The 507,130-nt window shown below is 37.7% G+C and overlaps 1 protein-coding gene across 17 annotated transcripts; it reads right to left on the bottom strand.

Moving 5' to 3' along the window:
* Nucleotides 1-88,270: 88,270 nt before the first annotated feature.
* On the bottom strand, nt 88,271-444,784 carry TCF4 (transcription factor 4). 17 transcript variants are annotated; one of them, XR_015798233.1, is made up of 21 exons: nt 442,818-443,069; nt 441,791-441,882; nt 440,078-440,150; nt 337,003-337,064; nt 332,716-332,812; nt 271,305-271,369; nt 234,187-234,316; nt 233,981-234,030; nt 140,815-140,920; nt 135,213-135,346; nt 133,916-134,048; nt 131,079-131,146; nt 129,061-129,139; nt 126,714-126,790; nt 124,000-124,203; nt 102,634-102,769; nt 100,096-100,258; nt 97,121-97,350; nt 96,063-96,212; nt 94,149-94,497; nt 88,271-89,451 (listed from the first exon to the last, which is right to left on the bottom strand). XR_015798233.1 is itself a non-coding variant. In XM_088152601.1 (20 exons), the coding sequence occupies exons 2-19, from the start codon at nt 441,860-441,862 to the stop codon at nt 96,076-96,078; spliced, it is 2,016 nt and encodes a 671-aa protein (XP_088008727.1). In that variant the 5' UTR covers nt 441,863-441,882; nt 444,168-444,784; the 3' UTR covers nt 93,726-94,497; nt 96,063-96,075. The 17 variants fall into 17 exon arrangements, 16 of the variants coding, with proteins under 16 accessions (XP_088008727.1, XP_088008726.1, XP_088008723.1 ...); XM_088152601.1 differs by lacking the exons at nt 88,271-89,451; nt 442,818-443,069 and adding an exon at nt 444,168-444,784 and having other exon boundaries at nt 93,726-94,497; XM_088152600.1 differs by lacking the exons at nt 88,271-89,451; nt 442,818-443,069 and adding an exon at nt 443,357-443,490 and having other exon boundaries at nt 93,726-94,497.
* Nucleotides 444,785-507,130: the final 62,346 nt, after the last annotated feature.

Below are 507,130 nucleotides of genomic sequence, written 5' to 3'. Positions count from 1 at the left end.
TATCTGATTTGATTGACTCATATTTCTTCCTGTACTTATACATCCCCATGGCAGCTTCCATGTCTATTTGGATCAGATAATTATATCTGAGATGCATGCTGGTAAGATATTGGAGGTGGGAGCAGGTAGATTGGTTCCAAGAGACTCTCCACTTCCTTGATTTTGTGCTTGGTCAAATTCAGAACTCCTTCGAAATATGTCCAAATCAGAGATGTAAAAAAAAAACCCAAAACCTGCTATGGATATCAGAGGGAATGAAATGGTATCATTTGCCGAAAGAAATGCTGTCAAAGCATGGTTTGGCAGCAATGGATGGAATCTATGAGGGTCATCATTTACCGCGCAACAGCTGATACAGAAAAAGCACATTGGAGCAAAAATATGACCAGCAAAAATGTATATGTGTAGGAAAATTATATCTTTTAGAAAGGTTTTTTTTTTTTTTTTAAATAAGGCATCTTAGGAAAGCTGAGCACAAATGACAAATAATTGTGAGTAACAACTAATGTAGATTCTTAGAATAGAAATCTCTCTAAAAATCTGAGAGGCAGAAAAAGATTTAGACTGATTAGTAGATCCCTGGAATAAAGTATTCTCAGCATGATTACTGATCAGCTGACGCATCCTAATTTGCCAGCCTTGATGTTTTCCTCATGATAAGCGTGTCCAATGGTGAGCAACATATGACTCTCCATATGTTGCTGAGTTAGATCTCAGTATTCTTCTCCATTCATGTGCTGCCTGGGGTTGTGCAGAATTAAAGTTCTGTGATGTCATGAGTGCCAGGGGTTTAGACTACCCTGGCACTTACTACTAGTTAAATACACATGCTGATTTGCCAGCTCCCAAACCATCATGGAACTAATCTATCATCCTGTTGTTTTAGCATTCCTCTGGTAAGTCCCACAGATGATTTCTGACATCTGGCAACACACATAAACTGCAAACTAGAGGTAATTACTCATCCTTGAGAGGTTAAGACAATAATTTTGAAAGATACTCAGCATTAAGTGACTTGTTCGGGGAAAGAAAACACTGAGGAACAGATCTCTTTCTCTCTCTCATCTATCTTTTACCAATATAGGAGATTCAATCTAGAGCAGGCTTCTCCAACCTGATCATTTTTCTGAATTCTCATTCAGAATTATGGAATTTGTGGTCCACACACCTGGGAGTCACCCCATTGAGGAAAGCTACGTTATGCCATTGTACCATCTCCATAAGGCCCTCCAGAACTGGTTGTCAGTAGCAATTATATCTGAACGCCATTTGCATGAAAAAAAAAAGTTTCCCCCTCCCTAATTATAATAGTCTGCTTGAATATGATTATTTGAATTAATTCTTGTTTGGATATACCTATATGTACAACATAATAAATATGAAATAAATAAAACTATGATAAATATATATAAATAAATTTTAATAATTTTAATTAAATTTAAATAAATTCAATAAATAAATAAAATTAAATACAAAATATAAATAAATACAAAATAAATAAAATAATAAAACATAAACCAAGATCCAGTTTGGAGCAGTGGTTAAAGCATCAGGCTACAAAGCAGGAGACTGTGAGTTCTAGTCCCTCCTAGGCACAAAGCCAGCTGGATGACCTTGGGCCAGTCCCTCTCTCTCAGCCCTAGGAAGGAGGCAATGGCAAACCACTTCTGAAAAACCTTGCCAAGAAAACTGCAGGGACTTGTCCAGCCAGTCTCTGAGGATTGGACACAACTGAACAGATTAAAAAAAAAAAACATAATCAGTTGTAATTTAATTTGAATGCACTGATAGTAGAAAGGACAAACAAAACTTCCATTTCTCAGAAGGAAGATTTGCAAAGAGGAAATCTTCCCTTGCTTTCCTTGAGAAGGCAGCAGTAAAAGGGGACCCTCATCCATTGTATTGGCATCATCAGCTTTGTGCTCGTATTATCTTGCATGGATATCTTTCTGTGGCAACTCTGAAAGTTCATTGTCTTCCATTGGTTTCAATGGAAAGAAGGATGGAAAAATAAAAACTGGTCTAAGATCTGTGGAGAAATGAAGAAAAGGAATGTAGATCCTTCTCTGGGACTCTACTGTGTTTTTTGGTTGCACTGGTGTTTTTCAATAAGAGCCTCCTTTTTCTTCACCGCTGTACTCCTTGTTCAAGCTCCCAGAAATGAAATACAGCTTTAAATGAACTTCAGAGCGAGACAAGAACATAGTTACTTCTCACTGTACTTATTCAGCCCTGAGCTTATGGTGTTTCTTTGATAGCCATTAATTATTCATATTACATTCACATGATAAGAAGGAATACTCTATGACAAGCTTTGTACCTAAACAAGTTATCAAATGGAAATTAGTCAAATGAATCAGACCTCTATTGAGTAAAAAAAAAAAACCAGCCTGAGAAAATGATGGTAATTTGTCCAAGAAGGTCCCCAGTCATGTACAGTAATAAAATGTTTGCAGCGTGAGACAGGTGACTGATTCCTAAGTTCTGGATCACCTCAACAGGAAGGATGTCTCAAGTTGGCTTTGTGCAAGTCATTGTCTCTCAAAAGTATTTCCCCTTTTCTTATTGGAAGCAGACATGAGAGATAGAACACCTTGACCTGGTGTCAAGAGATTAAGATTAAGATTAAGAGATTGACCTGGTATTAAGAGATTAGATTGGCCCTGACCCTACTGGCCTTCTATAAGGTTCTGAAGACGTGGCTTTGCCACGGGCGTGGGGATCCGCCTGTGTAGCAGAGCCTGTTCAATGGCTATATTGAATGTTGCTGAATGTTTTATAACTCGGCTGCTGATTATGTTTTATGGTTTTTAAGATGGTTTTAAGATGATCTTACAGGTTTTTTATGTGTTTTCATATTGTACTTTGTTTACTCTTTTGGTTGTGTTTCAACCGCTGTGAGCCACCCAGAGTCGTATATTTGAGATGGGCCGCTATACAAATTGAAGTAATCAATAAATAAATAATAAACAAGAGAAGATCCTGACCAGGGAACTTTTTTCCTGTAGCTATTGTTTAACCCTTGCAGGTGACTGCAGTCCTAGGTCCAAGTGATATAATCTAGAAAAAATGGCTTATTCTTATGAATGCTGGGATTTCTGTTCGTCCAAGCTCCAAACTTCTTGCTTCCTACTATAGGGAGGGTAGTCCTAGCACGTCATTCAAAACTCAAGAAGGTTCCTCAGCCCAGAAAACATTGAACACCCCTGATTTAAGGGCTAAAGGCCGCCAGGTGACGAAGAATGTCCTCCGAGTTTGGATGGAGATGTAAAAGCTGTCAAAATGGGAGGATGAAAACACTTATTTTATATTTCCCCAGAGGATAAGAGCAGAACCAAAGGGTTAAAACTATAAGGAAAGAGTTTCAGGCTAGATGTCAGGAGGAACCTCCTAACTGTACAAGCCAGTAGAACAGGCTGCCAAATGATGTGATAAGTTGTCCTTCCCTGAAGATCTTCAGATAGAGGCTGGAGACTCACCTATCACAGATGCTTTACTACAATGAGCACTGGGGGTTGGACTAATAACTTCTAAGGTCTTTTCCATTTTCATATTTTTATGATTCCATGATCTGATTATTAAAGATGATATTTGCCAAACAAAGATCTCTCCAGTGGGGTTTTCTTGTTTTTCTACCATTAATTCTACTTTTAAACTGATTTTCAAAAATGCATTGCTCTTCATCCACCTCTGATGTATTAATTACTTGCTTTGATTATATTAGTTAATTGTTAAATTATTTTAACCTGTTTTGTCTTTTTTGGAAACTGCAAAGAGTGCTATATTGCAGAAAGGAGCCATATAATAATTAATGATGATAATGCTTTTGGATAAAGCCTGAATTGATCTTAAGCCACAAGGTTTTGGTGAGCATTTTTCAGAAGAAAATACATAATAACAACAAATAGTATTTCTGCATAAACTTGCATTAATTCTAAATCTATAAATTGTAGCCTCTTGAGTCACCAATCACTCTATTTTGTCTTATGAGTTAGTAAAGAAAGACAAGTATCTTTTTTTTTTTTATGTCCACAGGAGAGTAGCACGACACAAATTGGCTTTAAATTGTGTATATTTTATTGCCTTAGATCGGGGGTCTTCAATTCAGTTTGTTACAAAAGGTCCATGAGGACTATTAACCCACAGGCTGCAACTCTGAAGCCTTTTTATAGATTTATACAAAAGACTTTAGTGAGTCAAAAATGAAGAAAATTAAGAGTATTACAACATGCCATTAAACATAAATTTATTACATTTTTTAAAGTTACTGCAAAATGGAGCCATTTCAGTTTTGGGTACATGTACCTGGCAGTATTTTCATTATCCACAGCACCAATATTTGGTCTTATTATTGTGCTGATATGTTTTCAAGATCAGCACCCACAAAATATTGGCTACAGGGTATAGAAAATGACTTGGTGAGCCACACGTGGCCCACGACCAGCCACCCTGAGATCCTGGTTGACTGCTTCAAAGGCTCAATGAACAGATCATAAAATAGCTGAGCTGTTAAATATAGAATATTAATTTCATCTGCTGGCATTGTATCCCAAACTAGAAAAATCATTCAATTTTCAACTATTAAAATTAAACAAAAGCAGAGTCTATTGGAGAAAAGGCCACTCTCCAAAGCTTGGAAGTCAATTTTTATAATTAGCTGATGACATATCATGATGAATAAAAAAACACAGGGATAGTAAATAGCAGCACTCAGACACTTGGATGACACCTGTTCTTCCTCAGATGAGGATAATTCCATCTGTTCTGTAGATCTGCCTTGTTTTAGGAAGCCATAGCCTTGTAAACAGCTTGTCAGAGGCTGTGTGGGAACATGACAAGGGCATGTGATTGATGAACGTATCATTGACTAGTTCAGCTTACCATTGCTGTGATAAGGACATCCCTCTGGGTTTGATTTGACAGAACTGGAGACGTACGTAGGAATCGTGGAACGACAAGTGAGATGCTGAAGATGGGGAAGCAACTGATAGAATGTGTCTGCTCATATGGACTTACAGTAGTTTAGGCCAGATTTCTCCAACTTCCCTGCTGTGAAAAAAGATACTACATGGGGCTGCCCTTGAAGACCACCCAGAAGCTTCATCTGGTCTCGAATTGTGGCGGCATGCTGGCAGTGATGGACATGCCCTTGTATGCCCATGTAACACCTCTGCTTCGTGAGCGGCACTGGTTGCCAGTTTGCTTCTGGGTGCAATTCAAAGTGCTGGTGGTTACTTATAAAGCCCTAAATGGCATAGAGCCTGGTTACTTGAATAACTGCCCATCTCCCATAGTATCTACCTGAGCAGTTCGATCCGGCAGGGTTGGCATGCTCTTGCTTCCTTTGATTAAACAATGCCATCTATTGGGACCTTGCAAGTGTGCCTTCTCTGTAGCAGTGCCTGCCCTCTGGAATGAGGTTCCCCTTGAAACCTGAACGGCTCCCACCATGCTGGTGTTTTGAGGGTCCTGAAGACCTGGCTCTTTGTTCAGGCCGTTGGCCAGTGTGATTGAAGCTCCCTTTTCTTCTTTTTCTTTGTTCCCATCTGGGTTTGTTATCTCTGCCATCTTTTTGCTTGTTTTTTTGTTTGATGTTGTTTTTTTGTTTTAAGTTTTTAACCATTTGTAAACCATCCAGAGTGGTGGCTATAAAATTATTATGGTTGGTCGCACAGTCGGCCAGTTGTTTAGACTAGATCTGGCATTTTTATCCACCTATCGAGTCCTCCCCAAGGACCTGGGATAGGCAAATGTTGTTTGATGGTGTTAAAGATATTGTCGCAGAATATAAGCTGTTCCAAGTAAAGCTGCCTTTTGCAATTGTCTGATGGTGATTTTGTCAATGCCGATGGCCTTCAAGTGGTGCTCCAGATGTTTTGGGATTGCACACAAGGCACCTATTACTATTGGTACTATCTTTGCTGCTGCTGCTGCTGCTGCTGCTGCTATTATTATTATTATTATTGGAAACCTTCATTTAATAGCTACTTTAGATTTTTCCTAGTATTACAGATCTATCTTAAACAAATAAGTTAGGGTTTATTGTAATACCAGTGTATTGTAATGACAGTATATACAGTATAATGCACTGGTTCCAGCTCATTGGAAATAGGCAATTAAAATTTTTAAACATAATTTTTATATATTTATTAATGAAATACTGTATAACAGTACAAGAGGATAAACCCATATCCAAAGCTATCTCCTATATTCTGTTGTAGTTCTTCAAAACGAGTCTCTTCTTTTTTGAGCTTTCCTCAAAATAAGATCCTTCCTCTTCTCCGTTTTGGACAAATGATGATTACCATCTAAAACCTCAGTGGCAGCAATACACGTGCTTGCCTCGACTGGGTGCATGCTAGCCTCGCACTGAGTTTTGGCTCACATTAAACATGACCCGGGATCAATTTATAAATTGCACTAAATTGAATTTTGCACTATTTGAACTCTGACTAATTGCAACCTCCCTGTAGTGATTATGTTGTTAATGCTGTGTGACCTTAAACTATAGATTTGGGGGAAGGCATGAGTGGAGATGTATGCATGGATTTCATAAGCTGTCCAGAGTCCACCAGTAGGTGGCTAGTCCTCTACTCTAGTCCACCAGTAGGTGGCTAGAACAAAGTTAAACAAACAGACAAGCGAACAAACAATAGTATATCTGAGACCCACACAAACCAGGCCATAGAGACAGAAGGTGTGTTCTGGAAGATTTCAGCCTATGCGACATGTGGAGAATGAAGGTTTCAGAGAAGACCAAGCAAGTTTCAATTTTTACAACAAAAGTCGGTTCTAAGGGATAGTTTTCATGCGAATGAGGTAGTGGGACCATGGTGGAAAAACACTGGGGTGTGAAAAAAGGGCCAAGGTGAGACTAGACAAGCCTTTTGGAAGTTATAGTAGTATATGGGAACTGTAGTCCTTTGTCACCATCATATAGGATGAGCTGCTATGCATAGTGGATATCCTGCCTTGATTCTTCTGAAACTGGGGAGCCTCTGTTGTGATGATGATGATGATGATGATGATGATGATGATGTGCTTTTTAGTCCAGGCTGTTATGTTTTGTTGTTATGTTTTTAACTCTTTTAATTGTATATTCTGATGTTGCAAGCTGCCCAGAGTCTTTTGGCGTGGACAGCCACAATAAATTTAATAAATAATAACTCAAACTTAGCCTGGCTAGCTAGACTTCGATTTGGGTGGTATGCATAGCTGTGTGAATATGTGTGATAGTGAAGTTATTCATTCAGAAAATGATTAATAGAAGCTGTAAACATGCAATTGTTTTTATTTGCCCTAAGTCTCTGGATCAGTAGGGATAACACGTAGCACTGGATGTATCATGAAGTCCGTATTCACGATGCTCTGTGTGATAGAGTCTGTTGAACATCTCCAGTCCAAGGCTCAACCTTCTCTGCTTATGGTACTCCTTCCAAGTTTGTATTTGCTATATGGCCTATATTTAAGTGGACTGTAGACATGATAAACCCAGTTATTTGTGGGTGTGTGGAAAAGTCCCCATTGCTTTCACACTTCATCCTAAGTTATAATGTGGCTTGTTTGGTTGGGGCTTAACATAATATGTGAACCCAGCCATTGTGGCTTATAAAATGTGATACATTGTTTAGCATAATGTGTGAAGGCAAATGCTTGTAACTTATTTAACCACCCATGGCTATAAGCAAGCCATGGGTTAGCATTATATATGTGCCAGATCCAAGTGTGTGAAACATCTGTTATAACACCATCATCATGGAGACCTGGTAAGTATTAACTTTCATCATCAGCCTTCATCAAGTCCTGTAAAGGTTGTACAATTCTTGCAATCGCTTCCCATCCAATTATTTCAATGAGGTTTCTATTGATTCCATTTACTGAAGCAGTATTATACAGTACTAGTTTTCTTCGATGGATGAACTCAAATTGAATGTGAATTACTTCCTTCTAGATTTCTGGCAGGCAAACTGCCAGAATCTCACATATTTGCTCTAGCATGGAGAAATACCAGTGTCATTCACCTGCTTGCGTATTGCCACGATCTCATTACGAAATGGCCTTCAACCTTTGAACTGGACAGCATCTCTGAGGAAGAAGGTTGCATCTAGTTTTCTCAGAGGGATCAAAATTAGAGAGTGGCTGTATCACTCAGAGCCAATACTAAGAAAAAAAATTCCTTTTGCTAACTGGGATTTCTGGAATTTGTATTCCCAATGCTTCTGGAGGCAACTAATTGGGGCAAGTGTCTAAGGAGAACAGACCTGTCTTTGGCAAGAAAAGGGAAAAATGGTCAACATAGAAGGGATTAAGCACTTTTACTCTTGCTTCTGTTTCCTCACTATATAGGTAGTCCTCAGGTTACAATGGCAATTGTGCCTGGGAACTCCATCCCTAAGCTACACAGTCGTAAAGCATTATGTCATGTGACCACATTGCTTAGCAATGGCAATCCTGGAAGTCCTGGTTGCCATTGTTCAATAAGGACCACACAGGTTGTTAAGTGAGGACCTCAGGTGACTGTGACTTCTGACTTCCTGCCGGCTTCCCCATTGATTTTGCTTGTGGGAAGCTGGCAGGGAATGTCAGAAATTGCAATCACGTGACAGCGTGGATGCTGCAGTGGCCGGAACTCTGAGGACTCATTGAAAGTCCCCCTTGTTTAGTGCTGTTGTAACTTTGAGCAGTCACTGAATGAATGGTTGTAACCCAGAGTGCATTCTGGAAATTGTGCTTCTTTAAAACACATGACTTTTAGAACACATATTTTAGTTCTGAGCACCAGATATTGAAGATTGGCTTTTGGAAATGTCCTGGAAAAGGCTTTTTTTTTTTTTACTATCAAAGGATAAAGCAATATGTTCTTTTTTGGCATAGAGTTTATAATATTTTACAGCAATATTTTGTATCTGATTATAGTATAATATTATATGGTGTTTTTTTGTAAACCAGTGACTATAAGTTTAATATATAAAGTAGATTGTTTTCTCTTTATTTTCTCTTCTTTTTCTTCTCATTTCTTATTTTTATGGATTGTTTAGTTTCACTTCCTTTTTGTTGTGTATCTTGCTATTTTGTTTATATTTTGTTCTCTTAAAATAAAGGTTTGAGAAGAAAAAGATGAGAGGAAACACCACCGTATCCAACAGTGCAACTGATGAATAGTGCTTTAAAATTACAGTACAAGGCTTTTTAAAAAAGCTTTTAAATTTGACTAGGTCTGCTTTGCCTGAATTGGAGATGTGCAACTTTATTTATTTATTTATCAATCAAATTTATATAGCCGCCCATCTCACAAGAAGTGACTGTGGGCAGCGTACAACAATAAAATAAATCAACACATATATAAAAAATAATCATTATAAAAATATAATCACTATTAAAAATTAAAATTATTATGAAAAGTTAGAATATACAAACCACAAAGCATGGAGAGAGTAAATATACCAACCACCATAGGGGAGCCATCTTAGAATGTCACCAGTTCCCTGGGACCCCCAGGCCTGGTGACATAACCAGGTCTTGAGGGACTTCCAAAACATAAACAGGGATGGAGCTAACCTAACTTTGGGGGTGGGGGGTGGAGAATGTTCCATAGGGCGGGCACCATGGCAGAGAAGGCCCACCTCCTGGGACCCACCAAATGTAAGTCCCTCACAGATGGTACCCGCAGCATGCCTTCTCTGCCAGATCTAATGGGAGAGGCTGATGTAACTGGGGAGAGGCAGTCCCTCAGAAAATCCGGTCCCATGCCAGGAACGCCTTTAACTTTCTTCAGACCAAGCAATACTCTTGGCATTCGGGTAGATCTCGGGCACAGAAATCTGTACAGCCTCTAGAGTTTTGCAACCCCAAGCTGGTAACCCACTTTGGAAAAATATACTAGGAGCAGAGTTCAGAACCCACAACAACAACAGAGTTGGGGCAGGGAAAAATCTTCCTAAATTGGATTTGATTTAAAATAAATACAAGAAATATAATTAATTTTCACAAACTTAATATTTTCCCTTTCTTTATATTAAGAATAACAATTCAGTTGCAACTTTGCAGGAGATTGGAACTGAACTATATTTCTAGCCAGTCAACATCTTCTGGCTTATATGGGTTAACTTCCATTGTTTTAAGCTCAAATTTAAAAGGGCAAGGATGCAATTCTAATTAATATGTTCAAAGAAGAGCACTCCTTTGATCTTAATAAAGTTTAATTCTCATTCAACATGTTTATGCCTGGAATGTAAAACTAAGGTAATAGTAGTACCATGTACACATTTCATTTTCTCTTTCTTTCTTTCTTTCTTTCTTTCTTTCTTTCTTTCTTTCTTTCTTTCTTTCTTTCTTTCTTTCTTTCTTTCTCGTTGAAATAGGAAGAAAGTAAACTTTGATATTATACAGACAGCATCAGTGGATTAAGTCTCTATCTTCTGTCTGTTTCTAACAAGAGTTCATAAAAGTGAGCATGAATTTTGGAAAGTTGCATCTAAAAATATCTGTAGTTTTAGGAAACTTGTATGCAAAATCCCCATAACTGTCATAGGCTTAGTTGTCATTAAACAAAATGTATATTAGGGACATTTGTGGAGAAAACAAACTCTACAGGAGATAAAATGGCTTAGGGAAAAAAGAGGATATCTTACAGGAAATTACATCCAAAGAACCCCTGTGTATGAGTTTAGTAATGCGAATTGCTTAAAAATCCATTAAAGAGAGAGAGAGATTTAAAGATTTTATGACAATCACTGCAAATATTGGGAGGGGGAGAGAACTGTTTTAAATTATCTGCTTCAAAATTTGATAGAAAGGAATATATGAGTGTGTTGATGCTTAGACTGAGGTTAGAGTGTTCAGATTATTCTTGTAACCAGCCCTGAATGAATGTTGTACAAAGGTGGGGGAAGGCAAGCAATTTTCCCGCTTGCTCCACAGACTTCTGTATATGGGAAGAATGGCAGCTTGGCACAATCAGGAAGCAGCTGTCATTGACACAGATGTCTTTCCATGGCAGATATGATGGCAACAACAATTCAGTGCCAAAACAGTAGAATGACACACCTTTTAGTTTCCGTGCCCTAGCACGGATTGCTTAAAGGAAGGGGAGCAAATGGATGTTTACCCCATGAGATTCTATTTACCTACACATCCCTAGCCAGCCAATCAGGGGCTCTGCAGGGTGTGGTCAGAAAAGTTAAGAAGGTGGCAAAGCTCCACCCATATTTTTTGTGCCTATGTATTTTTATGCATGTATGTGTATTTTATCTCAGCGTCTCAGGGATCCTACAGTGGGTGTTGATAGGACCTTCCACACTAGCTTGCCCTCCAGTTCACGCGTGGTGTTCCTGGTTTCTGACTATTGGTGCTCACCGTGAAAGCACTTTTCACTTTTCAACTTTCACGATGAAAGCAACTATCCATCAAATGTTGCCTATGTCTCACTGGATGGACTGCTTAAAGCCAGGCTTCCCACCACGTCATCCTGAGACTATCAACAGCAAAGATTGATTTGAACCATGTTTTGAACGCCAGGGCTCAGCCGGGCATATGTGGAAGAATAATATAATAACAGTGTTTCTCGAACATGTGCAGCAGCTTCTTCCTTTCATGACTGCTGTTCGCTCCTAAGATCCCAACAAGAAAGGTTTCTTGCAGATATGTGCCCAATTGGCGGCCCTGATGAAGAATCTGGTCCTCTGCACAGAGCAAGTTGGATGAGAAAAATATTGCTACTGGTGCAGCACTATGCCCTTGTAATTTTTTTTTTCCTTTCATTTAGGAGAAATTCAAAATAAGACAGATCTTGAGTCCAATCAGGAGGAGGAGGAGGCCAATTGAGAAACAGATAGAATGACAGCTTATGAAGACTCTTCCCATCATTTATCTCTCATTGTTTGCCCTAGTAGTCAAATTGCTGATAGGTGCAAAGAGATGCTGCCATCTCCAACATGGTATATTGGTGAGCACGTATGAAAGAGAAGAGAGGAAGGAATCTTTTAAGTCTGTCTCTCTTCTTAATCATTTGGAGGAAACAGAGCTGTATGGATACACAGGTCAGAAACAGATTAAATCAGAGCATTGCATTCTGGAAATTAAATGCTTGTGGGGCACTGGTTGGAACATTGGATTTCTGCAATGCTCAGGAGACCCTTTCATGTCCAGCATCGCAATAAGGATTAGAGTTCATAAAACCTCCTCCCCTTTTTCTTAAAGGCCCTGCTGCTGAAACTCTTCTGGCTGAGCCAATAATGTGACCGTGCGCTGCCACCTAATGCTGATTTCCTTAAAATACAGGAAGATCTCAACTAATCAGGGAAGTAAAACCACTGTTGTTAGCGACAGAAATTATTATTCATGCAATCTTTTATTAGGGAAAAGCCCTGTCTCCCAGTATCCTGGCCCGTACACTGGGTTTCTTAAGTGTTCAAAGGTTAGCTGAAAGAGAAGGGGCAACTCTTAAGAATAATCCAGATCAGCTGATTGTCTAAGTGAAGAGCTACCTGTTTAGCAATCTTAGGTATTGTATTTTAATAATACAATCAATACAATACAATATGCAAGCTGCACTGGGTCCCAGTCGGCTTCTGAATCCAGTTCAAGTGCTGGTTACCACCATAAAGTCCTACATGGCACAGGACCCAGCTATATGTGGGACCACCTGTTTCCCATTGTTTCTGCCTACCCCACCAGGTCTAGCAGGGAGGGCATGCTCCAGGTCCCCTTCATAAAATAAAGTCATCTTGTTGAACCCCAGAGTCATGCATTCTCTGTGGTTGTGCCTGCTCTACACATCCCCTCACAGATCCAGATGACCCAGATCCAGTTAGCCTTCCTGCCTTCTTTCCCTCCCTCCCTCCCTCCCTCCCTCCCTCCCTCCCTCCCTCCCTCCTTTCTTTCTTTCTTTCTTTCTTTCTTTCTTTCTTTCTTTCTTTCTTTCTTTCTTTCTTTCTTTCCTTCCTTCCTTCCTTCCTTCCTTCCTTCCTTCCTCTTTCTTTCTTTCTTTCTTTCTTTCTTTCTTTCTTTCTTTCTTTCTTTCTCTCTCTCTCTCTCTCTCTCCCCCGCCCTCCCTCCCTCCTTCCTTCCTTCCTTCCTTCCTTCCTTCCTTCCTTCCTTCCTTCCTTCCTTCCTTCCTTCCTTCCTTCCTTCCTTCCTTCCTTCCTTCTATCATCTATCTCTCCCTTCCTCCCTCTCTCTCTCCTCTATCTATATCTATCGATATCTCCCCACTTCTATCTCTACCTCTACCTATCTATCTCTATCTATCCCTTCTCTCTTTCTTTCTTTCCACTTCATTTGCAGCCCCCTCTAAGTGTCAAACCCTCCATAACAAAACAATATTTAAAAATAACATTAACAAACAACATCCTGATGTGCTATGAAAATATTATTTAAGTGACTTTGAGGAAATAACAATCAGTAGCTTGGTAGTAGACTAATGGCACCTCTGTACACAGTTTTATGTTGTTCTTGAATTAGCATCACAACTGTGCAACCCATAACATTACCTCTGCTTGTTAGCTGAGCTGATTCATTTCTAGCTCAGCTGTGATACTTCCCAAATCTCACTTAACAAAGTATTTCTCTTGAGATACTGAAATTCTTGACAGCAAGTGAGTGAACCAGCTTCCCACCTCCAAGCTCCTAGACTCAGTCTACTCTCTGCTTCTCCAAATAGGATCTTGTCAAGAGTCTATTATTTCGTAGGAGTTTAACATTCAGCAGGACAGTGGCTTTGCAGGCTCTATCCGTACCAACCACTTGGATTTGAGATAAAATGTATAGAAAATGAAATTAACAATATGGACCAAAGCAGGGCTTTGACTGAATGCCAACATTTTGCTCTCTCCATGACATCTCAAGGTTGACCCAATGTTTTCTCAAAGCTTTAAAATTGGCACTAATGAAGTTGATCACCTGACCCTTTAACAGAGACTAAAGTTTCCATAAGGAAAGCATACAGTGTAGTCTTTCCCAATGTAGACACCTTCTGGATGTATTTCAACTGGCTGGGGTGGGCTAGGAAAGCTGATATAAGACATTTCTCCCCTTGTGCTCCCCCACATTTTCAGAACTTGAAAGTGAGCATAGCAACTGGACTGTAGGCTTTACCTCTAGAAAATGTCTCTAGGCAAAGCAGTCTCAAACATTTCCATTTAAATGGCCAAGCAGAAAGGTAAATATTTTTGCCTGATACCCTGGAAAATCACTTCCAGATACATTCAGATCTAGTTTGTATTATTTCTCAGGTACATCTGTGTCATGACATTGCATCCACTTCTTCAGCAAATTGTTATTTTTAAGTCCAAACATTAGAAATTTTGGAGGTACATTTTCATGTGCAAAAATTGTACAAAGTTTGCACATCACTAGTAATTTTATTTGCAGCTACCTCTAACATATGATTTTTCCTACCTAAATTTCCCCAATGTAAGTTTTATTTAAGCTAGAACTTGCCCTAACCTATTTCTAAAACAACTTTCCCAACACGTTCACAAATTGATTGACTTTTTTTTTCTTGTTTCACTCAAGTGTTAATGCTTTAATTGATGAAATTATATTTAGATCATGAAGCTGAAAGCCATCACATTTAGTCTGGCCGGGGAATTCTTGGAGCTGAAGTCCACACATCTTGAAGTTATCAAAGTTGAGAAACGCTGGTCTAAAGGCTCACATCTACAATAGCTTTGCTCCACCTTACAATGGAAGCAGTGATTAATTGCATTAAAGGAATGAATAGGTCTTAATTAATTAGTGGCTGGGTCTTGCTCTTTCTTGGAAAAAAGTATGCCAGCCTTTTTTCTTCTTTTCAAATCAGCAAGTTTCATGCACTCGTCTCCCATTCCTAAGAAGCTGGTGAACCAAGGAAAATAGATGCAATTGTCCTCTGCCCCCATAAAGCACCCAAACTAAAATGGGGGACAGGGGGCAGCACTGAGCACACAAAACGAAGATGAGACAAAATGTCAATGCTTGGGGAGAGGGGTTTTTGTTTTTGTTACAGCCAAAGGATTATTAACAGCAGTATCTCTCTCTCTCTCTCTCTCTCTCTCTCTCTCTCTCTCTCTCTCTCTCACACACACACACACACACACACACATCATCTATCTATCTGTCTATTATCTATCTGTCTATTATCTATCTATCTATCTATCTATCTATCTATCTATCTATCTATCTATCTATCTATCTATCTGGTAATTAGTAAGATCATTTGGACAGATAATCTTTGTGTTGTAAACTAACACAGTAAAACTCTCTTTTGAAGGTACCTGCCAAGTTTCAGGGGCTTCAGAAAGAGAAACGAATTGCACAAAGACATTCTTTGCACGGTCCTGTCCCTTGCAGTCCACACCCGATGCACACCATCCGTCTAGCACTTACCAATATGTTAAGTTAAGACAACTTTGCTGTCGTAGTTCACAAATGGGAACGGTTGCCTCAGCAGGAGCCAATGAGTTTTTCTGCAGGCTTAGTGTTTCCCTGATCCAGACCGGGGTGCTTAAGCAGTTCAGATAATGAAATGAAACGAATTTCAAGTTGCAGTAGAAATGCTGTTTAATGGACCCAAACATACGTAGTTGGTACTTTTGCACTGGAGTGCTTTTGTCTCATCCAGTTCACATGGGAACTGTTTTGCATATCCTTTGAAATTGTTGTTCTCCACATGTTACATAAGCTGAAATCTTCACGGGCAAACCATTCTGCCCCGGTCCTGCTTTGAGTGGGTCTCACACACGCCATCCTTCATACATGTCCATTCACACAACCACATTATCACTATACCATTACGTTATGTAATAATTAGTATTAGAGTTGGGTGGCATATACATTTACTGACTAATCATAATGATTTTATTTATTTATTTATTTATTTATTTATTTATTTATTTAATCAGTTTAGAGGCCACCCAACTCCTAACAACTCTGGGCCACTTACCATTTAAAAAGTAAGAACACAATAAAAGACACAAAGCATACAACCAGAGACCCAACCATTAATCTGCCCCGATTTCTCGGAAAATAGCCAGGTCTTCAATAGCTTATGCATTAGTGACACTTTATTATCATAGTGATACACGGCTCATTTATTAATGTTATTCATGATTATTTATGGGTTGTGTAGTCTAATAAGTGCAATGTACTTGTTAGAATTATATATTTTGTGAATAAATAATGACCTGTTGTAAGATAGCAAATAGATGTTGTAAGCCATGGTTGATTGGTTGTTTATAGGTTTCAAGTACAGGCTAGAGTCGTTTACAGATGTGGACAACTGGTATGATTTTGGCTCCCATCCTGTTCTTGTTGATCGCTGAAAATGCAAATGACCTGCACGTTCTAGTAATGCAAGTGAAGGAGCACAGTGAAAAAAATGAGACTAAGAAGACTCAGCTATACAACAGGTACAGCAACCAGCCTTAGAACTGACAGTGAAGGTATTAAACTGGTTCTGTTTCTAAAAGCTTCTGCCTTTTATGATCACCTGTCAAGAAATATGCTACAAATTAGCACTTGGCAGAGTAGCTATGATGCTAGGATGTGTCTATACAGTGGTACCTCGGTTCACGAACTTAATTCGTTCCACGATTCTGGTCACGAACCGAATTGGTCGCCAACTGAATCAAATTTCCCCATAAGGTTCAATGTAAATAAGGTTAATCTGTTCTGAATCATATGTATTTTTTTTTTAACTACAAAAATATGAAACAAAGTACAGTACAGTATGAAGAGAGAGAACACTAACCTTGCTTGAGGCGACACCAAAAAGCTTCACAGCAAGTGTCTGTCTGCAACCATGATCTCACCTAGAGGAAGCCACGACCACGTGTCAGAGCAGGGAAGATGGCCACGGTCGTGTTCATCACCCGATGCGGAGTTCGTGAACGGAAGCAAAATTTTGCGAACGGTGCTGTTCGCGAACCGAGGTATTACTGTACTTACAAAGAGCAGAACTATGTGGTCAGTGGTTTTCTCTGTGACACTCTGAAGGGCCTTAAGCAAATTAAAGTGGGAAATAAATATATTTAACCCATTTTGTGATCAGAATGATTAGGTTGTTATTCTTTTTGGCACTGTTCCTGCATAGTTCTAGAGTCAAGTTGTTTTAGCACTCTGTCCACGTAAGGAAGCTATCAATCCTGGACACAATTACGTGTTGTTGGTGTCGTTGTTCTGCGTGTGATTGAACAGCCAGCTTATTACAGACCCTGATGCTTGATTGGGAGTGTCTGGCCCAAGCTTCTGCAATTGGCTTCTGTCCTTAAGAGAGAAATAGAACCTGGTTCCAGCACCTTAACCGCTCCTGTGCTCCAGACTGGCTATCCTGAATAAACATAAAATAAATTATTTTTCTAAAATGAAGATTTATGATAGTCTGAACCGGTTTGATTCCAATACAAAGTTGGATGTGAATGATAGCTCCTCTTTTTCTTTCCCAAAACGATTAAACTCATATGCACAAAGTTTCTCTATCATATTATGAGATAATTATTGTAATTAGCGCCTTAATTTGAATCTAGAAGCCATTTTCTTTTCTTCTTTCCCCCCCCCCTCTCTTTCCCTCTCTCTCCCTCCCTCCCTCACTTCCTTCCTTCCTTCCTTTCTTTCTCTCTCTCTTTTTGAAATTTAAATTAATTCCCTCGGAAACTGATGAGAATTTTTCAAACTAGAAATAAATGTCAGTAATAAATCAAGAGATAAGGGAATGGGAGAGATTATTCTGCAATTAAAGTTTACAAATTAATTCCATTTCAAATCCTTGGAGCTTAATGCCAAAAAAATTACAAAACACAAAATAGGTTTATAAAAGCCAGTAGCTAAATCTGCACAGGAAGTCTGTTTGGATGAAAACAAATTCAACAGGAAGGGTTCTGGAAACGTGCAGGCAGTAATCAATATTGATCTGCATATTAACAATCAAAGAGATTTCAGTGCTACTTTTTTCAATTTGACATTTATATTAAACAAAAGCATAAAAACTACAACAATGGCAGACTGAATTGGAATCTGGACAGGTGACTGGAAAGCAGATGAGCGTGTTTCAGTTTTACCCTGATGAATATAACTTTCATTAGCTGATAATTAAAAGGAAATTATACAGACATTACACTTACCGCCAATAGCATAAGTGATGAAGCTATATGGTGCCACAATTTCAGTTCCCTCATTGCTGTTCTCCCTCGCTATTTTTTTTTTTTTGTCATTTTGGTTACCAAAGCAACCAAATATAAATAATGAACTTCGTCGCTCTAAAAATGAAGCATTGATGTGTTGCTAGGTTGTTAAGGCTTAGTGCTACTGCATAAAACAATAATGTTAAACATTATTAGTTTTTTAATTATGCCAGTTAATTAGAATTGCTCCTGTTAATTGCGTGTGATTCATCTCTGATTTTTTTTTTTAAAGGTGGAAGAACTTTTGGGGTGTGCCCCCTCCTAATCCCTAACATTCTGTATTTTACATACACGCATACATACATACATATCCTTTCTTTCTCTCTCTCTCTCTCTCTCATACACACACATATACATTGTCTGTCATATGCAAGCATGCATACATATGGTCCCTCAGATACAAGCACACCTACTTGTGTGTGAGAGACTATGTGTAGGGTTTGGCAAAGCGAATCGAGGCAAATGAAGTCATGCTTCTTGCCTCCCAAATACACTTAAAAGACTGAAGCTTGGCTGTGAATCCCACAGTGTCCACACAGGGGTGTCAAAATCTGCAAGACCATCAGTGTGGCTTTGCAAGCAAAGGCCTACCCTTTCTGTATGCAGCACGCACGAAAAGGCCAGGATTTGGTCTTGCAGATGTTGGTACCCTCTCTCGTGCAGATGCAACACCCATGTTGCTACAGGCACATTCTCTTGGTGGCAATGCCTTTTAAAAGTTGTTTTTCTTTTAAGCTAGTCCAATATGTACCATGGTTAGGATCAACTCTTTAGCCTGTGCAAAAAACACAGAATCCATTTAAGATGTGAATTCTTGAGGGGTGGGTTCATGAGTCTTTGATTTTGACAATGTAACTTAACAATTAAATAGATTATCTGTTGGGCAGCTATATATTACATTTTTTATTTTTGTTTATGGTTTTCACTGCATTTTTTTAAAAAATTGTGCTTTGTGTGTGTGTGTATATATATATATATATACACACACACATACATACACACAGACACATACACATAGAGAGACATACACTATCATCTATCAATCTATCTAATTTCAAATCACTGATTGAAGCTGGTCTGCTAAATGTATGCATATATACATCTATGTATATATCTATATATGGATGTTTGTGTGTGTGTGTGTGTGTGGCTTCTGTTCCAAGACATGCCCAAAGCAAAATTGTGTGGCTGCTATGATCGATAAATAAAGCTGCAGCCCCGCTTCATTTAGCAGGTCAGTTTCAAACGAGGATTTGATTGACTCACCATCCAATCAGGATTTGGATTAGTAGAGATGTCATGCAGTCCTGGCAAAGAAAGAAATTTTGCAGGAGTGGAGATGGGGATCAGTGTAGCCTGACAAAGGACAGGTGATGATGTCTCTCCAGAAGTTGCTGAACTACAGTTCCCAGCATCCCTCACTGTGGGCCAAGCTGGCTGAGGTCTGATCTTGATCTCTGTACCCCAAGGAAAAGATTATTAGCTCCATTTGCACCTGGACAGCGAATGAATCCCATTGCTTCATCAATCATAAAACAGCGATTAGTATGCAATGATCCGTCAATAATGAAATAGCTGCAGTAATTAGTACTAATATACCACACACTTATATTGATTGAAATGCATGTGTGTAGCTGAACACTAATGAATTTAGAAATACGCTCAGATATTGACAAACCACCCACTGCTTTGGGGCAAAGGCAGTTATATTAGCACAGCGTTGCAACCCTCAGCATTATGTTGATATTTCCAGAGCATGGCTAGGAATATTGTGTTGCTACTAGTTTGGATTTATAGAGCTGCAGGAAGCATTCGAAAGAGGAACTTGCAGAAATGTTGGGATGACAACTCCCTGCATTTCCAGGACAATACATTGGGGAAATTTGGACTGTAGCTCTTTAACACCTGCTCTTCAAAGAAACACCAAAGTCTTTGAGTTTCTTTTGAAATCTTCTAATTAAAATGGATCAATAAACATCTGGAGCAATTCAGTGCCCGAAAATTTTTCTGGGTAGCTTTTTTGTTTTCGGGTTTTAATTAATTCTCAGTAGTTCAGTAAGAACAGAGGAAGCTGCATGATCTGCCCACCCACCCACTATTGTCTGCTCTGACCACCAATGTCTCTGCAAGTTCTCCATCAGAAATTCTTTCCCATCACCTACTTCATGCTCCTTTTAATGAAGATGCTGGGGAGTGTACCCCAAAAATGCAGAGCAGTTGTTTTGCTGCTGATGTATAACCTTTCCCAATTGTTCTGATATCAGAGTACCAGCAGCAAATAAACAAGGAAAAAGTCCCCAAATATCCATAGATATGTAGAAGAGGGAATTGGGGCTGGTTACATTCACTGCTTTGATTCTTCTCCCCCTGCACTCTGGCTCAGAGCACTTTTATTCCCCAGTCTGTCAAACACAGCTTGAAGCTACTCTGTTATCCACTTTACAATCCATGTTCTTCAGATTAGGCATATCAGATCTGGCCTGTAAAAAATCTGGAGGATCACTTAAGGGCAGCAAAGGTGAGGCATTTCTATAAGCCATCCAGGTGTCACCTGGATTCTTTTCAGCTGCAGTGCAGCAAGCAAGAATACTAACTTTGCTGGGATTTCACATTTGCATTCACCTACTCAACCACAGCAAAACACTGGCATCATGATACCAGCTCCAGAACCTGATTTTGAATCCGTATAAATGGATTGTGCAGAAGTGCCTGGAGTTCAGGTTGTTTCAGCTTCAGAACTCTGTGTCCTATTCCTGCAGCATCCTTGACCAAGTAGAAGGCTTGCATGTTGCCGGAACTTGTGGCCAGTGGACTCGTTTGCCTACTTAATCCTCCAAGAAAAAGAGCTGGAGAAACAGAGTGGCTGAAAAAATGAGCTTCCTGTTACAAAGCTCACTGCCAAGGGTGGCAACATCAGGACAGGTGCCCAAGCACTGATTGATTGCAGGGGCAAAACCATGCAACTGCTGTTGTCTGACCAGTGGGAAGAGTCGAATGATGTAAGGTCGTCTTACCAGGACTTTCTTGGTGCAAGGCTACATGAGATATCAGGGACTTTTCTGGAGGAAGGGAGTAGGGGCTCTCTTTCCCAAAATATGATTTTTGAATCAGGGAATCTCCTTGTGTGATGCCAGAACCACTATTTGGGTGGGTTATAGTGGCTGACTGGGTTAAACATGTGGTGGGAACAGGGGCTACCTGTTATTCCATAACAATCTCTAAATCCAACTCGACTGGGTCTTTCCTTATCTTCTCAACATTGCAGCTTGCCCTTCTGGGTATCAGCGAACACTTGCCCCTTTCCAATAATCAGTCTCCCTCTTAGAAGGGACAACAGAAAGGAGCCACAGACTTTACCTAATTTTGAAAACTGGGCTCAATGTGCTTTACAAGCTGCCAATCCCGTGCTGGCCTGACTGGATTTCTTTTCTCCTCCTCAGAATTGTCCTATACTCTCGATGTGTTCACACATCATTATAATGCAACTGAATCTGAGGAAAATGTCTGGGTATTGTGCCATCCTGAGAATATCTGCCTGTTCCCATATTCTCCAGTCTATTAATTAATTCCTCAATTCCACTGTCATGATACCACTCCTCTGCTAAGCACCTGTGCAAAGAATAGACCCTACCGTAGCACCAAATAAAATGCAAACAGACATTGTTTATAACACATAATCTTTGGATACAGCTTGACACGACTTAGGTGACAAATGTTTGGTTCAACTAGATGTGTCAGAAATAACTGTGTATTAGCAGGTTGATTAACCAGCTATTTCAAGGCTAAATTTAACATCTATTGTTGCTAACAGAAAATTCTTGATGGCGATGAAAGATGATTTAGCTTTGATAGAAGCTTTGTGGTTTAGTTGCTTTAAGATTTATCCCCCACCCCCACCCCGGGCTACATATTTCTTTTCAAACAGCAAATGAGAGGATTGTAAAGGAGATTTAAGATGCAAGAGTTACTATTAGCTCCTGATTTGCTTTGGAAATTTCAAGTCAGTCCAAGAATAACACACAGAGATAAAAGAATTCCTTTGCCTGTATTTTGTGCTGAAATCCCCCTTCAATTTCTAAACTTTTTATTCCCCTGCAAAACAAGCTCCTGCGTTAGCTTATGCCCAGCATGGTTGGGAGCCCCCTCGTCCTTTATTGTATGTGTGTTTGTGGGCGTTGTTGTTGTTGTGAAGTGACCGAGAATGCCAGTACATGTACCCCCTTCCTCCTGGCTTCAAGGCAGTTTGTCCTCTACCCATTCCAGCTTCAGGGCTCTCCTGCTGCAGGTGCTTTTAGGGGTTTTTAGTCCCCCTGCCCTTCCTCTGGGCAGCGGACAGTCAGACCGCTGTAGAGGAAAAAAACAGTGACCTTGACAGTTACAAAGCAGTTCATCCTCCCACACCCAGACCATGGGGTGAATTCATTGTCCAGTGTGTCATGCAAACCAGACAATCGGCTCACTGGAGTTAATCGTGGCTAAGTTAATCATGGCTAATCCTGTCACACAAATATAGCTGTGGACTCAGGTAAACCGGTACGTAGAATAGTTCTTAAAAAGACTCGTGTTTTGTTCTGCTGAGTACAGAACATCTAGAACTGTTGAAAAGGCTGTTCTCCATTTCGTTGCAGAGACCAATTTCAAAGTGAAACAAGCCTCAGGATTATTTTTGAAGAAAATACTGCTGTGCTTCTGGCTTCTGTTACAAGTTGAGCAATCAGTTTTCTTTCATCGTGTAACACTGAAAAGTAAATTTTTAGAACCACCGATTGAGGAGGGTAGAGATACATACATTTTTGAATGTACCATCTCCACTCATTTAAATGTACTCTTCATCCAATCCTGGGGATTATTTGCAAGCAATTGCCAGATTTGTATTCTGATCTTTCCTTCCACCCCCCACAAACAAGAAGATGGTTTTCAGCCTCTTTTTTATAATCTGGTTGATTGGCAAATTTGACTGAGAGGAAGCATAATCATGGCTGATTTTGCTTGTTGCTGACTCAAAAGATGCATCAAGGAGTACAAGTAATCCATTTATGCCCATTCTTGAAATATTTTTTAAATAAAAATATCCTTAGCTTTTCTTTTATTGTGCATTAGTATTTACATTACAAAGGTCCTGCTTTTCTCTACATTTGGAGTTATAGGCAGAACATCACTTGTTTGTTCATAGTCTGTACAAGCGGACTGAAAAGTTTCCTATACACTATAAGCAATTATTTTCAGGACACTAAAAAAGATCTAAGAAATTGCGACTTTGGTGCTGCATCCCAAGGAGGCTTTGGACTTTGGTTTCAGTAACAGCATCCAACCTCATCTTGCAGATATATAAAAAGGCATTTAAAAGATATTTGCGATACAGCCCTGGGGATTCAAAGGAGAGAGTATTACATCCCACTGAAAAACTCTAAAAATGTTGAGCATCTCTAAAGTAGTTTCTTGGATCCTGGATATCAGGCTAGCTTGCTTATTTCATTCATTCTGATACAATAGCCCTTATTGTTTGATGTAACTGAATTGTTGCTATCCTATGGTTCCAATTTTAGGGTTTTTAATTTTTTTAATATTAGGTAATTTGTTAGAATCCCATCACCACTGAACAGCAGCTAAGGATGGCCTGGTCATGTTCATGCAATATACCAAGCTTGCTTACTAAATTAATCCCTTTGGGGGTTCTCACATTACACTGATATCTATAAAACCCTTTGGTTAAATGGACTGCTTTTCTGGCTGCATCACAAAAAAAGTTAACACAGGTTAAGGCTAACCAAGTTTAAGATACCATGCATGGGTATCCTCCCTTATGAATCCTACCTGTGGTAGAAGGGCTAGGAGTAGCTCCAGTGGAAGTGAAGGGGTGGAGCTTTAAATTGGCATTCAGAAGCCCCACTCCACTATAAAACCAAAAATGGAGCTTGTTAGTTGACACTCAAAGGCTCACTCCTAGGATATTGGAAGGACAAGGCCTACAAAATGATGTCATAGATCACAGTTCAGCCCAGGCTAATTTATCTCCATGTCTTTTCTGTTGTTTTCTGCTATTTCAAGAAACAATAATTGCTTTTTGATTTAACTTGAGTCTACTGCTTGAAATAGCATTATTCAAAAACTCAAGGTGTGTCAAATATCACAAATACCCGTAGGGCAGACAGCCTTGATTTTATACAAATATATCTGCTGGACCTTCACTCAACTTAATTAAGTATGTTGTGTGAACATAGCTTCTGTGTCCCTCTATCTACATGCAGCCAAATTTCAGTGATGAACCTCCTTGGATTTCTCCAACAGCTGAGAGGAAGAGTAGCAACTAGAGAGAGAATCTTTTCAACATCCTAGTTGAAGCTGGGATAACATCCTAGTTGAAGCTGGGTTCAGAATCAAAAAACAAACTTAAGCAATGTGATGGTGCTATGTCAAAGCGGTTCAAGAAGCAGGGAAAATGGTAAAAAAGGTGAAGCTTTCCTTGCATGGCAATCAAGTGAGGACTAAAGGATCAGTTGTTAAATTCCTGTAAGCTTTTTTGCTTTGAAAGACACAGGAGCAGAGCCAATTCTTGTAATTTTTTTTTTTTTTTTTTTGTGAAGAGCAACAGCAGCTGAATCAGGATAAAGAAATTGATGAGACTCATCCAGAGAAGCTAGAGCTTAGTACTAAAGTCTTGGCAGAATTGCCACTTCTCCAACCTTAGATTTAGACTATGAAGAAAGGACACAGGTACCAAGTCTGCAAAAGAGCTTCTGCCTCTGGGTTGAGAGAAGTGACAGAAACTTAGGAAGGGTATCTTGGGAACTGTGGCTTATTCAGTAGTAATCCATTTCTTTTAACCAACATCCATGACTCAGTCTAAGCAATGCCATTTCAGTCTGGAGATGATCAGGATCTTCTGAGATAAAACCCTCTGTGCTAATTTAAATGCTGGAACAGCATCAATATTAGCCTGATCTGCATCACTCTGTGCCATGAACCCAATCCTTGCTGTGACCTTCAGAATAACCTGCTTTCTGATTGAACTTTGATAGCCCTTGGTGCCCAGCTCACTAAACTTTGCTATAGATATTGTCACATTTGTTTTGAATCTGGAGCCATGTTTTGATCATACTCTTGTCAAGTGATTTAGCATTTAGTTCTTGTTTTTGTTTTGTTTTTCTGACTGTGTTTCTGATATTGCTGCTTGAGACCGAAGATAGGACAGTCCATCAACAGACTGTCAGTGGCTAAAATGTCTGAGTAGGAACTTTCTAGTTTCCTGTCAAGTTTGCTATTTTGCTCTACAATTTAAGATTCTGTCATGTTAATATGCTGCCCCTCTTCTGACAGCACCTTCTTCCACACATTGTATCTGCAATTTCTGTCTCTTTTTCTGTCAGTCTTTATACCTTTTTGTCTAAAAACAAAGAGAAACAAAGATCCTAATTATACCCACAATGATTATTCTCTGAAGAAGTCCCCAGTAATTAAATTTTAAAGAAAGAAATTATTTAATGAGCTTTTTTTTTTTTTGCAGTTACAGCCAAGCAATTCATATTCATGCAGATAGTGATTAAGATGAAATGGTTCTAATTTGTATGACTTGATAAAAGCCCTTACTTTACAACTGTATTTTTTTAATAATTGTGTAATTACACGGAGAAGGATCCCTGTAAATATCACTTGTTTCTGAGGAGAATGGAGGACAGAGATGTGTTTCTTCTCAAGACGTCTCCAATGCTTCTTATATCAGTTAAAAAGCCAATACTTATCTCTGAATGTCACAAAAATATGCACACTGGGTTCAAAAATCCAGGTGCCTGGTTGTTACTAGCATTTGACAATTTTTATACTTGATAGCTGGCTTTTTGAAGGAAACGGCCACCTGCTCATACTATTTTTTTCCAGTCCAAGATTCCCCAACCTGATGCCCTCCAGATGTATTAAGACTGCAACTCCCAGAATTCCAAGCTGGCTTTCATCTGGAATTCTGGGCACTGTAGTTCCAACATTCTGGAGAATAACAGATTGGGGAAGGTATTTTATTCTTAATCCCAGCTAAGGGTTCATTCTTCTTCCTTGCTGCCTTTTTAAATCCATAGTTTTATTGAGTCCTGTTAATCCCTTCCTCTTAGATTATAAATGTGATGACTTTCCAAAATATATGCATGCTATGTGCTTCAGCTTTCCATTATTTGGGTTTATTTTTATCTTCTCTATATCCTTTAATTTGCTGCCCTTTGGATCTGTGATATCTGTGCCAAAAGTGCCAGCTTATCCTATCTAATGATAGGGTTGGTTCTGGATGGGGAAGGCTAGAGTGATAAAGTTGGGAAGGAGCCATTATTAAGCCTAATAGCCCAGTCTGACCATCTGTTCTGCGTGACAAAATATACAATCGTAGGAATTATGGGATCTCCCAGTGCAGTAAAAACAGCAAGTTCGTACCACTGAGAGCAATGCTACCACATTGGTCCAACTGTCCAAGGAGGATAACCTTACAAGTAAGTTGTCAAAAGTTAAACATATGTCCTTTTTTCTCCTAAGTCACTTCCCCAAAGATATTTATGTTGAGCTAAACAACAGCAAAAACCCAGTTTTTGTTAAGGTACCTTGTCTAGTTGCCTAGATGTGATTTTTATCCCTTGAAAGTACGGAGGCCAAAAGCTATTTACTGGACTTGAATAGTAGAAAATGAAAGGTGAGTAGAAAGAGCAGGAAGAGAAGCTGAGTTAGTCTGAGTAGCTGAAGATAAATATAACAGATGGGCTGATGGGCATGTCTTTTTCATAGTATCAGGAAAAAAGCCCTAAAACCAGTATACAACCTTTTGGGGTTGATGATCACTTTTTAAATGCTGAGGTCATATCACAGATGCCTTGACAAGGGAGCCAAGTTTTGCAAGTTCTCCTGGTGTGAGTGGCCAATCCTAAAACATTCTTTTAACATATGGCTAATCTGTGAAAATGCTCCTTGCTTTAGCCTTCCCACGATGTTCTTAATCACTGCAGCTTCCCAGTTTCCTTTGGGGGGGGGGCAGATGACAAGACTTCCAAAGTACTAAGCTGCAGCGAATCACAGTCTGGCCTTGAGTAGAAGTTGACACTGTTTTGCAGTATGCAAGCGTCAAAATTCATTTTTGAAATATAATTTAAAAGAACTAACACAAATTAAACTCAGATGATGGAAAGTGTATGACAGACTGCAAGGGGAATATTCAAAGAACACCATATTGCTATTTGTGACCTAGGTTTTAGCAAAGCCTGTTTCTTCTTGAATAAATAATCTCTCAAGCATCTTTAAAAGCATTTATTCTGCCCCAATAAATGGGCATTATTTCAACTTATCCTTTGATGTTAGTAACTTACTCCCTGAGTTTTGGTCTGTTAGGAAGTTTATCTGTCTTGATCCTGTTTCTGCAAGTTCTTGGGAATGTGAGGACTGAATCTCTGGAACTAGCTATAAGTGTCTTCTGCTATTCCTAATTATACTTCTTTCAGTCTTGAGGATATAGGATCAAAGTCACAATGTTGTAGATAGCATCTAGGTTCAAATAAATGGAGGAGCAAATAAAAACAAGACTGTGGTCTGTTATTACTCATCCAAGCAAAGATGAGATATGGATGATGCATTCTAAATTATAGATCTTTGAAAGAGGCATGAAGCAGTAATGAGGGGGAATTGATTTACCTCAACATCTGGAGAAACAAACTCTACTTGCCAAGCATGCTGTGTCCAGGAAATTCCTAACTTGTCTTGTTAAGAATGGAAGAAGGCACAAGGGGATCAGCTATGCTTGACTTGATACTAACTAAGAAGACTTATTCAAGGAAGTGGAAATAACAGGAACACTAGGCAAAATTGACCATGTAATGCTGGAGTTCTTGATTTTGGAGAAAACTAAAGATTATTATAATCAAGTGTGCGTGTGTGTATTTGTATATGTATATTTGACCAAAAAAAAAAAAAAACAGTTAAGACAGAAAATTCAGAATAATGTTGCTAGGTGAGAAAAATGGGCTAAAATAAGAGCTTTTTGATTTAGGAAATAGAAATAAGATGTGCAGGTATAGAATTGGAATACCTATTTTGGTAATAATAGTATAAAAATATTTGAAGTGTATTTGATTGCAAATTAGGACAGCAGTGTGATGTGGCTGCAAAAAGGGAGGGAGGGGAAGGGGAAGGGGGAAAGGAAAGAAATGTAATCTAAAACTTCTTCAACAGAATTATAGATAAACCTTGATTCTAACCAAATAAGAATACTTATTCAAGGAAATGGAAATAACAGAAACACTGGGCAAAAGTGATTATGTAATGCTAGAGTTACTGGTTTTAAAGGAAACTAAAGATGATTATAGTCAAATGTGAGTGGGTATGTTTGTGTGTATCTTTGACCAAAGCAAGGAACTTCAATAAAGACAAAATATTCAGAACAATCTTGCTTCTAAATACTAAACTTAAATTAAATACTTCTGTACTTTCAGATAAGAGAAGTAATGGTTCCATTTCATTTTGCATTGGTCAGATCCTGACATTGATAATTGTGTCCAGTTCTGAATATCACAGTTTAAGAAAGATTCAGAGAAGGTAGAGCTGCTGCAGAGTAGATGATCAAAGACAAATCCAAGAAAAGAGATTGAAGGAAATGAATTTGTTTATCCTTGGAAACAGAAGATGAAGGAAGGTTATAGATCACTCTTCTAATACTTGAAATATTACCACATAGAAGAAATAAAAGATCCGTTTTGTATATCATCTCAAAGAATAATGGATTTATTTATTTATTTATTTATTTATTTATTTATTATTAAATTTGTATGCTGCCCATCTCCCCCCAATGGGTGACTTAAGCTTTAGGAAGTTGGCTTAATCCATCAAAGATCCTTTTATGGGAGAACAAAAGAGAAGTAGATATGTCCATTTCCTGTTTATGCAAATTACATTTTGTGCATTAAGATAGGAGTCCTTTCTCCATTGATCTGTCAATTAAAAAAAAATCTGCACAACATTTTGATACGTAAATTTTCTCCAACAATTCACATTTAAAATATATTTTTAAATATGTTTCATTCAACAATTCACACCTTTTGCTGGTATATAAAAGTCTGAAAATGGTAAGGAAGCTGATTTGGTCTTTACAAATGTTGAATTTTTCAGGTATCTCTGTGCAGATGATAGTCACAGGGAACACTGATTTGCAAGCATTTAAACTTTCTTCCCATGAAGAAGAGTTAAGAAGGAAAGTTCTTTCTGGCATGTACACTTCTAACTTCCTCCATGTTTTTGAACAGATCTACAGACAAACTTCAGCTAATTGTACAGCCGAACTGATAATAGAAACTACCAATAGACTATTACAGAAACAGAATAGTATGTTGGTAGTCAACCACATGGCATCTCTGTAGCACACAAACCAACTAAAGTCCTCTCAAACATCTTAAGCAAACCAAAAGACCCAATAGCCCAAGAAGAAAAAAAACAGGAGTCATCTACAACATACAGTGTAAGGACTGTAACAACCACTATGTAGGACAGACAGGCAGAAGGCTAGCAGAACGCATCTGTGAACACCAACTAGCAGTCAGAAGACACAATGAAAACTCCTTAATCTCACAACACATGGACAGACTTAACCATAGTTTCAGCTGGGAAACTGTCAGCATCTTAGACCAACCTAAATCCAAAAATGCGAGGGAATTCCTGGAAGCTTGGTATTCAGACAAGACAGCCATCAACAGGCGCATAGAGATAAATAACATCTACACACTATTCAAAAGAGACAAAAGAAAGGAAAACAAAAGACCAGAACATCTTTCCACCAGCAATCATCACCCAGATAAGCAGAGATTAACACCAAGATTACCACCAGATATACAAGCAGTAGACAATACCCTAATCAAGGAGCTACCAGAGGGAAAAATAAAACAAAACCCACACCCCCACCAACACTGGCAGGGCATGTCACTGTATATAAACAGAGAGCAAACCCCATTCCATTCTAGCACTGAAGAGGTTACCTAGCTGGGTAATGAAACTTTGCAAGAAAACAGCCAAGCTCAGAGAACCCCAAGGAATCCACAGTTCAACCCTGAGCTACACATATTTGCTTCTATTGAACTGATAATAGTGTTCTTCCATTAGGAACTGGAAGGACTCACCCTTGGAAGGAATTGCATAGGATTCACCCTTGTGTAAATCAACAAATGTTTGACTACCAGAAAGCCATCAGGAGAATCCTACACAAAGGTTCTTCTTACTAGCACTTGCACCACATTGCTATTGAAAAACCAAGAGCTCAAAGACCCAAGGTCAAAAGAAAGAGGAGGTCAGCTTTGAGTTAAAGACCATCTACCTGAAAGCAGATGCTATTCTAATGATTGGTATTTCCTTGGAGAAACCCACAAGATCATGTTTTGAGACATATTAAAACCCAAACCAAATGGGCATTCTTACTGTTTTGATAAGAACATCCGCCCCAAATTTTGGATTCACACCACACATTAGATTTCCCCAAAGCAAGTGAAATTATTTGCTCTTGGCTCATAACTCTGGGATTTATCTGTTAGTTTAATAGGGCTTTACAAACTTGTGCTTCTCAAATGCAATTTGAGAAATAGAACGTTGAATTGCATGTTTTCTGTGGATTCTTGCAATCCATTTATATCATATTTGGGAAGGGAGGTGTTTCTCTTGACACACGTTCTCCCAATTATATATGCCCATATGTATTCAGTGTTAAAAGAGGTAGTTTTCTCTGATTGAGATTCCTAAGTAGGCTTTAATAATAATGCTGCTACTAATCTGCAGAGAGGAGACAAAATTTAAGTGATGTTACAGAAGGGATAATTAAATAGGGGAAAAATATAATGTTAGTGCTGATTTTTCAAGCAAGGTTGCAGGTGATTCTCTGAATATCTATTTTGCCTTCTGCACCATGATTGCATTTGGTAAATCCCTAGGTATGTTTTCAAAACATATTGTTCTCTTTTATTATAGAGAGAGAGATATGAGGATAATCAAGTTGTGTAGCAACTTGCATTCATTTTGCCTGTAATACATTTAACATTTCTATAGAATTGCATTTAATTCTACTTGAAATTGACCAGCGAAGGTGTTTGCACACACATAACCCCCCCCTCCCATTTTTTTTTCCCTTGCTGACGCTCTCTTGCAACTTTTCTGTCCCAGGGTGCAGAAAGGGTGTTGAAGATAATCTCACAGAAGTAGGCACATAGTTCTTTTGAAAACTGTATATGCAGGGAGCATCATGTGCACGTTTCAAATTGGCTGATTTCCCATACAGGAGTGAACGATACATTGTGATATTGTAGAGAGCATCTTTATCTTGACTCCCTCAATAACAGAACAGGTATTTTTCTTGCAGAAAGTCCCAGGTTCAATCCTCTCATTGAAAGGGTTAGGAACAGGTGAGCTGGAAGAATATTAGGACAGCTTATAGTCCTAATATCCATGGAAGGCAAGAAGGCTGGAGTATATAACTCCCCATATGAACCCCTAAAGATAAAAAGTAAAATCTTTCAGTTGATTTTGGCTACTCTTGATGCTTCAGAAAAGCCTTCCCTGATCAAGACACCTACTAGATGTGCGAATCTCAACTTTCAAAATCCTCAGCAATGGTCCGGAAAAGCCCACATATCTGGAGAGTGCTGTGGTTGGGGAAGACTGACTTGCAAACTACATTCTTACACACTAGTTTCTCAGCTGAGGTTTTATTTGTAGAATGAGGTTGGTTTAATTGTTTACTGGTTCATTATTTTCCATTGCTTTATTTAATGAATATTTTCCTTTTTTATTGCATTTATTGACACATGCTATTAATACAAATATGTAATACCAATCACTGTGTTCAGCAAATTTGTCAAATAGACTGACATGATTTCTCTGCAGGGGTACTTCAGATCAATGCTATGACATGCCTTCCTAGATCTCCCCCGCCTCCTTTTACAAATTTCAGGAATTTTAGATAGATAAACAAATTCTACAGTGCCATAATTCTATTTGAACAATTTCAGCTTGCAGACTTTTCCAAAAAGAGGGCAGTATTATTTAACCAATCAACTATAATCGATAACGTAGGTGACTCTCTGCAATGGTTTTCAACAGTATCTATATTTTCTTACAATCTACTAATCATTTCATCATCTTATCTCTGTAACAGGTGACAGGATCTTCATTTACATCCCCAGTATATCTGTAGGTTAAATGCCTTCAGAATGGACTTGCTGTAAACATAAACTTATTTTAGACTATAAGAAAATAGCATGGATGGATGTGAGTTAATACTGTCTGAATATTGAGATACCAGATTTCAGATCTACATTCTCATGGGCCATAATAGCTACTTTGGAGATGCTCCATGAGATTTGAAGAAATTCCTCTATAAATCCAATGTCAGAAACAATAAAAATTGCTTCTTGGCTCACACATAACTAATATTCCCATTAGCACTTTTCTTTCAATACAATCATGTGTAATTATTTCATCTGTTCATGCTCTGCACGAGTTGCACATTCAGTTCTGTTACAGCTTCAAATGATAACAATGATGGAGTCATAAACTCCCTTTTTAAATTCTAAATCCTGATTTATTTATCTGTTCCTGAAGGAGTTGTTCCAGGTGCACAAAGATGCACAGATTTCAGGCAATGGCACATATTTGTATCACTTAAAAGTGACTCAGCCACTGCTGTGTTCACGTGACTGGAGATTGTCCATGTAATCAAAGTAATCCATTAATGAATCTCAACTAAGTCACATTGCAGCAGGTTAAATTGTATGTCATAATCAAAAGGAAACCAATTAATAAAGAAAAAAAATATTCGAAAATAATAGGGCTCATAGCAATTTTACAAGTTCAGACTCCAGACTTTACAGGGCTTTTCCTGTGATCTGAGAAATAGTTCTGGAGTTGGGCATCACCAAATGCAGATTAATTAATGAAATGAGAAATAAATCTGCAAGGATTTGTTGTTGTTCAGTCGTTAAGTCGTGTCCGACTCTTCGTGACCCCATGAACCATATTGCGCCAGGCCTTCCTGTCCTTCACTGCCTCCCTGAGTTTGCTCAGTTTGCTCAGTTTCATGCTCATGAATATAAATTGCAATATATCTTGTACATGGAAAGCAATGCTTTGGATTACTATATGTGGAATGACTCTCATATAGTAAGAACTGTGCATATTCATGCAACCAAATAATTGAATGGTACTCTGGGGCTTATTGAGATGAGGGTGGCCAGCTCTGTAATTTGGGAAATCAGGAGTGATCAGCTTTATAATGAACCTGATGCCTTTTAAGCCAAACACAGTAACAGAATATATTTGTTGAAGCATAACTTTACATACAGATTGACTCACACTCTACATAAGCCCAGAGAGAGTACAAACACTAATGCTCAGAGTCATGTTTCTTGCAATTGGGTAAATGTTTATGTTTTGTATTTCATGTTCTATTGAATATTAGTTACCCTGATTGCTCCAACTAAGCAAAAAGAAGATAACACAAATAATTATAAAGAAATAGAGTCAAAGGGCAGAATATAAATCAAATAAGTTGAGTAGGAAGCCAGAATGCAATCAAATCAAATCAATAAATCAACTCCTCTTTGTGGTCATGTTCCAGCAGGTCATATTTCTTCATGTAGGTGTGAACAGGGGCAATGTTGGGCGTTATTGCACATCTTTTTCAGATTATAGCAACTATTTTGAGAAAGGAGGGTTAAACAAAGATTTTTTAAGAGAGGCAAAGCAGATTTCCAAGAGCCAAACTCAACTCTTGGAACTATGGTGACACACTGATACCATTTTTTTGGCATTGTTACCAAAATGGTTTGCCATTGCCTTCTTCCCAACTGCTGTGTAAGGCATGGCATAGAAGTCTATGCCAATGGCACCAAGCTGGCACTATTTGAAAATCTTTGAAAAACCCATGATAGTTGTAACAGGCAACAGTGTTCAATGTCGGCTCATACATTTTCCCAATTCATTTGATTGTACAAGGCTACCAAGCCAATGCCAAACAAGATTACGGGGTCTAAAAATCTATAAATGATTGTTATGAAAAGAAAACCAGTCCCCATATTATAGTGGCTTATTCTTTCATTAGATCACAACAGAATATCTTTGACCAAATATTCCCCTTGAGACTGCTTTTGATGATTTATGGATACATTTCTCCCCTTGCCTAGCAGCTGGGAAAGCAAACATTTTCTGTCTGAAAGATAGGAATACGTGACATTCACCCCAACCCCACAGAATAAAGAACAAATCAGCAAACATTTGTACTGAACCCAGAAAATTATGCTTGCATTTTTGATTTATTAAGTCATTCTCCCTTCTACAACAAGCTACAATTTCAACATGAATGAAATTGGTCAAGTGTGGAGAGGTATCGGAATGGATTTTGTACCATGCGCATTCAGTAAATCCTTATAAGCTTATCCTTTGTTAGGTCTTGGTAATATAGTAAACAGAGAGCAGTAAACCTTTCAGAATCAGGTTAGCAGTTCGAGTAAAACAGAATTGGCAAAGGGTAAATTGGAATTTATTGATGACAAAAATAAAAGACTTCTACTCTCGCTTTCAAAATTCAGTTCCTGGAATCTCTAGACTGTAGTAACTCACGTGTTACAGCTTCTAAACTCATGTAATCCTCCCCTCAGCTCATGAGCCGATATGATAGACTGCCCTGAATCCAGAACCATCCAAGAAGGTGGATTGTGTGAGGTTTGAGACAATAAAAAAGGACATACTTCATCACACAAAGTACCTCTGAACTAAAGAATTGTGTTCACTGATTCAAAGACCTGCTCAATTAAAAGATGGCTTTATTTGATTTGGGTTTTGTGTGTGTGTGTGTGTGTGTGTGTGTGTGTGTGTGTATCTGCCTTCAAGTCATTCTTGACTCTTTGCAACTGCCTGGACAAAGCTCTGGAGATGATTTGCTCTGAGAGGGTGTGACTGACCCAAGGACACCCATCTGGTTTTGTGCCTAAGACAGGACTAGAACTCATAGTCCCCTGGTTCTAGCCCAGTGCCTTTAACCACTACACTGATTCGGGAATAATGATGTGCAAACCATATGATATGCATCCCTACTCTGGTTTATTATTTAACCATGGTTAAAAAGATTAAAACTGCAAGCCTGCTCACACATATATGTACAAGCCACTGAATGAAGATCATCTAAGTTTGGAGAAGGTATGTGTTAAACCACATTGTTGAGCTGGAATAAATATATATAGTACACATTAGAAGCAGCCTAAATTTGACATGCCAATAATGATCTCATTACTCATATAAGTTGTCTTGTCTCACTATTACCCTCACTAAAAAAGGTTTGAATATTTTGGTAATTTCAAAAAACTTCAAAGCCTGTTTAATTATGGCAACAGAAAGTCACAATCTGGCATTTAATACATCATCTCCAAATATTACAAAATATTCTGCAACCTCCAGTTAAGAGTAAGAAGATCTATTGCTTGTTTTAAACCAAGTGATAATAGCTTAACTCCTGTTTGATTTCTGGAGAAGACTCTCTAATTTTACCACTTTACTGCTCATAAAAAGTAATTATAAATTATTTAATTAAAATCTCTGACTCAGCAGTGGTCTAGTTACTTAAAGAGTTAAGTCTCACATGCCACAAAGATTTTACTCTTTATTCTATCTGCTCCCATTTAGTCATTCTGCATCAACTCTATCCTGCTTGTTTATCACTCCTTGCCCTGGGTATCTATACTCTTTAAAGTATCATGAATAGAAAATCCAAAATATTCTTTTTTTCCCCCTAGACTTCCATCTGCTCAGTAAAAGGGTACATGAAATTCCTACACTGACTTGACTTGCTAGAGGACATAAACAATGCATCCTATTTCTGTTTCTTACAGTGGCATCACTTAATGGTGGTCAAGCAACTTACAGAGATGTAATTGAAAACGGGGTGGAGACAATCCAGCCACTTTTAAACTTTTCCATTCCAGCCATTAAATAGACTTGTGTTTTGAGATTTTCTTGTGTGCATTTTGGTGAATGGTTGTTAGCCACCCAGGGTTACATATTTAAGATAGGAAGTCATATAAATGTTCTAAATAAATAGAAAATTCATACATACATAAATAAAATCTTCTCAGTTAGCTCTTACCTGCATGGTTTTGTTAGTGTATTCAAGGTGATTTACTGGAGAATGCATATTAGGGATCTTTGCCAAAGGAGACAGCTATAACTATACTACTGAGATCTATTAAATGAAGGTGCAACCATCTTAATAGCATGAACGTTTTCTACTATGGCTTAGCTTGATTGTCTATACATCTTGAGTTCTTTTTTTTCTGGTTATTGTTCATCCTATATATATAGTAAACCTGGGATGGGGCTTAGCCAGTGGTCATCATTTCATCCAAAATAATAATAATATGAATCCTCTTATTGATAGTGCTTAAATGCAGATGATATATCATGCGGTTATAATGTGGAAAGCTATCCAGATTCACCTCGTACAGATAAATGGAGTCTTATGAACATCCTGGGAGAAGTGGGGGATCAGCAATTAGGGATTAGTTGTCCAAATTTTGCAGTTTGCTAACAATTTAAATTATTCAGGGCAATCTGTAGAAAAAGTGCATGTGGTCATGAACACAATGAATCAAAATACTTTTTAAGTGTGATTGTGTGTATTTATTCTTGGAGAAATTGTACAAAAATGGATAATTTTAAGTGCAGATATAACCTCAAGTTTAATAAATGGAGTATTTTCACCAACGTGAGAAACTGAAATTGATAGATTCAGCCATCTAGATTTCCCTGATAGCCATACTCTAATTATTTTTGTGTTTTAATGTATGCTGCCAATAGAAGAGAATATATATAGCTCAGGGTTGTGGAGTCCTTGGGGTTCCCTCAGCTTGGTTGTTCTTGCAGATGTTTTGTTACCCATCTAGGTAACATCTTCAGTGCTGGAGATATTACCTAGATGGATAATGAAACATTTGCAAGGAAACAACCAAGCTCAGAGAACCCCAAGGACTCCATGATGTATGTTACTTTAGTCTTGGGCTATAAAAATACATTTGTATGAAATAAATTAGTATGTGAAGCTGAGGTAGTAATGACATCTTGGTTTTCCATATCAAAAACAAATGGAGACCTGTTATCTAAGTTTCTAAGTTTGGCTGAATTCAGCTTGATATATCAGGAATGAAGACAATTAAAGCAGGGTGGCTAAAGATGAAAGGGTAAATAAGTATTGGATGCAGACGTACCATCCACATGCAGACATACTTTCTAAAATTATGAGTGACAGAGGAAATGGCACAAAGACAAGATAATGCTGCAGCTATTGTTGCAAGCGCTAATAATAACTAGCATTTGGATATGCAGAATATCACAACAAAATGTGCTTTTTTTGGTGTATGGGTGGCACTGGAATGAAAATAAATCTCACAGGAATTAATTGTTAGAGAAAAATTGGACATGGACAAACATCTCCTTGTTGTGGGGGGTGGGGAGAAGAAAGCAAAAAGGAGTTGAGGTGAGGTGAGAGACAGAAAGCTCACCCACTGTAGAGGGCCTAGGGAATGGCCTGGAAGGACAGGAGGAAGACACACTACCAAAGCGGTGGTCAGATAAGAGAGTCTTGAGCCCGGGCCAAGAAAATAACTTAAGAAAACATGTCAGACAACCCTTCCCTAGTTCACATAAAGAGAAATCGAGGGAGGAGAAAGCACATTCAAACTTGCAAGATTCTCTTACTATAGCTGTTATAATCAAAGTAGTCCTGATCTATAAGGCATTGGTTTCTTAGTCAGGTCTACCTTGGGCTGACACCCACCTTCCTGATTCTGGAAAATTGAGGGAATAGATGAAAGACAGAACAGAAAACCCAGCTGATAGGCTTCACAATGTGAAGCAAACAGAAGGCCGGGGTGCTTTAGGTAAACCTTTCTGAAATACCACTTTTCTCTGTGTCAGAACCAACCCCAGTCCTTCCCACCCATCACAAGCCTGTTAAGAAAAATGTCAATTAACATCAACTATGCTAAGAATATTACATTGCATATTTAATGATTGATTAGTATACCAAACAGTATACCAAACTGTTAAAAATGGATAATGTAAAACATAACCATTATAAAGTAATAAAACCAGAAGCCACATAAAAATAAAAATACAACAGATGACATGATAATAAAACCAAGAGCAAAACTAGTTTAAAAAATTCTAACATTGTTTCCTAAAGGTTATAACATAGAGCTGGTGAACTTGGCTCAGGAAGGGACATTGAAAAAGCTCTTCTGGTTGGGTTGACCTGCCTTGCCTCATTGAACAGAAACACTTGGGTAAGAATCTCAGGTGAGAATCGTAGTGTCCAGGTATTGGGTAGCAGATAGCTTTATTCAGTGGAGGGAGAAATACTAAAGTTAGGAAGTATTCTTGAGGATTGTGCTTGCATGAAAGAAAAATAAAGATAGGCTTGTTTTAGAAAATAACTTGATGATAGAAAATTTGAGCTACTGAAGTCTAGTGACAACTAAGAATGTGCTCTTCTCCATTATGGAGCAAGAATGAACCAGGTAAGTACCTGAACAGCACAGGTCTGTCAGAAGACAAAAGAAGACTGAACATAACGGGGAAGAAGTTAAAAACTCCGGACCTATCCATCGAACCCAGTATTTCTCAAACTTGGCAATTTTAAGATGTATGGACTTCAACTCCCAGAATTCCCCAGCCTTTGGTCTAACCCAAAGGAGGACTGTCCTAGAGAGATGTGCAAAGTAACTCTTTTAGGCAAGCAAAGAAGATGATAGGGCAGAGTCTCCCTGCTAACTATCTCTACACCAGTTGCTCCCAGTGATCAATAGTTTTCCAGGTGCAGAAAACTGGTGTGTGCAAAGTTGAACTTCCACACTAGGTAGACAAGGAAGGTCTATCACTTCTTCAGACAACCTTGACCCAAGCCATTTAGCGCTTTGATGATTGAAACTAATGGTAAGTTAAATCAGAAGCCTCATGTTCACAGGTTTTACTGCTTTCAAATGAAGTAAGTTTTCTTCCTTGCACTTGGAAGGAGTAAAAGAATTCCAGGTAGAATTTAGGAGGGGCAATTGTTTAATCTCATCTCCCCTTACTGCCTTCTGTCTCCTTTTCTTGACAACTCTCCACTGGCCATGCAAATGTTGTCTGAGCCCCTGGCAATTTCATGGTCAAGGGATCCCTGTAGTTCTTATGGCACCAGCATATGGCTGTTGACATGTAGTCCTGGGGTTATCACAGCAATTGGGACCAAGATTTCAGTTGCTAAGCGATGCAGTCCTAAAGCATGATGTCATGTGACTGCATCACTTAGCAATGGAAATCCCAGCAGTTCTTGTTGCTGTCATTATGTGAGGACCTCATGTGACTGCAGCGTGGAAAGAGGCAAGAATCCACCCATTTGGTTTGTGGGAGACTGGCGGGGAAGGTTGTAAATGGTGATCATGTGACCATGGGATAATTGTGAGCTGGTTGCCAAGCACCCAGATTGCGATCACATGTCTGCAGGGATGCTGCAGTAGCCGCAACTTCAAGGGGCAGTTGTAAGTCCCCCTTGTTCAGCACCATTGTGACTTTGAATGGTCACTGAATGAGTGGTCACTAAGCAAGGACTACCTGTACAAAAAAGTAGGGAGATGTCCCTTCTTCTCCTCCTGAGTTCTGAAGGGAATGTGAATAATATCTACCTTCTGTTCCCTGTACCTTGATTTCAGATCTCCTTTTGAAGTTGCATGAACTCTAAAGGCAAGGAACATCCTGTGTAGGTTTTATTTTTGCCACCTCTTTGAAGTAAGCATGGAAATGGCTCTACAGTTGATACAGATTGTGTAATATAGCATTGCCATGAGATAATAGTATCCTCAGCCTTGGTGCCTTGCTGAGGAGGACTGCAGCTTCCTGAGTGTTCCCAATATTATTCATTAAGACTTACAGTCGAGGTGGCACCCATTTTTGCAGACTTGAGTCCACTTCATTAGAAGCAGGAAGTGTTATAACATAGTAGTTTTATGTTCAAACATGAATGCAGGTAAGAGACCAGGTGGAATTTGCAATGTTTGGTAATGTACTTGAGTGGTTCAGGTTAGGATATAGAACCATTTCTCTCACTACAACTGAAAAGGGTAATGGAGAAATGTTGAATATTAGGGGTTTGGTTTGAAAGAAGAAATACATTCAGTTCAGACAAAGAAAAAGCAATAGACTTTTTCTCAACTTCCCAAAGCTATAATATGCATTCTTTTTTAGCCAAACACTACTTACAGCTAAAGTCCATTCTTACATACCAACAGAAAGTTTTACTGCACATTATGGTGAATATGAACACCATTTTCATAATACCTTCTGTCCTTTCTAAACCCTTTTATTAATCTTTTTGTTCCCACTTTCCACAAATACCTATTTGAATTGGGTTCATCGGTCAAGGCTAATGAAGCCAATTACTGAGGGATTTTTACTTCTGAGGGAAAGTAAATTCAGCCAGATAATACTGTTATTGATCTATTTTTAATCTCTTTTCACCAGTTCTCAATTTTTTTTAAAAAAAGAATAACCCTTGGTTTCAGAAGTAGAGTTCACAGGATTCAAGCACAGCAAAAATAAACAGGCCAGAAATATGGAAACTAATTCATTTTAATCCAAGGGAAGGATGATAATCCAATTTATTGGACTTTGAATTGTGTCAGCTAAATTAACTTTATTAGGTGCTTAGGAGTACGGCCTATCAGCTGAAAGATGAGTTAGAAGTACCAGTCAAAAAATACCAAGCAGCTAATCATCTAATACTTTAATACTTAGCAGCTTTCCTCCCACATTTATTTTTGCATTTTGGGCATTAAAATAGAAATAGGATTGGATTCTAACAAGTGGTGCAAAATTGTCAATATGTAGTCTGTGATGATGACTAGTGGATTTTTCAAAGTCAGCCATGGCGGTTTGCTCAATATATTTGAATAGCTACAAAATGTTTCCACAGATGACTTTGTGGCTGCTTGCTAAACTCACTCCCCATGCTTGGCATGGAGGGGGCTGAAGGAAGCAATGGAGAAATATAATGCATATAAACTCCGAATAACGCATGACTCCTTGTCCATTCTGTATAATGCAAGGCTACCCTTCCCAAACCTATATCTTACAGATCTGTTGTATTTTTTATTTCCTAGCCCACATGAAGTAGAACCAGAAAGCTATACTGAGTAATTAATGCAATTTATGTTCAAGATTGCTGGAATACCAGGTTGGGGAAGAAAATGGTAGACTGTGATCTAACAGTACAACTAAAGCGTATCTGTGAATCTTGCTCTGTATCTGAAGTGCTTGGTACTTAATTTTTTTTATTATTCTACGGTCCAGGTAGAGTCTTTTTGCAGTGTCACCCTATTTGTCTTCCTGATTTGGTTTTTCAGTGATGTGGTGGGCCCTGTGATCTCCTCCAGCCACATTTCTGTAATGATACCACTCAAGATGTTACAGTAGCTTTTCTAACATCACAACCAGTTCGTTAAGACAGCCAGTTTGGTGTAGCAGTTAAGGCACTGGACTAGGAACCAGGAAATTATGAATCCTAGACTTCCCTTAGGCAAGTCTGAATGTGCTTCCCTTTACCTTCATGTTGTGAAGAGATGTTTTCTCAAGTTATTTTCCTAGTCCAGGCTCAAGCCGCAGTTATCTGACTGTTGCCTTGGTAGTGGCTCTTCCTCCTGTCCTTCAAGGCCATCCTCTAGGCCCTCTACAAGCCCAACTCTAGTAGGGCCCATGGTGGCCCCATGGATGCCTTAATTTTCATCATGTGATTAGAATTGTGGAAGGTACGATGGGGCAAGCTTACACCCCAAGCTCCATATCATCACTACATTACTGGCTTTCAAATCTTGTAAGGCCTTTGGAAGTCTGATGCATGCACGTCCATCTATAGTGCTGTTTGATCATGATTTGGGTCACCCATCTATTCTTGCTGCATTTTCCTTTACTGTCACACTACTGTGACTGGAGTAGTATGAGATTTGTGTCAAGCCAGTTGATACAAAACATAACACCTGCATCAGTCAAAGGAAGTCATTCTTAGAGGAAGCAGTGGGATCAGAGGGAGAGATTGGAGAAGCCAAATTGCCACCGTTGGTAACATGGAAGGTAAGCAGTATCTGTACATTAAAATAGAAGCACTTCTAGCTAGCGGAGAAACGGCAGGCACTGAGCACAGCAGGATATCCCTCCAGGTACTTTATAGCCCTACTGTTTTTATTATCTAGTATCAGTAAGGAAATCAATGCTTGACTACATTTATGGGGCCATTTAGAACTTCAAAGCAGGCACTTCTGCCTTAGAAGAGGCGATTAAAAGGCTCACCCACCAATGTCTTTCTGTGGATTAGCATACCACTGATTTGGCAATGGCATGCCTTTTCCCAGCGATGTTCCCTGATGGTGCTTTGTAGGCAAAGGGTAAGTATTCAGAGTAGCATTCAGTGCCCTTTGGGGTGTGATCGGTGGCGCTAAAGCAAAAACAAACCTTCTGAGGAAGCTCCAAATCGAAAAGCAAACTAGAAGACAAGCCTGACAAAAGTTTTCACGCTTCAGAGTTTTTCTAGGTCTGCGTGGGGAAAAATGCTCTTCATCTATACCTTTTCAAATAGGAATGGATTTTGTTTCAGATTTATCACATCTCTCTGATGCAAGAATAGATGGGTGACCCAAATCATGATTTGGCAGAGTTCAAACAGCACTATAGATGGGCGTGCATGCATCAGGCTTCCAAAGGCCTTACAAGACTAGGGTGAATTTACAGTGCCAATTCACAGGACTGTTAAAAAAGATGCAGGCATCATTCAAGTTCAGCTCAAATCCTACCAACCTTATCGACATATCCATATAGTTTGCAGAAGTGATTGATCGTAGCTCTCTTCTGGATATTCTTTTTTCAACTTTGTAGTCTACCCTACAGTTCCAGGACAACCTGGTGGTCTCCCATCTAAAAACTAACCAGGTACAGTCCTGTTTAGCTTTTCAACTTTAGCAAAAGTCCAGTTATGCTATTTTTATGGTTCCTCTTTGCTCTGCAGGTTCACTATATCTGGGCTTATACATTGCCCTACCCTTATCATTTAACTGTGGTTTATTGAATAAACCACATTTTTAAATAAACCATAGCACATAGTGCACCAAAGTGACATCACAGTGGATGCTTCCACTACCAAGGCATTGTTTTAGCTCTTTCATTTCTATCAGTTTGACAGTTTGAGCAACAAAATCAGACTCCATCAGATCAAGAGAAATCCAGTTATATTCTGCTTTGGAGGATCTGGTCCATAATAAACACAATAACTTATACAAAATTAAAATTTATGGCACATTCAACATAAAATAAGGCACACAAATCAAATCAAATCAAATCTTTATTACAGCCTTTGGTCCAGAAAGCACAACAATAAAATACATAGACCTGTACTTATTAATAAAACTTTTTAAAAATGCAATAAAATTACGTCAAATACATTATTACAGTAACTGTAGTACTGTCAGGCCTAGCCCAAGGAACTCCAAGAGACAATGCCAATTCAGTCCAGCTATGTTTATTAGCTACAACCTCTAGCAAGAATCTTCCCAGACTAAAACCCCAGTTCCCAAAGTCCTCCAGCCACAACAGTGTGAATTCCTCAGGGAGGTGCCAGTCTCATCTTCTTGTTCCTCCCACGCGGTTCTGGCGAGCTAAGGATATGTTTGTCTCCCTGAGCTCGGCCTTCATAATTCCATTCCATCACAAGTACAAATAGCAATGGCAATCACCAAAATTTGTGCTAAACCTCAACTGTAGGTAGGAGGGATACAACAAATAATAGCACAAAATCGGGCAACCTGGAAAGATACGTCAGGATCCTGGTCAGATAAAAATAGCGACAGACAGATACTGTCCTCTCTACCAGGGTAGTTCTTTAAAATGGGATAAATATATATCTTCCTTGATTCCCTGTAGAGAGCTACACAGAGCTGTCTCCATGTGGACAGAGGCACTGCTGAAAAGGGATGTTTTTATACCACCCCCACAGAACGGCAGAAGATAGAGCATCCAACCTGGCCAAGGTGAAAGCCCAACAAAATTTCAGAATTAGAGTTGAAGAGAGAGAAGGTGATGCCACGTGCCCATTGGAGAAGAACCCATAAACTGCAGGGTTGGATACTAGGCTTAAACTGGTTTGAAAACCAATATCCCAGATAGGTTGTTCAAGGTGACTCCTGGCATTTCCAAGCCCTGATGGACAGAGGCTTTCCAAAGGAAGTCCTAAGGACCGGAGTTTGCTGTAGGCTTTTGTTAGCCAGGTTGATTTAAAACAGTCTCTGAGAACCAGGGGAGCCAGACCCACAGGAGAAGAAATCAATTTCAACCAGAAATTGAGGAGATAGAACTGGGTTCTGGCACTGAAAGAAACCAAACTTGCCTCTAATCGTAAAGCAGCATTCTTGATACATCTTGGAACTGCAAGCAGTGCTCTTATAAATTTGGACTGGATGGCTTCCAGGTTATTAAACTTTGCAAAAATGCAAATTGGAACACCATAAAGAAGCTGAGAGATGACCTTAGCAAGAAAAACCTTGCAAGCTGCAGGAATAAAATGTGCCCCCTTTGAATAGAAGAACCTTAAGACAGCTGTGGAGCTACGGTGGGCCACACTTGCCCAATAAGAGACATGTGGGCTCCAAGATAAGGAAGCCTGGAACTGTACCCCAAGATATTTATAAGTACATACCTGCTCTATTGGGGTCCCATTAATTTGCCATTTATGTAACCTACTGTTGTGTCATGCAAACACTAGCACTTTAGTTTTTTGATAATTTACTAGTTCTTTTACGAAAAAGGAAGCCGATGCCCTCAATGCCCTTCTCATTCCCACCTGGGAGATAGACAAAATTACGGTGTCTGCACATAGCAAGGGTGGAATTGTACAATCTGCTAACATTGGAGAGTGATGATCAGAAGATGAGAGAGCATGAATTACTGAATTGAAATACAAATTAAAAAGTAAGGGGGCTAGAACACACCCTCGCCTTATCCCTCTTGTGGTGTAAACAGCTTCAGAAAGGTGTCCCCAAGGGGAACACCTCACTCTCAGTGAGGTGTTAGAATAAAGAGTCTGGATAAGAAGGAGCAATCTTTTATCCCTTGAGGATTCCTGAAGTTTTTGTCATAGCTTCTCCCTTGGAATCAGGTCAAAAGCTGATCTGAAATCCACAAAGGCTGCAAAAAGGGTGCCTTTGGGTGGCGAAGTGTATTTTTCTACTAAATGGTGCAAGACCAGACAGTAGTTTAGGGTTGAACGGTCCCCTCTAAATCCTGCCTGTTCCTCAACAAGAATATTTTCACTTTGGACCCAGTCCAATAGTTTTAAATAAAGATACTTTGCATATAGTTTGCTTATGGTATTAAGCAAGCTAATTGATCTATCATTGGCAGGGTTAAGTCTATTTCCGATATCCTTATAGAGAGGAATCACGATGGCCTCATTCCACTCAGATGGAAAACATGCTGTGCTATTAATATGAGTAAAAAGAGCAGCCAGCACCAGGGCCCATCAGTCTTTATTTTCTTTTAGCAACTTTGGAGGGATGAAATCACCTCCAGGAGCTTTCCCAGATTTCAATTGTACAATGAGATCCTTAGGCTAGAGGAGGCACAGGAGGCCATTCAGGAGAAGTCACCATTGGGTGGGGAAACACCACTGGATTATTGAATAGTTCTGGATTAAAAATGTTCTGAAAGTAACTCTCCCAAAAATCTGCAGGTATTTGGCAGATGGAAGTACCTGTAGGAGAGCAGTTAACTAGGCCCCAGAACCAAGCAGGGTTCTTAGGCTTAGCTGCTGCAATTAATCTCCCCCAATCCTCTCTCAGCACTTGTTCCTTCTTAGATTTTATAAGGGCTTTATAAAACTTCTTATGCTCTCCGAGTGACTGAAAGGAACCTAATGAGTTGTCAGATCAAAAAGTATAGACTGCAGTAAGAAGGCCCTTTTTTGCTTTAAAACAATCTGTGTCAAACCAAGGTTTGGATCTCACATGAAGGGGGCCAGGATTAATTGAGGAAACTCTAGATAGTGTGGCCTGGAGAGTGTGGATAATAGACTGTCTATAGGATAATATCTGTTCAGAAGAGTCCACTAAACAAATCTGGGAGCGAGTTGAATTTAACAGAGACAATGAGTTTTTTCCCACTCTGGAAGACCATTTATTTCAAATGTGTCTTTTGGTTGTGGCCTGGCACACACCAAAATAAGACATTTGCTTAATATTTTTGATTAGCAGAAAAAGGAAATACTAAAATCTAAGGCAGTGTTTCTCAAACTTGACGACTTTAAGATGTGTGGACTTCAACTCCCAGAATTCCCCAGCCAGCCATGAAGTCCACATATCTTAAAGTCGCCAAGTTTGAGAAACACTGATCTAAAGCCTCCTTAAGATTGCAGCCTGGGCCAAATGGCCTCTCAGTCCCCTCCTTGGATCCTGGATGAGATGCAAGGAGGATAAAGGTCCCTACAGCTCAAGGACCATAGCCAACTTAGTGGCCTCCAGGGCCCCCAAAGGAGGCAGGACTAAAATGGGGCTCCTTTTTCATGTTTGGGGGTTGGAGATTTTAAAGGAATATTTAATTAATATAACCTTTGGAATATTCTCCTCCCAGAGGTGCGGCAGGCCTCTACCCTCCTGGCTTTCTGAAAAGGTTTAAAGACCTGGCTCTGCCAGTGTGCACGGGGCGATATGGGCTCTAACTGTCCTGGGGGGTGGTTCGTGCGCTGACGATGCTCCCTTGAATTATCCGCCAACTTTCCATCTTGCTTGGAAGCTATTTATTATTCAGTCTGTTTTATATTGTATTATCTTTGCTGTAAATTGCCCAGAGTCATTTCAGCAAGATGGGCAGTGACAAATTTGGTTGGTTGGTTGGTTGGTTGGTTGGTTGGTTGGTTGGTTGGTTGGTTGGTTGGTAGGTAGGTAGGTAGGTAGGTAGATAAATGAATGAATGAATGAATGAATGAATGAATGAATGAATGAATGAATGAATGGCAAATGGAAGCCTTAAGAGTTGTAGGTGCTTTAAAAATCTGTTTCCCTCTGTAAAATTCCTGAAGCCTCATCTTAAAATGTGTGTTGGCCTTGCCTACATTTGGTATGTCCATCAAGAGGCAATACGAAGTCCAACCCAGCCCTTTAACTGACATAATGGATGAATCAGTCTTCCCCTACTGGATGTTTTAGATTTCACTATCCAGAATTCCCAGGCAGCATAATTTAATGTGTACTTTTCACATATGTGTGTGCACACACACACCGCACGCACACAATACTCATTCATTTCATTAAGCCATTTTTAGCTTTCAGATATAAATAGCACAACACTAAACAGTTGCTTACCCTGGCTTTCACCAACCTTGATGAATTGAGACAATAACTCCAAGAATTCAACATGCTGCTTTCACTAATATCTTTCAAATATGGATCAAGGCCTAAGCTTATAGACTGTGAAAGGATTGGTATATATACATACTGTATATTGAAGAAGGGAGATACAAGAGAATGTGCAACCTATCAGATCATTACACTTGTTGTTCACAAAAGCAACTTTGTGCTTAAAATCCTACTGAGAAGAATAGAGCTGTACATGGGGAGATAAATGCACCGTAGTGGCCACCATCTTGACTTTTTTGATCACATCCCATGGACATCCCTGAATGTGCATGTATTCCTAATATATCTGCATCCCTCCCCCCCTGCCCCGGCCCAATCCCTAAGTCCAAATTCTACTTTTCTTTAGTACTCTAGGTCTAAAGGAAGAGCTTACTTAATTGACTGGCACTGTACCATCCACGCTCAAGACAAAGAAACGATAGCTGACTAGCTGATTAATTCTCTGGCAGGCAAGTCTTTGATCTTGTTTCTTCTTATCTTCAATCATGTTCAACCCTATCTGAAACTCAGAATCAACTGGATGCCTGTTTTCACGATGCTTTTCCCCTTCAGCACACCTCTTCCCTATTTTGCTCAGTCTTCTCCCAATCTCACCCGGCATCCATTAAATTCGCTGCTCAGTCCATTTTAGGTTTACCAGTCTACCTTTCTTTGAATAGAAACTAACAGAATATAGCCCACCTTCTACATCTACTGGAGCTGTCTAGTCCTTTGTAGTCACTGTAGGACCTCTAGTTGCCAACCAACTCTTCCAATGCTCAGCTGTTTCTCTCCAGAACTGTCTGTAACCTAAATGTATCTTCCTGGAAGTTTTAAAACTTTCTCTCTTGATGCCAGCTCTATCTCTGCTCCTCCTTCTCCTATAAAGACTATGCCTTATGAGAAAACACATGCACGTGCGCACACACACACTTCTTTATTCCCAGCTCATCATCCAGAAAGCAAAGCACAGCATTAGAAAAGAGCATTTTGTTTGGACTACTTTTCTCCTCCCAACGCCCACTCCAGAGTTCACACAGATGCAAGGACACGTGTGACTAGACAGTGCCAAAGCATAGCTGACTCCTGGCTTGTCAGAGTGATGCTTACTAGCAGAAGAAGAAATCTCTTCCTTGGAGAGCATTGTTCATTTTGCTGATGGATTCAAAACAGAGCTATTCATAAAAATAAAAGAATTCAAGCTAGTCCAAAAGATGCTTAGAGAAAGATTTCAGTATGATCTAAAATAGTTAACTATGTAACATATATGCAGCAGTGCTATGTCAGGATGTTGTTTAAATGGTATTTGAACTGAAGCTTAGATTTCATTTTTTTAATGTGAACCTTAATTGATTGATGGATTGACTGATTACGTGCTGTCAAGTTGGTGTTGACTCCTGGCGTCCACATAGATAGATTTTCTCCATGCATGATGATCTGTCCCTAACCTGGTCTTTCAGGTCTTCCAACAGTATACCCATCACCATTGTAACTGTAATGTATCCATTAACCTAAATACATGAACCAAATATACAATACACAAACCAAAAGCCAGTTACCCTTTGAAACTCACACTTCTCTGAATTTTGCAGCACCACACCAATAAAAACAACATATAATAGGGAAACATCTGCCCAAATAAATGCATATTTTGATGAGAATAATATATAATATCATAGGTAAATTGTCTGAAAATTCCCTCCCCTACACACACACACCTTTTATAAGGCCAAATTGCAAACAAAAACGTGTGTGTTTGGAGACAAAATGAAAATTGAATACTCTCTTCATTTTACTTCTCTTATCTCTGACTAGTACAGATTTAGGACAAACTGATGAATAGAAGACAAGAGAAGTCAGATTTGCCCATCTCTTATCTGTGATCAAAAATCCACTCAAATAACAAGAATGCTCTGAAAGTCTTTAATTCACCAGTATGTAGATAAGATGTGACATTATTTTCTAGCATTGCTATATTCTCCTTTTGACTGCTAAAAGGCACCAAATCTGATATTCATCTACCAAACCCCACAATATAACTCATCAGCATCAGGAGAACGAAACAAAATAAGTGGGATACATCCTTGAGACCCAAAAGACAGATGTACAAATTTCAGGGGGGGGGGGGAATCCAACAGTATTTGCTAGAAAAGGCTGATCATTATGAGATTTGCAGCAGGTAAGGTAAGGTAAGTTTAAGTCCAAGCTTCACAGCTACAGTCCTGAAAAACCTCTTTTTAAAGATGATACTGGCTTTGAAAATGGGAATTCTTATGATGCCAAAAGGCCCAGGTTATTTAAAACCATAGCTTTTTGTCCGCACTAGATGGCACTGTGGTATACAATCAGAATAGTTCGAATCTATCTTTCAGTACCACAACAATATAAAAGATGCAGGAGGAAGTTTGCTTCTTAACATACATCTGTTATTGTCTACTTCCATATTTCTCTTCAAGAATGTTTACGACTGAGATACCAACTAGCTCAACATTTCTTGGGCCATAACTATGGGTGGTGCAGATCTGACCAGGAAATTTAATTCTTTAGACATTAGTAATATTTCCCAAAGTGAGTCCACAGAAGTAGTATGACAGAGAATCAGAGCTTTGTCTAAGTGAAAAAACTGTAGAGGTTGACTTGAACTGTTAATTAATTAATTTATTTAAATGCGTAGATTTAATAAGTCAGAATAATAAATCTCCTTTCTGATATGATTTCCAGGGTGAGAGATGTCAAATCTTAAAAATGCAACTGAGATACCATGATATGTATGCTTCTGAATCAAAGAACAGTACAAATATTTGCAATAAATAGATGACGTGGAATCACTGTGTGATTCCCTGGAAGGTGTATGTCAATCAAAAGATAAGATTTGATTTGGGAATAGTTGAAAAACACATGAATTGCAGTTGTATTATTTATAAGCAAAGTTGGAGTTATAAACTCACGGTGGAGAATTTTAATTCTTAAGGCAATACATAAAATATAATTAATTTTTTTTTTAAAAAAATCACATGCACACACAGAATGTGTGTTTCACAGAGATCTGAAATGAAAATTTTGGAAAATCTCAAAATCACAGAAGAGCCCATTTTGCAATCAGGAAAAGCAGCTACTCAGATTTAGCTGTTAGTATGAAAGATGTTTGCAGGCATCATCTATGTTTGAACTGGAAGGCCCAGTCAGCTTTTCCATGAAACAGTGCTAACGTGTGAAAAAACAGGGGTGTCATCTTATTGCTGGCCTTGTCCTAACTCTGTTAGGAGCCCTTGAATCTGGAAAAGGTCTGAAGGCCCAGCCACCTCTGCTCAAGTCGGTTCCTATATGTCGCCAGGAGACATGGAGGTGACAGGCGCAGAGCGGTAGCAGGTATAGATAAGGTACTCATTTCCCCCTCCATGCATGTTTGTTGCAACCCAAGGCATGACTCAGCTTTTGACTAGCATGGCCAAAATTTGCTCCACAAAAATTAGGCAGGAGTATGACAAACAATTATGTTGGATTTACTGTAATTTTAAATTAGTTTATTAAATTAACTAAATAGAGTTTACATGACGTCTCCCCATGTACATCTTCTGCCTGCTGAAAAATTACAGCCAAGGCAAACTTTTGGAGGGTCTCTGGAGACTGTGCTAAAGGCTCGCAACCAATTTCCATTGCTGTTTCCCAATTAATCAAGTGGCTACAAAAGTTAGTTTCTGTACACAGTTTGTTCCTGATGTTTTTGCTAGAAGATGTGATCAGGTTTGCTATAAGACTTAGCAGGGATGTCTATTTTTCGGTTCTTAAAGGACGTCACAGTCTTTAACTTGGATCTTGAGTTCTGCAGCATTCAATGAACATATGTAGCTTCAGTTTTAAAAATGAATTTTTATGCTGGTCTTTGACCATACTAAAGATTTGATTTCATCTGATAAAAATGAACTTTCTCAGAGTTTTAATCCTTATGCAATCCTCTAGATCTGAACATCCATTATTAGGGTTCTGGGCCCCCTTGTACCATAGTAGCATATGGAGAATAGCAATAGGATGGGTGAATTACCAAAAATTAGGGATTCCTTTGCATGAGTAGAAGTAGCTTTTGCCTTAGTAACTGAACTCAGCAGTGTTGGCAATCAAGTTGCAGGTTTGGCAATGGGGTTATCCACCTATGTAGAGGTTTTTCTAAAACTTCCTGGTAAATTCTTGGCAGGAAGATAGATTGAAAAAGGGATGAATCTCAAAGTCCTTGACATCCCCTAAAAAAGCCTAAATAGTTTTGTTTTGTTTTTGCTTTTTCTCTGCTCTTCTCTGACATTTATATGGCCTTACAGTATTGTATATTTAGTTTATAATGCTACATTGATTCTTCCTTTTATTGTGGGTTTGATTACTTTGTCACCTTGGCCTTTCTTTAAACATGAAGACTGGCTGTAAACTAGCAAATAAATAGGAAAGAATATCTGGAGAACTGTCACCCCACAAATCTGCCAATTGATTGAATGTATCTTCAGAAACCCTGGCTTGAACACAGGACAAAAATCTTCCATGTTTCTTATCTGTTCTTATCCTTTAGGTAAATAAGCTTATTATCATGATTTTTTGTAATCTCACAAGGCCTTTGATTTGAACTGATGTTTTTGGCCCAGTAGTATGATCCAACCTGGCTCAAACTGAATACAACCCCCCAACTCTTTGGCTATCCCCCAAGAATTTGGAGCTAGCTATAAGACTGATATGAGTTCAGTCCATAGCAAGTTAAAAACCCCTCTGGAAGATCAAGGACATTACTTGTACACCATTAGCTCATGTTGTTCTAGCCATAGGTTGCTGGTGTTCAAGAAGTTGTTGAAGAACTCCCAGCATACTGGGCAGCATGACCAGTGGGCGAGGGAAGCTGGCAATTATAGTTCAATAGCCTCTGGAGTACTGTAGGTGGCCCACCTACCCCAAAATTCAAATAAGAATCCTTCCGTAGTCCAGCCAGATCTTCACGTTATGGCTGTAGCACAAACATGAATGGTAAATTACAGATTCCTATTTAAGACTCTCCAGCCTTACCTTCTGCTTTCCACTGAACTCTTTTGATCCCATCTTTAGATTATCATTGGTCACAGATCATAAATCAGGACAATGGTCACTCCAGTAATTATAGTTATAATTATAATCTGTTATCTAAAGCAAAAGTCACCATCATTTTATGACCTGGAAGCAAAAGATCAGTCTCTTCTCTGATGTTTCAACGGACAACATCAGTGAACAAAATGACAAAAGACTAGAGTCTTCTGAAATAGGCTCCTTCAGAGATGCCTTTCTCTACTGAAAGGAAAAGCTGAATTATGATTCTGTACTTGTTCTAAAAATTTGGGGCTATTTGGATAATAGAGCAATCTCTGTGGGACATTGCCCAGATTGGCCGAATTCATCTCTCTTGGAAAATAATGGGGGTTTATTATTGATCATATCAATGGGAGAGGGGTTTGGGTACTTTAGAACTGAATGCAGAGCAAATCCAGTATCTGTTTAGGTTTTGTTTGTTTTTCAAAGCAGTGTTACTGATGCACCAACTGTTCTTTCCCTATAGGGAGTTTGACTTTAAATGTAGGGATGGACCTTGCCCAGGGGACAGAGTCACAACTCAGTTTGGGGCAATTTATATAATTTCTGGGTTTTAAGAGACAATTCTTACTGTCCAAATGTACTGTAGGTACTTTGTTACCCAATTTCAGTGTGCAATTCTGGGTCCTAGTTTCTGGGAAGTTAGGGGATTGGGTCATGAAAACCTTTCATTTTCCAGCTTCTATTCCCAATACCTCAGTTATTTGTAGGTATTATAGTAAAAAATCCCATGGAGACCACAAATGGGTCGTTGAGGATCCCATGGCACCTGTGCATTAAGGGTTAAGCAAAACTATTTGTCATCATTTCCCACAAGTTTCTCTTTATCCCTATTATTAACTGAACCTGAAACTTTTAAAATATTATTCCCAATTATGTGTTTGCCATCTATATTCTAACCCAGGAATGCAAGTCTCGGATGCATACAACAATGGGAGTGGGAGGATTCAAAACGTTTGGCCAGACATAACCTGATATTTGTGTTTTGTTTTAAATTGCTTGTTTGTACAGAATTTTTACTGATAACAAATGCTTCACAATGCAGTGACACCTGTGGGGTTAGGTTTGGGGTGTGCCACACTCCACGATAACTCATCACACTAACTAAACTATGATTGGAATGTAAATCAGTATTCTACATCCAATAACATAAATGATAACTCTACCTACAATCACCAGAAAATGATGTTTTAAAAGTGCCTACTCTCCTTATATACATTTTCCAGTCTGTTCTATCTGCCTTTCTGAGACTTACAAAAATATAGATCATAGGGAAAATAAAATAAAACAAAGGCTACAGTCTGCCAGGATGCTTCCTCTACAGAATACAGTCAATTGAAAAAAGGAAGAAAGAAAAGAAAACAGAGACCAAAATAGATTTTGCAAATTACCAGCCCAAGTCTAGCTAAGATCAAAACATCTGCAGGAATACGTCTGCCTTCCTTGCTCCCGCGCCCGTCTTTTTTGGCAAGTAAGCTTCTCCTGTCATTTCAGTGCTAGAGTATCGAAAGGTGCTAGGTGTGATTCTCTGATATTCTAGTCCATTATGTATCTATTATTTGCAGCAGGAATGAAGGAAATATAAATGGATAGACATTTGTATGATGGGGAAAATGCAGAATATAGGGAAGGGGATGGGTGGGTTGGAAACAAATCCAATCATCCTTTCTGCTTTATGAAGCATTTTCTTTAAATATAAGGCCTAGAAACTCAGGTTTTAGGTTCTCCCGTTTTATCTTCGTAATTTCATCTAGCATTGCTGTCGTAAATGCGTTTCAACAAAGAATTGTATGTGTTTGTTTTCTCTAACACCTGCTCCATTCAAGGAACGTAACATTTTAATGTTGATCGGGATAATAACTGAAGGAAGAAGGGGAATGGAAAGGAAGCAGCAGATATAATAACATTATCCTCTCCATGCATTAGTAGGGATACCAGATCCAGGCTGCAAAAATTTTGATGACCATCTGATGGGAACCAAAAGTTAGACTCTTCTGTACCGCCATGCTGCTATCTTGGGATCCAGTGGATGTGGAAGCTCTAGATTTACAGCAGCCTGCTGACTAGACAATTGGGGCAAGGGAAGATTACAGTCCTAGCCCATCCGTAAGGGGTTTGGTTGTGCAAGGATGAAACTGGAACAAAGCTAACTTTAACACCTGGAACCTGGGGGCAACTGCTAAGGCTGTCAGCCCTTGGGAAGTGGGGGGGGGGGGAAGCAAATGGTTTAAGACTGATGCCAGGCTCCTGGCATCTTTCTAAAACCAAAATTTTTTCCAAGAACAGTTGCTTTAGTAAGATGACTGAGAAGAAAGGGATGTGGTTACAAGAATTCCAGCAACTGAACTACCTCCCATCTATAAGCCATATATCCTGAAGTACATTAGGGCAGATATTTATTTTCTTCTGTATTTTCTTTCTGTGAACTGGTGAAATGGCAGATAAAGAAGGTACTTGCAGCTTGTAGCTTATACAACCATCCCCTGAAATTTTATTAGCCTGGGAATTGTTCATCATCTGATTTCTTCCGCACCTTTCTTACCTCTCTGAGCACCTTAATCACTACACCACACTGGATCTCATGACATGCGATGTCATCATTCCTTCTATTGGATACCTATGCCAGCAGATACATTGCATCCTATAGGGCAGTGTTTCTCCACCTCAGCAACTTTAAGATGTGTGGACTTCAACTCCCAGAATTCCCCAGCTAGCTATGCTGGCTGGGGAATTCTGGGAGTTGAAGTCCACACATCTTAAAGTTGCTGAGGTTGAGAAACACTGCTATGGAGAGTAAGAAGATGACTTTGAGGGAAATATCCAAGATCTGTCACCAGGGCAAGGCGGGGGGGGCATTGAAATATATTTTAAGTCCACAACAGATGGATAATATTTGTAAGTGACTGAGGCAGACACCTGCCTAATTCACAGGACTATAAGAAGGAGGAGGAGATACAGCACAATCAGACTCACAAGATTCTATTATTATAGCCAATCTCAATAAAAGTAGTTTCAGCCTTCTTGTGGAGTTGATTTCTTGGACTGGTCTACCTGCTGGTAGTGAATGATTATGTGGGGTGTTGGGAAGAGATGTGGGATTAGCATCTAGCTAAATCAAGTAGGGAGAAGGGGAATCCACATGAACACAAATGCTACTTGCTTGGGGTAGAAGAAGGGAAACTGGTATTGTACTACATACCATCCCAATGTTAGCTTGCCTACTCACTCATATTCAGTAATATACTTATGCTACTGCACTTAAGTCGGTTACTAAACGGACCCATTTGGGAGTTTTGCACAATACTTTGCACCATAAACTCAACAAACAGCCTGGGTTTTTGTCTGTTTCAACCTAACTTAGGTTAACACTAGCCAGGCTTAACATGTGCAAAAGGAGCCACTAGGTTTGTAACTGTTCCGTTGGTTGTGTGAACATGGCCAAAGTGTCGATATGCAAAAAAAAACCCACTCCCAAAACACTTTCCTCCTTTTTTCTTCCAAACGGGGGGAGAGACAGCAACCCTCAGAATCAACCCTGAATCTTCTCAGAGCTTGGGGGCTGGTAGGGAGATTGTATAACAGTATGAATCAGTTTTGGAAAGCACTGGATAATGACAAACAGCTTCTTTTTCTTCTCTTTTCAACTCTAGCATTGTGCCTTTCCATTAGCTCTTTGACCAGTATTGATATCATCCCTACTGAGAGACAGCGGCAGAATGCACCAGCCTGGGTTAGCTCTTCAGATCAAGATAAATTCTGCCTCTGTCTCCTTTCTGGTTATAATGACATCAGCATGTATTAGGCACTGGTGCCTGGTTGCCCCCAACCATGGTTGCCTCGGTTTTCCTTTGCAAGAGTTATCAGGGCTATTTCTCTTGTAAACACCCCACATTCCAGGGAATAGCCACACACACTGATTGCCTTGCTATCAGTTCAGAATCTTCAAAGGGTTGCGACAACCGTTAAGCCTCTTTCAGCTGTTTGCTACCCAGGCTTTTTTGGAATTGTTACCATGGAGACATGGCACAGGTACCACTTTTGCTTGCTGGCACACGTTAGTAAAAGTGTGCCCAAATTGCTCCGCCTGCCAGCTAGCCAGCCAGGATGGAGATGCAAAAGCCACAACAAAGCCAACAACTGAGAACGGAATTCTTCCGATGGATTTGCTTGGGCGTGTTGCAAAAGAAGAGAACAAAAGAACCAAATAACACTACAAATATAATCAAGCTCTCTGCGCTGTTGATGAAATCCATGAAATGGGGAAGGTGAAAGGAGCAGGCCAAGATTTGCCAAAGAGGGGGAGGGAAAGCCATATGATTCATCAGTGCCTGCTGCGCCCTGGGATTCCCACGCACATAAGTCTTTCCACTTTCAGTGCCTCTGTGCATGCAAAGAGAAGAATGTATAGGGAGGGCCTCTTGCATATAGAAAGATGAATCCATGGAGAGGCCCTTGCAGATCATAAAAAAGAGGAACAATATCAATAAAGAAGAAGAAGAAAAACCTCAACCAGGTTGGAATATCATCGGCCTCTGCTAATGCATAGTCCTACTTCACCAACAATCGGGTGCTAACCTACAGATTCACCATAAGGTCTATGCTAAAAAGTGTGTCTTTTTTGAAATGGTTCTTCATGAGATCACAAATGCATGTTAGTATCTTGTAGAAGTTGGAGGCCTGGGGGGTAACTCTTTTCTCTGACCAAAGACTGCCTTTTTTCTACTCAACAAAGCAGTTTTAGCAAAATGTCTGGAGAATTCAGCAGAATCTAGTAAGTTAACATTATGGCAAGGTTTCTTTAGTTCAGAAGTCAGAGCAGTGTTTCTCAACCTCAGCAACTTTAAGATGCGTGGACTTCAACTCCCAGAATTCCCCAGCCAGCCATGCTGGCTGCGGAATTCTGGGAGTTGAACTCCACGCATCTTAAAGTTGCTGAGGTTGAGAAACACTGAGTCAGAGGATGAAAAGGTTCAAAGGAAAAGAATCAGTGTGTGTTGACATATTGAATCAGAAACTAACCAGTCCATCACATTTGAGTATCCTGTGTAGACCCAGTGGGTCTGATTAAGTGATGACTGTTGCATTTATAGTCCACCTCTCTGTGTGGACCTCAAGGCACCATATATGTAGTGTCTCTCCTAATAAATCTGCAAGTTGGGCTGCATGCAACGTGAATTCTGAAGGGGGGGGGGAAGAATTTTGGGTCAGACTGCAATTTCCTCTGTCTGGTATCCTGTTTCTCACCTGCTAGCTTTCAGTCACTGTTTACACAAGGCCCAGGGCTGAGAACCTTGACTTAAGGGTATGTTGGGTTGATTTCTGACTAGCAACGGTAGGAGATCTTTTGAAGAGTAAATTCCTTCTTGGTACCTTCAAAATGTACTGGTCTAATTAGCTGGTCTAAATAGCTGTTCTGATTAGGTCTAACAAACAGGTGGAAGTCTGTTCTGGGTATCTTACCAATAGAAGCTCTGTTTTACACAGTATATGTATATATTTTGTACTGTTCACGAACTTATTCTAGCTTGTTCTGTTCACGAACTTATTCTAGCTTGTTGCTGGGCAGTGTTTAAAGACTGGCTAGATTTGCCAGATGTGCTAAGGCACTGGTGATTTAACCATTGCTGCTCAATTAACCAATGTTTCTAGTAACTGGGGATGATCTAGTAAGTATAAATACAAGAGTATACTTTATTAGTTATGGTTTTGGACCTGGATCAGTCCAGGGTTTAATTCCTCACTTATTCACAGAAGTCACTAGAGAATTTTGAGCTAGTTCCTCTCTAGCCCACCTTAGTCTGGAGAACTTGCTGATCTGTAGAACACAGATTTGATCTCTGTGAAGGATAGCAGCCCAGAGACCTGCAGGATAATGCAGATATTTAAGCCCTAGAGAAATAATTTTATCCAGGATTCTGGAAATTATACAGAACCATTTTTTAAAAAAATAAATGATTGTTGGTGTTTCCACAAGAAACCCAGTTTTCCTTCTCCAGCAGAGTTTATCTTACCTTCTGGGAAAGCTCAGATTCATAAAGTCTTGATGAATTATTCTAAATACATCCCAGTCAATGCTATGGAATACTGGATTATTTTACATGATCTTTGCACTTCTCAGTCTCTAGATTTGCTGAAGACAGACCACCTGAGACCCTGTTAATATCGCTTCATACAAAGCGATATTACTTCATACTTCAAACTCCCTTTTTCAGCAGCCCCAAGATTTCAAGTGACACTAGTGACACTGATCAATAGGTGTCATCAGATCCCACAGGTTCAATGTTCTTTAAAATTCTTTTGCTAAATCTGTAAGGTTTCAGCAGAAGACTACACCCATCCTCCAATCTGTGCTTTGAAAACCACAGCTGAAGGCATATATATTATTTTAAAACGTCTTGATTACTCATTTTCTCCACCATGCCATCATAAAGAAGAAAAATGTCCTATAAGCAGCTCGTACTTAGGAGCCTGGTATAATAATAATTAATAACAGCAACAAAAATAATAAAGCAGAGAGACCTGGGCCAAATCAAGATCAGATTTCAGAAACTCAGAATAAATTCATTTTCTTTCTTGGAAAATGTTTGCATAGGAACCTCTTTCTGGTCTTTTTCCAGCTGTGTGTTTCTTAGCATACCTGTATCATATCAGATGACAAGATGAAAACTGGGAACACCCAATTTTGAAATCATGCAAACTGGTTAAGAAAAAATAAACTCAGTCACATGAATCTGGCAATGATCAATTTATAATTTTTGTTCCCAATGATTCTTCTAAAAGAAATGTGGATGGAAAAATTTAATTACAGTAATTATAGCAAGCCCGGATTAGCACTGGAGTGATTTATGGTGTGTTTCAAACAAGCATGCAAGATCAAAGACAGAAGAGCATGTTAGTTACCAATAAAACTAAAGACTTGGCACTAATGCATCTCAATTGCTTTATAACATTTTGATTTAACACTACCTTGGCAAAGCATCCACTGGGTTGGGTGAGGGGAAACATGGTATTTCTGATTGCTTAAACTTGATGACAATCATTATTAAGAAATTATGGATTAAGAAAACTAAACTGAAATCATGTTATATATTGTGATGTTCTAAATATAACTATATCAATCTGGGATAGTGTAATTTACTTTATTTACTTCATTTGTATGCTACCCAATCCCAAAGGCTCTAGGCGGTTAACAAAGTCAACATAAACTAAAAACATCAAAAAGAATATATACATATATACACATAAACACACACACACACACACAGGCACACCCCACTGGCTCATCAAGGAGGAGCTGTGAGTCTCAGAGGATCCCCAGCTTGCAAACCATCTCTGAATAAGGAAGCACCACTCTGTTTAGAATTATCAATTGTATTTACCAGAAATCATTAGGCCCACAAACCCAAAGTCCATCTTGGATTGAATGTGAGTCTGCTCCTCTCCATCTAGACCCTCATAGCCTCCAGGCCAGCACTTCTGCCTCATCACCTGTTTGACCCAGGGCTGAGATGTATACCTGGGTATCATCATTGTACTGATGATATTGGACTCCATGCCCCAGTGGTTTCTTTTTCCTCCAGGAAGTGGGGAGAGGAGAAAAATCTAGCTAGAATAAAGTTCTCTGGGTGGAACTCTCCACAGAGTAGAAGTCTTTTGGTGGAACACTTTTCCCTGCCTCACTGAATGGAATCACCCCTTCAACAAGGAGAACCACTGCAAAATAGTGGCCCCACTCCAATCCTTCAGAGATGGTCCAGAAGGATATCACAGTTGATCATATGAAAAGCCACTGAGAGATTGAGAACCAGGGGTTGCACACTCCTGATCTCTTCATAGGTCATCCACAAGTACAACCAGTTGCAAGCTGTACCCTGGCCTGGAACCTGACTGTCAAGAATCCAAATAATCTTCTTCCTCCATGGCTCTTTGAAGTTCCAAGGTCACCACTCTTTCTACAATCTTTCCAAGAAAGGGATGTTTAGACACAAATCTAAAATTACTCCAAACAGTTGGAATGAATGAATGCTTCTTTCAGAGATGACAGGAACAGCTCATTCAAAACAATGTTGATTACTGCCTGAATCCAACCTCCTGTCACCTCATGGGAGGCCTTAACTACCCACGAAGGGCAGAAATCCAAATGGGAAGTAGCTCTCACTAAGAGAACTCTACCTGCTTCTTAGGAAGCAGTCCTAATCCCAGATTATTTTATAATGTGAAACCCCTGTTATCTTCACTGGCACTACCCAACTGAAGTCCAACTCCTCTTGAATCTTTTGCTGGCCAGGTATTGCTAGAATTCTTCAGAGTAGGTTTTGTCCAGATGCTCATATTTCCCCAAAGGGAGCATGACAGGAGGGCTGCTGAGCAGCATGTGCCAAATGAACTCAGGACAAGAAAATACCTCCTATTTGCCACTTGGATCACCATTGTGTAGGATGGATTGTGAGCTCTTCCTGGTCTCCAGTCAGACTCAAGACAGGTCTTTCACCAATGGTGCTCTAGGTGTCTCCTGTTTCTTCATCTCCATGAACTCCTCACTAAACCCAAGAGCAGCAGCAGATCTATGAGAAGGAAGGGGACATTCTGGTGCAATCTGAGCAAGTGCCCCAGCCACCTAGTTATTCCAGGAGGCAACTAGATTCTTGACTGAACTGCCCACCACTGGTGGAAACAACAGAAAACAACCTAGGCTAAAAGGAGGCTTCAATCATCCTCAGCAAAGGCCTGGGTGAAGAGCCAGATCTTCAGACTCTTTCAAAACACCAGCAGGGTAGGGGCCATTCAGATCACAGGGGGAACCTCATTCTTCTGTGACAGAGAAGGCACACTTCCAGGGTCCTGATAGATGGCATTGTTTAACTGAAGGAACACAGAGTGTGCCAACCCTGTCAGATTGGATTGGCCAGGCAGACACTATGGGAGATAGGCAGTCCCTCAAGTAACCAGGCCTTATCCCATGGACAGCTTTATAGGTAACAACCAGCACCCTGAATCGCACGCAGAAGTAAACTGGCAACCAGTGCAGCTTGCATATTAGACACCTGGATCAGAACGATCTAAGATGTCCTTCCCATTTGCAAAATGGGGTTGAACTGCAAAATTGCAGTGATCAGAGAGTGATGGGTCCACAACAAGGGTGAACCTCAGTCCCTCCACTTTCAGTTCATGTCATGTCTGCCCCAAGAAAAGAAACAGATCTAGCGTGTGACCTTTCTTGACCTTTCTTGTGACCTTAAAGTGGCTTAGGTTCTCACGGGCACTATAATTGTCTCCTGGGATACTGCTAAAATAGAATTTAATATACTGCATCAGAATGAATCTTCTCACAGAGAAGTTTCCTTGTTTTGTCGTCTTCATTATTATTCTAATCTCTATAGGAGTAAGTGAACTCACAGTCATTTAAGGCCTGTCAAACTGACAGGAGTATAGGAATACAGTAGATCTACTTCTGTGAAAGTGAACTAAAAGTAAACTAAAAGAAAAAAAAAACTGTTCATTTTTCTTCTCTTCTGCCTGGAGGTGGAAATACATCTTGAACTTGCAAGTATAGCTTGGCTGCAGCTTAAGAGGTATTCCATGACGTAGTTTTGGAGACCATTTCAGAACAAATAACTTTTGGGCTGAATTCTATCCCCTGTGTTCACTACAAGAACCTCTTCACTAGAGGAAAAAGTGGAGAGTTTGGTTTGGTTTGGATTTTAGCTTGGAACAAAGGCAGGTAACATAAGTTAAGCAAGAAGTACGTAAAACCAAGCATGGTGTGGAAAATACGGATAGAGAGAGGTTTTTCTCCCATCTTTTAATTTTAGAACTTTGGGTTGTCTATTAAACTAACTGCAGAAATGGTCAGGACCAATAAAACTATGGTTTGTTTTGGTTTGTATTGTTTTGTTTTGGTGTGTTGACTCCTGGCGTCTGCCTAGATAAGTCCCTGCAGTTTGCTTGGCAAGATTTCAGAAGTGGTTTGCCCTTGCCTCCTTCCTGGGGCTGAGAGGGAGTGTCTGGCCCAAGGTCACCCAGCTGGTTTTGTGCCTAAGGTGGACTGGAACTCACAGTCTCCAGGTTTCTAGCCTGATGCTTTAACCACTACACCAAACTGGCTCTCAAATATTTTTTACGTATGTGGAATCCTTCACTCTGCCTGTTCTTCAAAGTCAGGAAAAATATTATTGTTTCTGGGTTGTTGTTTTCCTGTCTTGGTTTTCATATCCTGAATTGTACTGCATATGTTATATTAGAGATGGTCCTCAGAAGATATTGGGTACATTCTGAGAACTATTCTCAGTCAAATTGTTTTAAAGCAGTTTATTCACCACCAACTTAACCTTTGATTCTTAGGTTTGCAGTTTTAGTGATTCTTCCTTGTATGATGCTCTGCTACTGCTTTTTCTCTCTACCACTCCACTGATAATAAGACAGGCCTTATTACTGAAGCTTGGGTGACCATCCAGATAGTATTTCTCAACCTTGGCAGTTTTCTGATATATGGACTTCAACTCCCAGAATTCTCAGCAATGGCCATGCTGGCTGGGGAATTTTGGGTTCTGAAAGCCACACATCAGGATGTTGTCAAGTAGAGAGGGGAAAGGGTGCTGGGGTTCAGTTTGCACACACAAAAAACAAAGATTATCCTCCAGTAAGGATATGGTCTATGTTTGATCAAATGGAATTTAAAAAAAACCCAGTTTTGTACCAGGAAGAACAACAATTGAGAACAACAATTGAGAAATGATAAATTTAAGGGGGAAGAAAAGCCACCTTTAGCCTTTATGCACCTTCAGGAGCAGCCATGACAAAGAATAACCAATATTTTTGTTGTTGGGTTCTTTTCTAGAATCAGATGAAGAACATTTTGAACCAGTAGGTTTTTTAAGACGCGCCAATAACTCTTTTCTCAGCTCTTCTTCATTTAAAAATGGTTACTGGGACTCAGCCTGAATAGGAGATCATTGTGTGGGTCTGTTGAGGGGGTTGGTAAGCTCCCCACCCCCAAACTCATCCCATGGCTCTGAACAAAGTAAGTAAGCAATACACTGGCAGGGGCCACTTTTGAGGTTGTAGGGTCAAAAAGGTCAAGATGGTGGCCATGGTCATGCAATTGAAGCCTCATCATTTTTTATGAGCATTGCAGGCATGACACGCATAAAAAAGAACATGGATTTGATCTTGTGGGTACGGGCACCATCTTTTTTGACACACAGACACACCCTGCTTTAAGCAATGGGGAGAAAGCCCATTGCTGTCAAAATTTTGGACTGGGACAGTAGCAAAATATTAAAATGTCTCTCCTGCCCCCTTACCTTGCTCCTAGCTTGATCCAGTTAGTTAATCAGTTGGTATAGATGTCTTCTCCAGAATCTGGGAGTCTTCACCCCCAACTGGATGAAACCTGAAGGCAGGGCAAAATAATTAAGTTAATATTTGCCTTTTACAGTAGATCCAAGGATGAGCTTTTAAATAAATAGGAGGTGCTCAAAATCCTGAATCTGAAATAGACTAGGTGGGTTCATATGAAGCCTTTAGCTGGATGAATATTACATGCCTGACTTGTGGACTTTAAAGAATAAATCAATTAAAAAAAAGCAGGACCGGCATGAATGGTGGTGGTCAAAAGGTGACATCTGGAAAGCCTAATAATCCTCCAGGTGTTTTAGTCACACTTCATTAGTTCCTAGACTGGTGAGAACTGCCACATGTGGGGACCTAACCAGGGAGGGTCATTTGCAAATTCCATTTGCAGCCCAGACCCTTTTGCACTGACTCCTCCTTCCTCATCTTGGGCTTGCGGGGAGGGGAGTGCAAAGACCAGGACAGGCAAATGAGGAAGTAGCAAAGAGAGGGACAGGCGGGGGCAAGAGCTTAAGAAAAATGCCTTATGGCTTTTATTGTCCCTATCCGTCCCCAACAATCCTGCTGGCTGGGGGTGATGACAGTTAAATATATGTTCCAAAATGAGAGTGGATGATGCAGAAAAAAGGATTTGTTTCAGAGGAACTGTTACCTGGAGAAACAAGTACCAAGATGGTGAGGAGTCTGGAATGGATAAAGGATGGGTATGTTTAGCCTCTGGAAGAGACAAATGAGGGGAGATGTTCTATTTATATCTATATCTATATCATCTATCTATCTATCTATCTATCTGTCTGTCTGTCTGTCTGTCTATCTATCATCTCTTATATTTATTATATTATTTATATTTATGGTTAAAGGAGGGTATATTTGGCCTGTGGAAGAAACAGATCAGAGGATTATATTGTATTTTATCTACATCTATATTTGTATCTACAGTACTGTGCAAAAGTTTTAGGCAGGTGTGAAAAAATGTTGTAAGAATGCTTTCAAAAACATATATTGTAATTGTTTATGTTTATCAGTTTACAAAATATGAAGTGAGAGAACAGAAGAAAAGTCTAAATCAAATCAATATTTGGTGTGACCACCTTTTGGCTTCAAACCAGCATCAATTCTGACACTTGCTCACTTTGTACACTTGCACAAAGTCAGGGATCTTGTAGGATTAGAATCAGGTGTATGATTAACCAATTATACCAAGCAGGTGCTAATGATCATCAATTTCATATGTAGGTTGAAACACAGTCATTAACTGAAACAGAAACAGCTGTGTAGGAGGCTTAAAACTGGGTGAGGAACAGCCAAACTCTGCTACTAAGGTGAGGTTGTGGAAGACAGTTTCATGTCACAGGTCATACACCATGGCAAGACTGAGCACAGCAACAAGACACAAGGGAGTTCTACTGCATCAGCAAGGTCTCTTCCAGGCAAAAATTTCAAAGCAGACTGGGGTTTCAAGATGTGCTGTTCAAGCTCTTTTGAAGGAGCACAAAGAAACGGCAATGCTGAAGACCGTAGGTGCAGTGGTCAGCCAAGGACACTTAATGCAGCATATGAAAGACACATCATGCTTACTTCCCTTCAACATCGGAAGATGTCCAGCAGTGCTATCAGCACAGAACTGGCGGAAACCAGTGGGACCCAGGTATACCCATCTACTGTCCAGAGAAGTCTGGCCAGAAGTGGTCTTCATGGAAGAATTGCAGCCAAAAAGCCATACCTCCGACGTGGAAACAAGGCTAAGCGACTCAACTATGGATAAAAACATAGGAACTGGGGTGCTGAAAAATGGCAGCAGGTGCTCTGGACTGATGGGTCAAAATTTGAAATATTTGGCTGCAGCACAAGGCAGTTTGTTTGCCAAAGGGCTGGAGAGCGGTACAATAATGAGTGTCTACAGGCAACAGTGAAGCATGGTGGAGGTTCCTTGCAAGTTTGGGGCTGCATTTCTGCAAATGGAGTTGGAGATTTGGTCAGGATCAATGGTGTCCTCAATGCTGAGAAATACAGGCAAATACTCATCCATCATGCCATACCACCAGGGAGGCGTGCGATTGGCCCCAAATTTATTCTGCAGCAGGACAACAACCCCAAACATACAGCCAATGTCATTCAGAACTCTTTTCAGTGTAAAGAAGAACAAGGAGTCCTGGAAGTGATGGTTTGGCCCCCACAGCACCCTGATCTCAACATCATATCAATATCAATACCAATACTTTAATGGCCAAGTATAAAACATACACAAGGAATTTATCTTCAGTGATAACAGCAAAATCAACGGTGTGTTTGGATAAGAACAAAAAAAAAAAAAAAACAGTGCTCCTGAAACCCAGATGGAAAGGAAAAGACCATCCCTTCTGTGGGATAGGAATTCTGAAGTATGGGAGCAGCAATCAAAAGTGTTCACTTCTGAAGTCCCATCAGATGGAATTCTCATGTAAGTGGGACCTAAAGGGAATGGATCCTATCTGACCTGCTCAGGCAGGCAGATGAATACAAGGGAAGATGGTCCTTTAGACCACCTAGTCTGAAGCCGTGTAGGGCCTTAAAGATGACAACCGGCACCTTGAATTGCACCCAGAAGCCAACTGACCACCAGTGCTGCTCCTGAAACAATAGGAGTTGCCTGATTATATTGGGGTACACTCATCATTGCCCAGGCCTCTGCATTTTGTACCAGCTGAAGCTTCCAAATGCTTCCCAAGCCCTCCCCCCCATGTAGATATAATAGCAGTCTTTAAATATCTGAAGAGCTGTCATACAGAAGAGTATGCCTCAGAAGGCAAGACGAGAATCAGTGGGTTAAAACTAGACCGAAGTAGGTTCAGGCTACATGTAAGGAGGAAATTCCCATCTGTACAGTCAGCCGGTGAAAGAAGCTGCCATATGAAGTGGTGAGTTCTCCACTGGAGATCTTCAAACAGAGACTGGATGGTGTCTATCATACATGATCTAGTGGATTCTGCACTGAGTACAACATTGAACTAGATGACCTTTAAGATTCCTTACAACTCTATGATTTTAAATAAAAATCTCTCTGTGTGTTTGAGATCCTGATCAAATGCCATTTACATCATGTCAAATTGCCAGGAATAACAGCAGCATGCGACATCTTCTGGCCATAATCTTTGGTAGAACCAAGGAATGTCTTAAAGACATCTAATACAATTGGCTGTGACATTTTGTCCCATCAAGTAAACAAAACTGTAGTTAATGTACACATTGTTCACCCTGCAATTTCTCAATTCATCCTGTAGCCAGGAGTGGTTGGGAAGGAATCCAGAAAGACAGTGGTGACCTCCATTCATACCTTCATGACCCAGGGTTGTCCTAATCTTCAGTCACATTGAGAAAAAGGACCAGGTTGGTCTGAATGATATCTGACCAGGCTCTAGCAAATGGCCAGGACTATGGGTGAACGATACCTCAGAGGCTTGCAGGAGGCTATCTGGTGACGTGAAAATATCAACCAAAGAGGTGAGGCCAACATTTTCAGCCCATTTGTTTACAAATGGTGGGTGTGTGAACAGGAGGCTTCTGGGGACAAACTACTCTTATTCCAACCCTTGTCACCTCAATTCCCCCCAAATGGGCTCAAAGTTTGCATTACAAAATGAATCCAGGACAAATGCTAAACTGGACAGGATGCTGGGACGATAGGCATAAACCAGGAGTGCCACGAAAGCTGCAGATGGGAAGAGATCATGAGATCATGAAATGTAGCACCCCTTGACCACCTCTTCGCTATATAAGTGCCTGAACACCACAATATCTCATGGGAATTTCAGTGCCATTCCCTTCCCTTTGAGTGAAATGTTGGAAGCAAATGCTTTGTCATCAGACTGAATGAGAACTGGAAAGGAAAAAATGCAGATTCCACCCCCCCCCCCAGCATTAATTTACACCCATATTCCAGTTTCCTGGCTAATCATGGCTAATTCTGGCTAATTGTCTCCCTCTGCTATGAGCCCTCTCTCCCTTTATACTGCAGACCCACAGTAAAAGCAGGTGGAGGGGGAATAAAACCTTTGATATGGAGCTTCTAGTAATGGCTGAGGATTGGATGAGGGGTATATTCTCAGTGGGGACTGCAGGGAGGTGATTCATAAAAGGCAAGGTAGCAGAAGCCATATTACAATGCAAGCCCCGCCCCTTCTGTATGAATGTATAAAAGGGGTGGGGCTTGCATCATGATGCTGCTCCCCTGCCATCTTGCCTTTTTTGACCCCTCCTCCCACACATGCCACTGTATATCCTTGCATTAAAAACCAGATCCACCATGCTTTGTCTTGGAAGAGACCTGGCGTTTATTGGAACCAACATCCCAGCCTCCAGTCCATCTTCGGGACCTCCGTTATCAAATGAAATCCAAAAATAAGGCTAGGCCCTGAACATTTCTTCAAAGGGAGAGACGGCATAAAAGAGGTATTTCAAAGTGATTTCTCCATCTACTGGAATTTGTGGTTTTTGAGCAGAAGGATGTTTTTGAAAAAAAGACAGATCTTTTCCACCAATGGTTACACTGGACAACCACATCTGTGAGGGAGAATATTACTCATATTTGTGCTTTTAATTAAGTGGTAGAGACCATGTCAACCCATTAAAAACACTCGTCTGTCCTGGGATAGTTGCTACATCCAGCAAATTTATTCAAAATGTACTTAATCATTCTAATTCTTTTCCTCACAGGAAATTCAACGTCACAGCTTTAGGGTATAAAGGTAACTTAAGGATATCCTTCATTTAATATGGCTGGGAATTGTAGAAAGGGTGATCCCAACCATGGTGAGAAAAGAACAAAATATTTGAGGTGACAAACTGCCCCCCCTCCCCGGTGCTTACACCATGAAATGTCATGATGTCACAATGCATATTTGGATAAAACTTTGCCTTGCTGAGGATGCCCCAGGTCTCAACATATCTAGGGGACAGGAAATTGAGGATCACAATATGTCCAGTGAAAATGTGACTTTTCCAATGGAAAGTCTTTCGACAATTATAGGGAGGTTTTAGGATTTCTCAGGAAAAAGATAATGTGGTCTAAGAGCCATTAACTTGCTGGGGTTATAAATGTTGCTGCTCATTTGGTAGCTGAGAGGAAGCTCTCTTCATATGCTAAGTTCTTCCACTAGAATAAATGAAAACGGTCTTGTTTTCACAAAAAAACCTCGATCCCCATTTCCATCCACATCTCCAAAGAGCTGACATCATCCCCAGTCCCAAAGAAAGAGCCTTTTGTGTGAACCAAGCAGATAAAAAAGGTTGATGTGATGTTGAACTTAGGAATCTCATCAGTGATGTTATGAGGACTCTGGAGAGCCTTTGTCCGCTTTTCATGTAGCCAATGGAAGAGTGAAATTGCGAGACAACTATCTTTAATAAAGTTAAAAAACGGAGATGCTGGTGGTACCCACAAGCAGCATGTAAGGGCCTTGTAAAGATTATAGGAAAAGAAAAAACACATGAAAAATGCTGATCCAACATTTCTTTCTAAGGTTGTTAAAAAAAAAGAAGAAGAAGTATTTAGCATGGTACCATCGAGATGCTTGGTATTAAGTCCATGCAATCTTTTCTCCTAGGCCATGCTGTTTGTGTAGGATGGGATCTGAAATCCTAAACATCTAGAGGGCACCAGGGTGCCTGCCTCTAATTTAAAAGAAATCCACACTTGGACTGATTGTGATTATAACTGATTTTTTTTTTTTTTGGAAGAAACATTGTTTGCTGTTAATCCACCTGCAGTCTGAAGCAGTAAATTCCAGTTTACCACACAATGAGCTATTTGTCTAGACCAGTTTTAACCCCAGAATTTGAAACCTGGAAATACTCTGCTGTTGGTTTGGACAATTTTATTTCCATTGTTTCATCCATTAGAAGAGATATTCTTAAACTTTTGCATTTTGAAAAACCTACCCAGCCCAACAACTCAGTAACTCCAGGCTGCTGCTGAAACCCACAGAAGGAAGGCTTATGACACACGTGGGAAGCCATGTTGCAATGACAGATGGAGAGGTAAAAGAATTCGGGAAGTTTGGTTTTCTTAACTGTTGACTAGAAAGCCCCCTTTAGGACCTGGGAGCGGTGAAATAACATGGAATAGTGATGAGTGCACCCTGCACCCTCGCTTAGTTAAAGGAAACCCATCTGCTTTCCATCTTCAGTATCATCCACTTATTTCTCCATTTGTCTTCCTGAAACTAGTTTCTCCATTCTGCTGTTCTTCATTGGTGAATTCATTGCAGTTTTCTACATCTGTATATAATGCTGAACAACCTGGAACAAGTTAATGCCTAAAGGAGGAGAAGGAGAAGGAGAAGGAGAAGGAGAAGGAAGAGAAATTTTAAAAATGGTTTAATTGATTATAATCCATTCTGAGCTCGAGGTGATGTGGTAAATAATTTTCTAAATATTAATGATGAAGTTTTATCTCTAGTAAAGTCCTCAGATGTTCTTCGAATGAGTTATGCATGAGGAAATCCATAGGTTTTATTTGCAAAGTTGGTTTTGGTGGATCAAGTACTGAACTGTATCTTTGATTGCCACCCAGTGGCATCTGCAGGGTGGGGGAGCAAGAGGGTCTGAAATGCAAAAGCTACCTTGCAACATCATGATGCAAGACCTGCCTCTTTTGTAAGTGTGTTGTGCCATTGCACACACACACACACACACACACATACACACACACAAATAAGGGGAGGAGCCTGCAGTGCAACACGGTAAAGCTGGTTTCATCCTTTTGATGAAAGCCACAAGGTCCCGTTGATGCCTGCGCTCTGCCTTTATTAAAAAGAGAATAGCAGTTTCTTCTGGCACAAGGAGAAATGTTCAGCCTGTCCGGACGTATGTTTTCATCCCTGTAGGGAAGAGTGCAAACATGCAACCAGTTCCTTCTCCCTGCGGCATAATCCCCTCATAGAAGATTAAGATTTGACAAGCGAACAGGCTGGCCGTTTGGAAACCCTGAAACCCAGAATGGCATCCCTTCCACTTCTCTTCTAGGTCAGAGATGATAAGAAAGCAACACTTTCTCCTGACTGTCAATATGTAAGGGAGGGAGTCAAAAAAGTCAAGATGGTGGCCACATTCAAGGGACTGAAGCTCTGACCATTTTGTGCACTAAAAAAGGGGCTTTGATCACATGGTTGTAGTCACCATCTTGAATTTTTTGACCACCCCTCCATGGACATTCCTGCAGCTATGGCTCCTAGCTGAATTCTGAGGTAAGTTTGTCCAACTTCTTTGGGGGGCAAGCTCACCTCAGGAGTTAGAGAAGATGTTAGAGCCTTTAGGCAGAAAGTAAAGAGGTGAACATGGGCAAAAGCGGTGTTTCCAGAATCAAAAGTGGTCATAAACAACCCCCCAAGCCCTCCCAAAGTTTTGACATTTCACTTTTTCTTTTCCAAAAGTCAATTTTTCTTCTCCTTCCCCTTTCACTTTTTAATAAAATTGACTCACTTTCTTCATATTTATTTATATTTGTGCTTATTCAATAGCTGATTATTTATTATTTTTTCACTCATGAATTAATTTGCCTCCATTGCAACTCTTTAATTTTACCGTTAAATACTTAAAGTTCTTTTTACTTAAGGCAAAAACTGTGTGCAAAAAAAAAGAAAGAAAGAAAAAGAAATAACAATAAAAGTGACTGAAGTAATAAAATTAGATTTAACACAGTTTCATTGCAGCACTACCATTATTAAGTTATTAATAATTGAAAAAAAATACTAAAGGCCTGCAAGAACACAAATTTCTTTGCCTGATACTGGAAAGAGAAGAAAAGAGGCACCTGGCAAGCCTCGCTGAGTCAGGATGGCAAGATGGTGGTCGCCCCTGTGCGATTGAAGCCCTGCGATACACATAAAAAGAGGTGGGGTTTCAATGGCTGCCATTTTGACTTTACTGACTGTCCTGCAGACATCTCTGGGGCATTCCAAGGCAGACTATGGGTATGCAGGGTAAACCTGCTTGGAAATGCGGCACTAGCAGCACTAACTTCTGCTACATGATTTGATCATCAACCATGATTTGGTTGGCTGGCTGATCTCAGAGTGCATATGTAACCTGGTTACTGAATAAACTCATTTTCTGAGTTTGTGCAATATCTTGAACTATGAGCTAACCCAATGTGTTGAACTGGCCCAAGGCAGAAGAAAAACAAGGCTGGCCTTAACCAAGCTTAGCAGGTTCATGAATGCTGCTGCTCCATCTTCCTTCAACCTGGCTAAGCAAAATGTATGAACACAGCCTGTCTGTGTGTGTGTGTGTGTGTGTGTGTCTGTGTGTGCTGGTGGACACTCCAGTATCCACACTTGAAGGGCTGGAAGAAGGAGGATGCGCTGACGTGCCAGAGGAGCAGCGCCACTGTGGTTTCTTTGATGTTCTTTGGTATAGAAGAACATGCAACTTGATGAGCGTGCAGAGGAGCGCAGAGGCAAATACAAACCGAAGACTTAGTTTGGTGCAGTGGTGAAGATGCTGGCCTAGAAGCCAGGAGACTGTGAATTCTAGGCCTCCCTTAGGCATGAAAGGGTGACTTTGGGCCAGTCCCTCTCTCTCAACCCAGCCCACTTCACAGGGGGGTGTTGTGGAGAAAAATAGGAGTATTAGGTATGTTTGCCGCCTTTAGATAGATAGATAGATAGATAGATAGATAGATAGATAGATAGATAGATAGATAGATAGATAGATAGATAGATGAGAGATATAGATAGATAGATAGATGAGAGATATAGATAGATGAGAGAGAGAGAGAGAGAGAGGGTGGGATAAAAATCTAATAATAATGGGACAACAGAGAACAGAGGAATAAAATGAAGAGAGAAATGGGAGAAGAGTGGTAAGAAGAGGCCCTGGAATAGTGATGGGTGGAACTGGAGTCAACATATGTAGGAAAGAAGCCAGGGAAGAGGCTGTGAGGCCCCAGTGAAGACTATGCCTATAGGGTACCCAGGTGGTCTCCCATCCACTCACTAACCAGATCTAGACTGGCTTAGTTTTCACAAGGTTTCTGCAGCACGTGCTTTCAGCATCTCTACATGGCATTCTTCGGGTGGAATGGCACTGGGATAAGCATTTTGATATCTGCCTGCACATCTTTACAAGCTGTACCTGGGGTTGCCCCTCCTGTGCTGGACCGAGGCAAGGGTCTTTCCTTCTAGCACCAAGATCAAGACCCGGAGCAGCGGAAACCCTCCTGGATGTTATTCTGACATAACTGATGGATCCAGTTTGAGAGACAGTATAAAAACTTGAATTTAACATGAGGACCGATTACATTCAGAAACACTTAACATAATTTGGTAATTAAGTTTGTGAGTGCTGGTGTGTGGAGGAGGGGGTTGCGAATTGCACATCCGCCAACCTTAGAGGGCTGACACATCACATCCAATTAGAAACAAATCTCATTTGGAATAGCAGAGCTGAACTTGTTGGGAAATGCTGTCTGGGCTCCAGCCTTTGCAGCTTGGGGCATCTCTGTTTTCAGTCAAACTGCAGAATGGCTGCCAAAGTCATTCAGTGTTATTTCCCACCGGCTTTAAGGAAATTTACATTTGTGGATGGGAGGAAGAGAATAAAAATCTGCTCAGGGTTCAGATGTAATTTGGGGAGTGGATTCCACTTGGGCTGACATGGGTGAAGGAATGAAAGCAGTGTTTCTCAAACTTGGCAACTCGTGGACTTCAATTCCCAGAATTCCCCAGCCAGCAGGCTGGTTGGGGAATTCTGGGAGTTGAAGTCCATGTGTTTTAGAGTTGCCAGGTTTGAGAAACACTGAATTAGGGGAAACAGTGTTCTCTTGGTTGTTGTGAATTGCAAACGGTGGTGATGCACGTGTACGTGTGTGAGAGAGAGAGACAAATTTTTCCACGGCCCATTCTTCCAGCTTCCTACTCAAAGAATCATTAGCATGATAATTTGTGGCCTGCAAGGCATTTAGAAAGTGATAGACTGTATTCACGCCAGAAGGAAAATACCTGCATCCCTTTCTTTTTAATTTTTTTTTTTAAATGCCATTTTCTTTCTGCAAAGTCAGTGTCAGCCTTCCCCTCCCCAATCTATCTGTGGTGTATTTACACTTGAAACTTTTCTAGAGGAAATCGTTTCATAAGAAGAGTTGGGCTCCTGGGCTTTTAATAACTGTGCAGTGTTGCCATTTTTATGTATTAACGATGACAATCAATATTTCATTTATTTATTTATTTACATTTCAAATTTGTCACCACCCATCTCACTGCAGACTGACTCTGGGCAGTTTACAGTAAAAACAGAATTAACATGAACGAAAATAGATATTAATTAATTAATTAATTAAAATATGCTAAAAAACAAACTTCCTATATGATACTTCCAAGAGGCTGATGTTAATTAGGTGTTAATAAACTCAGGGAGCATAGTCAACATCCCCATAAAGCCTCTTTGGTACACAATTATTAAAGGCAACTCACCCACTCTTGTGTCCTCCTATTGTACACCCCCCCCCCCTTCTAACTTATGTTGGATTTTCTGATGAAAGTATTTTAGGCTTGTTTCAAGTTGCTTTTTTTTCTTTTTAATATCCAAAGAAAATTCTTTAAGATCCAAAGAAAATAAGGATGCCCCTTTTAGTAGCCTGATAGTCTGAGCTTGCTGATGCTCAAAAACACACCCTGAGAACTGCAGCTGTTCAATACATCTGAAGATTAAGCCATCTGGAATTTCCTTCCCCCCCCCCCCCCCCCCGGTAAGATTCCTTATCAGATCCACAGAGTGCTTTCTGTTGTCATGTCCATATGGATCCTGTTGCATCTGTGCCTGCTCCGTCCTGCAAATTTCCTGCGGAATGGAAATGGTCAGCCATCAACCAACAACTCACTGTTGCTGCAACTTTCTATTCCTTTCCTGGAATTGCATTAAGAATTTGCACCTGTGCAATTTCCAAATGTTAGGTGGAAATCAACACCAGATCCCCCCACCCCCCCCCCCCCACGCATGCATGGGGTTCACTGAACTGTTCATATTTAATGGCAATCTTTGGGTGGCTGGATTTCAAGGCTTAACACATTTCTTGCTTAAAACATATGCTGTTTCTTCCAGCCTGTCCACAGATGCCAAAAGAGGGGAAAAAATGTAACTCACTCCTTTTTCTAATTTCCTTGGAAGACTGTTTTCTAGGGATCATGACATCTCTTCCACATCTGTTTCGCTGGGATGTTTTTTAAAAAGAAACATCGCTAGATATTTCCCAGCTCATCACAAACTAATCTTCCTTTACCCGGGTACCAGAAGACAGTGTCTATAGTCTGCGTACCTGAGGATGGACCTCCAACAGCTGCCTGGCCTGATGAGAAGGCAACAGGACTGGGGTGGCAAGGCTGGGATTCCTTCAGTGGTATCTTCCCCTTTTCTTCACTCTTGTCCTCAGAGGAAAGCACAGAAGTAGACTGGGATCAACCGAAGGACCAGTGGCCAATATCAAAGTGGTGGCCATTTCTTTAAAAAGGGCATTTGTTGGCCATTTCCTGATTTGGACGCACTTCTGCACACATGTGTTATCTTCTGAATGTATAAGATGATACACTTACTTGTGTGGATTTGATGGCAACTGTTGACATATAGAAGACACACTTTTTAAAGGGACACTAAAATTAGTAATTATCTCAAAGTGTCTGCAAGTATGGAAAAAAAGTCAACAGGGGTCCACAGTGGTGCAATCAAAGTTCTGCCTGGTTTTTTTTGGTCTGTTGTGTATGTGATGCCCATAAAAAAATAGATACAGCAATCACACCATCATGCCTGTCTTTTGACCATACCTGGTAGACGCCCCCCCCCCCGCTCCCAAATTATTTTAAAACAATTAACTCATTGCTGGTCATGCCAGTCACAGAGTACATTTTCACAGCTAAAGAGAAATTGGCAGTGCTATTTGTTTATGGTGTGGAATGGATGGTTGCTTAATGGTGGTTCACACAAAGTGCAGAACCATAAACCAAACCAGCATTGTAGATCTCTAGGTCTATATTATACTCCCCTTCCTTCAAGAGGTTCTGGGTGGATCATTCAAAGTTCTATGCATTCTAAAGAGTTTAGTTTTCCCTGTATTTTGCTTGGGTAGCGTTCTCTTCCCCTCATTCTTCAGTCCATCAGTCTGGATACCGCAATCTGGCCATTCCAAGAACAGAAAACCATGCAAGGAGCACAGCAAAAGATGTGCGTGACCACCACATGACCATAAATGAGAAGTGTCTGACACCTTAAGAGGGGACTTGGAAGAAGCCCAAAGTTTCTTAAAACCATCCTTCTAAGGATGCATCTCCATCCGTGCAAGTTACAGTTTTTGTACATCTGAGAAATTCTGTCCTTAACAGAAGTGAGAAAGTCCTTTGCAGATAAATTACTGAAGTCTTACAAATACTTTAAAATATTGCTTTAAAGATTTAAGAGTTAGCTCATTTATCTGTATCATCATCATTATTATGCTGCAAATCTGTCTTATTTTGCTACTAAAGTAAGTTGAATTGACAGCAGATAACATGCCTCAGCCATCTTGCGTTTGGGTGCTTGTTAATCTCTGATTATCATTAATGATCTTTGGGTCCCTTTTATTCCACATTATTCAGGAATTTCACATAATCTTTCCATTTAAGTGTGGCTAGAGAAACTTTAATCCACCCGGGTATATTTATCCTCCTCAGGATTTCATCCATATTTCATTGAAGGATTTTCCTCTCTGAATTTCCTCTCCTCTATATCCCCCATCCCTCGACACATGCTCATACACACATGCAGACATAATGAATTAATTCTAAGAGTTTGGCTTGCTACTTTTTTGATTTTTTACATCATTAAATCTGAGTGGTGATTTTAGTATCTTTCCTTCCAAGCAAATATGCTTTAGAAGCTGCTTACAAAAGGCAGATAAAATGTGAAGTCATCTTTCACAAGATGGTGTATTGTAGATATCTTCATCCTTGCACTTACTAAACATGGAGTCCTTGGTGCTCTCTGAGCTTGGTGGTTTGCTTGCAGACATTTCATTACCCAACTGGGTAACATCATCAGTGCAAGTGAGGGTGGGGTTTGCTGCCTGTTTATATATAGTAGCTTACCCTGCCAATTTTGGCATAAGTCTGAATTCTTCCTTGGTAGTTCCTTGCTTCAGATATTCAGATCAAATCACATCTTTATTACAGTCATAGACCACCATAAGGAGGGTCATAGACTCAGATAAGCAGGGATCAATACCAGACAAACAATCAGGCAGGAAACAGTGCTGTAATCAAGGAGCCACCAAGGAGGAAACCCCACAAGAAAGGCCAAGGCAAGTTACAACATATAAACAGGCAGGAAACGTCACCGACACTCACACTGATGGTGTTACCCAGTTGGGCAGTGGAACATCTGCTAGCAAACAACCAGGTTCAGAGAGTACCAAGTACTCCACAGTTCAGCCCTAATTCACATATATCTCCCCCTCTAAATGTATTAGGACTGTAATAGTTGTATTGGCTAGGAATTCTGGGAGCACCAGGTTGGGGAAAGCAGATTTACCTTGACAGGCATTAGCTGTCCAGATTCTCAGGCAGAGGAATTTCTCTTTACCTGACTCTTTAACCAGAAGTGCCAGGGATCAAATGGGATTTTCTACAGACAAGATGAAGGGTTTGGAAAGTGCAAGAGCAGCTGTGTTTCACTGTGAGAAACTAGACATTTTCTGCCATGCTTCAAAGACAGACTTCATCCATGCCCTGAAAAGCCTTCAAAACTGCTGGATGTCTGCTGGAAACAAATTGGACCAGAACTACATATGCTGAGCAATACGTGCTGAATAATCATTGTGCTCCACTCCTCGTTGCCCTCTGAAGTTTCCCTCTGTCATTATCTAAATACTGAAAAATCATATCATAAAGTAGCCCTTGATTGAACTTGACTCTTAATGGCAACAAGTCCATGTGGTTTTCTTGGCAACATCATGGAAGTGGTTTGCCATTGTTTTATTTCAGGATGTTTGTGGGTGTTTTTTAACTTCCTAGTCAAAAATCCCTATAGCCCTGGGATTTTCAGATGGTCTTCTATCCATGTACTCTCCATGTCTGCTCATGCATACCTTCTTCAAGATCAGACAAGATCAGATCCATGTTGCCATCTGCTATATATGAGTCTTTCAGTCTGAATTGTGATCGTTTCAATTAATGATTGCCAAAAAATAGAATAATAATTAGGAGTCAGTGGCACGCTTGGCACCTAGTAAATGTTTATGGTTGGCCCTCCTGGGAAGAAGCTCTGGACAATGGGGAACTTTGCTTCTTACATTTTGAGAAATACGAAACAGGTGCAGTGATGGCAGCCTTCAAAAGCACTTTTTGGGTCTAGGTGCTAAGAAGAAAAAATAATAATCTGAAAAGTGGAGCAACCAAAACTCACCTTGTTAAAGTAGATGTGGGCAACTTAGCAACTCCCTTGAGTAGTCCATAATGCTGGGAAAAGTGGAAGGATGAAGAAGCAGGTGACCAGCAGCAAGGTGAATGGACTTACTGTAACAATGAATTCACCATTGAGAAACCTAAAAGATTGGTTGAGGCATGAGCACTGGGGTCGCTAAGAGTTGTCATTGACTTGATGGTGCCTCCCCAATCAATCAATCTATCAGTCAATCAGTCAATCAATTAATCAGATAGCTTAGCAAGTATGAGTGTGTGTGTGTGTGTGTGTGTGTGTGTGTGTGTGAGATTATGTTACTGGACAGGAGATTCTTTTGTTACCTTCTCATGCATGTTTGAATTGCATTCTATGGACTTATCAAAAAGATGCTTATTTTGTACACTTCTTCCCATCTGCCATCAAGACAACTCATCCTTTTCTTTACTGTGACATGCAAATAAGGAGGAATAACTTTTCAAAGGAGACAAATGTAAGGCACAAGTATAGGATGGGAAAGGCCTGGTTTGTGGATAATACATGTGGAAGGGATCCAGGTATCCTTGTTGACCACAAATTAAACACGAGCCAGCAATATCATTTAGCTGCTAAAAAGGCAAATGCTATCTTGGGGTACATTAACAGGACCATACAGTCTGGATTACAGGAATTAAGTGTCAGACCCTATTTGGAAAGTAGCGTCTAGTTCTGATCACTGCAGTTCAAAACAGACAACAACAAATTGTAGCAAATTCAGAGGAGGGCTACTAAGATAGTGAAAGATTTGTAAATCAAACTCTAGGAGGAATGGTTAAAGGATCTGGGTGTGTTTAGCCTACAGAAAAGACACTTAAGAGAGATATGATAGTAGTGTTAAAATATCTGAAGGATCATCACACAGAAGAGGGAATGGATTTATTTTCTATTTCCCGAAAGGGCAGGTTAAAACTACAAGGAAGACTACAATCTTCAAACTGGACATCAGGAATAATTTCCTGAATGCATGAGCTATCAGGTGGTGGAACACGCTGCCACTTGAAGTGGTAAGTTCTATATCAAATAGAAGCTAGATGGTCATCTGTCCAAAACAATCTAGTGGATCAGTTGGAGCAGATGAGGTCTGTGCAACTCTATGTTTCTATGTTTCCAACTCTATGTTTTTATGATTTGATTACTGAGCTACTCAAGTAGCCACATCAGGCTGGAATCAGCCCAATCAGAGCACAACTGATTTGTAATCTGCTTCAGATGAGCATCCATCTGGGATGATGAACTGGGCAGTAGTGGATGAGATGATGAGGAGGTGGGCAGGTCTTGTCACGCACATGCCCGGCACAGAATTTTCAAGGATTTTTTGCAAGGAGTGGATGGTCTATCTGGTTGTGCTTCCACTTGCCCATCAATCCATCCATCCATCCATCCATCCATCCATCCATCCATCCATCCATCCATCCATCCATCCATCCATCCATCCATCCAGGAGTTACTCCATGGTTTGTACAGTTCCTTCCTTAAAACGATGACAAGTGATTATAACTGGTGTTTGAGGTTGATTACAGCATCTGACACAATCTTCGAGTGCTGAAATTGATTCCTATGTATTTTATAAAACAGCTCATTAACAACCACACAAGACCCTGTTTCCTTCCCTCCCCACCTGTTTAAACCCCATCTCTTCAATGGTGGTTTTGGCAGCATTCAGCAACACTAATTGGTCTGAAAAATAGCAGTAGCAATCACAGTTCTGGGGCTACAGAGTATCAGCTCACTTTTGTGCCTTGTCCCCATTGGCCTGGCAAGAAGTGGTAGGCGTGGTTTGGTCACTGCAGCCAATCAGGGGTTGGAAGATCTGTTCTGTGCTGCCAGACCTAGATAGGTTAGCAACGAGAGACTTCCTTTTTCCAGCCATTCTTTTCTTTTCTTGGAGGACTAGTTAGGAAGGATGGATAGATGAACTGACTGGGTTTTGATGTTCCTATGACATGACAGACTGTTAGACATGGGTGGCTAATTTTACTCTCACAGTGACCCTGTAAAGGCCACCTACTAACAAACTTAGTCCTATGTTTTATTTTCCAGACACAGACTGTCTGTTCCTTTGGGTCTGTCCAACTATGAATGTTTTGGCATGCTATGTTATTCCGAGCTTCAATCTATGAATCAAATGCTTGCTAGCTGAAATGTTAGAGGGGGAAGGAAGATGCAGAAGGAGCAAAACAAATACATCCAATGGATTAGGCAATCTGCTAAGCTTTTCTCTCTGGCCAGCGTGCCCTACTTGGTGTGTGCTCATGCTTGTTCACTAGCATTTCCTTTGGTTCAATATAGAATTAGAAAGTCATTCCCCCCCTCCCTTCCTCCTCCTCCTCCTCCTCCTCCTCCTCCTCCTCCGTCATTAACAGTATCTCATTTACACAGAACAGACAGTTTTCATCAGGCAGCCTCTAACACACTTTTGGTATTAATGAAGTTAAAACCATAGCAACAAAAGAGTTCTGGCCTATTTCGGATTATTTAATCCTCTTTATCTTGTCTTTGAATCTTGGGCTTACAAGTTATTTAGCACATTTCAGTAAGTATCAGCACACTCAGAAAAACATCTGCACTAAAAGTTGGCTTCATGACCAGCCTTCCCCAACCTGGTGCCTTCCAGATATATGGGGACTCCTGGAATCTCCAGCCAGCGTGGCCATCACCCTTGCTGTCTTCTGGAATCACAACATACCACTAGATTGGGGAAGGCTTGGTGACAGGAGGATTTGAGAACTAAGGGTCTGTTGTGTTCAGATCATACTGAATTTCTAATGTCTGAATTTAGTCTGCTGCTTAAGTTGGGTCAAAGCAACGTGGCACTTTGCACATTGTAGAAGCTGTGATTGGGTGCATTGTAGTCTGGGGTGTCCATGGGGGATAGGGTCAAAAACACCAAGATGGTAGCTGCAGAGGTGCAATTAAAGCCCCACCCCTTTTTATTTTTATTATTTATTTATTTATTTATTTGACTTGTCCCCGCCCATCTCCCCACAACGGGGGACTCTGGGCGGCTTACAACAAACTAAAATCAGAAATACAATTAAAAGTTAACAGGCATCTCATATGTGACGTGGATGGGGTTCGATATCATGGCCATGGCCATTATCCTGATTTTTTTACCCTGCCCCCTAAGGATGCAGTGGTTTTATTTAGTGATTTTTAGGCATTTATTAGTTGTAAATGAAATGTATTCTGAACTCGTATCATGGTCCAGCCTATATTTCATCATCTTCTCTACTAGGATCTTATGGGAGACCTTGTCAAATGCTTTGCTGAAGTTAAGGTTTTTTATGTCTACCATACGCCCATGGTCAACTAAACTGGTCACCGTAGGATCGGGTTTATTTGGCATACCTCATTCTTAATATTCCCACATTGGCTCCTTTCAAGCAATGCATTCTTTTCTAAATGCTCACAAGTTGACTGCTTACTAAACTGTTCTGGATTTCTTTCCAGGACTGACAGCAAATTGACTGATCTGCAGACACACTGCTCCTTTTTTCCTTTTTTTGGAATAAAGAAACAACATTTGGTACTCCTCCATTCTCTGACACTCTGCCCATCCTCTTTGATTTCTCAAAGATCATGAAAAAGTCTCCAAGGTGACATCTACAAGCTCTACAATATTTACAGGTAAGTAAAGATTCTCAGACGTAATGGTTCAGTCCTGGAGACTTAATTTCATTCATGGTACCAGATCTTTACTTACCTTGGGTGGCCACTCCTCCATTGAGTCAGTTTTTCTGCTCAGGTCCATTTTAGCACGGCTTCCCTGTGGGGAAACAACCAAAGGAAAATAGGAGTTGAGGAGTCTGGTACTGTCCTACCATCTTCTCCAACCAAAAGGCTTTCCCTTCCTCTTTCTTCCTTTTACTATTGATATGACATTATTTCATGCATCTTTTAGGAAGGAATACAACAGTGGTTAAAAAGTGCCTCCCCATCTCCCAGTGTTACTGCTTTTTGAAAAGCTGGCACTCATGAAGTAAGGGTGTGTGTGTGTGTGTGTGTGTATTTACGTCAATGTGTGGTCTGTGTGTGTTCCAATTCCTTCCATCCACTTTCTAGAATAGCAGAGAAATGTGTACATTTTATTTTAAACTACCCCATTCTATTGTGCAAGCAACTTGATCCAGATCATGCCACTGTGCATGGAAAGTAAAATTTGAAAGGGCTTCTTCCTTATATTCACTTTACGTATTGGATACTTAGCACTGACTTGGTGTTTTAACATCTTCCTGAGATGGCTTTACAGCCAAGGGTCTGATGCTCAGCACACACCAGTGTTTTCCCCCTATAGCTTGTGCATTTGACTACAGAGCTAGGAACTACTGATGCTGCAATTCTATAGGCACTGACCTCAGAGGAAACCCCTGACTTAGATATGTATTATGATTGTCCTTTTCGAGGACTTTCAGATGGGAGGAAATACGCTGAATGTTAAGAAAAACTTCCTAACAGTAGAAATAGTTCTAAAATGGAACTAACAGCAAAGGAACTTGTTGGTTCCCTTTCACAGAAGTTAGGTGGCTGTTTCTAAAGGGTACTGATTCTGGCAAGGAGAGGAGTTGAACTCAAGGCTCTAAAGAGCCCCTTCCAATGTTATGATTCCATGAAGTCTAAGTTGAACCCCCGCTCCCACCCCCATGAAGTTATGCTCCTTCCTTTTCCTTGTTTGGCAAGATCTAAAAAGAACTGGCACACCCTCACCCCTTTCTGACCTTACAAAACCCCCAGGCTATGTTATTTCAGTTCTTAGTGTAAATTTGTATTGCAGGTCAGTCTTACTGCAAATGCTGTTGAGATTTTGCATTAAGCTTTGTAGTCAACACACAAGGAGCCACCCAAGAAGAGGTGAAGAATGTTGGCGGTTTTACTGTTTTATCTATGATGTGATAATACCAAAGTTGAAAAAGTAGGGGACCAGCTTTAATAAAATCCATAAACCTTTTGCTGGACTTCCATATAGTTCAAGGACTAAGATGGAGTTGGGGTGTGCAGAGCTACACTGTATCTCACAGGATTGACAGGTTGCCATTCTCAGCCTAGTGCATAGCCATAAAAAGACGTAGGGGAGCCCTTAACTGTACTTGAGCAGAGGGGGAGGCAATCATGTCTTATTTTCTAGGAGGGTCTACCCTAAATGTTTGAAGACCAGAAACTTGTGTTTACTTACAGCATGCACCATATAAGCAGCTGTGAGCAGGACTTGTGTACAACCAGTTCTCAGGACTGTCTGCAGGAGATGATAAAAAAGAGAGTGCCCGCAACAGTGCAATCAAAGCTCTGCTCGTTTCAATTGCACCACCTTGACCGCCATCTTGACTTTTTGTCCACACCTTGTGGACCCCCGTGCCAGTTTTCTTTTGGATACATTTCTTTGGTATTATTCCTTCTTGTACAAGGTGAATGGAAGACTTGGGATGGAGTGAATTTATTTTACAGATGGGCAACAGAGAATCTGACTGGAGTAGCACCAGCTGAATTAACAACAACAACAACAGAGAGCATTGTTCTCTTGCCCACAAATTTTGCAAATCTAGGAGAAAAATGGCCTGATTCAGCGGGTGCTGCTGAGGTGGGGGACCCGGGGGGGGGGGGGGGGAAGCAGGTCGAATTCAGCCTAGAATAATGGAGATTTTCTAGAAAATGGCAATATTTCTTGGTTTGACCGACTAGAACTGATCAATCATTTCCCTCTAATGGTTCAGAAAAAGCACTTAGCATTTCTGCTGCAGTAGCAGCTCTCGCTGATTAACAAAGCAAAGCACAAAAGCAAACTCTCAGCAGAAAGTCCCTCTAATGAACCTTACACACACACACATGCATGCACGCATGCACACACACACGCACACACACTGATATTGCCAGCTTATGTGTAGAATGTTGCCATACTGCTAAAGGGTTTAAGAACCAAGCTTGTTTTGTGTGAAATAGATTTCAGCATCTACCAAGAAAGCAAAGTCCGTGTTTTCCATGGCCAATTTCTCCACTGTGTCACTTCCATTACAGAAATGTTACAGAGATTTGGGGCGGTGCGGGGAGAAGAGAGAAAATCTTCCTATTTTGCATAAGATTTTTTTAGCTTTACATGATTTTTGTGAGGGACACCAGAGTACAATCTGATTAACATCAGATTACAGTATAGTGCTTTTTAAAGTGCTTTTGTTAAGGGGGGGTGGGGAAGAAACAGAATTAGGTTTCTTCCAAATAAATCGCTGCTCGTGGTGTTCATCAAGAATGTGAACTAATTTGACAACTGTCCTTGCTCTCAGCCATCTGCATCTGAAATGTCTCTTTCGCAGCAACGCATCATCGGGCAAAAGTATTGAAGATAGATAGAGAGAGAGAGAGAGAGAGAGAGAGAGAGAGAGAGAGAGAGAGAGAGAGAGAGAGAGAGAATATACTGTATATACGTGTGTGTATGTATATATCTATATCTATATCTATCTATATCTGCAATATCTGTATCTATATCACATATATATATACAAAATTTTCAGTTACTGCTATTATACTTCATCCAACCCCAAAGGAGGTACACCATTAGTACAATGATGCCTTGGTGATTTTGGCCTTGAGAGTTTAAAAAGATACTAACTGGTTTGATTGTTCCCCATTTAAAATGTGATTGTCAAGCCAACGTGGGGATGAATTAAAATATATTTTGGGTTGACTATTGGCTTCCTACTGCTTGGGTTACCAGTCAGAAGAAAGAATTAAAGAGTTTGGGGACATCTTAAGCCAGAAGTCCCCAAACTCTTCAGCATATTGACCCTTTCATGAAGTTTCAGTTTGTTTGTTGAGCCCCCCAAAAAACATTTATTATATGAAAATAATTTAATAAATACTACTTTAACTAATACAGGTAGTCCTCATTTAGCAACCACAATTGGGACTGGCAACTTGGTTGTTAAGCAAAGTGGACACTAAGTGAAACCACGACTGTGCTAATGATCCTCAGCTTTCCTTTGCTTTACAGACCTGTGAAGGTCATAAATGCAAGGATTGGTCACAAAGTTACTTTTTCATCACTGTTGTAACTGTGAACAGTCGCTAAATGAGGCAGTCGCTAAACAAAGACTACCTGTAGTATTACAAATAATAATAATGGATTAATCTTAAACACTAATATACACATACCATTTAATATGCTATAGGTAGACTGTTCACATTTGTGTTCTCCTTTTTGCAAAAGACCTACATGATCATCTCTGTGAAAATATCCTTTGGATCCAGGAAGTCAGGTGACTCCAAGGATCAGTCAGAAAATATAAAGATGGTTACCCTTAGCTTGATTTCCACAACATGCTAGACTGGGATAAATGGGGGATAATATGGGTGTTGCATTGATCAAGTCCATTGATGCTAATTGTAGTGACACGATTCATTTGTTTGACTATAGTATGTTATGTGAATATAGTGATTACATTTCATTAACTTGAGTTTAGAATTTTGTGTGGATCCACAAAATTAGTACACTAAAGAGGTAAACTACAGCCACAACTTTAATACTTTACACTTGGAGAGGGCTGCTTTTAATGAAGTTCCTGGGGTGATTTTTTAACATTTCTCTCTCCTTTCCTTTATGGCTTCCATCCTGATCAGGGATTACATTGATAATCTCTCTTTCCACTGTATAGCTACAACAGGATAATAGGGCTATTTTTCTAAGCCCTAAAGGTGAAACAGGTTGGTAGAATAGCTGAGGTGGGGGGAATCAAATATGGCAGGTTGTACTCTGAAAGGGGTTTGGGCACCCCTTATGAAAAAAGTAAGGAAGAGAGATTGTGAATTTACATGGGGTGCTTTCCCCCAATCTGAGCACCATTTCCTTTATGCTTCCATGTTATTAGCCATACTGTATCTAGACTGTGGAATGCCACTACAATCACTAGAGAGCACCAGAGATACCAAAAACATGCACTCTTTGCTGCCATCTAGTGATGAACTGAACTTTTGACCCTCAGACATGGTCAAAATATGCCTACTTTACCAACTAATCATACGCAGAACACTTGCCAGACAATATGAGTCTGGCTGGTAGACTGGGTGGATTTCTGTCACTAATCTTTGAGTTCTTTGTAGTACAGTAAAATTATAAAATTAATCCAAGGAGATTTTGGTAGCCCTACAAGGAAATTAGATAGTACGCTGTGTCTTTTCTTTGAATGTAGACGAAGGATTTGGTGTAGGGCATCACCACCTATTTATTTAATTTCTAGCCCATCCCCACCAGACAATGTTGTCTGAGCATGTTATCTCCTGTATTGTTTCTGGAAAAAATGAAAAGAAAGGAAGGAAGGGAGGGAGGGAGGGGCGGAGGGAGGGAGGAACAGTAGAGCTTCATTCATCTATAGCATCGGAATTTATAAAATCCATTATTCCAGTGTTGAACAGATGCAATTGAATGCACAACTATAGCTAAGTCTTGGAGAAGAGCAATCTCTTACCAAATGAAGGGAAGGAAAGCGGATAACTTCATTTTGAGGAAGAAAAAAACAACCACCCAGACTTCATGGAAACTTGAAGTTGGAGGGGGCTGTTGAGTTCAACTTCCTCTCCATGCATGTCATGCCTTAATGCTAAAAGACATCAGTGCGGTGGGTTGGATGGATCACTCTGGGGAAGGCATTCCATAACCAGAATCCCATAACTGAGAAAGCTTTGTCTGTTGTAGCCACTTTCTTTGCTTTACTCAACAGATCTCCAAAGATGACAAAAAGGTCCTGAAAGGTTAATAAGGGAGGAGCTACATCTTGATTTCTATAATAACGCCTAGTTCAGTTGTTCTATAATAAAGACATAACAAATAGTCTGAAAGGCTTTATAACTCCTCATTCATATTCCTCCCAATTCTTTTGGGTCTTGGAGCTAGCAACCTTCTCTTTCTTATTTTCCTGCATTTCCTTCTGATTGTGGAGCTGGCAAAATAATGCAGATTGGTATGTTAATTGGTGATTATAGAGCGGGAAAAGGCAATCGTAGATTCCTATGCTGTGGGCGTGCAATCATAACATGTGAATGAAGACCACTGAGGGTCATTTTAAAGAACCACATATTGTATAATACGTTCATGAAATTTGTGGCTTGTTAATCGTTAGTGAGCACTGGAGATAAAGTATGTTTTTATTTCATTTTATTTATAGAAAATCATATCCAAAGCAATGGTTTATAAAAGGAGTCATTATATGTAGAACAGGGTTGAGAACCAGTGGCTGCCTACATTGCTACACCACAGCTTGGCAAGCATGAAGGGCTACTGTCCCAACTCGGCAGTAGGACAGGATGATTTTAAAAATGAAAGAAATTATATGTGTTCCTCTCATTCTTATTTTCTTTCCCCCTTGGGTTTGTTATTTTGATTTCACTTCCATTTCCTCCCTCTCCACTTCCACTTTTGGCCTTGTTTTCTTCTGATATGCCCCCTTCTATCCCTCATTTGGCATTGCTGCCTACTCTGGCCCAAAATTAGATTAGAGCCATGTATCCCAACCATAGCAATTTCTAGGTACGTGGACTTCAAAGCCGACAATTCCACAGCCAGTATGGCCATGGATGAGAATTCTGGATGTTGAAGTCTATAGAGCTGGAAGTTACCAAGGTTGGAAAACACTAGATCAATTCAGTCAAACCTGAGATCATTTCTGCTACCTAGATTTAAAAGAGAGGGAGAGATTGATCTGCTACCTATCCCTTTATAGTGCACATATTCTGAGATGCAAAAGGACTGCAGCTTTTTGTCTTTCACATGCAAATCTTGTACTCTGTTGGCGCTATGCTAATCTCTGCTCAGCTTGCCAAGTCTAAGAGTAGGAAATCTTACTGGGTTTGGGCACAGGACACTATAAATACCAGAAGTCTGATAGCATCTTTACAATATTCAGAAGTTGGCATTAAAAAGTATATTTGTAACATTTATGTAGGATCAGAATTCACTGCCCAATAATAAGTGGTATCCACTTAACAATCACACCTCAAATATGGCCCCTTGAATTTGGTTTAACTGTTCCCTAAAGGGGGGAAAAAATAGTTCAACTAACAAGTGAGAAAATGTTCTGGACTGGTAAGATGAACAGGGCCAACCAAAATTTATTACTTCTTTTTCCTTTAACAAGGTGTAAATACAAACAGCATTTATAATTTACAATTTCAACAAATATCTCATGGGGGAGAAATCAAGATGATCATTTCTCTTGGATCTTTAGTACAGCTCAACCTGCAATAATGTAGTAAGACAGCCATAGTTCTGCCTCAAGATATGAAAATAATCTCAACTGGTACACAAAAGTATTAAAGATGGTGATCAACAGCAGTATTATGTGTAACGTTATACTGGTTCCAATCTTTGAATTTAATAGATTAATCCTTACGTTTCTAATAGTTCAGTTTATTTTTGCATACACGTTAGCACCTTCTTGATGTTTTGCCCATTGTCCACAGGTGCAGTCAATTGTCTCATACGTACATAACAGTTTTCAATTAAAATACAGGTGCTGTATTTACAGAAATGGATGGTCATGAATGCAATTTTACATGTATGTAGCACCTTTCATTCAGAAAAAAAAAAAAAAAAGATATGAAAGAACTTTACAGAGGAGTTACAAACAATTTTCTCCACCACTTGAAATTCAAGCCAAAGGTGGGCCATTTTTTTTAAACAACTATATTACAATGCATAGCCATATTACACAACTGTTTAGGCCGAGAAGGACATGTGCTTTTACAGTTATGTCCAGAAAGTAGATTTTAATGAACTACCCAATGCAGAATGTGAAGAGGCCTCTAGAAGAACTCTTATGTTCTGAGAGGAACTCAGGTGATCACAACTTCAGTTTTACACATCATCTGGAATGTAGCACTTCCGAGAACACCAATGGCACTTTTAAACCCATTGCTTTTGAAGTTGGGAGTGTGATGACAACGCCACCTATTAGGTCATTCCTATGAAGTACTTCTTGTGATACCTACAGAAATGGACAATGCAAAATGAAATGAAACAAAAGTGTCAGAAACAGTTTATAAAAATGGCACATTTATTGCTACAGAACAGTCATGTACATGACGGCATCAAATAACTACAAATGGGAAACATAATGGTCTACAGCAAGCTGTGTGTTTCGCCTTCAGAGATCTCCAGCGCACAACCTGTTTAGACACTTCTACAAATCAGAAATACACCAAAAACATGGGAAAAAAAAATATTGAGGCACTCAGCCACACGTTGAAAACAAAGTGTAACTGTTGTTATCCTTTTTTTTATTTTTGTCCCTTTTATAATTTTTCCCTTTTTTCTTTTTTTTCTTTTTAAATGTTGCAGCTATGGGTACAGTCACAAAAAAAGTTCCCCACTGCGACCTCCAACTTAAAAAATAAAATAAAATAAAGAAATAAGGAAAAAAACAAAGAAGAAAAAGAAGCTATCATACAATTTCATCTTGGTAACACATGGTAAAATAACATCTTTTAAATAGTAAAATAAAGTAACAAACTTTTACTTAGAATGATTCCAAAAATCTACAAAGAAGAAATATTCAGAATCTGAGAACCCCCTCCCCCCCCCCCCCCGAATATTCATGGTATAAAAGGATTGCTCCTGTGAAAAATAAGCCAAATATATTTTTTTAAATTTTTTTTTAAATTTAGGCTTTTCTTTTATCCTACTCGGGTGTACTACAGTCTATTTTATAGCAAAAAGGTCACTAGACAAACAAAGCTTTGTAACAAAAAGGCAGGCACTGATACATGGTAAATCTCTGCTTTTTTCCGTATCTTCACTTAGTTGCATCACAAGTAACAAGAATGAAAAAGGCCACAGTTCATATATTTTCACCATTACGTAAGTCTATAATACTTGAAATGAGTATGGTCAAACCAGCACTGCACAAAGGTGAATCAACTTCAAGTCCCATGAGAAGATGTTATTCAAAAAGAAAAGAAAGAAAGAAAGAAAGAAAGAAAGAAAGAAAGAAAGAAAGAAAGAAAGAAAGAAAGAAAGAAAGAAAGAAGGAAAAGCCAAAAAGGTCTTGGTGCCCCACTGTGTTGGAATTCATTGTATTCCACCTTTAGAAAATCATTTTTTTTCCCCTTCTTGTATCAGTCAGTGGATTAAGCTTTATTTGTGCTTTTTCTCCCCTGATAAATTCTCTTCATTTGTGGCAATGTACTATATTGTTCATTGTCTGGCACAGGTTGCACTGTGCCTATTGAATAGAAAGATGAAAATTGCAATTCCACCCTCCTTCTCCCGCCCTATCCCCACCCGTCCCCACCCTTCCAATGAAATCAACAAATAAAACAAATCGGAAGACTGCATCAATACAAGTTGCATCACTGGTTGAACTGACAGTTGTATAAACATTAGTGTTCTTTGCAGCTACACATAAGACAAATGTTAAAAAAAAAAAAAAATCTAGACGAACAGATTTCCCTAATCTGCGTATTCATAAATTACTTGAATGTGGAGGTGGATCATTCACTAAACGTTTTATAGATTTCTACAACGTAGTGTCCAAGTACTGTTTATTACTGTACAACATGTGGTTTCTCCTTCGTACGAATCTGCACAAGGATTTTCTGACAATTGCGGAAGCATCTCAAGGTCACACGGTGCCCTGCTTCAAGCTCAAAGGACTTGCAGAATATATGGAACATTTCAAATTCGAAACAACTGGCACACCTCTACCTCTTGGTCATTCAACTCAAGTCACCCCCAGATCTTTTAACAAGTGACAACTCCCACGGTGGACGTATGTATAGAAATGGCAGCAGTAGTGAAAGCTAAGCGATTCTTGATGTCTTATTTCTTAGGATCACACACTGAATTAAAGCAAGCATGGGGGAGGGGGAACAACACAAAACAGCATGACTGGTTAATTTTCAAGTTTAAATTCCATTATGGAACAGGAAACCATATCTAAAACCACAGAGATTAGATTACTGTTTTATAAACAACTAAGCCTCTATTGGTTCTATATACATCACCATTTTCATTCCTGTTTAGAATCATGTCTGCTGTAAGAATGTACTGAATGGTTGGTAATAAAAACCATCCTTTTATCAATGTTCTGCGACTGTGAATGTTTAAAGATTCATATAATGTCATCAATCTGGGCAATTATTAAAAAGATATTTTGATTTGCGCCGATAGCTTTCTTTTTCTTATCCAGATTAGTTTTATATACAGAGGAGACTATTCTGAAATTTTTGTATTGTTAACATAAACAAACAGAAATGCTCACGCTGATGACATCAAGATGTAAGTTAATGACCCTTTGATTTATCCAGGTTTTTAGCATAAAGTTATCTTCTGAAATAACAACTTCCCATTAAAAGTATTAGAATTGGTTTTTTTTTTATAAAAAAACATTAATCCTAAACTATATTAATATACTTGTCAATTAAAAGAGAATCTTCCAAACTGTTTAGAATACCAGTACTAAAAGAATTAGGTTTAAGACAAACATTTTCATCTAAACATATTCTATTAGAAGTATGGCATTTGCAATGAAATACTCATTTGTTGTTCTGATTTCAACTTACATAGACTCTGCTCTATTATGAGCTTAATCCACCTCCACATTTGAGAAACTTATTAACAAATAATAGTATTTTTAAAAGTTTTACTGCTACTGAACATATTTACAATTTTCAACACACACTGGTAATCAAAATGTTTATGGATATGGAGAGGGTGGTTCACATGGTAAACTACCATATTTGTTCTTTATGTTTTTCAGTAACATAAAATTAAGATTCTTATTTCTCACTATTTCATTTAAATGAGATTTTGTTTCAACCACACAGTTAAAAAAAAAAACAAAAGTTTGATACAATGTATTAAAACACATAATAACAAGAGTCTACATGTAAAAATATAACTTTTACATACACAATTTCAAAATAATGATACGTTTGCCATTTTGTTGCATAAAATTTACAAATGTATTTTTTTTTTCATTACTATGTAACTGGCAAAACAGGAGAACAGATGGAACGTCTAGACCATTTTCAATGGGTATATGGCATTTACTCAGTGCTGATAGGTGGAAAATCTACTCAAACAGGGAGATTCCATTTAAAAATAACATGCCAAGTTTGCGTGGCTATTTTTTAAAAAATCAGAAGCTGGAACTGGAGACAAAAGGATGCTGACAAAGACTGAATTGGGAGCAATGTCAGTTAATTGTTCTGTCTACCAATGTAAATCTTTAGAAGATTCACAATGGTTGCTTGTTTAGATGCCCTGAAATCCAATTACTGGATGAGTTGCTGTGTCGTAAGCTTGATCTATACTTACTATAATATATATCCGTTAAGTAAAAACTTGATTCGTACTGGCCAGAGAAATACTGTTCTACTCCCTCCTCCTCAAGAAAGTGCAACTTAATGCTTTAGAACGGGTAAGGCTTGTTCTAATGCTGTGTGACGGTTGGATATTAGCATTTTTTTTTAAAATGAATGGAGGAGGCAGTATATGGTCTATCTTTCAGTAATACCCTTTAAAATGTTCTTTTCTTAAATCAAACTCTCATACAACTAGCAACTTTTTCACTTGAAACTGCCCCCCCACCCCACCTTTGACCATGTATTCTGAAACGCCTGAATGCATATTGTATTTAAGCTACACACATTAATTTAACATTTCTACTGGTTTGTTAAATCACAGCCACCTTTGATTATGTTACATTTTCGATGATATAAACATTGGAAGGCACAGTGGTAACATTGTAGCATTCTAACCTTGTACCTCTGAAAATCTTAGAAATAGGGTCTAATGAGAGCAATATTTATGATTTAGACTTCTCCACCCTCCACCCCAAAATATATTGTGTGGGCCATCTTTCTCCAAACTCGTGCTGACTGCATGGTAGGGACTACAGCCCCCAGAATTCCCAACCCGCATCCCAGCATGCTCAAGGGCTGAGAATTCTGGGAACAATAGTTCCAATCTGTTGGGGGAGCATCAGGTTGGAGAAGACTCCCTTGATCTCAGCAATGCTGCTTACGCTTATCGACATGAGACATCCCTCATCTAGTCCTGTATTCTCCCCAAAGGACTCAAGAAACAACTCTCTACTTTTGCATGATAAGCAACATCAGGGTCAGTGTTTCATCCTGAACTGCCCCTCCAGCAACAGAGTTGGCACTACAGGTTACAATAAAGAACTGAAGGGGCCATGGGAAAGAGAAAGAAGACGTAAAGGAAAAGAAAACTTATTTACAGTAAATATTTTTCTTAAAAAAAGTTAATCAGTACTTTTTTTTTTTTTTACAGGAGCAAAAAGTCTGAAACAAATGAACAAAAGCTTACCATATTCACTAATTTTAATATATATATATATATTTATATATATATTTATATATATTTATATATGTGTGTTTGTGTCGGTGTGTTTGTCTGTATTTGTCATAGGTCTATAAGATCCATCTGTTCCTCCTACCCTAAGGAATGGCTAATGTCATTACTTCAGTTTTCATCAGGACATTTGCTGGTTTTGTAAATATTGGGGTAGCGGTGCTTCCCTTTTTAATATCCAGTAAGTATAAACACTAGCTGACTAGTACACCAATGAAAACGTTCATTTTTTTTTCTTCAGAAGTACACTTTTCATTATTGCAAGTTTACAATTTTTAAATTAAATATTTTTTTTTTCAGACTTACAAATTAATTATATTTTTTTTTTCCAAAAGAAGTTTAGGCACAAATGCATTGTCCCACAGTGTGGAGAAGATTGCCATTCAGTCTCCTGGCTGTGCATTTACAGCTGTTAACATACTGCTGGAAACATTCCGAATGATATGTTGAAAAGAGATGTCCCTCAAGTTGCACTTTTTCTTTATTTCAAAATCAGGAATGCTGAAATCTCTTGCGTCTGTGATTCGTAACTACTCAGACTTGTCTTATTATATTACAAAAAGGGGGAGGGTTAAGTGTTTATATGTTTTTAAGATAATACAGCTGTTTAGGAAGTGGTCTCTGGTTTACATGAAGAAAATGTGGCAACTTGGACCTGCAAAAGAAGTGGAAAATTTTAGATCAGCCAAAATGCAACCATTTTTATTATTCTTAATTTTTCATAACAATATATTTGCCCTAAAAAGGTTTCAGAAGCTGTTTCTCAACAATCCTTACTGTATCACCCAGATGACTTCTTCCCTGGTCAACCAAGCTAACCATACTTCAGGTTCAAACTACAGATGTGATGCAGAATGAGCTGACTCAATGTATGTTGAATCCTTACAAAATGGTTGGGAGATTTAAAGTACAACAGAGGGAGAGGGATACATTTCTAAAGCGGCTAATTTCCCAATGGGATCAACTCCTGTTTGTGGAAGAAACACAGGTAAATATGATGGCTTAGCTACCTTCTTCCCCATCTATTAAACCAGTGTTGTCCAAACTTGGCCACTTTAAGATGAGTGGACTTCAACTCCCAGAATTCCCCAGCCAGCATGGCTGGCTGGGGAATTCTGGGAGTTGAAGTCCACTCATCTTAAAGTGGCTAAGTTTGGACAACACTGTATTAAACCCTCTGAATTTCCCATAACTCATTTGTTAGTTATCTGGCAGTGACTCAGTCCTGCCATACAAATCTACTCCCATTATGTCATATAAATAGGTCATTTTTATAAAGCATTTTGGGAAACATGGAATAAATTCAGATTCAAGCTGGCAGTTATTTATCACTGTGTATCAGAATATACATAGGATCCAATGTGTGTGGCCACCCCCAATACTTTTTCCATGTTCCCAAGTATTTTGCTGCTACGCAACTAGAAAAACAAACATGTCCACTTAGTTTGCGATCTCTGATCTGGTCTAGATTCTTCCAGTCATTATCTACACTTCAACCCATTTGAGAAAATTGAGCTAAAAAGCAATAAATAAAGGAATATAAGACATGACTCGGGGGGGGGGGGGTTGGTTGTTCGTTTAATTAAAAAAAGAGAGAGAAGCTAAAACAAAATGTAGCAAAAGCAATTAAAATGAGGTATTAAACTAAGATGAATAAAGTAAAACTTTTCTCCCTTAAATCCATTAAAAGCAAGATGAAATGAAAATATTTTTGCTACCTTATGTTTTTTCTTGGGGAATTCCAGTACTGGTGTGTTATCACAAAAAAGCATCTAGTCCATATTCTTACCATGTTCTGAGGTAAGGAGACATACAGTATTGACTCAATTTTTTTTTTGTTATCTATGGAATTAGTTAATATGGGAAGATTTTGGTTTTTGGGTGCCTTTGAGTCAGTCTTGACTTCGGGTGGTTGCCTAGACTATTTCCTGCAGTTTTCTTGGCAAGACCTTTGGAAGTGGTTTTCCCTTGCCTTCGTCTTCCTAGGGCTGAGAGAGAGAGACCAGCCCAAGGTCACGCAGCTGGCTTTGTGCCTAAGACAGGACTAGAACTCCTGGTCTCCTGGGTTCTAGCCTGGCGCCTTAACCACTGCACCAAACTGGTTCTCATGGAAAGAAAAACAATCTTTAGATATTAATTCCCCAAACTATATTTGTTCTAAAGATACTAACAGCTGTTGTATTATTATTATTATAAGGAAACTGGTCAAGATGAACGTACCTTGTTCCTTTTTTTACATCTGCCCCATATGATTAGATGTGTCTCCCATCCCAGGGTGGGGTCCTGCCAAAGAAAGTGGAGGAGGGTCCGAAGATACTTTCTCTTCTTCCCTTCTTTTCAAACATGCTGCTTTAGGATTCAGATTCCTTTCTGTGAGATCAAAATTTAAGATAATTTTAAACAATTTTCAAAGCCCATTGGCCTACTTACTTCATACACTCAAGTATAACATCTTGCTCATCCTCCTCTCATTTTCTTCAATTTGCCAGGAATCTCCATTATAATAAGAACGTGCTTCAGTTTTCTGAATCTTGTGTCCCTGGCTATTTCACACTTAAAAACTGTCTTTATTTCATCTTTAGGCCTTGTTCATCTCAATTTGTGAACGTTCAAGACAGAGATTCACCTCCATTTCAGAACAATTGTTATTTCAATCTTTAGGGGATACAACCCAGTTGTTAACCAGTAAAGAAATGAAATATTTTTAAGTTATTTTAATTGAACTACTCCCAAGTAGCACTGGGACCCCACTTGCTTGATGTACAACATAATTTATCTACTAAACAAACTAGCCACCTTAGGGTTTTGGGTAATAATAATCACTGAATCCATAAGCATAAATAAACCTGACAATGAATTTTGTGATACTGACTTATAATCAGGGATGTGCTTCTTGGGATCCATGCATTCCAGGCAAGACCAGCTCATCTCGTGCAGACTAAATTTCAAGGTGAGCCATTTCAATTATACCACTTTGCTGCATGAGGATGACATTTTCATAGCAGTTTTCATAGCACAGTGGTGCCTTGGACTGGTTTGAGTTCAAACCTATGCTTTAACAAAGCATTCTTATGACCTGGAGGCATCAAATCCAACGTTGCATCATTAACAAAGCACACTAATCCCATACTACATTCCTAAGATCTAAGGCTTCCACAACAAGACATAATCTCATGCATTTACCTCAAAGAAATGTCCAGAACATTCAGTCTTTCTCCAAAACATCTGAATGAATTAGAGATTTCCAGAATGATTGGATAAAATTAGTCTTAACTCACCTCTGACTTGCTGCTCTAAACTGAGGATAACTGCTACAGCTTGATGTAAGATCAAAAGTTTGGTCTGGGGCTTGTCACTCTTTAGATGGAGCTGCACCATCCGGCCGAGCTCCTTGAAAGCCTCGTTGATGTCACGGACACGCAGGCGCTCACGGGCATTGTTGGCCATTCTTCTTTCTTTCTCGCGCTCTGCTTTTTGCTCCGGTGTAAGATCTTCGTCATCATTATTGCTGAGAGAAAAACAGAACACAGGATTTTCTAATGGGGTTGAAACTTCAGGTGTTCTAACAACATTTTACTCTATTTGAAAGAACGAGCTTTACTGAAAAGGACACAGAAGTGTTGAACTTCAGTTGTATTGTATGGTATTGTAGAAGGCCAAATAGAACTAAATCAACAAAATATGTCACTTTTTAAAAAAGCTATACATGCCAATACATGGTTTCACTGACATCTGTTATATTGAATGTGATCAAGAGTATGTATGCATTCACTGTGGGAACACATACATCAATGAAAGAACTAGAACTGTAGCATGACTTTTGATATATTCAAGAAATTGATCCACAGTAATTCTGGATCAATTCAGATTTGATTCCAAAAAGGTGCTTTGGAATGCATGGGAGCACAAGAGTACCACTTCTTTGCAACACTTTAAATCAGCAACATCTTATTCCAGGATATTGAGAAAGATGCATCTGCTTAAAAGGGTGCAGTCAGGTGCTGTGAGTGTGCTTTTATGCACTCTGAAGCATCTTTCTGGAATTGAATCCAAGGCACTGCAGAGCCCTAATAGGCAAAATATGTTACGTTAAAACCAGAATGAAAACTGCTGTTGTAATATATGCATATGTTTGTACTTACATATATTTCTACAGGGATCTTAGTCATTGAGTTATTAACCTTAGCGATTATCCTATTTTTTTCCCTTCTGTTTTTATATTATGCTGAAAAAAGTTAATTTAGCCTGCAGCTAACCCTGGTATCAGTCTTGGCACCCCTCAAATATGTCTGAATGATGTAAAACTTTGTACAGAGCCATTGTTCCTGCTAAAATCCAAAGCAAAGGTGCAAAGTTGGAAATAATAACTCTTGCTAACCTGCTGCTCTTTCTCTTTGCTTTGGATATTCTAGTGACAATCAGAGATGGAAATTCTGTAATAAGGAAGTCTGCGCTGTGTTGCACAGAGATGAGCACTGAACTCAAACAGATTCAGATCTACACTCAGCCATATACAGTAGTTCCCTGAAAGACACTGAAAATCAGTAACTACCTTTCAGGCACAGCCACCTCAAGGAGGTACTGTGGGGAAAAAGTGCGGACTGGGAAGGAGACATGATGCCCCGAGCTCTAAGGCAAATTGCAAATGACATAACTGTAATAGTTTCTTTCTGCGGTGAATTTTATGTTCCTATAAATGCCACAAATTTATGCTGTTTATTAAGGAACAAAGCGTATAGTGAATTTTGAGAGTTAGAAGGATAATAAGCAATATCAGAAAACAAATGGGCCTTTTTCCATGTTGTGTTTCCCTTCCCTTGGAAAACTGGATCGCAGAACATCTCTAAATGAACTACAGTCCACATAGAGCTAGTTGAGCGAGGAGCCAACATAGACCAAAGACCCTATATGATCTAGCTAGATGAGGATGATAATATTGATGGGTCTCCCCCCCAAACTGTATTTTTGCTTCATGCCCAAAGGGCACTTGAAAGGATTAGCAGCAATAAACAAATAAACAAACAAACAATAAACAAACATACAATAAATACCAGCAGTGAATATCTGACAACAGCAGTAACCAATTTGAATTATAAAGGTCTGGCTATATTAAGTCCAATATGTATTTCTTTCATTGCACAGTTATGAGTCAGTCTGAAGTTCCTTGCAGATACTTCTCGCAGCTCTACCTGTAAATCAACTCCTTTGACATTAGGCCCGCTGCCTTGTGGGGATTTGTATCATGTAACATCTTACGCGCTTAGAAATCAGAAAACAATTTTTATGCACACAGGCAACAGGGCATCTTTCAAGGCTGTTTCATATTTCTCGCCTGCATTACTGATTCCTTCAGCCACTGAATGCAAGAGACTGAAACAATTGTATGTCGAAGAAGCAAAATGTTATCCTAAGTGCAAAGTGATTTCTATTAAATTAAGTTTTTAAAATTATATTTATTTCTGAGACTTCTCCATATGCCACTCGGTTTTTAAAACCAATGCACAAGGAGAGCTTAATTTATTTAATATTCAACAACCATTCCGTTGTTCAGACAAAATCTGAATGTAATATAAGGTAGTTCAGAAACATTCTTGCTGATGAAATCCAATATATTTTATGAAGAACATAAGGAACAGACTGAGGGTCAGTGGTAATGGAAGTAAAATCATGCATACTGTGGTCATCGATGCCTGTAAGCAAGAAACAATGGTCTACATAAGGTTCCAAGTCATTTTTGGGAACAAGAGATGATGAAATTATTCAGTTTCTTTCCAAACCTTGGCAATGGGCCTCAGATCATATTAACAATTACTTCTGCTTAAATTGGACAAGCTACCCTGATTTATCCATTTAGAGTTATGTACTTAAAAAAAAAAAGGAAACAAAACAGGAAGGAACATGTGTATTCCATTCGGGTAAAAACTATTATAAAAATGGCATCTGTTTAAAACTTTTTTGTCTATGTGTGTGTAGCTTTCATATATACATCAGACCACTGAATATGACTCCAACTCTTAAGTCTATATAGCTCTATCTATACAGTTCTGCCTAAAAGTTTGTCCTTTTGCCAAATTCAGCCCTCCCAGAGTACACGCATCCAAACAGATACTCTTAGTACTTCCAGAAAGGGCTATGAGTTTTCTGTCTGATTTTGACCGGCAGGAAAAAAACTCCAGAGTTTCTTCCTGTTCTGTTCACTTCATCAAAATCCAATAAAGGAATTAAATGAAGCGACACTATTATATACGGTTACCTAGATCTTGACCTAGTAATTGATTTGATATCCTTCTTGTCATCGTCCAACTTCTTGTCCTCAGAAGGTTTTGTGTCCTGGAGGTTTTCATCTCCTTCGTCATCAGATTTTATTTCAGAACTCCCTGAAGATATGCTTTGCCCTTGAAGTCCAGTTGGGATGCCTAGGGAGAAACGAACAAAATTATATGTCTGTGTATGCGTCTCTAAGTTTCGATAGACATATGTGAACATGCATATCTACACCAACACACAAATAGCAAAAATGCTTATGAATTTTGTGTGTGTTACATTAATAGCCTACTTATTTTGCAGAAGGAAGGAAGGAAGGAAGGAAGGAAGGAAGGAAGGAAGGAAGGAAGGAAGGAAGGAAGGAAGGAAGGAAGGAAGGAAGGAAGGAAGGAAGGAAGGAAGGAGAGGAGGAGGATAGGGGTAGGGAAGGAGAAGGAGAAGGGTAGGGGTGGGGAAGGGGAAGGGGAAGGGGGAGAAAAAAGAAAAGAAAAAAGAAGAGAAGAGAAGAGAAGAGAAGAGAAGAGAAGAGAAGAGAAGAAGAGACATTTAATGAAAACAGTGGTTAAAAACAATTTTCCAGCTGTCTCTGCTTTAGAGTTTGTGGTAGGAATAATACTTGGGCTAGAAATATGGTTATTTCTCCAGCTCTTTTATAAAGGCGAAAAGAACAGAGGGCATCCCTCCAAGAAAAAGCAGCCATGGGTATTCCCCTCTCACATGCTCACGCATGAAAGTTCCAGAGCTAGAGTCAGAGAGGAACAGCCACTTCCCATTCCACTACTGTTGCTTTCTTTCTTTAACATTGAAAGTGGGTTCCATGCAGTCATACTCAGCACACGTGGTTGTTGGGTTTTTTTTTTTTTTTTGTGCTCCTTAATCCTCTGATCATTTGATAATCCCCAGAAGAACAAGAAGAATTTGCTGCAAGCGAGAATATTTCCCCTAACATTTAAAAATAAAGTAAGGTAACTCCACCACCACTGCTGTCCTCAACTACCTGGAGAACCACTGTTCTATAGCATTTTCCTTGGACAAAATAGTTAGTTCTCTTTTTGTAAACAATGTCTCTCAAACTCCATCAGGACTTCCATTAGTGCCTGCTCGGCTGGGACAATCCCAACACTTTATCTGTGGGGTGGGGTGGGTTGGCCTGGCTGACGGGGGGCTGCAAAAAGGCCAGGGAGAACTGGAGATTAGGTAGTTCCTATCTGTTCTTCTAGAGTGAGTATGGGAGAGCTATGGGTCCACAGACTTCTCACCTATGGCCACTAACTGCCAAAATTCAGCAACACTGTTTTCCACCGTTTTGACTCAGGATGTAAAAGAGACATCCCTAAGTTAATGTAATACAAAACCAAAATCTTCAAAAGAGAATGTCCACCTCATTTTGCACCATCCACTTTTCCTTCCCCCAAATTATTAAATGTACTCTCTGGCATTCAAAAGGTTGCCACCCCTGTTCTACAGGAAAACAGAACTCTGGTCAGTGACAAGAACCTGAGTACAAATCAATAGTCCCATTTCAAGCATATCTGCTAAAAACGTATCTAGATTTGGGTACTTCCACAACACCACTCTTCTTCTCCTATCCTCTGTAAGCAGTTAGCCTTCATTTCTGCTGAATCAGAAATGCTTAAAACAAGAAATAAAAATCACTATCTGCCACAGGTCCTGGAGCAACAAAAATCCTCTCACCCCAACTCTTCACCAAGTGGAAAGAAATAAGGAGGAAATCCAAAGGGATTTTGCAAACTATACAACCCCTGCCAAAGAGAATGGGAAAAACCCCACCCCCACCACAAATTTCAATCCCGATGGTCTGCTTCCGCTGTGGCGCAGGAGTTGCAAAGTCACAAGCCATCACTCCCTTTGAAAGACCTACTAGGATAGCTTTATCTCAGGAAGTGGGATGAAGGATGACCTAAGCATTCCCCTTCAGTAGGCAAAGGGATTCCCCAAATGTTCCACACAATCTCAGTGTTTTGTCACTGTCATCAAAGAGAGATTTCAGAACAAGATCAACAGACCGTGGGCTTGGCCCTCTTCATGTGAAAGTGCTCTTACCTAAGTTGCATCACATTAACACCAACTGATTCTGGTGTTTTGACGATGGCACAATGATTACATTTTAACTGATCAATCATTCACTCAATCAAACAATCAATATTCTGTTTTGCTTTGATCCCAATTTCAATATTAGGCAAATTTTTGAAGGTTTTTGTGGTGTTTCAGAAAGACGTTTTAAAAAGTGCAGAGCTAAATAAATATGATTGTGTATATTGGGAAGTTAGGCTTTAATGTACCACCTTTGAGAATTTATATTAACAAGCTAGTCTGACAACGCGTCATCTATTTACCTCACCATCTATGTGGATAGCGCTTCAGTAGGAACGTGGGTCGAAATAAGAACAAGTCCACGCCTTCTCCTACATGGCCACCCTCCTGATATTTGAGACTGCTTTCACAGATTTCGTAGCACAGATTCTACAGATTAAGGCGTGGGGCCAAGCACTGCTGCTATACGCACCTCTGTATGGATCCTGAGGCTGGCTTAAGTCAGGAGATGTGGCAGACTGCACGGGCAGCTGCGGAACAGGAACTTGGTTTGGCACAAGCGAATGGCTGCCACGGAGGCCGACTGCATCTTCACGATGAGCCCCCACCTGCAAGAGGAGAAGGAAGGAAAGATGTAAACAGGATCGTTTTAAGCGAAACCAGCCAAGACGCTACTGGGTCTTCTATCAATAGCTCGGGGAGATGCTGGAAATAAACACAGGCATTTAAACATAATGGCAAGGCTTCCTTGTGGCTTTTCACTAGAGGGCGCCGAGGCACTGTCATAGGTATATATTATATGTATATACAAAAACACTTAACAGTCGGTAAGGCGCTGTGCAGCACATTTAGTGACAAACACAGCAAAGGAGCTCAGGCAGGTAAAACATCAAATTGTCTCTCCCAGGGTGCTGCAGGAGAGAGGCTGATTCGTACCCATCTGTCTTCTATCATGTCCGCCAACAGATCTGACAATTATCTTAATGCCCATATGCTTAATTGTGGGCTTCTCAATTCCCTTACTGCTATCAGAAATCCTGCAGGAATTTCAATTTGGCATCCAACTTCCCTTTTAGGGGATAAGATTCTTGGGCACACCACCTCCCCCTCCCTGTTCCTCTCTACTTTTGTAATGCCAGCTAAGCTTCTGACAAGGCAGCTAGTGAAGCATCAGAAATCCCCCTACTACCCGATTTGTAGTAGTAGTGGCAGTAGCAGTAATAATAGTATCATCATTGCCATCTCATCCCCTGGCTTTCCAAAAACCAGAAGCCCAGACCCAGCGTAAATTAATCTTCTCTATTCTATCATCAGCCATAGATTCCAGCTCCAAGGGGGAGATGTTCTTGCCAATACCATGACTTCAGATAATATATCAATCAAAATTTTATTAACCACACCAGTAAGGCCATCATTGTAGGCATGAAGGTGTCGGTGTAATGGTGCTGTTGGCATAATTGATGGAACTAGCTTAATGGAAACACTTTTTTTTTTTTTTTTGGTATGGTACACTGTTCAATATGTCTGTAAATTAAACCAGTTACAGAATTAAGAAAAAAGATCGGTAAGGGCGCTCCACTATTTTGTACACAATGCAAGCCCTATTCACAAGAATTATAAGATGACCTACGAAAGGTTTAGCTATTCAGAACACTGACTCAATAGAAGCGCTATTTATGTACTGCTGCCACTATTACGGCTGTTGCTACTACAGCTATCACCAGTGTGCCTACAATGATTAGGTGTTGTACAAACATTAAATAACAAGAAAAAGCTTTGCTTGCAAGCCCTCAATAAGTAGACAGATACAGGAGGAAAGGGGGAAAAAGCAACCAGGAAAACAAAGCCAATCTGGTGAAGTTAGGATGGTCAGATGTATTATGGTATGACCTGCTGTTGAGGAAAATCAGTGGTACAGAAAACTGCACAGAAAGGAAAGAAAATTAGGGTGGAAAGAAGCATGATAATCCTTAATTTATCTAACAGATTGGTTTCAAGAATAGGAAAGGCCCAAAAGGGTCATATAGAGGTAGAAGATAAAAGAGTTGTTTGACCAGCCATCTTGCATGTTTAATGAATATGCAGTCATCTAAGCATATGGCTGCCATGGGCAGAGCAACCAGAGATAACTAGGTGGGAAGAAAGACTTTGACTAGCACCCCAATGAAGACCACAGAGACTTTCTGAAAGGTTGATCTCATCCTCTTCAACAATCAGAAAACTCACGGCGGTAACGGTGTGCAGAATTCTGCTATGATAAAACTAAACAAGGGAATGCTCTTAAAATCATGATGTTTTCTCTCAAACCAGTCCTCTCCAACACTGAGTTCCTTGGATGTGTTTTCTTTATTTATTTACGCTCATTTTTATGCTGCCTATTTTCATGACTTTAGGAGACTGTGTTGGGCCACAGTCCCATCGTCCCAGCCGTTGGTCACACTGATGGGAACTGCAGACATCAAGTTTTGGGAGATGCTTTGAAGTCCAAGCATGCCTTTCATCTCAAAATGCTATTATTATTTTCAACACTTTCCTTTTGTACATGTAGACTTTTATTTGCATTCATGTTTAGTCAGGCAAGTCCTAATCCTACTACAGTTGGTTCCATTATAGACTATTATTAGTTATATAGCACTGTGGGTCCAACTCCAAAAAGGTGTTCTGGGGTGCAAATGTAGCACCAACCATATCTTTTCCTGGACAGGAAGCTGCCCTCTGCAGCTGTCACATGCTTACAGGAAGAGAAGTGGTTTCTTGCTTGATTGCTACAGTCAAGGCAACTCTAGTGGCATACCAAATCCACTGCAATAAAAGCAAAACACAATATACAATAAAAGAAATAGAATGTATAATAATTACAGTTTAAAAAATTAATATAACATTCTTGGCGCTGATAGCTCTACAGCAAGTTCCAAAGGATGGGAAACTCACAGAGAATGCCCACTTTTGGTCTTCCTCCTATCACGCTTACAACAGACATTCTCTGTATCCTCAGTTTACGTGGGTCTTGAAGATACCAACAGCCTGAGCCATATAGGGCTTAAACCAGCCCTTGAATCGGTTTAAACAGTTTCAGAGAGATACTGCATTTGCCTCCTAAATGCTGCAGTTTGAAGCACCTTTTGGGGGATCAAATCCAAAGTACTGAACACTCTTATAATAATTCTTCATAATATTCCTAATTCACAAACTCAGAAACAAGTATAAGTTTACATACACACACATACAATGAACAAAATTAAAAACAAGGATAGATGATAATGATGAATGATGATGAATGATAGTTTATTTCAAGGTAATCTCCTGTTAAATTTAACAGGTATGTTAAATAATATTCCCTGCCTGCATCAAAGGACCATGATTTCAGATGAGATTGTTGAATGATTTAATAATTTGTCACAATGTGGCAAAACCAAGTCCAAAGTTAAGACTCTATAACTGGACAAGAGATCTCAGCAATTAAAAGCTATTGGGCAAATCCCACTCTCAAAATATATCACCAGTTCTCTTTACTGTTAACCTGTATGAGGAAATGTTTCAGAATACAGGACTTTAGGGGATGAAGCTGGTGTTTAATACCGATTTATTTCTTACACTGGCCCTTCAAGAAAAAAAAAATGAGGCTTTGAATTACATAAAAAAGAGATCTGGTGTGACAAATAGAAACTCTATCTAAGCCTGTCATTTTTGTGGGCAAATAAAACTTAGACATTTAACATTCCAAACAGTTATCTGTTTCAATCTGTGGGTGGAGGTAATGTAAGGGTTATAATGATTTCATCTGGCTCCGTCTTTCCATGAGACATAAACTGGGGGTGGGGGGAGAAAAGGAAAGGAACATATTACTTGGGCAAGGAGTTTTGAGCAGCGTAAAAACCTTCAGATATTTTTAAAGGCTTCTCACCTCAACTGAAATCTGCAATAGGAAGCTCAGATTTTGAGAGGATGGATCTCAGAGATCAAGAAAATTGTTTAGGTTCCCGTGTTAGGAACAGGAGGCGAACAAGGTCATACACAGCTATTTGTATAATCTGATGAATAGGACTATCAGATTTGATCTGGTCTGAAAAAATCTGGATGACCACTCAGTGGGCAGCATGGAGATACCGAAAACAGAATACAGTTTTTGCTTCCATCTAACAGTCATTCAGGTATCTACAGCCCAAATTAGCATACAACAGGGACAAAGAACTGGTCCTACTATAAGCTGCTATTATGCAAGATCGTTTCCATAGATGCTAGAAGTAAACAGGTACCCCTCATTCTATACCTGTGCGTTTGATTCTTGTTACTTAAGTGAAGAACTATACACTTTTCTCTGGCACTTTTCATTCTGATACTTTCAGCCCATTTCTCCAACTTATCAAAATTGTTTTCAATGTTAGTTCTATTTTCTACAGCGTTAGCGATCCCAGATGATTCTATGTCATCTGCAAATTTGATAAGCATTCCTTCCACCTCTTCATCCAAGTAATTAATACAAAGTTCAAGAGTAGAAGAGACCTCTCTCCAAGGTGATGAGCAACTGTTGAGTCTCCGAATATGTTTTTCAAGCCAGCTATGCAACTACATAATTGTCATGCCATTCATACCATGAGGTAACAGACACCTTGGTGGGAACTAGACTTCCACCTCCCTGAAGGTGGAAGGGAAGGCCGGGAGAGAAGATTGTTGTTGTTGTTCTCCAAGAGATTATACTCATGAGTGTTTTGCAAAAATAAAAATGAGAGAGAGAGAGAGAGAGAGAGAGAGAAAGAGAAAGAGAGAGAGAGAATATCTGAATAACTCAAAAAGTCCTCTTGAACTTTAAAAATTAGTAAACTGATTGTAGCATGAAGTAACTTGCAAAGGTAATATAGTTTACATAAAGTGGAAAATTCCAAGATTATGGATGTACACTGACTACAACTCTATCTGGTCAAACCAGAATCTTTGCACTGGTTTGCACTGAAACAAGCGCATTTCAGCCACACAATGTTTAATCTGTAAAAATCGACTCTGTGGGGACATTTCTTTATTTATTTTATTAGGCTTATGTGCTGCCCCAATCACTGAGCAGTTTACAATCCTACTATATGTAAACAGAACTATAACGTGTATGTGTGTATACCCACCCACACCCACACATCAAATCAGCAAACATTAGGAAAGTAACAACCCACTCTTCTGCCAAGAAATCTTAACAATACTAATGTACAATACTAATATATTACAATACTAATACTAATATACAGACCTGCTGAAATAACCATGTTTTACTTGCGTTTATGGATCCCAACAGTTTTGGGCAAGTTTGATTCTCCAGGCGGATACTATTCCAAAGGATGGGGGCAGTGATTAAGGCGGCTCACCTCTAAGAGCCCTGTAGATGGAATTGTTTTAGGAGAGGGGATCCATAAGAGCCTTTTCTTCCTGGCCTAATTAGCTGGGCAGAACTCTTGGGAGCAGGAAGTCCTAAAATATGTATATGAAGGGATAGAGTTTTAGGAATATTCAGGTCAAGCAACTACTTTGCTGATTTGTATTTATTATAACTAATGGTTTGTCTACACTTCTGGTCTTGTAGCCCATCCCCAACTAATGTTTTGGATATGAGCAAAATCTGATTTTTCTGGTCATGGAAGAAAGTCGGAAACAAAGATAATGGAGGAAAAAAATGAGTTTTTTTAAAAAATGAACATTTCCTACCCTTTGTATCTACATATTCTGCATCTAGTAATGGCCAATAGCAGGGCTGTGATGACTATCCTTCTGGATGAGTAACTATTTTTAATTTGTTTTTGGAATATTTGATTCCTAGTGTATATGGTTAATTTATAATGTATGATCTAGGTTTTAATCTTTGATTATTATGCATATATTTTGATCCACATTATGGATTTGGGGAGCTGTAGGCCATTCAGAGTAATTTGATTGGAGTAAGACCTGTTAGTAAGCAAGTAAATACAAAAATAAAATATATTATCCATAAATAAGATGAACAGTGGCAAGCATATTTACTACAACAGTGAAGGAAGAGAAGAATCTTACTAAGATTGTTTTATATGACGATTTCTTCAACCACGTGATGAGCAAATGTATCCCCAAAGCCACAGAATGAGAGGAAGACCTGACTTACTCAGCTCCTGTTTTAAATAATAGATATACATGTTTTGCCAAGTGTTGATTGCTTTATTTCTATGTAGTTTGAGTACAGTCCAAAGGTCAGCCTGGCCATGATCAAGCTGCTTATTGCAGGCCTTGAAGGCTTCCAGATGTTAAGAGCCCAATGTATTCCAGGTGAAATTTCAGTGATGGCAAATAGTTATGGCAAGCCCAGCTGATGTAAAGGAATTCATGCCTTTACATGGTACTGGCCCTGGTGCTATTTTCTACATACAAATTAGCTTTATGCTGAGTCAGTCTCTTGGGCTCAGAATGATTTATTTAGCCTGACAATGGCTATCCTCACACCTGCCAGCTGATAACTCTCCAATGATAATGTTGGAAAAGTCACTCGGTTCTTCTGCAGATCAAGGTAGCGATCTTCACAGATTTCCTCTCTATGATTCTAGGGCCTTTCTTCTTTCCTGGAATTAACTAACTTCTTTGCCTCATTTCAGGGCTTTCTCAACCAAATGATATCTCTGGGGTGTGTATGTGTGTGTGTGTGCCTTTGAGTCAATTTTTGACTCCTGGTGACTGCCTGGACTAGTCCCTGCAGTTTTCTTGGCTTGTGTTTTTTTGGAAGTGGTTTGCCCTTGCCTTCTTGCTAGTGCTGAGAGAGAATGATTGGCCCGAGGTCACCCAGTGGCTTTGTGCCCAAGGTGGAACTAGAACTCACGGTTTCCCAGTTTCTAGCCTGGTGCCTTAACCACTACATCAAACTAGCTTTCTAAATGATATCTCCAAAGGATAAAAAGCAATTTCTTCCAGACTTATTTGAACTCATCTAGTTCAAATTGCTCAACTAGGTAACCTTGCTTAGCTGAGCTGGGCTGATCTCAAAAAGGGAAGCAGAGTAAAACCTGGTTAGTGCTTGGATGGAAATCGATCAAGAAATCCCAGGGCTGAAGCTGAAAAAATCTCTGAAGAAAGCAAAGGCAAAGACTACTTCGTTGTTGCCACTCAAACTACATGGACATATCCACATAGTCATGTGAGTTGAGCTGAACTTAAGCAAATGTTTACCATCACCACCACCCTTTTTGAAAAATCATGTGTATCCATGATTTGCATCATTCCCAGATGCAAAGCGGGTTGGTCATAAGTTAAACACTATTCAGAACAAAATTCCATTCTCCTCTTTGGTCTGGGGTTTCATAACACTCCCATTCCTTTTGGTCCTTGCTGGCATTCCTATCAACCAGAAAGAATCCTCTCTTGTGATATACACTAGCTCAACTGCCTGCCTTAGCAATGAATGTGAGTGCAAGGTCCTATGATGCTTTGCTGGGAGAGCTCTCAGACTACCTACCTGTTACATAGAGGAAGAAGAACAGTAGGCTGACAGGTAAGCTTCCTTTTATTTCCCCCTACTCTCTAAACGTCCACCTGTTTATTTACTCTATAACTTCAGCACAGCTGGAGTTGGCTGAGCAGTGGCAGTTTTGCCCAATCTAATACCCAGCAAAGGAAAGTAAGTTTGGCAATTAGGGGCATTTATGTACGTAACTATGGCCAGTGCTGAGATGGCAAGGGGAGGAATGGAGAAAGAGAGAACACGTATTGGACAGAAAATCAGAAAGGAAGCGGGGCTGGCAATATACAGCTGAAGCTGTGGGAACTGAGTGGCCCTTCTGGCTCATGGGCCTTGTAGTGAGGAACATTGAGTTACAGCACTTGATTTGGCTCAGGAGGTTTAGTTTCAAATCTGTTTCTTGATCATTAAGATGCCACAAGAACCCTTTTCTTCTTTGGTTACAAAGGACAACATGAAAACTACTCAGCTGTGAGGATCACTGCAGGTCAAACTAAACCAGGGATAAACTAAATGTTCCTTTAAATAGCTTATAAGCAGTTACTTATATGTATTTTTTCCTACTCAAAAATAATTGCAGAATCTGGGGGAGGGGGAGGATTTTTAAAACTTTTGCTTCTCTTCATTGTGGTACCAATCCTTGCAATTCCCTGTTTGCTTCCAGGGCAGATCCTCTTTATCTGCAAATTGCAGGTACAATGGTGAGCAGATTTTGTTTGGAACTGCCAATAGATTAAAAAACCAACAACAATCTATGTGAGGTTCCAATCTGGATTATACTTTGAAATAAGAAAAACCACATACCCCCCATTAAGGATAATATACAGTCTGAACTAGAATGGGTTTAGCCCAAGTCATCTTGCTTTACAATCTGGCTCATCAGATTGTGTGTAATAAAAGCAAGAAGAGATAAGAACTTCAAACTTTATACAGTGAAACTCGTGTGGAGAGGACTTTAGTAAATAGCATTCTAAATGGGCCTACCTGCATGGAAGACAGTAAGACTTATCTCTAAGTAAATTTACATAGGATTACATTGTTAATATATTTTTCTTTGCCAACTTCTAATGCATGAAATAAGAAAGAAACATTCACCACAAAGCCTGAAACTAGCAGTATAATATGTAGCCTCTCTTTCTCTTTCAAACAAAGCACCAAGAGTAAAATATTCTAATGAAAGGAAAGCTAAGCTGAAAATAAATAAAATACAGTCAGAGAAGCTCTTGACAAGAAGGATCCAGATGCTGCTGTTGCTGTGTGCAACCACTGAAAATGAACTGAAAGGGTGCTGCCCAAGGGCCTTAATGTGTTTAGGTGTAGATGAACACAGCTAAGAGAAAGGAACACAACCTTTCCTATTCCAGAAAGCTGCACTACATGCAAACCTGAAAGGCTGCAGGGATGCTATGTAAAGCAAAAATGGATTATTGTTGGAAGGATGATTTTCCCCCGCCAGCAGTAATATCTAGCTAGAAAATAACTAGCCTGCACCAACTCCCTAGAATTTGACATAAAGAGGTCCACCATCAGGCAGTTTCATCACCCAAGGAATGACACCAAAAGGGGATTACCTTTAGAAGAACCGCTTTGGTTGTGAAGATGATGGGCACTTTGCTTGTGGGTAATAAGAGTGAATGGGCATCCTTTGCCTGAACAACTCTTGGCTGACTCTGTTCTTTGGTTTATGGAGTCTGAAAACCTAGATGACAGTTTCCCTGCCTGATCACTACTGAATGCCAAGTCAGTGAGTGGGAGAAGCAGCAGCCATGGTTCAGCATCTCTCAATGGCTTTTGGTATTATCAAGTAGAGCTATGCATGCTTTGAAAAATGTTCAGTAAAATATGCTTCAAGGCAGAATTGACCTGTGATTGCCTCTAGGCTCTGGAATTCTATGTCACACTAAGTGTACATTTGATGTCTTTATCACTGGTGGAACAATGGTGTAAAACGTGTAGCAGCTGCAGCATCGCTCAATGGTTCAGTTTGTAGGATGGAACCTTTCAGACAAGGACTTGACAAACCTGTAATCTGCCCATCTCTTATCTTTTGTCTTTGTCCTTCTCAGGTAATCTGGATTTCCAGATCCAAAGTAGAAGGAAGGGCTTTGGAAAACTTTCTGAAGCTGAATTTCAGAGCAATCAAGAATATGCTATGTATGCTTAAGCCCAACTGAATCACTAGTACTTAGGTAAACAATTACATTATTTTCTCCAGTTTTATTTGGCTTGGATATCTTTCTTGGCTTGGTTATCTTCTTGAATGTGGACTTTCCTTACACAAAGTATTCACATGGCTACATTTCTGTACTCTGCTTGTAGACTACATCTGTACAAGCAAGCACAAGAAGCTTATTCACATTAACATTTAGTATACATATTTGATAGATGAGATCATTTTCCCCCAGTAAACATAGAAAGAAAAGTTGATGCGTTCTCACTGTAATTAGACACCCATTGACACAGAAAACTGTTTTGGTGTCCTTGAATTGTAATCTCCCCGTGATATATCAATCATACCTGACAATCTCAGAGTGCTAGATTCCAGTTTCGGTTAGTCTGCCTGTTATCTGTTATATCAAAAGAAAGAAACTTATTTGCTCTAAAGTGGAAAAAAAAATATTTAGTCCTAAAAGTGCATCTTTAAAAGTGGTAGGAAATACTCATCCAAATGTTAACTTTTATTACACCCAGATGGGCACTCTACAGTTTGTGAATTGTGGGCAGCAGATAAAAGCTGTAAAAAATTAAAACAATGGAAGGTTTCTTATGAAGTTATGAGGAGTGTACTCTGCTGTTGCTTGAAGTTAACTCTTTCATTCTAAGAGAACTTCAAACGTATTCTTACTTTTGTGATGTAATTTGAGAATTAAAACCAGTTCTCAAAAGAAAGCAAATGGGAGAAAACGGGTGTATCCTTGGAATTTGGCATTCTCAACCATGGAAAATATGGCAACATCCGCTTACTGAGCGCACAACACAATTAAACAACTCACAGCCTGTGAATCTACATTCAGTCCTATGTATGTCTAACAAGCTCCATCAAGATTAATGGGGTTTAATTCAAAATAATCATCTGTCGTATTGCAGCTTGAGGCTGCAATCTTACCTACCTTTCATATGACTTCTGAGTGGAACTTTAGTAATACAGAATTCAGAATGGATCTCTAGCAGCTATAATCAATGGACTGTCAATGTTTATTTTAAGTTTCAGCCTGTCTGATGTATACAAGGAGGGTAAGAGAGAACAGAAATAGATACAAGGAAAGGAAATACGAGGGAAAAGCTGTACTGTAAAAGATTTTTTAAGGAACAGCTAAGTTTACTTAACCAACCCTCTCTAGCATCTTTCCAAGACTGGTATGTTTGAGTAATCCATTTTATTCCATATTATATTTGGTTTTCAAAACAAAACCTTGTTTATTGCCCTCTCGTTTCAACATAATATAGGCAATCTGAGTGATTTTCAAGGCTAACCTAGACAAAATTGCAAAAGAATGCATCTTAAAAGATTCTGAATGAAAAATACATGAGCAAACAAAGGGAAGCATGTCACCTTGCTGGTCAGGCCGACAGAATATATATTTGTGAGCAAACCTTCACAGCTTGTTTATTGAGGGACATTTTCCATTTTTCAGTCAGTTTTTTTTTTAACCAGGGATTTTATGAAGAGAAATGCTTAAAACCCTCTAAACCAGTGATGTCATAGGCTCTTTTGTCCTGAAATTCACCATTGCTGAGAACCAAAGCAGGATTTGGGGTGGGGGTGGGGGGAGAGGGGGAGAGGAATAAAAAACATCTCTAGGTTCAACAAAAGAAAGTTATTATTGCACTTTCAATGATAACTAGCAAAATGTGCATTTTCCGCCAAAAGTGCTGAAGTAGGGTTTTTCTGTTGGTTTTCTCCTGATTTCCACATTCAGAATCCATTGGAAAAAAAAATTGCAATTATGCCACTATCAATCAAAGGAGATGATGTCAACCAGTCTTACTCTGTAGGTAGTGAGTTTCTTATGTAAACAGCACTGTAATACACGCTACAGAAGATGTGACTAATTTATGTAAGAAGTTTGCTAATCTACAGATTCAAAATTTAAAGTACAGAAAAACCAAACCTGAAACAATATTGAAAAGAGGGTACCAACTCACTTCTGCAAACTATAGGCCCTGCTAGAAACTTGGCAACCTTCATAGTAGTTGCCAAAATCAAGTCTGCAGAAGGAAGATTGTAACCTCTTGCACAGAAAGGTAACTACAATTTCTCACAATCAGATTTATGTGTGCCAGACACCATGGGTGGTAGAATGGGCCGTGTAACAATACACGGGTTACCGATTCAACCTCTGTATCTGGGCATACACATGTGTGGCTCTCACACAGGAGACTAATATGATTTCTAAGAATTTGGGAGACACGTTGACAACGTATTTCAAAAGCAGTTATTCACATTTTGGAGAATACAGCTCAGCAGAAAAAATGATGGGAAGATTCCTATGCATACTCTCTTCGCGACAATTTAAAATGAAATGCAAGTAGACATAATAATGAACAAGGAAAGGAAAAATAGGCAGGAGTAAGATGAAGTATATTACAAGAACCCAAGACTGTCCAAACACGTAAGCTGGGTGGAAAGCAGGTTTTCTCTAAAGGCCTTATAAACTTCCAATAAGTAATAAGAGAACAATGAAGGACACCTCACCAAAGTCAGGTTCTCACACTCTGTGTGCATGTTGTTGGTTCAAATTATTCACTCTTATTTAACCGAACTGAAAGTCTTTCATCTGCATGCTATACAGTAATAGCTTCCATATGACTGGTGGCTAAGTTATAAATAAGATCAAAAGCAAAAGAAAGGACTTCATTGTAGCGGGGGGGGCAGAGTGTGAGTCAGTGTGAGCAGCATTAAATCAAGAAAAAGAGAAAAGTTTAACAGTTCTTTTTTAATACAGAAAAGTACCACAGAGTTATAAGCAGCTTTCTAAAAGCTTATGAAAAAAACCTGCAAGTAGTGGTCATACGCAAAAATCTATTTAGGCCTAACTCAAAAGTGGCAAAGCAGAAGGTTAGCCTCTGAGAGAGAGAGAGAGAGAGAGAGGGAGGTAGAATGAATGCCACGTCTTAAATCTAGGCACAGAGCAGCTATAAATGGGGGGCAGGTGGGGAGCGATTCTTGTATCCCTGTATGCTGTGAAGAGAAAGCAGCATGGCACTACTCCATATATTTCTCCACGCTCTTTCTGTTCTGTTTTTAAGACTGGGGGGAGGGGGGAATGGCCTTGGGTAATCTATTATTATTATTACTATTATTGCTCAACACAGACCCATGAGCTCCAAGTCAAAGGATGTTTTATTTGGCACTGCGAATCAACTCAATGGCGAGAGCCAACTTCCCAAACCAATTTTCTTCTGGAAATGCAAAAAATAACAACGCTAAGCTGCAGTCCCTACTGGACAAACAGATGTTAATAATCCATGGGAGGAGATGCATTTCCTCTGCGTCTATAAACAGCAAATGTACAGTTTTGTAATGGTTTAATACATTTGAGGAGAGCTTTGTCTTTTGGGACCCTATTATGGAAGGAGCTTCCTCAGTCTACTGTTACCGTTCATTTCCTGTGCTCCAAGAACCTATTAATGGGGTATTCTGGCATGCTTTGGATAGCACGCAGGTTGCCACAACTGTTGTGTTTGAAAAAATGAGGCCAGCTATCATAGGAAACATGACTTTTCTACTGTCAGTACAATAAAGTCAGCAATGTTCTGCCTACAGGGATAATTATTCATTTTATATACTGGTAGAATCAGGAGATGTTCAAGATCCGAAAAGCAACAAGGTTAGGGATATTAGTATTTAGCTGTAAGTAATGACCCATCGATAACAATCACTGAGTAAAAATAAACCGCGAAATTGTGTAGTTGGCCAGATTACCCTTGCATCTCAGCTCATTTCTCTTCCTTTATTCCCCACTTGTTTCTAAGCACCTGTTGAATGGTGACCTCACCTCTACACCTTGAGATTCAGACATTTTTACAAAACAGCTTTTTAAACAAAAGCCAGCTGTTTCTCATCTATTCTACAGGGGAAACAGGCATCAGAATAGTGCTGGAGAAACGTTACCGAGAGGCATCCATTCTCCAATAACTTTCACACACCCAGCTGTACAACAGACCCATCCATGTGTGGAAAAGCACGGAACATGGGCTAATGTGAAATTAAAACTTGGAAATGGAATGCTAGTATTTTAACAATGCACCTAATTAGGTCGTTTCAAATGAATGAAATCATTGTATTAGGATTTTAAGTGTCTTTTAAAATAATGATTGGATTCCCCCTTCTTCCCCAAGCATCAACACAAGCCTTCAAAAAATGATCTTAAGTGTATGATATAATTACACAGAATTAGTAATAACTAAATTAGGTAATCCTTAAACATATAAAATGATTTGCTGCAGTTGCTTTTAAAATGTTCATTGTAGTAAGATGCTTCGCCTTTTGTGAAAGAAATCTTTTTTTAATAAAAAAGCAGCATGATTACAATAACTACTTGTATTGTTATGATAATGTTAAACAGGATATGTAAAGAGATTCTTATATTAACTTAGTGAAGATACAGCCTTTAAAATAATTTTAAATTGTTTTCTTCTTTTGATTTGGATACAAGTGCCAACCCCCCCCCCCCCCCCCCGCAACCTGCTTCTTAAACTGCTACTCTATTTCCTAAGGGTGAATTATGAGTTAATCTAATGTAGATGTTTAAATAAAACATGTCTACAACCATGTGGTTTTCCTATAGGCTGTCATATTAAAGAAGCAGGCAAATTAACAGCAGTTTAAATACTAACTTGAAAGCAGGTTAGATTTAAGGATGTTCTTCCATAAACAGAATGAATCCTGTTCACAGCATCCCAGAATCACTTCTAAAATGAAGAAAGAAATGACTTTTGCTGACGTTCCATTCTCCATGAAGTTTTAGGAATTATTTTCCACTGGTCTGGACCCAATTTTGGGTGGGTGGGGTTGGAAATGGGGGGAGAATTTAGATCTGAGAACTCTACTAAAATTACTCCTGATGTATTCCCTAAATTTTGTTTTCTGTCATACTCAAAATTACAATTTGATGCTCTGGAGAGGTGCTGAAAGGAGGCTGTTATAGTCTTCAGTTCTCTGAAAGACTATTTGCCCCCTGTACATGTCCAATTATTAGAATCGTCTTCAACAATTATTACTCTGTGCACCCTCAACTTCTGAGTTAGGTGGACAACAACCAAAATATTGGACCTTTTGAGAAGATGCTTCAGTATGCCACTACATATATAGCTGGTGCACATTTTCATGGCTTTTAGATACCTATAGGTAAAAATATTTTCATTTATCCAGACTGGCTGTTCCCAGAATAGCTTCCTCCAGGCAAAGTTTTCAGTAGACGTCATGGTGGTGTCATGTAGATCATTATGCAAATGACATAGATTATGTAGTTTGTGTCAGTCATATATCGTGATGTGAATGAAGTATAATATGTGACTTATATTACTTGTGTAATAACATTATGATGCATGTGATGTCACTTGCCCCACCTTGCTTCTGCCATCTTCCCTGATCAAGCTGGGGTTGCAAAACAAACAGACTTCTTCAACAACCTCAAAGAAGACTGTAACAGACATGCAATGGGATCTTAATTAATTGAGTTTGGAGTTTTCCTGCCATTATCATGATACAGTTGTTTTCAGTGATCTGTTTCATGGTTAAGTTCTGTAGGTGTTAATTACATTGAACTTCCTAAAGACATTATTTCAATGACACCATAGAGCCATCCTGACCTCTATGGCTGAAAGACTGCACAATGGGTTGCATTCCATTTTATGTGGGGTGTGGAAAAAGATAAAATCCACAGTCCTGGAAGCTCACCAGCTATAAACTAGATGTTTCTGGGAACCAGTTAGCTGCTTTCTTTCAGAGAAGCTTGTCATTGGAACAAGGACTATTACAGGAATGAGCCTGTGGCTAGTAATTAGTCCTGCAATCCTCTGAATGGTAGCGCAAGTAAATATGAGTTAAAGATTGTTAACAAGAATAAGCCATAATTTAATACTCTCACTGAAATCCCAGAAATGATTCTATTATGGAGGTTAAAGAACGCCTGGCTCAAAACTGCAGCACTATCATTTATTCTTACTGTATTTAGATAAAAAGGAGGTAACCCCTCCCCTCCCCCCCCAAAAAGAAAGAAAGATGAGATAGAAATTATCTTTTGAAGAAAAACATAGAATCTTCCTTGCAGTTGAATAAAGTATTAGGAAAACATAACTATCAATGTAGATAATGTATTTTACAGTTTGAGCAGCAAAAAAATAACACTGCTTTCCCAAAGAGCTTGTAATCGACATAATTAGGTAGCAGAAGAAACTACAGGAGAGGGAGGTAAAAAAAGTTACCAATTCTTAGAGTTGGGTTAAAGTTAGGATTAAAATGATTGAGAATTAAATATGAAATCCAATATTGCACAAGCAGAGGGCAACGTTGCAATGAATTCCTCCCTTCCTGTCTCTGTACCCACAAAAAAATATCTCTCCATAGGTTTCTTTTGGGGAGCTACCAAATATTGTGAACTATAGGTTATGATACTGTGGTGGGATGGGGACATTTTGAACCACCTTTTTCTAAAAAAAAAATCTACATTCTTCTGAGGAGGCTTATGAGGAAAGGTCTAAAGCCCCAATCCTATGAGAAACAGGTAAAGGAGCTGGGTATATTTAGTTTGAAAAAGAGGATCAAGGGGAGACACGACAAACGTTTAAAAATATTTAAAAGGTTATTATGTGCAAGAGGGATAAGTCCTATACTCTGCTGAAAGTGAGACCAGGACAAAGACCAACAGGTTAAATTAAAATAAAGGCAATTAGAAGGAATTTCCTGATGGTGAGCACTATTAAGGAGGGAGACAATCTACCTGCAAATGTGAGGCAACCTTCTTTGGACATTTGCAAATGGGGGTCTATGGCCATCTATCAGGGATTGTTGTGGAAAACTACTAAGCAGAGGACTGGACTGGCTGATCTGAAAGGTCCCTTTCTGCCATTCAAGGTTTCTACTTTGGAAGAGAAGGTATGTAAGACAGTGGGGTGGTTGTGATGAACAAAGAGTTGAAAGGCCTATGGGAAAGTCTGCTTTGTATTCACACTGAATATTACTTTGAGAAGTTAAGTCAAAGGCATCATTCTTTGTATTCTCCTTAATATATTTTTCTTCCTGTTGTTGTTCTTGTTACTGAGTAATAAAGTGCAGCATACTGGCTTTGTTGGGCTTGTGTTGGTTATTTGACAAGAAATCTTTCTGTAAACTAATTTATAATCTGGGCAAAAATTCAAGTTACTTTTGATATATTTCTCCTCCCATAATCAATAGGTCCACAGCTGACAAAGGAAGGTGTACAGTGGGCAAAGAAACTCCTGCCAGCCCATTCTGAACAAGCTTCCGGTCCATACCTCCCACTGCTACTTTATTTACTGCAGCTGGCCAAAGTTTTATAGCCTGTTTCATGTATTAAAATTCAAATGTGGAAAACATTACCAGTGTCCTCCTTGATTTTTTTCCCCCATTCAACTTCCTTTTCAGCATGGAATGTATCAAATGGTCAAAGGCTAACTTAAGACTGACTCTACTCAAAAACTATTTCCTTTGTTCTTGTGTTTTTACTTCAAAATTCAGACCAGTTTTCCATAAAGAAAATAGCAGCCCTGATGCTTTCTCACAAGTTACAGTTTCAGACAGGGAATAGCACTACTTGTGAATTACCAAGAACTTCATTTTCCTCTGTTAGGAGAAAGAAAGACAGTGACATTTGCAAAGCAGCTTTGGTGGCATTTAGGGAGGGGAGGGGGAATTTCCAACATCTCTTTTTGGTCCTGAGGTTTCCAGGTTAGGTGTACATTTGCCTTAGGTTCATTTATTATTTTATGAATTTCATATAAGCAGAAAAGACCTTCAGCAGCAATAAAGCTTCATGCTTTATTTGTGGTATAATCAACATTCAGTGATCAAAGCAAACAAAGGTCTCAAAAGCGACAAACACATCCCAAATACCTGTTCTCTTTTTGCAGGAAGTCAAATTCATCGGTCAGATATTTCCATGAATGCTATATATGCAGAGCAGACTTTTCTAGGGTTCCCCTCCCCCCATCTTTCTTCAGCTACATCTGGCACATAAGTACAGAAGAGGGAAGTATATATTTATGGAACAACTCTCTCTGAAGTGATGCCCTGGGTCCATGTTGCATCAGTTTAACATATGCAAATCAAAAAAAAAAAAAAGAAAAGAAAAGAAAAGAAAGCAAAAAAAAAAAAAAGAAGAAGAAGAAAAAAAAAGTTACCAAAGGGAGGGAGGCAGGGAGAGGCAGGGAGAGACCCCCTCCTTTTCTCTCTTGATTGAGAGCAGATATACAGGAATAGTTGCAAGTCACAGATCTGGCTTTTAATAGAGCCAGATTTCTACATTAAAGGCAGTATTATTTAAATATGATATGGTGTATGTGGCAGGGTTCCCGCAAAGCTTAAAATTCTACATATCCAAGGGTACTGAAGACATCTCCTGATAGGTTACAGGTAAGGCAGGGTACATTACAATCCAAGCATCGGTGAAAAGTCAGCAACTGCTACAAAGGAACAGAATCTGTATGCAACACGTGATCCAAAAATGGTCCAATGGGGGGTTGGTGGTGGTGGGGGAGATGAAATGGGGATCCTGAAAAAGTACCTTCCTCAATGATGAACCTCAAACTAGAAGGAAACTATTTTCAGAATGCATTTGTGTTGTTTATAAACATCCATGGTCCACTTTTATCTTTTAATAATGCAGTGCTGGGAGGAAAGTGTTTAACTTTCAGAGATGATCTCTGCAGAGTTCCTTCATCGACCTGGTCCTTTCTTCCCATTTTTAATAACAGAGCTCTGTAGTAATAACTGCCACAAATTCCATGCTTTTCATCCTGATATGAATTAGGAGACTGACTACATCACCAACCCTGATTTGGAACTATTAAACCTGGACAGTAAGTGAGCACTTGGGCCATGAAAGCCTAGCTCATGTTGGAATAATTAGTACAGAATGCTAAGTGCATTATTTACTTGCCCAGTTGTTTCCACACTATCGGGTTTTTTGTTTTTTTTTTGATGTTTCCAGCCTTTCCCTTAGCTGTGCTAAATGCTTAGAGCAGTGTTTCTCAACCTTGACAACTTTAAGATGCGTGGACTTCAACTCCCAGAATTCCCCAGCCAGTATGCTGGCTGGAGAATTCTGGGAGTTGAAGTCCATGCATCTTAAAGTTGCCACGGTTGAGAAACACTGGCTTGGAGGGTATTCCATGAGCCTGTATGCTATGTGTGGATAATCAGGATCTGAATTTCTGGTCAGAGGGATGTATCAAATTGTTCCCTATTGCAGGATCCTTTGAGTTGTTTCCTACTTTTGATAATACTTGTTAAGAATTCCCCAGCCTACATATCCAGTGAAACTGAACAGGTGCAAACTGTCTGTGACTAAACAGAGATTTAGATAACAATAAAAATGCAAACTACTCTATTACATGTTTTATATTCTTTCAGAGCTGTAGATTTCTACAGTGCTGCTTACCCGAGTTTTGTTATTTATCTCAGAAAAACAAAGAAGAGAAATGAGTCCAACAAGATATCCACAGTATGTCCAGTGAATCAGATAATTATTGATTGGAACTATCAGCAAGCCAGCATCTTTAACATGCAAAAACAGATGAAATGGTCTAAAGGTGGCCAAATTTAGATCAAAAACATACATTCCAGAAATCTGTAATGATTGTGAGTGATTAGATACAATTTCAGACAGGTGCCATGATGAAGCATATCAATATAATTCATCCTGCATTTTTAAGGATTCTACGATATTCCTTAGTAAATTATCCTCTCCTTAATAGGGCACCTAGTGATCCTGTAGACCTTGTTACCTGCCATTTTTGTTTTTCTTCTGCCAAATAAAACAGCTTTTGTTTCTACAGCTCCAAATTATAAACACCCAATAATTATTTTTACAGCTTGTCCAGTCGGACTCTAAATGAATAGATAAGGTTCTTTCAAGTTGGGTATGATGAAACTTGTCAATTCTATTTTGATATTTCTGTTAAATCTATCTGATCACATCTACCCAACCCATCAGGTCCAGCAGGAAGGGTATATTGTGGGTCCTGTCTGCTAAAGAGTTCCATCTGACAAGAACCAGGCAATGTGCGTTTTCTGCTGTGGCTCCTGCCCTCTGGAACATCATCCCCCACAAAGTGAGATTAGCCCCATCTCTATTAGCCTTTCGGAAGGCCCTGAAAATGTGGTTCTTTCAGCAACCTCGGGGATCCAATGGGGAGCTTGCGCAATGGTTATACCATGTTTAGATGGATGTTCTCCTCCCACAGTCTTGCTTTTAAGTGTTTGTTTAAAGTGTTTTAACAGTTCTGACATTGTTTTAATTGTTGGTTGTGCACCGCCCAGAGTCCTGTTCAGTGAGATGGGCGGCCATATAAATTTGTTAAATAAACAAACAAACAAACAAACAAACAAATAAATAAGGGAAAAAAATGTCTCCTGTAATTACATTAGTGTCAGAATTGCCCCAGCAGATATTCATAGCAAATTTATCTGGGTTGTTGAGAATAGAAATGACCATTCAAGCACATGATAATTTTTAATACAAGTCTGAACTGATTTTGTATTAGTATCATGAATTAATTAACTGATTAATATTTATATGCCAGCCTTTCTTTGAGAAAAGTATCAGGTGGTACCCATACAGAAACCTTCCCTCATTTCTTATTTCTTGATGTGTTGGGACTTTAAATTCCAGAATTCCTACCCAGCATGACCAAAGGAACCATAGAATCATAAAAACCTACTTCTTTTTATTTATTTATCAAAATTTATATAGCTGCCCATCTCACAAGAAGTGACTCTGGGTAACATACAGCAAAACATATAAAACAATAAATATGTCAAACACAGTCATCTTAAAAAGTAAAATACAAAGCAAAAAACAAGAGACTGGATCAGCAAGGGAGCCACCTCAAGATCTCACCGGTCCCCTGAGACCCCCAGGCCTGATGACATAGCCAGGTTTGAGGGACTTCCGAGAAATAAGGAGGGATGGAGCTGACCTCACTTCGGGGTGGGGGGAAGAAAGTCCCATAAGGCGGGTGCCACGGCAGAGAAGGCCCACCTCCTTGGGCCTGCCAAGTGTAGTTCCCTGAGAGACGGGACCCACAGCATGCCTCTCTTGCTGGAACTGATGGGATGAGCAGATATAATCAGGGAGAGGCGGTCCCTCAGATAACCCAGCCCCATGCCATGAAGGGGTTTAAAGATCAAAGCCAGCACCCTGAATTGGACCCAGAAGCAAACTGGCAACCATTGCAGCTCGCGGAGCAGAGGGGTAACATGCTGTTCTAGAAGCACACATAACTGCCTACGCCACTGCATTTTGTACCAGCTGAACCTTCCGGATACTCTTCAAGGGCAGCTCCATGTAGAGTACATTACAGTAATCCAGTTGGGAGGTGACTAGGGCATGAGTAACTTCTTTTATGTCAGAAAGTATTTTTTTTTCTTTGTTCCAATAAACATCCAAACAGACGCTGCTTGAACAAAATATGGATATTAACATACCGTTCCTTATTATCTTACATTGTGTTTAAAAAATTGAATGGATAGGGACTAAATTCCTATCCAATAACATACTTTTTCCCTTGTTTGCAGGCTTTGGCTGATAGGTTAATTCTAGAAACATACCTAAGAATATTCTTTTGCATTTTTCCCCATCATGCATTCATGCTAGCCATAGAAAGAATATGTCAGCTAAAATGTGTCAGAAATAGATTTTAGGAAGGACTGATGCAACAGGTTAGCAGCTTCTTGCTAAGCTGTTACTTTAAAGCAGTGTTGTCCAAACTTGGCCACTTTAAGATGAGTGGACTTCAACTCCCAGAATTCCCCAGCCAGCTTGGCTGGCTGGGGAATTCTGGGAGTTGAAGTCCACTCATCTTAAAGTGGCCAAGTTTGGACAACACTGCTTTAAAAGCATGGGCTGAACATATTCTAAGCATGCTAAATTCTATAAATTAAAAAAAAAATCTATACAAAAGAAACCAAGAGATGCATTTTAACATATATTGCAGAAGAGTAATTATTGCTTATGCAACAGAAATATTAAAAGTAGCTTACTTCGCCATAAGTACTACACGGCCTTTCATTTCGGCAACGCTAAACTGTACCGGAGCGAAAAGCTTAGTAAAAACAGTTTAAAAATCCTAATTATGCCATTATTCACATTATATTTTTAAAGAAATCTGTAGTGTTGAATCTTTATAGCTTACCATTAGTGAATGTCTATTGGCTGAAAGAAGACCTGTCCCGTATCCTGATCCGAGGCCTCCCATTGCTCCATTATGAGAAGGGCCTATTAAGCCATGGAGGTCACCATGACTACCAGGCATGGCAGTTGAAGCCCCCACTGCATGGTTCCGGAGAACATGAATAGCGTCATCCAGTCTTTCCAAGCGGTCTTCAATCCGGCTTTGCTGATAGTTTACGAGGAAACAAATCAAGAGAAGCATCAGAAAATGTAACAGGCTGTTTCCTGTCTGAGCAAAACTCACAGAAATTATGAATTATATTTTGCGCTGCTACTGCTAGGTGCCGGGCACTTGAAGGGGAAGACAGTTGCTTACAGATGGGCTGTTTCTGAATCTGTTTCAACTTTATTATCATCGTTTTGCTTATTTTTTGCTCGCTCACAAAACACTGGATTTGAAAAAATGGACACCCAAAACTAGCCTGCTAGGACACGATGAAAATTCTGTTTTCATTTTCATGGGCAAAACAGGTTCATTGACTCCTCATGAACATAACATCTACAGCACATTTGTTGCCCCAGGATCCTGAAATATTTTGCATCCGAAATATCCATTTGCCACGACATTTTAAATGATTTCAGTATACTAACTTCCTACCAAAGGCTTATTTACTCCTCAGTGTTTTTACTGAAGCTAAGTGAAAATTAATAGGTGGGGTTCTATGACCAATACTAGGTTGCATTAGGACATATTATTCCTGCAATCAAAGGGAATAATGATAAAGAACACAGTATCTTAGGGTATAATTCATTTACAGCACAAACATCTAAACAGGTTTCAGAACATCAGAACAATTTAAATAGGCTTAGTTCTACCACAAATCTTAGAATTACACAGCTACACATACATAAAGCCCCCCAAGAATTTCAGGTGATGAGTTGTGTAATCTAACTTTGTCTACAATACAAACAAACCCTCATAGATTTTTAAGAAACACTCCCTTGATACTGCTGCATTTTCTGATTATTTAAAGTATAAATAATCATGATGGGCATTTTTTTTTTTTTTTAAGGAGAGACGTAAGGTGATAAAATAAGGTATAGCAACGTGCGCTCTGGTTATATTCTGCCAACATTCTTTATTATACAATTCCTAAGAACGCTTCTGAAGTGGCTACATCATTCTTACTGAAACCACATAGAAAACAAGACTGGTGTCAACATACTTATTTAACATATTATGCAATGCTCAGTGGAAAAACACTACTTAATTTTCACTTAATGGAAATGATGATGTTCCCATTCCCATTCTGAATGAGGCTTCTATATTAGGATCACTGTACAACTGAAGCTTCTGACCTTCCCTTAGCTTCAGAAACATTTTGCCACACAGCATTTTGGGCATTTGTGGAAATTTATTCTTTGAGGAAGTCGAATCCAAGGCATCTTTTCTCATGACACTAGCTGAGTGATTCTTTGCAGAGTGGCTCTCATTAAAGGCATTATTCATTTCCTCTGGCCAGGCTTTGTTTATAGTCCTACTATAAGCAATACGGGGAAGAGGCCAGTAACAGGCCACTGTCATTAACCTGGGGGAATAGGGATTCTCTCTTCTTCTTTCCATGGCTTCATTCTGGAACCCAACATTCAAACTGAAATTAAATTTTTAATTAAGCCCACAGGCTCTAAAAGGCAGACTTGTCAGTTTTGATGCCCATGTATACCTGAAGGACACCAATATAAGGGGAACCTCTTGCCAGAAATATTACCGTTGGTATGGCTCTCATACTGATGTTTTGCAAATATCACTTGGTAGCAGAATATAATTTACACAGACTAATATAGTTTGATGCACTATATAAGCAAAGATTCTATCTATAATTGCAGTATATCCTTCCATCTACCTTAATTCTAAAAGATATTAAGAATGTTACAGTGCATGCACATTACCCATATAAGGTAGTCCTTGACTTATGACCATTTGTTTAGTGACCGTTTGAAGTTACAATGGTGCTGAAAAAAGTGACTTATGACTGGTCCTTATGCTTATGACTGTCACAGCATCCCATGGTCACATGATCAAAATTTGGGCACTTGGCAACCAGCATGTATTTATGATGGTTGCAATGTTCCGGGGTCACACGATCACCATTTGTGACATTCCCAGCTGGCTTCTGACAAGCAAAATCAATGGGTAACCACATGATTCACTTAATGACTGCATGATTCCCTTATTGACCACAGTGATTCACTTAACAATCACCACAATAAATGTCATAAAAGCAGGTGCAGTCATGTGACACCTTGTTTAACAACTACACTGCTTAACAACAAATTTTCTGGTCCATATTGTGGTTGTAAGTCTAGGACTACCTGTATGCAATGCACTGAAATTAATGAAGTACATTTTAAGAAAAGCTTATTATGGTTCCTTTTTTTCCCTATAAAGACTAAGGCTTATCTTTTCATATTTCCATTTACATATACACCTCTTTTTCAGTGTACTATATTTACATTCCCTCATTAGGTCACTCCTTGATTTTGCTTTTTAAAAAAGCTAAGTCCTACCTTTTTGTTGCTTTTGTTTTACATGTATAGATTCCAACCTTACACAGCTAATCCTAGACTTCATGCCTCATTTCCATGTATGATATTTTACTACATACTGGTTATTGATAAAGTTTATGAAAAAGAGCAAAATATTAACAGGTAGGAGGTCACCAGGGAAAGACATACCAAAGAATGTAAGGGACCTTCATAATTGGGAGATGATGACGCTTGCCCTCCATTTCTAGACCAAACAGCTGTTCCTGCTAATAGTAAAATGGGAGTTACCATTGGAACTAAGCAAACAGAATGCCTTTTCAAAGATACTGAATAATACTGTAGATATGTACATGCGATTTCCCAACAGTCATATTAAACAAAGTCTCTTGTGCAGAACTTTAAAAACAAACATTTATTATGCAGCAACACCCAGAAGCCACATCATGTCTCCAAACTGCATGCCAGCATACAAGATTCCATCTATTTAGCAGTTGTGCATCAGAAAGCAAGCTGTCACAAGTGGAAATTCACATAACTGTTTTTAAAAATAGTAATTGTAGGACAATGCCACTAGTATAGCCATGGCAGAAGGCATTATCAATAACTTTAATTTATTATGATCAATGAAAAATCTAATCTAGGGTAGGTTGGTTGGTTGGTCTATTGGTCTGTATACAGTGTGCTGTTCTGTGCATTTAATTCTATATAATGCAGTAGCTGAAGCATGTTGCCTATATGGGTTCTAAACATGTAAGCTCTAAATTCTTATAACTAACAGAGGTTGTTTCCTTTTCTGTTTTATTTAACTCTCTTCAATCAGCTATCATCATTTTTACTGCTTTTAAAAATGAAATACAAGAGTCAACAGTGTAATGCATTGGTTTTCTAAGAAAATCTCACTGAGTACTCTAGGATCAGGTGGAGTTTTGAAAACTCTCTCCTTGCGGAATGTGTTTCTGAAGTATAATAATTTAGATACTGGAAAAAATAGTTCTGTGTATGATACAAATAATTCACAAATTCTGAATAGCTAAGGAGACAGAAGCCTGTTTCCCAGCCCATCTATGGCACAGCTATCTTTTGCATCAACAAGAATCATTGGGACATACGTCAGTTTTCCTTAACTTGGTGTCTTGCAGTTGACCACAATTCCCAGCATCCCCAGCCAGTCAATAGCCCCACAATGTTGTTGCAATACATCAACATTCCTGTTTGGGCAAGGTTAACATACATGAAAGCAAAACACCAATTTTCAAATCTAAAATAAGGGATTAATCACGCAGAAATCCTTTTTAGATCTTAACTGAAAGTTTACCACTCTGGGATAATAATAAAAAAAATGGTATCATTTTGGAAATGGGCAGAAGGATTCATATCAATCTCTGCTGTCAAGATATTATTGTTGACATTAGATGTGTTTTACAGAATAACTGTTTAACTTAGATGGCCTCAGAACATTTTTCTTTTCTTCTCCATTGCATTTATTTATAATGCACATATACACACACACACAAGCACACACACACAATCAGTCCCTCAGCCATATAAACTTTGCTGCATGAAAGTAAAATGCTTTCTAGACACAAGACAGACTATTCTGTCTTGAACGTCAATTGGTATTCCTTTTGCTGATAAGATAAAAATTGATAGTAATTCCTCTCTTCCTGCCTGTCTGAACTGCAGGAAGTAAGGCTGTGAGTTTGCTAGATTGGAAAATGTAGTCTACATGAAGTTATGACTGTCTGCTAAACCCCTAAAGTCCTGCTTACTCATGAATTAAACATTCAGCCTCTTTAACCTTGACATTTATTCTCCAATGCCATGTGGGAATGTTTTGTTTTTGCCATGAAATCTCCCTTGGAGCAGGACCACAATATAGGAAGAACTTAACAATGGAAGAGGAGACCTTGTATTAGAAATAGTCACACTTCCCTTTTAGCAATTCACTTTCCCCCAAAAGTGGCAAACATATTGACTAATTTTAGATCCAACCCAATGTATTTTATATTCTATTTCCTTTAACTTCTGGGTGAACGTAAGCCCAGTAATATTTCCCCATTATTATTGTTCATTTGCATGTTAAATTCTTCCTTATGCATGGCCTAATCAATCTGTTGTGTAGTGTCCATGTGATACACTCATGGATTCAGAAAACAAAACAAATGGGCTAGAATGTTGAGATGTTCAGAAACCAAGTTGCGTCTTCAGCATCAGGGCTGTTTACTATGCAGCTCAGCCTTGAGTTATAAAGTGTAACTAAGCATGTTAGCCTATTGCCTGGAACCAGCCTACACAGTTGTGTAGTAGAGCAAAAGACTTTCCAAGCCCTTCCTAGGGATCTTTGACCATCTTCATGCGATACTTGTATTTTGCTATTAAGCCACAAATCTTCCCAAAATATTAAATGGATGGCAGTCTGAAATTGTTTCTGGGGCAACTGAACTTTCTGATCATGGCCAAAAGCAGTATTTTTAAGATTCTCTTGCTATTTCATAAAATTAAACTGTTCAGTAAAGTATAATTCGAACCACAATACCTGAGAGAGAAGGGGGAGAACCAACAGGAGTTGAAGGATTTGATGAAAAGCTGTTGTTGGTATGATCTGGAGAGTAGATCTTTAAAAGATGATACAAAATTAATCTAAAGCCATTCAGAATGGATACAGACAGAGGATTGCCACTCTTCATTATGAAGGTAAATATAGATATATATATATATATCTTTCCTTATAATTATTACTCATAAGACAAAAAGGATGCTATGAAGAATCTGAAAGCAGCATGACAAAAAACATAATGAAGAAATAAGACAGTTGTGATGAAGGATAGCTCATGGGAGTTTTTTTACCCCTTATTTTTAATCATCTTAGTAGGTTCTATATGTTCTACAATACTGAAAATGTATTTTGTGTACACTGTTCATGTAAATACAGGAAAAATCAGAAAATTACTCCAATTTAAGCTAAAAATCTTAAATTATTTGGAGAGGAAAATATTGAAATATAGCATACTGTAGTGAAAAATACTTAATACAGCAAGCTCTACAAAATAAGAGGATAGAAGGATAGTCTTGACTGGTGATGCAGATCTGTATATATGGCTGAGCAGGTATATTATAATTTTCAGGTAAGATTCCCAACATATCACTCAATATCCTGAATAGATAAAACTTCTGTGATCATTTGGGACATGATTAGAGATCATAAACATCATTAGACTCTTATCTTGTCAAATTATCAAAGCAGACACATGCTGGGAACTCATATTGGCCACTATTTAAGCTGAGCTTGTGAACTTTTCCTTAGGGTTCTGCATAGACAATTAAATTAATTAACCCCTTGATCATCTCCCAGTTAATCAATGCCTCCAGGCACCAGTTAAAGTAGATTTTGTATTGTATCCATTATATGGGAATTGTGCTAATTTTTGTCTTTGTAGCATATGTTAGCTGGACATGGAAAACATCAATTCTCATGAGAACTCAGTGGAACCCACTCTGCCCAGAAAATACATTACAGTGAGAGTTCATTTAAAAGTCAGTGTAAGTTTTAATTTGTAGAAATGCTTTGTATATATACTTAATGGATTCTTATCCAAATTCGAGATGGGGAATAAATAGAATGGGTGGCATTTGGAAGTCAATTCTGACTTTTAAACATCAATCACTTCAGCAAAACAGATTGAGAGGCCCTTTGATCATTATCCTGACTTTCCCATATGTAGTGCCTAAGCAGATCATATATCATTCAAATTACTGAAAGATGTGAACTGGGAATGATGACACAGTTTCTGATTACAGATTCACCACCCCACCAGGAAGTGGTAATTCTGTGGAAAAGATTCATAGGCTTGGCCCGTGCCCACATGGGTGGATCTTATATCTACATCTCTGAGGAACTATGCATAGAATAGCAGGTTCCACAAAACTTGGGAATTGCCAAAAGGCCTCTAAGGCTAGAAAGGAAAATCCAAAACTTAAAACCACATCCCATCTCAGTGAGACTTATTCCCCTTTGCTAAAGCAAGATTTGAAAGACACAGTTGAAGTAAGATAAACTGATAGCAATTTGAACTTCAAGGATCTATCTATTCTATCAAATTAATTATGTTCATGGCTTTGTCCCAAAGAACTTTACAGTCTAATTCTATGATGTAAAATAGGCATCTGAACCAAAATGTTCAGCATCCTTACACAATCTAAACTTCCAGTATTCTTTGGATGAAAACACGTAAGTGAAATTGGTTTAAATCTGGTTTAGGCTTCAAATGTGACAAGGAAAATCCTACTCAGGACTGCCACAGAACAGACCTGGCTATTGAATCATATAACATAAGCTTCTTACAATTTCCAAGTGAATGGAAAATGTAAAGCACAGCCTGCAATTAAGAATTTGTCCTGAATTATCCAGATTTTCCAGAGAGCTATATATACAACTTTAACACTGCTTTTATTCTAAATTATTTTAACTGGCAATGATAGATTCGTATGTATTTGGTTATTGATTCCAATCCAAGTTCATGCTATTCAAATCATCCGAAGCAAATACTTTCTTACAGAGGCAAGTGCTTTTCCCAGCGCATCGCCTGTCTGTGAACTTCCTGCTGCTCCGCTTCCTCTGTTTGCTGAAAAACAAACCCAAAAACAAAACAAAACAAAACGAAAAACACATGAAGACAAGAAAATAAATCTGTTTTCCATACACTGTACCCATACCCATAATTCAACTGCAGTTTAATGGTGAGTTATACTAATCTTAATTAGCATTACTGTTATTAATTATGGCGGATTTCATACATCTCAAACATACCTCTTATATTTCATGTTCAAAGTATGTTGTTTTTGTAGCAAGCTATTTTGATACAGTCTTCTCTCTGTTGTGAGTAAGATACAGGACAGTGGGCTTTGCACAGTATTTGCCTAGCATTTTACATGAATGGAACTGCACGTGATCTTAGACGTTTTATTTTGCCATTCACTTTTTCCTTGAATGAGAGAACATAGGGTTTTATTCAACTGCCTCCAGATGTATAGAAATGGAAGACTAAAATCAACACAATCCTATATATAGTGTCCACCTCAAAGTAAAGACTTACTCATTGCCATTACTCTATCTTTAATCCTACCGAGGAAGCCAGACTGTCTTGTGTCAGCCCTTCAAGGAGATAAGGTCAGGAAACCAAGACCACATGAATTGTTGGAACAATATTATTAGAAGGTGAAATAACAGAATCTTGAAAGCCCAACAGAGATTTTCTCTGCCCCTTCTTATACTAAAGAGAATCCAAGCAGGACAATCTTGAGTTTCTTCTTCCTCACCCCCTCCTGTCTATGTGGGCTAAGCTGATGTTTGCACAACAATTTTTGAATTCCTTCTTCAAAGCCATCTCCATACCTGCTTACAACTTGGATCGAAATCCCCAAAACTAGCCATTCTGAAAACCTGGAATAATCTCTCACTGGGAATATCTGACTTTACAGAGTTGCTGTTGTGTGGAAAAAAATATGAGGTTGGAGCATTGCCTTGAGTTCCAGTACAAAAGATGGGATGTAATTTAATAAGTAAATAAATAAAGCCCACAGCCCGCTTCAGGTAACATGCTAAGGTAACAGATGGGCTTGCATAAGATAATTCAAACCCTCCTTGGGTGATCCCAAAAGCCATAGTGATTCACACATAATGCCACTGCAGTGCGGTCAAGAAAACGACATGCACTTGTCTATGAACTCATCAGGAACAGAACTCAACTGGAAGACTATCTTGATGAACTAATGGTGTAACCTCAAGACCTCTGTTCTGTCCAACTCAAGTAAACATCATACAGACCCACAGCATGAGAAAGCTAACAATGTATCCTACCCTTTTAAACATTTTAAAAAAAAAGTCTATACCAGAATGTTAAATGCAACTATTTTCATGAAAATAGTGAAATTATAATGGTGATAATACAATAATTAAAATCCCCCATATTTCTAGCAAAATGTATAAACAATCATCTGCATTAATGCATTTGTTTCTGGATGCCCTTTTAATAATGTATGAAATCTTTTGTATATAGCAAGGTTACATAAAAATTGTCCTATACGTGCGCAGTCTTCGCTGGCAGGAAAATAATGGTCTTGCAATCTAGAGCTAGCTATATAGGCCAAAAAAAAAAAAAAAGAGTTCTTACAGTGCAGTTAATAAATGCAAGATCTAGCCTGTACACCAGTCTCTAACTTGAATGGAAGCAACAAGTAAATTCAGGAAATAGAAAACTTGGGCCAATTTGATATTTTCTTAAGATAAGACGTACTGACACAGCAGGATAAAATTCATGTCCCTCTTGTGCCATATGACAGTTTAGCACCCCACTGCACTGGAAGCTTAACACACTAGTAAAAAAATTAAGTGCAGTATTATGTGACTGTTCCAATAATAAAATCACAGTAAAACCAAGGCCTCAAGGGAAGGCGCACATCATGTTCCCACTAAAAAAGCCACATACTGCTATGTATCTTGCAATTCAAAAATGTCATTTAAAGTGAGAGTAGAAAGTGGGATTAATACATGAATGAGGCAGATCTTCTGGACTAATCTTTAGCATATGCTACATTACATTAAATCTTTCTTAGTAAGTGGCTGCTTAAACGCTCTGAATCTTTGAAAACACACAGAAAATACTTTGCATAGATTGAAGCATCACTTTAAGTTAATATCTTCTGAGGTTTTTTTTTTTTTTTTTAAATACCTTTGAGTCAGTGTTGACTCCTGGCTATTGCCTGGACAAGTCCCTGCATTTATCTTGGCAATATTTTTGAAAGTGGTTTGCCCTTGCCTTCTTCTTCCTAGGGGTGAGAGAGAGGGACTGGCCCAAGGTCACCCAGCTGGCTTCATGTCTAAGACAGGACTAGAATTCATGGTCTCCCAATTTCTAGCCTGGCACCTTATCCACTACACCAGCCTGCCTCCCTTATAATATCTACGCAGACAATTATCTTTTGCTTTGTCCGCAGTTTTCTCTTAGGATATCAACAGTTAATAATTATGGCCTGTTCAAGTTTCTGTCCTTTTCCGGAGTGCAAGTAACTTTGAGACTGCAACCAAGTATGAAATTTAATAATACAAGCTTACTTTCTTGAAGAGCAAAATCAGACTAGGCAAATAAATGGATTTGGATTATTCACAGAAAAAAATTCAAATTCTATACTCTTGTTAACTAGAATTTCTAGTCAGTACAGCAAGGACTTTAACCAAATACCCTCTTTAATTTGTGATATCTGTGACTACATGAAAAGGAAAGTTTTCTTCTATAATGTCTGATGAGCTCCACAAGCTCTCTTCCCCAGAAAATGGATGAGGAGAAACTGAGAAGACTTGCATTCTTCAACTTAGGAAGAAGCCTTCAACTCACCCATTATACTTTCTGTTCCATTTGCAGGAGGTGTACAGGAAGAAGCACTGTAATGGGTTGTACCACTGCGATGGAAGGTGGACATTGGAGGAAGACTGGAATTGATGTCTGCTGAGGAGTGTGATGGGTAGCTCTGTGGCACAAAGCAGGGAAAGAACATTTCAGTTAGCAGACGACTCGTAACAGTTGGTTCTACAGGGCTGCTTGCTGATTTTCCATTTCTTTGTACAAGTGGTCTTACTGCTTGTGAACAACCTTGATGGTCCAGTTTGGATGGAAAGGTGGAATATAAAATTCAGGGACAACTCTCGGGGGGGGGGGTTGTACCCTTGTTTCACCATAAAATCTAGGATACGGAGCTGAAAGACCCACAGGTATAAAATACAACATGACTTGTACCAGAAGCCCAGCAGAACATAAGAAGAGCGGATCAAAGAACAAAAGAAAATCTAATTGTAAGGCTGTAAAAATAGCTCACATTTATGTCAGCGAAGACTGTTTTAAAGATTGTCACGCAAAGAAGCATCTTGGAAGGGGAAGGGGAAGGGGAAGGGGAAGGGGGAAGGGGAAGGGGGAAGGGGAAAGGGGGAAGGGGAAGGGGGAAGGGGGAAGAGGGAAGAGAAGGGAAGGGAAGGGAAGGGAAGGGAAGGGAAGGGAAGGGAAGGGAAGGGAAGGGAAGGGAAGGGAAGAAACCATCTTCAAGAGGGGGGACTGCTGCATGGAATTAGCCCTGCTTGCCCTCCTCCTCATTTTGCAATTAGGTTTTAAAGACTCATGCATGTGGGAAAAGAGGAGATTTTATTTTTAAACAATGAAATGTATAGAGGTGTCTCTCTGTGTATGTTGTCCATGAAAAGACACTAGACTTCTTCATTTTTAATTCTTCTTATATCAGAAATAGTTTTTTTAAAAAAAGCAGTGGAATACATAGGCCTTCTCTTTCAGCAGAATAAAACATGACTGTGAGAGAACGTGGTTTACATTTGGTACAGGTAGTCCCCAGGTTAAGAATGCCTGGTTTACGGATAACCCATAGTTAAGAACAGGGCCTGCTGTAGCAAAATTCAAGTTTAATACACAATGATTTGAGTTAAATACACAATAGTTTGAGTTAATTACACAATACTACTTATACAATATCATACAGTACTGTTCCACCTGACATACAAATTCGACTTAAGGACAGACCTTGGGAACGGAACTCATTCTTAAACTGGGGACTACCTGTAACAGTCTGTCTTCTATATTTGTGGCACACACAAACTGACATACACACTACACTGATTTGTAGTCTTACCAAGCGGTCATGAGGATGAAGACTGCAATAGCTACTGGACTGTGGAATATGAGGTGAATTGCCCAACATTCCTCCATATCCAGGCGGATTCATTCCACTGGACGAGTTCCACGGATCACTGCCATGATGGCCGTCTGTAAAATGTACAGAAGAAAATGTGGCTTCTCTGAATGCTTAGTACTCTGACTAACATTCTGATGCTGTGTTTTTAGTAAATGTTAAAATTAGCATTCTAATGGGGTTTGATGAACGCCTTATGTGTCACTGTGTTGGATAGCAGTTTACAATACAAGACAGCAATCACAAGTGGGAAACTGTGTTATCAACCTTCGCCTCATATGAGCCACACTAATCTTATATAACTACATGAGCGTGATTAGAAAAAAAAAAACTTTTCTAAACAGGAGTGCAAATGACATTTCTAAAATCACTACTGATTACTCAGAGATCTTCTGTGCAATTTTTAAAACATTTTGTGCTATTTTTATCAGAAACCCACATAGTTGTGACCTATATTGTTATTAATCCTTGCTCGATAAAACTGTAACTTAACACTTTTTTTAAAAGACTGTTTAAATAATAGTCCAAGTATTAGAACCTGGATTTGGGTTTTTTATTTATTACATAAATACACAAATATTTTGATCACAGGACTTCACTTTTCGGCCAACTACACATCCCAATGTCAATATATTAAATACTTATGAATCAGAACAGAGATGTGATTTAGGGAGGTGCACAGAAACTTCCCCTGCGGACAGAGATGTACCAACAAAAGCAAACTGGAAAAAGATACACATTTAAACTTAAAAGAAATTTATCTCCAGAATTTTGTCTTTCCTACCTTGCAGTTGCTGAACCCTTATTTTTTGAACTCAGAAGCTTGGTTTAGGGGGACAGAAGAGAGATAGCTAAAACTTCATTATGGTCATAAATCAAAATATAAGGACCAACTAAACTGCACTCATTTTTTTACAAAAAAATTTAGAATAAAATACATTACAAGCCATTTTAAGATTTGGCACAGCTATGTTCTACCTGAACATAAATTGGTGCCTAGCCTCACAGATTAGCAAAGAAATCTGGAGTGTGATATCTGAGTTTTGGTTATCCTGAAGATATCTAATGTATTACTCATGTGAACATCCAAGAATATTCCCAATCAGAGGCAATATTATGCAGTTATGTTTATCCATATGAAAAGTAGGATAAAGTAGGATATGCTCCAGGTTTTTAATGGTATAAGCCACAAGGGTAGGTTTTATGGCTGTAGGGGATGTTCCTGAATCTGCCTTCCAATATCCTTGAAGGAAATTAAATCAAGCAAATGTAAACACTGTTTTAAAATTGGAAGCATGGTTGCATATTATATTTGTGGGGCAAATGTGAAGCTCTTGTTTGGTTACTGGAATCTGCTAGTTTCTGCTTTACTGCAAACTTACTTGATCATAACCCAAAAGTCAAAACAATAATGGAGAAAATCAATTTGAATCATCTCTTTGATCTCCACTTTCAAGAAGCCAGCAAATTGTCAACAAGTATTGACGGAGTTAGCGATACAGAAAGTAATCTTCAGCTTAAGTTGGAGGTATTAACCCACGCCTAGTCTCTGCCTTTAATAAACCCATTTCCATACAGTGGGTCACAATGGGGACACAGTGGGCAAAGTGAAACAATTTTCTCAAAAATGTTGAATGGATTGCTCATAAGTGGCTAGCCATCTTAAAATTTGAATCAGGAGCTGACCAACAAAAATTGTAGCTGGGATGTAACAGACTCCTCTAGCACAAAAAATGATGTGATATATTTAAAATACTTTTGTGCATTCTGCATAATGTAAGTGGTATGTAGCTTGCCCACTGAGAGGCATCGCTTCCAAAGTGGACATAAAGTGTCATATTTTTAGCACACTCTCATTTTTAAAGCTGAAATTCACTTTGAAGTCCATGGTGTTTAAACTTGATTAGCACTAAAGAAACTGATCTTCTATCTTCCTTTCAAAAGTGTGCAGACTGCTTTGCTGGTTCTGATTAAAGATCTGGAAAGATCACTCATTCCAAGAGTGACCAATGAGATACACCTTGGCTGGTTTACAAAGATGATGTGAAAGGATAGCTTCCATTGCTATTTGTTCAAATTGCTTCGTATTCAGTAAAGTACTCTCTTTCCCTCTCCCTTATTTTTATAATCAGAACAATGCAATGAATCTTTGGTTAGACTAAGAAATAGTGACCTGCCCAAGGCCACACAATGAGTTGGCTGATTAAATGAGGATCTAAGCAGAGGCTTGTCTGTTACATTCAAATATTCTAATCACTATACAAGTTTTAACTCAACTCAACTATTAGCTATCATGGCTAATAGTTACAGACATATTAATTATGAATGTCTTTATTATCAAAGCTTCATCTATATAAATGTATAGAGATATTATTTCTTTATCAATGCTCCACCTTTTGAGAAACTTCCAGCAAGGTGAGCTTAAGCATAAATTCCCTTTCTCATGGCCACAGCAATCTCTGATTTCCATGGAGATTCCTTACACCGTTGACCTCTGCAGGGAGAATGGGCCCATTTGATTGGTCTGCCTTAGATATTTAATGGATCCACTTGGTTTCCAGAGGATGCTTGGGGAGTTTCCTGAGGTCTTGGCTGGCAGTTCTGTTGGCCTAATTGAACCCTGGAATAGAGAAGAGGCTGTGCCTCTTAGCAGCATTGCTCCTAAGGAGCCTCCCCTCTTTTCCATCTAGGAGAAGTATGGGAATGAGATATGGGAATGAGATTGCACCAGTTGCTGTTGCTGATGTCTTGTAATGAGGCCATGGTGAAGAGAGTGCAACTCTCATGGCCTGCTGGATCTCTCAGCTACCTTCAATACTATTGATCGCTGTATCCTTCTATCTGCCAGGGCTGTGAGTGAGGGAAACTGGGTTGCTCTGCAAGAAGTTCCACACAGCTGGGCAAAATCAAGGAAGCACAGGTTTCAGCAATCTCATTCCCATATCAGAGGCTGAATCCTGACGGAAGAGGATTCAGATCATCTTCATTCAGGGCTCGCTGCATCTTGAAGCCCCATCATTTTCTCGAATCTTTTCTTTTTTGGAGAGATAGACTGGGGGTATATACAGAATCTCAAAAACTGGGGGGAAAAAAAATCCCACCCTCATTTATAGTGCCTTCATTAAGGTGGAGTCTTTGAATTATTTGAAAAGTTTCTTCCCAGACTTCTTGCCACCTGGGCTGAATTGTTGTTTATATGATAAGCTGCTGTCTTTGGACTATTTATGTCTACTCTTCCTTCTATCATCAAAGGTTGAATTTTGCCCCCAGGAATGTGGAACCAGGAGGTAGAATGAGGATGACATGGTATTGGTGATGTTATTGATTATGAACTTTTTTTTTTGGTTTATATTATATTTTGCATGTTATAATTCTAAATACTATATGGAGGAACTGTAAGCCACTCAAGAGTCAGGCTGACTGAAATAAGTCACACAATACTGCTTATCTGTAAGGTCTTATTTTTGTTTTCCCCCTGCTTGTTTTGTTTAAAACAGATATTCTATTTAATCTCTGCTATGGTAGTTTTCCTGTTTGCAGTAAGTTTTATCAATGAATATTCATTTTTTAAAAGCCTGATATGAAGTCACCCACTTTATTCTTCCACTTCTGGACTTTTCTATTTCATTCTGCTGCATTTACTTGCCAAGCTAAGGATAGAAACTATCAACACATTTTGCTGAAATGAATTCTAATTCATTAATATAGTTGGTTCTGAACCTACTTCCTGTCAAGTTCATTAGGTGACAACGATTGCTGTGAAAGATGATGAAAAAGGTATTCTCTGGGATGAAAAATTATTTTCCAGAGCATTCATAACTTCAGTTACCTGCTAATAAAAGTATCTGATAACTCTTCCAGAGAGAGGCAACAGAGAAGATAAGCAAGAAAATTCTGAGAAATTAAAGTATCTACAAAAATAGCCTTGCCTTACCTGAGGTCCTAAATCTGGTTGGGCCACAACTTTAATAATCTGGCCTCTTTGCTGTTCACCCCCCCCCCCCATTATTCCTCATTATTCTATTGATTTAGTAGATCGGTTTTCATATGTTGAGTGAAAAAGCAGTATATGCATGTTTGTATAAACACACAATACGCTGTTCATGTATTACAAAGGTAAACTTACATAATGGGTGACAGTAGATAAACCGAGAGCCAGAAAAGCCCAAAATAGTAAAATACCATGAATGATAAGCTAAGTTATAACTGAAAAGAAAGATTAAAAATGCAGAGTCAATGAAGAAAAAATGGTTTGAAGAAAAATTTGAAGGAAGAGATAAATTTGCACCAAATTTAAGTGACAAGAAGCCATTCCACAAAGAAGGGCAGTGAGAGTGGATGAGACAAATTAAAACCCTTGCAAATTTTCCCACCTGTTTCTTTCTAGCTGCATTGGTCCATAGCTTCCAGCATGGCCAACGGATGTGTGGGAAAAGTTGGTCTGTGGGATTATCATGGAGCTCAAGCAATAACTTTATTATTAAACACAGCTGTGGAATATAAAGTTCCTTTTAATATCATCCCCCCCGCCCCAATCGGTTTACATGTAAACTCTCATTTCTAAGATTATATTTAAGAACAGGGGACCATTCCTCTCCATGTGTCTGATCAATGTGATTGTTCTACCAGTGGAATATTGTTACAAACTATTTGACCTACAATGGTAATATTAACTACTTTGAAGTGAATGCAAAGAACTGAAAATGTTCATCAATAAGCTGTTTTTATGCAAAATATTTTTGAGTGTATCCAACACCAGGACTTCAAGGTTGTAATTCAAACCACACAGAAGGAGAGCAAGCTCCACTGAATACAGTGGGACTTACAGCACGTCACATCTTGCTGCAAATATTTCCACTACAGAACATTAAACTTCCTGTATTGTTACTTCCTGAGCACTATTACACTCCACTGCTGTTAACAGTTTTGAATACAGGATTTTTGTCATGAATATCCCCAGTTTAAAAACAATAATAGATGTACTATCATTTCAGATTTTACAGTAGTAGGCTAACTCCTTAATTTCAGGTGGAAGGAGGGACACATTTTTCTCTCTGCTCACCATCTTTCCCACCGAATATGAAGATCTGGGCAAGGGAGAGCTCCACTTTTGCCCCAGGAGCCAAGACATTTATTTTTGCATCAGATCACAAGGATGTTCACTATGTAGGAGCCTGTGTGTATGAATTCAAAATGACACTAATACTATTATTTTGCCACCAAATATGTTTGCTTCCATAAACATTTGGAATGGCATCAAAGTAAGCAATGTTGCATATTGTGAATTCATATTTGGGAGCAAAACTGACCGTACAAAATGTTTATTAAAAGATCCATTTCAATTTGCAATGTTTCTTGTGGTCCAGATTGTCCTTTGTGTGTCTGGCATGCTACTACATAACCCCTAGCTTCCAAAGAGAAATCAAGGCTGCCTGGAACTGTCCATCTGTCAGGGGACTCTGTGGAGCCCAGGTTTTGAGCATCCAGTCCACTGACCCTCAAGGGCACGCATAAGAAAATGCCTTCAATGATGCCATCCTACCTTGCATGAAGAAAGAACTAGGAAAAGTGCTGGCTGCTGGTTTTGAGGATGGATAGCCGGGGGAGTCCCGATTGTAGTCGGCAGTGCTTGCAGAAGGGGCATAAACCTATGGAGAGGGAGAACAAGACCAAAAGTTAAATGCTTTAATATCCTTCCAAGAATCGGGATTTCCTTATTTGTTATATGCACACCCAACCTGTCCAGTGCTTAAAGAAGCTAGAGATAAAAGGAGAATTAAATGAAACAACAGTAACATCAATTAAAAACAAAGCAATACACCAATAAAAAGAATCATACAGCACCACTGTAGTTAAAACCTACTTTAGCAAACAATTCATGTTAAAATGACTGAGATTTTCTCAGGGAAAACCTTTTCTGTTGAGGGATCATGCTTGGCTCCCCTTATCAATGAGTTCAGAGCTTGGGAATAGATACTTGGAAGGCCCGCTCTAGTATTCCCATCCAATATAAATCCAAAGGTATATTCACAAAACAGAAGGTAAACTTATATCTGAGGATGTTTTCTGCCATCTAAATGGCAGTTTTGTGGAGGTCAAAGGCTCTGGTGCTAATACATAAGATATTATAGCTTCACAATTTTTTTGTAGCATGCCAGCTTCTTATTCAGTTATTTTCTTAAGGAAATCCTTTTTGGGGGGAAAAAATAGATGGGATCATGATCCTCATGGGAACACAAGAGATATTTGGGAGACCGTAGGAACTATGGAACTTACATCAGATTTGAGATGGAAAGGATCAGCAAACTGTTAGCAGAGAATCTCTAAACTTTATGAATAACCTGCTTTATGGCCTCCTTCAATTTTCTCCAACAACAAGCAACCTCAGAGGTAGCTTGGGCCAAGTCACCCAGTGAGCTTCTGTGGCTGAGGATGGGACTGAATCTTCCTGGCGCTCTCTGGTCCAATGCCCTATTGGCTCAATCTTATTTTCATTGTTGCAAGGGGGCAGAAAATGCTGGTGATATATTTTTTGATCTGTTACACGTTTTTCATCCCTCTATAATATTCTTCACTGCCTCTGCTACCCAATCTGAAAAAAGCTGTAGAAGCAGTTTTCTGAATATGCCTTCTCTTGGGACTTGAAGCTCTGTAGGCCAATGAAGCTGCTGACTTCAGGGAAATGATCATCCAGTGAAAGAGAAGACATACTTTCTGAAGTCTGATATTACTGCATGCCCTAACACCTGCTCAAAAATGAAATATGGTAGTCTGAAAAAAATATATAAAGAAAGTGCTTAGGTTAGGCTGTGTCTATCCAACAGACAGCTTCTTCCATTCTTAAAATGCAATCTAACTGGCCCTGGAAATTTAAATTCATCTATATCTCATACTCCATTTAAAAACCAAAACAGTTCTATGACTAATATGACTAACTAGCATTTAGGCTGTAACATTTTCAAATGCGGATGGAATCACACATGATTGAATAACTATTATGCTATAGAGAAGAGAAAGCAAGATCAGAATGTTTCTTCTTGATTATGTGGTTTTGAACAGAGAAATGTTCATATGGAAGACATACAATCATGCTGGTCCTTATAACCATATTAATAGCAGAATGCAAATGCAGTATTACTCCAAAAATGCCTTGTCATTGCATAACTTTGTACTCTTTCCTACACTGTTTTTTGACTGACTGACTGACTGACTGTCAGACAGACAGACAGACAGACAGACAGATATCCCTCCCTCCCTCCCTCCCTCCCTCCCTCCCAGAGATTTGAAATGGGGAAAAGAGAATAGTAAAAATGATTGAACAAGCAGAACTCTGCTCAGACTTCCTTGGTTTCAACTCATAAATTCATCACCTCAAGGATGAGGATTTCTGGCAGAAAATATGAATGAAACAAGCCATAAGTAAAATAGGAGAAGACAGGAGAGATACATATATACCAGGCAACACAGATACCAAAATGTGGAATACATTCAATATGGAGCAGAGTCTCTAAACTTGGGAAGGAAAAAAAAAATCATTGTACAGTATCATATCTGTTGTGTCTGACGGTCAATGCTCTGCAAGATATGTATCTGGAAGAACTGCAATATCATGAATGTGATTTAAAAAAAAAAAAAAATTGCTATATTATGTGGAAGTAGAGTTCAAACACTAACAGAACAATGAAAGAAAGCAAAAAATCATTCCTTTGTTCCCAAGACTAGAAATTAAATTTCAAAAGCATGACTCAAAAGCACTGAAAGTTCTAAACATATCCCAGGATACTAAACCTGCTCTTTTTTGAGAAGCTTGAAATAACTAGTAAAAATCCAGATCAGTACAAGACCACCAAAGCAGTGTGCATGCATTTGGGGAGTGGGGGGCACCTCTTTTTTTAGTACTCAGCATATTTATGAGTACAGTAAACTTAGTAAATATGCCAAAACTTAATTTATTTAACATTTGTTTACTAATAAGCAGAGATTTTTCTAACAGTTCTTTCCAGGGGTGAAGACTCTCTCTCTCTATTTAAAAACTTTGATTTCATGTAAGCGCCTGGACACTTTAGTGTTCACGGATTTTTGTTTTTTGTTTTGCATTTGTTGACTTTATATATACAGATATTTGAATATTTAATCTTTCTCTTTTTTAAGATCTTGCAATTCCAGATGGTCAGGAAGACCAAAACATTCTCGTTTTGAAGCAAGCAGCAGATCACAAAACTAGCAGCAATCTTATTTGGACATTGACAGGTTACAGTGAAATGGATGAAAGAAAAAAAATCACCACTACACCAGAAAGGGAAAGAAGAATACAAATATGAATCTTATAAATAGGACAATATTTTGTTTCAAAGGATAAATGCCACATTCAAGGAGATAGATCCTAAAAAAAATGAACATTTTTAACTGAAATCTAATAAAGACATCTTGCTTCAATGTATATACTCTTGCATAAATGTTCTCACAATATTTTAATGCTTGGATAGAAAGTATTGTTATAGACCTGAGCATAATTATCATATAGAAGTTAAAACACTTTTTGGGAAGTGTTTGAAATAATTGTGCTTTAGAGAAAGAATAAATGCATAGAATCCAAAGGGGGCAGGGGGAGAATGGAAGGTGGTGATGTCATTTTTAATGCTTTGCCCATTATGTTTTTGTTAATTATTTATTAAGCAATTTTATTATATGCATGAGCCCGAAGGACAATTCAGGCTTTTTTAAGAACCAGAAATGCTGCTATCATAATTAACCACTTACAGATATATCCACATATGCTAAGAGCAAAGAGCAGCGTAACCCTGTAGTCCATCCCATTTCTATAACCCATTTTCTGGATCCAGTTCAAAATCACATCAAACAAAAAGACATTTTTATCTGGATGGAAAGACCTGGCTCAACTGCAGGGCTGCATTTTTTTTTTTTTCCAGTTGAATTAAGTTGTGGTTTGCAAACTAACCTAGGAGAAAATGTGAGTGAATTCAGGGTCTAGTTAAAGTACACAAGAGCCACAGGAGCACAAAGGAAGCCAGAGCTTCTGAGAGAGACCTGGCTGGGCTTTTTCTGGTCTGGTCCTAGGCTGTGCCATCTGGAATTGGGAAGTTTGCTTTCTCATTCAGTGCACTCCACCGGAGAATAACAAAGAAAAGTCATATTTAGGTTAATGGCCCCTTTAGGGATTGATGTGGCAAGCAGTAGCAATCACTTCACATTCCAAATGAATGAGGGACTGGATATCTGAACACTATTTCTCAACATAAAATATTGTGCACGTGCACACGTGCACACCTCCCCAACCTATTAGAACAATGAAGACTCTTTCCTCTAGTCCATTTGCTTTATATTTTGGGATAGTATGGGTAAACACACACACAGACACACACACACACAAACACACCCACAGAGTATACTGGTGTGTTGAGCAATGAAATGCTTCCCTTGCAGCTACTTGTCCTGGACTTCTGTTTGTCTATCTTAGTCTTCTTTGTGGGGTGCAACAGAGGACAAGGGTTGTTGCAGTCCAGACTGAACAGAATCCAGTAAGAGAGTTGTGGGGACTGTCCCTCAGAGAGGTATGTTATGAAGAATGAAATGGAAAAAAATCTGGAATATAACATTTCAATTGGCAGAAGGTCTCTGTGTTTTTCATATTCTCTCAGAGTTTCCTGAATATAGTAAAACACTGCATGAGGGAGAAGAATACATGAAACTTTTCCCTATATGCACATGGTGAAGTTTTATGACCCTTGTGGAAATAAAAAGAAGCACTGGACAAAAATATACCTGATCATTTTGCATAATGTGTAGAAGTTGTTGTTCAAATGTGGTATCATGGGAATCTGAAATAATAAAAGTTATTATAAATGTCTGTGTTCTAATAGTTAACTGCCCATAAGAAAACATTCAGTACTTCTGGGATAGGAAGAAAATAACTTCGGTAAAAAAATTCTCCCCAACTTCTTGGATGTTTCTCATAATTAGAGTTTGAGAAACAGTTTGCAACCTCGAAAAGCAGATCTAGAAATATTCTATCCTTTCCTGGGAGCATCTGTCCATCATAAAGAATATGATTTAGTTCAGACAGAATGATTTCAGTCCACAAAACCATAGCTTATTGGGAAAAAATTGCTATGCACTCTTTTCTATATTATAAAGCAAAATGATCTGAGTATGTTACATTACCATTTCCTGACTATTAACCAGAATATCAGGTTTAATATTATGGATTTATAGTTAGAGGTTACACTTATATGTTTTCCTGATTTGAATGCAATTGGGATCACACACAGTCCTGGGGTTATGACAGTAACTGGGACTGCTGTCGCTAAGCAATATGGTCACATGACATTGCACTTTACAACCACATCGCTTAGTGACAGAAATTCCAGTCCCAATTACCGTTGTAATCCAAGGACTATCTGTGTATATCTTAACAAGACTGAATTATAGGATTGTTTGTATTATGGACAAAACTCTGAAAGCACCACTAGATGTGATGTGGAAAAACTACAGGGATTTTCTTTTAACTTCAAAGTACCCATACAGGGCTGCTCATTATACTGAAAAATCTGGTATGGGGAGGAGAGAGTTTAATTTTTTCTCTAACACAATTTCTCCAATATAAACTCCATCTGTTAGAAACTGTATTTACTTTTGCAGAAAGCGAAACACCAGGTTAATACACTTTTTCTCTTTGATCAAATTACTAGGATTGTATAACGGTTACTTTGGCCCTGAAATATGACTGACTCAACTGCTTGATTGTTTACACCACAAAAAGGATTAACTTGCCTTCTTATTCACATTTGTATGAACAGGTAATAGGTGTGGTATTCACTAATGAATAATCGTGGCAGAGATACTGGATACAGTCTGTTCCATTGGTGAACTGTTCTTATCATTAGGAAACATTTTCCGATGTCCAGCTGAAACTATTTTCCTTGTAATATAAGCCCATTGGTTTTTGCTTTGTCTTCTGGAGCAACTTTGAACAATTCTGCCCCTATCTTCTATATGACATCCCTTCAAATATCTGAAGACAACTTTCATGTTTCCCCATAGTCTTCTGTCCTCCAAATTAAACATACCTAACACCTCCAACTATTCCCCACAGGTTTTTCTTTCTAGGCTTCTTTTCCTACATTTCAATTTATCAGTGAAATTCTCAGAGCTGGACATAATGCTCTGGGTATGATCTGCCCAATGCAGACTAGAGAGGAATGATGATTTCTCAGAAAGGTAAACAGAGTCTATTCTGGTTCATACTTAGATGGGACATTAAGTCTGGCTATAGGCCATACAATCCCAGAAGAAGGCAATAGCAATCCAAATTATTCCAAGAAAACTACTAGTATGTATTCATAAGAACACAAGTTGAGCTCACCTTGGGAAAGATTTTACCTTTAGTTCTACATATGTATAGCTGCCACCACTACAGCTATATCACCTAAAGCTTTCTACCTGAGGTGCGGTCCACCCCCACTCTCCTGGCCTTCTGGAAAAGTGTGAAAACATGGCTATGCCAGGTGCCCTGGGGGCCTGATGGGGGCTTGCACTGCTGGAATTGGCTGGTGGGATGATCCATATTTCTCCACCCCCTCACCTTGAATTGCATATAGTCTTTTTATATAGTATTGTTATTAGCTAATTTAACATGGATATTTATATTTTCATTGTTTTTACTGTTTTGGATTTTCATTGTGAGCTGCCCAGAGTTGCCTTCTGGGGGAGATGGGTGGATGGATGGATGGATGGATGGATGGAGGGAGGGAGAGAGAGAGAGAGAGAGAGAGAGAGAGAGAGAGAGATGCTACAGGACACTCTAGAAATGATCTTAGAAGTTTTGTCTGCTGGTAGGAACACTCAAGGAATATGAGGACAGCAAGGTAGTCAAATGAGGTGAGATGAGCAAGGAGTTTTGAGCACACTGGAATGAAACTCTGCAGAGGACTACCACTGCTGCATTCTGAGGGCACAGCAGATAGACTAAAAGGAAGCAACCTTGAATTGGAAGAAATGATCTCTTAAAGCAAACCAAAGAAATGGGTGGCAATCTGATCAAATTGAAATACATAAATAAGATCTAACCGATTGATATGTTGTGAAGCTACCCAGAGTTGTTCTGGGTTTGGGGAACCTAGAAAATTAATCAATCAATAAACATAGATGCCTGTTTATCCCACCGAAACAACAGATAATGATCCATACAAAATTGATAATTGGCTATATAGACAAAGTATTAGTAGAATACAACGTATGCCCTCTGCCATCCTGGTCTAACGGCCCAAATGAATCTTTGGGGACTTTCTCTTTGCACCATGTCCATGACGATCAAATTTACAGGATATTCAGCCTTCTCATAGAAGGACGCATGGAAGCCAGGATTTGCTATGATTTTTTGATTACTTCAAACAATGTTAAGAGCATGGAATAGAAAGTAGTCTGGAATCATCTTACTGTATTACTTGGAACACTGAATTATCATCTCCTAGGACAGAACATCTCTCTTCCTGACCTAGAGCCTCTGTCATTTTGAAAATCTGCTTAGATGGAGAGATCCCCGCTTGATCTGGGTAAAGAGATAAGGTACTTCCATTGCTCTTGATTCTTCATTCAGAAGTTTTATAATCTTCATCTGAGGTAAACTAAACGGTAATTAAGGCGGTAGGGCAGGATCCACGAATGCTGAACTTAGACTTGGGAGGGAAGTGATCAGTAATTCTTAAACCTGAAAGAATTGTAGATTTTGCTACTGAGGCATGCAGCTTCCCTGACAAACTGTCAGGGTTGAAGTTAAAAGGTGGGAATAGGGAAGTCTAGGAATAGACAAGTCCAGTATGAAAATGTTATGTGGGTGGCCATTACAGATAAGCCTGAGAAAATGGGGGCGACTAGTTCTTTGCCATATAAAGGCAGGAAAAAACAAAACAAAACAGAATTCAACTCTGCAGTATACCTGGATTTTAGCATGGTAAAAGCTGCCCTTCATTTCATTTAGGTTGCTGTGATCGCAGAAAACCAATTTTATACATTTGAATTAGGCCAAGCATACCAAGGAACAACTGTTTCCTATATTATTTGAACAATCTGCCCCCAATGAATCAGGTCTTGGTGATGACCATCACTGTTTATCTTACAGAAAGTAATGATGACACAGGGATGATTATAATCCAAATCTCTATGATTACAGAGAATGGGGTTAACTGACACCTCCCACCCTCATGAAGAATATTTCAAGTACACTAAATGCAGAGATGTCTGATAAGGAGATTTCAAGATTTTCATGATAGCACGGATGACTGATCAAAATGCCCAATGAGGAATCAAGCAATGCATATAATGTAAAGCAGTCTAGCAACTCATCCTTTATTCTGAGATGAGTTATTTTTCTTATAGAGGATGGAAAACTCATTATCTGTATGCTTTATTCCTCTAGGCTGTTTCATTGATGGCCATCATGGTGGAGCCAATACATATAGCATCAGTTACAAGAAAGGTCAATAACGATTCAACTGCAAGAGGGTCAAATACTGAGGATATATATCTTTTAAGCCTAAATGCTCAATTCAGATGAATTTTCAATACTCAGGTCTAATAGACTGGAATTCTCTGTTATACTATGACTGCTAGGTTGATCTCCTAGAAAACTTGCTTCCACAGAAGCAACTGAAGCCAACTATAATGCACCTGCCATAAGAAACTTTGCCCATGATAACACGAGTCTACCATATGTTCCTCACACAAGGATGGAAGGTTGCAAGCTTACTGTTACCTCAAACATAAATAGGGTTTATTTATTTAGGGTTAAGGGCCATAAGATGCCAAAAGATGCCCAGTAAGAACAATGGTTAAACACAAAGTCAAATTAGCTCTCCGTCTTTTGGAAAACAAGATTAAAAAAAAAGCAAAAAAACAAATTCTGGACAAGATGAAAAATGCTCAGCACACACATACAGATGCTATCACAGATCCCCAGATGCTATCACAGTAGCAGACAAAAGGCTTAGAAGTAAATCCTATGAGCATGCAGTGGGAGGTGCTTCTCTAGACCTACCAAAACACAGTTTATTTCTAGAACATTCCGAGGCATAGAAAGATCATCCATGTGATCGATCCTAAAAGTTAGCCTTGTTCTTAGGTGTAACCATTACATCTGAATGCAGATGTTGAGTATGTCACACTATTTTATACCACCTTTGACAAAAATACATTGTTTAGAGAATAATGTTTAAAGCATTCCCTTTCATGACCTATTTAACAAACAGAATGAAGGTTTCTAAAGAAATAATTTCACATATTTACACCTTGGCACATTCCAGCTCCAATCTCTATTCCTACAGCAATTTTGTTGCCTGTTCACTTCCATATGCTAGCATTCATTTGAAACGATGCCTCAAAGAATTCACTTTGTAAACAGTAGTTCAACAAGAATATGGTTTTGAATATTTTCAGATGAGCATAATGCAAATTCCAATTCGGCTATCAGCTCAAAATATTCATTAATATGAGCAATCATACAGCACAATTAATGAATCCTTGATTACTGGTTAGTGGAAACATATTTGTCAGGTCACAGTAATTGCAAAATTAACAGCATGTTTTGAAATTCCCTCAAAACAAGACAAACTGCAACCTCAAAAATGTACAAGCAAAAATGGCACTTAAATATAGAGTATATAATTTGGATTTGTACATACACATCCAGGAAATATATTTGAATATCCTGTTTTTACTGTTACCCACTTGTGAAATTAAAATAAGTTTGTTAGGTCATGTATTATGCAAAGTCCACAATCAAATTAAATTACAAAATGCAGATATGAAGAAACTGTGGTTTTATAAACTGGCTGTCCCGCCTTGAGAGAAAGAAAAAAAGAAAATTTGGATAAATATAGGGTGCAAAACTGTCAAAGCTATGGGACTATAATAATTGTGGTTGCCATATATTAAAAGGAGAGATGATAAAATGTTTATGGACATTTCAGCTGCTCAGAACGCTAGATGGAAGGGCTGCAAAGCAGGCATGCAGTGAAGGGAAAAGGCAGAATGGAAGTCAGTTTTTATATTAAAAGTATAAAGCTGGAGTATAAAACAGAATGATACACAGAAAGACTGTTGAATATGAATGAAGTTTCTATAGTATTTTCCTTGCAGCTGTTTGTGTGATTAATTGTTCAATTTGTATGTTATGTATTTTTAATCTTTTAAAAAATCAATTCAATTTAACTTACTCTAGTTAATCTAAACGTGCAGATATTCATTTTACGATGTTGTGAAAACCACTCTGAAAAAGTTTTGTTTTGAAGGATGTACTATTTTAAATAAATAAATAAATGTTGGAAGTAGTTGGCCAGCTTGCAAGTAGTTCTGCTTGAACAAATGCTGAAAGGATTCTCCTGTAAGCTGCTCCTAAGATAGAGATATTAAAAAAAAAACAACTTTCCCTTTGCTTTTCTTGTATTCTGCACTGGGGGAAGGAACGAGTTCCAATTACTCTTTGGAACAATATTTTCTTGTTGTAGAAAGCAAGCATTATTGTACCTAGCTGCATTTCTCATGCAACTATTTTTGTTCTTGTCTTATTGGAATCAATTCTTCAATGAGGATTGACTTCCAGGGAAAAGTAGCTGTCTATAAGCAGCTACTTTGCCAAGGTTAAAACTGAGGAAACAATGGCAAAAGTTGTTACGCATCCTTTACCATAGGAATGTTTACTTAACTCCACCTACACAGAAGCAAGTCTCACTGAATTTAGTGGGACTTTTTTCTGAGAAAGTGAGGAGGAGACGGTGGCAGCGGCGGCTTCAGCTCTCAAGTTAGAGAATAAAACCTAGGCCCTCGTGTCTTCATTAATAGCAAGTAAGACCTTAGGAGTGACAGTCTGTCAATACATCAATCAATCTGAAATATAAACAAGAATAAAAATAATGTCTTAGGACCTTTTGACAAATAGGAAAATCTCTCCCTCTCTCATTCCTAAGCATTTACATTCTGGGTGTAAGACAGTTTTGAGGTGGCACTCTCTCAGACAGACCTGGTGCACAATCTGGGGGTCCTTCTGGACTTGTGGCTCCAGGTAGCAGTCATGGCTAGGAGGGCCTTTGCACACCTTTGGGTTGTGCGCAGTTGTGCCAGTTCCTGGACTGGGAGACCCTGCTCACTGTCACTCATGCCCTTGTGGCCTCTCGCCTGGATTACTGAAATGCGCTCTACATGGAGCTGTCCTTGAAGAGCATCCGGAAGCTTCAGCTGGTGCAGAATGTGGCAGCACAGTTATTTGACTGTGCATGTCACACCACTGCTCTGTGAGCTGGTTGCCAGTGTGCTTCTGGATACAATTCAAGGTGCTGGTTGCCACCTTTAAAGCCCTCCATGGTTTGCGACCAGGTTGAGGGACCGTCTCTCCCCAGTTCTTTCTACCCTTCCAATCTGGACAGGCAGGATGGGCATGCTTTGGGTCCTGTTGGCCAAAGAATGCCGGTTGGCGGGGCCTAGAAGATGTGTCTTTTCTGCCATAGTTCCATCTCATGGAACTTTCTCCCTCCGGAGATCAGGATGGCCCCAACCCTGCGGGCCTTTCGTAAGGCCCTAAAGACCTGGTTCTGTGCCCAGGCCTGGGGCCCTGAGTGTGTGCAGGGACCCGCTTCTTGGTTGCATTAGTGATTTGGGTTTGATGTTTCTTGGCTGCTTTGTATTTTAGTTTTTGTAATGCTTGTAATTATTTTTAATTTACTTCAATTCTGTTCTGTTGTTGAGATGGGAGGCCATATAAATTGAATAAATAAATAAACACACACAATGTAAAAAACCAAAATAGTAAAGAAGGAGCACTAAGAAAGGAGCACTGAAAGCACCAAAAGCATATAACCAGGCTCTGGATCTGGATCCTAAACCTTAGAGTAAACAGCCAGGTCCTCATCTGGTGCTGAAAAGCAGACTGAGGCCGGCTCTTTCCTGCTCCCCACCTCTCTCAGCTGCAGGATACTGAGACGATATGTTCTGCAAATATACTTTATTCCAGGGCAAAGGAGAATCTGGATGTTGCACACAGCGTTGCTTTCCTTCATTTTAACTTGAAGGATATGAATTGATAACCTGACAATGAACTAAGATCGATCCATCAAAAAGATGTACCTGTCAGTCTCACTATTTTGCCCTGTTGTTCAAGTTGTAGGTAACCAACACAGATCTCCTATTTATGGGCAAAGCTGAAATGCTTTTAATTTTATGATTGATGTTCCCCTTGGACCTATACCAACTGTTCTGTGTGGATCCACCCATATATAGACAGTTCATGGCAAAATGGTAAGCATGGTGGGGAAAACCACAAAGGAAAATGGGCAGGCTGTCTTCCTGAATAAAAGATTATTCCAGGAAAGTCACTGTCTCTTGTCTCCAAAGTAGAGGGGGCACAACAGAACTAGTCAACTTTCCAACTTTTTTTTTAAGGACAAGATGTCTTGAAGGATTCTCTCTCATCCATTTATGTAGGAGTGCAATGAACACGATAAAAGCAGAAGGAAGTAAATGGAGACCAATATATACATACGTACTTACAAGCAGTATGGTAACCTCAAAGCTTCCTGCATCTGACATGCCACTTAGTTTTGATTCCAAAACCTCTCCAAAACCACATCCTTGAAACTCAAATTGTCCCAAAACATGGCAAGATTTCTCTGCTCATTTTCAGAAGAAAAGCTCAATACCAGTAAGAAAGCAAACAGATAAACAATGCTTCCCCAAACCAACACAAATCTCTCCAGAAAAATCAGCCAACTCACTTTCACAGCCAGCTCACTTTCACAACCTCATCATCTACCCACTGCAGACCTTGGAAGCCTGATAAAATAAGTAATAATAATAAAGTTTGGCCCTGGCTTCAAAAAAATTGTACAGATTTGCAATTATGCAGTGCAATTTTACACACGTATACGCAGAAGGAAGGAAGACTCTCGAGCTCAATTAAGATGATTTCCAAGCTATTTTTTTTCTAGAATTGCAGCATTCAACTCCACTTGTACTTACCTGAGTAAGGCATTCCTCAACAAACATGCAGTGATCTGAAACATCTGCTCAGCCCTCAAAGAGACGCTTGCCACGATAAATAACAAAACATCAGTAACAACAGCAAGAGTTCAAAAACAGAATTGGATGTATGGAAGTAATTCTGATTTAAAGTCAGAATTACTCAGGCAAATAATGAATATGATGTCATTTTTTTTTCTAGATATTGATATTTTATGGAACTCCTTGGTAGCTTTTGAAGCAAACAATGCTGGCTACTAAAGGAGACAGGGGGCTAAGAGTCACACGGGCTTTTAGATAATGTGCATATTCTCCAAAATGGTTGTGGTTGTGGACAAGACAAAATTCAATATGTTCAAATGGAATTAATGAATAGAACTTACTATTATTGGAAATAATTTTAGTGGCCTGGGGTGGATATACTTCAGGGTTTGAGGAATTGGATTCAAACTTGGGGCCATAGGCTGAGAACTCCTGGCCAAGGTGGACATTGTTCATCTAGCCAATGTTTCTCAACCTTAGCAACTTTAAGATATGTGGACTTCAACTCCCAGAACTCCCCAGCCAGCCATGGCTGGCTGGGGAGTTCTGGGAGTTGAAGTCCACATATCTTAAAGTTGCTAAGGTTGAGAAACACTGATCTACGCTAATGCAAACTGCAAACTGGCTGTAGAGGAAGATCTGGATATTCTCCAAGGAATGGTGGTTTGAGATGGAGGCACGATTCTCCATATATATTTTAGCAGGCCAGATAAAAAGAATCTGCAGCAAAACCTGGCCACAGACCAGAGATCTTCACTCCGATCTACTGTATTCAGCAAGGAAGCAGAAGTCTGATAAGTCCTTTTAGTTCTTGGCGAATGTTCTGAAGGTTAAAAATCAAACCAAACCAGTTAAACCCTTTTCCCCTCTAACTGGCTGGCAATTCTGCAAGATATTATAAGGAAAAAAGCAAGCCTTTGGGCATACATATACTGGAAATCATACTACCAGGCAGAAAAATAAAACATAAACTGTAAAACACAACAGCAATTTTGAAATGTGTTTAAATAAATGTGTTTATTTAAACCTAAAGATGAAAACAAAGCCCACAGAGTAGGGAGTCTCTTCCCACCTAATATATAGGCAAGTCTTAAAATAAAGATGTCAAGAAAGAGCACGTATTATTTGTAACTGAAAGGCAAATATAATGATTTTCAAGTCTGCCAGAAGAAGAATACTGTTCTGTGAAACAACTCTTTTGCGATTGTTTTTTTTTTTTATATAGGATTCAACACAACACCGGTATTGTATCGTATAACAGAGAACTTCAGAGGGTGAGCAGAAACATAAACTGAAATAAAAAGAAGCCACTGAGGAAAAAGAAAAAAAGAAATGTATGCAACTGTTCAATGGAATCCCAAAATTTGCTGTCTCCAAACGACAGAGACTTAGCAGATCCTAAAATGAAAAGAAGAAAGAAATTGAGGGAAGGTTTCAGGTCCCCCCTTTAGGTGTCTATTTCAGCATCTAGTTCTTAGAGGCAAAAAGTTCCCAGGCATCTGGGAGCACCGGGTTGGAGAAAACTAATACTCTAGAAAAAGACATATCTGCCAGACTGGAATCCTAGGAACAGTGAGAATACACAGCGATGTATTATTTATTAATGGGGGGCTTTTTAAATTGCACAGGTGACAGTCGGCTTTTAAGATGAGTCCTTCTCTCTCATGGAAGGCAGAATACCTTTTCTGAAATAGGGATTTCTATCACTATCAATACATACACAGAAGAATTAATTCTGGCTTGCTGAGAATATTGACTCATAAATCTTTGAAAGAAAATAAATATATACAAAATATTGATATGCAATATATATGCAAATCAGCCTAATGAAAGACTACTTTTTTCATGAAATGTTGGATTTTTGCTGGCTGTATTGCTATTTACATCTCTTTGATAACTCTTAATCTTAACCCTTCTTGCCTTGACCACTTCAGAATATTAGAGTTCAGTTTGAACTTTAATATTCAAACACTGAATAAAATAGGTAATTTGCATTTTTGCAAACATTTTATTAAAACATGCTTTATTTTATCTTTTATATAACAATGCCAATTCCTTCCTTGCTTTTTTCAAACGTATTGTACAAGGTGAATTAAAATTCTTAAGTGCAAACTGAATTTTGAACTTGCATGAAATCCATCTACTTTGGGATTGACTTTTAAAGTTCAACATATCTGTTGGAGTCTTTCACACATTTCATGATAATTATTGTCTGATTTAAGGTACCATAAGAGCTCAAAAATTACCATGTGATATTAATTTTATATTTCCATTAAAAGTGTCTCATTCCTAAGCGTTTGTTCTTATCTGATGCCCTGATTTTTTTATCACAAGCTGTGATTTATTTCCTGCAATCTTCCTCAACTAGGCATCTTAGAGATAACCAGATATCCTCCAGATATATTGAGCCTTTGGCTGTACTGACTATGAATTCCAGAAGTTGCAATCCTAACACACCTGGAAGGAACGGTGAACTTACTCAACTTAAAGGAAGACTCAAACCAAGCTTCAAGGAATGTAATACTAACGTTCTGCCCACGTGGGCAATTTCTAGTGAAATCAATTAAGAAATACTTGCACAGGAATGCTGCCTACATTTTCAGCTAAGTTGAATTCCTAATTTCCTGCAGAAAAGTTTTAGAAAACAGATCAAATTGTAGGCAGCGATTTTATATCTCTGGCTCCAGCAATACAAGGAAAAAAATGGCTTACAGCACAACCATAATGCATCATTCATCAGCAATATTCAAAAGGTTGTGTCACCCCTGTCGAATCCCTTGCTTTTATGTTAGTCTCTGGTCCTCCCTAGCATTCCTCCCCTGCTGAGCACGAATAATCGTAAGAATCCTCTAGTCTTAAACAAATGACAGCGTAGAATGAACTCCAGCACTAACCTTCTAAAAGGAAGCAAAGATATTATTTTATTATCCTCCTACTTGGTCTTGAAAACACTATTTTGCTCTTCAAGGGACAAACTTCTCTGAATTGCAGTGAAAAGTCAGTCTGTATTTTGCTATGTGTTAGAAGCAGATTCACCATTTCCTGGACGGATCCTTAGAAAGAAAGAAAGAAAGAAAGAAAGAAAGAAAGAAAGAAAGAAAGAAAGAAAGAAAGAAAGAAAGAAAGAAAGAAAGAAAGAAAGAAAGAAAAAGAAATGCATATCCCTAATTTGGGCCACATGTTGCTGGTGTTGATTTGGACTTAGGGGAAGAACGGAGGTATGTGGGGCGGGAGTTGGTTGAAGGGGAGGGAGGAAGATGATGAAAAGACCAGCACCACAAGCGAAGCACATTACCAGCCCAGAGTGGAAAGGGCCGGAAGGAAAACCCACCCAGCTCACCCTGCGTTTATTCTATCAACCTGCAATTGCAGCAATCAAAGCCAGATGTCGGCTCTTCCAGATCTTTCTCACAGGACAAACATGCTAAAGGCCTAGGGCCTGGCGTTGCCATCAAATAGTAATTGATACCATATGAGCCACGGAACAGAAAAGCACATGCAACCTCCCCCTGCCCCACGAGAGGTATGAGATTGCAGGTCCCGCTGAGACGCTGAGTGCATGGTGCAGCATGGAAAACAAGTGTACACAGCTATAGTAACCACCTGTAAGTCAACGAGAGAAAAAGGGCTCACTGGCAAAGAGGAAACCCTGGAGGTTTGAACAAGAGGTTAAAGATCACGGAAGGTTAATGAAAAGGGTTGTTTAGCACCGCAGAAAATGAATGCAGGTGTAAGGTTGATCACAAGGACTGTGAGGCTTGCTGGTGCGGTACGCACCCTGTTTTCTAATTGCAACATATTTTCTCTACAAGGACCTTGTGCTAGGAAAGGAAAACGTGTGTTTGTGTGTGGGGGGGGGGGGAGAAGAGGGAAAATATTTATTTTTCAATTTGTCCTTCCAGTTTACCATTCTCCATTCTGAAAATTAGCTCTCCGGAAATAATACAGTGAGTTCTTTATGAGAAGGATGGGTAGGCTGTTCAAAATATCTTTATGGAAACCTCTTTACAGAGATGGTTAAAAGTTTACTTAGAAGGGAAGGCAAAGCACGGTGTGAACAAAACTTCCATTTTTCCTTGCTTTGATAAAAAGATCAAGATGCCACCTTGCTTTCATATATTTTAATATCAATGTGATTAGGCAGAAATGGGCAGAGAACGTCCTACCCTCAAAATGCTGGTTTTTAAAACTACAGCTCCTTCCGAGGTAAAACGTGGAGTTTCAGAACACACCACCCACCAACCCCTCACTATTAGTCCCAATTCCATCACCATTCACTTCTATGCAAACAACAGCTGGATTCTAAACATACCCTAAGCATTAGCAGTCTCATTTTTTTTCTTATCCCACTGTATATTATATCTTAACTCCACAGATCAAGTCAACTTAAAATATTTTCCAGATGGAACAGCTAAATTCTACATCTTGTGAACGCCCAAAGTTAAAAAAAGGTCAACGAAATTAAAAAAAGAAAAAGAAAAAATTAAATACAGCATGATGTCATCCTTGTGCAGTAATGCTCATTCCACTACAGTAATAACAAAAATTGGACCTGTGTAGCATCTATCCATTTTTTCTTTTGTTTTCCCATTTCTTCTGTTAATATGCTATTTTGCCCCACCCCCAAATCACAGTCACCAGAATGTATTTCTGAAATTGTGCAGGATCTATTTTAATCCTTTAAACTAGTTATAGTTCCCCATTACATTTTGTCACAGTTTAAACTTGACTGGTTTGAAGAAGCCTTAGTTTAAAGTGAGAGCTCCCAAAGCGAGTCCTCTACAGCTTTCCACAGCTCTAACCAGTATGGTAAATGATCAGGAATAGTAGGAGCAGAAGGTTGCATAGTGGGCATCTTTTAATTCGGTTTCAACTTGGTTCTGAACCTATTCCCTGATCACAAAGATATCTGTGAATTTTGTATTTTACACTGTACTTTTCCTTGTGGCCACATCTAAGAAGGAAACACCCAAGAGACATGGAGTAGCATGTATGGAATGCCAAAATAGGCTTTACCACCTTGTTCTTCCATACTGCACTCACTGATACACTTTGACACCAGCCAAAATCTATGCTCTACCTTATTTTAAAATTCCTTTAATTCAGTGTTCCCATGCTGGCTGGGGAATTCTGGGAGTTGAAGTCCACTCATCTTAAAGTGGCCAAGTTTGGACAACACTGCTTTAATTAAAATGAGGAGGAGGAGGAAGAGGAGGTGGTGGCAGCAAAATCTAAAATCTCATGTTTATTTAAAGAAATACTCATGGCTACACATATGCCCCAAAAATATTACTAAAAAACCAACCATAATAAAGGGTTATGCCACCTGCTCAGAGATTAAAAAAAACAACAACCCTGAAATGTTAGACAGCGTCTTGCCAAGCTAGTGGAAAGCAAGCTAATCAGTTTGGTGAACTGGTGTTTGTGACTGGTCGTAGTCATCATGGTGCCATTTTGTGAGATTGCTCTCAAATATTTAAAACTGGTCACCAGCCAAAAAGATGAAGGATCCTTGCTCAGCATTATTACAAAATGGGAATTGTATCACATGTGCCATACTATCATTAACTGCAAACAAGCCTCCTTTGCCTGCTACGTAATAGATCCATTCAATCTTCAACAGGCTTTAACTCTCCAGCAGTATTATAAACTACAGCCAGAACCATTTTCTTATTAAAAATGTAAGAATAATTAATATAATATATATTAACTGGGCCAGAGTTGTTTCTTTAGATTACCTACAACTGAACTACTGTAATTTCCATTAAGATCTTAATTGGGAGGGTATAAAATACAGAGAGGCAGCAGTATCTGGAATTTGTGTTCAGACTACTAAGGACATCTAACTTAGTCAAAGCTTCAATTTGATGACATGATTAAAACTCAAACATACTGTTTATGGGACAGACAAATGTAAAATTTCATTCAGTCTTTTATGGCAATCCATAAGTAAGCTACAATGGGCCCGTAAACTCTTCAAAGAACCTGGTCCTTGGCCTTTTGAGGTATGAGCTAGACTCCCAGGGTCACGGCCACAATATCGTTAGAATACATATTGATGGATATGTCTGGAAGTTATGTTTTGAACAACCTTGTAGGCTATAAATAATCTTTCAACCAGTTTAGCGCTAGTCTAGATTCCTAGAGCTAGCTCTACCTTCTCTGCATGGGGCTGTATCTTGTGCATTAGCCAAAGCAAACCAAACAGCTCAAAATGAGCCACATGTGAAATGCATTACAGTCAAGATGAGCCCATATCCAAGTTTGAGATTTCACTTCTGGGTGTCAGGGGAGAGGATTAAGAGTGGTATCTCACAAAGAGTAATTCTACTGCACATCCTAGAATAGCCCGATGTTGCTCCATGCACACCCCCGTACATACTGACAGACTGAGGATAACAGTTCCCCACATAGAAATATTAAAATGCAGGGCAGAAAGACTCGAAGTACATGGAGTACAGATTTCATTTTTAAGGCTGAGGGGAAAGTTTGATGATAAAAACTCCTACCTGTGGTTTCCAAAGCAATATTGCTAGACTCTTTATTACTTTTTCTTCTCTAAATTTATAGCTTGTGCTGGACCAAAATTGAGGGTTTGGGAAAATGTAGTGCTAGATCATAGCTCTAGCAAGTTTCATGCATATGTATCTACGTGTGTGTGTGTGTATAATACAGAGAGTTCACAAATATTGCTACCCTAAATGGAACTAAACAAGTAGGTTCAGATCTAGTTTTGATCTCATAAGCATGAGGAAGGAAAGTCACCATAGAAATAGGAGAGGGTACGTATTTACATACATTCCCATCGCTGTTCTTTTCAGAGTCAGCAGCATTATGCAAAGTACAGAAAAGGAGTAAGCAAGAGAATGGGCAGAACAAACATGACATAAAACAAAGTCTCTAAAGAAAAAACAAAGCATTAAACTATTCTGGTTCTGGCAACAGTGCAACTCAATTTGAGGGGCTCAGAACTTCATCAGTGTTTGAAGAATGGAAGGAGTGCAAAGGAAGAATGACGGAAGACAGGAATTAACGTCACAACAAACAACATAGGTGTAATTTGGCAGAAATGTAGGGTTGGCTGCCATATGCAAATTCTGATTTAAATTTCATTTAAGCTAGCATTTTTTAAAAAGGGTAGAGGAAATAGCAGGAGGAAAAAACCAAAACCAAAATAAAGCAAGATATGTGCTTTCCTTTCCTTTCATATCAGCTATGTGGAATTCTTCCTAGTCAGATTTTCTGAGAATGATTTTGTTTTTCAATGTTCGTATTCTGTTTACAAATACAAATAAAAAAGATACCAGACATCTGCCTACACTATTTTCTATTCTCCTCTTCCTCTGAACGCCCACCATTTCTTGAGGATAAATTCGGTCACTGACACCTAGTACAATATGGAGCATATATATATATTTTTTTAAAAAATATCCTTAATTCATTCGCTTTTATCCATTTCTGTGAAATAACCCTCCAGGAGCTTCCTGCTGAGTTTATTCTATGTTTTGCAAATATTGCATTTTATAAATGGTAATGCACATAAAACAGCATTTTAGCAGGACAAAGTAGAACAAACCATCCCTAAACTGAGATATTAGTGCTGAAATTCTACCTATATCCTTCTCACCTAAACATAAAAGGTAACACTGCAACTTGAATCTATGGCATAAATTACCAGAGTTTGGGTCAGTATTACTTATTTGGATAATTTCTTTGAATATCAGTTTTATTGCATAAAAATGGAATTTGTGAGACAATTGGATGGTGGAAAGAGAAGGAAAATATTACTGTAACATAGAAGCGAATATGTGTAGGTCAGGGTGGAACTGTGGAGTCCTCGGGGTTCTCTGAGCTTGGCTGCACTGAAGATGTTACCGAGCTGGGTAATGAAACATTTGTAACTGCTTTATTCTTCCAGAAGGTGATGGCAACTTTTGGGGGGATATATAGCCTAAAATATTCATTTAGGAACAAGGACATAACACCAGAGTGAATAGAGATGATAAGATCACGTTCAAGCCCTGAGTTAGGGCCTAGGACCTTAGCTGAGGGTAGCTTCATAGTTTCAAAATACATGTTGTCCATTGTGGCTTGTTTCTCCCCTGAAATCATATCTGAATGGTCACAAGGAAAGGCTTTTGTACAAAGATTGACTTCCTGCTTTCCTTTCCTTAATGAATATTGGACTTGTTACTTAACTAAGGTCCATATAGTCTGTTCCATAAAGCCAAGAAAAAAACCCAGTTTGTTCTTGGTTGAAGAAATCCATCCAAAATATTTCAGGAAGCTTGCCTTCGTTACAAATGAGCTATGGAACCAAAGTAGGTAGACAACAGGTGTGCTTGGAATACAATGGCTTCCTTTTAAGGGAAAATGCATGGAGTGATCCAGTGGAACATTTTCACTCGTGGAATGGAGGATGCAGTTTTAATGGGCTCCCTCTCCTTCTCCAGAAGTCTATGTCCTGGCACTGATGTCTTGAAGGAGAAATCAGCAAAATAGACCTCCTGCCAACCCTTCAAGATGAGTTTCAGAGGCCAGATCAGGAAAGAGGCACCACAGGAATGCTACTTTATTATTACAGGGTATAACAACAGAATCTTGAAAGCTTATCAGAGTTCCCCCCTGCCCACCTGATACTGAACAGAATCGTGGGTTTATTTTGAGTTTCAAAAGCACTCTTTCTTGGGCTTTCCATTTTTACAAGGACTGAGTAGTCATATCACCTCCCTTAATGGTTCCTCCATGCCAAGGTCATTTCTACATCCCACCCTCCTTTCAATCAGGCAGGAATGTACAGAATTGCCATTCCACTTAAGGGACCCACCCCAGAGTACTGTGCCTGCCAGTACATGGTTCTTACTGGTTGATCAGAGAAACCTACAATATCTTAAATGGAAACTCATCTGAAGGGCCATGTACAGTTTTGGATACTATAATTGAAGAAGGATATCAATCTGAAACATGCCCAAAGGAAAGTGATAAAGGCAAAGCCTTCTGTAGATAGTTGGAAGGAGCTGAGTGTGTTTTTTGTCAGAGCCGAAGAGATACAATAGTTCTCTTGAAATATTTACTAGGCTTCCAAATAAAACTTGTTTATGTTTTCATTTACATTTATTAGCCACCCAAATCCAATGGACTCATCCAGACAGTATATACCCAACTGAAGAGGCTCAAACTACTAGAAAGGGGATTTTAACTAAATGTTAGGGGGGAAAATCTTGACAATATACACAGGCCACACTGGCCTCAGAAAATAATGGGATCTTTTTCATTCAGGCTTATTTTATGAATAGAGGCTTGATGGTCACCTATCAGATATGCTAGATAAGAAGCTTTCCTGCACAGGTAGGGGGTAGACTCTGAATGAGAAGGGAAATGGGACGACAGGAGCATCAGGTGCCAAGTTATAATAATACAGTGTGAAAAGAAAATGCTTACTCTATATGTCAGAGGAGATGTCAGTACCCATTAATAAATCTATCTATTAAGTCTACTCTTATTCATGAGGGACATTTCCAAGTTAAACTAAAATAAATTATCTTTAATTAAATGGAATTGTCATCTTCCTCCTGCTATCTTCCCCAATTATTATGTCCTAATCACTCCTTTTGGGAAAAGGCATGAGAGGCCCACTGACTATAAATGATTTGTCTCTCCATCAAAAGGTGGCACTTTTGTTTAATTGTAGGAGATTGCACCCTGTTTTTTGGTAAATGGAACCAAACAAATAAGACAAACAAGCAGGTATCTTTTTGTGTCACCATCCCCTTTTACAATTAAAAGTCTAAAGTAAAGCAGGTTAATCAGGAAATCCGTAAGTAATTTGCCCAACTGAGAACTGAATGATTTCATTTTGTCCTGAAAATGAAGGCACCACAATAGTTAATGACTCAATCACTAGAACGTAGGACAGCTAGCAACCAGAATTGTTGGGAGTCAACCAGCATATAAATAATAATAGATGGTGATGAGGATAAATTTGAATGCCGCCCAGCTCTCAACAACTCAGGTAAGCAATTCTCTGTGCCTTACTTAAGCTAAATGCTAAACTGATGTAATTAAACTGGACAGAACAGGCAGGCTACGGATGGTCTGTAAACAGTATGATGGATCCATGCATCTGTCTGAATGGGAATCTTGAATGTATATAGGTCATCTCCCTCAGCTCCCTCCAAAAGATGGCTTCTCTACTGAATGCCATGTGTGAAACTCATCTTATACTCGATGAAAAATTTCCAGAAGAAATTCCACAATGCCTTTGAGCAACCTGTTCCGTTGTTAAACAGTTCCTTTAGTTAGGAAACACTTCCTGATATTCAACCTACTTTTCTATCTTTGCTTCATCTTAAAGCCAGTGTTCCTAAAATTGCAACAGTGGTTCACAAGAGTTTCTTTCTCTTCAAAGCTGATTCCTGAATATTTGAAACACATGGCCATCAATCTGCTTTCTTTTTCTCAAATGGTGACATCTCCTTCATCATTTTTCCATACTTCATGTGACCAAACAGGGTGGGAAAACTCTCATGTGGGAGATATAAAGTTCATGAAATTGCTGCAAGTCACAACAGGCTAATGGATATAGTTGGGTTTACATACAATAAGCAAAATATATAGATTCCCCATGCCTATAACCTTTACTGTGTTTCTGACTTATCTCAGAGGATGGAATTATATTAAAATAAAATGGGGCTACTTTTAGTCAGATCAGAAGCCTCATGTCAAATTCCACATTTGCTTGTCTGTGATGCACAGTTTCCCCAAGAGATACTCTGGGATCACTATGCAAAGATTTACCCTGCATTGGTGCTACTACTGGTAGCTGAACCTCAGCATTATATTAACACTGAATTCACATTACAGTGGGGGTAGGTAAGTGTTCATTATTAATTTGTTGTTTATTATTAATTTGTTGGAATCCCACTCAAACCCCCTTTTTCACACAAACCTACAAAAATTTTTTTTTTAAAAAAGCTTCAGTTGATGTTAATATCTGGCTTTATGAAAAGTTGGCATTCCAGTTAAAATGAAGAAAAGGAACTGGGAAGACTGGAGGTCATAAAACAGTAACTGAAAGCTTTTCTTCACTATCAAAAACTAGCTGAATTCTTTATACAGATAAAGTTATACAGATAAAGTTATAACCTTGATATGTGGTTGATTACATGGAACACAGACACATATCACAGCACACTTTGGCTTATTACTGCATATAAATATGACCATGGCAATCCTTGGTCACCTGGCTGATGGGTTGGTCAGAATCTGCTCCCCTGTAGCTCTGCTATCCTCATACAAATGACATTGCAACATGGAGGGGATAAACAAAGTCTTTGCAGCTGCTCTTCTGGTGGTTTATAGCTAGGATCAAGCTGGTCTTCCTCTAATCATGATGTACTTCTTGAGAGGCAAGGGTGGAGGGTGTCAGGCTATCAGCCCTTTGAGGTGGACCAGTCAGGAGCCAGACATACTAGAACTCTACTTTATTGGTGTACGCTATAATAACAGAATCTTGAAAGCCTGACAAAAGTTTCTGTTTCCCTCACTCTTACACCAAAGAGAATCAAGGAGGGGCACTCTTGAGTTCCTTTCTCACATTTTCCTATTTTCTTGGCTAAGCTCATGCTTTGCCAGTGGTTCCTGCACAATTTCTTCAAAGCCATTGCTGTACAGCTTTCCCAGCGGGGGTCTGGCAGTAAATCATAGATTTCCTGATGCATCACAGCTTAGCTCAGCTTCTCAGCTTGACTTGACAGAAAACCCACAGACCTGGCTCAGATAGATTAGAATCTTTACTGCAGACAAGAATGAAATTTCACTCTCAACAGTTATGAATGAAGCCTCAACCCATTGCCCACTGCCACTGAGAACATTTATCTTCTCTTTCTGAAGTAACAGATACTTTGGTGGCTCTGAACCCAAGCAGGTTCTGATATGTTTACATATGGCCTTCTCTAGCTTGAGAACTGTTAGTTCCAGCCTCACCCATCTCAACCCTTACGAATGGGTCCAGACCTCACAGGAGTTTAGAAGTTGGGATATCCAAAAAAGATTTCCCCTAATGAATGAACAAACTTCTTTTAGGGCAAATGTAATCCAAGTATTTTATTCTCCCCACCCTGCCCCTGAATAACTGCACTCACAGAATTATCCAAGATATCTGTCTTTTATGCCCAATGGATGGGATTTACCTATCACCTGGCTGCCTGAAGTCACCTCCTTCACGGAGATCTGCTGCTATCAGCATTCTTCATCATCCTCAACCTCATTTTCAAATTCCTAAATTTGAATGTATATTGTATGCCATCATTTTAAATTATAAACTGCACTGATTGTTCATATAGAAAAACTCTACATAAACAGATTAAACACATGGGTAAGTGATATGATTTGTGCTGGTGAATTAAAAGGCAAATACATTTTACTGATTCTAAAGCCACAAAGTTCCATCTGGGATCAACAGTGTGTCCACCAAATATTTTTTCTGCCTGTTAACCTCCATGCTTTACCTGTTTTTCATTTTAAAAATATGAAGCTAGCATGCTAAAAGCAGAGGATCTGTCAATCTTAATTTGTATTCCAACAATGCCCCCGAAGCATTCTTAGAAAATAAAATGGTGGGTGGTGGGAGTCAAATGCTTTGTTTTCCTCCTAGTAGTTGGATATTTTGTTATTGGTCATGCCAACTATTTGATGATCATGCATCTCCATAACAGGTCCTCAAAATGGAAATAAATAATGGTGATGCTTTTCCTATTAGATTGCAACTTCATATATGCATGAACATTTACTGACCGTCACACATGCAGGTATGATCTTAATTTATCTAGCATTCCTGTTGGAACCCCTCCCCACCCCAGCAGCTAAAAGGCCTTTAGAATTCCACTGATTATGGTTTTTGTGAATCATGATTAACCACCCAGTTAATATCTGTATCAGCAGCAATGTAGACAGATTCAGTTACAGCGATGAGGAGGACACTGTTGGAAGACCTGAAAGACCAAGTTAGGCACAGACTGTCATGGAGAAAATCTATCTATGAGGTTGCTAAGAGTCTACCATGATTTGATGGCACGTAATCATTCAATCTGTACCAGCGAATGGGCACAGATAATATTCTGAAATATTATATTAGTTTCCATATGTAATAAAACCAATGACTTCATTGGATTTTTTTTTCTATATTCAAAATAATATTTTGTATTTTTTTAACACTAACAACTAAAACCATAATTTTGACATTTATAGTAATATTTACTTTGACCACGGTAGACTGTTTACTATTGTTTTATAATTACTGATCACAGAGATAATAATAGCATAGCTGCTGTCCCACTAAAAATGTGCATACTTTTTATTAATTAATACTGACTGCTAAATAGCTTCACAAGAACCCCGAGGTGACTTTAAAGTATTATTTCAGATATATATATACTTCAATCACTTTTAAGAAAAAAGTGGCTTTTTTGCTAGAGTGAAGGAAGCAAAGACTGAAACTGTATTCTAATTAATTTGATGTTTATTTTATAAATGAATGTTTCCCAAGAATAGCATTGTTTTTTATTTAATATAGCTTTGAATTTCCGCCTACAAAAGTTAAAGAAAGAAAGAAAGAAAGAAAGAAAGAAAGAAAAGAAAAGAAAAGAAAAGAAAAGAAAAGAAAAGAAAGAAAGAAAGAAAGAAAGAGCCTGCTAACTTTTTATAAAACAGATGGTTTTTAACTTGTTTATACTACTGGTTCCAAATCAATTCAAGATGGTGGCTTGTTAAATAAAAATACCATAACAGAGATTTTGATCAAAGAACTTATATGCAGCCATATTAAGTATTAAATTATCACTAATAAAGGAACATTAGCATCAATAGCTTTATATATTTTGAGAATAAAGAAGCTTCAGTTGAACTGTTCTGCATTTAGCAAACCATGGAAATACCATCATCATCACCATTATTATTTGTTAGGGATATTAAAACAATTCTAGAATAATACTTATGTGGTTGCTAGGAGTTGAAAATGACTTGATGGCACATAATCAATCAAAAAAAGATACATTCTTAAAAATTGTATTTGATATAAAGCCAAAATTGTTCCAATTGGTTTGGGTGAAATAATTTTCCTGCTACAGCCTTCTATAATACAATATCTGTCCTTCCCTCTGCAACCATATAATCTGAACATTTGTTTAAAAAGATGTTATTCATTTCAAATAAGCTGAGAATCTAAATGAAATGTTTGTATATTTTAAAAAGCAAAACGTTTTAAATTTTTGATAATGTTTTTATTTTAATCATCACTTTTTATCTTTTTATAATGATTGTTTTTATCCATTTGTTATTTCATTTAAATTACTGAATGCTGTCCAGAGTCGCTTTGTGTGATGTGGGCAGTATGTAAATGTGACATATAAATAAATACAAATAAATGAATGAATGATAATTACTGCAAGATACACAAGCAGAAATCATTTATTCCCCATCTCTTATTTGCTTCATTCTCATAAAAGCCTTCTGAAGAACGTCATTAATATACCTGTTTTACAGAAGAGCAAACTAAGATTAGGATATAATAAATTGGAAAAGCTAATCACTATATTAAACAACTGCTAATATAGGATAGGAAGAGTACTGATGCCTTTGAACTTTGGTGTTGGAGAAGACTCCTAAGAATACTGTGGATAGTGAACAACACAGTGAATCATCAAACAAATTGACCCAGAGTTCTCACTCGAGGTACAAATGACCAGGGTCAAATTATCCTACTTTGGACACATTATGTGAGGACCTAGCTCTCAGGAGAAGCCTCTAGTGCTGGGACAGGTGGAAGGAAAGAGAAGAAGAGGATGACCAGCAGCAAGGTGGATGGAGATCAATGAGTGTACCATTGGGACACTTGAAAGAACTGGTTAGGGATAGATTGTCATGGAGAAAACCTATCTATGTGGTTGCCAGAAGGTGAAAACAACTTGATGGCACATAATCAATCAATCAATCAATGAAAAATTGAACTTGGACTATATGTTGTACTTGATTCCTGATGATTTCATTGACATATGCAAGTAGTTTTCTTAGCAATAATGTTGAAGTAATCTGTGAGTCCTTTCGTCCATGATGTATTTTCCCTTGTCCAATCTAAAGCCCTAGAAATTCCTGATGGCCTCCCAACCGAGTATTCACCATATCCAACGCTTCTTTGCTTTTTGAAAATAGTTAAGGTAGAATAGATGTTCCACTTGTTATTATAGGACTAGATGGAAGGAGTGACTAAAAATGGAATGAAATAGTGAAATAATAATTTCACCAATCTGCAGGCAGGGGAGAAGTAAAGCAGGACTCTTCTGTGTGGAGAAAGCTGATGCCTGAGAAATCTGCTCTTCCAAATGAGCATGGAGACAATTGCCATTCTATATTTACTTATGCATCCATATGCGCATGGATTACCTTGGCAGCCTATTGGCTGGGTTATCCAAGACTTCACTTTGGGTCCAGAAAGCTGCTATTTGTACTCTTCTAAATCATTCTTACTTCACTCCTATCTTTCTTTAATCACTACTAATTACTTTGGTAGGGAATTTATGGAAGACACTAGTATAAATTGCTGGGGTTGACACATTATGCCTTGAGTAGTTGAAAGACCTACTGGTGGCTCCCGACCCTGTGCGTGCAGGTATGTATGTATGTATGTATGTATGTATGTATGTATTTCATTATATTGATGATGGCTGCCCACTCCAATAGACTCTGGGCGGCTTATAAAATCAAACCATGGTTAAAAGCAGTTAAAAACATAAACATTTGATCCAATTACCATGCCAGGTTCAATTGGTTCTCTTGTGTACTAGAACAGTTAAATTGTAGTTGTGATCTTTTTCTATTTGACTCCCATTCTTTGGAATGGATTCCAACCAAAAGAGGTAAACCTTGGTTATCAACTACTCGTTATCAACTACCATTCAAAGTTATAAAGCACCGAAAAAGGAGATTTACAGTCAGTCCTTGAAGTTGCGGCCGTTGCAGCATCCCTGTGATTATGTGTTCATGGTTTGGGTGCTCGGCAACTGGCATGCACTTATGATGGTTGCAGCACCTGCAGTCACATGATCGCCATTTGCAACCTTCACAGCCAGCTTCCCACAAGCAAAGCCAATGGGGAAGCCGACAGGAAGTCACAAATCACAGTCATGTGATGTTGCACTTAACAACTGTGTGTGATTTGCTTAATTACTGCAGCTGGAACGGATGTCATAAGTCAGGCACGATCACATGACCTTTTACTTTACAGCCATGTCGCTTAGTGACAGAGTTGCTGGTCCCAATTGCGGTCGGTAAGTGAGGACTACCAAATTATGCTCTGAGTCAGACCCCGAAAAGTTTTAAAAAGTGCAAACAATGCTTCTCTGAAGCTGTTAATTTTTAAAAAATCACTCATTCATTTGAATGCATAGTTGTTGATTTTATTATATGTCATAGGACTTTTCATATAAAAGTTCCTTATCTGACACTGTGATTTTACAATTGTTTATAGTATTACATTTACTGCTGTTTTTATCCTGGGTCAGTAATGCACTTAATAGCAGACATGTGACATATAAATTTACTACTGTTTTTCAGTCTACAAATAGCACTGTTTTGTGGGTCTTCTTCTCCCCTCCCCATCTTGTTTTCCTCCTGAACCATGCCTTACAAGTGATAGCAAAATAGGTTTCAGTACAAGAAATGCCATCACATTTTACAGTGAACGTCACTGAAGCTTTCCATAAGCCCACTGTTTATTTCGATGAGGTACACAGCAGTGGTCTCAACAGGCATTACATTTTATCCTAATGTCTTTTGGCCACTTACGACAGCATTTCATACAATTGTGCTTAATGAAGATCGTATTTTTTAGCTCCCTGCCAATTTTTTTGCAGTACAGCTTTTAGAATGTTATGATATGGGAAGTAGATATACAATTGTACAGATAGACAAATGAATGTTTAAAACTATTTTGCAGAACAGAAAGCAAACACCAGAAAAGCTGAACGTGTGCACAACATAAATGGTTGCTAACCTTATAATTATTTCAAGGAGAAATGATAGTTTGCGCATGGAATAATGAGATCCAGGAAAAGCATCTGTCAGTCTGTGGCATCCTTATCTCCTGATAACCATAGCTTGCTATAAAAAGATGGCTTGAAAAATATTTCCGTAGTTTTACGTTATGAAAAGAATGAACTATTTTTTTTCAATTTAACTGAATTAAAAAAGGGGGAACCAGATGAAATTTAACCAGATGAAAATTACATAATTCTCCAAAAAGTTTGGACAAACATTAAAATCTTCCCTCCTTTAATTTATTTGAACTTGGCTGAAACCTCCCAGACACTCAACATGACATGAGTAGTAAAGAATCTTTATTATACACTAAGACTGAAGCCACTACAGCAGTCAATTGCCCATAAATCCTCTTAAACTCAGTGCTTCTTTTTCCGCCCTTTTTCATGGCTTATTCAAAATCCTGCTCTGTGTTTCTCATGCTTACTGTAAGTTGGCAGCTGGTTATTGACATATTCAGCATTCCTGGTCTGAGAAACTCTAGCTCCTAAAATATTTCCCACACCAGTGTACTCCAATGCTATGCCCTCCTTCACACATCTCCAGATTTCAAATGCAGTCCCAACACAAATGGAGAATACCAAATTGTAAAAAAAAAAAAAAAAAAAAGGAATTCTCTGAAACTGGCTGTGAAGTGTTACAATTCAGCTATGAATATTGGTCAAAACAAGTTTATTATTAGAACTGTTATCTAAATCTAATATCTAATCTATACAATTAAGAACAAGGCCTCATGTTCCATATTTTTATACTATTTATTTTGTAATATGTTTTCCTTTTGTTAAATGTTAAAATGGAGTCCTGTTAAGCTGCAGCTCTTAGACTCTTCTTGTTAGTTTTGGAAAATATATTTTCTCTTGGACTAGTTGCTTATTTAACACTTTATCTACTTTCCATTTGACAAACTTCTGAATTCTAATGAAACAGTATTGAAAAGGTCCCTGATTGGATTGGCGGGGGGAATGATTATCCCCACTGCCATCTTATTTAATAATTATGACTTGTGATTCTATTTAGTCTTAGTACTATTTCAACTAAATTTTGAACATACACATGGAATATATTCAAGTCTAACTATAGGAATTTAATTTGGTGGATGTACAGAAACATCTGAGTCTATCACAATGAGAAAATTCTTTTCTCCCCCAACCTCTTATCAAAATTGTCTTCAACCTGAGTATTCTTTAATGTATCAATCCTTAGTTGATCAGGTATACAACTGTAATATAGGACTTCCAGGGAAGAAATGGCAGACTAAAGACGACATGGCAGAATGAAGAGCCAGTGAATAGATTGGCTCTTTGATAATTCCTCTTCAGACAAGGAGAGGACTTGAGATGGTCCACAAGTGCTCCAGACAGCTGCTTCTCATGAGGAGACTGCAAGATAGAGGTCTGGTGGGTTTAGAGCTCTGGGAGACGAGGGAATAACCAACTTACTCAAACTGCAGTCAGCACCTTTGAAAGGACACTAAGTTCACATACTTCCTTTTCTAATCACTTTTAGAAATGGCTTGTTAACTGCCTTTCAACTATTAGGAACCTTTGGATCGACAAGTTTTATAATACTGCATGAGTTTTCTTCAATCCTTAATGAAAGAAGTTTTAAATACAAGTTTAAGAAACATTTTTTAGTGGGGGGGGGGGAATAAACAGCAAAAGGGTGATTAAAACTTTGATTTTAGAAAGTCACAAATGGACTAAAAGTGCAGATACATTTGAAATAAGATTTTGGAATTAATTATAAAGAATCCTTCCCACGGGAAAATGCTTTTTTAATTTTTTTTTTTTTTTTTTAATAACAAGACTTCAAAATTACTAGAGGGAACTAAAGATTATAATTAAAGGAGAAGTTTAATTATAATCAAACAAGTTAAAATTACAGCATGAAGCAAAATATTTTAACTTTGGACACAAAAGTTTGAACAATGGATCCAGAAGTTAATTTTAAGAGTGTCTGCCTCTATAGATAGACTATCCTTAAAAGATGTTGTAGAACAGGAACAAGTTTTACCTGACAAGATTGAGACTGATTTGAAAGTGGATTTTAAAATGACAGGCTATAAGAATGACATGAAAAAAAGATGTTACACTGGACATACAAAAGAAACTGGCTCATGTCTTAATAATTAAAAGGGATATACAAACAACAAACCAAGAAAGTGACCTGGATAATTTTCCTAAATTGGATTTACAAAAGAGGCTTGTTAAAGTTTTGAAGAATTTTGTGAGAAGGGATAAAGAAAAAATGAAAAGAAATCAAGTTCTACGACATTATTTGATGAGGCTAAAGATCAAGATTGTTAGAAGTAAAAGGAAGGAATATAAAGTCGGCTTATTCGATCATGGTTAAAATAGATCTGTGGTTATATCTGGTAACACTTAATGGACTTTTGCTGACATCAGAACTGAAATTACGATGCTTTATGGATTTATTTATAGATAAGAGATGTGATATGGGAAGAAGAGATCATTTGTTACATTTTAAGAGAAGTTGATAAATTACTAAAATTGTGTATACTTGTGATGAAGGGGGTAGTCACTTCTTTATATATTTCTTTTATTTTTCTTTACTACATTCTTAGTTTTCTTTCTTTCCTGTTTCTCTATTTTTTCTTTCTTTTCTGTACCTTTTTTCTTTTTCTTTCACTTTGTATTACTTTTTACTGTTGTAATTGTAATCTTTAATAAAATTAGTATTAAAAAGGTATATAACTATAATATTGTTACACTGTTATATCTAACCCTGTAATATTATTAATTGCTTTTGGGAAAATATGTTTATTTCGTTCAAAATTGTATTTAAATCCAATAATATTAATGTTATCATTAATAAATTTAGAGTTGTTTTTTTTTTTAAATATCCAGTAACTACCACTTTCAACTTGAAATCCAGGATTGAAGAAATGTGTTCATTCCTTAGCCTTTGAATTGGCTCTCAAATGGAAAGAAAGATCAATATGATCCCATGCGAGAAATGCATTGTTTAAAAGCTGAGCCACTTTTATGTAACTACTGTAATATATGAATCTGCGTGTTATTGAGATTTTCTTTGTTACAGGTTGTTTTTGTATAGTTTATCATTTTTCTCTTTTTCTGTATTATTGCAATAAAGCTTTAATAATGGAGACTACTTCCTTGTAAATGTAAACTTTGAGGCGCAATCTAGATTTTATTACTTGGAAAGTAGGAGATGGAAACTGAAACGAACTCCGTTTGGGTCTGCAGTGACACGTCAGTCACCTACATCTTGTTCTGAGAGCTACATATATGAAATTCCCTTTACATGGCAGTCTTACGTTCGGTGCACTTCTACAAAGCAAGCCACACTCAGGAAATGGAAGTCTTCCTATAAACCCAAAATTCAGAGATTGCATCTAAATCTCTGTGGACATCACAATGACATCTACATAGCCACGTAATGACTCAGGTAGATTATGGGGAACAAATCCTTGCTGGGATTCCATATTGATCAGGATGTATCAGTTGTATCCCATCCCTTAGCTTGGAAGACACTCAAGCACTGAAAGAGCAGACAGTTTGTGGCTGAGATATAGCACTCACTCCGAACTGAAACAATGCTACTTGATCAGAACGTGCTGAGCTTTGCAAAGCAACCACTTTGATTAGTAATGTGACCCAAGACCAGCAGATAGCAGCATGTGACACAGGATCCCCCCCACCCGCCCCCAAAAGCTGGTAGAGAAAGAGGAAGGAGCTACATATCTCACTGCCTGCTAAGTAAGAGGAGCACTGGTTCATACCTGTCATAGAGTTGACAAAGCACAAAATGAGCTTGGGATTGGGAAGGCCCCTTTGGAGAACTGCACTGAACTAGCCAGCGGAAGAAAAATCATCCATTATAAAAGGTGGGAGAAAGACCCTTAAGGTATAAACTTTGGGTCATGCATAGCTCTGTATATACAACCAGATTCTTAGCCCGTCAAAAGCTGCTCTTTGTATTAATTAAGGTAACATTTATGTGCAAAAAGGTATCCCACATATTCAAATCCAGTGACGTGAAGTGAGAATACTGAGTTCCAGAACATGAATGAATGCAAATGCCTGAGAACAACATGACATGTGCTCAGGCAGCCTTATTAGTACGCCCCGTGCCATATCCTATAGTTTTCTGCTCCCATTTTTTGTGCCTTCAAGTCAGTCTTGATTCCTGGTGACTACCAGTCAAGTTCTTGGCAAGATTTCAGAAGTGGTTTGCCATTGCCTGCTTCCTAGGGCTGAGAGAGAGGGACTGGCCCAAGGTCACCCAGCTGGCTTCGTGCCTAAGGCAGGACTAGAACTTATAGTCTTCCAGTCTAACTACACCCTCAAACTGGTTCTTAGTCCTATAGTTATTGATTATGTGCCATCCAGTCAGTGTCAACTCTTAACAACCACAAAAGATTTTCACCATGATTACCAATCAGACAATCCACAGGGTGCCGAATGCTACATACATGTATAAATCTATGTAGCTGATAAAACTATATCGCAGCAAGCAACGGCAATAGAATTATACAGGAAGGGTGTTAAAATGTATGAACCAGTTTCTGTCACTTAAGTAATACATCCTGTTTATCGGCTGTGCTGCCTAAAAATCCTGATAATTGTGTTCACAAAATGTATGGGGTTACAAAGTTGGAAAAACTGCTAGCCAGTGTGACTAATACAGACAAATTCATTTTAAAGCAGGCTGAGAAGTATGTCTCTGGTACAAACATAAAATAATGGGCAAATCATATGGACACAGATTATCTGCCAAATAACTTAACCCCAAATTTCACAGTTGTAAAAACTAAAACTTTGGACTGTGCTCAGAAACACATTGGTAAGCACTACAACTGATCATTTTAAAGTAGGGATTCCTTCTAACACAACTATAGGACTTTCCCTTGACTAAATAAGTACAGGAAGTTTCCAGGTTAAGAATATCTGGTTTAAGGATGACCCATAGTTAAGATTGGAGCCTATTGTAGCAAAATTTCAGTTAAATACACAATGGTTTGAGTTAATTACACAATATTACTTATACAGTATTATACAATAATACTGTTCTGGCTTACATACAAATTTAAGTTAAGGACAGAACTTGGGAACGGAACTGGGGACTACCTGTATATCTCTTCAGTAGAATAAGTGATTTAAAAAAAATCCACAAGATTGACCAAAAATAAAAGTTATCATCCTGAAGAAATACAGAGTGAAGAAATATAAAATGATCTTCAAGTTCAAGTTTTTCTCATTTCAGCAGTGAGCAAAGGAAACCATGAAGTTCATACTAACCATTGTTAAATTTAAATCAGTCTGAAGCCAGCATTTGAAATAAGCTTATGAAGACTGGTAAAAGGCAATTATGGTGTTATTGAGTACAAATGTGATGCCGGTTATACAGAAATGAAGAGAATACTCATCTATGCAGAACTGAGGTAAAGGAGGAAGAAAAGAAAAAGATGAACGCTTCTGTTTGTTCAACATTGCTTAGAACAGGAAACTTTACATTTACAGTAGATAGATGTATGGGACAGACAAAAATAACCTGACAAGTGATAGGCAATATAAAGAGTGTACATATTTGATATCCCCATCAGATACAAACTTTTGTATTTGATAAGATAGCATCTGGCATAATTCAGAAACAATATTGCCCTAATCGGCATTATTTAAAGTTCCTGTAAACATCATGACTCAGAGGGCCATTTCAAGAGGCAGAAAAATAGCCTCAAAATACAATTCAGCATTTGAATCGATTGCATGGATCAATACGTTTCATTCAGGGCAGTAAAACAAATACGTCGACATATGCGCCTGAAAGTTATGTCAGTATTTTGGGATTCTCCATACAATCTCTTCTCCTGGGCTATAAATTTCAGGGAACAGCCACCACCAAAAAAAGGAGGAAAAAAATTGATGAGAATACTGGAGAAGGAGGGAGGAAGGACTGATTTTAATGCTCTGTCTCTCAGGAGGGTTTTGGATTCTAAAAAACATCTGAGGGCATACATTAAAACACCTTTGGCTCAAGCAAGTTCTTTACCTAAAATTTTTAGGAGAAATACTCTTTTGGCATGCATTATAATACCCTGGGGACTGCTAGCAAGTCTTTCCAAAAGAATGCAATCACAGAATGGTAGAATTGGAGCACCCATTCAGGCCAACAAGTCCATTAACCTGACCAGGGCAGGAATCACTGAAAACATCCCCAGGAGATTGCTGTCCAGTCTCTAGAACACATCCAGTGAAGTAGAGCACACTATCTCCACAGAGAATTGGTTTTAACATCAAACTGCTCTTAACTTCCTCTAATATTCAACTGGAATCTGCCTTCCAGTAACCTGAATCCATAAATTTATGTCCTGCACTTTGGAATGATGGAGAGCATTTTGATCTTTTTTTTCCCCCTATATCTTTCATCTTCAGGTATCTGAAGAATGTTATTATATTTCTCCCCCAATCTTCTGTTGTCAAGGTTAAACATTTTCAATTCCTTCCATCTCTGTTCACAGATTTAGTTTCTATCCTTCTGAATATCGTTCTTGCCCACCTCTGAACCTGTACCAATTTGTCTGGATTCTTTTTAAAAGTGTGATGCCCAGAACTGGACACAATAGTTGAGGTGGAGTCTCTTAGCAACCATATAGGTAGAATTTCTCCAGGATGAGCAATCTGGTCAACCCATAATAAAGTGGAACCATTACTTTCCAGGAGACTGAAGCTCTATTGATGCAGCCTAAATTGTATTTGCCTTTTATACAGTCACATGGCTGAATGATACTTAGTTTGAAATTTGTGACAAGCCTATGAACCTATCAGATGCAGATACCACTGAAGTCATTCAAGCTTTATTAAGAACATAAGTGGTGGCCTGCTGGATCAGACCCCTGGCCCATCTAGTCCAGCAGTCTGTTCTCACAGTGGCCAACCAACTCCACAAGGAAGCCCACGAGTCTCCCAACAGATCACCTTCAGGGACAGTCACACTGCCACTAAGGCTAATAGTAATTGATCTCCATGTTTTCTATGAATTGCTCGAACGCTTTTTTGAAGCCAGCCACATCTCATGGTAGCAAATTCCAAAACTGATTCTCTGTAAATGTATATTAAGATATACATTTGTACATAAGATGCTTCCATAGCTGACTAACAAATCTACCTTAGTTCTTTCCAGGTATTCACTACTAATATGGAGAAAGAAAAAGGAAGGAGGAGGAGGAGGAGATAATACAAAATCAGTCACATCCAGAAGATGATTATGAAGGATTAAACAATAATAAACAATGGAATAATGGAACAGATAGACAACCTGTCAGCCCTACCAGATCACCCAGACCAGGAAATCAACTCCACAGGAAGGTTAAAACTACTTTTACTGAGAATGGCTATAATAACAGAAGCTGATTGTGCTATATTTCCTCCCCCTTCTTATAATCCTGTGAATTAGGGAGATGTCTGTTGGAGTCCCTTCTGCATTTTATTGTCTGTTGTGGACTTTAAGGCATGTTTCACCCTTTGTTGCTTTGGTAATGCAGCTTGAACATCTCCATTTTCCTTACACTCTGTGCAACCTGACAGATGTAATGCCGTGTCAAAAACAACAGTATCTACCCTTGTTAATAATTTCTGCTGGTAATTACTAATACAAATAAGAAAATGTAATCTGGCTGGGTTTGTAAGCACTGTTAAGGTAACATTCCTTTTTTAATAACCCAAAATATGCATGAATGTTGTACCCACATGCAGTCATTCTTCTGATTCTTTACTTCTTCACATCAGCAGTAAAAAAAAGCAAGAATCTGTCACTTTGTCATAATGTCCAATGATATGTCAGCTAGGAACTTGTAAGCATCAAAGGATCTGAAACTAGTATTCAAAATGGACCTACCAATCCTTGCTTATCTTCTGAATCCTGCTTGTCGACTTGGTAATGCAAAGGGAAACACTAATGTAGATTGCTTTTAATAGCTTGGTTAAGAATTTTGGTTTATCATTTCATTTGAACTAGGCTTATGGATGTGAATAATAAAAAGATAGAGTTGGAAATGGCCATTTATCCCATTAAATCCATTAGCCCTCTTCCCATTTCAGAAATCTGAATTAAAGCATCCCAAACCGGTAGGTTTCTTTCCTCCTCTTAAGCCAGCCTCTGGAGGGGAGCTACCATTTCTCTGGGTAACCGTTTTGACTGTTGCACTTCTCTTACTGGTAAGATTTTTCTCCCTTTCAGTTGGGATCTCCCTTCCTTTGACTTCAGATAATTCTTCCATGTCCTGAATTTGAAAGATGAATAAAAGGTCTTGATCATCTTCTTTGTAATATTATTTCTTTACTTTCCTGGGTTTACAGGTCATTCCAATCACAAATAACTCTGAGTGGTGGGTTAAACAAGAAATGTAGAATAAAAATTAAAGCATAGCAACCTAAGAATATAACAACAGATACGACACTAGGAAATCCATTGCCCCCCAAAAATACTGCAGTCAGAGGGAACAGTTTCATACAAGGCCAAACTCCAAGGCCTGCTGAAATAACCACATTATAGTGGCCTTCCTAAAAACCAGTAGGGAAGGAGCCCTATGGGTATCTGGGGGAATGCTGGTCATGATCCCTAGAGGTGGCATCTCCTGAGTGAAGGGATACAAAGGGAACCTATTCCATCAGAACTTACTGAATGAGTAGATCCTGAGCCATGAAAGGCTTTAAATGTACCAAATAACACCTTGAATTGCACCTGGAAACCAAGTAGCAGTCAGTGCAGTTCTTGCAGTGCTGGGTAAATTAAGATGCGCACATAAGTACTTTAGCAGCCAACTGTAGCTTCCAAATACTCCTCAAGGACCAAGCATGTTGCAACAGTTTAGTTGGGACACAACTATGACATGAGTGACTGTGAGGAGAATCTTCCGTTCTAGGAGAGGCTGTAGCTGGCTCACAAGATGGAGCTGTGCGAAGGCCTTTATAGCTACAAACTCATTCCATGTGGAGCAGCACAACTCCACCCAGAACTAAAATGGCATTTCCCTTGAATCAGAAAGCTGCAGAATCCAAAGGCATTTGCTGGGATTAAGCTTAAGTCTGTTATTTCCCATCCTAACAACTTCCAGACACTGGAACAACACCTCAACAACATCATATCTTCAGATGACTTCACCCTATGTCTTCATGAAATGTTGAATAGGAACAGTTAGAGCCCTGCAGGATGCTGAGGAGCCTTGGGTTCAGTCTCTCTGCCCCTATTACTACTGACTGGAAGAAATACCATCCCCTACTTCCAAGCCTTTGAGACAGTCAAAAAGGTTACCTTAATCAATGGTATTGAAGTGTCAGCCCCTTGAGGTAGGCCAGCTCAAGAAATTGGCTTGGCAGGATTCCAGGAATGTTCTTTATTTTAATAGGGTAGAATCCTGAAAGCCTGTCAAAGCTTCTGTCTTATATTACATAAAATCAAGGCAGGACTACTTTGAGTTTCCTCTTTTGCAGGACTGAGTAATCTTTTCTGCAAGTCTCCTCCTCTTAATTGTTTGCTCATTGCTTCCTCATCCCCCAAGCCATGTCTACATTCCTTCATACTACTTTCCCTAATCAGAATTACTCCCTTTCACATGTGAACACAGGTTAAGAGCAACAGACATAGAATCATTCCCTCCTCCCTTGCTTGCCAATGAACCTAGCAACTTGCCAAGATTAATGGACAAGCCTGGCAGAGAAGAAATAGATGGAGATAGAAAGTGTCCCCTCCACTCCTGCTGCACAGCAATCGCCACTGGAAGGTCCAAATGTGGCATAAACAAAAATTCTCTTTCATCCTGTGAATCATTGTCTATCGATGCTGGCAGCAGTTCATGGGGACAAGGCTTATGATGGAATTTCAGATGGAACTGGCAGATAATGGGTGGTGCATGGAGATTCTTCACCTCCTCCCATGACCACTCTGATTCAGTGAATTCCTTCTAGCAAATAAGCTATTCTAAACATCCCCTCCTGCATTTAGAATTCAGAATACATTCCTCCTCCTCCTATTACTCTTCCCCATCCACCAGAATCATGTGTGCATAGAGAAATAGTTGCAGAATGCAAGGGACAGGAGAGATGAGTGAAAGACCAGATGTATCTTCATTGAAGCAGGCAACTAAGGATGGAAGGCCCCTGGGCTAATTGGATGCATAACAGGGGAAGGGGTAATAAACCCTGAGCACAACTTTTTCGATGGCAGGAGGAAAGCAAAAACTAGCAAAAAGCCACACCAAATACCCAACCACAATCTTGGTGCCATCTAGCTATGACATCTGCTCACACTCGTATGCATCCTTGACCAACTCTGACTGATCTTTTAAGAAGAGCTGAGCAGCCTCCCTCTCCTGGAGAAAATTAGGATCTTGAAAAGCAGTAGAGGCAGGAGCCGTGGAGGCCAAGATGCAAGGATGGCAGCCAAAGTTCTCTTGAAAAGGAGACATACTGATGGAGTAATACACAGAATTATTATTGGAAATTCTGGAAAACGTAATAATTCAGGCCAATTGTTAGTCTGGAAAGAGACACAGCAGTCCAAATACTGTTCAAGTAATGCATTTATTTTATTTGACCACCCATTAGATTGTAGATGATGAGAGAATGACCAATGAATATGAATATCCAGTAAATGGAAAAGAGCCTTCTAAATCCTGTAAGTAAATTGACAGCCATGATCCTCAGCCATAACTGACTACGTTTCTGTATCTGGAAAGAGCTGTGGAGTCTCCTGTACCAACAAGAGTTCCTTGCAAGAAATAAAACGAAATCTTGGTAGACTAATCAAAATGGTCCTGTATCCTTTTATAGCTGGATGTTCAGTAATAAAATCCAACAAAACCATGGTCCAGGGGGAAGGGAACAGCTGGACCAAATCAGCCAGCTTCATTATAATAGGATGAAACATAATTTTTGACATTAGCTCTCACTCTTGGCTACCAAAACTCCTTTAGCACAAGAATGTTTTGAACGTTCTGCCATGACCAGCAGTGTTATTATCATGGCAAAGTTGTAACACCTCTTCCCTGAGAGGAAGAGGAACATATTAATGACTGCTGTGAAGCAAGGGTCCTTCAGTCACAGAAAAAGGAGAAGAATCAGTCTGTGAGTCACCCTAGAGATCATCCATCCCCTCCATGAAATAGACTCTGTTGTTGTTGAAAGCAAATACAATCTAGCAGATCTGCTGTCTGCCTTCCTGCCCCTAGCTTCTCTAAAGTGTTTTTTGGGGGTGGGAACAAAATTATTCTGTTTCAAGATTGTGGTAGGGTGAGATGGCCAGGGAATATTATGTTCAGGTGTCCATCACAGTGCACATAGGTGACACAAAATTTGAAACAGGAGAAAAATTGTGCCCATCTGATCCAACGTGGAATGAGGGTCTGTGCCTTCTTTAGGTGCTCCAAATTCTTGTGATCTGCATGTACCTATACTGGGTGGATTGCTCCCTTCAAGACATACCTCCATTGTTGGAACACTGCTTTCATGTCAAGCAGCTCTTTATTGAAAATATCACAGTTCTTGTCAGCAGAGGGATGGAGTAAAAGATGCAAGGCAAGAGATTCTCCCCTCCTTCTGCTGAATCCTGCATAGCAGCTCCCAAAGCTGAGTCTGACCAATCAGTTTGCACAACAAAGGGCCAAATGGGATCTGGATAACTGAGGAATGGCTGGGATGAAAAGAGATATTTCAAGTCCTGGGAAGTATTTTGCTCTTGAACAGACTAAAATTTTGTGCCCTTTTTTCAGAAATTGACTGGTCTTGTCCATGCTGCAAAATTAGGGATGGATCCTCCCTAAAAATTAGCGAAGACCAGAAATGGTTTGATCTCTTTCTTATTTCTAGGGGCTTGCCATATGAGAATGGATTGCTGTTGTCCCTTTGCAGGATTCATTTCTACTCATTCAGTAGCAATCCAATAACCCAAATAGTCCAATTGGGGAAGATGAAATGCACATTTTTCCAACTTATAAACAGCTGGTTCCTGTGAAGGCATTCTAGGACATTTCTGAGGAAGGAAGGATAAATATTCTGAAGGAAGAATCTTCTGAAAAAAAAACCCAGTATGTTATCCAGGTATAACACTATATATTTGTCTAAAACACTGCTGTTGGCCAGTTTGATTGTAAGCTATTATTACCCCAAATTAGCCTTGATTACTATGGAATCCCAAACACTAGTTTTGAAAGTTAGCATACAAAAACAGTGTGTACTCTGCCAATATCCATGAAACATGTAAAATTAGCAATATTCGTCCTCAATCAAAGTAAATTTTGTACCAGAGTCCTTCACCATGAGCAATTTTTGATTCCTACTGATACACGTATGGACAAGAAAATAACCACCACTACCAAAATAGCTAAGCAGAATGACTTTATAGTATGCCCAACATTGTAGACTACGTAGCTAGTTATGTAATGAACTGGATCTATTTTGACCACTGGCTAAAAATCTTCTTGCAGGATTATCTAAATCAAGTTCACGCAATAAATGTCCTTCTCCTATTGCTTAGCTATGTGTTTTAGATCAATAAGAAGAACCATTACTCAAGTCTTCAAAAGCAAGATTTGAGAAACTTCATCTTTAATTTACATACCAATTTAGTATTTAGTCATTTTTTCCATAAGTATTTTCATTTCCTAAATCTTACAATTTTACATTTTACACTTTGTTAACCAATATACATCCATTTGATATATACAGTCAACATTTTAGTACAAGTGTTTATATATGTACTTTATTTTTTTTTCCAAAAAGTCTACTTAGATAATAGAGTGGTTATCTTAGTGTTGCATCATAAATGCTGATTGATAGTTTATTATGAAGCCCAGCATATAAAAAACTTTGTATTGAATAGTCTCCATAAATAGTTTCTGCAAATTTATTTATTTTTATTTTATTCAACTTCTGCTGCCTCTGGGCCACTCAGAATATAGTACCATAAAAACCAATACAAACCAAAACAAGATGGGATCCGGGCACAATATACAGACAAAAACAAAAATTACGGACACATAGTTGAATTAAGCTATAATTGATTGAAAGCCTGATAAAAATGGGTGCAAATTTAAATGCATTTATACACGTTCATGGTACAATCCAATGCATGTCTAGGAATGTCTTGTGAGTTCAGTAAAGATTTATTCCCGGGACAAATACAAACAACCTTAAAATTCAATTAAAATAGTTCAAATGTTTGAGTGAGATACATTTGTTTATTTAAACTGTTTACATACCACAATTCCTTTGCCTTTATTTGTAGAGGGGCTCTTTAATTATATAAATTATTGGACTATTTCTAAAACATGCAAGTAGAATTCTGTTTGTATAATAAGATTTCTTCTTCTCCAATTTCTTGCGTACCTGGGTGCTCCTAAATCAGCCCTGAAAGGTTTTCCCCAATTCTTTGGAGAAAATTTGGATATGTGGCAGGAAGGAGCACAGGAAGGGTGGATGAAAGGAATTTGTTCCACTACTGGTCACTATTCCATCAGTGGATGAACAAACTGGATATAACTCATTATTAATCAAATGCTATCAAATGCTTAAGATTAAGGTGCATTTTCAGAGGATTAATTTGGGCCAACCAGTCTCTCTAAGCCTAAACTACTTGTAGGTTGTCATAAGGATAATCTAACTCAATGAATCTTGTCATGAGCAGCTTAGAGGGTAAAGTCCCAAAAAAAAAAAAAAAAAAAAAAAGGTAGATATAATTCAGAGAGAAAAACAGGGGTAGCAACAGATAAATGTTGCCAGCCATTTTCCATTTGACTAAAACACTTACAAGAACTCAGTGCAATGTTGTGTTTTGAATACAAAACATTTCCTTTGTTGCCTACTACTATGTTCTTATTATTGTCACAATTTACAGTAATTCCTGGATTTCTGGATCAAGTTTGAGAAGCTCCTTTTTATAATCTGGTTCAGTCTTACAGATTTTTGCATTAGCAGTACAAGCTGGAAAGCACTGAGTCTGCAAGGAGAAGGAATATGATAAATGTATGCATTTCCTAATTTTGCTTACACACAGACAATTTACATGCAGAAGTTAATTCTGTATTGTGTTTTATACCCACACACACACACATATACTATAAGGCTTCCTATGTATTACTAACATATAGGATTTGTAGCCTAATCATTATGGAATGTTAATTGGTACTGCATTATATGAGACACACAAAGAGTCAGTGAATGAAAAATAGTATACCAACGTTAAAACAAACAAATATGAATGGAGTCAATGAAAGGAATTGTAGTTAGCGAACATTTGCCATCCTATAGAATGTCCCTTCCTCAATGCTAGCTAGTTTTTCAAAAAATATATGGCGGGGGGGGAGGGACACTATTCATAGGCCCAGAACGCAACTCACAGTCAAGCTCTTAACTTGATCCCAAATGAGCTTCTTTTCATCCTTGACTGCTTGGAATTAAATTGTTTTTTCTTCCTTGTTATCAAATAGAACTAATCAAAGGCCATCACTCTAAATTAACTTTATTTCCCCAACACAAACACAGTCAAATCAGAGTGGCTATGTGAGGATAGATAGAACTATTCCTACTCAGTAGCTGAACAAGCACTATTTGAAAACAGAACAAAATGACACCAAAATAGCAGCTGCTTGTGGTAGCAAATAGCAATAATCTGGCATAATAAGAGAAAGCTTTTTGTACAGCTGAAAGTGTCCGTTTCGTCCATTTGTATTAATTCATTTACACTTTAAGGTTTTAACTCCAGAGAATTCCATGCATGCTGATAGTGATAGAGAGAGTGGATTGTTTAACTGCAAGTTTAAGGGGGAAAGTAGATTTAGATTCACTGATTTAGTAGATGTAGGTTTACTGGCAGATTTCAGGATAAATTTCAGATGGGTATAGCAAGAAGAGATCTCTTCCCAGGCTAAAACTGTACTATGAAAGGTTTAGAAGCATAGCCACTAGTTTTTATATGGGAGAACTTCAACAACAACAACAACAACAACACCTTTAACACCATCAAACAATAACATCTGCCTGTCCCAGGTCCTTGGGAAGGACTCAATAGGTGGATAAAAATGCCAAATCCAGTGTAAACCTCTGGCTGACTGTGCGACCAGCCATAATAATAATAAATTAGATTTAGAAATATCTGCGCTCAGAATTCTGTAATTTTAAAGGTATACCTTTTGCAATAGGCTGTGGATGGTGGGTTTTAGGATTCTAGTTCCTGGAAGTCTGAAGCCCACTTATTCTTGTAGTTACATATCAGGATATTGCATCCTCATATATAATGTAGTCCTATACATGTATGATTGAGAATAAGTCCTATTTATTATAGGGGTGTTCCTCCACAGTAAAAATGTGAAAAATATGTTGGATTTTAAAACTATCTTAAAGCTGGGAAACATATTGGCTCCAGTGTCTTAAAAATGGTTCTAATTCATTGTAAAAACATGTCTTGGGACTTACAAACTTTATTCTCTGTAGAATAAATGTAGTCAGGATGAATTATGGATATTTGAGATGCACCCTTTAAAATATATGACTCTGCTTTTGTACAGTTAATCAGATTCCACCCATATTAGATTGATAAGAATGTTAACAGGTATGCCTTTCCCTGTAAGCCAAAACAAAATAAGTCCGAGAGCGCTGAATGGAATTTACTTCTTGGTAAGTTTTCATAGAGAGGTATCAAATGTTCAAGAAGACTAAATCCATTATGTAGCTCTTTCCTACTGCAGCTGATTTCAACACTGCATGCATAGGATTGCTTATTTGGTAAATGGGATTACCAAAGACAAATCAGAAAATATCATCTTACTGTTCCAGCGGTCGGATATTTAATACTACACCAAGTTTTTTTTTTTTTTCAGGTGTTAATAGAAAATTCAATTTTACATCACAACAGCTGGGATTGTTTTAAATAGCACAGCTGTCAGAATTTGAAAATAACTAATTCGAACATGGCCGCTGTGCTGAAAACTAGTTGAATGAAAACATGCCTGATCTGTACATATTATCCCCTCTGCCAACCAAACTTCCGGTATGACTGGCATTACATAGATATCTAATAACAGGTTTCAGCCTGTTATTCAGTCATGCTCTGGCAATGGTGAATGCATGGAATTTATTGCCCATCCAGACAGGAAAAAGGGTCACTGCCATAACGGTAAAAATTATCTGCTTCATATCTGCTTATAGCTTAACTCTGTATTTTTAATTACAGAAATAGAGGAGTGTAATTTTAGAAATGGGTAACTTTGCATTAATCTGAAGCTCCAGCATTATATAGTCCATACAAAAATTGCAGGCAGCACAGAAACAATTTAACCATTACTTTCGTAATTGTCACACCCTCTTTCCTTGCCTATTCAGGGAAGCAATACATTAGCTCAAAATAAACCCAAAATGGAACTAATTTTAGTACCCACAATCCTAAAACAGCAGCAATTATTTAGAGATTAAAGAAGGATAGTAAGAGTGCTCAATTTTGAACTAATAGAAACAAGAAAAGTTTTTAATTCCTATGTTAGGAGTTGCCAAATTTAACTACAGACTAGAACTCCCACTCTCTACTTTGAATATCTAATGGAGTAGGAACTGAATATGCCCCTGTAACTTCCAAAGGCCAGATTTTTGTCTACAAAATTTAATAGGCAGGGGAGGACAAGTTGTTATACGCTCAGTATTGACCTGCGATTTGGGGGGGGGGGCAACAAACCAACCTTAGAGGATTATCGTAAGGGTTTCTAAAATATACAAGGAATGTTTTGAAGATGTATTTTCAAGCCATGATTAATAATAGAGAAATATGCAGGACATGGGTAGAAAATAACCATGGCCTTATGCTCCTACTTTGAGTATGCACTGCTTTGCTCACGTCACAGAACGCATAACAGATGCTGCAGGACAGACCAAGATTATTCCCACAAGGCAAACAACAATGGAAAACTACACTGGTGTGGGTCACCAAGACTCTGCAAAGTTCATGTCGCTTTTAAGATGGCAAAATGAGAAACTTGAATCAGTACAATTTTTATTAAATTTCAAGAAGGCATCATTTATCAATAGTGCAATTATGCAAGCAATTTTAGCAGAATGCAAACCCAAACAGCTATGCAACGAATTGCAGCACATATGCCTGTGAAACCACAATTCTAAATTTATTTTTGGACAATACATCCTAGTGTTTTCAGTTTAATTTGCATTCAAATTTACTTTCTTCAAAGCAAGGGGCATGGCAAACATGGTGGTCTGTTTAGTATCTGGGCACACATTTCTATATGTCTCGGTACCAGAACCTTAAGAAGCAGTAAACATTATAGAAAGTATAAATTTTAATTCTGAGTATTAGTTACCAACTGCTATCAACATTATTGAAAGCTTCTATGGTAATCAAAGCTAGCATAATATGCCACAGAGAAAATTTCTGCAATCCTATGCATACCTACTCAAAAGTAAATTCAGTTGATTCCAATGGGACCTCCTCCCAATCCAGTTTTTATCAGTGCTCTGCCTAAGTTTACTTTCTTCTTTTTTTAATCCCACCCTATAACTGCTCTCAAAAACTGCCTAAAGGATCACAGCTACACTCCATGTTATTCTGCATCTACTGGAATTGTTGTAACAGGTGCAGCGTTAATAATATGCTGGGCAATCAACTTTTTCCCGCTGATCTGTCAGTTTAGCTTAATAATGCCATTAAAAGTGTAAACATTTCTGCAATTCATATTTAAAAGTCAATAAAATAACGGGGTGCACTACTTATCTTTTTTAATTTTTTAAGTAATACATTTGATTATTTTAATCATGTCACTCCTTAATGGGGTTTAAATATGCAGGCAACATCACTGTAGATTCTACTCTCTCCTAGCCCCCCCCTCCAAATCAACAAAGCTATTCCACAATTCAACTTTATTCCCTTTATCCTTTAAAGCAAAGATGATTTAGGGACAATCGGCACAATATTTTCTATCAACTGCCCTTCAAGGCAAGGAAATATGTGAAATACATATTTTATTAAAGAGAACGGACTTTAACTGACCATACACGTGGAGGAATCCAAGCCAGAAAAATTCAAGAACTTTGTAATAATAATGGCCACCTACAAAACTTCTCGTAATTATAAGAACTTTGCTAACAAGTATGTGTGAATGCCCATATGAGTGTGTGTTTATGTGTACATGTCCACACACAGACACAATGCTCCAAAGTGAAAATCCTAGTATTATAGACCTTAGTGTCACATCAGCCTTACTGCCAGTAGTTAGGGTTTCTTAAGTCTATAATTCTCACTAAAACACAAAGGTGAAAAAGCCAAGTCAAATGTTAGTCTGTATTGTTAACATGCTCTCTGTGTTTGCAGGTCCGCTACAATGGAAGCAGCTGGAATCGAACATTGTCTCGCTGCCCCACCAATTATATCAACACTGCCTTCTCTCAAAACGAGTGTAATTTGGTGTCTATGAAAGCTCGGCTCTGGGTCCCTGGAAATGACAGGCAAACACTACACATTTCAGGGGTGTGTAAGCAGAGACACATCCCAGCCCCATGTTCATTTGTTATCGCTCAGCCTTAGACTGTTCCTATTTGGCTCGTACTGGCTCAAATGCTCAACCACACCTCTTTTAGTACGCCTTGATTTTGCACAATGTGATATTTATAGCAGCCCCATTTCTGCTTAGGAACCTATTAAAATCATGCAGGTGTACAGAGTTTCCTCTCTTTTCAACTTCATTGATCTTTTGGGTCACCACAAGAATAAAATAAAAACTTTGAGGGAAATATACCACGCATGCAGAACTATTTCTTCCCCTTTCTATGTATACACAAATATGCACGGTCACACACGTTTACTTCCCTGCCTCTCTTTTAGTCATCTGTGGAATACAATACAAATGGAATCATAAATGCAGATTGTTCTTGTATTATGAGCTATGGCAAAATGATACTTCTAATAATAATACAGACAATTATAGTGTGGCAAATTATGCAACTTCAACCTGGGGTATGTTTACCTCTTGTTTTGATACTTGAGAGAGATAAGACAATTCCGATCCATGAGAGCAAATAAACTTTCTGTGAAGTGTATCCTTCTAATGTGCTTTTTGCAACCATCTAATTTTAAGAGAGATAATTCCTCAAACTATTTAGCCTCCTGCATATGCAGAGCAATTTGCTTATTCCAGTCACAAACAATAACAAGAAGAGCAATAAAAAGGAACATCTAAAAATTCTAATAGATGTCCAGTTGGCAACTGCAAGAGTTTAAACCTTACATATGGGCATATATATGATAGAGTGGATTCTTCAAGAACATGACTGAGATTCATATGCTTCGGTTCCCAGAACAAAAACATTAAAATATGTTAATTAATAGAATGCCTGACTTCTGGAAGCTGGGGTGTGAAACTAAGTTTTCAGTTTCCTTTAGCAATATCAGTCAGCTTCATCTGTGTTCTCTAGAACATACAATTTCCCGACATGTGTTTTAAGACAGACATCCTTTATGTGTATAAGAAGCTTGTCAAAAGCAAAGCTGGTCTGACAGACAAGTATTCAGACAAAACAAAAGTATAGCCGATCCACAGTCCAGTTAAGCTGAGTTACTCGAGTTTAACCAAATTATCCTCACAGATTGCAAGCCAAACAAAATTGTTTTGACTCAACTTCATTCGGTTACAGATCAGGCTCGCAGTATTCTACAGTTTTATCATTTATCACAGATTCTCTCTCATAGATAGAACATTAGCTCTTCCAAAGGCACCCCTTGCTCTCTCTCCCTCTCTACATACATACATACACCACACACACACACGAACACACACGTAAATGAAGCCAGGAATATCCCTATGATTCGAGATCGCCATGTCTCTTTTTTGCTTTTTTCTAAACACATCATGCTAAAATGCACTGCTAAACCCTTGGTCCTTGACATACTATGGCAATCTTACAATAAACCGAGTATAACATGAACCAGACATATTTTCAAACAGGAAGCAAACTGCCCTTCTGCACAATTTCTGTGAAACACTTGGAAAGGTATTTCAAAGGCTCTACTGGGAATGAGCATTTTCAAACCAATCTACTTCTCTCCTCCCTCCATCTCCCCCCCCCCATATGTTTTCAGTCCAGGATTAGAAGAATATATTGCTTAAGGACACCATATAGTAATTTTCCGGGTATGGGTCATCAATTCATTATTCCATAAAACAACCGCTATTTCATTTGTAAGAGAACTGTGGGATGCAGACTTGTTTCTAAAACAATTTCAAGTTTATGCATATCATGAAGAAGAGGTCTGCAGATTATTCATTAGATGTTCTATTGCAGCAGTGTAAGGCTACATTAAAAAATGAGGACTGACAGTATATCCTAAACCATCTATTCTGAAAAGTACAGAAGCTTAATTTTTTAATAGAAACAGCTAATACCATTGTTAAATCAGTGTTAAAAAAATGAGTTATCTGAGAAAGAATGGTTATTTTTTTTTATCCTTACAAAACTTTAAATATGAAATATCTTCTGTTTTACTTGTACAAACACACCACCAGAAATGGGACAGGATAGGCATGCGTGTAGGGTTTTTAATATTAAAGTATTATTAAATATTAAAAGTATATACTAATCTTTTCCTATTATTTCTTGGTATCAATAAAATATTCACAAAATAATTTATTACAGATTAAGTTATATGATGAATTGGGAGATTACTATATATGTTAGAGTGTTAGCAAAAAAAAAACACAACAACTTTCTATTAGCTGCATGGTTTGCAGCCATAAGCTTGTATGTGGGTGTATGAAAATACATATAATTAAAATATTTATAATATTGTCAAATTGTTTATGATATAATTAGATGATATGCATAATACTAATGTGACGCCTTAAATCATACAGGCCTCACAGATTTCAATGGACTGGATTTTTTACTAAGATTTTTGACACGTTATTGTATAATGGTCTGTATATATTTTATTTCGGATTTTCAGTATTTCTAAAACTTCAGTATCACAAACTTATCTCCTCCATATGGAGAATGATTTTAACTACTGGCTATGAGTTGTAATGTTTCTCTTGGAAAAAGAATTAAATATAGAGAAATCTACTTGGCAGATATTTAATTTTACGGGAAAGGAGACAACAATAAGTATGATTTGCCATTACACATATTCTTTACTCTCTGTGTATAAATGAAATAAATTTACTCCTTGTTAATAAATAGAATTAATTATATTATTTGGCCTAGACAGTAGGAACAATACTATGGATTATTTATTTCTTATAACTGTATGTGGCTGAAAAAGGTTAATAATAATAAGGACAGACAGAATGCAAACACAAAAACACATTAGCATTTAGTTTTTTGATTTGAGAACTTCACAAATAACTATTTCAGAACCACTATTTGGTGAGATGGCTTCACGCTTGTTGGTATAATGTACAAAAAAGAGCAATTATGATAATTATAGGGCTCTCTATATGATTTAACACATGCACATGTGGGTGAGAATCAATGATGAGATCTTAAAATACTATTAAGTGAAAGTTTTGCCACTTTTGTTTTCAATTTCATTTGCAATAATGTCATCTTTGCTGTCTCCATGTTCTTTCAAGTATGTCATTTGATCAAACAACTGCTTGCTAAAATCTCAGCCATGTGCAATTAGGAATTCTAAACATGTGATTAAAAAAGTGAGACTACAGAATTTCAGACCATACATGCCATAAGAGATATCTTAATGTCTTAAGAGTTTGGAGAGGCAAAGCTTTTTCAACTGCAGAGGCTTTGTCAATAAAGTTATTACGCTAAGATGTTACATAAGTGAGGCATGCATTACAAAAATAAATAGGAAACTTAAAAAATGAAAAATCTAAGCATTACCAAGAAAGTGAGCACCACATATATACTATACATACCGTTATTAAATATACAGTTATTCTCCTGAAAGTGTTCTTTATTTTTTTAAAGAAAGAAACTTCGATTTTAAAGAAATATATGCTTACTGAGAAAGCAGATGACACGAACAACAGGTGAACAGGAAAAAAGGAAGTGTATGACTTCCTTAACCACTATAATGCTTTTGTTATAAAAACAGATTAATCTGAAAGCCCCCATCGGTCAGATGTCTTTTGCCTTAAAAAAATAATAATAATAAAAGAGACAGTAAGAGACCTCATTCCCAACTAAGCTCTTTTTCCCACCCACCCTAATATAAATACCGAAAGATCTGGAATGATTTTGCCATTTTCCCCACTTTTGTTTATTCCCAGGGAAGACCTGCTTCCGCTGGCTGTTCTCAGTTCAGAGAGTTCAAACTGAATTTAAAACAAGTCATTGGCTTGTCGGGTGGGGAGAGAAGATGAGGAGGAGGAGGAGGAGGAGGAGGAATTTTAGGCTATGTCTTGTATAAAGGCAAGAAGGCTCCTGAAAAATAATGTAGCCTGTATTTTGGTTGCGCAAACTGGAGGAAGTGCAACACTTGAAATGAAATCTAGCACTTCCCGACAGACGTTCTACACAATTCATGCAGGGCACACACAGCATCTGCAAGATGCCTGGCACCAGATCAAGAGCTGCACAACATATAATCTGAGCAAGAACAATACTGGCCATATAAAAATATATCCTCTTCAAATATATACCTCCATGCGTGTGAATGCACGTGTCCGCACCATGCACGCACACCCAGACAATTCCTTCTTTCTCACCAAGTGCCACAATTGTGGCCTCATCCACAAAGGTTCCATAAATGTACTATTACGACTGATGACTCTTCAGAAAGGTAAAATTTAGATTGCTCCAGTTTGAGGGAGATCAGATTGCCTTCTGCTGATACCCCCAATGTTTATTCTCTTCACCACCACACAGGCACACAGATTCCAATGCACGTGGAAGTGTGAAGTTTGTTGCCTTTTTCTTGAACACACACCAACAGATTTGTTTTTAATAAACGTCATTTAACAGTTCCTATAAATACATTTGGTTTGACAGCTATCTTGATTGTACAAGTACCATCTTCCTATTCTGATTCTCTCTACCCTCCCCTCCAAAAATCAACCCTAAATGAAAATATTTATTAATGGGTGAACAGACAAAGGTAACTTGCAATATGATGTCATATATCCTTCTGTTTATCCACAAACTAGACAGAATACATTCCACTGTGCTGAAGACATATGTGCCAGGTGAATGTTTAATTTTTTTACAAAGTTTTATAACTTTAAATCCACAACACTAAAACAGTGACAGCTTGAATTCATGGATCTCATCTACCCCATCAAAACTATACTCATGCATTTTTTTTTTTGGGAAAATACTACAATTGAGATGCCTAAATACTGGACAATTCACTATTTCCCAATCTTAACATTTTTAAAACGACATCATTTCCTACCAAAATTTATAAACTCCACATCCAATGCATAAAATAACTGCCTAATGTATGGGAATGCAGGTTTGTAAATAAACCCCAAATTATCTTAAAAAAAAAAAAAAAAACTCATGCAAACAGTTCATAGTTCTTAGTTAAAACTAAATACTTCCTTAACAAATTGCATTACTCCATAATATCCTTTAGGAACAATATAATGAATCAACAAAGTTTACAGTTCTTGATTGTAACCAAAAAATTGGAAGTCATGGGGAAAAATAGTAACCATTCTAAAAGATGCCTCCATGATAAGGATAAATTTGCTGTATAAAATAATGTAATCTATCTATATGTGTTACATGTGTGCGTATCTGCGTATGTTTTTCTGCAACACACATTCATATGTATTGTTTAATTATTTTGTGCCAACCCCCTACTCTAAAATGGGCCTTGTTTAAAGCTGTAATAGTTCCCTTTTGGCCTAACTCGCTGTACCCTGATTGGTATCAGATGTAATGCTAGAAGTTGAAACAACACAGACTTCAGCCCTGCCTTTTCTCCAGAACCTTAATATATTATTTTCCAGCTTTTTCAGAAACACATCTTTCTTCCTCCATAGCCCATAGAAAGAAAGAAAGAAAGAAAGAAAGAAAGAAAGAAAGAAAGAAAGAAAGAAAGAAAGAAAGAAAGAAAGAAAGAAATAAATAAATAAATAAATTCTGAGGACATAACCAAAATATAAAAAATAAACAACCTTCCAGATGGTAAGTATAAACCTTTTTCTCAAGTTGTGTGCAAAATACCAGAACATATTTCTTTTTCTTAAATCAAGTATTTCTAATGGAAGAAAAAGCTCAGATGCAGGGCACGAATTCTACATCATTGAAGAGGATGTTGGCAAGATTCTCTCTCTCTTGTTTTGTAATTTTGCATCGTGCTTATTCTTTTCATTGCATTTCAATCTCAAATTCGCGTTCTACATCAGTTTTTTCCTCTGTCAGTTCTTTCTCAATTGCTTCAGCTGCAAAGCCTGATTCGGGAAGCTGCAAAGCTTGTTTCGGGGGGGGGGGGGGACTTATCTGAACAGACAACTGAGCTCTTTCTCCTGGCTTAAAGAATGTCCTTATTCCTAAACACAATTCAAATAAGTAAGAAAACACTAGCTGAAAAAGGACCAAGTTGGACCTAACTAAAAAGTTTCAGGTTGCAAAACCCTTTGCCACTTACTGAAGGCATTTTCCGAAATTAAATTTTCTTTCCTTACCTTACAATCCCTACGCTTAATACTATAACATTAGCAAGAATTAGATAGCTCAGGCAGAAGGTAGACTGAAACAGCCCAGAACAACTTCCAAAGCAATAAATGCAGCAAATGACTCTCATTCGTACGACAATAAAACTTGTCAAAATTACACCTTTAATTACAGAGCGAGCTTACCGCTTTCCCATTATAGTAGTACATCAAAGAATTTCCGCCCATGCCTGGAATTGTGTATGCACAATACATGGTCTTGAATTCTTTTTTTCTCTCCAGTACCACTCTAACAACTTTTATTTCAAACTCGCTGTCCCTTTTTTCACAACAATTCCTTCAGTCGCATTTTCCCATATGGCCAGGCCAAGCATGGTGAATATGCAAAGCAGGAAGAAACCATTCCTGACGTTAGGGGTGCTGGGGAGGGGGGGGGGGAGGCGGCGGCTAGGAGTCTTCTCTGAGACAGTTAACTTTCCAGAGCAAATCTGGAACCCTTCCCAGTTCTGATTTAGCTGCAATTCCTAATGCAAAGAGAGAGAGAGAGAGAGAGAGAGAGAGAGAGAGAGCTTCCACCGGTGACTGGATTGGTCTACTTGCTGGAATAACATTGATTCTCAGTGCTTTAAAAAAAAAAAATTAAATAATAATAATAATAATAAAAAAAAAAGTTGCATTCGCTCTTCTCTTTCCTAAAATTTCCACTGAACCGCCTTAGGGTAAAAAGTGGAATAGGGTCGATTATTGAAGAGAATACAAATGCAGTTAATTGACTCCCCCCCCCCCCTTCTCCCACTCTTTTTTTGTTTTAATTTGATTAAAAAGCGAGTGGCAGGAAGGGAATCGTATGATGCACATCTAATAACTGTGCCATCTGTCTGTGCTGCTGGCTGCCTCCCAGCATTGTATGCAGCTGCCTGAGAACTCGACTCAGGGAAACGGGAGGGGGGGGGGTTTAAAAAAAAAAAAGCCCACACGTCTCTGACCTCGCTGAAAAGGAAAGAGGAACAGTTTTCTCACAGCCTGGTCAACCACCTACAAAATAAGGGTTGAAAATGAAACAGGGAAACGCTGCTGCAAGCTTAGGGCGCTGGCGGTAGCAGGGGTGATGGTGGTGGTGGCGGTGATGAGGAGGAGGATGAAGAAGATGGTTATTTTTATTTTCCCTCTAAATCCCTGGCTTTTCTGTTGGAAGCAGGAAATAGGCTGGAAGCGTTAGAAGTTAATTCAACTACGGAGCTGGCGCTCGCTTCAAGGGAAATCAATCGGCAAGGAACTGGCCGTGCACTTGTTTGTTTGTCTGTTTATTTCGGCTTGGGTTTTTTTGGGGGGGGTGGATGGGGGGAACGGAGGGGAAGGAGCTGGCAATGCACGTTTCGGTTTGCTTAATATTACTACGTCGCCTCTGAGAAGTTCCCCCGGATAACATTTGGAACGAAGAGGGCTTTCTGAAGAAGCCTTTAACGTCTGGGGCTGTGGGAAAAATATATCTTTTCTTTGGGAACCCCCCCCCCCAAAAACAAGGCAGGAAATCCTTTCCATTCCTCTGACGCTGAAGGCAGCTCACTCGCCTGGATCTCCACAAACTGTTCTCCAGGCTTCGCGTTTTGTTTTCCTCAGCCTAGGAAGATAAATAAAACGTGTTCACAGCACGATATGATGCCAGTGGGTGGACCCTGCCTCTTAATTTTCTTTTACCCTGTACCATCTAATCCAAAAATGGGAAAACTGGTCTAAAAGTGCTGGGTGGGGAGAGAGTGCACGCGAGAGAAGAATGGGACTGGATTCAGCCTGCCAAATTCAGAGCATCAGAGGAAAGGGGTGCCCCTGGGAATTGATCCCAAATGAAACTAAATAATTTGCATATGCTGAAGCAAATGCCATCTGAGCATACAGCTATTCTCCAGAATCAACTTTAATAATTCAAAGCACCTATTTTCCTACTATTCAACATGGTAACAAAACACATACAGTATTAATAAACAGCGAGAGATGGCAATGTTAGTCCTGAGCAGTCCTTTTTTGCTCATGGTAAAATTTTATTTGGTATTCTCTATGAATCTGCGTAGAGTGTCGGCCCCTACACAGATTTTAGAAAAAGAAAGAGGAAGCATAGGGCTTTATCTAACTTCCTTGTTCTGCATTTATTTGGGAGGTCCTAAGAGACTTGAATAAACAGTTCTTGAATTATAATCACACATTTCATTCGAATTTCATGCTTTGCGGATTTCCCCCCCCCTAATTACAACAGTTAGTTGTCAAATTGACTGGATCACATTTCCAACCCTTAAATTATTTTTTGTATATAATCTATATGGTCAGAAAGTCAAAGTAAAACAAGTCTCCACGTAACAAAATGTAAATCTACAAAGGAGAGTGGGGTGAGGGTAGAGATGGGAAATTAATAGCATTTATAGAGAGAACTGATAACTTTAGCTGTATATTTAGATTTTTTAGTTATTTGAATATATGATTTATCAGTGAAATATATCCAAGGGGTTTCAACCTAAACCAAAAATGTATTTTTTCATCACACAATTTTAATTCTACTATGTTTGTGCAAATAAAGTGTTGTCATTTCTTTATAAATGTACAGCTTCAAATTGTATGTGTTCACCCAGACGGATGTAAATGCAGGGGGGAATTCCCCCAAAGTTATGGATTAGTATCTTCCTCACAAATACGCAATTAACATTTAATTCTAATAAAAGTTTACCCCAAACTAAATTTGATTGATATCTAAGCTTCTAAATTCACTCTAATCAGTTCATGGTCACTGAAACAACCCTCTAAAATCGGACTAACACTATAAGCTTTAATTACTGGCATCAGATAATTATGAAATTTCATATTATGATGTTTATAGGAAAACACAAATTAATGAAGTCTGATCCCACTGAACAGTAGCTTTGAAATAATGACCTTTCAATTCTGAAAGTGACTGCAGTTTAGACTATGGTTACTTTTGACAAGTTGGGTTAATAGCTTTTTAATTACATTTGGACCTCTATAGGCCTATATGAAAGTTAGATTCAGCAGATAACCCTTTTCTTCCTCCTGGTGGCAGCCCCTCCAGTATTTTCTTGTAATGTTACCGATAGGCTTAATCTGGATTCAACCCAGAATATTTGAAAACTCTCAGCAACTTATTTTTCCAAAAATCTGAAGTTTTCCATGTCACACATGTAGAGTTCTTATGAGACACACATATTTATGAGAAACACATGTTTAAGTTTGATTAGCATATGTAAGGTTCACATGGCTTTGTTGGATCAATAGTCTCATTTGGCATAAAACAACCTCCTATATATTTTCAAACATGAGATTCTTCTCCCACAATTCAATAGCACTTCATGGTTCACCTATCCTGCTTGAGATCCACACAGTAAACCTAATTGCTCAGGTTATCCCTCTAATCCCTATGTGCATTACACATATATGAAGTCTTTCATTTAAACAAAGGAATATTAGTGTTTCCAGTTTATGTAAATCTTTTTCCTTACAACATATAGACATAAGAAACTGTTTTCTTGTTTGTTCATGACCCAGTCATATGGACTGTACACAAATTGAACAACATGTTTGCAAAGGCACAGAGTGTTTGATGGGGGAAAGCATTTGTACAGTGGGCACTGAAACAATGAAGTACGTACTATAATGGTGGAATAAATTCCCTCTCTTGAAAAATGCTTAATCATTATAGTCAAATGTCAGACCCATCAGGTAGCCTTCCTTTGCCAGCCTCTTACCTGACCCACAATATAAAATCTTGATTCAGATATGCAGAAACAGATCTGCCATGCCCTGCATACACAAATATTACTTAAGAAAGCAAAAATCAAAGTGAGTACATCAATGGGAAGGATTCAAGCTTAAGCAGCATGCAAATACTTAGTATATTTGTTTGGCCAACCAACGTTTGATTTAAGGAAAGTTTCCTGCATTCAAATTAAGATATTACAGTACAGTCAGTCCATGAAAATGAAGAACTCACATTCAGCCCACCTTTTCATGAAAAATACTTATTGGATCTGGCCCCAAATTGTAATTTTTAAAGAAATTACTGGATACATGTCTTCTAATTACAGTCATTTCTTCAGGCACCAGCTCTTAACCTGCTTCTGTTTCTTTAAGAAACATTTTATGACTAGTATGAAATAAAAGTTCATAAGGGAGTCAACAGGAAGAACACAAATACTTCAGACAGACGGGTGATAGAGAAATGACAAAGGAGGCAGCCTTCAGCATGGGCAAGGAATGCTGAAAGTCACCGAAATCTGAATAATTTTTGAGATTCTAAAAAAATGCATGTAGTTTCATCATATTTACAAAAGCTAACGATTAAAAAAAAAAAAAAGAACCGGAAAAGGATAGTCCCCACTACGCAACATTGTTTACTCATTTCTCAAGTGGATCAACTTTAGGGAAGCTCATGCTTTAACACTGGGAGTGACAAGTCATGATCATCAAGAACCAAAACACTATAGTAAGTACTAAAAGAAACCGGTTTAACAGAAACATTAAAATAATCATAATAATAAAGATGGTCATCTATGTTTCAATCTCCTAATGCAGTGCTGCTAAGTTTGCATCTGGCAACAACTACTTAGATAATTTCATTGAGCCAAGCAAAGCCAGTTGTTAAGCTACATTTTGTTGATTCAAAAAGCTGGTAGTAGCAGAGATTGCTAAAATGCCAAGTCCCAGTTATTCCAAACCAATAAGAGACACTACCTTCAAATATTGCTGTTAATTAATATACATACTTACACAGAACTCAGTGTATTCATCAAACGCTACATTACAGCACTATTTTTTTTTACCTATACCTATTTATCCATTCAGATAGACAAATAAGAATACTGTCTGATTTCCAAAACACAGCTTTGTAGTTCTACAGCTCCTTGAACATGGGCTATAGCTTTGTTATGCTCAACCATCTCCAGTAGAGGCACACAAAATATTTTGAGTTCAAATTCCCTGCTTTGAGTTGGAAGCAGCTGTTTTGACCTTACCAGAGGTGCAAGCTCAGCTGTTTCAAGGTAGAAATATTTCTGATTAAGTCAGAATAGCTCCAAAACATTTTAGCGAGGCCAGACAGCTTGATTTGAATTGGAAATGCTTTGAACTTTAAACATTTTGCACTCTTCTACTCCAGAGTTAACTGAAGTGCTTGTGTTTAAAATAGTTTGGTTCTACAGATTACAGGACCATAAGGCACCCCCTCTTCTTCACTGCTGTATGTTATACAGGCACAGGATCAGGAGCAGAGGCTTGAAGAAATGTATATTGGGACTCAGCTCCAGTGCTAACTGCTGCCCTGGTCCCAGGATTAAAGAAGCAATACCATTTGGGTTTCCCACCAAAAACTGGTGCCAATTCACACCCCCTTTGGATGACAACTCACTACCAAATTTCAGTGATTTATTTCTGCAGATTCTGAGCATCACTCAAATGACTTGGGGACCTGCATTACAGTCCATGGGCTTCCAGTCTCTGCCTTATAGCATTTAAGGTATCATTTCAAGTCTTCATTAGTATGGAGAGAAAATGGAGTGGACATAAGATGATTGCATTCTATCCTGGGATCCTTAGAGTAGATCCCAAGATCTGACAACCAGCACAATTTCCTGCTGGCTAGCACTTATAGGAAAACACACTCCTTTTGGAATCAATAGGCTGATACTATTTAGTTGTATATTTGTTATCCTATTTTTAGGCTGACACTATTTAGTTGTAAATTTGTACCGTGTTTTTCCAACAAATGTACCAAAGCAGCTAGTAAAAGACAGAGAGAGAACCCTCCCATACAAAAGCTGAAATTAAAGAAGCAAACCAATAAGAAATAAAGGATGCCACCAGATTCAGAAAATTCAGCTAAAGCTTCAAATTTCCTTCCTTCCTTCCTTCCTTCCTTCCTTCCTTCCTTCCTTCCTTCCTTCCTTCCTTCCTTCCTTCCTTCCTTCCTTCCTTCCTTCCTTCCTTCTTTCTTTCTTTCTTTCTTTCTTTCTTTCTTTCTTTCTTTCTTTCTTTCTTTCTTTCTTTCTTTCTTTCTTTCTTTCTTTCTTTCTTTCCGGAATAAATGTATTTATTATCCAGTTCCCCAGCTTACTCTGAAATCAATCCAGTGATATTTATCGTAGCATATGACTACCAACAGTCACAAAATCTTTCTACTACTGTGTAGATCACTTAGTAGAAAACAAAACCAATTACGTATCATTTATAATTATTCTAGCCCTATAAATATATTGGCCAATTTCATAAGCTTTTATTCAACATGAAGGAATACCATGTTTTGAAGGATATCATGTTTTATCACCGATTGCCTCGGTCAGCATTTTGGACTTGCCAACCTGTCTTTCATGTTGCAAGTTAATCATAGCTCTATCCTCATTTTCCTTATTCACTGCGGTATTCTCCAGTCAAAAAAATGCAAGGAATTACAACATGTGTTAGTGAATACTGGAAAGGAAAGCTAGAAGGCTAAGCATGTCCTGGAGAATTCTACTTTTAAAATTGCTTTGATGGTATCACTTCCTGGCTTCCCATTCTCTTTGACCATATTGCTAAAGACCACAATAAGAACAACTTTCAAATGGAAGTAATCAATATTGTCTTAAACTTGTCATATGAATAGCTCCATTTCTTCCAGGTCTATGACTCTGTACCCTGATTCTGGTTAGTGGGTAACTAGTTTAGAGTTGCACAAACCTACAACACATTTAGCTGAAGAGACTATTGGCTACTTATCTGGAACTATATAAATTGAACATTGTTTTGTGTTTGTGTGTGTGTGTGTGTGTTGGAGAGTGTAACTCACTTCACATATCATGTTAAGCCATGACTTGCTTAACATGGTTAAATGCATTACCCATAATTGGCTCAGATTACCTCACATCTTAAGCTATAATACACTATGCTGTACTAATAATGACTGAGTTTATATAAGACAATAAGTTAAAACTAATAAATCACACTTTGGTTTAATGGAATTCATTAACCATACAATTGGGCTTAGGACTGGTGATTGCATTTTTCTTTGTAAGTTATAATCTATGCAGTTTCTTCAGGGAAATGAGTTTCCAATTGTAGGAAATTTCAGTAATGGAGTCACAAAACTTGATTTTGCTGAACAATTTTGTTGGCATCCATGATCAAAATACCCTAAAATGAAACGAAGAATCCAAGAGTTATTTAGAAATTGTATAGATACAGGCATTTGCAAAAGCTGTTACAGCAAAAATTCTTCTACTCGCATTGCACCTATTCCTTCATTCTTCTTTTATGTCATTCTGTCACCTTTCATGAAAACCAAATGTACATAAAAATATAATTTAGGTGAAAAAAAAGACAGAAGTTAACAATAAAGCGTTAAAGGGCAAAAACAAAACAAAACAAAACGTAAAGTACAACACACTACAACAAAACAAAAACAAACTATTCCTAACCCATCAAAATAAATAAAAGTCTATCCTGCCCATTCACATATTGTCATGGCCCTCAGCAGGGAAAACAATAAATAAATTGGGGCTAAATTCATTCTTGAATTTTATTAGTTAATTTATTTACTATGGCTGCCCACTTCAAAAGACTATTCCTAAATATTGAAGGTGCATTAGAAGGTCACCAAATTATTTATGAATTTATTTTAGCTGCAGATCTTTTATTTCTGCTTGGCCCAATGAAGCCTTCCTTAAAGCCTGCCTAAAAATGGATGACAGTTAAGATTTCATTTTGAAAGTCTGATAATCTGGATATAGACTGCTATTAGAGCTGCAAGCTCAACAGTCTTTGGTCCCTATATTGACATGGTCTCATTTTCTTTGTCTGCAACCAAGCCACATTGATCTGATGTACACGTCCTTGAAGTTTCATTGGGTAGAAAAAAAATTGCAGCAATACTCAGTGTAGCTACTAGAATCTTCTTGAAGAGTTGGCAAAATCTTTATGTGAAAAGTGCTGAATGGGGTTATGACATAATTGTAGCAGGCAAGATAAAGTTAAACAATAAACACATAGCCACGTGGTGCCATCGTGGGATGCCAAGTAGTATAGATTTGTGTGACAGGTAAGACACAATTAATCAGGAGATTCTGGAGAAAGGGCCATAATATGTTTGAGCAGGTTGGTTTTCAAACGCATGCTTTTAATTTCTTTTCTCACACTGGAATTCATATTTATCCACTCCACTTAGTTTTATACATTAATAATTCAGCTTGAAATTTTGGGATAAAATATCTGGAAGAAAGCACTTAACGGGATGCAAAAGACTCACTCACAACTAAAGACTCATCCTTGACTGTGCGATTATTTATTAGGCCTAATAAAAAGGGCATAAGCAGCTTTGCAACTGGACACATATATATCAAAAATAGTTTTTAAAAAGAAAAGTCGCAATAAATACAAAAAGCTGTGGATGCTATCAGTGAATACAGTACTTTCAATGAAAAGAGAAAAACCGAGTAGTTCTTATTGTTGAAATAGTATGCCAGTTATATTGTTGATAGAAGACCAGTATTATAGCCAATGTAAATTGACAAAACAGAACTTGTCTATTATATGACAATGACATTTAGTACAAAAAAATTAAACAGGAGTTTGAATTTTGTTAGCCTGGTGTTATACTGGCCTTGTTTTGGTAGATCAGCTTTCAATAAAATGTGTGGCTTTTTTCTTAAATTGCACTACAGTTCCCGAGTTAAGAATGCCCAGTTTAAGGATGACCCCTAGTTAAGAAGTCAAATTCATTACACAATGCTACTTATACAGTATTATGCAATAATACTGTTCTGGCTTACGCACGAATTCAAGTTAAGGACAGACCTTGGGAACGGAACTCGTTCTTAAACTGGGAACTACCTGTATATAGGAAGATAATTAGTTGTTCTAATTAGGTGGGTCTATCTATGGTGCTATTTAGCTGTAGCCCCCCCCCCAAAAACCCCTATGAAATAAAGCTTTTCAAAACAAAAAGAGTTCTGTTTTACCTACAAGTGCTAAAATGTGTTTCATCGTCCATGTTTATAGCAATACATATTTCATATGGAATTATTGCTTATTTAGCATATGTAATTCACTCTTAACCACTGTGCTCATTGTGCACATGGTGAGATTGAATCATAAGATTGTGTTTGATCCAAGGTTACTAATGTGATACATCTTGGATGGAATGAAGCCTATGATCAAGCCACTTGTATCCTGATCCAGTCTGCTGTCTTTGCATAAATTAGAGAGCAAAGTTCTGTGGCAATAAGGAGCTTGTTGTTGTTATGGTCCATCAAGTCAACCCCGACTCCTGATGTCTACAGGAACAAGTCCATGCAGTTTTCTTGTCAAACTCGCCATTGCCTTCTTTCTAGAGCTCAGAAAGACTGACTGGCCCAAAGTTATCCATCTGGCTTTGTGCTTAAGGCAGGGCTAGAACTCACAGTCTCCTGGCTTTTAATCCAGTGCCTTTAACCACTACACCAAACTGGATCTCAGTAAGGAGGTCCTGGATATTGAAGAGCTACATATACACTAGGCCTTTCATTCCCCCCTACTCACAATCTATCCATTCATTTTATATACATCAGTGTGTCAGCTGCATTTGGTTTTCTCTCTATAGTAAATACTAAAACAAAACTTTATGGAAGCCTATCGTTATGTACATAGCATGTCCTAAATATCTGAAATGCAGCATATATTGGAAGAAATATATCCATTTTGAAGGGAAATACCCATTTAAGAAGTCATGTCGCATATACGATCATAGGGAGAGATGAATTTCTGAGTTTATAGATTATTTTCCACAGAAAAAGGCATGCAAGGATGGGATGCATCATACCGATAAAAATCCAGTTAATGCAACCTTTTTAAACCACTGACAATGGATCCAAATTGGGAATTTTGCCAGCTCTACCGGAAACTGACATGGGTTGAAGGTAAGACCTTTTTTGTGCAAAAACTACAACTCTTTGCATTACACATACATACACACAAACATCGCATACTGATTAGGAACATCCTGTTCCTAATCTAAATAAAGCTGTAAAGACAATAATCCAAACTTTGTGCTGAGTTCAGAAATCAATGCAGAGAGCACAGAATAGGAGCAATAAAGCTCTCAATCAAACGGCAATGTTTTTCACTAGTTGGTGTTGTCATATACCTTTTAAAAGTAGGGATTTTCAGGAGTCATATTTTAATATCCATTATGTGTTTCAATTTATTTAAATATTTCAAATGCACTGTTGCTGATACTGTTACTTAAATATTTTTGTGTAGTGATCTTAGTGCATTAAATCGATGTCATAGAAGAGGAAGATTCTCATGAAAAATTATCTTCTTCCCCTTCACCCCTCCCTGTGGCCTCAACATCTGCTTTCATTGGAATTCTTTATGGCACTGAATTCCTTTTACATCCATTTTAGCAAGCCAGCAAGAAGTAACAATGAAGATAATTCATAGATGGCATCACAATTTCCTAAAATTACATTATATAAATTGCATCCTTTCTAGACAGTGTTAGCAGGGATGTAAACAAATTGGTTCATATTACCATCTCTGGTGGCAGTGTCCAGTAAGTCAGTATTTGAGGCTGAAATTTTTGGGGAAAAAATGGTAAAATTATCAATAATCTTTAACAATCAATCCTACAGTCACTTTATAGTTGATAGTCACTAATGCATATACATTGAAGCAGTGTAAGAAAATGATTCAGTCCTTGTTGTTAAGTTCTTAATCACAAAACATCAGAAAAGTAAACTGCAGTTTACTTTTAGAAATTAGATCAATAATATTCAAGTGTGGGGAAAATTGCAGTGGCAGAAAAATTAATACAACACTCAAGAATTGTGATCAGTCCTACAATGAAGGATAAACTCAGTCAAAGGTAGACACCATACTAGAAATGTTTTTCATAATACATAATAAAACCTTTGTGGAAATAACATTTGGATTGACATATTGAATATGGATGACTACAACATCAGCACTGTTCTTCAACATCATGTATGCATGAAAATCTCATCTATGTCCCAGTACTCTGTATGTGTGTCTATGTGTATATGCATGTGTATTGTTGCTGTTAGCCTGAATCAATCCAATGTAGGATGAAAGGGTCTTCATAGAAAATTATGGACCGTAATCTCCCACACTGGTGAAGTGAAGGTCGGTAGACAGATTTTTTTGACATCCCAATCTAGTCTTCCAGCTGGCTTCCATGCCTAAGGGAGGCCTGAAACCTCCCATTCCAGCCTTTCAACCACTGCACTGTATTAGTTCTCTTAAGAGGTGTGTGTATGTGTGCGTGAGAGTGTAGGGTGCAAGATCATACAGTAGAACTCACCCTAATCATATTTTCTACTGACCAAAACTATTTTTGTTTTGTTAGGTTTACGTTATTGCCTAATCCAGTTCATTACTATCTCCTGGAGTGTAATGGGAAGAGAGACAGAGCTGCATGTCATCAGTAGGTTCATATCTCAAATCCTGGATCGTTTTCCCCTTCAGCTCTATGTAAATATTAAATAGCACGTATGTTCTGGTGGAACCCTGAACGGACCCATAGCACAATGCAGAATGACTGACCTGGCATTATTCTGTCCTTAGATCAAATAGGAGGTTGAAAAATTAAAGAAGGACTGGAAGAATTAGATTTATAACCTGTCTTTTCTTTAGGACCTCAATGCTGTTTCCACAAAGATCTCGCTTCATTTTATCCTCTCAACATCAACTCTGTGCACAGTCACAACTACCTTCTTAACTTTTTTGATCCCCCCCCCCCCAATGCCCCTGCTTCCTGGATGGAATCCAATGGCATTACCATATTGCAATGAGTACCTGTTACTGAAAGTATAAACTGTAACTAGTAGGCAGCAAAATGTTGGGTCTCTGAGTCTTGCTTGATCATTCCTTTAACAAAGGACGTACCCAATCCAAAATCTACCTGAATTTCCATTATGTCTGAATTTCCCATGACTCCATCTTATGTTACAAAGGTACTACAAAATCACTCAGAACACAACTGGACAAGTTATCTAAGGCACATTTTAGACAGTTTGGATATCCTTCCTTGGAAGCTACTTGCAACCTCCAAGAATCTGTTTTACCTTCTAAGGATCAGTAATGGAACAGAAGCCAGTTCCTGTGGCTGAGTCTAAGGATTGGCTTGTAACTGCAGCCAAAGATTAAGAATCCTAAACTCAGGTAGTTAATTCTAATAAGTCTACATTTTATTTTAAATACAATATTTGTTTATTTCTGAATCCTCTCTGATGGATTCTTTAATTAATATAGTAACCTGAGAATTGGAGTTGATTTAGTCCTCTGCTGGAGAACCTGGGAATGGTCTTAATCTTGTGCCAGTACAATTGCTAGCTTGTTGTAGACACCTAGTTCTTAAGGGTGGGGGGGGTGAAAAGGAATGTCTGGAGATGGGAACTATCTTTGCTAGAAGTGCAATTCTGAGGCTTGAATTCTCACATGAGATGGTAATTTCTACCGTGGAAATATGAAGGAGGGTCTAGCAGCCTGTTCTACTTCGCAGGGAGGGAGATGCAGAAATAAATAAACAAGGCTATCAACAACAATCAATAACAGGGATTTACGTTCTGTAACATTTTTTTCATGTGCTTCAGAAAGTATTATTCCCTTACAAACTAGATCTTAATCATCATCTTCATAAAATTTAAATGGAATAGTATGTAAGTAAGAAGGTAAATGAAGAAAATAGCATGCATATCTATAACCTTTTACTCAACTGTAGTGGCCTTCTATAACCAGATCATTTCTCCATTTAAAGTAGTTGTAAACATCTGTGACTATATTCTCTGCTTTTAACACCAACCATACTTTTATGGCTTTTAAATCCAAGATATTTAGCACTTTGGATAATGTTTTCAATAGCTAAGATTTTTGCACATCGCTTGCCCTTCATTAGTTCTTTTAGTGGACAGCTATTAACCGAGTCTTGATTACTGTCTGAACTTCAGTAACACATCACAACATGTTTTAAGCTTTTCTGCAAAAATATTCTGTGTCAGACAAAGCTACTTGAAATGCAAACATTTGTGATAAATGGTCCAAGAATGGGTTGAAAAGATGCATGCATACACACATATGTCTGTCTGCCTCTCTATCTGTGTGTGTATACACACACATACATGAAAGTGAAATACTGGAACTTCTCAGAAAAAATGGCAATGAAATAGTTAACAGACATATGCTGTATAATTAGGAGATGCATTAATGATTATGAATAGTAAATGATTTGGTGCAAGAAAAAAATGTAGTCAAAAGGGACATGTACCTATCTTACATGTTTGTAAGTAACTGTATAAAACTAGAGATTTCTATTAAGAATCCTGCATTATTGGTGTAAACACTTCCAAGGGTACATCAAATTGTAATCTTTCATACGACATCCATCAAACCAGGCTGGAGATTTTGACAAACATTAAACACAGTAAGGAGGCAATTATGTATGCATGATTTAATCTGCAACTAATTAATATGCAAATTTATTCATATGTTAGTTACTAAATTAAAAATGCAAAGAAGCCCTTATGGTGATTCTCAAAATTTTGCACAAACAGAACATTTAAAATGTAAGAAAAATGAACTTTTTTAAAAAAAACCTGCAGCATACTTACAGCCTTTTAGAAACCTGTTGCATGAAGAAGGTTAAAAATATTTGCCTTAATATTGGGAAAGAATAACGGAGTGTTAATTTGATGTGAGATTGTGGTTAAAGAAAGGCTATACGTGATTCTATAGTCTTATGAGATGCACACTAATTATCAAACAAAATGTATTTCAAAGCTAAGTCATACAACTTGCAAATATTTTGGAGCATGTAACAGAAATTATCCATCCATCCATCCATCCATCCATCTCAGGACAAGTTACTGTTTGTTCTTTGAATGGACAAGCTGAGTGCTGAATTAATTTTTTCTTTTTCATTTGAATGAAGACAACAATATTTTCAGTCCAGGCTTACTAATATTTTGGAGTTGTGAAGGCTAATCAAATCCAAAGAACAAGAGGGGAGCTAAAGAAATCTGTGAGGGAAAAAAAGGGGGGGGCTGATATAAATATGCATCATGAAAGAATGACAGTTAAAGAAATGAAAAGGAATTATCTGAAACAGTTCCTGTGCTGCTTGTCACTGCATCAGCCCTTCTCTTTCAGTGCATGTTTTAAAAATGTGGCATTTTCTCATACAGGAGAAGAATAATTAAATTATATGTGTATCATTTTTAACTTCTGTAATGTTACTTTTAAAAAATCTCCAAGATATTCAGGCTATGCTAGCCAACACTTGCACACCCCTTTGCACTCCGAAGTGTTTTTGTTTTTTAATGTATAAATAGTGTACACATGACAGGGAAGCAGGAACAAGATTCTGGAGTCTAAAACAGAGACGTGTACGAAATAGAAAGCCCAACCAGCATCTCCCACCAGCTGACTTATGCTGAACTTGACTTGTATTTATTTTTTCTGAAAACCAAGCATAGGTTCACAGAGAGAATAATGATATCCATCGTATTTCTAATGCTTAAAAAAAACAAAAAAAACCCCAGAAAGTTAAAATACTGATTACGACGGCATTCCTGGTACAATTTTCTTCACTGCTTTTTTTTTTTTTTTTTAACCCATGCTGATGCCAAACTGACAATAGACTGTCCAGGTCATGTCAAGCATCCCAGCTCAATAAGGAATGAAAACTACAACTCTGTCCCACTGTGTTAATATAAACAAACAAGTCTGTTTTGATATCCTTAAATAAAAGATAGAAACGATACACCTTTGTACAAAGGCAATATAGCTCAGAAGCGGAAAATCTAATGGAATTTAATAGAAGAGACAAGCTGAAGGAGTTAAAAGATAGGGAGTGGGATGTGATGAGAATGAAGTGAGAAAATATGGAACTATATCGGGGGGGGGGGGTGGGAGGCTTTGGTGCAAACTGTCCGTTTTGAACTCTAATAACGCCAATAGTTTTATTACAACCTAAGACACTTAAAACTATCTTCTATTTTATGCTGCCATTCTTATAAAACCCTGTGATAAGCTGTCATAGAAAGGACTTTCCATCATAGGAAAACAAAATCTGAATAAACACTTTTGACACAGGATGGGAAGCGTGTTCCCTTCAAGGTTTACTGTGCAGTAACTTGAGACACAAGACGCCATTTCTGTTAAGACCTGAAATGAATGTAAGGCTTTTAAAAGCTTAAACATACACATTTGTGCATTCATTAGGCAGTGCTAAATCTAATTTGTTCTCTTTACTGTAACAGGAAGCACATGTTTAAAGCAATCTGTTTCCTCATATGAATGCTTTCCTGTCTATTTAAAAAGAAAATCAGCGCACTTTACCCCAAGTAACCAAGAGGTGATCGTAAATATCCCTAAATAGCATTAAACAGATATGAAAGACATTAACACTTCCAGAATGCCAAAGGAGTATTTTTTAAGGGGGGGGGGGGAACCTAACAGATGCTCCTAGGTCAAAAAGTGAAATGTGTGTTTCCTGGAAGGAAGGAAAAAACATTCTCATCAGAATCAGAAATGAACTGTGAGTAGAGAATGGGGTGTCACACAGCAAAGAAACGGATCAAGACAGGGCCCCGTCACACCCTTGCGAAAGTTTACGTTGCCATGAAAGGGCTCTATTGGCATAGAACTTAGTTTAACAAATCTGTGCCTTTTGTCATCCACAACGTGGCATTGGCAACAAATGAGGGCTGTCTGCACAGAATCCACTCTGAGACCTGCCAACTTCCGTTGAAAAAGACTGGAGGTCTGTGGACTCTCCCATAGATCTAAGAAAACCTAAAAGCACAAGAAAGAAAGGGGTGAAAATCGCTCTGCCAGATGGGGTCTAAGCCCTTCACCTCTAACTTTACATCCTGGAACTAAGATGGGTGTTGCAGCCCCCCCCCCCCAAAAAAGAGGAAAACAAATTCCTAGAAAAAAACTGAAAAAATGTAGTATCAAAACCTGTTGTAAAAGACATTTCCTCCTTTAAAATATTAATTAATTAATTAATTAATTAATTAATTTTCAGGCTAACCAGTTGAAGAATTTAAAACGAACAGGAACATACAAATTAAGTTGAGGGAAACGAGATACTTGAATGCTCCTAAAACATTTGTGCAATTAACCATATATTTTTAAAACTCAGGATTTGTAATGCAAAAAACAAGAAAACCCTTATTTAAAAAATATATAGAGAGAGTGAAACATCTCAAACTGGTTACGGATTTCATTCAATCGTGTAGCAAAGAAATGGGCGCAAAAGTCAGTCCTTCTAAATTTGCTGACCTCCAATATATTCCAATGGCAAAGAATAGTAACACCAACCAGCTAATTACGAACAGCACTGATGGATGATTAGATTGTCCATTTAGGAGGGTCCCAACAAAGCCAATATTTTTATCTTTGCTGTCTTTTCCAAATAAATAACAATTGGGCATTCCCAAAAGTAACATTTATAAAATGAAAGTTTAATAAAAGCAGCATTTATAAAGTCAGTGACTTCCAATACAAATATTAGTATTTTATTCAAGACAGTCCAGAGAAGAAAATACTACATTTCTGTGAAAGTAAAGAAACAAACACAGTTTCAATGTGGCTCTAAGTAGATCAGAATGTAAATATCATTAATAAGCTTTCAGGTTTCTGCTTCTTTATTGCATTTATCTCCTGCTGCAATTTCAAAAATGACTTTCAGTGCTTCTTGCTATCATTTGGAGAGCTTCCCTCTTATTTGTAAACATTAGAGTTGTTTAAATGGTACCTCTGATTTTATAAAATGGTCCTTAGGAATTATTATTAAGAATGTATCATGTAACTACACATTCTTCCCCCTGCTTTTTTGTCACAGCATCCTAAATGCTGTTTCACATTACACATTTATCCTTAAAGTAACACACCCAGACACAAAATTAAGCATACAAATATTTATACCATTTAACCTAAACATTTTGAAAATACAAACAGATCCAGAAAACATGTTCATGACAACTAGGAACAGAACAATTTTTTGACTTTCTTCTCATGGGAGTTCACAGTGCCTGTGCCAGTCAGCAATATGATGCAGTAAAGATCTAGTAGGAATATTAAAACAAAGTAAAAATAATAAAAGGTTGGTGTTATGCACAGAAAGTAATTGCTTTATGTCTGTAAATATACTGTCTTAGAGGCCACTGCCTTAGGATATATGTTAAAACAGAGGATTAAAAGGCAAGTAATTTACACTCAACCAACCCCAATGAATAATATGGGGATTATATATGTATCTGTTAGCCAGGTAGGCAGAAAATGATTGTAACGGTTGGGTTTCATGTAAAACTCCTTTATATTTCTGTGTACATGCATGTATTACTCTGCATTATAGTAAAATTCTTTAATGGATATTTTCTTCATAGTAAATAATTGGATTGGATTCAATATTGGATGAACTTAAGTGAAATAGGAGGTACACAGAGAATGGGCTCTTTCCCCAAATTTGAAATAGGAAGGAAGAGAACAATGGTAAATCCTATTGTACGAGCGGAGCTCCAATCTCTGTAATATTAATTAAACTGCTATGAACTTTGCTGTAAGTACAAAAAAAAAAAAAGAAAGAAAAAGAAACAGAGAAAGAGAGAGAGAGATCTTTTTATAGGTTGTGATTATTTAATGCTAACAGCTAAAGTATACATGCATTCTTGCATTACAACAGACATATCAATTAACAGATATTTAAAATACATTAGAGAGGTTTAGACCCCACAGTCATTCATTTACAGCTTATTTTAAAGTTAAATCTCACCCCAAAATAAGGATTTTGGTAAACCTGCAAGTGTATTCTTCTAAGAATCCGAGGATTTAAAAAAAAAAGGTTAAAAAAAATCATCTTTATTTAGCTAATTAAAACCTCATATGAAATGAGTTGCAGATCTTCACACTGCCTTAAACCTAAAATACTGTTTTCCTAAAATATCAGAAATCTAGAAAATGTAATTATCTTAATTTATAGAAAATAACAGAAATCAGATGTTTCATGACCAGAAGTTATGACCCAAAAAACTCTGTTCCCTGCATTACCTATTTTCCTCTGAAGAGGGAGTCTATGTTTAAGCGAAATTCAGAGCACTAACATTAATACACCTTCGTTACAAGATGGAAATAAATATGCCAAACTGATTTCAGTGCTGTTTTCCTACCCAGAGTTACATCGTCCGAGCCATATTAATACTTTGCCACGCTCGCAAACTCATTAAATACATGTCACACACAGTTTACCAATACAAAACTTTTCATGGTAAAGAGGGAGATTTCAGCTTAAACTATATCATCCAAAGAACAGCAACAGTTTCCAGTCTGTTTTCCAAAAAGGCTTTGGGTTCTTAATTGACTATTTTGGTTTTAAGCAACAGGACATCTTTTAGACCTAGCCTCCACTGAGATGGCAGGGGTGGGGGAAAGGAACCATGAATTTATTACAGTGGGGCAAAAAAGTATTTAGTCAGCCACCAATTGTGCAAGTTCTCCCACTTAAAAAGATGAGAGAGGCCTGTAATTTTCATCATAGGTATACCTCAACTATGAGAGACAAAATGGGGGAAAAAATCCAGAAAATCACACTGTCTGATTTTTAAAAAATTTATTTGCAAATCATGGTGGAAAATAAGTATTTGGTCAATATCAAAAGTTCATCTCAATACTTTGTTATATATCCTTTGTTGGCAATGACAGAGGTCAAACGTTTTCTGTAAGTCTTCACAAGGTTTTCACACACTGTTGCTGGTATTTTGGCCCATTCCTCCATGCAGATCTCCTCTAGAGCAGTGGTGTTTTGGGGCTGTCGCTGGGCAACACAGACTTTCAACTCCCTCCAAAGGTTTTCCATGGGGTTGAGTTCTGGAGACTGGCTAGGCCACTCCAGGACCTTGAAATGCTTCTTACGAAGTCACTCCTTCGTTGCCCGGGTGGTGTGTTTGGGATCATTGTCATGCTGAAAGACCCAGCCACGTTTCATCTTCAATGCCCTTGCTGATGGAAGGAGGTGTTCACTCAAAATCTCACGATACATGGCCCCATTCATTCTTTCCTTTACACGGATCAGTCGTCCTGGTCACTTTGCAGAAAAACAGCCACAAAGCATGATGTTTCTACCCCCATGCTTCACAGTAGGTATGGTGTCCTTTGGATGCAACTCAGCATTCTCTCTCCTCCAAACACAACGAGCTGAGTTTAGACCAAAACGTTCTACTTTGGTTTCATCTGACCATATGACATTCTCCCAATCCTCTTCTGGATCATCCAAATGCTCTCTAGCAAACTTCAGATGGGCCCGGACATGTACTGGCTTAAGCAGGGGGACACGTCTGGCACTGCAGGATTTGAGTCCCTGGCGGCATAGTGTGTTACTGATGGTAGCCTTTGTTACTTTGGTCCCAGCTCTCTGCAGGTCATTCACTAGGTCCCCCCATGTGGTTCTGGGATTTTTGCTCACAGTTCTTGTGATCATTTTGACCCCACGGGGTGAGATCTTGCGTGGAGCCCCAGATCGAGGGAGATTATCAGTGGTCTTGTATGTCTTCCATTTTCTAATTATTGCTCCCACAGTTGATTTCTTCACATCAAGCTGCTTACCTATTGCAGATTCAGTCTTCCCAGCCTGGTGCAGGTCTACAATTTTGTTTCTGGTGTCCTTCAACAGTTCTTTGGTCTTGGCCATAGTGGAGTTTGGAGTGTGACTGTTTGAGGTTGTGGAGAGGTGTCTTTTATACTGATAACAAGGTCAAACAGGTGCCATTACTACAGGTAACGAGTGGAGGACAGAGGATCCTCTTAAAGTAGTAGTTACAGGTCTGTGAGAGCCAGACATCTTGCTTGTTTGTAGGTGACCAAATACTTATTTTCCACCATGATTTGCAAATAAATTCTTTAAAAATCAGACAATGTGATTTTCTGGATTTTTTTCCCCATTTTGTCTCTCATAGTTGAGGTATACCTATGATGAAAATTACAGGCCTCTCTCATCTTTTTAAGTGGGAGAACTTGCACAATTGGTGGCTGACTAAATACTTTTTTGCCCACTGTACATATGAAATAGTCAAAGGTTGACATTTTCCAAACTGTATACCAGGATATGTAAGTCCTACAGTACTTATATGTAGGTTTGTGCACCCTCACAAGGCTTATTCAGTAAAGGGACAGATATTGTAGATCTAATCTCAGCATGGAAAAGACTGGAGACAAAATAACTCTAATATACTAGACTTCTAAGAATAGCTTGTATCAGAGGGAAGCAGACAGGGGTGTTGCAAGGTGTGGTCAAAAAAGTATGGGGGCCACAATGATGAAACTTTTTTTTGTTTTTTAACCATATTCTGCAGATACCCCTGAAGGCAGATATTCTGGACTGCAGCTTGATTTATATGCTGGGGTTTACAAAAAGTGGGGGGTACTAAATTCTGTTCCTCTTAGTATATTGGATTTCTGGTTAGAATGGCAAAGGGCTGAATTATGATTGCATCACTTCCAAGTAAAGTGGCAATCTCTTTATCTGTTAACCACTTTTTAGATTAACTCATAAATAGGAAATTATTCCTTTCTAAAGTACTGTCTGGAGGTGTCTCTTGCTTTATTTATTGTAAGTTCCAAATTGAGAAGACAGAGAAAACAAAAGTCTTCCCCCTTGTGGGAGGACATCTGACAATCTCAGCTAAATGTAACCCCAATCTAAAAGAAAACGAAAATCAACTTGAACTTCTCACTTCTTTAAAAACTCTTTGCTATGATATACAATTTTTTACAATGACTGAATTGATGCAGAAAAACATCTTTATGAACACTTTGAACCAGAAATTTGGGGATTTGAATCACAGATTTGTAGAGCTGAAAATTCAGGTAACCACAATTATTCAGGTTGAAAGCTCTGATAAAATTTTGTGGCAAAATATTTCAGAGTAAACAAAGATCTTCAGAACCTCTAAAGGGAATTTACTGAAGAAATAATTTCCATTTTCTAAGATTATATAAAATGTGGAGCAAGATCAACCTACAGCAGCAACCATGGGAAAAAAATTATATATGAGATTTACCACTGCAGCTGGAGTATAAATTGACACCGAAGCTGCTTATTGTGTGGGTTTCTGTTTCCATTCAGCTCAGAAACCTCATCCTATTGTTTTGAAATTCCACAGATCTACAGATAGGAGTATATTGTGCATTTCTCATGACAAGTGGAAACCCTTGAATGGAAAACAAGAAGGTAATGATTTTTCCAGACGTTCTTCCACAGATGGTTCAAAAGAGGAAGTTATTCAATAAAGGCCATCCAGCAAAAAAAAAAAAACCAACCAACAACTTTTTTACCCCCCTTTTCCAGTCATTTTTTGTTTACACTTGCATGCTAGCATGAAAAAAATTACGATCCAGATGCTGCTAAGAAGTTTATTGTTGTAGGAATTAAAGGAATAGTGTTTCCACTTGTTAGAGATGAATAGGCAAAACACAGGGAAAGGGAGTTTCTGCACTGCCCTATCTGGAAGCCCTAGCAGAGTTTTGCTTATTTGTTTCTTTTATAGTTTTTACGTTACACTTTTCTTGTATTTTATTTTTTACTTTTAAAAATATAATTGTTATTTTTAATGTGCTTTCCCCCCAAAACTTTTGTCAGACATTTTATTTTCTTCATTTATGGAAATATTGGTATGCATGTGCTTATAATATATAACATAAGGAGACAGATATTGACCAAATAGAGTAACTTAAAAGCTGAAGTTGATTTTTTTTTTTTTTTTATAAGAGCTTCATATTGTTTCACTAGAGAAGCTGGTTGTTCAAATATACATTAGTGGAAATTCAGAATCTGCTATAGGTATAGTAATTTTGACTGAAAAGTGCTTAACATTTAGGAAAAAGAGGTAAGTGATCAATATTGGTGATTACATGCTTAATAAATGTATTGCATTTATTTTTATGATCCGATGAAGGATTTTCCAAATATATTATACAGACTTTTTTGAACATATTTTTATTTTGGCTGTTGGTTAGGTAATTACACCTGGAGGTTTTAATACATTTTTCGTACCTTTATTAAAATACTCTACTACCCCACCAAATTCTACAAGATGGAAAATAGTGCAAAGAGGGAGGGAGGGAGATAGATGTCAGCCCTAAAAGGTAGACCAGCCTAAGAAACCAATGCCATGTAAGTCAATACAACTTGTATTGTAACAGGTATAGTAACAAAATCTTGCAAGTCTGAATATGTTTCCCTCTCCCTCCCTCTAGTTTTGTGTGAACTAGAGAGGACAGAAACAGTTGTCTGAGACATTTACTCAAGTTACTTTCTTGGCCTGGATCAAGCTATCTGACCATTGCCTTGGTAGAGGCTCTTCCTCCTGTCCTTCAAGGCCATCCCCTCTGTCCTTTACAATGTCAGAGTTTATTTTCTTGGATTTAAAACCTTTGCAACAAGAATACGCTGTTTTCAATTCCATATTAGTGTTTTTCTTAATAAATTGTTTTCTGATATATCAACCTTTACCTGACTAGACTAATAAATGAAATGTAGACCTACTGCTATATGCCCCAATAACATCATTACTACAACAGTGGTTCAATTTTTTTCTAGATGATATAATCGTTATTAAAGATTCTATTTTTTTATAAAACAGATACATTAACCTTTTGAAGATTTTTTTTCTTATAAACAAACATTCTGCAAATTTACTGATTGTTTGGGATGACATATATACATGATTATATTGTTGCTTATGGTACATGAAGAAAGAAAAATAAGAAAGTGAAAACAAGAAAGTTTTGGGGAGAAAAGTTAAAGAACTTTTGAGCAGAAATGTTAGATGCTCTACATCAACATTACATAAAGTTTTTATGAGCACTAAACAGGAACTTAATTCCCTTTATGCACTTGAAACAGAATATTCACTGAATCATTAAGCAAATATATTGAGAGGTGAAAGACCTAATAAATTAATAGCTTCTTGGCTAAAATAGCTGCAACATAAAATATTACATATTAAGGATGACCAAAGTAAAGTATATAATGATTCTCACTCAGTAAATCAACATTAAAAAGGTCATTGATTGTATAATATTATCTAAATGTATCCAAGGGGGAAAAACACTTGCTATAGTTATAATATAGTTTTCCTAAGATTATGCATTAGTAAGCTGCAGCATTAGCCCTCCAAGTAATTATAAACGCATTACATGTATAGAAAACCTCTCAAACTAGATGGTTATGTCTTGTAAAATACTGAGTTATTTGCTTCAATATTATTGAAGATCTATAATGTCTTCTTAAGTAAAAATATTCCAACTTCCATTGACGAAGTTATATAACTGATATATTTGAAGGCTGGTAAAGATACTAAGCACATAGACTATCTTCCTATTTCCTTGTTGATAGAAAAATATTGATAGTGACTCATTTTGTACAGTGCTGTTTCATAAAAACTTGCAAGGATATTAGATTAGTAGTTGATATTCTGGATACATATTCAGACAAACTGAAATCTGCAGTGGTGCACTTGCCAGATGCAAAAAAGGCCTTTGATATGGTACAGTGAACAATTCTGAAAAAAGGGTTTAAATGTAGACTTCCTCCTTTTTTTCCCCTCCAATTTAATTAATTGGATCAATATGATTATGTGCTATCAAGTCGCTGTCGACTCCTAGCAACCACTTAGATAGATTTTATCCAGGAGAATGTGTTCACAACCTGGTCCTACAAGTCTTCCAGTGGTATACCCATAATCGCTGTAATTGAATCCATCCACCATACCGCTGGTTGTCCTCTTCCCCTTTCCCAGCATTATAGGTGTCTCCAGAAAGCTAGGTCTTCATGTAATATATCCAAAGTATAATAATTTGAGCCTGATCAAGTGAGAAGTCTGGGATGATGTATTTAATAATCCATGAGTTGGTTTTCTTGTTTATCTATGGTATTCTCAGGAGTCTTTCCAACACCAAACTCCAAAAACATCAATACTCTTTCTATTTTGCTTCTTCAAAGTCAAAATTCCATAGAGTCTCACAAGGAAAACCATTGCCTGCACAATTCTGATCTTAATAGGTATAAAATTCCAGCATCTCAACACATTTTCCAAGGCCTTCATTACTACTCTACCCAGTGCCAATCAGTGGAATATTTCTTGACTGTAGGTTCCTTTACTGTTGATAGTTGATCCTTAAAGGCAGAAGCCATCCGCCACTTTAATATTTCAATTTCAATTCTAAGACTGGTTCTTGTACTTGTGATTGGTTTGGTCTTTTCTACATTTAATCTTAGTCCCATTTTTTTTAGAGTGCTCCTTTCATTACTAGAGCTGGAGATGATTTGCATTTCAGCTATCAGAATCATCAGCGCAATGCAGGTTACCAATGTTTTTTCCACCAATTTTAAAATCCCACTCATCTTCTAATCCAGTTTCCCCAATGTATATTCCAAATATAGGTTGACTAAATAAGGGGACAATATATAGCCTTGTCTCACTCCTTTGCCAGCCCGGAGCCAGTCTGTTTCACCATTTTCAGTCTGTACTATGGCTTCCTGATCTGTATAGGTTTTGCATGAGGATAATGAGAAGTTCTGGGATTCCCATTTTTCTAAGCGTATTCCACAGCTTGAATCAATATATGGTACTCTAATCCTTTGCTACGTTAATTACTAAATATCTCTTCATCTAGCAAGAAGTCTCATGGAACTCATCAAGGACGCTCTTTATCACCTCTTATTTGCAATTTGATATTGGAAACATTAGCCTCTCTTATTGGAGAAACAAAACAATATTTTGGCCATAACAGTGGCTAATTTATCAGGTTATTCAGTTAACTGGATTGTCGTGAACTTCCTTTAGGGTTTAATGTTTCTATGAAAATCTGCAAAAGCCTGGTTTCCATTGCTGCCTGAATTATACACGGAATACATATTACAAGAAATTGTCTTCATTTGTGAATGTACCTGTGTGTGTATATACACATACACACATACACACACACGTGGTACCTCGGGTTACGAACGCCTCTGTTAACGAACTTTTCGGGTTATGACCAGCTCCAGCCGCAAAAATTTACCTTGGTTTGCGAACTCTGCCTCGGGGTACGAACAGGATATGCGGCCATTTTCCCTCCTGTGACACGGTCCGCGGCCATTTTTCCGCCCCTGACACGTGGTCCGTGGCCATTTTCCACCCCTGACACCTGGTCGTAGGGAGGGGGACTCTCCCTCCAAGCAATAGCCGCCTCCCTGTCCTCCACGCCAGAACGGATTAACGGTAATTACATTGAAGCTTATGGGAAAATTTGCTTCAGTTTGCGACCAATTCGGGGTGCGACCAGAGTCACGGAACGAATTAAGTTCGTAAACTGAGGTTCCACTGTATGTATGTATGTATGTGTGTGTGTGTGTGTGTGTGTGTGTGTATATATATATATATATGAGAAATATTGACATAAATAGGTGGTTAAATATCTTGTTGAATCTATTGGGAAAGATAAATGTAGAAATGAACACTATTTCAAAATAGGTGTATTTAGTTAAAAGTATTCCTACATCATGTCTTAAGTTATTTAAGTAGCCTGCTAAGATATTAATGAGAAGCAATGTATTTATGCTTCTCATAAATATTAAGATATTTATGAGAAGCAATATCTAGGTTTTGTTTATCTAAATTATAGCTAACCCAACTTTCCTGACTTTCGCCTTTATCACTGGTCATATACTGTATATTGATTTCAATTTCTGTATGGACATAAGGAACCAAGCTCAATGGTCACAGCCACCACTTTTGGCACAATTAGAAAACTATTGCATGATTATTTTGATAAATGGCAAGGCTTTGTTCCTTTTTTTGCAATGGTTCTACTGTATCAGAGTCTCCAAGGTGCACTTGGAAGATGTGATGGAAATATAACTTTCACATTTTTTCACATCACAATCATTTTTTGGAAGTCATGAACAGGTAGTCCTCCATCATCATCATCATCATCATCATCATCATCATCATCATCATCATCATCATATTATTATTATTATTATTGAGAGGCATTTACTCAAATGATATGGGCTTCACCTACTACTACCCAGTTTGGTTTAATATCTCTAAATTTTTAAGATGGTGTTAACAAAGATAATTTGGTTTAAAGTTGTGTATTTATTCTTGAATTATACACAAAAAATTAGAACTGAACACTATATCAAGAAATATGTATTTATTAAACATGGGGTGGGAGTAGGAAAAAAGAATTAATATTTAGTGTTGGAAAGACTGAATTATCATTATGTCTTAACTTTCTTTTTATGACTGGATTCTTTATTGGTGCAGTGGAAATTTAGATTAATATTATTCCATGTGATCAAGGTTTAATGATGTGTTAAAAAATTTGATTTTTAAAATATGCAATATCATATTTTTTGTTTTCTTCTGTCATGTTCATTCTTTTTCTTTCTATTTTGGTATATTAAAACAATAGCAAATAGATAAATAAATAACATTTTATGTAATTACATTTTATGTTTAGTGTTTGTTTTTTAATTGCTTTAATTTGTTTTTACTGATTTTTGTTATTGTTTTTGTTATTTCTTTATATGGGGTTTTTTGGTTTGTTTGTTTCTAACTGTGTGAGACACCCAGAGTCACACATGTGAGATGGGCAACTATATAAATTGAATGAATGAATGAATAAACAAACAAACAGGTTGTGTATTATAGTAATGGAAAAACCATGGCCTACAAGCCATAGTAGACAAGTCCTTTACTGCAACTTATACCTTTGACTTTGCAAGCAAGCAAAGGAACTGTGTGCTATGAAACTTCTCTTTGCAGCAAAAAGAGTAAATCTCTTTTGAAGTAAGTTTGACTCCTGGTGAATTCATGGTGACATGTATATATATTTTTCTTGGTAATAATGCATAAGCAGTTTGCCTTGCTTCTGTTCTTCTGAGTAGAAATAGCTTATTTCCCCCTTTTACTTCTTTGCTTTTTCTCTTTGGAGAGAAACATTTGACATTTCCAACTCAAACTACCTCAGTCCTTCAGAAGTTCAACGACAAATAGTTCAGTAGTGTACAATCTGCATTTCTAATTCTAGATAACTCAGTATGGTTTGATAGCCTGTCTGCAAATTTTGCCATGAAAAAGTATATTAATATCCTATTTGGAGTGCCAGATTTATGAGGTGAATACAGCAAAAATTATTTGATAAGTGGCTAGCTCCCCGGACTGTTGAAAACAGAGTTAGTGTATCTATGACCATTTTTACAAGCATTTCAATGTAATTTCAGCCCTAGTCTGAACAGAGAGGCATACAACCATATTAAGGCTGCTAGATTTCACAGTGTTGCTGTAATGTCAACACTAGGATCCTGCCTGCTATACTAGTCAGGATAAAATATAGATAAAGTAACCATGTTCCATTGCTTTTCTTTTAATTTTTCCCTCTAACTTGTATGGATGTCATTGGAATATTCATTTTATTTTATTTTATTTTATAAATTTATATGGGTGCCCATCTCATATGCATGACTCTGGGTGGCTAACATTAAAAGCATAGCAAGAAACAACCAAAATTAAAAACAAAAGAAATAACTTAATAGACAAGAACATTCATTTAACACAATCACGACCAAGAAATGGACTCACCCATACTATCAGGGCCCCAGGCTCAATGACTTGTCCCCTTGACTTCTGTCCTATTTTTCTTTTTTTTTTTTGCCCCCTTATTTATTATAAACAAAAATTTTAAACAAAATCAATATCAGGTTTGGTGTTGTTGAGAGCTCCTTTGGGACATCTTAGAAGAACCCCTATTTTTCTAGTGGGGTGACATCAAGAATGTCAAAGCCAATCTTTCCTGAATCCACATTTGAATTTCAACCCCTTATTAAAACTAATTCATACAAACAACACAATAGAATATCAAAATAGTTAAAAACCAGAAACGTTCTGGCAAGCATAATAGCCTTCAAGGTTCATTTCAATTCCTGAAACAAGGTCACTAAAGATAAAACAATGGGAGTTTTGGAGCTTTTAATTAACGAAGGTTTGGATTTTAATTATTTATACTTCAAAAGAAAGTGACTAATTTGAACATATGCATTCTCAATAAAAATGAGTATTCTTCTCTTCATATCCATATTATCCAACATTTTAGACTTTGAAATTTACAGTATTGTTGGTATACTAGAGACGTCTTTAAAATAAACAGTATTGGTGGTACACAGTGCCTTGCCAATAACCATATGCGAGGTATCGTTGTCTAAATGGGGGTATGCATACCTGTGATTTCACAGTTCAGTCTTCTGAAAACATAGCACAAACCTTCTAGAGAACACAGCCCATCAGTTACCTACTGCTTAGAGTCGAGGAAGAAAGATTTTTAAAAACTGAAGAGAAAGAAACAATTAGTATTACACACACACACACACACACCAGGATATCCACTCCAAAAGCAAAACCAGAAAAGGCTGCTACAAAACCCGAAGTAAGACCAATAGATGCTTCAAAACAGAATAATAAAAAGACAGAAGCATTGGCATTTGAAAAACAGCAAGCTTGATTTGTAGTAGACACGTTTGGAACTTATTTCTTCAAGCATAAAAAAAAGCTCACTTTTGATAAAGAAAAGTGCTGAGACTTTCAAGAGTCTACCTTAAATTTATGCACAGCTTAAGCACGTGACTTGAAGATACATTAGTTCCATGCTGTTGGGTTTGGCTTTATGCTATGAAAGATGTTAGGGCTGACAAAACTGAGCCCTGTTACAAGGTTCTTAGAGCACTGTCTTGGAGGGTGCAATGTATCAAGGGCTTAATTTTGACATCATGGGGGAAAAAAAACTAGTTTGCACTAAGTATAATTAAGCTGCACTCTACTTTGATCACACAAACACACAAATTGCTTGTTTTCATTTTCTATTGGCCCTGTATTTGCTTCTGTGGTTCAGCAGTCTCTTGAAATCGATAGATCTTATCACAAAACCCTTGTGATAGGGTTGTGCCTATAATTCACAAATCCAGACAACAGCAGTGTACACCATACTTACGGTGGTTTGCAAGTAGCTTTAAAGTAGCTTGCTTGATACCTGACATGGTTCACCATAACCATGCTGTGTGATTGGCACAGGCACAGATGTATCTCATAGACAGTTTGTCATAACACCTGAATTGTGTTTCGACAGGGACTTTCATAATCACGCTGGATCCTAGAAAGGCTAGTTGGCACATTTCAATCTTCATGCAATCAAAGCACATGGAGTGAGGTTGATCTAAAAATGGCTTGCACATTTAAAAAAAAAAACATTCAGAGAGAAATACATGTTTTTCCTTTCTCCTTAAGTGTCCTAAAATTCTGTCATTCTTGCAGTTTATCACTAAATGGCCCCGTGTTATTTATTATGTGGCATCTAGAGACTTTAAAACAAACAATCTTTTAAAATACAAAAGAAATAATGTAATCTTAAGCAATCTTTCCTTCTATTATTATTTACTAGGCAATGGTCCATCAATTTTTAGACAAAATATGAGGCCTCTTGCAGTTCCTTGCTACAGTCTATATCTGCATAATAAAGGGACCATACAGGTAATCCTCGTTGAACGACCATTCATTAACTCTTCAAAGTTATGACAGTGCGGAATGAGGGGGCTTACACTGGGTCCTCATAGTTGCAGCTGTCGCAGCATCCCCACGGTCATGTGATCATGATTTGGGTGCTTGGCAACTGACTTGTAATTATGATGTTGCAGTGGCCCTTTATGCCAAGCAGGAGTAAATGTATGAATGCAACAAAGATAGCTTACTGTGCGTTTGTTGATGTGCAGAATGCAGAATAGGCTTGAATTATGGAATGGTGCGGTCACATTTGCGACCTTCACTGCTGGCTTCCAACAAGCAAAGCCAATGGGGAAGCTGGTGGGAGGCTGCAAATGGGATCACGTGATCGTGGGATGTTGCGACCTTGTGGGATTTGGCTAAGAATGGCAACTGGGACTGCTGCAACAGCCATCATAAGTTGGTGTGGTCACGTGACATCACATTTTACGACCGCATTGCTTAGTGATGGAGCTGCTGGTCCCAATTACCATTGTTAAGCAAGAACTACCTGCATTTCCATTTGCTTTTCTCATAAACCTAGAACCAACAGTCAAACACCCAGAAAATAATATCAAAGGCAGAGATACACAGATATGCTTACTCCATCCCCCAAATGGCATATTACTCCCTGCTTTTGCAAATGTGAAGGGCACTGATCTCTCTCCCAAGTGTGCACCTGGGAAAGTGGATCGGTCAGCATGACAAGACCATTAATTTGAATGTGAGATGACAAGGGTAGAAGATTGTCCATGCTGAAACCAACTTTGAATGGAGGACCACAGGTTCTCTATCTTTCTTTAAAAAAACAAAACACCTCTCCAAATTAGAGTAGGCAAACCCAGGTGGACTATACTGTAAACAAGAAAATAATTAGGCAGAATACAAAATAAAAGTAGATCAAATTCCATTTCGATCTATGGTAGACATGTGTCCATACGCATATCCATATCTATCATGCCATTTGCTTTACACCAAGTGTAGAAAAGAGTAAGAAATTATGAGCCGGAGATATTAAAAATGTAAGAAAAAGAAATGGAAATACAGCAAAATCTAGCTGACGCTATTCACTATACCTCTCCATAGTTTTCTACCCAACTCAAAACACCCTTGCTTTTGTTATTTAAACTTCTTACCTCTCTCTATCAATGACATGCAACAACTTTGTCATCTTCTTGACTTATTCACTTTTCCTTCATGTATTTGTCTTCTAGTTCATTCTTGTTCTTTCTATATGACAAAATCATCTCAACATATTTCTTTCATACTGTAATTCGCTTTTGGAATCAATCCACATTCATTCATCACCCACTCATTCTTGGCCCCATCTCTTCTTGTTTTACCACACATCTTAAGTATGCCATTTCCACTTCATTCAACATACTTTTAATTTTCTCTAGATGCTCCCAACTCTTACTTCCATTTAATAAAGTGGGCAGAAGCGCACTCTTATACACAGATATTTTTGCTTCTTTCAACAAGCATTCATTCCTCACAACAGACCACATACTGTATCTTTCTATCGAGATCTGCACCTATAAAAAATTCCTATCCATTCCCCTGTTTTAACTAAATATTCTACCAAAGTACACAAATTCATCTATAGCTATAGCTCTTCATCGTTTGTGTACAACTTGCAACGGTTCACTTCATATTCATGCAAAACATTCCATAATTCAAGCCTATTCTGCTTTCTGCACATCAACAAACATACAATAAACTATCTTTGTTGCATTCATACATTTACTCCTGCTTGGCATAAAGCCACAGTGAACTTCTTACATTTTATTCATTATCATCTCTTGTACCCTTTCAAGCATAATTCTGTCAGACACCTTCCAAGGGACATTTAACACACTAAACCCACTTGCAGTTTTTGCCTTCATTCTTGTTATCTTTGTTTAGCCCTTTGTACAGGGGAATAATGATGATATTCTTCCCATGTTCAGACAGAGATGCTGTCTTCACACACACACACACTAAAAAAGCTGCACAGCCCACCACAGCTAAACCGTATCCACATTTTAACATTTTCCCAGTTACGTCATCTACACCTGCAGTCTACCATTTTTCAACCTTCTTACCACATTTATTACTAATAATTATGGCATTTGTTTCAATTCCACTTTTCAACATATCACCATCATTCCCATACAAATTTCTAAAGACTATTTGCAGCATTCTCTCATTTCAGTTTCTTTCCTCTTTATTTAACCCTTTTCACCCACTCCCAAAACAAATTCAAAATCACTTTGTGGTTTCTTTAATTGTTCCTTGCTCTTTTTCTGCAGACTGCTAAAAACAGAGTAAGGAGAATTATGTTCCAGAATGCCACAGAATGCCACAACAATGTTAACATGTGGATATGGTTTAGCTATGGTGGGCTGTGCAGCTTTTTTATCATCTCTCATATACATTTTTCCTCATCCACAAACTCTTTCACCTCATTCTTCCAGCAAACGTACTTTTTCATATAATGTATTAGAATAACTCCTTACAATTCTGTGGCATTCTGGAACATAATTCTCCTTACTCTGTTTTTAGCAGTCTCCTTTACATTCATTTTCCATTCATTGGGTTGGGAATTAATCTACAGGTAGTCCTCGCTTAATGACCCTAACTGGGACTGGAATTTCCATTGCTAAGTGAAGCGTTTGTTAGGCGAAACATCGCACGACTGCACCACTCAGACTGGCAGTTTCGGTAGTCCCGATTGTGGTCGTTAGGCAAGGACCTCACGCTTCTCCTGCCCTGCCATGCTTGCCTCCGTGCTTCCTCACCTGCCTATCTCCCCCATCTCTGCCCTTTTGGCCACCCTGTGCTCTGCTGCCTGTTGCCCCCAGCTGACCTTCACCATATTCTCCTGCTGCTGCTGCTGAGGCGTGCCTGGCCTGGCCCTTCGCGAGACAGGTGCTGGCTGCGCAAGGCCTTCCTGAGGCCTCGCAAGACTTCAAAGCCACACGAGGCCACAGGAAGGATGCACACAACCTTGGGAAGAAGCCCAATTGTGGCCAGCAGCTGCCTCACAAAGGGCCAGGCGAGGCACACCTCGTCAGCACTGGGAGGAAGAAGGCAGTGAAGGTCAGCTGGGATGGCGGGGGGTTGCAGGAGCGGCAGAGTGCAGGGCAGCAGGGGTGGCCAAAAGGGCTGAGATGGTGGGGAGATAGGCAGGTGCAGGGAGCTGAAATGTACCCTGTAGCTATAAATGCAGGCAGGCTGCTAAGCACCTGAATTTTGATCACATGACTGTGGGGGCACTGCAACAGCCATAACTTTGAGGACTGTTTGTAACTATCATTCGTTCAGTGCCATTGTAACTTTGAATGTTTGCTGAACGAATGGTTGTTAAGCAAGAACTACCTGTATATTCTAATAGTTTTTCAATACAGAATACATACTGTATTTTATCTTCCTGCAATATTTCACTCATTTATTTCACTTCTTTCTTTCCCATGTCTGTACTTCGCAAGACCCACATTTAGCACAACTAAGAAATAGTATGTCCCACATTTAGAACATCTAATCACTGTTCCATTTCTCAATCTTGTTACCAACAACCATAAATAAAAAATAATGTTTTATATATTCATTTCTTTGCCATGTGTACATATGAATATATTTAAGTTCAAAGCAGAATGGACCAATCACTTTTTTCTGTACTCTCTTGTCTTGTTCTTATACAATCGTTCGAGGCACTTTACTGAATATTTTTACTTTGCATCATCTTCAGTCAGATCTTGCACAATTTCCCACAAACTCCTGTCTAGTTCTTCTATAATCATCAATTTTGGGAGCACAACATGAAACTATCACCAACTTATAGATTCCAATTTCATACACACAGCAGCAGCATGATGGCACCAATATTTTCTGACATAAATGTTAGCCCCTTCATTCGTAATTAAATTTCCACCTTTACTTCCCTGTATATATTCATCATCTCCTGTCTGTTCCATGACTCCATTCAGTTGTCCTTCCCCCTTCTCTCAATTTCCAGGCAAGCAATGTGTTCGTTCGTTCGTTCGTTCGTTCTTTCTCTCTCTCTCTCTCTCTCTCCCTCTCTTTCTTATCCTTATGGTCCATGTTCCATTTTATGGTTTTCAGTAGGTGGACCCATGGCTCTGAGCAATCAAAGTAGTCATGTACAGTCCTTTTGCATAAGACAAAGACAACAGCTCTAGTTATATACAGTATTCCCTGCTAAACATAAGGACAGAACCACTCTGGAACATTTTGGCCAATATGCCACAAATGCTACCAAAGCCCAGTTTTAGTCCAGCATGCTCACATTGTTCCAGAAGTTAGAGTTTCTATTCTAGAGACTATCTGGTATGTTAGTATACTGTTGCTTACATTCCATCAATTAGGAAGTACACGTACTGTACTGACAGATATTTAGGATTCAGTAAATAAATAAAATATTAAATGTTTCTGGAGCTTTAAACATATCCCATATTTTGGAGAAATGAAAAATGTTTGCAACTACTGATGTTACAATTCTTAGTAAACTGAGCTAAATTTACTTATAATTCAGCTAAATTTACTTACAATATCATAAAGCAAGATTCAATCTATCCCACTGAATTGCCACATTATATACAGATTATAAATTATAAATCTGGATCATGTATCTATAAGTGTAAAACTGATACTGGACTCATGTTGGTAGGCTAGAACAGCTTAGGACAATATTCATATCATCCTTGACCACTGGATATGCTAGTTGAGGGATGTAGACCAAGTTCATATCATCCTTGACCTCTGGCTATGCTAGCTGAGAGATGACCCAACAGTTGCATTCCAACATTTGTGAAACCCAGATTTAAAAAGACTGATTGAGAAAATGAAGCAATTCCTTCTCTAGCCATAGGTAAGCTTGAGAAATGTTAAAAAGGCAAGTTCTCTTTCAAGATGAACAGCTCCTGGTGACTACAGGAGAGCATCCACATAGGGGTTTTCTGGCAGCAACAAAGAATTGGTTTCTCATTGTCATCTTCTAGGATTTTTAAAAAATTTCCTAATCTAGCCAATAGTCATGGGACTGTCTGATGCTATTCCATTCAGTTTTTAATGTAGTATGATTCTGTTTAGCTTAACAAGATTAGCCAAGTTTGGTTAAGTACTTCTACTTGCTATCTGGCAGCTCCATAAGACATGCTGTTTTCTTGGAAGTATTTTGTCATTGCCTTTTTCCAGTATGTTTTTTAACTTCCCAGTTTAACCTAATGCCCTGAAAGTCTCCCATCCAAATACTAATCAAGCCTGAAACTATAGCTTTTTAGAGATCAGCCTAGATTTGCTTGAGGAAGAGAGGCCTATGGTATTATTTTTTTCCTATTTATACATTAAAATTAGCCAGAGAAGTGATGACCACAGATCATATCAAATGACATGCTATTGGATAACTCATCAAGGAAATGGTTATGGATGCTGATACAATGACCGTGGATCTAAGAAGACTGTAGATAGACACTCTGCAATTATCAGCTTGAGTTCAGTAGTACTTCTCCATGTCCCATCCATACATGACTGGTGCTCCAAGAAATCATCTTTAGACTGTTTGTACTTCAACTTTAAAAAAAGTCTTTCACAAATGTTAATCAAAAGTTTCTGGGCAAACACAGCAGTCAGAAGTTAAGAGGACAGACACACTTACAGACTGGCAATTGGTAAAGGACAGGAAGCAGACAGTAAAAATTAAATGGACAATTTTCACATGAGAGGAATATGACAAGTAAGGGTCCTCAGGGATCTGTGCTGGGACTGGTGATTCTTAACTTGTTTACAGATGACCTCAAGTGACTAACAGAGTTCAAAGTTGCTGTTCAACCATCAAATTATTCAGGGTGGTAAAATCAAAATAAGATGGCAAATAGCTTCAAAATGATCCTTCCAAATGTTGCATATGGCCTTTAAAATAGCAAATGTAGTTCAATGTAAGCAAACATAAATTCATGCTTATTGGCACAAACAACTAAATTTCATGCATTCATTAATGAAATCAGGGCTGGCATTAAATGATCCAGAAAGGCATCTGAAAAGGTGGATAACTCAGTGAAAATGTGACCTCTCTGGACAGCAGCCAGTGATGAAGGAGCAGGAGCAGCAAACTCTATATTAGGAGTAATGAAAAAGAAAAACTGGCAATATATTAATGGCTTTATATAGATTTTGTATAGAATAATATTTATCGTGGTAGTCGACAAACCTGAAAAATGACAGAGATGATATAAGATCATTTATGATGGAGAAAATGTACAAAGGGAAGGTTTTCTTTCTCTTTCCCAATGTCAGGATTTCAATTCAACTATTAAATTAAATGCAAGGATGATTGGGGATCTTCAAACAACACAAAGTTGAGTGATTAGATTTGATGTTATAAGGTGTGATGGCCATTCCTTTGTAAGCTTTTAAAAGGTGCTGAACAAACTCATGGAGGGAACAGCTATCAACAGCTGCTAGTTCTGATAGATATATATTACCCTCTTGAATCAAAGGAGGGTTCCTGAATTCATCTGATTGGCCACTAGATGTTACAAAATGCTGTATTAGATGGGCCTACCCCATCACAGCTCTTCTTGCATTCTTACCCGAACGAAACTGCCTGAGATACGCCAAGGAACTTAATGCAGAGAAATGCTCTTCCAAATGAGAAAAAACAACAGCAACAAACAAACATAGAAATGTGTGTTTCTACCGTTACACAAATCTATTGAAGATCTACAGATTTTCACAATGCCTAAAACCCTTTATATATAATTGTATGAATCCTCAATTACAGTTTGCTATACAATGAAAAGATTGGTTTTCATTTTAATTTAAGAAAAAAAAATCCACAGTTCATTTCCATTCTATCAAGGAAGTACAATGTAATCTATTTAGTCAATTTACATTGTGTATTGTTTATCCAACATAATGGCATCATATACTATAATGTGACAAAATGCATTATTTAAATACATTGTGCCGTACACAGGCTGCATTATTCTTTTCAACACCGTAGCCATTTATTGATACATGCAACATAATTTGCTATAGCTTATAAAGGGGGATAATTGTCAAAGCCAGTTCATAAAAGAAACCACCAGAATTCCTTGGGGGTTTTCTTTAGCTAGATAATATATATCAGAATAAAATCATCTGTCTGTCTGTCTGTCTGTCTATCTATGAATAATATCAATGTAAAAATGTTTTTGTTTCTTTCTCACATTTACATATGTTCTAGATATTAGTCAAAGAAATCTAAAGCTATAATTAAAGTACTACTATTTGCTGCGAATCAAATGCTCTTATTTGATTTTTTTTTTTTCTTTAAATAGTACTAGGAAATAATTACATGTCTGAAATATTCCAGAAGAGTTTAGCCACAGCAAAGTTCTAGCAACTTCTTTATACAACATCGTCCCAAATTATTTCAAACACTTTAATCAGAACACCCAAGCTAACTCATATTTTCTTTTTAATGTAAAACTAGGTACCTTGCAGCATTTTAAAAGATCTAATAATATTGCCTTCAAACAACTAGGTTCCTAAGCAAAAATATTTTCAAATCAAAGCTCTAAAAAATTATGCTGGAAGATTTTTTAAAAAAAATCTTTAATGTTTAAAACTTTAGCAGAGGACAGGACTACATTTTAAACCTTTGAATATTATTTGTACTTTTTTATATAAAACAATTTTATTATACTACAGCATTTTAATGATGTACTCTCCAGCAATTTTAATAATATCCATGTTATTTACTGGCTTCTTGCAAAATATAAACAGCTGCAAGCTATATTTCATCTGCAGTTGTCTTAAAAACAATTAGAAACCAAAGTATCAAGTATATTACATTTTCTTCTTACTTCAAATGCTGTTCAACTTCTATTCAAATATTCATAAAAAACCAACAATTTTATTTATACACACACACATACACACACACAGAGAGCATATTTCTCTGTCCTGAATTTTTCCATGACAGTCAAGAAAGCTAAGCAATTTTCTTGTAAATCGTTTTTAGCATTTCTTCTTCAACAGATGCATGGAAAAGTTAAAAAATCTACACCATAATTCATGTATGAATTTAATACAATCATTTCATTCCTTTAACTGTTCAGTGCACTCGGTGAATACTAGCAAGATCATCTAAGATTATGAGGACTAGCATACTTATTACTGAAAGCATCAGAGAAATATGTAGCAAGAGGAATAGTACAGTACTTGTAAAATAAGAATATTTTATTTTATGCATCCTTTCATTTAGTAAGACAACAGCAGAAGCACAAATCAAAACTAACAGTTCTGCAGTATACAATATTATTCATCTGGCATTCCATCAAATTTATAATTATCTCTATAAGTACAACTTATATGCCTGTCAAATTGCTCTGACATAGGTAGAATAGGTGCCATCACCATTTCAAATTGATATTACAGTGCTTGAATAATGAAAGAACCCAGTATTTTACTATTTAGATTTAAAACTATGTTCCTAAATACATTAGTATTAAGACTAAACTTCAAATTAATCAATAAGGCAACTGTTTTAAAATATAAGATATTGTTTATTTCAGAGTGTTTTTTAAAAAATATTTTAGAAGAATAACGTGCAGCGAAGAACAACATATACATGAACACTATTTTCTGCAGGAATTATTACCCATAATTTATAAACTCACTCTCTCTCTCTTCCCATCTCTCTCTCTCTCACTCTCTCTTCTCATATATATAGTTTTTATGGCAAAATAATTTCAATATATGCTAGTAATTAATTAGGATATTGCCCCAATTTCTTCATAAACATACCATTTGTTAATGGTGAAAATAGGACAATTGGAAGTTTAATAATGCCTTAATTTATTACTGTAACCTAGAATTCCTTTGATAATACCTGAAGCCTACTGGCTGACACTTGGAATCACACACAGCGAGAGACTTATTTGAGCAGATACATTTAACAGCTCTAATTCAGAAACTTCACTGGAAAAATGAAGATGTCCTTCTATTCTGGGCTCAGACCCATGTAAATGTTGCATAAATCCTCCTCACAAATCTCTTTTAACATGCAAATCCATCAATCATCAGAACACTGACAAAGAACTTAACCAGCTTGTGAAACTAATGCATATTCTGTCTGGAGCTGGATACTGATAGAACTATCCAAAACACCACCCATCACCAATTTCTTTTTGGTCAAAGGAGAATAATTTATGCAGTCATTTCGTTTATCCATATTATGATTAAATGCTTAGGACAATAATTGATTTCATTTGTAAATTAGCAACATGACCAATGGCACCTCTTTTACTTCAAACCACAATAGAAATACAAATAGTATATTGACAGGGAGTACTTACTGAAGATGGTAAACCTGGAGGAACCTTTCGAACCTTCTTTGTTTGTACTTCTGAAAGAAGAAGTCACAGAGGAACTGTAAGACGTATGTTTTCAGCCTCAGACCCTCACAGTCTATGATTTAGCACTGAGCTTAACATGTCTTTATGAAGTAGCATAAGACAGGTCACTAGAAGTTGCATATTAGAAATGTAAGGAAGTAACTCACCCACAGAAGTGCTGTGCAGAGGCCTCCTTCGCGGGTTATTGCTAGAATACTGATAGTACTGAGAACCAGGTTTGGTAGGAGAAAGAGTTCCAGGGTTGCCCATTTCCATGTCACCTCCAAGGAGACTTTGCTAAAAGATTTTTGAAAAATAAGTATTGTTACATCTAACTTTTCCCCTATTACCTTTTCTAAGCTGATTCAAAGAACAGCCAATAATATGCAAGTGTCTGCAACAAGCGAATTGTGACAGTAAGTCAAAATCCATTTCAGCATGGTGGCTTTAGATATTACAAAACAGTTGTTTAAAAAAGAGAGAACAATTTCACTTTTACTGAAAGGAAATGCTTAAACGTTTAATGATTAAAATAGCTTTTTATTTTTTCTGCTTAAAGGAAACAGCCGATGAATATCTTAAATTTTTTCAGAACTTTATTAACAAAAGATCCAGACCTTATTCTTTTTCTGCATTATTTAGGATGAACAAAATATATTGTGTTCTTCAATATAACTTTTTAGCCTGATGCTAATGTTATCAGTTAGCGACTGCAAGATAATTTCATTGTGAAGAGGTATTCATCGTAAAAAGGTATTTGTGTCCAATATAACTATTTTTAAAAAGTTGCATAAAGTTACAAAATAAAATGTGTTAATCAAATATATGATCTTTGAATAAGAAGTGAAAATAAAAATGTATATTATTGAAATAAGCTACTGTTTTGCTACATTATTTGGAGCAGGGAACAGAGAATGAGAGACTACTAAAATTAGTGAATAGAAGTTGTTCTAACAAGCTACTTCAATATTATCCCGTTACAATAAGAACGTGAACATCCAGAAATACAAAAAGTACTTACTTATGAATGGACAATAGTTACTACTAATCCAGAAGAAATGGAATCTGAGCACAGTAACAAGGAAAAAGCAGAGATTGACATTTTCTAAAAATTCTATTACTATAACTACATTGCAACTTACCCATAATATATAAATCCCCTGATTATACTCTGCACTGAACACATTGTTCTTTTAATTTTTCTGATATGCAATAAAACAGGTGCAGATACTACCATTTATATGATGAAGAAATTTCCCATTTAATAAAGAAATTTCAAAATTAAGTACCAAAAATCTAACTTTATCGTTACTTGTAATCAACTTTTACTGACTGAACTAATTACTGTACTTGATAAAGTACAGAATGTGTTTTCCCTAATCTAAATTCTAATCACCATGTCACTCACAACAGACTTAGTAATGCTTCACTAACACACTATTCACATGCAAAACACTCTAAATAGGCCAATTATGACTCTGCCCCTGTTCCCTGGTTAACCCGCTGAGAACTGAAAAATTTCACAAGACAGTCACCAACTAAAACAAAGACTCCTTATTTTAAATTAAGGCAGTCTTTTTGATTCCTAAATAGTTCAACAAAGTACCGTGCCTTTGTCTGAAAGCAGTTGGTCAAATATGACCTATGAGCTGGAAAATACATTGGAAAAAATAAGTAAATAAAATAAAATCCAAATATAACTTTTTCATCCTTGGAATATATATTAAAATGTCTTTCCCTAGAAGTGCAATTCGTAAATTGTTAGTAGCGAGCTACAATCAAGATCTGATGTGCTGAACCTTATTTCCAATTTCATACAAAGTCAGAAAGGAGATTTTCACATCCACAAGTGAAAATAGGAAAATGTTAAAGTCATCTTCTTTGTAGTAATTAACAGATCATAAGAATGTTTGCCTTTTGACAAAAGTAGGGAGGCTGAGAATATGCTGTGGTAACAAGCAGGTTTCAAACAAATTTAATAATTAACTTTGAATAATTTTTATATATAATAAAACTTATTAAACCTTAGCATGGAAAGCCATTGGAATACATTTTAGGAAACAGACATGTTAGATGTATCCAACTTCTCCATTAAATGATTTCTGTGATCTATCTATCTATCTATCTATCTATCTATCTATCTATCTATCTATCTATCTACCTGTTAAACACCCCAAGTTTAATTTTTAATATAACTACAAGAGAAAAACTGGTGGCAATTCTAACAAAAATTAAGTCCTTTGGGAAAAACGACAGGATTACACAAATAATAAACACAAATAGAAAATAAATGTTTCCAAACCACCATTTCATTAGTTTAGTTGTATTCTGGCCACTCTGTAAAGTTGCACACAATGTACAACTTTAGCCGCAAAAGCCTTCAGTTCTCAAATATGCCAAAATTACTCTGAAGTTGCAAGGCTTTAAAGTCTAACATATTTGCTTTGAAATGTCTACCGACTACTTTACTAGATATTTACCCACTGCAGTATATACTTTTTGCTCAGGATAATACCACGTGGACCTGATGGAGTGGATTGCAATCCATAACAATTCTGGGATTATAAATCAGAAGAAAAAAAATATAATCCATAATACTCCCAAAGAAAGAAGAGCCTTTAAAATAAGGCGTCAGTCATATATATTACCATTTCTAGCATAGCAGCCCTGACTGTAAGCAAAAGAGCCTGTATTCCTTTTTTTAAAATAAAAAAAAGGAACAGCACACAAAAAGTAACAAAACTTTATCAAAAGCAATACTGTAGTGAGGGTTGGCAAAAACCACCCACTTTTCACTCAAGCAACGTATTTACATTTTGCTACATGGGAATAACATATAAGAAGATATATAATAATCAAGCATCTTTGCAAATGTATAAATTTGTGTATGTGCAGCAAATGCAGAAAGGGGGGAGGGGATGGTAGCAAAACAGTAGTAGCTTCTTCTAGCCTTTCACTTAAGTGCCTCTAATGTGGTCTTTATTTAAGTCTTTGTTTTTCATTGGAACAGCTAAGTCATTCTTCTGAGGCAACAAAACATGCATTTATGTGCTCTTTTGGGGGCTTCTCTAAGTACTCCACTGGGGAGAAAGAAGATAAATATATATCTATTCATTCGGAGATACTCGTAAATAGAACAACAGCCATCTACTATTGCTCAATCATTGCTGACATCTTTTAGCTGAGGAACAACACTGAAAAATCACGAGGCCATTTAACATTTGAGCTTTCTCAACTTAAAAAAAGAGAATGAATTATGAAATTCAAAAGCTAAATTCAAACAGTTTTAATCTACAAAGGCCTTGGAGTTTGGTATCTGCAGAATTGTATTTGCACAAGTAAACTCCAGTCAAACAACTGAGTTGTTCAATGTTTTCTAAGTATTTACTATTGTTATAGAGTTCCACTGCTTTAACAGTGGAACAATTGTCTGAAAATTAATTTATATGTTTTTTTTATACAATATTGAAGTTCATCTCTGGAAAGCTACCTGAAGCCCACTGAATTAGAAAGGCAAGGTAGAAATATTTGGAAAGAAATTGTACACCACATGGAGCTTTGGGTTAGATTCTGCACCGCCCTTCTGCTAAGCTTGAATCTGCAACTGAAGTCTCTAACTGTGCTACTTTACACAATGGCCTCAAAAACACAGAAGTTACTTCTGCAACACATACCGAAAGAAATAGATGATGATCAGGGCATTTATGGATGAACTCTTGGCCCTGAGGCTATGAATCATCAGAGAATACACTTAGTAGAATCTGTTCAACTTTCACAACCCTAACCCTAAACTCTTCTCCAGACAAAAGACAGAGGCCTACTGAGAGAATATTAGCTCAGGAATTGGCTAACAGCACAGAATCATGTACTAACCCCAGAACACTGTAATCGAACATTAGAAGAAATACGTATAAAAGTTGTCTCAACAAAGAAACTTGATTATGTTGCTTGATTATGATTTTGCTATAGATAATACAACTTGTTTGGGTCCCTTCTTCCTTTCCTTAAGCTTAGTTCCTTTCTTCTTTCATTTTATATCTTTTTGTAGTCATCCTGCCCCACCTAAAAAGTCCTACCTATACATATGAGAAAAAGAAATTATAAATTAAAGCTGAATTTTAAGAATATATACAATTTAAAAAGAGAGAAATTAAAAACAGGAAATCAGGGTGTTTTTTTTTTACATTCTCAATGAAAATAATTGTTTGGGGCTAAATAAAATTTTATACATGCAAGTCTAACATGTTTGCATAGGCATAAACAATTTTTTTTTTCAAATATAATACATGTAAAACTGTTCCCCCCCCCCATACTTATCCTTAATATAGGATGGATGGTGTCTTCCTTAATGAATAATTGATTTACATAAAATAAATGCCCTTGAATATTAAGGCATATGGAAATAAATCTCAATATATTAAAAAAAAAAAAAAGGAAAAAAAGACAGGATAGAGAAAAACTTTCTGGCAAAAGGCCTTTTGACTGGCCTTCCTGGAATGATTTCCCCCTTCTTTCTCATGTTTATTAAATTATGATCAGATATCAAACTACTTCATGTAGAACAGAGAAAAGCAGTCTTATATGAAACCAGATTACATTTCTTTTCCGAGCATTTGCCAAGTTATTGCAGGTTGAGTACATGTTTGGACATTTTAGCACTCTAACCAGCTGCATTTCTCACTACCTCCACCATCTATGTGATCTATCGTGACTGCAGGCCATATTTTATTCTCCACTTATGTAGTAAAGAAAGCATCATACCCTAAAGGTTTAAAGAAGCATATTGGGTAGGAGGTGGATAGCAGTGAAGGTGAATAACTTGATGATTTCTCCTACGTCTTCTCAATGCTATAAGGTCTTACTATAACTCTTGGCTTCTATATAGTCCTGAGGGTACAACTAGCAACCAACTCTTAAATCTGTAATGTTTAAGAGATCTATGAAAAGAACAGCTTCACTATCGTATCATTTAATTTGCACATCCAGGAAAGGGTAACACCACAGGAAAAGAACTGTTTTTCTTGAATTAAAAAAAACAATGAATGAAGGAATCAGCTTACTTTTTAGCAACATTGGAGGAGAGACAGCATTATCATGCTAGAGGAAAAAAAGGATTTATAGAGGATTCTCAGGTAAAGGAATATGATACCCTATCTTCTCAGCCATATAAATACTCCAGTAGGTGTCACTATGCATTTCCATAAAATGTTGCACAGAAAATAGAATATACATCAACACCATTGTTACAAAAAACACAGTCCTATGTATACATTCTGGGATTAAAAGAAAATTCCAGCATGTTCAATGGGATTTGTATAAATAATATGCATAGTGTTCAACTATATCACAAAGGACAACTTATTCTCACACTCCCCTTTTTCTACGTGATTTCCTCATTACCTATTTGGATACACCTACTCAATTAGCAGAAAGAAGATACGGTGTAGAGAAAAGATGAAATATTGTTAACTTAAAATATGAGTACTTTGAGTTGGAAATCCCCTTTCACATTCATTTACTTTGAGTAAAAGCATTCAATTTCTCTCTGAAATTTCACACTCAAGTAAAACATGAAAATACGTTACGACTGTGGTCACAAAGCAAAGAAGGGTAGATTCACGGTGGAAACATCTATTTTTGGAAAGTAAATTGTCTATGAAAGGAAATGGTTGAGATCTGGAGAACAATGGAGAGCAAAGCATTAAAGCACTTCTGTACAAGGGTCTCAGTCTGGACCAAGTGTCCTGTACATACTTCCAAATGAGAGAGAAAAATGTTGTAATTGCATGAAAGTAAAGTCTACTTCAGTGCTCAGTTATAATATAACGTAAGCATTAAGGTCAACATGGTCATGGAAGACACATTTCGTGCTGTCTTCCTGTATAAGAGAGAAGATAAAAGTAGCAGCATTTTGCATCTGATAGGACACGAGAAATAGTTGGACTCTCCTTTGTCCTAACTGCTGGTTTTGTCCTAGTTCAGGTTTGTCATCTAAAGTTAGCCTAACTAGGGACTCAGAATGAAAGGTTTGGTTTCCGTTACCTACATGGCCTTTTGGATCCTGCTTCATACTTGGAAAGAGAAGATAAATAGATAAAATAAATATGGTTGCTCCTGTCATGTGTGAATTCATTCCAGATCCTGGAGCAAAATCTAATGTAACCTGATGCCACAGAATGTATCATGTTGTCTCAAGCAAGCAAATAAATGTAACTTGGCACTGAAAATAGAATTTAAAGGCCTGAAAAAGCTCTAATTTTTTTTTACTTTGTTTTGAGGCAAAGCATCAGATGTCCAATTCTTTTACAATACATATTTTTCTAAATGAATACATTGTATTTAATATACGCTCCCCCCCCCCGCTTGCATCATGTTGGAATAAGCTATTGTGTATTAATGTCAATGATAATTATTTTAATTCTTCTCTTTACTCCCCTCTTCAATTGCAGTATTTCGTGGTAGAGATGCAAGATTAAATCTATTTAAAAATATCAACGATGAATTAATTTCCCTTAATTGCATACTTTGAACATTGAACATAATAGATAAGTAGACCCATTATTTGTCTGGTAGGTTTTTTTTATGGGGGGAATAATAATGGCCTAATCCTGGACATCATTTGGCTGCTATTTACACATATATAAATGATAGAAAGTATATAGAATGAAATTTGATGATACTGATATTGTCTGTAAAACAGATCCGACATAGTGAAAAACCCTTCTTCTCTTTTCCATAAGAGAAAAGAAAATACCATTTTTTTCACAAGCAACTTTTAATAATTGTTCTGAAAGTTCTTGTCCTGATGTAACTCTGGATAATAAATGGCATTTGTTCAGTGAAGCAGTAGGAATATGAAATCTGGCTTGAAACAGTATTCTGTCCAATTAAACCTCTGCGGAAATCCCTTTTAATTTCCCCCAAATGTCCTTCTGGTTTTCTACCTCATGCACAATATACTAGTTTGCCATTTTTAAGGGTGTTTTTGAGAGTGCGCATTGTGAAGCCAAGACAACTGGTTCGCTGTGATATATTTTCATCATTCTGCAGCCTTCTTCTTTCCCTGGAACCTCATAATGGAAAGCTCAGAAGAAGAGTTCCTTCATATGTTCTCTTGGGCTGTAATTGGAATAGGGAGCTGGGGAGGTGGCAAATTGCTGGATAACTGATTGTCTGATGTAAGGCAGATCCAGAAAAAATGCAGCAGCCCAGGAAACTGTGGTGTTAGAGGCTGATTAGAAACGTTTGGATTTAGTTTCGTAGAAATGATCTGAGATTGTGCCTTTCTTGCACCTGGTCTATTTGCTCTTCCTTTTGGCTCTCAAATCCTGTTAGTTCCTTAACTGTGAGGCAGGTGGATGATAAAGCCTTGCATTTCTTACTGAATCAGCACCCATTCTGATGGGGAATTTGGCCTCTAGCACATTCTACTGCCCAGCTAAATTACCGTTAAAGAAGTTTTAAAGTGATTTGCCACTTGTCTCCGTAAGCCAGTGTTTCTCAACCTTAGCAACTTTTAAGATGAGTGGCCTTCAACACCCAGAATTCCCCAGCCAGAATGCTGGCTGGGGAATTCTGGGAGTTGAAGTCCACTCATCTCAAAGTTGCTAAGGTTAAGAAACACTGCCATAAGCAACACAGAGAAGATTTTCTTCCCCAGAATAAACTAGATGTAGGTAGTGTGCTAAGAAGGCTGGGAGGGTGCTATAGAAATTGTGGGGAAGGGCTGAGGGACTTCTGCTCAAAGGAGGCAGAGGCAAACCACATTCTGGGCATGCCTTTTCACTTCAGGGCATAGCATACATGGAGCACCTCTTTCTGCAACTCCTTAAACGAAATTCATATTTTCCTGAAATTAACCCTACAGCTGAAGAGGCCCAAAAGTTTAAGGAGTTACAAAGAAATGCCACATTAGTCCCACAATAGGATCCAAAGCTTTTTTGGGGGGGGGGGATTTGAATCCGAAGCCCTGCGCAGCCCTTATAGAAATTCTATGTACAAAGGAACTATACATCTGAATAATCTATGTCAAAGACTCAACAACAGGTAACACTCAGCATCTAGAACAAAAACCTAATGTGAAATTAAGGGAAATTTTGCTCCACTGTGTTATACTGATGTGTATAGAGCTCTCTGCAATACACATATTTGGGGGGGGAGCACCCTTCAACTAAATATGTTTTTCCCCACTTTGTACAAGTGTATGTTGTGGACTAAGACAATAGCTGGGGGCAAAAGGATAAAGACAACACTATTTTCCCCGTTAAGGTCCCAACATGCATTGAATTTCCTGAATTTAGTTATGAGCCACAAAAAACAGTATTATTTTGGATAACTGAATGCTATATATTGAATAATTAACTTGTAACTCTAAATGTGTTTTAAGAGTACAGCTTAAATTCTCCACATCTGCCCAAGCCATCACTTAGGCTGCATGGTGGTAAACTCAGAGCAAAACACTAGTTTATTCCAATGATTCTGCTGTAGATTTCTTTTAGGCTGCATAATAAACAGAACATATAATATTGCTTACAGAGCAACTCACTAATATGGAGCAGAGAACCTGCTACATCATCAATTCTCTTTCCAACAAGAAGTATCTTCTGCCAGCCATTTATTTATTTATTTGTGGTTCAGCAACAAAGATAAAAAAGAGGGCCAGGGAGAAGGTTAGCTTCCTGTTTTTATTATAAATAATATGGCAAGCAGTGATGTGTAATTGTATTAAGAAGCTCTTCCCTGACACAATTATGTCAAACAGCCCTACTGAAATTCAGGCATTATAAATGTTATTTAGGTTCAAATATCTACTCTAATAAAATATATCTGTCAATGAAAGATAACAGTATATAGTAAAATTAATAGAAAGACAACCATGTTCTCGGATATTTCGTAAATGTCTATACTTCTGCAATCCTACATACGTTTGCTAAGGAACAAGACTGGTACATTTCTGGGTAAATATAGGTACGGTGATCACACAGAGCATTAAAAAGGTAGCAGTTTAATAATGTAAAGTAACATAAAATGTTATTTCAGAATCTTAACAGTTTTTTACTTCAAAAGTCTCAAAGGAAAATCAGAGTCAAAATTAATTTGTATCCTAAGTATGTATCTATAAACTGCATATACGCCCTAACAGGTGAAACACACGCAACAGTATATTGGCTTGTAAGTTTCTAAAATAGAAATCCAAAGTTACACAGAATAGCATGAGCACTGTTGAATTAAAATTGGGCTTCAGTTATGCTTGTGGCATATAAGTCACATAGCTGACCTGTAATGTCTCTACCATAAGCAGGGAAGGTTGCATCACTAAGACTGGTGATCTAGTTTACACCCTATCTGTCTTAGAAATGTGTTTTGTGAAAGCCTTGATTGACCAAACCATAATGGCCACTACACTTCAACATCTATGGGCCTATCATCTAGTTATGATCCTGGCATATGGAAGATTGCACTTGGAATGTAAAAGGAATAAATGTAAAGATCATACATTAATGAATGCAATGAAAGAAATAAAAATGTCTGTGTATGTCTGTGAAAGTAAGAGAAAGAGGAAGGATGTAATAATTCTGTATGAAGCTGATTAGATCTCCTGGAATGGATTGGAGATGATGAAGGTATAGATTTAATTATGAACAAAATGACTAAAATATATCAGAAGATACGAATTAGTAACATCTAGATTGCTATGAGTATACATGAAAATAGGAACCCACAGGCTGGTGATAATTGCATGTTATGCTACAATGAGTGGTAATAATGGAAAACCCAGGAATGAGTTTTGGGGAAAACTGAAATGTTCTAAGTTAATATGATTGTGGGGGATAGTACATAAAAATGATTGGATCACTTGTGGAGACAAATATGAATGAGAATGGTGACTATTTACTTAGAAAAGAGTGTTTTTTTCCCCCTGAATTGGCATTTAAGTCTACATTTATTCATACATACATACATATGGCAAAGAAATAAATATAAATCTAAAAGCAAGATTGATTATTTAGGATGAAAGACTGAGAGAGAATTAGTGAAGAATACAAAAGTGATGAGATGTTCAGAATATGAGAGGGACCATGTAATGTCTACAGTAGATCATGTTAAAAAACGGATATGAAAGAAAAATGGAGACTGAAATAAATGATAGTGAAAGGACTGAAGGACTGAAAGTGCAAGTCCTGTGTGAAAATGGATGGGCAGCTGAAGTAAAGAAAACATATGTGGAAGGTTCTTGGAATGAAGGGGAAAGAAAGATATTACAGAGTGCCACAAAAGTGTGTCATGGAAAGTATTAAAAGGGATGTTTGGTGTAGTGATGATGTGAAAAGGCTGTGGATACAAAAAAAAATAAATAAAAAAAATCAAACCCCAACAACAACAAGAGCATGTAAGAGAATTACAACAAAAATTAAGGATAAGTTCCTTTTGATACTTGTAGAAAGAAAAAGATAATTGCCAACAATGTAGCCAAGCAGAACAAGGTACAATTAAAATTAAAGGAGTAAGAGAAACTGCAGAGATTTTGATGGAAATCAAAAATGGTTTTGGAAATGGTTGACAAAGGCTAAACAAAGAGCCTCCAACAGAGAGAATGAAATTAAAAATAAGAGTAATTTGGAATGAAACTGAAATGAGGGAATGCTGGAAGAAGGTATTTAGATATATGTATGAAAATGATAGTGATATGTCAAACAGCTGAACTGGAGCGAATGCTATAAAAGTTAGTGTCCAGAAAAGACTGGTGAAAAGCAAGTCACAAATGTATTTCCAGAAATAGGAAGACTGAAGATGTGGATGGTGTAACTTGAGTAATGTTAAATTATGGATGTGATTTGCTTATAGAGCGGCTGTGTAACTTCCTTGTCTGTAAAGACTTCCCCTGTGCCTACTGACTGGAAGAATGTTATTGCTCTACTCTACAAAGCAAAAAAAATAGAAAAAGTGAATACAAAACATGGCAGAAGGGTTAGTCACAAAGAACAATTGCAGGGTATACATAAATGGCAAAATACTAGAACAGTGAATTTTCTAAAAATGGGGAAATGGATGGAGAAATTAGAAAGATACTCAGCAGCATGTGGTCTGTTGGTGAGAAACAAATATTAATTGAAATGGCTGTAGATGAAAATGTAGTTCTGCCCACTTAGTTATGTGGAAGTTGGATATTTCAGGAAACACAAAATCAGGGCAGAATATGATACTTAAGAATTCTTTGTAGTAAAATAAAAAGAGATAGTGTCAGAAATGAATGGGTGCTAAATTAATATGGACTGAATAAAGTGAATGACCCATATGAAAGAAGTATTTTGAGATGGGTTGTTCATAAAGAGAGAATGAATGAGAACTGAATTGCAAAACAACAATGTGGAAAAAAGAGTGGATCAAGAGGAAGAAAGGGACTGAGAAAGTTGTGGCTGGATGGAGTTAATGAGCTTCTCAAAGAGGGAGAGATGAGAAGCATAAAGAACAAAAAATTACAGTTTGATGAATGGACATGGTGGAAGTAAGGAAGATTTGCAATAATAGAAAGCTATGGAAATACACAGTGATTAGTGTTGGTGAAACGAGTTTTAGCAGTTTTCTCACCTCAGATCTTTAATTTATTTGGCTTAGTATTTCTTATTCCTCTTCTTGCTCTATATAACATTGCTTACTGTGAAACGGAACAGTGTGATGGACAAGTGCTGGATGTATATGTATATGTATGCATGTATAATGTTTCTGTTTGGTGTTTGGCTAAAACGTACAAAGTCCAGAAGCAGAAGGCCCTTGTTGGTTTGTATTTTTTAACTAGTCCTTCAGTGTAAAATTCAGGAGTGGCTTGCAATTGCTGGTTACCTAAAATGTTTTCGTTCATCAAACTGTTAAAACAAGGTTTAAGCAATCTTATTAACCTATGAAAGCAAGAACTTGTTTTATGAATTTTAGATCACAGAGTTTTGAATGGAATTAAAAATCCCATCAAGCTTCGGTATTAAAATTATATTTAGTGGCTCATTTCCTATATTTAATCATTCCATTCTTCCTTTCTGAATACGGTAACACAGGAAAAAAGAACGACCTCATGTTAAAATGAGACAGAACAAATACGAATTTATGGTCTTGCAGCACCTCCAAGAAATGGAAATCGCAATGAATGGATTGGATAGCCTTGAGTGCACCTGAGGAAAGAAATGTCCAAAGGGTGTTAGAATGAGGCACAACCCAGTTGCACTGACAGAAAGTATTTTTCCCCCCTAACTGAGCAGGAGATCTTCCAGTACAGAAATCGCCCAGCAGACAGTTTGGGTAGCTGCAAGCATAAAGCCAAAGATGAGCCACATTTTGCCCCATCCAATCTCTTCTCAAGGATGACTGCGAACATTTCATGAAAATGATTAAATGTGAATCATGATGTCATACCAGCCCTGCTCCTTATGTACTTGCATGTATAAAAGAGGTGGGATTTGCAACATGTTTTGACATTTATCCGCCTTGTAGGCACCCATGTCTCCTCTATAAACATAACTAAAGCATGCCCAGGAGACAGCTATCAATTGGCCAGATTAGGACAGTCCTAAATTATTTCCAGCGCTTTGTATCCAATGGGTTGTCCCCAAAACAACCTCTTAATCCTTCATCCCAAGCCATGGGTTTCACCTTCCTGACATTGGCCTGTTAATTTGATTTTGTCTTCTGTTTTCAATCTAATGCTTTAAGCATACTGTCATTTGCAAATTGGATAAGGAATCATACTACATTCTAACTGAGATCATTCATAAAAAAGGTTGAATAACCCAGACCCCTGTGATTGTACACAAGGCTTTCTCTAGGTTGAAAGGTTGCCTTTAATGAGCTTGTTGAGTCCTGTTGCTTAATTAGCTGTTAATCCACCTAAGAGCAATAGTATCCATTCTAAATACTACCAAATGGTCAACAAGGACATCATGGAAGATCCTGTCAAATCATTTTCTGAAGTGAAGATATTACCTCTGTGGCATTTCTATGGTTTACCCTATTCTCTGTTGTGGTACCTTCCCTAAGGACCATTATTTCCCTTGAGTTCAGGAGGGCCTACTGGCCTTCTATAAGGCCTTTAAGACCTGGCTGTTCCCCTGAAGCTTTGGGCCAGGATGTTAGATGAGCCTGGTTTATGTGTTTTGCATGTTTTGGGTTTTTCTGTCCCATTAAATGATACTGCTTCATAGAAAGGACCCAGAATATGACCACTTCATTGGATCTGGTGGGATGGACAGAGACAATTAAAACAGGCAGTCCCACAAATAACCTGGTCCCCTACAATAACTAGCATCTTGAATTGCAATTCACAAAGATGGGCCTGAAACCATTCTGGACCAGTTGAAGTTTCTGAATACTCTTCAAGGGTAGCTTCTTGGAGAATGCATTGCAATAGTCCAGATGGAAAGTGATTAAGGCACAAGTGCTATGACACTATCACAGCAAAACAAACTTTCTACAGTCAAGTATAGTGAGAATTATTTACTTAACCATGAATGATTCATAGAAGAACACTTAAATGGCTCTTTCTAATCAGAGGCATGTAAAGAAACCCATAAAATCAATGGTTAAAAAAATAATAACCCACTCAAATATTTTATAAATGCAGTCTTTATAAATGCACTCTTCATTAAAATTCCCTATCCTGAAATAAAAAGAATATCTGAGATAGGTAATATTAAAATTCTGTATCAACACAATTCTGATATTTCTTGGCACCATAAAGAAATCATGTGACAGTTCAATAGATGAGAAAAGTAAAGTAGTCCTGAATTGGGAGAATGCAATGTTCTAGTTAAAATCGTCTGGGTACTTAGAGACATGTGACATCATTAGATGGCAAGTGTGAGTGAGAATGAATGGAAATATCACATCACAATTGGAAAAAAACAGCTGCCCAGATCTGTAGTGGTGGACTCATTTTATACAAGTTCCACGCACTCCAGATTTTGGACAGACCTCAAGAAAACAGCAATCTTGGCCAAAAATCATAATTAAAAAAAAAAAAAATTGGGTAAAGTTTTTTTTTTGTAAAAAAAACCTGCTACCCATAACACTATAAATAAAGATAAGTGTTATAAAACCAATGGAATCTAAGCAAATAAATAGATTCTTATATCCCAGTGACTCGCAGTGTCCAAATTTCTCTGGCTTTATGACTCATCTTTTAAAGTTGATAAAACTTTGCACGTCTTTAACAAAACTCAAGAACACAGCTTAATTCCAACCAAAAAAAATGACATACAAATTATGCAGAATATGGAAATATATATATTCCTTACAGTAGAAGTCAATAAACTTTTGCAGCTTTTTATACAATACTTTTGCACAGCTCTACTCAAATGAAAGGGAGTTTTGTAGGAACACACTAAGGCCCCATTCATTTTACAGCTCTGAATGCTTAAAATGAGTCACGTGGAGGAAAACAAAACAAAACCTGATAATGCCTCTGGTTTAATAATTGAAGTCCCCTGTCCTCCCCTGGCATGGAAGGGAAAAAAGCTAACCTACCACTTAATAATAATGAGGACTTTCCAAAGCATAACTGTAATGAAACTGCCCTTTTGCAAATGTGAATTTATCTACATGCTTTCCTAAGTCCCCTTTTAAAAGTAGAAATGCAATTGTCTCTGGATCCATGGTACTTACAGTGTAAAAAAGCAGCAATATATGGTATTTCAATATTATTATAAAATAATACTTACAATTACTACGTTTAATTATTATTACTATTACTAACATTACTAAAAAGTATGAGTATTTATAGAGTCTGTTACAGTGAGAGAAGAAATCTAACCACTTGCAACTAAACGCATCTAACTGAACGAAACCAGGAGACCTTTCTGAGGATTCAAATGAAGCCTAAGAATTCTTCCAACTTTTGTACAGTATAGATGGGAACCTGGTCCCCCCCCCCCCCAGTATCTTTTGCGGAGGGGTGTTCCAAAAGTATGCATATACATACATCTACAAAATATATGTAAACAAACTGGGGGATAGTTTTTTGCATATATGTAAAGTATGTTTGCTCATCTGACAGGTAACAGTTGGGCCAGAGGCTTCATATTTAGATACTTTTTTCTTTCCCCTCTAACCAGAGTGAGATCATGGCTGCAGTGCTCTGGTCATAGGAGAAAGGAAGTTACTATTTGTATATTTTCCAAGGACTAGAAATTTATTTCTTACAAGGACCACCTGGTGGCTGTGGATCATACTTTGGGAAACACTGATTTAAATAATGACCCATCAAATAGTGGAAATTGGAACCTCAATGAACAACCCTGCACCCCACCCCCCCAAAATTACAACATATTCAGGGTTTCCCCCCCCTCCTTAAAAATGCACTGTCCAGTTGATTCGATCTTGTAATTATTATGACATTGCTGGGAAACATAAGAATGAACCAATGTGCTGTTGAATAAAAGTTAAGAATCAAGAGTTTATTGATAGCATTCGCAGAGTTATGGATGCTAGATACTTAATGCACTACATACCTAACATTGTAAGTAATTCCCTATTTGTGCATATCAATTTTAGCATGTGGTCTCTACAGCTAAGCCAACAATTTCTTCTATATTAGTGCACAGAAACCCAATGAAGTGAAGCAAAATGCATATGTATTTTGAACAAATTGAGGGCAGAGATCTACAGAAATCTTGGGTGAGAAGGGATTATTCCATAGCTGTCCAAAAATATTGATTCTCTATAGCTTTATTTGTTACTTCAACTCATTGGAGTGGCTGTCCCCCCCTCCCCCCAAGTACTGTTAATTCAAGTACAAAGAAGGAAGGTCTCACTGCCACTAGAAAATTTGCATAGAGTTTTATATATGTCTACTCAGAGGTTAGGCATACCGAATTCAATTAGTGATGGGATTGAAGGAAAATCTATAACTACAAGGCTGGCATGTGTACACATAGATAAACATGCAGAGACACAGAAATGAAGCAGTGGGGCCAACAGTTCATAAAATGAAGTTTATCTATGCAAAACCATGAGAGTGCCAACACAGTTCAATTCCTTCCCCCAAGGATTCAGAATGTTGTATCTCTAGCCAAAGATCACATTTGGTCTCCAAATGACATGCTGGGGGCTATACTCCAAAAGAGGGGAAGAGCCAAAAAAGTAAGGGGGCAAGACCAAGACCAAAACTGCAATGTTTTGTTTCTCATAAAAATACATTTGAGGTAGCTGTATGAAAGAATGATGTGTAACAATGTTCTAGAAAACAGAGAATGTAGGGGTTGGAGTAAATGTTTCTGGAGATCATTTACTTCAAACCCCTCTCCACCGCAGGATACAGTATCCCTGACAGATGTCCACCCACCCTCATTTTAAAACACCTCCAGCAAAGAAGTCCACTACTGTTGAACTGCTCTTATTCTTAGGATTTTTTTTTTTCCTGATGTCCAACCAAGTTCTGTGTTGTTGGAATTTAAACCAATTATTTCTTGCCATGTTTTCTGGAACTACCCTGAACAATTCTGCCCTTTTCCTACAAGACAGTCCTTACAGACAGCTACTGTATCTCCCCTTAGTCTTCTCATCTCCAGGTTAAACATATCCAACACTTCCAACAAATCAGCAGAGGAGATTTAGAACAATTATGCTGCTTTAAAATCTGTTAGGTTTGTTTTTAAAAAGAGCCTGTAATATTGTTTTGGGCAGAATGTGATGAACCTTACAGTTACACACTTGTATCAAATTTGAGGCATATGTGAACAGTGATGCCTCTTCCTGAATATGCAGAGCTGACTTTTTGGGGTGTTTGACCATAGTTTAAAGAATTAACTTGCTGGTCTTTTCTATAAAACAAATCAGTTTCTAGGACAGGTTAACTAGTCAATGCAGCTTAGGAAAGATCATCAATAAAGACCCACTAAAGGCAGCCAGGCAGAAAGGCTATTTCTTCACCCTTCATAATACTGTGATTGGATAGTCAATGGTAGTCCAACCAGAAGGATAATTCTGATTTGAAGACTGGTCAGATATTGAATCCAGTGCTCTTCACTCCAAACTTTTATGTAAATAACTGAAAGGTTTATGCACAGTTGTTATACAGTGCCATCCTTTGCGACCCTCTGGAGATTTAGGAAAACAGATTAAGGATCAGAGCTTTGTTGAGGTCTGCAACTGGAAATCAGCCATCTTCTGTGTCCTGGGGAAATTAAAATCCATTTTGAATTATTTTGCTCTGGCACAACAAAAATCTAGGGAAGGAGTAAGCAAAGCACACATATCCTGGAATGCATATGTGGCTTTTTGACAAGAGGAGCTGTTTTGGCCCCAATCCATCTTTGGTGGAGAAAGTAAGGAAGACCCAGAGAAAAAAGATGCAAGGAAAGCAGAAAGAGGAAGATATATTTCTTTCAGTACATTCACAGCAGTATTACCTGCACAGGACATTGGTCGTTCTTTCCTGAGACCAGCACACAAGAGGCTGAGCTTGTGGCCAAAAGCTTTAGGAACAACCACTGGGCAAACCACAAGGAAGACTCGGCTTACCTGGAAGAGCCCATGAAGTTCTGTACATGAAGTCCTTTCAAAGCACGGTGGAGGACAGTCCTCAGTAAAGTATGGTGGGATCTAGCCATAGTTGTTCAAAAGTTGCTAATCGTGCCCTCAAACAACTGAACAATGTCTTTGATGATCACAACGTTACTTGTTGTGGAATTTTTGCTCCATGAAATCACTGAGTGAATGGCCCCCTTTCTCTTTGGCCGCTGCTCGCTGCCTTCGAAAGCTTGGAAATAGGCATTTCATCAGCACATTTGTGCTGTTCTTTTGGTGCAGTTCAGCAATGACCTTTGAGACAATCTTTGCTCTTTGTACATGGTGTTAATAAGCTAATAACTATTACTTATTAAAAATTTATTTCACTCTTTCACCAAGCAAGGATTTTATTTAAATTTCACCTCGCCCATCTCTACCTATTTAGTTTCCTTGAGCCAGGTTTAAGTCCTCACATCTAACACTTATCAACCCTTTTACCTCACTGCATGCTGCCTATCTTAGCAACACAGATTTGAAATTCTTGTGATGTGCTCCATACTTATAAGAAAGGAGTTTCCACCTGGCATGGATATATTTTGGTATTAGGATGAAATAGATGGCTTGCAGATTAATATAATGTGGCAAGGGCCAAGGAAAACTTCATCTGGTACTTGCTTCTGCTCCACCTTCTATCACAACTGACTCATCTGTGTGCTTCATGGCTCCCTCAGAGTAGCAACTATGCTGTAGCAGCACTGCTCTGGCATGCTATACCTCTGTGCAAATAGATCGACTGTATTTGGTTAGAAAAGATATAATGTGTTGTACTCCAGTAGCCTGACTCTTTCTCTCAGTCTGGATGGACCCAGGAGCAACAGCACGGCTTGGTGACTGTCAATACTTATTTGCACATAGCACTGGTAGCAGCCAACTTGCTCTGCTTTCTACCACAATTGTCACCTTTCCCAGCACTCTAATACCTTGAATTGGAAGGAAGGATATACTTTTCTCATTTATCAACCCTGCAATAAGGTTATCAAGAGCTGAAAGACCTGCCAGCATAGGACAGCATGCTGTATCTGAAGAACATATATTTTATAAACAATGGATCCTATGTTCAGATAACAGTCTTTCAACACAATGCCTGAAATAAAGGAAATTATAGTTGTGGCAAATGAGAAGTCCAGGGAAAGGTTCTTTTCCATGGACTATGCAGAAAAGCACAAAATTTTGAAAGGTATGATCCAAATCAAAGCCTAGTAAGCACCTATAAAAGTAGTTGTTCCCCAGCAAACTAGAACTGCACTAGGAACTGGTCAAAAAATTGTCGTATCGCTTTTATATGAATTTACTATATTTGCATCCCCTTAAACCAGAAATAGTGCATGGACCTAAATAGGCAATTTGTCAAAATGTTCAAATGTTAGTGTGCAGATCAAAGGAATGTGCATAAACATGCACTATAGCAGGTGAAATACAGTATCTGCAAATTTTCACATTTTTTTTTAAAGGGGGAACTTGCAAAGCTATATGGAATGAAATTTGACAAAAACTGACATTTTCTGGAATCAAGTGGCCCCTGAATTGTAAAAGCCGAACTAGGCTTGTTCTGGATTGCTGGGTATGATCTGAATCTTGGGGTCAGCCTTCACCCTACCACTAAATAGGTGAATATATTCCACTACAGTCCAACTGTTCCATTCTATTGTTCACGAAAAGCACTAATGTCTGCTGGATGTTTCTTTGGGCTCACAGAGAGGCCAAGTTACACATTAAGAATCCTTAGCTGCAGAGTATCATTTATTTATTAGATTTATCACCTGCCTTTCTTCTGGAAGCTCAAGGTGGCACGCCCAGTACTTTCCCCCAGAACAATATCTCTATGAGGTAGAGCAAGCTAAGGAAGAGTCAAAGTCACCCAGTGAACTTCCATGGCTGAGGGAGGACCTCAACCTGGGTCTCCCCAGTCCTAGTCCAACGAAGTATTAACACTTCAACTACCGCCCCACAATTCTTTGCCTATTTGCTTTAAGTTTTCTCATAGAAATTGCAATCCAATATATTTGATTGTTTTCGTGTATACAGCAACCAGTTAATTTATTCAGTTCTTATTACATTATCTTTTAGTAGCATGTGCAATATAGTGATATGAAATTTGAAACTCTGGTAACCATTTTTTTAAACCCCATTACTGTTTTTATACATTAGCTCACTTTGATCAGAGGGCCACATTCTGTGGGACTCCCTCAGAAAAGCTGCTGAAAAATAGATGTGAGGAATGCAAAAAGGAGTTTGGAGAAAAATAAGAAGCTAAGGGGCTCTGGAAACAAAATAAAAGCAAGAAAATCCTTAAAATAAAGCAAAAGAGAAAAATAGCAGACTTTAAAACAGGCTTGATCCACAGTGCTACTGCTGAATTTGGCAGAAAAGAAAAGCCATATACAACCCATTGATTGCTTATTAGCAATTTGGAAGATACAGAGAGAAAATAAATATGGGCATTTTTCATTATTTTGTGTCCATTTTGAGCACCTTGCTGACCTGAATGTGCAAAGTGACATTGAGAGAGGAGTAAAAGAACAATTAAAAAAAAATTAATGCCATCTCAGAGGTGAAGAGTTGTTGGAAATGTGAAGTACAGTTAACTGCCAACCACCCTTAAGTTTAAAATGATTAGGGCTGTGAGTTGAGTGTTTTTAATTGATTAACTGTTTTGTCATTATCTGATTAATGAGCCAATTAAAATAAATATGACAGTATCTCAATACAGGTGATATATTGAGGATACTTTAAATTGCAACATTCCTTCAACTAAGAACCATGATGAATAACCAAATATTTGTGCTGATTTAAAAAAAAAAAAACCCTAGTGATTCTATAACCCTACCCTTTTAAAATTTGCCATACATACAACTGGGGAAAAAAAAAACAAAAACTGAGAAGTACTACACTAAAAGACATATTAGGAATGACACAAGATGTACCATTGCATACAATGGGCATGGTTTCTTAAAGTTCAGGTGATATCAGATGCAGATCTGGGTTAATTATTATTAGAACTGCAGCAGACATAAAGGATTAACTGTATCCTCTTCTGTTAGGATCTCAAGGAAAATCCTCCTTTTCTGAAGATCATATTTCAATTGGGAAGAAATCCCTCATTTCGCAAATACAGAGCTGATTTGTTTGTTAAATGAATAGATGTACATACGTATGTGCGTAAGTGAGAGATTCCTCACTTAATTGTGCTTGCCAGCTTTTACCATTAAGTTTTATTGATTTTATTGTATTTATTGTATTTATTTGATTTTAGCGAGCCGCCTAGAGTCATTGAGAGTCAGGCAGCACACGAGTTTAAATAATAATAATAATAATAATAACAACAACAACAACTGTCTTTTTATTTTTTTTTAAATATATTAACAATTAGTAATACAGTACGGTGTATTGTATGTATGTACAATATCTATGTACATACACACACACGTATACACACCACCCCTATAATCTTATTTAATTAAATTATCTAGGAACCAGGATATTTGGCAATCATTATGCCTATGTTATACATAACTAATATGCTTAAATCAGGTGAAGTAAAAATAATCTTGTGTGTTATTGTAATATTGCGAGCTTTCTATGACAATTTTTCAATTTCCAGCGTATCTGCCATCATATGGACATTTTCAAATTCTTTCCTGTTTTCCAGGAAAACTTGCTACTACCTGACTGGCTGCAACCACTAAGAAAACTATCAGTTCTCTGTGTCTCAAAATGTTGTTTGTTATATTTCTTCAGGTAAACTTAGCAAGGCTAGTTTAGGTTATAATGGCCTGAGTTATGATTTGCCCTATTTTAATAAAAAAATACAGTCACATCACAGTTATTGTAATTTTTGTCCTCCACTATCTGAAAGTAATTGTTACTGTCTATAATAGCATTTCCCTACCAAACATCATCTAAACAATTTGGGACTACAAAACCCAGAATTTCCAAGTAGCATTATTTCAAGAAAATGTTCCCTGCAATTGATTAGGTAAAGTATGACCTTGTGGTTAACTACCACAAGACGATTTGGTCCTGTTACTTCTATGTAAGTGACTATAACCACTATCAGGGACAGATACTAAGTAATGAAATTCTGAATTGAGCAGCGATTGTTTACAGTCATGGAATCGTCAATGAAATGCCCATTTTGAGGAAACATAAGGATTCCACATTTATTTATTAGATTCATAAGCTGCCCCAATCTATTATACCTCTGGGCAGCTTGTACTATTGGGAATACAATAATATAAAAACACAGTAAAAACAAAGAATTATGTCATCAAAAGAAAAAAATCAGGAAAAAAAATCATAATTTAAAAGACCAAAACTTCATACAAGGGGTCCATCATCCACTCTGACCCAGGACCTGGGGACAGGGCCATGTTTCAAGGGTTTATTTAAATAGGCCAGGATTAGAGGTGGGGGGGCTGGGGCTAATGAATCTTGGAGAAAACATTCCAGAGACAGAGGAAGATCCATTTTGTGCATCTTCCCATAACATTGGTCACAACCTCCCAACTTGCTCCAAAACAGTTGCCCACTTGTAATGTTTAACATGACCAAGATGAGAACTTCCTAAATACCATTAATGTGATTACTCTCAATGTATTTGAATGCTATGTAAAATGTATTTAATGTATTATGAATGTAGATCAGTTCTATTATTATTTTTGTCTTCTTCCCATCCTCTTATTTGTCCTTCCCTTAAGTATTGCCCAGCAGAGAAAATTTATATATTCCTGATCTACAGGATAAATCCATTAATATCAATATAGTCAGCATACTGTTAATGAGAACTGAGTTTCCTGTTGCAGGGTGATTAAATCATTAATGGTCTTTCAGGGTCGATTAGAACGGAATATGTTCCTTCAGTTACTTCAAATGTGACAAGTGGTCCTGCTGGGTGTGGGGCTCTTTTGCTCATGCTGCCAGGTAGGGGCCCTGATTTCTCCCCAAATCTCTGTTCTGATAATATCACAACCTTCCTCTTCTCTCTGCTACCCTCCCAAATGACTTAAAGGCACTAAGCTATCTACCCTTTTAGCTAAATAGCTGCAATTCAGAACTACGGCAGCTGAGTTCTTTTCTTTTATCCCCAGGAGGCAAAAAGCAAGCAGGGAGAAAGTGAAGAGAGCAAAAGCAACAAGGAGTTACTGGAGGGTGGAATTGTTAATTATTTTCAAAGCTGCTTATAATGTTTAGGGTTGTTAGCTTATTATCTATCATCCCTAAATTCATTAAAAGAATATTCAAACACTTAACTTTTCAAAAATTCCCTTTAGCCTGGTGCAATTATACTACGTACATCTTGTCTCTAGTTTCTGCCATTGTGTTGGGTTAGTTAATGCATGGACTGTGAATCTAACTCCATATGTTCCAGCAGTATGGTTGGTTTTAAAGTCAGAAATGCCCACATGAATTATATTCAAGAGATACATTCATTTTATTGAACATTATCTGGATTATTTGTCCCAAGATAGAGTGGAAAAAACAAATAGATGGAAGCTACCCACTTTTTTAATCTAAGCCATGCCATTGATAAGATACACTTTTCTATTGTATCAACATACTAACCTTCTGAAGCTCAGAGAACTTCCTTTATGGAAAGAAAATAGTTTTAAAAACTCCAGTAAATAGGTGGGCAGGTGACTAAATTCCACCACTTATTACAAAACAAAATATAAATATTAACGTATCTATTGCTACTAGATATCAAGGAAAATCCCATGTCTGACACTTCATCTGCTGAAAAAGGTATATTAAAATGCTTTCTTTCTCTTTGGAAATGACAAAAATGTGACTATATACTAAGCAGAGAAAAGTGTATCAACATAACATTTGAGAGATGAGAACTTCCACTCTTTCTTTAACCCATTTTTACAGTTATTCCAAGTGAAAATTTGGTCCTCTAGAAGGAACATTCTAAATAAATAAGAGAATACTAGCAATAATCACAATAAAGTAATACTGAAGAAATGACAAAAAATGAAAGAGAAAACTTTATCAGCATACCAGCCGAACTAGAGAAAATAGGAGAAGGTATAGTTCCTTCAAACCAAGAATATGGATGTTGATAGTAACTAAATTATGCAGCTTGAAATAACTAGTTCCTTAGATGCTTTTAAGCCATGCCCTCTATTACATTTTAAGACTTTGCTAATCCATATACAATTCTGAGATATCAAATAAAACATAAAACACTTGGAACCAAGTCATGGGAGCAAAAGGATCCCTACCTAGAAGGTTAGGGAAGATGTGAGCTTAATCTAGCTTCCTTAAAGAGAACTGGAATTTAAACAATTTTATCATACGCCATACATACTGCAAAAATGTAGTTTGAGCTGTGACTAAAGTGGTCCTTCCAATTCTAGATTTTGAGTCAATATGTTTCCTGGGAAATGTTGTGATGCCCATATGCCATACTGCCCGGAGTTATTGAGATTTGGGCAGAATGCAAGTTTATATTATTATTATTATTATTATTATTATTATTATTATTATTATTACAATATTGTTTATTAGCATTAGTATTCACAGTATCAATCCATCCCACGTTGCCCTGGTGCAATGTTGAGAGCACAGGCTCATGGAAATGCCAAATTTTAATCAGGAACAGTATCAGAATCCATCGGCTAATTTCCTCTGGCGGGGAAACTCTAAACTCTAGAAATATGGATAGTAAGTTTAAACACAGAGCCAATAGCTGCTCAAACAGACAGATTGATATTTCCAATGGTAGAATTATCTTCCCCTTTTAAATTTCAAGTTCTACTCAGGATGCTAAAAAAAAAAAAAAAAATTACAGGTTAAGCTACTGAACAACTGGCAAATGTAACCCAGCAGGAGGGCATACTATTCTTGGACACTCGAAACAGCTGTGTTTATTTTCAGTGACCAGGATATTACTAAAGGAGCATTTCTTTTCGTTTCAGAGGGTCACATTTTTTTCCAGAATACCTATCTTCCTCTAAGCATGAATTTCATTGTTCTACTTGTCTAGCAATAACAAACTCACTCTCCGGGTACGGATGGATGTGCGTGCGTGTATATACACAATTACACATATATTCTCTCATATCAGTCAATTTAGAATATGCTAGTCTAATTCACAACTGTCTCATATGTCTTTATCTCGATCTATGTATATAAAGGAAACCTGACCAATACAGGTCTATTTGGAAAATAGTTACACTTGAGTTAGTTCAAGCTACATCTGTATAGGGTCAGTGTCCAAACGGATTTGTGTTTCTGAGTGACTGGGGCCCAATCTTTGGGGTTGGCCAACACTCAGATTAAAACTGGGACAGATAATTTAGCAGTCCTTACTTTATCATTATCTTGTGTTTTACCAGGAAACTGGAGAAATGAACACAAAATTAATAGACTTATGCAGGAATATGGTCTGTCCAACTTCAGTTACAGCTGTATGTGATAAAAATAAAGTTTTCTTAACTCTATTTGTGTTCAAAGAACCAGAATCCATATGACAACAAGCATCAACTAACATGGGGTGGGGGTAGGGGGGAAGGAACTAGTTCACTACCTAATACATTTTATTTATTAAAATATTTATACCTCACTTTTCTGTCTTAAATAAAGGGACAGAAGTACATAGATACGTAATTTAAAAAATATATTTGCTGTTCTATAATCATAATTTAAGATCTGAATTTACTAGTTTAGGTGACCGCAATCTGAATGACTAAAACCCAGCCTTGTATAACACAGTAAGCCAACTGTTAATAACATAACTTTAAAAATAAACTTAGAATGTTTCAAAGTAGTTTCTTGAACCCCATACAGATTATCCTTTATCAATATACTAAATTGATATAAGCTTTCATAGCATCTTTCAGTATCATGAAATATCACAAATGGATATATTATGTTCTAACTTAGATTACTTGAAGATAGCAGTCTATCGCAAATACGTTTCCAGCCCTACCAGTCGTTTTTTAACAACGTACGGATTTTGCTAGTACTATATAACATCCTGAAATCCTAACTAGGATGAAATGTGGCATAAAAATATGCAGATTAAATAAATGAAAATATACAGGAACTACAATGCGTATGTTGTGAGCCCTGACTAGCCTAGAAACAGCTTGGAAGATCTAACTGCTGGTGTTTGCAGGCAGCTCTGCATTTCCAGTAAACAAAGCATGCAGTTTGTTGTTGGCCTTATTTATTTATACATATTTATACAGTTGCCCATCTCATCTAATGACTCCAGGCGGCTTACAACAACCACAGTAATACATTAAAAATGGAAATGAAAATAAAAAACTAAGCAATGTTACAATTAATTGAGGCTCCTAGAAATGATCACACAATCATAATCTCATACATGCTGGGCTCAATTAACAACCAAGCTCCAAAGCCTGTGGGAAAAGTTAGATTTTCAAAGTTTTTTGGAAACTAACAGGGTCAGGGCCATCTGGAATTTGTGGGAATGCTCTTCCACACAGAAGGCACCATGGCAGAGAAAGTAGACTCCTTAAATTTCCTTAGATGACAGTTTCAGGAGCATGCCCACCCTGTCAGATTGGTGAGATGGACAGGGACCACTGGGGAGAGGCAGTCCTGAAACTAATCTAGCCTTAGGCCATGCAGGCCTTTATAAATGTAAGTTGGTTAATACATAAGAAAATGTAATCCCTCTACAAGCTATTTATTAAATATCTGTCTCAACAATTTCTTCGAAATAACTCTTAAGGATGAGCATTCTATCCATGGCAGGGCATTCCTCATTGCTAGAGTAACTACTGAGTAAACTGCTCCTGCTGAAGGAAAGCTTCATCGACATATTAGAGATGAAACAATCATGATTACATTATCCTTTACATTTGGGCATTGCCTGATGCTGTAATAGATCTTAGTCCAGTGTCTCCCTCAGCTTTCCTAAGAGCCATCAGCATGTGCTATGATGAGATGATGATAATGATGGGATAGTTATAGTTTATGCCCAGATATTACAACTTGGCTTAAAGCATGGATGCCAACTGTGGCCTGAGACCCACATGCAGTTGGTGTTTTTGTCCTCCTTTTTGCCTTTGAGGAATTTGGATGGTTGCCAGGAGCAAAATATGTTCCTTAAACCTTTTAGATGTTTAATGACTCCATTTTACTCCATAAAACTCCTGAAACTTTGTGCCTTCATCCCCCTTTGGAGTGCAACCCCAACATACTGTGAAACGACTGGTGGGCCCTTCTGAAGTTGCACACCCCAGTGCAGAAAGTTTGCAGATGCAAACTTCTTAGCATCTATGGTCAAAAGTGTATGTCACATTGGAAAAGGCCCTTCTAAGGTAAGGGCCTCATAATATATACAAGTGATTTATAATTAATAAGTGAATAACGTTTCATTTAGCCTATGACTAATTCTTTAACTTTTCTGCTTTCGTATGCAGCCAACCACATAAAGGCACATGACAAACCACTTTTGACTTTCTTTTTTGATCAGCTGAAATATCTTCACATTCACCATAAATCTGTTACTCTATTCTCTAGCAATGGAGAGTGGTGGAGGGGGGGTAAGGGGGAATAGAAAGGGAGAGACCAACAAGATTTTAGAAAAATCAATTTCTCTGAATTTTTTGGCTTTATTTGATTTAATACTGTATCAATGCAGCATTTATGTGTTTTTATATGTAGGGAACAGGAGGGAGATTTGATAACAGGTAAAGATAACTTGCTATGAGAGCAAGCAGAAATCTACTTATTTGACTAATGAAAAAACAAAGTTAGCAATTTGTAATAGAATAGGTAAAATGAACTCGTGTGTCTCCGGAGGTCTGCAATATGATCTTCACGAAAGGTAGCTTGCCAATTTAATTGAGGTAGTAGTTATTTAATTTTTTTATAGATAGGTATAGCTTTCAATAAAGCCACATATGTCTATAATACTGCAATGGCAGATGCATCCCGATTATTAGAGATGGGCTCTAGGGAATATATACAACGGATCTTGAAATTTGTAAGCAGCTGTTTAGAAGGGGGGTGAAACATTGTAACACATACACACATGTTCCTTAAGTGCAGTAATGTTTTGTTATTTTACTGCAGGTGTATTACAGAGATGAAATTTAATAACTTATTGAATACAGTTCCAATAAAGAAGATTCTATGCCTTGATATTTATCATTAAAGTACAAATGTTGCCTATCTATCCATCCATTCGATTCAAGAAACAATGTTTCTTATTTGTTACAGTGACTTATTTTAATTACGCAGAAGAAAAAGAAATTTGAAATAATGACCCAAGAGCCACCAAGAGGGTGAATGTTTATATAAAGCCAGGTTAAAAGTGCTAATTTAATTCAAGAGATTAACCACACGTGCAACTATGAAACTCCCTGTGTACTGGTGGTGGTGGTGGGGGGTCATTTCTTGTTTCTCCTCACATGGGAGTTTTTATGATATCAGCACAATAAAGTATAATCCTGAAGAGATAATTTAAACAAAAAGAAACAAAAACCACCCAACCCTGATAGACAAGGATGAACCTTTGCGTGGTTTGGTATACAAAACGTGTGCACAGTTCATAAAATTTGGTTCTGGGACATAAAATTTGGTTTTAAGCTCAGGTGACATGATGTCCAAGAATGCTATTAGCACGTTGTCTCTGCTGTACTAATTGTGTCTTTGCTCAGGGAAAGAAAATCTGACTATGTTGGGTCATGCTTTAACCACATTTCATTAAATGAACGAGTACTACATAAGGTTACTCTTGAAAAGTTTGGGGAAATGATAACTAGCATAAAAAGTATGCTCCTTGGCTTTGTACTCAGGCAAACGTCAATTTGTGAGTTTCGACTTACAAACCATAACTGATTTGGGGCCAGAATTATGGGAACAGTCTCCTTTTCCCATGTGAACGTAGCCACAAGTGTCATCAGAGACCCTGTAATATCCACAACAATCTAAAAAGGCCATATTGATGGTTACTCTGGTTAGGGTTTTTCAGTACGAGGACTGATTATGACACCCGTTGTTAAAGAAAACATGATCACTTTTGTTAATTTGCTTGAGATGCAAAATAAAATTTGTTGATCTCTATCCAGTTTTGATTTTATACAAGTTTTCTTGCTCTCGAATCTTACCATAACAGTTTTGCTTAATTTTTGCTCCTTATTCCTTGTCTTTCAGTTTTGTTCAGTTTTTAAAATACTGTCTCGGCTAGGCAAGTATTCCGAGGAAGGAAGGAAAGAAGATTTCCCATTCTTCCATTATCATCAACATTTCTAGCAATATTTACTACTAAAATCATGACTGCTTGTTTTTCACTAGACATGAGAAAGCTTCAGGGTTTCAGGAAAGCTTCAGGAATTGAATTCACAGTCTAAGTGATTCTCTCCTATAGAAGACTGCTAGAAAACAATACTATGAAGGATTTTCTGGGGGGAGGCGTGGTAATGAAGTAATGAGCTGGTAAAAATCTAGATAGAAAAGGAATTATAGCACTATTTACATAAACCAGCAATGTTCTCTGAGCTACTGTCTGGTTCATATTTCTCATACTGTTTCAGAGGGAGCATTCGGCGTGTATATTCTAAAACAGTCAATTTCATTATCTGCATTTCCATTTACTCCATGTGTAGACCAGTCTTGCTTTCAATATATACAGAGTAAATTTGGCTACAAATTATTTTGTTACTCACATCATAATAAAATGCTAAATTAACAAGCTTTACTCTGAACTCAGTATTTACAGTTATTTCTAGACTTCCTGGTGAGGAATGCTCCGGGGTTCAAGAATGCAATCATGGTACTTAACATGCTGTACAGCCTGTTAATGTAGAAAGGGCTGCATGTTTCCAAACTATTATTACTCATGCCACTACTGTACAGCGAGTAGCAACAGCGGCAATTGCTGTTTGCAATGTGTCCAGATATAACTTCAGGTGGCCATCCACTTCCCTCTAGCTATTCAATTGCCATTGTTTATGCACCCAGAGGGAAAGGAAGTAGGGGTCTTTTGATTGTGGATAGATTCCATTCTATGACCTGCTAAATCATTCAAGAGCTGAACCTTTCAGCTAAGAACCAGCGCCTAGGTTGGTTTGTTTTCTTTCTCTCACACATTTTTGTTCCTTCTGTGATTTTTTAAAAATAAGACTGGAAACATGGGCTGTCTTATTTAGGTGCTCTGGGAGCAATTTTCAGGACCAATGTAAGAATGTTTCAAATAAATAAATATCATTGGGATTAGGCCATTGTGTTCATTTTTGCAAATCATACAGTAGAGCATTCTTGACTAAGTGCTGGATCTTCTGCTTATTTCTGTATTTGTGAAACTGCATATCCAGAGCAAAGTGGCATTACCTAACTGATCTTTGAGTGATCCCCAAAGAAGGTCAGATCTAGTTTGTACTTGGTTGCATAACTTTCTTGTTCCATCCAATATTCTGAGCCTAAAACATCAGTGCAAGCATTATTTCCCCTCTTCAGTGTCAGGTAAAGGAATTTGAAGTAAAAAGGAGAGAATAGGAAGAAGGAACCGCAGCTGTACATATGGCATTCAGAAGGACAAGCTGTGACACTTGGCTCTTGCTGAGTGACAACTGAGAGAACAAGAGGAGAGGGTAATGTAAGGACACAAACCTCTTTGAGACAGGGAGCATGACACTGAATTAGTGTCTTTATGAAGTAATCTCCTAGGTCTACAGAAACCACTCCTGCCACCACTGGTCTTCTAGTAGCACTTGCCACTAGGAACCTAAGCTCCTAATTGATGCAAATTATCTCGTCACATATTCCACTGCTAAGAGAACAAACATAAAAGATGTTTCCAATAGTTAATAAAACATGTTGCTTCCTAATCTTCATGCTACAGGGAAAAGAAGCACTACAGGTAGTCCTCATTTAGCAACCACAATTGGGACTGGCAATTTGGTCATCAAGTGAAGTGGTCGCTAACTGAAACCGCAACTGTCCTTATGATCTCACTACAGCTTTCCTTTGCTTTACAGACCTGTGAAGGCTGTAAATGTGAGGATTGGTCGCAAAGTTACCTTTTCATCACCATCATAACTTTGATTGGTCGGTAAACGAGGCAGTCACTAAACAAGGACTACCTGTATAGATGCTGATCTATTGACGCTAACACCTCTGAGCAAGAAGAGTTTATGTGCTTGCAACAGTTTTTGAGATCAGTAAGAATTACAAAAAAGGAATGTAAGAAGCTTCCCCCCCCCACAACATCTGGTAATATTTATTTGAGCATTCAGCAGATCCGTAAGTAAAGGGCCAAACCGTTTAGCTTTAATGAGAATAATTTCCATTCATCTTTCAGATCCTCTAAAATTTTTCCATTTATAAACTTCCTTAATTTTTGCTTGAACATTTTGCTACAAATTGAAGATGTCAGATAAACTTACAAAAACAAAAACACCACCTTTCTTTCTCTTACTATTGAGTTATAATGCATTTTGCCATATTGTAGTAACAGAATGTTAATACACATTGCCACTTCCTAAATTTTCTCTTTGTTTTTTAAACATTTCATTTGGTAGGAAGCTGAGGTATTTCTACAGATTTCAGTGAATGGTGTCAACAAATTTTCTTAAAAAAACATAAGGTACCAACTATCTTTGACCAATAATAAATAAATAGTATACATTTTCCTACAATGTACTTCTATAAATTCCAAAGCTCCAATCTGTTAAAACACTGCAAATGTTTCTCAGATTTCCAATTCATACTATTTGAAAAAGAAAAAAAGTACATTTGAATGTATTTCAGGGCACATTGTTTTGGATCTCTAACACTGGATAAATCCAGTTATTCAAATTAATTATACTTCAATGCACAGAGAATATATCCAAATTCTCTATGCACAGAAATCCCTATTATCCAGAGTTCCCATTCTTTATTGCAGCCACAAGTGGCCTGACTCAGAATATACCTGTTATAAAACAGGTTCTCAGATATAGGTGGAGATACTGTGGACGTGAGTTGATCAAGCTATGGCACAAATGGAACTGGGAAATCTCCCCCAAATAAGCAGAATCACTTTCTGTAAGAAGTCTGATTCTGGAAAAGGCCTCAGCTCAATTTGGGAGAGACTCTTTCTGCAAATCCCACTGCTCTATGCAGCTTCTTCAAAGGCAAGAGAGATTCTTTGCTGGAGGAGGAGTGTAGAAATTGAACTCTTTTGATCTAGTTGCCCACAGTTAAATCCAGATCCCATTTGGAACAGATACAAATCATAGACGTCTGCATTAAACACCGTGTCGTCATTTTCAAAAGGAGACCAACTTGGACATTTGTCACATGTATCACTATGTGAACATATGGTTGGCATGCAACTGCAACTTTATTGGACAACACCAATTACATACAAAGATTTCTGTCTGATTCATATTAGCCTTTGACACAGGTGGTCTTAGTACCATGGTGGAGGAAAGGGAAGGGAAGTGTAACCTATTAAGTAGCTTTCAACATCACTAACCATGGTGGTATTGAAAATATCCTTCTGGATTGTCTGAGGTCCAGCTGTGTGTCTGGATGGGAACAAGAAGCAGGGTGGTGTGATGGAATATGAGGGTGACCCTGGAAGACAGGGAGAAGAGATGCCACCTAGGGAATGTCAGATACAAGAGAAAAGAGTCCGCAACAGAATAACAGCCAGAGAAAGAAACTTAGGAAGGACCCACCCTAACTACTCAGGCGGTAAATAGGGAGGGCAGGAGATTTGTGCTTTCCGACTTGCATGATTCTGTTAATGTAGCCTTACAATGAAGTAAAATTAGCTCATCTAGTCGTGTTTCCTGTTTGAACAGGTGCTTCTGTTCCTATTTCAATGGCTATTTCCAGAAAGTGGTGCTTTCTAATTTTTTTCCCTGCATTTCTTGATTTCATTAACCATCCTGTTTCAACATCTCTTGAAATTGCTGCACATTGACATCTGCATGATCCGGTGCTTTTTTCAAAATAATAGAAGCAGTGTTGCACTCCAAGTTCTGTCTCATTGTGATGTCACACACTCACGCAAAAGTGCTGGAGCTTACATCATGATGGTGCAACACAGCTTTCATAATTTGCTTCCAGTTCCTCATCCCCACTGCTGGACACCTCTGTTATTGTATTAGGCCAACACATGATTTGGAACAGGGAGTTGGGTTCTTTCTCATAGGAGAATATGGTACCCAAACGGGTATCTTAGGATACCCAAATGGTATCTGTGGAATGAAATGGTATTCACCAACTAAGCCTCAGATCAGAGATAATACGGTCCTTCCTCCAGTTACCACTCACTCTAATGCAGAGTAACCTGAAGCAGTCTAAAATATGATTGTTTTGATTAGGATATGTATTCTCCTTTTAAAGCTACTTTTCTTGCAGTGTAAACATGTTAACCTTTCAGGCTTTATAAAATGTGGGACTAAAAGATAGAGTCTAAAAGATCACCTATAATAATGCAAAACCTTGTACATTACAGGACACGTTCTTGAGGAACCTCCCTTGTTAACCTACTGCTAGCTAGCTGATGGATGACACAGGAGCAAGCTTTGAAGCAAATGGACAAGTTCTCCTGTGAGGTCTGCCTCGCATATACTTTCCCTTATGTCCTGATAGACAAAGAGCTTTTACTTCCTACTGTACAGATGAAACTACTTTTAATTTGGTTTCCACTTTATGCTCTGCTCTGTTAATGTGTATGTGGTGATGGTGGGGAATCTTACTGCTTTTTTGACAGTTTCAAAATATTCTTATAAGCCCTCCTGGAACTGAAAGGCATGGAATAACGTTTTCAGTAACCAGGGAATTTGCTGTTGTGTGATGATGGAACCAGCACAGATATGGTTAAAAGCAAATTAGGGAAAGTCATAGGCACTAAGTTTATCATGGTAGCTAAATGATCTCCACTGTCACTTTTAGTTAGCATTTGCTGGGAAATAAACACTAGAATTATTTTCTTAATGCCATGTTTGTGATCTTTCTGGAGACATTTTGCTGATCCTATTCAGACAAAATTCAAACATTTATCTGACTCAATAGTGATTTTAAAAAATGTAATGTAGCTTTATTTTATTTGTTATGGGTGAAATTAGGCAGCTCTCTAAAAGCCAGATCAGTGTGCTTAAGTGACTGAATTTGACCCACATGCCAAAGTGGGTCAATGAGGCCCAAGTTCAGATAATAAGTCAGTCTTAAGGAACTTTATAATTCTTTTCTATCAATTTTAATTTTGCAGTAGCTTACTGTAATGGCCAGGCTGAATATGACCTTACTATTTGGCTTACATCTTGTTTTCTATATTTTGCAGCAGGTGATCCCTATTCTTAGATTATTATTATTTTGCCCCTTGGCCAATTTCCAGGAATGTTTGAATATGAGCTTCTCTCAAATGTAAATTAACAGTGTTGAAAAATATCCAGCCGCTTCCTTATTTTGAGCACAATCAGAAGTTGGTGCCACGGAAAAGAATGTTTCCTCAAACATCTGTTTCAGGGATCAGAGTTATACACAGTTGAACTTTAACTGACACTATCATTTCATTGTGGAAAATAAATAAGTTATGCATAGTTTGGATACAAGGAATGGCAACTGTCAGTTTCCATACATTTACAGAGCAGTTTGTAAAATTATGAAGATTTTACAAATACCAGAAGATATCAGTATCAAAGACCAGAAAATATAAATATATAAAAATTATACCCTGCCACTAGTGGCAGGATGTAAGATGCAGGCAGGAACAGCATATAATGAACGGCACAACCAAGTAGCTGGCATTGTGTACAGGAACATCTGTCCAGTGTATGGGCTAGACTCTCCCAAGTCCAGATGGGAGATTCCACAGAAGGTCGTGGAAAATAACAGGGCTAAGATCCTGTGGGATTTCCAGATCCAGACGGACAGGCAGGTACTGGCCAATCAACCAGACACTGTCGTAGTAGACAAGGACCAGAAGACAGCGGTGGTGATAGATGTAGTGGTGTCAAATGACAGCAACATCAGGAAGAAGGAGTATGAGAAGCTGAAGAAGTAACAGGGCCTGAAGGAGGATGTGGAAAGTAAAGGCCAAAGTGGTCCCACTGGTGGTAGGAGTACTCAGGGCTGTAACTCCTAAGCTGGGAGAGTGGCTGCAACAGATCCCAGGGACAACATCCGAGCTCTCTGTCCAGAAGAGTGCAGTGCTAGGAACAGCTAAGATATTGCACAGAATCCTCAAACTCCCAGGCCTCTGGCAGAGAACCCGAGATTGAGGAAGACACATACCACCAAAAGGGGGTGAGAATGGAGGGAGGGAGGGAGGGAGGGAGGAGGGGGAGGGGGGAGAGAGAGAGGTCGCAATGTGTCAGCTACTGAGAAATGGCACAATGTCCAATGGCTAGCTAAAACAGTATAATAGAAATAAGACGATATGTGACTGATGAAAAGAAGTGGAGGAACATGTAGCAAATGCATTTTTAGAAAAAGCAATATTGTACTCTGCTGTTTTACATGGGAAAATAGCTTGTACATACGATAAAGGAATGCTGTTGTAGAAAGACTGCATAGGAAGCTACAGTACATGGCTAAAATCAGGACCTTACAGACAGACATATCATTCAGGAGGCAAATCTACTTCATCTAGGTAACAATACTTAATTCACAGAATGACTTACTTTTGCTGGGAATTATGGGAGGCATTTATCCTTAAGCAGATTTACAATAACCCATGTCTGGAAACAAAAGGAATTATAACTTAGCTAAATAAATGTGTAGGATCTATGATAATGGTGGTGGTAACAGCACAAAGGAGAACTTGAAGCTACAATGAAAATGGAGTAATTTAAAATAGGAAAATACTGCCCATAACCTTTATTGCAGATGATGCTTACTTTGAAAACAACCCTTTTATTTTAATGAATTTCAAATGCCACACTAATACAAATAATTTACTAGGCCGGATCTATAAAATCACAAACTGATAAATGATGCTCGCACTGCACTTTCCCTTCTATTTTACATGTTGAAGAAATATAAGTGACAATTTAAGGGAGCTTTAGTCTGATCTGAATTAATCTGATAAATCCTAATAGTTCCAGAAAGGAAGGAAGGAAGGAAGGAAGGAAGGAAGGAAGGAAGGAAGGAAGGAAGGAAGGAAGGAAGGAAAAGAGAGAGAGAGAGAGAGAGAACAAGCTGTAGAAATGACCATTAACTACAACCAAACAGTCCAAAATCACAGCCAATCACAAAAACAGCTCCCCCAAAATTGCAGTTTGTTCTACCTGCAAAAAGGAAGCATGTCACCAAACTTCTTCTCCTTTCTTTTGACCCTCAGAAACCAGATACAACAGAGCAAGCCTTTCACAGGAATTGAAAGCTTTACACTAAAGGCACAGCATTAAGTTGTTCGCTATCAATGCTATCTGCTCCAAGCATTTGCAGGCACATTCCAAAGATGTTTCCATTGCTCTGGGATAGCTGTAAGTTTCCTTTCCTGTGCAATTCCTTTCAGAAAAGAGGGATGAATTACACTTGATAACACATGCAGTCCATAGTTCTTGACCAAGCCAGTCTCATGTCTCATTTCCACAAATGTCTTGCTGCCGATCTGGATAGAATTGATGGCATATCTGAGTAGGCTGGAGAATCAAAACTTGAAAAAAATGAACAGATGCACGAAGGCAGTGGAATGCCAGCTCTAAGGATATATTAATACTAAGTATGTGTACTTTTCAAGGCAAGGTTCTATTTAATTACTTGGACTGTTTATATTTTTCTATGCTTAATTAAGCAAAGTAGATGAACCCACCTACCCCATTCCGTTTCAAAATCCCACATTGTTTCTCTATACTGCTAAGAAAGTTACGGTCAAGATAAATTAGGAAGGAAAAATCAGAAACAACATGGCTCTTCTTGCTTAAAAATATATAAAATTTGAATATAAAAAGGGATAATGTCTCTCAAAGTAAGCAGCTATCCCTTTTGGGCTGAAAGAAGTAATCAAAACACAAACAATAACTGTTCTAGAAAACTAGTAAGGAAGGGAGAGAGAAGGAAGGAAAATAAAACATTCCGAGAAAATAGCAAAACTGAATTGCAGTATTTTTTTTTTAATCTTGCCAAGCAGCTTAACATTTGGTTACTGATAGCAATTTTAGATGAAGGTACTCTCTCTGGAGGTTTAAAAGTATGCAAATGCAAACTATATAGCGACACAAATGCACACATGCTATACCTTTGTATTACATTGGCATTTTATTATTTAATTAAAATACTCTTATTTTTCTAGCTCACACATGCTTCCCTTGAGACGATTTTTCTGTTAGCCTGCTGGCCTTGACTTCCAGCCAAAAACAATTCAGAAACAAAAAGAGACAACAAATCATATTTTCACAGACATTTTTATCTCTCAATACAACCCTGTTTTCACACAACATCATACAGACTCTATGAAAATTATAATTTATTGCTATAGCCATCCAAAGGCAGTATGGCTTACAAATACTCCATTGGTGCCTCCCACAAACTCTGACAATTTCTTAAGTTGAACTATTATCCTGGAATTGTCATTATGGAACAATAGTGTAATCTTTTGAATGAGATTGATAAATAGTTTACTAAGAGTATACTAGAAAATCAACCTAGTTACCAACAGAAAGCCACAAAGTAGGGGAAAAACAATTTAATGTTTCAAACACTATTGAATTTTTCTTAAAGATTCTTTGAAAATACATGATGTATCTCAGAAAGATGGATAGTACGTAAACACGGGATCACATATTATCTCATACCATCTATTAACTCTTACCTGATGGCAACCTTGAAGGTTTGAGTCTCGCCCGTATGATGAATAAGAGCCCCTTTCTGTTTTACCTATTTCACAGAGAGAGAGAGAGAGAGAGAGAAAGTGTTATCTGATTATATAGTTAAAGAATATATTATGTAATTAATTAATCTGCATAGAATAGTGATATTTATTGCATTATAGTGGATGTCCATAATCCATTTTATCAAAACCCCTTATCTTCAAAGCCATTTTCTATAGTAAGGAAACATCACATCACCACTGTGTTTGGTCTTGGACCGTAAATAAATTTTGAATCCACATCACCACAGAAGAATGGCACATGTTCCTCATCTCAGTATCATAATTTTCTAACCACAGAAGAAAATCAGATTTCCTCAAATGGGAGCTTTCTCCCTCTTTTGAAACTCTGGAACTTTATGGTTCTATTCATCACACACAATGGGTGAAATCCTCCAAATAGTGTAGCCTGAAACCAATGATTGGGTCAGGGAGAGAAGCTTCATGGCTGCTTATACCTCAAAACAAAAACAAGGGGCAACCCCATTATAAAGCTGCATCTTTTTGCTCAACCTGTCCCCCTTTGTGAATACCCAATGTCATACTGTTCTTGACAATTGTTCTTCCATAGACCTGTGCAATAGAGCTCCTAATGCTCTCTGGTTTAAAGCATCTTCATTGTCCGGGATTATTACATTTCTAATTTGAAATGCCATTCAAACTTCCAGAAAATCTATGTGGGACAATTATTTTTAAGGGAGAAAACAGAATCTCTCTTTTCCTTTTCTTTCCTATCCCTAAAAACTGTGTAAATGTATTTTTATGAGCACAGCAGGAAGGTTATCCATGTCGTGACCTGACCATAATAATTCTCATTGATTACACTGCAGTCACCAGTGGGGTCAGAGGTAATCAATCAGAAGCTCCAGATGGTAAATCTAGCAAAAAAACCTTTCACAAGTCTGATTTTTCACTCTCTTTCCTAGTTGAATTCCCCACTGAATGACCTGATCACTGCAGTTACACTCCAGAAAGCGTATTTTATATTAAAATATATCACTCCCTAATAATGTTTCAACTTTCTCAGAATTGCAGGAGACACAAATAGGCTGTGATATTTCATGCCAATTCTTGTATCTTATTTGATTTTCTTGCATGCTCCTAAATTTTTCTTTAAAATGTCAACATGATATCGTTGGATACGGAAGTTGTAACTCTGATGAAAAGAACAGAGGACTGGATTTCATATATTAAGATGGTCGTTAGTAAACCAAAGAAGGAATTTGGGGAAAAACATGAAAAGTTAGAAGCCTTGTTCCATAAGGTCAGCAAAGATCTACGGTAGGTCCTGACATGAAAATTAATAAAATTCTGGCATGAAATTTAATAAAATCATTCCAACTGCGGTGAGGAAGTGAAATATTAAGCTGGAATAATTTTCAATTATTAGGAGCACCTAAGATGAGCAGAGATAAGATTCAATAGCCTAGCACAGAGAGAAGAAATAATTATTGGCTATCTACCACAATGTACCCCTCCCCATATATTTTGGTGGACAACCATAATGACCCTTGGGTGCAGAGATCTAATATAATGCAAAGTTCAGGTTGTTTTTGCAATCAAGCATATAATAAATTGCAATAACTGGCTATATATAGTACAGTACATTACCCCTGTAAATGAATCATTTAATTACTATCACATACTTTGCAAAACCACCTTTACTTTAAAGGATGTTATTTTATTACAGAATATTATACTCAGTCTGGTTATCTTTGAAATACAAGCTGTAAGGAAAAAAAAAAGATTCACATTTTTAATTTAATATAGAATAGTTAAATAAACTGCACTGTTGTTTCCTTAAAAAGTGTTGAACTAAAATTTTTTTAAATTATTTGATTAAATGCACATAAGGCTTTATTTAATGTTTTGTCCCCTAAAGTCTGGATTCAGTTAAAATAATGACTATGATGTGAATTCATACCATAATATTGTGTATATTCTACATGATTTCAAAGTGCCATCTACGGATCTATTAACAATATTATATGAAATTCTACTTCCTTTCAGTTTTACTTTCTTCTTTAAAAATATGGCACTTGTGCTGGCAGTAAATCTTTTATATTCAGCCCCATGGAAATATATGTCAATAACATTAATATACAATTATAACTCTACTTTTATTTGACTTGTCATTTTGGATTTAGCTTTCAGACAGAAAAAAAAAATGGATATTTCCACCTGCTCTTAAAATTGTCTGTCATAACAGAACACAAAACAAAATACTACAAGTTGAATTTATCTACATGCCCAGGGATATAAAATGCTACACATATTTTTTGTGAGTTCATAAAAAGAATTTTTTTCTAAGAGTAATGAAAAATACAGATAGGAAAGTAGAAACACTGAATTCACTTGAGCTTTAGTACACTGTGAGTTAATGTAGGGGGAAAAAAGAGGTCCATGAACAATTCAGATCTTACATTTTTGACCAGCGATGAGACATGAAACAGGAAAAATGTCCTGAACAGGAAAGGAACAATACAGGTTTTACTTCATATCACACCTACAAGGTGAGGTTCCTCAAACTCTACCAGGCAAAAATGCATTTTAATGAGGAGTTGGGTGAATAAAACTAACAAATCCAACCTACTGAATAAAGAACCGGGCAAATGAATTTCATTTACTGTGTGAATACCTGTCCTCCTCCCTCCTCCTCCTTACTATCGTATCAGATACAAACTGTCTCATTTTAATTTCGGTTGTTAAAAAATATTTATCTAGATGCAAAAATAAAACGCACTGCAAATTACAAGTTGTCAGGGTTAAAAATCTACTTCTATTTGTGTGGGGGAGGATGAGAGAACAGCACAGACATGAATCATTCTCAGTAATTTGAGTGTTTCCATGACATCAATGGGCACTCGTCCAGGACTCCGTCGAAGCCTGTGAGGTACCAAAGAGACACAGCAACCAGCAGGAGATTGACTTCATTTTTTTAAGGATTATGCTCCTTGTAAAGATTTCATCTGTAGCATCCATTTTTACTACCAGACAGATAGCTTTGGAGATCAGGAATGAACATATTTCATCCTGAGAGTGTAAGCCTTTAACTTTTATTACATCTTTATTTTTGTTCCCAAATCCAACCAGAAACGTGTCTTTCCTTCCAGTTAAGAACAGAATAACCAAATTTACGTGAAACTCTTCAGGGACATGCATGTATGTGTGGATGGGTGTGTGCACGTGTTCGTACGTATGCGCTATCAATTGTCATTATGAAACAAACTGACTTTTTTTTGTAGATGTCATTTCATTCATGGAGGGGGAAAAAATCTCTGGAGGGGAAAAAAATCCATTTAAAATCAGCTACACTCTATGTTGATTTCCTGCTTGAAATTCATTGGCACATTTGCTTCAGATAATAAAATTTGAAAGAGGGTTAATAATATTCTGGTGGGGGCTCTTTAAGTAACTATCTGTGTGCATGAATTTAACAAAAAACAAAATTAGCTCACTTGGAATTTTTATACTTACTTTGCAATGTCCATCGTTCTCAGGTATTACAGGAAGACAGCAAACGTGAATGCGTGGACTGGGGTGGTATAAATTATTGTTCATTTTTAAAGGGACTGTGCGTGAAGGTTCGGTTTTTAAAGAATCTACAACAATGTAGAAACTCAACACATTCACTGCGGAATTTTCGAGACAACCCTCTTGTACCAGAATGCGGCAGCCGCTGCGGATATTTTTTGGCACAAAGTCAACAGTGCCAGTGCCAAGCCCCATGGCTACGACTACTCAAAAGAGGCATAAGGGTAGCATTAATCGCTCAAGTCTTTTACTGCATGGAGTATTGCTGTCCATATTTTTTAAAAAAACCAAACCCTAAATGTACCAGTTAATAATTTGCATATAAACCAGGAAAAGGGTACTGAAATCTTGTTGTGTATCTGGTTAGTTTCTCCATCGCTAAGACCAATATTGCACTGATTGCTAATACAAAAGATCTATCTTTATTTAACTATGTTGCAAGAGTCAAAATAAAACTTAAAGAGAAGATGACCCACAACAATGGCTTACTATTAGACAAAGTGGCATCCCTGAGAGTAATTCAAAGGAAATACATTATTAATTATACTAATACCTTTTTAAATAATTAAACAGACAGAATACACGTCAGCCAAAATACATACAAAGAAAAACAGAATAAATTGCCAAGGCTTTTCTCCAAGGCATACTACACATGCAGACACTCAATAAACACCCAAGAAATAAAAAAAAGAATCTCCTCTAAACTCAGTTGCTTACTATGCATTTCCAAGCATCTCAGATTAACTGTAATCAAAATCAGAAAAAGAAATAAAGGGGGGGGGGACCACAAAAGCACTGTGGGATTTCCAATCAGTCTATGAAGAAGCCGGTTGCTCCTCTGTAATGTCCTCTGAAAAATTAACTGAATTAAGCTGAAAATTCAAGTCCTCTAACTCTGACATAACTTTTTTTCCCTTTTGTTCTGACAGAAATGTCAGCTTGTCTTTGCTCTACCAGTGGACATTTGGCTTCCAAGTTCATGATACTCTCGTATTTTAACTTTTCTGAGAGTTGGATTCAAGAGGCACAGTGACAAATATCTTCAAACATAGTTTGACTTCAGATGGTTGAGAAACACTTTATATTCACATTCCTAGTTTCATAGTCCTGGGACTGCTTCTCTCCGGACTGAATTGCCTATTTCACTGCAAGGGATTATTCATTCTGTAATTTTAAATTACCAGACACTGGAAAAAAGAAAAGAAATTCGTGGGGAAGAGATAGAAAGTGTCACATTTCTCTTCAATATCAATATCTTCACAGACTGGAATGCCTATCGTAGTGTACATGGGAGACTTATGCTTGGAAAATGAGACAATCTTGTCTTCATATGCTACTTATCAGGCAATCCCAATTACAAGTTTCAGATAACAAGGGTCTATACAGATACAGCTGTCTATAGGATGGCTGGAATGTCTTTAGCAAGCAGTTTAGATTTATTATTTCCACTTCTATTCCTATCTGACTTCCTCAGGGGTAAACAATATATTGAGACATATAGAGAGATAGATACACCACACACACACACCATTCATTCATTCATTCATTCATTCATTCATTCATTCATTCATAGCTCTCCAGTGGTTCTACAGAATTTTATTTAGATAACCACATACATAAACTGCTCATGCACAATTCTGCTCCATTGTTTAAAGAAATCATATCCTGTTATGGCTCTCCTAGTCTATTTCTGGCAATAAATGGCATACAGTAACAGAAATGCAAGCACGTTGATTGTATTCATGCAACATGGATCTATGTAGTTCACTGGAAATTAACCAAATAGCTAGGTTTGCACTACAGACTAAGACATTACAAATAAATAACCACCCACCCAACTTAACCAAGGTTAACACTAATCAATCTTAGTACGTTGCTTGAATGCACATAGTAAGTTTTATTTGACCTGGTTAAATGGGTTATGTAAACATAACCATTGTGATTTTCATTAATGAAACATAATCTAACAGTTGTGAAGTGTATGTCCAGCTTCATGGCATTAGGGGGAATCCTCATTTGTTTGAAAGGAAAGCAAATAGCATTTCTTCTATGACATTGAAATAAACCATAACTTGGAAGATATTCTATTCTTATGAATCCTTTTGAAGTATTCGACTGAAGCTTAAATGTTCAGTACTAGACATTCATGAAGTGTGATGCACAAAAGGATCAAAGACTAACCCCAAAGGATTCTTCCTGGCATTTTATAATAATATAAATTTGCCCCAAATTTCTAGTTTACTGACATAAAATGAAGCTGGATATCAAAGAAGTATAATATTCAGCATAGACATAGAAACTACTAAACACAGAAGAAAATGTTACCCTAACACTGGCTCAACTTAGTTATTATTAAAAAAGAAAAGAAAAGAAAAGAAAAGAAAAGAAAAGAAAAGAAAAGAAAAGAAAAGAAAAGAAAAGAAAAGCAAAAGCAAAAGCAAAAGCAAAAGCAAAAGCAAAAGAGTGATCTTTCAACTGTGGTTGAGAAAACTGAAAATGTGCAAAAAAACCCCAAACACTCTCCCTCTTCTTTTGTTCCGATTTCTTTACTTTTGTCTGTGCTCTAACCATAGCATAACTAAATGGGAAGCATTGTTTAATACTACTGTAACCAGAAACTGTCTCAAAGCCAGGTTTTGACACCTTGATGTGAAATGGATTTACAAACTATGACATATTTGGTTTTAACACAACCTATTCAGTTCAAATACTACAGCAAACCATTGTTAGGACAGCAAAAAAATAAAAAAAATGAAAGCAAGAGAACATGAGCCATTGCCCAGATCAAATGTTGTGATATCCAAATCGAGCCATTGCTTTAGCATTTCAGATCAATAGACAGACCAACAACCTTATGTATAAGATGGTCTAAGGGGTCTAAGAAACTGATATGCCCCAGAGATACAGCAAAAGGCAGATGGATATTATTTTCAAAACATGAAAAACTTTAATGTATACACCGACATATATAAAGATGGATTGTTCCTAAAGAGGTATTATGTTGCCATTGTAATGTGCTATTACAACAGGAGATTATACAGTTTAACACACCATATCAGAAGATAAAGACAAAGCAAAGCTTCAAGCTGCATTTAATGTAAAGATGTTTCCAGATGGACAGTTTTTGGTGTCAGGCTGATTCAATGTTCCTGACACCTACAAATTGCAAGGGGACTTTGCAAACTCTTGTGTTGATTCTGTTAGCTTAAATAGCTGACTGAGGGCTTAGCCAGAACAGCATATGTGGCATAAATGAACATTGTGCAAAACCTCAATATTGGTTGATGCTTCATTTTTGAGGCTGTTTTACTCCAGCTTGCATTCTGGTACACATCAGCCACAGAAACTGGTATCAATGAAAATAAACCAATGTTTAGACCCACAGTACCATTGACCTCTGCTGTTGCTGGATAGTTTGTATATGCAAATCTGAAGCAGCACACTGCTTGTCCAATAATTTGTGTAACTTATTCAACTCTCTACCAATGATGTTTTGTTCCCTCCAAATCAGTGCTCTTTAAAAAGCAAAAAAAAAAAAAAAACAGAACAAATACTAGAATAATGCTGTTGAGCTCCCAGTTTATAAAGGCTATTTAACACATTAATAAAAATAGGGTTTAAAAAATGGAGGGAATAAGAAGGGATATTATGGATCAGGCAGAAAGGGCCAATCAGAGGCCCAACCAATGCAGACACAAAATTGATACTTTTTATTAAGGTTCTGAATAAATGGCAATGTTGTAATATATGTGTTAGAATTATGATTTGCACTTTATTTCAATATGTAACTTCTACAAATGTATCATTCAACCCACTCTGCAATATTTATCTTATTTTACTTATTACATGCTTAGGAAAGTATTATTTATTGACATGAAAACACAGTTATGCACCTGCTGTCCTAGGAGGATATTAATAAATTACTTTAGCACTTACAATTTGGATGTTATCTCCATAGGACCAATACAATGATGAAGCTGAAAAAAATCTTAAAATCGAATGCACCTAAGCCAGCAGTCATCTCCTAAAAATCTGATATATAAAAGCTTATAGTGAATTTGCATCTAACTCTTTGATGATGGGTTCAAGAAATATTTTTCAGCTTTGACAAATCAGGTATACCGTACAGCCGCCACACTTAACTTTTATAGAGTATGTATTTGCTGCCTGAGACACTAATTTGTCTAGAAATTACGGCCTTACGCTATATTCTACTCATTCTTAAAATAAATAGTCGGCAAACATTTCTTAATACACCAGACAGGAAATACTGATTTATGTAGCAGATACAGGAACTGAGAATACAAATGTAACCTGGTCTTGTAATTCAATTAACATTTTTTCTAAAAAATATGTTGCTTTCCAATGGCCTTTGAAGCAATAATATTTCATAGGTTAAATAAATCTTATTACCTCTGTGATAGATCTCTAAATTTGTTTGTCTCATAGGAACTGCTTATTTTATGCAAATTAATCTCAGTTTACCCAGATGGTCTTACATATGAAGAACTATATACCAGTTCTTATACAAACAACTTAAAGCAAATGGTCTTTATGTATCCCTTCTCCATTTTCTATCAATTTTAAATGCTTCTTTTATAATAATAAGTTTGTACAGGTATGTTTTTAAGATATCTCAATCTGAAACATTAAAATATTGATTTTAAAAATCTACAGAAAAATAAATACAGAATAATGTATATCTATATCTAAGAATTGAAGAAAACATTAACTTTGGGCGATTACCATCCATTAGAACATGCTGGTAAACAGGTGGGATTTTTAAAATTTATGTTGAACTAGTTCCTGTCAATGGCAAATATAGGGACAGAATAATAGAGAGACAAATTAGAAGTGTTTGGCAGGAACAATATTTCAGTGAAAAACATGTATCTCAGACCCTCCATTGGATTACTCATCTCAGAAATTGGAAAAAATTCAAAGACACTCTCCCCTTGTTGGACATCTCACATGAAGAGTAAGTATCATGAGATTCACTAATTTTGACCTCAAAGATCTCATTTGATAATGTCAAGATCTTGCATGAGATTTCAGCTACTAAGCAAGAAATTTCAGCTATTTTTAATTGTGGCAGGGTTGTAGGTGTATTTTTAAAAACAACCATGCCCTTCTGCCTGTAGATGATGCTTTGACAATCATTTATCTCAACTTATTTTCAGGAGAAAAAAGTATCACTTAGTACAAGAAATTTATTTTTATTTTTAAAAAGTTATGCCAAATTCAAGAAAAGTAAATGTGCATGTATTATTCTGAAATCATATTAATAATAATAATATTAAAAAAACTGGATTGGTTCCAGATGTAGGTACATATAATGAGTTATTGGAAGCAGACTTTTAAACTCCTACTTCATTCACTGACCATGCTTTGGGTCTGTCCATCATATCTGTCTCCATTTAATAACTCCTCCAACCATCTTTTGGACAAATTCCAAATTTAACAGTTCTTGTCCCTACTCAATAAAAAAGCAACCCATTATTTGTTTGGAGGTAGCAGTACAACAAGTTAATGTTGTTACTATTTACAAAAGGCTGGAAACCTGAGATTTTAGACAACATTTAAAGAAATTGATCTCAGAGACTATAGAAGCAACAGAATTAAATTGGGCCAATAAACTTACATGGTTTAAAAGGGTAAGACAAATCCCTAGAGGTATATAGTAGACAAAAACATAGCCCTGATAGTTAGCCAATAGATACTAACTCCAAATATAAGGATAAAAAACACTGGGAAACAGTAGTCTTCATACATTTTTTGTGGGCATTTCATAAAAATGTGTATGGCCATGTTTTCCTCCATTTAAAAAAAAATGAACACATCTGGCAACAGGATAGAAGTGGTTTGCTTAGAAGTAGTCCTCTGGGAGACAGAGTGATAGAGCGATAGATCAATAGATAGATACATTTCCCTTTGTAGTTTACAGCCCTAGGTAGTCTCCAGGATGTAGATGGAGAAAAGATGTCCAACCCTGCTTCACTTTTTTGGGGGGGGGCGGGGAGGGGACATCAACAAAGTTGGTTAGGTGCTAAATCTAAAAAATATGAGAGAACAAATATAAAGGAAATAAATTGAGAAATACTAAATTAGATTAATTCTAAAGCTGATCTAAAAAGCAATTCAAGGATTTTAGTTGGAAAGGGACTACATTGGGAACGATAATTATCACACCTTCCTCTCTCTAAATTTTTAGCAAAACACAAGAGCGAGCAAAATGTCTCCAACAATCAATTTGTAAATTCTATCTTGACGTTGCTAGATGAATGCTCTATTAAGGGAAATCCCTGTTCTGACCCACCACCCTAAAAATAATACCAATTTTCCAGGCTCAGTTTTTTATGCCATACTTTTGCTTGAGGCATTTACTTATTTATTTATATGATTCATCCTCTGCCTTAATCCTAGTTGATTCTTGGTGATTTACAGATATGAGTAACATATAAAATAACTGTTGTAATACAAAGTCATTAAAACTAATACAGCCAATATAGGCTCCAGTGACCCACCAAAGCCAGTTTTTTACCCACCTCTAGAAGCCCATGAGAGTGACAGCCATGCCCACTGTGCCAGGCTGTTTCCAGGACAGTAGCTACCACAGAGCATTGCTATTTATTTCTTTATTTTCTTTATTACATTTATATAGCCGCCCATCTCACACAAAGCAACTCTGGGCGGTGTACAATAATTAAACACACTTTTAGCTTGGTTCTTGCTATCAAGCCATTCCTGTTTCACCTCAGGGAGGTGGGGTGGCTATGCAGATCAGGTGGGCAGAATCTCTCTTCAAAAGACAGTCCCTGAGATAACCAGGCCTTTTTAAAAAAAAAATTTAATTTATTTTCAAATTCGTATGCCGCCCATCTCCCCCAATGGGTGACTCTGGGCGGCTCACAATAATAAAAAAGAAGAAAAAACACAGGACTCTCCAGACATGGACATAATCTATAAATAGTTAAAAAACATATATTAAAAATGGCCTAAAAACCTCCTATAATTTAGCCCTAAAAAGCCTGTAAGATGCTGGGGGGGGGGGACAACCCCTCACCCGACCAGCCATCTTAAGCCTCATATAGCTATAAAGATAGCAACCTGCACCATGAATTGCACCTGGAGACACAATGTCAACCAATGTAGCTCCTGCTGTTTGCCAGGGCCACACCACAGCACTAGCCATTAAAGGACTGCTGACAATGACATGCTTGATGGACTAACCATCTAACTAGGTAGAAGTCACCTTCACGCGCTCATGAAAATATAAATGGAAAAAAGTGACTAATACTCAACATATATGAAAGTAGATTAAATTTAGAAAAGTCCCAACTTCATGTAATCTGTTCTCTATGCAAATCATCTGTACTTTGTGTAATCTGTACCATATAGATTTAACCTACGCTGACAAACAAACCAGGAAAAAAAAATCTGACGTTTATGGTAGTTAATTTAGCAAAACCGTACCAGCAGTGCCAAAAATGCATGAGCCAAGGCAGAAACTGGTAAGAAAGAGACTGAAATAAATTAAAGCAATATACAAATGCCCTTGTAAATATTTCTGTACAATACTGTTATGGTCAACATAGTCCTGGTCACCTTACTTTAATTATTATAGCCAAACTGTTAAAGTATCTTCCTTATGAAGAAAAGTTGATATAGACTGAATTTCTTGGTTTTAAAAAAAAAAAAACAGGTTGAGGAAGACCATCTCAATCATCAGAGTTTTCCGTTTACCAATTGTCGCATTATACTTCTACCTAGTTCTCAGTGGCACTGATGACTAGCACTGCTTCTATGATTCTATCATCATCATCATCATCATCATCATCATCTACTTATATTCATATGGATGATGTCAGGAAGCACTGCCTGTGTCCTGGTCAGATACAGGTAGTCCTCGACTTATGACCACTTGTTTAATGACTGTTTGAAGTTACAACGGCACTGAAAAAAGCGACTTATGACTTGTCCTCACACTTATGATCATTGCAGCATCCCCACAGTCATGTTATCAAATTTGGGCACTTGGCAACCGGCATGTCTTTTTTACTTCCATGTTACAAATGGTGGTACTAAGAAGGGATGATTTACTGAAAGGAATCAGTCCACAGTTTAAACTTCACTGATAGATTTTTCTGCCTCATTTTCTTAATCACTATGCTATGGCAGGCCAGTTTTCTCTTATTAACAGATCCTTCTATCAATAAGAGGCTTCGCTGCTTACCTCAGTTGAAGAGTTATGACTACAAATGCACAAAGTTTGCATGTGTGAACTCATTTTCTCTAAGAAATTCATGACAAAGTTAGCTGGCACTAGTGACATTATGTCGGGGTTGGGATCACAAAGCACAGTAAGCCATAATGCTGCTTGCTGGTTTGCAGCTTAGTGTGTTGTGTGAATACAGCAAATTTAAGTTTACTTAGTAAACCATGGTAACCATATCTCAGTGTGTTGTATGAACACAACCAGTGATGTTCAAACTGATATTCAAGGAGTGCTTTCCATATCAACTCATCTGCAAATGAAGTGTGAGCCTCTGTTTGTTGCAAAGGATTCTAGGGACCACCATCTGAGCTGGTTTTCATTAACAGCCTAATTGTGCTGAGACACTAGGATAGATACTAGGACATTGTCAACACTTCAATTATTGCAGTGTAAAACCAGTAGTGATGGTGAAACTGTCTTTCAGGAAGCTTTTCCATGATGATTAGCCTTCTCATTGAAGAACAGATTATACCCCAAATATCCAGTCCTTCTGCCCACCCATACAATCTTTCACTGGGTCGTTCAGGCTAGTTGTTGAAGCCACCAACTAGAAAATCACTAGAATCACCAGAAGTTTTAAACTGTAAAAGCAAAATAGAACAAAACTTGAGACAGCATCTCCTTTTTCCTAGATGTGATTATATACAATAAGGTTTTTGTATGTATATGGGATGAGAGGAGATGAATACAAGAAATAAGTTACAATGACTGACCTGTTGGAACACTGACATTTCAAAGGAAATGAACCATATTATATTTTGTTTTTATTTTGCCTAAAATATTTCTTTCACAATTATTTTAGGAATCATTACTTATCCTATCAGTCCTATTCACATTTTACTTTCTTTGTGTAACAGGGCACCCCATCATTGTGGTGACTTTTTAAGTATATTCAGAGATAAGCTAATGTTGGCCTATTACTATAGACCAATGTTGTCCAAACTTGGCCACTTTAAGATGAGTGGACTTCAACTCCCAGAATTCCCCAGCCAGCATCTTAAAGTGGCCAAGTTTGGACAACACTGCTATAGACATTCAGTTAATGTCTAAAACTGTACAGAAGCCTAGTGATGATTCAAAGCTTTCAGCACTGGAATGCCACTCTCTGTACCTTAAAACCATTTATTACAAGAAATCTAATCATTAGAATACCCAAATAATGAAGTTTCCTTAAAGTTGGCATTTCATTTGTTGTCATACCTAGGTAAACTGAACTTCTGTAAGGCAAAAAAAATTATATGCATTACAAAATTTATGACATTTTATATTTAATCTCAACAAGACAAACACAAATTTTAATGATACATTTAGGAATAACAATTCATACTACATAGCTAATGAAAAAGGCTATAGTAGAAATTTCTAATGTGGAAGAACAATGAAATATGTTTTAATTCATCCAAAAGGTTTGAATTACCATTATCCAGCAGAGGGCATCCATAAGCTAAAAAGATGGTTACACTTGAGACCTGTTCTCCCCCCCAAATTAGTACAGGTATGGAAATTATTCTGAAAATATGGGGAAAACTCTCACTTCATCTAATAAGCAGACCAAGGTAAAGTGCATTGTGGGAAAAAGTGCACGAAAATAGTTCTCTGTTTATGTGACACCTGTTTACTTCAATTCCAATGAAATGCATTATGTTAAGGATTGACTGAAAGTTTAACAAAGGACAGACTTTCTTTTTATAATCAATCTTCATTTCCCAAATTACTCCTTTGTGTTCTCTTCCCCCAAAGATATCTTAAGTAAACCAAAAGACCCAGTAGCCCAAGGAGAAAAAACAGGAGTCATCTACAACATACAGTGTAAGGACTGTAACAGCCACTATGTAGGACAGACAGGCAGAAGGCTAGCAGAGCGCATCCATGAACACCAACTAGCAGTCAGAAGACACAATGAAAACTCCTTAATCTCACAACACATGGACAGACTCAACCATAGTTTCAACTGGGAAACTGTCAGCATCTTAGACCAAGCTAAATCCAAAAATGAGGTAATTCCTGGAAGTGTGGTATTCAGGCAAGTCAGCCATCACCAGGCACACAGAGATAAACAACATTTTATAAACAACATCATTCAAAAGAGACAATAAAAAGGAAACAAAAAGACCAGAACACCCCCTTGCCAGCAATCAATACCCAGTTAAGCAGGGATTAACACCACACAAACAATCAAGCAGTAAACAATACCCTAATCAAGGAACTACCAAAGAGTGGGGGGGGGGAGAATTACTGTATATAAACAGAGAGCTAACCCCACTCCCTTCTAGCACTGAAGATGTTACCAAACTGGGTAATGAAATGTCTGCAAGAAAACAACCAAGCTCAGAGAACCCCAGGGTCTCTCTCTTTCTCTCTTTTACTTACAAACACACACATATACAGTACACTCTGTCTAAACCTGGAGTAATGTGCATATTAGTTCATGAAGGCCCTACTGAAGTAAATAGAAGAGGCCCAGCAACAGGGATCTGTGGGTTGCACCAAGATTTGTAAAGCAGGCATCTTAAGTTACATGTAGGTCACAATAAATAATACTCATTGCTTGGCCATTGTGAGCTGCAGTGTTGCTGCATCAGTTGAAATGACAAGCTTTTATTATTCCTAAACACTTGATTTCAGAAACATTTGCACAATCTGTTAAGTCCAGACAAATTTAAATGGTTCTGACATGCAGCCTGTTAGGGTCAGTGACAAGGATAATGCCTCCGTTTGTGGGTAAAATTTTGTGGCATATAGGTCACTCTCTTAAGGGGAATCAACTGTATCTCTCTTCTTTGCATTTCCACCACAATCCTTCATCCTGCAGCCTGGAGCTGAGAGTGAAATGCAAGAAAGGAGTTGAGTGCTCAAAGCAAAAATCTGCTTCCAGGACAATCCATTATATCTGACAAGTTAAATGTTGCATGGTAGACCATATGGCATCAGAGCAGGGCTGACGATGGAAGAGGAAAACTCAGCAAATGCATCACAATTAAGGAGTTTGACTACAGACTATGTATATGTGTGTGTGTTTGCATGTGTGTGTGTGTGTGTGTATGCACCCCCCAATATTAGAGAGAGAGAGAGAGAGAGAGATCCCCAATTAGGACTATGTGATTTACCTGCTCATAGTTCACCAGAATATTTTCTTTAATTCTATAGCTGTTACCATGTAGAATAGAGTTCTCCATTCACATGATTTCCTACTGACAGATCTGCTACCAACACTAGTCTTTTTATATTTCTTGATGTTATCTCCTAAAAACAGAAGAGAAACTATCTAGGAATATTTAGGATTAACTAGAGATTTCCTTAGATATTTGGCTGGTTATGCTGAATTACAGTAGGATTTAGATTTACAGTGTACTCCTAGGAATCCTTGGGTTGACTAGAAGACATGGCCTCTCAAGGGAGATATCCTTGGACCCACCACATCAAGATGCAAAGACTCTACACTCTGATTCAGAGAAGGAAACCAAGTCCCTGCCATCTCTTAAGGAGAAATGGCATCAGAGGCTTTAATTTCAGTCATCAAACAGGTATAGAAATAACTAGATATTAGACTTTAGAGGGTTATTGTATTTGTGAGTTATTTGTTATTAGTTATTCAACTGGGAGTTATACTGATAGAAAGAGAGCACAAGGTTTATTATTTTTATGCATGAAGATTTGTATCCAGTGTAAGTAGTTTTAACTTTCTCTCTAAAATTAATGGATTAGCTACAATATGAAAATCAATCATTCAATGATAGAAAAAAGAATAATAAGTAGTTAGTGTTATATATTATTTACAGACAACAGAATATTTAGGGCCATGTTCTAAATGACGAATAGGCTCCTTTGGTCTGATTCAGCAGAATTCTCATGCTCTTTGTCCCATACCTAAACTATAAAATACTACTGAATAATCCCTTCCACTTTTTTGAGATGGACAATATAAACTTCTATGCAGCTGGGTACTCATGGGGTGACTCTCTGTGTACTAAGAACAGTATCATGGAAAGAAGAAACATTTGCTATGAATAACTTGCCAATTCCAAGTTTAGGGCCTTGGACAAAATACCTCCAGTGAGTCCTCTTCTCCCCCAAAAAAGCTTCTACTTTCCACTCACTTGTACTCTTCTTCGGGCCATTAATTTAAAGAAAAAAGGCAAGGGAAACAGACACATCTTTCCCTTTCTCCTCTTGATGCTTGGTCACTGAGAATAAACTCAAGGTAAACTCACTGAGGCCAAGTCTCCTGCTCAAGCGTGGCAATTCTAATCCCTGAGGTTGGCATTTAACATGACAGAATGCCAAGCTTTTCCTGAAATCGGTAAATTTAAACTATGTCCCGGTCCATTCCCCTTCATTATTCTCATTTGACCTATTTTTGAGCATGCCATTCAAAAGTCACGTATAGGTCTCATTCCCTCCCCAAAAAAAGTTCTGTACCCCATTTTTAATGAATAGCCAAGATTAGAATTTTGGCATGTTTTAACTTTGTACCCTCCAGATATAGATGTTTAATTCTTCTTCTAGTTTTACCTCTCCATCCTTTATACTTAAGAACATCAGCCCTGGTCAATGAAGACAAGGCTCATCTAATCTAAATCAGGAAGTCTATAGGGAGAATCTATTTGGAAAATCTATTTGGAACTGCACAACCTTCAAGAGTAATAAAGTCATGGAGAAAGAGGCTAGCATCATGGTGACCTGCAAGGTGTGTGCTATGTTTGTATTCCTGCCTGAGGAGGACTCCAATTATACCTGCAGATCAGATTGCTGGAGGAGAAAGTGGAAGGTCTAGAGGCACATCTAGCCACTCTGAGATTCATCCATGAAAATGAGGATTTCCTTGAAAAGGCAGAAGTCTGTCTACAAACTGAACACAGCAAGGAAGAAACAACTACCAGAAAAAAATGGAGCCCTAGAGGAAGAGGGATCGCAGGATGTCACTTGGAGGACCAAAAACAAAAAACAAAAAACCAAGAAGACTATCCCTGCCACTGAAGCTTAACAATCAATTTCATATCCTCCCCATGGAAGAAAGACATGAAGATTTCTGGTGAAGGGTCTTCATCAAGTATTCCAGTAACCGGAAGAAAAGTAGGTCACTCTGTGACAAAGGAGTCCACTGGGTGTCCCAAAGAGGAAAAGGTATGTGGTAGTGATTGGTGACTCACTTCTCAAAGGAACAGAATTAGCAATCTGCAGACCAGACAAGCTATCAAGGGCAGTATGTTGTCTCCCAGGTGCAAAGATCAAAGATGTGGCAGAGAGGCTTACCCAACTAATCAAGCCCACTGATTGTTATCCCTTTCTCCTCCTCCATGTTGGGACAAATGATACAAACAAAAAGAGCCTAAAACAATATCAAGAGACTATGAGGAGCTAGGCAGGAAGGCAAAAGAGTTAGGAGCACAGGTAGTGTTTTCATCTGTACTTCCAACGGATGGTCAACATCCAATGAGGGGACGGAAGATTTCAGAGGTAAACTGCTGGCTCAAGGGATAGTGAGGTCAAGAAAACTTTGATTTCTGGACCACAATCTACACTACCTACAAGATGGGCTTCTGGCAAGAGACAGGCTTCACCTTACAAGGACTAGGAAGAATGTGTTTGGAAGACATCTGGCTCGTGTCATCCAAAGGACTTTAAACTAAATCTGGAGGGGGAAGGAGGACAATTACTAGGACAAGATCCAAAGCATAAGCCCCAAGAAAACAAATGTGACAATGAGGAAGGAAGTGGTAAGAAGGAGCAGGCACTCAGGTATAAGCAGGAGACGCAGCAAGCAAATGCAAGGTCAGCTACTAAGGGCTCAGGTGCCTGTACACTAATGCTCAAAGTATGGGGAACAAACAGGGAGAACTTGAAGTCTTACCTACACGAGGGCAGGTATGATATTGTTGGTATTACTGAAGCTTGGTGGGATGGAACCCATGATTGGAATATACTACTAGAAGGATATAATTTGATGAAAAGACCCAACAAAAGAGGAGGAGAAGTTGCATTGTATGTAAAGAATTACTACACCTGTACAGAAATACATGATACCAAGGATGAAAGCCTTCTTGAAAGTATTTGGGTGAATATTAAGGGAATAAATGACATTGCTATAGATGTATACTACAGGCCACCCAACCAAGCAGAGGAAATAGATGAACCTTTTGTAAATCAGTTAGCTGAGGTGTCCAGGAAACACATCGCTGCAGTAATTGGGGATTTTAACTACCCTGACATCAAATGGGAAACAAACTCTGCAGCAAGTGGGAGATCAAACAGGTTCCTGACGTGCCTAGCTGACAACTTTATCACCCAAAAGGTGGAGGAGGAAACTCTGGGGTAGGTGGGCAACATATAATTTAATAGACAGACAGACAGACAGGTCCGGGCTTGATACTTACTAATAGGGATGAAGTGGTTGAGGGAGTGGAAGTTGTAGGAACTTTGGTAGAGAGTGACCATGTCATACTAGGATTCACCATAATGCAGGCAACGGTAACTGAACAAAGTCAGACTAGTGTTCTAAATTTTAAGAGAGCTGACGTCAACAAACTAAGATAAAGAATAGGAAGGATTCCATGGATGTAAATCCTAGGGGGAAAAACAGTTCAAGATGCCTGGGAAACTCTGAAAAATGAGATAATAAAGGCCTTGGGAAGCTTACAAGCTTGGACTGGAGGACAAGAGCTCCTTTCCAATGTTGCTTTTCCATACCCAGTGTTTAAGAACTGCTATTTTAATATAAATATGTGTTTGTGTGTGTTAGACCTGTGAAGGTCTGGTTCTTCCCCCAAGCATTGGGCTAGGATGGGGGTTGAGTCAGGAGGCTAACAATCTGGCACCTGGTGGGAAGGGTGGTTTGGGTTTGTTTTTATTCTTTTTTTAATGTTTTAAAAATAAATTTTATTAAATTTCAGAAAGATTAAAATACAAAAAAATCAAAAAGAAAAGAAACATCAGAATAGAAAAAACACAGAAAAAGAAAAGTAACTTCTGACTTTCTTTGGAACAGGTATAAATTTAGGTTTTGTTTTTATTCTTGTATTTACCAGTTGCTGTGAGCTACCTAATTATATGACCATTATATGAGATAGGCGGCCATAAAAGTTCTTTAAATAATATTAATAATGACAACTGTAATCTTCCATGAGGCAATAGCAGCCCAATGGGGAGATACGGCAGTGTAGTATAGTGCATCGTTGTGTAGCATGTAAGAAATTGGCCTCGGACAAGGGACACAAAGAGTCAAATTCCCATTCGGCCTCTGATCAAACTTGGTGACTTTCAGCTACTCACTCTTCCTAATCCTGATGTATCTCACAGACTTACTGCATCAGGATAAAACTAGAGAAGGCATATCACCCCCATCTACATACCATGAATTCTTAGAGGAAAGAAGGGATATAAATGTAATAATACATAAAAGAATAATTAGACAGTGCTTTTGGAGTGAGTTTTTTGCTATTTCCAGTTAGTGAAGAAAATATTTAGCTTGAAAGATCAACACTCTGACTTTGCTAGGAGCCTTGTCATACTTTGGATTTTTAAAAAATTAAACAAAATTAAAATGTGCGTGTGTGTGTGTGTGTGTGTGTGTGTATGTATGTATTTATTATAACCCAACTCTTCCTTCAAGAAATCAGAGAAATTACACTGGGCTCTCAGTGGGAGAATATATCTAAATATGCCTGTTCCAACATAGTTTTAATCATTACACACTTTGATTTTGATGTTTTGTGACATGTAAACTCCTTCTAACAAGAAAATATGATTTAATAATATGGTTTAGTTTTGTGTGTTGAGGGTGGGTTTCCACAACACACAAAACTAAAACCACTTATATAATGGCTTAGTATAATGTATGAACAATTATTTGATGAAACAAACAAAAATATTGGTGTAACAGGTTTTAAGGCTGCTTTGTAGGAAAATAACCTCTCTAACCAGCTTTGGTTTGTTCCTTAGTACACACACACACACATCTCTATTTCTATCTTCTGGCTTAGATAGAGCCAGTCTGGTTATTAGTGTTTCTTGGGAAAATCCTTGCCTTCTTTTGTTAATAATTTTATAATATTGGAAGACAAACCAAGGAACTGAAATTAATGTAAAGTTAGAATCCACGCCACAGAAAACCTGAAGCCTTCCTGGTTTGTTACACTTCAGTTAAATCCTGAGAATTGCAGAGTGATGATGGAGTATGTAGTGGAAGGGGAGAAATAGCGTTCTCTACCACCTTGCAATGATATAAGTTTAAAAACATCTTAGCCCTCCCTCTGAAAAAGAATCCGCAAAGAGAGTAAATAAAAACAAACCAGAAGCCTCTTTTTTAAAAAAACAACTTTGGGGAAACTGGAAAACATATGTCAACACAGTATGGGTTAACAAAAATAACGACCAGTGTTGCAACTTACACAACTATCCTCCAATTTCGTTTTCCATATTTATATATCCAGTATGTACTGTACTAAGCAACATACAAGATACATACGGATTGGTTTAACTGCCTGTGTCATAAATTGGCTCTAAGTATTGCTGATTCTCACAAGGACAAAGGCCTGCTCTTCCTTCTTTTAACCATAGTCATTCTGATAATTTATGACAAGGAACTTTTTTTTAATGAGAAAGATGACACATGGTTCTTTTTTCCAGCTGAGTCTGAATATATATCTTTAAGAGACTACCAGAAGCCAAGTCTAGAGGATTATTTTGCAAAGAAAAATCTGAAAAATGCAGTTGTTTAATTGATCTTTCAAGGGACATGTACAACACTATGATAGCATTCATCCACTCAGACTGAACTTTGTGGAATTATTACCTACGTAGCTGTGACTGGCTATGTTATGAAGCCTATTTAGAATTATGGGAACATTTCCTGCTCTCGTTCCAATCTGCTTATGCAACTAATGTCATAGCCCAGTTGGCTAAGACTAACTCTGGAGAACAGCACTGTTAGTTTTGTTTAAACTGCACTAAAGTGGGAAAAGGACTCCCAAAGAAAGTCATACTGAATAAAAGATAAGCCCTCTGCAAAACTTCCCCAACCACTTTCCTTCCTTCCAGCTAGAACATTTTATTACCAAAAGCACAGTGAAGCTTATCCGATTACATTTCTCTGACTGGCTACTGTATGCAAAACTTTGCATTATAGATTGAACCTTTCAAATCAGCAAATTAAGGTCTAGCTTTGCTTGAGAATTTTCCAGAAAAGGAGGGAAATGAATATGAGAATAAGTCACCCTAATCCTTCAAGAAGTTTATTAAATAGGTTCCTTTGCACCCTTAAACACAACATACAAATCCAATGTGCTACTTTACCAGACTTTTACTTATGATGCTACAATATAATTCCATTTACTTTGGGATAATAGAAAACAAAGGCAATATAATTATGAATATGTAGTAGCATGTAGTAGTAATTATGAATAAGATGTAGGCATGGGTAAGCAACTTTGCCAGGAAAAGGCACCAAAGATTGTTCCAGATCAGTTGGAGGACACCAGGTGATGTCAGAAAATGTGTTGTGACACCACAGGAAGGGGCAAAGCTGATTTTTCACTCCACATTTCCTTGCTTTTCCAGGCTTCAAACAGTGCAAAAAGAAGCAGAAAACTCAAGAGAGGTAAATCATTTCCATTTTCGCCTTTAATACTCTCCGATTCCCACACCCTCTCCCTGTTCATCCAAGATCGCATTGCCAAAATTGAGTGGAAAAAAGACCAAATTCTGTGGCAGAAACTAAGGCCAGAGAGCAGGGTTTGGGAAGAGGGATTGAAGATTTCTTCCCAAACACCTTCCACTTTATTTCACCATTACTTTGAGGAGGGAAGCTACAAAATCGTGATGCTTAAAAGCAGCCTTTTTTTTTTTCATTGAATTTTGGGAATGAGATCTAGAAGGAAAAGAAAGAACTGAAAACTGTAGATACTGAAGTGAAAGTTTCTGAACTTCTTATCGCCAAAGGGAATTTTGCCTGCAAAGTACCAGACTAAATACTGACTTTTTCCAAGAATGTCCACATACCTTTCTCTGTGAAATTGAGACTTTTAAAATAATACTGGCATTCTGAGGAAACCAAATTCTATGCATGCCAGACTCTGCATATACAAAAAAAAAAAAAAAACACTGCTTTTAAAATATTATTTAATAATCTAATTAAAATAATTAATTTGATTTCTGTTGCTACTGTTATCATTTTAATTAGATCATACACACAGACACACACTAAAGAATCAAGCATAGGATACAAATTGGTATATCTATATATCAGTGCAAATCAGTTCACGCAGTTTCAGCAGAGAAGGGAAATGGAGTAAAAAAACAAAACAAAACCCAAAAGCAAAAAAAAATTAGAAAGAAAGATACAGTTATACAATTCACACTACCATAATGAGGCAGGTCCTTGTGCTTTACAAACCCAGCTACTGTATACAGATCAACATTTTTATTGCTAATTAAAATGCCCATATGTTAAAAGAATACCTTATCCAAGGAACTTCCAAGTTCCATAATTGTCAGCACTGAACTCTTGTAACGTTAACATTGTTATCTGAAATTCTGGTGTAGTTTGATTTTGAAAAGCTGTGTTCTTTAACCATTATGAAATACAATTAACACTTTAGGCTAAATATGTATTTTACCAGAAGCCTGAGTAAGATAATCACACTTGCAGTTAGGATGAGACTGTAGCGAAAAAGAAAATCTAACACACTGTCAGGGACAGAATTTTCTCTCCTAAGTTGAGCTTCCATAATTTAATGGCATGAAAGAAAAATAAATGCAAATTTTAAATCTGCAGAGGACAATGTGTAATCCCACTTTGCCGTTAATATCACAACAAACTAAGTGCAGCTGTTTCTAGAGGGGTAACCGTATTGATTGGTTGCAGTAAAATGAACGAAAAATATGCGGCAACTTAAAGAGTTATCGTGGCAGAAGCTTTCAAGATACCAGTTGACATTACTGGATACAAACATAGAAATGAGGTTCAATAACTGGTTAGTAAGTCAACAATGACTAGCTGTAGGCATTTCCTACCTCTATTAGAAAATTGCTCATAAGCAGCAAGAAAAATATTCCATACCCTGGCTCTCCTAGAAACAACAACTCCCCTCCAAAATCTCTAACATATCAGATCAGAATATCTGATGGTGCAACCCTAATGTTCTATAAACAATACTGAGGTCCTAACTGATTTTATTATCTGAAAAACTGAAAGCACATATGATAAGCACTTCATAGACAGCTTCTGCCTTTTAGGATCAGCAGTAAAGGAACAAGTAGTCAATACAGCACTGCACACCAGCACTTGGTACAGTAGCAACAAAGGCCTTGAAAAAGATATTCAGAGGCTGTGATGTGTCTATACCTACAAAGATCAGAATTCTGCAAGCAATGGTGTTCTCTGTAACTCCCTATGGAAGTGAAAGTGGACTTTGAAGAAGCAGGATAGGAAAAGTATTGACGCTTTTGAACTTTGATGTTGGAGAAGACTCCTGAGAATACCATGGACAGCCAAGAAAACAAACAAACAAACGGATCACTGAACAAATCAACCCACAGTTCTCACTCAAGGCACAAATGTACAGGCTCAAATTATCCTTCTTCAGACACATTATGTAAAGACCTAGCTTTCTGGAGAAGGCTCTGATGCTGGGAAAGGTAGAAAGAAGAGGATGATCAGCAGCAATGTGAATGGACTCAGTTACAATGGTGATGGGTGCACTGTTGGAAGTCCTGAAAAGACCAGGTCAGGGACAGATCATCACTGAGAAAATCTATCTACGTGGTTGCTAAGAGTTGGCACTGACTTGTCAACACATATTCAATATATGCTATTGGGAAGACTTAGGGAAATGTAACCAAAAATATATAACGGAGCTGAGTATCACTTCTTGCTAAACCTCTGAACCCCGGTTTTGCCTTTGGGACCCTTAACTCCCCAAACTGAGCTTATAAATAGTAACTGTGCCATTTGTTACTTCTCTTTACTAGTCCCAAAATACATATTTCCTTGAATGACAGGTAAATATTCTCTTTCCACACCAACATTTCACACGTTGAAGTGTAAGGACCACTAATTGTCCACAAGTTGCACAGATGATTCAAAGAATAATCGAAAGCCTGTTCCTGGCCATATGGTCCTGATCTAGGTAGCTTCAGGCTGCATGCTACAGAGACAGCAGAAAGTCAGCCTGAAGAAGAAAAGGGAGTAGAGACAGTACCAGGAGACCAGAAAGTCAGCAACAAGGAAAATAGGCTAGAGCAGGGTTCCTCAACCTTGGCAACTCGAAGATGTGTGGACTTCAACCACCAGAATTCCCCAGCCAGCCAGTCCAAACATCTTCAAGTTGCCAAGGTTAAGGAACCCTGGGCTAGAGCATGCTGAGGGCAAGAAAAGTAGTCCAAGAGATCCACTGATTCAGGCATGAATAGGTTCTGGTTCAGCAACTGAGGAACCAGAATACAACAGCAGAACATCAAGACGAAGGTGGACACTGCTCCATTTCTCAGGCAGGAAACTCCTTCTGCCATCAGAGCTTTCAAATTAGCATCAGCTGCTGTTTATCAAAGAGGTAACCTGTAATCTCTTGTAACTTTTCCTTGTAATCAAGCATTGCTGAATGTGGAAACCGAGTGATAGTGCATCCCTGGGGGCTCAATAGGATCATCACCTCTGATTTAAATATGGCAGTTGGAAGTTAGATATGGATTACAGATGATGCTTCTGGCAGAGCCTCCCCTAAGGTCCCAGATTCCTAACTTCCAAGGAATCAGACAGTTATGACACAGATACTTGATTTGCATTTTCTCGTTATTTAAACTGAAGCTCTTTAGAAAGAAAAAAGAAAAAGAAAAGACATAGGGTCTGATTACTGAATAGGATAATACAGCATTGCTTTTCGGCAATCAAGCTGGCACTGAAGATTTAAAAACTTTTAAAAAAATTAAATGTAAGCTATATATTAATTTTCATCAAGACAACCAGAAATCTCAAGCGATTTATGAAACGAGAATGTTTGGCAAACACTACCTTATATACTTCTTACAGCTAAAAAACATTGGGGAACTTTTTGCATGGTCTTCAAACATTTACTACTATCCTGCTCTTGTTCACATTGACAAAGCAGTTGGGGGGGGGGGTGGAGGTTGCAGGTAAATGGAACATTATTACAGAAGTCTGTAATGATGCAGTCATTATACCAGCCGTGATATCAGTGCCGGAGAATTTGTCTGCCTTAGGCCCCATTCCAAACTGGTAAAACTTTCAGGAAGCATGTTGTAAGGAATGGAAAAACAGAATTGTAAACACTGGCTCTGGCTTACTTAAATTTGAATCCTGTGTGTGTCTACTCAACAGAATTCAAATAAGCTTCTTGTTGAGCAAATTGTTTAGAGGTTATAAGCGTGTAATCATACTTTGGGTAGTTAATAGTATCCTAAAAAATCAATTTGAAAAATTGGGGTGTGGGAGGAAGTCTCTAAAAAATATAATCTTATATATCAAGTATGAGGAGATGCAACATATTCCAAAGTCCATGGGATTCCTTTTCCTATGAGATATTTGTCTAAACATGCTATTTTCCCCCTTCCCTTCCAAAATCTGGAGCCCAGACACTTTTGAGTTACAATTAAAATTATATTATTCATTTTATATAAATTCATTTTATTAATTTGAATTTATATAAAATGAATATAATTTTAATTGTAACACCATTACAATTACACACACATACACACACACACATACATATATATGAAATATAAATTTCATTTTATTAAAATGTAGACCCAATAAAATGGGATTTCATGTTGTTGCAATCTGAACTGCTCTGTAAAGCAGTTAGAAATAGCAAGTAACAAATAACAAGGAGAAATAGAACCTGATAAAGAATTCCAATAGCGGTAGGAAGTTCAGGAACATGATGGAACACACCAGACTGTTTTAGAGGGATATGAAGGCAGGAGTAATCAAGGCGATCAAAGCAAGGGAACAGGGAAGGCAACATGGGAGTAGAAAGGGATGCGTTGAGCAAGGGAACCACTACAGGCTATATATACCCACCCTAGGAAAAATTTCCCTCTCTCTGCTAGATACCTAGTAGACAACTCTGACCCTTAATCATTCTGTAAATCTTGCAACAGCCTGAAAATTCTTTTGGCCACACCATATGCGCATGAAATGAAATGTGTGCAACTAAGACATGGAAAGGAATATACATTATAACTGACTGGACTGTTTGCCTGATTCATGTAGCAGAAGTGGAAAAACCCTATCACGTTTCTCCTCATACAAAACACATGAATTTTACAATGCAGACATTAATCTCCAGATAGGGAACAAAGTACCATATAAATCATTCCATAGTGGCCAGGGTTAAGCTGCTACCAGCAATTTAATTTAGTCATTTGGGGGAATTTAGTTAATCTGAAATAGTTAGTTTTAGATTTATTTAACACAGACCATAATGTGCTAACACACACACACACACACACACTATGATGAATAATGCCAGTTGGTCTTTATCTCTATAAGCATCCAATTTTTAATGCATATGGGCCGCTATTTACTGAGAAAGGTATCTCACCTTCTCCAGCCACTCTGTAGTTTCACCTCCACCATGACTATTTATCTGGGCTTGTGTAAGAGCTGTGAATTTAATCAAATGGAGTTTGATCCTTCTGCCTATGTGTGGGAAATGTTTCCATTAACCTTATTAGGGTTATACTTGCTTAAGTGCTACTGAAGCAAATGAAACATCTGTGCATGGTTGTTCTTTTTCTAAAAAAAAGAAAAAAAGAAAAAAGAAAAAAGCCACAAATATTTTCATTTTTTAAATAAAGCTGAAAAGATAAGCCATCATTCTGCAATTATAAATGTTATAAGTAACCACTTTTAAAATATGCTAAAGATGTGGATTGCTGCTGTTCTTTAGAAATAAAAGATACATAAGAAGAAGCAAACTCTATTTCAAAATATATTATATATTATATCCTGAAATAAATAAATAAATAAATAAATAAATAAATAAATAAATAATCACAAGCAAGTATTAAAATTGTATGTGTACCAGGTAAATTGAGAAGTTCTTCACCATTTGCAACTTCTAACCTTCAAGACATTACATTCTGGACTGCAAATTACTCTTGAGATCCTCGAAGTACCAAATCCCAAGTTTCAAATGGCCATATTGGAAAGATGTGAAACAGTGAAGCCTTCTTTGGCTCAAAAATATATACATGTCACCATGAATTCACCAGGAGTCAAACTTACTTCAAAAGAGATTTACTCTTTTTGCTGCAAAGAGAAGTTTCATAGCACACAGTTCCTTTGCTTGCTTGCAAAGTCTTCATCAGAAAATATTCCACCTGACTGTGTCAGCTGGAGAGGTGGGACAGTTAAGGGCCACTCCATCAACTCCATTTTTGTTCAGCTTTCAGAATTATCACCTGCAGTGAGCACAATGCATTGTATGAACTCAGCTGACATCCAGAATAGGCTGGGTTCCTAGTCTTATCAACATTATTTAGTTATGTTCCTAACACTTTTAAGTAGACAGACAGACAGACACTAGTACCATAAACTCCGTAGAAGGTTCCGAGGGCAGATAAGACTTTATGTATACGCAGACATCTTTGCCATAAAGTGGTTGAGCAATAGTGAAACTCTACTTTAAAAAAAAAAAAAATGAAGATGCCTCACTCACATAAAAGAGTAAAACCAAAACTGCAACTCCAGCTGTGAGAGACTTTTCACAATCCGTAGAAGAACTTTATAAAAGAGACGTGAAATCTTTCACAGCAAATTAAGTATTTTTACAAAGTAGGGGACAGGATTTGGCAACGCACTAATGAAAATGATACTTCTGAATGAATCAAAGCCCCTTTTGGTTTATCCATCTGTTTTTATGGATTTTCCAGTTTTGTATGCCGCCCAGCACCCATGGAGTTGGGCAGCTAACAAATTTAAATCAATCAATCAGATTTCTAGGCCATCTGACTCCAGATGGCTTAACTTATACAAAATACTACTACTACTACTACTACTACTACTACTACTAATATTATAACCCAAAGGGAACAATACCCAAACTTACTCTCCTACCAGTAGAGGCAAAAAAACAGACAAAAGACACCCCCCCCCAACACAAGGCCTGGGGGAAAGTCATGTTCTTAATGCTCTTTTAAAAGCTGATTGGGGGGGGGGGTTAACACAAATCTAATGAAAGTAAGAAGTTTTGATTTCTAAAGTACCAACGCAATTCTACTTTCTTCTGGAATTATACAAACCTTTACGAAATTGATACTTCTTTGGAATTATCTCAGCTGCTCTGAACTTTCAGGAATTACAATAGATCTAGATCAGGATAAAAACACCAAGTTCAAACAGGAATTAAAAATGTCATCAGGTTAGAAATGACCCTGTTTGTTAAATAATTATCTCTTTCTGGGCTTCCTTAACAATGGATTGCATGTCAGAAGACCCTACTCTTCTCCTCTAATACCAATTCACACTTCAGTTCTAGTTGGTTATCTTTGGCATCTGAAACATGGAATGTGTTACAAACAACAACAAATGAACAATTCTGGAGCACTGAGTTAGTGCCTAAGTATAGCGGGGAGAAGTAAAAGAACCGAGAACACCAAATGGTCATTCCTAACTTCACAGACCTTCATAAATGTCTGAAATGGCCTAGTGTCTGTAAGAATCTTCTGCTTGCTATTATCCGGCCCCCAGTAATCATTTAAAAGGCCTGGAAGTAAGACCCATTGGCTACACTTTTGAATACAAAAACATAGGGCTGCATTGTAAGAGTAACACTTATAAAAGAGTAGGATTTTCTTCTTCTTCCATGCACAAAATTCATTCATTCGTTCATTGGTTTAAGCTTAAGTACATTCCTCTATCGTATTCCTGGCCAGAAAGTTAAGCCAACCGTCAGAGATCTTGAAAAAACTAACCAAGGTAATTTGTTTTTGGTATTTGGATGGGAGACCACCAGGAATCCTGGAAGAAGACATTGGCAATTCATTTCTATAATGTTGCCAAGAAACATGCCCTTGTAGTCATCAGGGCTTGAGCTTGACTTACCATATTCTCTCACTTTCTTGATTTTCAAGCAAATGACCTTGATTAGATTTCTGTTATTTCCCACAAACACATCAACAAACCATACATTATGGATTATTGCTGATGCCTTTTTTAAATACCTCTGTCATCCATGGAGGATTAAAACCGAGAGGATGAAGCTTTTATATATAATGCCCCATTTATCGGCTCAGTCTCTACAAAATTCCTGCAGTACTGCTTGGTGCAACATAATTCTTTGATGTTTTTGCCCACACTCTTTCCTTTTCCATGCTTGAAAAAGGAGCGTTGAACTAAACTGTAACACGGAATGTTTGGTTTTCACTTAGTTTGTTCTGTCAACCTAGCTAGCTACCATGACAGCCAGTTTGGTGTAGTGGTTAAGGCGCCAGGCTGGAAACCAGGAGATTGTGACTTCTAGTCCCGCCTTAGGTAAGAAGCCATCTGGGCCAGTCACTCCCTCTCAGCCCTAGGAAGCGGGCAATGGCAAACCACTTCTGAAATCCTGCCAGGAAAAGCTGCAGGGACTTCTCCAGGCGTCAAGTAGCTAGGAGTCAACACTGACTCGAAGGCGCGCACCCACGCACACACAGGTACACTACCACTGACTCCTAGGTAGTTTTCTCACAACTGAAGGTAGAATTGCAGCCTGAATGCCACTATTAGCTATTAATTTTATGTTTTAATTGCAGATTTTATTCATTTTATTCACAGTAGTATAAACACAGAGAGAGGATTTTCTTTAAATAAATAAACAGCATGGATGGCATAGTGTATAATTTTAAGTTAGCATACCATACAAATGAGATAAATTCTCTTTCTCTTTTTAACTGAAATAGTTCTTAAAATATGCCCTACCTCTGCATTTAATTATTCATGAATCCTTTGGGTTTTGTGGACTCAAGAAATGATGATGTGGATGCATCTAGGCAAAGCATATTAATATGAAAAATATTTGTCCTTTAATGGAGCACTTCTATAGTAATCAATGACCCTGGAAAGAGCTAAGCAAATTCCAGGGCAGTCAGTCTAAAAATTACTTCTATCCATATTTTTTTAGACTATCTAAAAGTTACCTGATGATATGCGATAGGCACGATAGGTGAATAAATCATCCCCTTCCTACTATAAACATACTAGGTTTCATTTATTTATTTATAAATGAATAAAAAATAAATTAAATAAATGTACTTAATCTTTTTATCGCACTTTTCTGACTCAGTTCGAGGAACGTGTGGTTGATAATGATTAGGAAATCTGCCCACAATACAACACCTCCAACATTAAATATATCTATATCTTTTTTTAAAAAAAGCCCCCTGTAAGTAATTATACATTCAAATATAGTCAAGAATTATTTGTTAAATATACCTAGCATAATGGCAGAAGTATGAAAGCGTCCAATTCTGAAATAGCTACTGATGATGACACCAGGCCGCATTTAAAGATACTTTGTAAGATTTTGCTAGCTTGAATATCACTGTGTGTTAGTTAAGGCACTAAAGTGGGATCTGACTGGAGGAGGACTACCAGAAAGCCCCTGGGTAATAAACTAGGTTGAGAAGCTGAAAAACCTATTGTAATAGCAAGCCATTTCAATGCAGGCATGGTCGAGGTAGTCACTAGAGGAAATAAACTCAAGGAAGCGTTTACCTTTTAAGTTACAGTTTCCCTATGATGCTGTTCTAATCCCGCTTATAAGAATCTCATATAAGAGGCCTCAAACCTCTTCCATCAATCTGAGGTCTATCTGCAGGAGAAAATCTGATCTAACTGGGCATGGGGGTAGAATGTGGTAGAGACAGCGAGTTCTGCCTCTGTTCTTCCTCATACAAGTTTAACTATTAGATGAGTAGAGGCTCATGAATTCAGTACAGTAAGATGCTTAGGTCATTTTGCTCAGCCTCTACCTGCCAGCCAAGATGGTTTTCTCTAACAGACTCCTAGCCCAGATAACGTGAATCTTATTTCAAGCACAAAATTGAACAATGTTGTTTGCAACTATGAATGGCAAAGGAGATGTCTAGTCAGAAGGCCTGCTAACTGTATTACAAGTTATCGAAACATCTTAACAAGCACTGGTTGGAAACATGGCAGAAAACAGAATTTTGCAGATGTTCTTCCACGAGGCGTACCCTCAACAACCGGAATTTTACAGAAATCAAACATAAAGGAAAAACAAAAGAGAAAACTAAAATATAGCAAGCAGCCACCACTAGAATGCAGCTTAGCTTCACACACACACACACACACACACACACACACACACACACACGAAGCCACAATGGAGTTGGCTGGCACAGGAACATGCCATAGACCAAGCACCACCCTATCCCCACCCCCAATGGAAATATGGGCCTGTGGCCTATCGTGGTCTTCCACTTGGGTGAAAATGATCTGGAACAAATTATGAGCTTGGAACTCTGCTGAACCTGGAGGACGTCAAATGAATATAAACAGGATGGCAACTGTTTGGTAAAAAATCTGCATCAGATGAGTTTTGAAAAGAGCAGTATGCTCCTGGCCAGCAGACACAATAGGAAGATTGCAGAACCTGAGAGTATTTTTTTATATGTGGAAGAGGAGAGGGGAGAAAATATTCTCTATGTAGGGACAGATTTTCAAAAGCCATTACAATTAGCTTTTTAATGTCTAGATTCAAGGATAAAGACTTTCATGTTAGGTGTGAAAAGCGAATCAAAATAACCCATCTTGTTATAAAGGGTGATGAAAAACGAAGTATACACTTTCAGCCCTTCGCAATAAAAATTATGATAAGCATTTGGGAAGACATCTCAGTTAAGTGAAGTCTCTGTTAGGGAGGCTATATTTGCATATTAGCGCATGTGAAAAGGGAAAGGTGAACTGGACAGAAGGACAGAAGCTTCAAGTCCTTTCCTTCCTTAAGAAACAATGTCAGCACATTAATAGCACTACATGGGGTAAACTGATCCATGGATTTTAAACATCCATAATTGTCTAAGAAAATCAGATTTCATGATTACCATTTTTGAACAACGAAGTATTGAGAATTTCTTCTAGTTTTCAAGAACAGAAGGAAGAGTGGAAAGGTAGTTTATTGTACACTGTTTTAACCAAATTAGTAAAGAACTTCAGCTTTTAACAGATTCAAATACATTAAAAGTTTTTCTATATTAATAAAGACACAAGTGGATATCATAAACACGAACCATAAAAATGAAGAATCTGTAATTCACCTGTAAGAGGTGGCTGTAATATTTTGTGAGAATGGAATCTCTGAAGAAAAGATATCCCCAAACTACCATCTATGATTTTATTTTCTTTCCTATTTTTGTGGAAGAGCAAATGGCACAAAAAGGAAGGAACAAATACATTTATGTTTAAATAATATTACCCAATACAAAAATAATTATTCAGCACTTAATACCAACTGAATATGGGTTGTATCTAAAGTGGGAAATAAATTAAATAACTATTTAGGTTTTGGAGTAACAAGAAATAAATCAATAAACTTTATTTATTTGCAAAATCTAACCTCCTTGGAGAAAAAAATTGCAATCTATGCTATTTTGAAAAGTGTTTATGTAACAGTCTTATATATACTTAACCAGAATAAGTTCTAACAACATTTTTTTTCAATCAACATGTGCAAATTTGAAGTATACACTATTAAACAGAACATATTTTAAGCAGCTTTTCCTTCAACATAAAAACATACACATACACTTTACTGAACTTATTCTCTTATTTGAAATAATCTACCACACAATATGTCAAAAATACTTCTGTTACTTTATCACTAAGACATTAAAGGCCTAAGTACTGCTTTTCTTATTTTTGTGGTTGGGATCAAATTTATTCTGTACTTCTAGCTGATACGGGCAAATAGGCAGCACTTACTGGTTTAAAATGATTATACACAAGTTCCAGGTTTGGATGAAAACATTAACAGAACCATTTATCAATGAGTAATTGCATGAAATATTTGCTCACATTTTTATGGTAAGGATTTGAAGGGGACAAAGAGAACCAGATGTTGTGGGGAAATCAGGTGTAGCTGTAATGGACAGGAATTCAGCAATTTTATAAAACAAAAATAGCAGATTGTCAGACCATCTAAACCATTAATACAAACACATTATAGAATAATCCATTTGAACACAGCTACGTTATACGTGCCGCCAAATTGATGCCATAACAGAGCAAGGCTGCAAATACAGTTCCACAGAGAAAACTGAAAACATTTTAAGGACTGGCATCGTTTTCCAAATTTACACTTGACATTTTTCCTTCAAAAACAAACAAAGAAAAAGCACCTTTAAATATTGAGGAAAAGTAGCCTCCAGAGACGCAAATAACAGCAGAGTTAACTTAGGAGAAAGCAGTGGATTCAAGTAAGCATCAGAATCCCCCCGCCTTGCTGTTCAATAGCATTTTGGATAATGTATAATGAAACAAAGAATGAAAACAAAGTAAAGACTAAAAAAAATGTTCAACAGCAATATCTGTATTGTTAGCCATGTTTGAGTGTGTGTGTGTGGGGAGGGGGGGGGATGGCTTAAAATAACTAGTTTTGAATCTTTTTTTATTCTACACTTTTAACTAATCGAGCTTCTTTTCCAGAGGGTGGGGAAATGGAGTTTAAAGGGTTAAAAGCTCCCTACCATTAATTTGCATCTGGTGCTTTTAGTGTGTATGTGTGTGTGTTTTCTTCCCTGAAAAGTTGGCAGAGCCACCGATTTTCCATAATGCAAGCATTTGGGAATTGTGAGCGGAATGAAACCGATCCAATCTCCTGACTGCGACATGAATTTTCATTAATTACAACCTTGTCAGCAAAAGCATTATCAAAGCTGAATATGAAAATGCTAATGAGTTCTCATTTGCATATTTTTCTTTGTTGGAATGTCATTAATTATTACATTTTATGATGATGAATGCAGCTGTCGAAACTCTCCGATGCATAATTAGCCATCAGAATGCCAGGAGCCGATCAGCATTTTTGGGCAAAAAAAACCCAAAAAACAAAACAAAACAAAAAAAACCAACAACAACAAATTTCACATCAACCTCTTCCACTTCTCCCTTCCCACTAGGAAAAAAAAAAAACCACAACCACCAAAGTTTGCAGAGACGAAGATGGTTCAGCCATCATTTTACTTTGGAGTAGTTATGGTACAAGAAATAGAAAGATTTCTCTTAATTTTATGACCAAATTATTTTGTTTTTGCCGATCTCGGTCTTATACAATTGGAGCAGCTCTTAATAAAAAAATCGTTATTCCAGCTTAATTAATGCCATGCTTAATTATAACACCATGATGTCAGCGGTTTTAATTAAGTATTGGCTCCGTTACAAAAAAACTCCTTGCTGCAGAAAGAGTCACTATCCGCACATTTGTGCAAATCTTTTCACTCTTGATTGGGGGGGGGAGCGGTAATTCTTACTGGATTGTGAGTCATTTCAAATATCAACAAGCATTAGATTCTGAATAACGAGAGAGATGCTGGAAAAGAGGCCTGGTTTTGGGGGGAGGGGGCCTGGGGGGAGGGAAAGAGGGAGATAGGATTACTCCAGTACATTAGTTGGATATACTTTCAGCCTGTACCTATTTGACCACTTTTTTGAGCTGAAGTGTAAGTGAAGATGACAAAACATGACTTATCCTCTCTCAGCCACTGGGAACGGTGTTTATAAGTAAAAAAGGAAAAACAACACAGAGCAGATGGGACCATTACACATGACCAAACCAATCAATCACTGATGAAGGGCCCAGGTGCAGCGCAGCCGCGCAGCAACGCACCATTTCACAGTCTGTCAGACACATACACATGGTCGTACATGAGTGACCTCCTCACATCCCCCAGGACCTCATCTGGAGCGCTTCTCTCCTCTGCCCTGCCTAAGCTCCAAATGACGTCTTCATAATCGCCCTGTCTCTCTATCTACTTTAGCTGTGAGACAAGGAATGGGTAAGGAAGGACAATGAAGGCCACCATCATTTTCATATATAAATCATTCTTCCTCCCTCTCGCCATCTCTACTTTTCTTAGATAAACCATTCCTGTGGTCACCAAGTGGGGGAGAAAAGCAACTAGTTCAGCCAACTAGAGTGGAAGGCACCCGTGTTCTTAACACACACTGGGGGACCATGTTGCTTTTTAAAAAGACAGAAATGGAAAGATGCAATGCTTTCTTTCTCTAAAACTTGCTTTAAATGAAAGGTATTAAATCTATGCTAACATTTGGTCGTAAGCATTTCAATCCCTATTTCATACCAACATCACAAAGCCCGATACTACAATATTAACATTTCCATTTTATTTGATTATTGATATGAACGTAACAAGTGGAACCCTGCAACAAAATGCTTTAAAGGGATCTCATTTAGCGATCAACCACTTTTCTCCAGGAATAATTTTTATTTTTGCATCCCAGGCTTTCTGTTTTCCTTTAAGAACTAGGTAGTATTCTGTAGCCAGAATGATTGTTCTATCCTTACTGCAGTAAGTTTTTTTTTTTAATTGTTCAGCACTTCTGCAAATGCTATGCCTACAGTTACCTCTATTGTTTTGAGCTGAGCAAATGACAATAACAGCTTTAATCCTAGACGCCCAAGGGTTAAAGTAGGGGAGAGGTGATCTTTCTTTGCTCATTGTCAGTGAGAAGACCCTCTCCCACCTGATGTCTTCTAAAAATTTCATGCAGACCATTATGGGTGCAATGCTGGGAACTGCAGAAGGCAAAGGAACTGGTGCTAGTAGGACAGGGAATCCACGCAGTTCCCACAGCAGACTGCTCCACTGGGTTACAGCCCCTTCTATGAATGAAAATATATTTCCATTAATAAAAGGACAATTCAAAATCATAGCAAATTAGCCCTAAAAATAGTCCTAATTCTTTTCTCTTTAAGCAGAAAAGCCAACCCTAATTTTATTATGAATCATCTAAACTAAAAATCATGAAGAAATTGTTTATCTTACTCATGGATCAACCAGAGACAAAGGGCTCTTATCTTACTATATGAGCTACTGCAAAAATGTCTGTGTCACACTCAAAACTGTTTGGAGAACAGTTACTATCAATCAGCAATGACCACTGGGTCCACCTTTTTTATTTCACCGCATTGTAATCTCTCTCCACATCCATATGAATACACAGAGAGGCACACATGTATTATCCATTCTTGAAGAGGATATTCCACACATCAGATGAAGTCCAGAATAGCCCATGAAAGTTTATGCGGTAATAAATATGTTAAACTTTAAGATTCCACAAGGCTTTTATTTTCTAAAACATACTCACACTACCCCTCTGGAAACACTCATAAAAGCAGAGTGATAAAAGCCATTCAAGAGCTTCTAACAGAAAATCCACCATGACTCTAAAATGGCTTTTTCTGAAGAACTCCAGTGCAACACTGCAGAATGATAATATTTTAAACTCATTTAGAAGATTATCAAGTTGTAAGAAAAATTGCTATGTTGAAGTAACTGATCGTATTTATTTAAGAACTTCCACTAGAACATAGAAATCTAATATAACCTGGATGGACCTGCTAAACAGGTGGTGTCTGTAGCCAGAAGTATGATTGAACCATCTTTGTGCATGGACAGATCTGCAGACAGAGTCAGGAGAAGCAGCTACATGAGCTTGGAAACAGAAGCAGCTGCTTTAATTAGTAGAAAAAAGGTGCTTTAGATGTACTCTCATGCATTTATTTAGCATTTGTAAATATGCTAGCATTTTACCTGAAAAAGCAGTCTGTAAATCTATTACAGTTAACAAACGTATTACTAGAAAACAAGGAGAGTGTTGGACCAATTATAGGTACAAGTCTGTGTTCAGTACTACCTGTGTTCAGTGGCTTTAAAAGTGGCAAAGTATTCTTGCGCCTCCACTCCTCTTGTGTTTGCAGGCTTGCATCCAGCATCCTGGTTAACTCATTCCCTTTTGAGAAAGAACTGGCACAATGCTGTTGCTGATTGTTGTGATATGTCTGTGAAGTTCTTCACAGATAAATCACACACATTCACTTGGAATTGGATACTACATGGAGTCAAGTGTGATAACAATGTCTTGCAGGATTTAATGAACTAGATATGGTCTCAGTAGTATAAGCCCTGCCACATGCAGGCTAGATCAGTGCCCCCTGCTCCCCAGCTCCTATGTCCTGCTAAGTAAGAGAGTGTGTGTGTGTGTGTGTGTGTGTGTGTGTGTGTGGCAGGCTGGCTGGCTGGCTGGCTGGATTTGAGAGGTGGTGAATACTTGAGAGAGGACATAGTGCCATCAGCCTTCAAAAAAGGTGGTGAGAGACCATATCTGTTGATCTGGTCATACTTGACAACTTCTGCTCAGTATGCCCAAGTATTCCCTTTTGTGGGAAGATACTGCAGAAAATGATTGTGAACCATTTACAGAGGGTCCTAGATGAAGCTTATTACCTGGATCCATTACAGCACAGATTCAGGCCTGGATATGGGACAGAGCAGCATTGGTCAGTCTGACTGATGATGTCCTTTAGGATCTTGGGTGTGGAAGTGAGCCTATCTTGGCCCTATTGAACTTCTCAGTGATGCTGATATTTTACTAGACCATCTCCAAGGGATTGAGAGTTGGAGGCACTATTTTACTGTGGTTCCACTCCTTACCTTAGCAGGTTTCAGTCCGTAGCAATAGAAATGAGCATTTGAGTCTTTGAGTACCTCAGAGCTCAACTCTTTAACATCTATATGAAACCACTAGGAGAGTTCTTTCATTGTTTTAGGATATACTCATGATTGTCAATTATACTTTATAATCCCAGGCCAAACTAGAAATGCTGTGGAGATTTGGACACAGTGTTTAGAGACTGCAAGGGCTTGGATGGGCCAAAACAAGCTTAGGCTGAATCCCACCAACTCATTGCCTAAGAACATCTTGGCTTACTGACGGTGTTGATAATTGGTCTGGATGGAATCACCCTCCCTCTGAAGAAGTAGGTCCGCAACCTGAAGATCCTGTGAAACTTATGGCTTCTCCTGGAACAGCAGGTGGAAGCCATCACTAGGGGACTTTGAAGCCCTAGCAATACTGACTCATGCCCTCTTTACTATGAGACTTGTCTACTGCAACACACTTTATCTTGCATTGCCTTTGAAGATGACTTGGAAACTGCAGTTGGTGCAAAATGTAGTGGCCAGGATACTAATGGGTAAGAGCCATATTATCATGTAAAACCAATTTTCTGCCTGCTGCAACAGGCTGGCTAACAATTAGTTTCTGAGCCCACTCTAAAGTATTGGTTATGATGTATAACGTACCAAATGGCTTTGTGACATGTTGTCTATTTGCTGTCCATAAATTATCTGGAGTCTAGGGAGCTGTCTAGATAGAACTCTTCATAAATAAATATGCAGAGAGGCCTAGATTTAACAGACCAATGTTTGTGTGAGTTTGGGAGTATTCCTGATTATCAGAATGGTGTGGTGGTTAAAGTGTTGGACTGTAACTGGGGAGATGCTCAGCTATAAAAGCTCACATGGTTGTTGATGTTGTAGAGAAAAACAGGAGGAGGAAGTGCTCTGCATGCCACCAAGAGGTCCTGAATGAAAATTAGGACATAAATCTAGAAATAAAGAAACCCAAGAGCACATCATATGTGACAATATCATTATGCAAAGGATGCTAATTACATCATATGCATCATTTGTATAAATATATTATGAAATTCAACTAATTACATCAGGTGAACTAAAGTGACATAAATACAATGAGAATTTTGTCTACAGCATCAGAAGTCTGTTGCATCAAGGTCCAGTAAATTAAGATTACCTTGTATACACAATCATTTACATAACACCCATCCATCTCCACATGCGTACACGCCCATGCGCACGTCCACACACACACACTTATATTGGAAAAAACAATCTAGGTATCCCAACACAAAATATATTTTAAGAAGAATATCACTGAAATACTATCCTATAATTTGGCAATGCTGTGTGTATGTGTGTGTGTGTGTGTGTGTTGCTAGGGATTATAAACCTAAAGCCTTAGAAACTGATAGAAATCTGTTATTTTAGAACAATTTGAGTTCCCCCCCGCCCCCGCTTACTGAAATATGAATCTGAAATATGTCCAGATTTTTATTTACACACCTGAAAAATTTACAACAGATAATATATTACAGGAAAAAAAAATAGTAAGAAAAATTACAAGAAGCAGAAGTTATTTTGTGCCAAAGAAAAGTGTGGCTATCTTCAGTCTACTGTAATTGGTAATATGATAGAATAACAAGGGGGCTTGTTATTGTTTATTACCAGATACCAAGGCACAGATAGAGACCAGTTATAATATTTACAAATACAATGTGGAAGGCTCCAAAACTATTTCTTAAAGTCATTCTTTAAGTAATTTCACAGGTGAACAAAATGTGACAGTGACAGATGAATGAGTCAGTATCAGGTTACAGTCAAATTCTTTTAAAGCCAATGGAGACACCCCCCCCCCCCCGAGCCCTAATTTTTCCTGAAACCTCTTCTCTCCAGCAGAATATTTCTGATGTGGAATAGCAGAATGAATGGGGGAGTTATATCCAACCATGACCATCAGGCTTCAGTTGTTTAGATGCTCTGGAACCACAGAACTAGAGGGAAGAATGCCCCAGCCAAGAGATTTAAGCTTGCTAGGAATTGGGGTGGGTCCCCAATTTTATTTCATGTTGGTTAAAAGCCATGCTGAGACCCATTACACCGAAAGGCAAGGTACAAATCTTCAACTTGTGGGGTGCTGCAGGGGTCGGCCTTGTCTCCCCTGCTTTTTAATATGAAGCCGCTGGTCATATAGATGGTCATTCAATGGTTTGGAATGTGGTATCATCAATATGCTTAATGACACCCATTTGTACACTGCTACCCAGGCTGTGGGGGAGATGTCTGGAGGTTGCCAGGGTCTGCATGGGAGAGAAAAGAATAAAGTTAATTGATTTCCAGATCCAATTTAAGGTTCTGGTCTTGACCTATCAAGCTCTTCATCACTTGGATACAGGACCACCTTCTCCATGAATCCTTACTTTTCCATTTGTTGCAGCTGGCTGGGGATGACTATAGCCAGTGATTATAGATGACTGTAAGGAGATTAGCCATGCCAGTACATCTGGGCCCTTTAAATAGTTAGCAGTGGCTGCAATATTGGGGAAAGCAGACCAGGAGGAAGGATGACGGACTGTAACCTTCCCTCCAGAGCAGTCCCGGACATTTTGATACTGTCAGAAAGCAGACACTGAAAAGTAGTCTTTGATGTCTGGAAAAGAAACACCATTTAAATAGATGACAAACAGAACACGTAAATGATATAGGATAGCCTTTTGGATACCTGTAAGAGATTGTTTTAGAAAGCATCTGGTGTATTAAGGTAAACTAAACTTCTCCCTCCAAACTTGTGCTCTTTCCAAGGATCTTTATAATATCTTGAGTAGTGCAATAATTAATATGTAGGTATGATATCACATAAATTATACATACATACATACACACATACATACATATATTCCCCGAAAGGGGCCATGCCTTGCAGGAATAAGAATCACCTGGATCATTCCTCTGTTCCTCTACCAGAGTGCCACCTACCTACCTATCTACCTACCTACACACATACACACACACGCAAGGGCTACTTATAACAGTATCAATAGCAAAGCTTTATGGATTCTTGTAATTCTCCAATGTCAGAATTCTTTCACGAGGGTTTAGAGAAGCTCTGTAAATTAAATAAAGATGATTTTTTTTAATATCAAAAACTGCCCTAGAATACACACACCGAAGGTAAAAAAAAAATCTCAGTTCTTTTTAGCAAATCCTTTAAAATGTACAGCCCATTTTTTTTTTCCCATACAACTGTTTCAAACCCATTTATTTTAATTGGATCAAGTCCAATTTACACAATATAACAAATTTTATAGCACATATGAGGCATCATTGCAGCAAGTGAAACAACTCTTCTGTATTGGGGCGGGCTGCTTAAGCTATAGACAACATATGAAAAGTTCAAAGAACAGCTGCTTATTTATTTATTTATTTATTTATCAAATTTATATGGCTGCCCATCTCACAAAAAGTGACTCTGGGCGGGCTTACAACAAGCCAATAAAACAATAAATATATAACACACACATTGCCTAAAAAACATTATAAAGTAATTATTAAAAAGCATTAAAAACTATAAAAGCAGAACTAAAACAGAAAAAAAAATAGATGGAGGGATGTTAATAATACTGGAGCCACCTCACTAATACACCTGTCTCTTAAGATAGCCTTTTGGATTTTTGTAGGAGATTGTTTTAGAAAGCATTATTAAGGTATATCTTAATACTTAACGCTTAATGCTCAGAACTACATGCTTCTTTAATTCATTTTTCCAGTGCCTGATAGATTTCTTTCTTATGTTAGTCCTTCCCTTTCCTCACCAACAAACTTGGAGTGAAAAATAAAATGTGATGCAAATATGTTGTTTAGAGCGAATATTTACATTGGGACCAATGTAATTCCCTCCCCTCCAGTACGTATTACAATGATACATCTGGCTATTGTACATATTGTTAAGGACTCCGTCTTTGAGTCTATAATGGAAAGCAAGATCTTAGTATCTTTCTACCAACCCTTTAAGGAATGCTACTTATGCTATATAACTTCATACTCTGTAATCCTACACATGAAGTATAAATCCAATTCAGCTCTTACTGACATTTGATACATTTAAAGATGCATCTGTATCCATGAAGTTATAATGGTACCACAGAAAGAGATCAGAAAACTCCCATTTGAATTAAAAGGGAGCAACTTACTTTAAAGACTTAATTAAAATCTGTGTCAATAAGAGATTTTTTAGAAATGCAGAAATTACATGCGCGCGCACACACACACACACACACACAGAGGCACATGGGTCTACCCCTCCCCCCCAAAAAAATTCTAGCAAGAACAAATGCATGTCTACACAGTCATTTATTGTGGTCAAAACTGGGTCATAAGAAAATCGTGTATTCCAATATACTTATGTTACAACTTCCCCCAAAGATACTTAAAAGTGCACATCTACACCATCATATTACTAAACTAATATAAAATATCTGAATCAACAAGTAAACATTACAACAAATCTCACTATTATGAATATAAAGCATGAGGACAATACACAAGAAAGAATACAGTACATAGAATCATAATCTAAATTAAAACACTGTATTTCGGTTCTTTGGTTCCAGGTTCTTTGGACTCAGTTTGGAAAGAATAATGTCTGAATATGATATTGCAAAATACATTTTGTGCAAATTAGATAGAGTGAAACATACACTGTGTTCTTGTATATAGCAAGGAATATTTACCTACAGTTATACATTTATGTGGGGTTTCTTAGCAAGATTTACTTCCAAATAAAGAGATTTACCTAGCTAAGAATTACTATCCTATAATTGCTGCATATTTTCCACTTAAGCCAAGGGGGCAGGAGGGAGGGGAAGAAATACTACTTATATTGAGATACTATGTATAGATCCTCAGAAACAAATCCCAATAAATTGCTATTATATGACACCTTTCTTATAAGCACATGCGTTCTCTACATCACTTTCAATGACATATGTTTAACTCCTAAAAGAAAGTGAAACAGGGTTCAAAGCTAACTCGTTCTTTCAGTACAATACAGGTGTGAACCGCGTGAGTCGGCAGTGGAACATCAGCTGGGATAACGGCTTTAAATATATAATGTGATCAAAAACATTTCACATGTGGATAGAGGGAATCAAAACTAGGTAAAAAGCAGCTCTATCTCACCAAAGAACAATGTAGCATAATATGGCTACCAATGGCTGAGTAAAGGAGGTCTATTTGGTATGGATTATGATGTCTTGACATAATTCATATACCTCAAAGGATATCATTAACTACAGAGGGAGACAGCTGAGAACAAAGGGTTTAATATCCCTCAATTCATGTTTCATTATCTGCTTGGAGATGTCAATGATTGGCAATGCAGCACCTAGAGTGCTAGAGCGCAATATTTAAAATCAGAATCATAGAGTTGGAAAGACCTTAGAGTCTTCTAGCCCAACCCCCTCCTTAGTGAAAGATCTGCTGAGTAGTTCAGACAGATGGTGATTCCACCTTGGTCTGAAGATCTCCAATGAAGGGAGATATATCGCTTCATGAAACAACCTATTCCACTGGTGGATGGCTCTGATTGTCAGGAAATTCCTCTCAACACCTAAACTGAATCTACTTCCCTGTAGTATCATCCATTGGTTCCCAGGGCAAGAGAAAACCAGTATACTCCCTCCTCTGCCACACGACTCTTTTAAGTACTTGACCACCCAAATGAAAAATGCACCATTCTATATAAAAGCATATCAAAAAGGAATAATACAGTTAAACATTCTAACAGGACAGTCTCTGCCATAGGCATCTGTAATAACCTGCAATGATGTCAAAATCACACATGTGTCATGACATCCTAATACAAATGATGCAGATACGTAATTGTGCTCTGGCACCTCATGCAAGTAGATGAGTTGTATCATTTGTGTGATGTCATGATGTGCATGTTATTGTTTGTTCCTTCTTGCAATTTGTACATTGAGGGGATTTTATTGAACTTTGGTGTTAAAACTATGAATTGTGTTACAATATTGTTATTGATTTTTGTACATGTTAACTTTATTTATGAAAAATAGGATGCATAAGCTGCCCAGTCAATATTGACCAAAGAGGCATATGAGCCCAGAGAAGAAATAAATCACACACACACACACCCTGCTGCAGATGCCAATGACACCTCTCTCTTGTGAGTTTCTGTCACTTGAGTTCAAGAAACAGTTACTCAGAAATGAAAGAATGATATGCACTTGATTCTCTTCTACTTCAGCTCTGAATAAGTTACTTTTATACAATAGCATTTTTGCACACTGCATTCAATGCAGCCACACGATCAGTGATGTGGTTAAGGCTAGACAATAAGGCTGAAGACTAAGCCACGTTGGGAGCCACAAAGTCAAGACAAGAGCAAAGCCTGCCATCACTGTTGGGGTATGCATGGGATCTGGGATATTAAAGAGGCACATAAATTACAACTGCTTTTTTCTCTTTTTAATTTTTAAAAATGTGTTACCAATGGAACAAAATGCTGTTTAGGACAGACATCTGTCTCATTCCTCCCCTCCTGTGAACTTCTGTGGGACACAATAAGTCCTGGTTTTGCACGATACATGAACCAAGCCTATAGTGTACCCTATAACTGTTTTTAAAGTACAAGTTAAAACCATAGGTAGCATAGTTATCGTGTGCTGAAACTATGTCCAACAATACAGCTGGCAGGAGTTGTATCTAATTTATTTATGTTATCTATTAGGGCAGTGTAATGCTCAGATCCAATTCAGAAAAGTTACTTTGGAGCACATAAAAGTGCAAATGCAAATCATTAAAGCTGCTATGCCTTTTTGCTGGAATCAAATCTGAAGCACTGAACAGACCTACCATCCAAAAATTTACATGCTGTATTTGCTGTTATTCACATGGAAACCAAAGTCGTTAAGAACAAAAATAAAACCATACAGCTCATAATGAAATTGTAGCAGGTTTGCAGTCCCTTGGTTGCAAAACAATAGAGTCAACAGAATCAAAGCAGATCAAACCACAGTATCTTTCTTGCTTTCTTTAAAGGAAAAACAACAACAGGTTTTTACCTGGCAGTGAATATTTGTCAGTGAGGATCTTGACATATCCCAACAGAAAGAGTGTTCCACTGCATGGGTGCCACTAATGTGAAAGTCTTGCCCCATGCCTTGTGAGTCTCACCTCTGTAAAGGACATATATGATGCTGGGTCTCCTCTGCAGATCTAAAGGCACAGGAAATACACACAGGAGGAGACACTGTACAGTGAAAGACAGGACACAAAACACCACTCAGCAAACTGATAACTAAAGTAAGTTCTAGAAGTTCTTCTCTAACCACGAGAATTTCACCAAATATTTGCTCTCCTTTGGGGAGTGGGGAAATGTAATCTATTTCTTTTCCATTAAACATTGGGAGGTGGGGAGAGACACAACGCAACACTGGAGGAGTTACTCCTATATTTATAGACTGTTAAATAATGGCTAAAAAAAGAGAAGGGGACATTACATCTAACTCTCATGGTATAAATATCAGCATAAATTTAACTGGGCAACTCTGCAATTACTGCTGTGGTGTTAGATGTTCTAATGTACTCTAAAATTATTAACAATTCAGGTATCAGTCTCTTATAGAAAGGCAAAGTTTGCAAACTGGACTTAGCAAGTGCAGTATCAATTAGCACTAATTGATCCATTAGTTTGATTGCACAGCTTGTAGAAGAGTGTGAACTTCATGCTTCTAATTTACTGCAATTTAATATTTGAAACAGAGATTGCAAGTAGCACTACAGATGAGTTCCAACAACTAGCAAATCCTGTGGACTTCACTTAAAATTTGAATACTTTAATTAATCAGAGGTGCAATTAAACTGTTAAACCAGAGTTGTAGAGCTGCACAAGTACAAACCTACTCAGGTGAATTATTCATTCAGAAGAGCATCCAATCTTGTGTACTCCTTAGTCAGGGTAAGATAAGGCCAATATTACTTATCTAGTAAAGCTGGTACTGAAGATCAATAAAAAATGTAGCAAGTCCAGACAAACTAAGAATCATATGATGTGAGAACCAGAAAAACAACAACAACAACATCAACAACCACCTCACCACCAGAATGGTAAAGTGCACCTCTTCACAGTATGGTGGAGAGTCAGCTACAGAGTACCCTAGATAATTTATCTGGATCCCTTTCAGTCCTCAGCATGGGGCTCGAAGGGCATTCATTTCACTGATGAATGATTTTTGTTGGGGTCTGGATAGGGCTAACACATCCTTTCTGGTCCTACTAGACCCTTCAGCAGCCTCCAGTAGCACAATGATATTCTCTTGGACTGCCAACAAGGGTTGGGGACCTTTTACAAGAGTTCTGTAGTGATTCCACTTCTGAGGAGGCGGTTCCAGTCTAAGGTTATAGGAGAGGAGAGATCAGCCCACTGGCCAATCACTGTTATCCATCAGTTCAAGGGATAGTATCATCACTATGGATTTGTTGTTTGTCCATCCTGATTCTCAGTAAGGTTCAGAGTTATTTCTGAAACAGGAGGCACTACCTATAAAGAAGCAGGTCTCTGACTCAAGGGTCTTCCAGGACTCATGGACTGCTGGATGGACAGGTGGAGGTTATGGCAGGAGGTTCACTGCCCTTTGCCCAGCTCTGATTGGTATACCAATTGTAACCCTAGTTGGCATGTGAGATCTCATAACAGTAACTCATGCCTTCATTACTACACATTTAGATAAGTGCAATGCACAGTACGAGGGGCTTCCTTTGAAGAAACTACAACTGCTGCAAAATGAGGTGGCCCCCTTAACAGGTATTGCCACCAGGAATATATATAAGATGGGGGACGCGGTGGCGCAGGGGCTTACTGACGCTGAAAGTTGCCAGCCAGAAATGGCTGACGCTTCAGCAGTTCGAGTCCAGCCTTCGCGTTAAACAGGGTGAGCTCCTGTTTCCTCCCCGGTTCCTGTCAACCCAACAGTTCGAAAACTCACGTGAATAGATAAATGGGTACTCTCACTCCGGTGGGAGGAAAAATGCTGGCGGCACCTTGCAAAAAGGAGTTGGGAGCAGTTGCCGGTAAGCGCAAAAAAACCCCCGCGTGTGCCCAAAAAGGGCGCGAAGCAACGGAAACCCGCCTCCTGCGCTCACCAGCTGGGCTCTGCTCTAGGAAGGAGGCTCTGGCAAACCACTTCCGAAAAACAATTGGCTTGAAAACTGCAAGGACTCGTCCAAGCATGTATGTATGTATGTATGTATGTATGTGTATGTGTGTGTGTGTGTGTGTGTGTGTGTGTGTGTGTGTATATATAACCAGTGTTGCAGACGCTGCAGTGGCTACCGATAATTTCTCAGGTGCATTTCAAAAGGGTATTTTTGACCTATAAAGCCCTCAATGTCTTGGCACCTAAGTATTTGCTGGAGTGTCTACTCTGAATTGAACCGACCAGTCCTATGACATCAACAACTTCCTTATATGAAGAGGGCAGAGATGAGAAGGCACTGATTCTCGGTTCTGGCTCTGGTTCCATAGAACCACCTCCCCTTATACATAAAATTAGTTCCTTTCTGTCTTTTTGTAAGATAGCAAAGATGGAGCTCTTCCAATGGGCGTTTGGTGATTAATTTTTCACCATCTTTGTTATTTTGGTTATTATGATTATTAGATTGGTTGGCAATGCTCCATATAATAATTGTAACTGTTTAGAGTTTTAACTTTAGTTATGTTTTAATTCTATCTGTACTGTGAATGTGTTAATAATCAATTGTCAAGCAACATGACTTGTCAGATTTCATGCAATAGAAATATAATATATATGAGATATGAGATGAGATATATTATACAATATAACGTGCAAAATAAAACATTTTTAGCCAAAAAAAAGGCCATTATAGCATAAGACCACTTCATATATATGCACATATAAAAATGTAAATTAAATATTTTAAATCTATAAAAATACCACTTACTGATGCCAAAATAGTTTTACATTAACATTGGTATACTGGAGATTCTAATTCTCTGTTCCATGGCTGTCCATACTCTTGAATATCTACCTTGATATAATTTAGCATCCATTTATAAATAATAGCCACACATTTATTATTTTTAGAGTGTCTATTAAATCCCATGTAAATAAGACAGGGTCTGAAGCACTTCGGTCTGCAGGCCCACAGCTACAGATAAATATTGACGCTCAAGAGTTTGTTGTGTGGTTTCTATACATGATAGTTATATTGCAATGGTACAAATAGGAAAAAGAAAACATGTTCTGATTTGAACTCTGCATCCAGCCATGTTCTCCAACACGACGATTTGGATTCCTTTATATGCATAATTTAGTATGATCATAAGGATTCTGGAGTTAGCACAGTATCGCGCACCACACCTCTCCAGTGGTTAATACAGAAGAAAGACAATTTTTGTATTTTGCAAAAGAATTGGCGCCGAAGACCATCCAATTTATAAGCTGAATCACATCTGCCAATTAAGAAGTCCAATGAGGGGAAATTCCTAATGATTAAGCATGCCATCCACTGAAGTGAGCCAGAAGATACAGTTTATAATGTAAAGTTAAATCTGAAAAATTAAAATCTCAGTAACAGGTAATTAGAATATGGGGGGGGGGGGACAAGGGGAGAACTCCCCCCATCTCAAAAAAGGCAGACACACAAAAGAAGGCCCTGGCTGACACCCAAATGGAGGCCCTGGCCAGAGCACAAGAGAAGCCCCAGGGGCACCAGGACAAAAGAAGGCATGACGAAGACCCCAACTGGTACAGTAGTGATGCACAGTGGGGCAGGCAGGGGGTAGGCAGGGGGCCAAAAGGGCGGAGGTAGTGAATGGGGGGAGATAGGCAGATGGGGGAGTTCAAGAGGAGGCAGAGAAGGCAGTTCCTTATGTCACTGAGTCTCAGGGCGGGGAGGGATCAAGCTGGGAATGGCTTGGTTCGGGGTGGGTCCTCAAATAATGACCAGTGGGATTCAGTTAATGATGGTAATGGGGACTGCTGGGATTTCTGTTGCTAAGTGATGTGATCATGTCACATTGCACTTTACAACCACATCACTTAGCGATGGAAATTGTGGTGCCAATTGCTGTTGTAACTCCAGGACTACCTGTAGATCTAAATGGCTGGATTGCCATTAGATAAACAAGTCTCCAACATCAAATAAGAAGTTAAAGCATTCTATGAACAGCGATAATATCAAGTTACATTTTCCTTGTATCTCATTCAGTTGTACTAGCTCAAGGGTTTTCACATTTTTTCAAGTTATGGAATCTGTTAGTTAAAAAACAAAACAAAACAAAACCTCTGAATGCCCTGATCTCTTGTAAAGCTCTAGTGGTAGAGAATACTGATTGTATTCAAGTAAACTTTCTTTTCCTCCTTAGTTTTGTATGGAACCCATCAAGTTCTCATGGAACCCTAGAGCTCCGCATAACAGAGTCTAAAAACTCTAAACTAGTTTATTTATTTATTTATTTATTTAGTAGACTTGCCCCCGCCCATCTCCCCACAATGGGGGACTCTGGGCGGTTTACATCAAATTAAAACCATAAATACATAATTAAAAGTTATAAAAAGAACCACACTTACACAGACAGAAAAAAGATAAAAAATCCAAGAGGCCGATGGAGGTCCCTCTCCCAACCACTTGATTCTCATTAATTTCTATGTCCTGTTCCTACATTCAAAAGAGTAGATCCTCAAACTTACCCCAAAGAACCTCCACCTAACCCAGTTATCTAATCATGCTTGTGGTTGTCCTATTTGGGAACAACTTCCTGGCAGCAACCTACTCATCTCGGAATTAGTAGACAGACAAAACTTCCAGTGAAAGTTAACCCATAATTAGCTAAATATCACTGATTATTTTGAGGATGAACCTCTTATTTTTTGAGGATGGACCTCTTTTGAGGACAGACCTCTTAGTAGTAGTAGTACTTTTAAATTTTATTTAAAATTAAAATTAAATACAAACTTTCAAGCCTTCAGTATTGCAGTAAAAATAAAACAAAATGTGAATATCTCTTTTTAAAGACCAGCAGATTCCATGTACAGATTCTATTTCAGGTAGTGAAAGTAACTTGTATCACATCAGAGACATGGGGAAAATCTAGCCAAATTGTGCTAGACCAGGATGATCCCATTTCTAGACTTCCAAGCTGTTGCCCAGAGATGCTTGGTGGACATGAGGCAGAAACGCTCACCCTACCCTATTCAACTTGGTTTTCAGGAACAGATAGCATAAAGTGTTCAAATCCTGCTTGACCAATGCTTCTCTGTTAGCCAGCTGGGTATTCAATATCAGACTAACATTCAGCAGCAAGATTTTCAAACCTTTGGGATTATCACGCAATTTATCAGGAAGCTGTTGGCTATGAAAAAAAACTCATAAAGTGGTTTTCACTGCTAAATTTCCCTTTACCTCCTATCCAACCAATGATCAACTTGGATTCCTTCAAAGAAAAATTCTCTTCAGCACTAATCCTTTGCAGAACAGACTTCCCAACCAGTCTAAAACTTAACACAACTTCAACAATCTTGTTAATATTTCAGGCCCCTCTGAGCCCCCTTCATTCACATTTCAGACACAACAGAATGGTTGGTATTACATATGAAGGTTTGAAGGAAACAGCTGATATAAGCAGAAAGTACAAAACTCAGGTATCTTCCCACAAATGCTGCTCTTTCACAAGCGAACTGTGATGCTCCTGGCAGTTTGAACTTGAACAATGTTGTTCAAAAGCCTCTCTAAGATCAAATGGAACAATGAAGTACATTTCCTACCACTTATCTGGCCCAATATAAATTAAACCAGACAAAATATAGTACTTTTATAAATATGATTTATATAGAGTCCTGCCTCAATCTGCGAGGAACTGTGTTAGAAATGCAACAGTTTTAATTTTTTGATGAGACAACAAGCCATTGAGGCATACTTTGCTGCTTATCCTGGTAGGAATATGTGTACAAAAGTTTATTGCTATATTCATATGAGCCTTCACTAGATCAAACAACAATATATTGTTTCTGGCTATAGAGCTGAAATCTGTGGATGGGGGAAGAGAAGAGAGAACAGCAAACTGGCTTTTAGATTTCTTTATGCAAACTAGCTAACCCTGTAGTTCAGTATTTCCCATGACATGATTTTCCCCTTACCCTCTTACTGATATAGAAGGTTAAATAAGTCTTTCCTTTATAGCAAAAACATCTATAGACTCAACAGAAGTCTTTTTTTCCTTGAGCACAGACTTCATTATGAATGGTCAAACTACTCCTACCTACAGTATTTCCAAATATACTGTGCTTTTACCAAGAGAAACAATACACTCTGCATGTGTATCTATTATTGCTCCAAGGATCATGACTACTTATCTTCAACACAGCCATTCAGCAAAGTGGATTTCTTTCACAAATTAATCTGTGCATAAAATTCTCTCCAATCATAATGCAGCTGTGTAGCATATCCCAAGCCATCAACTCCTTTTGAAATAAATACTGTTGTCTAAATAATATGACAATTAATTATATGACAAAAAAATACCTTTGGAAATGTTTAATATTAGGAACCAATTCATAAGCCATTTTTTTCCCCCGTCAAAAGGCAAGCCTCTGAATGATTTCCTGGTTGGCTAAGATTTTCTAGAAATTGGATTTTCCCTCCTCTATGAATATTTTAAAGAAGTCACTTATAGATGCCTTTTAATGCAAGAACAGGTGTGAGCTCAAATTCCCTCAGCAACTAATATCAGCTCAGCTGAGAGAACAGCAGTAAATTCTTATTTCAAAGCTAAACTAAGTTCATCCTGATAAGGGCTGGAAGCTCATTAACCATTAAAATGCCATATAAATGCTACTCTAAAAGCTTTTTTTCTGGCTGGATTTTATCTGAATTTGCACTGCAGAAATATAAACATGGAGAGGAACATGCAAATAAAGCATCTGTGCACCAAGGGTGGCTATGCTCCTTTCAGAGGAAGAAAGTCTGAATGGTTTTGTGATTTGAACCTTGCAGTTTCGTTCACAAGTATTAGATGCAAGCTTCTACAATTTTGCTAGTAATTGCAACACTGTCTTGGCTTGAAATTATGATAGTCCAACACAAACTCTATGTAAATGTCTCTCTGTGTGTATGTTTGTGTATGTCTTTATATGTAATGTAATGAGATCTCCTTTATCAGTTCTATGCATGCAATTTCAAATATTTAATTGCCCAAAACTATCATCTTAAAGTCTCTATTGGGGCATACATTATTGACAAGCACATGCAAAGGATTAGTTATATCTGTTTACATTTCATTTGTTGTAATGTAAATATTCATAAAAGCAAGAATTTTTCACTTGTTCAAACACAGCACCAAAAATGAGGACTTAAATGAAGTTACTTAGGAACTCAGAAGCTTGAAGATGAAAAGTATTTCACATCCATTGCTTTATACCTTTATCATAAGGAATGTAGCTGAAACAAAAAATAACTAATTTAAAATGTTCAGATTTATTCTAAACAGAATACACTGCAATGTATATAATATTAATTTTGTGTCTAGTATGCTTCCATATCCCTTTACAGCTAGTACTTTCCCAAGTAAATACAATTATGACTTTCAGAAAACAAATTTCCACATCACATGGCTATTTCTTCTCAGTATTATTATAGTCAGAGAGAATAGAGAACGCAGAATCACATGGTTCTGAAATCCATCTGCTATTTTCAACATTAGTAGTAGACTGTAGTGTTAAAATAACTTTGACCACAAGAGGGAAGAAGAAAAAGGAAGGGGTAGTTTTAAACTTGACCAGCTATTGATGGAAGAAGCCTGAACATATTTCTAGAGAAGAGATGTATGTGTGCTGCTGTTGAAAAGAGTAGTTTCTACATGAAATGTACCTAATTTCAGATAGCACCCAAAGTAAAAATATAAGAACCTCCCAGGATCCTATTTCCACTAAAACAATGCCTATGGAAAACCCAGAAGCAAGGTGTTAATGCAACTGATTTTATAGAGTCAGTTTGGTCTAGTGGTGAAGGCACCAGGCTAGAAAGCAGGTGACTGTGAGTTCTAGACCTACCCATACTCTCTCACCCCAACTCACCTCACAGGGTTGTTGTTGTGAGGAAGAGGACGGAGTATTCAGTATATTCGCTGCCTTGAGTTATTTATAAAAATAATAAAGGTGGGATAAAAAAAGTCTAAAGAAATTGTTCTCCAGTGTTCTTGAGCTCCAACACTTGGCAGTCAGTAGCATTCTACATCTGAACTTGAGTAACATTTTACCAATAGTTTTGGTAAATTTGGTAGATGTGAGGTGGTATTACATTCAAGGTGCTTGGGATTTTAACTGTTATGAATCTAGTCTGTAAACAACACTTTGAACACAGTCCAGACCAAATACTTCCCACTATGTATGTCTCTTATATCATCTCTAGATAATCTAAATCACTCTAACTTCCCTCATTTCTTTCAAGAGCAGCAACTTCATGTGATCCGGTTAAGAAGTTGCCACCACACGCATGACAGTATCTAGCCAGAAAGAGGCACCACTTTCAACTAAAAACAATATTAAGGTGCTCCTCATCACAGCTGAAGACCAGCGATCTCCAAATACTGCTCAGCCGAAATGTATTTCCAAATTGTGAACCTATTTGAGAATGTGATCTATCTTAATATGCTAAGAAAATCCCCTTTTTTTTTTTCCTGTTCACTCAGCACCATATAAATATACTAGCTATTTCTTACTCTGGAGATATAGCAAGTAATACTGAACTCAGAACATTCGCAACCCATTCTCTATTCAATCTGAAAAGACCATCTAGTAGTTAGAGAATAGCTTATTGGTAAAATTTAGGCCAAAGTCCCCCATCCAAAAAACTCATCAGATTTCTATCATCCACCCAAATCAACCTTTTCAGGTTACAGATACAAAGAATAATAGTGCTATTAAAATCCAGTGAAAGACTGGGAACACAGAGAGAACAGAATTGTAAGTGCTCAAGAGACTGGGAAACCATATTTACTCTGATGTAACAAATGGCAGCCAACTTTATTTACAAATTCAATTTGAACCAAATCTACAGAACACAAGTTCAAGTTTTGTTCTAGAAATCTGATGGGATTAGGAATAGCTTCTAGCTGTACATAACATTTAGTTATTTTGAGCTCAGACATTACTGTCTTTTATCTGTTCCTCAGATCATCAAAAAGCCAGAGAGAGAAGCAATTACAGCCACCCAAAGTCTTTTGGAGTGTGGCAGCTATAACAAATCTAATAAATAAATGTAGCTCAGGGCTGATATCTTGCATTGCTGGGGTTTTCCAATTTGCTTTTGGAGCTGAAGGACTTTCTAGTAGAGCAGTTACCTAGGATGGGAATTAAATGTCTGCAGCCCCAAATCTCGGAAGAACCCCAAGAACTTAATACTAAGCCACTCTAACAATTCTCTCATTTTGCCTTTAAAAGAGGTTCTTTGAGATTCATCTTCTGCCCTACCTCATTGTTTTGTTCATTTGTCCAGCATGAAAACTTTAATGTCTTTGGATTTATGCACTTTGAATTGATGTGCCAAATTCCTTTTCATTGGTAGACAGGATTTCTGTTTCACAGGTGTTTGGAGAAACAGAACTCTGAAAGTTGCAATGTCTCCCAAGAGTCACAAAAGGGGCAGATCTTCAAAATCGAAGATCTCCACACTGTGCTTTTGGTAGCAGGCTTGCCAATAGCTCAGTCAACCTGTGATTCTCTGAACTGGTGATACTAGTTTTTTTTCAGTTCTCCAAATTTTAACTGCCAAATATCCAAAGTTTAGCTGCCAAATGATACCAGCAAAGTAATCTTGACATCTGTTATATTCCAGTCCAGGGATACATGAACAAAATCAAACATTTATTTCTCTAGAACTATCCAATGCTTCAACAGAGGACTAAGCAGAATACGGTTGTCACAGGACTTCTTTACAACTGACCTAGAAGTTACATTTAAATAAAACAGTTCAGGTTTTATTTAAAGGCTCATCAGCAAAGACATAACTGAGAAGCAAACAATAAAACAACAGACAATTAAAACAAATTCTATTTACTTATCACACATCTACTTCAGAAAAAATGCATGGCCACAAACTATATTGCAACTGAACAGTACACATGGAGGCATTTTTTAAATTATTATTGAAAGGCATTTAAAATTAGGAACAGCAACAACAAAAAAGTAAATTGCACTGTTCAAAGTGCAAATGTTAGAAGCCCCCTCGATATTAGTTTTACTCCCAGAATAATATATCATTCTGAAATCAGTGCACATGTTCCCACTTCCTTCAGAACAAACTTACATAGAACTGTAACCAGAAGGAACCCTGATCATACCACTATTTTTTAAAAAAAGTAGAGTTATGGTCTCAGCTTTTTGAAGATATGCTAACAGAGGATACAAAAATATTTTTTTAACTTGAAACGCAGTAAACCAGAACAAGTTTCAGTATGCTTTCTTACTCCAGAAATATTTAAGACCATTACAGCAGCTTCTTCCATGAGCTGTATAATTTTTATGCCACCATTTTGGTTCCTTATAAGGCAACACGTTTTGTGCAATTCTTGCTACTTCACGGTAGGATATATAATAAAAACTTAAAGGTAAGCCAAATGGAAATCTTCATATACCAGGAAAAAGAAAAGGAAAACTAAGGAAGTCCAAAATCCAAAGACAGCATATGAACATGTCACCCACTGTATCACAGCTTCTAACTATACATTGTAAAAATAAATAACTTCAGCAGGATATGATTTAAATCTATATACAGTTTATTAAAAAGTAGATTCTGCAACAAGCTATCCTATCATACAACTTAAAAATTAAAAAAACTGAATGATATTCCTGTAGGAAAACTCTGAAACAACTAGAAAGTATTTTTTTTTTCCCCCAGTGGACTAGTATTTAAATAGTAGATAAATCTCCATATATTCAGTGTTCTGTTTGGTGAAAAGAAGCTGAGGACCAGACATTGCTGAAGACATTTACTGCTATAATCTAGACTTTACCAAAGGCATATTTTGGAATGGGATGGATTAACAACAAAATAACACCTGAATCTGTCTGTTTTCAAAGAAATAGAGTGGTGGATACAGTGACGTTCTTTCTTTTTTTTTTTCCAATTTAATTTCATCTGACAACATTTATAATCTTCAAAACAGATTATGTTACTGAATGGGGAGGATTGCTTCTTATTCATGCTATTTCCTCTCTTTATTTAATATTCAAATGTTACTGGCAATCAAGAGGCCACACTACTCATCTCATTTAGGAGAGTACAGCTGAGAAGAAAGCATTTTCAAGGCTTCACCTTTACATGGTGCTAAGTTAAACTCAGGCTAGCTAGAAATCCTTTGATGCAACCAAACCTAAATATTCCTGCTAGGCAGACTGAGCAGAGGAACTGAATTATAATGAACCACCAGCTGTCACAATATGACCACAGTAACCAAATCAAAATATCAGCCACTAACCCAGATGAGATTCAAAAGGTCAATGTATAAAGCCAGCAGCTTTCTTCAAGATCACCCGAAACCTCAGTCTAAATCCTAGCAGTGAAATGTTCCATTAACCCACAGGGGGTATAGAAACAAGTTGCTATATATTGGTAAATGATTTAATGTACTAGCGAGATAACCTAGGCAGATAAGAATTCACAACAGAGGCATCTGAAAATTGAACAGCAAATCTGGAATGGCATGTATCTGTTGTAATATATTCTGCCTCCTATATAGTGCCAGGATACATAGAAAAATTCTCACAGGCTCCACTGTGCACCATCGATTTATCCTTCAAAATGGAATGCAATTGATTGGGAGAACTAACCACAGAAACCTTCAACAATTTGGAAATGCAATCTGATTTTGGCCATAGTAAATAGAGTGCTGCTCATTTCCCACTGCTAATTATTTCACGGCTTGAAATTAAAGCCAATTTAAATTACTTCTTGCTTGGTTTCCCATTGATTTTAAAGCATTGGAAACTGAAATTTGCAATGTAGACTCGAAGTTGTCATAGAACTTCAAGGATTATGCAAGGATCCTCTGTATATTTCCAGGAACCACTGTGCTAAATTATGAACTGCCCCCCTCCCCCTTTCTCTGAGTTACTCTTCAGGTCCAAGACAATAAGAAAAATAAATGTCTCTTGAAATATGACAATTTGTTTGGTTTTTAAAATCCAGATTTATGTGAAATGTGAATGAAATTTCAGACTTAAAGCTATTTGTGAAGTTGAAACTTCCAACATAAATTTTCCCCAGCACGCATTATTTCCTGCTTCCCAGCAACTTTCTTCAGTGCATTATCCACACACGTTTCCCCAAACCATGGCTTCATTTCATGTGGAAGTAGATGGGCTAATGTGTGCATTAATGTGTAGGAGGTAGAGATCAGAATATGAACTCAATTTGAAAAAAATACACAGTTTGTCAAGCTGAAATCAAACTCTGTGCCAAAAACTAGAGCAAACAGATGAATCTGTGTACCTTGGTAGAAGGTTTACTAAACAGGAAAATGATGGAGAATTTTAAGACATGCAAAGGCTGTTAGACACCCAGTGGGTAGTATGTGGTCTGTTGCTAAGAATGAATGTTGGTTGAAAGGACCAAAAAATGGCTGTGTATAAGAACCCATATTGCCCACATTATTATATAGGAATAAGAGTTGGGTATGTCAGGAGAAACATCATAGTAATCTGGATGAAGTAGGAATTGGGTCCTTGTTGCATCTGAAACAAGAAAAGATGGGGCAAGAATGAATGAGGGCTGAATGAAAATGGAGTGAATACAAAATTAAAAAGTGTGTTGAGGTGGTTTGGATATATAGAGAGAATGAATAAGGATCAAAACACATGGTAAGTAAACAATAACCTTAAATGTCTGTTTTTATTTTAAATGGCTTAAAATTTCCAAATAAAATAGTTAAAGCAATGGACTAAATGTGTAAGATTTATTAAAATATGGGCTATCAATCTTAACGTATGTCAGGGATAAATTAGATAAGTGGTTCACCACTGATTTGCATTATCTCTAGATGAGCTTTTTTTTTAATGTATGTTTCTATTTTAATTATTTATGGATTTCAGCCATTGTTGGAGGGATTGGTGTTTTTTCATTTTTTTCTGTTATTGTGAGCCGCCCAGAGTCACCCGTTGGGGGAGATGGGCGGTGTACAAGTTTAACAATGAATAAAAATAAAATAAATGAATGAGCTATATCAGAACTTTACTTCTGTAAGATAAGGATGATGACTCCTGACATAATTATGAGCAAACCTATGGTTGAGAACTTTTTTCAAAAAACTCTACTTTGAGGGCTATATGAATATGAGATCGAATTTTATATTACTCTAAAGCTCAGTGAATGGACTGAGAATACCTGAAGCAAAATTTTTGAAATGGAACAACCATCTCCTCCATCTCTGAATATTAAATACAGTGGTACCTCTACTTACGAACGCCCCTACTTACAAAATTTTCGAGATACGATCAGCTCCGGCCCCAAAAATTTACCTCTATTTACGAATTCGCCTCGACTTACGAGCCATTTTCCACCCGTTCCACATGGTCCACGGCCATTTTTCCGCCCGTTCCACGTGGTCCGTGGCCATTTCCCGCCCGTTCCATGTGGTCCACAGCCATTTTCCCGCCTGTTCCACATGGTCTGCGGCCGTTTTTCCGCCCCTGACGTGTGGTCCGCGGACGCCGGAACGGATTAACGGTAATTACATTGAACCTTATGGGAAAATTTACTTCGACTTGCGACCAACTCGACTTGCGATCAGAGTCACAGAACGGATTAAGTTCGTAAGTAGAGGTACCACTGTATTAAGAGTCTAAATCAGATAACTCCATTTGTATTTTCCAAGCTTTGACAAATATATCCAGAATCACACAAAAAAACCCCAAACAAATTAAACCAATATGTCAAATCACTGCACCCACAGATGTGTGTGAAATATTTGAACCAAGAATGATTCCCATAATTACCATTGTTTTAATCCTCATCCTTCTTTTAAATAATAAAGCATACCCAATAGGGTTTAGCATATAAAACAGTCCTTAAAATTATCATGCCTGAGTACAAAAGAGCTTTGCCTGATCAAAGATGTCTCTCCATGGCCTGTGTAAAATCATCTTTCGACAAGTTAGCTTTGGGAGTTCCAAGATTCTCACTCACTGATCTCATCTCGTAGACATTTCTGTTACTTTCAGGTAAACTCTCTAGCTTGCCACACAGCTGCACTCAGTTCTAAATCTCTTTGAGGTAGCAAATGTAGCATTTCATAATCACAAAAAGACCATGTTTCAGACCAGACAGCTTATCTGACAGAACAACACTTTCATTAGGGCCTCGTACACAGACAGGATACTGTTCTCCGGCACAGAGCATTAGATGGTCTTGCTTACCACATTTAAATGTTTGAGACTCCCTTCCACTAAAGAAAAAGATTACTTTCTGTTACATATCTGGTATCCCGGTTGGTGAGGGGCGGCGGGGGGATGCTCTGGAAAGGAAGAACTCAGTATAATAATCTCTCACCCCAAACTACTGATATTTTGCACAAGAGGAACTTCTTTCATGCAACCTTCCTTCATCCCTACCTTCTTTAAATGTATTGCAATTCAACTCCCATCATTCTTAGCCAGCATTTGTCACATTGGCTGAGGATAACAGGAATTGTTCAGCATGCACCAGCCTTGGGAAGACTATCTGAGCCTATAACTTTTGCAGACTTTCTGCAGATGGGCTCAAGACAGTCTTGCGGATGTCGATGAAAGGAACTTCAGCAAAATGATCAACTCTTTTAACAGAAGCGAACTAGTAGAGAAAGTCAGCTGTAATTAGCAAAATAAACTACAGTAATACAATGTGTAGACTGCATAAGAAAGTTCACTGGTTTCAATGCAGACACCCTCTATTATGTTAACACGTTTGTGAGAACCTACAAGACTCACACTTACTGAAGCATTTTTAATACTTAAAAAGACTGAAATGTCTAGAATACAAGGATACAAAACACACCGGTCATTTTAAATCAAGCAATCCTGACAGAACTAACAAGTAACAACAAAGGACTGTTTTCAGCAACTACAAAAATAGAGTATTTTAGATTTCCAAATTGAATTTCAAAAAATGGTTACATAAACCTGTGTGCTGTTCCTTCCTCCAACAATTCTAACCAGGATGTAGCGACTTCATATTTCAAAACGGTATGAAAATCTCCCCCCCCCAGCTAAAAAGAAAATACTCTATTATACAAAAGAAAGCATAATTTTCTTGACAAAAATGATTTACAGGCTATAGTATTCTTTGCTAAAATAAGCTAAAATAAGATGTGATCAACCTTAAAAGTTGCAAAAGCTACAGAGAAAAGGTCAATCCTGAAAGCATCACTCAGCACAGTGGGTTTCACAGAAGACCATGGTTACATGTAAAGATTGTATTTACACTGCCTGCAGTCAAATCTAATAGTGTGAGTTAAGAAGGACGGTTGAGAATTTTTTTTTTGCTTTTGTTGGCTCAAACCAGCTCTTTGAAATGGCTGTAGCTACATTACTTGTGTGTGACTGCACACACATTACTGCAAGCTTCAACACTGTCTCACATGTTAAACAACTCACAAATATTTCCTAATAATAAAAGACAAGGAATATTTCAGGGGCATATATTAGTCCTAGAATGATATATCACAGTTACAACTCATTGCTTTCTTTGGCTCAGGTTCAGTTGTTTGAAACCAAGGAATCTCAGTTAGTTCACTGACAAGTGCAAGTAGAAGGGTGTGATCTTGGCCAGAGAAAAGGATTAGTAATATTTTTACATCATATATTTATCTTAACCTAACTCATTTATCAAACATGATTAAAGAAAAGCTGCTATCTGCACTTGCAAATAATTAAAGACTTTCTTTTAACAGCCAGAATTATTACTACAGAAAGCGATCCTTGTAAGAGAGAATGATAGTGACCAAGCATTATCCAACTGTGAGGGCACACACTTGCCAAATACCACAGACGGTCAGATGTAGAACATGCTGTAGACACGGTCAGACTTAATGTAGAAGCTTGCAGCCAGGGACTAAAAGTCCCTATAGGCAAATTCACACTGTTACGCAAAGAAAACAACAATTTCTGATTGCTGATAGCAAACCCTATGCATCCACTGGAACATTCATTTGCATTCACTGCACTTTTTCATACATTTTCAATTTTTTTCATCTGGCGTTTAAAATAGGTAAGCATAAAAATAACATACACATCACTAAAATTTTACAGACAAGGTATACCTTTGTGAATACAATAAACTCAAAGAGAAACAGAACTGCAATAATAATTCAATCGCCCCTTCCCATAAATATAAGTCACACTTCAAAACCATGCAATCTAACTTAGGAAAAGTAGTCTGGCTGTACTTAAAAGCAAGGTGATATCTCCAAGGACTATGGCAAACACTGCAGAAGCAGTCTTCAGTTTACATAACAAATATTTCCTTCTCCCCTCCCCTTGCAATATTCCCTGTTCTTTCCTTCAAATCTACTCCAGAGAGTATCTAGTTTGCCCACTGCTATATGAATACAAGAGGATTTAAGGCCTTTTTAAGAGTAGATATGAAGGAAATCAGCCACATATTTGCAGATATGTATTCTAAGCAAACTATTTGCCATCTTTAACATGGACATCAGTTTATTTTATAGCATAATTAGCATTCCTGGAGATAGTTTAGAATGTGTTGCTACTGAAAGGAATATTATTTCAGTTCAAAATAAAAAGCACAAGCAATTATAAGCATTCAACTGTAATAGAAACATTAATTTCTTCTTACTTTGTATTCTGGAATTCACAAAAGGAGGAGATAGATTGTCATGTGATCCAAGGTCCCTGTTTGTCATATGTTCATAAGAAGTTCCATCTCCATAGTTCTGTAAATAAATTGGTAGCCGTTTAAATGGAATTTACATGTGCAAACCTCTTAGATATTTCCCAATCATTATAACCAGGAAGACGCTTTTTCAAGGGACTGATTAAATTTGCAGATAGTTATTCTAATATATTAAAAATCTGTGCTCATATTTATGTTAATAACGCAGATATTAGCCAGTAAAAAATGACATTTTCTATCCTGTCAAAAAGATGGAATTGTGTTTTGTTGCAGTTACAGTCTCAAATAACGAGAAATGTGGGAAGTTAAGATTATAGATTTTATTTAAGGAAACATATTTGAATTTCCAATAGTGGCTGTTCCAAGCTACCTTGGACCGAAATTAATTTGTACTGTCTCTTTCAGCGTTTTTTTTCCCCATTGTTCTGATGTACTAATTTGCCCATGCAATCTGATTTGTTTTAAATTCATTCTACTTTTGTTCAAATCAATTTTAGTTGAAGATTTATGTACTGAAGTTTATAGTACACATGGTACGACAGTAAGAAGCAATGCATTCATGAGCTTCTTATGGAAGACAAAACAATATTATATTTCATATTTTACTCTAAAATGTGGCTCAGCATTTCTTCTGGGGGAGTTTGCTGATGTTCTTCAGAACCTCACAGAAAGTCTCCATACCTGTGTTCCCACAATTCTGAAATTTAACATTTAACAGTATTCCAGAAATATCAATGCACATATCATCCACCCAACAAAGCCTGTTCAATAGAGGGTTCTGATAGACAGTGTTGCTACAATCAGACAGCAGGAGCAAGATAATAAATTCCATTTTCCAATGCCTACTTCATGTAAATCCCATTTTGAGTTAAGTCTGTAGAAAAGCCCTGTGTTTCTTCTTTGGTGAGATGACAAATGATATTCCAAATCCTTTTTTATTTTAGCCTCAAGTACTGGAAAGAGTAGTGCAGGATGGCAAGGGGACTGAAGAAAAAATTAATCCACGTGAGTCAGAGCTATCTCTATCAGTAATTCACAAATTGTGGTCCACGCAGATCCCGCAGAAGATCTGCCGCCACAGCCGCCACTATGCTGCATTCACTGTCAAAAATGAATCAGCAGCTGAAAACTGGTTCACTGAAGCATACAAGGAGCAATGTAAGTACTAAAATTCAGAAACCTGACAGCAGTGCATAGGTCTCAAGTGCAGTTATGAGTGTGCATGTGCTGTGCTAAGTGGATATCTAATCTTCACACAAGCAAGCCAAAAAAGAAAAATGTAAATCAGAAATATGGTGACAAATATCTAAAAAATGGGATTTCACTGGGCTGGAGATCTACTTGCTCTGAGCCTCTTAGTAATCAACATTTTCTAAAGAAGAACATTCTTGATCAGCAAATTTGTACAAGGTGTTGTTAATATGTTATGGAACACATAAAATAATTCAGGTAATAAATCCATATTTAATTTAGAAAGGAGTATTTTTAATACAAAACTTGTTTTAAAGGGGCCTTAAGTATATGCCTTTCAGTTCTAATCATTTTAGTCACCATAAAATGGTTAAGGGATAGATGGCCCTGACCCTTCTGTCCCTCCATAAAGCCTTAAAAAAACCTTGGATCTTCCCTAGCCATCGGGTGGGGACATGGGACAAGCCCATGTAGAATGAAATATCTTGACCGAGATATGTGTTGGTTGCCTAAATTAATTCTGTTCTTATTATTTCTGTTATTCCACTTCCTATTGTTCTTTTTTTCTGTTCTGAATGTATAGCATATTGTATTGCACTGATTGCATTGAATCTTATTCTATTTTAATTCCTTGTTTTCATTCTCTGTAAATTGCCCAGAGTCACTCAGCAAATTGGGCAGCCATATAATTCTATAAAATAAATAAATGTGTGAATTCTCATGCTGCTAAGGATAAAAAGGTAGCAAGAAGCGTTTAACTGAGTGTTTCCTGCAAATTTTCAAAGACTTATTCAATGGTCCACAACTGCAGAAGGTTTAAGCAGAGTTTGATCTAGACCTTGAAGAGTTCAAAATACAAGAAACAAAATCTCTATCCAACAAGGCCTCTTTTCAGATAAATTTCTAATAGTATGGCTACAACAGTTACCAGCAGGGATGATGTGTTAGTAAGATCCAACTGTCTTTTAAGTTTTATATTAACTCTATTGTAAGGCTGTGCAGCACCTTGGATTCACAGGAAAGAAAGGTGCTTCAGAACTCAACATTTAACAATACCTTCTTAAAGCAGCTGTGTCTTTTCCCAGCATTGCATGGCAGCAAATGGCATGTTTAGTTAAAGAGTTCCTGACAGATGTCATAAAGCACCTTCTTCCTTTTGAATCCAAAATATTGCATTGTCCTGCTGTATGGCTGTTAGGTGCCTTGAATCTCATGCAGACAAGAAAGATGAAGTGAAATAAAGAGAATGCTTCAAATGCTGCCTTTCATCACATGAAGAAAGTTTTATTTTACTTTTAGTGTTTTCCGTAAGAGTAACGGTTTCAGTATGATGCATCAGAAAAAGGGTTAATGTATGAAGTATAGCTGTTCAAAAGTTGGCCTTGTTTTTTCTATCTGTTTACTGTTGTCTAATGGTCATTTGGAACTTTTCAGCCCTGATCTGGTAGCTCTGTATAAACAGACATCAATGTCAGATGAGGATGGTGGTCCTTCTGGGTGCAGCTGCAGTTCTAATTTCTGCCAACTGTCACAAGAACTTTGATATTAATATGTTATACTTCCTGAGTCTATTGCATATTCTTAGTGGGAATGAATATGTGATCTCTGTAACATGAGAAGAGATAGTTTCAGTTCATCAGCATAATGCGCTTGAATGTCAAGCTGACAGAGCCATGGATTGCAGCTGGTAAACTGAAAGCTTCATATGTGTTCTTTACACCACAGTTAGGAGCATACTGTCTTATCTCCAGCTCTTTAAATCTCTTCAGTTTTGAAGATTCAGGCATCATTTCTTGACAAAGCACAGCATCGTTTGAGTGTGTCCACAAAATATAGAACAGGTATTTTTGGAAAAGAAAATGCGACACATTACGTTAAAGTTAGGGGCAGAATTCATGCATTGAATTCACTATTGCATTTTATATTTTGTGTTTTATCTTGTTGTTGTAAGCTGCTCTGGGTGCAGAAAGGCAAGGTCTAAACTTAATAAATAATAACAGAAAATGTATTCTGCATTTGTGCCATGGACATGCAGGGGTCTATCTTACAAATAGAAGAGTCAAGTTGGTTTACACTGGGCATTACACTTGGCATAAAGTTGTGAATAAAACTGACCAAATTTGCAAACTGTTGCCATAACATCCTACAAAACGATGAAAAGCATCTCGGACTCCTATTACTGCAGTGGTTGTGACATGCATGTAGCTTACTCTGTCATAAATTTTACCAAAACCTTTCAAATGGTCAGGTTACATATGGATAAGACTAAAAAAGTGGATGGATAGTTACTATTCATACTAGAATTCCTTTACTTTGGGCATGGAAGAACAAATGTGCACAAATTAGATATATATTTAAAAATGGTTCATATATACATTTGAAGTACTAGTTTATTGGTATTACACAGTATCATACTTTAATTTTCTTTTTCTGCTCAATAACTATTTGAAAGATATATACACTGACAGTAATGGTGACAAAGGTAAGCTAAAACAGCGAGTTAAAGTAACTCCTAGCATCCAAAATGCCCCACCTTCATATTACATATCCTGGCAAGTAAACTTCTGGAAAGCCACGCACAACAAATGAGAAATCAACAGAGAAAGAAAGAAAGAAAGAAAGAAAGAAAGAAAGAAAGAAAGAAAGAAAGAAAGAAAGAAAGAAAGAAAGAAAGAAAGAAAGAAAGAAAGAGGGAGGGAGGGAGGGGGAGGAGGAGGAGGAAGAAGGAGAAGAAGGAGGAGATCCAGACAGCTTACAAACCAGAGGTAATTTAAGAAATGGATCAAAGGATGATAGCAACAGGTGAGGCAAAGCATTTAATGAAGTTTCTTACTACCTGTTACCAGCAACAAAGCAGGTGTCAAATTCAACTCTGAGATCAGATAAGAATCTAAAAAAGCAATTCTGGGAAGAGGTTGTTCTACAGCCAAATTTGCAAGTACATTTTCCTATGCAATCAGGTGCAAAACTCACATTTAGGTTTTAAATTTGCATACACAAGAAGTCTGGTGAGGGGAAAAAAAGATTAGATGTACTTACCCTGGATGGACTAGGATGTCCTCCATTCCCCCAGGACCCTGAGCTAGTTCTGTCTTCTACATCTAGGGACAAAAAAGTTCTTTAGGCTTTACTGCAATAATTCTTTCCTTTTGTATAGGCACTTTTAAATTAATGTTTCAAATTAATCTCCTGTTGCCTTTAATTAAGAATCAGGCACAGGGCTACCACAATGATAGTGGCTTCTGACCCAACCACTTAAATTAACTCATTTAAATTCACAGCAGAAATGAACTGGACCCTCAGGAACCGAAGGTTTGCACATAAAAATTATTCTAGTCATTCAAGTCTTTCAGAAGTGGCTGGAAGTCATTGACTCAAGTTGAATTGAAATCTAGCACAGAAATGCACAGACTCAAAGATAATACCAACAATACTACAAAACAAAGTAGAGAAATTTAAGATAGAGTGTACTTAGATAAAGGTTTTGCTTCTCACCCTACTTTCTACTGAATACTCCTTCTTAAAAGCAGATTTCAGACACTGATTTGGGGAATATCTCTTTTGAAGGAAAAAACAAGGAAAAATACATGTAGTTCAGTAGACAAAGTGCTGGTTGGGATTTTGAGGATCCCCCCCCCCCAAGAACACTGTTTTGGAAAGGTTGCCAATTTTTAAAACAGCCAGAAAGGTACTGGAATGGAAATGAGGATTATCCACTCTGGGAGAGAGCACAGGGATTTATGGCTGACTGAGGTACACTCAGTGACAAAAGCCATTTTCTAGCTAAAAAATACATTTTTTTAACCTCAAGAGATTAGTGCAGATACCCTAAGTTCTGTACATTACAACCATGTTATTCTCTTACCAGAAAATATAAGGACTGTGGCAAAAGTAAAAGGACTCCGTTGAGCGTGATAAAGCAATTGTCAACCTGTCCTATATGACACCTAGAACCTAGTGTGTAGTGTGAACACAGCACAAACTATCACCATCTGGAAGCTGTACTTTTTCGTTCGGCCCTATGTAGGACTGCAGGAGGAAGTATCCAAGGATGCCAATGAGACCAAATATTTCAGACCTTTTTATTTTCCCGTTTTCTGGGATGGAGGTGTTGAGAGGCAACATTGGGTTTTAAGCTTTGCAGAGAACAGGGCATGATGAGCAAAAAACAGTCTTCAAGCAATGGGGTTGCCCACTCCTGACCTCCTATAAGGTATCAACGTTGTTTCACAGGCTGGAACACTTTTAAAATATAATTAAATGGAAAATGGCCAACCATACCGAAAGCCTTTGAAAATGAAAAACAAAATTTTTCATAAACAAATAAAATAATTAAATAATGTCAAGGAAAAGATGGTGGGCAAATCTCTCCAGAACACTTAATGGGGCATTCTGCAAAATGGGGGCTTTATGCAACCAGCCAAGTGCTGTCTAATTCTGGAACAGCCTGATTTAATCGGCATGATTTGCTTGAATGTTTAAATGCATTGATGGATCAGTACTTGGTTAAAGCATCAGTGTGGTATACTGGGTAAGGTGCTGGACTAGGAATAGGGAGATCCAGGTTCATATTCTATGAGAAGTTCACTGAATGTCCTTGGGTCAGGGACATCAACCTACCTTACAGGTCATGGTTGTGGGGGTAAACTAAAAGGAGATTCCTTTATAAATGTGTAAGCCAAGAGGCAGAGGCCTGCACAACAGAGGTATCAGTTACGTCAAAAACCACCCAGCTTCAAGTCCATGAAGTGCAAGATACAATCCACATAAATGTGGGAAAGATAGATAGAAGCTGCAATGGATTTAAACTGCTGTATAAGAGGGAACTTCATCCTTGTCTGAATGGAAGGCAATCAACTACTCAATGTGGCTTCATTCTAGTTTGCAATAAAGATGCTTATCTAGCGGTGCCATGTTGTGCATGGAAATGAAGAAGTTCTGCAAGATTATCATATGCTTTATTTATTTATTTATTTATTTATTATTATTATTATTATTATTATTATTATTTACAAATAATTGTTTTATTATATTCATATCCCATCTTTCCTCTAAGAACTCAGGGCAGGGTATCCCTTCATTTTATCCTAACAATCCTGTGAAATTAAGTTAGCCTGAGAGGCAAGGACTAGCCCAAACTCAGCCAATGAACTTCATGGAGACTTGATTTTGGTCTCCTCAGTCCAAGTTGAGGACCACCAAATTATTTTCTCTAGACAAAACAAAGGCTTTATTAAGTTCACTCCTTAAATAATAGGCATTATACAGGTCAATGGGCTTCAATGTAAATAAGCAGAAAAGAATGACCACTGGAAATAGTTTTGCATATAGCCTGATGGGATTAGAGACAATGGTGACTGAAAAAGGAAAAGGTCATAGACTATGCACAGCTGCTAAGAAAAGGAAAAGAAAAAGAATTTCAGGGTTAAGGATCGTTAAGTAAAAAAAGTTTTGTGTGTGTGTATATACACACGTCCACACACACACACATATACACAAACATCTTTATATAACATATTACAGCTATATGTGGTAGTTACTACCACAACTCTAAAAATATTGTTGTTCTGAGAAAGATGCAGAAAAGTGCAACCAAAATGATGAATGAGCAACAGATATATTAGCTATGAACTTCAGTGAGCACAGCCCTAACCCATCTGAAAGGCAGCTCCTGAAGGACTGCTGAAATTGGAGAGTATTTCAGAACATCTTAGAGACTTTGGGAAATTATAGTTGAAAACTCTGAAAATTAAATTGTAATAGTAATAATAATTAATATTTGGAGAGACAGTTTGGTGTAGTGGTCTAGTCTATCAGGCTAGAAACCAGGAGAACCGTGAGTTCTAGTCCCACCTTGGGCACAAAGCCAGCTGGGTGACCTTGGGCCAGTCACTTTCTCTCAGCCCTAGGAAGGAGGCAAGGCCAAACCACTTCCAAGAAACCTTGCCAAGAAAACTGCAGGGACTTGTCCAGGTAGTCTCTGAGAATCATCATCGTCATCATCAGTGCCTACAGGTACTGGTGAGATGTATAGCTCAAAACATACCCTGTGGGTCTTTTTTTCTTTTTTTTTAAATCTCTTCCCTGAAACAGGGAATCCTATTAGTTCTGCAGATATTGGGTTGACTTATTACTTCCTACAGAGAAGTGTTTGTGTCCAGAATTTTGTAGAACCCTGAGCCAAGGCCATAAGAATTCTACATCCGTATGCTGCTTTGTTCCATGTTTTCAAATAATTTACAGAAATCTGGAAAAGGTTGTTTATGAATCTTCATTTATTCAACTTTTTCCAGAATAGAAAGATGAAAAGAAGGAGGAAATGTTTCCACACGAGAAATTTTAAATGGCAGATTGTGTTATTTCTTAGTTTTACTGAGGTAGGCCACCTGAGAAGGAAATACAGTAGTTGCTTTCAATGCAACTTAAGATTCTTCACGGGCAGTTAGAAAGTGCCTTGTTGCCTGAGGATAGGCTATGGCAGTTGCATCAGGGCTCAAGCGAGAAAATAAAAGTCCCTCAGCTATAACATCTAAGGTAGAGTCTAATACATATTTGTAGCACATTAAACTCCACAGAAATAGCTTGCTTGACTGCTCATTAAAAATGTATTTAAATTCTCCAGTGATCAACTAGTTAGGCACCAATCTAGCAAAGCAAGAATAAGTTTAAATACAGCTAGAGTCCTAGTGAATTATTTTTTCCACTGTACTTATTTCTGAAGAATATAAAGAACTTCATACTGAAGTCAAGAGAAGGCACTGAAGAGCATCATTTTCCTAAGTGGCACTTTTGCTCTGGAACGCTCTTCCTCCTAAGATTCATAATGTGTTTATGATATACTTTTTAGACACCTATTCAAGATCTCTCTCTTCACCCAGGTATTCTCTGCATAAATGTTATACTGGCAGTGGCACTAACTACCTCTGAAGAATCTTAAGTTGTATAACTTCTTTTCTCCTTTCACTTTTTAAATTGAATGGGTCATTTTATACTGCAGGTAGTCCTCATTTAACAGCCACTCATTCAGCAACCATTCAAACTTACGACAGTGCTAAACAAGTGGTAGTTACAACTGGACATCATTCATGATCGCAATTTGTGACCTTCCCTGCCAGGTTTCCACAAGCAAAATCAATGGGGAAGCCAGCAGGAAGTTGGAAGTCGCAGTCACATGAGGTCCTCTCATAACAACCCCCATGTTCCTCATTTAACAATGGCAACCAGGACTGCCAGAACTGCCATTGCTACATGGTAGGGTCACAACTTACAGCCGCGTCACTTAACAATAGAGTTTCAGGTCCCAATTAGCATCATCATACGAGGACTGCCTGTATTTTATGCTGCTTGAATTTACTGCTTCTTTCTGTCAATTGCTTCAGAATTCCTAATAATGCAAACTGGTATTCAATTAACAGAGTGAAGAACCCAGATGGATTACAGCACATAACCAGTAAATTAAAGTAGCTTTTGCACTATCTATATGTTTAAAGACCTTTATGGCCTAAACAGAGAAAATGACAGAAATCTCTGATTTATACATTTTCTTTAAATTGTAGTACTTGACATTTCTGTGTATAAGGATTGGATACATATTCAACAAGATAAGAATGTGTGATGTCAATACTTTTATATGCAGATGATGTATGAGTACTTTTATATGCAATATTCTTGGCTGAGAACCTGAATATTTTGCAGTAAAAGTTAGACTGTATGATACAACAAGGAGCATGACTCAGAACATTAATATATCAAAGAATAAGGAAGTTGTATTTGATAGGGAAAATGGAATTAACAACTGCAAATTACAGATAAATAGTGAAAGGCTAGAGCAAATACAGGTAGTCCCTGGGTTAAGAACGCCTGGTTTAAGGATGACCCATAGTTAAGAACAGAACTTACTGTAGCAAAATTTGAGTCAAATACACAATGATTCGAGTTAAATACACAGTGGTTCGAGTTCAATACACAATACTACTTATACTGTATTATACAATAATACAGTTCCAGCTTACATACAAATTTGACTTAAGGACAGACCTTGGGAACGGAACTCATTCATAAACTGGGGACTACCTGTAATGAATGTCTGTACCTTTATGGAATATATAATGAAGCTGGGAAAAGAAAAGGAAAAGTTTTAAGATGTGTAAATGCTAATAAAAAGGTAGTGGCTGATATGTGGTCAATTGAGAGGTTTTAATGTTTGAAGCACAAATGCCTGAGTACAAATGTGTGCGTCTATCCACTGATAAAAATGAAAACTGCCTATGTCAGAGAAACACAACTATTAGTTGAATGCAGAGGAAATGGACTACTTAAGATAGGAATGAATGTGGACTGAATGCAAAAGTGGGTAACCAGTATGAATGAAATAAATTGAAATGATTTGGTCACCTGAGAGAATGAGGATTAAATCACAAAACATACATGAAGAGTACAGGTAGTCCTCGTTTAGTGACCACAACTGGGACTGGCAACTCGGTCGTTAAGCAAAGTGATCACTAAGTGAAAACATGACTGTGCTTATGATCTTATTTCAGTTTTGCTTTGCTCTACAGACCTGTGAAGAGAATAAAGTTACTTTTTCATCACCTCCATAACTGCGAATGGTCACTGTACAAGGCAGTTGCTAAATGAGGACTCCCTGTAAATGGGTGAAGAGAAGAGGGAGACCAAGACAGCTGTGGTTGGGTAAAGTTAACGAGATCCTTAAAAACACATAAGTGAAAATTTTAAAGAACAAATGCAGTATACATAGTGCCATATGGAAGGGGTGGAAGCATGGACTGTTTGCAGAGTATGCAGAGGTAAAGTAATGGTGTTGGTGTAAATTAGATTTAGATATATTCCCTTTTATTTTCTGACTTTCTGCCTTTTGTTCTTTGTCTTACTATCTCTTACTCCCTTTTGGTGTTTTGCATAACATTGCTTACCCACAAGGGAATAGGATGATCACTATGTAAGTATGTATTAAATCTGTCTAAATTACTAAATCCACGCATTTTCACTTTAGATTACTTTCCAGGAGAAAGCTTGCCATTAATTTATTAAAAAGGGAGGCTACAGTATTATCTGACATGGATTCATTTTGAACTATATTAATCCTATTAATACCAAAAAAAAAAAAACCCCTCTAAAAATTATAAAAGCTAAGCATGTAAATGATACAGACTATGAAGTTGAATTATCTGTACCGTGCATTTGAAACTGAACTGTACCATTGAAATAGAAATTTGCTTCCACCAAGACTTTTTTCCTTGTGTTTTAATGGATTTGCTTGTTAATGGGGTGTTTCTCTGCATCACCATTCCTAATATCTTCATGAAACATTAAAGTGCTAATAACGTTAGAGAGACATTCCAGGTAAATATTTAATTATGTACTTTTTTTTTTAAAGGAATCATTTAAATGACAGATCAGATCAACCACTGCATTCAGTTAATTAGACACAGCTTTTTAAAATCATGGGTGTTATGTAACTGATTATTAACTCTTTTTTATTTTCATTCAAAGCACATCCAAATCATGGATGAAACTATGAATTACTTGTCAATAGGTTTTATGCCTAGGTTGTGTCCTCATGTTATCTATTCCATCTGGAAACCTGCACTGTGGTACCCAGTAGAAATGAAAAAAGTGTGTCCTTGAATTTAGGGTCTAGGATAGTCAGCTACAAAAGAGCACGGCGTTCTTGCACCCTAGTCGTCCATGAAGGAATTACTTAGCTAGCATAGCTAGCATAGCAGGAAATTTTGGCTGGGTTCCCACATCTTGCAAAGCCATAATGAGATCTGTTTGGCTTACGGTTGGCATATTATGTGACCTCAAGCAATTATGGCTTATTCAATAATCCACAGTTAAGAATTCCATGGCTTACTATCCATGTTAATGTGTGAACCTAGTCTTACTGTATGGTGTATTTTAGGTCTTACTCAATCTTGATTCTTATTTTGTAACCTTCTCTCTCACATCTTTCTCCTGAAAATTCTATTTCCTCCAAAATAAATTAAAAACTACTATGACCTAATCGTTTGAAAGGTGGGTCAAATTTCAACCTGCTATTACTGCATATAACTTATAAGCATCCAAAAATGGGGTTTATAATATAAACATTACATCACTCTGGATTCTGTACTAAATGGATGAACATTTGAAAACAGCAATAAAAGCCACCCTGTGAAGAGTTCAAACATTTGTGAAACTACAGAAACATTTAACTAGTTTAATCAAAGTGAACCATTTCAAATGTTCTCCACAGAATATCACAGATATTGCCTATACTACAGATGAGGAAACTTTGAGAGTTGTAGTTCAGCAACTTCTATTGTAATATTTGCAATTCTATAACAATCACACTCATTCCCTTTTATCCAGTATAACTAGTAATATTCTGGCATCAAATGTACATTTTCATATCCTAATTATAAAGACATTTTATAAGAAATAGTCTGTTAACTTAGTATTATGCTTTATGGCTAGAAACCAACCTCATATTTGGAGGTAACTATTTTCATGCAGGTGAAACTTTTCAATTCAGGGTCTATTTAATGGCAGTTCTGAATTCTTGGGTGTGAATAGTGGCATGTAGAAGTTCTAGCCAAAAACTTGAAAATTCCATCCCCAATACAAACTTTACTATACTAATGCCTTTCAATAAAAACTCAAGGTTAAATTATGACAATATTACTTAAATATAAGAGTGAATAGATACCTATGCCTGTAATATTAGTGTTCTGTTTTTCAGAAAATGGTAAAAACATGCTATAACCGAACTCACATACGCCTCCAAATACTGTGTCACATTGATTTCACCCTTCAGTTGAGACCATCAGCTTGAAAACCTATAATTTCTACCTGAAAAAATGCACCTGCTTTACCATTACTCTTATCCTGCTATAGTGTACATCTGAGCAGTTCCAAATGATTCCTAAATGTTCAGTGTTCTAACTGCATAAATCTAAGTGGAATGCCAAATCAGATTTTTTGGGGGGTGGGGGTGGGGGAATGAGTGTTAATACTCAGCATGAATTCTTACCCAAATTTAGAAGGAAGGTATTGAGACTTCTAGAACTGATTGTGTACCACAGACTGTTTTGAAAGACACTCAAAAGGAAAACTGAAATGCAACTATCATTCCTATTTTCAAACTACACATTACTTTCAAGACACAGAAAACAACTATACCTGTTTTTACCCTTATTCAAAAGTGACACACGGGATTCTGTCACAGAGAGAAAGGATGTTAATTACAGGGGAGATCGCTTCAAAATGCCTGGAAAGTGTTTGGAAGAATTCTGATCAAAATGTATGAGAGGTGATAATGAGCAAAATTTGGGAAATGCAGCGTGGTTTTACATCTCCAGGAAGGAGATGTGCTGAACTGATTTTGCTCTTCAGCAGTTCATTGAGAGGTGTATGAATGTCATAAAGTTTATCGTAGTTTGTTCTCTTAGATAAACATGTATGATAAAGTGAAATGGCTTGAATTATGGAAGGTTGGTTGCTAAAGAGGGGTATTGTGGTGGATGTACAGCATGCATGAGAATAACTGGAATATTAGGTAAAAGGGTCAACACTGAGCAGCCAGTAAGACCAGGATGTGTCATGTGTATGGATGCAGTGAAAGCAAGGATGATTTGCAAGGTTTCAAAGCTAAGGAGAAAACCAGATTTTATTTAATCATTTATTTACCTGTGCCTTCCATTTTTCTGGTTTAGTATTTCTTACTTCCTTTATGCACTTAGCTTTTGCCTACCTCAAAGGGGAACAGCATGATATATGTTTGTATTTTTTTTTTTAAATGGGATGTTAGCACGCTGCAAAGGAAAGCACCAATCTCCATCTTTATTTCCAAGGATGTTCAAATGAATTTCACAAGTTCATAGTGAACGGACACAAAGAGTGGATAGCTTGGAAATGTGCCCACCTGCCCTTCGTGCCCACAAAGATGAGCATGAGTGCTACAGAACATTCTGAAGCAGGAGGGGCAGATGGTACTGTCTTAAATCAGTGCTTCGTACTTAGTTATGCCACCCCATGCAGCCACTTTGTGCCAATGCCTACAATATGATTTCAACATTCTCAATGTGGTCTCCAGCCCAAAAAAATTTGGAGACCACCATAATACGTTAAGTATGATTACAGAAGCATCTACTTTACTTTCTGTTAATCTAGTCTTTCTAAATTATGGCAAGGTACACTTAAGTTTTTTCCAAACAAGTGGAAAATATGGTCCTGAGAAACCGGTGAGTAATCCTTCAGTGGTTTACCAACTGTTTTCTGACCTTCCTTGATTAACATAATTTTTATGCTGAAGGGCTGATGCTACTGTGCAGTGGGGGAAACAACATGCTTTGTGAGTAAAAATGAAGGCAGGAATTGTCTTCTGATCAACACAGCAAGATTGTTTCAATAACTGATGCTAATGAAAATCACACATTTTGGTCTCCAGTTTAGACAGCAAAATATCTTGACTTGGGATTGATAGGTTGCAAATTATTAATATCATTTAAAATTATAATAAAATAATGAGGTTCATACCAGACAGGTGAAATTTTCATAAAGATACCCAGTTCTCACAATTCAACTATTATTTGAAGATTTCTTTAAATTATTCCATCTGATACTTCCTACCGAGCAGATCACTTGATTTTTCTGTAACATAGAAAACCTTAGTGTACTACTTTCTCCACTTAATTTAAGATGGGTGTGGAGAAAATATCTTGATATGAATGAAGAGAAGTGCAGAAAAAAGTCTCTATGAACATGTCAATAATTCTGCATTATGAGGTCAGGAGTACTGAATTCCTTTGGTGTTTGCTAAATCAAGTGCATTTTGTGAAGCAGGGCTTTTGTATCAACGTATTTTCAGGTGGGCTTAAATTTTTGTTACCTGACCTAAAGTGTTGGGTAAAGAAAAGTTAGGAATGGCAATAAGAACAAACCTTTATCATGACATAACTAAATGCTTCCCCCACCCCTCTCAGGCAGTTTTAATTGTAGTTTTACAATATTTGGGTCCTTCTAGCATATCATAATTTTACCCACTGATCTGAAAAATGGTAAGCAATCAGTCCTGTATGTTATCTTCATAGCTCGTGCCTAAGCTTTCAGCCAATTTTCTTTGTATTTAGACTTAAATGTGCAAACCACACTATATTAGTCTGCAAAGCATCAATGAGAAGGCTTAATTAAGTAACACTGACAGATAAATCCATTTCTTTTGCAGTAATCAAATCAAAGCAGGTTGACATAACACAGAAACTTAATACAGTTATTCCCTTGTAATTGGAAAAAGACCCTTTACTTCTCATTAAAGCAATCTTCTGGGTATTGGCATAATAAGACATCTCAGGGCTTTAATATTATGCTATAAAAGTCTCAAGATACAGGCTCCCCTAAGCAAACACATAAGATTATCTAATTCCTTCATCACAGAGGAACATATCATTTCTATTATTTTAAAACTGTTAAATTATTTATCTCATCTACAGTTCAAAAAATAATACACCAGTATAGGAAAGTATAAAGACATAAATGCTGTTCTCAAAATGATTTCAAAACTGGATCAGCAATTTCTACAATGGAAACAGTGGATGGAAAGATGATTTTTTAACCAATGACGTGGATTTACCTGCAGATGATAGTATGACTGGGCACCTTTACTAAACTTCACTACACTTTTAGAAAGAAATAAGACAATATTTTACTTTTTTGGGGGGATTGGATGTATTTGATACCACGTTGAAAGTCTGGATATTTTATTGAAGGATGAGAGTTCCAAGAGGAGGTGAAATAAATGAGGAAACAAGGGTGAAGAATAATTTGAAAGAAGACCAATATGGAGGCAAAATAATTTGAATTTGCACATATATTACCTAAATATCAGAAATGGTGATGATAAGCTATGTACAGAGTTTCAACTCTGCAGTGCTATCAGTTCGTCTAATTTAAAATTCTTTCCTATTTTGCTTTAAGACACTAAAGACACTTTCTTATTCTGTTTTAATGCAGCACAACTTTGAGATGTGGTGCTGGCTAGCAACCTGGCTGGCTTCAAAAAAAGAAAAAAAAAAGGTTGCACCAATTCATGAAAGTCATGAGAATCAATGGCTATTAGTTTAGATGGCCACGTGACTGTTTCTGATGGCCATCTGTGGGGAGACTAGCGGACTTTCTTGTGCAATGTTTTTCTTTTTATTTCTACCTCCTTCTTAGTGCTGTTGGATTTCTTTAGAATTTTGGTGAAGTGTTTGAGTGTGCTTTGTTGCAAAATGACAATATGTGCTGTGGGAGGGCTTTTGTTGATGATGATGACGTTTCTCCATCACTCTTGCCGCCTTCATGGCTGCTTCTACTCCTCAGCCTGACAAAGGGAGTTCACTCAGGCCATGTCTTTCCTTGGGACACACATGGAGAGCCATGGAGACTGTGGACCACTTGACAGATAATAGTTGAGTGAAAGACAAAGAACCTACATACATCCCTCAGCCATCACAGAGTCAAGATAAATGGAAGAATCCCACCTTCATCTACGAAAATTTCATCAACACTTTTTTCTCCATTGAAGAAGAAAATCCAAAGGCAATTTCTTTTCCACAAAATTAAATGACAAAATAAGGAGGGGGGGGGGAGACATTTTAGCTCAGCATTTGAGAAATGAATTAAAGTACTGAACTTCTATAAATACAGTGGCAGTCCAGATAAACCCTGCCCCTGGTTAATGTTCAGTGTGAATGTCTACAAGACTGGTGAAAAACTGCATTAATGTAGGATCCTGACTCACATGGAAGCCAACATGTATATTACCTCTCATAGGTCTTTTTTCTGCAAACCTCCAACAATGTGCAACAGAAAAGCCTAGTTACACGTTCTACAGATAGTAAGGAAATATTCCTTCTCAGTTTACATTATATAATAGAAGCAGACAAGACCAGAGGGCAAAGGGCAATTTTCTAACATGGGTTCTGCTATTTGAAGCAAAGTCACTCACTTGGCAAAACCTTTTTCTAAAGTTAACTCTTCGTGACCCCATGAACCATATTGCGCCAGGCCTTCCTGTCCTTCACTGCCTCCCTGAGTTTGCTCAGTTTCATGCTCAAAAGTTAAATAGCAACCCTAAAATAGCAGTTTGAAACAGAAGAAGGTTAACATAAGAGCCAAGAATACTTAGAAAATGTAAATAAATTATAGTGTTTCCTTCTACTTTGGGGGAGGGGGGGATCAAAGCCTGAAATAAAACTATTTAAAAAAGCTCTTCGAATTTATTTATTTATTTCATGAAATCTGTTCCTATTTCTACAACTCTCTTTGATCAAAGACATAACACTACTGTTCTGACTGGATCAGAAGAGAAATAACACTTGCAGGATTGTTTGTGGAAAGGAATTTCAAATATGAAAGAATCGTATCACCATCTTATTTTTATCTCAGACTCCACAATAACATAATTCATACTTGCAGATGTTAAATCCTTACAGGTTTTTTTTTAGAGCTTTTCCTTTTAAAAAAAATCACTGTTTTGGTAAGATTGAGGTCTTATCAAGAAACCCTCCTACGTTATCTCTGAAATTATATATATGTATGTTTGTTGTATCATAAAGGTCCTGGGTGGATCTTTATTACTGGACTAAACAGTTTCTAATTTGAATTACGCTCTGATTTTGTTCTCCATCTGAAGGCCATTCTCAGCATTTTGCTCAGGGTGGGAGACTGTAACCCATTCCTAGCACTAAGTGACTTAAAAATTCCCTCTCAGAATTATACTTCCTTTGCCAAGCTCCCCTGGTTATCTTTGCACATTATCACACATCTAATAAACAGACAAATGTCACTATTACTTATGGGGTATGTTAGTTTTCTGGATTGTTCAGTTTTTCCCTTGCTTATGGAAGATGATCTATTCTTTAATGAAGAGGTGACTAGGACAATCCAAATGAGTTGTCTAAGACGACAACTCTGACTGACACCTCTGCGATTGTTTTACACCGGAGGAGGACATTCACAGATCTTAATACCTGCATTGTTTTGGGTCCCAAGGGAGTGAATCAGTAGATGGCGAAAATGTTACTCACCCTTCAGTTGTTGTTCTATTAAAAGCACACCCTTCTCAAAAATTAGTTGCTGTATAACAAGGTACAGTTGTTTCCAGAGCACAAGCATGTAAGACATGTTCTAGATTTTTTTAAAAAAAATTAATTTATTTTTTATTTTTGGTCAATCAACCCATTCATTTCTCCTTGAGTCTGGAAAAAGTCTGGTTACATTCTACTGACATGCATCTGTCCACAGAAAGCCATTTCCAGCTATGAAATTAAATAAATAGTGTTTTCTTTTGCCTTCTTTGTTTATTGTTCAAAGCAACTGGACCATGTTCTTGATTATGATCGTACCTTCCACCAAAGGATAATATGGTTTCTGTCTCAATATTCATTGAAGCTCCTGGGAGGCTTATCATCTATGAGTGAGTAAGTTTTTTTTTCCATTTGAAAGGTTCCAAAACAGTGTTCATCCCATGTGCTGTTTTCCCTTGCTCCTTGAAGAGCCAGTCTGGAAGGCCACCAAGCTACCTCCTCTTTAGAGGATTATTCCTGCTGCTGTTGTTATTACTATCATGTGAACAGCACTGGGGAAGATGCCAGCACTAAGGGGAGTGAAGTAGACTGGAAATTCAGTTGGCCTGCTGTGATACGTAGGTAGGAAAAATTTGAATTAGCATAGATGTGTGAAGATATAGCTGTGTACTGCATGTTGTGCAGGATTTAAAACAGTAGGAAGCTCACACGCTTGAAACCTATCAACATATAGTTAGCTTTTGTCAAGAGTTACTAATTTTGAGTTTTAAAATAGTCAAACTTTCAGATATGGGCTGACTAGTCCTTGAAAAGGTGGAGCGGGGGGGGGAATCAAAGAAATACAATTAATTGAAATAGAGTATACCAAAAATTTTAATACTAGGTTCTTTTTCCCCCACTCTCACTTGACAATAGGTTGCTTTATTTAAAATGGAAATGAGGTATCAATTGTGTAAAGGAAAAGTGCTCCAACGTGCCCAGTAAAAGAATCTGAAAAGAAATAACTGTTTTAATAAAGCTTGTACACAGGAATTACAAAATATAAAAATCACTCAGGATACAGGAGTGCCTGGTAGGCAAAAAACAATCCTGTGTGATGTATACTCAGATAAGTGTCGAGTGGGATTAGTGATTTTAAGATTACCGTGTTACTTTTCCGACTAGGCAATTCTTAGCTTAATATATGAGATACTTCTTGCATTATTGCTGACACCATCTTCTCAGTATGGTGATTAATCAAGCTGGCTTATGCACACACAATCACCATAATGGATACTGAAATAACTGAATAAAGAATTTGTATATATGAATCAGCCTTCAGGGCACCCTAGTCTGGAAAGGAATTGGAAATAATGTCCAGGAGCATAATATCATAGATAAAGCTACAAAGCAGAATATAGGATGACACATAACTCATAATAAAAAAACTCAGGTGAATATCCTTTATCAATCCTATTTTGTAACTATGATGATAGTGAATAGTAAAATATTGTTTAAAGTTTTTGTCCAGCAGACTTTTTCTAATAGTTGGAATCCACAAGAAGTTACTCAACAGACCTCAGAGTTTTCCTTGGAGTATAATATGCCTGCTAAATTTTAAAATAACTCACATCCATTTCTTGGACTAGATTAGTGAACAGTGCTAGCCTAATCGACTTTTGGAGTTATTTTCCCCCCCTACAGGTAGTCCTCGACTTATGACCATTCATTTAATGATGGTTCAAAGTTACAATGGCACTAAAAAAAGTGACTTCTGGTCCCAGTTGTGGTTGTAAGTTAAGGACTACCTGTATATACAATTAAATCTCGCCAAAGGCGATTAATTGATTAGATTCAGAAGACTTTTTAGAAGAGACAGAAAGAAAAGAAATAAGTCTTGACTATTTTAAAATAAGTGTTTGTGCATCTGTTATTTAACAAAAACCTTTGGAGTCATTGAGAGTTGGGTGGCATACAAGTTTAATAAATTATCATCATCATCATCAGATACCCATTTGGGAGGTAAGCAGAATTCTTCTAAATGCCTTGAGAGAAAATGCCCTGATGCCCCTTTTCAATTGCTTTTTGACTTAATTCAACGGGGTTACCAAGAAACAGACTTCCTGCCCAGTCATGAATAGGAGAGGACTACCACAATATTGCTGAAAGTAGGGGAAGTCCAGAATGCCATCAACAATATATAATAAGGGTCATCATATAATGACAAAAACTAAACACCACAGTGATAAGAAATCCATGCTTTATAACCAGAAAAATGGACCTGTGTAAGGGAAATCCCAATGAAGCTTTTTCTGTGGTACCTCCAAACTATCCCACATAGCATATAAATAATCATTTGTGAAAGCCATACCACCATCACCTACAAAGACAGAACGAAACATTTCTTAGGACACAGCATTCCCTACAAAGTTAAACAAAGCACTATTCATTGGATTCAATCAGAGCATTCTGAGCAGGTGGTCTTGATCATTATTTTCGTTGAGCTTGCCAAATTCTTGCCAGCCTAGCAATAATGCCTTGATATTTGGCTTAGCAGGCCATGAAATATTAGGAAGAATGGTGCTCAAGTAATTAAAGCTTAGATAATGAATTCCTAAAGTTGATATTTTTAATTTTCTCAAAATTAGCTATCAGCACAACAGAAACTTGAATCAGGCACAAAAAAGAGCTGCACAGCAAACATTCCTAAAACGTGAAGAATTATATTAAAAATATTATTCTTAAAAACTAAGGAGAGAAAATACTTTTTCATCCCCCCATTTTCTTCAGTATAGAATTCAATATTTTCCGATTCGTCACTTGTATATGATTGAGGGTCCAAATGCCAACCTTCATATAACTTTCAGGGTATTATTATTATTATTATTATTATTATTATTATTATTATTATTATTATTTCAGCATAATCTGACTTATAATGAGGAAAAATCTCAACTTGCTAAAATAAACTGAATAATCATATGGTATAGCATTTAATAATTTGCTACACAGTTACGCCACATTAGTAATCTCATTAAAAGTTGGCAGTACAACCTTAATACATCATTGCGGTCCAGAGAGACAGCGAGCTATGGTTCCCATAAGACATGGAAGGAAAAGCCAGGTTAATGCTGTTGTTCACATACATTACGTAGTTTATTTTACAGAATAAGCATCCATAATGAATTATAGCATCATACTCAATTGTCAATATTGATCATGAAAATGTCATTAGAAAAAGAATTGGGTTCTAAATTTAATTCACTAAGCAATTTGCTTAAACTGTATTCAAGAACCCAGGAAAACATGAACTTATAAAGGACTCGACAAATGGCAACACTCAGAGCTAGATAAGGGGATGCTAATAACCCTTAAAAATTCAGGGGCAAAAGAGTTAGTTACAGAATAGAAACCAAACCATGTTCCTGAGTTTTCAAAACTATTATTCCCATATATTTGATTGTCAGTAGTCAGACACATGGAAGCTATTTGATAGAAACCTGCTGAACATACAAGCCACTATCCAGGGTTTTATACCACTGTTTAGGGTTTGAGGAACAGAAGTACACAAGAACTTAGCACCGAGACTATTCTTTCCTCAATTTTCTATTAGTTGCCTTGTAGTACTGGAGATTAGAATGAGAGCATGGGCACCAAGTTTGTTCTCTATCTTGTTCCTCTGATTGTTCTAAGCACTTCATTGTATTCTCTTTCATTTGCTATTTTTATCACAAATGTCTTTTTATTACCGGGACAGAAGTGTAATGATTATAGCTTTAAAGTTATAAATAAAGCAGCTCATTTATATATGAATAAATAGCTTAGTATAAGATTGCAAGATGCGGGGGGAGGGAGAGTGGGAGAGACTATGAGTAGAAAATTCCATATTCATCCCAAAGGAAGATGAGCCTGAATTCATAATGATATTTCCCCAGAAACAAGTAGATAGGGAAAAAAACATAAATACAAAGAAAAATACAGGTACCTTCCATACAGTCTTTCCTCCTTCCAGCAGAATGATATAAAATAAAATAAAATAAAATAAAATAAAATAAAATAAAATAAAATAAAATAAAATAAAATAAAATAATAAAAACAGCCCAAGATGGAGATGGGAGAAGGGTAGAGGTGGGAGAAGGTTAGAGGACAAGACTAGATGGAGGTGAAGCAAGGGGAAGAGGCAACTGGACAGAGATGAAGAAAAAAAGAGAGAAATCATCTTTAGGCATTACAAAAAGAGTTAAATTTACCAAACAGCTATGTCCCAATTGGCTAAGCTTCAAAGGCAACCATGCTTTCTGGAAGGATTAGCTCCAGTCATTTGCATCTCTTATCATTCCTTTGTTTTCAATAGCTACTTCTAATCTTATCACAGTAGATTTCTTCAATCTCGTAGTTATTTGGGTGGAAAGGAATTGTCATTTATTTCATTTAACAAATACGGTATCCCCAGGACAATTTTCACAAGGACTTGCAACAGAATATACAAGAAAATAGGATCTACAAGCCTGCTTCCAACCATCACATAGCAATTGTACTATCAGGAGTATGTCATTTTATTTTATTTTTCTCTTGCAACTTTTTAAATAAAGTATACCACCATCAATCTATGAAAAAACTACGCTTCCTGGTTGCAGAAAGAAATAGCTGGATTTATCTCTTCTCTCCCTGACGTTTATCACTGTATACAAGCTCGGCTATGTGCTATATAAATTCAATATTATTTTATTAACCCCTGTTTTTCAGACCGCCGTTAAAAGCTCAACTTTCCAACTCTTCAGTTAGGACATTGGTAATTCATTCTCAAAATTTTTCATTTCTAGGAAATCAAAGAAGCTACAAACAAATATAAGCAAAACAAAACTTCTACCAGAAACACAACCTTGTCTCAATTCATAAGGATGCAGCAGTACTAATTCTTTAGATTATACCAGTGGAAATTCAACAAAAGGCAGATTAAGTGGAAGCAGCACTGAAATAATCAAAGAAAAATAGTAGGAACAGAAGACCAAGTTAAATACCATATTTTAAAGATTATTGGGTTTATAGAGATGGAGGTTTCCCATCATTTGTACAATCTACATTATGTGTCATTTTTCCAAAAGGAAAAGTGATGTTTCTTATCTTTTAGAAAGAGCAATATAGGCCTTACAACTAGTTTCAAGAGTTCTCAGGAATATAACAACATACCAAATCAGGAGGAAAAACTAATAGCAGAAAGATGCAATTGTCAATGGTTTCCCCATTTACAGTTACTTGAAAGATTTAAAATGGATAAAAAGACTTATGGTATGGAGCAAAGTCAGTCAGAATTTGAAATACAATTGTGTACTGGTTATGAACATGTAATTGCTAAAATGTACAAACTGTTCTTGAAATTTGAAACAGGAGGAAGAACAGGTTAAAGAATGTATGATAAAGTGGGCTAAGAACTTTGGTTATTATGGGAAAATATGTGGTTTAAAGGGTTGAAATTTACAACATGTTATTATCTCGAAGAGAATTTTTATAAAATGATGTATCGTTGAGAAATTATCTAGAATGTATAAAGGCACTTCAAATGTTGGAAATGTGAACAGCATGAAGGGACATTTTATCATGCTTGGTGTATGTGTAAAAAAGCTGGAAAAAATTGAGTTCAAATGCACACTTTGATACACAGGATTTTAAAGATTAATATTCAATTGAAACCAGAACTTTTCCTTTTAGAGTTAATGGAGAAAAAAGCCATGGAAGATTATTTCAGTATATGATTACTGCAGCAAGATTACTATATGCACCAAGATGGAAAGATTCGACACTAAACATTACAGAGGAATAGTTGGTGAAGTTGATAGATTTTGCTGAAATGGATAAATTGACTTGATTAGAGAAAAGACACCATTTATATTTATTGGGGACTAGAAGCCTCTTATGGACTTTTTGCACAAGAATGAAGAAAATGAACTTGTGATTTATGGTTTTGATGATTAGACAGGATAGATTATAGAAAGAAGAAGAATATGATGTACCATTAGAGAGGTTAAAATATATTTGTACTTATAACTGCTGTGAAGAATATCAGAAGCCACTTCTTTGTATCTTTTTTCTTTTTCTATTTTTTCTTAACTTTCCCTGTACTCTTTGCTTTTTTCTTTGATTTCTTTCTTTCTTCTTCTTCTTTCTTACTTTACATTAGTTTGTGTTAGTTTTTATCTTGTTTAAAAGCTTTAATAAAATTATATATAAAAACGGAATATAACAACATACATACATTTTGAAAGACATGATGTGCTATTCCCCAGCCATATACATTATAAGCATTTTGCACTACCACATGCACTTCAACCTTTAAATCTTGATTCCTGTTTCTTATTTCAGTTCTAGGAAGTTACTTTTGGGGCTTTCTGTATTTGAATTAATCAACCTGAGGAAATCAAGAGGCTTGCTACTGACAGAAACCTTTAAGGAGATGGTACATTTAAATTTTAGATACTAGAAGAGCAAGAATGATGGACTACATCATTTGATTAATAAAGTATGGTGTTGTTTAACAAAGACTGTCAGGGAGAATTATTACAAAACTTTACTAAGTAATGATCCAAAGAAGGTTTTAAAAAATAAGAAAAATGATTGTGCCTCCTACTTAAAAAGTAATAAAATCCAATAGAATGTTGGCTAGATTTTGACCATTGTGATGTCAAGTTTGTATATGATTAGTGATTTCCAACTGGAACAATTATAGAAGAACTAGACAACCTGTGACCCATTGGGTCATTGTTTCAGAGATATTTCATAACCTAAACAGATAAACAGAATGACCAAGAGCAAAAAAGCAGTGGGAGTGTGAGCAACTTACGACTTGCTGCCAGCTTCCCCATTGACCGACCTTCCTTCCTTCCTTCCTTCCTTCCTTCCTTCCTTCCTTCCTTCCTTCCTTCCTTCCTTCCTTCCTCCCTCCCTCCCTCCCTCTTTTTCTCATATAATATAGGCTTGCACCATTTGCCCTCCCCTCACAATCCTGAGGAGAGCCCAGTGAAGCCTCCTCCTTCTCCTTGGCTGACCCACAGAATTACCTGCCACTTTGCTGGGGGGAGGTAAAACAAAGGGAGCCGTGGACCACGAGGAAAACTGCACCTCTGCTCCTCACTCTAGCATGTCCCTAAAGGCCCCCTCCTCTGAGTGAGAAAGAGGGCTCACCTATCAACCGCCAGTGCCCCCTCACCAGCAGGCATCTGAGTCACTCCCTCATCCTTTCCGCAATGCCTACTGCCATTAAGAGATTTAAAATTTTGGCCTCAGTTCCAAAGCAGCCAATTGCTGCTCACCCATTGGGCCTTGCGGCCAGCTGATTGGACACAGGGGCCAGAGGGAGGCAGGAAAGAGGTCGGGGATATGCCCATGACGATCACATGATGTGGGCTGACCACAGTGGTGCAGCAGCACAGCAGTGCTGAAGCATCCACAGATTTCCCAAATTTGGATGCATTCTGTAAGTTAGCCCATTTGAGGTATCTTAATTCAAAAAGTGCTGCTCTACGATGCACCATTTCACCCAGTTGAAGGTTACAGACATGAAAGTTTTAGTAGTATATAGATTCTGTTTTCAACTACCCAGAAATGTGCTCCATTGAGCTCAATGTAATTTGTTTCTACATGAATACATGTAGCAGCCTTCCACAATCTGCTTTCCTCCAGATGTTTTGGATTTCATATCCCATAATTCCCAGTCAGCACCACTGCTGACCTTAGTGTTTTTGGAATATAGGAACTGAAGTATGACACATTTCATATATAAGATTGCAGCCTTAATACAGTACTGATAATATATAATTTTGTCTAAAATAAAAATCCCCTCTCACCTCTATGAGTGGTATGTATCTTCCTCAATCTTGGATCCTCTACCAGAGGCCTGGGAGTTGGAGGGTTCTGCACAGTATCTGAGCTGTTCCTAGCACTGAACTGTTCGGGACAGAGAGCTCTGACGTTGTTCCTGGGATCTGTTGGAGCCACTCTCCCAGCTTAGGAGTCACCACCCTGAGTACTCCTACCACCACTGGGACCACTTTGGCCTTAACTTTCCACATCCTCTCTAGTTCCTCTGTGAGGCCCTGGTACTAATATATATCAGTAGTATACTGTTGCAATATATATTTCAAATAAAATAAAATGAATTTATATTACTGAAAGTCGCTATAGCTGCTCATGTACCAAATGCCAACTATAATGACAGGCACCCTATTTATCCTGTTAATTTTTTTCCTGTTCCCACCTACACCTTCTTCCCCCTCCTTCTACTCCTTATATCTGGAAGAACTTCAGCCCTTTCTATGTTAAACCAGCCTTTCTCAACCATCCGCTACAAGTCATGCCTAACTATAACCCCCCATTTGCCCTTGCCAGAATAGTATACAATGAAAATACTGGCTAGAGATAACCAGAATTGTACTCCAGTAGTCTGAAGAGTGCCAGCTAAGAAAAGATTGCAATAAATATTCCTGTTGGTTAATAACTAAATTGATTTCCTTTCCAAGATTTTTCTTTCATGGAACAGTCTCTACTATATCTCATTCTTACTTTATTCATTGTTGAATGTAATTAAGTTGGTTTATTTGTAAGAAACAACTAGCAAGGAATATTGTCCCTTTTCCCATAACCAGATTAACCCAACTGATTATTAACCCAGATGTTCCAGCACCACTCAGGTCCACCAACTAGATCATAAATTGTCAAGTGGTGGTAATTTATAGGTAACAGAGTGTCTCCACTTATTTTCTCCAAAAAGTGCCTAATCTCATGAGTTCTTACACCAGGAAAGTACTTGCTTCTTCCCTAATATTAAGGCAGGCAGGAGTACCTATGACTTGGCCATGATACCTATTAGTGTTTTGGAGTTATATTCTGAACTACCAGGCCTTGGCAATGACTCTTGTAATGGAAAGGCTTATTTTTTCAGACTTTCTTTCTCTCTGGCTCTTTTTCTTGATGGGCTAGATGTGCACAACAGATCCCATGAAATGACTGACTGTTAACTCCTACAAATCTATCACACTTAAAAAAAAAAATCAATAAAATGGCACCATGTTTTCAACTGATAAATAATTTTTTCTGGTTACCGAAAAATGGTGATCGTGATCAATGATCTATAACCTTTTTGGCATTTTACGTACATGGCAGCAATGACCAAGCATTATCCTCTGGGCCATTTTGCTGCCCACCTTTGATGTTGCAGCCAGTGTGAATGTACTCACAAATTGGAAGAGAACTCACGGAAGAGCAATATTAGGGCTATGCAATGCTTCATATTCAACTCAAGAGTTTCAAAGCTCCAAGCAGTGCAAATGTGGCATCTCCCTGCAACTCATTAAAGCAGCTATCTCAAAAGACACAGCATCTTTAAAGCAGGTCTGTTCTTCCACTTGTGCCATCTCTCCAATCTGGGTGAGTTATCAAATAGCCCATATTGCAGTACTGACTCCATCTTTAGGCAAAGTCTACTGCTTGTGGCTTTTCACAGATAGAAAGCACAAAAATCTTTTCACAGATAGAAAGCACAAAAACACTTTCTCTACACTCAGTTCAATATGGAGTTTCAGAAAACTGGAAAGCTCACATATTCTTTTGTGGCATTTTGTTTGGTCCAATAAACAAAATGTCTAACTGGATTTTTTTTTCCCCCAGGTGAGGAGGGGGGAGGCTCAGCTAACAGAGCAGCACCCTATTACTTTTTTAAAAGTACAGTTTTAAATATATCTCTCTGGATCGGGTAATAGTAAGGGTCAGAAAGATATATTCTAATTCTTATTTGGACTGTGCTCCAACCCATTAATCCTTGCACTTGGCAGCAGCTAATCAGTGTGCAGAGATCTCTGTATATTCAACTGTGAAACAGATGGCTCATACGGGTTGGGGAAGCCCAGAGAAAATTTAAAAAGGAGTGGGGAATCTAAAAAGTTTGGGAAGCATTGCTGAAAGCAAGAATGAGATGTACTGTCACAAACATGCCCTTATGACAGAAGGAACGCACTTACTGAAAGAGCCAAAGATTGGTTTCCTGTGTTTGGAAAGGATAGAAGCTCTATTTCTGCTAAGAATTCTTTGACTCTCTTTTGTGTTTACATGTATAAACCTTATGCCATTACTTTTTTACTTTAACACAAATAAAATGCAGGGGAAGTGGTAAATGGAAATGCAGCTATTTCAACTGCTGCTCTGGGCCCTAAAATACACAGATGTAAATGAAAATACATGCTTGACATTTGGTAGAGCCAGTTTTGTTTAAGGCTGCCAAACACAGAAAGGAAGTTCAAGTGTTGGATAACTGTTAGAAGACCTGTGCCAAAATTCTAGTAATAATATATACATCTGTGTGCGTGTGTGCGTGCGTGCGTAAATTTTTCTGTCCATTGAACAACTAAATCACTGGACTGATTTAGCCAGATATACAAAACATTATAGCATTCTAAGGATCTCAGCTTTCATTTCATTTCATTTCACAAATAGCTTTCTAGCCCTCATGTTTACAAAGAACAGCTTGGAAAAATGTGGAAAGTATTTACTGAAGGAAGAGTTCTCTGTCTCTCCCTAATGACTTGATCCTCTCTTTTGTTCATCCTACATCTTTTTTATAATTTCACATTTGTTCCTACAATCCTGCCTTTTACTCTATTCCTACTTCTTTATTAATTATTTCTTACAACTCACTTGCTCCTTAAAACAGACTGCAAAAGCCATATTATATAAGTAGATGTACACGTGCATGCAATACAAGTGTGCATAAAACTTTATTTTGTAACTATTCATTGATTACAAACCACTGTTTCTTAATTTTTTTTCAGCAGCCTAGTCAAACTTTTTTTTAAAAACCATCACAAAACAGAAATGCTAGTCTAAACAAAGGGGGATACTTGAATAAATATTGAAAGTTTAAGAGATAATGGATTATATCATGCTTTTGAGGAGTAATCAGCCTGAATATTTTCCTTCTAGGATAATCTGAGCTTCTTCAAAAGGTTTTATAAATATTATATGCATTCTAAGCTTGACAGAGGCTAGCTTAAATGTTTCTTCCTGTAAAAGAGAAAGTCAGAGCTGAGTCAACAGGGTCAAGAGACATTAAAATCTGGGCAAGTAAGCCCTGCTCAAATTATATAAATCTACAAACACTATAGATTGCCTCATAATAATTAAAATCTTAGTCACTTTCTAGCTCATTAGAAATAAAACTTCTAAGGTAAAGGGAATTCATCCTCATAGACCTATGCCAAAAAGTCACAGAAACTGTAGCATAAGCTATACTTTCAGAAGGATAAAAGTAGACTTCAAGAAACAAGTTTGGAGTGTTTTTATGGTGTCTATTAGATTTATTTCCTAAATAAGGGGTTATACCCAACTTGAAATATAACTTTCATTGCTGGAGAACAGAATATTGAGGTTTTTCACCCAAATCTAGGCCACTGAATTCAAAACCACTTAGTCTACAGGCTTTCTATCTGCATTGTATGTTTACAGCAGTGGCATACAAGGGCAGGGTTATGGGAACTGGAGTGTGTGGTGTAAGGAGGCTATCTGGATGGCCAGAGACAGATGTGGAGTTCAGCCACTGCTGCCAGTGCACCAATCTGCTGTTTGGTTGTTGGCCCAACACAGTGATGAAGCCAGCCTGCTCAGCCTTCTGATCTGGTCCCAGTATCAAATATAGTAGTTTCCTCTATCTGTTGATTAATCCTACTCATTGGCTTGGAGGTATTTCGGCCCATCCATCTTTAAAGAATAGCTTCATCTCACGTAAATGCTTGTCTTGCATAGATTGCTCACTTCAAGTCTTGCCACAACATTTCACTTGGGTTAAGATCAGGGCTTTGATTTATTATTTCCAAAATGTGAAATTTCTTCTGCTTCAGGCATTCTGTATTTGCTTGTATGTCTTGCCTTACTGTTCTGCTGCATGGCTCTCATTCATTTAGGACAGATATCCGATATCTTCCTACAGAATTTTCTGGCATGATCCCAAATCCATTGTTTCCTGAATAAGTGCAAGTTGTCTAGCTCCTGAATGCCACATTTTCACCCTCACAGCTGGATGGGAAACAGTTAATCAATGACACAAGCCAGTAAGAGTTCTGATGTTGTTTGTTTAGAAAATAGGTTAGGGTATAATATATGAATCCCAGCAAGTACTTCACTTTCATATATATACATATAATGTTTTGGTGGTACAAAACTTTCCATTTTCTTACTTGTTTATGAAGAAGGGGGCTGGAAGCCTGCATTCTTTTTAAAGGCATGGTAACATGTAGCCTTTAAATAACTGCTAGTCTTCTCAATCTGAGAATTAACTTTTATGTTGTGACTGTAAAGCAACTTCAAATCATGATACTCTCAACCACTATATTTCATAGTTGTGATGAGGTTCTTTGGTTGGAAATTTCTCTAAAATAGCATTTCTCATTAACGCTAAAAAGGTGTACTTTTTGTTCATCTATCTACAGAGCTTTGTTCCAAAAGCCATCCAGGTGGTCTTCAGCAAGCATGCTTTCTGGCAAGTGGTGGCTTCCTTCTTAGTATCCTCACTTGCACACCACTCTGGTGGCATGTTTTCCTTATGGGGGGACTCATGGACACTGACATCAGACAATGCAAGCACAGCCTGAAGATCCTTCATTTCACTGGGTTCTTTATGACCTCCAGGTATAATTAGATACCTTGTACTTGAGGTAATTTTCGTTGGGCAACCACTCTTGGGAAAACTAACAATGGTGTTGCATTTTCTGTATTTGTACACTATCTACTTGACCATGAATTGATGGAAGCCACAAGCAATGGTTTCCAGCCCTGTGAGCACTGACAATATTTTTTTCTGAAAGAATGATGCCTTGGTCATAATTCACTTCTACAAACCAGGGTCTTGAAAACTAAACTTTGATGGCAGCAATGAGCATGTGCAATTTTAATAGGGGAGGGCTGCTCACGCCCAGGGCTGATTGCCATCTCACTGACTGGACATATGATTAAACTTAAAAGAGATGGTATCTTAGGGCTTTTCTAAAAAAGACATGAAAGTTGGCTCAGTGTCTTCAATAAAGGCATGATACTACGTATTGTTGCACGTGCTGTTTGCTTAGCCAGATTCTTTTTCTCTATTAATAGGTCTTAGATGAAGCTCAGAGCACATTATAAGTCACAATACATAAGCATTTCAGATAGTTCTAAAGGGTTCATAATCTTTCTCTCACCACTGTCTGTTTACATACAGTAAACAACATTATTGTCTATGGAGACTCTGATAACTTTCCTTAGAAATGCTTTAGACCTGTTTAGACTGGGGTGCCAGCTGCAGACCTATCTAGAGCTGCCAGTTCTAGTCACAAAAGCACTAACTGCTTCCAAGCTTGATTATTGTAATGTATTTTATACAAGACTTTAAAGAGAATTGGAAACTGTCATGGATTCAAAATGCAGGAATCCAAATATTGGTAGTGACCAAGAGATTGGGACAAAGAATGCAAATTTTGCACCACTTAACACTGGAGCAGGAAATCAGGTTGGCTTGACATGAGTAATTCTTGAGAAACCTATGCTGACTCCTGCCAAGCAAAGCATTTTTCCCCTAAATGCTCACAAACTGAGTTTTACCCAGTATTAACTTCAACCTCACTAATCTACAGTTGCCTAGATCCTCGCCCTCCCTTAAAAAAAAAAAAAGATAGGAACATTTGGCCATCCTTCAAGATACTTAAATATTATAGAAAGTGGTTCCAAAATGACATCTACAAACTCTTTCAAGACTCTCAACTACAACTGAATGGGTCTTGAGTATCAAACTTCTTCATAGTCATCACCTAGGGTTGCCATGTCCTCCTCCTGTCAGTTGTTATGTTTACACCTATTTGAACAGTTTCCCCAAAGCAAAATGAGAGCTGAAGAATTCCTGGGTGACTATACCCATCTTCTATTTCCTATAAATGTACTTTTAACTCTTAGCTCAGACAAAAGCTGACTTTTGCATCTGCAATGGTATCCTAAACTAGTTACCACCAGTTTTTTTCCTTCTCAATGGATGGTGTGTGATTATATTTCCAGTATATTTTTCGAAGTTCCAAAACCTTCTATGCTCCCCTTAGATTTCTGGATATGGCATTCTTCCCTATGCTTCTCTAAGCATGTTGAAATTGGATCTCCTGAAATTTTGTGGGAATATATAACTATGTTCCAATTTCCGTTTTGGTATTTTGAAACCCAAGATGATGTGTTCAGTTCCTCTCAAGATTCCCATTGCTTTTATCTCTTCAATCAGCTCTTTGCTATTGGTCTGGATCATCTCAAGAAGAGCCAGTCACTTTGTCTCTTCTTTAATCTTCTGGAAAATGAAGCTGTCAACAAGACCACTCAGGAATTCTGGAAACGTTGCAATCTTTGCTGAGTTACTTTTCTAAAAGCTGTGCAGTTATTCTCTGAAAATTCTGTAATCTAGTTCAGAAGGCCATTATCCAGACATTCTACCAGCTCAGCAGTCTGTAGCACACTCTGACAATAGTACATTTATTTTTAATTGCTTAAATTTTATAATTCTAAAGAAATTTGGTTGGGCTCATAATTTTCAGTAAATATATTTTGAGATAATTCCAGTTTCAAAATAGCAGATAAACGACTACTGATGAAGATGATGATGATTCATGGGTTAATAGGGAGATTAATACTTTAGATCAGTTTATTGCATATCAAAGTTTTTTGCAACAGGAATTTAATTTGTTTGAAACTGTGCAATGGCACAGTTACATTAAATAAAAATGCCTTCTGATTTCACAGTGTGTTCCACATGCACTAGGGGCATCTAAAGCTCCTGAATTAATATCAGCATTGAAAAGTGTTTTGGATTATTCTAATTTTTTACCAGACAAAAAGCATTATCATGTTATTTTCAAGAACTCTGAATAAAGAGTTGAATACCCCATTTGAATAAAGCAATGTAAACCATCTTAAGATGAAACTAAGCCAACAGAAGATTTTTTTCCCAAAGCTGATTGGATATCCCAGATAAAGTTTTTAAAGGGTTATCAGTTTCATTATGCTGGAAACATAAATGACGGAAGAGACACACATATGATATAGACCTGCCTTACTATCATTCTATTTTGGTTTAATATCCATATGATTGTTAATATAATTCTGGGAAGACAAGTGTGATCTAAAGACATGTGAATCTGAATTATATGCTGCAAAATTGGTTTATAAATATATAAACATCTATGGATTTACCAAGCATGGGACATAACACACATACACACACACACACACACACACACCCTTTTATGATGAAAAGGCAACATCACCTTAGATTTACAAATTGCCTCTGTTCTACTGATAAACTGGCTCTTTATGATGTAATGGAAAGACTCATCAATATTATTCAGTGTGGTCAAACTTCAATTCTTTGTTAAAAACTGAGGTTGTAAAAAATGTAAGTACTTTCTTTTCCTTTCTGTGTACTAAAACAGTATAAATTAATCAAGATTTGTCAGTAGAATCTCCATCACAACCTAGCATAAGAGGAATTCAACTTCCTGTCATATAAGAAGCCTGCTCATCTTTGATAGCCACACAGTTAATTGAACCTGCAGATTTTGAGTTGATCTTTATATTTAAAAAGAATTTGCAAAAGCAGCCAAAAAATGCAGACAATCACTGAAAAGACCAAAGCAACAGAACTTGCAGAAGTTCATTTCAGTACATTTTTATGACCCTCTTGCTACTTACTAAGCCATTCAACTGTGACAACTGTTGCTCTTTTGAATACAGTAGTTGTGGTATTTTTATAGATCTCCAGAAACTTGTTTACAAACCACAGCAGACCTTCACCCACACTGAAACCAATAAGCAGTAAACAAAAGACAGTCATCCAGAAACATCCCTAGATCCTTCAAGATATCCTGACATTTGGGAAACTATTTCTGTCCAGAGCATATGCTTAAAAACTGCTTTAAAGCACAAAGGAAATGAGGTGGTAACTCACCCATATGCTGCTGATTCCATCATGATTCAAAAGACGTTATTGAACATTTAGCATTGTATTAAAATTGGCTATGCCAAGTATATTATTGACTCCTGCTTCCTCATAACAGTCAATAAAGCAGAAATTCATTTCTTTAATAATTGAAAATTTAACAAGAATATCAAAATATGGTAATCTTATAGTGTTAAAAAAAAACTCACCTCCCTATTATATATTATTACATATTATTATTTCAGAAATAAACTCATTGTGATACTGAATTTAGATCTTTCAATTATTCTGCTGCCTTGTAATGAGACCAGCTGCCTTGAATTCTCCCCCAACTGTCATCTAGCCAGCTTCTATTCCATCATGATATCTGAAATATTTTCATCTGAACTACTGTCTGGGCTTGCTTCCCTCCACCCTCTCTTCCTCTCTTCTTTATTTGCTTGTCATTTCATTTAGATTATAAAACTGAGAGTGGAGACACTGTCCCTTCTAGAACAGGGATAAAAATGTAGTGAGTAATACATTACATTACAGAATTAAGATTGCCTTATAGATCCTCAAAGAATGGCAATGTCTATATGATCCTCTAGCAAAACATTTCTAACTGAACTATCTTTTGAAGGCTATTTACAGTCAATATTATCACAATTATATTCATGTATCCAGCTAGCTTTAAAAAAATGTAATCTCAAAAATATCTGTTGAAATGTGGGCAATGGTATTTGAAGTTAAAACGTTTATCCATATGCATGACAATAATGGAGAAACAATAATATACTGTTTATGATACCTTACACCAGTGTTGTCCAAACTTGGCCACTTTAAAATGAGTGGACTTCAACTCCCAGAATTCCCCAGCCAGCCATGCTGGCTGGGGAATTCTGGGAGTTGAAGTCCACTCATCTTAAAGTGGCCAAGTTTGGACAACACTGCCTTACACATATACAAACACACATACAGAAAACCCCACAAAAGCTTCTGTGCAGCAGTATTCATTCTGTTGGCTCCGAATCAGATAGTAATGTCAAATTACCAAATCATCATGTCCAGTTATGAAGAAGAGTGAGGAACAAGTTATAGAAAAACACTATCAAACATCTACATCCTCCCCAAAGTGGATGTTTTTCCCCAGATTACTTAATAGGTTAAGACAATTCTGGATGGACCAGGAATACCTACAGGTAACCAGATGCCCACCCATAAAGAGCTGCATAGAGCAAAACCACCATCTGAACTTGCATCTAGAAGCTAATCAATAGCTAGTATAGGCCTTGCAGTCTTATACAGTTTACACATAAAATCCAACACTCCTCTCTAAATCAAAACAAGTTACTATATCTTGTTATCATTGGCAAAACATTTGTTCATCTCTGTATTTCAATAAAGGCTCTTTATTTAATTTGGCAAAAGAATATTAATAACAGTAACAACAAAAGAGCAGGTTGGGTTTTTAACCGAGACAGATAATGGTCTAGAAAGAAAACATTTACTGTAAAACAAACAAAGGGAAGCAGTTTGTAGATTAAAAACCTCTTAGAAGGAAGCATCATCTCTGAAAGGGCGGGGGGCTTTACAGAGGAAAACAGCTGGAAACAGGATGCTCTTCTACTTTCATCCTGACTGCTTTGATAGGACCACATCCCCATATCATAAAAAGGCAAAGAGACTGGTATCAGCTGTATCTTATTTCAATAGAGGAGAAGAGAAGGACTTTGTGGATTGTAAACAAACTAGTTTAGAGACAGCAACTGCACAGAGAAATCCATTAAGTAGTACAGGAAAATAGCACTAGATTTGTTATCTCTTTCTCTTTCTAATCGGCTTAACTGAATATAATTAGTTGTTCATTTGGGGTACGATAGTGGAAGAGGAACAGGTGTACTATGGCTAATTTTCCCTAAAGCTTTCTTAAAGTATTATGGACTTTAATGCAGAAGCATTTTATCAGGCATTTTTCTATGTCAACATTAGTAGAAAATTTGGCCATATTTGCAGTACTTTGGGTAATATGATTTGCTTCTTAATTTTTGTTTAAAGTAACTGATTCAAAAATATGTATTTTGAAGACACAGGAGGTGTTCACAGGATCTGATGCTTCCATTAAAATGACAAAAACAGCATCATGCTGTAAGTCCGTCCCGTTTGGCATGTGGCAGTGCAACACTGTTTTTGTCATTTAGCCCCTTGACCTCTCCCTGTGGAAGCGTCTGTAAGATATTGATTTAAAACACAGACACACACACTTTTAGGAGATGCCTACAATGCATTCAATCCCTACGTTAATGAAATCTGTATAAAGGTGGCAGTGCAGAAATAAGATGCTTACATCAATATCTACAGTATCCTTTAAGGCAGAATTTTATTTTCAGAGCAGACAGCACCCTATTAAATTATCAGAGAGCAACAGTCAAAAAAATCCAAATGAAAAAAGGAGAAAGGAAGAACAAGCGAAATAAAAAGAACATTTAAAATTAATCAAACAATATGATAAAATACTATTTAAAAAACTGTTCGAACACCTGCTAGCAAATATATTCACTGATTAACAAATCAAAGGTAGAGGAAAAGCCTACTTACAGGAAATGTAATTAAGCAAAACTTGGCAACTCTTTTGGAAATTTCAGATGGCAATCCTCCTAGTAGGAAGACAGTGTTCTCCTCATTCAACTACCCAGACAGTTAACTAGCAGAATACCAAGCTTGATTCAAATGGGCAACAAAGTAAGATATGGAAGACTGATTCAATCTCCCATTCTGAAAAGGACAGACAATTTTATAAGGACATGTTACTTTATCTCTCTTACATTACCATGGAAGGTTAGACACTGAGTCTAGGGAGAGAGAAGGCTCTTCAAAACAAAATAGGCAGAACTCAGAATTAAAACGACGAAGTCTCCCCATTGCAGTTGGCCTGACCAGTTCAATCGTGTTGGGAAAAGAGATCGTTGGCCCCCATTCCTGGTAGGTCAGGCAAGGTGTTAAGCACAGAAGCATTATTTTTCTATAATGGGTCTGGAAAGGCCTCTCACTGGACATTTTGCTTGTTCCAACATGGAGGGCTTTGGGGGTATGACACCATGTATTGTTTTGAGATTTTTAAAATCCATTTCTAAAATATTTTTGTATTTTATTATAGTGTTGTGTTTATTATTGTGAGTTGCCAAGAGTCTTTTTATGATTCTGATGGGATATAAATCTAATGAATGAATGAATAAATAAATCATATTTTTAGACTTTAGAAAGGATTTTCCCCTATTCTTCTAAGCATGGATTACTCAAAAGCCCTTTCACCCCTGCTAATTATCTTAAAATGTATTTATTCTGCTTGGTACATCACTAACTAACAAATTTTCTGGGCAGTTTGCAATACTGAAAATAAAATCAAGACATTAAAAACAATGTTGAAATAGCAATTAAAATATGTAATAATTAATAGTTAAAATCCTGTTCAAGAAGAAGTGAAACCAATTGTGACATAATTGTCATGGATGTTATGAACTCCTGAACTGCTCCAGACCAACTAACCCAGTGACATATCCTGGGGGTAACTGAGTAATTTGTAATTGCTTGTTTGAGAGTCGAGGATCCAGCTTAGGACTGCCATTGCCAAGATGCTTGTACAAACCAACAGAGTCTGTTTTTTCTGTGAGGGTAATAATGTTATTTGAGATTGAAAAATGGAGTAATTGGGTCAAACAGCTTAAGAACCACTGAACTAGGCCCAACGTGGATACTGAAATCCCCAGCACTATAAACCAATCATAGTTCCTCACCTATAAGCAGCCCCAATTATATTCTTGTTGGTTGCACAGTCAGCCAGATGTTTAGACTGGATTTGGCATTTTTATCCACCTATCGAGTCCTTCCCAAGGACCTGGGACAGGCAGATGCTGTTGTTTGATGGTGCTAAAGGTATCAACGCAGGATGTAAGGTGTTCCAAGTAAAGTTTCCATGTACATACTGCCCAACACATCTCTTTCTTCCAGCTGTCATACAAGAACAGCCCCCAAACTCATTCCACCCACCCATCACCTCAAAGTATGCCACTCAGACATATGGCCCTCAACCTTATATGACTCCAAAGTGTCTCTTGTCTCCCTGCCCAGGACAGACAGCTTTAAATGCAGCCCCCTACCAACAGATAGCCAGTATCTCAGTAGCAAGCCATTCATGAAAAAGATCTGCCTCAGGTTCCGAGCTGGCAAGCAACAAGGCCTTGACTTAAGGCCAAGCAGACTGCACTCCAGATACAAGAGAAGTAGAAGTACATATAAAGTCCCAGAATAATTTCTCTCACCTGCTTATCTGGCATTTTCCTACTGTAATTCTTGCTTTCTTCTACTGGAATCTTAACAACCACAGTATAATCTTCATCTTCAAAATCCACAGTGTCCTAAATAATTACCAAATCTTAGATCTAATCTTAGATCTAAGTCCAATTCAGCTTAGAAACACTTGCTTCATTGTCATGTCTAAAATCAATCACCAACTTGATGTTGAACCCACTCATGCCAAAGAAATAGTGGAGGCAGGCAATCAAAGGGGGAGAAATCTAATCTGAAGAGTTCCTCCCCCCCTGCCCCAGAACACGATAATTATATGATTTGCACAAATATAAAATTGCAAAAGCCTTCTGATCTGAAGAGAAAGGTAAGCTGGTTATTGACATAGAGAATGATTTGAGCATCTGAATTGCTCCTATTTGAGGAGCAGATAGAACCCTTTTCTGTCTGACAATTTATCATTGCAAATTTCCCAATTTCTCTTAGAAACAATGTAGGACTTTTGGTGGGGGTGAACATGCAATCAGTAGAGTTAAATTAAATTAAATTTGTTTTTTAAAGCATGCAAAATGTATGAGGTAGGGCCATATGTAAACTGCTACAAGTGTCTACTCTGATACAACGATATACTTTTCAACAGTCATGGAATGAGGTCATAATATGATATTTAGTGCTTATGTAATTTCCTGATATTTGACTTATTTCCTTGTCTAATGTTATATATCTGGTTTTCTTTCAATGATATGGAGAACAGAGGAATATGTTAGTACAAAATACACTTTTAAACCAGAGTCCTCTTGATTTTTTCTCATCTCTCTAGAAGATAAATTAATATCCACTGAAGTAACCTTCCGCACTGTCGCTGTTCATTCATTTTCTAGAAGAGTTAGTGTGGAATAACTATTATGAACATTAAAATGCAAACAATAGACTGGACCAATGGAGGCGGTGGGGAAAAGTGCTACATCAAACCATAAAATCATGCATTAAAAAAAAATTACTCTAACTATATGAAAAACCAACCTTTAACCAAATTATACCACTGTGCATAATGGTGCTGGTAATATTGAAATCTGACTGCAGTGTTTAGACATTTAGATGTGGTTTAGAATAGTGCTGTGATTTGATAAGATTAGCACAACCAAAATCCTGTAATCTATTTTTGTAAGTTTGCAGTCAAGTGACAGGAAAGCTTTTATTGCAGCAATTAGAAAAATCTGTATCAGGAAGAATTTCTGAACAGGTATATTATCTACAGAAAAGAAAAATGCACAAAAATAGAAAAACTATTCTTCTGGAGCCCCCCACCATCAGCTTGTCACACAAAAATCTAATTCTCAGTGGGACTCAGCATTCACCTTAAACCTTATAGCCAATGACACTGAATGGAAAGCCAGTAACTCCTGTTTCAGATGAGAAACACTGTTTAAATTTCAGAATGTGACAATAAATAGTCTAATCCAAATTATATGCATTGCTACAAAGCACACAGATCAACTTCCAATCTCAAAGCAACTAATGCACTGTGCTACTGAAATACAGGTAGTCCTCAGGTTAAGAACATCTGGTTACAGATGACCCATAGTTAAGAATGGAGCACACTGTAGCAAAATTCAAGTTAAAGACACAATGATTCGAGTTAAATACACAATGGTTCGAGTTCATTACACAATACTACTTATACCGTATTATGCAGTAATACTGTTCTGGCTTGCATACAAATTTGACTTAAGGACAGACCTTGGGAACACAACTTGTTCTTAAACTGGAGACTCCCTGTAGTCCAATTCACTCTTGCTAGACTAATACAAGTCAGTATTAGAAAGTGGGTATGGCAAAAGCCCTCCTTGGTGACTGAAGGCTTCTGTGATGGAGGCCAGAAAGGAAAGCTGAAAATATACCCCAAAAGATGGTGGTGGCAAACCACTTTGGTACTGCTGCCAAGAAAATATCCATGTAGTCATGAGGAGCTGAGCTCAATCCAAGGGCAACTTGGATTACATATAGGAATGTAAACATCTTATTTCATCTTCTATTCTAATTCTTCTTTGTTCTTGTCTATGCCATACAGTGGCTTTCTTTGATATTGCTTTGCAGTGCCTGACCATTGTGACTGTCCTGACTACAGCAGCACCCACAATGGCTTCCAATCTTTTGGGACAGATCGATATATTTGGAATTGTGAAAAAAATGCCCTTGTTGCTTCCATAAATGACTGCTATGGGAGGTGCCCATTCACAAAGCCCTAATTTCACAGAAAGTTAAATTATGACAGTTTTAACCAGCCACAAAAGAAGAAGAGGAAGAAATCATATGCCCCTACCACCACCAAAAATTAGTTTCTTTGAACTGATAGTTCTCTCAGTTATTCAATATGTAAGAGAGAGTTTGGTGTAGTGGTTAAATTTCTGGGCTAGAAACTGGGAGAGCACAAGTTCTAGTCTTTCCTTAGGCATGGTTAGGAATGGGCAACGTTGGGCCTGTCACTCTCTCTCAGCCCAACCTACCTCACAGGGTTGTTATTGTGGGGAAAATAGGAAAAGGATATAGAGGGAGGCCAGGATAATGTTGGGGAAGGAATGCAAGAACCATTTAACAGATAAAAGAAACTGTAAATGAAATCTCAGCCCTGGGAAAGTAGTAATTGTAAGAAAGAGATAAAATAACTCCACCTTGATTCTGACAGAGGGAAATTCTGGCAAGCTTTCAAGATTGCACTACTGCACCCCACAACAGTAAATCATTATTTATTTATTTAATATAATTATTTATATAGCCGCTCATCTCATGACAATGACTCTGGATGGTGTACAAGGTTTAAAAGAAACCAAGTTGTAACAGGTTGGGTTGGCCTGTAAATTTCACCAATAAATAACATCAACAACCCAAAGAATAAATATCACAAAACAATTTAATTTACAGAAAAGAATAATTGAAACCAATGAATCAGTAGAGTTCACTCAACCTCCCAGTCCCAATGTCTGGGAGGAATAGTTACATTTTTACAGCCTTACGAAAGGCTAACAAGGTCAGGGTCATTTGGAACTCAGGAGGGTTCCAGTTGCCCTGTGGAGTCTCTTTCCTGACTTGGCCTACCTCAAGGGGCTGACAAATGGGACATCATGTACATTGCCTTGAGTTTTACACAATAAAGGCAGGGTAACAATCTACTAAGAAGAGAAGTTGGGAAGAAATGCTGAATATTTATCTTATCTTACTTTATCAGTAGACAAGAACTACTCAATATTCTTTATTCCTTCCTACATACAAGTGATGAATTATAAAAAAAATAAAACACAAAACTTCCCCAAATTAAAGCACTCAAGTCCAGCTACCCACTCTCCTTATTTCCTATGAACATTTGGGAGTTCGCATGAGGCCCAAAGGATTTCTGGAGAATAAACATGCCAGATAGCCATTTCACTTCCCCTTAAAAAAACATTAAACATAAAAGTAAAATACTGGATATCATAATCATAGATATCCATGGGCAAATACATAAATCAACAGTACATACCTTACTTTAAAAAAAGAGAAGATAATGACTCCCTTGAATGATTTTAATAATATAAAGCAGGATAAAGATTTTATCCTAATTTTGCAGAGCCAGGTTAAAAGATACATGGGTACAGTGGCCTGTTCCAATCATCTAATGTCCTTCCAGGATTGGCAAACTTTTCAGGCCCACAGGTTCACTTGCACAATAACTTAAATTTTCATGAGATTATGGTCATGATCTCATTTCATCTCATATGACAGTACCAAAATGGCATTCCTCTACAAGGATTTTGCAATCCTCTGAGATTTCAGCCATTAATTGTCACTTTGGTTAAATTTTGGTTAGACGAAGGCACCATTTTAGGGAATAACCATGCTAACTGGAAGTGACACATTTGGTAAATAAAAAATGATGGGAATTACTTTTAAAAGTTAATTGATAGGGCTACAAATAACTCTAGAAACCATCCTTGCAGTGAAGACTACCTGCCTAATATGGTACCTCTCCTCTTTTGTCGACTCAATTTCTTATCTATTGTATGTTTCATAATGCAGATATGTTTTCTCTGATTTTGGACTACTATTATGGAATTGTTGAATTGACAATAGTAACATTTTATAAAAATACTGAAAGGAGGGATATAATTCTCAAAAAATTAGAAAAATGAAAGGCAGACTATGGAGGATTGTGAATATTATTAATACCATCAACTACTCAAGATTAAGTTTAAATACTGTGAGGGTTATACTGAAAAATTGCCATATTAATGATATTTTAGCATGAACATTGATATTCCCTATATTTTCCATTTAGGCACAATGCTGATTTCTAAAGGAGAACAGAACTTTAGGAAATCTGTATGGTTGTTTTACAAGTAATATAAACTGGCAAATAAGATCTGCAGAACAACTGCTTAAAAGAAATCTTGAAAACAGAGACAGGAAAAGTCCTACCTAAAAACTGAAGCCCATTAATTTTCATCCTCCATGAACAGAAAAAATCCTCTTTGGCAGCCACAACAACTTGATACAGAAATAACTCATCATGGTCTTTCCCCCCTTTTTCGGAGCAAAACATATGTGAAAGTTTCATGCATATTTTCTACTTCCTCAAGGAAGGGCTGACCTGATACACAATGCTGCAGCCTGAAACTGACTTTTACTCTACGTAGTGCTAAAGAAAGAGGAAGCCGACCACAGCCATCTACCGTTTAAAATGTAGAGAGAGAAAGAAGATGTAAAAGCAATACTGATTACAGGATTAAAAACCAACTTTCCTGCTAAACTTTACCATTTTTCTCCTGTCTCCCCTTGTTTCTTTCAAGACAGTAGACTATCCAAAATAATTACTGCAGAAATTAGTAGATATTGTTTATTGCAATTGAATACTTTCAGATGGCTTTCCGTGGGTTAGTTCCCATGCCCTGGCATCCTTGAATGAGTTGTGCTGCCTCTCCTCACAGAGTCTCTTAATTAGTTATTTCTTAGTTTGAAGGAGCTTGTTGATGCAGAGAAACCAACAAACAATCTATTGTGCTTGCCCTTGAAAAACAGTTTTAAGAGCAAAACTATAGCTTGCCAGTTCAGTAGTATATGTGAGGCTATGGAGAAATAGGATGCACAAAGGCTTATTCCATTAGCAGCAAAGCATTATATATCACATCTCGCCCATTACTCTGTCCAGTCCCTTAATCCGGAAAACTTTAAGGAAAAAAAATGAAAAACAAAATGGTGATCTGTGAGAATATGATCTCTGCCAAGTTTTAGGAGCAGATAAGATGGGTGATTCATCTCTGGAAAATAGATATATTATGGATTTTACATTACAGCAGAAACTGAAGGATATGCAAAAAAAATGTATTTTTTTTTAATCTGATCATTCTTCTAACTTCACACTCTGCTGACTTCACAATGGTCAAGTCTTTGATTGATGAAAACGATATTACTCCTTTGTTCCTACCAGCAGCATCTTGTATTATCTTAAATAAACACTTCTCTAGGAAAAAAAATATATAATGGAATGTCTCAGAAATATTGAGAACTTTCTGCCACTGGAGATAGCAAGATCACTATAAGGATTTAACCCAGTAATTCTCAATGCCCATAATTTGAAAGGAATACTTCATAACTTTATTTAAAACATCAGGGCACTTTTTCACTTCATCTTGTGTTAATTTGACCACCATATGCTGCATTCTGATAATCTGCATTCTGATAAAACTTCCTAGATATCCTGTCTGTCATCTGATTCTACATAGTAGCTATTCCCCATGAAAGTACTGAAGCATTCTTCAAACCAAACTTGATTCATGGATACCACTCGGACACAATGATGTTGTGTTCTTGGCAATATGGAAATGATCTAATATTGCCATCTACCAGGATTTTAGTTTAGTTTAGTTTAGTTTCCAAGTCTAGTCAACAAACCTGGATTTCTGATGGTCTCCTAATTCCAGTACTAATCTACTGAATATTCCTCCCATTTCAAACTCACATCTTCCAGTCCTAGACACCATACAAAGCCGTGTTTTAAGTTTCCAAAGAACCACTCTCAAATAAGGAATTTGATATTTGCCATCTTAGCATGCTTCGATTTGGAAAAGCAACTACTCAAACAGGAGGTACTTTCCCTCCTATCTTGTCAGCAATCCATCAATCCTTTTGTGTTGGGGGGGGGGGAGCCCAAGCACTTTATTTATAAGTTACAGCTCAATTGGAACAATAAGCGACAAATAACAAAAACAGCCAAAATAAAATGAGTCAAGTAATTCATTGCCAGACTGGGGTCTCAAGATGGGCTGGTGCAGTCCCTTGGGAGTCTCATTGCTTCAAGCACAATAGCAGCAGGACGTGCCTCATTTCCTGCAACTGCTCAACATGGCTCTCTGTGCGATGTTTATAAACTTCCTTCCTTTACGCATCAGGCTCTCAAACTGTCGTCAGTCCTTGGGACTAATAATATCCTGTTGATGCCTGAATAAGCCAATTCTTTTTTTTTTTACCCTGACTTTTTTTTACCTTTTTTGTAGCTATTTTCCCTACCCATTTATCAATTGAAAATGCTGAATGAGCAACATGCAGGCATATGGAGCTGACTCTATGCTTGCAAGCATACAACCTATGTGTATATTAATCTCAATTTAGCATAAATTCAAGGCACATTTCACCTAAGGCATCTGCAGAAACCATAATTGGGATTTAGTACTAACCAAATTGGGGGAGGGGGAGAGATAAGAAAGACCGGACAAAAGATGAGGCATGTTTAATGTATGATAAAGCCAGTGCTTGGGACTGGAAGACCTCCTTGTGTCACATCATAACTGCCTTTGTCCATTCACTACTGGAACACAGCCGTGCTTTCAAAGACCTCTGTAGACTAAATTGTCAATAAACCTCATGAAATAGAAAGCTGCCACACTTAAACTAGTTTGCAACTGCCTACAAGAGGTTTTTGTTCACCAATCATTAATATGAAGACAGTTTTTAGGGAACTGCATTAGCTATTATTAATCTCATCCCTGTACTGTAACTGTCTCTGAAATTCCATACTTCAGCAAACTCAAAGGTATACAGAATGAATTATGTATCTAAGCCAATCTGATGTTTGTGCACAGATTTTTTTTCTGCTCTTCCTTTTTAGTATGCAATATGATTATTAACATCAAATATGTTAGAAAATTCAAACACAGTAATGATGAATTTAAAGCAGCACATTTTAGTATAAAAACATGAAAGGTATAGAATATGATCGAAGGCGCAGGGAGAAATGAAATCAAAAAGACAGAAATAGATAAACAAAATTCCAAAGCATATAGGAAGTTTTGGATCACCATAAGCTGTTGAGTTCTATCACAATAGCCAAGTTAGTGAACATAAATGCACAAATACCAGTACTTTTTAAAGAAACAGTCTCTGAGAAAGTAAGGATAAATTTCATTTCCACATACCTATGGATAAAATATGTATTCCTAAATTACAAATGGGGAAATGAATAGTATTTCTGAGGAGAGACTTGGAAGTCTGATTAGCTGACTCGAAAGGACACCAAGTAGCTCCTCTGAAGACAAGTATTCTTAGTGATGACACGTGTGATGAGAAGGATTTTTTGCTAGCTGATTTGGAGGTTTAATGTTATTATTTCTCAGGGCTTCTTACATTCACAAATATCCCCACAGATTTATGAGTAAGGTCAATCAAGAGACACTAATATCAGGTATCATAATTACAAACAGGATTTCTACACTAGCATGAGGATGTCACCTTACAGTGAACATGTGGAGTTTGAAAGCTGGGCTCTTCAAGAAATAGATTCCTGGCTATAGGCACCATTCTGCTTCCTGCCTTCCTCATCCCTGTCTCAAAGATTCCTGCTTGTAGACTTTATAAGAGAAGAGATCTCAAAGAGGAATGCTCAAATGCAGAAAGAACTGGGCTTTTTGGAAATGAGAAAAGCATCACTCGAGTTCTCACACTAAATCTACACATATATGTTACATGTAGGATTCTTATACCAAGACCCACACACATACACACATACAAAATAACCAAGCCACAATATCTGGATGGAAAATATGGAAATGAAATGAACTGCCCAGAAAAAATGCAACAGTAAAACCACTGTTCCTTTTAAACAAAAATGCCAACCAAAAGCCAGGGAAGATTTCGAACAAGTTTAACATACAAAATCCTCTGAATTTAAAGCCATCACTATGCCACCAGAGACCAAAAAATAATAATAATAATAATAATAATTTCCCATTAGATTTTAAGAATCCAGTTTAAAGGGAAGTGTTTTTTTTTAAAGCACACATTAATGGGGTGGTTAAGTTGACCATATTTCAGGTTTGTTAACTTGAAAGTGTTTTGGCCTACTTATGCAGATTTGCAGCACATGCAATCAAAGCAGAAATCTTGTAATTAACCATAGTTTCTTGATTCTAATGACCAGAAGCTATGGTATCAGTTAGGTACCTGGGAGAAGATCTTCACCTGTATTACTCTCAACCTATGGAATGTGCTCCTTCACCAGATGAATTCCACCCCATCTTTTCTGCTTTTCAGAAAGCAACATCACTCAACCAACCTTGACTGATCTCGAAAAACTAAGCAGAGTCAGATCTAGCTAGTACTTGGATTAGAGGCAACCAGGAAGTCCCAGAATGGTAGACAAGATTGGGAAGTCAAAAACCATCCTGGAAGAATTAAATAACAAACTGCCTCTACACTGCTACAAAATGAGCAAACCTAACGTGTCCAGGTTACCACCATAAAGCAAGTAACTAAGTGGAAACTTTATCAGACTATAACTGGGCAGAAATAACAACAAGAGTATGCCACATCTAATTTAGAGTTGGCTTAGAAGCTTGTTCTGAAACAAGTCTGAACAAATCAATAACTACAGTTAATTAGGGAATTCCTGGTGTGACTGCTTGTACTGAAAAGGACGGACTACAGATAATGCAAAATGTTCAACCGTACATTGGCATATTGTTGTTGTTGCTGCTTAATATTATATATTACTTAATAGAATCAGAAAGAGAAAGGCAAAGTACATGCCTGTGTACATGTGGAAATGTTTTAATTATTCCTAATTGATTACTCCAGAACATTTTATTCCAGGAAAATTATTCCAGGTGAAAACTCAGCCTAATACTACCTTCTAGCTTTTAGAATAAACAGAGTAATATTAGAAAAAGTTAACTTTCTTTTCTAATTTGTTTACTAAGCCCATGACAGACAGTATACATCGGAGTGACTGCAGAATTGAGACACTAAGAAAACAGATCAGCCTGAAAGGAAAAGCAATGTTCAGACTAGAGTGTATCAATTATCACAGTTTGAATGGGTTACTTCTTTGCCAAGAACAGCAACACCTGAGCCACTGAAGAAAGCCGCAATGAAAGAATTCTTCACATCGACATGTGACAACAGGTTTTAAGGCAACAAATCTCATATCAATCATTTTATATGGGTTAGGGTTTGGGCAAAATCTGTTTCCTCATTTACAAAATTCTGAATGAACTACTCCTAAAAAGAGGAGAGGGGACTAGCACTAATTCTTTTTCTTCTTCCTATTTAACCAATCAGCCTTTCACTGAGAACCACTGTAATTATTTTTGTCTTTGCTTCACCCCATCGGGATGTTGCTGCTCTTCAAATAGGTGCACTCCAGGTCCTGTCCATCGAATAATGTCATCTTGTGGGACCCAGGAAATATGCCCACTTGGGTGCAGCACCTGCTCTCTGGAATGATATCCCCCCCCCCCCGAGATTTCTGAGGCTCCCGCCCTTCTGGAAATTACTGAAAACCTGGTTTTCCTCCCAGACCTTGGAAAAGAGTAGTTGTGGAGCAACTTTTAATTAATTAAATTAATTAATATTTCAAATTTGTCACCACCCATCTCACTGCAGAGTGACTCTGGGTGCTTTAGTTTAGTTTAGCTTACTTCTGTTCTTCTGTTTGGCCACATTCTCGTTAATATGTATCCCCCCCCCCCTCATCTGTAAGCTGCCCAAAGTCGTTGAGGATTCAGGTGGCCACAAAATTGGTTTAAATAAATAAAATAAACTCAAGAGGCTGAGATAATGCTTGAGGTCAGACTTAGTCCAGTTGGTCAAAAAACACACAACTTTGTAGTGATCTTGACATGGTGAGATTAAAACCAAAACGAATGTCCTGAACACGCATCCTAATTTTTATTCCAATAATTTATTCTACAAGGCTGGCGTATTTAGGTTGGTTACTTTGTGTAATGCCCCATGAAAATGGGTTAAGGGGTCTGAGCTGAGATTCAGATTTAAAACAAATAGTGGTATTGCATACACACAGTCAATGGAATGGGACACTCCTTAAAATTTCACTGGGTACTAAGGCTGCATTATTAAGTCAAGAGCCAAAACAGATGGTATCTTGATACAAAGTATACAGGTTTTTCCCTTACACAATTACAGGTAACGGAGCATGTGAGGAAGGGAAGAAGGAGGAATGAGAAGAAGTTACTTCTTCCCTTCCCAATGCAGAGTGCAACTGACAGCAATGGATAATTCCTTCTCAAAAGTTCCTCCTGCAAGAAGGAATTCAACCCCAGTATTGTGCACACTTGTAATTAGTTAAACAAAAACGTGACATGTAGAAACATGGTACCTATCCAGAGAATGTTTAGCTTGGCCCTTAGGCAAGCAAACAAAAGTTCTGTTATAATTTATTAGGTTATGATTATAGCGTTATAGCACACTAATATAGTTGTCTAGAATATAGCTGCAAAGATTACAGTAAATTTAAGATTTGGAAAGCGCACTAACTTCTTCCCTTAAAATAGAGTTTGTCCTTTGCAAGAGACCCCTTCAGTGTCAAACATCTCTCACCCAGATTCCAGAGACCATTCACAAACAGAGGTAAGTGCAACGTCTCCTTTTTGTCCTGCAGAAGTTTCCAAAGTCTTCTGTATTTCTTGAGACAAAAACTGTTTATGTATTCCACCTATCTGTCTTCCTTCTTGTCTCTCCACCTCTCTTATTCCTCCCTTCTATTATATTTTGACTGTCTGGAAGTAGATTTGTTCCTTCCTTATACTTCTGGGCAGATCAGAATCAGTTTGGGGAATATGCAATTTAATTAACTGCCTTTCAAATGTTAGGTTTTTCTATTAAATCATGCTTCTTATTCCTCCTCTGCCGTCAGTGGGATTCCCAGTCTCCTTCTCATAAAGTGCACACTTGTTTTCTTCCTGGTATCAACATGTTCAGGTATTCTAATATATTTTACTGTATTCTAATATATTTTACAGGAATAATATATTCCTGTATTCTAATATATTTTATTGCTCTTCATAACTTTTGAAAGAGCCAAGCAGGTATTCAAGACTATTAAGTAGGGCTGAACTGTATGAATTAAATTTAGTTCAGCTATATCAGTGTTCAAAAGAATTATCATGGTGAGCAAGAAACAATGTTCAATGAGCCGTGCTTAAACTTTTTTTTAACCAATGGATTCATTTTGGATCTTACAATAAAAAATCTCAGGAATCTCAGATAATATTTAATATTTATTATTACAATATTTGTATACCATTACCTGTTTTCACTGTCCCATAGATTTTTTTTTTTTTTGGCTTTATAAATAAAAGGTAATGGTTACAAAGGATGTTGTACCCCATGGATTCCAACACAGTTGTTGTAAAGAAAGTCATCCTTGTGAAAAGGATGTTTAGGACAGTCCAGAGAAGAGAGTGCTGGATCCATTCATAGTTCCTTCCAGCTCCTCTTCATTACAGGACAATTTCTACTATGATTCTCAGGATAAATTCATATGCAAAACATTATAAAACGATGGCAGCAATGGAACTACATGGCAGTGATCCCAGAAACAGAAACAAAGATTGTTGGCATGATGTTCCCTCATCAGCAATATTCTCTCAAAGCATTTTCACAGATATCTGTCACAGCAATTATGGCAGAAATTGCCCCATGATAGGAGGGAGAAACCATGTCTGATAAACCTCTTGTTCCGTTTGCATTTACTCCTAAGGGAATATGCGTAAGACTACAGTGTAGGTTCAAATCCCAATTCTGCCATGTCCATGGCTTTCACTGAGCCTCAATTTCCCACCAGTGAATCATCATTCCGATAAGAATGACAGTAAGTTCACTATACTGTATTGGATCTTAAAATCTGCTTCTGTAATCACACTTGCAAAACGAAGTACAACCCTACTCTATTAAACCAAGTATCCTAGCTTATTTCCAAAAGTAGCTAATCATAAACTTCTAGAGCAACACAGGAAGACAGTAACTGTTTTGGAACCTGAAGACCATGAACACAACTGACACAAAACTAGTCCTTTTTAAGACCTGCTGCTTTCAAAGCAAGTTTCTCTGCACATGCTTCTTGTTTACTTTGAAATAGTGAGGCTTAAAACTGCTTAACTTTGGCTGGATTGAGCCTACTGCAATTTTAACAATGCAATTATTTTATAAAATAAACAATCAACTTGCAGAACGCTGCTATGTGGAGTTCTGAATTACATACCACCACAGGGTTTTGGTTTTTGTTTTGCAAAGAGATTTTAAAACCTCTAGAATAAATAACAAATATGAGAAATGCTAAAGAAAGCTTTCAGAACAGGCCACCACAGTATTTATGGATCTCATGGAGAAGTTCTGAAGCTGCACTTCTAATGTTGCCTTCTTTCTAATCTGATTTCTAATCCTTCAAATGTTTGTTGGGATCCAATGTCAAAGACAGACTATCATCAGAATTAGGCCACCAACCCACTGAAAAAAAAGACAAACTGTGTATTATTTAATTTAGATTGTACAGAAGTGATTATATTAGAAAAAAGATGCAATTGAATTTGACAATTTGTAATTTCTGATTCAACCATGACAACTCTTTAATAATTCTTTTTAATATGTTTCTTTGTAAAAGATTTAGATGCACTATTGTCAGCCTTCCTATTTCTAACTGTTGCCATTCCCAAATGCAAAATTAATAGTGCTTTTTATTCTGCTTTTGATGTTATGCACACAGCTGAAGAATCAAGGTTGTAAAGAATCAAGGAACTACATGGATCATGGTAATTTTACCATTAAAGCATAATTTGCCTCATCAAACCACTTTATATAAGAAACAGATTTTAGATATATTCTAATACTGTTTTGTATAAGAAAAAACACAAGAGTGCTATGGATTATTAATAATTGCTTTGGAGAGATTCCAGTTGCCATAATTAAGCTATATTAAAGGAACATGGCAGCCAGAAAATACTTTAAAAATTCCAACAACGTGCCTTGCTGAGCTGCGATGGATATACCCCATGTAATATGCTTCCCAACTTTCAATCATTTAGGGTAAAACTGTTGGCACTGTGGGAAATTACATGAGGAATATCTTTGCATGCCACTGCTCTGGCAGTTGTAATTATGCAAGTAACAACACTTCTAAAGAGTAAAATCTTAAGAATATTTTTAAACATACATACATACATACATACATACATACATACATACATACATACATACATACGGTATTAGAGAGCCAGTTTACTTTGGTCAAGGCATCAGGCTAGGAACCAGGAGATGGTGAGTTCTAGTTCGACCTTAGGTGCAAAGCCAGCTGTGTGACCTTGGGCCAGTCACTCTCTTTCAGCCCTAGGAAGAAGGAAATGGCCAACCACTTCTGAAAATGTTATCCAGAAAATGTTATCAAGGGACTTGTCCAGGCAATCGCCAAGAGTCAAGACTGACTTGAAGGCACCAAAAAAACCCCACTTTTTTTTAAAGTGCTTTCAAGTCAGTTTTGACTCCTGGTGACTACCCCCTGCAGTTTTCTTGGCAGCATTTTTCAGAAGCGGCTCATCAGTTTCTTCTTCCTAAGTCTAAGGAAAGTGACTTTCACCTAGTCTAGGTGAGACTAGAACTCAGTCTCCTGGTTTTTACAAGACTAGAACTCATAGTCTCTTGGTTTTTAGTCTAACACCTTAACACCAAACTGGCTCTCAAGCTACCTTTGCTGGTTAAGAATTCTTCAAACTGTACAGTATAGTAAAGGCAAGACAGAAACTTTAAAAATGCTATTTAGATTCTACAGCATTTAGTGACTAAAACCCATTAATTTCCTAAATATATATAAAAAGGTTTATTTATTAGATTTATATTCCAACTTTCACTGGGGGAAAATACTTACAAAGATCAGAATTATGCAGGCAATGGTTTTCCTTGTGACACTCTATGAAAAGTTGGACTTTGAAGAAGTAGGATAGAAACAGCATAGACGCTTTTGACTTGATGGAGAAGGCTAAGCATACCATGGATAGACAAGAAAAAAAGTGGATCACAGAACAAATCAATCCAGAGTTCTCACTTCAGACATAAATGTTCAGGCTCAAACTCTCATATTTTGGACACATCATGTGAAAATGTAGCTCTCATGAGAAGTCTATCTTGCTGGAAAAAATGGAAAGAAAGAAAGAGAAGAGGATGACCAGCAGCAAGGTGGATAGGCTGAATTACAGTGGTGATGGATACACTATTGGAAGACCTGAGGGCCAGGTTGGGAACACACCATTCTGGAAAAGGTCTATTTATGTGACTGCTAAAAGCAACACACACACACACAATTTATATTATATTAATTGTATTATATATTATATATGTATTATATATATTTTTTATTTTTATATTTCTTTCATTATTTTAAAGATTTTATATGAAGTATTTTGATACAAAATGCTGCCCCCACCCAAGTTATTTATCTTCCTACTGCTCTATTATCTCTTCAAGCAAAATTACAAGGGAATGGATAGGTTTTGAGTAATGCTGTGGTTAATCCTTTTGAATAATCTGACAAGCCAATCTACAAACCATTAAAATTGATGTGTGCAAAGTTCAAAACTAGTTTGTCCAGCTGATTGAGTTGAAAATTAATTAATTTAAATCTAACTATCCAGGATTGCAAAGCACAAACTAGTTAATCTGAAATTTGCAGCGTATTAAATGGCAATGAATTCACTCTTATAAAGGTGCTATCCTTAGTTTCCAATTGGGTCCCTCCAACTTTGGGATTTCAACTACCATAAACCCCAGCTCATCCATCCATCCATCCATCCATCCATCCATCCATCCTGTGTGTGTGTGTGTGTGTGTGTGCGCGCGCGCATGTGCGCACGTGTAAAACCAATTCAATTTCTTTCACTGTTTTGAAGACTGGACAGCATAACTTCTCTTCTTAAATGTGACTGGTCCATGTTCATACCTCACTGAATTATAGGCATTGAAATAGCGACAATATCAAAGAAAACCCAAGGAAACACAAGAGGTTACCGCTGGTAAGGTTGCTGTGGCCTTCTGCTATACAAACTTATTTATTATCCTATAGCCTTGTTTTGGAAACAGGCCATATTCACACGGAAGACAAAAGAATGCTTTCTGCCAAGTTTGAAGAAATAAGCATCAAATATGTATGCAGGTCTCATAGGAGGCCGTGTATTTGGTTTTGTGATTTTACGCCAGATTTTGTGCAAAATTCTACACATACAAAATCTCAGAAGACAAGCATTCTAACTGATGTTTCTGACACGAAAAGGAGTAAAGTAGAAATGATATTATGTTTGTAGGCCTTGTAACTACAGGAACTTTTCCTTTTGCCCATCTATAAATGTACATATTATGTCATTCTTATCTATGCTTTTCGCTACTTTAACCTAATAGGTAGTTTAGTACTCAGTGGTACTCTGGCAGTTGATCGGTCATCAAAGATTATGCTCTTTTGCAACATAAATTTTAATGAAAACCTTTTAATAGAGCCAGTTTGGTCTAGTGGTTAAGGTACCAGGCTAGAAACCAGGAGACTGGAGTTGTAGTCCCGCCTTAGGCATGAAAGCTGGCTGGGAGACTTTGGGCTAGTTTCTCTCTCTCAGCCCAACCCACCTCACAGGGTTGTTATTGTAGGGAAAACAGAAGGAGGAAGGAGGATTAGGGTATGTTCACTGCCTTGAGTTATTTATAAAAAATAATAAAGTCAGGTTCAAAAATATTTTAAAAATATTAGTCTTAACTTTAAATTATTTCCTTTTGCTGGTTTTGTGCAATTTGTGTTGGATACAGGGCACGCTAGGAGAACCAGCATGCCCCAAGAGGCAAGAGAGGAATATTGGTAAAAATATATAAATAAACAAAATAAATTGTCAAATGTAAGTTTTTAATTTACAATCTGATAAACTACACTGAAACAGCAAAATTTCAACCTAATGACTGACTTATTTAGTTAAATTTAGTCAAAGGTTTATCCTGAGGACTTACTTCTCCTGATACATTAACTCCCACAACACATAACAAAAGACACAACTAACAGTGGAAGAAGTCAAGCAATGTACAACAAATCTAATCAACAGCCTACATGAAAGACTGTTTCACAAGCAAAGTATCTGATCATGTTAGATCCGGAATATGAAATAAAATCAATCAGCTCCATCAATGAAAAAACAAACCATGAAACCAAGTCAATTTAAGCCTATTTATTTATTTGCATATCTATCTATTTATTTGTCAGATTTGTATACCGCCTGATTCCAAACAACTCTGGGTAGCTGTTCTCAAAATGTAGCATATAGATTCAGCTATGGAAAGGACAGCAGTGGAAACAGAAGAAAAAGGGTAGTTTCAACAGCAAGATAGATACATAAGCCCTGTAATTCACACATTCTACTGAACTGTAGTGTATTGCTTTGGTGTAGCATGATACACCATCCTAGGGAGAAAAAAACAACATGATTTACAAATTACAGTTTGTAAGGGAGTTTTCACCTATTATATTAAGCCAAAAAACCCTAAACCACATGATGGTTTAATATGATGTGTTGTTGAGAACTCTGACACTAGACTGGACCAAGGCCTGACTTGCAGGTGAACACCACCAAAAAGGTATTACAATATGATGTACCTAGAAAAAAGGAACAAATCAAATAGGGGACATGCAAAAGAAGCAAGGGTCAATTTTCTTAATGCAGCTTGATGGAAAGTTAAAGCTAGATACAGCCTCCATTTAATGATGGGTGATAGTGGTTATGGCTTGGCCCTGAAGTATCTTGGTTTAAGTTGAGTATACCTAAGTGTGATTCCATGAAAAATGTAATTAAGATATTTAATACAGTATATTAAAATCTTATCCTTAATTTTGCTGACTGCAAGTTCAGATATAAAGGTCCTACATAGTTGCCAGAAGGTAGTTACAATAGCTTTACTGAATGTCCATTCTTTATTTTTGCTTAAGGCACTCTACGTATTTCTGCAATTAGAAAGTACTCCTTCATATAAGCTATATTAATTATTTTACTAGCACACAGGAAAGATGGTAATCTTAAAGTTCCAGATGCCTGTGGCTTTACTCTAAAAGACAAAACTTTATATCCTGCTGGTTTTTAAATAATTTTGAATATTTTTAGCATGCAGTCAAAATTGAAAAAGGAAAAGAACCTATTGAAAGGTTACCCACTTCCCTAAGAGCGCTCCAAACAGAACAGAAGCTTTGCACACAAATATACACATACCAATATACATATACTGTTGCCCCCCCGAAAAAAAATTCAACCACATAATGCTGATTTTAAAAATCCTTCATCCCATTCTGCTTATCTCAGCACAGTTTTTAGACTAAAGCAGTTATTCTCTGTAATGTCAGTAATATGAATATACCCTATAGACTGAAACAGACCCCACCAATATGGAATTTGTTTTCAGTTTTCTTAAGCCCAGGTATTATGTTAGTTGACTTTAGTGTAAAGATTTTAGGTGGGTTTGGGGGAGGGGGATAGATTGTGGTTCATGGAGCTTTAGTATGACTGGCTGAATGCAGAATAATCTGCCCAAGTCAAAATATATTCTGATTTCATTTAACATTTGGGCTACAAGGAATTTCAAAGAAGTGACACTGTCTTGATTTTTTTGTGGGTGTTTTATTTTTTGGAAACAGGGAACCAGCACTCTTTTTATTTCCATGTCATCTCTTCGCTATGCTGCTAACCAGTTTTTAGTTTTAGAAAGAAAGAGAACAAAACATTTTTTCCCTGTAGTCTCTCTGATGCAGGCAACTGGCATCTTTCTATCTTGTTTTTAACTTTTCCCTCTGCCAAATTTCTCTTTAAAACTTAAGATCTTTCATACTATGTTTCTGCAACACATGACTAACAAGCTGGTGAACTCAGTGAATGATGAATCAGTTCAATTGTTCTGCACAGCATCAGTCAGACTATTTGCACGGATTTACACCAGGAGCCCAATTCTGACAGCATATTATGGGTGCAATTTCTGACATGAATTGTACCTATATTAACCCAGATGTGGGACAGTCAAAACCACATGAAGAAAATTATATGAAAGTATGTATACTACAAAGCTGCAGACATTTCAGTAATTCTTTACAATAACAAACCCTCCCTTTGGTCTCCTTTTTACTCCAAGATTTCCCTCAAACATTTAATTGGATGTGTAAATTTACTAAAAAAAAAAAAAAAAAAAAAGCCTTAAATGCTAGGAAACACATGCCTTGGAAAACTGGTGAATTAGATTTCTCAAATGTATATGCGAAAAATAATTAAAATAAGTGTAAAATATGAATGTAAACTTTGCTACATTCAAGTGTAATGCTCATAATGTGAAGAAATTCTTCATATTGTAAAACATGGTATCCACACAATAAATATTTCATGCAGCAGAAGAATGATTGGACTTGTTTTAAAGCTGAAACAAGTTAAATTACTGAATACATGGCATCCATTCTTTGATTTTTGATTGATACTGGAATAAGAGGAAACTAATTCTTTCTTATGGTTATAAAATGTGTTTATAATTTTGTTTAAAAAGCAGTGATCAGAGATTCATTCTTAAAACCTATTTATTTTCCTCTCACAAATTGTTGCGTATGTCTATATAACTATCAGATTTTTTAAAGATACACAGGTTTAAAGTTTTTCAACAGCAAACAGTAAAGAATTTGAAAAATAAAAGCAATGTTCATGTCAACCTACAAGTTAAGTTTACAATAATCTCAAATGTTACTTTTAACAGCTGGTACCAACTTCTGCTAACAGAGAAGTGTGATTATGAAGCTGACAATGATCCTGAAAATTCACGATTAGCTTTTATTTAACAGGTCTGAGTCATTAATATAGTTAACAAAATTTAATTCACAGATTCAATTAAACAGAGGTCCTGCCCAATGTTCCATACACATTATTGTTTTTGAATACATGTTTTACTAATCTCTGGGGAGTTCTGTGTTTAAATAAACAAAGGATAACGTTCATGAGAAAAGAACTTTAAAAACAGAGAATAACGAAATTCACTGTATGTAAGGAGTTTGCAGAATGCCATTTTTTGCTTAGCTTTTAGGAAGACCGTTTATTGGAAAAATCATTCATGTGTAAACATTTTGAGAACACCACTGCATTGTTACAACAAAGGTGTGGAGGATAGCATGCCACAAATAAACTTAAGCTAAGGTTCCAGTTCACAAAGGATCCAAAGTCATGAGACTTTCAACATATTAGCTCCATCAGTTGTGTCCAGTGGTGTCTTTCCACCTCTCAGAATGGAACAAAACTAGTGTTGTTACTGTATGTCCCATAAAAGAAGGATTAATGGATGAATGACAATGAAATATATTAAGAAAAGTTGGACGAAATGTCACTTTCAGGACATTTCAGGAGGGATACAGAGAAAGGAAAACAAAGGTTAACTGTTAGATTAATACCATTGTATTATTGCTATTGCACTTAACTGCTGGTTCTAATTATTATTTATTGGGGTGATATTTAAAATAACTACACTTTAATCTCTGACTCATTAGCATTATAGGTTACATTACTCAAAACTCAGTATACTTTACACCATATGTTGGCTCAGCGGTTGATAGTATGTGATTATTCTCATGCAACTGAAAAACATCTGAATATAAATATTTCTAGGAGCTGGAATCCTTAATAAAGCTCCTAAGTGCATTTACATTATCTAGCTGCTTCCATCCTATTCTATTAATTTGCAAAACTGTTTGGAGTAGATCTACAGAGAGTGGGAGATTCAGGGGAGAGAAGGAGGTCAATACATGATTAATTCACATTTATAAATAGTATTTTCTACATCTGGATCTTTTATCGATGCCTGCTTATTATGGTTCTGAATGTTCACCAGTGTTCAGATGCTTGGACAACATTTATGGAAAACCATAAAATAATGTACTCTAACTATTGATATGCGTAGATTTATATCAGTTTTTAAAATGTTGTTGCTAAAGCACAGTACAGACCAGATAAATGCAACTTCAATTTAATTTAACATTTTTAAAAAAAAATAGCAATTTTTTATTCTGTTATTTTATTTCTAACTTGCATTTTCAGGGAGGCCTTCTGTTGAGAAATGGGAATGAGGCATATCTGGTGGTGCACAGAAACCAGCACTTGGTAATTCCTATATGCTGGTTTATTTGAAATCTACAAATTAAGAGACTACTTGCTGCCTTTTTTGGCTTTAGAGAGTCCCAGCATAGCTGTTTGATGCATATATTTTTTTAGATAAATAGCAGACCCCATTCGTTTTCTCATTTGTTTAGCGTAAACCTAAGATTCACACTCAGTGGAATATTACACAGAGTTAGAAATACCAAGTTTTTCTTTCTTTCTTGAATGAAAACCCAGTTAAAACTTACAAAATAAATATATGTGATAGTAAAACAAACCCAACGTGTTTGTTCAGAAACGTTGGTTCACGACTGACAAAATCAAGATTTTAAGGAGGGGGACAGAAGTACAAATTGGCTGCTTCCCTCAATCTGTGTCAATCTTCCCCACACCCCTCACTTCACCTGCCTGGGATTCCCAGTCAGGAGTAGGCAGTTTGCACGGCCTAATATGAAGGAATCTGACAGACATGGCTTGGCTGGATAGGAATCATTATTGCATATAAGAATGACACCATATAAAACAAATCATCCTCATCTGCCAGCATGTGGTCACAACATCCCTCTTATATCTATTGGAGTTTAAACCTCGTTTTCCTCTTTTCCACAATTCTTTTTTTAGATTTTTTATCCCACTTTTATTATTTTTATAAATAACTCAAGGCAGTGAACATACTTAATATTCCTTCCTCCTCCTATTTTCCCCACTACAACAACCCTGTGAGATGAGTTGGGCTGGGAGAGAGGGACTGGCCTAAAGTTACCCAGTTGGCTTTCATGCCTAAGGCAGGACTAGAACTCACCGTCTCCTGCTTTCTAGCTTGCAGCCTCACCCACTAGACCAAACTGGCTCTTATTAACAGACTCTTTGTTCAGTGGTTGGTGCCTTGCTTCCGAGCAGCTGTTGCATGCCTAAATAATTGCCATCTCTGATCTGAGAAGCACTGGCTCTCACCTTACCTCTCACATCATTGCCCAAAAATCTGCATCTCAGTCTGTTTGGTTTTAAAAAATTAAAAACACAAATGGACATCACTGAACATCTGGTACAGTTTGTATTGTTTTCTGCTATAGGTTGAAGTCTATGCACCTATAAGCATGCAATGTGAACTGAAAGAATTTATCAGTGGAAGGACCTAATCAAAGGCAATGTTTCCCATTTGCTCTAGAAATACTGGATAGCCCTCATAAATTTCCTTTAATTCAGTTCTTCTAACAGATTCAAATCCATGAAGCCTAAAGCCTTAAGGGCGAATCAGGTGAGGGTGAACCAGTAGGCCATACCATTACAAGTTGGTATGGTAATGATGGAAGAAAGAGCCAATAATTAAAACTTTGTTGATTGGTGTACATTAGAAATGTTCAAAGGACATGTGTCAAATGAGCCAGGAAATATTTAGAAGAAAATGGCAGCCAATATGAACATTTAATGTAATTTATATAATAATTTATCTATGGGGCCTGCCTTTGTGTACACCTTGTATATGAGCTGAATGCTGAGAATACTATACAGATCTTCCTTGTGTGCAATACAGAAACTAATCTAGCCAAGTTGTGTCAGTGAAACTGTTGCTGAATTTAGCACTGAGTTTGCAGAGTTGATATTTGTTACCGTGCTTCGTAAGCCTGACATAGATGATCCAAATCTCCCTATGTAAGAAATTACCTCATCTATAGCTATCCCATTACAACTGTGACAATACAATATCACTTCACTTCATAAAGATCACTGCAGCAGAAGACAGCAACCCACATCTATTTCATAATTGTAGCATTTCCTTTCTTAAGAAACTCTCTCAGCCTAGGCTCATTGAAAAAGTATGTTCTTTTATGCCAGGCTCCCCAAACTGTGTTCTTGGCACCCCTAAACTCTCCAGTAAGAGAAAAATGAGGTTGAACTTCTGGAAGAATGTTACTGGTCAGACAGTGTCACTCCATATAAGACTGTTCCATATGTTTGCATTTGGTCATATAATTCTCCAATTTATCCAAAAGCCTGATAATGTTTGAAAAATGGTGTTAAATTAAGCTGTTTACATCTAAGCTGAATACTATAATGAAATCTGTATTGAAATAAAGTTGGATAATCAAACATATAAATAATAATAATGATGATGATGCAAGGATAGATAACAGCAAGCTTTAAGATAAATAAGCACTTCAAATATAACTTACTAAAAGTATGGAGTTTCAATTCAGATAGGCTTCAATCTTATGCATTCTTCCCTTGAAAGTAAGCTACAAAGACATACAGTATTGGATTGTTTTGAGTAAAAATGGTTTATAACCATAATCTGCAAAGCCATCATTGATTGAACCAGTTCATGGTTTATAGAAATCAAAGATCTGCAATTGTCTGAAGTAAGGCATGGGTTGAAATATAAACTTTTGGGTGCTCTAAGACAATGTGCAGACTCTGCAACAGGAAACTTAGAAGCAACTCAAAGAAATAAGTGCTATGCCAACTTTTCTATTCAATGTAAGGGTCGCTCCCATAGAAACAGCCACCAACATGGAGTAATGAACTTTGTGACTTCTGACACTGGATTGTTAACTACCTAATAGTAAGGATTATGAACCCTTGGGGAATATAAAAGATTCAGAGAGTCTGATTTAGCTTTAAGCAAACCAAACAGCTGCTTACAGCAGCAGATCTAAGAGAAGCAGAAACCTAATGCTTATAGTTGCCAAATCTTGACCAGCAAAACTGGCTAACTTTGCTGACAGGAGGTAGTTAGGTATTGGTTTGCAAACTGAGGTCATAGCATTAAATCTATGCAAACAAACGAGATGCTACACGCTCATGGGATAGGTAAAGTTACAATGAATCACTTGTTTTGCGGGGTTCAAATCTGCTGAACTGGGTGGATTTTACAAAGGACAATAATTCCATCTACTCAATGTTTTTGGATCTTGAGAGGATCATTTTTTTTTTTGTTCTTATTTTAATTTCTTCTAAAATAGTTAAGCATGTGAAGAGGGGTAAATTGAATTAACCGTTAATGGGAAAATGGTCCTCAGAATTCCAGATTAGTGGAAAACCATCAACTGCACTACACCAATGTCCATGAATATATAAGGGCAGATGAGCCCCTTCAATTATTTACCATTTCTTGTTAGGTTTTCAGTCAGGCCTATGATGCTGAACAAGAGACTAGGTCTCAAATTATAACTGCGAAGTTTAAATGTTTATCCAAATGGTTCAGATGGCAATCTTGGGCCTGGAAAACCAAGTGGGAAATCTCACACGAACAGACTGTCTCCTGGTATGTGAGCACTTTTAATTCTGCTCTTGGCCAGGACCAGGAAGTGCAGAGGCGTGTGCTCAAGTGAAAAATACTTGGGATTGGGGGAGCTGGGAAATGTTGTCAGAACACTTCCCAACTTGCAAAAACATTTAGATAAAACCAGGGACCCCAGTTTTGATATAATCATTTTGTTTCTTCACATTTATACCTCTCCAATGAAAATGTCAAAAGTTTCTAACTTGGCATTACAACGCAGCACAGAAAAGAAACATTTAGAAACTAAAGTCAATTTACATAATATGATTAGAAGGGTAGCACACTAACATACTTGGTATGACATTTTGAGAACTGGTGTTTGTAGAAGAATTATGTAACTCATCTCCTTTGCTGTGAGCAGAACAGATATCTCAATTTCTAGACAAATCCATAAGACATGAAATATGATTAAAACACACAATTGTCAGGAACAGAGATAAAGTATACCTAACTAAGAAATCAACTCAGTTCAGGGAACTACAGATGAATTCTCATTCTATTCGAGTAACTGGCCCAGATGCAGAAATAGAGTTATAGAAAAGGCCAGGCCGGGCATGCCTCATCAGCAGCAGGACGAGGAAGATGGCAAGGGTCAGCAGAGGGTGGCAGGGTCAGCAGAGCGCAGGGCTGGCAGAGGCAGTGGAGCACAGGGCAGCCAAAAGAGCAGAGATGGAGGGGGAGACAGGCAGGTGGGGGGCGTTGAAAAGGAGGCAGTCCCTTACCTTACCAAGGCTCGGGGCTGGGACGGACCAAGCTGGGAATGGCTTGGATCTGGGTGGGTCCTCGCCTAGCAACCAGGTGGGATTCGTTTAACAGCAGCAACTGGGACTGCCATCGCTAAGCAATGCAATCATTGTGACATCGCACTTTATGACCACATAGCTTAGTGATGGAAATTCCAGTCCCAATTGCCATCTTTAAACAAGGACTACCTGTAGTTATTTTATTTCCATCTATTTGTATATCACCCCTCCAAAGACTTTGACTGGCTTCTATATTGCACCATATAGAATAACTGTGCCATATAAAATAAAATCTGTCTGAAACATACTGAACCAGCCACAGTATAAAAACTGAACAGGTCTACCCCCCAAGCAGCTCCCCAGAATATGAGGGCTTGGTATTAAAAGTATATTCCCATATATGAGAGCCTAGCATTAAATAGCTCTCAGAATCAACCAAAAAGGGATTTGAGACTTCCCTTATTCTTCCGTCCTTCCTATCGTTGTTGCCTTGTGACTGGCGAACTATATTTTGTATCTGATAACAAAGCATGTACAAACTTGTGAATTGAACTCAAAGGTCTTCTAGCCCACACTAGAAGCACTTACAAAATGGTGGAACACAAATTATTTTGATAAATTAATAACGTGCACGGCGACCATGATGACACATACAGTATCAAACAGAATGGAGTTTGGAAAGGAGGGGGGAAATCATTGTGGCTCCTAAGGAGTAAGGCCACCTGTGCAGTGCATGTTGTGCCCTGCAATATGTTCTCTCCCAGAATCAGCATAGATTTCATGTATTCCCCATGAAAAGCTTCTTTAAAAAATTATATCAGGTTTTTAAAATACTTCACATACCTACTTATCTAGGGATTAGGCAAAAAGACATATTTCTGAATAAACATGTACAGGATTATATGATTAAACATTTTACAATCATGCTGAGTGCTCTATGTTTACCTGCTGGTTATTTGTATTATTTAGATTTATATATACTTATTTTCCATGCTTATTTTTGAAGGGCAGTCCATTTATATATTTAAACATGAAACCTCCAAATGGGGAAGAAAAAAAGTTAAAAAATGGATTTAACCACTTGGTTAATATATCAGTGATTGTCAATAATGGAATGACTTAATTCCTGCAGGTATAAGTAAAGTCTGTCAGCCATCTTATAAGGACACTGAATTAGACTGCCTGAATTTAAGCTAGAAGATTATTTTGCATACATTCATAATTTGTTTCCCAGAATTGGCAACAAATCAATCTATCTGTTATGTTCTATCAAAGCCACAAAGAATAAATGCCAAATAGATATATAAAATTGGCCAAAAGTGAAAGGAAACAAGGACCCAGCCATAACAGGTGAATAAGAAATTAAATATGTCTAGTTTCAGACAAGAACCACTGATCTGATGGATTTACTGCAAGACATTTTGGCAGGAGAAATGTGGAAACAGTTTTAATCAATTATTTTAAAACCTGTATTCATAACTGATGTTAGATACCTCACTGGCTAGAAATTAATGTAGTGCACCAAAACCTGGAGAATATAATGAATCACCTATCTGTCATAATTTTAAAAGTTGATCTCAGTTATGAAGATTTTGCTGTTTAAAGAGACATTAGCAAAGAGGAAATAATACTCCAAAGAAAGGTTTTCTAAAAGGTCACCAACAGCAGCCTTCTCAAATAAAGACCTGAATACATAATGAATTTCTATGTATTTATCCTTTCATGTTGTATAAAGTATCACCATTATTTGCCATCCCACTTGAGCTTTCAGGGAACAAAATGAATCTTCATACATCCAAACATCTAATGCTCCTCAGCAAAAGCCTGACAAACTGGAGGTGCAACAGGGGAAAGAATTATTTTTACTCCCCCCTCCCATATCTTAGCTCTGGCTCTTCATAATCCATACAACTGTTGTGTTAACTGGTTGGTTTCAATATAACTTTTGCATTTGTACCAAGCAAATGATAGATCCTGCCTTACCTCCAAGAGCTCAGGATGGCTTACACGCATAACTCCTTCCAGGTTATCATCACAACAGCAATTTTGTGAGGTAGTTTCAGTTGACAATGTCCCAAAATCACACAGTGAATTTCCACAGCTGAAGCTGGATGTGAATGGAAACTTGGATTTTCCCAGTCCTAGTCCAACAACTCAACTACTACACTGCACTGGCCCATCCAATAAATGGAGGTTTTATTATTACTTAAGTGCATCTTACAGCTTTTATCTTGTACCACATTTTCAGAATTGATTTCAACACTGAAAGAGCTTTATATGTCTCACATTGTCTCCCAAGTCTGAAATGTTAAAAACTGAAATATGAATGCAAAGATTCTGTAATCTGACAGCTCATTCCAAAGACTCACAGAGATCAGGATGTAGCTTTCAACATGAGAAATGCAGAACCATTGCATGACGGCAACAATCCTCTCTCATTCAGAGAGATAATACTTTTGGCAACAAAGTTTGCAACTAAAGTACTACAGCCAATCTCTATTGATAAACTAAATTCCTGTAAAAGTTTACAATGGGCTTAACAGTGTTTGTATAGTCACAGGCATCCACAGGAGTTTGCTGCTTGTTTCAGAATGATAAAAGGAGCACTTTCATCGTTCCACCCCTTCTATATACATAAGCGATGTCATGACGCATGCACAAAATGGGTGGGGCTTCAGATGTAACGCTCCTTTTGTCATTCTGCCTTGAGACTCCAGACCAGTGGCTCTTAAACTAAGAGTAATTTGGGGGTAATTAGGACATATCCTGGGGTTAATGGAGCAATTTGTAATTGTTTGTGGGTCCACGATCCAGTTTGGGACTGCCACTTCAGAGACACTTGTATAACACAATGGAGTCTGGTTTTTTTGTGAGGGTAATTACATTATTCAAGATCAGGGAAGAGATAATTGGGTCAAGCAGTTTAAGAACCGCTGCTCCAGACACTGTTGTGCAGGAACACAGAAAACATTGCGTATGATGGAATTCTTTCACGACAAAGAATGCTTGAAATCTAACACTGTGCAAACAATGGTTTGTAACTGGATTTTCCCCTCCTTTCCTGCCCCAGTGCCCCAAAGTGGGTCTGGGGGGCATGAGGATGGGTATAAAAGGGGATAGGTTCTCCTAGTGAATATATTTCCATTAGTGGGCAAGACAATTAGATATAATCCATTCCCTGTTGTGATCTAGATATTCAACATGTCCCTTAAATATATTAAATTTAGCCCTAGTATGAATAGAGTTCCAATCTAAAATGTTGCCTTTATTACACAACTATGTTGCTCATGCAGCATAGGTAACCTACAAACTCAGTGTACCACCTTCTTGGACTAACAGATTTGCTTTTAAGTAGATAAAAGCTGAGGCTGGTGGAACATATGAAAGCAGTCATGAGAAAAAGGGAGGCAGTACCAGGTAGCTTTAAAAAGGATTAACCTTTTAGAAGCATTATAATGTTTATTTTGGGGGATGCGGTGGCGCAGCAGCTTAATGACGCTGAAAGTTGCCAGCCAGAAATGGTCGACGCTTCAGCGGTTCGAGTCCAGCCTTCGCGTTAAACAGGGTGAGCTCCTGTTTCCTCCCCAGTTCCTGTCAACCCAACAGTTCGAAAACAGTTCACATGAGTAGATAAATGGGTACTCTCACTCCGGTGGGAGGAAAAATGCTGGCGGCGCTTGCACGGGAGTCAGGAGCAGTTGCCGGTAAGCGCGAAACCGCACTCACCCGAAAAGGGCGCGAAGCAACGGAAACCCCGCCTCCTGCGCTCGCCAGCTGGGCTCTGCCCTAGGAAGGAGGCTCTGGCAAACCACTTCCGAAAAACAATTGCCTTGAAAACTACAAGGACTCGTCCAACCAGTCACTGCAGGGTCAGTAATGACTGAGCACAGACCAAAAAAAAAAAATGTTTATTTTATATTGCTGAAATCTTACCTAACACTTTGGGCATGTATGACTACATAAATTTTCACTTTGATGTAAATATCAGTATTTGTAGATGTAAATATCACTATTTTTTGTGAAACTCAAAATATTCTCCACTCTCTTGTAATGGAGAAGTAATATATTCTGTAAAAGGACCACCCTAAACAAATTAGCTTTTTCCCCCTTTTCATTGACAATAAAGAGAGAATATACTTGAGCATCTGACAAGAGGAGCCATAAAGTATATTTTTCTTGAAGGCAAATATTGTAACAGAGCAAAACAATCTCAACCTCTTATTAAAGGCATAGACATGAACTGAGAAGGAATAAAGGGAGGAAGAGGAAAGAGAGAAACATACAAAATCTTTAATCTTGGCCAAATTACAGATAGGGAGTTAAAACAAATTAACAGTTAAAAGTGTTCTACAAGCGTTAAACATTAGAAGGGAATTTTGGAAGAAACATATATAAAACAAAGCACTATCATGTTATAAGAAATGCAGACCCCTCAGGTAAATAATATAAGGTTAAACATTTCTCGTCAAATAATATTTTATATCTGAATAGAGTGGGGAAAAAAGAACATGCAAGAACACAGAAAGGTACAGTGAAACTACACCACTGGGATGCAGTTAAGGAAAATAATGAGGTTCTGAAGGGCTTAGTTAGATCAGTTTCTCTTATCATCTTGCCAGTTTTCCCCACAATGTGCCAAAGGTTTTATTTATTCATTAAATGTATAGGGCTGCCCATCTATCCAGAAACTCTCAGGGCAAACAAAAAATAAAGTCATAAAACAAAACAAAAAATGGATCAAGGCCCCCTCATCAAAGACTCATGCCATACATCCACACCAGAGCTCCAGAAAATGACAGCCTGGCCCCAATGCCTGGGGAAAGAGTCAGGTTTCACAGCCTTCTGAAAAGCTGGCACTGTTGGGGCCATTTGTATTTCTGCAGGGAGCTGTTCCATAGGGCAGGCACCATGACTGAGAAGGCATGTTTCTTAGGATGTGCCAGGTATCACCACCTCACTCAGAAGACGTGCAGCACGGCCACTTTGCCAGATCTAGTGGGGTGGACAGAAACCATCGGGGAGAGGCAGCCCTGAAAGCAACCTGGCCCCATTCCATGCAGGGCTTTAAAGGTGTCAACCAGCACCTTGCATTGCACCCCAAAGTCTACTGGGAGCCAATGACATTACATGGCTGTACCATGATGTCCCCAATTTTGCCATGTCACTGCATTTGAGACCAGCTGAAGATTCCAAATGCTTTTTATGGGCAGCAGCATGTAGAGTGGGTTGTAATAGCCCATTCAGGAGGTGAGTAAGATGTGAATTACCATGTGCAGTGCCTGCCAATCTAGGAATGGGTGGTGGACCCCCAGATTGTACACCAACTCTGCTTGGGGAAGTATCACCAGATAGAGAAACCCTAAAACCCACAGCCTGTAGAACAGTGTTTCTCAACCTTGGCAACTTTAAGATGAGTGGATTTCAACTCCCAGAATTCTGGGAGTTGAAGTCCACTCATCTTAAAGTTGCCAAGGTTGAGAAACACTGCTGTAGAGAGTAAAGAAGATGACCTTGAAAGAGTTATGCAGGAATCATTACTTAGGCAAAAGGGGCTGGAGCATTTTTTTAAGTCCAGAACAATGAGATAAAATTCAGAAGCAGCTCAGGCGGATGTCTCCCTGATTCACTGAAATACAACAAGGAGATACAGCACAATCAGATTTGTCAGACGTGCAAGACTCTGCTGTTATAGCCAATCTCAATAAAAGTACTTTCAGCCTTCCTGTGGAGTTGATTACCTAGTCTGGTCTACCTAAAGGCTGACATAGCCATTCAGTCTTACCAGGCTTGATCCAAAGCCAGTTCCTCACCATCCAGACCCGCACAGCTTCCAGGTGCTGGGAACCTATTTTGACAGCATTACTTGGATGGTCCAGGGCAGAGACATATAATAGAGTGTAATGAGCTTACTGGTGAAACTTAACCCTGTGCAGACAGATAACCTCACCTAGCAGTCTCACGTAGATCTAAATAGAGCAGGGAGAGGGGTGGAGTCCTGTGGTACACCACTTAGCAGAAGCCTAGGGATGGACCTTTGGAACAATCCCTCTCCCCACCATCCAAGATTCAACTAGCCCCAACCTTGTTAGCCTTCAGGAAGGCTGCTGCATAGCAGGGAGGTTGGACACAAGCAGCAATCCCATCTGATCTCTACAGTTCATGATCAGGATTCAAGCATTCTGTCTAAAACAAGGCAGTGAACATGCAATGAATCCCTTTTCCTATGCAATCAGGTATAGTAGGTTCATTTTATTATACTTATGATATAGAAGGAAGGACCAAGGCTCAGAGAACCACCCTGGGATGCTTAAGGACATCTTAAAAATTATCTAAGCTGAAATCCAAACTAGGAACATTGAGATTTATCAATCGCTGTTTTGTACCCTAGGCTACACCTCACAGAGCAGAAATACTTTGATAACTAGGTTTGGTTTTCATACACCGAAGAGCAGATTGTCCAGCAGTAGAGCAACATCACTGAGACATCAACGTCAAATCACTTGCAGTGCATATGGCTATATCCCCCACATAATTCTTTGACCTGCAGCTAATATGCCAATGTTCTTCACAGCCAACAGCATGCCTACCTGCTAACAGGAAGCTATATATTAATGCTGAATAAATGATATTATGTATTATCCTTCTCCTAGGTGCACTTCCCAAAGCATTTAGCAAATACTAATTAATCCGCCTGCTGAAAGATTAAGAAGGAAACTTTAATATAAATTGACAAGAGTCCTTTTTATATTAACAGCTATACTGCTATCGTGTACCTAGGCACCCAAGGATCAGTTAACCCAACAAACCACTGCACGTTAATTAAGACTTGCTTCCCTCCATGTAGGTTTCGTGAGTACCTGTAACATAATGGAAGCAAATGTAAAATCAAGACAGTGGGCAGCTTTGAAGTGAAACTCCATAACGCTAGCTACAAAATTTGTTAGAATTAAAGAGTGTTCCATTTCATTTTAGAATGTTTTTTAAGATGTAGAAAGTAAATACCTATTTTGTAATAAGTGTGTTTGCTCATGTGGAACCAGGGATATTGAAACAGTCCAGTGTGTATTATTTTACTCTAGTATTTATAGGGATATTCATAATGCCAGTATCTTACTCCTGCCCTGAAAGAACAAAAATAACCTTTAAATATGATTTCACTTTTTTCAGTAAATCTCGCTACTCAGGTGGTAGCAAAATATTGTGCCATGGCTAGGAAAATGAAGCATCGATATAAGATCTCCCATAGTTATAACTCAGTTATACATGCCAACCACCTTGGTATTATTCAATGTTTTTTTATTATTATTATTTTACAGTTTTTAGTAGTATTTCCTGTTTTTGGCCTTTCACATAATTTGTGTGTGTGTGTGTGCGTGCGCAGCTTTGAGTCACTGTTGACTCTTGACGACTGCCTGCCCAAGTCCCTGCAGTTTTCTTAGCGAGGTTTTTTGAAAAGCAATTTGCCATTGCCTGCTCCCTAGGACTGAGAGTGACTGGCCCAAGGTCACCCAGCTGGCTTGGCGCCTAAGGCAGGACTAGAACTCACACATAAATGCTACCTGTATATATGTATACAGGTAGTCCTCAAGTTACGAATGTTCATTCAGTGACTGTTCAAAGTTATGGTGGTGCTGAACAAAGGGACTTACGACCTGTCCCCAAAGTTATGGCCACTGCAGCTCCCCCACAGTCAGGTGATCAAAATTCAGGTGCTTGGCAGTCCACCCACACTTATAACCACAGGAGTGCTTCAACTCCCCCCATCTATCTCCCCCAATTTATGGCCTTTTGGCTCCCATACTCTGTGGCCTCTGCCACCCTGGCAGACCTTTGCCATCTTCTTGCTCCCACTGCAGACCAACCTGGTCTGGCCCTTTGCAAGGCAGCTGCTGGCCCCCCAAGGCTTTCTTCCCAAGGTTGCACACAGTGGTTTCCTCACAAGACCTGGGAAAGATGGCCTCACAGGGCCAGCAGCTGTCTCGCAAAGGGTCTGGGTGGGCATGCCACATCACCAGTGGAGCAAGAAGATGGTGAAGGTCAGCTGAGATGGCAGAGCACAGGGCAGCAGAGGCCTTGGAGTGCAGGGTGGTGAGGGCGACTGGGGATGGGACTGAGCTGGGGCAGCTGCAGCTTCCCGGGGCACTGTGGCTTTGCACCCCACTGCTGGGGCAGCTGGGCTACTAGAACGTTACTTATGTGCTGGTCCTGCCAAGACCACTAGGAGATCAAATCAGCTCTTAACAATCTAAGTATGGGCTTAGGGCTGACCTCACTTTTAATCTCAGCAAGACTGTGGCAGATTCAAATCTTTGGCAATGAGAGAATTAGTGCCAAGGTAACCATTCTAAAACCAGGGGTGGAGTGGCAAGGCTACAAATGCTACTGTCTCTGCAGCTTGCCTATCTCCAGGCATCCTATCTCATTGCTGCTTCTCCCTCACTCACTCTGCAAACCTCAACCCTAACACAGCCAATTCCTGCTATGATGAGGGGATTCTTCCCAGGATGGATCGAGCTTGCTGACCAGCTATGCCAGTCCTCCTGACCCCCTCGAAAGCCCAGTGAACAGAGGCAGTGATGTGTAAGCCTCTGACAATCCCAGAAAAACAAGTAGAAAAATAAGAACTTACTTATCAACAGAGATTTTGAAAGTTTGCATTTCTAAACTAGAGTACTTTCTGCATTGTTTCAGCCAACTTCCCTAATGGCTCTTTTCTACACAATTTAGAGGCTGTTGCACTGTCCTTACCTCCGCCCTAGCAGAGGAATGGGTGGAGAGGGGAGTGTGCATTTCAGAACAGTGCCTGATGGACTCTGTTGGGCTCCAAAGACAACCTGCAGTTGTTTCTGAGGCTCAGCTGGGGCCTTAGCTGGGGCCTGACATAAGAATATGAGCAGTGTCTTACTTGATCAGACCCTGACCCATCTAGTTCAGAGTCTGTTTCCACAGTGGCCAACCAACTGCACAAGGAAGCCCACTAATCTCTCAGCAGATGGCCTTCAGAGGCAGTCATGCTGCCATCAAAGCTAATAAACCGTTGATTGCCACAACTTCCATGAATTGGTCCAACCCTTTTTTGAAGCCAGCCAAACTAGTAGCCAGCACCGCATCTCATGGTAGCAAATTCAAAAGTTTAATTATGTGTTAAAATATCTATTTTTGCCTGTCCTGATTCTTCTAGGCATCAATTTCATTGGTTGACCTCTAGTTCTGTTAAACCTGGAATAAGCAGGCAGTGGTGACCTTGGATACAATTGCATCTGTGTAGACTGCCTCTGCCTGTGAATCCCAGAAAACACCCTGGTTCTCAGAGATGTTCCATGAGATGAAGCAGAAGAGACATCTAGAGTGCCACTGGAAAAAAAGGAAGAATGAATCTGATCATGAATAAGAGCCTTTATTACCTCACAGTGATAAGAGTGGCAAAACATGATTATTTCTCTGCTGTTATTGTGTTAGCAGAGAGCCAGCCAGTTCAAGGTATTCAAGGTGACCCAGTCCCTCCTAATTAGGGATGAGACTGAGAAACATCTGCAGGAATGTCAATAAAGACTATTCTAAGGTATCTGCTGGATAAAGTCATTCAGATCCATTGTGAGTTGGACTCTGGCTGCGCAAGTCCTCTAGAGTTGATCAAGGCATAGCCTAGAGTGATTATCTGGAAGTTCAAGCCTGTTGGTTCTGAGAAAGTAGATAGGGTTGATTCTTCTGAACTAAGTCTCTGAATCTGAATGTTCAACAAAACAGAAGCACAAACCTCCCATAGATGGTGGAGGTGGCTTGACAACTGCTGAAGAATGCCAAATACTGGTATCAGCCTGCTCTCATCTAACTGTGGGGACCATCAGACTTACACAAATATTTAACAAATTCTTTTTTTCTCATAGTTTATGAGGATGTTAGCAGAGAGCAATTTCACTTTATTTTCTCAAATAAACCAAACCGAATTAAAAGCATTAGTTTGAAAGTCTCTCTCTCTCTCGCGCACACACACACATATACTAAAATAGATGGGCAAATGTCAGCATTGTGAATATGAGAGACATTGTTCCCATTATAAATAGGAGATGTTCCATCTCAAAAGAATATATTTTACCCCATTCCCAAGTCCTTCACTGTTACCTCCAATTAACAGCATCTTCAGCAAATGTTCCCTTCATCACTTACCACTTATTTTAAGAAAAGGACAATCAAAATGACTAATTAATGTTCAGTCCAGTTGTGACTATTCTTATACACAACCCTGAAAAGTACCATGTTGGATCCTAAGAACAAACTGTGCTAATGTTCATAATGGGAAGCTAGATAAAAAAGAAAATGTATTCTGTCTGTATTGCAGAAATACCAAAATATATACAAGTGTGAGTCAGTTATTCCAAAAATACTTTCCATGAGTGGCAAAGCAGATATGAATACTGCCACAACACTTCAGCAAAATTAACAGATCTGAATCTTCATTATAGATGTAAAAATATCTAAGGCAGTCTTTCCCAACTTAATGGCCTCCAGATATGCAGGGATAACAATTCCTAGAATGAATTCCCAGTCAGCCAGCTCAGGTATAACCTAAACACATCTGCAGGTTACCAGGTTAGGAACAGGTCTACTAAACTCTTAAGTTCTACTGAACACAAATCTTTTGAGTAAAAGGAAAAGACAGCTTAATTTCTCAGTATTTTGGATTGCAGGCAATAATATCAGCTTTAATACCCATTGCAAAACTAGCTGCCTGTGGCCACAAGCTTTCAACTTCTACTGAGACTAAAGCTTAATGAGTCATTCTCTTGATATGTAATACATTTTTCAATCACTCTTAGAGTCCAAAGAGTTATTTTAGCTGTATCAAGGGATCACACATATCCAGGAGGATTTTGTAAATTTTTCTTCTTCAAATGCTGCACCAAGCACATTTCATAAACCACTTTTAAAACTCCACTTACATTTTCATTGGAAACTTCATTGTACTTCTGAAGTACAAATTGCTTAAGAGAACAGCTGGTTCTGAAATCCTGTCCAACATATACAAGTTAGTGTTAATTAACTTCAGAAGTTTTAATTTACCCAATTGCTCAAAAGGTTGCCATAAGTTGCTTAAAAAAAAAAAAATTAGCAAAGTCCACAAGTAGTTTGCACTTAAGTATACCCTACGTGGAAAAGAGATTTCTGGGACAATTATACTCATATCAAAGAATTTTAGCTCAACAATATTTGCATTTCACGGTTCTACCATGACACCTTGAAGGTTCTTTGGGTTCACAACATTACAATTTAGAAAACAGTCCTGAATTGTCAAATGTTTGGATAAGTATGAGCAATTTAGGTTTTACTATATCAATAAAAATGGACCTGTAATTTTTTTTTACTGTAATTTGAATCTAAGGATTCAGATCACTAACCTATTGACAGATCCAGCAAAATTAGAGCTGGGCTCCAATCTAGCACAAATGCCAAACCCAGGTCATTTCTTCTAGTGTCTTCTACAATAATTCAAAAATAATTGGCCAAAATAACAGTGATGGGGACAGGCTTTGTATTGTTTCAGTGATGGCTATTAAGACACTAACGGGGAAATGGCTCAAATTGAATTGGGGCTCAGAGTAGTTCTAAACTCCTCCAAGGCAGGATGAACAGTTTTACCTTCTATATTGCAATTAAAAATACTTAATGGAGCTCCATGTATCCAAAAGCATTTTTAATAAAACTTTGCAATTTTGTTCTCACAAAATTTCTGAAATGACTGCTGGTCTTTCTGGTCCAATCACAGCTTTAAAGATGTAGAGACAACCTAAGAAAAGATCCTTCATTTAACCATTTGTTGCCCTTATTATTTTCTATCTCCCATCCATAGAATTAAGGACCAATTTAGTGCTTGCTTAACTATATGACTGGATGAAGGACTATTTTTTTTTCTCTCAAGGAAAAGAGGAATAAATTTATTTTTCTCCCCACCCTTAACCCCAGTAGCCAGCTCCACCACATGTACCCTTATTCACTGGCACCAAAAAGGCCATTCAACTTTGTGCCTAAAACTTCCTAAAATATTCCTCAAATTGGATCCACATCTTTCCATTCTGTCTCTCAACAAAGGACTTAAGGGCAGTTTTTAGGTAACATCAGAATTTAAACAAGCAGTTTGTATGAAATGATGCAGCGATGTGTGTAAAATGTGGCACACTTCAGCTTTTTGGTAAATATGATCACATTCTAGTGAAAAGTAAAAAGCTGTGGATGCTTTGACAATTTCTTTTTCAAAGGAATGAAACTCAAAACCCCTTGAAGTATTTTTATAAAATTTTATACATAATTATTCTAACTTTCCTAGACGTTCCATTCTATTCTGATAAAAAAGAAAAAGAAAAAAAAGACTTCTGTTTTTTCCAGGATAGTTAATGTGACTCTGCAAACCCTTTGAAAGAAGCAGATTGAAACATGCAGACAAAACAACTCTTTTCAAATCTTTAAAGCAGCTGATTCATTGGAAAGGCCTATGAGGCAGCTTCAGAAGTTGCTCCTGGCTATCTCTGCATGCAAAGTCAATTTGCTTTGCTTTCTTCCTAAAATTAAGTGGCTGTCCATCTAGAGACAGCCAGAAGTACCAGAAGAGTTGCATCAGCCTTATAAACAATGCAGCTAGTTCAACAATTCAAAAAGAAGCATTTCAATTGCATTCCTGAGTATTGTTAACAACCCATTTGGAAGTCTCTGTGCAGTCCTACCATCCAAAGACCATCCAGAAGCTGCAGATGGTCCACAATGCATCAGTGTGGGTGGTTATGGGTACACCTTGGTATGCTCACAAACATCTTCATTTTGAGAGCTGTACTGGTTTCCAGTAGACTTCCAGGTGCAATTCAAGGTGCTGGTTATTACCTATAAAATCCTTCATGGTGGAGGACTGGGATATTCTGCAGGACTGCAATCTCCAGCTGTTTCTGCCACAGAGTGGGGATGCTCCAGGTCCCTTACTTAAAACAATGGCATCTGATAGAAAGTAGGGCGCATGCCTTTTTGATTGTGGCACCTGCCACTGGAATGATCACTCTCCCCACTATCCAAGATTCGACTAGCCCCAACCTTGTTAGCCTTCAGAAGGCTTGAAGACCTGGTTGTTCTCCCAGGCATTGGGGCCAGGAGGTGGGTCCTGACTCTGTTGTGTTCTTGATGTTGAGTTTTTTGTTGGGATGTTGTGAGTTATGTTTATAGTTGTACACTGTATGGAGTCACATTTTTGTGAGTTGGGTGCCCCTATCAATCTTTCAGTAAATTAAAATAAATAAATAAAAGGAAGCCAGGCAAAGCTATTAAATAAATACATTTGCCCTCCAGGATCCAGGATCAGACTGGGCTATTCCCCAAATGGATACAGAATGGAAGATCCAAGAATCTGACTGCAGAGCAGGAAAGGCATTTCTAGAACTGTCTTCCCAATCTGGAATTTCTGACACTACAAAATTCTTTAATGCACCAAAAAGTTCATTTATATTAATGTAAAACACAGTTTGAGTTCCTTGGTCAACCATATTCAAAAATATTTTCACAATTATTTTTAATTTAATTTTTTTTCAAGGACTTTTGTCATCGTTGGACAAAGCGATCAGTTCAGACATGCTACAGTCTTTACAGAATTGTTTATCATCACCAACTTCTAATAATAGTTACTGGTACTAAATAGATATTCTTGAGTATCCAAAAATCTTTTTAATTTTTTTAAATTCTATATGTAGTCCACCTGTTTATCCAGAGGGCATTCAAAGAGCATAGCAAAAGAGATAGCAACGGACGGGAAACTGTGGAATTACAAATGAGAAATAAAATGTTGAATTGGTAGCAGCATGCAGATGTCTTCCTAACGCTTAAGTTTAAGATGCATATTCCTAAAGATGTGAACAAAAGGCCAAATATCTAGAAAGAAACTTTTGCAGTCTTTTAATCTCACCATTGAAATTCACATTGATATTCAGCACCACTTTAACAGCCTTACAGTCAAAAATAGATATAAGACTATCATAACATTTCATGTTTGTTTCTTTAAAAAAAAAGAATGTCAAGAAAATGCTCGTAGCAAGTGTTTCTATCAATCACAGTTTGTGAGGTGGGGAGGGGAAAATAATAGAAAAGGAACCACTTTTTCTTCTTGGCGTGGGTTGCAGGGAGAATTGTGTTCCAACTCCTAAGGAGAAACATTTACCAAAAGTTCTGCTCTGACTCCAGACAGCTGTGAGTCTCTGGCAACTTATGACAGGTTGCATTTTTCTACAATAAAATATGAGTTACTAGTTGACCTGTCACTGCCACATGAATTAGAATTGTTACCCATGGGGGGGAGGGTGACATAATAGAAACATTTCATTAAAATAACTAATTATAACTTCCAGACATGTTAAAGCAACTTGTTTTTTGCTGCTGGGTTTGTAACAAGCATTGGCACTTTTTAAAATGTGCTAAGAATATTTCCATCAAACCAAGGATCTTCTAGGAAATATAAGGTGCTTAAAAGTATAATTAGCATGTTTATTGAGATGTACTACATTCAGTGGGATTTCCTGCCAGGTATATGACCCTTCCCCAAAGAAAGTTAGACACACCAAAAATTAACTGTCTCAATTACCATATTCTCATCGAAAGCAATCCTTCCATCAAAAGCAATCTTATGGGGGGAAAAGGCCTGGACTTCCTTCCAGTAGATGCAATATCTGTATTTGCTTTCTTGGATCTGGGATCAAGCATGCTACAGAAGTAGGCTGATGGTAGCCTTCTTCAGGTGGCATCTTCCTGTGTAACTCTCAGTACGCAAGGACCAGTGAACAGCTCCTCTTCTAACGGATGGTGTGGCATCAGTGAATTGCCAAACCAGTGTACTGAGTTTGCATCAGACAGCCTTCTCCTTCACATGAAAGCTTCCACGTGAGCCAGAATCTTGCAAGATCTAGCTCACATATAAGTCATCATGTATTCATAAAGGCTTACTATTACAATCCCCACAGTACCCATGGAAGACCAGCTCTTCACTGGCATTATCAAAGCAATGGTAATAACCTGTAATTAATATGCACAGATACAGCCTGAACAAGGTCTATGTGTTTGCCAAAGATATGTAACTGCTTCACATGTTGGCTTTGTACCACTACCCGGACCAGGATGCATCTAAGTGAACTGAATGACCCCAATAGTCCATCATGTGCTTTCCAAGAACTATGGACCAAAATGTTCTAAATTGCAAGTAGGTTTTTAAAAACAAACAGCTTTCTCTACTATAAAGACAAATGATCATTTTTGTCCTTTTCCCATGAAGAAAGCGGATCAGATCATTCAGAAAGGGACAGGGTCTTGTTAAGCAAGATTAAGAACCCTGTGGACTGTGCCTCTGAACTTCACATGGACAGAATGGCAACATGTTACTTGTGAAACATGGAGCTGCCTAACCCAAGGAAGCAGTTCTTTTCAGGAGCTATTTCACTGTGTCAGTAACATGCACTATATCTGTGTTACACAATGCAAAAAGGACCCAGAAATACAAGAGTAGTTTACAATATGCATCTCCTGTAATGTGTTCTCTGCATGCAAGACAAATGCAGTACTCTAAAAATGCAGAATACTATGAGATATGACTCTTGGTAGATACAAGACACATTACTGTAGAAAAAGGTAAACACAACACTTGATTTACGTTCAACAGTAGCTCTATGTCAATTGAATAACAATACCCAAGTGTCAAAATAACAAAAATACAGTAAATATTCTAAGTCTAAATCAAAACATTGTTGGGAAAAAAGTACTCATAACACTATAATCACTTAACAATATGGCCATGAGACCAGAAGCACTTCAAGGTGAATAACTGAAGGAAGCCAAACATCACTAAAAATAGGAGTTTTTAAGTTTTCAGATTCAACCACCAGCTGCATTGAAATAGTCTATAAACCCAACTTGAATCATTTGAAAAACCAATCATTTGTTTTGAGAAAAATATATTTAGCAAAGAAAGCAAAAGTTTTCAGTCATAGAAAGTAAATATATAAAAGTTTATCTGGAACTTCAGCCAGGTATTCTAGTTATTGATATTCATAATATTTTATAGTATATTATCAGAATATAGATTACTTGGGTTTTGTTCAAAACCAGCCAGAATGAGGTTTTTTATTTTTTTATTTTTAATGAACAAATTATATTCAGAACAGGGAAGGGGGAAAAAGATCATTGTCATCATCGCTTTCTGCATGCTCAACTCAACACGGAAAATCATGCTCCAGAAATGCACATCACAACAAAGAAACAGAAAATACTGTGTCTTTTAAACAGCTTTCATTTTAAAACAAGGTTAGTATCTTCCAGAATCTGGTAAAAACTTAAGATTAAAATATAGAATTAGGAGCTCAAGAACAACAATATCAATCTTTGAGACCAACATGAAATAATTGTGCTATAGTTATTATAAAAAAAGGTAGACATCCAACTTGGTCTTCACTAATGTCTCTGCATCCATACAGTTTTCTGCACAGAATTGCAGAAGTGACTTTCCACTGCCTTCATCCAGGTTTTTCTTTGGGGGGGGGACTTCCTAGTAATGCCAACAGTGCTGGAATATCCCTCAAGTGCTAACAAGGCCTGACCCTACTTAGCTTCTAGAATCAGCCAAAGTGAGCTAGATATTGCCACCTGCTGAGGCTGCATTTATTCTAAGACAGCATCAAGTGTCAGCTGATGAAGGAGACCGGCAAAATCAACTGTGTGTTCTGTTATCCTAACTGTTGTGATACGATTCTTAAGTTGGCCATGCCATTACGATTCCCAGTTAAAGTCTACTAATACGAAGGAATATTAAAAAATTTCCCAAACGGTACATTTTCAGTTCCATCAAGGACACAGAACTTCCTCTCTTTTTCACGTGTTAGTTCCACTTATCTGGTTTACTGGAAGACTTATTATCGTGTGATCAGTATTTCAGAAGATAAATAGGCCTTTGTTGAATTAAGTTTGTTCACATTTCAACCCTAAACCAACATCTGGTGCTCTCAGTGTCCAACACGTTGCTCATTAACTTCCAGCACACACATTATTTTCTACCGAGACACACACCAGTGACTAGGTTGAAAATACTGTGGAAAAAGAAATGCGGTGGACTATTTAGACTGTTTTTATACATAACTCAATGGGCACAATGGTGCTGAATACAAGGCTGCAGTTCAATTGAAGTGTTCCACTGTCATCACAAACAGCTGCAGAACCCCCGAGTCTGAAATGCAGCCTTCCCATTCAAGCTCATTTCTTCCATTGTTACTTATAATGTGATCTAAAGGAACATTTGCAGGATTTCATAGAAAGTTTAAATGTTGTTTGATGAGAGCCATTAGATATTTAAATCTGAAACGAAAGACATACAGTAGGCAAGACAAGCAATTAGCACACACCTAAACTAGAGCAGAAAACTTCACAGCTATTATCCTTCTCTTGCTTGTTGCTAACATTTGTAATAAGACCATTGGCACCATCATGGCAGTATGCATTCCCAAGGGGAATGGAGAAGAGGCCCAGACTCTCAGATCCTGCCCTCTTATGCCAGATATTCTCTTACAAAGACCCTCCACTCCTTTTAAATCAAACAGGTTTGTAAAGGAAAATGGGGGGAAATTATGTATGTATGTATCTATGTATGTATTTATTTAATTTGTATGCCACCCATCTCCCCCAGCGGGTGACTCACATTCATTCCACTTTTTTCCATAGGCCTATAATGAGAAGAAAGACAACACACAGCATAGAGCACATATCAATAAGTATGCTAAAATTTCTAAGATTAGGGTCCCGCATCGTGCTAAAGCTATGTTCACAGAACACATCAAGCCATAACTCAAGATTCTGCAGACCCCAGTGGTTGGATTCACACAACTCATTAACACAAATTGCGTTACGCTTCAGAAGCAAACTTAAAAAATACGACTTTTCCTATACAACATGCTGAGAATCAGAATCTGGAACTAAAATTTCCTACTCAAATCTCCTAAAGACACTAGCTAATGATCTAATTATCAGTGCTATAAGAAAGACATCAGTATTTCTAGGACTTTTACTGGGAGGACAAGTGATTGACTGCAGAGAGCTGGAGCATAAAATGTTGCTTTCACATTCTCAAATTTTGGAATGTAGGGACAGCCAGCCACACCTCCAAGGTGAAAATACAGCTCTTGCCTAGTGAGAGATTTGAAAACTTTGTGGATAAACAACTGTGCTTTAACAGTTCATACATTTTATCCAGTTCTCCATTGGATTTTGTGCAGACGATCTAATGTCAGCTCAGTAAACTGATTATGCACAAGCTTCATATATCAGTCCCACCACCTCTTTGCTTTGGCTTCACTCCTTCCATTTTCACAACTAGGGAAATAAGCCAGAAATCACAGTTACTACAGCCTTCCAATATGTCCAAATGGGAAAGTAGGATTATTAGCTTCCAAACAAGGCAGGTATGAAGCAATAGGGATTAAACAAATCTGATTTGCTTGATATTAACCATTCCCAGGCAGGACAGAACTGGAAACTATGGCTAACTACTTGACTTTCTACTTTTTCACTTGACAAAAGGACCAAAATAAAATTACAGAAGCCACATGTAGGTGGATGATATTCATACACAGGGACATTGGCAACATTCTCTAAGGCAGAGTTCCTCAACCTTGGCAACTTGAAGATGCGTGGACTTCAACTCCCAGAATTCCCCAGCCAGCCATGGCTGGGGAATTCTGGGAGTTGAAGTCCACGCATCTTCAAGTCGCCAAGGTTGAGGAACCCTGCTCTAAGGTATAAAAACTGCACTACCCTTATTCATTATTTAACTATAACTGTGTATATAATATCTTATATTACAACAGAGTACTTCATACTTTTCACATAGAAGCTCTCTACCTCAAAGATTTCAAACAAAGCTATCTACTTACTGTACTTAGAGGGATATTATTTCTAGCCGTTGGTTGATACCCAATTTGCTTTCCTGCTAATATATTGGCTTCTGTGGAATGATAAGGAAGCAAGTCCACCATTCTGCCTATAGTCACCCACACAATCTTAAAATCTTCTGGGGTGGGGAAAAAACAGTCTGTTGGCACGGATGGCACTTTGTTTTGTGAATCACTTGGTTTCACCCTGCTTGATCCCTCAGAAAACAGAAGAAACCTTCATTGTATTTTAGTTATTATTCAACAAATTTATATGACTGCCCATCTCATGAAAAGTGACGGTGTACAACAAAACTATAAAAGAGCTAACATATAAAAACAATTATCATTAAAAAAAAATTAAAACACAAGGCTAAGAGAGAACAGTAGATATTAATAACAATGGAGCCACCTCAGTATCTCACGGGTTCCCTGAGGCCCCCAGGCCTGATGACATAACCAGGTTTTAAGGGACTTCCAGAAAATCAGCAGGGATGGAGGCAGCCTCACTTTGGGAGGATGTTCCATAAAACTGGTGCCACGGCAGAGGAGGTCTGCCTCCTGGGACCCGCCAAATGTGGTCCCCTAGCTGATGGGACCCGAAGCATGCCTCTTCTGCCAGATCTCATGAGACGGGCAGATATAATCAGGGGAAAGTGGTCCTTCAGATAACCCAGCCCCATGCCATGAAGGGCTTTCAAGGTCAAATCCAGCAGCTTGAATTGGACCCAGAAGCAAACTGGCAACCAATGCAGTTTGTGGAGCAGAGGTGTAACATGTGCCATTCTAGGGACACATAAAACTGCCCGCGTCACTGCATTTTGCACCAGCTCAGGTTTCTGGATACTCTTCAAGGATAGCCCCATGTAGAGCGCATTACAGTTGTCCAATCGGGAGGTGACTAGGGTACAGGTGACTATGAGCAAAGCCCCCCAATCTATTTCAAGGTGTTCTAACTTTAAAACTGGCACACAGCAAAACTCTGTAAATTAATTTTATTAAAATATATGGTCATGGTCCCAAAAAGGCAAATGGTCTTGATGATGACTTAATATCCCTACTCATAGGCAGAGTTTATTTTCATATTTATATTGTATATAAGTTGTGGAACTGCATGTTTGTAATGCTGCTCTTAAACAAAAAGGGATAGCTGGTTCTCTTGCTTCAAAGATGCTTTGTATGCTCTGCCTCTTGCTTTTCCTGACTTTCACGCTTTCAGTCATGTTTAATGAAAAGCTGCATATCTATACTGCTCTTTGCCAGATTTGGGACCTTGTTTATTTTTAGAATCCCCAATTATATGGATTGGCGTACTCACATTCAATGCACATAAATACAGGCCTTTCCTTCAAGGGAGGCAAGGGAGGGGTGAACAGGTTGCACGGGAATAAAGGGCTGGGCAGTTTCTTCTTTATGCATCTATGCATCTTTATGCATTAAAGCAAATGTTTAAACAAGATTTCAGTCTGGAAAGCATCTCTTAACAGGCATCCATCAATTAAGCACCCTTAATAGAGGGTAAGCCCAAATGAACACAGAGGTATTTACTTTCTGAACAAACACACACCAGATTGTTGTGCAGGTCTGCTTCTTCAAAACTAAATGTCTCGTCAGGCTTTCTGATATTTCTGCTCCAACATGCAGGAGTTTAGCTTCTGATGTAAAGCACACACACACCATTCTGGACCCCTCCTTCCCCCCCCCCCCCCGAGCCTACAAAATCTATAATGTTTGCCAGCTACAGAATGTAGGGCAAATATCTTCCTCAGCTGCATCGACATGAATCCAGTGAACTTAACTTAAAAAAAAAAAAATGGGTGTAAACTGGAAGTAGATTGGACCTTCCTTGTTACATTAAAAGGTGCTTGAGGTAAAAGAGAGAAAAAAACAAAAAACTCCACAGTGCACTGTATTCCTTTTTAGCAAGTTATATCAATGCTGCCTTTCACTAACAAGCATTAGAGACCAATTACAACATAATGCCCATCTAAATCCATTATCGGTGTACACCTAACCTTTCAATATTTAAAGATAATATTTAATTTGAGTAAATTAATGGACCACATATGAGACCAAATATATTTCTTTAGCTTCTGGTTTTTACATAAGTGATATTTCTCTCATAACTTGTCTGATAAGGTAGCTCAGTTAAAATGTTCTTCTCTATATTCCTACATGAAAAAGAGGTTAATAGAACAGAAAGGATGAGGGAAACAAACATTTTTTGTTAGCTTTTTTTAATCTTACAAATAACTTCTGATAATTCACAGGAATGATATGCATTTGTGTCCCATTTTTCATGCTAATTGTTGTTTGTTGATGAAGCCCCATCTTTTCATCTCCTCGGCCATCTATATGTTGATACTTGCAAGAAACACCATTTTCAACAGAATACCCAGTATATTCTGTATTTGTAGCAAGGGATATTTATGAATATGAACATTACTTTGGCTTCACAGACCTATTTTAAGAAACCATGACAAGCAGAGAAAGAGTTATTACTCAGTTCTGAACTGCCCATTCCTAAAAAAAGAAAATAAGCATTAGGCATTTCACAATTGTTACGAAGCGCCAGCTATCACATCGTGAAATATTTGCTCAGCCTTACAGCAGAATGGGCAAATTTTTGAAGGCCCAAAGCTACATATACATTTTTAGGAGAAAAAGGGGTACAGAGCAGGTGGGACGTGGTGGAGGAAGGAGGTGCAGAGGTTTTATTTTCTTTTTAAAGTGTTGTGCTACTTCTAGGGCTTAAACTACAGCTTTCTCATCCTAAAATGGAAGGAAATCATACTGCAATTTACCCACTCCTATCTTACAGTAGTTTCAAAACAGGCAGAGTTATATCATTGATATAAGTTGCTAAAAAGGAACACAATGCACTGTGGAGTTTCTTTAATCAAAGTCCTTTTTAATGTAAAAAAGGAAGATCCAATTCTACTTCCAATTTATACTTAAAAAAAAAAAACCACTGGATTCATTTGGATGTAACAGAGAAAGATACCCGCCCTAAATTCTATAGCAGATTCTCATTAATTCTTATGCATTGTACAGAAAAACTGCTAAATAGAGTACTTTTTAAAATGAACAAAAGCAGAGCAGATTATGAAGTTATATATTATTAAATTAAGTTTGTTAAATTACTTCTGAGTATCAGAAAGTCAACACAGTGGCGTAATCTTCACTCAATGACAGCATAACCATCACAACAGAGCTGAAATGCCCCTGTTGGTAGTTGACTTTTCATGTGTAAAAGTAACCATTTGCTGGGTCATTCTTTTTAAGAGACTTTTTTCAAAAAAAAATACCAGTAACTTCCAAATGAAGCTACTAAGTCTGAATCCACAGTCAAGATGCCTCCTCAAATGCAAAAAGAGATCTGGATTGATTACACTGCCTTCGACACAAAGCAGAACATCTCATATTTCCCTACATTTTTGTTTTACCAACAACTTATACTTGGAAGTCTTTAATAGTGCAGGAAATCTGAGTCTTAATGTAGCTACTTTTCTCAAATCCAGTGAGGCTGAATTCTAACAAGACCAAATCCATTCAACCATCGCATATAAGCTTGATCCTGAAATTAAGTAGATCAACACTTAAACTCTCTGAGGAATTGGGTGTGTATCTGAAGTTATCCAGCCTGAATTATTCTGAAGATTGTACCATAACATATAGTCTGCAGGATCAAATATATTGTCACTTCAACTAGGTATCAAGCCAGTACACTGATTTCACATAATGCTGAATTTGCTAGCAAACATTCAACAGCAAAGAATCTGTTGTAAATACTGTTTGAGAGAGTACACTTTGCAGACCTTTCTTAAAATTTGAGAGCAAGATCTCCGTATCTTGTTAAAAACACTTTTTTAAAGCCTGTGATGTAATTTGTATGAGAAATGGAAAGGGGTATTGCTAAGGAAAAAAATCCCATATACACAGCATTTTATGAACCATGGAAGAAACTTATTAATGTCCTTTGAAGCAAAGAAAAATCTTTGAATAATAACCCAATAACATGTTCTAGTTGCGATTATCTTTGTTTTTCACTTCAGAATTTGAAAAAAGATAATAAAATTAGAGTTAGAGTGAAGTTGCTCCAACATATTCTCATGAGAAATTCAAAGTGATGTAATTCAAATATAATTAAAGGAAAGGAGGGTTATAAATCTAATGAATCTAACAAATGATTGCCGGTTTTCAATTGGTGAGTATATCTGGCAATTTAGGAAGCCTTCTAAATCTGAAATTTCAAACAACAAAGGATTCATCATTGTTGCAACACAACCCTGCCTTTCACTTATCAATCCTCTGCCCAACAGTCAAATGCTCTTTCCAAACAATATTACATGACCAAATAACTTCATTTTAGTTGAGGGCCACCTTTGTGCTGAGGACAACACTCCAAAATGTGGTCAAGGACAAGATAAAAAAGCTATTTCCATTAAAACTGTAATATTAAATTCAAAACAATTCAATTCTCTTGATTTCATACCTATAAAATAAGTCTTCTTTTCTGCAGTAAAATAAATTTCAAGCAATGAATTTCACAGCAGTTCTATGGTGCTTATGGGAAATCCAGTAATAGGGTTACCATGTCTGGACTGCAAAAACCCATATGCTCACCCCCATGGTAGCAGGAAATCATCTGAATTCTTGCAGCACAGATTTGATAACCTTAATTTATGGGGAAAAAAGAATTGTAAATAATGATACAGGAGGGAAGTGGATTCACTTCAACTTTTGCAACCCAGATACAGACTACAGCCCTACTCAGTAAAAGCTAACAGGGTCTTTTATGTCCATAGTTACCTTGTTTCTTGAAACAGGAACATCAGCTGATGGATGTTCTAGCTTCAAGACTCACGAGGGCAGCATTATGGGAATGTCAAGAATAAATAAAAAACAGAAGTGGCAAACAAGTGAAAAAAAATGACTTATGTGTCATGGCAAAAAAGATCAAGGGTAACAATAAATAAATGGTGATTCTAATGCAATCCAAGCTGGAAAGGGGACACAGTCGAGACTTGGGCAAACCAGATACGGTCAGAACCACAGGATGTGCCCCTCTGAAATATATGGAGTGTTCCACAACAAAGACAGCACCACAAATATCATCCGGATCAGTGTGCTACTGCCAGAGAGAATTCAACCTACCCAGATCTTGACAATAAGGTGAATAAAGATCTTTGGGCTAAAAATTTCATACTAGCTGATCATTTTTCTATCACTTCCACAGCTGGAGAACGGCTACTCAAAGAACAAAAGTTAAGTTCAGAAGAGCTACATCCCAAGGCTGCCTCCTTCCACAGAAGGTCAGAAACCACTGGATGATGCCACCTAAAATACAGCGCTTTAACTTAACAACCAATTTGAACAATTGTGGCATATTTAAAACAATTGCTCTACTACATCATAAAATGCACTTTGCAGTACGGTAACACTGCAAATAACTTTGATGCCAAGTATGATACTTTACGGAATAGCAGTTTTCCCATAAGCCTTAAGCAATCCTAAGGAAAACAAGGGCCACAGAAGTGTAGTTAGAATAGCTGCTGTTTAATCTTATGTCTATAACTATTAGAAATTTTACTTTAATGTGGCTGTATTAAAAATAACATCTTTTAATATTAAATAAGGCTTTTTAAATTGCTATTATTCAGCTTGAAGAAGGGCTATAATGGAGTAGAACTGAACTGTGGATGTTATTAAAACAAGTCCCTGTAAAAGTGGAGAATGTAGTACATTGCTAATATGTAAATGACTAAATAACTTAATTACCTGAAATGAAGTGCACTTATAACCACAGACACTTAAGCTGAATCGTGATAACGTTGTATATATGAACATATTCTTTTAAAAATCTGTTTATTAATCAAAGAGGAGGATAAAATAAAAATGCTCTTTTTTAAAAAAAAAAAGTGCAGTCATTACTATGGAAAGCAGGAAAAATGCATCTTTATTTTAAAAAATAACAAAACTGAGTATATGCCCTACATTACAATTTTTCAAGAGAAACTTATTTTCTTTACCTGAATAGGAAAAAATGTATTCATTCATCTTAAATACGTTAATTTTGGGGCATATGTAGTAACAGAAGTCAAGGGACAGTTCTCAAATGCTGGATCAGCTGTTTCAAAAGGGCTGAGCATACCTAGGGCCATTTTTTTAATTGGTTTTTTTTTTTTAATCCTTAGCTTCAAAAGTAACTTGCATGTGTCACGTGCAAGTGCAAGACCTTAAAACACAAGCTCAGTGCTTCTTGGAGTAGATAATACTAACTCAATCTGCAAATAAGATCTTTAGGATGAAGACCCAGATCCACCGAGTTGATCTAAAACTCCCACAATCCTAAACTATGAAATAAGTTTTAGGAAACTGATCACACATTTTTTTTTCTCTATTACTTCACTAATATATACAGAGTGTAGTTATCACACTTATACTGCATTCTTTAGATTTTACAGAATTGTGAAAGACAGGATGAAAACACTCTGATCAGTACACAGCTGAAGTTGATAGAAACATTCCTACTAACTTCTTTGAAGAAGCAGATTAGACTCTAACACCAAAGGAAAAGAACAGGAAGTGCACTTGATTCAAAAGCACCAACTGTAGCTTAACCGAATCCCGATTGAGAGTGTCATGTTGAATATGAGAAGCTGCACAAATCACTTACAGAATTCCAAGTGCTCACTGATTCATCCATATTCATTCTTCCTCCCTGTGTCTCTGTGCCCTCGCTGTAGGTGAATGTAGCATAAACACGTACATGGTAAGGAAATGAATAAGACAAATTTCTGAATTTGATTTTGAAGGAGGCTTCAAACCAAATGAGAAACCCTCAAATACTCATTTCTAATCTTTACAATAGAAGATAAAACACGGGGGATGTCCTCCAAAAGGCAGATTTACAAATTTCCGGAACTGCGAAAAAAGAAAAAGAAAAGAAAAGAAAACCACCAAACTATCTTCTTATTTCACTGTTGACCATAATAAAGACACTCTGAACATTCCTTTTTGGCATCTTTACCAAGCACGCCTTTATTTTCGGTCACAAAATAGCAATGAATTTGAATGTACAATATGTCCCAAGGCATATTTCTACATAGTTTGCATTTCAGCACTTACTGCCTCTTATAAGAAGTTGTAGGATGCTTGCTGCCCTCTTAATGCTACACGGCCAAAATACATGATGCCCCTAAATAATAATAATTTTAAAAAATTAAACAAAAACTGGCAAACCTCTCATAGATGATAGGTAAGTAAGTCAGATATCAGTTTTCTTTAAAAATCTCACTGATTAAGCAGAACAATCTTCTGGTTAAATTAGCAGTGTTCATCTACTTAAAAGGTTTTAATTGACACAATAGATTTGAAATATAATTTCTGAGATCTCTAAAATTACATATTTGGGAAAGTAAGCCAACAACATAACTCACACCAATAATACTTTAAATAACTAAAGGGTGGTACACAGTGGCCACTATGCATGTATGCATTGCTCTGGTGTTATCTAATATGCATTTGGCCTTTGCAATGAAATCTGACTCCACTGTTTGCAAACTTCTCTCTCTGTTCTTGGTACTCAGCCTACGTACAACACTACTTCGTGCATGTGGAAGAAATAGGTTCTGTCCCCAAAAAGTTTAGTTTGAAAAAAGACTGCTCATAGTGCCAGTTCTTGTTTTATTAAGAAGACAGGGTCTTTGACCCATTCATCCCCAATGAAGTATGGAAATATTCCTATTTTATTGTTTCTCTAGGATGCTTTTGATGTAGGGTACTAGTTTCTTTGGTGCTACCATTTACAAATAAAGCCTTTCGCACAATCCCACATCCTCCTTTAATAGCAACCAAAAGAATGAACCTCTAAGGAGAGAAATGAACGTTTAGCTCAATGTGCCATATCAAATAAACCACTCAAAAGCCCAGTGGTGTTTTATTTCAATATGTAAACAGTTTTTGGAGGTGAAAAGGAGTGACAGATGATAAGCAATGTTTCCTTATAAAATTGACTGGCACTACAAAGGTTGAATAAATGTATGTAAAATTATTTATGCAAATAAAAATAAAACTTAAGATGTCAAACAAGTTTAATGATGTTGCCTTATCTGGTTCAGCGAAAGTATTATGGAAAAATGATTTTGCAATTTGACTCATCACTTCATCTCTGGATATCAAGTGATAAAAGCTGTTACCCTATCTTTGGAGTCAAGGCACAACCATGCATCTGACATACCTAGAACATTCACATCCTATAGAGTTTATTATTTCCAATCAACAACTTGGTTATCACCACATGTAACTGTTTTACTTCCATTAGAGGAAGACATCTCCTTTACAATAGTCAATCTTCTTGAGCGATATTTTATGCACTTTATAGAACATGTTTTTCCTAGTTTGGTTCTATTCTTTTGAGCAGAAAAGGAAGACGCTGGGTAATGGAAGACACATGCAAATACCTAATCTTGATTCTATGCCACAGCCACAACTGGTCTATCCAAGTCTGCCACATTCTTACTGGCTCTGCTATGAGATAGATTTGTCACCCATAAATCATACATACTTCATGAAATAGAGGCAGCCACCTGGTGAGAGATCAAGAGCAGCATCATGCAACTATGGCATGATAACCACTTTGAAATTTTCTATAAACCGAAGCAGAAACGAGGGCTGTAGCTCCAACAATACAGTCTGGGCAGACTCTTTATCACCTACTGATTTAAGAAGGATAAAGAGGAGGTAGATCTGGCTAAATTTGTAAGGAGGAATGTATAAGCTGTGCCAGATAATTTTATAAAATCCCTTTCATTTTCTTTTAGAATTCAAGCATTACTCTACCTTCTCACACTTCCCTGGCCTTCTTAGCGGTGACTGATGTAAGCTAATTCTTTCTCTACCCCTTGGCATGAAATAATAAATAATTCTCCACTCAGAGTATCCTGAGCCGCCCAGAGTCAGCTGGAGTCGGGTGGCACTTAATTTGAATCAAATAAATAATAAATCCTGTAAATAAATCATGTAATTTTGGCCATATCACATCTTACTTACTGCCATGTGCCCTACATGGGCTATCCTTGAAAACTGTCAAAAAGTTGAGTTCCTGTAATAGGTGGAAGCTATGCTGCTAATCTATGTAAGTTACAGCGACCGTATGTTGACTTTACGGAAAGATCTGCACTGGTTACCAATTGCTTATCAGGCACAAGTTAAGTGTTGGAGTTGACTGTGAAGTTCTAAGCTAAGGGGCTGCCTCTCCCCTTATGAACTTGTCCAGCTAAAACCTTAAAAGTTCAAAGATCTGTCACATAAAAATCTCCTCCAACAGTATTACAGCAGCCTAATCTGGATAGGAAAGGGAACTTTATCTTTAGTTGTTGGAACTGGAATTAAAAAACCATGGATAATCCACTGTAAATTGTCCAATGTTCTACTGATGAATCACTCTTTACTATTTAGCTATCTCACCCTAACGTTGCTTGTTTCCTAGAGAGTACAAGAAATGGAAGAATGTATATACACAACTACACACTTTTGAGAAATCCTTTATGTTACTTTATTAAAATGGCCAGCTATGCTAATGCAACTTGATAAGCAAAGTCATTTTTACACATTTTAAGGAGTATCTATAATTTTTTTTTAAAAAAGGGTATTAAAAGCTACAGTGTAGCCATATTGTTCTGAGTGTTTACTTAATGATAATTGGAAATTCTGCTATGCTAACTTCCTAATTAGATGTCAGGCACATTTTCAAGATCTTGTACATTTCAGTCATAGATTGGAATACAAAGGACATCATCACTATCTTTCATTGACCAAGCTGCTTAATCAAATCTTGACATGAGCGTGAACCTGAAACACTGTCACCACCAAGCTGCCACTAGCGCCAATTAGTTGATCAAATTTTAAGGACAGAGATAAAAAGAAATAAAAACTGGAATATAAATGAGGACATTAAGAGAGGGAATAGACAATGTCTATTAGTTAATGAGCTAGATTATAAATTTAGTTCCTTGATATTTTGCTATTTACAAAATACTTCATTTTGAGAACATAAATCTTCCTTTAATACTAAAAAACAAATTTCTTAATTAACTAAATCTGCCTAAGAAACAAAATTAAACATTTTCTAGTAGATATGTTTAAGCACTTTAAGGAAAACTCCAACCTAACACTGATAAGGCAAGATTTGTTACAATTTTTTTAAAGCAGAGCATAAAGCTGCATAAAGTAGTGCTAATTATCAACAAAATAAAAATGAATTCACAAATGTTGGCTAAGTACAGAATCTTACATAATATCAATTTGTTTTGCTTTAAAGTTGCTTTTATTCCAATAAGTTCTGAACCACTAACAAACAGGGGCCATCTTATTTTCAGTTCTATTTCTAACTGCAATTCAATGTAAAATTATGGTGATCAAGTACATGATATCAAATAATTGATAATCAGGTGAATAATAGGTGATCCACTAAGATGACAATAGGACATATTCATATACAGCAGTGCTAAATATATTTTCCTGAAAAGGAACACTGTTTATGTTGATATAATTTATTTCAACTTAAACTGATCACCAGTCACAAATTCTGATCCTACCTACAGATATATAATATAAAAGAGAATATAGATTCCTTAATGCATTTTATATTTCTTCCCATGGAGTCAATTCAAAGTCATGTACAAACAGAAAAAACTATTCAACCAATTATTGCTGAAATGTGCATTATTGTTTTACGTAATTCTGTATGTTCCACAGTAAAAATAAATAATAATAACCTATCACTCAACTGAACAGATTTAGCAAAACTTGTCCTATTTCAACCACAGAGAGCAGAAGGTTTAATTTTAATCAAAACATTAATGCAAAGAAAGGATTCTGACTACACTCAGTACGCTGAATTTTCAGTAAAATTGGGCAACAGAGATTGTGGCCACTCTTATCTGTGTTAATTTTCTCTGTAGCCAAAGGAAATAGAAGGTGACAGAAAGTATGTTAAAAGCAGACAGGTAGATTAGACCGCTGGAAGACAAAGTAACAAAATACAATTCATTACAAACAGAACTCACCAGGTTTTCTGTTGATACTCTATTAAGACACATACTTGGTACATGCAGATGTACAAACTCATCATGGTAAGCCGGGATGACTAAAGCACATTTGGCTGGATGTACACATTGCTCTAATTCACAAATAAACCATACGGTGGCTAAATGTGAAGTTAGAACTAAAGAGTTACTTCAAACTAATTTCTACCACCTTCCCTGTTTCATCATGGCTACATAACTGGTAAAGGTAAGTTTGCAGCATTACATTTTCTCACATATATCCTTGCAATGTAAGAAAATCAGCACCTGTGGCATCTTACAGAAGAGCCACAGCTCTTCTACTCCCTTGCAAGAAAATCAACAGGTTAATTTTGTATCTATGCCAACTTGCTCTCTGTTACACCTGAGCATTAAAAATGATAAACTGAATATTTTATACTGAAAACATCCCTGACAGCTCTGTCTAACCTCTTACTGAAAACATGCAAGAAAACCAATAGCATAATAATTTAGGCAGCTTAATTTTTAATTATTTTTTTTAAGTTAGATCTAGCATGCATAACTAAGAGAGAGGTGATGTGTTCACATGGATTTGGGGGGAGAAACTACAATTGATCATCTCCCCCCAAATCCATGTGAACACACCACCTCTCTCTTAGTAATGCATGCTAGATTTAATTTAAAAAAATAATTGAACATTAAGCTGCCTAAGCAATTGGTCCCAGATTTAATCTCTAGCATATCCAGTTAAAAGGATCATATACAGGTAATTATGATCTAATTAAAGATAATTATTATTTTATTATGTTTTTATTGTGAATTGCCCAGAGTCACTCTGCAATGAGATGGGCAGTGACAAATTTGAAATATAAATAAATATGAATAAATAAATAAATCATATACAAGTAGTCCTGCTTTGCGACCATACTTGGGACCGGCAACTCTGTTGCTAAGTGCTGTGGTCACTAAGCAGAAAGTCACGTGACTGTAACAGGCTTACAACATCACTTCCTATTTGGTCATTAAGTGAATCACTGCAATTGTTAAGCAAGACTTCACATGACCGCAACTTATGATTTTACTTCCACGTTCTCCATTAACTCTGCTTGTCGGAAGCTAGTTATGAAGCACAAGAATAGCGATCATGTGATCAGGGGACACTGTGACAGTAGTAAATACAAGCAGTGGTTGCAAAGCTGTTCTTTTTTTAAAAAAAACACCATTGTAACTTTGAATGGTTGCTAAACGAGGCAGTCAGTAAGCAAGGACTATCTGTATTAGCTCATTTGTGCCTATGTGAGAATATAAGACTGGCTCAGATGACCCAACATCAACACACACATGTAGATAATTGATATGAGCAAGTTTGGTGTAGTGGTTAAGGCACCAGGCTAGTAATCAGAATGCTGTGAGTTCTAGTCCTGCCTTACGCATAAGTCAGCTGGTGACTTGGGGCCAGTCTCTCCCTCTTGCCCATAGGAAGAAAGCAATTGCAAATCTTGCCAAGAAAACTTCAGAGACTAATCCAGACAGTCACCAGGTGTCAAAAAAACTGACTCAAAGGCACACAGACAAAAAAAGATAATTGATAAAAAATGTTATCAGAATGGAAGAAAACTTTCATGTTTTTTCTTAATAGTGTTTCTGTCAGGTTCAGCCCAAAGAACTCCACGAGACAATGCAAATACAGTTCTGTTGCGTTTATTAGCTTCCACCTCAAGACAGAAATCTCTCCAGACTGAACCCAAGTTCCCAAGCCAGCCAGCCAGCCACACCATGAATTCCTTAGGGAGGTGCCAGCCTCATCTTCTTGAACTTCCCATGCTCCTGTTGGGGGATAAGAACACGCTTATCTCCCTGAGCATGGCCTTCATAAGTCCATTCCATCACAGTTTCAGCTATTAAGAATTGTTAGACTGTATTACAAATATTAGTTGTTCAGAATAATTATAGCCACTCTTCATCAATGCAGACCAAGAGGCTTATGTCTCATCTCCCATCAACCGAGTTATTACTGATTCAGTATCTGGCCTCACTCCCTCTTCTTCAAATAGTTGCTAGAGCCAAGAATATCACATTTTACCACAAACCCCTGAAATTCATTACAACAAACAGATTGTACACTGTTCTCCTTATAGACTCTTCTAATCCAATGTACCTAAATCAAATTTTTCAACAGATACACTATTTCTAACTATAAAGTATTTCTGGATATTGTTATTGTGGATCATCCTTAAAATACAGCCTTAAAAGTTTACACTTTCATATAATGTGAAAAAGAATAACTATATTCATAATCGCTATAGATAGCTGCTAACCCAGAAACCTATTTTGTCTCTTTAGATGTGTCCCTGGGAATATCAGGGGGAACGGTGGTTGCTACTTGGGAGTCCTCTTAGACTCTCAGCTCATGGTGGCAGACATGTGCAAATGCAGCTTGTACACCAATTGAGTCTATTCTTGGATCAGAAGACCCTATTCATAGTAATTCATGCCTTGGTCACCTGCTGGTTGGACTATTACAATACACCCTATGTAGGGCTGCCCTTGAAGACCATCTAGAAGCTGCAACTGATCTAGTTATAGACACATCCCTGATACACAGGTAATTTTGGATGCAGAACTGTCTCCCAGTAGGTTTCCAGGTGCAATTCAAAGTGCTGGTTACCACTTTTATAGCCCTTCATGGCACAGGGAAATTACTTCCAATACCACCTATCTCCAACTGAATCTGTCTGTTTCACAAGATTCAACAGTGCAGGATCAAGGAGACATGACTTCTCTGTTGCAGTGCCTGCTTTCTGGACAGCTCCTTCACCCAGCCCCCAAGAGTCATGCATGTTTTTCAGTCAATATGCATACTTTGAAACAAGTACTGGGGATTGTGCATATCGCTGTTGAATGTTATACAGTACATGAATATTTTCCAGAGAAAAGTCTCAACAACTTTTAAGAATGCATGAGTTTTAAATACAAAGTTAACCTATTTTATACATTTTGTATGGATGAACTTCAGAGATAGACCCACAAGTTGACCTGTGAAGTACACTCTAGCATTTTACCCAGCTGGTAACACCATGCACTAGAACAGGACAGCATCAGCATCATACAGGGGAAAATAATAACCTTGAGAGAATATAATGGCTGATTTTTTGTTTTTTGTTTTTTTCTGAGGCTTAGGTGGTTTATTTGTTGCTTAGCTATATGTGAAGCTACTCACTGTAAATTGTAAACTATGATTATGGATTAGTGTTATGCACAAATCGGGCCATTGGGACTTAGTGAAATTAAGGTTAAAAATATTGGCTTGGTGCAGTGTGTGAACCAAACTGCCCAAATTAAACTATTCCATTTATATTCTATTTTATAAATTTGATACAAAATTACACTAGCCCAAATATTCCAAAGTCTCTTGGCCGGACTTGTTTTGCAGGTATAATTCAGTATTCAAAAACAAAATGTAAGTAGGCTGCCAAAATATATGATATATTGGCCAAGGAACTAGAATAGCAAAAAAGCTGAGCTCATGTCCTTATATCAGAAAGGCACAGAAAATAAAAACAAAGGACATAATCTTGGAGATTTAGCAAATAAGCATACTGCATATAGAAAATGTATTTTTTCTAGAGAGGTTGCTATTTTCATAGTAAACATAATAAGAACATGTCTTCAGATAATGCAGATATGGTTTAATAAGAACAATTTTTCTTCAAGGATGAAGATTTGCCATATCCAAAAAGTCTGAGCCAAGCTGAAAACTTCTCAAAATATTTACCAGTAAAGAAACTGGTGACTGATTCTCAAATCTAGAAGCAACAGCAGGTGTGCCAACAATAGGAGGACATAATTCAATCAGGATTTTGGCTGATGTTGTAAAGTATAAAATGACTCAAATTGTTTACAAACAGCACCAGAACACCCAAGATTAAATTATGGCCTTGCTATTTGATCAGGACTCATGCACTTTTTGATTTTGGTAATAAAACCATTTTTATAGTTGTTTTCATTCTAGGTCAACTGATTTTTTAAAAAATGTTGTGAGAAAAATCTAGATAAATGATCTCTAAAGATGTCACCATCCAACTCTGATTGATATAAAATCTGTTAGAGATCACTACTATTAGATTACTACTAAATAACTCTTCAAATGGTAGTTAAAGTACAAGTTAGAATGTATCTGCTTGAGAATGATCGCCAGAATGATGGCAAGAGACACCTTAAGCTTCACAGCTGAGTTTATACAATGCTAAACCACTAACCATAGTATGGGTGAATCCACATATCCTGAATTGTGACCAATGGACACTAAGTTATGGATCACACAAATACATATACAATTAAACAGTAATAATCTATTTATAATTTTTTTTTCCCAATGGAATCCCTCATCAGAAAAAACACTGATAGGAACCAAGCTCTGTTATCTCAATACCTTCCAATGTGGGCAACCTCCAGAGGTACCGACTTCAACTTCCAGAATTCTCAGCAATAGCTATGCTAGTTGGAGAATTCTATGCAATAAAGGCTACATATTTGGAAGTTTCACAGGTTGTAAAACACCATCTTCCCTGCAGCAAGACTTCAGGAAATATATATAAAACCCACAACCATTTCACATCTAAACAGAAATACTACAAATATTAATAGTAGCAAGAATTGACAAAGACATTTTTTTAAAATATATATAAAGGCAGGTTGTTTTCTTCCAAGCCACAAAGAATCTATTGTGTTAAATTTACTGTGGGCTAGTAATTTTTGAAGACTCCTTTGTGAGTCTGTTCCATAACACATTGTCCTCACCATCAATCTAATCTGAAAAGTCAAGTACTGCAAAGAACAACTAACTCAAGAACATACGATGGTACAGATAGGAAGAAATGAATTCTTTCTTTTTAAAGAAAAACATCCTTTCCAAAAGTACAAGTTTCTAAATAAAGTGTGCACGTACCGTGCCATAAAACAATGAACACCTAACTTAGATCTGAATTGCACACTTTTTGTTTCAGTTTATTTTCATTTATATTCCTGCCATTCTATTAAACTCAAACGTGCTTTAGACAATCCCTGGTTACATTTTTTGGTGGATGCTTACATGGGATGCTTGAAGCTATCATAATAATACTTTTTAAAAATGAGAACTCAAGCTTCCAGCTGAGTAGATTACACGATGAGTTGTCTGAAAGATTAGAAAGATGTCTGGTTAGATATTACTAACCAGAATTAACGAAGTTATTGAAAATTTGCCATTAAAAAAACGATGACGAACTTTCCCAATCTTCTTTGTTTCTACAAATCTGTTGACAGACCTGTAAAAGAGTGCTTTATTTATTTATATCTGATCTGTTGCTATTATAACAGACTTATTACTGAGCATGAATTATATAGAATAAAGGTTGATCCTAACTTCCACAAAGAAAATGTATAGATTAATCCAAAATAAAGACTCTAAAAGTGTAGAAAACACTTCCGTGTTTTAGCTGCTCTGTTGAACAGTGCAAGGATTAAATTAAGAGATATCAAGTGATAAAAATAAAAGCGGTCATAATGGAAATAAACCATGATCCAGAAGGCTCTAATTACCTGCATGTTTTACCAGTATGAATTATCATTTCCATTAACCTGGAATTAAACCAAACTACAGCTAGTAAATATGCTGCACTCATTTTGCAGTATTTGCTGCTTTCACACAAATACCCTCAAATGTCAAAGTAACTTTGAAAAGTCAATCACCAAGTTTTGAATCCAAATCAACTGAGAATAGAAGGGAAAAGATTATGGGGCTTCTTTTAGAAGGTCCCCTGAAGTCGCTCAATTGTCAGCAAGAAAAGAAATTGTATTTTATGTTGTTAAGCAAAAAAACCAAAACAAAACAAAGTGAATACTGTAAGATGCTGGCAAAATAACAGTGACAGCGTCTAGATACAGCCTCTTTCACCCAGGGCACCCTGTAAATACAGCTGCTGCTTAAATTCACAAGCTACTTTAAAAGTGGATGTTCCTCAAGAAAGACACTTTAGACTTGCAAAGCCTTGCAAAAGGCTGCAGTGGAGGCAAACCAGAGTCTTAAAAATAATTAGAGAGGATGCTAAATGTGGATACAATATGCTTTAACAATATAACATAAAAATCCTAACTTTGAAAAAACAGATGCAGTTAATAAATCCCATGCACTGAATATTTCAGATCTATGTCAGCTCTAAAACTTCTTTTTGGTGGAGGAGATGGGAAAAGGAAAATCATTATTAGTTGTTGATGGTGCTTTGGAATTTAACAGAAGGTTATTAAATGATATGATTTACTTTTTTCTTGTCCTATCCCCCCTCAACCAAGAACAACCTCCAATATTCTTACACAAACAACATTTCCCAAATGAGTAAAAAATACTTTTTTTTAGAGGGCAGAAGCATTGTAGATAGCAAGACGAAAGGTATTAGCAAAAAGGCTACAAAAAACTTCAGGTACCTCCAATTACAGTATTCTGCAGTCTTGCCAAAATCCTACATGGATTTCTCATACACACAAACACACACACAACATATGGTGTGTGTCTAAAGTTGTGGATAAAAATAAAAACTGTATCGCTACATTATCTTTCCTTCACCATGAATATAGATGTAAGAAGAAAGATTAATCAAGAAATATTAAAAAATAAAGGTAACCATGTATGTTCACAACAAAAACACACTCACCACCAATCTCCAGAGTTGAATAACAATCTGTATTAGTACCAATCAAAATATTGCAAAAGTGTGCAAATTTTAAAGTATTCATCTGATTAGGCGGTTCAAAAAGCAGGGATGGAAAAAGAAACAGATGAACGTTTGCAGACAAAGTGCATCAATCATTACTGAGGGCTGCAGAAAATAGATAACATCTAGCATTTTGGGGGTACAAGGACATTCTGCCCAGTTCTGAGGAGTCAGCTATCTTCTGATGTGAAGAGTTACAATTAAAGTTCCTACTAACCAAAATGTCCCAACTGAGGACTCTGGGGGGGAAAAGGAAGACCCTACAGCAAAAATCATATTATGTCAATGAATAAGATTAGAATTAGAACTAGCATAATGAACTTCAAATTCTAACCTACTCAGGAATTTATTGTACCACTATAAAAATAATGATGTATTTCACACAATAACTGCAAATAGGAAGCTAATACATTTTAAAGCTCTCTTACATAAATTTTAAATCATAATTAAACAACATACTGTACCAATAAATAAGTCATATTTCATGTATCAGAAACTTGAATTCCAAAATAGCCAACTGGGTCTTGTGGGTTGAAAATAATTAACAAAAGATTCTGCAAAACTATCAGAGTTTTGCAGAATCTTTTGTTAATTATTAGTCACAAGACACTGACTAATAATTTCAATTTTCAACTGGACCCTGACATCCAATAAACATACAGGAATACAAATATAACAATAAAATGTTTCACGGAAGAAGCATATGTGGGTTTTTCTTTCTAAAATTCCAGCATTAGGTGACATAAGGCCACCTTCTAACCATTCCATGACATAAACACAAGTGTTACTGGTTCTCTCAGTACTATCTTTTGACTCCTTATGCAAGTAGGGAGCATGGTCCCAATATCATTACTGAAATAAAGTTCAACCACCAGTCTTATTCAGTACACATATTGAATACTGGGGTACCATCATGTCCTCTATTAATATAACAGAATATCTTGGTTCAGATTTAATTCTATACTTTAGTCTACAGAGATAGGATTAGGTATTCTCAGTTCTGGACTCTGCATGGATATTCAGACGTAAACTCTGTGAAGCCAATGGGATTTGCTGCCAGGAAAATGTACATGGGGTTTCAACCATGAATGTTCAGCAGCCCACAATGAGTATCTACACAAAGCTATTCTGAATGTATTTATCTCCAAATTAATCCAAAGTATCTCCAAATTAATTTAATATTTCCTCTAAGGACTATTTCATGCATGATTAATTTCTTGCACAGAATATCATTTTTATATAAAAAGAATGTATGTATCCTATGTATGTATCAAATGCAATAAATATATATCTTCCTGTTTTGCTGCACAGACAGAAATAATTACCTATGATGCTACATATATCAGATCCTTAGAAACCATATTCACTAATCTATCAGATATTCCATAGAGCTTACATTGCTTTCCAACTTCAATTTCTTCCTTTTATCTGATTTCTTACAGTGTCCAGCACACTGACAAAACATTTACTCAAGAACAATTCAATAAATGATATTTAAAACCCAGACCATTGCAAATACACACACTGTTCCTGATTAAGCAATTGCAGATCTGTTATCTTGGCTTCTGGGAATGGATCTAAATAGCATCATAATATCAAACACTGTAAACCACAGGCCTGGGGCCACCAGGATAGTATACTTCTCTGTAGGCTCTGCTAAGTCACAAACTTCCTGATATAAAACATAGCTTACCATTAGTAGTAAATGTTTGATCCGCAATGCTTACAAAATGACCATGTTTATAGTAACAGATTAAAGATTAATCTTAAAACAAAACAGTTTATGAAAACCAAATATCCTACGCATGTATAAGAAAAATCAAACATTAGTGTACAGTTTATTATTTAACTCTATTATATCCAATAATTCATTTGTTATTTAATTCATTATCCCCTTAACAATGACAATTATTTCTTTTCCTAAATAAAAGACAATTTGCTGATTTTCATCAAATGTTAAAAGATTTCATTGCTGGCAGTTCCAAAATTAGATAAATATGTGTGGGCATATATGCCTATTGCAGTATGAACAACATTAGCCCTATTTGGCAAAGTTTGTATATTAAACTTTTCTACAGGTTATCAGGAAGTGAGAATACCACCTTGCAAAAAAATAACTGATGAATCATGAGTTAGCCATGTCTAAGGGTGCATATGTGTAAAATCCAATGTATGCCTGAGTAGTAATGTCAATACCCACAGATACAATCAACTTCTCCACTTAAAAAATTGTGGGCTTGGTATGTGTGTCCTATTCAACTATCAGCCACACAAAGAATCTGCTGGTCACTGAGGAAGAACAAATGAACCAAACAGAGAGCTCTGAAAAACTCCAGCTCTTCTATTGCATATAAAGGAAATATCATCCAAACCAGATCAATGATATTGATTAATAAACAAGTACACAGCACACTGATACAAATTATTCACTTGATCAGTCCCTTGAATCCCACATTATTTTTTTACATGTAAACCTCGTCCTCAAGCCAGTGGAGCTGAAGCAGGAAGAGCTCAAAAAAGTGACTCAATAACCCTAAACAGGTTTAATTTTCAGAAATTTGGATCAACTAGGGAAGAAAACAGGTTTTAAGCAAGTGGGCTTCCAAATATGCATTATTAAGCAAGTAAAATCCACTAACAACTTGTATAAGTGTTTGAATCTATCACTGATCACACCAGCTCATGCTAAAATCAATCAGAATGCCTTGATCATACTACAGTCTCCCTTTTTTTCTTTTTTATAATAAGAGCAGGGTCTAGGTCTCATGACATTTTTTAAAGGGAGGTTTCATTGCATACTGATCCCATGTTAAAATAATAGTACTCAATTTTCCTCAGTTTTGCATTAAGAGTGGATTGCCTTTCCTCTTAATAGTTTTAGTCATTGTTTACAAGCAGGTCTACAACTATTTTGTTATAAATTCAGAAGATTAAAAACATATCATGCTCAAATATCCAAAGTGTACCACATGCTTCTTTTTAACTAAGATCATTAAATGCTACTAATTTTGCTCATAGCCTATATTTCGGTCTTGTGACCCAAAAACCTCTTAAGAAATGATAAATGTATATATAATTGTTCTCAGAACAGGTCTGAATAGTACATCTTTATTACTGGAATAGCATGCATAAAGCACATCATTTTAAAGTGCTATATAAAAGCTAAGAATATTAATTGCATTAAATACAACAAATAAACAGAACTAAACTTCTGGAGTTAAAGAACTATGCTACAATGAATTTTACAATAAATAGTATGAATAAATATACTACAAAATATTTTATATGTTTACATAAACATCTCTTAACTACCAATTATAAAACAGTTCTTATTGACTGACCTCTGCTCATAAGCAAAACTATTTTTATATTTTTGTTTTCCAGGAAAAAGAGAGGCATTTCCATTCACTTACACTCAAAGCGTTGCATTTTAAACTCTGATAAGATTAAGTGGCATCAGAAAATCAAAGCATTTAACTGGTAAGTTTTGGGAAGATTGTCTCAGTAGGAATGCTGTTTTGGGGGATAGTTTACATATATCACTGGAAGACTTTAGTGCTGAAAAATGTGGCCTGTAGCTCACTATCTCTTTGAGTACTATCTTCTGGGCCTGCTCACACAGTAACCAATAAATTTTTGATATGACAGCATGCCTAACCTTGTTATAACAACACATATCTCAAAGGACTTATAGATGGGAACTAAAGTTCATAAGCAATGGAACAAAAGTAGTGCATTAGGATAAATCTCAAAAAACAAAAGGGGGGGCAATACAAATAGAGTATTTAAAAATAATATCGGCTATGTAAGAGTCATTTTAAACGATGAATGCATTTTCAATTTATGTACTAACTGTATTTTTGGTGTAATGTTATTTTTAAATGGTGGAATATTATGCATAAAAGTAATTAGAGTTGTAGATACAAATGAAGTCCATCTTCATAATATATCATACTTTCTGCTCTTCCTTTAATGAAGTATTACTTTTACTTATGTCAACCATTCAAGTTGCAACTCTACACAGTTTATTTATGTATGTGTATTGGATTACGATATTAATGTTTTAGTATGATTTTCTGATTTTCTTTTTGTACACATATATGTGTCTGTCTATACACACGCGCACACAAACCAAATTTTAATTTTTAAAAATTAGGTATCTTTAAATGTATGATTACATTAGATCTTATCTTAATTGCTACATTTTCCCACTGTTTAGAATATAAACACCCATTTTTTGCATTTTTCTATTATCTTCAAATAGACTCACTCACAGATTATTTTAGACATATTGCTCCACCTGATAATACTGGGGGAAAGCATCTATCACATCTATATTGGGATAAGAGAGATAGCTCTAAAAGTCAAAACAATGGGCAGAAGTCTGTAAGAAAGGAAGAGAAATTTCTGAAAGTTGCCAGATTTTAATTTTCACTTTAAATGTTTAAATTTATAATAACCTACTCAGAGCACCTGTGACAGGGTAGGATAACATTTGAATAAATAAATATTTCAGGAGGTCAGTTTGAAGAAGGAAATTTCATTTAAGAACCTCGCTTCTTAAATTCCTAAGGAATAATATTTTATTCTAGAAATGAACACATTGTACAGAAAAGCAGTTTTGAAACAAGGTACTTATTTTAAACTGAAAGGATTTAAAAGTAAATGATATCTATTCAATGATAGGAAATGTCAATCAATATCTATCATGAATATATCTTTCTCCATTTTTTTTTAAATCCTACATTTAAAAAAAAATCTATGTCAAGGCAAATGCTGAGTTAAAACTCTTTTTGTTAATATTATTTTTCCCCTATGGGAAGCTATTTTCTGTATGGGTAAATCCTATGGGAATCCAATCTTAAATGGTTCAGCCCACACATAGAATTACTACCTCTTTATGAGAATCAGGGCCATGATTCTAGCAAAGATTCTCAACATGTGACACAAATTAGCATCTTCAAATAAGACAATGAAAATATCAACCAAACATCCCTGCATGACACCAGAGAACTTTGGCAAGGATAATCTATTTCATCTTCCAGGATAAGTATAACTATTAACTATAAACGAATAAAGAACAAGTCCGTTTTAGGCTCAGAAAGATGTTTCACTCAAGTGATGCACAGTCCTAGCCCAAGGTTCTAATCGTACCTCCGTCTGAGCTCTCCTACTTCGGATGGTAGAAAGGATGGAGAGAGCTTGACATCTAGAAGGACAATGTGGAAGGACTTACAGTATCAGAGGGAACATTGTGAGGGCATCTGTGCAGTCCCACAATTGGAAAAGTTTGGCTTTGTAAAAACTGCCAGGGTTTTCATTCTAAGTTCCTGCACTGAGACATCCTCAACACATTCTTGAAAAGCGGCGTGAAAGTAAATACTTGTGCAGGGGGGAAAGAAAACCATAAGTGGAGAGAGAAACAAAATGAAAACTAACCTTTCTTGAAATAGCTGAAAATTTCAGCTTGCAGATGCTACTATGATCTCAATGGAGCCCTAGCTTACCATAATTTTGCTTTAAATATTTTTACAGATAATAAAATGTAATCATCATCATCCTGCTGGGAACCTTTCTGAATGCTGCGGAAGTTGTCTCTGTATATTCTAAAGTCACTGGCAAAGAGTAATCCAACCCATAACCCACAGTATTCAGAGTCAGGACAGCACCTAAACATTATTTACATCTTCCCCAATTCTCCCTGTTAAGGTCACAAGGCTTCTGAACCATTATGGCTGGATTGTTTTAGAGCTCTCTGCTGAACACCTGCAAACATCAAACAAAAACTGCTAGTCCTTTTACAGCATTGACAAAAGCCTTTCATGTGAAAAATGCGCCTTGGGAATGTCAGGCCTGCAGCTCAGGTTACAGTCGTTTCTCCCTCTTTGCCTTATAAGTTCTAAAGGTAGCAAGAAACCACATTGGGCAAATTAAAAGTTTAAAGGAAATACAGGCCTGTTTTCTTTTCATTCACACATTACATGTCACACCCGATCATTTTGCATTAAAGGAACAGATTTAAAAAAAAATACACACGTGCAATTTGTTTGCCATACTCTGTTTTCTAATAAAAATTTCAAACCAATTCTCCCTACGCCGATAGCCCTTTCATCAAATGAGTACCAATTTTAACAGAGATATAAACAAGTGTCGTAAGTGGTCTAGTCAAAAGTCCAGAGTGCTTCTGATCCTGTACAGAAAGCAACTAGATCTGAGTTTCAACTGAAAGAACCAAATGTATTCAGAACAGTCATCAATGGCCCAAACTAGGACATTATGCTACCGTAACACTGGGTTTTCTGCAGCAGTAAATGTGTATATTAAAATGTCATCAAAAGAATATTTCCTAGTACTTCATAACAGAACCATCTATTGCCATATTTCGACTCACCATAACAACGCAACTATAAAGTACATGACTACCGTACACAGTTCATTTGCCAGAAAACACATTAAGAAACAATAACATCAGGAAGCCAGGTATAGTCAGTATAACTTCAGGTCACAAGTTTTCCTTAGGATTTAGGGAGAGATTCGTAACATATTGGCTTCTACCAACTAGTCTTCCTACTAAATGATTCATTTCAAAAGCTAGTTCTTATTGATAAAAAAAAAAAAAACTACCTATGTCAACAAAAGCATTTGTGTAATCATACAAATCTCTACAGTTTTGACACATTATTGTGGTTACTGTATACTTAATCAAGTGAGCTAGGACACAAAACTTTGTTTAGTTCATTCTACTGTATCTCATTCAAAAACTAGGAAATCAGTTCACTATAGTTAAGAGAACTAGCTTACAAGAACATATACACAGAACTCTGGTCTTAAAGTGTCTTAAGAAAAATATCATGGTTTTGAGATCTCTTCAGTTTAATCTTGCTATCTTCGGGCTTTTGTGTGTTTTTTCCTTCTTTTCAGTCATTTGCATATCAAAGCAAGATGGTTGCTTGAGCATATAATAAAATGCTCATTTTTTTCTTAGATTTCCAAATGGTTTCTTCGTCCTTTTAAAACTGTTGATAAAATAGTCTCTTAGGAGACTATTAAGCTAAGGAAAATCCATAAAATGAGCATCTTGCTAATACTTGTTAGAACAGTAGTTATCTGTAGTACTGATTAAATACAAAATGATTTATCTGGCACAAATACTTTATACTACTTATATAATGAAAAAATATCCAATGTATACATTCTTTGAAAGACTCTGCTAGAACAATTGTTTTGTTTTAAAATAGATAACTCCTTGGTAAGATATTACACTCTAAAGAAATGGATAAGGAAAATCTATCTAGGAATCAAGCTAAATGGATTCGATAAATGTTAGTATAGTATCAAGTTAGAGATTTTTTTTCATTTTTAAAATTAGGAATAAAACCAGACAGTATGTGTAGATACAACAAAATAAATTGTAATTGTAATTTAGTCATCAGGATATCATTCATTGAAAATGTTATAAAAACATTCAAAAGACTTTTTAAAAAAAACCCTATTTTAAATAATTAAATATATACTAAACTGGGCATCATTTTATTTCTTATCCATTTGAATTCTTAGTCCCGGCCTGCTAAAACCACTGGGAATTTTGCTATTGAATTTGATAGCAGACTAATGCCGTACACCATCAGTAACTGATAATGAACTTGTAAAGTCTTGTCAAAATTGAACATCTGGTTCAGAGATGCTCCTCACATAGAATTTTGGTCAGTAAACAGTTATGTGCAATTGCCAAAATGTTGAAGACACTGCAGCTGTTTAATTGTAGATATATCAGAGATATCCAAAGAACAACATTCAGTAATGCAGGAAACACTATGAAATGCAATTACTGAGGGAAGAACACTTCAGATGTGTCTTTCTCACTGCTAGCATGACAGAAAATGAATTATTCCCAATACATAAACATATTCTGTATTTGACATTCAATTATTTTATATTCAGAGGTTCCTGCATCAAAAACCAGACCCTTTCTTTGGGTCACAGAGAAAATAACCATTTGCAATGAATATAACACATTTTTTCAACACATACACAGATAATAAACATTTGCATTAATATCAACAGGCTCTTTTTCCAAAAGCTGTTATGATCATCAAGAAAGTCACTATAATAGGATTTCAGCTTATGGACAGAAGTCTTTCCCAGACAGTAGCTAATAGATGGGCAAATTATCCATTAGTAAATGCTAATTCTTAGAACAAAATCAGGATGAAAAGAAAAAAGAAAAAGAGGTTGGATACCGAAATAGAACTATAAAATGGTTATTCCTCTTTGCAAACATGAAAATAATTACTACCTTTAAGAAACTGGTTATTGCTCCTTGCAGAACAAAAGGAAAGATATGTTTTAAAAGGCTTAAATCTCAAAGTAAGTCCTGCAAAATATATGTATGGAATTCTTCCTCCTGAGAAAGATAATGTACTAAACATTTGGCAAGATGAACAATAGAATACTTCAACTGCATCTTAATATAAGTCCTTAATCCAAGCTAAAGTTATGTTCCCCAGACTCATGCACACAGTAGATGTAGGGTAAAATATATATATACACTTTCAGGACACTTCAACTGAATTCCAAACAGAAATTGTACATACTTGAGCCAGTAAAGTGTCCACTTGCCAAAGAAGTTGGTCCATTCTTCCCACTGCTCACAGGAGGTGAAAACATCTAAAAGAAAACAAAGAGGTATTATTGTTCGTAAATAGGATTATTTTTTTCCCTATGTTCAAATTTCATTCAACATTATTCAAAAGCTGTCATAATGATTTATTTAAATATGAAATCTCTCCCATCTCAGCCTTTGTAACAACACAGCAGTTCTTAAACTATATTCCTTTTTTCTTCTCATGTTAGTTTTACGCATTCCCCAAACAATATAAGATATGTGGTAGGAGGGACTCCACAACCCCAGACACATATCAGCAAACCAAAACCTTCCCAAAAACATTCAGATTGGCAAAGGTAAGGGAAAAAAGTTTGTTACTGAAACCTTAGTCATAAACGAAGTTAAATCCATTTCCATCCTGTTTTAGGATTTGCCTCTCATAAGTGCACTCAAATGATATTAATGGAAATTTCCACCTGCCCTAAATTTTCACCTCAGCTTTTAATGTAAGAGCAATTACGTTACACTCACACTCACTTTCACTCTCTCCCTCTTCCCCCCCTCACTCTCCTGCGTTTATTTCAACCGTAATTGGTTTCCATCTTCTTCTACGTGTCTAGTAGATAATACACACCTTCCCTGAGTCAGAGACTACAAAAAGCAAAGGAAGAAATGAAAAAAAGAACAGTTAGCAAAGTGGGGGCTACCAAGCTGCCTCAGGCTACAGTTCCTGGCCAAACTTCTCAAAGCCATGTCTTGAAAGGGAAGTCTGAAGGACAGCAGCAGACTGGAACAGCCCCCACTTGGATCTTATTTTCCCCCTGCCAACAGTGGAAGTCTTTAAAGACACAAATGCATCGTATATGAAATTGACTTATCTTGCTTCTCCCCCCCCCAACATGAATAAATAATAAAGACTTCTGACATATTGGAAGAAAGGGGGAGTAGGGGAGATTAGGAGTGGGGGAGAGAAACGGCTGAGGGGGAGAGAAAGCCAAGGGTGGAGGGAATATTCCATTAACCAGTTACTCAGGGTCTGGTTAATATTAGGCCTTAGAATTAAGACAGTTATTAAAAGTCTATAGGTAAAATAAAAAATGAAAAGAAAAATCACACACACGCGCACACACACACACGTACAGAGCTAGCCATCAATGGGGGGGGGGGGTATCCACAGGAAAGTTGCAACTCCTTCACTGATAGCACAGCAATCTGAGATTTCAGTGAAAACTTGAAGCTAGACTAGTTCTGGATTTCCTTTCACTTTTCACGTGCCAAAAAATGAAACAAGGGAAGAACTAAAAGTACACTTGTAAGAAACTGATTACCCATCAGTTAAATGGTACACCAGCCATTACTTTTAGAAGGCAATGCACAATGTTAAGTAATTATTATTCACAGAGAATAATGAGAAATATCCGGAATTTTTACAGAGGATGTGTGGGTTCATTTTTGGGGAGGATGTCAAATGATAAGAACACATCCAAGTAAATTGCAGACAATAGTCCATCTCCTTTCAGATAAGATTCTAATCAGTAAGTAAAAGAGCGTGCATATTGACCATGAATTAAAAAGGCTGATTAAAAATTACTCATTGTACTTAAACTCAGTTTGGCTTTGTTTTGGTTTAGTTTAACAGACTTTTTCTGGGCTTTTTTTTTTTTTTTAACAGCTGCTGTTCATTTCCACCGTTGTTTCTTACCGCACTGAAATCCAGTAAATCACTGAGTTCTTTGTCCGTCCCTAAGGCAGCCATTCGCTGTTGGTGATGCATTTTAGCAAAATCACACAAACCTAGAAACATGGAAATAACCGCAATCAGAAACCCAGTCGCGAGCCTTACAGGAAACAACAATCGGATTTTTTCTTTTTTTTTCTTTTTTCTTTTTCTTCTTTTTAACGAGACTAGGGAAGTGGGGAAGAGGTGAGGAAGGGAGGGGGTGTGTGGAAGGGCAGCAGCGACAACGAGGAAGAAGAAGACGAGAAAGACAACACCGTAGTTCTAACGAACCGGTCTAAACTCGGTTAGCAGCTACTCTGACCCCAAACGCAGGAGAGAGACCCCGAGAGCAGCGGCCGCGCTGTTCCGCGCATCGTTTATGCAACAGGAGGTTCAAACAGGAATGGAGAGAAACGTGGAGTAGCAAGTACAGCCACCGTCCCCCAACTTTATTTTTATTTCTTCTGCATGCTCCCTTCCCTTTCCGCTCAAACGACCGAACGCTTTCCGAGGATTTTATTCAGAGGCGAGCACGGAGTCCTTGGAGTAAGCCAACGCACGCTCGGTCGGTGCAAGGGAGGGGGGAGACAACATAAATGGATGGGAAAGGTGTGGGGGGGGACAAGAATCCGCCTTTGATACCCAGCCTGGATATTTATTCTGATTAAAGCCTTGAGGGAGGAGAGAAAGAGTTTTCCATTGACAACCAGACCCCTAATTTATGGAAGGTAGCCGGGGACTTTAAAGTAGCGAACTACTGGCACGAAAAGGCATTTCAGGGCCTGCTGGCAACAAAGTCACCCATTTCTTTAAAGCAAACAATTGCAAGGAGAGGAGGGGTGAAAAAGGCCATTGCTACCCCGGGGGGGGGGAGGGGGGAGGGAGAGCAAATCCCGCGTGTTTAAATGGTGCACCGCTGGCACTCGTCCGCGCTGTTCTCTATTAGGACCAGCCACAACTAACTCCAGCCCAAAACACGTTTTGTAAAAAGGGCACCTCCGGTACCTACCGGCCGAGAGTGACGAGAAGGGGGTCCCTTTCCGACCACAGCCCCGAGCTCTGGATTTCATTGCTCGAAATTAGAGCATCCACCAACCAACCGCACATACACACGCAGGAGAGAGAGAGAGAAACAGAGAGAGAGAGAGAGAGACGGGAGAAGAAACCTCGCTGGCGCCACGCGAAAGCTCTTCCTGAACAGGAGCGGAAAATAAGGAGAGCGGGGCGAAGAAAACGCGGCGGCGGAGGAGGGAGGAAGCCCTGATTCCTAAACCAAACTCTTTTTTTCTGCCTTAGGGTAAAGGGAGAGGGGGAGGAAAGGGGGGGAAGGAGGGGGAAAAACACAAACAACTCCCCCCCAACACACGCACACAAACAAATCCAAATAGAAGCCGGATTGTAAGTTCAGAAAGGAAAAAGAGGAGCCCCGCTCCCTCGGCAGCAGTTTTGCCTTCCAAAGGACCCGCAACCCTAACACACCCGCGCACGCATTGCCCCCCCCTCAAGGAAATATATATGTACATCAACGCAATAAAGGCAAACGGGCACCTCGTTTTCTTCCATGCCCTGCTCCTGCCGCTGGAAACCTACACGTTAGCTCGCCCGGGTCTGTCTTTCTTTCCTTCCTTCCTTCCTTCCTCCCGCCTCCCTCCACGTCCCCAGTCCCCAAGCACTTTTAAGATTTATTATAAAAAATCATTCTTCCGTCGTTCCAATACAGGCAAGCTGAGGAACGTTATTCTCCGCTGCAAATGCACGTGATACAAAGGTTTCTCTGCTCCGGCTCTTCCCCCGCCCCGCCCGGCCACAGACCCACAACCATTGTTTGGGATACTTGTTTAAAAAACAAAAACAAAAAAAAAACCCAAATCAGTTCTTTTTGTCCGGGGCCTCTTTTCTCTCAACGGCAGTCCATGCTACGTTGTAGAACCTGGAGGGGACCGTGCAGAGAGTATTAATGGAAACTTTTACAAAATTGAGCGTTCGCAAGCAAGTTTTCTAGCGAGGATGCCAACCGCTCTCCCAGTTCTCGCAAGCATGGTCTTCCTCCGCAAACGCTGCTACAGGCCTCACATTATCCCCCCTTCCCGGCCTCCCTCCCCACACGAAAACCGGAGGGATCCGTGTCTCGCCCTCCCCCACCCGCGGGATTGAGGCTAAATTCATTTTCTTTCCAAAGCTCCGCGAGGCTTTTCAGTTCATGCACGCTTAGGCGCTCCTGGTTACGTGTGTGGCTACTATCACATAAACAATGCAGTTCAATTCATATGGCTAAGTTGTATCAAGTTAAAAATACACTGGGATCAACATTTAAAAAAGAAGAAGAAGAACCCACTCTAAGAGGAAATTTTAACTTTACCTTAAATGGAACAATGTGTTCACAATATTCCAAGGAAATATATTTTAGGGGAAGAAAAGAGAGAAGTCTTCTGTAAAGGTGCTTTATTATCTCACGTGTGTTTGACTCTCAAAAATAGAAGTCCTTTTAATTCGGACTCAGTCTCGATGCAGAAAATACTCCACCAATTTAAAAGAAATTAACACCGGATGAGGGGTTCTGCTTTGTTTTGGATTATCCACAATAAGTCACTTGCCATAAAAGTTCTTCCCACCTGAACGAAACAAAATTAAAAGCCAGCCAAAAAAAAAAAAAAATCACAATTGGGTTTGAAAAACGAAAATCCAGTAACTTCCCCTCGTGTCTCTCGTTATAAACACATGCCCGCTAATAATCTATTTAAAAAAAAAAAAAATCTCGGTCGCTGTAACGCTCCCCACCCCGCCTGTTTTTTTTTTTTTTTTAAACAACAAGAAAAGTCTTAAACTTGCTCCAACTTTAGAAATCTCTCCTCTTTCTCATCATCACTATGGACTCCCCCACGGAGAAATTGATAGTAATACGTTTCCCTGAAAGATACATTGTAATCCATTCACATCCGGGCAATGCAGGGGTGCTTATAAAGGGGGGGGATAAGCCGCAGCTCCCGCCGCTGCACGTTGCTCGCTCCTGCTGCGTCGTCTATTACAGAAAATGACGAGCAGAGGAGGGAGGGCGTGCAGGGAGCATAGAGAGGTAAACAGCCAGGCTAGAAAGTCAGCTAAGATGGAGGAAACACAACTCTGGAAGGGGAATGTAACCAAACGTGAAGGAGGAGCAGAAGTCTGAGAGGTCCCTTTCCTCGCGCGCACGCTCAGAGATGCCCGCCAGCTGCAGCTCGTTGAGCCCTTGCCGTCGCGTAATTGCGTGCCCTGGCAGACCAGCAAAGAGGGATGGAGGCAGTTTTCTGCAGCTGGGCTTAACCTTTCTGGGGTTTGGTGGTCCTTGCTTGGCTTGAGCTAGGTTGGCTTTCATGCTGGATGCCCTCCCGAGGGGGGTTGGCCTTCAGAGCCGGCCAGCTGAAGCCAGAGTGGCAGGAGGACCCTCTTGATGCTGCGCACTGCTCGCGGGGATACTGCGAGGAGGGTCAGGCTGAGAGGCATGAATGATAAAAAGGCACTCATTGAGCATGATGCCTGATTGGATGTTTGACCCAGGACTTCAAACAGGTGGCAGTGACTGCAGCTAAATGACCACGGCTGATCTTAAAGGAAAGAAACATAAGCAGGATCAACAAATGGATCATAGAACAAATCAAGCCAGAGTTCTCACTCCAGGCATAAATGATTAGGCTCAGTTTATCCTACTTCAGAAGCATTAGGCAAAGACTCAGCTCTTTAGAGAAGGTGCTGATGCTGTGAAGGGAAAGAGAAGAAGAAGACGACCAGCAGCAAGGGGGATGGACTCAGTTACGGTGGCAATGGGTGCACTATTAGAAGACCTGAACAACCAGGTTAGGGACAGATTGTCATGGAGAATATCTATGTGGTTGCTAAGAGTCAACATGGACTTGATGGCACGTAGTCATCAAGCAGGATTGTATTTTGTTAGTACTTGAACTCCCAGAAGATCTAAGGCCAAAGGCTAGACTAGGAAATAGAAGAACAGCAACCCCACTCCTTATTTTTGCAAGAAAAACTAACTGAATGCATCCACGCAGCCACCAGGAGTTGAGTTTCAATCATGGCAGGCTTTACCATCAATGCTCTAACTCTCAGTCTTCAGTGTGGCATCAAGGGCAGCAGTGTGACAACTCATGATTTGTTCTTGGTTGCCACCAAGCTTCATGCCTTCTTAATGTTATATAAAAATAAGAATGGTCTAGCATGTTGTAGAATGTCAGTTTCAAGCACAACCTATACTGTATTTTCAATAATGCTGAGATGCTGCATAGATTCCATGGACATTTTTAGAAAATGAAGTGGTGGGTGGGTGCACTTGAATGTTTTGTTTGCCTTCTCTATGTGAGTGTTTTGTCGGATCCCCCATGATGGCCATTTTGTGTAATATCATCTCAAAAGTTTAAATGTACCTCTTGGTCCAAAAAGGTTGGATAATTCTGTTCTTAAAACTTCTCTAGATTTCAGCAGGGGAAAAGAAGACAATGCTAGAATTCTGAGTACATAGTCCTTTCTGGATTTCCCATGTGTGCCAATAAGTGCCTTGCAAAAAAGGGCTGAAGCAGGGAACTATCTAGAAAAAAATGGAGAAAGAGGAATCTGAGGAAGGAAAATAGGGAATTGGTAAGGATTCTTAGAAAATAACTGGGGTCAAGCAGAACCCTGCAAAAATATTCTCAATTCCACTATATCCATTTCCTTGTAATGCAAACAAAGCATTCAACTGCACCCACCCACCAGTTTATTTTCTAAAGATGTATAGATAATTATTGTTCTTTACCAGTTAGGATTTCTGGAAGTTGTAAAGTCCAACACATTTGGAGGCCATAAATTGTTGTTGGCATGCTTTGTTTGCATCCTTGTGTCAGTTTGCACTTAGAAAACATATCCTGGCTACCATCCAGGTAGAATGTTTTTGCCTCCAATAATATCTTTTGGCCAGGATCATCTTAAAAGAACTTTGTGTGTAAGAAGGCAGATGTGCCTCTTCTAAAGGGGTATTTACTGCCCAGTTTTTATAATTTTTGGCTTTCTTTTGATGAAATTATTGTTGGTGAATTCTGAAATCCTGATAAACAATTATCTAGGAAACAAATATTTCATTGGCTGGATTCTCATGTCTATGGAACTAACTGACCAAATCTTAGTTGCATTGAGCAAACCTTGCTTATATAGTCAGCTTATGCCTCTGAACCCATAAAACTTGCTTTCAGTAAACTATGGTTAAAATAAGCACAAGAATGTGTGCAGTATGAACACAGCCATAGTGAGAAATTTAGCTTATCTCTTGTCTTCCGTGTTTTGGCATCTCCCTCAGATCATAACACCCAGATGGTCATCTCTCCATAATTTTTCAACTAGTAATATGCAGTTCTTGTGGTCCCAAAGTCCTAAATATGTGTTTCCCCACAATCTCTTTCCTGCGTCTTCCTTTTATTTATTATAGATTCAGCAGAAATCATGAATATTTCATCTTCAGACTCCCCAAATACCTTTTATTTTAATCAGATGGGGATAGTTTTGAGGTTAACATTGGAGGAAAGTGACTTAAAGAATATATTAGATATGTAAGCATTATTATTACTCTTAATGATGTGTAAAATGAAATAAGACGAAGGAATCATCTTGAATACTCTCTTTAAATTACACACTTTTCTGTTCCACCTTAGGCTTTCTAGCCAAACTGAATCCCTGTATAATTTCAGTGCTGGGCATAAAATTATGTTATCTACCTATCTATCTATCTGAGAAAGTCTCCTCAGCAAGGATAAAATAGTCATAGCACCAGGCCATTTTACTGGGGGGAAATTTAAGAAATAGAATTCTTTCTTTATCCTGAGGAAAATTATGAAATAAAATTGTTTATTGTTGTGAGGAAAAATTAAGAAACATAACTGTTGTTCTTAGTTATTATGAGGCAGATTGGTGTACTTAGGAGTACTTAGTCCCTACTCCTGAGTTACTTTTCACTGAATATATATTTTTTATAATAATTACATTTATATGCTTCCTCTCTCTTAAGATAGGACATTCAAGGGGGCTTACGAAGACACTAAATCATAATAAACACAGAGGAAAGGATGTATAAATATAACTACATAAAAGCATAAATAACATTCATTCAATTTCTGCCTCGCACTTTCAACATTCAAAAGCGTAGTTAACCAAACAGACAAAACAATGCAACTTTAATTAAAAAGTTGGATGTATACACAGTAGATAAATAAGTAAATCAAACCCCACCCCATCCCCAATATTTAAGCCCTAAATTTTGAGGAATGTAACTGTTTCTCTTAATAAAATAATAGACACATCTTACGTTCCATTTGCATGTATTAGACTTTCCTTAACAGGACAAGACAATGTAAAAATGAGGAAGAAATGTGCATTTAAAATAATTTGATTGTTACAGATACATAGCGATTGCATTGCATATGTAAATCTGCAACTTTGTAATATTTGCATAATTTATTTAAATGGCGGTTTGACTTTTACACAATTGAAATCAGTAATTAGGCAGTACTGAGACTCAAAAGCGTGTTTTGATATCTGGATGTAGAATTCAAGGATCATTTCTTTGTTTATAGTGTATTTTCCCCCCCAAATGTCTTGCTTAGTTACCATATTCCCCATTCAAAAAGCTTGTCTCCTGAGACTGTTATATCAACTGTTGTTAGCTTTTGTGTTTTGATGCTGCTTCAACTGCCACTAGCAATATATTTCTTGCTTTGACTTTTTCAAGCAGTATATTCTCTTCATGTGATACCATATACAAGTTCTCTTACTGGGTCTGAAGAGAGATCTGAAAAAATTGCAGAGTTTCTTGATAAAAATAAAAATGGAAAACCGGCCATGATTCTATGCATGTTCTTTAGTATAACCAGTATAAGTTTGTTTCTCCCAAGCATAGGAAGTTAATTATAGTTAATTAAGTACCATGGAGCCCTGCTCAGCTCATGGTAACTGATCCTGTTTATCTGCCTTATTCATTATCTTTCCTTTCATTCTTCAGTCTTGCCAAGCGTAGTCATTTAGTGTATGTATCACATGCCCAATGTGAGTTTCTACTTGTTGATTATCACATCAAGGGGCAGTCAATATTTATTTGGTTGAGGATGTATAGATTCTTCTTGCTGTCCATGAAATTCTTACTAACCATCTCCAAATTCCTAATTTAAAGATGTCTTCTTTCCCTCTGTCTTTCACAGTGTCCAGCTTTCACAGCCTTACCATTTCCACTGAAGAAAAAAAACAAAATCCTTTAATAGTTCTAATATTTCGTTTTCTTATTTATTTAAATTGAGTTATAACCAAAGACCCAAGGAAAAAGAAACTTTATTTACAGTTAACCAAATATTATAGATTGAAGAAAGCATTAAGGTACATGCAAACTGTGAATATATTTATCCAAGTAACTGTTAAACATCAAACAGCCGCGGTGAAGGAGCAGAATTTGGTGACCTTTCTGGAGATCATGGGCAAAGTTTCAGCCAAGAGAAGGAGAATGTTCTTCCTGTAAGCTATCATTGCTGTTAATTAAGAGGGGAACTATTAAGTCTGCTTGCCAAGCTGACTAGAAAGAACAGTGAAGAAGCCCATTTGAGACCAATTCAGTTTTTCCTCAATGGGCAGAGATATAGTTGTTCTTACACTGGAATACTGTTAAATCTTCCTTACAGCAACGAAGATGACAGAACATTGAATCCAGCAGATGTGAGGGCTTTCCTATGAATAAATAACTGGCATAGGAGACAGGTCTTCTAAACAGATCTGCCCCACACAAAGTGGGGAAAGTACTTAGATTTTTCTGGATTTCATTATCAAAACCAAGCCCATTCTTTCAGCTCTCTCAGGGTTCTCTCAAAGTAAATCAAGGTCAAGTATTGAGCTGATCAGCTATAAAATTTTAAATCCAGTTCTACACCTGCCTTCCATGATGGCAAGTATTTATCCAGTAAGATCTGGGAAGCCAGACAGCTGTCAAAAAAACTAAGCCATACTTTCAAGGAACAGAGTTACATTCAAACTTAGTCCAGATTCCTATCTCAGTAGAGAACTGGGTATGCATTAGGGGACCTTCAACAAGGCTTTTAGAAATGTGAACTGAACAGCTTCAAAAGTGGTAAAGTCATGTGAATTAGTTATCTGCATGCTATGTACCAACTGACTGATGATGTGTACTCTGAATATTAGTACTATTGTATGTACATAGTTATTATAGTTGTAGTTGGTGTAGTTATAAGACTTAACTCCAGGTAGGAGTTAAGTGGTAGGAATGAACCACTTAGGCAAATACATAACAAATCCAAGAAGTACCCAATAAATCGTATTTATTTTTTTAAAAAAGTATAGGAACCCATACGAAAGAATCTCAGCAACTACAGTAATTCAAGAACAAGCTGTGTATTTTCAAACAATATTCAAACCTTCTTACATTTCATTTTCCTTCCTGTTCTTCTTGGCACCCTCTTTTGCGTAGGCTGGCTTGTCTCCATCTATCCTCCATTTTTCTAACTATCTGAATTGGAGTTATGTTGTTTTTCCTTGATTGTATCAAAATTAACTGTTTGCAGAATGGTTTCTGTGGATTTGTGGGCCCAGGTGGTTCTTTCCAGATCACAGAGGTTTCAGAAGAAGCACCTAGAACAATACCTTGGTTTTATTGATTCTGACCCATTCAGAATGATGATGAATGAGAGGCCTTTGGGAGAAAATCACTACTTTAGCTGAACTGTAGTTGGTGATTACTCTTTCCTCTCTACAATAGAGAGCAAGTGCTTGAAGACCAACTTTTATTTAGAGAGGATAGCTATTATCATCAGCATCCAACAGACCTACTGGCCAAAACTGAGAAGTGAAACTCAGATTTTGTCAAGGTTTGACCCAAAGATTAGTATAGACACTTAAAGGAGAGTGTAGAGGAAATAGGGAATAAAGCCATAGGGCCCAGTTGTTTGAAGGACCGCCTATCTCCCGTGATGTCTGCCTGGCAGATATGAGTTGACAGGGTTGGTGCCCTCCAAGTCCTTCAATCAAACAGGGTCACCTTATCAGGACCCTTAACGCACACCTTCTCTGTGGCAGCACCTCCCCTCTGGAATGAGGTTCCCTCTGAGGTCTGGTGGTTCCCATCATGATGTCATTCCAGAGGGCTTTAAAGTCCTGACTGTTCTCCCAACAGTCCCTTCCTGTGTATTAGTGGTATATGTTCTGTGTTGTCAGCTGGATTTGACATCTTGTTCTTTTCTTGTTTTGTATGGTTTTGTTCTTATTATATTGTTTTTCTGTTTATTGTGTTGTGAGCTACCTGGAGTTGTTCTGGAGTCAGGCAGTGCCTAATTGATTAACATAAATAAATAAACCCTTCATGATCTTGTCTACATTTGACCCTACCTTCTTCTCCATCAAGTTGTCCATTTTCCCATTTCTGAGCCCAAGAAAACAAAATTAATTACCATCTTCAATTCCTTGTAATCAATTCTAAGTTCACTAAACATGCCAGGTGATTTCATTTCTGTCTTCTGAATATTTAAGGTTAACCCATATTTTTCATTTCCCATTTTTACTTTCATAACAATGAATTAGATATAAACAGAAAAGCAGAGATTGCAAACCATTTGAAGAGAAAAATAAAAATAAAACCTTTTTCCTGTGTTGCCCCTGAAACACATAATGAGGAGAAATGACATAAGCAGATAGTGAAATTTCTTCTGGGAGAGTTAATCGGAACAGTTGTTAACTTTTCAACTACCCTTTTTGTTGTGCTTGTAAGAGAAGTTTAATTTGTAGAATGTAACAGATGAAGCACTTTTATTACCTAAATGTTGCTCCAGATTAACACACTGCCAAGAAGGCAGCTTTGTTACAGAATAGCGTTAATGAATATGTCTGACTGCAGAGGTCAGTTTTAACTGTATGTGTGTGTTCCTCCAAATTACCCCCCTCAGGGTAGTTCCACATGGAACCACTTCTTTGCCCAATTCCTCCAAAGTGGTTTGAAAGAGGCCTGCTAATAGCTTTTGCTCTCGCTAACCTTGGTACCCTGAGAGCACAGTGAGTTAGGACTGTGCAGGCTGCTTTGCTCTGACAGAGATCATGGTGATGTGTCATTGTGAAGTGCCTCTAACTGACAGAGTAGACACAGTGCTTCAGTTTGCTCATCAACAAGTAGCTTCTGGGCATAACTTCCATTGATACAGAAGAGCTGACTGAAGCAGATCAGCCTATCTGAAAGCTCTGGATAGGTGTAGCGACTTAATCCTGTGAGATGGTCCATCACATCAAGGTAGAGTGACACAACTGTGAGATGAATTGACAGTGATCCACAGAGATGTACTAGTTAGTTCTCTCTAGCCAAGTCATTCAATCATATCCTGCCCAAGCTACTGCAGGTCTTGGAAGAATAACAATTTTCTCACTTTCACAGGGGAGAAATAAAGTAAATCAATGGTGTATATCTCTCATGTTCTTAGTATATGTTATGTGTCTTTATTAGTTTGCAAAACAACAATGACAACAGCCCATCACCTTGAGCATTTGTAACAGGATGAAACTGCGTGGGTATTAATCTATCATTCTTCCTGCTTTAAAAGTCCCACAGAGAGCTATGAAGTTGGCATGCTATCATGTCATCAATTTTGTTACTACGTGTTTTTCCAATGTCTCTAAGTATTGGATGTGGGTTGTAGTAATTGATGAAACTGAGGAGAAAAGTGGTAAGTATTAAACACCCTGGATACTTTTTAGGCTGCAGAAATTCGAACTCATTGTAAGGATGCATACACACCTCCACCATTTCCACTCCACTGGAGTATCTAAAATCTCTTCATGCTCCACATAAAAGAGAAATAAAGCCGTATTTTGATTTTAGTTTAGCAAGTTGGGGAACCCAGCCATATATTTTATATACCATGATTTATGCTTTATCACAATTTGTGTTAAGTCAATTTTGACTTATTCAACAAATATAAACAAATCATGACTTTATGCATTGTGTGAATCTATCCATAGACTCATGAAACCAGTTATCAAGATTTGGCTTGACAATTAACACAGTGTTAATGTGGGAAGATTATGAATGTTAGGCAGATGTTCCTTCTAAATATATTTGTTCTTCAGATCCTCCTTGACACTGTAGGAACTATAACATACTCTCTGTGATTGGAAATCTGGCTAAATAACTTCAGATGGATAAAGAAGCAGTGGACAGAAGGAAAATGTGTGTATGCGTGTCTATGAGTGTGCATTTATGTGTATACAGACACATATATCCAAACACACATATGGAGGACAAAGCTGAAAATTCTAAGGTCAAGAATTCTGCCTATCAATGGAAATATTTCCTCTAAGGATTTCAATCAGTGCCACCAATTACCTGCAATTAAAATGTTTCACAAAAGGACACTCATCTGCCTGTAGTGATTAGTTCTTCAAAAAAAGTATTTTGCTTCTTTATTTATATAAACTTCACATGAACTCAACTTCCTTCCTTCCTTCCTTCCTTCCTTCCTTCCTTCCTTCCTTCCTTCCTTCCTTCCTTCCTTCCTTCCTTCCTTCCTCCCTCCCTCCCTCCCTCCCTTCCTTCCTTCCTTCCTTCCTTCCTTCCTTCCTTCCTTCCTTCCTTCCTATCCCTTTCCTTTTTGCGTTAAATTATAAGCCTTTGGGCAGGGGTGTCATCCCATGTACTTTATTTTAAGCAAGTTAAGGATTATGATAATAAAGGCAATAGAATAAAAAAGGATAAAGAAAATTCACAAACAGTATTACTCCTAAAGGGATGGATATTTGAATGTAAGCTTCTGTATTATTTTTAATTTACAAAGTGGTGTCCAACTTATACTATCTTTGCCAGCAGATCAGTCAAGAGGGTTACTCTTGTTTCTAGCTTATCCATGGGGATGAACCTGGAGGTAGGTAGACCAACCCCATTCCACATAAAGCCCTGTGGTAGAGTGTTTAATGGTCTTTATATTTTCGGACACTTTGTGTGGTGCACGAATGCTGTGTGTAGCTGGACTCCAATAACACCTACTATATTTGGCATACGTCTTCAGATTGATTTGGGACTGCAGACCTTATGGCTGAAACATCTGAATGCATTTTTGGATTTTCTTGGTTTCCCCCTGCCATACTCCTGCCCTAACCTTTTGCCCAGTGAAGAGTTGTGGTTTCCATAGGAGAGTGTTTTTATGCTATTTTTATCCCCTGCCCTGCTAAGGTTAGATTGGCTCTGACCCTGTTGGTCTTCTGGAAGGCCCTGAAGACATGGCCTTGGCATCGTGCATAGGGATCTGGTTGTGGTATAGAGCTTGTGAAATGGTTATGCTGTTCATAAGGTGGATGCCGCTACTTCTGCAGATTAGGGTTTTAATGGTTTTTAATGGTTTTAAAGTTTTTTGTTCTTATTATTTGGTTATTTATTTGCATTTTGTGTTTTCTGACTGTGTGAGCTGCCCAGAGTCATGTATATGAGAAGGCCAACTTTACAAATTGAACAAATAATTTTTGGGTTGTTCCATGTAAACCTGATCCCAGTTTTAAGTCTACCTCTGTTAGATCTACCAGATCTGAGCTGCAAAAATCCAAACGATGTAGCAAAGATGTATTGTTTTCTATATCTGTTTCTTCCCATCCAGAAACTTTTTGGATTTTGCAGCCCAGTTCTAGTAGTCCTAACATCTGGCATTGAGGCCTGAATCTATTCTTAAAGCTCATCATTTTTTCATTGTCTTTTGCCAACAAGGAAAAATCTTTTGGGATTCGAACATGATAATACATAAATGATGGCTATACATGGAGGATCATCATAAGAAGAGATGTGATATGTCAATATTCCAGAGCTCTTGTTGGTCTTTCCTATAGTGGAAATAACCACACTTTTTTTGCGTTTAACAAGGCAGTCTGAGAAGAAAAATGATGGGCTTTGCTCCTGTAATCTTCTCAAAACAATAAAGGCTTAGGGGTTTATCTTAGTTGTCCTTAAGGAGGTGTTTGCATTTCTATTCCTTTCTCACTTTAACTCTTATTCCAGTATGAACAGAATCCGGGCATGACAATATGAACAATTGTGCACCTGCCCGTGATCTTCAAGACGTCCTTTAATTATGTAGCACAGAATCAGTGAATCAATTAATAATGTATCACCCACATATTGCTTAAATCTACACCCCACTCCCGCACACAGTCTGACATCAGTTAATTTGTGCGTGCAACCCCCAAATTAGTTTTGTCAAGGATGGTCGCTAAGTAGCACGAGAAGGTTCCAGCAGAATTAAGAGGGGAAATGAAATACCTTTAGCTATGTAACAGAGGCCTCCATCTGCTTTCAACTCTGCAGAAATATTATTAGTGTGATCTTGCTAGGACATCGGGGCCACTATGATGATTGGTTCAGAAAATGGCATTCCTAGTAGCTGGACTTTGACTACCATTGCCCAAAGTTTAACACACACATATTTTTAAACTTTTTAAAAGAAATGCTCAATAGCATGGCTTGCGATACTTTTTTATCAAGCATTTTGTACCCAGGATATCGATATTAGGTGTCATGAAAGGGCAGCAAATTTGAGGACGAAACATTCATAGGCTTATTGCATTTTCTAAGAAATAGAAGCTCCCGTTTGCTTCCTGCCTCGGGTAGGAAAATGCCTTGTGCTGGCCATTGGTTACATTAAAGCAAGAAATTAACCTGTGCCCCTTCCTCTTTTGTCCTGAAGCAAAGAGCTTTATCACTAAATCCTGCAGTGTGATAGTAGACAGGAAAGACAGAGTTATCCTAACACAGTTGTCACGGTGGGTAATCTGAATTTCTTTGGCTTGATTCTTAAATAGTTCACCATGCCTCTGTTCATCCTTGTATTTCATTTGCTTTCCCCTATGTTTGGGTTCTAAGGATTTGGTACCATTTCTGTCCCTCATGTTCCTGCTGCTAAATCTTTCTTTCTTTCTTTCTTTCTTTCTTTCTTTCTTTCTTTCTTTCTTTCATTCATTCATTCATTCATTCATTCATTCATTCATTCATTCATTCATTCGCTGCTTTTACCAGCTGTACCCTTTTCTGATCCTCCTGTTGCCACCTGGCTGCCTTGTGGTTTCTCTGCTGTTGTTGAAGCACCTCTTATCTATTTCGTTGCAAACATTCCATTCCCAATTTTTGTGTTTCCCTATCTCAGACATTTCCCCCTTCATCCAGCACTGTACCTCCTATTTCCTGCCTGATTGTTCTCCTCAGATGTTTCATTGCCAACTGAGATTCACTATGCCAAAGGCTGAACTGCTCTTCATTTCTTTCAAGCCTCCCTCTCCTCTGTTACTGTCAACAACATAACTTTCCACCATGGTGACATGCACAAATCCTTGGTTTTATCTTCGATTCCTCCCTGCCCTTTGTCTACATATCCAGTTTGTTGCCAAGGCATATTGTAGATGGAAATGTACTCCCCCTTAAAGATCACTTACACAGCTTATGGATGCTTTTTGGCATAGTTTTCTTGAAGAGTATGCTACAGGCGTCCGCAGCTCATAATCTTCTACTAACTTTGGCAAATGTATCACCTTTTTGAAGGTCTGGCTGCAATGATTCATACTTTAGTTCGACCATTCCTGACCTGGTGTGCCTCAAATGCTATTCCTCTCACTATCACCCTCCCACTGATTTGGCTTATGATCATGCTTAGCTGAGGGTGAAGGAAATTGTATTTTGACCTACGTGGCTGACACTAGCTTGGGGAAAACTACTTTAGTTATATTCAGACAAGATTACTAAAATCAATTGCAAAAGGTATTTAGTAATTTCTGCTGTAAAAACTAGAAGCCAGATTATTAACTGATGTTGTCTGCTGAGATATATTACATGAGCCTTAGTGGTTCTCAGTCTTGAGGGGGCTGGAAGGACATCTTTTTTTAAAATAGTTTTTATTAATAAATTTTATGTAGATAATAAGAAATACATTCAAAGGAAGAAAAATACAGTAAAGTAAATGTGAAAAAAAAAGGAAGGAAAAGAAAAAACATAGAAAAAAGAAGATAGAAAAAAGAAAAAAAATAAAGAACAGAAAACATGAAAACAGAAAATCTTGGAGAGCAAGGTTTATATACATATATAGAAGTGGCTTCTGATCTTCCTCTTGGCAGTTATACATACAATTCTAATCAAACCTTTCTCTCCAAGATTTCATCATAATTCCCTTCTTTCTATAACCTTTCTAATCATCAAAACCACAAGTCACAAAATCATTTTCTTTCTTATGTAAGAAGTCCATAATGCGTTTCCAGTCATTGATGAATGTCAATAATGACCTTTCTCTAATCAAATAAGTCAGTTGATCCATCTGGGCAAGTTCTGTCAATTTCACCAAACATTCCTCCATGGTGGGCAGGGGGTGGGGGGCTGGAATGACATCTCCTCTAGAAAAGAGGAGATTCTTTTTAAGGATTTTCTTGGACTTGGCAATTTGGTGTAACTTGGCAGTTTGGAGTCACTTTTACCGTCTGGAACGATTGTTTGTGGAGAGAGCAGACTACCTGTGCTGACTTGATTACAGCAATGTGTCCCATAGAGAACTGCCTTGAAAGAATGAGGAAAATAGCTGCTTGCGAGAGCTGTTTTGGCCACAATGACAGGTAAGCCAAGAATTGGTAGTTCTCAAGGCAGAGATGTCAGTTATGTCAACAACTAACAATCATTTGGCATTAAGTCCATGAAGTGCGGAATAAAGAGTCCACTGAAACGTAGGAAAAGTGGGTTTAAACTGCATTTTCATGCTGACAGAAGGCATTCGATTTTCAGTTGTGGCTTCATTCTAGTTTGCAATAAAGATTCTTATTTAGCTGTGCCATGCTTGACAGATCTCAGTAAAGTTAAGCCTTGTGAAGTCAGGAGACTGAAACTTATCCTTGAGACCTGATCTGGTGAGCCAACAGTTGAGGTCTGTTAGGATTTCTTTTTTCAGTAGTGCTTCAGTAATTCTAAATATGTTTTCCAAGAAAGTATAGTGGGGATTTTTTCTTTGTTCGTTTTGTTTCAATTTATGTTTTGCTAAAAGTTAATTTGCAATAGGATATTCTGTGTCATATTGACATAATGATGCTTCTAAGACATCTTGGGAGTGTCTTCTTTGTAAGAAGGCAGAAACATTACTTACATAAATTAAAAGTTTAGTCTTAACCTGTGCAAACTCTCTACAGTGCTTGTCTTCTTTTCCTTTAAAATATTCCTTTTCCTTTAATTTAAATTTAAATATTAAATTAAATGAATTGCATAACTAAATAAATATCATTAAAAAATTTTGAGGACTACCATATAAGGCAGGATGCCAATGCAATAGCTTCAGACACCATGGCTACACAAGTCTCCCAGGTAATCCCTTTGTGACCCCCAGATTAAGTAAGAATTATTTTTTCTTTTTAAGTAAACAGTTGAAAGTGAATGATACTGCCACATCTCACAACTTTTTGGTGTTCCTGCCTGAAATCTTGCAAGACTGTAGTACTCCCACAAGGTGTTATTTATTTTTACACCACTCTTTTTTCTGGAGGAACCCATTTGGGCTCTAAATATCTTTCCCTTCTGCATGAATACACCGTTTAGTTTAGTTTAGTTTAGTTTAGTTTAGTTTAGTTTAGTTTAGTTTAGTTTAGTTTAGTTTAGTTTAGTTTAGTTTAGTTTAGTTTAGGGTTCACTTGCCACAATAAGCCATAATGTGGTTTGTTTCATTTTAGTTTGGAGTACAATATGAACCAGCCATTGTGGATTGTAAACTCTGGTTTATGGCATAGTATAGTATTTGATGCCATCTACTGTTGCTTATTCAATAAACCACAGTTAAAACAAGCTATGTGTTACCATGATGTGCGCATCCAGTCAATATATGAAGAGCCTCTCTTTGCACCTCCAGCTTGTGAGGTTTAATGGTGTTGATTGGAGAAAGCCTATATAGTTGTGCTCAAGCCGTGGAACTGTTTCCAGATTTCTTCACTTAATGTCATTTCTGTTATTTTATAAGTGCCAAGAAAAGTCCATTTTATTCTTTCATATTTCCAGTGCATTTCAGGCTTCAGATCCAGTTCCATGCATACTTACTCCTGAAGAAATTTGTATGCCATTAAGTATCCTGATTTGGCTACTTTTATTTTAGCTTTGCTTAAAAAAAAAAAAACATGTATTTCATTGTCTTTATGCTGAATGAATAAATATTGGTTCTCCTAAATTGTCTTGTAAAACATTGCCCCTCCCATTCTTGGCTAAAGTGCTATATCATTTCCAGTCTTTATAATTGCAACTCTTCTCTGCCCTTCTCCTATCATGTTTCTCACTGCTGTCCAAAAGTGTAGCACTAAAATTGCCATTATTGTTGAGACTATCTGATGTGTTGTTTGTGTATATCTCAGGGAAGAGCTTCAATGCTTACAGATGATAGCAAATGCAGTTTTAAAGGGACATGCAGTTCTAGGGTGTATCAACAGATGTATAATTTCCAAATTCGAGGGAATAACATTTCTACTTAATTCTATATAGGTCAGATCTGGTTCTGGGGTTTCACTTTAAGAAGGATTCAGACAAACTGAACCAAGTTCATAGAAGACCAGTGAGGATAAACATAGAACTAGAAACTAAGTTTATGAAGAGAGATAGAAGCAATTGGGAATATTGAGCCTTGAGATATGAATTATGACAGCACCCTTCAAATTCCTGAAAGGATGCCCCGCAGAAGGTAGCCTATTGCTCCAGAATGCAGGACACAGAATGATGGATTTAAATTTTAGCAGAATCAGACTGAGTGTTGGGGGAAAAGACTTCCCAACAGTACAAGCAGTTCAATAGTGGAACCAGTTACCCAGAGAGATGGGTTGGTCTCTTTCACTGGAGGAGCTCCAGCAGAGACCAAGCAGCTACAGATCAGTGATGCTTTAATTTAGATACCTGCACTCTGCAGGAGGTTGGATTTGATCACTTAAATAGTCCCTTTCAACTCAGAAGGCTTTGCCTTAAAGGACTAGAGAGAAAAATCTATGTCAGTTTTCCACAGAGGAGCATTTAATAATGGAATAAACTCTCCCCTCTAACTCATATAGATCAAAACCTGGCTTACTTTGCTGTTCCCTGATGGAATGTCAGCATTTCAAGATCTTGTGTGCAGTTTTGATGGATGCTCTTCTAACACGTTAGAGGGAAAGCTCTCTGTTTGGAAAATGCCCAGTATGGAAGAAGGAGAACGTTGCTTTATTTCAGCAGTGGAAACACACATCTGAAGGATTCTGTCAAAATATTCTTTTTTTTTTTTTCCCTAAGACTCTTCAGCAAGTTGTCTGCTACTTCTCATGCCATTATTTAGTTTATTTTGAGATGCATTATTTATTTTCAAGACAAATATATTACAGCATCATCACTGGAACCTCTATCATTCAGGACCGCTTTATGAGACGATGTTTACCCTGTAAACTAGACATCTGCTGCTGATTGAAGGAGGTAGGAATGGCAGGTAAAGGAAAAATGGAAGAATGGGTAGGCTTATCAAACCTTTTTAGAACAGGTCACTTTGCTTGATGGTGAATAGATGCTATTCCCTTAAAATCGTCATTTTGTATCACAGTTCTTCTTTCAAAATACTGTTTCCAGACACTGTTTCCATATGTTTTGAATTTCAGCAGCTGCTGCTGTTCATCAGATTAAAAAAAAAAAGCCTTTTGATCAGAATGAAACTGAGGCTAAGGTAACATTCTTTATTTTCTCCCTCCTAAGTTTATGGGCATGTGTAGGTTATTATAGGGGGTGATGACAGCTTGACTAGGAGTGCAAAATGTTCAATAAAGCAACCCGTTTTAAAAATTTCATCAGGAGACCTTTAATATTTCCTGAAATACTAGCATCTCAAAATGGGGGAAAAATAATAAGGTGGCTTGGTAATTTAGGCTTTGGAACAAGAACTGGGCAAATCAGTTGTATGGGAGAGAGAGAGAAAAACAGAAGTAGAGGAAGCGCATTTTATAGATTCTCACCATGAAATTATTTTATATATCTTTTTCTTTAAGAATGATTTCCTAACATATTCTCTCTCTCCCACCCCACCTTTATTTTTGGAGATAGACAGACAGACAGACAGACAGACAGACACACGCACATGCATGCTAGATATTCCAGATATTCTTTCATTATGGAAGAAGTTTAACTGAGTTTTTCTAAACAGAAGCCAACTCTTGATTCATTCAGTATTCATATATCTGCAAAGCCCATCCTATAAAGGTTTAGGATAAAAAGTTTTGACTGCCAGAGCAACCTTTGCAAACACGTTGAATTGAACTTCCAAATAATTGTGGGCAGTTACTTTTGAGATCCAGAGGGGGACTATCTCTGAACCAGCCTCTACATCGTATATTCTAGCATCCCACGAGCTAACAGTATGAATGTACAGTACTTGGATTATACAATTGGGCTATGAACTTCAGCTTCATAAAATGCACATGCACAAGGATGGCCATTCTGAATCAAAATATTAACGTTTCTGGAGTTTGAACACAATGATTGTTGCATTACCGAGACAGCTAGGATTGAGGTTGGAGAAGAGGAATTTTCAACCCTTTGAGGTAGTCCAGACAAGAAGCACCAACCATGAGTAAAATACTACCTTTACTGTAAGGTTACAGTAACAGAATCTTGAAAGTCTGAAAGTAACTCTCCCCTCCCTTACTTTTGCTCTCCTGAAAACTAGGGAGGTTCCCTTCTGAGATGCTTTCTCCATGCCCACTCCTCCTTCAGACTCAGATTTCATTTAACAGACTGTTATCTAGGCTGTGGTTCTTCCTCCTATCTCCCAAGGTAATTCCTACATACTGTTACAGTAATGCAGAATTAATGGTAGCTTCATTAGAATCTAGCCTATGACATTTTACTTGACTGGCATCCCTTTGAATAATACCCAAACTACATTCTCATTTTTAATACATACAGCATGCCAAATTCAGCCACTATTACTAATTCATCCAGTGACTGTGATTTATACTATAAAATAAGGAAACTAGTTGTCCACCACATCTAACTGAAGAGAATCAGACAGTTGCTGTACAATTGAGTGATTTAAAAACAACACAAAACTCCAGAATGTTGATTAACTAGAGATGACATAGTTACAACCCTGGGCCAACAGCTTTTGAAGAAACTAAATAGCTTCTGTTTGTAACTATGTAAGACAGACCATCCAATACTCATATAAGGATCTTCTCTATTCTTCTGCCCAGTTGAAATAATTATAAACTATATAAAAATGAAATATGAGTCAGAAGACATTATTCCAGTAGTTATAATGGGTAATCTGACAGATCTCACTGCACAAGAGGCCAAGAGCAAAGTTTACAGAAAACTAGCATTGGATAAAGTCCAGCGTCTATACTAAAGGAGTCAATGTATTCCCTGAACGCATTTTCATTGTCCCTTTTTGTTTTAACTACCCTAAACAGTTTGGTTTTGTCAGCAGACTTGGCCACTTCACTCGTGCACCAGATCACTTATGAAAAAGGAAAGAGCACTGATTTATATACAGATCCTTGAGGGAGATTTCATTGTAATTTATATAAGGGATAAGCAACAAGGCTGTTGAAATTTCCAATGCTGGTAACCACACAGACCATAGTTCCAGTACAATACTAAAAGCTTAGATATTCCCATTCCTGATTTATACTTATTCCCTTGTTTCATTTTTTAATCAGTTTCTGATCCTTGAGAAAACTTCACCACTTCTCTAGTGTTTGCCTGGGAACGATTCAGAAAAGAATTGTGCCACAGATTGTGCTGAGAACAAATAACTAGTGTTTCACTCTTAGGGACTTTGTGGTGGGTTATTACAAGCAGAGGCAAAATCAGAGGCGGTCACAAAATCATTCCACATATTTGAAAAGAAGTTCACACGCACAGCACTGCCCTTAAATGATCTGCTGAATTGTTCTCTGGTTTATACATTAAAAATTGGAAAGGGAAGAATAGTTACTCGAGAAACTGCCTTGTGAAGTAAACTGAAAAATGGGTCAGGTTTACAACTACTCAGCAGTCTTTAATGAGAAACTTTGCAAAAAAAAAAAAACTTTTCAAAGTCATGAAGAAAAGCATTAGTTTATCTTACTAGCTTATCCTACTTGTCTTAGCCTAGGCATCTAGAATAGTCTGGGAGATCTAGATGAAAATCGATACATGTTTCCATCTTCAAGTCTGCCTAATATAGAGAGCATTTATATGTTACTTAACCAAATGTCTAGAATGGCATAAATTCCCTGAAAATCCTTTTCCTGAACATAAAAGTGTACAAGCTTTTATAAATTAAGTAATGGATTGTGCTTAAGAATCTAGCTTCCCCTCCCTCTTTGACTTCATCCTCCTCATGCATTTCTCAAAGGTGAAGCGTGTGGATAAGAAAAGCTAGATATAAGGAGCCTCCAGTACTTAATTTTACGTTTGAAATGCCTACCTTTTAACTGCAGACAGTGGTAATGTAAGGATTAGCCCCCAAAAGATTGTTCAGATATCCTGTATTCCAGGAGGCGTCCAGACAACCTCCTTACAGCTAGGGTGAGTCATCTTAACCTGTTCTGTCTTTCTTTACCCTAGGCAAACTAATTTTTGTGGAATATACTGTCTTTTATTAACCCAGTAGATGACGTTTCGTAAGGCAACAGCTAATTGGTTCAGCTGACTGCTACGTTAGGAAAATGTAGTTTACCGTAAAATAGCATATAAGCTGTTGCAGTCTCATCAGTTGGCTGATGCAACATTCGCTTAAACTGTGTGCTGGTTGGCAGGTTGTTAATGGAGGAAGATTTGCTCACTGGTAACAAATTATGGGTAGAAAGAGTAAAGGGAGAAGTAAAGGGGTATATTTAAGGGGGAGAGGGCAGGGATCTTGCCAAGTCTTCCTTGAACCCTGAAAGTATCATGGATACAGATATAACTGCATTCAATAGAGGTGAATATGTGCAGCTCAGGGTTGAACTGTGGAGTCCTTGGGGTTCTCTGAGCTTGGTTCTTTTCTTGCAAATGTTTCATTATCCAGCTAGGTAACATCTTCAGTCCTTTAGGTTACCTAGCCAGGTAATGAAACATTTGCAAGAAAAGAACCAAGCTCAGAGAACCCCAAGGACTCCACAATACCTGCATTCACTTAGCAGCTAATTTGGCATGAGTGATTTCAGTAATAGGTGGGTTTTTTCCCCCATCTGGTGATTAAGCATTGATAATAGTAAAAATGGGTGTTAAATCTCAACAAAATAGTTAAATGTCAAGCAAAGTAGTTTGAACTATATTTCCTAATTGTTTCATAAGTCAGGTACTTCATAACAAACATTTCAATTTGTAATTTTGCTCCCGTCCATCTCTGTTTATCTAGCAGGGTTGATAGCAGCATGGCTATTCCCTTTATTAATTTTAAGACAGCTGAAATGAAAATGCTTTTTTACAATTGATTGCTTAAAAATGTATATTATGTTTGAAAATGTAGAACATTTTCTATCCTTTGTTCCATAATATTTATCCATATATGTTTACATTCCAATTAAACCCCCCACTGAAAGGAAGGTATACTATGGTAGTTCGGTATATAAAACCCATTTCTGTTAAGATTTCCTAAATAATTGCTCCAGTGTGTTTCAATTCAAGGAAATTTTATGATAGGGTCCTGAGAATAAGGCCACAGAGAATAACTGAAGCCACTTTATTACAGACTTTCCCAGCCATTCAGTTGTTTAGCTACTTGATTCAATGCGATAGTGATAAAATATCCAAGCGGGCATAGAAATTAATACTATGAATAATGATCTAGGGGGCTGAAATGTGGGAACTTTCTAGGATCTCATACTTTTAAACAAATTACATTGATTAATCTTCATGGAAGAACCAGAATATAACCACATTTTCTTTTATGAAGTCTTTTATATACAATTTCTAGTACACCCAAATATCAGTGCAAAGCTAGGCTGAAGTCTTCTTAGAAATAAGCCAAACTCAATGACATTGGTATATTTTAGTATAAATTACAAATGCAGAATAAGCAAGCCATCTAAAGTAGGACATGCTACTTATGTCTACTATTAATCAGGTATTATCTTTCAGGAAAAACAAATTTTGTCATACTTAGCTTAAGACCATCAACAATTTACACTGAGAACTGAATAGACATAAAGGATATTTTTGTTTTAAGTGCTGTATGGAAACTTGCTTAACTTGAATTCCTAAGATTGTTCCAGGCTTCAATAATGTTTTCTAAACAGAAAGAAGCAAATGAGGTATTAAATGTCTGTGTTGGGATATTGCATATTACTTTAGGTGAGATTTAGATCATTGAATGATGTAATACACAAGCATATTACACATACAGAACGCTACAATGCTAGGAAGAAGTTGTTCAAGCAAATATTTTTCCTTAGTATTTCTCACCTATGGTGATTCAGTCATCAAACAAGCTTCTTAACTGTGTTTTATAAAAAACACATACATAAATATTAGGCTAAGCTAAAAATTACAAGTAGTCCTTGTTTAGCAACCATAATTGGGACTGGCAACTTGGTCGTTAAGCAAAGCAATCACTAAGTGAAACCATGACTGTGCTTATGATCCTACTTCAGCTTTCCTTTGCTTTACAGACCTGTGAAGTTTGTAAATGCAAGGATTGGTCGCAAAGTTACTTTTTCATCACTGTCCTAATTGCAAATGGTTGCCGTGTGAGGCAGTTGCTAAATGAGGACCATGCTCTATACATTATGTTTTGTGTTTTCTAAAATACGAAGTTGACAGATTTTATCTCACAGCAATAAGAAAAAAAATCTTCAGTGGGAAGGATGGAAAGCATAGTGAAGCATTCTAGAATGACATAGGAAGTTAGGTGCTAAGTCTTATACAGTCAACACAATTGCTCACATTTTGGGGTGGACTTAATGGAAATCTTCCATTCTAGTAGAAACTTCCCCAAAGAATTCTCTTTTACAGGGAAAGATGTTTAGAGATTTACTTAGCAAAATTAATTCCTTGTTCCAGGAAATACATTTTGGCTACTTTGTGGATTCTTGATTCAAAATATCTGTTGTTGCTAATGACATAATGGGAAATGCTATATCAAATTTGGCAGGGTCTATTCAAATGACCAATGAGGCAGTTCAAAGAACAGCAAGGCAATCTGTTCTCTGGGCTTTGGCCACTGCTGTTTCTACTTCTGGTGTTTCCACCATTTCACCTGGAGATTTATGGATGCATCTGGATTTTGTAAAATAAGAGCAGCATGAACGTGCAACCGTTGCTGACCAAACAACAACGGATTAATCTATTGTAAATGCAGACCTGATTGAACCCACCATAAATCACAAGCCTGAGCCTCTTGACTATTCAAAGAGCAAGGCCAGCCATCTGGCCAACACTGAGACTTTTGGCTAATGAGTAGCTTGGATACCTCCCACTATTGTGTTATCTGGAGGAATATTAAAATAGGAAAATATTTTCTTAAAATGCAGGTGAAATTAACATTAAATTAGAATTAAAATTCTAAATTCATTCATCAGCATTACTTTATACATTAGTGTTGCTTGAATGTAGATACCATAGTGTCTTCTTGTGCATGCATGTATATATAATGTCATTGCTTGTTATTATAAATGTAGCCCCAGATGAGTTCACACACTCATGTTCATCATTACTGACTGCAGCATCAAATGATGGTTTTCATGTGTGAAATAGCCCTCTCAAATCAAACACTATGGATAGCTTTTGTTTCCAAAGTAATTTTCTTGGGAAACAGCTTGCATATTTGAGTATTATTATATGATCAGGCTGCAGAGAACCATTAAGAGAGTGGAAAGAGTTTTGAAAAATATTTTATTTCCCATTGGGTACACACTACAAGACAAGTATTTTTAAAAGGGTTTTCTTTTTTGGGGGGGGGAGCAATAAAATAATTTGCCTGTGAGATGAGAATGTAAACCAGACCTTCTTTTACACTACTTTTGATTCTCAGTAAAATGATTATGAAGGACAGGAAGGCCTGGCGCGATATGGTTCATGGGGTCATGAAGAGTCAGACAGACTTAACGACTGAACAACAGCAACAACAAAATGATTATGATGACGATGATCACAACAGCAATAGCAACAATTGTTACTGAACAATCTTGGATTCAGTTTTCCCTTGAATGATACATACTTGTTGATGATTTGTTGACTTGTTACACTGAAGATAAAGAATGTATGGTGAAGTCAGCAAACAGGCCTAACTACTTCATGCTGAGACAGACTGGTCCGAATTCACCTAGTGAATTTCCATAGTTCGGGGTTGACTTGAGCCTTGGTCTCTCCTATCCAAATCCAACATCTACACTACTACCTCTAATCCAACACTTTGGCTGCAGAGAAGCACTGCACTGACCTTATAATTATATATAGTTATTGTTATAATTAAAATTTTGCAGCAGCTAGTTATAATTTCAGAATTTCAGTTAGCAGATTTCCTATCAAAATATAACCTCTCTATTTGTCTTAAAGGAAATAGTGATTGCGCAAGAAATTCTGCCATGTGTAAGCACACTTGTATAGTTCAAACAAAACCATACGTGACCTGCCTAATTCCTTATGCAAAGTTCAAATAGACCTCTGCCAATTTCTGGCAGAATTTAGTTCAGATTTAACAAATTTAAACAGTTGAAGTTAGTGTTAGATATAATTAATTTTAGCAGTTCCTACCTATGTATTTTTGGGTGGGGTATAATTTTGCTTTTCTTTCACTGCTGTGGCCACATGTTTATATATATATATAATCAACTTTCTGATTAGTGCTTTAATTTCTATTTTAAAAGATGTCAACTGCTAAAATGAGAAAAACGGTACTGTTTTCTGGACTGGAGAAAAATGAAATCTGCAGGTATTCAGGAAGTATTTTTGGTAAGTACCTGAGATAATTGTCAAAAAAATTGTGATGCAGCTTACCAAAAATAAAGCAGCTGGAAACTGGCAAGCAGGAACAGCCAGTAGTCAGCAAGTACACCTGTATGCTAGATGGACAATGTTCAGAATTAGGTGTACTTGCTGGTGTTTCTTGATGTTATTAAGATTCCAACATCTTTGGCATTTGTCATTTTTGTTTCCACATTAAGAAAAACGTTCTCAGTGTATCACTTTGCAGCCTTCTCTCAAAAAGTAAAAGCTCAGGACCTCCGACTGCTTTGCTGCATTTTCCAAAACTCTTTTGACAGCTATAATACTCGTTTTGAGATGTATGCATCATGCCAAGTCTGGCTCCATTGATAACCACATGCCTGCAGACCACATTGGGAGTGGGGGTGGGGTGGATTCAAAAAAGTGAAAATGGTGGGCACCACAATATAATCAAAACCCTACCATTTGAGTGTGTGTGTGTCACACACAAAAAGGGGCAAAACTTCAGTCTCATGGTCATGGCCAACATTTTGACTTTTTTTTATGTTTCCACTCTGAACCTCCTTGGCATAGTGCTTATTCTGCAACTATAAAAATGCTTCCCAGCTAAAAGAGCATTCTAAGAGGCACTACCATAAACAGGAAAGTTTAACAGGCATATTTAAACATTAAACTTGGTAAATGCCTTTATAGATCTGTAAAAATTAAACTGCAGAATACATTACTAGCAGACATGTCATACAAGTGACAGAAGTTCTGAAAAGAAAGAATGTCAGGTAAAATCACAACTTCTTTTCGACCTGCCAAAATGTTGCCTAACCCACTGTTTGCTTTTTTATTTAATTCAACTTAGATGCCGCCTAACTTTAGGTGCCCACAGCATAAAAACAGAACAACAATTATATCATCAAGAATAGAGCATATAATAGTATACAAGATGGTGGATCCACACATCTAATAAGGACCTCCAACCAGCCTAGCCATGTCTATAAGGCCCTCTGGAACACCATCAGGGTGGAAACCACCCAGATCTCAGGGAGAACATTATTCCAGAGGTCAAGCACCATGACAGAGGAGATGTGCTTTGGAGTCCCATTATATAGCACTGCCATACCAAAAGAACCACCCTGTCAGATCGAACTGTCCAGGCCGACACCGGAGATAAGCAACCCCCTAAGTAAGTAGGCTGTATCCCATGTAGGGTTTTATAGATCATAAGCAGCATCTTGAATCACAGCTGGAAACAAACTGGTGAGCAGTGCAGGTGGCAAAGGAGGAGTGTCACATGTGCAAACCAAGGCATGCCCATCACCGCCCACACTGCTGCATTTTGGACCAGTTGAAGTTTCCAAGTGGTCTTCAAGGGCAGCCCCATGTACAGCACGTTGCATTCATTGAGCTGTGAGGTGACCAGGGCACGAGTGACTGTCTGAAGGGCCTCCCCATCCAGAAAAGGGCACAACTGGTGCACCAGATGAAGCTGTACAAAGGCCTTCCTGGCCACAGCTGCCACCTGCTTGACAAGCATGAGCTGGGAGACCAGGTAGACCCCCAAATTGTGCCCACCCTTGAATGGGGAAGTGCTAATCCATCCAGACTTAAAATGGAATATCCCCAGATCTAGATGGCACTGGGACAGGACTTCAACAGCCTCATTTGGCCAGCCTAGGGTTGAAAGGTATAATTGGGTATCATCAGCATGCTAATGATATTGAACCCCAAACCAGCAAATTACCTCACCAGCAGTTTAATATACATGTTGAATAAGAGGGGAAAGAGAGTTCAGCCCTGTTTTGTTTTTTTCTGGAACTAAAAAAAAAAAGGATAAGGTCCAGTATCATAATTAAACTGCCCCTTCAAAAAATGGAAATCTTAGCTAAGCACTTTTTGGTTGTGCAACCAAAACTCAAGAGAGAAAGTTCACAAAAGTTGAATACCGACCCTTGTTGATATTCCTTGTTGACTGCATAACTAAAGGTTACATTCTACACATTAGCATTCTAAGCAGATACCACAGTGCTGTGCAGATGCTGCCATATGATTAATACAAGGACTGAGATCATTAAAGTAATACCCAACATATCTCCAGAAATCTCTCAATAATTGTCGCCCCCTCTAATACATTTAATATAATATTATTTTATTTAAAAAAATGATCTGGCAGACTGGAAAGCATAGCACTACTTTCCAGAATTATCTTTAATCCAAGAAAATCCTTTGGATTTCATGGATTATTATGATGATGATTTAGATTGTTCTGCATAAGTTAAGGTGGCCTGCATAATGCCTCCTTCTCCTGTTTTCCACACACAACCATTTAAGGTTGATTAGGCTGAAAGAGAAGGTGACTGGCCCAAAGTCATCCAGCCAGTTTCTGTGCCTAAGGGAGGTCTAGAATTCATGGTTTCCCAATTTCTACTCCAGCATCTTCACCACTACACCAATCTGGTTCTTCATGTGGGCTCTGGAGGCATTGTTACAAAACACACAATGAGTGCAAGATTCCCAATACTTTGTGTGAAAAAGTTATCACCTACTGAGTTAATTACAATGTTCTAGAAGTTGCTCAAGACAGAGATCTTCTGGACAGCATATGGTGGTTAGTCTGTTGTCACCATTTTAATTATTACTATTGTTTATCATCATTATTACCATTATTGGTTAATAAGTGCTTTGTCTGGTTTTTATATTAGTTTTTACTGTGGATGTATTAATTTTTGGCTGTTTCATAAACTGCTACGAGTCTGTATTGGCTTAGAATATAAGTGGGATAAATAAAAAAAATATGTATATCAGTAAATGTTTTAAGGAAGATAAGCTGGGGTGGTAGAGAGCATTCTAGGTAGATAAAGCAAGGGGCATGGAACTATGCTACCTTTTGGCCTTTTGCTGTTTTAGGTGGGGTTGTGTCCATTGTGACAGTCATTTTATGAAAGGTAGATTTCTCTCCCTACCCACTGAGTAATCACTTTCTTTGAGTACCCAGAACACATTCAAAATGTCACAGGTGCTCACTTTCCTAAAGAGGTTGGAGACCCCTCAACAAGAATCCTTTAAAATATTTCACCAGACTATGACCGCATGTTCTCTCTGTCTAAACTGGCTGCTGACTTGGAATAAGGAACAAAAAGAACTGATTTGACCAATTCGAAACCCTAGAAAATCCAGTACAAAGGAAATGGACAGGTGTTTTATGCTCTTACAGACAAGTTAAAGACAATGAGGCAATGCTTCGATTGGCTACAAATTCGTCTATTTCTTTGTATAAGCATAGCTATTGGTGAAATGAGGTTTGAGAATCTGTAGCAGTAGGGAAACTTGCCAAGTCTATTTCATTTAGATGACACATTGGATAGAAGGAATGCTCATACCCATGTCCAATAAGAGCTCATTCGTGTTCTCAAAAAAGTTAAGCTCTAAATAGCATCAAAGCGATGCTCAGCTGTTGTTTCCAGCCGAAGCTCAGATTAAAATTTTACCTGGCTTTGGAAAATCAATCACTTTCGAGCTGCAAACATAACATTTACTGTAAGGAGAGGTAGGCAACCTGATCTCCACAAGATCAGGACTTGAAAATGGCAAAAGATTTAATACATTTGTAGTGTACCTGCCTTGCCAGACCTGTAACATAGGGATGCAGATTAGAGATCAAATTAATTAGAAGCCATTGATAGCAATCTGAAATAAATTCACAAGGCCATGCAGAACTTCTGCAGTGGTATTCCCCGGGCACTGAACTGTTTTATTCTTGCAATCCCAACAGAATGTTGCAAAGAAATTATCTAAAGGGGCTGTCCATCAGTCAACATGATAACTCTCTGGAAATGGAACAGAATGGGACCAAATTCACTGTGGTGGGAGAGGACAGCAAAAGAAAGATTAAGTTTGAAAATGAGCCAGATAAGTTTGGCAGTTGCTGAGAAAATCTTCCAGACAAAATATTCCTCAATGCTTCCCGGTGGAGAAGCAGGTGGACAGAGACTCTGAATGCTGCCAGCTGCTCCATTCTAAGTTCCTTCTTCATCCCTCCTGGTTATACGAACAAGAATGGAGTGTATGCAGCCCACCTTGTGCCTTCCATTCCATTATACTCTTTCTCTTTCTTTTTAAAAATTTGATTTTTGATCTCTTTAAATAGTGTCCCAGAAGATGATTCCTTTTCATTTTGTCTTTGTCTTTTCTCAGGAACTCCTTCATAAATTTAACATGTCTCCTTTGTAAGTCCAAGATAAGAAACTTGTCCAAGTCACTTTTCTGGTTAATATTTGTGTGTCCCTCATAGTTATTAAGACATCAGCCAGTTTAAATCCAGCGTAACATCTTTTCCAATATCATTCTTGTAACATGTCATTTTTAAATCTACATTTAAAACAGCTTCAGTCTCAGTCTTATCCTCTACTATTTCCTCTTTTAAAGTCATGTTTATGGTGGCAGAAAATCTTAAGAGAAATGTCTGAGTGCATTGTTCCCAAATATCCTTAAATTCTTCCAAAGTTAAAATATTTTGCTCCATTCTGTATTATTGTATCTCCATTCTCCATTCTGTATTACTCTCTTCTCCTTTAATTATAGGAGTTCTTTCTTTAGTTCTTTCTGGTTCCCTCTAGCATCCAACCTTCAAAGCCCCATCTTATCATGTTTTTCTCTAATCCACAACATTTTCCCACAGGAAGATTTCTTACACTTTGTTTCAAAAGCTTCATATATTTTCTTAATAAAATTTTAAATAACCCATAGGAAGGATTCTTATAATTAATTTCAAAATCTTATTTCAAATCCATCTGGCCCCTTAGTCCATTTATAACTTTCCAGAATCATCTTTCTAATCACCCTTTTGTTGTTTATTCCAAAATAAGAATTTTGTCAACATTGTTAGGAGGAAGTCACTGTTACTTAATTATCCATCATCTCAAAGCATAATTTAAATTATGGAAATTATTTCCATAGTTTAAATTACACCTTTCCAGTTTGGAATCTGGAAACCTATTGATCCTATAAAATGATAATGCAAAGTAGTATGTACACAACCAGGGGTGTCTCCTGCAGCTGCTTGTGTTGTAGAAGAGGGAACTTGCTTATTAGTTTCATTTTTTAAATTATAAAAATGGCCTTCTTCATCTGCCTAGGTGTTTCATTAGCCAAACATACAAAATATTCACCAATAAAAGAGAGAAGAATAAGATACCGGGATTTTGAAGTTGGTTGCATTTTTACTAGTGCTACAATCAGGGTATCCACTGGGAGGTTAAAAAAGTCAATATGGTGAGCGCAACCACACACATATGTAAAAAGGGTGGAACTTCAGTTATGTGATTGTGACTGCCATATTGACTTTTTTGAATGTCATCTCCCACAGATGTCCCTTCTTACAACTTAAATTAGTCATGGATAGCATTTGAAAAAAAACAAACTTATATTCAAAAGTTCAGTTAAGAGCAAACTCCTATTTTCAGTTCAAAAGCTTTAAAAACTTGCAAATGACACTTTCAGAGAGGCATATTTCTTTCCCTGTCATCTCTTCTAAACGAATGCCTGTTCTTCAGTGCCCACAAGGCACTCTGCCCTATCTGACTTTATTTTCTGGGAAAAAAAATACTCTTTTAATAACAGTATTAACAGAAAAAAGAGAAAGCTGACTTGCCACAAAGACTCTAGCATCATTTCTACTTCCAAGTATGCCTCAAGGCCTCATGATACTGTCAGATTTATTCTTGTAAAATAAGATTGAGTGGTGTCAGTTTCAGACCTTGTTTGAAAGTGTGCCAATTAGACTACAAAAATAGCCTAGGATGCTAGATAATTTCCTGGACAATTAGAGGAGATTCATCAGATTAATGTCTGGCAAATGGGGGTTGTGTAATACCTGTATCCATCAAGGCAGCCATTTGGGAAGAGTGCCCACAACATACTCTTAAATTCCATATGTACATAAAAACCTGCCTACCCAGGGCCCCTCATACTCAACACATCTTTGTGAAAATGAATACAGTGAGAAGCCTGACGTCTCCAAAAGCATAATTTAGAAACAAATGGGAGGAGAGACATTAATTAATCAAGGAAGAAGTATTAATGACATCTTCACAATTTCATATTCTTTTAGGCTTTAATTTAATTGTCAGAAACTGTATGGATTGCATTTATTTATTTATTTATTTATTTATTTAATTAATTAATTAATTAATTAATATGCCACCCATCTCCCCCAGAGATGGCCTTGCCTGTCACTTATCTTCAGTCTCCTTACTTTCAGCCTTTTCTTCTCTACAAATAGAATTACGTATCTGGGGTGCCACCATCCAGACAACATCTAGACAGCAACAGGAGACCCTAACTCTTTGCTATATGTCCTTAACTCTGGTCTCACTTTGTTCATATTGTTATTACCTTTTTTAACACCAGTATGTCACTGAACTATATTTTTTCTTTGGGTGCCCTTGAGTTGGTCTTGACTGGGCAATTTCATGGATGGTTACTTTCAGCTTCCTTGGCAGCCCTTCAGAAGTGGCTTGCCATGATCTTCTGGGATGTGGGTCAGTTTCCCAGACTAAGGGTGAGACAGACTGACTAGACCAAAGTCACCCAGACAGCTTTCATGCCTAAGGAAACATGACAATCTGGGTCTCACCACTCTAGTCCAGCAGTTTTACCACTATACCACACTCACTCTTATGAACCATATACCAGCCAACCACATTTTAGCCTAGTTTATGCAATAGCCCCAACTACATTGTTGTTTACACTTCACTGTGTCATACAAACCCAGAAAATAGGTATCATTAAATAAAGTGTGGGTAAAATAATCAAGAGTAAGTAGGTTATTCAAAGACAGCTGTAAAGTCTGTCCCATAAAAACTCAGGTGACAATAAATCTGTTTGCTCTTAAGATGCCGGAAGACTCTTGGCTGTTTTGACTTCAGCAGACTTACTCCTGCTTTACACCTGAACCAAAGAGAGGGGAATCCAGCTGCACATACCTTCAGTGTTTACAGTTGTGGCACAGCTATTTTCAAAGAAAACATAAATACGATCTTCCATTTTCCTTCATTGCCAAGGAAAAAGCAAATGTAAAAATTCAAAAGGGTCAAGTTAAGCAACAGCAACTGGTGTAGCAGGAAAACAGAACGTTAAAGTAACGATATGTTTTCTTGTATGAGTAACTTCCCAACAATCTGCTGAAGGAGTGAGTTTGTATCAGGCTGAAACCCCAAACCACCATCTTTTTAATTTGCCAAGCACCTGTGAAAGAATGCAGCTGCAAAACCCTGGAAAAACAATGGGAACTGTGACAGTTCATTAATATAAACCAGCAACTAGAGGTATTTGGGAAAAGTCATTGATATAGAATTACACCAGAGGACACATTGGCAGTCTTGAAGTATACCAAGCAAACAGCTAACTAAGGTTATAGATGGGTGTACATCATGTAAAACCATAAAGAATATGGACTGATTAATTAAATATCAGCATTGTGGGAGGGAAGGTAAATCTCCCTGTTTCTTTTTCCTTCTCTCTCCTCACCTCCCTGTAAAGTTACAATCCTATGCAAAATTACTTAGGAATGCGTGTGTTATCGGACTTGATAGGAAAGACTCCAGCGATAGCAGGCATAGAATTGCATTGACAAGAAGCAGGTGTTAATTGCTAGGAATTATAGATGGGAAATGTATCACTAGTGATTAATCGTTTTAAAAAATGAAATGCTAGGACTAAAATTTAATTGGAACTAGTCTTATGAATGCAAGTCCTTACTCCTAATCCCTCCTCTATGGGGTCTGCAATTATGTACAGGTCAAGGAAATGAACTCTGCACCTGCACAGGGGTGCTTTCATCTATTGTTTCACATCTTTAAAGGTCAGGCATTCTACTGGAAAGAAATGTGGGGCTCAGCTCCAGTGAGCCCTAGCACAAACGTAATGGGTTTTTGAACAAACATATGTCTAGATACCATATGGTAAACCATAAACTGTGGTTTTATATACCATGATCACTGGGTTCGCATAGTAATCTAAAACCAAACCATTGCATTGTTGTTTGGTGAACTCATATTACAAGGTTGGGTGTAACTAATATCAGCTGGAGAGCTGGACCATAAAAAAGGCCGAGCGCCAAAGAATTGATGCCTTTGAACTGTGGTGCTGGAGAAGACTCTTGAGAGTCCCCTGGACTGCTAGGAGGTCAAACCAGTCAATCTTAAAGGAAATCAACCCTGATTGCTCATTGGAAGGATCGATAATGAAGCTCAAGCTCAGATACTTTGGTCACCTAATGCGAAGAGAGATCTCTTTGGAGAAGACCCTGATGCTGGGAAAGATTGAAGGCAAAAGGAGAAGAGGACGGCAGAGGATGAGATGGTTAGATAGCATCACTGAAGCAATGAGCATGAAACTGAGCAAACTCAGGGAGGCAGTGAAGGACAGGAAGGCCTGGCGCAATATGATTCATGGGGTCACGAAGAGTCGGACACGACTTAACGTCTAAACAACAATATCAGCTGATTCTGAAAAAAATTAAGATGGACCAACTTTATTTCTTTTGGATTTCTGGAGTTCCACAGACGAGACTCTGTAACTCAGTATTTCTCAACCATAGCAACTTTAAGATGGGTGGACTTCAACTTCCAGAATTCCCCAGCCAGCTTGCTGGCTGGGGAATTCTGGGAGTTGAAGTCCACCCATCTTAAAGTTGCCAAGGTTGAGAAACACTGCTGTAACTCAAAAGTTGCTATAGTTCACCACCAGCCTTGCTTCAATTGCCAGGGGACCACCAGTCTTGCTTCAAAGCCAGTCTTAATAACCAGGAAGATTAATGTGGGAGAAGGTGGCTTTTATTTATAACTTATATACCCTTCAGTTTCCAAAGGATGAAACAGAAGATATTTCCTAAATACTAATTTGCCAAAATCTGTCTTCCAGCTCCCCCCCCTCCGCCAATTTTCCCCCGTTTTATTATTGTTAGCGTGTTTGGGAATTTTGTTTGATTTCTTTCTTTTTCTTTTTTTCCTGCCATGGTGAAAGGTGTGCTGTTTTTCTTTTTCATGTCTCTCCATCTTTAGGCAACCCATGACTGGCCCACAAGATTTTTCTCCTGACATCTTACCTTGGAATTTCAAGGAATCACGGGAAGCTGAGGAGATTATAGACTACTAGAGAAATGACTCTGTGATTAAAGATGTTCACATACTGTCCTTGGCCTCATCGTAATGAAGCTAAGAAGCAGAATCCATATCTTACCTATGGGAATTTCTCAAAGAATTTTCTTCTCTTCTGGAAAAAAAAAATGGATAAAAATGAACTGATGAGCTCTGGATTTACTGATTAATAAAGGCAGAATATGTGGAGAAGAAACCCCTGTTATATAATTTTGGAGGGGAGAAACGGTTTTAAATCTGTTTATAGCTGCTGTGAAGAAGATCGGAAGCTGCTTCCTTAACGATCTTTCTGTTTTCTTTTTCTATTTTTTCACTCGTTATTGCTTTAACACTTTTTTCTTTTTCTTTTCTCTTTTCTAACTCTTTTTTTATATCGGTTTGTGTGTATCTTTTTAACTTTGTAAAAAATTCTTCAATGGAACTTATTTTTAAAAAGGAAAGGAAAAAAGGAAAAAGAAAACAATTTCTTTTCCAACAAATTGAGAAAAAAAACATGCAGGATCCATTTACATCAGAGCACCAGTAATTCAAATGGAAGTTAAGGAAGTTCAAATAGGTTTTGAGAAAGGAACAGAAAACGGGCCTGTGAAATGGACGATCTGTTTCTGGGATCCTGCTTATAGGCCCAAAGTATCTCAGTAACGTGTTATGTTCAGGGTTTGCCAGTAGCCATGTGAAAAAGCAGACACTGGGAACCAGTGGTGGCTCGGGACTAACAGGTTGTAAGTTGGAGTAGTTCTTTCTATAGCTTATTTTATGGTGGTTTTCCTTCTTCCTAAGGGACTGGTTTCATTTGGTGTGGGGAAAGAATCTAGTGACAACTTCAATAGGAAGTGCAGGAGAGCCTTTTTTCCCTCTGCTGTTTAATCACTACATGGAACTGCTGGGAGAAGTTTTCAGTCGACACGGGACAAGGTATCACTAATGTGCTCATGGAATCCAGTTGTGCACTTCCACCTCCGGCCAAAAAGGTGGTGATGAGTCCTGAATCCTGACCCAGGGCTGGGGGCCTGGGTGGTGTGGATGAGAAAAAACAAGTTGAGACTGAATCCTAGCAGGGGGTTGTGGTTATGGATTTGAAAGCCTACTGAAACTGGAAATATTCAATCTTTAACTCTAACTGCTCTCCATAACGCAATTAGTTTGCAATTTATGGGTTCTCCTGGACCCAGGTTCTTGTTAGAAGAGCAGATGGAGGCCATGGCCAGGAGAATCTTTGTGCAATTACATCTTGTGCACCAACTAAAAAAAAAAATGAAAATTGAAATTGAAAAAAAAAACCTTTTGCACCGACTGCTGCCCTTTCTAGATTGGGGAGCTTTGTGCATGATCATTCATATACTCTTTACTTTATGATTGGAATACTGCAATTCTGTCTACATGGGACTGTCCTTGAAGTCTGTATGAAAGCTTCAGCTGATACAGCATGCAGCTGCCATGTGGTTATAGGCACATTTTTGACACCACTAGTTTGGAAATTGCGTTGGCTGCCAGTTAGCTTCCTTTTCCTGCAGGACCTATGAGTGTAACAGGACCCCCAGATAATACACAACCCCATTCAGAACTTGAAATGTAAAATCTCTGGATCCAGAGGCCGTGGAATCCACCATCACTTAGTTCTCCTGGGGTTGAGCCTTGAGCCTCTTCCTCCCCATCAAGATCCCACAGACACTGCGTCAGAACCTTGATCATTGCTTAGGGAACCAGAGCTGAGAAGTATAATTGGATGATATAATCAGCAAACTGATGATACCTAACCCTATCCTAGCAGATGACCTCTGCCCAGCAGCCTCATGTAGATGTTAAACAGGAACGGGAAGTGGACTGAGGCTATAGTAACAGAATCTTGCAAGTCTGAATATGCTTCTCATCCCTTTATCTTCCTCAGAATTAGGGAGGGTCTGGTCTGAGAACGCTTTCTCAGATTACAATTCTGTCCTGGACTCAGATTTCTTTTATCTGACTCTTGTCTTGGTTGCAGTTCCTCAAGGTTATTCCTTCTGTCCATTACACAATGTAATCCACACTACTTTTGTACATGAACCCCCCTCCCCAATGGACACCACTGCTGCTGTTCATGTCAGTCATATACCTTGATATTTGACAAGTGAACCTTCAGCTACAGGAAGGAGGCCTTCATATATACCAATGTAGAAATGGATGACTCCACCTTGCTGAAATCTTCAGTCATTCAGGATTCTTCACCTCACATAGAGGACCTCTACACAATCTTTGCATCTCACAATTCAGGTTGGCCTGAATGTGAGGGGATGCTGCACCTATGCCAACCTATTGGGCAAGAGTATCTTGTCACTGGGCATGCTGACCAGTGGTGGGAGTTGAAATTTCAAACATCCAGAGGGTACCAGGTTGTCATCTCATAGTCTATGTAGACCAAGATTCAGAACAAAAATAACATTGTGAATATCTCTTTAAATATTCTATTTGGCACTTTCTTTGGCCTATATTAACATAAGTTCACTGTCAACCATTTTAACCAACTGAAGTGCACTGTTATTTCATAAGAGGCACAAGGGGAAAATAGCTACATTCTCCATGGTCCACAGCCTAGATGACTGTCCCTATAGGGCTTTGGGTCACACACTTCAGCCAGTTTACTCCATTTTCTCTTCCTTTTTTTTTTTTTTTTTTTTAACATCTAACAAGAATGCATTGGAACTTCAGCCTACAGTTTGATTAAGTGCAATTGTCACCCCATGCAGCTATTACAAATTGCAGAGAGTAAAAAGATATTGCAGAACGATTCACATGGCAGAGATTAAGGGCTGCTAAGAGATGTAAGCTCATAGACGTTAATCACTAGTGAGCTTGTGGGTGTATTCACACATACACACACACTCCCACGTACTTTATCAAGAACCTCTGCTAAAAGTGTGTGTGTGTGTGTATAAAGCCAAGCGTTGGACTACATCTTGGAATGATGTGTTTTGCCAGTGTGTGAGGAGTTTTAATTCCTTCTCTAAAATCTAAATCTTTCCATACAATTCAGACAGTTTTGAAAGCATATCTTTTCTTCAGAGTGGAGCAAAATTTGTCACGTGACACAGTTAAACCAATCAACAACTCAATAGGATGCAGTGTAGTAGTATATTAGTGTGTAATTAGTGTGTATTAGCATGTATTAGTATAATAGCATGAATTACAAAGTCTCTGATATAATTACCAGGACAAACATCATATGTCAACTCTCAACTTGCCTTCTATAGGAGGGCTGTGCAACCTATTTTCAAAGCTGCTCTGCAAGAGATGAGTTCAGACTATTGTTAAAGAGCTGGCTAGACTTTCCCTGCAGTTTATAGTCTGGACTTGTATGTTATGGGTCCAGTAGGGTTCCTGCCATTGTCCACAGACACTAGTAATGTTACTTACAGCATTTGCCATTCCATTCTTCCGGTGCCTCTTGTTGCCTCTTCTGCCTGCATATAGTATGTTCCAATAACAGCTTTGAAGCAAAACTACATGTTACTCTTCTTATATAAGTTGTAGCTATATCTTGGTTTTTTTCATAAATTAATTACAGATTGTTTATTTATTTATCCATCCATCCATCATTTCAAGTTCTATAACTGACCATCCCACAATAGTGACTCTGGGCAACTAACATAAAGTTAAAACTCGTAATATAAATTATAATATAATACATGTCATATGGGTATCATAAATTAGAACAGGACAGAATAGAATAGAACAGAACGCAACACAACACAACACAACACGGTGGCAACCAAAGACAACATGAATGTTCATTAATGGCACATGAACCTCATGGGATCAAAGAGATTCACAGTCGGTTAACATCTTGATCCCATTCTATGAACAGAGGAATAGTTGCCACTAATTCAAAGATCAGGGTAACCTACAAAGAGTCTAATCCCTAATTTGTTATCCTGAATACCCTTTTCTGGAAGATGCCCTAACCTTGACCAGGCAGCTTGAAATTCCTGCTCCCACTGACAGATAGAGCCCCCAGTTATTATTTTTGGTTGTGAAGAGAAGCCCTTAAGTAACAATCAATAAGATAAAATTATCTTAAACCAAGTGGAAGTTATTTAATTTGGAGAATAGAAGACAGATGGAAAATCAGACCAAATGAAATGCAAGTAATGAATCTCTAATAGAAATCTAGCAGGACTGAAATGGTTCCTAAGAGGTAAGAAGAAGCCTATTAAAACAAACAGAGGACCCACTGAGTCCTACATATTGTGGGTGGTAGCCTAATCTCTCCAACAGGCTTGAAGGAAGTAGCTTACCTCTCTTGGACAGCCAACTCATATAAGCTGGAAGATGGAAACCAGGAAGTGTGGGGAAAATCCAGTAATGGAACCAAAAATTAACAATTAACATTTTACTGTTCAAGGGTAAAACACCGAATGATTAAAATAACCATAGATTTATCTTTCGTGGACTTGATTATCTCTTCATCACTCAAGGCAGGTATAGGCAACCTGAAACCTTAAGGCTATGCCTGGCCCTCAGACTAATTTCTTGCATCTCTTGGCTTAATTTCAGTGATCAGATCTTTGGTAATAGCTATCCACCATTACCTGTAGTTTATTATTTAGAAAAAAGAGAACCAGGTATCAGGAAGAAAAAAAATGGGGGTGGGGGGGAGGGATGAACTATATCTACAATTAAGCCATTTAATTCCAAAGATTACTTGTACATGAAAGATGCTCCATTGCTCATTCACTAGGGCTATGAAGTGATGGGGACATAAAGAGTAGTTCATATTCAAAGCAGCGCCTCTTCACTTTGCTGACTATTCCAATGGACGCTTTGCCAATTGATACACACACACATAGAGAGAACGTGGGAAAGGCTTCCAAGCCATGCTGAGTCTTCTAGGAGACAGAGCTAGCTCAGCATTCAAGGAGCAACATTTCATTTGTACCAATAAGCTTTGGGAAGCGCCCCTTTGAACACCTAATACAGCCATGGTAATGATCAGATGTTTAGCCAATTCTTGCTTTGACTCCAGGATCGTAGGTACTGAAAATTAAAATCATCATGATCATGATCATCATCATCATCCCAGAAGAAGCAATAGAAATCAATGGCAAAGTATTTATTTTTGCCCCCTCCCCCAAACAAAAACATGGACATGGCCACATACTCACCAGGAATCAACTTTCTGAAGACTACTTTTTATTACAAAAAATACAAAAATCTCCCCCCCCCGCTTTTTTTAACCAACTCAGCTTTGGTATTAGGTAAATAAGCTTTGGTCATCATTAGGCTTCTCCCTGTTCCTGATTTAATTTTTTACAGTAAATAGAAATCAGATAGAAACCAGAAATAACCTTTGGCCTTATTTAATTTAATAAGAATTAAAATAATTGTAAAATGCCCCAAATCACAGATATTCCACATGCACGACATTTTTGGCAATCATACCCTAAAATCTGAAAGATTTTGTCTGAAAATACTGAGATTTCATTTGATTGGGTCAATTCATAATATTTCAGAGATTGTTTTTAAAAGGGGAGCCAGAGTTTTTTCAGATCAGGTGGCATCTGAAGCCAAGAGGATCTTTCCACAGCTCCATCTGGTGCACCAGGTGTACCCTTTCCTGGATCATACAGCCCTCTAGATAGCCATTCATGCCCTTGTCTCCTCATGGCTCAAATATTGCAATGCACTCTACATGGTCTGCCCTTGAAGACCACTTGGAAGCTTCAGCTGGGGCAGAATGCAGTGGGGCAAGGAGTAATGAGTTTACTTTGGCATGCCAATGTGACATTTCTGCTTTGTGAGCTGCACTGGTTGCCAGTGTGCTTCCAGATGCAATTCTAGGTGCTGGTTATCACCTATAAAGTCTTATACAGTGGTACCTCGGGTCACGAACACTTCTGTTCATGACCAATTCGGGTCACGAACAGCACCGTTTGCAAAATTTTGCTTCCGTTCACGAACTCTGCATCGAACAGGATCCGCGGCCATTTTCCCTGCTGACACACGTGGTCATGGCTTCCTGTAGGGAGGGGGACTCTCCCTCCAAACAATAACCACCTCCCCACCCGCCTTCCTGTCCTCCACGCCAGAAGTCGTCTCAAGCAAGATTAGTGTTCTCTCTCTTCATACTGTACTGTACTGTACTTTGTGTCATATTTTTGTGGTTTAAAAAAAAAAAATACATATGGTTCAGAACGGATTAACCATATTTACATTGAAACTTATGGGAAAATTTGATTCGGGTCGCGACCAATTCGGGTTGCGACCAGAGTCACAGAACAAATTAAGTTTGTGACTCGAGGTACCACTGTATTACATAGGGCCCAGTTATTTGAGGGACTACCTATCTCCTGTGGTTTCTCTCCAGCCAGTATTATCTGGCACAATGAGCTCTGGGCCCCTTGATTAAACAGTGTTGTCTTTTGGAACCCTGGAAGCAAGCCTTTTCTATACCGATGCCTGGGATGAAGTTCCCCCTAAGATCCATACAGGAATAGCCAGCATTTTAAGGCCTTCATATACAAATAGCCAGCATTTCAAGGCCTTCTGGAATGAGGTTCCCCCTAAGATCCATATAGGTCCACCCTGATGGCATTTCAGAAGGCCTTGAAATGTTGGCTATTCCCCCAGACCTTTGGATTGGGTAGATGGAACTCCCCTGTGTGTGATGCTTTTACTTCCTTCGATGTGTTGTCTGGATTGCCACCTCATAATTATTTTGCAACTATTTTGTAATTTGCTCTAGTTTAACTTATTGCATTTCACTGTTTTTATATCATTCTGTGAGCCACCCAGAGTTGAGTGGAGTTGAGTGGCATCAAAACTGAATAAATAAATAAATACATCACAAGAAAATACCCTGGAGTAGAAAAGAATTCTAACCTCTCCTGTCAATAATAGTTCGTGTTATATCCAAACCAAACAAATTATATTTTGCTCATAACAAAGTTTTCAAACTAGAATTGAAAAATACAGTTGGATGATAAGTCCCATGATATGAAGACAAACTATGATCTCTGCAGAGCATAAATTGCAAGTTCAGAAAAAGAGTAAAATTAAACAGGGAGGGATAAAGAACTAGAAGAAGAAAGTAATAGCCAGAGGCTCATTCATGTGATACCAAATGGTTTATTAATGCATCAAAATCACTAAACAATCTGGGCCATTTCCATGTATATCTTAAATGTTTACAAGCATACTGTTTACACAATACATTCAATGACTCGGCCTAATTTAAGCTTCATCTCTGTTTTCATGGCTTCTCTGGATTTATCATTCAGTTATGCCCATGTTTATAAGATACGAAGTTAAAGGAATGCTATTCCATGTAATTTTATCCTGTCTCATCTTATAACCAAGCCAGTTCCCTCTTTAACATCCGTTTCTGTTTCTAGGGTTCTATCACTTGGCTGTTTCTGGCAGTTTAATGTTGCATTTTGCCATCTTTGGCACTGAGGCCATATTTTTCTATTAACTGCCAGAAATTTTTTTAAATAACACATCTCCAGATGATCTGATGTTGTTTCCTTTTCTTACACAATTTATTCTTGCATTCATCATTTAATAGACATCATGTAAAAATGGGATACGAGGCTTTCCAGCTTTATCTCAATTAACACACAGCACTTCATTCAGAACAGTCCCTTGAACCTACATGTGCGTTTGGCAGACTCCTTGACTCAACTTGTTGCACGTAGCTTCCCTTAAGATATTCATATTAGATTAAAGTTTGCATGTTGATTGTCCTCCTTGTCAAATGTCTTTTCTAGGTTCCAGATAGCATACTTGATTTCCGGTTCCTGTACCTGACAACTATTTCATTGTATTTTCAATTAACGTTAGACTGATTTAAATTTTAAACATTGTCTCCACACCAAAGATGGCTGGAAATAATTTGGAAATTCTATCTTTGGATCCTTTCAGGTTTGAACATTATTTCAGCTACTTGGCTGAAATAAGGAAAAAACATATAATATGTGAAGAGTGCTGAGGCTTCCCTATTTCCAGTCATATTATACATCAGCAAGGATAAGCTGGGAGAGAGAGAGAGAGCCAGTTCTAAAGCAGAAGGCATGCCTCTGATGTGCTGTGTTTCATAATATCACCAAGAACCAGCCAGATTTTGGAGCAGTTTTGGTATTTTCAAACTAGGGAAAGTTTCTAATGTGAGGTTATTCATGAAAAATCTGTTAGGGACATTCTGGAATCTGGGATTTCTGCCAGAACTCAAATAAAAGGATGATAGGAACAATAAAGTCTGCTTATTCTTGCTAAAATTGGATACAGATATGTCATTTATGCAGTACATCTAGATACTTATGTCCTTCTCAGTGATAGATATGCACATTAATGTAAGATGAGAATGCAGACAGGAGAGAATTAATGATTCCAAAGGCATAAACTACAGGTGGTATGTTGTTATGGGAAATTCATAGAAAGTTGTTTCTGAAGGCAGGACCATTTGAGGAAGGTTCTGAATAGGTTCAGATTGTAAAACCAATCAGAGCAAGAGGAAAACCTTCTCCCAGAGGCTGAGATAATCTAAATGTCTGAAAAGCAATTTGGGGCTGAGTTCACACATCATGAACTGGATGAGTTAAGGCAATATGCTAAGCCATTAGTGGTTTGATTGGCTTTGACTTAGTGTATTATATGATGATCCCAGCCATAATGGTTTGCAGGACATGGTTTGTGATCTATCTATCTATCTATCTATCTATCTATCTATCTATCTATCTATCTATCTATCTATCTATCTATCTATCTGATTTATATTCCACCACAATATAAAGATATCTTTGGTGGCTCATGATAGCAATGAACATAAGAATACTAAAAATATATAAAACAAATCTATTAAAAATCCAAAACAATTTCATACCTGGAATTATGCCCCCAAAGCCCTCCAGAAAAGTTCTGTTTTCAACTTTTTCCTAAAGGCAGATAACGTTGGGGAGAAATGAACCTCCAACAGGAAGCTGTTCTCTAGAACAGGCCTGATCAGAGAAAAACAATGCTTCTGGGCTTCAATTTCCCTGTACTCCTGAAAGTGGGGGGGCAACCAGCTACTTCCAAAATAGTCAGGTCAACTCTAGTGGGGCAATGCGGTCCTGCAGATAGCCTGGACCAAGCTATAAAGGGATTTATAGGTTAAGACCAGCACTTTAAACTTCATCCAGAAGCTAAAAGGAAGCCAGTGGAGGGCCTGCAAAAGAGGTATAATATGGACCCACCAGCAAACACCCATGAGCAGCCAAAGCACTATGCTTCCAAGTGATCTTTAAAGACAGTCCCATGTAAAGTGTGTTGCATAGTCTAATTGGGTGGTGATGAAGGCATGTGGCCAGGTCCTCACATCCCAAGACTGCAGGTGGTGTACAAGCCAAAGCTGAGCGAAGACATCCACTGACCAGGGCCTCCATTGCTGATCTAGCAGGAACTGTAGGTGCAAGAGGATCCCCAAGTCATGGACCTGCTCCTTCAGGGGCAATGTAACCCCACTCAGAGAGACAAAATGGGGGGGGGGGATTGAGATACCCTAATGTACAAACAGTAGCCCCATTTTACCACAGTTCAATTTAAGCCTGTTCTCTCTCATCCAGACCATCACAGCCTCCAGACACTGAGTCAAGACTTTGACAGCATCTCCAGTGCAGCGTGGGGTCACGATGTACAATTGGGTATCATCAGCATATTGAAGGTACTGGAATCCCAACTGACTGATGACCTCCCCCAGCAGCTTCATGCAGATGTTAAATAATGGGGGATTGAACTGACTCCTGTGGCACTCCAGAGGGGAGTGACCCCCCCATTGCTCTCTCCTCCCCAGTGACCCGTGAGCCACTAGAAACTGTATTTTGAGCAATGTTGATTTCTTAGCAGATGTAGACTCGACTGTCTGTTGAAACTGTACCTCTGCTTACCCCCAGTCAGTAAATACTGTAAATTAAATCAAATATTACAAAGCACCAATAAGCAGCTAAGTGTTTGGTAAAATGTCCTCACAATAAGAGCACTCAATAGTGGAACCATTTATCTCTTCATTGAACGTGTTGGAGATTGGACAGCCATCCACAAGGATACATTGATTTGGACTGCTCTACTGAGACAGGATGCTTTAAATGACCCTTTCAGCTCTATGATTCTAAACTTCCAACAATCTATTTCCAAGGGAAATTAAACCCTGATTAAGTTCTGTATTCCAAGAACCACTCACTGTTCATAGAAATGGGTAAACATTCTTTCCATATTTTAGGCCCTGAAGCACTTGTGCTCCCTGGACTTAAAACCATAACCTAAGAAAGTAGCCACCAATAGTGTATTACTTCTAATGTTTTGGATCAAAAATCTCTTATAAAAAAAATTAGTAACAGTACCATGTCACAAGAACAGTGGATTTCTACAGCTCTTTTTCTTTTCTTTTCTTACTTTACAGAGGCCAATCCATCAGCATACTCTTCAAAGTTTTTTCCCCTCCAGACCTAGAATGCTATTCTTCAAAACCTTTATTTGTTCATCATTTTAATTCACTCTCCCTCTTCCTTTCAGCATTCTCCTGAACTGCTCTTGAAATCCAGAACTTAGATGTGTCTTGACCACTGCTCAGTAGCCTAATGTAGTTTCTCACCAAGTCTGCAAATCAGGAGCAGGACGAAAAGTATGATTGGGTTTGGTACCACAGACGCATATTACTATAACATGGTCAGTTTGTCGTGTACTGCATTCCTGACTTATCTAGTAGCCACCTATCTTTAAATGGATTGTTTAATCATCTTTAAGGAGGAGCAGCAATATGAGATCGTTCAGGCCTGCATATGACTTTCCCTGAGCCCATTAGTTCCTCCAAATATTACTGGCAAGTTGTAATTTTTAATGTTACAGAAGTGGAAAAAACATTAAATACATGAGGAGTAATCATAATAACTCTATTTAATTGGTTTGGCTTCATGTTAATTGCTTGAAAATTAAGAGAACTTTTGATTGTGTCCAAGCATGCCACCTTTTAGAATGGACTCCTAGTTTACCACTTAAAGACTGAGTTTTATTGTTGACCCGATAAAGGTTAGGCTTCCTGTTACAGTACAGAGCATTTCTGTTCAGCTTTCTAGCTAGAATACTCCATTCTCCTCTCCCAGTTTTCTGTTCCACAAATACACAGCACCAATTTAGCCACAAGCACACTCAGTTCTCTTTGTATTGCCTTTGGGTTGATGGACTCGTCCAGTAAGATTTTAAAATGTGTATTATTGATTGAACAAGTGTGTTTATATTTATATCCAACTTTTTCTTGGACCTCAAGACAGCCTTCATAGGAGTTTCCTTTAAACTTATTGCCACAATAGCATGCCTGTAAAGTAGACTGTGTTAAGGGAAGAGAGATTGTGACTGGCCCAAGGACATCCAATAAGATTCCCACTTAAATGGTTACTGAACCAAGGCCTTTCTAGTCCAAATCTAACATGTTAATCAAAACAGGATACTGGCACTTTTTGTATTTAGGCAAATGTTGGAACGTCACAAACATTTAAGCATCCTAAGTGGGCATCAATACACTGCATATATGTCTTAATTGGTGCCATGCAGGAAGCAGTATATTGCTTGCAAACGACTCTCCAGATCAACCATCCTAGCTTGCATGGAATAACATTAGCATTCTTGGGGTAAAACTGGTTGGTTGCACTGATGGAGTACTGGCCAAAATGTGGCAAAAGAACTGACAGGTTCTTTCCTTACTGTTAGCAGAAAATGTTGCATATGACATGGATACATCTAGGCCTAATAAACTAGTCTGCACCTTTTCTATATCACTAAAGAGCTTTATGTGAAAGCCTTTATTGACCAAAGTCATGGTGGGCATTGGGTATCTTTGAGCCCATCACGGTAGATGGAAGATTGCAACTTGGAATGGAAGAGGAATAAAGAGTTAAAAGGAAATTAAAGGAAAAACACATATATTACATGTCTGCGAATCTAAGAGAAAGGGGAAACATGTAATAGGATTACTTATTTATCATTTATTTTATTACATTTATAAGGCCACCCAACTCTATAAAAAATTGCAAATTCTGTCTCTCCAAAAGACTTTGGTATTGTGTGTCTGGAAGCAAGCTTTCTCAGTAATGACCCTGTCCTTCTGGAATAATTTGCCCCTGGAGATCCAGTTGATCCCCACATTGCTAATATTTAGGACATCTGTTAAGACTTAGCTTATTAATTAAGATCTTGATGCCTGAATAACTGTACTGTGAGATCAACCTTATGCTTTGATGGTTTTAGCTTTTCATGTTATGGTTTTAGCTTTATTTCATGTAAGTTGCCCAATGTTTTTAAAAAGCTTTTTAAGAAAACTGATCAGGATTTAAATGTAAATCAATCAATACATTCTGTTCTAATTTTGAAAAATGGTAAGGCTGCAAGTTTTGAATGAAGGAATGAATGAATGAAGTTGAATGAATTCTTCAACTATGAAGAAACAAAATATAGATGGTTTGGTTATGGATGGGCTGTGCAGATTGTTTAACGTGTGTGAAGACTGTATCGCTGCTTGATGATTTGGAAGAAGCTGTTATTATTCCCCATTATAAGGGGAAAGGTAGCAAGACTAAATGCAAAAGGGGGATTAATTTGTTAAGAGTGCCTGGAAAGGTGTTTGGCAGAATTCTGATTGAAAAAGTACAAGACGTGACATAATAAAAATTGGAGAAGTGCAGTGCAGCTCTGCTAGGTGGGAAATGGACAGAACAGATCTTTTTGCTCTTCCAACAGGTCATTCAGAAATGTGTTATGAGAGAGAAAGTGAATTGTATGTACATTGATTTAGGAAAAAAAAACATGGCTGAAGTGAAAAGCTTTGAATTATGGAAGGGTCTGCATGGTTATAGAATTGAAGGCTGTTTACTGAATGTGATATAGGATAGAAGAAAAGCATGTGTGAGAATAAATGGAATGCTTATCAAATTGTTCAACATTGAACGGGATAAGATAATGACCTGTAATGTCCTCTTGGTTGTTTAGTGTATCCATGGATAAATATATCAAGAATGTGTAAGGAATGCTTGTGCTGACATTAGAAATGCATTGATTAGTGATGTGAATGTACTTTTATATGCAAATAATGCTGGGTTGTGGGCTGAAAACCCTAACGATTTGCAGTGAATGTTTGATACCTTGTATGATGCAACAAGCAACATGGGTCTGAAAATTAATTTATCAAAGCCCGCGGTAGCTATATTTGACAAGGACAACGTAGTGAATGATTGCAAATTATAATAAATCGTGAAAAATTAACAGCAAGTAAATGAATGTGTGCTTATACTAAAGATGGGAAATCTGATGGAAAAATTTTAGGACATGAATTAATGGTAGAAAAGTAGTGGGGTAGTATGTGGTGTGCTATGAGGAATTAATATTTTTTGAAAGTAGCTGTTAGCAAATGATAATTTGTGCACCTTTTGGATATGCATGAAGAATTTATTTATTAAGATTATTCTTTATTTAACCTTTTCTTGTAGTTTTAATTATTTTAGCTTTCTATTTCCTAGTTGATATGTCTCAAGTTAACTGATACCACTTTCTTGAGTATAGCTATATCCTTTCAGATATGAAAGTATTGGCACTTGGATATATAGCACATACTTTTGATAATGCTTTACTGAATAATTATATTGATTGGAGGAAACTCAAGAGGTAATTCATCCTATTAAAAAATATTAATCAGGGCCAACCTGAGTTTGAAACTGTTCCGCCATTACAGTCCAGCCCTCTCTGCCAGTTACTGGTCCCAAACCCTCAAAATGAAAGAACGCACACTCTATTCCACACAATAATCTAATTACTTGTCACACATAATTCCAAATAATGCACAGTACAAATGATGCAAAGATCATAAGGCATGCATTCAGAAATCATTACCTTCTACAGAATAAAAATGTTTGGTGTTATTTTAATATGGTATTATTATTATTTAAGTAAGCATAAGTACCTGTTTTTCCTTTTTAAGGGCCAGCTGAAGTAGATCCTTCCTCAAAGAGATTACAGTCTAAATATTTATAGCAGAAGAAAAGGAGAGAAAGAATATAGAAAGTGAAGATGTATATCCAGAAACGGAAGTACAGAAAGGGAAGTACTTTTAATTGGGAGTGAGGACTACAGGATTAAAAGAAGAAACTGAAATGAAAAAGGAGGAACTGGGGGCAATAGATGGTAACTCCCATATTTTGTTCCTAGAAGGGTGTTCCAATACATCAGCAAGGAAGTATATAGCCACTTAGTATATGGTTAGGAAATACTTGGCTTTTCACCTGCTATTGGGCTACAAATTATCATTTTTGGCAATCGGTCATACTGACTGTTGGGCACTGTAGTCCAACAACAGCTGGGGAAGTACTAGTTCCCAACTTTAAAGGAAATTCTTTAAACGGACTTTAAACTTTTACTTTAAACTTTAAAGGAAGTTCCCAACTTTAAAGGAAGAAGTTGGTTATGGTAGCCTACTTGGAAACAGAATATGTTAGGAGATAACAAAAGATGGAGAAGATGGGATAAGTCGTAGAAAGCTTTAAGGGAAATTAAACAAATAATTTCTCTCTGGTATATATGCGTTTCATTTTTTTTATTGTTTACTGATTTTCCAACTCATTACATTAAACTTCCCCAACATGGCATCCTCCAGATATGATCTTACTCCAACTCCCAGAATTCCCAACCAGGCTTTGACCACACTGGCTGGGATTTTGGAGAGCTGCAATCCTCATATATCTGGAGGGTGCCAAGTTGGGAAAGGCTAGATGACGTGCTTATTTTAAAATAATTTCTTCTGTTCTATGCATCTCAGCTTTTCTTAGGGCTTTATCATGTTCTTTTGAAATCTATCTATCCATCATCTATCTATCTATATCTACCTTTCTCCCCAGCATACCTTTCCTCTCTCACTGGGGATGGAGCAGAAGCACAGAAAAGGAAAAGTCAAAATATACTTTCTTAACACTGCAAGATCTAGAGAGCAGAGTTCAAAACATCCAAAAAAGTGTCCTCTTTTAATGACTGTCATTATATTTTGATGTGTTTAATAATACAGCAGAGGTTAAATGAAACATGAAAAAAGGGATGTACATTAAAATTGAGATAACTCTTCCTTCAGTGAAGTGGAACCCAGCAGATGTAGCCGCACACTGTAATTGCTGCCTGCTTCCTGTCAGTCTGATTAAGTTGCATTGTCCCCGTTCCAAGTGTAAGAATCAGTGGCTTCCCATAGGGCACAGCATGGGACAATGGGCTTATGCAGTCTGATCACTATGCACACCTCCTGCTTGGGCCTCGTAATGGTGCAGAGATGCCATATACATTGATGACTTATAAAACAAATAGTGCAGCACATTAGGAAACAAAATCGCAGCTTATCTTCCCAACAGTCCAGCCAGGGAGCCCTTCTCTCCCTCCTCTCTCTCCTTCTCCTTCCCCCCCCCCCCCGGCCAATGATGCATAGTTAAATTCCTTAACTCAGCATTCCACATAATTCTAATATTATTCCGAGGCTTCACCTTCATGCTTGCTTGTTTTCACACAGTCTCGGCAATCTTTAGAAGCTGTAGCAAACCTCACTTAGGCTTGTTGACATCTCCTGCTATAACAGATTTTTATTCCCAATTTGCCACAGTTAAGAAGCTGATAGAGTCTGCAGGAAACTCTCTTCCTCCTCCTCAAAAACCAGGTCTGAATTACTACTTATAAGTGTCCTGTATCCATTTTAAATCATGATCTGGTGTAAAATCCAAATGGAGAAAGGAAGATTATTATGCATTAGGAGAAAGGAAATTTAAGCTTGGAAGGAACCAGAAATGTGAGTTGTAATAATGCAATGTTTTAGATTACAGTCCATAAGTAAGAAGAAATGTTTCAGGGTGCAGGGTTTCTATATTCCAACCATCCAGCTACCTCTTCCGAAATACTATGTTGCTTGCCTATAACCCCCACTCCAAAGACAGCTAACCTTTCATGCCCACCAGCTATACTCAATCCTCATCAGTGTCTCCTTCCCCTTAAGAGTATTTTTCTCAAGGATTTAAAAAAGTATTTCTAAAAACCCTGGAGAGCTGCCAAGTCTGCTAACGTCTTCCTCTTATACATGGATATGACTGTTCACTGTTATTACAAAAAAGGTATGATATTTATATTTCCTTCTTCTTCCAAAGATTACTGTACATAGGTTTTGCATTTCAGATGTACTTGGCTTCCAGAGTAGAAGGCAGATATCTTGTTGTCTTTGGCAACACTTAATGGACTTTTGCTGACACCAGGACTGAAATGACAACGCTTTATGCATTTGTTTATAGATAAGAGATGGGATATGGGAAGACGAGATCGTTGGTTGTATTTTAAGAGAAGGTGATAAATTACTAAAATTGTTTGTACTTGTGATGAAGGTGGGAAGTCACTTCTTTATATCTTTCTTTTCTTTTTCTTTACTATATTATTTTTTCTTTTTTTCTATTTCACTTTCTATTTCCCCCTTTTTCTTTCTTTTCTGCTTCTTCTACTCTTTCTTTTTATTCTTCTATTTTTTCCCAGTTGTATTAGTTTTTACTGTTGTAATTATAATCTTTAATGAAATATATATATATATATATATATATATATACACACACACAGAGAGACACACACACACACACGAGCGCACACACACAGACACACACAAAGTGGTGTGCAGATATTTATATCCATTGCCTGTGCCATCCCAAATGCCAGGAGAAGGATAGGAAATAGTAAATGTGATGATTGTAAATGATAAAGATAGAGTAAAGCCCAATAAAATGAAATTACTAAAAACAATACATCTAGAGCTTCAGAGAATATTACTACTTTCCATTTTAAAACTGAAACGTTTTTCTCCCCAAGCTTACTTGTAGATAATTAGTAAAAAAAAAAAAAAGTAGGAAAATGCCACCATTTCTCTTGACTGCTCTTGCTTTGAGGTCATTCCCCTTACCCCATCCTGGTTCTGCCTTTAATTTATTTCTGGATTAATCACTTATGTAACCCCCACCAATCAGACACCGCATATGTGATGATGTCAGAACAGACTGAGCTTTTTAAAATTCCTGAATGGAGAATTAGACTGTGAAAACAAATTCAAAGTGTAAGATTGCTGAAAAGTGTTTCATTACTTCTGAAATGGTTCATTCAAGGGAATTCCACATGGAATTCTTTTTGATCCCAGCTCTGGAAGATACTTATTCCCCAAGAAGCTGAATTTAACTTTGCCTCTTATTCATGGCTAAAAGTTAAGAGTTTGAGCAACTAAACTTAAAAGTGGATATTAGAAGACTTCTAAAAATACATGTTTATTTTTCAAACTTGAAAGATATGCCTCCAGTGCCTTTCTAGATAGACGTACTTGATTATAATAATAATTATTATTATATGAATTTCCAAGGCACTCATCATGATATCTAGATGTCATTACAGAAATTAGGAAAGACATCAATGTTTCTGCTAAGGAAAGGGCCAATTGACTAAAGCCGTATGACTAAAACTGAGGAAGTTATATACAGTAACAAGAAAAATGTTATTTAAAGTCATATAGAGAATATAAACAACTCTCTAATAGAAAGCTCAGCTGGTACAGTGAGCCTGGCCTCTTAGTGACAATTTGTCTGAACAAACTAGTCTGAACAATGAGACAATTTTTCCTGTACTTAGGGGAAGTCTACTGGATTGGAGCTTCCTTTTGCAATGTCAAAATTAACACTGAAAGAAGAGCAAAGACAAAGCTTGATTCCTAGATAAATAGGGCCTCAGAGAGTTTGAACAGGGAAAGTGGAATGGAGAGCAGTGTGTATGGTTAGTATCATGCTTTACAACATTGATACCTTTAGGGAACCCATTTCACATGAACTGTTTTCTTTAGAGGGTTCTGAAGGGAATTCTATGGAACACTGTCAACTTTCATGGAGATTGGACAAGCTTCCAGATCTGACTTTTGCCCTAAGTAAATTTAGATTGCTCCTTAAAACTCATGCAGGTCTTCCTGGACTGTAGCTGTTCACTCTAGAAAAAGAGTGATGGTTGTGGTGTCCTTGGTGCTCTATGAGCTTGGTTGTTTTCTTGCAGATGTTTTATTACCCAACTAGATAACATCATCAGTGTGAGAATTTCACACTGTCTTACACTGATCATGACAAGTCTCTCACTGATGATGTTACCTAGTTGGGTAATGAAACATCTGCAAGAAAACCACCCAGCTCAGAAAGCACCAACAACTCCACAGTTCAGCCCTGTGCTACATATATTCTCTTCTATTGAGACTGCCAGGAGGTCAAACCAGTCAATCTTAAAGGAAATCAACCCTGACTGCTCATTGGAAGGACTGATAATGAAGCTCAAGCTCAGATACTTTGGTCACCTAATGCGAAGAGAGGAGTCTTTGGAAAAGACCCTGATGCTGGGAAAGATTGAAGGCAAAAGGAGAAGAGGACGGCAGAGGATGAGATGGTTAGATAGCATCCCTGAAGCAATCAGCATGAAACTGAGCAAACTCAGGGAGGCAGTGAAGGACAGGAAGGCCTGGCGTGATATGGTTCATGGGGTCACGAAGAGTCGGACACGACTTAACGACTGAACAACAATTGAGAGTGATGGTTAGTTTTTCTTTTTTCCAGAGGTGTTTGTTTACTGCAGTTGGCTTAATTATAGTGTTCAACTAGACCTGGGTAGGCCCAGGTTCAAATTCATCCTCAGTCCTGGAAAGTCAGTGGGTGACTTTGGGTTAGTCATTCTTTCAGATTGACCTATCTCACAAGGTTGTTGCTGACAAAATGGAGATCTTCATGTAAGAAGTTTGGAACTCCTAAAGGAAAGGTAAGCTATAAATCTAATAAATAACATTCAGTACTACCTGATAAGGTTTCAAGATATTCCTGCTTTCCAAGGAATATAGATTGAAAGTATAGTGTTAGTAGAACCAACCTTCTATAACAGTGATGTTTCAAAAGGCTTTGTACTTTAGGGGGCAAATGAGTTACATTATGCTTCTTTTATCTTGCTGTTGAAATATTTTCAAAAAGGCATTTCCTGTTACAAAAATCAGTAATGAACTCATATAGTATAAAGCTAAGAGCTCAACCCAATGTGTATTTCACTCAAAATTAATTAGGGCAAGACGATGCCTATGTTCTGATAATCTTCAGCCTGGATTACTGCAATGGTTTTGTACATGCAGTTGCCTTGAAGACTGCCTGGACACATCAATGCAATCAACACAAGAAATCTCAGCCAAAATCAACTGTTCCATATCATCACAGCCACAGCTTCTGGATTTTCTGAATTTTTGCATTTCTTGACCATTGAATGTTGTCAGAACTTCATCAAGGTTATAGTGCTATATAAATGGAATCTGAGGGAACAGATACGAGAGACATAGTCTTGAAATGAAAAGATTTGGGATAATAATGAGTCTTTCTGAGAATGGCCTTCCTGTCAAAGTCATTATGAGAGTATAGCATAAAATCTCCAGGAAGTCACAAAGAATTCCAGAACAACATCCAGGGATTTGCAGGATGCTGTTGCCTTGGCTAAAATCCACCATCAGAACTCCATTATCCAAAAAGCACTGGATAAAACTGGATTACCTGGAAGAATAGCTGTCAGACTTCCTTTATTGTAGCCTGGACTGGAGAGAGTCATTCCAAGAAACAAGAATCCAAGATTTCTGATTAATAGTAGTTATTAGAAGAAAAGTTAAGGTTACAACATAAGAATTCCAGAAAGTATTCAACTTTCAAATGAAACACTAATATATAGGCAATCTGTGGTGGCAGAATAAGTAACCATTATTTCATCAAAATGATGAGATGTGTGTTGCAATGCTACAACACAACCCCTGATCCTGATGTACTTGCAAGCAATGTCGTAATGCAAGTACAAAAGGGGCAGTGTTTGCACAGTGGCATTGCAATGCACATGTTATCATTTGCCCTCCCTTGCCCCTCCTCCAGAAGCCTATGTGCAGAATGGTGTAGGCTTATCTCTCTTGTGGAGGCTGGGTAGCCTGCATCTGTTCACTGTTTTGATAACTGCTATTCCTTTTGTCATACAAAAAATAACTTTCTCACTAACAAGGTGGAAGCCATGGCTTACTAAGATGAACATGGATACTCATCTCAAGTTTGTTAAAAATCATCTGGATAACCCTCCAGACACCTGGAGAAATGTTCTATGGACAGATGAGACAAAAGTGGATCTACTGTATTTTGGCTATATAGAGGTTGTTATATATGTGGTGGAAACCAAACCTGCATTCCTCAATAAGAACCTCATATCAGCCTCAAGTGTGGATGCAGTGACATTATGATTTAGGGATGCTTTGCTACCTTAGGTCATGGACAGTTTACCATCACAGAAGGACTCATGGATTTTGCTTTCTGTTGGAGATTTCGACAGGAGAATAACAGGCCATTGTCTATCAGCTGAAGTCAAACTGCATGTGGGTCATGCAGCAAGACAATGATCCCAAACATATTATCAAGTCTATGAGAAAAAGGAGAAAGAGGAATAAATTCAGTATTTTGGAAAGGCCAAGTCAAAGTCCAGCCCTAAACCCCAGAGAAATATTGTGGGAGGAGCTGAAACAGGCAGTTTGTGTTAGACCTTTATATGGTGGTGAATTGAAGCAGTTTATCACAGAGAGTGATGTAAGGCACTGATCATGAATCACATAAAATATTTACTGCATGTTATTACACCTAAGGGTTGTGCAACCACTTTCTGAATCTAAGAAAACACATCTATACAGCACTCAATATGAAGCTGACCAGTGTGTGGTTACTTCATTCTTCTTCTTTTTTCTATTTTAATGATAAGAACAACATTTGCCCTCCTCCAGTCCTGGTACTATTCCTGTCCTTGAAAGGACCTTCAAGATGATATTTGAAAGCTCCTTCATGACTCTTGGATTTAATTAGTTCATAGCAGCCAGGTGCTCCCTAACTATGTCCTACTTACCTCAGATTGCTACTCCTTCCTTGTGCCAATTGTTCAGCTTAGGCCCATTTGAATACAGCTTCTGAAAAATGAACCAAGTACGAGATGGAGGGGCCTTCCCTGTTCCCATCAACTGTTACAACCCTACTATTTTCTCCAAAATAGAGTTTCTTTGCTTTTGCACACTCCTTCCTTTTTCTACTCTCAATAAAGTTATGACACAAGTATAGAAACATATATTAAGTCATGTTGGCTGATATTCTTTTTAATTTTTATAAGAAAGAGGCTGGCTAGAATAAATCATTCTGCAACCACTGGAATAGAAAAGAAGGCAATTAATACATCTAAAATGTTCAGTGAATGTATCAGAACTATAGTTATTGGGCAGATAAGAAGTATTATGAATTTTACTGCTTCTGTCTGATGGAAAAAAAGGTGCCTTAAGGCATGCCTGACTAATAAAGAAAATTGCAACCTGATGATGGAGGACCCCTTGTTCATCTTAGTTTATAACCTTTCTTATTAGACAACACCCCCTTTAATTTAGTTGCACAACTAAACAGTATCATTCCTTAGCTGGGAATACAGGATCTGCTGTGTTTCCAGACTCTGCTGTCATGAACCAGCCCCAGCCTTTTGTCATACAGAACCTGCCTTATTGCTATTGTTTATAGATGATATTTATACATTAGCGTTGTGCTTTGTGTTCTGTATTTCTTTCCATAGGGTACATACAACAGCTAACAATTGGAAACAAACAAAAACTAAGACAAAACAGAAACAGAATCTTGTAAAAATGGTTAAAACCTCCATTAAAACTAATCTAAACTGCAAAGGCCTAGCTGAAGAAGAAGCCGGAAGTGGGTTGAGTGTAATTCCCAAAGACTGTTTTCCAATGCTTAAGGCAATACAGAAAATGTCCCTGTCCCATGTGCCTGACAAACAGACCATGGAATGCAGGGCATCCTTAAATGACTATTTCCTCTGACCATTGTGTTTGTACAGATTCATACTGAGATAGATAATATCTTGGATAATCACATTCTAAGGTGATGACTAGGGAGGCCCCCTAAGAGGACTAGTGACTGTCATACTTATACTAAGCATTATGGTATCCTACTTCGGGGAGCTAATTCATCAACCCTACCACTCACATTCCAGATGTAATCCTGGCCCAGAGTAGATATACTGATTTAAGTAACAAAATGTTCCCCTTTCTCAATTCCCGTATTGTTGATTTTTTGTGAACTCTGATTAGGAATTAAAAAGTAGGAGTGTCTTGCTTTTTTTAAAAAAACAAGTATTTTAAAAACAATTAAAAACAAGTATTTGCTTAGAGAAATCTGTGAGTGCCAGGTGCTCTTCATTGAAATCCATAAAATAACTATGCTCTGTAAGAAAAAAGAAAGAAATTATTACTCTGGGATTATAAAAGGGATTACAAAATCTAGGGCAACAGTCAGAAGTAAGTCACACTCATTGAGTACAATGTATCTTACTTCCAGGTTAATATGTATACAAGATTTCAGCCCTGTTTGTAACCTCAAAAGGAATGTAAGAATACACATTGGTAGGATTGTGGCATCAGAGTTTACTTCATTGGATGCAATTGATGATATAGATTGATTAATGCTTACACAACAGTAGATCTAATCTATGGCATATTTTTACTGTGACATAACTGAGTAAGGCCCCAGGAAAGCCCAGGTCTATATGAGAAAATGAAAAAAAGAAATCAAAATAAGGCAATGGCCAAATAGTTCTATATTGTTGACAAAGAAAACAATGTGTCCATTGGATACCTATTTTGAAAATGGTCATTGCACCTAAAAAGTTGACTTCCCAGGAATGGATGAATGAAGGAATATTAGATAGATGATTGAGGAGATGATAGATAGATAGATAGATAGATAGATAGATAGATAGATAGATAGATAGATAGATAGATAGATAGAAGGATAACCAAGTCTTACTCCTTTTTGTTCCACCAAGATGTCCAGGGTGCGGCTCTGACAGATCTCCAGTAAGAGTTCTACAGCTGTATGTCAACTATCTAAAATGCCCGTCTAAGCGTGGTGCACATATGTGATCATTAAAACATTTCTTCCTATTACCTGCAAGGCAGTAACAGAAGCAGATTCAAAATGTTGTGCCTGGAGAAAGGCTTCCTTCCATTCTCTCAGCTCTGAGCTGAAATTTGGGTTTCACCCATGTTGCTGCTGATGGTGTGCAGTAGCGATGAATATAAAGCACCTAGGTGTCCAGATGGGCAACCAAGCAGGTAGTAGGAACAGATAAGCACAGTGTTAAGTTCAGTGCAAAGCTGCCTGCAGGCTCTCTGTGCTAAGTAGTCATTATTTACACACTCCAATACAGAGGATGCAGGAGTGTGGACAGAGGGTGGCTTTGGGGGGGGGAAAAAAAAGAAGAAAGAAAAAAGAATCCCATTTCAAACAGAGTGTTAATTATTTGGAAAGAAAGAAAGAAAGAAAGAAAGAAAGAAAGAAAGAAAGAAAGAAAGAAAGAAAGAAAGAAAGAAAGAAAGAAAGAAAAGCTTCATTTTTTAATAGATAATGTCATGGAGTGGTCTTCTCAGTGTGGCAACTATCCAGAAGCCCTACAGGATAATAAATAGGTCCTAATGCTGGAACTGATTGATGTTTGGCATAAAATCTATTCCTCTGAGCTTACTTTTTCCTTCTGTTCACCAGTTTCAAACAAATAATCTTGGGCTGGATTAAAAACACACACGCACACATATGCATGCATTCAACAAATATGTAATTGGGGAACTGTTTTAACTGTTAACTATACAAACCCCCCACGCGGCTTCTTTTTTCATACTTAGATAGAATAGGGGTGTTTTGTTTTTTTTGAAGTAGAGAAAAAAGGGCATGGAGATTTGTTGATTGTATTCCTACAAGCTAATAGAAAGGCTTATTTATTACACTGAAGACTCAGAAGAATCCTTAACATCGGCCTCTGCCTCTGTTATGAGTATTCAAGGAACTCATTTGAAAGAGCTCATTGAATAATCCGTTTCAAGACAGCAGTATCCCAGGCCTTTTCACTTTCATATTCCTTCATTTTAACACCACCCATCATGGCCCCAAAGGGCAAACTAATGAAGGACCCTACAGGTGTTTCCATGAACATAGACTTCTTGATGAGATTGGTTGCAAACTAAGTCATACTTCCAAAGATCTTTCTCCTGTCTACTCCTATCAGGGGAGAAATGAATGGACACACTGGAAAGTCAGAAGAAGCTGGGTTGGAAGGAATCACTCCACAATTGGCTGTGGGTCCTGTGAAAACTGCCAGTTATTACAGACGATTGCGCTGTGTGGCGTATTATTTAGTGTACCATCACAGAGAAGTGTCTTCACTCTTGTCCATGTATGCAGCATTCTGCCACTCAGCATGTAGCTGAATGTTGAAACTTGGCTTCCCGTCTGAATAAATTTGATAAACATGAAGCCTTAATAAAGAATCAGGTTCACATTTAGTTCCTTTAGAATTTCACCTTGTTTGTAACAGCTGAGTAGCTTTAACTCTCTTCATCTTTCTTTGTTTCTTTGTTTCATTTCATTATTATTTGCTTTGGTTTGATTCATTTTACTTACTTCATTTTGGCTTTATAACATTGAAAATGAAATGAATGAATCTACCACTCACTGAATCCATTTCCAAATGTTGCAGCACGTGAAATATTAGACAATCGTAACTTACAGATGCCCACGTGAACTATGAAAGCTTTCCTTTTGCCATGCAGTTTGATTTCTAACGATGCAAGTTCTCCAACTCTGCTTTCATTTTTTCATGTGAGTCTATGTGTGGGCTTTGGAAATAAAAAAGTAACCAACTCAGTATTCAAAGCTGCATTATTTGTGCTGACCAACGTTCTTCAGGTGTGAACCTTTTCATAAGTTCATATTCAGTTAGAATATTCTATTTTTTTCTCACACTTTTACACACATACACACACACATATACTGGAAAGACCATGACAAGGAAAGACAACTGTGTTGGGAATAAAGTAGGCAGATAACAACAAACCTGGTCTGAAGAGTAAACATTAGCAATAAATGGGGGAAATGGTTATTTATGGAGGGGATATAATATCCTGAAGAAATTGTAAAGAAAAATCAAACACCTTGATAGAAACTTATATAGAAACCTCCAGTTCATTCCCAGGAATCCATATTTAATACAGTGTATTGTGTGAGTAAACTCAAGCCCATTAAGAATGTCTAGAGATAGATGCTTTACTTGTCCCAAGGACAAGTAAAATGCATTAAGGAAGCCATATGCTCCAATAGAAAACCTGTATTGCTTCACTTCCTTCCTTGTGGTGGGGAAAAGAACAAGGTACAGGCAATATTCTATTCTTCCTTTAGGAAGCAGGCTGAAAAGGAGAACCTAAAAGTATCCTGTTTTTCACTTAAGGGAAAGCAGAGACAAAGAAGAATTAAAGGGAGTCCTCTGCTTACCATCTCTATTTAATGTGCCTAGTGGTCAATAGGATGAAAGATGCAAAGATGCTTTTGGAACTGCATCTCCAAGAAGCGTTAGGCATTTTCTTTCAAGTTCCTGAGGCTATTTCCTGAGGCTATGGGAGAATTATGGCAAAAGTAGTCAATCTACAGTTATCATATAGACCCAAATCTCTGTTTTGCAGCCTCCAAAAATTGCCACATTAAATTTGAATGGTGAAAAATTTGAATGGTAAATTTCCCACTGACTGCTTCGAATTTTTGCTGGCTGCTACAGCCAGCTAACTTGCAGAAACAATAGCCAAACGGATCTTTTAAAATATTTGAGAAAACATTACAATTATGGAAATTGAGGGATATCATAGAGAGATAGCCACTTTTACCCACCAATATGTGAATTAGATTAGAATTGTTATTATAGAAGTCCTGGGGGTCCTCTCAGTCTTTTTTTGGTAAAACCCAGAGTCACTGAAAGAATGAATTCACAGTACAATAACTTTCCTTTTATTTAACACTTTTCCCTGGCGAAGATAAACATGCTCCAGATTGAAAATAAATAAGCCAGGTGTATATACATTCTATTTCCATTCCATTTCTTATTGTTCTAAAAAATATATATTATATTGAAAAAACTTTTAAAACATGTTGGTGCGCATAAGGATGGCTGTTGGCTGCAAAATAAAAGGGTTCCTAGTCTTTCTTTCTACATGTATAATATTAATGTTACAAAAGTAAGACCCTAGAGCATACATGTAGGAAAGTTCAATAAACTATTGCAGGTCAACATAGTCTTTGCATTTTTAAATACACCCCAAAGCTCAAGATCAGAACACAAGAATGCATTCATATATCAAAGCTACATAAAGGAATTAAACCATAATTATACAATTAGTAGTCTTTGCATTTACACCTTAGCAGCATAAAAGATATACAGAAGTGTAGTTGTGCATGCACACACAGATATCTTTAAATCTGCAACTTAACTGACCACCATGTAGGTTCAAATAATGTTCTGTCATTCCATGTGCTGATTTTCTGCTAATTTCCTTTCAACACTGCATTGCCATATTATCATACCCAATCCAATCCCAACGAGTAGTTACAGGGACATAATTGCTGTATTTCAACTGGCTTGTATTGCTTGTATTTCATAATTCAACTGGCTTGGTTTGAAAAATGTTGGACAAAAGCAGTCAATGATAGCCCACCAAAATAAAGTTAAACTGCAGTGCTCAGGACCATCAGAACACTCAAAATAGCAGTGCTTGAAATGGCCAAGTTTTGTTTCAAGGTCGAACCGAAGCAGCTTGCTTCATTCCAACCTCAAAATAAAACTTGAACCATGCATACTTTGTTTCAAGCTCAAAATGTTTGAGGTTAGAAACAGGTTAAGGATGAATCTCTTTGCCCACCTCTATTCCCAGCCTCTTGAAATATGATGGAGGGAAGGGAAGGGTATCACACAATAACAATATTTAGCAGGGATGGAAAACATCACTGGGAAGTTCTTGTGTAAATGGGACAAGTGGAAATCATGCGTGCATCCAAAACACAAGGGGCATTGTACATATCAGGGTACATATGAGTGATTTCATCTACCATGTTTCACAGCTTACAGGAAGCTACTGATGGTTTTGCTAATTCCCTTTGGGGTCACACTATAAAAAGCCTCTTGTTGTTCAGATGAAGCAGCTTACTTTGGGGAGATAAATGGTGATGGAAATATGATCACAACTGCCATTTGGATGGGTTCTAAAATGAGTGGTTAGACCACTTTCATCCCAAGCCTTTCTCCAGTGGTCCTTTGGCCATTGACCTAGATCAGTGTTTCTCAATCTTGGTGACTTTAAGATGTGTGGACTTCAACTCCCAGAATTCCCCAGCCAGCCATGCTGGCTGGGGAATTCTGGGAGTTGAAGTCCACACATCTTAAACTTGCCAAGGTTAAGAAACACTGACCTAGATATTTGAAGGTCTTCAGTTCCTCAATAAGCCAAGGAGTACCCAAGGAATCTACTACTAAAACAGAATGGGTGCTTAGAAAAAAAAAATATGCTAGTCATATAGATTCAGAAGATAGGACTGGAATCATCAGTCAAATCAGTATGAAGTTTCCTCAGAGTCATCATTGAACTAATCAAAGTCCATCTATTTTGCATAATCTAATAGATCCAGCACATATCTTGAGTTGTTGAGGCTAACAAAAGCAATATTGTTATAACCCTTACTTTCCAAATATGTGCCTTGTACCAGCAATATAATTATGCACTTTTATATGTTGTAGCTGAAAAAAAAATGTATGTGTGTAGAGAAGAGTCTGGATAAAAAATATAGGAAGTATAACATGAAATTATATTGGCAATTAAGAAAACAAACAATTATTAAGCTTTCAAGCAATCATGCCTTAAAAATCATATTTCTTAAAGCCCATTAAAACTTTTAAAAAACCTCTTATGCAAATGGATAAATATAAATTGTTTACTACAAATAGAATACTATTGACACTTTTTTTCATTTTAGAAACAATTATAGCTGATACTTGAAAAGGAACGTGGCAAACAACTCTTCAGATTGATTCTCAGATGGCAGTTGGATACATATAGCAACAAGCAAAATTTAGAAAGTTGCACAAGGTCATGTTAAACAATTATTCATCACAAATTAATGCAGAACAAATGTCTTTCCCATAGCTTGGTTCTCATACAGATTAGACTCACCACTTTTGCTTAAATGGGTGTTCTCTAGAGCACTTAACACAAATGATTGGAAACTTAATATGCTTTACAACCCTTTTATGCACACAGAGTCTAGAAGGCTACCTAAGGTAGCATTATAGCATAGTAAGTTTTAACACTGTATAACTGTTGCCTTTTACTGAAAGGTGCAATTCTGCTGTTAAGTCAAACAGTGGATTTCATTTATTATTCCTACCTTCAGGAAAACATGGCATGTTTTCTGCTACTTGGAACTTTGATAATAAGGAGTCATTATTCCGCAATGAACTCTAATCAATATGATTTTTATTTTTCTACAGGTCAGGCCAAACTGGTCTGTTTGCAAAATTAATGGGCAAAAGGCCCATTTTAGCTTGCTGCAAATGCTGTAAAAATAGAACGAAGAAAAAGCTGCTAAGAAGATGAGCTGGAAAACAATTTGTAATTAGGAAAGATGACAATGAACAAATATTTGTATGTAACTTCATCCCAACCGTATGCATGTTTCCTAGGGAAGTACGTGTGTCTGCCTGTCTGCGTGTATATGTATGCAAGGATGAATGTATGTATGGTACATGTATATTATCTTAATCCAGAAATGATTCTCTTTGGTTTCATTCACCCACTGATTCTAATTCTAGTGCAAGAGTTTCCACAGGGTACAGCCAAATTTTTTTATATGTATAGAGACAGGAACAGAACAAAAAGAAAGAAAGAAAGAAAGAAAGAAAGAAAGAAAGAAAGAAAGAAAGAAAGAAAGAAAGAAAGAAAGAAAGAAAGAAGAAAGAAGAGAAAAAAGAAAAAAGAAAAAAGAAAAAAGAAAAAAGGCAGAGCTCCAATCCCACTGTTGTGTCTGCCATCTTGACTTTTTTGACAACACCCTTGGTCACCCCTGCTAGTAAGTGTGCACAGAAGTGGGCCTTAGGTCATTATCTCACTAGTGATTTATACAGTCTTCTAGCATCATTAGAGCATTACTGCGCTGATACAGCAATAATGAGAACAGACTATGTATTGCCTTAAAGTGAGCAGGGTCATGCTCTGAAGATAAGGAAAAGCACTCTGCAGACGGCTATGGGTGGAGCTATGCTGGCTGCCATCTCGACTTTCTCTTTAACCATACTCTGCAGGCGGCTCTGGTAGTGGGTCTTTTTGAGCCCAGTAGCTATCTTTCTGGTTGCATGATGCCATGGAAGTCTACGATCATGAAATTAACTCAGCTTTTGTTTTTTTAAAAAAAGTCATTTAAGTTATTCCAGTTATTGTTCTAGCTTTCAACATGTGTGGTCACAGACAGCAAAGAAGAGTCAGGATGACTGTGATTCAAAATGATAGGGTGCCTAACCTCCACTCCCGATATCTTCCTTTTCTTGTTTTTTTTGTTTTTGTTTTGGTGTCATTGAGTCAGTTCTTGTTTCCTCATGACTACATGGACAAGTCCATACAATTTTCTTGGAAACATATTCAGAAGTCCTTTGCCACTGCCTTTTTCCTAGGGCTGAGTCTAGCCCAAAGTCTTGCAGTTGGCTTCGTGCCTAAGGCTGGACAAAATTCCCAGTTTCCCTGTCTCTAGCCTGGTACCTTTAACCACCACACTAAACTGGCTCTCAATATCTCCCTTATCTAGTATTTTTATAATCACATCCATGGGTATAAAACTTTTTTAGCTTAAAGAATTGAAGACTACAGAAATGATTGGAGGAAAAAAAAATAGAAAGAGATGAAAATCTCTTCCCAAATCTCCTGAAAGCTAGTAACAGTGTGAGATTCCACTTTGCTTGAAAGCATTATTATTTTTTATCAAACATTTTATAAACAATTATATCTGAGCAGGATTTGGGGATACCTGGAGAGTCCTCAACACAATGTCACTCATTATGCGGCTTTGTTCAGCGCTTTGCTGCTCAGAGATAAGCTGTGGACACTTTCCATTACCTCAACAGGAGATCTTACTTGCTAGTGTGACTAGAGAGGTGGGGGAAAAAATCACCTATGCACAATTGCGCATTTATCAAGCATGAAGAGAGAAGAGAATATTAAACAGCAGTGAAAACTACTGCAGAGAATGTCCTGCAGGGTTGTCAGAATGTAGAGATAGATATCTTTCTAGCTTTAGTTTGAGGCTT

This window comes from Python bivittatus, unplaced genomic scaffold (genome assembly GCF_059951505.1).
Source record: "Python bivittatus isolate LINGU-HERP-01145 unplaced genomic scaffold, Pbiv_v1 ctg000570_np1212, whole genome shotgun sequence".
NCBI lineage: Eukaryota > Metazoa > Chordata > Lepidosauria > Squamata > Pythonidae > Python > Python bivittatus.
This window is presented reverse-complemented; position numbering and strand designations above follow the sequence as displayed.

Bases quoted from the DNA above. Each gene is read 5' to 3' on its own strand.
- TCF4 (XM_088152596.1), bottom strand. From the start codon at position 442,878: ATGAAATCCAGAGCTCGGGGCTGTGGTCGGAAAGGGACCCCCTTCTCG. The intron at 441,883-442,817 runs GTAGGTACCGGA...CCATGTTTCTAG, and splicing joins CTTCTCGTCACTCTCGGCCG to GTTTGTGTGATTTTGCTAAA. The intron at 134,049-135,212 runs GTAAGACTACAA...TTTGTGCCACAG, and splicing joins TTCATCCTCATGACCGCTTG to AGCTACCCATCACACTCCTC.